Here is a 543,671-nt window from a genome sequence, read left to right as displayed (position 1 = left end):
CTGTATATGTTCCTACAGGCAATCAGCCAAAGCACTGGGCAAAAACAAGAAAGGAATGACTTAAGGGGGAAGGTTTGTGTTTTGGAATGGCCAAGTTATCAAATGAAATTTTCACTGAGGAATGATAGATTAATGATAGTTAATGATATTAACTTTGCAAAATGTGCAAAGTTAATATAGAAACAGCAGAGAAAACTCAAATCTGTAATTGCTGAAAAAGGACAATTCACACTGAGGGGGTGAATATTTATCAGTTAAACAGTTTTTAGATTTTTTATTTTCAAAAAGATCTGAGGACATCTAAATATTTTATTTCTGTAGAGAATCTTTTTCAATAGAAGCAGGAAAAAAACATTCTGATATGTTTAAATACGATGTTGCAATACAGCAAAAAGAGAAATAATCGTTGGGGAGTGAACGCTTTCTGGAGGCACGATAAATAAAATCCATAAAGCTCTTACTTACAGCTACAGTGCATAGGCTTGTTGTGTTAGAAATATAAAAGGCATATGGTGGGAAAAAATCATGCTGGAAGTAACAATGCAGAGCAGAGCAAAAGATAAGACGATTTTTTTTTCAGCTTTTTAAGTTGGTTTATAGTATTTATTTTGTGTGGTATTAAAGTAGCCAGTGTATGTTATAGCTTGGTACAGCCCTATTCACCCCTTCACTGAATGAACATGGAATAGCTAGATCAGGTAGTTACATAACTAACTATCAGGTTAACTATCTAGATCAGGTAGTTACATACCTAACTGGATAAATTAGCTACCTAGCCATCTAGCTAGCTACAATGAATAATAAATAAATTCTGTTCAATTTAAAGTTATCAACTAGACTAGTTTTAAAAAGATCAGTATTGTTTATGGTGAGGAAATATAATTTTTACTCATGACTTTTGTTGGAGTGTAAAAATTATGGCTATAGTATGATTTGTCATTGAAAATAAGTCATTCATCTTTGAAAACATGTCTATTATGATGCCATAAAAACTTGTTTTGAACCTTGGAAAGACGTCCTATCTAGTGGATATTGAGGCTACAGTATGACTAATGAAGACATCATAAAAAGTCTTGTTCAGGCTACATAGTGTACTTTTTTTAATGTCAGGCAAAAACATTTATACCACATGAATGTTGCATTCACGAATTCGATTGGTCCCAAGGTTTTAATTAATATTCTGTAACAGCAGCTCTGACAAGAGCTGTTCCGACTGTCATTCCCATCACACTTTTATATTAAGGTGCTTGTTTTAATGCATTATTGTTTCTATATTAAAAATTTATTTACAGATATTTATATGCTGAGCAATCTACATAATCTAAGGCTAATAATAAACAGATCTTTTGTTATTTAAGAAACAGAAACATAATCGTTGCTATGGTGAAGCTTGCTGTAAGGAGATGTTTATTTAACATTTACAGAAGGAATTTCATGAGTAAGAGTGTTGTAATAGTCATGAAGTTTTCTGTGGTAACAAAACCTGCTAGATTATAACATGAGTGATAAAAGGAAGTAACTTGTCTCTTGGACGTTCCAGCAAGTTAACAAGCATGATGTGCCATTCCTTAATAAATTAAATTCCGTAAAATGTGACAAATTGATTCATGTAAGAGGAATAAAACACTTCGGAATGTGTCCTTTTGTGTTTTATTCATTATTTAAAGAACATCCTGGGTCTGTCTTTGCTCGTTCAATCAGATCTTAATTTTGCCTGCTAGTCATGAGTAGGTAACTAATTCCTACTGTAGGTTATGTGCTTTTTATTATCTTGCAGAATGATCACAGTTATATCACATCGTGGTTGGTGATGCACGGGCACTGCTGCTTGATCAGCGAGTGATAACTGGCTGGCAGTGATTCTGAGAGAGAAAATCTTATTGAGAGGTTCTGCTCTTTCTCCTGGTACTCAGGAACCGTGACTGTCAAATTAATGTACACAAAAAAGTTATTGTATTCTCATAAAACCTCTGTAATACTGAAAAAACATGAGTACTTTATACGTAAGTGCCTACTGTATTAAATATCATGTCACTGCACCTTTGGTGTCATTACTGTTTAGGTATATAGTATGAGGTTTGGGACACAGCCTTGATTTCTGTATAAATGTGTGCACTCGCAGTCATAAGATTAATGCACACATAGAGGAAGTGTGCAGCACAAACCGTGTTATATAGCTGTCTTCTGTGAGTAGCATTTTCTTATCAGAGAGGGCAAAATTCCAAAATCTTACATCCTGTAGCTTTAAATCCATAAGGTTTATTTTTCTCTTTTAAGTGGTACACTATACACCAAGATGCATCATGTATTAAAGTAGAGGCGACAAATGCCACCTTGCCCAGATCCCTAATAGAAAGCCTTAAGGGGCCCAGGATCTGCACTCTACATTTCCAAAGTAACACTTCTACAAAAGGGCAAGTTCATATTGAACTCAACATCCGAGAAATTCTGATATGGTTTTTCACAAGTGGCATTATTTTTACTCTGTATAAGCAGTTTTTGTGATTTTGTAATAGACTAATTTCAGGGGCACCATATGATGGCTATCTTGTTCACATCTTCTCACATTTTAATGGCAACTAAAATTATAGTAGTCATACAGGGTATGTAAACTTTAGCACAGCTGCCAACCTAGTCCAATTTCATGCTCAAAATGGTACTCAGTGACACTTGTACGAACTCAGTGGGTTACAGTGAGTACAATGCCATGAATGGAACATCACTCAGTATTACTGCAGCAATACAAGCCTGTAATGGCACTCCAATGGCACCACTGGGTCTGATATTTGGAATCGAATATCTTAAATCACTTGTTATTCTTCCTTAGATAGTTTAAGTTATAGAACTCTACCATAGAGACTCTGTGCAGTTATTGCTGCAAGCCATAAAGAGTTATGAGTCGAGGCTGATACATTTACACTGAGCCAATTTAACACCCCCTGCTCTCCTGCAGCTGTAGTGATGGATGAGGAGGCTCTAAAGAGAGGGTCCTGGAGGTGGAAGGAGCCCACCCAGGAATAGACCAAGTTATAAAACGTGGGCATGTATGTGTAACATCTATGATAAGACAATGGTTGTAGACTTAATGTATTATTTGATTTCCTTTGACATAGAGTTAGACTACTGCACCAAAATCACTTATCCAGTTTTGGGCCAAGGGGATTTAAAGCACCTTATACACTTTCTTACAGAAAATACAATAACCACAGAGTTTTAAAAAAGGCAATACATAAAGTTTTTTTTTTTTTTTTTCAGGATGTGTAAGCATCAGTATCAGATTAGCTCCATTCAATTCCACAGTGGCATGATACCAGATCCAGGAAAAACTCAATATGGACAGATTTGGGCCTAAGAGTTATAACAGGATGATTTCAGTTTCATCTTGCCAGCTGAGGTAACAAGAGTACTGTCAAATAAAATCAGTCTCTGTCAGTAAATAATAGTGAGAAGGCCTATGATGTTACATTGCCAGTCTGCCAGTGCGGTCTCAGGATGTAGTGAAGGTCATGGATGTTATTTTGCACATTCTAACCTTGAGAAATGTAGAAGTATATATGTATATTCATAACTGAGACTCAGAAGCTGTGGCTATCTCAAGTGCAATATTTCTAGCCAACTAAGCCAGCCATCCATCTCTCTATCCCAGTGCCTGGTGTGGCTGTGCTCTGCATGTAATCAAATTGAACATTGTAGTAAATAAAATTAAATCAATAACGAAGTGACAGCCACAGCAAATATAATAACACCAAAGCAGAGGAAATCTAATAATATGTCACCATACTATGAATTATTTGTCTGCTGTGTGTCTCTTTGATTAAAACTACTACAGCATAAAGTATAAACATATCTTTTTTTAAAAAAAAAACACTCAAACATTTAAAACTTTCAGAGGTGACCTTAAAGTTATGCCTGACTAAAATCCTTGAATGAATAAAATGGCAAATTCTAAGATTAAGTGTGGACTTATTCTTGAATTATGTCACATTTATATAGCATACAATATACCAAAAGAATATGAAAATATTAAATTATTGCATACACATGAGGTATGATCAGATCATGTTCAAGTTGTCCTGCCATTGCATGCATTTTAGAGAAATACAAAATAATGCATAATTTATTCCCAGTAAGATTCTATTTGCAGCACACTACATCTCTGTGTGAGCAAAACTGAACCTGAAAACTGTACATTATTCATAAATAAGGTAGCTGCTGCTTGCACTTTCTCAGAAAGTCCACCCACCCAGTCACTTCCTGGCTCAGATGGACATACATCAGATATTCTTTCCATCATGTGAGCACCAAAAAGGGCAGACAGACCTCAGGTGTTGTGAGCAGGGCAATCCATTCTAGCCTCTTTCCAATCACACTTTATAACAGTCCTGCAGGGATGGTTGGCATCTCATCAGCCTGTTGTTACTGTGGGTTCTGATAGTGAGCCAAATAATGAGAATGTGAGCCTCTTCAAAAAAAAGTCTACCACAACTACTTACAGGATTAGATTATGAGAATAAATGATGAGCTGTACACATATCCGACTCCTGAGAGCTGCTATGCTAGGCTCATTCATTCTGTTATAAGGAATTAACATTCACAGCAAGAAAGCTTTAAGGAAAGACTCAATTTATAAGTAGGGTAGAAAATGCTATATAGTGCTTGGAAATGTGATATAAAATTGCAATGTCTACACTGTGTGCCTAAAGAGCTATATATACTATATGGCCAAAAGTGTGTGGACATCTGACCATCACACCCATATGTGGCCTTTCCCCAATCTGCTGCCGCAATGTTTGAAGCACACAGGCTTGGTACAACTCAAAAGGGTTCTTTATTTTTCCTTTATTTTCCATTGTTTTCCAGCGATTTTCTCTCTAGGAATATGCACACGCACACACGCACACACACACACACACACACTCACACACACACACACTGTTATCCTTGCTGCTGCTCACTGAAACACAGAACACTCGTTAGCAAAATCCCCCACAGGTGTAGGTCCTTACCACTCACTCTCCCAGCTCCACCCTATATTCACAAACCAGTGCTCCACCATGCCCCTGCCTCCACAATCTGCTGTATAGTATAAGATATCCATTGTTAGACTAGAACAATGACAGTTGAGCATGATCTTGTGTGATCTTTTGACATACAGTTTCATATGGTCATAAGGTAAAGCAGTTTTTTTTATTAACAGACCAAAAGTAGCAAAGCAGTAAGTGTGATTCTTCTAGGGCAAAGAACATAAATAGGAAGGAAACCATATTATAGGCTAATCTAAAACCCTTAAGGGTTCCTCGCATTGTCTCTCTGGGGAACCCTTAAAGCTTCTGTGTAGAAGTATACAGCAGAGGTTACCCTTTAAGTGAGGGTACAAAGTAGAACCCCTTTAGAAAGTTAAGATGTCTTAAGTATCCAGAGAATCCGAGTGTAAACAAATGCAGGACAATATAAGTCCTGTCAGTACATAAGTACAGACGCTGTGGTACACTGTCAGATGCTTTTAATACTGTATGTCATTTTTTTTTCTCTCTAAATGGTGTCAGACCCTCTTTTCTTTTGCAGAACATATTTTACCATTGAAAATCCATGGCCTTTAGAGATGTTGTGCAACATTTCAGGGTTTCTACAAAATGGTCCTGAAAATGGTTACGCTATGGAATTGATTGGAGTGTTAAGAATCTAGACATACACTAGTTATATACTGTACAGTATATTATTCCTCACAAAGTGCAATCCACTTCATGCTCCAGGTTTATTGACTAACTAGCTAGCAATCTATTAGTGGCTACATTACTAAGCATGTATAACTGGTGTTGAATGTCTAGGAGAAGTGCTAAAATATGAATCTCTTTCTCCCTTTATAGTGATAGCGATAGTGAAGTGACTTGTGGCCAAGTATGGTGACCCATACTCGGAATTTGCCCTCTGCATTTAACCCATCCAAGTGCACTTTTTTTATGATTAAAGCACTTATAGATGGTAAACTTTGTTATTAATAGTCCCAAATATGACTGTGTGTTTTCTTTATTTTTAAAATTTTATAGAGATCCAAAGTTCTCCTTAAAAAAGATTAGGGATTTTTTGGATTTCAACTGTTTTTTTCCCATCCATTTCTTGCTTTATGTAAAATGTATCAAAATTGTTTTAACTATAAGCCAACAGCAACAGTACTGTATGTATCCTTCTTTGTCATCACTTGATCAGAAGTGTTTGTGCTCTTGTTTTAATGGAAACGCTTGAGTAAAAATGTGCCATTGACAATTGTGTCTCTTTAAATAAGCATCTCCAGACCATACTTGGAGCTGTTTCTATTCTCCTATTACTCTGTACAGTGCACTTATATATGCATCCCAGTGCAAAGCATGTCAGAGTGAATAAATGAGGGAAAGAGCAGGGGTGAAGGAGGAAGATGAATGTAGAAAGCTAGACTATTTGGTATTTGTGTCTGAATGAATGTTTTACAGAAATTAAAATGATTGTGTTCCTGTATCCTGTGATCTCAGTGATTTTGATTGGGGCATGGATATTGGTGCCAGATGGGCTGGTTTGAGTATTTCAAATACTTCTTATCTCCTGAAAATTTCACACACAACAATCTCTAGAGTTTATACAGAATGGTGTGAAAAACAAAAAGCATCCTGTGAGTGGAGGGTCTGCAGGCTGAAGCCTTGTTGTTGAGAGCGATCAGAGAATGACCAGACTGGTTTGAGCTGACAGGAAGTCTATAGTAACTCAAATAAGCACTCTTTACAACCATGGTGAGCAGAAAAGCATCTTAGAATGCACAGCATATCAAACCTTGAAGCACTTGGGGTCCAACAGCAGAAGACCACATTAGGTTCCACTCTTGTCAGCCAAAAACTGTGAGGCTATCATGGGCACAGACTCACCCAAACTGGCCAACCATGCCACGATCAAAGTCACAGAGATCACACTCTTTCTTTATTCTGATGTTTGATGTGAAAAATACCTGAACTCTGCACGATTTTTTTGCATTGCACTGCTTGATTGGCTGATTGCATGAATGTTTATTCAGGTGTTCCTAATAAAGTGGATGGTGAGTGCATGTGTGTGTATCTATCTATCTATCTATCTATCTATACATATATATATTTAAGGGTAGTCTATTTAAGGGTAGTCTATCTATGATCTAATGACTTCCTTTCTGTTATGTCCTTATTTTCTGTATGTCTTTTTTTTTTTTTTTTTTGTCATTTACCTCATTGTTGTCATTACCATACTTGTCATTACCACTGTTATTCACTATACATGGGTTGGGGTCTATAAACTTCCACGTTTACTTGCAGTGTATGAATGGAAATTACATTTTGCCCTGATGGAACTCTACATGATCTTCACACAATCGATCACTTACTTCACCAGCAGTACAAGTGTGAGAACAGCCCACTGCACTGTTACACTGCTACTCAGTACAGTTTAACCCATTAATCACTGATCTAGTGCCGCCTTCTCTCTCTTTACTGATTTCTTTTGAACTACTCATTTAATTTAATCAAACTATAACAGCTTTGATTCATTTAATTTGCCAACCATCCAGAAAAATCCTGCACAGACTGCACCTCTAAAATAATTCACATTCACATCAAGTCACTTTTGTCTTTATAACAGCTGCTTTTATTGCTGATAATGCTGCCTTAGCTAAGACCACATTCTATTCACAGTCCATTTTAATTTCTAATAATACACATAACTGCATTGGTTTTTTTTTAAGATCTGTCAATAAGTTTCTATAATGCATTTTTGGCAGCAGGCCATAATATCCATAATGCTTTGATTCTTTTTTCTGGCTCTTTTTGGATCCTAGCTTAAAATAGCTTTCTCATATTTCCATAACTGAACAGCAAAAGAAGCAATGACAGAATCACATGACATGAGATTGTTACGCAGTGAATTACAGAGAAATATAAGGTTAAAAAAAGGAGACGCTTCGAAGAATGCTCCCTCTGCACTGTGATATCATTTCGGGTAAATGGCTAAATATATGTAAATTGTATATAAATTGCATAAATATATATAAATTGCAAACATGACCCAAGCAACTGTTATTTCATCAGCTTAAAACTTATAGACATTAACTTGCATTTACATTTACATCATTTAGCACTCAATGCAGAGTGACTTACAGAAGTGCTTCTTAGTCTCTATAAAAACATGTCCTCATACTAATTCACCAGGTCAGGGACTAAGAATAACATCAAGCTAAAACCATATTGGAGGAGGTTAGTACAACATGAAAGAAAACACATACGACAATGGATTTTTTAATAGAAGTCTTTATTCAAGTGCCTGGTGAAGAGGTAGGTCTTCAGTCTTCGTTTGAAGACAGCCAGTAATTCAGCTGTTCGGATAGCCAGGGGAAGTTCATTCCACCACCTGGGTACCAAGACAGAGAAGAGTAATAATGCATGTCTTCCTTGTACCTTGAGGTGCAGTGGGTCCAGCTGAGCTGTGCTGGAGGCTCAAAGGGAGTATGGTGCAGAGCGGGGTGTGATAAGAGCCTAAACAATGCTGGGCTCTGGTCCATTTTTGGCTTTATTGCAAAGCATCAGTGCTTTAAAACTGATGGAGGAAGCTACAGGAAGTCAGCAGAGGGAATTTAGCAATAGGGGTAGTGTGGGAGAACTCGCAAGTCTTGCAGCTGCATTCTGGATGAGTTGCAGGGGTTAGATAGTGCACCGAGGCAGACCTGCAAAGAGCATGTCGCAATAGTCCGATCTTGAGATGACAAGGGACTGAACAAGCACCTGAGTGGCCTCTGTGCTTTGAGAAATAGCTCTTTGAGAGAAATTGCACAGTGGCCAGTAAATGTTGACGTGCTGTTCAGATTTTAAGTGTGACTCCACTGCCCTCCAGTGGGAGTCTTTGGCATGGTGACGAAGCCTTAAAGTTGGATTTTATATACATATAATGTTCAACAAAGGAGCACATGTCAAATGGTAGACTTTTGCTGCAGGTCTGTCATGCTGAAACCAATATTTTTTATGTTGACAGTTTCACCAGCATTAAAATCTGAAGAGAGTGTCAGATAAACCTATTTCCCTATTTTCTTATAATTTTAAACTGTCTCAGGAGGGACATTAAAGAAAGATCTGATGCTGATTAGAGGTTTTTATGGAGGCTTTGCTACTGTTTGCTACACTAAATATTGCACCCAGTGATGGTTAGCTACACAGTAAGCATGTTTATATTAATTAATCACTGTCTTTAAATAATAAAAACCGTAAGCCCTATGCCATAACCTTTCCCAATTTTTCTTTAGAGAAATGACCAGTGAGTAGAAAACTTGTTTCATACCGTTAATGTAGGAAGTCTATCAGGATCTTGGATATTGTTGATAATCACTAATCTCTAAATAATGTAAGTATTTTTCAGTTTAGTATTTAGGTCAATGCCTAATACATTTACTCTATGACCTTTATGTTCTTTACCCACTAAATAGCTTTGGTTAAGTAATCTCATGGCTGTAGTAATGCAGAACACTCTCTCTCAGGTTTAGTTCTCTTGTGGGAGGCAGATTGTTTTCTGTATACAGTATCAAATTTCTGCACTGATACTGTATCAACAAATTGTTTTGTGTTGTTTTTCTAGCAGCAGCTCCTGTCCCTGATAACAATCGCATTTCCCTAAGCAAGTTTTCCATTACAAGTGTTCATATGCATAGTTGCTTCCAAATGTACAACCTGTTGATTAAGATAGAAAAATGTGAAGCCAGTTCATAACCTGAAAGTCAAGATACAAATGCTAGTTTGTACAAGCACTACAGTGGTCTAGGTGGTAACAAATAGACAATTTGAAATCTAAGTGCAAACACAATACAAAAGGGAATCACTGATAATATTCCACCACTGAGAACCCAGGACACTGAAGCATCTTGGCCTGTGAGCATGTTTGGACCTCAAAGAGGACATGCCAAGTGCTCTGTAGGTGAAGACCTGAGTTGCCGTGCTGCAGAGTCCTTTGATGCATGGCATGCCAGAGCAAGAGTTTTGAATTTGGTTCTTGTAGGGGAGCCACATGAGAACTTCTGGAGGTTATATACCACATGAGCAGCAGTATTCTAAATCATCTGTAGAAGAGATATGGCATATGAAATCAGAACTGCAAGAAGAGAGTTGCAGTAGTCGAGTCTATGAATGACTGGGGCTTGTACAACATTTGATTAGATTCTGTGGTCAGAAAAATTTGTATTGTATGGAAAAGTAATCTGCAGGATCTGGAAGTTGACTCAATGTGATCAGAGAAGTAAGGCCCATCATCTAAAAATCACACCAGGACTCTTAGTTGTGTGTTGAATGGACTGTGGGGGTATTGAGGGTGATGGACAGGTCCAGCAGAAGAAAGTTCTCACTAAACCTCACTATGTTATGTGCTAGGATTAATCCTATACCCTAAGTATGATGAGAGGCAGGTGAGAGATCAGATCTCAATCCCCAAGTCAGGAAGAGTGGAAAAGTGGATCTGGTAATTCATAGTGTCAAAGGTAGCAGACTCCCTGGCCTGTAAATCTTCACTGATTGCAAACAGGGCAGTCTCCATAGAATGCATAGCCTTTTGACCAGACAGGTTATCATCCAGAAGATCATTTAGTTGAACATATGAAGAAAGCTCTGTGAGAGCAGCACGTTCCAGAATTTTGAATAGAAATGGAAACAGGGAAACAGCTATTGACTATAGAGTTTGATAGCGCAGGATGACGGTATTAATGACATTATTAGCCTCAAAAAAATTAAGTCGAGAGGATATCACATTTGACTAAAGCTATAGGCTGATATTTAGTGAATTTTTAGAGTAACCCTTTAACCCTGTGGAATATTTTTAAACTAGGCCAATTTGGTATAAAAACCATGACCCTGGTAGTCTTAATTGTCCTGTCCCCCAATCCTCGTCCACTGAAAATGTTGATCAAATGAGCATGGGATTCAGTTAGTGATTGTTGCAGTTCCCATTTTTGACCACTAGGTGCAATACTAACTCAATGGCTCTAAATGGGGCAGTGAGTGCACTGCCTCTCATTGGCTTATGTCTGTCAAATAGCAACATTTTTAAATCGTTGGTCACTCAAAAGACTTTATGAAGATTAACATCTGTTGAATGGCTGATATACAGTATATGGTGTGCCACCTACCCCAGCTGATGAGCTGCCACTGTGTTGTGCATAGTTTTTTTAAGGAGAACTGTACAGACATGAAGGACTCAGACTGCTTGATGGATATGCATTGATCATAGCTGTCACTCACAGTGTGAGATCACTGGAGATTGTCTGGAGAATTTTGTATGGTATTGGGTCAAGAAAGCAGATCGTCAGCCAATTTGCGTTCATCAGCATCACCACTTCTTTGTCAGCATCAAATGTGTGGAATGTCTGACTCACATTGTAAGTATGGGTTCGATCCACCAAAGATGGATGAATAAAGGATGCCTAAATGCCAGTGACATTCCGAGAAAAGCCTGTCTTACGGGCATCAGTGAAATGGAAAAGGGGAGGGGAGGAGGTGAAAACAAGAGTAGGGGGGTTAAGTAAAGAAGGGAAGTTAGAGAATGATTTACATGGTTCAAAGAAGCATGTATTAATTTTAGAATAAAATAAGGCAGTCTTAGCAGTAGCAGCAGATACTGGAGTGGTGTTGAGGACCAGTGGAAGAGAAAATGACACAAAGAAATGGTCTAATGCATGAAAAGGAGTTACTGTGAGTTCTTGGTGAAAAGGATGTTATGGGTCTTGCGTGATTTGTGGGTTGATGGTGAGTGAGTGAGTGAGTAAGGTTGAAGAATCTAAAATGGTGGATGACAGTGGACATCATGCTGACAGATCAAGCAGAGCAGGAGTGGGAGCAGGGGGGAGAATCAACCTCATCTGTGAAGTTACCAAGAAGACATGGAAGCCAATAAACCACAATGATCTGAAATTTTCAAGGTTTCCAAACACCTACAACATGAAACAACATAATTCAAGACTGGAAGTGTAGGCTGAGATGAAGTCAGCTTTGTGCACAGCTGACTGGCAGACAGAGGTCTCCAGCATTGAGGTGCTCCACAGCTGCAGATCTGGGAGAATAGATAAAATGGGTGTGGTCACATCTGTGCATAGAGACTCGTCAGTAACAAGGAGCTGTCAGAATCAGAATTCTCCAAAAATGATTCTACAGAGACGATTAACAGATATGAAAATAGAGTTGAGACAGGGTCATGTGCTTCCTTCCTCCCATTTCCATACATTTGAATTCCAGGCCAAAAAAGTCTCTTTTTGTTTTGTTTTGTTTTATTTATTTATTTATTTTACTACAAAGTATTACAATAATACTTATTGTAATATTTTGTGACACCAGGGGGAAGCAAATTTCCATTTTATTTTGGTTGACATTTGCACATCGGTTTTCTTATTTTTCTGAATGTTTAACTTAAATAGTAATACAGAATACATTTTATGAGTGTTTATGGCTGCATGTGTTGGATAAGAATTCTTTATCTTAAATCTCAAGCCCTTTCAATTTTAAGAGAGGCATGCTTCTGTATCCTTAGGAACTCTATATAGGTCCATGATGCACTTCAGTAACCTCTCTTGTTCACATCCACCCTACACCTGGTAGCCTGCTACATCCATCAGTTGTAGCCTAATCTTTCGGGCATCATAAAACTCCTGTGGGTCAGGAAAATCTTCAGCAGCATTTCCATCATTTGCATTGTGAGCTCTTAATGAACAGACTGAGGTGTAACTGGAATAACATGGGGGTGTATGAATTCCACCTCCTTAAACACACCTTTGTGAGGCATAACTTTCATAATGATGTAATTTCAGTCTGATTATAGTCATAATTATAGGATAGGCACTGCTTAAATGGACAAATTCTTGGTAAATGTGTGGTTGCTTATACTATGATTGCTGTTATGAGTCACTGATGCTCTCTGCAGGACACTGTTAGTGTTGGTGGATTAGGCACCGTGCAGCCAGCAATGTAAGAAATAGTCAGTTATACTACATATTTTAAAATAGCTAACTACTTTAGGGAAAACAATAATTATAGATCATCATCTCTCTTAAATGAGACAAACAGTAAGCCACAAAGCACATTCATGTTAAGACTATGAGTAAGAGGAAGGAAACATTTGCCCTCTGAAGCTTAGTAACCATTTATATGTATAAATGGTTATTAAGCTTATATATTACATAACCATACAATATATCTAATTTAATGAACTAAAAATGATCTCCGAGCGGTTTCCTAACATTGAGCGCTACAAGGCTTTGAGAAATTGTAAGGGCAGAAAGTTTGAAAGTTTGCCTAAGCCTGAGGGATTAGTTTATCACTATGTGAAGTAGACTGGAATTTCATAAAGAGCAAAACCAGGGTTTGCTTACACTCAGTGGGTTGCCAGAGGACAGGGTGGCCGTGGAGGATTGAACTGGTTTCTTTCAGAAATACGTGGCTGAGCACTAAGGCTATGCCTAGACTTTTGAAGATTTTCTTAATATGAGCTGTGTTATGAATGCAAATCTGAAACATGGCACTCTGAGTACAAACTGCAAGATATAAACTGTATAAGGCTAGTATGCTATGGTATTTTCACTTGTCTATGCATTTAAAATAATCAGTACCACAGGATTTTTAATTTTAACCTAAGACAAGAGACTGTGTAATAATATAGCATGTCTCAAAAATATTTTGATCTTTTTGTTTCTCTACAATAGTCAGAGAATGCAGAATATCAGATTTTATACCATCATTACTCAGCCAGGAATACCACAGTATTGTTCCAGCAGCTTCTTTTAGTGAGTAGTGGTGATGGCGAACCACTTTTCTCCTAAAATATGTAGTGGATTAGGACAGTGACTCTTCATTCATGCACCTTATGTCTGAGCTAAACATTTCTTACACAGCAATGTACTATAGTCAGTATTAAATGCTGACAAGTAATAAATCCATTTTCAGTAGCTGCCAAAGCCAGTAAAACTGCCTGGGTGTGTAAGAAATTCACTGCTCTTTATATAATCTTGAGAGTTAAAATATTCTTATAATATCCTTGAGAAACAGACTAGAATGCAATTTCCTATTGGCAGTAAACTTAACTCTCTTCTTTGGTATAGAAAGGTTTGTTTGAGCGTAAATGTACTAGGCTGAGTTTCTCAAAAGCATCACCAAGTTACGATTATCTTAACTAGGTGAGAGGGTGTTCAAAGTGATACTCGCTCTACCATTTAACAATGATCTTTATGCTGTGATGCTTTTGGGAACCTCGAGCCTGCTTAGTTTCTGTTTACACTATTATAGTCAGAATGGTAAAATCCTCACATTTATTCGAGCGTATTATAGTGCGCTTTTCACCTCTTCGTCTAAGAAAAAATGAGTGAATTTCAGAAACAGAATTGGGTGTAGACAATTGGTCAAAGTCCAGTCCATACAACTATGCACATTTACATGTAACAAATATTCAGCTTGCTTGGCGTCTTGTGCCTGATCAAAAATAACTGAAAACTGAGTGTGTATGCGTACAAATTATTTAATAATTTTAAAATTGAGACCAAACTACAGTACATTTTATGAAGCAAAGCAAGATTTATCATCATCTGAATAGGAGGGGGCTCAATTGGTCTGTTTTATAGTTCAACAGAGAGAGTGCAGAGTTAAAAAGTGTACGCAGGCCAAACACTTTTTGGAGTGGGGGCTTTCATTACTGTCCAGCATTGTTCATTCCCTTTTACCCTCACCCTTTTTATGATCAGCAAACATCTGGATGGGATGAGGGCTTTGAAATATGAGGCCTGAATAACCATATCTGCTCCTGACATCTGATTATGTCAGTCACATCCCTCTGAGCTTTACTGCTTTACACCTGTGTCCTGTCCATTAATGTCACTATAACTAAGAAACATTGTTGTTGAATGTACTACATTTTCTGTTATTTTCAGCCTAGGGTGTAAGTTTGGTTTGAATACTCAGGGACACATAATATTTATTTTGGAGGTTGCAAGATGTATCATGGGGTTTTTATTGTCTAACATTAGCCCACTTACATTAGTGTACCAACACACACCAGAATCATTTGTCTAATTAGCTTTTTTTCTCTTTTTGACATTTACCTATTGTCTATTAAAGCTTGATGTATTCCTCAAAGCCATAACTTGCTATATCTACAGCCTATGTGCAAAGGTTTGCAAACTTTTACTGTGAAATGCTCAAAGTCATTTTATGTGAGTTAAGTCTTACAAATGTTCCTTCCAGTGTGGTCTCTCTTGCACTTTTTTTATAGTGTTTCTGTAGTGTCATTGTGTCTGTGTTTTTCCACTTCAAATGACTGTATGGCTTTCACTGTTGGAACACTTATCTCTAGACACATTAAGCTTAACTAGGTTCACTGTTATGACTTTTAATTCGTTACATGCCTTTATGAGTCACATTCAAATAAATGAAGAGCATGCTAACAGGAAGACGCTATCAGGGATAATTTTTTTTTTTTTTTTTTTTTGCTAATAAAGATGATTGCTAATATTTAGGCCATGTTCTAACAGTTTCTCCTATTAGAAAACATTATTAAATAAACATGACCATATGGGTTTTAGTTTTTTCTTTTTTTCATGCAAACTTTTGCACTCAACTGTAAATGTGTTTTTAAGGTTTAATGAGTCAGCACTGAACTTTGCTAGTGAAATACTTGTTGTCAGTGGTCATGACTCTGGTCTGACTGTGGTCTCTGACAACGAGTTTGACCATTCTCATAAAGTTTACCTAATAGTAGTCAAACTCTTGTCAACTAAAAAAATCACATTATTTTATTGTGCATTGATCAAGCAAATGGAAATGGAAACATTTTTACCCCTCTATGCAGTGGCTTATAATACCTCACTGTATCTAAATTTTGGTGGGAACAAATCAGTGGTTCCATAATGTTGCAGGTGGCAACAAATCTTACCTCCTTTTGAACATCAAAATAGAATTAAATACTTGTATAGTCATCAAAACTATTGAAAACTCAGTCTCCTTGCACTTTAGGTTCTCCTTAAGATGACCACAAACAGGTTAACATGCCAAAACAAAGGAAGCTGCCAAAGCAAACAAACACTTGTTTTCCAGAAATTACTTGCATTTTATGCGAAGTGGTGCTTGGGAGCTCAAGTCATAGCTGTCTGTAAATAATGCATGAATGTATGTCTACATGCATATGTGCCAAAATTAACTATACATATGGCATAAATTTCAGGTTAAAAATAAAGTAGATTTACTTGAAGCTGATAAAAAAACTACTTAGCACTGACAAAGTGAGACAGTTCCACTAGATATTTTGTAGGCTCTTGATTCCTTTGGGAATAATTAGTGACATTTCCCAGCTGGTATATTGTACATCTGCAGATCTGGTCTTTATGTGCACATGAGAAGCAGCCTGACACACTGTGGATATCCCAGTCAGTCTCTTACTGCTCCATATACAATTAATTTTTTTTTTACACCATGCACATTTACAAGATTTCACATACTGTATAGATTAAGATAAGAAAAAAGTCAGCATTTAGTATTAGAAGCAGGTTTAGTGGTTGCAGCTGTTTCTGTAAACTAGCATGTGCTTGTTATAATTGCTATAAACTGCTCATGAGATCAAGCCAGGAGACATAAGCCTGAGAGCATAATTACAGATGTTTATCAACATGATATGTGATTAGTATTATGCTCACAGATTAATTTGCAACCAGAGTGAAGTTTACAAATAAAAAGTCAATATTAAAAAAAATAATAAATATGTAAATTTATTTGGTGCAGAATATTTGGTATTAAAGCAAACATCTCTGTAAAATCATTTTAGTAAGAGGAAAAACCTGGTTTTTGTAGGGACAGAAGTCTGACTGTTATCTGGAGTATGGCCTGATTAATGAAACATCACTACAAAATAATGGTCAATTCCTGATATCAAATCTGAAAAAAGGTTAAAAAAAAAAAAGAACAAAAGAAAAAGGAAGCATCCAAGACAAAGGACATAGGCAACTTGCACAGCATAAAACAAATGATTTGTCATGTAGATAATTTTCTTCTGTAGAGGAAGTAGCATTTTAAAAATTTTAAGAATTTTTATCTTGGACAGTAACTTGACTTTGGCATTAGACGAAGTAGAAGAGGGCCAAGCTGGATTCATAAAGTCAACAAGTAGCCAGTGAAAAGAAAATGTGAGATGAGAATGTCAGTGACGAGGTGAATGCTACTGGTGGGAGAGAAAGAAAAAAAGAAGAGCGACAGCCTACAAACATAAGTGCAGTTGCTCCTCTAGTTAAGGAGGCATTTCCTTTAGTGTCTGTTTGTTCATACTCCCTCCCCCTCCTCAGTGTTTATTCCACACACACAGAAAACAGCAGAGCAAAGACACACACCAATGTGCAGCCAGTACCAAACACCCAAAGCCACCATGTGATCTTAAGTGAGAGTCCTATTTGTTAGTGTTATTTTATTAAAACTGTCTGCTTGGGGGCAAAAGGGGGGACTTGGGTTCAGTGGGACATCCTGTTGGCCAAGCCCATTGGGTTATCTCTACACTGGAAGTGGAGGCAGTCACGACACGCTATGGTCCCACTGCTGGCTCAGAAATGTATCATGAGTAGCTGGAGATCTTGCAAGGCATGCTGAAAAGGGGAGGAGAGTCTTTGTGTCTCTGAACCATCAAAGGAAACAGATGCGTAGCTTGCTGATGCTAAGAATTTTTCCTCTTTGTTAACGGGATATTATGACCAAGCTGTCTTATTTGCTATTGTATCACCCTCTCACCCTCATCAACATCTGTCTCTCCAGCATCAGGGCCTGTCTGAGGTGAAAAAAGCACAGCTCCAGGTGAGGGCCCCTGTTTGCCCCGCGACAGTGTTTCTTTTGAATCAAATCTGAAAGACCGACTGAACTTATTGCACTTTAAACTGTAACAAATGCTAAAGTGGTGGAGGCTGTAGGCTTGGATTAGAGAGTGTGTTATAGATTGTTAGATTACGTCTGGAATGTTTTTTCAAGCCCCTGATGAGAACAAATGAGTTTTAATGGCCATCAACATTTAACAATTCTGGTGCACAAGTGTTCTAATGAAGTCTATGAGGATATCTTAAAAATCTACAATGCTGCATGCTTACTATTTAATTTTGCAGTTCATCTAGACAAGATGTTGAGTGATAAAATTGCACTGCTGCTCCAGATGTCCTTGGGACTTGTGGATATTTTGGGGTTTGACGTAAATTCTGCACAGTTTCATATTGGATTAATGCCACTTTTCTTTATTTTTTTCCTTTACCTTAAAGCTCAGACAAACATGTCCAGATGCCAATAGTTCTTATCCAGCTTGTGCTGGCTCAACAGCTATATTTCTAAGCCTGTTTATCTTGATGAAATGGTGAAATGTTGATTAGCCAAACACCATTTGATGGTCAACTTATGTGCTCATAGAGTTGATGGTAGAGATTTAGTGTCTTTCTTGGCATTGATTGATGAACTGGTGTGGTGGTATCAGCCCTACACTTTTGCAACAAGCTACAAAATGACAAAACACCTGTCCTTCAATAACCATGTTGCCTGGACTAGCCAACATTTCCGTTCTGAGTCAAACATTTCTCCTAATAGCTGTATCACAGTCAAGCTTTTTTGCAGTGGTGATGGATAGATGTAGGTGATGACGGAGAAATGGATTTTAGTGATATCGTATGACCACAAGTAGACTTTGTGGAACACAAAATGTCTACATGCACAGTTATGTCTGTCTATGTCCAGAAGAATATATGGCATACATATTTTTACACATATGTTGTATTATCTTAAATAAACATTCTGTTCTAATCGTTGTTTAAGATGATTAGAATAGTACCAAGGGAATCGTCCATGTATTTGAAATTTCAATTATGCAGAAAGCGGGAGTGACTTTTACATACTTTTACTAGCATATTGATTTGCAGCGATCACATGAGAAATTCATACAGATTTAAACAAATGCAGGTGATATCACTGGACTTTTACTGATTTCATAGTAATGAAGTAATAGGAAAAGGTACAAGGTACAAAATCTTCTTAATTTTGTTCCTTGTATTTTGTAAAACGTACAATGAAAACTTTTACTTTAACCTTCATATATTTTTGCAAGACTTGCGTCTGCAAACGGTTATAAATTTGCGTAAATCCGTGACACCATGTTGGCTATGGACTTTGGTTTAAAATAAAGAATTACAGGACTATTTCTTTGAGCAAGTCACTGCTTGCATGATAAGTGCTTTCACCTGAGTCATTACACTGACTGATAATGGAAGGATTGTCAAAACAGTGCAGTCTTTATCCAGGGTAATTTGACTCTCTTCATCAAGGAGTAATGTGGTAACATGGTTATGACCAACACACAAGTCAATATTTTAACAACAAATGCAAATAGACAAATGAATGAACAGAGTATTTTGAGAGATTAAGGAGGTAAGGGGAAAATTGGTGGAAGGCTAAATTAGTGAGTTTTGTGAATGAATCATTAAATTAATGAGTTTTGTGAATGAATCATTGTCCTTCCACCCCCACCTCCCCAACACGCCCCCTCCCTTCATTTCACAGTGTAAATGCAAGGTGCACCTGGCCTGGTACAGCATATCTCATGGGACTATGTCCCACTTTCTCATCGTCCATGGCACAGATGTTAGCCAGATGTTTTACTAATTTCCTACTACTGCTGAGTACAGAGTGTGGTCTCCAGGATAATGCAGCAGCTTGGAAGGTAACCAGAAATGCCCATCTACAAAATGAAAGGTTCATCAGAAATTGTTCCTGTGTTATTACTATATTCTATTAGCTCTTATTAAGAGGTATAAGAAGCTTCAGGTATTAAAGGATCTAAATCACAAATTCTTTTAGTCATACTACTGTATATATTATAGCAGGCAGCCATGCAAAATCTATTTTTTTATTAGTATTATTACTATTATTTCTATTACTATTACTATTACTACGCTTTAATCAGTTTTCACAAGAGAAAGAGTTTTTTTATTACCAGAAACAACAAACAACATCAAGAACACTTAACAGCCTTGTAAATCTGTTACTCATGATACTGTATCTCATCCCCCCAATGTTGTAAATGCCCTCCATAGGGAGTTCCTGTTCCCTCTGCCAACCTCATGTTTACAGACAGCTTGTCCGGCAGCCCTCTGACCCACTCAGAGTGAGTGCACTGTGAAACAAATCTGTTTATGCTGAGCATGGACCCCACTGCTGAGATTCTAAGCAAGACCACTAACACAATTAGACAACATAGATGTAGTTAAGATGGCTTTTCAATAGGGTGGCATAAGACACCAGTGAGATTTTTTATGTTAAAAGTTAGAAGGTCTTTATGTAGTCCCCAGGAAGAACATAGTCTATCTCCAAAATCAACAAAGGAAAAGTAGTGGTCAGGGTTAGGCACAGGGACTTTTTTTTTTAACTTAGAGGCAATCTGGGTTTATTCATTTTGGTGGGAATCTACAGGACCAGTACACTATAATAGAACTGCTTTTTTTCCCCTTCTTTCTCCATGAGAAACGACGGGAGCTGTTGGACAGAGTCCACAGAGTTCACAGCTCTACCTACATGTCAGGCCTGCATGCATCTCAGAGAAAGAGGGGTGCTCGAGTCATGCGATCAGAGTCTGGGGACTACCAGCCTTCCCATGGTGTTTGTGTTCCTTCACTTGACCCTAGGGAATGGGGAGGATGCAGAGGAACTGGGAGACCAAGATAGACAAAGATAGTGAGACAAGGGAGGGGGGAAGCTGGAAGAGAAACGAGTAGGGGTGTGTGGACGAGAAAGGGTAAAGGACGGCAAAGAGGAGGGATGGACATACTGTGACGCCAAACCATGTTGACAATTGACAAAGTGAGGAGAAAAAAAGAGGAGGGTTGAGTAAGAGATGCATCTGCTTCTCATCTGGTATGGGAAAATACCCAGATCATGAAGATTATGCTGGGATCCCTGGAATGGCCTCTCCTTTTAGATTGGGATCTCATTACCCTGTGCCTTCCATACCTACCTACTACTTCCTTAATTAGCTGATGCTCAATTTAATAAAAACCCTTAGCTGTTTCACTGCGTAGGGTTTGTGTGATTGCTGAGTGTATCTGTTTGTTATTTTATTTACTCATTTGTCATTGCTGGTCAAAGCAGAGGTGGTGTGGTTTGTGTGGATACAGGCTCATTTACTAACATTTCACAGCTGAAAGTAGGAATTAAATGTTCACTATACTCCAGGGACCCTGTTTACAATATGAACGCCAACCTTTTGCTCCCTCTCTTCAGTCTGTCAGCTTGATGAATGTACAATGTGTCTGATTATATCATAATGCAATGAGCAGTGCAATTGCACCATCTGTAAATTTATTTAAGACTTTACTCCACTGAGTGAAGTGAAGCCAGAGCAACTGCACCTGAAGTAATGCCTGATCAAATAAAAATGAGAAAATCAAAACCAAAGAGTCGAAAACAAAGTCAACAAAAAATGTCAAGGTTATACTTGCATAACAATACTAGTTCTCTTATTTTGGTCCAATAATTTAGGAACTCCACCCTCATAGGACACACACTGCATATCAATCCAGGCGGGATAACATGCAACATAAATTGCAAAAGAATTCGACTGAAGTTTACACGTTTGTTGTTAAATATTCAAGATTTGTTTGAAGCTCTGCATCCTCTATTGTCCATTTGGATTGCAAGGATAGAGACATTTGTTTAACATTGTTTATTCACAGTCAATCAATCAGTCAGTTCTTGATCTGTCCATTGTTCCAAATACATTATCTGTAGGATCTGAAGACTAAAACTTGCTGTATGATGCATTTTAAGCTCTTCTGTGATCAAACAGAGGCTGAGGCAGTATGAGGCTGTGCATTTTGCAATCGCTGATGCCCTAGAGCATGTCCTGTTTCCTTGATAAGATGGCTGTTGAGCTTCATAATGAATCTGGAACTAAAAGCTCAGTCAACTGACTTCTCTGCTGTTGAACAGCACAGATTACAGGAAGCTCTGTTTGTTTGCTAATTACATTTGGGGCCATAATGCAATAATGAATTATGCATAAGTACCTTGCATAAATATTCTCTCCCTTGAAACTGGAATTGAAATGTACTTAATTGGGATTTTAGCAATTTTATTTACTCTATATGTCGAACTGTTGAAGGGGCCAAATTGTGCCTGTATAATTTAGGGTTTTCAGAGCAAAAGAGGCAAATACTTACGCACCGACAAGGTTTTTTTTTTTTTTTTTTTTTTTGTATATTTATATTTGTTTATATATTTGTACATATATTTATTTGAACACTTATTGGCACTGTGATGTTACAAGTTTTATGACATGGCCCTTTGGGCTTAGTCATTCATTTTAGTTTTTGCTTATCAGCCTGGCGAATCTCAGGGTTGGGTTTTGTTTTGTTTTGTTTTATTCGGTTTGAGCTTCAGGGTCAATTCCCATGGACTTCTTTCACATCATCAGATGGTAAGATGGAAAGGCAGGAGAGGGAGAATGAGGGAGTGAGATAGATTGTGATTAGTGAGGAGAGGTAATGTACTGTATATTCACTTTCAGGGAATCACTCTGAGGTATAGACCAGTTCATTTTCACAATACCATGCTGGGGCATCTCCCTAGTTAATAGTCATGAAATATGATATGTGAGTGAAAGGTCTAATAAATGAAATATGGTCTGAATTCAAATTCAGATAAATGTGTGTAAGCTAACTTGTATGAAATGCAGCAAATGCACAAGGTGAAGGTGAGGGCTAAGGCCAGCAGTCATAGCTTTTCTCACCAGTTTACATGAAAACTGACAAAAATGGCTCTTGCTCAGTAGAATTCCTATTCTGGCTGGACTAATGTTAATCCATGGCAATACCCACTAGCTGTTAGTTTTTCTCCATCTGTATTTACTAACAGGATCAGATGACTGTTTATTCACTTCAGAGCATGTGTTCGAAATCAGAATCAGAATCAGAATCAGAATTAGCTTTATTCGCCAAGTGTGTGCGCAGACACACAAGGAATTTGTTGTGGTTTTTTTCAAATCACATGGATTTTCTAATGAGCTATGCATATTAAACACACATATTGTGTTTAATTCAATTCCAATGCTTATGGCATCAGAACCTGGGCCATGTGGTTCCCACTTCTCTTCCCCGGCAGATATTGTGCCAGAGTGGTCACTCTAGAACAGAGTAAAATAACAAATAGGTTATCAGTCGTAATCATAGCCAGTGCTTGAACAAGTGCACAGTGGCCCCGGAGCAATGGACTCCTCCGGTAGACATATCCGCTGTGGTTAGGTGACATGGCTATGCCAAATCTCATCACCTCGTTGCACTACAGCTCTAAAAACATCTGCCATTCCTGTTTTGCAGTCTGATCCACCACACACACACACACACACACACGTACAAACCCATACCCCTCAGCCTGGCTCATGTTCTACAACAGAAGCCAGCGGCTTCTCAGTACTATTTGAGAAGTCGTCTTTCTACACACATAAATAAACCTCAAGAAATCGTTTCACTTGGCTGCAGTTCATGGAAACATTAGAAAAGCAGATGGATTTCACCTTGCATTTGCCCCTAACATCTTACAGTAAAGTCTTGTAATTGGATGCTTTCATGCTTTCTATCCAACAGTGGCTAGGTTTCATTTTGTTCCCATAATAAGATGTTTAAATATTGCTTATAGGGCAATAAAAAATAGATAATAACATTTATAGCTTGAAAAAAAGTGTGTGATGATATGTCAAAGACATATCATTATTATTATTATTATTTTTCAGAAGGGCTTGGGATTAAAGTATAAAGTACAGTATCATCAGTAGGCACACCTTACAGCCTAAAGAACACATCATTCCGACAATGGGCATTTTAAATGGGGTATCTATGATATTGTGTGTGTGTGTGTGTGTGTGTGTGTGTGTGTGTGCGTTAAAAAAATGTCTGAGGAAGTACATGCTTGCTTCTCATTGCTGCTTTTAATAATAAACAATAGCACTCCTGCAGATTTAACAACTACTCGACAAGCTCATTTTTATTGTTTTTGCAGGGCTGTCTAAACAAACAACTGAACTGCTGCTAGATTATTAATTAACAGATTCAGAATTCTGATTGGAAGAAGTGTCTTTGTTGTTGGTTTAGAAATATAGAAACCATCACTAATGAATTAAGTCTTGTAATATAACAGTCTTGTATTTGCTCATGGGACCTACACTATGTTTCTCTAAAGGTTTATACGTCCAGTAGTGTTATATTTCCATTGGTTACGCTTTAATATAAATCTTACAAACATAAACATTTCAGGTCACGCAGACCCAAACCATCTATTTTCCTGACTTTTTTCAATATTTATTTCAGTGCAGGGACCACATGGACAAACACATGCTCTTCCTTGCCTCATTTATTCACAAAATCCCAATGGACATGCTAACACACAATGCTCCTTTGCACAAGAATAACACTCTTTTCCATACCTTGTATTAGTATGACCAGGCAGCCTTGGGCTTTTGACCTATCTCTAGCAGGGAATGATGAAATGCAGTCTAACATAAACACAAGCCTTCGCTCTGTTCAATTCCAGTTTGGTTGCAGTCAGAGGCTCTATTCTTTGCTCAGCTAATTGAATCATGAATCATTGCTCTGACTTTTTAAATCAGTTAGAAGAACAAACTTGGAGATATGCGTAAGACATAATTGTAAGTAACAGAATCATATTATAGAATAGACATCAGCGTGACAAACAGCAGCTATCCTATTCTACTCTCTATGCCATGTGGCATGAATTTTCAGACGATAACAGTACGTGTGACTGAACGTATGCATTGTGCACGACTTCCTCATAAACAAAATACACGCACAATAGAGTAGAATGTCAGAGGAAACTGCACAGCACCTGTTGGACTTAAAGATGTGATGAAGACTGTCATCTCAGGCGTAAATAGGAAGTGACACAGAGCAGCTCAATTGAAAACGACACACTGGCGCAATGTCTCAGACATCCTCTGGGGAATATCACTGCAGACTGGACCATTTTCCTCAGTCTAACACTAGTGTTTACACTCGAGGCAACAGGTGGAGTCTGAGAAAATACACGTGGAGGGCAGGATATAGGGTGATGTAATATCCTGTTAGGGAGCTGTTCAGGTGTCCCGCATCAGACACAGCCTCAAAAGCACCTTATAGTGACATTTTAAATGTTTGTTTTAATTCACAGTTTTAATGCGATAGCCAATCATTACATGTTTTATGTTTAGCGCTTTACATGAAGGTTCCCTTAAATTGACATTATTGAACATTTCAGTTAACATGAACAAACCACCTATTATCAACATAAATACACCCTTAATAACATTTAAAAAAAAAACTAACAATTGTTGTTTTTGTTTTTGAATAATAAGTCAAATGAGCCAAATAATCAACACCTGCATTATCCAGCGTTCATACCATCACTGAGTAAAATGCAATTTTACTTATGATGTATTAATGCAGAAGTTCATACTTTGTTCATGTTAGCTAATACAGTCAAAAATTGTTCATTAACAGACGCTTATTATAAAGCTTTTCCATTTCCCCTTTGTGTCTAGTTTGAAGATAACATATCATAACTACTGGAAGTTAACAGCTACCAAAAAACCAATTTCTGTGCTTTTCCTGGTACTTTTCACAACTTTACAGTCCTGTTCTTAATAGTTGTTTTATTTATCTTCTCTTATTATTGTCCACCTTGTCACATATTACACAAAACCATGAGAGCCTGAAATCTTAAAGGAAGGTTTCAGATTTTTCACCAACTGGTATAATCCATGAGGCACTGCTGAAACTGAGCTGCAGTGCCCCGAAACCAAGAGAGCTGTATCTATTGTAAATTTTACTTAAACCATTTGTTATTGGCCTTGTTTTTTTTTTATAAAGCCTTTGTTTCTACAATACTATAAACTGTTCTGCAAGTTGCAGTGTGAAATAATCCCCAAGAATTCCCCTTCAGAAAATATTCATTGGCACTTCAATAAACAATGCTGTTAAAAAAAAAAAAAAAAAAAAAAAAGGCATTTCAAACTGGGCTTCCCACCTCGAAACATTTATAGTTCATTTCAGTTCAGTATTCTGGTCATACAGATACAATATTACCTTTTACTTGATTACTTACAAACAGTCCTCTGAGGAATCACATGGTTGCGAGAAATCAAAATTGTGTGCTGTTTAGGATCAAACACCAGTCATATCAGCATATCTAAACATAGCTTAAACATACTCTAAATACATACTTGTTATACATAGATACATACTGTACATACACACATATAACATGCTAGGAAACTAGTTATTGTCTTGACCACTAGTAATCTGGAAATTACAATAATTTGTTTCAGGCCACATAAAAAAGCATGCTTGACATAGTTAACTCTTTGGAAAGAAAGATCCGTTGTTAGGGCGCCAATGAGCACTCATGAGAAGGACTGAGCCCTTCTCTGCAAATGGATATACTCACATGTGATGTTTGAGAGCGGATGAGAGGACCCAAAGGAAAACATTTAAACTGCAGCTAAAGTGGTATGCACCATGTCTACGTAAGCATCCTGGTGTAGTCCCTTGCAGCTGTGAGCAGAGAAGAGATTCAGCTCGAGTGTAACGATTCACTCCAATAGTTGGATTAGCTTGCTTGAGCATAACACTGAATTATACACATTGTACAATCGGACTAGGCCATATCGAAGCACCACAAGCACACATCAGTGCAGCGAAGCTGAGATCATGTAGACGTGCTTCATGTAGCATGTCTGGGCCCTAAACAAACATAAGCTAAATCCTTGCTGTGTTTGCAATGGCCACTATGAGTTTAAGCTTTTCCTTCTTCTGAGTCTCCTCCCTGTCAGGAGCGAGTCTGAACACACCTATAATCTGACAACTGATTTCTGCTTTGGTTTATTTGTTCATCCCAATTTTAAAACAGAAAATTATGGAAAAAAAACCTTCAGACACATTTAATTTCCATTAATACCCCATAGAAACAGTACAGATACTGGTAATTACTGGTGCAAGAGTGCAAGGGAGCAGTATGTGAAAGACAAGTGGAGCTGAAATATAAAATGTTTCCTTTGGGTCAAGAAAACTATGTTAACTATTCTGGACATGCAGTATAATTGATTATTAAAGCAAAATGGATTCATTTTGGTAGTTTACTGAATCATTAATCCTTCCTTGAAAATATTTACAACACACGTTGATGGCAAAACTGACAAACTAAATCTAGCTACTTGACAGTAGCTACATATAGTAAGGCCTTAGTACAGAAACAGACACGTAGAAAACTTGATTTATTCACACTTCCCTATCGTGAACATTGCAAAGTCCATATAATAAGTAAGAAATAAAACATGATGGTATATGCTGTTATAGGAAAATCATTAACGTATGGTTGATTAGTTGATTATTTTACTATATCAGCAAGTCTCAGTGCATTCCTCTTATTCCACAGCAAGTTGTCAAGCCCAACAATTTTTTTTCATAAAGAAGGACACATCAAACTTTTTATCTGTTTATAGCTAAATTTAATATTGAGGAACATCCACAAAACAAGTTCCTGTTATTACTTACATTATAATAGCTATAAACAGTTGTTTCCTTACCAACCTCTCTTTCTCTCTCTCTCTCTCTCTCTCTCGATGTTAATAAGTTTATGTTAATGAGAAACTCAGAGCTCTCTGTCCTGACAACTTTCCCTTGTCAGAAAACTTAATGGAACATTACCTCTGATTGTTACAAAGCATTTACACTGGAGACTCTACCAAAAACACTAAATAAATGTATCCTCATCGAAAACTTCACCAGATCAACAATTATTAATATTTTTAATCTGTTTAGGTGGAGCTACCTGGGTGGTGTTACCTGGGTGGTGTTAACTGAGTAACTTCTTACTTTAGAAAGGATAATGTATCAGCCCAAACGCATTAATATAAACCTCGCAGCTGAACTGTGCTTTAATCCATGCTGTTATTGACAATGACTCAACACCTTCTGACCAATCAGATTGGAGAACGGTACTGTTCCCACATTGTTGCCACCAGTGAAAGAATTATGTATTACCCATAATACGATCCAGCATCGCAGTAACCTGCTAGCTTGTGAACCTTCCCTGTGTCCTTCCCTGTAGTCCAATGTATGTTAGAAATATGTTAGAGGAGCGGAAAACTGTCTGTTTGCTCACACTGTCTGCCTAAGTGTGCTCTCTACAATAGCTCACCACAGCCCTGTCATTCAAAACAAGGGCAAGAATGCAGTGAAACTGCTCAAGGATCTCCAACTTGTGCATTCCAATGTTACTGCAAACACCACGCCACTATATAGAGGACAAATGTTGTGTGAGGAATTGGAAGAATGAAAGCGACAGGAAGCAGGAGGGATCTTCCCCCGACACGCAGCGTTAAATGGAAAAGAACATCCCCGTGAATTAGTTCATTTACCTCCGTGATGTTGTCTTACAGTGTTTGTTCGCTGAAAATTAGACAAGGTAATGCTTTGTTGCTGGAATGTCATAATCCAATTTACTGGGAGAATGGTGTGGTTTGTTTCTCAGGATGCCTATTCTGAGACTGTGCTTATTCTGGTCTTGCTGTCCACCCCTGCTGTTTTACTCAAAATAAAAGATGAATTCCAAGGCTTCTGACCACACACGTCAGCAGTGAATGGACAAATATCAACACCACCACTTTTTACCATATCGCTACTAATAACAGCAACGAAAGGTAATGAATGTTCACAGTGAACGAACAGATGAAGAGAGATTGTAGAGATAATGAAAGAAATGGACAGAAGTCCATTTAAAGATTCCATTAAAACCTCCATGAGGATAAAGAATAAATGGTCCAGTTTGAGTATCTTGTATATGTAGAAAACCTGTTTTCATAGAGATGCAATTGATTTGGTGCTTTTTTCTGTTTTATACTGAGCACAGCAGCACCTTTTTTTTTTTTTTTTGATGAGTCCACCTCCTAACGGTAAACTCTATGAGAGCAAGGTAGAGAAAGGGAGGGAGACGAGGAGGAGAAGGAGAAAGAGGGTGGGGATGGGGCGAGTGTGAAAGGCGCCGGAGGAGGAGATTTAAACGAGCAACTTGTTGAAAAGTGCTGAGGGCCAATTAGTAGCCCAAGTGTGTGAGCATGCAGAGGAAACGCACAGGATGAGCAGCACACAGAAGCTTTAAAGCGCACACTGAAAAGCCACGCGCACTGACAGAAAGGCAACAAGTCCTCCTTAGCTTTGCATGCAATATCTCTGACATGTTTCCGTTTCGGAGCCATTCAAGGATCTGATACGGCTGTGCTGAGAAACGTCTGGAGTGTTTTGATATTTATCTAGTCAGTCAGGAAGGGACGGTCGCGCGCGCATCTTTTTTATTCGGCGAACACACTCAAGTCGTTGCTTCTTCTTCTTCTTCTTGTCGTGGGATATATTTCTGACTTTTACGTAGCTGTTCCTGAGTGGATTTGTGTCACTGAAGTGAGTGGACTCAGGTCTTGGCACTGAAGTGTCCCAGCATGAGCGTGTTGGCGTCGCTGGTGCAGGTCATAGCGGCTGCGGTGCTGACGCTGCCCCTGGCTCAGGTAAGAACACACACACACACACGCACACGCACACACACGCATACAAACTCACGCGCGCGCATACACGCACACGCACATACACACACCCGCACACAGGCGCGCGCGCACACTTTATTACACACAGGAAACATGATCGCTGCAAGTGCAGTACTTGTGGTGAGTGTGCCTACATTTCCGGCACGTTTTTATACGGACGTCTTTGTGCGCCTGAATTGCTCACCGTTAAGTGTATTAGTTCTAGTGCACACAAATGATCAGCGAAGCGTACGTGCAGCTTTCCAGGCAGACTTTACCTCTGTGAATGAGTGTCATTAAACTCACTAAGCTCAATAGTGAAACATCACACTCAGCAAAGCCGGTATGGTCTGTTGAGGTTTGCCATTTAACACCCCATTGTCCCTGTAGATTATAACTTGATCTCTTTTTGAATTGGTGCCACATGGAAAGTGTCGAGTCATGAAGTGAAACGTGACCAGCTGCATCACCCAGTTTGACCCGCGTGAGTTTGTGTCCGTCAGGCTTCACGAGCCTCCCAGAGCAAGCGCGTGCTGATTGCGTCATCCTGGAAGTTCACGCTGACGTTCATTTAATTCCTGTAGCCTGTTCCTGCGGATTGTCCTTATATACGCTATATTATTCTGCACTGATTTCTGTAAGTTTATTCACCGAAATTTGCTTTTGGGTTTGTCAGTCTTGTTTAAGGATGTGTTGTTTGGTTTCTATAACACGAGCAAAACAAAAAAGAATGAGTATTTTATTATTAATCTTCTACTGCTGCTTGCCAAATTTCACATTCATCATAGTGAAGTCATCATAAGCCCTTACTTATTGTTTTTGGAAAAGAAATCGAGCAATACATCCAAGCTATTTCTCCTTCAAAGAACTCCAAAGCTCTTAAGATGGTAAACCTGTGCTATTTTTTAACTTATTTTGTTGAAGGTTGAGATGTAATATTCTATATTCTTATAACTTTAGTGTCTCACTCCTGTTTTTATGCATTGTTTATGCTAAGCAAGTCTGTACGTTTGTGTTTATTCTTTATTCATGTGTATTTTTGATATGATATCCTGGCAATAAAAAAAATTTAAAAAAAAAAAAAAAGATTTAATTCCTGTTGCACATTTATGGTTTAAACCTTTTTCATTACAAGCTGTACAAATACATTGGACATTTAGTAAGTGCACATCTTCACCTTTCCATAACTAAGCCTCATTATTTCTAGTTGTGACAATTAGAAATAGAAATGTATTGTCCAAATATAGGTCAAATGTGAGCTGCCAAAGCTGAACTTGGACTTGAATGGGGAGTCTGAGGTTAACAGTTTGGGTTATCCTGTCATGAGTCTCTCTTCTTTTCCACCTGCAGCTCCATCAGCTTACACACAGTATGAATTGACTCCTTTAAAGATACAGACTATCTAATATCAGCCTAACAGCTCTCTACTGCAGTTCTGTACATTATAAGGATTTCACAGAAGATATAAAATGTACTTCTGTGTAGCACAAACCTCTTACACTCCCACAACCTGCTGGTGTGTCCACACTCCTATTAGTTTCACTGTAGTTACTCAACAAGTCATTGTAGCTACTGAATAATATGCTTATATAATAAGTTGTTTTACTAAATAAACAAGCTGGGACTGTATGGATTAAGCTCAGTGTGTGTGAAAGGACATCGTGCACATCTCCTGGGTCCTGTCATAAGGCTGCTAGGACAGAACAGGGTCCACCTGTGTCCTTAGCTCAGTGTTAACAGCTAAGAGTTTCACCAACACATTGCAGACATCCCCCAAAAATACAGCTATGTGTCTTCGATCTGTGAAAGTGTGTGTGTCTTTCGTGCTTGTGCCAACACTTTTACTGTCCTTAGTGTTTTGAGATCCAAGAGGTTTCCAAACATCTGTTGTTACTGGCTTTGTCGAACAGACTTTCAGTCAAGCACCTTTGTAGCAGGAGTGAACATTTAACACATGGCAGAAGTTTTTCAAGTTCATTCACTGCTGCCCATTGATGAATCCTTCCCTGAATGCCTTAACTGAAGAGTTCTCACAAAAGACTGGAACCTTCCCAATCTCTCGCTTTCTCTCTCTCCCTTCCCCCTCCCCTTCCCTCAAACTCTTAGTTATTCTTCTCTTTCTTTTGCTTCATCTCCCTCGACATGCTTCACGTCTCTCTTACAGCCCTTTCATTTGTTCCATTTTCTCCTCTCTCATGTTCCCCTCCTCTGTCACTGAGATGTGGCGAAACTCCAGTATGCTGTAATTCAAGGGGATTTGTACGAAGCAGGCCGGTAATGAGCGATATCACTTGAGTAAGTAGGGACTCACTGTTACATTTATGGAGCTGGATAATCGGCTCACAAATGCTTGGTGAAAACATGAGTAAAATCCACTTCTGAGATTTCAGAATAGCAGTCACTCATACTTAACACAACAGCTACCTGGCAAGCATCAACCAGCCAACTGTTGGAGATCTTGTTCCATCTTTAAGGTATACTGGGGAAGCAAAATATAGTTCAATATAGTACATTGTTACATTTACTTTACATCTGTTACATATAGTGCTATAGCAAAACTGTCAAAACCAATAATTGAGTTCCATCACTTGTTTTTACTAATATCAATTTACCAGTATCAGATCATTGAAAATCTGTGAGCCCAGTCTAAGTACACAACTGGTTAACTTTAATTAAATGGGTCTTTACCAGGAAATTCATTGTGTTAAACTGATCTAGCAGTGCTACATGACTGCATCCTACATAGGTGGTGCTGTTCAGCAGCACAGGAGAGACCATCCAAAGGGGGAAAAATGATGAAGATTTTTGAAACAGCCTTGAAATGTATTTCCAGATAGTCTCATGAACACACAAACATTACCCAAAAGAAAACAAATGGGTAACAGCCAGATACTATCACGCCATGGCCCTGTTGGTGGAGACTCCAGATGACATACAATCTTATTAAGTGTGTTTCTCAAGGGTCTTTGTAGATGGATTTTTCCTGGAACCTTTTTCTGAAAGGGAAGCTGTCTGTTGTAGGGTTTTACTTTAAACCCCATGAAACCTTCAGGGTGGTAGATTTTGTTTTGTTTTGCTTTTCTGAGAAAATATCTCTGGATACAGTGAATTCCTAATTCCTTATGCAGTTCTGTCCTTGTCTTGAAATTTCACGGTCACCTTTAATGCTTTTGATCTCAACAGACCACAGCAAATGTTTAGAAATTCCTGAGAATTCTTCTCCACACTACCTGTCTCCACTTTGCTGTCTGTGTTTTCTGCTTGGCCACTTCAAAAAGAAAAACTAAACAGAATGGAAAGTAAATATTGGCCACACAATTGGGAAAACCAGTAATAGATGTCTTGTCCTGCCCTCCTCCTTTGGATGGAGGCCTCTGATTTCAGATTCTCCCAAGAAAGCTTGCCACTGCCCAAATTCTGTCCACATTTTAACATTATGTGTCATCACTGCTAGTAAAAACCAATCACAATATCATGTTTATTCTGCATCACATATTCACTATGCCATTACATCAGTTGTGAGCAATTTCTTCAGACTTTTGTAAACTAAGAATAATGTAAACCATAAAAAATTAAAGCGGTTGAGTCTGACACCATGCTCATATTTGCAAATGTTTCTATAATGTGATCCTTGCCAGACTAGTGGTGTGCATCAGGACTGGGCAGGACTCCACAAAAAAGTCTCAGGAGCAGGCGGTTTTTACTGTCGTGCAGGTGGTCTGATATGAACCTTGAGGGACAAAGAAAGGCCACGTTCATTAACAGGGAGTGCATTTGCAGGGCTGTCTGACACATTTACCTTGTTCATTCATTCATCTTCAGTAACTGCTTTATTCTGGTCAAGGTTTCTGTGGTTTAAATTACTAATTTGTGTATATTTTGGGAAAGTGTTGCATATTTTGGTCAGGGTTGCAGTGGCTCCAGAGTCTATTCCAGGAACACTAAAAGTCTAATGGTTGATATCGGATCAGATTTGACGTATTCTTCAATCTGATCAACTGATGTGAACATGTGTGATGTTAACTGATACAACAAATATCATGCACATGATCACAGTCTTAAAGCATGCTGCCATCTCCGTAGCAGCTCTGTTACTAAAAGGGTGTCATTATCAAATCAGCATCAGGTATCAGCCAATACTCAAAGCTCTGGTATGGGTGATGTATTGAAAATGGAAAGAATGGGAGTGGTGCATCCCTAATTTTATGATGTGTATAATGTAAAACCAGAAAGAATGTAGGGATACAAGCAGCTAATACTAGATACCATTTCAAGCAAGCTGCTGTATGTCACTTAGCTTTAGCAGCTGCTTCTGACCCAGCATAAATAGATACAGAGGATATAAAAAGTCTACACAGCCCTATTAAAATAAATCTGAAAAAAAAGTATTTTTCTACATTTAATTTGATACAGCAACCAACACATGAAAACAAATAGAAACATTTTAGGGGTTGGGGGGATGGGGGAGAAAAAGAAAAACTTACAATAACCCCTTAACTAATATTCTGGTAAAGCACCTTTTGCTTGTAATACAGCAGTCGTTTGCGGTAAGAGTCCACCAACTTTGTACATCCTGATTTGGCAATTTTATTTCACTTTCCTTCTAGGGCCCTGAGTAGGCCATTCCAAAACACTGATCTTCTTCTGAGGTTGATTTTTTGCTTTTGGTCATTATCGTGCTAGAATTTGAAATTTTTCTTCATCTTCAGCTGCCTAACATTTGTGCCAAAATGCTGTCACCACAATGCTATACGGTTTTTTGGGTTGTCAGCTTGTCTAAGTTGTCTTTAATTTGTTTCCAAACACATCTTTTAGAATTTAGAATGCCCAAAAAGACACCAACCCATAACACATTTTGTCCCATGGTTTGGGGTGATTTAGGTGGCTTGGATGTTTTTTTTGTGAGAATTTTTGTGAGAAAGAGTGACCAGTACTTGCCAAATATTCCTGGAGCTCCTTTAATGTTGCCGTAGGTCTCTTGGCAGCCTCCGTGATAAGTTTTCTTCTTGTCCTTTCATCAGTTTTGGATGGATGTGGTGTTCTGGAAAATGCGAGGTAATGGTGCCCCATTTTCTCCATTCATTGATGATGGAATGGCCTTCACTGTGATCCTTTGTACATCTAATGTTTTGGAAATTCTTTTGCACATCTCTCCTGATCAGAAATACCTTCCAGCAATGAGAACCTGTGCATGCTTTGTAAGCTCTTTGTGGACGATGGCTTCAGCAGTCGGATGAAACCAGGAAGATGTCAAGAAAATCCAATTGAAATAGCTGATCATTATTTGGGGTTCATCAGAATCTCTTCAGTGATGAAAGTGTATGATAATTAGTTTTGAACATGAGTTTGAATGTGATTCTGAGCACATCCCCCATAATAAAAAGGTGTGCACACTTATTGCAACCAGGTTTCTGTAAGTTTTTTCTTTTTTTTTTCCCCTAGGGGTGTGTAGACTTTTTATATCCACTGTATTTCTACAGAGAGCCTCTGAACTTGTTTGCTCCTAAACACATGGAGATCTTTGTCTTCCTAAACGATGTGACATGGCCAGGGAACCAACTCCAGCCCCTGGGGTTGCACATGACAGTGCACTCCCAGCGCCGGTCCCAAGCCCGGATAAAATTGGGGAGGGTTGCGTCAGGAAGGGCATCTGACATAAAAACTGTGCCAAATCAAATATGCGGCCCAATGATCTGCTGTGGTGACCCCTAACAGGAGCAGCCGAAAAAAGAAGAAGAACAACAACAATATATAATTAATTTTAGAGGCATTATGGAAAAGGCTAGTAAATTCGACTACTTTTATGCTAGTCTGTTTTGCTTTTTAAGCTAATTTTTGTTCTTGGTGTTTATTCTGGCTATGTGTTATATTATACACATGATTCATGGTTTTATATTTTAGCTATTTACCATTTATATGGACAATAGATTTTTTTTTTTTTTTGGAATTTTCTGACACAGGCCCCACATGCAGGTTAGTTTGTGTATTTGAGTGCATGGTTTTGTTCTAAAAGGAGGCACCTGTCAGGAAACTGCTGTGAAATCACCTGACTATGTGATTGTTTTAACATGCAGATTTACATCCTTTCATAAGGTATTTATGTATTTTCCTGTTTGCTATTTTCTGCCTGGTCTCTCAAACTGGTTGTGCTTCCATGTGAATTCCCATCTCCGTCGCTTCCTACTGTGCCCCAGATGCCACATATTCTCTCTTAAGTGTCATATGATGTGCTATTCTTCTTTTCCTTCCTTGTTTGTACCCTGTGAGTTCTCTCCTGTACCGTTCAACTCTGTTTCACTCTTTCCGTTATATGTATTCTTAGCTTTCACCTTTCCTGTGCAGGATAGAAGGACAGAATGCTGAGAGAGAGGTTGTATTGAACCGTTGCCCTCTTAATGTCGGTTTCCTGTCCAGGTCATCTCCTTCTGTTTTATTTAAACAGCTGGAATGATGATGACATTGACCCATGCTGGTATTCCCTCTGTACTATCTGGGCTCAGCAGTGAGGAAGAGTATGCAGCAGCCTTGTAAAAGCACAGTGTTATTAAAGGTAATAGGAGCTGGACAGAGAGCAGGGTCTGCGGTAGCTTCTGTGCTTCAGCATGCAATTTGAAGACATGATTCACTACAGGTGTTTCCTCTCTATCAACACTTGAGCAAAATAATACTTGAGTCTGGCCATCTGTTCCTGTGTGTATCGGCTTCCTCTGCCTCAGTTCTGCCAAGAAGGTGCTATTTATGCAAGAGCCATTGACTAGGCAGCTGGTAATATAAACACCTGTGTTTTCAGGTTATAGCACTGAGAGGTAATCCTGCAAATACATATTCATAGCAATGCTGTTACTGCATATGTAACACTTTGTACTGTATTACTGTAGATTTAGGGTTCAAATTTGGGACAAGCTGTAAACATGCACCACTTTGGCATTAATATGATCGGTATTCAGTTCAAATGCACTGCCAAGGCACTAACTGGATTTTTTTTATTTTTTTTGGCAAAATCAAAGATAATACATTCACAATTTCAATTACAAAACCATTATAAAGCACGACTCATGGGAATCAGGCTAGTTTTCAGGTTGTGTGCAGGAAACAGAGATACGTGTTTCCTTGTCAATAAACTCTTGTCAGTAAACACTATAAGCAATTCCATAACAACTTTCCTGAAAATATGTGGTTTTTACTCTTTTCAGCCTTTGGTTGCTGCAGCATCCATCTCCACATTTTGTTCACATGCAATTAGAGTAGACACGCATAACTACAGTTGTAGTGGTGACAGGAGGTCTGCCTCTTCCTGTGCAGGCCTGCTCGTGGCCCAAGGGACAGAGTGCAATCACAATCTGGAAACATGGACCTCTCCTTCCTTTGGTGGCACTCAAGGGACTGTCATCTGCTTGGTGGCCTTTAATCTCTCATCTGGAGGCAATTTATTCCCTTTTACACACCCACGACACCATTTACTGTAATAGGGAGCACAATTACCCTGAACTGGCCCATATACATGTATGTAGGGCCAATGAGTTGTCTTTGCATATGTTGTTGTATGGTGCCTGGACTGATCACTGCTCTTGAATTAACATCTGGCGAGTCAAACCCAGTGTCATGTAACACTGGTGTATTTCCTTATTCTGGTTTGTACGTGATCAAATTGAGGACTGACTACTTTATGGTACACTCATCAATCAGTAAAAAGCAGCCTCAAGTTTCTCCTAAATCTGGATCACCTTTTCTTTAATTTGACCTTAACATGTCGAGCAGCTGGAAAGCATCAACTTTAAGACAGAAGGCATTGTAGTACTTATCACATTAACTTACTCTAAATACAGCCGTTCATTTCACTCCTTCAACAGACTTTAATGTGACAGATCTCCACCAGTTGAGTGCTTTAAAAGGCTGTTTGAGTAACACTTGTAGAAGTGGTCCACTGAAGACTGACAAGATCCTGGGGTAGAATGTTCTATTGCAAAATGGCGATAATGCATTCATATAAAGAAAGATGATTATCAAGGATTAATAGATTCAGAAAACAGCAAATTGTACTATAGTATAATTATTCTGTAGCACTTTCCTGTCTGTAGTACTACCTACTTATCTGTATTACTTTCCCATTTCAAAATTGTAACATCCCCAGTTGCTGTCACTATCCACATTTTTACAAGGAGCCAAAAGTCTGCAGAAATATTTAATTATCATTTTGTTTGCTTTTGTTTTTCTCTCAAAACTTCCTGCCCCATATCCCACAGACTATGCGATTAGAAAACTGATGTCCCTCAGCTGCCTCATGACGTCAGACCTCTCTCATGTGTTGTCTAACTTGTGGAACATCTGAAAGGGAATTGCATAAATATCAAGTCTCATGGAACTTTAGTGACTCTCACATAAATCAAGATACAAGATACAGGAACATTTTCATAGAAGTGCCTCAGTGGTTTGTATAAACCTATTTTGCAGATCTTGTCTTTGTAATTATTACTGATGGGCAAAAGCAGGACAGTGGCCAAATCCAGGCCAATCGATCATGAGAGTCTTTCTGAACTGTTGAAGGAGTCGTACAGATTGAGAAATTGAATCTTTTCAGGAATTTATTTCAGGGAAAAAAACATACTATATGCCTCATGATCCTTTCTTATTGCTTTATAAACCTGACATAAACAAAATGGGTTTAAATATCACATTGTGAATATTCATTTCTAGTATATCCCGTATCTATGGTTCTTTAGGTTTCACCACATAACCCCTCCACATATTCTGCATCATCATTAAGAGTCTCACCTTTGATGCCCTGTCAGTTCCTAATGATCTATATGATTCTTAGAAAACCATAAGGAGTTGGCCAAAATGTAAAAGAGTCTTCCATAAATCTAAATGCCTAAATGCTAATCCATCCATCGCACATGCTGACGTAAACATGGATGAGCAGTTGCTACGTGAGGTCCTCCACATATCCGTGATAATCTGCCAGATTTTACAAAGGCAACGCGCACTCTGGCACAGGGAACCTGAAGGTGCTGAGTGTGTGCCTTATTCTGGCTGACGTGCATTATGCCAGGTTCTCCCAAAGCCTCCTCCTCCCCCACCATGGCTACCTCAAGCATTCTTTCCATGAAAGGCATCCAAGACCGCTGCCAAAAAGAACCATTGTGGTGAGGTGAAGTCTGCCTGAAATACTACTAAACCCCCCCCCCCCCCCCCCCTTTTTTTTAGGTTGGTTTGGATTGTGCACTTTTTCGCACTTACATGCTTACGAAACTGCCTTTTGTATGGTGATAGAGAAACAAATCTTGTTTAGTAGCAAGACAGAGTTATGTGATTGTAAATGTGTTTCATTATGCCTCTTTTTTTTTTTTTCAAAAGAAGGTGCCACTATCCTTAGACAGTGCTGTAGTGTAATTTCTCTTTCTACAAAAGTTTGCTCCATGTCAGACCTTTTGTGACCTACACACACTGGAGTAAGGTGGAGGTAGGCAATGTAGGTCACTGACCCACTAATTTGTTGAGAACTGAGCCTCCTTATCCTGAGCCATGGCAGAGGAATTTCACAAACCAATGAATCATGATATGATATCAGTCTGCGGATTTGCTTCTCTGGTTAGCTGTTCAGGATCTCAATCCAGACAAAAGTCATTTTAACATAGTGTTCGGTTTATTACATTTCAACTGAGGTACAAATTATTAAATCTTTTTGGTGTTATTTTTAAGGAAACAGTAAGTTGGGATGTTAATGATAATAAGTATTTGTCATGACTCTTGTAACTTCTAAAGAGTTAATGCAGCTGTTGAGTTCTTACGTTCCAGAGAAAATGTAATGTTTAACAAAGGCTTAATGGGGAGTATCCACAGAATGGAGATAGACGAACAGGAAAATAAATAGATGAATCACACTGAACTTAAACAGACACAAATGGGAATATGATATATCTCTTGGCCACACCAGGGTGACTTTGGATTGAAATGTGCAGCTCTGTCTTGTACCACCAGTGTGTGCTAAGAGATTTTATCTTTTATGCTTGCTGTTGTATTTAAATTTATATCTTAAAACAAATAGTTTGTGGATTATCTAGCTTTAGTTATCTGTAGGGCTTGTTTATCCATGTTACTACTAGAAAATTGCGTAATTGCATATCTTCTGTGTACTTATGTTAAATTTCCATTTCCCATATTTACATACATTATTATACCAATGATAAACAGATATAATCATGTTGAATCTGTGATAAATATCACTAATCTGATGATCTCTGATCTGTTACACTTTTTAATGTTTTGCAGTGTTCCCACTCAGGCTTTACCAACAGCACCTCTAAAGGTAAGAATATCAACATAACCAGACTATTATCTATTTGAATTAGGCAGTATAAAATTGTTACAGTGACAGAAGCACAGTAATAAAGCACGAGATTGTGTCGTTATAATTCTTGATATTTTCATGAGCAGTGGTGCAGATGGTAACCTGGGAAAAGTGGGACCGTTGTAAAATGCGTTGAGTTAGAATGAGCAGATTATCAAGAGATTTGGTTAGGCATGCTGCTACGGTCCCCAGTCCAGTCAGTGCCTCTGATTCCCTGTTAAAACTGAATGTGCACAATGCAGTGCAGTGACATTTACCTAGCAATATGACTAAATTTCACTGATAGGTTTCTTGTTAATATTTTATGTTGATATGTTAATGGAAGTATCACAACCATGGAGACAAGGATACAAGTTTGAGATTATTTATGTTAAAAGCCAACAGTACAAAATCCACAATTATATATAAAAGCAGGTAAGGATTCAAAGATAATAATATCAGACCAATACACCCAAAGGTATAAACAGTATAACAGTGAAAAAAGATTGCTAAATCTAATAAAATTTTCTTTAATTTGTCCTTAAAATACTCTATAAAATGTTCCTGAGATGTTGAGAGTCTGCCTGGCAGTCCTGTCATAGTAATTCACAGCCAGTGTCGTGTCAGCGCTGTCACTTGAGAATTGGTGAGAAATTTGTACACATACACGATACACTGCCAAATGTCATTACATGACTACAGAGGGACAAAAGGGAGCCGGCCAACTGTCAGGGGAGAGAAACACTAATAGCCAGAGAGTTTAAGCAAACAGAAGTCAAAGTGAAAGTCAGTATAATACTATAAGAGGAAAAGGATTCATGAGTGATAGCTGTTTTCTTGCTGAATATTCAAGTTTTTTGGTCTCTAATATGGTGGGAAGCTTATAAATGATACTCAGACAATTTATCATTGTCGTGGAATTTGTGTCATTACTTGGTTGTGTGGTTGTTTAGCTAGAGAAGTCACGATAGCGAGCTAGTGACTAATGGATAGTCTTTGTGTTTCTCTGTATTTTTGTATTGCAAACCCAGTTATTTCAGGCAAGAGTGTGTCATCTGGGTTGTCTGCTTGCCTCAGCGTGAGTATTTATTACTCTGCATTTTAGCTATTGTGCTAACACTATTTGGCATGCCCCTGACATATTTGACAGATTAGAGAGTAAAATACACAAATTAGATAATAAAATATTTGGAGAACAAAGAGGTAATAAAAATTACATGCGCTGGATGCGATCAGAGGTAATACCACATAGAAGTTTGGGACACCTGACCATCACACCCATATGTGCTTTTTGAACATCACATTCCAGATTTAGTGGAATATAAAAACCTCCACTCTTCTGGGAAGGCTTGCCACTAGATTTTGGAACGTGGCTGTGGAGATTTGTCCATTCATCCACAAGAGCATTATTGAGGTTGGGATCTGATGTCGGGTGAGGAGGCCTGGGCATTCCAGTTCATCCCAAAGGTGATCAGTAGAGTTGAGGTCAGGGCTCTGTGCAGGCCACTCGAGTTCTTCCATTCCAAACTTGGCAAACCATGTCTTCATGGCCCTCAATTTGTGCACAGGGGCATTGTCATGCTGGAACATTTAGACCCCTTAGGTCCAGTGAAGGGAAATCTTAATGCTACAGCATTGTGCTACATTCTGTACAATTGTGTGGTTCAAACTTTGTGGCAACAGTTCAGGGAAGGCCCACATATGGGTGTGATGGTGAGGTGTCCACAAACCTTTGGCCATATAGTGTAGCTTCATTCTCTATGCTGTATTTGAGATAACTAGCTAGAGTTTGTGGGCTAGCTCACATACATTGGCATTAGAGATGCTGATATTGTAGAGATGCAGCATCAGAGATGAGCTCGCAGCAGAGCAAGCAAGAGGTCTTGCACTTTCACTTGGTAACTATGACAGTTTACATAGTTGCACATATTGTGCACAATAAAGTTGTTTTTTTTTTCATTCTTGTAATGCTAATTACATCTTTTGAGTCATAAATAATAATAGGCACTACTGAGTTGTTTGTTCTTTTTGTTATGTATAAAATGATTCATTCAGTTATATTTAGTTAGTGGTTGATGTGGGGCAACATGAATAGTGTCCATACCTAAATCCTTGTTGTAAGAACTGAGGTAGAACTTTTAAAGCTTTGCGTGAAGTCTAGAAAATACTGTTTCAGCAGTGTGTGTGCATTAAGAGAGAGGTTCAAAAGCCATAAGAGAGGGGCTCAAAAGCACATTTAGGATCATTTGTTTAAAGTGTTAGAAATGTTTACCAAGCTGAGACATGTGCATGTAGAAAATCATTGCTCAAGTCTATCAAGCAAAAATAAAATGTCCTGGTCAGGAACTGATGCAACTGCTGGCTGGATTTTGTTTTTGCAGAAGTCTTTGGCCCATATCTACTAATTTGCATGCATGTGTATTCTGCCTTCTCGTAGTAAACTGTGGACTATCCCTGGGGCAGTCATTCCACTCTTCCCACTATTTCTTATTGGCTCTTTTATTTTCCTTCATGGTGATGCGTGATGTTTTTTCATCCAATGATTGATTCCCACTCTTTAACCCTGAAGTTCCTCCATATGTGATTTTTTTCACTCTTAGCAGACTGCTGGACAACCTAAAGCTACTGAAACCCCCTGTGTTGTCTGTTTTCATTACTGGATGGAGTGCGTAGGGAGTGGCAGATTGATTAGCAGCTTTGAAATTTCATCTTTTATCTCTCCCACTCGCTCTCTCATGTTACTCTTTTGATAATGAGGAGCAGATGCTGATCAAGAAATGAAGTAAGGCTGCGGAAGGAGTGATATTTCTACATCAGACCTATGAATACTAACGAAAAGTAAATGAATAATCCTTACATAGTTATTATTAGTAACTGTACATTTTAGCTGCACAGATTTAAAGAAATTACAGGGCTGTAACAGAAATATTTGGAAAATGGTTAATGCGTAGAAAAATGAGAATATTATTTGAGAATATTATTTTGAAGTAAGACTACTAAAAGCACAGTTCTGTTTCTCCATTCTAACTGCTAGAATACCTGTACACATATGCCAAGATCTTCCAACAATCATGTTGTAATGTGTGTAATGTCGTAAATATGCAACATCTTTCCCTTTCTTCTTCTTCTTCTCTCATTTTGGATTACATGATGATGATATAGAGCTATCTGGTTAGTCAGAGCTACAGGTGACCTGACCTATGAAGTTAGTATTACCTTCCTTTCATTCCTTTCCAGATTTTTTTTTCTTGTACCCTGTCATCAATTGCTTATAGTCTTTTTTTTTTTTAAATACTTTGGTATTTAAAAATATATTTTTTTACCATATTTTGCTGTTAAAAAAAAAAACCTGAGCTAACAAATACCCTGAGTTGTTCTATTGACTTTTTTCCATTGTCATTTCCACTGAGCCTTTTGTGTCTTGAAAATAAATAAATTTAAAAAAAAAACTTTAAAATTCTCTTTATCAGAACTTTCTCTTTTAGCAGAAAATGGCACAGAGAATATTAGCTACTTTAAAACTTGCTAAAAAGAGAATATAATTACACAAAGGCCAAAGTTTTTAGAACATTCTAAAACTCAGTGAAGAATAATCCTCCTCATCCGGAATTCCTGCCTGCTTATAGGCCAGTGTTCATGACCGTAACTAGCTTAAGGTGCAGCTAATTAGGGCCCCATGAAAGAAAGCAAGTTAGTTGAGAATGTTGGGAAAGATGCTGCTGTTTGTGTGAAAGGTGGCCAAACTGAGGCACCGTGACCACACATTTGAGACCAAGCTAACGAAGCACATGTTTATTGGGCAATTGTGCATAGTGTAGTACCTACAGCTTACAATGGTCTGCTAATCCTGTCATGTGCCTCTGGCTGCCTGCAGGTTTCAGAACCTCCACAACCACCTGTGTTAGAGAAGAGAAGCTGGTTGTCATGCTAAAGTGTCAAAAAACATTGTTAATGTCCTTAAAATCACACCCCTCACACATATAACAACGTACCTTTACTATCGGTTACACTGAACATTACATAGTTGTTATGGAATAATATACTTCAAAATAATAAGATGAGAGATTAAAGGGACAACGCAGCTTATTTAACTCACTGGCTAATTACTAAGGATTTCCTGGACTAAATATGGTGTATTAGAAGAGGAAAAACATAAATCTTTGTAAAGCTTTGGCCTATAATGCCTGCCTTTTCCCTGCTGTGTTTGCCCTTGTTGCAGTAATCCTGTTTCAGGAGGTGTGGGGACGGAGCTTCTGCCGCACCATCGAGACACTGGTGGATGTAGTGCAGGAGTATCCTGGGGAGGTGGAGCACATGTACAGCCCGTCCTGCGTGCCATTGGTCCGTTGTGCTGGTTGCTGTGGAGATGAGAACCTTGAGTGCCACCCCACACTAACCTCTAACGTCACTATGCAAGTATGTACTAGAGCAATAACAAAAAGTAAAGGGGACTATCTCTGCTGGTGGTCAATAACAGTGTCAACAACTAAGTAAATACACTGGATGTGGCCAGCTGGACTGAACTGCATTTAATTCAGCACATTTACATCTGCATGTAAACTTGATATAGTAATATAAATGATTTAATACCATCCAGTGTATCCAGCTAACTTTTAGGGTAGGGTGCCCCTACTAGTAGAAAATCCTGAATAGTCCTAAATAGATGAATGAAAGCATTCTTAGGAAATAACGTCTATGAAATGAAAAGCTGCTGACAAGCTGATTGCGCAGTAATTGCAGGCAGAAGTCTGCCATGTCTCCATTTTTAAAACACACAGATCACAGATCAAAGTAGATCATGCTCTGGACAGCTGCACATGACCAGTTTTACTTTGTTCAACATAGGAGTGTTATATCAATTAGCAGTTTTTATGTGAAGTCACACACTCTCTCAGAGTACAGATGCTGTGTATGGCAACAAGGCAGCAACAAAGTATTCTTGAGAACTAGTGCTCTAGACTTTTTTTTTTTACCTGTTCTGACACAGTTTATCTCATTGGTTTATCTCATGTCCTGATCCCATATTATATTTTAATACAATACACATATCAGAGCTCTCAGTGGATATCTGCATTGTGCTAAACAGAGTACCAGCCAGTACTGTCATCCTCTTAGTCACCATGTGACTCTCTGATGATCATCAATAGATATTATAAGCATTCATGGCACTACATTTCTTAGTGGATTGGATCCTCTTAATCTAATGCAAAACTTATCCAGCATTTCAGTTCCACTATCAGCATGTGATTTTTGAATTGGTACGTACTTACTAAATAAAGAATATTAGCCTATGAGATCTCAGTGCAATCTATTATTTCCTGTTATTAAGACTACAGTAAACCAAATATAAGATTATTAAACCTATTTCTAGACATTTCTACTCATTTCAAGCTTTACATTTTCTTATTATATGGGCAGATATTTTAGCTTCTTTATAGAAATAAATGCTAAAAATGAGAAAAAGTATCTGCCAATAGAACAAGACTATTTCAGACTTGAAGTTAGTAAAAAAAATAGGTTTAATAATCATGTTTAATAATCACTAGAAATAGGTTTAATAATCATGTATTGTATTTGGTTGATTGTAATCTTATAATAGGAAAGATAATGCTATATCAGTTTGACTATATTCAAGATATTTTCACTTGCTAAGACGTTGTTGTTGTTGTTTTTGTGTTTTTTTTTTGCAGTGGACTACATTTGAGCCACACTGTTGTTGTACAGTCAATATAAGAAATAAAGTAACAGTTATATTTGTATGCAGTTATTAAAGCTGAAGCCAGCAGAGCAGAGACAGGAGTATGTAGAGATGACTTTTGTGGAGCATAAAAGCTGTGAATGTAGGTAAGGACAAAATAACCACTCACTCTGGTTTGTTCTGTTTTATACATTCATGTGTTCTCTAATCATAACCATGTCCTCCAATCGTAACTCTGAATAGTGATGTGTTTATGAAATTGACAGTACCACAAGACTAGTAACTAATTGTGTCTCTGTTCTTATGTGGTGTGATGATCAGACTAAGAAAGCGTACACCAAAACATGACAGGTAACTTTCTTAGCAACACTTTATCATAAGTAATAATAACTGCAGTTTCATGATTTATTTCAAAATCAGAGTTTATCATTTCTTAATTGTAGGTGGAAGCCAAGAGGACGGGGGAAAAAAAGAAAGGAGAAACAGCGAGTGAAAGACTGTGATGGGTACAGAACTGTTTTCTTACAATTCAGTTCTATTACTGGAAACAGATATAATAAAGCTTTTTCAGAGTGTACTGTTAACTGATGGTGACCTTCATACTGAACCTTCATACATCATGTCTCACAGGTGCCAGCCTCCTCGAAGGTAAACGCAGTCTCTTCCTGCTCTCTGCCCATCCCATACTGCCTGCCCCTTCAGTGTACTGCCAGCCTCTTACAGCATCCTGCGTCACCTCAACCACCAGATCCAAGATGCACCATTGTCATGGTGATGGGGAGATCACCGGGGACATTTCATATAAAGGGAAGTGCCTTTTGTGAGGTGATACCCTCAGACGTGCATCTCACAAATCTCCTGAGGAGCATAACAGTGGTGGGCCAGACCTAGTGTCTGAGCTAGAACATGACCCCACAGGACACTGGCTATATAAAGTAAAAAAAAAAATATATATATATATATAATTGTTAATAATATATTATTATTATTATTATTATTATTATTATTACGCACACTATCTATGACATATCACATCTTTTTATTTATTGCTTGCAAACCAGAAGAGAGAGCATGTTTGGTTGTTTATGACTGAATACTCTGCTGAAGTTTGGCATGAGTACAAATTGGGATTTTTTTTTTTTTTTTTTTAGAGATAAAAATTTAATCACCAAAGACAGTTGGTTTTGCTAGAAAACTAACAGTAATCATTTCTGATGTTTCATTCACCGAGATAAGCAATGAGCTTCTTTATTCTTGTATTAATGAGTTCTCAGAGTAAATGTAATTACATATGCAATAACTGCAAGCTGATAGTTATGCAAGAATTGAAAGCTGGGACAAAGACCAAGAAACTCCTCCCTCCTTATATATTCCCTGTTCACACATACCAGTTCCTGTGAAGACTTTTCTCTCTCTGTCTCCTCCCTGTCCCCCATGACCCCTCTACGCTTGTGTCGTTAGCAGATTGTCTGTTGGTTTGGCATTCTAGCTGTCAGAGCTCCAATCCAACTTCTCTGAGTTTGTCTTTTCTTACAAGCATTCACTCCACAAACCAAATTCTTAAGCTTGAATAAGTCTACATGGAGAATGGTGCACATGGACTGCATTAGAGCTCTAAGTGACTTCTTATATGGTTCGTACATTGACGTAGTGACCTCTACTGGTATCAAGAAAGCAATTCAATATATTATCATTTTCCAAACATAAACAAACCTGCTGTACCGTACATATGATTTAAATAATGACAGTTCATGGAAGAGCCAGTGAATTTGATGAATTTGTGTATATGATTTTGCAATACGAGAGACGAGTGTAAATCAACATAAACTGAAGTTTGAAATAAAAGTTTATTATTTTTGTCTATTAAAATGGTTCAAAAAAGGATGGGTTCAGGTCAGCAACATGATGAGACTCAACCAAAAAAATATAAATAATAATAATAAATTAAAAAACAACAACACCTGCTGCTAATACTACTTGGCCTTTAAATACAAAAGTGACAATATCAGTTTAACAGTGACTAATAGGCTTTTATCAAATTAGTATTGTGTAAATTCTTTCATTTCTCAGATTTTATTAGCACAGCACCAGATATAGGATTGTATTGGACTTAAACTGGCAGCATTTTTGTTGTGTTGCTGAGTGTGAACGTAAGAGCAATTTTTTTCATTTTTATTACCATCATGGGTCAAGAGTTTTAAAGTTATTTTCAGTTTCATGTATATTGTACATATTTATATATGATTTTGATAATGTATTGCTATCGTGCCACTGCCAATAAAGAGATACATCATCTAAGTTGTTGTTCCTTTATTAAAGGAATGTTATAAACAGGGTCGTCATAAGAGGAGTGATCATAGTGTTTTGGTTTGTATAGTGTTTGACTTGTTATATCATTTCTTTATTGTTGTCAAGAAAATACCATGCACTATTATATATAAAGCCATTTCCAGTATAAAATCAAATGTAACAACAAGATTGATTAGGTCAACCAATAAATTAGATATTTTATTCTGAATATACAAAAACAAAAAAAAGTTTTAAAAATACAGAGTGGTACAATTTAATGAGTTTCCACTTTAGTTAGTGTGGTTTATAAGGTTTAGAAACTGACGTGTATCATTATGCCACATGAATTGATATATAGAGTCAATTCAGATATCTAAGGACACTTTTTGAATTTTCACATTGTCTAAGCTTTCCTGCCATTAATAAAACAACATCCCCAATACATGACACATTTCTGAAATCCTAAAATCCTAGATGGTGACTATCTTCACAAGCCTTCACAAGCTCAATGCCACAAAGCCTCCATTCTCTCTGCACTGATAGAAATCCTTTTGCATTTGCCAGGTGCTCAAAAGCAATATTTGCATCCTGTTATGATGCTTAGAGCTGCATACAACCCATACAACATTCTGTACTAGTCAGGGTTCTTAGACATCACACTACATTCACAGGAGGTCATTCATCAGAGCAAGCACTCCCAGGTTCAGCTTCAGAAGCTGCAGAGCCATAATGACCTCTTCCTGGAGGCCTAAAGCAGCAGAGATGCCCAGGTCTAGACAAAGCTGCAACTCAGCCTCCAGAATATAACCTCTGAGGAATCAAAGAACATCAACTTAAGAATCACAGTTTGATGCATATAGCTATACATGTTGTCCAGAATTTGTAGGCAAGTCTTAAATTATATTAGTTACACACAAAAGCTTACATAGGGAACTACTTCTCTACTAAACTAAGAGTGTGTCTCAAGTCATTCCTGTATTAGGGTTTTCATGCTCATTGCTCACTGCAGTATATCCTCACTGCAGCTGGGAAAGGCCAATCAAATCAAAGAGCCTATAATTTATTCAACTGAAAGACTAGGTTTTTTTGTCTTTCAGGTTTATTTTAATGTGTATATTTTGTAATTACATTTTGTGTAGCACTGGTCTTAGACTGCCTGCGGGTCAGTTCTGTCCATATGGTTGTTCTACAATCTTTGTTCAAATAAAATACTATAATTACCCTTTACTATAATATCTCAGTACACCACATAAAGGAACTAATAAATTTTAGATTTATATTAATACACATAATATTTTCAGATAATTGTAGATTTATGTTTTACTTTTCTGACATGGGTAACAAAGGTAATAAAAAGCATCTTTTTGTATTATCTATTTGATCTTCATCAAATAAGCTGAATATACTGTACATTTGAAATGATTTCTACTCTTTCCCTAGAAGTTATTTCTATAAAATTTCAAACACTGCCTTAAATATTCCATAACCAGTGGTGGCTTTGACTTTGAATGTAGATTAGTCAATTTGGAGCTGAAATTATTTAAAAGATGTCTTGTTGTTACAGTCTACATTTTTACCTATATATATAATCTCTCAAGTTCTCTGCTCTTTCTCAATCATATCAAAATACTTTAAAATGGTAAAATTCTTTCTAGTGTATTCTGGACCTAAAATAATAACTATTTGTTGGTAATGTTTTCCTTTTGATGCCAGATCTCCATATATGAATACCTAATTTTTTTTACAGTGTTTACAATCATATTTTACAGTGCACTTTGTATTCATTTAATAACATTTGTGGGTTTGATATCAATAAAATACCAGAGAACAGTACTTTAGTTCAGTTATGTCATTATCTTTTTGTGTAGTTAGATTAATTGTCCTGATCAAAAACAAACTTGGTTTTGATAGTCAGCTCTTGGCATTTTAGAGGTGAAATTAGGACCATTTGTTTAAGTAAAAATCAAATCCCTGATAATTGTGATATAGCACAAAATACTTTTTCCATATAGATTTAATTTTTAAATAGCATCTATATTTAATGGCATTTGCTTACCTGTCCACAATTTTTATCACAATATGACTGTAAGCCTAAATCAGAATTGAATATTAAAAACAATTAGAAATAGCTTGTATTGATGAGACAGAGAAACAGTTAACTTTATTTGCTATTAAATTTACTTTGAAAGCCATACAAGTTGCTATAATCTTACTGTAATTTTCCAGTCAAGGAATGTTAAAATGGGCCTTTAGGCTACGCAGTTGGAGGTTGATGCTATTTGTAGAAATGATATTCAGAGGGTTCTTGTTGAATTTGTCAGTGGCCTGCAGAGGGTAGTGATACAAGTTCTCTTCTCTATAAGGGAAACATTTGTACACTTATGCCTGAGAATACATATTCAGTTGAGTTTTATGGATATACTGCCCAACTCGCCCATCACTGCAAAGCTGTCCAGGTACTGGCCAAGGTCCTGGTCCAGCTGCTGTCTCTGGCTGTTAGCCCGAGGAATGGTGACTGGACGTAAGACTCACTGTTACATCCAAATTATCCATGAGGGCTCTCCAGCACACAGATATAAATTGTGGGTGTGACTATGGCAGGCAATAACTGCCAGGCTATAATCACCTCAGCCTACGCACATAGTACAGGAGATGTCTTTGATGTCTTTTCTCTCAGATTGTGATAAATACGAAGATGTCAAGGAGAAGCTGTGTGTGGAATGGTCCAGGATGCTTTGTACTCAGGATAAGGTCTCTCCACTGGTCCTCCGCCTGATGCATTGGCCTAATGTATTTCTTCATCCAGTTCCCACAGGATGTTCAAGCAGATGGGTGGGCTGATAATACCAGTAGCTCTGTACATTCTCAGAGTTGGCCGAGCACCACATGTACTTGGCCATCTACCAACAGCTATCCTTCATAACAGAAAGGTAAAACAGGGGTCTGTGGAAATGAGTTTTTTCTTCCTCAAATAGGCCTGTAACATTTGTGAAATTTTGGTTGATGGTTGTCATAGACATAATTGTGATTAAAGATTTAATTGAATTTTCTGTTGCATTTCTTCCACTTTTAAAAAAAGCTCTGGATCTAATGTATCAGTGTGGCTTTTTATCTATAACATGTTTTAGCAACAGATACATCCTGACTAAACTTTGCCATGTTCCATGAAAATATATAATTACAAATTGTTCATAGATCAAAGTTTTTGACTGAGAATAATGATGAAAATGCACAATAATATGAAACACTGAAACATAAAATAAATAAACTACACAACCAAATGAAAAATTCCATCAATAAATGAAAGCTGTATTTATTGAATACCTACTATTTATGCATATTGAAAAATGTTTCTTTAATGTACCAATTTATTGCAGTCACTGCAATTGATTAAAGTCAGATCAAATAATTACACCCTAAGCTCAATTAATCGTGCTAAGATCATGTAACAATAGTGACAGGACTATGCTCATTATGCAAACTGTGCTCCAAAAAACCCTGACCAATACTGCCCTCACCTGGCTGATGTGTTCTTCCACAGATGGCAGCAGTGAAGTAGGATGTATGCTGACTTGCATACACTGCAACAGACTGTACTGACAAATGCTGAGAACACAGAAGGGGTTTTAACAAGGCCGTAAGTTATTACTATACACTCAATGTGGCTTGAGGTGGTATTTTATTCATCCATGCAGTAATCATCTCCTGGGAGTCAGACCAAAAAATATAGATTTGTTAACTTCCAAGGTCCCTGCAGTTGTTCTGAGGCAGCTGTTAACTGAGGCATAGTGTATAAATATTTCTTTGTGACATTTTTGAATCCTCAATGGTCTATAGCATGGGTACAGACTGCCAACATTGTCATCATCAAAAAAAGAAAACCTGCTGCCATGCCAGAAGTTGAAGGAAAGCAAAGAAGCAGCTGTATGGTGTAGGTTCGGGGCCACTGCTTTTGCTAATTTCATCGCTCTGGTTTTATTGACACCTTTACAAGGTCTTGATATGGCACTTAGGAGGCACAGACATCATGCAAAATAGTTATAGAGGTGCAGGACAATTGTCCGTGCTTACATATGACAAGATCTGGATCAGGACCTTGATGTATTTATACATATGGTGCCCATTAGAAATGGGATTGGTCACTAAGGTAATGGATAATAACAGCCCCTGAGTTAATCAGTATTGAAACAACTTGAAAATATTTCTGTCCTTTTAAACTGGGAAGGTTAGTTTAACATTTCTGGTAACAAGAAGCCTAGCTCCTCAAGCAACAAAGTACCAACAGCAAGAGGAGGTAAAGCAGGAGGAGGTACCTACAAGTGATTCTGAACAAACTGATTCTGTGCAGCTAATCCTGACTGGGATGTTGAGCCAAGAAGGTAGACTTCAAATGTTCTGCTAACTGCCTCTGGTTCTGTTCTGCAGACAGAGACATTCCTCATAGCTCCTCTCATATTTGTGAGTTGTTATTTCACACTCCTGAGCCTCCTGGCTGTTTCCATTCATTGAGCAGGCTGTTGATATAAATGGACACGTGGAAGTAATTAAATTTTTCTCTGACTTTTTATTTGGTAAAATAATTCTACATGATACAGGAAGCATGTAAGAACAAACTGTGACAAGGCTCCGATGAGCCATTTTAGTGGTGCAGATTAGCTCTCTGTAACTAGGTTAGGCTGAGGAGGGGTGGTTGTCTGAGTCATAGTGGTCGCTCCTCGGACACACTGACAGTTGCTGAACCAGAGCGTTACACAGATGTCCCTACACTTGCCTTACCTCTTCTTACTGTTCCTACCTGTGTAACTTCTGCTGCTGTTGTTTCAGGAACTCTGAGGTCAACTTTGTCCACTGTGTCTCTGCTAACGGCCAAATCTTCTATAGGATTTCAAGTGAGTGGCATAGGTAAGGTATTAAATTAGAATATATATAGGTAAATATTGGGCTGTTTGCTGGGAATAGTAATCAGACACTGATGATTCGAATTTAGGCAAGGCAGAGTGAGGTAGGGCAATAGCAGGTGTAGTAATAGTGCATGGGACACTAGCTAAATCTGTACTCGAATATTGTAGTTGATTATACAAGAGGCAATTTAACCTGTAAGTTACTTATAAATAAGCACATTAATTAAGCATGTTTGTTTTTCCCCCAGTAATACTCATATTTAGCATAATCTAACATTTTTATTGATGGAAATCAGAGAAAACTGTGCTTCAAAAACATCAACAAATTTCAGGTGTTTTGCTTGGATAGAAATTTCACAGCAGAAGTACTGAGTACTATGTGGAGCCCTTTAAGTTGTTTCTAAAATTTGAAAAGAAAAAAGTAAATTGACATTGCAACTGACATTTTCATGGATTATGAATTCACAGATGACCGACTTAATACACTAAATTCTATAGCTTTAACATTGGGATAATTGGTTTGAAATTACAAAACTAAATAAGCAGCACTAAGTATAGAAATCGGTAAATTCAGTAAAATAATCAGTAGATTACATAAATAAATAAATAAATAAATAAGGGCTGCAATTATTCTGTTGTTAACATTAAACTTTCACGGCCCATCAGCAGGTCCAGACTCTCACTCTTGTAACTATGTACCATTCCTATTCATTTCTCTGTACAGAAAAAATTATAGTAGTTAATATAATAATGTGCTTTACAATAAATAAATGAAATAATGGTTCGGAAACAGTTCTCCAGTTCCTGAACACGTAATGACTGTAAATTAAATCTTCCATGAAGACCTGGTCTAGTTGGGATATAAATGGATGGCTGGAATGCATTCATTCCATAATTTTATCTAGGAGTATAGCAAGATGTGGGCAGAGTACAAATGACTCACAAGGGTAAAAGTATAGGAACATGCACTGAGTGTTTAAAACAAACACAAGCCTCTATCCTGACTCAGTGCAATGTTGCACAAAAGTGTCTATTATCATTATTACCACCTGTTATTACTCATTTTAAAAAGTTGCAGGTGAAATGGTACGTATAGCATGTCTGATGGATGTTAACACTGCTAATCGACGCATGAAGTGCACATACTGTGTTAACTCTTACTCTCATGTAGTCACATTCTGTACAAATATGTGTCTAGAACAATTGCTTTGCTTAGTATAATGCTCAAACGTTTAGGGTAGCTTTCTAAATACTTGAAATGTGTAACGATGCCATACGGTCATCAGATTTCATTTTGTGTAGTCTTATGTGAGTGCTGCTTCAAATGATGGTTGTGATGGTGATGGTTGCTTATAAGATCAGGTATAAATCCCTTATTAATTCTAGTTTATCAAATGGATAATTCCTAATCAAAACTATGGTCTTCTTCTAGAAATTCAATACAAAAAAATCACCATTTATTTTGAATAACACTGATGAACATCAATCGATGTATTAATTCTAAGTGAGAAATGCCACCTAATCTCTACAATGATGGCATCATTTCTTCACCTTGCAAATACAGCAGATGCCATATTAAGACTTCATCACTGTGCACTTAATAAATATGGTCAGTCATGCTTGTGGTCATGATAACTATGCCAGTTTCCAGGAGTGGTCTCCACAGTCTGTACCGGTAGAAAGAGGCCCAGTACCCAGCGGGAACCAAATACATCCCTCAAATTGGATCGCCATGTTCCTCGGCTCTCCACTAGCTGCCCTTTCTGTAGCTGGCACCAGGTTTGTCCACGGGCCACAAGCAAGACTTGTTGGCAGCAGAAACCAGCACTCACCAAACCAATGCCTAACCATACATACAGCATGATGACCAGAAAGAACTGAAGGCCTGAGATGGCACCTAGATGAAAAGAGGGGGAAAAAAAATTAAGGATGCTTCAGGCAATGGTTTGGGAGTAGATCTCTCCACATTGTGAGAAGATACAAACAACTTACCGAGGAAGAAGTAACCTGTGGAGAGGGGCAAAAGTGTGAGGAAGGTCAAAGGGTTTTCAAAGGAGATGGAATACTCTACTGTGAGATAGGCCACCCCAAGCACCAGAGAGTATAGGCAGGTACAGGATGTGTAGATACTGAACATGATAAAGTAGCGCATGTTCCGGTTCCCTATGCAGTTTCCCGTGAAGAAACAATGGTGGTCCCGTTTTAGAATGACTTTCTTACACAGTTTGCAGAAGTGCCGGCCATTAAGGAGGTAGTGAGCGTCCACTCTGTCTGGACAGTCTGGTGAACAGACTGGAATAATGTTCTCATTGGCACTCTCAGCTGGGAACCATATAGTCATTGAGTAATTACCAAGTGCATTGAGCATAAAAAAGAGTAAAACAGTAATGTGGAGCAGCATGATGGGACTCAGTGTAACATTTTGGGTTTGGAAAATAGTGGGGATGAAAAGGAAGAAATGGAGAACAAAGGTGACTGCTGTGGCAGCATAGAAGTAGGCTGGTGCAATAGCATTGAGCATTCGCAGTTTCAGCATCCTGACAATCATACCTGTGGTTAGAGGAGATAACAGAATATTTATTACACAACAACAGTTAAATAATGCTGAGACTTTTTCTCAAAGTTTATTAACAGGTATGGTGATACATGTCTCAGTTATTCAAGAACTCCCTAAAGCCAAATCTGTAATTTGTTCTGAAATACATATTAACTGCGATAAAACATCATGCTGCTACCATTTTCTTTTCTTGTCATATTGACAGGGTCATATTTATATTTATCTACCCTCTCACATGTTATATTCTTACTATCATCCTGTTGCACTCTTAGAAATAAAGGTACCACAGTCCAGGTTTTCCTTGTCGATGGGGTGGTACCACTGGGGGATGTTTAAAGTAATTTAAGGTATATAATTGGACCTTAGGGACAAATACATTAAAAGCTAATTAAAGGTACACCACATGCACTTTCCTAGCTAGGTGAAAGACACATGCACCCTTGATGGTACCACAAAAAAGTACAATTTGGCACTTTATTTCTGAGAGTGTATAACATTTTAATCTCCCCATAATAAAACTTTCTTATCTTAATAATAATAATAATAATAATAATAATAATAACAATGAGAAGAAGAAGAAGGATACAAAAATGATGGGCTGTGAACATAATCAAATCAATTTCACACAAATATATTCAAGCAGTGGAGCTCTGAATTAGATTATAGCCTTATAGGTTGTTTTGGATTTTTCATTAGGACATGTTTAAGGTCCCTTTCAGTTATTTTTGTTTCTCTGTGGCTGAAATCGTGTCACTGAGAATGCATGGCAACCTTTCTGTCGCAGCCAAGAAACCAGGGTTATTCACGTTTAAATGGATCTGCACTGTACTTTCATCATGCAGCACATCAGAACCTCTGAAATCTACAGGCTGCATCTACTCCATTCGTTTTCACAGCTTCAACAGGACAACACACACTGCGTATTATATAAGATTTCATAAAGGGGACCATTTCTGGTCCATATAAGCTTTACCGTGTCTGATGATTATATCCGCTGAGCTGTGTTTTCAGTCTCGGAGCTCATGTCTCACGCGCGCATTAAAAAGGGAAATAACTCATTCAGGGGAAGAAGGAGGGGGGTGCGGGGGGAGAATACCGGTTGCCAAGGCGATTTGCCATGCCATACCATATTTCCGTTGTGTGCAGATAGTGTAGCACCTCCTGTTGGTGTGGCAATCTTATCTAGAGGAAAACACCAAGCGGATGGGAGCAGGCAAGGACAATAAACCCCATCTGCCATCTGGGGTTTATAGCCACTCTACATGCTTCCAAACCAGTTAGATAATTATAGGTCCATATATATAGTCTAGATGTTTCAGGGTGTACATATTTGTATACACATCTAGTAGCATGTAGGCTGTTTATTTGCATCGGCTGCAGTACACGTCCAAAACAGACGTGACTGAATTTTAAGGGCGTCCCCGTGTTCCGTGTTTTACTGCTAACGTTAATTCCTCAGATATTTGTCCCAGAGCCTATAAACTGCGTAAAGTCTGTACTTTCCATTCCCGAGGAAGAGGAAGAGATAATGGTGGCGACCAACGCATTAGGGAAACAAATCACGTAGGTCCCTCAGTTTGTGAAAGTGATGTAACTTTGCAGACGCTCCCTAAGCACATGGGCGCTCCCCTTGTTCCTTGGTGCTGATGCAGCCAGCCAGAAGCGTCTAACCGGACATCGCCTGCACTGCATGACACACTGAGAAGGTGAGCCATGCTATTGTTTATAAGATTGCTTTAACTGCTCTGTAATACATGTAGAACCGTAGTGAAGTGTGTTTTAATACGATTTCACGCGAAGAAAAAGAGGAAGCGTATTTATTTATTATAATGAAGTTGAACGGCTTTGAAAAGTGGGCGTATTGATTTATCACTTGTATTTGTATAGAAGCTGCAGCACTTATATGTTATACGTGGTGAGATTAAAGGGTTCATAGCAATGAATAGAATTTTGCGTAGGCGCGCTGAATATCAATTCACTCATTCTTTCACTGAAGGAACATTTTTATATCCGTTGCTTTATTTACTACATCTCAAGAGGTTTCTAGATCTTGCTGGAGTGTGGATTGGAAGGCTGTGCTGTGCAGAGAGACTGAGCTCTTTAAGCTGTATAGTACCTGAGTGAAAAGTTGAATGTCCTCAGAGAACTTGTGGTTTGTCAGTAGACACTTCACCAGAGAAATTGCTCTGGTGTATCATGATTAACAGTGACTTCAACATCCATCTTCTCTGGTGTGTAGGCCTGTGGTGAGGGCTACACACACATTACACCAGCACCAGTAGCCTACAAATGAATCTTCAGGCACAAAACCTCCTCCTTCAACTTGCATAATAAATCTCTCATAAATACATTTCTCATAAACTATTTGTTTTGTGCTTGTCGTACTGTAGGGTGTCCCAAAAGTCTCCAGAGAAATTAACACTTTTTAGAAAAATGTCTTCCAAAATTTCTCTAAAATCTTTCTCATGGCTGGATCGGGAAGTTGTCGCAAGGTTGCGATGGACATGCAATTACATGCATGACACCAGATGTGTTAACACGAGTTCATCATGAGCGGGAGAGATGACTCTGTGTGTTTACAAAGAAATGGCAATCATGTAGAGGATATTTTGTAAATGAAGTTACATTGTGCTAGAAAGTGTTAATTTCCCCTATGTATGGAAGGACACCGTGTATACTTTTTCTAGTAATGGGAGAAAAAAATTGCATTATTTGGCATATTTGTGCTCTGTGATAACTTCTATACTTATATAACCAATTACACACTTCCTCTGCTGCGAAAAGTATTCTAGTAATGCTATAGTAAGCCTATGTGGCATTTGTGCTTTTTTTTTCGACGTCTCTTTTGTCAAATGCCAGAGTTGGTGTTCAGCTTGGACCTCAGTGGAAACTATGAATGGGTGACATTTGCAGCCTTTTTCATATACAAAGCCCATCCACTTGGCAAAGATAAGCACATTCACAATCATTTACGCTTATTCATTTAAGCATAAGGGCAAATTCCTTTAACCTAGAGAAAACTGATTGTGCTATATGTAGATCATGCATACATAATGTGACTCGGGTTGACATTTACTGCCGTGTCTGATCAAGGTGTCTGTAAAAGGCTTGAATACTGGTTAAAATGTCATTTCTCTAACGTCAGAATGTTCATAGTGGTCTGTAATTGGGCCGTCATGAATAAAGCATCAGAATGCACACCTGCTGTGCTCAGTACTTAGCTCTTCAGCTCAGTATAATGCTTTTCTCATAAAGATTGGAGAAATGCTAGTGCAGACCTCGAAATTATTTTATCATTTCAGTTATATCTCAAGAATGCAGGGAAAGCTTGGCGTTGATATGTGCTGCCTTTGGCATGAGCACACATCTGCATTTTTAGGATTCTTCCTGATTTAGGGAATTTATAATTTTTATTTTTTTTTCTGGTGCAGATGCAATTCATTTTTGCCTTTATATTTTAGACTTTTGATATAGACACAAGTACACATACCACACTTTTTTAGTATAGGATAAACAATAGAAGTGTGAATGCCATCATAACAAGATTACATTGTGTGATTACTCCTGTTTCAACCCTTGCTAACATTACAGAATCTATTTGTTGTTCTCACAATTAGTTTATTGTGCCAGAGAGAGAAAGACGCTTCATCAGTCGTTTCATGTGTGAGGCTGTTCCTGTTACTGGTGGTGCAGTGTGGTGGAATAGTCAATTGGTGGCTTTTGTGGCTTGTGTTATCATTGGTAACAATTCATAAAAATGCATATATACATTATCATTATCATATCACATTGTATATTATCATAGTGAACTGTATCATTGGGTGAACCAAAAACTATGTACATAAAGTTGTTGAATGAGGGAAAATATACTGTATAGGTAAAACAGAGATTATACATATAAAACAGTTATACAGTTCCCCAAAAATGCCAGTTATTTTGTTAGTAAAGTCCTTTTGTTTTGCATGCACCTGTTACAATGTCATTCCTCTACTTTGACATGTTTTAAACGGGCCATAAAATTAGGAATTAGGAAGTCAGTGCATACTTTTTACTGTTTTACCTACAATGTGTTTTAATGCTTTTTGGTAACTTGAAAACAGTGTTCCTGCATTTAAAAAAAAAAAAAAAAAAAGGAAAATGGAAGACATGAGAGCATCCAGCAAACAGTCAAAGACAAAATGTTGTGTTTTAGGCAGCACTACGCAACAGATGCATGAATATTTAATGGTGCTTTTGGCTGAGATTGAAAAGTGATACATCTTTCTGCAGTAAACCCACAGCTACTGATGATTTCTCAGCCACAGAAGGTGTATGTGAGGGTGGAAAGGCACTGACTAGTGGACTGAACACTGAACCAACTCATGAGGTCACATGATTCAGCTGGGATTCTCAGGTCCCACAGATTTGCCACTGCAAGGCAATACTCATTTAGAAATGTCTAAACAGCTGGCAACTGCACGTTTTATTTCTCCGTTACTGGTGCCTTGATGCTCTCCTTTGGAGATTTGTGAGATTCGTGTGTTCCTTGCTCAGTGAAGTCATTCAGCATGGTCTTGCCAAACCCTTAATGTTGCTTTATCATTCAAAGCATGGGCTTATTGCTTTACATCCAGTCGGAAATTCCACACACAGCTTCTAAAACTTTGGCACTAACGCACTGACCTCAATATTAGACTGACAAGTTTATTGAGGGGAAAACACATGGACATATGTGTGACAGATTGGTAGCTTTTGGCAATATGATGTTGTTGCATTGTTGCAAACTCAAGCATTCACGGAGAGAGAAGAGAACGAAGAGTGCACTGTAGATCCGTGCCTGTGCTTAATATTTGATCTATTTTTTGTTCAAGAATAGACTACCTAATACGATAATAAATAAGAATATTTATTCCTAATAAAAATAAGTAAAATAGGTAAAGAAACTGAAGAAATAAATTGTGGTTTGTATATGAAACTCAGCTTTAACTGCACAATAAAGTGAGTGTGTGGAGGTGGTGATGTTGCCTATTGTTATATTTAGTAAACTCATTTAGTGTATGTTAGGAATAAACCATGATAGAGTTTGCTGTTGAAAAATAATGTTGCTGGAAAATAATCAACGATGGGGTAGTTCATTATTTTACATTAACAGCAACTCCCAAAGTCTTTTATTTTTATTCGTGATTTGCCAATGCTAACAATTCTTAGTTTATTAATAGATACATTACACCTTTAACCATATATAGTTACATTTAATTATGTTGTGCGATGTCCACCAAACAAGTTAGTTCCTGTTACTGCTGTACCAACTCCTCTCTGAAGCTGCACTAACTCCTCTCTGAAGCTGCACTAATTCCTCTCTGAAGCTGTCCTAACTCCTCTCTGAAGCTGTCCTAACTCCTCTCTGAAGCTGTACTAACTCCTCTCTGAAGCTGTACTAACTCCTCTCTGAAGCTGTACTAACTCCTCTCTGAAGCTGTCCTAACTCCTCTGTGAAGCTGCACTAACTCCTCTCTGAAGCTGTACTAACTCCTCTCTGAAGCTGTCCTAACTCCTCTGTGAAGCTGCACTAACTCCTTTCTGAAGCTGCACTAACTCCTCTCTGAAGCTACACTAACTCCTCTCTGAAGCTGTACTAACTCCTCTCTGAAGCTGTACTAACTCCTCTCTAAAGCTGTACTAACTCCTCTCTGAAGCTACACTAACTCCTCTCTGAAGCTGTACTAACTCCTCTCTGAAGCTGTCCTAACTCCTCTCTGAAGCTGTCCTAACTCCTCTCTGAAGCTGTCCTAACTCCTCTCTGAAGCTGTACTAAGTCCTCTGTGAAGCTGTACTAACTCCTCTCTGAAGCTGTACTAACTCCTCTCTGAAGCTGCACTAACTCCTCTCTGAAGCTGTACTAACTCCTCTCTGAAGCTGTACTAACTCCTCTCTAAAGCTGTACTAACTCCTCTCTGAAGCTGTCCTAACTCCTCTCTGAAGCTGTCCTAACTCCTCTCTGAAGCTGCACTAACTCCTCTCTGAAGCTGTCCTAACTCCTCTCTGAAGCTGCACTAAGTCCTCTCTGAAGCTGCACTAACTCCTTTCTGAAGCTGTACTAACTCCTCTCTGAAGCTGCACTAACTCCTCTCTGAAGCTGTAGTAACTCCTCTCTAAAGCTGTACTAACTCCTCTCTGAAGCTGTCCTAACTCCTCTCTGAAGCTGTCCTAACTCCTCTCTGAAGCTGCACTAACTCCTCTCTAAAGCTGTAGTAAGTCCTCTCTGAAGCTGTACTAAGTCCTCTGTGAAGCTGTACTAACTCCTCTCTGAAGCTGTACTAACTCCTCTCTGAAGCTGTACTAACTCCTCTCTAAAGCTGTACTAACTCCTCTCTGAAGCTGTCCTAACTCCTCTCTGAAGCTGTCCTAACTCCTCTCTGAAGCTGCACTAACTCCTCTCTAAAGCTGTAGTAAGTCCTCTCTGAAGCTGTACTAAGTCCTCTGTGAAGCTGTACTAACTCCTCTCTGAAGCTGTACTAACTCCTCTCTGAAGCTGTACTAACTCCTCTCTAAAGCTGTACTAACTCCTCTCTGAAGCTGTCCTAACTCCTCTCTGAAGCTGTCCTAACTCCTCTCTGAAGCTGCACTAACTCCTCTCTGAAGCTGTCCTAACTCCTCTCTGAAGCTGCACTAAGTCCTCTCTGAAGCTGCACTAACTCCTTTCTGAAGCTGTACTAACTCCTCTCTGAAGCTGCACTAACTCCTCTCTGAAGCTGCACTAACTCCTCTCTGAAGCTGTACTAAGTCCTCTCTGAAGCTGTACTAACTCCTCTGTGAAGCTGTCCTAACTCCTCTCTGAAGCTGTCCTAACTCCTCTCTAAAGCTGTACTAAGTCCTCTCTGAAGCTGTCCTAACTCCTCTGTGAAGCTGCACTAAGTCCTCTCTGAAGCTGTCCTAACTCCTCTCTAAAGCTGTACTAAGTCCTCTCTGAAGCTGTACTAACTCCTCTCTGAAGCTGCACTAAGTCCTCTCTGAAGCTGTCCTAACTCCTCTCTAAAGCTGTACTAAGTCCTCTCTGAAGCTGCACTAACTCCTCTGTGAAGCTGCACTAACTCCTCTGTGAAGCTGTACTAACTACTCTCTAAAGCTGTACTAACTCCTCTCTGAAGCTGTAGTAAGTCCTCTCTGAAGCTGTAGTAAGTCCTCTCTGAAGCTGTACTGAGTCCTCTGTGAAGCTGTCCTAACTCCTCTCTGAAGCTGTACTAACTCCTCTGTGAAGCTGCACTAACTCCTCTGTGAAGCTGTACTAACTCCTCTGTGAAGCTGCACTAACTCCTCTGTGAAGCTGTACTAACTCCTCTGTGAAGCTGTACTAACTCCTCTCTGAAGCTATACTCCTTTCTAACAGGGTTTTAGCTTGATAAGATTCTTAGACCCCGATTTGGTTATAGATTTGATGGAGACCACAAAGCACTAATCTAAGTCACTCTGGATAAGGCCATCTGCCAAATGCTGTAAACGTGAAAGTGAAAAGAATCTCTATTGCCACACATTTTCATTTGTATTTTAATGCTTCATAGAAAGTACAAATGTTTAGCCATTACTGCCTGACTCTATTCTGCTGCTGGAACTTGTTTCTTTTGGCAGCACAATCACATTGATCACTGTTGACAGACAGTTTTTACAGTCCGTCACATCCAGTCTAGCTTAATTAGGCTTGTCTAACTCTACGAGCAGCTCAGACATTCAAGGCTTCTTTAGGTTCACTGACAATAGAGACTGTCTGAGGGAAGGGTTTCTTTCGTTCTGAGCAACAGCACTGAATTCCTGTGCAGACTGACGCTATTAATTCTGAAGCCACTTTAAAAATATCACGTCAGGTTTCATCTCAAAGAGGCTTTCACCTCATCTGCCATTTGCCATGCCACCAAACTTCCACTTGGGCCTACCAGTGGGTTCTCAGAGTGCTCTATTTTCAGTTAGCCCAGAAACCTGATGCTCCAACAGGGAAAATGTCAGACATGTAGGAGAGGGAATCACACTTCATGTGAGGACACTCTCTTTTTGCTAACCCAGTTTTTGAGTATTAGTAGCACATAGTGTCAGAGGGGCTCAGCACTACAATTTTATAGAGAATTTTGTAAAACTGGAAAGGTTTACTTTGGTGCAGTACCGTTTCTTGTTTTAAGCGGCAAAGGAGTTGCTTGGGGTCCATGGACCACCAGGGATCTGCATGATTTTTAAAATCGTATGCGAAAAATCACACTTTACTATCATTTGGCGAAAAGGTTTATGTATCAGGTCGTCACAGGGGGCCCCTTGTGGTGTGAAGAGATTCTTCAATTTATGTAACTAAATTAGGTAACTTATGTAACTCACATTAGATCACAAAGAAGCAGCGATCATGAGCACCTTTAAGAAAGTAACACTAATTTATTGGATTTAGTCTTTGTCTGCTTTTTTGCTTCCACTTGTTGATGGAATTTAAATGGAAGAAGTTTGTGGTTAACTAGCAAGCTAGCTAGTACGTGGAGTAAGAAATGTTAGGTTAGCACACACTAAGTTGCTAACTTGTTATTACTAGCTATGACAGCAGTAGACTGTTAATTTTAAAGATAATCACCGCTCAAGGTGTTATTTTAAAAAACTGTAGCAACTCAGATGATCACAACCTGAAGAACGATTTCAATCCTGTCACCATGCTAAGTAGTCTAATGGTGTAATGATCATTTTTAAGGTTCTATAAGGAAATATCTTGGGGCTTCATTAGCATTAGAACCAACAGCAATTGAATTTTCCCATTTTCTCCCTAATTTAGTCTTTGTCAATTCCCACCCACCAGCCAGTGCTCCCTTATCATAAAGACAGCCTTCACCCTCCCCAGTTGGTAGCGATCACATGTTTCCTCGGAGACATGTGAAGCCAGCTACCGCATCTTTTCAAACTGCTGCTTATGTTGCATCAGGGTAGCATAACACACCCGGAGGAAAGAGCTATCGACTGTCTTCCACATGCTTGAGTCAGTTGTCACTTAGGGCCCCAAATATTCAAAAGTGGCCTTGCTTTAGTGTAAAGTATTGTCACATAGAGCGTAATTTACAGGCAGTTGCTAAGATATGTTCCTTTGCATTTTAAGCATGTCACTAGCTCTACTTATCATTTTGCTTAAACACAAAATCCTCATAACTACCAGCAGTACACTGTCTCTTTTCATTTGGGAAATTGTCTCCAATATGTTCCCTTCTTCAGCATGGAAGAAAATGTTCAAATGTGGAGACTCCTTTAGAATCAGCAGCTGAATATTATACAAACATAACCCACTTTTCTTTGCAGTCACAGAAAAGCTATTTTACAGTATGGCACAAACCTAACAAGAAACAAGAGTACAGCATCAGCAATGATCCACAAACAACACTGTTAACTCTACTGTACTTAATTGGATAGACCTTTTTTGACCTTCTCAATCTGTCACTGATGACAAAAGACTACACAGGCCTCCAAGGAAGAGAACAACAGTTTTTAATGCATACATCTTTGGCAGTCAATGTAGTCTTTTCTATTTGCCTTTTTTTTTTTTTATTGTCCTACTTCAGATATAATCTGATTGCTCAAGCACACAGTGAGTATTTAGCTGACAGAAGATGTGGCTATAACAGATCTATCAATATTTAACTCAGTAATGCAGCTGATCAAACATTAATGTATTTCTTCTTACGGGGAGGTCCATCCAGTTTTTTTTTTTTTTTTTTTTGGTTTTTAATCACCTGAGAATAAGACTGATTGTCATCTCTAGAATATTTTCAAGTTCCCCTTTCAGGCAATCACTTGTATAAATATTGTTCAGAGAAAGCCTGATGGATTCAGGATACATGATTGGTGATCGTTTGAGCATAGCAGTGATGTTCCACAAGTGAACAGCTGTGAAAGGATCTCCGCTTTGGGCTTGACCTCAGCTGCTGTTTGTGCTTCATTGTTCTTTAATATATTCGAAATTCTATTTGTTTTTCTCGTTCCTCATCAGAAACCCAGGTGCAAACAGCACTAAGCCTGTTCAGCTGTTCATCACAGCCCTGGAGCATTACACTGTACTGTGTATAGTTCACTGAGATATAGTTCTGTATCCAAGTCAAAATAAAGACCTTCCTGCCACTAAATTGTGATTTCCTGTATCAGATACTTCAGTGTGATGTTCAGTAGTTGAATGTTGAATTGGTGCAATTTGAAGGAATCCATCTCAGTGTAAAATTTCAATTATAATACATGAACTTTGAATGAACATATGCTACCAAAAAGATCTGTGACATGAGGAATTGTAAGACTGTAGGAAATACTGCTGCACTGGAGAAACCATCTTACTAACGAAGGCCAGCATGGAGATGATCTTGCCTTTGTGTAAACTAAGGTTGTCTGAGAGCTTTCTTTTTTTCAGTGCATTAACACATTCATTTTTGATGGGAGTTCATCTGATTCCATTGTCTGAAGACACTGCAAAAGCATCAGCTAATTATTAGATTGAAATAGTGAAAAGTTAAAATTTGTCAAATAAAATTCCCCAGCATTATAAATTTACTGTACATATATGTATGTGAAATAAGTAAGGAATAGCACACACTAGAGCATGCTGTTTTTGGAGTATAATCAGTGAAGAGGTGGTGAGATACAGCCTGGCACTAAAGAATTCTGTTCCTCTTATAGGACAGCAAACTATTCAAGATTTTGTTAATTAAAGAACAGCATGTCATGCTATTTTTGGAAAATAAATCAGTTTAAGTACATTTAATGTTTAGGTAAATTTAATGTCCATGAAACAACTTCCTGTTATCACTTACATTATAGCAACTATAAGCAGTTGTTCCCTCACCAGCCTCTGTTTTTTTTTAAGTTAATAAGACAAAAAACATAGCTTTTCATGTTATAGAGAAACCAGAAATCTTACTGACTGTTACAAAATACTGACACCGACACTCCCTCAATAAATAAATAAATAAATAAATAAATAAATAACAAAAGCTTCGCCATATAATTTTCTTTGTTAAATATCATGTTGTATATCAGTTTATTTTTTTTATTTATTTATGCAAGTCCCTGTGAATATGTTAATATGGAAGCCATAATATATAATAACAAGAGCATTACTTTTAATATGATATAATAATTAATATAATGTAATTGCCTTATAGCCATAACTATTTTCAGAGCTGCTCATTTAGACAATCAACACTTTCTGACCAGTCAAAATCTAGAACCAGATTCAAGAATTCACTAGTGCTGTTGTATAAAGAGCAAAGTATTACTTATTAAATTAACTGTTAAGTGATAAGATCCTGTTAGTTAAGAAAGCTATTCAGGTAATTAAACCAATGTAGGCTTGTTTTTTGTGTGTCTGTGTGTCTGTGTGTGTCTGTGTGTGTGTTAGGGAGAGTGGTGGAGTCTACTTACAGAATTGCTGACTCATGGTTGTCTGTGGCAGATTTGTGTTGGCTGTCTAGCTTGTATATTGTAACAGGCCACAAATCCGACAATGAGCTTGAATTTGAAAGCATGCTGTGACCTTTTAGCATAACTTTTGAGATTTGAGATATTTTCTTTCTTCATCTCATTTTCTTAATTTCTTTCATACATTAATTCCCCTGAAGCTTAAAGATTTAAAGAGTCAGAGCTCTGCATATGTCATTAATTCTTTTATGGGCTTTCACACAACTATCTAACATACAAACAAGTGGCAAATTAAAGGGGAAAAAACAACATAAATTGTCTTAGTGATGTTTTGGGACACCACAAGCTGCTTAAACAGCTTTAGTGCTCCTTGACATAGATACTGTGCTGGAGGAATGAACACCATTCTTCCCAAAGATATTACCTCAATTGGTGTTTTGATGATAGTGATAGACAGCACTGTCTAACACATCAGTCCAAAATCTCCCACAGCTGTTCAACCGGGTTGAGATCTTGTGACTCTGATGGCCATAGGATATGATTTAAATAATTTTCATGTCATCAACCATCCAGTGAGCCCTCATGCCCTGTGGATGGGGTACTGTCATCCAGAAAGAGAGCACTCCCATCAGGAAAGAAATGTCTCATCAGAGTGCAAAGGTGATCAGTCAGAAGAGCTTTGTATTGATTTGCAGTGATGCTTCCCTCTAAGGGGACAAGTGGACCCAAAACATGCCAGAAAAATTCCTCACACTGCATAACAGAGCCACTAGCTTTTCCTTGAATTTGTGAGCTGTCTATAATTATCTCATGGCGCCTCATTTTATCTCAGTTTGTACCATGAGTGAGCTGATGAATGTGTTTATAAAAGCTACTTGATTTGTGTTATCATGAATGTCCCATAAGAGCCATCTGACTGACATTTCAAACAACACAGATGACAGCATCATTGCAGTGACTAAGAGAACCCTGTGTGGTTATCATGTGAACGTGCATGTGATCCCAACACACCACACACCTCCTCTCCTTCTCTCTCTCACTCTCTCTCTCACTCCTCTCTCTCTCCTTCTCTCTCTCACTCTCTCTCTCTCTTACTGTCTCCCTCCCACCTGTTTTTTTCTGAAGGTAGTACAAATGTTCACCTTAAGCGTCGCTTATGGCCCCTCTGACAGAGTCCTGGCTCAAGGTTCAGGTGCTATTTGGCTGCCTCTTGTTTGCTGCAGATATTATTACTCATGCTTAAAAGGTTTTACCTTAATCAGCTCTGCAGGTGAAATAATCTCAGAAATAGATTGCCTCTAGAGAACAAAAACACCATGCGGTTGGGTCTGTTTCACTTTATAAAATAAAATATAGTACATAAATGATGTGCCTTAATGTGAAATATTGTTTTTGGGGTTTTTTTTCTGTGAAGATTAGTAAAAAGTGTAGTTTGTTCCTGTTTGTAGTGTTTCTAGACATACAGTATAATAACCATATGATTTATTCAATATCATATAATATCTATATCATATAATTTCAAAAACAGAATATTGTGAATCTTGGTTTGTTCTTCATTTCAGGCTTCTGTTTACATTTTTCTGTCCCAGAAATGAGCTCCACTGTCTGTAGGACTAGAACTGCTCAGCCATTTTTAAAAAGGCAACTCACAAGAAATATGTATTTTTTAGCAGAAGGAGTCGTGTCATTTAAGGCATATCAGTGTTTTCATTGGAACGTACCAAATTACTCTACACTTTTGTTGTTGTTGTTGTTTAAAACACTTCATCTTATGTATTTAACAAAGCCATTAATGATCAAATATCTAGCTCTCATTGGTCAGCTGTTTTGAGAATCACTGTGCACAACTGATACAGAACAACGTCAGAATCATTCCATTGACTCCTATCTGGTATTGATTTCTTTCCCTAGCGATGCTTTGACAGTCTGCAGGCTTACTGAGACCCAGACTATTGCCATGGCGGTGTATTCCAATTCCTTGGGGACGGCGAGTCCTGCGTTTGAGCCATGGTCCACAGCGTCAGTGGATCAGGATGTCCTGCATTTCCTGGGCTCTGTGGCTGAGGAGAATAGCACTGCAGAGAGATGTTACCTCTCACACTCTCGCAGCAGTGTGCTTCAGGGGCTGCCCTTCGGTGGAGTGCCCACTGTCCTCGCTATCAACCTCGTCCTCTGGCTGGTACAGTATTTCTTGCTCTGCTGCTGTTTATAAACAAGCAACAGGCTCCATATTGGTTTCACAGACCTGCAGAAGGTCACTGGGTTTTTTTCACTGCTTTAGCTGCAATACAAAAAGGTTAAATCTAGAACCGTAAAGGATTCATCAGTTCATCGGGGTCTATGCAGAAAACTACAACAGTGTTCCCTGATTACAGAGCAGAAGCCACATAAGAAGAAACTGGAATAGAACCAAAAATGGACTGGTTAGAGGAATGGATTGGAAACCTCAGGTCTATGGTGTGTGGATAACAGTGGAATAATACAGAGTTATACATACATTTATCAGAGTATTTAAATTAATTCACTAACCAAGATCTGTTGCATTACTGTCTCATGTATTTGGTAGGATGCTGTTGATAGTTATGCTATTCACTATCCAACAAAATCTCTATGTGTTCTTTAATGCTGAAATATGCAATACTGTGCACATCTAAAAAAATTCTGTAAAACGAAGATACATTCAAAAATTAACTTGCTACTTCTGTCTCTGCAGGTAAAATCCCAGAAAGCCTTGATGAGATGTTTATCAGAATATGATCTATTACTTTACTTCTGTTATCAGTCTATTACTTAAGACTACCAAAATAGCTGTAAAATCAAAAATTAACATAAATATGAACATAAATTAACATAAACATTAAATAATGTTTGGAACTTTTTTCTTTTCTACTCATACAGTGTAGTAGGAATAAAATAAACATCTTTTAGAATTCTTAACACTTTGCATTCAACCTTACCACTTATTGCTAAATTAGTATACTATATGTCTAAAAAAACATCCTGGATTATTGCAGGTATAACTCCATCTGAGTTACGCTTATAACAAAGCAGGTTGATTAACCAAATGAAGGCAGAATATATTTAGTCATTGTCAGTGGAAATATTTTATGCAGTTTCAAATTACAGGCTTGGTTACTAAAGAGCAAGATCTGTAGCTGTGTTCTTGTTGTCTAGTCACTGAGTGCATTCCTGTTGGAGTCATTACAACAGTGTGCATACTGACCTTACTCCCTGTCAGTTTCCAAGACAACCACTCACCTCCTCTCTCTCTTCCTAAAGAAATGGCTAATTATTACTACTGCATACGGGCCTAGAGGAGCACAGGAGGCCTTTATGCAAGAAACTCTTTATTCCCTCTTCTTCAAACACTGTGTATTTATGTATATGCACACAGTTTGTTTTTAATTCAAGTATTTGTTCAAAGGAAGAAACTTGAGGCAGTACATGAGTTTAAGTAGCTAAAGGTTATAATAGACTCAGAGCGCTCAGTTAAAACATGTAAACAAGAAAACTGTGAATACTGTGAAATATAAATAGGTAAATTTCATATTTTTTAGAGATAATTTGACTATACAATCAGCGAAGTTGTATATGCACACTATGAGTATTGTCAAAACAGTTGGGTTCAGACCTATATGACTACTCTTGCTACTCTTATTGAGAGAGGATATAAACAAATTTTAAAGGTTTTACATGAAAAGTCAAATAAACAGCATCTATGTAACATTTTATCTAGGTATGGATTTGTAAACTGGGAAAATATAATGAAATATTCAAATGTAGTATCAGTTTTTGTTATGGTCTTGCTCCTCCAGTGCTGAGAAAAATTGTATATTAAATCACAAACAGGTCCACTGAGGCTGTCAGTCAACCTGAGGGGATTGTGCAGTACCATTATGGAAGAGGTTTTTTGTTGATTGCTATAGGATGTCATCATGTAATAATATGTTTTTTCACATACACATGGTATAAACATAGTATAAACTGGTTCTGTCTGATCTTTTCCTGCTGAATGCTGTAGTTCCTCTTGCTGGTGTTCTCCTGTGTGAGGAAGGCTGCATGGGATTACGGGCGTCTGGCTCTGCTCATGGAGAATGACAGGTACATCAGCCTCCACTGAGAACACTCTCTCACATCCTCTACTAAAAAGATGCAGTTTGATAATGATAAGGTCTGCAGAGAGTGCCACATTCTGGCCAGCTGTCCTACATATTTATGCACATCTAAACAGACAGATGGACACACACACAAAAAAATACACATATGCCCAATGATAAACATTTAGCATGAAAAGCAAAATAGAAGTTTGACCTCTCTGTTGTATTGTGTATTCGTACCATCCTAAAAAAAAACCCTAAAAAATATTGTGAAGATTGTGAAAAAAGATTATCAATTATAACAATTTGAAGGCAGACTCCTCATCCCTAACTACTTTTCTTGTAGAATCTACACATTCAATACCACATGATCATATGATAATTGCCAGGATTACTCATAAATTACACAGTTTAAAGCACACCGTTATAGCATACAGTAATATAGCATGCCTGTGTGCTCCTTCACTTTTGGTGAATATGAGTGAGATACTGGCACCATCTTGTGGAGAATGTGCATGTTACTACTGATGGCAAGCATTTCTCAAGGTTCTCAAGGATTTTGAGTACCATAACAAATCTACATAGTTATAATTTGAATTTCCTTATATCCTAGACATAGTAAGGTGATATCTTCTTTTCATATTCGCAGTCCACCTCACGAGTTAAACCTACAGTATTAAATACTAAAATTACTGACTGTAGCCCATTTTGTCGCTATGCACGTTTTGCACGTGTTGGTCAACATCACACTAATTTACTATATCTCATTCATTTACTATCATATTAAATTTTTTGCATTTTTCTATTTTTAATAGAAAAATTGGCTCTTGTTTTTATTTTACATTGTACTACATTTGACAGCAAAGAAAAAAAACATGTCTTGCTTCTTCACTCCACATTTTCTATCCCCCAATTTTTCTTGCATTTAAAAACAAGTGCTAAATGCTGTGTAAAGGCAGGGGTGAAAAATCCCATCTCAGATGCTTCTACTCAAGAAAAACCTGGCAACCTCAGCGACTTAAACTACACAAAGATGATTCGCATAATCTGAGTGGGGAGCCTAGAAAATTAACTTAAGCAACTATGTAATTTGTCTCTGAATACTTGCAACTTTCCCTGTGTAAACAGTGGCATAACTTTTGGACTTGCTCACTTTGAATATGGGTTGATGATAATGACAGGGGAATATCATTCTCAGCACAGCACTGACACTGATGTGACTGTGTGTGGTGCTGATACGAGTGAATTAGGCACTGTAGAGTTGATGGGGTTTGTCAACACGATGTACACTTACATGCCACTTTATGAGGCACGCCTATCTTGATTGGCGCAGATTGTAGGTCTACAATTATATAGAACTATATATATATATATATATATATATATATATATATATATATATATATATATATATATATATACATATGTATATATACAGTATTGTGCAAAAGTCTTAGGCACATGCAAAGAAATGCTATAGAGCAAAGATGCTTTCAAAAATGAAATTAAATGTTTCTACAGCAGTAAACAGTAATAAATGAAACAAAGTCAGTATTTGGTGTGACAATCCTTCGCTTTTAAAAAAAAAAGTAGTAGTCTCAGGTACAATTTGTGCAGTTTTATAAGGAAATGAGCTGTAAGCTTTACTGAGCATCTTGCAGAAGCAGCCACAGTTCTTCTGGAGACTTTGACTCACACTTGCTTCTTATTTTTGCAGCAAAACCCAGCAGCCTTCATTATGTTTTTTGTCTGAAAAGTGGTCTCTTATGTATTATACTGCTTTCTTTACTGACATACAAACATTTTTCTGTAACATTTAATTTTGTGCTGGAAAACTAATGTTTGGAAATCTAAAAAGTTTTTGTACTGAATCAATAATGTAGAAGTCATGAAATAAAAATCTATAACAAAGTTTGTACTAAAGAAAATAGGGTGCCTAAGACTTTTGCACAGTACTGTATATGTACATATAGCTACAGCTCATCTTCCTCCATACATGATTTGTGTTAATGGTCTTCTATCCCTTCTTCAGTGGCAGTTTCTGAACTGCTGTTGGCTGGATATTTTTCGTTATGGACTATTTTCGACTATTGTTGCACAAAATATTAAAAGTTTATATAATTATTTCAGTACCTGAACAGTACCAGGAAGTCTTTCGATAATTAGGCTAGACTTAATCTCTCATTTTCTGACTCTACACTGTGTGCACAATTATTAGGCAAGTGAGTATTTTGACCATATCATCATTTTATCCATAATTTCCAACTCCAAGCTGTATAAACCTGAATGCTTATTGGAATTAATGCATATCAGGTGATAGTGTTTGTTTGTAGGGTGTAGGGTGTGGCCTAAGGAGATCAACACCCTATATTAAGGTGTACATAATTATTAGGCAGATTCTTCTCCTCAGGAAAAATGGGCCAAAAAAGAGATTTAACTGACTCTGAAAAGTCAAAAATTGTAAAAAGTCTTTCACAGGGATACTGCACTCTTGAAATATCTAAGATATTGGGGCGTGATCACAGAACCATCAAACATTTTGTAGCAAATAGTCAACAGGGTCACAAGAAACGTGTCGAGAAGAAAAGACGCAAGTTAACCACCAAAGATTTGAGAAGAATCAAACATGAAGCTACCATGAACCCATTATCCTCCAGTGCTGCCATATTCCACAACTGCAACCTACCTGGAGTGTCAAGAAGTATGAGGTGTTCAGTTCTCAGAGACATGGCCAAGGTAAGAAAAGCTGAAACCCGACCACCTCTGAACAAGACACATAAGTTGAAACGTCAAGAATGGGCCAAGAAATATCTGAAGACAGATTTTTCGAAGGTTTTGTGGACTGATGAGATGAGAGTGACTCTTGACGGACCAGATGGATGGGCCCGTGGTTGGATCAGTAACGGACACAGAGCTCCGCTTCGACTCAGATGCCAGCAAGGTGGAGGTGGGGTACTGGTATGGGCAGGTATTATTAAAGATGAACTAGTTGGACCTTTTTGGGTTGAAAATGGACTCAAAATCAACTCTCAGACCTACTGCCAATTTTTAGAAAACACTTTCTTCAAGCAGTGGTACAGGAAAAAGTCTGCATCTTTCAAGAAGACTTTGATTTTTATGCAAGACAACGCTCCATCACATGCATCAAAGTACTCCACTGCGTGGCTGGCCAGTAAAGGCCTTAAAGATGAAAAACTAATGACATGGCCCCCTTCTCCACCTGACTTAAACCCTATTGAGAACTTTTGGGCCCTTCTTAAGCAGGAAATTTATAGTGAAGGTAAACAGTACACCTCTCTGAACAGTGCCTGGGAGGCTGTGGTTGCGGCTGCACAAAAAGTTGATTCTGAACAGATCAAGAAACTGACTGACTCTGTGAATGGAAGGCTTGTGACTTTTATTGAAAAGAAGGGTGGCTATATTGGTCACTGAGGTTTTCTTTTTGAAATTTCAGAAATGTTTATTTGTAAATTTTGAGTTTGTTTATTATTCTCACTTTGACAGGTGAAAATAAACAAGTGAGATGGGTAAATCTTTGTTTGTCATTTAGTTGCATAATAATTCTGCACACTAATAGTTGCCTAATAATGGTGTACATGTAGATATTCTCTTAAGAAAGCCAAAACTTCACTTTTACTACTTACATGTTCAGGTTTGAGGGTTTGTTAACATTTTGGATTGACCAAGAGCACTGTAGTTGTACAATAACAAAATTTATCCTCAAAAATACAACTTGCCTAATAATTGTGCACACAGTGTATAATTATAAAAGTCTGCCTTTTATAAGGCAAGCCAGTGGGAAAAACATCATTACTAAAAATTCCATTTTCAGGGCCAATAGCATATCTAAAACAAAGGTAAAGAGTTTTATTCATTAAAGTACGTGAGCTTATGCTAACACAAACAATCAACATATACACAAATAAACGTACAACATTTATATAGCCCTGTGTGCAGGTGGCATACACTGAGACTACATATCAGAGATTATGCTGCTTAGATTGCAGATGTATTTCGTCACTCTGCTGGGTTAGTCATCATGGCTCTTCTCAGAAAATTTACTGTAAAGTCTCCCCACACCCCTTTGTTTAATGATAAAAGCCTTGATGTGGCAAAGTTTACATGCTCTGGTAATTCATGGTACTGCTTGGGGAGTGTAGTTTAGGTTAGAGTGTCACGGATGATATTGCACTCACACTCAAAAGACATAAAAAGTAAAATTTCAACAGAAACACTACATTTGTTGAGACAATTCCTTTGTGTTTTTCTTAGCCTAACGTCGCTTTTCTATGGAGAGCAAAGTGAGAAAGAAAAGTCTCCTTCTGAAACCAGTCCCTCAGACTCTGAGACCAAAGATATGGTGAGAGGACACACACATGCAGACCATACAGACAAACTGTAGAGAAAGTGATTCACTTCCATATCGTGCTTTAAACCATTTATTTTTTGTAAACTAAATAAAACTGAGCGCATAATAGCAGGCTGGTTTTTAATTAAGTGTAGTGAAATAGCAGTACCAACTGAGGAGCCATCACATGGGTCCTCTGTTAAAAAAGGTACACTTTCAAGCTTTGTGTGTTTGCTTATGTGCTATACACGTCTGTCACATTATGACTATGACTCACCTTTTCCGTATCTGAGGAAACTCTGCCCCCTGGATTACTTACTGCATGATGGTTCAGCACAGACTCATCAACATTATGTGTTTTTATATAGTTCTTTCTGTGTTCTCGTATAGCACAAATGGTTCTGACAGATGCTCAGCTACCCAGACATTCTCTTTTCTCACTTTTATTTGTCCTAGACCTTTTTATGCACTCGTTGTCTTCTCTTCCTTGTCTTTATAGGGCTTCTGCTCCTGGCTCACATCTCTGTACCACATGAAGTAAGTGTGCACTGGCTGGTGGTGATGACATCACTCAGCGTTTGGCTCGCTTGCGTTATATCTCATTAAGCAGGGAAAACAAACGCAGGCCTACGGCCTGCCACTCACTCTCACAGCTTGGCATGCTCCTTAAAGCGGCCACTTCCTCTGTTCCCATGGTTTCCAGGATGACATTTGCGCGGTCAGGTTGGCACACTAGCGCCATATTTAGCCGACTGCATTAGAACCATCTAGAGCTTCTAGATGGTGGTCCTGTCAGCAGGAGACTGGGAGGCCATACTGTGTGTGGGGCGAGGCTCAGGGTGTGTGCACATGTGTGCACGCATGTCTTTACATCTGTTTATTATCTTATATAATCATGTGTCTTGTTTGGTTTATACGATTAAAAGAAAAGGCCTCACACACACACAAGCTATACTGTACGTCATACACATTTGGAGTGTATTTAGTGAGAGTTTCTCTCATTCACACCCTCATTAGCTATGTACAACTGTGACGGTGTTGGCTTTTCTTTGCTCTCTGCAGGGACGAAGAGATCCGTAGTAAGTGTGGCATTGATGCAGTTACATACCTGGCATTTCAGCGCCACATCATCCTTCTCATGGCTGTAGTGTGTCTGCTCTCGCTGAGTGTTATCCTGCCTGTCAACCTCTCTGGGAGCCTCCTGGGTAATCTCAGCTCGCCTAGAAACTCTTTTTCTGTTTTACTTTAGATCTCCAACACCATAAATACCCCATGACAACAGCCATAACACTTTTACTGTCTACAATAATCGTGTTGAGACGTACCAGTAAAAGTGCTTTCTTCTGTAATCTATTTGTCAATCCTATCATAACATGCCTACAAACTGGATAAATTTATTCCGCTTTTATCATACATATGGTATATACAGCCATGAAATGATTCAATATACTGTAGAGAGTAAAAACAGCATGCATGCCATGTCCCTACATTTTCTTTCCCTTCAAATAAACATATATATGACAGTGACATAAATATAAAGATAAGACTTATATAATATAACTTACTATTATGTTTCTTTCTGTAGTTTCTCATAGGGTTGTACTATGATGAATTACTTGCTAGAAATGGTTTGGAAATAATCTGGAAGCTTTAGGAGGTTTCACTTATACCCAGACATTAGTGGATGAGCCCAAAGGGCTTGTTTGGACCACCCCATAGTGTTTGCAGATGGTTTGAGTGGCAACTGGGGGTTAGAGAAGCCAAGCAAAACACGGGATGTCATGGGAAAGGCCTTGACTGTCCTCACCCCAAGAAAAGCATTGTGAAAAGCAGCCTCCCATACTCACACACCCACATTCACATAGCCGAACTTTCCTCCACCAGAATGGACCATGATAGATTTAACGTTGATCCATTTAAAGTGAAGAGAGAGTAAGATTTTAAACTACAATATGAGGTCCAATTTTAGAGAGGAGCTGGTAATGTAAAGATCTTCACAGTGTTTGGACATGGCCTTTTTTTTTTTTTTTTTAGAGCCATTGCAGTCAGATTTTTAAAAAGTCAAAAAATTTTGCTTCTAAATGTTTGTGTGCATTATACAGAGAAATGTAGGGAAAATGTTGACCTTTCCATGGCATTCTAACTTGTATTGAAAAGGATTTCAACATGTAGTCATATACAATACGTCTGGACAGTGGTGGCTCAGTGGTTAAGGTTCTGAACTAGTGATTGGAAGATTGAGAGCTCAAATCCCAGGACAGCCGGGAAGCCAAGCCTCAACCCTCAATTGCTTGGATTGCTTCCTCTTCTTTGGATTAAACTGTCTGCCAAGTGAATAAATGTAAATGTAAATCTGTACATGCAGAGAAGCTTTTTTCAGACCCGGGTCAAGAAAATGCTCCTAAACTGACAGCTTATTTACTATCACATAAAATACAGTAGAACACTGCATGGGCACTATGTTTTTATGACGTCAGTAAGCAATAGATGAATTATATTAGTGCACATTGAGACATTAGATTTCAATATTATTGTATGTATGATCTTTTTAAATGATTACCTTTTTTTGGCTCTTTCAGAGGACAGCTCTAAGAATTTTGGTCGGACAACTGTGGCTAACATAGCAGCACAGTAAGTTATCATTTGTCTTTATTTGAACATAGGAATTACTGTCATATTATGTGGCAAATTAACCAAAGCGTACATGTTGCTGGTTATAACCAGTCCTTCCTCTTTACCACAGGAACAGTTTTTTGTGGATACACAGCATCTTTGCACTACTGTACTTTGTAATTACTGTACTCTGTATGGTCCACCACTCCTCACAGTTGGAATACAAAGAGGATGAGAAGGTTAGTATGGTCCACAGTGTGTGTGTGTGTGTGTGTGTGTGTAACCCAATGTGTTCTTTTTCTCTTGTAGCCCATCTGCCTCAAGGTTCAAGCACAAAATGTTGTGCATTCTGAACTGCTTTTCTCACCATGGTTGTAAAGAGTGGTTATTTGAGTTACCATAGCCTTCCTGTCCCCAGTCTGCCAGGTGTACAGGTGTGGTAATAAAGTGATTGGTGATTATATAGAGGTTTGTTTCTTTCCATTTGTTGTCCTTACAGGTGGCCAGAACTTTAATGATCACCAACATTCCCAGAGAGATTTCTGACCCCGGCCTGATTACCAAACACCTCCAGTGAGTAATGAAAAGAGCCACTCTGTTATCCTGCTAACTCCAGTCTTTCATTCACATTTACATGTTTATTGTTACTTGTCAACACAAAATTTGTTCAGGTTAAATATATTGGATTTCTTTTCTATAACCCAACAGTGAAGCTTACCCGAGCTGTACAGTCACGGACATCTGCTTCTGTTTCAACGTACAAAAGTTAATGAAGCTGGACTGTGAGAGGTAATTAATTTCCTCATTCCCATTCCACCCACAGCAAACCATTTAACATTCCCTTTTTTTAGTCAGCATATTGTGATTCAGGGGTTATGCACTCAAGAAAGTTGATTAAAGTCCACTTGAACGCTATTGACTTTTGGATTGCAGTGTTAGGTTCGAAATGATTTTGTATGATAGTGCATATTATTCTCCTCTTCAAATCCTCATTTGTCTGGTTCTCTTGCAGGCGGAAAGCAATGAAGGGGAGGATGTATTTCACTACCAAATCACAGAAGGAAGGGAGGATCATGATAAAGACACATCCCTGTGCTCAGATCTTCTGCTGTGATTTATGTGGCTTTGAACAGGTACAATGTAGTATTGTGATTTGTACGTACATTGTGTTTATGATAGTAAACAATATAATAGAAATGGTAAATACTACACAATTTGTTTCACTCCAGTGTTATTGTTATGTCATTGTACCTCCTCAAATTGGCCACTGGGGACCACTGCACACTAACTTCTCTTCTCTGCTCTTCTCTTCTCTGCTCTGCTCTGCTCCAGATCGATGCAGAGCAGTATTACAGTGAATTGGAGGAGAAGCTTACAGATGAGTTTAATGCAGAAAAGAATCGCATTACCATGAAGAGATTGGGCATCGCCTTTGTCACTTTCAGAGACGAGAGGATGACTGCAGTGTAAGCACTACATGTACTTCCATTACTGATTGGTCATAGTATAGTAATATTGAAGTTGCTTGCTCTGTAACACAAGAGAGTTCTTTTAAAATTCTCACACACATACCTTGCAGAAAGAAAAAAAAAGTTCTCATAGGAGGTTAAAGGTACCTGTTGAATTTGTGTAGCATTGTGAAGGACTATAGGAGGGCACGTTGCCATCGGAAACCGCAGCAGTCCAGCATCACTACAGTTGTGCATTCACACCAGTGGGGTGTCCGCTATGCCCCTGCCCCCAACGACATCATCTGGTATGTATACAGAGAATGAAATGGCCATGTCAGCTCTCTTCTTTTTCCTTTAAGGTGTAGTCAACAAATTTGGTGGAAGAAGGTAGCTGTTTAGAACTTAAAAAGTTAAAAATCAAATAAGTGTATTTCTGTATTCTCTAAAATTCCAAAACACATGGGCTAGAAAACCAGAATGAGAGTGTAAGCAGAAATGCTTCCTTGTTGTGATGGGTTGAATGTTGCTGGTCCATCTGTGTTTGTTTTTTCAGATTTTACCTTCACCACAGAAGATGCTTCAATTAATTTGTCATGTAATGATATTTCCAATGATCACAATACATTTAATATGCAGCATAGCAGGATTTAAAATATGATAATATGCTTGACGTACTTGTAGAAGGATCACAGCATGTAGAAGACTATGTTATATAAAATGCAAGCTGTTTATGAACGTGTGTATATTTCTCATGAAGTATCATGAACTCTGGTAGCAGTGTTCATTTCTGCAGATAAACAGATGGGAAATCTGCTGTAATAGGACTCTTTCCTCATTTAATATCATGCATTTCTTCCAAACACACTTTATTCCAGTCCAATTACTTTGATTAGAGAGAGTGAATTGAATTCATTTAATCTCCCCTTCTGGAGATCTGCCTGTTTGTCTGGACAGCCGCTGTGGCAGCTCCTATCCCTCATATAATAAGTCTGCAAATATTGAGTGTGTGTGTGTGTGTGTGTGTGTGTGTGTGTGTGTGTTTGGTGGGGGGAGGGGTGTTGGTGTCTGAGTTATATAGAAGATTCTTATTTAAGAGATTGTCTCACTGATTCCTGTTCTGTGCTAATTGAAATTCCTGCATCATCAGGGGAAACATCCAGGTAGAGAAATTTAAAAAAGAGCAATGAAATGCTGAGTGTTTTTATGCTGGTTCTATAAATGTACAGTCAGGTCCAGAAGTATTTGGACAATGACAGAGTTTTTGTGATTTTGCCTTTATACACCACCACAATGGATTTGAAATAAAACAATCAAGATGTGATCGAAATGGCATTTACCATTTAGGAATTACAGCCATTTTCAACAAAGCACCTCCATTTTCAGGGGCTCAAAAGGTATTTGGACAAAGTGACATAATTGTAAATATAACTGTGAAGCGGCATTCTATCAGTTTTGTAGCATTTGGCTGAATGTGAGCAGAGAGTATAGCCCTATACACCTCAGAATTCACCTTGCTACTTCTGTTAGCAGTCACATCATCAATAAACACCAGTGAGCCTGTTCCATTGGCAGCCATACATGCCCATGCCATAACAGTGCCTCCACCATGTTTGACACATGATGTGGTATACTTTGGATCATGAGCTTTTCCTTTCTTTCACCATACTTTTCTCTTCCCATCATTTTGGTACAAGTTAATCTTGGTTTCATCAGTCCAAAGAATCTTATTCCAGAACATGGGAGGCTTTTTTAGATGTTTTCTGGCAAAGTCTAATCTGGATTTCCTGATCTTGAATGTTACCAGTGGTTTGCACCTTGTTGTAAACCCTCTGTATTTACATTCATGAAGGCGTCTCTTGATTGTAGATTTTGACAATGATACACCTACCTTCTCCAGCGTATTCTTGACTTCTGTTGATGTTGTGAAGGGGTTTTTCTTCACCAAGGAAAGGATACTGCGATCATCCACTTTAGGTGTCTTCCTTGGTCTTCCAGGCCTTTCAATGTTGTTGAGCTCACCACTGCTTTCTTTCTTTTTAAGAATGTACACAACTGTTGATTTGGCCACACCTAAGATTTTTGCTATCTCTCTTATAGATTTATGTTGTTTTTTCAGTAATGATGGCCTCCTTCACTTGCATTAGGATCTCCTTGGACTTCATATTGGTAGCTCCAGTTGAACAGCTGCCAAATGCCAACTCAATACCTGATATCAACTCCAGACCTTTTATCTGCTTCATTTGTCTTGAAGTAACACGTGAATGGACCGCACCTGGTCAATTAACTTCTTGTCAGTCAATTGTCCAAATACCTTTGAGCACCTGAAAATGGAAGTACTTTGCTTAAAATGGCTGTAATTCCTAAATGGTAAATGCCATATTTTTGTGGAACCTCTTAAAATAAAGCTGAAAGTCTACACTTCGATCACATCTTGATTGTTTTATTTCAAATCCATTGTGGTGGTGTATAAAGGCAAAATCACAAAAACTCTGTCATTGTCCAAATACTTCCGGACCTGAAATTAAATTATTGCCTTAAAGTGTAGGATTGCCCTGGGAGCATTTTGTAGTCTTTTTCTCAGCTATAAGGACCCTTGCTTATTAGATGCAAGTACTAGAGTGGAAAACATTACACATAATCCATTACTTTATATTTTCTGCAGGGAGAACCTGTCAGTGAGTGGCTCTCGCTGGTGGCTTCGATGTGTCTTGCTTAATATCCTGCTCTTCCTCCTGCTGTTCTTCCTCACCACTCCTGCCATTATTGTCAACACTATGGACAAGTTCAATGTCACTCGGCCTGTGGAAAGCCTCCGGGTCAGTGCCTACCACATCCCCTTTTCTCATGTACTTTTCACTGTATGATTACTTATTATAAAAGGAAAAACTGATTTTTCTCACCAGCTAAGGGATTTTAAACTCTCTGCTCTTTTCTACAGAATCCGGTTATCACCCAGTTCTTCCCCACTTTGCTCCTATGGGCTTTCTCCGTTCTGCTCCCCTTCATTGTGTATTATTCCGCCTTCTTTGAGTATCACTGGACCAGGTGTGGAGTAAACATGACTGGAATTCTAAAAGCTTCTCCCCACCACAGTTAACATTCACTAGCCTTAAAAAGACTACTAACAAGTGTTCAGTCTTAGCTCCAAAACACAATAATTACATCTGACTCAGGATGACTAAAACCATGCAGCACGGTGTAGCACCATCAAACAGAAACAAAACCACAAAGCCGAAGCCACTACTTACTGTTGCTATATGCGTCCTACTTCACTGTTTTAGAGTCACCCAAAGCTATTTTTGTAACATTATCACATTTGATCCTAATGAGTAGCTGTTTTTGTGTGCCTGTGGATGTCTGTTCATTGTGTTTTATACTGCAGTGACATATTCAATGTGGTGCACAAACATATTACATAACAGCAGAGCAACCCCCACCCAACCTCCAAACCCACCATACACACGCATTCTCCTCTCCAGCCCTGTGTGTGTCAATCAGTCGCACTCTTAGCTAACCTCTTCAGTCTTGTTGTCATAGTGATGACAATAAGGGAATAATGAATGCGCAGTTGTGGCCTCTCTGGATCTGGATCCTATAACATTTTTCTGTCAGAATGGTGCATCTACATGAGCACTAGAAAATGAAAGGAAGTAAAGAGTCTTTCAGTGGCATTTTTACACCCAAAAATTACTTTATACTTGTTTCCTATGGTTGTACTATAAATCAGGTTTTCGTCAGGTTGGGTAACAAAACAAAATTTGTTGAACATACTGAAAATGGTTTCCTTTAAGAAACCAGAACAGCACAGATTACTGGGCTCAGGACGTAATCCACCTCCAGGAAGTAGCCCACCTGAGTATGGGAGCTATATATAGAGTGAAATTTACACAGTCAGTACATTCTGTGCAGGTTACTTTCAAGGGAAGCTGAACTGCATCTTCAGGTCTAGTGAATGGTTAAAATAACACAAGATACAGCTCAAGCTTATCAGAATAATCACATGCTGTCATTTTCCAGGTCCACTGAGAATCAGATCACCATGCACAAGTGCTTTCTACTGCTGGTCTTTATGGTCATCATTCTGCCTTCTCTTGGTCTGTCCAGGTACATTAATTAGTAGAGATGCCATACTGTATATCCAAAAATATAGCCATATCTACGAATATATTGGTATAACCCATTTTCATCTGTTCTCTAGTTTGGATTTTTTCTTCAGGTGGCTCTTTGACACTCACTTCCTGGATCAGAAAGATGTAAAGTTCCAGTGAGTTAGAGCTGCTTTTAATTGAAGTCTGATTTAACAGTTTAATTATAAGAATTTAAACAAGAGTGCATACTTTCCTATTTGTTTATTCCTCAGGTGTGTGTTCCTGCCTGATAATGGAGCTTTCTTTGTGAATTACGTCATCACATCAAGTCTGATTGGCACGGCAATGGAGCTGCTGCGGATTCCCTCACTCCTGGTTTATTCGCTGCGTCTTTGTTTTGCAAAATCCAAAGCTGAGCGCATCCATGTTAAACGAGTGAGTAAGAGGGACTGCTGTATTATTTTGTCAGCTCCAGATACATAATAATGTTTTTCTCTGTCAGGGAAGGTGCTATTATTCAAAAGATGCTGATTCTGAGAATTATTGTGGGTTTTATTTCTGTAAAATGCCATCAGCAGAAACATGTTTACTTAGTAGACACTAAGGGCCTGATGTATTAAGTTGTTTGCACTTGTTTTCAGGTGTAATTAAGTCACATGCTGTGTGGAAAAAACCTCAGGTGTTATGTGTGAAACTGGTATACAGGTCTAAAGGTGTAATTGAAGCACTGTGCACGTGGCAACACGCAAAGTGCGCTTCACTATTTCATACATATGCATTTAACGGAAGGTTGCACAAAATAGGGTGGAGAAATGGGATCAGTGACAGATTACATACTCAGTTTGATGTACTTTGGGAAATTAGTGGCTGCCAGTTTTGCATGTGATTTTTCCTGTCTCCCAAAACTAGATGTAAATTATGTATGTTGTTCACAGTAGTGTTGCCAAGTGCATGGTTTTCCCGCAGTACTACATTTGAACTGTCAGCACATTTGAAGTGTTTTTTATTAATTCTCATAGATATTATGTTTGTCTTTTATGTTTAATAATACAAGACCATTTTAGGGCCATGGTGAAAAAACTGTTCAGGGGAACTTTGTCTTTTAATACTGCTTGCCATGTGGGCAATTTGTCATTTTAACACATTAATCAGGACTTTTGTGAGAGTTTAGAACTTTTTTTTCATAAATTTTATAGCAGATGCAGTCTACCACAAGAAAAATGTAATATCATTTAATGGCATAACTTTCAACATATTACTATTTTATACACTTACACAGCAGCCTTTTCACTAAAACAATTAGTAATCAAATGGCATATTGGTGATATTAATGCTCTCCACACTGTTCATTTGATCTGACACAAGACTTGTTTAATAAGAACTTAATAAGAACCATTTATTATTAATTTATTTCCTTCGAATTCTTCTTTAGTCCTGAGCTTTTTGACAGCTCTAAGGCTGACCGAGGGTGGCTTTTAAAAGCAGTATGTGCCTCATGCAGAACACATGTAGTAGGCATTCCCAGGTGCAGTTTGCATGATGAACTATAGTCTGAGTATATTTTTATATACTATTTTTATATAATAGCTTTAGTAAAGCTTGTTTTAGATGTTTGCTTTAGATGCAGTGCGAGTGCATTAAGTTGCATTTGTGCTGCACTCCTGATATAGTATATACATCTTGCAAGTCTGCTTGGCAGCTTTAATTCTTCTTCTTGCTATAGTTCTAAACCACAAAAAGACTGACTAATAAGAACCATTACGTTAACTACGCGGAATAATTTGTTTAACATTAAATCTCTTGTCCTCTTGCAGAGTCAGGCCTACGAGTTCCAGTTTGGGTTAGAGTATGCCTGGACTATGTGCATATTCTCTGTTAGTATGACCTATAGCATTACCTGCCCCATCATCGTACCCTTTGGTGAGTTTGCAGTGTAGGTTTACTAGTGTACACTTTATACTGAGATTTTTTAGCAATGTTGTTCTTATTTAACTTATCCCACTTTTCAAATACCATCTACGTAAATCTTTTCAATTCCTTGAAGAAATCGGTTTTCCTGCCTATTCTAGTTTAATTTTTCATCTGCTTTCTGTTCCCCGAACACATTTGTGTCCTGCTTTTCTTTCCTTCCACCTTTTTTGATCCCGTCTCTCTTTTCCAGTCTTTTTCTCCAATCCTCTTCCTCCTCCTGTGGTCAGTATCCTGCTTTTGCTATATATGTGTGTTCACGCTGCCTTGCTCCACTCCGATCCTCTGGTTCTCCTCCTCAGCAGAGTGTGTGCTGTGTGGGCGTCTGAGCCGTATCACTGACAGTATCTCAGTGTAACGCGAGGTGGCTGCGAGGTGTGAACACCACTCTAGTCTTCCAGACGCTCCGAGCCGTCTAGCCGAGAGCCAGACGCCCACTCCACACCTGTTCTGTCACCAGCACACATTATGACTGTTTATTTACTACGCCGCAGTCCACAATCATCATTTTCCCCCTTGATACTGAGGTCATTTGACATCTGCTTTCTACATCTGGGCTGTGCTGTTGGTTCGAACTGCACACCCGAGTAATATCATGTACTTGATGGGCATTCTTTATTCATCCAGCTGTGATCTTTATGTCTCTGTGTGATAGTTTTCAATATTTCCTGTTATTTCATGAACAAGCATTGCTCATCTCCTGTGATAAAGTGAAATGTTTTATTTTTGCCATTTTAGTAATAGGAATGATCTACCTGTTTTAGGGCTGTTGTATCTGATTCTGAAGCACATGGTTGACCGCTATAACATCTACTATGCCTACATTCCCACCAAGCTGAGTCAGCACATCCACTCAGCTGCTATCAGGCAGGTGCTTGTGGCACCAATTCTCTGCATGTTCTGGCTCCTCTTCTTCTCTGTGCTGCGACTCGGTAAGATGCCAGTAAACAAAACACGATTCATAGTGTCTGTTCTTAGTATTCTCATTAATTGACACATTCTCAACATTATTTTATATATTTCCATTGTACAATAATTTCCTAGGCTGTTTATGATTTTGCAGGTAAATGAATCTGCTGAGAGAGGAAGAACTGTAAACTGTGTAATAGCCTCATTGTATAACTGGTGTGTTTTCAGGGCCAATGCGACCCATCACTCTTTTCACATTCGTCTCTGTACTATTGTGTATCATCTTCTCCATCTTTGGAATCTGTCTGAAAAAACTACAGCCAGACAGATCAACAAGCTATCAGGTGAGCCATGGATTAGTGCAATCATATGTAATCTCCTTTTATTACTTTAGGGCTGAAGTACATATACATGTAATAAGTTTGTGATGAAATGTTATTAACTTATGATGTAAAGAATTAGTGCCGTTTTGCTATGAGTGCCTTTTGGGTTACATGCTGCATAACCTTCATGCATTACCCATTTTTCAGATGTCTGATACAACCACAGAAGGAGCCTACAGTGATATGGAGAGAAGCACTGCATCCACCGCGACTACTGCTAATGTATCTGCTTATTGCATTTCATTCATTGCATCCTTAAAACATCATCTGCCCTCCTTTGATACTAGCTAAAGAAAACGTACTGACCACTTAATATAGCAGTCATTAAATATTGTGTCCACCTACTCACCACTTTCTCACTCAAACAAAATCAGTCTGACACAGAAGACATTACTGCATAAGGTGAAAATGCCCAGTATCCTGAAAAGAGTAATATCCTGTCTCTTTCTCTCCTCCTCTCTGCTCAGCTTTTCATAGCATCAGTCTTATTGGAACCGGAGCTGGGTCTGACACCCATGCCCTCTCCTGCCCACCAGAGTTATGGCACCATGGGCAACTGCCAGGCCTCGGTGCACGAGGAAGAGGGGGCAACTGGGAAAGATGTGGAGGAGACAGTTGAGACGGAGCTTGAGGACACACCAGGGCCCGTCTGCTCCAGCTCTCTGATGGACAGCCCAGTGGACTACCAGTGACACCCACTCACCTCTACCAGCAAAATAAAAAGCCCCCTGCCTCACCTTAACCTGAGGCTGTTACTGAGGCACAATGCTGCATTTTTTTTCCCTTCGATTTCCCTTTATTTCTTTCAAACCATTTCAGGAGTGGATCTGGCACAATGTGTGGCCACTCAGTCTGTCTGTCTTTCTTTCGCAATCTTTCTTGCTCTATAGCCTTCTGTCTTCTTCTGTTCTCTTCTGTTTTTCTTGGGCCTTTCTTGAGGCTGATGGCGTCTGGCACCATTGCTGACGGAAGTATGGAAAACTGGACCCTGTGCTTTGGAGGAGCTTTTCCTTGGCTCTGCTGATTTCTAAGGTCATGTCCTCACTAGTGTTTTTCTGTGCTTGTTCTATGTGGCTCCCAAAAACTTGACCCGGTGCACTTCTGTTTAGGCAGGATGTCAGTAAAATTGGACATGGGAAGGAATATATTTGTACTTGTTGCTAGTTGCTTATCACTCATCTTGATTTTAAAATTATAATACAAGGCTGTTTTTACTTGCTGTTAGGGGTTTATCTAAAGGTGTATAGTATCACTTTTCTTTGAAGAAATGTTGTGCTTTATTATTATTATTATTATTATTATTATTATTATTATTATTTGGGACATTTAACTGTGTAATTTGGAGGTTTTATAAGCATTTAATGTTTTTGTCTTTATCTTTTATTGCATCAAGAGTGCAGAAACCATCTCCATCGATCTTTAACCTGCCTACTACAGCTGTTTTTATTTCCTTAACTGCATAGTCATGTTTGTAGTCCAAAATGGAACAAAAGCCACAATTATCCCTGCAGTGTAAATTAATGTATTTAGCTAGGATAGGAGAAACACAGAGAATCAGTTGGATTAAATTACAAAAGGAGTGAATTCTATCAGCATTTGATTAATTAGACATGACCTTTAAAGTAAGCTTGAAGAGTGAAAAAAAACATTATCAGACAGACAATGATATTAATATTGCATTCACGCATCAGGGCCCAGGGTCTTCAAAACTGCATGTCGTCCTAAAAACTACCTTCCTTACACATGATCTGTTCAGTCTGCAGCACTCTCAATCTGGTGAAGTGTTGCCCCAGCTACTATAACACTCTAATGCTCTTTGTAAGTTTTGTACTATGCTCTTTGCTGCTAGTGGTTATATGACTGGTTGGGAAAGGGGTGGGAGGGTTTTCTTGCCAAATTGAATGCAAACGAATGTTTGTTTTGTGCTCTCTTGCTGTGCCTTGAAGAGAGATTTGAAAAACAAAGTCTTTTTTTAAATGTCTGACAATCCAGCATGGCCTGTGATATGCTGCATGGACTGGTGACAACAGAGCAGGAGATTACAAAGTGCCAAAATGTCCAGTACGTACTTCATTTACACACTTGCATACACAGTGATTGCCTTAGCACTTAAGAAGGAAATCATAAATTCTGTCATAAAGCACAACATCCATCTTCACATCCACATTCATCTAGTTTTCTTCCTTTCTGCAGTCCTATTTAGATAAACAATACACCACCCTGAGAGATGCAGACTGAATATTAATTTGATTTATTTGATAAATGTGTGCTGACTGTGTTTACTAGCATCCAGTGTGTAGAATTTGTTTTGTTCACCCAGTGGAGGTTTGTGGGTTGTGAGGTTTCTATGTATGACAGGGAGCACATTGCAGGCTGAGCTGCTGTACCGTATTCCACTGTACCGTATCTCACTGCACTATAGCAGAAGACAATAAAATAAAACTGCAAACAACACGTCAATGGTATGTTCTTTAACAGTAAGAAACTACTTTATAAATTGCTTTATGCACATGTGCAGTCACATGATTGAGTATTATTGAAATTTTAAGGTACCAATGGCTGGTATGAGTTAATGTTATAAATATGTTTTATACATGCCACTGGTGGCTGGTATAAATGGGCTAGCATAGCTAAGCCCCTCCTTGTCTTTTGAATATAAAAAGACACTCCCGAGTGGCGCAAGAGAAATGCGTCTAGTCTGTCATCAGGAGATTTTTAGTTAGACGGCCATCTGTGGCTGAGAAGGAAGCAAAGAAAGCAAAATTGGCCACACTCTCTGTGCAGGAGGGAGTACTCTCTCTCCCCTGTCTATCACAGTGACACTAGCCAATCATGGACATTTGAGAGATCATGTATGCAGAAGAGCATTTTCGAGCAGCAGTTCGAAAAGATTCGGTTGGTTGTTTTCTTGGATGAAACTTTCACTTGTTAGCCTTCGCCATGCCCAAAGGTTGGAATTGGCAGGTGATCAAATTGGGGAGCAAATGGGGAAAAAAAAAAAAGACATCAATATTAGGCTTCAGTTTGACATCCATTTTCTGTACCTGGACAGGGTGCCAACCCATCGGAGGGCTCAATCACACACACACTGGACAATTTAGAGATGCAAATCAGATTACAACACATGTCTTTAAACTGGGGGGGGGCCAGAGGAGAAAATGCAAGTGCCCATACACAGGGCAGAAGTGGGAATCAAGCCCCCAACCCTGGAGGTACAAGGCAAATGTGCTAACCACTAAGCCACCATACTCCCCCCAGTTTGGCATCCACATTAGATTATTTGGTCTAACAAATCTCTTAAGGCAGCTTATTTTGGTCTTTTATGAAATCATGTGCAACAGCACCACTAATGGATTTAGGCAAACTACACAGAAGTGAGGCTGGGGTTGATTTCTTTCTGGCCCAGACTGTAGATTCACACAGCCTATCAGTGACACAGATTACACAGTGTGAAATTCATTTCTATGTTGAACTCCATTTGGGCTGATATTTTTCAGCCTGCTTTGCTGATGCATCCATAACACATTATCAGCAGTGATTGAGAAGGTGCCTATGAAATACTGTCATGGGTAATGTACAAGAACTAAGTGGATTTTATATACTCTATCATTGTTTTTCCTCCAAAATGCCTTTAGAGGAGAAACTAAAATCAGATAGATTATTACATAAAAGGACAGATAACCATAAGTTTAGTAATACAGTATTTTGTTTTGACACAAAGGGTTACAAACTTTTCTGGTTACTATGTTTGGTATTGAGCGGAACCACAGCATGAAGCCTGTAGGCCTTTATGGATTTGAAACAAACAAACAAAAAATTAGAAATCTGAGTGCAGCTGTCTATCTGCCTTTAAGTGTGTGTAACAGTTTGTCCCATATCATTCTTATTATGCCATCTGCCATCGATAACCATGGTATATAATGTATTGTTCAAACTTAATAATTTCAATGTCGAGCTACTAACAGATATTAGATTTTAGCCATCAAATCTAATATCATGACCAGCAGTGACTACATGCCGCTGAATGTATATGAGAAGTTTTACATGTACAAATTGGTAAAAATTATTAAAAATACAAAGTGGAGAAGTTCCACCTTCTTTGACCTTACTGGGGATCAAAGCTTTATGATTCAATATTAAAATGACAGAATTGTCAGAATTCTGATTATGTAATATAGCCTACAGTAGATAAGGAAAGAGCAGCACTTTCTTGTATTTATGATAGAAATACTAATTAGCTCTTATAAAAACACATTTCAGAATGTTTAATAATAATGTAATACAATATGTACATTATAGTGTGTTGATTCTTAGTATGTCCATACACATTATGTGAGAACCAGAAGTTATGGAGTGATAGAGGCTAGATTCCCCAAACTAATCCATACTGAACTATATGAGATATCACGACTACACTGACACATTTATGGTAGTTGTTCATATTCATATATTTCAGTAAGTATCTTATTATTCAGTAACTACAGTAAAGGTAATAGTAAAAGTATGTAGTTACCATAGTCTGTATGCCTGAGTCTTTCAAGAGTTTAATGTTTAATTTGTAATCACAAAATGACAATAATCACAAAATGGGCAGTAATGTGATAACTGGAAATTATGCTGAAGTTGCTTTGACATTTTAGCAGTTATTTGTAGGTTGCCTCAATAATACCTTTTTCCACTTTGGCCTTAAGCATTGGGAGAGCAATCAAAGTCAAAATTGTTTGGCATGTGTTTCTTAGAACACTAAATGGCTGTTCTTAAATGAATATCCTGCTGAGAAAGTTGAAACCTCAGAACTGCCAATTATGCTTTCACAGTACATTATGTGCTGTTACCAACGAAGAAGCTAATATTATAGGACGGAGTGGTGAGCCGACTGAAACGTGCACTCAGAAGTTCTGCTTCACAGACTTGCTTCATGGCCTTTTATTCAGGATTTCTTCCTCTATAAATATGTGTTCCTTCATTTTTTTCAAACGGTCACCACAACAGTAGGTTACCATAAAAAGTACTTGAGACAAGTCATCTTCCAGAGTGGCAAGTGATGGAAATTTCCAAGAATATAAGGATAGCATTGAGAAAAGAAAAAATGATATTCCATGTGTTCCAGCAACAAATGCCTATGGAAATATATTCATAATAACAATTGGAGAAATGTAATACTTAATTTATTGACCATTTGATGTTTGCTCATCATTTAAATGTCCGTCTTACTGGGTCATGTAAGAATTTGGCAGTTTTGATTAATCTATTATTAAAATTTCTTTCTCAGGTTTGTGACTGAAATGCAAATGCATATATATTTTAAAGGTCTTTGGGGCAAAAGAATTTGGGGCAAAGGAAAATGTAGCTGTCTGTATTTCTATCCTTAATTCCTCATTTTATTGTCTGCTATATTAGTGCATATTAATGTGGTTTTCTGCAAGCAGCTGAGCTTCACCTAGTTACATAACGAAATAAGTGAAGAAATACTTCAATGAAGTACTAGTAGAAGTATACTGGAAAGTTATGAAAGGTAAAGTATTAAATTATTAAACTGTTAAATTTAAAAATATTACAACTAAATATTGTAGTCAATTTCATTTAAATGTACTAATAAAAGGTATATATATATATATATATATATATATATATATATATATATATATTTTTTTTTTTTTTTTTTTTTTTTAATATGGACAAATCACTAACCCAGGAGCTATTTCAGTTCTATGACAGTTTTTTTTTATTCATAGTTGACCAGCAGCAAGTATCTTCAACAACCAGGGAAACAACCTACTAAAACCTACTAATTAATTAACTCCCACTAATGAATGAATCTGTTTAAACATAATGTGCTTCATGGTCCTGCAACACAGTAACTACGCTGTGCTATGCTGTAACTATAGCACAAGCTACCACCTGCTGCGCTATACACTGAGGCAGGACTTTGTTGGCAATAAAATGCTTTTACTAGTAGGCATATTAATTAGCATGTGCAGATGACAGACCATCTTTTCAGAATGTGAGTACAGAGCACCACAGCTCATTGCCAAAATATTGACCAATGACATACCGCCTTTTTGTCAAGAGCAAAAAAACTATGTGCTACATGGACATATTGTTTCCTTTAGCCTATATTAATACAATTAACTAGCTAACTAGTGGGCTATACGTTAACACGTTATGTTAGCTACCACTTTTTAACTTAGTCAAAAAAGTTATGTGATTACATCAAAAATGAGACCCAGACAAAATAAGATAAGTAATAGGCAGTTGGGAGTTGACAGATACTCCATTCTAAATGCCTTCCCGAAGACACATTAACAACTCGCTAGTTACATAGCTTGCTAGATATCAGTGTAGATTAAACTTGCTAATCACATTCTTTTCTAAGCAGACTGAAAACTATGTACTAAAAAGATGGTAGTGTTCATTTTGATAATTTACACACACACACACACACACACACACATATATTATAAATTTAACTGCGTTTGATACAGCAGTTGTGGTTCCCATTGTCATGGTCACAGTGTGCAAGATGAACACAAAGGATGTATCATTAACTGTCCTGTCCTATGCCCCCCACCCCAACCCATACACAAAATCTTCATAGAGTGAGCATGGCACAGCATGATTCCTGCCCCAGTGGGCCTCTGTTAGTGCTTGTTGTAGTTTTTGACCAGTAGGTCCAATAATAACTTTATCAAGTTAAATGGGGCTCTGAGCATGCTGCCCTACAATTCAATGAAACATCGGCTTATATCTGTCAAATAGCATTTTTTTAAAATCAATTACCACAAGAAGTAATTAGCATTTCAAAGGGATTTAAAATGTATGGAGTTGTGAATAAGGACTTTATGAAGATTAACATTTGTTGAATGGCTGATATATGAGTGAGTACAAATCAGGCCATAGACCCTACTAAATATAGGGATCACTAATTGCCTGTTGTTTTTCACCTATGTATAGTGAAAATGGTACTGAACCCTAGAGGGCAGTTCCATACTGCTTTGACTAACAATGAAGATGGTGGTTGTGTTGTGGCTATGACTGTAGATTAAAGTAAATGATAACTGCTGTGTTCTTACATTTTAAAATGGCTCCTGCACCCCTTGAGTACAGTAGTAGGGAAGGACATTACTCACATAGGCGTTTTACCCTATCGCACCGCACACTTGCACTTAAATGGTCGAGTGCATTTCCGAGTTACTAGATATGTCTGTCGCCATTTAGTGAGTGAGTGCAAGAGTTCAGCGGCACCCAACTTTCCAGTTAGTGGGAGTGCTGCTAACTGAAAACCATTCAGGCCTTTAACGAGAGCCAGTGATGTGGTTGTGCTTCTGCTTTACTTTACCACAGGCAAGAACTCGACATGCAGCAACCAGGGCTGTCGCTTTCATGAGAGCAGTTCAGTAAATCCCAAGTCTTCATTTAAGTGTCATGCAAGTGTTAGGGAAGCGTGCGAGAAAGGCTAGAAATAGCCTAAACTGCATTACAGCGTTTAATGTGGAAGTTCATAAGCCTTCATGTGAGGCTTCTGATGTCCATCAGAACAGACCTACATGCTCAGAAATAAGTTCTAAGCTCTACAAACTTTCATTCCTCAGCTGAATTACAATTCCCTAGTGGCTGCTGTGGTCCTGCTACATGGCTCAAATGTGGCTGAGTTTATGCTGGTGCTCGGCTCTCTGATCTGTTCTGCTGGAGCAGTGTGTCTGCATACTAAACACTCAAGACTGAGTGTTGCATGCGTGCAACCTTATTAAGTAACTCTGCGTGTGTATGTGTGTGTGTGTGTGACTGTGTGTGTCCTACTTTCAAAAAGTGGCTGTCAGAGAAAAACTAAAGAAAATTTACAGAAGTTGATACCTTGAATTATTATTATTATTATTATTATTATTATTATTATTATTATGTTGTTGTTGTTGTTGTTGTTGTTACAACACGGTATGAAAAGAATTCTTAATTCATTTATTAGTAGTATTATTAATTCACCTTCTCTTGCACGTATTTAGATGCAAAAGGAAATCCACCATCACTCATATGATTCCTCAAACACACATGTGCAGCATGCTTAAAGTGTTAGCATAGAAGGGGAAAAGAAATCTGCTTGACATTTTCCCTCAGTCTCCTAAGCAACCTTTCTGAACAGGCAGCCTTTAAAAGGTGAAGCCCCGGTGGACCACACTGTGCAGCTTTCCCCATATGCTACACATAGAAAAGCCCTCAAACCTTGTGCTACTACCTGATGGTTTCACAAAAACTGTAAGTATTTACAGCATAAAAGCAGACATACACAGTGTAACCAAAATCATCAAAATAGTTATCTCTTGCACATGTTTTTTAATAAAAATAAATAGTTATCTCTTGCACATGTTTAAAATAGTTATCTCTTGCACATGTTTTAGATTATAATCTGGAGTTGGTACTATAAGTTGATGGACATGTAAATAGTGTATTGGTGATAATAATAAAGATGATGTAATATATTATTAGACTCCATTTCAATTAAACCTCTGTTTATGGTACTTGACTATAGATTTTGTAAGGTAGATGCAAAAAGTAAACCTGTGAAGAAATGAATCAGTGGACATATAGAGTGTAGCCCAACATTTTTTAGTATTTGGTCATACATGGGCAGGTATGTTGTCTGCTGTACTGTGTTTGATAGACTTGAGATAACTGTGCACTGCATGGATGAAATCAGTAGAGAGATATATATAAGAGGAGTTGGGGCCTTGGCAGTGGCTGTGCCACAGACGGACTTTCTCATTAGAAAGAGAGAACATTAACAGCACGGACCGTAAGGTGTCAGCAGCCCCGCTTCACTGTGGAAGGTGTTGCTAGCGTGATATAGCTCACGAATCTATAGCATGCCATGCAGAATTGCACAGCTCTGGCATATCATTTTAAAGTCTGCGTGCACATTAAGTGGATTAACACATTTGCTAGGTGCTACTAACTCATGTTACTAACTCTGTTGCTCATTCTATCCTGTTAGTTACCATAATTGGTAAAGTATACATAGGACTGAGTATTAAGCAGACACTTAAACTGAGGCTGCATTGCTGAGAGAGCCCTCGTAAAAACTTGTAATAACACAGCTGCCTTCAACCCAAGTGTCATTATTTAGAATCATAGATCAGATAAGTCAGTATGCACTTCAGCTGTGCCAGCCCTCCAATCCCAGTATGCCCTTCACTGGCGCCCTTCAGACTCTAATAGAGAGTGTCAGTCTACAGAGATACAAAAACCCCACTTCAGACTCTCTTGTGCTCGGCATCGCAGGCGTTGCTATGGTAATTGCCAGTGCCCTGCTTCCAAAACATGCTGCAGACTTTCTAAAAATAATTATCCCTTGTCTGATTTGCTTCTTTTTATTACTGTCTCCTCCCTTTACCTGATCAAACATTTGGGGACAGATATAGCATGAGCATGTCTGGGCTATATGTATTATTATTATTATTATTATTATTATTATTATTATTAAAATAGAGACAACAAATCCCTTTAACTAATATACTTTAGCATTAATAAACTAACAAAAAAATAAAGTTTTTTTTTATTATATAAAAGTTTAGTAATATGTTTATAGTGCTGAATAGGCAAAATTCATTAGTGAGGCTAAATGATTGGTTCTGATATTTCCACCTGGAGACCTGAGTTCAGTTAATTATCAGTATTTAGTAACATGATATACATTTATGTGGATTTATGGCTGGAATAAATATCAACATAAACATTCATGCATGCGTGTTTAGTTAATACTTCAACAATCAATTGATATGTGTTACCTTTGCTAAATCCTAACTATATCTTGTTAACATTATCTATGCTTCTGCTACTGTTGACTTGATGCTTATGATTAGTTAATGCATCAAAATGTTAATTATGACTTAATGTGAAGCATTACCATACATTTCATGTATATAGCAGCTTTTTAAAAGCCAAGATCACTTTACAGACAGCAAGACATAAGCAGAAATTAATAAACAAGACAGAATACAGTATGCCCTGAGATATGCCTGAATTAAAGCCCTTTGGAAACAAAAACAGGGTCTTTTTCCTTCTTTCCGCTACTTTTTTCTGTCTAAATATTATGTGTGCAAGGTGCATGCGTAAATGTTTAGGCCACAGAGAAAAACTCAGAAATAAGGAATGTTAAGGTAGAACTGTAGATGTCTTAAAGCTAGCAGCGAGAACAGAAACTGAAATGAAATGAGTGGGAGGCAGATCTGGCCTTGTGTGGGCACCTGGGACTGTTTCTAGACCTGACAATCAGTCCTGCAAGTGACATTTACAATAATGCAGTGTAATTGCATCTAGGTACACCTCAACACATCCACAGAGACAGTGAACAGTGTTGATTACCTGACTTACACCCATCGTATATATTTAACACTGTCACTGTCGAATGGGTTTGGTTTACTAGAGAGAGAGCAAGAGCAATCCAAGCACATTATTACTTCTGAATCCCTTAACACTTGGAACTGACACAAACTATTATGAGGAACGACTGTTATTCAGACATTTCTTCCTTCCCTAAGGGAGACTACGTTATATAATTCTATAGAAACAGAGAGAAAAACAGCACCATGTAATTGCTTCATCATTGGAATGAGATGCTGGAGCTTCAGCAAAATGACACATTGAGTATTCTTTATTCATGTCATTTGAACACATGAGCTCTAAACAAATCCTGACAGAATAGCTTGACAGAGCCCACTATTATTTGTGTTACAGCATGTTTGAAGAAACACAAGATGTACAGTGCTTGTGAAGCATGAGTATTTTTTGGTTGAGGAGTCAGGTCATATCATCGCTGTTCTCAGCAGCTACATGAGTGAGGTAGACATCCACTTCAGTTACAGAATATCCAGAGAATAAAGAACATTACTGAATCAAATATAGCAATACACTCACACAACAGTTCTTGGATAAATAGATAAAGACATTAACAAGTTTGTTTATAGTGCTGTGAGAATATTTACCCTTTAACTCCATAAACCCTCAGGAACTGTCCACAGGCCCGGATTTACATTCCATGTTACATATAATACTATTAATTTCACTGTAGTTACTGAATAATTAGCTTTAAGATGAATAACTGTATAATAAGCCACAGGTCACTGCTGAACACTGCCAGAGGTTCAAGGAGTTAAAACACTGCTTACAATAATTTTAAAGTTTGAGTGAAGGAACATTTTAATTATGAATGCATCTAATTTAGGTTCAATTAAATCAGATCATTTTCTGTGCTGAAAGTCATTGACATCTCAAAGCCTACTGTACATCCTTTCGAATGAATGCAGTCCAGGACTGAGAGAAAAAAAGTATTTTACACAAGAATGTTATACAGCACCACCAAGTAATAACAGTGTACCAATACCTATTCACATACACACCAAAATACAAAAATAGGCTGTAAATACAGTAGATAGTATAACACCAAGAAAGAAGAACTACATTACATGACAGTACCTTGAATATAATGTTGTGCAGAATAACACGTAATGGTTTACATGATGTCATTGTAACTTGCCATGTGTTAAGATGCTTGGCATTATTATTAAATCTAGTAATATTTCTTATATAAAGAGAACCATATTTCTGTAGTACTACTGAGAGACTTTTAAAATATGTATAGCAGCAAACAGGAAATCATCGCTTTTAACATCTTAGGGCTCACATTTAAAGGCGTCCGTGTATCCCGTCAACGTTACTGTTTATGACTTTTACAATGTGCAAGCCATTTAAAACAGTCATTCAACAATAAATTACTTTCAGAAGCAGTGTTAGCTAAAATAAATTAATTTATTTTAGCTAAATTTATATTAAATAAATTAATTTGTATTGTACTGGTTAACTTATTATCAGTGAGGTGATCAATTACGCAGGATCAGTGCTGGATCAGTGTAATTGGATCAGTGTATATGACATAACAGTCTCTTTGTGTTAAGTAACAGTCTGTTCTCGTTTTTTGTTAGTCTGTAAAATGAATAATGAAATGTAAGGTAATAATGTGGCACAGAAACTAACAGTCTTAAAAATCTTATTATTTGTAATGATTCTTAGCATTGGTTTTTCATATGTAATAATACTGAAATTGAAGATTACCTCTTTTTCCTGAAAACCTTTACTGATTGCTTTCTTGTTCTTACAATATTGTTACAGAGAACATTATACTTTCACTCCTGAAAATGTAAAGAATGTTTATGAATCAGATGAAGTTTTATAGTAATTTAGATTACAACGATCAGAAAGCTTTGTAGATTGTTAGTGTTGTTAGTTCCAGAGAGACAGAACAGTCGAGCCAGTGTTGCTCCAAGTTGAACAGGCTGATGGTGCATAGTCAAATCTCTGTTTCATGACATTTATGTAAGAAACATCAAAAACAGCACAACAGCCAGTAGAGATAGGAGACACGTCAAGCCATTATATACAAGGCAAGTTCCAGTTGTGAAGCCTCAGCCTTAAACTGTTTCATCTTTGTGTTGTCTGTATTTCAAACAATCGAACCTACAAATTATTGCACCGATAGTACTCATCATCTCTAACCACTTTAACTACAAATATATCAGACGTCATACGTTAGAGATACTTGGCCTGTGAGCACACGACTCGGCCCAATGCACTGACTACAAGGTTTTCTCTGGCCCAACTTTAGGGTAAATCTTTCTCTATGTTCTACCACTGCTTAGTTGGACTTGTGTTCTCCGTTCTTTGCCCAGCCTCTGGTCATGGCAGCCACCACGATAGCGTACAGGTTGAGCCAAGCCTGGCGCAGTGCAGCTGTGTAGCCTGTTCCAAGACTGCACTGTAGCATGTAGAGCAGGGCCTCTCCAACCACCTGACCAACAGAGACATGAGGTCTGTCTGAATTTTTCTTTAGACTTACTACTGCTACTGCTGTTATATATTTTAAAGAACAGGATCATTTGTGGAGCACATTGACTCATCTAGCCTCATCCAGAGGATTTGTAAGCAAACACAGTCATGTCTGGAGCAGTCCAGTACTTACAGCGAAGGACTGGGTTTTGACGCCAATAGCTTGGTGCTTCCTGCCCAGGTTCAACAAAAAGTCCTCCAAAGAATTCAGGTCGTCGAGATGATTGACAGCTGCATCAATCACCAACATCACCTGGACACAAACGGTCAATGTTTCGATGTTTTTCAGAATTAAGAAGTCAGCGTTTTGCAGTTACATAGTAATTTAATCTCATGCAATCAGTAGTAAAGGGAGAAGAGGTCACTGGTCTCACCTTGGTGACATGCTCCAGGAACTCAGGGCTAGACAGACACTCAGGCACTACTCCACAGTTGGTTTTATAGTTAAAGAGGGAGAGCAGAGCTGGGTCCAGTTCAAACAACCTATAAGACACACTGGTACTTTATATTGCCTATATATTGGCCAGCATTATTGACACTGGTGTTACTCTGCAGCTCTCAGGCAATCGATTTGAACTGAAATAGAGATCTTGATTTTGCCTGTCGCCAAGCAACAAGTCAAGCCTCTGGCTGAAGTGCGGCAGAAGCGCCAGTCAGCCACAAGATGAGAGTGCATGTTTGATGTGTTTGTTTACTTTGGATAGGTCAGGTGTTTCAAGATTTATCACTCTTAACTACTTCTGTGATCAAATGTCTTGTATTGTTCATTTGAGCTACTATATTAAGTCAGTAATGAATTAATGAGCGGTCATCGAATCACTGCAAACTCACAGTTAATAGTGAAAGAAGTAATAGTCTATGCTCTGCTTTTCATCAATAACAGTGTTGCTAGATCAATAAGAAATTCACAATTACGTCTCAGAATAGCATTTCTAAAAATGTCTTCATTCCCAACTTGTGAAAAAAATTAGAAAATCTCTCAGATCCCAGATATCCCATGCCAAGCATCTATCTCTGAGCATGCAGTAATGTGAATGTTATGCATGGATACACTACCTGGTAAACATGACGATGCCGTGCGGGACTTTGTTCTTGCCCAGGCTCTCCCAGCTGTCCCGGATCAGCTCCTTGTCTTTGCCTGAGAGTTTCTCCATGTTTTCACTAAGTGAAGGTGATGCTGTGCCTTAACTTGCACAAGAATATTGCCTCAAATTTGGTGTCCTCTGTATCAAACCACGACTTCCTGATCTACAGTTCCCATTTCTTTAATCCCACAACAAGAAAGATCTTTACTTCTGGTCAACCTGGAAATCAAGGGAAAAAGTCTTTGATGAGAAGAAGACTGTCAATAAGCCACAAGTGTAAAGAAAAAAATCTTTCTGAAATAAAAAATGGTTTTGAATAATATCTGAATTAAATTGTCCTAGCATCCTAGTAGTGTATGGTGTTTGCTCAGGTGACATACCTTGATTTTTCTGCTCTAGAGTGACCTCGCTTTCTCTGTGGCTCCCTCTCGGGCTTTGGGAATTCAGGGTGTTCTGTGTGAATATGTGCATGTAAAGCCTTGCGTTTATTCTCTCTCTCTCTCTCTCTCTCTCTCTCTCTCTCCCTATCTCTCTCTCTTTCACTCACTCACTCTCTGTTCCCTCTCCCCTTGCTGAAGCTCGCGCCCTCACACAGCCTAGTTTGATGTGCAGTCAATGTGAGATGACAAGGTTGTGGAGTCGATATCTGCCATTAGCCCTTCTGTATCAAGCTCTCTCATCTTTCTAGCTTTTGCACATGCACACTGCAGACTCCTACATGTTCTTGTCCTCCTATACAGCAGGCTCAGATAGACAGACAGAGAGAGTCTGTGGCTCATAATGCTTCTAGCATTAGTAAGATGAAGATGTTATGAGGCACAGCTCCTCCTGCAGGTGAGTCCATGGCCATTAATTGAAAGGAAAATTTATTTTCATATTTTTCATATATTTATATATTAGGTGTACATAGTGATGGCACCAAATTCATGAAAATATCCATAACAAGATATTAAGCACATTATCCTGTCAAGCAAAACCCCCATAAGTGTATTATATGTTTTATATGTGTATTGCAATAATACATCAAGTAGTACTTTGCTCATGTCATAGTTTATGAAAATGCATTTTGTCAAAAATGAGAGGAAGATCATCTGAAAGATGTTCACAATGTAAACCCCTGTGCCCAATATATAGTCTCCTACATTGTGTTGTTAAAATATTTCAGCCTTACTTTTGCCCCATTATGACACATTGAAAGGGTTTATAACTGAACGGAAACCTGTAGAACTGAAATATAGCTGTATTAAGGAGCAGCACCACACACACTTAATGAACAGAAGTGATGTGTGCGCAGAGAACATTGAGTACTGCACTGAACTGTCTTTGCTTGAGATCTGATACATATTTTAAGTTAGTTTAAAAAAAGACAAGTAAAAATTCAGAAATGGATTTTCCTCAGTGTAAAACCTCAGAAGATCACATCTCATCACGTTTGCTCTAAATGTTCATTGCATGTATTTTCAGAACATTATGTGTTACAGGATTATCCATCTAATAACTGGAATTCCTCTTCAGCGAGTTCAAAAGACAAATCGACTGCATGCGCTAGGTTGAGTGAAGTGCTGTCATCGTGAAGGACAATCTGTCGGGAAACTGAGTGTGCTTGGAAATGACAGGGTAGCAGGAGAGAGCACAGTTGCCATGACGACCTTGCAGGAGCCCTTGAACTTTCCAACATGTGATGCTAAATGCTCAGGCCAAACATGTCTCTCAGATCCCGAGCTGCACAGCACCTTGACTGAATGCATGAGCAGATACACAGTGAATCTGTTGTTTATGGAACCATGTGTGATGCTCGGCTCCTCAGGAAGGTTCCACTCTATCAGTAAAACATGCAACATTAGCATGTTATACAAATCCCTGATGTTCCATTTAAATTTTGTTCAATAATGTTAGATGTGCCAGTGTAATATCATCAAGTTATTTTAAAAGCTTCCAATAAGAAATGGTTCTTGGGGGTTCTTTGGATAGCTATGGACTTACCCTATATTTATTTTTTAAAGGCTCCCCCATAAGCACGAGCTGAAGAACCTTTCAGGGTTATAGATTTAACTTTTTGGTCTAAGAGAGTGTACAATATAATATATTTTAAAAATAATGCATGTTCCAAACCTCTATTTAGTTTTTAGAGCTTTTCCAGTTGAATTTTGTTATATTTGAACTTTCAAGGAAACAAATACACTTTTAGAAAAATAAAACACTTTATTAAAATGGCTACTCGTGGGTTCCTTAGATTCATTAAGATTCTTAGCTTCCAAAAGGGGTTCTACTTGGACCCCTTTGGACATTTTTAAAGAGAAACTTGAAGGGTTCCCAGGAAGAAACAAAATAAAGAAGACTTCAGGATGCTAGATGGAATCTGATTTTCAGATTATACTGCAATGGAAGTTTAATTTAAACAACTACAAAAGATTTATGAAATGCATTGAAATGGGCTGGAACTTTTTTGCTTTTAATTTATGAAACATATATCACCAAGGCATTCAGAAATAGGTTGGAGGGAGTGTTCACTGTAAATCTGGACAGAGTATAAGCTCTTGATGTGGCAGGCAGCTGGGGCAGCACAGTGACATGAGGGTTTCTTTTACTATGATAGATAAATAACCATCGTTGACTTTAGTGGTGCTGTGGTTCTCAAAATAGCCAGACCTCATCCCCAAGATTGAGATCTCAGCAATGTGAATTTCAGATGTGCCTTGTCCTAAAGGGAACTTTCTCATATTTTGTTATTTCCGTATTTATTCAAATTGAGCTCAGAGAAAAAAGCTTTCCTCTGTGACAGTTATAGGTAATAATTACAGTACAGAAATACAGTGTTGCAGTTGTCCATCATCATCACCTTCACTCTGCAGCTGTCAGAAGGGAGGAATGAAAATGGATTTAGTGAATCCCTGAGTAAACTTTTCCTTGTTTACTGTTTGTTAATATTCCACTGTACAACCTTCCAGACACATCACCACAGATTTTAAAACATGCAATGGCATCAAATATTATTTAATGCGCAATAAGCAGAAGACAAGCAAATGCAAAACCTTTAATATTCGTTTTCTTTTTTTGTGAAGATATTTTTTGCTTGCAAGTGTCTCTCTGTAGCCCCCAACAAATTTAGATCCACAAGTCCCAAATTGCCTTTGACATTTTCATCTTAATAAGCACGTTGCACAGCCAGAACCCATCTTGTCGAAGTAGAATCATAATCATCCTATAAAAATCACTTACAAACATGACATGTAAACATTTAAACACAAGCCATGAAAAAAAATTATATCTCTGAGATTTACATGGCTTACCACATTTTCAACAAGACTCAAATGCCGAACTGATTGAAGGAAAGTGCGAGTGTTCTTGTATCTGACATGCTGTGTTAACCAAATACCAACTGCTCCCTCACTGTCAGCTGACTCCTTTCCCTTAGGGATTCACGCTCTCGTCTTCTGTTCCATCCTCACTTCGGACGCTGTCATCCCCGCTTCCTTCCCTGCAGCAGTAGCAGTTTATTAAACTCTCTTTTCATACAGTATTATATCATACATGTTGTGTATGTATGCTTATATTCCTTAAAAGTATAACACAAATCTACATAAAAAGGGCTGCGTATGGAATGCTACACTTCCAGATTTAATGTGTGTTTAACTTTAATTTCAAGAAAGGAACTAAAATCTAACAATATACATATAACTGACATATAAGTCTCCCTGACAACAGCATTACAATTATGGTAATAGACTAAGACACTCAAGCTTAGAGTATCTGACTGTATACCTGTGCTGAGTGTCAGTTTCAAAGCTGTGATCGCCAACATTACTTTTGCCATCAGTGTCTGTATTTTCTGATGATTGGCTTTCATCATTTTCTCCCGTTGATCTTACAAAATTTTCATCCAGGCCCTCCTGCTCTAGAGTACTTCTGTATCTGCGCTCGGCATCACTCTTAGCATCTCTCTACAAGAAAGGGTTTTAAAAATCACACTGGAAATGAAATATTACAGCATGACTGCAGGTTTCTGGTTGGCTGTACAGTATGTACACAGACTATGTATGCATTATTTAGTTATGGCTTTTAGAGTACCTGTGACACCTGTTCAAAGAGGTAAGGACGTGCTGAGACTCGAGCTTTCATCTCAATCAGTTCTTTTTTATAATCTTTCACCCTTTCTTGATCAGCCTGTCTGCAGTTAGAAGAAAAAAATACATAATTTGCTGTCATTTGTTAATTCTATCATTAAAGAAGACATCAAAAAGCTGTATTTGATTTATACTGGAACTGCAGGGGATCTCACCAGCAGGCAATGTCAGACCAAAACCGACATGACACTACATCTACACTACATTGAGGTTGGCTTAAATTAGAGCTGGACCTTTAATTTCCAGTTATCTTCTGATTGTCAAATTGCTGCTAAGCTGGCTAGTCTTTTTCAACATATTATTTTCAATTGCTCATGAGTGTTTTGCCTATCAAAGCTGTAAGCTGTTTGGGTTAAAGGGTTCATGCATGAATAAGTGATGGAGGCTGTCATTTCACATCAGGGGTCTCGGTTTGCACTGTCTTTTTTTCCCTAATTATTCACTACTTGAGTTTTTGCCAGCCTTCATAGGCCACAGTTCACTACAATGCCATCACAGCCTGATTGCACTGGCAATCTCAGAATTAGCTCTAAGCTTGTTTCAAAGTGCACATTGTCTGGAAACTAGCAGTGCTGTGGCAATCTGATTAATGACAGAGAACCATGCTGTGATCACACTGGTCTTGTTTAAATTAAGGGTGACTTAAATGAGAACTAATATATAGATACAGAAACTCTTGCACTCTTGTACTAGTCAAATTACATTTACATTTATTAGCAGACTATATAGACTCTGGCTCAAACATGGAGCTAAGGTTTTGTCTTCTATATGACCACTCCAGTCAAAAGAATTGAAAAAAAAAGCACACTTGCCTATGCTGCTTGAGCTTCTCCTGAAAGACCTCTTTCAGACTCCTGTGGGGGTCCATGGCCTTGGCCCTTGCTACAACTCCTCTGCTCATGGCTTGAGACTTCATTCTGTGTTGTCTCATCCACTCTGCATTTTGCTGCTCCTTACTGTCTCTCAGCTCCAGAGACTTTCTGCATTGTGTGGAAAAAAGACAAAAAAAACAGAAGAGAGAGAAATCAGAAATAGTTCAAACTGCAACAACCCTATAGGCTACAAATACAGTTATATATTAGGAATATTAGAATAAAAAGCCATTTTTGCTGTGATAGTACTTTATAACTTTATAATCACACCCATATTCTGCTCACCTTATGGCCATAGATCTTTTCCTGGCAGCATCAGTTATGTAAGTTGGAAGAGTATCTCTGGATAATGATGTCAAACCACTAAATGAATTGCTCCTCTTCAAAATGTTCATGTCATTATATTTCTAAAGACAAATGAAAAACAGCATATTTCTCAGTAAAAGAACTACTACAACTTTTAAAGCATCTCTGAACATATAACTTTGTAACACGTAGACACGAGTGGCATTTTAGTATCAAACATTTGATTCTAAGCTTTTTTAAACAGCTCCCAAATGTGTGAAAATGCATAATATAATATAATATAATATAATATAATATAATATAATATAATATAATATAATATAATATAATATAATATAATATAATATAATATAATATAATATAATATAATACACCCTTGTCAACATTAACATTAACTATAGTTTGCTCAAATGTAAGGCTTCTTAAATCAGTTTGTGTATGGGAAGTACTGAGTTTCAAATTTAAATTTAAAGAAATGTGTTAACAATCTAGACGCCAACTTATATAATCGGAATCAACCATCCAAAAGAGTTAACCATTTAAACATATACATTAAATCATCAAATTTAAAACTGAATGCTAAATAAGAAAAAGACTAAACCAACTGGTGATTTGTCTGTGCTGCTTCTGCTGTGACGTGGTTGAAGAGCTGATGTTTGTAGCTGGAACGGCTGGCAGAGAGTGACCTCTCTCCTTTCTGTTCTCTCCATCACCTCTTTCTGGAAGGCCTGGTGCAACTTATCAAAATCTGGCACCTTAGCATTTATCTTTGGTCGGAAAGATGGACTCTGCTCTAAGAATCCCAGCACTTTGGTCTTGGTTCTCTGCGAGCTACGGGCCTGGTGCTCGGCTCTGGTACTCAGGCTCTGGATAGGGGCAGAGGATGCCCTGAGAGTCTCCTGAGCCCTGGCCTGGATGCGGATCTTCCTCTGTTGCTCCTTTTCTAAAGTGACATTAAAGGAAGCTAACTGTTTACAATAAATGAACAGTTGGACATTTACCATCACATTAAGAAATGAACCAATAATAAATGAACCAATCATTTAAAGATAGATAAACTTGAATCATTTTAGTATTACCTAATTAGGTAAGTGACCATGGGTTTGAGAAATTCCAATAAATCATACTATAGATACATGTATATATGGCAGCAAAAACTGTCTGAAAAGCACCTTTCAACTGTTCAGAGATTGCTGGGTCTGTGACATCTTTAGGTATGCATCTTCTCCTTCCATCATCCTTTTTGTTTTCACTAAGTTTATCAGCACTGGTCCCTGGCTTCAGCCTGTCCCTTCTCCCCTTCTCTCTTTGGTGAAACCTAAAGGGTTTCTGTATGGATAGAAGGAACTCTTTCCTCTGCTGCCGTCCCTCCTGCCTCACACGTTCCTGCTCCTTTATAATATTGTCATAAAGGAGTTTGAAGATGTGCTCCGGTACAGGTGATACTCGAAACTGTTTCTGACACTCAGCCCAGTCCAGTTCTTCTTTGTCAGTTGTGACTTGTTTAGGTTCTTTGTCACAGAGGTGTGTTTTTTTCCAGGGATCTTGTGAAAGGGTCATGGTAGATCTCAAGGTTCCAGAAGAGTTAAGAGGCTTGTGCTGGCTCATCTTGGAGCTCAGGTCAGGTGTGGAAGAGGATCTCTGTGGTCTATTAAACCTGAACATGAAGTCATTTTAAACTCATGCCTCAAATTCATATTTCTATTACAGAGATTATATTCATTTCTACCAGACATTAACAAAGTGAAATAAAGTATTTAAAGCATGTGAAGGAGATTTGTTTGTCTATTTAAAAGAGTATTGTTTACACTTTTAATAACTGAAACTAAGATACAATGTATTTGTGGACTTTTAAACAGGTTTTACTGTTGTGTTTCTATAAAATCAAGAGATGCCCTGGATTAGTGGGATATTAGCAGGCTAAATAGTGAACAGAATGTGAGAATTGATGGGTATAACCAAACAAATTATCCAGTGCTATATCTGTAACAAGCCAGTCTTATAATCAGAAGAGCTTGAACTTACAGGTAAATACTTCCTCTGCTTTTGGTGTTGCCTTCATCACTATGGAGATTTCCCTGTGGTATGTTGGTCTTTAGTGGAGTGTTAGAGTTTGTGGAGAGCAGTGAGTTCTGCAGAGTCCGGCTCTCTAGACTAGCCTGGTGCTGCAGCTTGATCTGCTGAAGATGTTGTCGGTGTGAAGTTTTCAGGGCCTCTAAATGCAGCTCCAGAAGGATGTCAGACTTCTCCCTGTCCTCTAGGAAGGACTGCAGGTTCTCTGAAGCTCTCATCCTGACTTCCTCATCAGGTATCTCTTCACACTCAGAATCCTCTAAGGGGGGACAGGTCTGGGAAGAGGATAGATACATGTCACCTTTTATAAAAGAAAAACCTAAGGGGCCTGGAAAGCAGCAGCAGGTGCATATGGAAAGATGCAACTAAAATGCGGGAATCAAAAAACCTTTGTACTTTGAATTTTTTGGAAGTGCATCAAAATATAACCTCAAACACTCATTGGCAATTTTATCAGGCACACGTAGCAGACCTGTGCTATTTTTAGGTACACAATGACTGACTGTGTTTATGGTCAGTCTGTCAGCTCTCTTCTACCTAGTCAACAGTGGAAAGGTACCAACAAGAGACTGACCAGATGCATGTATGGCACTTGCAAGAGTCTGCCAGGTACAGCAGCATTTCTGGCCTTTCTGTACCATGTGTACACTTAATGTCCATTTTATTACACACACGTATCTTGGTGTACCTTCCATGTGCACATTTAGAAACTATAACTCATCATGCACAGCATGTGTTAATCTTCCTCTGCTTTTTCAGCATCTGTTTCTGCCCATAGAATGCTGGTCTCTATGTTTTTTGACTTGCACCACTGCTGGACCTGATGTGTTCGTATCCGGCACCTCTGCTGGACCTGATGTGTTCACATCTGCACCACTGCTGGACCTGATGTGTTCATACCTGCACCACTGCTGAATTTGTTGTGTTCGAACCTGCACCTCTGTTGGACCTGAAGTGTTCATATCTGCACCTCTGCTGGACCTGAAGTGTTCATATCTGCACCTCTGCTGGACCTGAAGTGTTCATATCTGCACCTCTGCTGGACCTGATGTGTTCATATCTGCACCTCTGCTGGACCTGAAATGTTCACATCTGCACCTCTGCTGGACCTGAAGTGTTCATATCTGCACCACTGCTGGACCTGATGTGTTCATATCTGCACCTCTGCTGGACCTGAAATGTTCACATCTGCACCTCTGCTGGACCTGAAGTGTTCATATCTGCACCTCTGCTGGACCTGAAATGTTCACATCTGCACCTCTGCTGGACCTGAAGTGTTCATATCTGCACCTCTGCTGGAACTGAAGTGTTCATATCTGCACCACTGCTGGACCTGATGTGTTCATATCTGCACCACTGCTGGACCTGATGTGTTCACATCTGCACCACTGCTGGACCTGATGTGTTCATTCCTGCACCTCTGCTGGACCTGAAGTGTTCATTCCTGCACCACTGCCAGACCTGAAGTGTTCATTCCTGCACCACTGCTAGACCTAATGTGTTCACATCTGCACCACTGCTAGACCTGATGTGTTCACATCTGCACCTCTGCTGGACCTGAAGTGTTCATTCCTGCACCACTGCTGGACCTGAATTGTTCATTCCTGCACCACTGCTAGACCTGATGTGTTCACATCTGCACCACTGCTAGACCTGATGTGTTCACATCTGCACCACTGCTAGACCTGATGTGTTCATTCCTGCACCTCTGCTGGACCTGAAGTGTTCATTCCTGCACCTCTGCTGGACCTGAATTGTTCACATCTGCACTTCTGCTAGACCTGATGTGTTCATTCCTGCACCACTGCTGGACCTGACGTGTTCATTCCTGCACCTCTGCTGGACCTGAATTGTTCACATCTGCACTTCTGCTAGACCTGATGTGTTCATTCCTGCACCACTGCTGAACCTGAAGTGTTCATTCCTGCACCACTGCTGGACCTGATGTGTTCATTCCTGCACCTCTGCTGGACCTGATATAACTATCATGCTCACTACCATGTCAGTGCTGTGCTGAAAATAATCGACCACCCAGAGGAAGTAGAAAGACAGAAAGATGGCGTAGAGAGTATCAACAGATGGACATGTGGTAGTTAGTATCTAATAGTATCTAATAAAATGGCCAGTGAGTGTTGATCGAAGTGCAGTTTATGTAATGACATTATCTGGGATTATTTTTAGCAGTCAGCAGGCCGATCAGAAGATTTTCATCAGAAAACATTCGACACTGATGCTTCGTGAGTTACATTTTCTCAACTGAACGACACCGCGCGCGGAAAGCTGGCTGCCGTTACTATGGCAACCGCGACGCCGACACACAACACACCATTATTTTTGCGGAAATCTCGTAGAAACAAGCACTTCCCACATCCATAAGGCATGCATTCACGTATCCTTGCATATGCGCATAAATAGTTTATAATGAATATTAACTGATAGCAAGATGTTGAGAGATTCTATAGATTCTACGTCAATGCGATTTTTTTGTGTCTTCTCACCGGCGACATGTGATTTGAAGCGGCGGTCGGCAGGGAACACACACTAACCAAATGGTCCGATTTTTATATTTCACATCTCATGTCTTCGAAGAGGTTTCCACTGGCTGTGTATCAAACGCAGCAACCACCAGCAATGCTCTCCGGAGTCTCCTTCCCCTTCTGCACTGCGATGTTCCTCCACACCGCAAGATGGCGCTAAACATAAACATAACATCGCGTATGGAGTAAATTCCCCACAGTTCTAACACAAACCTGATATTTCTAGTGTAACATCTTTGATTGTTCGCATAATAGCCATTCATGAAATGTAATATATCTGCTGAAATGACTTTTTAAAAATTCCTTGGCTCTTAAAATGATTGGCTTGTGAAACAGGAAGTGGGAGTGAGCGGCTGTGTCAACATGGCTCTCTGAGGAAACAGTTAGTGCGCTATTGTCAATAACAGAGCAGCTGAAGGAGACCTGCGTTGTTTTGTTTTGTGTTTTTCAGGTTGGTGTTTTAAAGCGACCAGGCTGTGTGGTTTAACACGCCTGCTTCCCTCGCTGAAATGTTTGCTTTGGCGAAAGTGCAGCAGGCTGCAGCTGTAGTGGGACGCCAGTGTGTGAGTGTGAGGAGTGTGAGGAGTGTGAACACACTGAGGGCGTTGAGCACAGGACACTCATGCTCTGAGCATGGAGAGCACGGACACGACGTGTACGACATCATCATATCGGGTGGAGGAATGGTGGGGACTGCTATGGCATGCTCGCTAGGTGAGTTTCTTCAAAACAGCCAGTTTAGGCTCCTTCTCTCTGTGGAAAGTATCCTACCATTGGCTTAAGTACAGTGTGGCCCAAAAGCCCAGTCATAACGTTCATTCCCCCTGCACTTTTCCCTGACCCCAGCCCTTCTCAGCATGAAGTGCTCATTTAGTTGGATGGAAGTTTTTAGTTTAGGCAGTGAATGAGTGCCTTTACATTTTAAAACTGCAATTGCGGTTTCAGTGAAAACACACTCTGGGGTCCTGGTGTGCAAACGTGCACAAGAGGCAATCAGCATACAGATCTGGTGAAGAGCCCAGTCCTTTCTCTGGATAAAACAACCCTCACTGCTATCATCCAAACACTGCAGTGTGCAGAGATTTACCATTCAAAACGTGCTGACTGTTTATTATCCAAATAAAAGTCATCAGATTCATGTCTTTTAAGTAACTCATAAGAGACTAATAAGTGCTCGAAGGAGCCAACAATTTTACAAGACTAGAGATGCTTATTAACTGATGCCTCAGCGACTCCTCCATCCTGTGTCCTTCAGTGTGTGTGTCCCAGAAATCACTCAGATTGCCATTCTCAAGGAAATATCTATTCTTTAAAAGCACTTGGAGACAAGATTCAAGATTTTTATTTTTATATACACAATTATATACAGTATATAACTTGCAGTGAAATGGAAACCTGGCCTACTCCTCTTTAGACTGTGCATTAAATACTAAATTAAAGTTGCATTTTAAAAATCAGAATTGAATAAGAAATAAGAAGAAGAGGTGTCAAAAAATAGTGATACAGCAGAAATCTTTTTTTTGTTGTTGTTGTTGTAGCTCATATTGTAAATGTATAGTATAAGAACTAATTTTCTGCCACAAAGTCTAATAAGTGACGAGACAATATGACAATCAATTACAAAATTAATAATGATATATTGGGTACAGGATGAAAATTATGGACTAAAAAAAAACAGTTTAACAGTGTGATTGATAAGTTGATTAATAACTTATGCGTTTTTAATAACTTAATTTTCACGAATTGAACCTGAAACAGGTGTACAATTTTTGTGCCTCTGTCTGTTATCCCTTCAGCTAACACACTCAGTCACTCACTCATTCACAAACACAGACACTGCTGAAAAGACCAATCTTCAAACTATGAATAACAGAATCTTACAAGTGGAAAAATGTACGATTTCAGTGATGATCTGTGTGTTTTTGTTTCCTCAGGCTTTGATCCGAATTTGCAAGGCAGAAAGATTCTTTTATTGGAAGCTGGCCCCAAGAAAGAGATGGACCAGGTGCCCAAGGTTTACAGCACACGGGTCAGCTCTATCAGCCCGGGTTCAGCAACACTCCTCAGTGGTATATTACACATCAGCACACCTGGTTTTAAACCTATGCATTAAATCATCTATTCAGGCTGTGTTTAGCAGACATCTCATTCAGTTCAGTTTGACTCCATGCAGTTTTAGACAATTTTATCTAACGCTTTTGTCTAATTCTCTCATTACATTCACTCAGCATCCACTTTAATAGGAAAACTTGTACACCTGCACATTCATGCAACTGTCAGAGCTTCAGTTAATGTTCACATCACACATCAGAATGGGGAAAAGTGTGATCTCAGTGCCTTTGTTGCGTGGTTTTTGGTGTTAGACAGGCTGATTCGAGTATTTCAGAAACTGCTGATCTGCTGGGATTGTCACTCATAACAGTCTCTAGGGTTTACACAGAATGTTGTGAAAAACAAAAAACATCTAGAGAGCAGCAGTTCTACAGGCGGAAAAGCCTTGTTGATTTGAGAGGTCAAAGGAGAACAGTCAGAATGGTTTGTGTTGACAGGAAGGCTATGATCACTAAAATAACTAGTCGTTACACTCGTGCTGAGCAGAAAAGCATCTCAGCATGCATGACACACCATACCTCGAGATGGATTGTCTACAACAGCAGAAGACCACATCAGGTTCCTCTCCTGTCAGCCAGGAACAAAAACCTGAGGCTACAGTTGGCAGAGATTCACAGAAACTGCACAGCTGAAGATTGGAAAAAGGTCACCTGGCCTTTTTCCAATCTTCAGCAATCCAGGTTCAGTCCAGGATGATGGCAAGCACACTGTATTATAGACATGATTCTGTTGTTGTGTGTGTTTAGTACACCTAAGGCTTGTTCTGTTCCTGGCAGCGCGCTGGAACTCTCAGTATGTCGAGTGTGGATCAGATTTCTCTGATTAAATCTCACTCAGGCTGAGTGTGAGTGACAGAGAGAAAGAGAGAGAGACAGACAACAGATTGAACCGCAAGCACAAATCTGTCCACAGTACAAGGACTTCAACTTTTAATTGCATAATAATTGATTATCTCTTTAAGTGATGTGCTAATTAAAGTGTGTGTGTGTGTGTGTGTGTGTGTGTGTGTGGGTAAAACTAGAGTGCTGAATAAACATTTGTCTTAATATACACTATATGGCCAAAAGTATGTGGACACCCAGCCTAATTATTCAGTTGAGGTGTTTCAGCCACACCCATTGCTAACAGTTGTATAAAATCAGCCATACACAAACATTGGCAGTAGATTGGGTCATACTGAAGAGCTCAGGACTTTTAACATGGCACTGTCATAGGATGCCACAAGTCAGTTCATGAGATTTCTCCCCTGCTAGATCTGCCTCATGAATGTTATTATTGAGCTGTGAGAGTTATTATTGAGAAATGGAAGAGTCTAGGAGTGACAACAGTTCAGTCACGAAGCAGTAGACCACGCAAACTCACAGTGCAGGGCCGCCACGTGCTGAAGTGCGTAGCCTTGTGTCTATTGTTTAAAAAAAATGCTATACAGAATGTACTGACTTATGAGTCAACAGATGCTAAAGGAGATAGACAACAAGGCCTCCAGCCAAACCATGGATCCAGCTTAAGAAAAATATTGTTTTAACAGTACTACACATCACTATGTTTAAGGAGCTAAATTTATAGTACCCAAGTCTATCAGCCAATTTAATATTATGTAGTCAGTAGTTAGAGATAAACGGATTTAGTCAGCATAATAGCTCCGTATCATTCAGTATAAATGTTCTTATTTTGGTGGAGTACTTAAAATAAAGATCAAATGGTTGATATAATTGAATATTTTTCTTGCTTATTGCATACTGTGTATTGGTGTGATGCAATTTGTCAAGTAAAGTACATGTCTGTTTCACTGCTGAATCATGGCTTGCCTGCATGAGTGACATAGCAGTCTCGGACAAAATAACTCAAATTTATACGAAGTGTCAAACAAATGCTTAAGTATTTTAAAGAATTTTACACTAAACATCCAGACCAAATTGCTGAATTTGCCATACAGTGATGGAAAGTGCAACTGTAGACAAGTCTTCTGATGTGTGTCAGGTCTGAATGATGTAATCCTTGTTAAATTTTTTGTAAACAGCAAATGAACTCAGTTTTTCCGTAGATGTTTTAGAGTGTGGCACAGCTGTTTTGCTGATGCATTGTGTTGCTTTCAGCTTGTTAGCAAACCTCAGAAAAACTAACTATAGCCATGTATAGTGTCTTTACATATCGTGATGTTATATATATATTTATATATTTATTTTGCCATAGTGGCAATGCCTAAATTAAGTCATCCTGCACCGCATTACAACTGGCCCTGTGTCTTTCTTGGTGCATGATGAGCCGTGTAAGGGTTCATTTAGAGGCAGCGCTCTGGTTAATTGAGGGGCATTATACAGTGAAAGGGCTCCCAGCAGGAAGAAAGTACATCTGCTCCAATCATAGCAAAGCGCATAGAGAGGACGCTGTCATTAAGCCTATTTGCAGCAATGCTTGTGGATAGAAGATTCAACAGGAAGTAGGTCAAAGGATAAAGGAGGCTTGCACACGGCTCATTTGGAAATTTGGATGTATGTCCTTTGCTCCTATTCATTTTGTTCCATTACCATATTCAAAGTGGCTTGTATGGGGCAATTTGAGAAAATTGGTGGTATATGTGGGCAATAGTGTTTGTCTGCTTTAGAAAGAGGCATTTTACAACCAGGAATGCATCATATTATAGGGCTTTTAAATTGCATTTGAAAGTATTACTAATTTAGGAAATGGAAATAAATACAGATTAAATTTGTTGAAACACATAATGACACTCAGTAATTAATCATGGTGTCATACAGAGTTTTTCTTCTTTACATTCTGACCTAAAAACAACAGGCTCATTGTGTTTAATTCTTCTGGCTTGCCCCAATTCAGATTTGTCATCTCATTTTAAAGTAGTGGCTTAACTACAATGCATGGAAAAGTCATTTAACAGATTAAGTCACATGTGTAGGTGTGATCAAGTCAGCATTTGGCAAAACCTGATTGTTTTACTAATCCACATGAATTCTTACTCATGCAGTGACTCAGCTTATGTCTTTTTATGTAACAGGTCTTGGAGCTTGGGATCATATAGTCAATCTGAGATGCAAACCCTATCAGAAAATGCAGGTTTGTATACGATCTGACCGAATCATTGTAAACAAAATGAGTGTGAGTGTGTTAAAATGTTAAGAAAAATGAAATCAATATATAGCGTTTTAATGAAACATTCTGGGTTCTGTACGCAGTCCACACAGTGGTGAGAAACCCTTTTCTTATTTTGGGTGGAGTTTTTTTCCTGTTCCAACTTTGAAATGAGCCACTTGACAAAGTAGTGAGCCAGTGTTATGTGACCAAAAATAAATATGCTCTTACTGTACTTAACAACAAGAAGAGTTATAATTGAAAGGACATGACATACACATTTTCAGGAGGTATAGGTAAAATGATGAGAGAAGCTGAAATAAACATAATTATTTCACATGTATGCTCTTCACATGAAATTATGGCACAAGAAATTGTTCTGTGGGGGCATCAAGTCAAAAGCGTAAAAGTTCTTGTAAAGTATACTATAATATAATTATAAGTTAGTCCACAAAATTTGCATTGCCTTAATGCAGCAGGTTTTGTACCTCATTTACTGTGCAGTCACGATAAATCATGGCAGATTCAACTAGTGGCTAGTTCGCTGTCTACTAATTAGGAAACTACATTGGGAAAACGGCCTAGAGGGGAAAAAAGCTGCGGAGAGCCCAGAGGTCAGCAGCAAAGCACCCTTGGTTTCTACACTCCTCTAGAAATGCAGGTCCACTTCGTAAGATGTGGCCTTCCTCCAGGCAAAAAGAAATCCTGTGGTTTCTGGGCAAGTGAAGGGATGTCAAAAGAGGCCACTATATGGTATCCCTCACTCGCTGTACCTTTTCTGCACCCCGTAACCCCTCTCTTTTCTGTCTTGTGTATGTGTTTATGTTCAAACAAGGGAAAGAATTGCAATGGATTGAGGTCAACCTAACAAGATTCCCTTTCACCCTCCAATTAAGACCAAGTGGTTAGAGGAAAAAGACCAAAATGGGTTTGGGAAATGCCAGCTACCAGAAAGTGTATTTTAAAGGTTTGGAGGTTCCCTACAGAGTTATCAGATAGCCAAAGTGGCTTGTACCTTTTCTGTTATCTCTGGAGCAAAAATAGCAGTGTGAAAATGCTCGTTGTGAATGATGGCAGTGACTAAACGTACATAGCAACACACAGCAGCATGAGAGTTATCAACAGCAGTGTTTTTCCTATGTGTAAAATCCTTGTAATTCTGGGTTTGGTCACGTTTTAAATCGTCCACCCAGCCATGTTTGAAAAAGTGCAAACCCAACACTGTTAGTGGTTTTAGTATGGGCATATCCCAAGTGCTTTATGACTAAAAAGATAAAATCCTTTGCATTCTATTCCCTGTCACTTTAGTAACAAGTCGGTTGAGGTCTTAAAAGAGCAACTGTTTCAACACCTAAATCATGTTTGTGTGTAAAAGCAAAAATAATATTTTACAGCTAGAAAAGCAATCCATCTTTAAAAACTGCAGCAAACAGAAAAGTCAGCTTGAGAGCGATGTTCACGTATTCATTATTTACTATTTGCCTAACTATAAATACAGGTGTAAACCCACATAAAGAATTGTTTGATATTTCTTTGCCTCAGAGTGCTTCCCAGTTTAACCAAGTAACTCAGGGGTGTTGATGGTTTTTGCCCAACTCAGATTTCTGTTTGCTTGGTGTTTTTGGCCAGACTTTAGGCTGTAGTCGAACAGCTTTGATGTGTTCTACTTCATACTTTTGGTATTCCAGAAATAGAACCTGAGTGACATTTAGGATAACAGCTGTTTTGCCTTTTGCTTTAGGTTTGGGATGCTTGTTCAGACGCCTTAATCACGTTCGATAAGGAGAATCTGCAGGATGAGATGGCGTACATTGTGGAGAACGACGTCATTGTGGCTGCTCTCACCAGGCAGCTTCAGACTCTCTCTGGTAACCATTTTTTTTAAATCTTTGATTAATTGCTGTTAATTATGTTTGTTTTTGGGAACCTGAGGAAGTGTTGGCTCAGTGGTTAATGGCTTTAGGCTATTGACCAGAAGGATGAGAGCTCCTGGCACTGCCAACCATGACTGCCAACCAACTTGCCACCACTGGGTCTTTGAGCAAACACCCAACTGCTGTGTTGTATCCTGTCTCAGTTGAAAAAAAAAATGCTTTGGATAAAAGTGTCAGCCAACTGGGCAAGTGTAATGTAGATGAACTTTGATTCACGTAAACTAACGATTGGGATTAAAATTGTTGTCCTGTCAACATCAGTTACGAACTGATGTTGTAAATATTGTTTTCTACAACTTGGTTTTCGATTTGTGGCTGCTGCTACTCTGTAGCCTTCAGTTTTCCACTGACTGCATGGTGGTGCTTGCTGTTTATTGCTGTTTTTCTTCTGCTCGCGGGAGCTTCCCCTGGTGCTTAACGGGGCCTGTGAACCAGAGCCTGGTGTGCACCCAGTTGCTTCTACGGCTGCCCTGGCACATGGTGTCGCCACAAACTGTTCCTTCCTGCCCGGTGCTTTTGTTTATTTGTACTTTTTCCCTTTTGGATTTTTTTAAGGACCTAGGCTCTTTGATGGGCTCATGTTTTCTCTGCTACTTCAATCATGTAGCACATGATTAGAGTTACAGTTTCCATGAGAAATAGAGTTTCCACGAGACATGCAGACACGTGCAGTAGTCTACTGACCCATTCAAAAACCACATTTCACACTGGAGCACACTCACAAGCTCTGAATGCTGACGGTATTCAGTTGCAACAAATTGTTGCAATTAGCCAAGCTGCTCTCAGCCTCTGCAAATGAAATCTTCACCCTGCTTTGTCACGCCTTTTGAAGAAAATATATATATTTTGCACTCAGTAGATGTGGCAACACGTGTCTGTTCATGTGCAAGTGGACCTTTCTTTTTCATTTTCAGTGTTCAGACTACTTTTTGTAGTCTTAACCTGCCTCTTTTGGCCACCACTGGCTTTGGATGACTTAAGAAGCCAATATTTGTCACTAGTGTTGAGTTTAGCGGACAGGATAGTCTCCAAATGCAAATAGTCGTTAGCGTTTCTATTTTCTGCTACTTGAGAAGAAAAGGTTTTGATGTGTTTGCCTTAAGGTTTTGGGGTTTGTGTCTTGTATTTTGCATGATGCTTAATTATGTTTTTGGAAATGCGTTATGGTTTTTACCCAGAATATACGTAGATTATACAAGTAGATCAGTATTTGAGATCCATGTTCTCTGAAATGCTTGACTTATTCTAATATATTTCCTTTTTTTCCTCACCTAGATCAAGTCGAAGTGCAGTACAGAACGAAGGTGGTGAAGTACACTTGGCCCAGGCCTTTCCAGGTGGCTGACTCCATCCCGTGGGTCCAGGTGACATTAGCCAATGGACGCACCTTGCAGACCAAGCTGCTGGTGAGAAGAATGTAGGGATCTGCTCAGTGTTAGCCTTATAAAAAAGGTATTGTGAAAATAAAGTACTATGCTGCTCGCTCCGCCAGATTGGGGCAGATGGACCCAACTCCATGGTACGGAGCAAGGCAGGGATTCCCACTGTCAAGTGGAATTACGACCAGTCTGCCGTAGTGGCCGTTTTACATTTATCTGAGGTATGTGGTGAGCAAGAATGTAAACTCCATTGTGTGTGCGCGGTTCTTCATTTGTAATCAGAGTGCTTTGGTTTGTTTAAAAGTATTTCATTTCGCTTGAGTTAACTCTGTCATCTTGTGTTTTCTTGTATGCACAGCCTACTGAAAACAATGTGGCATGGCAGAGGTTCCTCCCAACCGGGCCAATTGCAATGCTGCCGGTAAGCTGCCACTGACTGTGGAATGAGGTGGATTGATATTTGAGGTCAGGCAGGCAGTGGAGCTGGATTATAGTTCTAGCTGCATTATACAGCTGCTGAATAGAAAATTCTTGATAAAGAAAATGTATTCTTTAATGGATTTCATCAATTTTTTTTGTGTGTGGTATATAGTTGTCAGACACACAGAGCTCTCTGGTTTGGTCCACCAGTCATCACCATGCAGAGGAGCTTCTTCAGATGGATGAAGAGAGTTTTGTGGATGCCATTAACAATGCATTTGTGAGTCCACACTCATCCCCAAGTTCATTTGAGAATACTGTGGATCCTTCACTGAGGAGATTTCTTACATATCATAGCAAGCAGAGTCGTTTGATTGTATTGTTTTCTTGGCCACAAGTCTGTTTTTAAGTTTCATGTTTCCCAGTTTTGGATTGTCTCTTCAAAGAAAATGTTAAAGAGTAGTCATGGCTTGGCTAGTCCTCAGGGCTTAAAGTCTTCAACCTGGCCCTCATGCACATACACACCTCATAGCTCTAGTTCAGAAATGCATCCCTGTTCCCAAGCTGGCTATTTTTGCTGAGCCTGCTGGTCACAGGCCCGTGAGCTTGAGTCATGCCTGCCCTGATGACTGGTTTGCTTATTGAACATTTAGCTTGCCAGTGTTGTTCATTATCGCGTTTCTTCAGACCAAATGTAGAAAAATTTGTGGTCTGCTCAGTGTCTTCCTTTAATTTTATTGCACAGCTGTTAGCTCACAAAAAGACTGATGAGTTGTAAAAAAATAGATGTGAAACAATAGACATTAATGATAGTTCTATCTCTACATTTTTAGCATAATTTTAGGGTTATACAGGATAAAGAGTTGGTGGGGTTTAGAAGGAAACAATACCCTTCTTAATGTCTTTTGTTTGTCATGCCCCTTCTGTTGCTGCCCTTGCTTAACTTATCAGTCTTTATGTGCATCAAGAAATAAATCACATTACTCAGTATTCAGCTTTGCAGTGTCATCTAAGCAATGTTGTTTTCATTAAAGGGACACGTGTAAAAATTTTCGACAGGTATTTGTTTGATAGACAGCTGTGTAGCACAAAATGTTTGGTGTACAATTTGTTCCTTCACTGTGTTTAGACCCTTCTCATTCTTATCTCGTTTGGTTTTGTTTTTTCACTCTGTACAGTGGAGTAATGAGAACCAGTCTGACCTGGTGGAGGCTGCCGGTTCCTTGTTCCGCCATGCCCTTTCCATCCTCATGCCCAATGGCGCCTCCACCCGCCAGCTTCCACCCAGCGTGGCGGCTATTGGCCCTAAGAGCCGGGTCATGTTCCCTCTGGGAATGGGCCATGCCTCTGAGTACATCCGCCACAGAGTAGCCCTAATTGGGTATGTGCATCTGAGACCTTTGTGAAAACTAGTTAGTGGTTTTTTTTTTTTGCAAACCACATGGTTTTGTCTCATTCATTTTGCTGAAACTCGCCTGTGTACAAAGTTATTGTTTTTTTCCCATTGTAGCCATTTAGAGATATGTCCGTGTCAAAATGAATTTATGATTTATGTGTGTGTTCTTTTAGATTTAGATGTCAGTAGGTTCCAGCTATTGAGTCTGTGATTTACACAATGGTTTATTTATTTGTCTTCCTTTAGAGATGCTGCACACAGAGTACACCCTCTGGCAGGCCAAGGTGCCAATCTAGGATTTGGGGATGTGGTCTGTTTGACACGGGTGCTAAGCCAAGCAGCATTCAATGGCAAAGACCTTGGTAAGTATTCCAAAACAAATAGCCGGAATAGATGTCAGTTTGTCTACCTTCATTTTTTATATGCCACATATTCATAGATTCAAATATATAGTGTTTTTATTTAATAAGCATAAACAAATAGTACCATGTCACAAGCTAGAAATGTGCTTGTGAATTGATGGAGCATGAGGCAAAATCCAAGGCTGCTATTCCAGATCTCACATACACATTGCATAAGGAATAACCATTTAAATTTGTAGGAAAGTTCTAATACATTTGAGGGTTTGTGGTCGGAAATTCTACCCCTATCTTACTGAATAGACTTGATATTAACCTTCATACCTTAGACCTCAGACTTGAGATCAGCATGTCTCTAGACATAATCCTCAATGCATGGTTTCCTAAGCTCTTTTCCATTGCTCAAACAAGGGAAAAACTCTTGAGTTTTATTATATATCAAACCAGTTAATTTTATGTTTTTATTTCCCATGCTGCCAAGAACTAAAATGGAAATCTTTTTTTTTTTTTTTTTTTAAAGAGCCATGAATTGAAATCCAGTTTTGTTTTGATATCTGTGCTTTTCTTTGGTGTTCACGGTCTTTGAAGTAGCACATATTTATGTTTCTTAACATACTAAAATACCTTTGCTAACAGTGGAGATTGAAAAGCAGGCACAGCGATATTATTATATTATAACATTGGTTATACTTTTAAATATACATTTTAAAAAAGACATTATAAGCATCTTGTGCTTTGGCCTCCAGGCGACATGCAGCACCTGCTGGAGTATGAAACTGAGCGCCAGCGGCACAATCTACCCATGATGGCAGCCGTTGACCTCATGAAGAGACTTTACTCCACTAACGTCGCTCCGCTGGTGCTGCTGAGAACCTTTGGCCTCCAGGCCACTAACGCTCTGCCACCTCTCAAAGTAAGAACTCAGTGCGCAGCTGTTTGTGTTCTCCAATCCAGCTCATTGTCTCAAAATTATTCTAATATGAACGGTGGTGCTTGTTGACGTCTTGCTTTTGAAATTAACGTTTTTCTTCTTAACAAATTTCTCTTTGTCCTCATCTGTCATCTGTGACTCTCGTGTCACTCCAACTATCATTCTACTTCATATCACTTCATTATGCTCCCTATTTTGCTTCCTCTGAGAGCTCCCTCTCTTCAACCCTGTCCCCCATCTTGTCCTCTGATTACATGCTTTTAGACGCTGAACTGTGTCTGTAATTTACATGGTCAGGAGCTACTACTACAGCTAAGTTTAGCATCAAATTTACTGTTACTGAAAGTGTGGGTGGGGTTGCAAGCCTGTGCACAAGCGGTATTGGCTTGTGTTTTCACACTCCTTTTATTACAGGCTACTCATATGAAACAGCCCGATTCCTTTACTAAGCAGAATCTACCAACAAGACCATATCTTGTTGTAAAGGCTTGTCCTGGGAGACTTTGAGGCTATCTCACACACAGTAGGAGATGAAAAAAAATTCTTAGTTTTGTACATTTCATGTGCAGTATGAGTGACCAATGATGAATTTTATAATCATTATATATTTTTAGTTGTATATTTTGTCTTCTATGTCCACAGGAGCAGATTATTGCATACGCCAGCAAGTGAATGACACACGGAGGCTTGTGGGTCAAGATGGCATGGAAATTTTGTCTACAGAATGTATGTAAAAGTATAAATTAATAAATTCTATTTTAAGTCATATGCATCTTTGTATCAGATGTTTACTTTTGCCACGAGGACATTCATATTTTACCCTTTACACCTTTTACAAAAGCAGGTAATGCTATTATATAACCACACCAGCAAGCCTTGCATAATTACAGATGTATAGCTTGGTCTGATAAAGCAATGACAGTTGACGAAATACATTGTACGTCAGACACATATACAAACACACTCCCTTCCAGTGCTTAAACTCAATGCTATGTGACTAAACCTACAAGAAATTCAACTGAACATGAACAAAAGCAGTACTGAAGTATTTCCTTTCCACAAACTCGGATGACATCCATGCTAGGTTAAATGAAGCCATAAAATTTAAATCTCAATCTCAAATCCTAAACAGGACTGGTTTCAGGAAGACTCTGAAATATTTTGACAACACCTAAGAAGTATATAAAGCAAAAAAGCAAAAACACAAAGACAGACTTGAGCAACACTTAGACTGCAATACTGAAGTGGCTTTAAAAACAGTTTTTATGAAACTTAAAAGAAAAAACATATTTTTGCCTTTATTTTAAAACATACCACCCTAAGCAGGAACCAGACTGGCTTTTTCCCCAAATTGCACACCATATCCATTCTCTTCATGCCCTTATTAACATAACTGTCAAACATAAAAAAAAAATTTAAAAAAAACTGTCATGAGAGTATATATACAATGAACACTGACCAGAACGGAAGAGAATTCTGCAGACAACCCTGTGGGATGAAACAAGGCTGCTATTTAAGTCCAATTTTATTCAGTAGCTTCATTACTAAACTAAACTTACTGCAGGAAGAGCATGACGCCCTGCGCTTCCTCTGTATTATATTAATTTAAGTTCCTGCTGTGTGCAAATGACTTGGTGCCGCTTCATCCCACAACACTGCTTAATTACAGTACATCCTACGTAAACACTACCAGGCATGGTTTTCAGAAAAGAAGTAAAAAAAATATATATATATATATTTCACTTTGCCCTGCGTAGAAGACTCGATCTGAAAACATCTTAAACTTGTAATGGGTTAAGTCGCAGTGCTGTTGTCTGTTTGGCCGTAAACACTGTCACTGAAAAAGAATGCAGAGTCTTCTACACAATTAAATCAAACTTTGGCAATACATCAGTACACATTACTGTCTGCACAGATTGTAATGGGTATATACACATTTATATACACCTGAGAAATGAGAATAAGTAATCACAAAATTCATAAACATTTAAACAGACAAATTAAGTTAGGTGAGTATTTTAACAAGAAAGGCAAAGAGAAACACAAATAGTAGATAACAGAACAAAAGAAATATTGTAATGCAAACAGTGTTATTTTAAATCTAAATTAAAATACTGATATATTTCACTATCATCATTTAACAAATATTTGTTTGTTTTAGTTGTGTGAGGTATCCCTCAGGGCTCTGTACTTGTTTCACTCCTTTTCACAGTTTAAATGCTGCTCCTTGGTTATATTATCATATTGTTGCTCTAATTAGTCCCAGATCTTTAATATATGAGCATTCAGACCTCTGCTTTTATTGGGTTATTGTCAAATCATCTTCGACTCGATCATTGATTACTTAATCCTTTCACAAAGATCTCTGTGATTTTGCAAGACTATACTCAATTTTAAAGAAGATCAAAACTTTATAAAACCCTACCCCTTTATTATTACTGCGGTAACTGTTTTACTGGTCTTCCTGCCAAAACGTGACAGATTGGAATGTATCCAAAATTCAGCAGCTGGAAGTAAATGTCCCATATTTCAGCCCAGAGTATCCACATCTAGTCCTGGTGATCTACTGAAGCTCTCTGGAACATTAGTTCCAGCCCTAAATTAACGTCTGATCGTGTTACTCAGGACCTGAAAAGGAAGACCTGAACATGGCTAATACCAAACTTGGGTACCGTCACAACCCACACACTTTCATTTGTTTATTCATCTTTTACCATATTTAATACAAAATTCTCCTCCTCACCTGCTTAGCCTTAAATGGCTGTTCTCCAGATTAAGTAGCTGAACTGTTATTTCCATACACCGTTAGTTATCGTCTGATGCCAGTGAATGGTCACTAGATACTGACTAATGCAGTGATGCCTAAGCTTTGGAATTCATCTCCATTAAATCTGATCCCTTGCCTGTATCACATACTATACCACAGCTCAAAACCCACTTTACATTGGTAACTAAGCACTTGCTCTATCATTCTGTTTCTCCCACCTCTATATCTACTTTATCCCATTGCTTTTATGATTATGATGTCTATTTGTGTGAGATGATTGCAGGATTATAAATTGTTAAATTGATCAAATTGTTTCTTTATGTTGAAAGTGACCTTGAGGTTGAGAATTATAATATAATTATAATAAATATAATTTATATAAATATAAATATAATTATGTAAAAAACATGAAATAGAAGTTTCTTATAATGAACTTCTAAGAATACTTATGAATGTAAGTTTCATTATAATTAAGAATTTCTTACACTTTTAATCCCCTAAATAGCATCTGACAAATATTTTAGAATGTTCAACTGAAATGTATCTTACTGAAGCTCAGAAAATTGCAAAATTATAATTCTGCTAATACGAAGGTAGTTCATAATTGGCAGCATAGTTTGTATTCAGTTTGTAGAAATAATCCTTTTTTTTTTTTTTTTTTTTTTTATCTTTTTGCTTTTTTATTTCATTTAAAATTTCATTATGTTCGTGTTTTTTTTCTTTTGCTTTGTCAGTATTTAACAATTATGCTGATAAAACACACTAGCCCTGTGAAGACTTAGTTATTTTCTAGTTGTAAATAAACTCAAAACCCAGTGATTTCATCTAAATTACAAACTATGTATGTATGTATATTGTACATATAAACAGAAATTTGTTTGAGCTGTTGTTGGTGTTTGCAGGGTTGTAAATTGTTTGTCTGTGTGGCTCAGAAAACCCCATATTTTATAGACAAAGCTTCCTAAGCTCATTATATGAGTTCTTGAATGAAAACATTTGTAGATTGCTTGCACAATTTCAAGTGGACCAGGAATGTAGCCTTGAGGCACTCCTTATAGATGACAGTTAGTATGAAGATGTTTTACTCTATGATCTACCAGATGATGCTCAGGAGTACTATTAAACATGGATTTTTAGAACAATCCACAAGTATACCATGGCATGTAACTACAAGGTCTCAAGTTTAGAAGTCTTATACAATGAGTGTTTATTTATTTTATTCACATGGTACATAATCAACAATGACTGAAACAGGCTGAAGCATATTTATAGCATCTGCTGTGTTTGTCAGTGAGTATATGGCTAATCATTAACATCTTTCATAGAACTTATGCACATCATCACATCAGTTATTTCTGTCACAAAAACTTATGAATAATAATCCTATTGATTATTAGGTGATATATACAGTCATGGGTAATGTGTATATACATATAGGCATGTTAAAGGTATGAATGGTCATGAATAGAATACATACAAAATAAAGTAACAATGTTGAATATGCACTGTTGTGCATTTAGGTAACAATATCTATACGTAATAAATATTTATACAATAATTCACAAATGATACTTTGGATATTAAGTGCATTGAGCCAAAAGCCTTTTTTTTTTTTTTTTTTTTTTTTTTTTTACACGTTCCCACAGAGGTGTTCATGTTGTATGCCAGAATACCTGTAAGGGTGCTAATGCAAACAGTGTTCTAACATCAATTATCATCGACTGGGTAATTTAGGTAGAAACCTGAGTTCATATGAGTAGACAAATCAGTAACATACTCACAATTTGGCTGTCTCAAGTTTGTACTTACATGTCCAAAATATCTGCAAGATTTCTGTTGTAGCACTAGACGTTCCAGTCCAACATTAAAGGTAAAGTTTCTCAACATACAAACAGACATACATAAATACACACGTACATAAATTCATACAACAGCATTCATGCACTTGACCAAATTCAGTGATGAGATGATTTACTCCTGAATCCATCTCGACCTGTCTTCCACCAATAATTACAAGCATAAACAACAGTAAATAAACTGCTACAACTAAATTGTGTTGTGAAAGGGTTTAGTATTTTTAGAATTTGTACTGCAATATTATCTAAAAAAATTTTTTACAAATTGGATCCATTTATTTTTTGTAATGTATAAATACATGAATGCCAGTTACCAAGAGATAGTTACTGCATGGAAACTGATCATTCTTATTGGGAGCTCCAATTAATTTCCATAATGAAATTGTATTTTCCCCCCATCCCACTGCATAAAATTTCTGCACACAGCACAAGGCGAGGTCCTTAAAAAGCTGTGAATGGTTGTATTAAATCTCACTACCCATCACAAACTCAAAGACTGCCAAAATAGACAGGCAGCGCCTCAGGTGAGACGAAAGCAGAAAAAAAAATGTAAACGCCCAAGTTACAAAAATAAACTAATCCTGGGTTAGGCATACAGTAGGAATATGAGGTTGGCCTGGCCGTTTTTACAGAAATACAGGTCATTTCGTTGCGGAAAGAACTCCGGGTGTTTGAATGGTAGGGAGGGAGAAGAGCGTGGCTACAGTGCAGGGCTGCTTGAAACTCAGTGAGGAGTGTGAGGCGTAGGCGAGGTTCCTCACTCTGACCCTGTGTTTACCCACCCTGTGGCACCAAAAAGTCTGCAGGCTTTAGTGAATGTTCAGGTTGTGAAAGTAATCGAAAGTGGCCCCTAAGGCCCAACTTGTTTCAACATTGTTCACCTTTTTAGTAAGCTGTAGGAGATAAACAGACAGAAGACAGAATTACCATTAAATTGCACAAACTGCCTTATTTTACTGCCATTCATAAACCATAAATAGAAATATACTGTATTCATTTCTGCCAACTCACAACTACACTTTAAATTACCCCGTAATTTGGCATTTTTATACAGTAAGAAAGTTGCTGGGTCATCATAAACACCCAGCAGTGAAATGCCCACCTGCAGAACAGTGTTGTCCTTGAAGCCAAACCCCTCTTTCAGAAGGACAGTGATGTAGGTCATGTCCATGCACAAGAAAGGGCTGATAGGACGGTATTTAGTCATCTTGTTGCAAACTTAACAAAAGAGGGAAAAGGATAGGTTTTATATTTTAATCTATGTCTATTAAATAAAATATTGATCAATGGATTAATCACAGAAAATAAAAATGGCAGGAATTTAGAAAATTACACACCCTCCAGTCAGCTTAAGTTATTGGGAAGAATTACGCAACACACCAAAATATTAATGTAAGTCATGTTTGCCTGTCTGCCACAATACCGTGAAATAGAGGCACATACAATGTTGACCATTTTTCTCGAGCTGAGGTGTAAAATAGATTGTTTCATGGCTTAGGTTGCGCATGTTATAAAGAGGTGGCAAGCCACAAGGGGTAAGCTGTGACAGATTGCCAAGTGTTCTTGTATGGGGCACGTCATTAAGAAACAGCTCCTCTTGTTAGACGTCTGGCAACTAGTACATGACAGTCAAACAGGAGGAGGAGATGGAGGAGGTCCACCACGTGCCAAAAGTGGCTCATCAAGAGCATGCAACAGTGTTCTCACTACACAAATAAAAGCCTTACATAAAATACCCAACTCCTTTGCACTCAGGATAAATCTGGCACTTCAGTGATATATATTATTTGACAGAATCTGGGTAATAAGCCAAAGGCTGTAAATCAATCTCAGGCGTCAGGTCTTCTCTTTTTGGAAGGGTGACCTTCATGTAATAGTCAACAGTGTTTGCAATAGCATGTCCAGTGTTTGCAATAGCATGTGCATTACGATAGCTAGGCAATTATTCGGAGGGCACTAAAATGTGCCAAGTTAGTGGGCTGGGCAGATACAGAGGTAGTAGAACACACAGGGTAAGGTATTTGTGTGGGAGAGGGACAGGGTGTGTTTATGTGGTGGCGAAGCTGTCATTTTGTGAAGGTTGTGCGATTGTCGGGAGTCTCAAATGCAAATAAGCACTGAGAGTTTATATTTGTACAGTGTGTACGGTAAGGCTTTGACCTGAATGTGCCTGGGAGGGAAGGAAAACTTCCAAAGGCTGGCGCCTTACCTTCTTTGGCTCTCTTCTTGAAATCTCTGACCTCCACAACACCGCCTCTGGAGCCATCTAAGACAGAGACAGAAAATGAACAAATCAGCTACAGAAATTCTCCTAAAATTCTTACCATTTTTACTGTGATTTAAATGAACAAATGCAGGAATCTATTACCAATAAGGCCAGACTCCACGGCTCTGTCATAGTAATAGGAGAAGGCATAGAAGACACTGTTTCCCTTGACTTCATAGGGCTGATGTACGATCCCTTTCACCACACGCATCACTTCATGGTAGCACAGTTTATATCCTGCATAACCTGTGGAGGCAAGATCCAATGAGACATGATGCACTTTTTTAATTACCCATTTTTCAGACAATGCATGTCGCGGAATGTCGCCAAATGCGCAAAATACAATCCCATAGTATGACCTTAGATTTAAGAGGTCCTACCTCAGAAGCTAAAAATAGACTTGCTACATACTTAACTAAGCTAGGAGTATGGACTGGTTGAGGGGAAATCATATGCTGACAGAGTCTACACTTAGAGCAGAAGCCAAGTTTGTTAGTGATTTCATATTACGAAATTGGGCATGGTCATGATAAAGCTGCAAGCTATGTGAAACGGAAAATACCAAGCACGTGACCTAACCAGTATCTCTTGGCTACATGGCTGCGGTAAGGGAGTGTTATATCATTTGAGGACTCAACTAACAATTTTCTCTTCACTTAAATACAATGTTTGCAGTATTATTATTGTTCAAACGCATGAGAGGTGGACAATTACACGGAACTGGCAAAACCCTGAATATGCTGTTTGGGTCCACAATTACACAATTACACCCTCACTAAAGTGCTGTCAAATTAATGTCTTAAACTCAATTGTGCTCAGCCTTGTGTAATGGGTTACTCATATCAAGAAAATTTCTGGAACTGAATAATTACTCTTAGAATCATTATCTCCTCTGAGACCTGGGATTGACATTGATTCTTTATTTCTGTTGTGTAAAATGGGAAAACGAAGAAAAGCAGGTTGCTTGTTAAGCTCTTACCATCTGGGATTCCACTGACTTTGTAGGTGATCCCACCAAAGGTCCAATCTTCTCTGAACTTCTTGGGAAGGCAAGAACTTGTGAAAACTTTGTGGTCAAGATCTGGAGGATACAAAGGTTGGTACAGTATTTTAACCATTAATGGATCCTGGAAAGATCAACGTTAAAATATAATTGTGTTGATTATCTAAAGGAACATCAAGAAACATTACCATCTGCTCCAAGTGCACCAAGAGTCGCCAGTCGGGCTGCAACAAGTCCATTTCCAAGGTAACTACATTAGGAAAGAAGGTCGGTATATAGGTGAATTTTGCAATATAACTGTATGAATACAATATAGAATAAGTTTTCTCCAGTAAAATACCTGTGGGTGTAAAGCTCGTAAGTGGTGTTGAACAAGTCGATGCGTGCAATGTAATCGTGAGGAGCATTCTGCACTGTTTTCTGCAGGGGAAAAAAAAAAGATAATTATGAGGTTGTACATTTCATATATATATATTATCTCTTATCTACTTTATTATCTATTATCGGCTGATCACAGTCATACCTTTGATTTTGGGAGAAATGTGATTTGGGTTGAACCTCCACCCAGATCCAAGATTCCTACAGTTTTTCTGGTATTGGCATACAAGTGACCTATAACACAGAAGTATGGCAAAATTATACAAAGGTTGCAATTTAAAGATCACAGTATTATTGGCAGAGGTAGAATTTCTCATGACCTTTACTACTGTTCACTTATGGCCATATTTTAATAAAACAACATGAGAGGTCATTCTGTATAAGACAGATAATAAAAGTGCATTAGAAATAGTTAGGAGATGTTAAGTAAAGTTTATGGGTTTCTGGGTTTTTTTTTAGGCTTTTATATGTAAAATCACTCATGCTCTATGGGAGTTTTCCCCAAAGTGAGAACTATGAGGTTGTCAGAGGCAGATGGTAGGAGCTGAGTCACGGGCAGTGCAGCAGAGAGGAGACTCCATTATTTTATTGCTCTAAAAAAAATTCAGTGAAACTCCACACTGACCACAGACCACCAGCCACCATCCACCACTGACACCACCTTCGCAAAACATGAGCAATACTTAACCTGTCAGGAAATTCACTGTAACCCAAGCCAGCACTCCTGTAGAGCAAGAGAGACAATACATAAGATCACAATATATACTGCTGTTGTTGTGGTTTTATAGGATTAGTAATCTGAGCAGATAACACAGTTAGTTTCACCACATTTATTACACTGAACTATGTATCAGCCACTTTCAATATGAATTTCATACTAGAACAATGAGTTTTCTAGTATGAACGGCTTTGAATAATCCTCTTAAGTATTCATTTCAAGAAGCAGTAACAGTTTATTACTTGAATTTGAAGTTCCCAAGGTATGATTTCTTTATTCTGGCAGCCTACGCCCTACTTTGGGATACGGGGCCACAACTGAGTCATTGCCATAACTTTGCCACCTGCTATTAGTGGTTTTCGGCTCTGCCAGATAGCTCAGACAGATTTTAAGTACATGTACTGCATGTTTCTTCATTAAGGTCAAATCTTATTTCATAAAGTGTGTCCTGATTTCTTGGCCATCAGGGTTCAGCCCAGGTAATCAGACATGTCTGAGATGTGATATTACTCACATCTCATAAAAGCAGGTAATGACTTGTACATCTGAGCTTGCAGTAACAAAAATGTGTAACGCTGATTAAAAAAAATATATTTAACAATACATGTGGGAGGATGAAAGCAAATTCATTAAGGTTTCAACAGTAAAGAATATTGCCATGATGTGGCTTTCATATTTATATTTACATCATGGCATACAGTTAAGTATCTAGGGCTGCATTATGTGGGAAGAAATTAAAATAATGCCTAAATGGTAAAAGCAGTGACAAATGAAACTTTAATACCTTCGTTTGTGCCATTCATGAGTGTGACACTGTTGCCTGGCACATAGAAAGGAGATTCATCAAATACTTGTTTCACCTGTGAACATAAGAATTTAATTTGAACAAAAATTTCAGCTTTTAAACACACAATACACCTGCTATACAACTGAAATCTCAAATGATTTGTAATTTATTAAAATATGTATGAAAATTAAAAAAAAACCTAATCCTCTTGCCAAGTCCTTTTATCTGCAGGAAATGAACTGAATCAACTGAAATTGTCTGTAACTGAGGGAATTCGAAACCATGTTTGTGGTTGCTGTGTTGGTAAAATAATTCAAAAGCCAGTTTAGCCCAATGTTCCAGACAGCCTCAAAACAGCTGTTTTTATGCAATAGCAGCCTCTAGCCCTTTTTCTTGCTTTTCCTCTCCATCACACACACAATGTGGTTAACATCTCCCTGTCTTTGGCGGAATAGCTGGTTTCTCCACCAAACTGTCTGAGGAAAGGAGCGATGGGGAAAAAAATCAAGGCAGTGAAAAAGAGAGCTTGCCTTACCTCATCCAACAGAGCTTGGGCTTTCTCCTTGGGCATCAGCCGCAGGCCAGCGGTGGCTTTCAGTAACACGGGGGTCTGCCACCATTCCTCCTTGGGGATGGTCTTTTTAGCCACCTTCAGCAGCTGTCTGATGGTCTCTCCACCCTGAAACAGACAATTTCACCAAGGTGAATCCACTGACCATGAAGCAATTAACAAAAATTCTAACAACAGAAAATTGAATAAGAGACATTTTTTAAAAAAAATAAAAAATCTATCTACTGGATGCAACTGGAGGAACAGTATAGAAAGAGAGGGCAGAATAATTACTGGCATAAGGCAAATCAGTCTGTCCTGTGGTTAACACCAGATTGGAAAAGTACATATGTCACTATGAAAATAACTGTGCTGTCACAGAGTAAAGCGATACTTTGGTGGACAGTCTGGAATCCAAATTCCACTACTGACCATCTTATCATCAAGTGATCCATCAATGGAAATAACAAAAATGTCATCTGGAATTTGAGTTAACACTGTGGTGGAAAAAGGGAGGTCTATTAGGATATAACAGTAATATTGTCCATAATAATGTGATGAGAATGACATAGGCTTACCTCTTCAGGATTATCTCCATATGCTGACAGTCCAGGCTTCACTGCATTATACATTTCATTGTCAAGCACCGGCAGCCCAGCTGTCAGAAACACAGAGACAGATGACAGATGAACAATTGGTTTAGAAGATGCACATTAGGTATCAACTGTGGTTAACTTCTTCAGCTCGTATATGCCAATTGTGCTTGTGCTTACTGTGTACTTTGTAAATGGCTATTGTAACCATAAAATGGTGACCACAAATTTTTTTCCAGACAGACAAATTACCAGTTCCTTCGGACTCAAACTTTACATCATCACAAGTGATGCTATGTCTCAACATGAAGAACATTTTTAAAAATGATTACTACCACTCATTTTGAACAGACTTCTCAATTTTGTTGATTGAAACTGTTTCAGTGTCAAAACTGCAAACTCTTGCACTTCTCTCTCTCTCTCACACACACACACACACTTTCTCCGCCTGCAAAGCTCTCTTTCTCTTCCCACCCGAATGTTTCTGTTTGCCTTAGCACCTCACAGTGAATAATCCTGCAGTAAACCCAGACACTGCAGAGAGACAGCACTAGGTTTGCTAGCGCAGGAGAGAGAAAGCAAGAGAGACAGTGAGAGAGGCAGAGCAAGAGAGAGAGAGAGAGGAGTCAACTGAGTTTACAAGGCAGGACTACACAGGATCATTTGGAGTTCATGCTGTAATGTTGTGCCCTGAAAATGGAAGTGACAATGGATTGGAGCGATGGAGCCACTGCAGAAGAGAATACTGAAACAGCTAGAAGACTGACAAAGGCACTTACCTGCTGCTAGGTTCAGATGTTCTGTATGGACTTATTAGCAGAGGAGAAAGGGAATAGAGAGAATAAGAACTCACCTGGGTCCTTCTGAATGAACTTGTAGATGTGGATGCGGGTGCCGGTGCTGCCGGCGTCGAACATGATCCCATGAAAGGTGCGAGGAGGTGGTACCTCCGCCTCTGCTGGGACCTCTGGAGGCAGTAGATTGTCCATGTTGGCATGGTGGTTGAATATGCGGTGGCGGTAATTGTACAAATGGCGGTTGTACAAGGGGTGGTTGTAGTATGTTGCTTCAGCTAGGAAGTGCCCAGCCAAAAGCCACATGGACACCACCGACAGTAGAAACATCTGCTGTGGCATGGTTTCTCTCTCGCAAGGCAGCACTATCAACAACTGGAGATGTATTTCTTTAAAATTTGGTCTAATATCTTTTAAGCTGCTTTCTAAAGGAGGAAAGTGTTTGAAGATGTGTCTTGCTCTTGTGGAGAAGGAAACTGAGGTGCATGCAAATGCAGATGAAGGTCAGCAGATGAGGTGAGCAGCTGAAGAGAGGAGAAGAGCAGTAGCAGAGATAGAGAGAAAGGGGGGGGGGTGAAGACAGAGACACACTCGGGACTGGATGGTCTTCTGTTAACAGTATATAAAGACATAAGGGCTTGGCAGGGGGCCATGCCAAGCAAAGCCATCCACCAATCCTGAGGCTCTCCATCTCAAGTCCTCCAGGAGCCATCCCCCACCATCCTCTTCCCCTCCCTAAAAAAAAAAAAAAGAACTCTTGTGGAATACCTGCTACACAGCACAATTTCTTTCTCTTAAATAGACGTACCAACCCATGGCATCCTCATCTGAAGTGGCTTAAATGCAGCTTGAAGATTCCTATAAAGTTAAAAGAAGTATATATTGAGACTTCAAAACAGGTTAGACTATTAAGACTAGGAGCAGTGGTCTTAAAATACACTTTTATGGGTGTACTTAATTAAGACCTATGGTTTTGCAGTCAATCTTGTTACTTAACTACTATCTCTGTTGACAACCATGTCACCCTCCACTTGCAAACTTTCAATTACTTTAAGTCAACTTTTTCTTGCTTTTTTCCTTAGTAGAGATATTATAAATCTGCTACTAAAGAATCATAAATGACTTTACACAAAATGACAGCTATTTAAGACATAACTAATTTGCATTTTTCAGCTCATAACTTCTTAATGTGGCCTTTTTCTGCCCTTGGTCGTTTATAAAGGAAGAACAAAGAAATGTAGACATTATCTAATTCATTGTGGGACTTTAAAATAAGGGTAAATTGCACTATAATCATTAAAACAAGACAGCTTGGACAGATGTATGCATGGTTGTGAGTATTTGTGGGAAATGGGGGTTACTTTTATTGTTTTCTCATTTACCATCACCTGATATTTTGCAGACTGTGTGCATGTTGTTACTGCTTTCACTGAAGATTAAGTGTAAGATGATTCTATACCAAGTGACTATTCAGAAGCAAAATAAAAGTTATAGCTATGTGTTTTGCTGTTGAAAAATGACCAAATTCTAAACTAAAATGCATAAAGTGATCTTTCACAAAGAGAATTGGTGTATGAACATAGCTTAAGCATGTTCATTTTTTTTACTGGTATAAGCAGTAAAAAGCATGTGAAAAATCATTTAACTCCCACTCATTGCTTCAACGACCACAGGATTTTCAGAAAGAAGAGAAAATATCTACAGGCTTGCTTAAAAAGAAGTATGAGAACTATGAGTGGTTAGACTCTCCTCTTTAGGTGGGTGTTATAGCTGGAAAAAAAGTTTTAACCATCCTTGCAGTTCTCATAAGATTTTTCTTCATTTGCACTGAGCATGTGCAGATGCGAGACGTTTGCATGTGATTGTCGCTGTGCAGTGCTTAATGCAGAAGCGGCTACGGATGAAGACCTCATCTGAACCGTGGGGTTTTCTCCACCCTGTTAACATGAAATACCACTGCCCAGGCAGGAGCCGCATTCACTGTTAAAGGAATTGTTTTGTGGAACTTGTACATAATTCAGCTCTGAAGAAGCTGGGCCACCGCGAGCTTCCTCTTTTCTTCCTTGCAACAAATGAACGTGGTTCACCACACAGTGCGGCTTCAGATCGGCTCTCATCACTGCTGTGATGTGAGGACTGACTGAAGCGAGGGAAGAGCTGGAATAGACTGAGGAGGATCCCAGGCTGGTGTTTTAACATTTTGAGGCAGGAGGAGTGCCATGAAGAGTGCAGAAAAGGGAGGGGGGGGAAGGGGGGGGAAGGGGGGGGGGGGGGGGGGGGGGAAGCAAAGGTGGAGTTTGGCACTGTTTGCACTCCCATCATGCCATTCCTGTCCTGAGCCACTCGGCTCGAGCGGGGCAGCTGTTCCAACGTTGTAATTTGGAACTAAAAATATAACATTTTCTTTCCTCTTTCACTACTTTTTTTAAAATTCTGTGGTACCCCATTATGGTCTTTTCTCCTTTGCCAAGCATGCGTGTGCTGGACCTCTCATTGACTTCAGACAATTTAAGAGGACACTCCTGGTCGTGCCATAGTAACGACATTGTGTCCTATGAGCTAATTTAATAAGTGGCTGACTAACACTTGAGTGTCATGAAAATGTACTCACACTCTTGAACAAAGCCATTATATCCTGTCTATACTGCCTGATCCAGAAAGAATCCCATGCAGTCCTCAAGGGTATGAGAATTATGTAAGCATTAAAATTTACAATGTGATACTAGACTGTATGCTCACCTTGTTTTCTGACACAGGCTTACTAAGAATCATAGTTGTAATTACGTGTACACATAACTGTAGACAATTACTGACAAAGCATTTTGTGGATTCACACATCTTAAATTGTGTTTACAGAGTGAAGCAAGGGAATTACTACATATTATCTAACTGATGTGATGAAAAAGGAGCTGGAATGATTGAGACAAAGCTTGACGAGTTTAAAAACCCATTTAGGCATTACAGACTGACAAATATTTTGCCACGAAGAAAGAATCATAATTTAAAAAAATTTGTTGCTCAGCCAGAGGCATCCTGTAATCTACATTACAGTGAAAACAATGGAACACTACTTTAAATATTGAAAGAAAAATGACTTCAATCAGAAGGAAAATAAATAAGGAAAAGAAATATGACTTCAATCAGAAAGAAAATAAAGAGCTTGGTGGGGGGAAAAAAAACCCCAAACAAAACCTGTAATAAAGCTGCTGGCTTGAAAATGCATTTTTAATGTAGTGTCACTGAACTTAGATGTGCTAACTGGAGCTTTTGTAGTTAGTAAATCATAACCTTAATGTTTTATTATCCACACAAATTACAGATTGTGGATATTACTTAGCCACATCACTGCTGTCACAAAAAAAAAAAATGATAGTGGACGGTAGCTCTTAAAGAATCAAATTACAAACACAATGTTCTTTTAACCTCACAAAAAAAGTGTAAGCCTATGTAATGTTCACACTGTAATAAAGCACTGCTACATTATGGGTCCTTATATATTATATACTGTACTATATACTGTACTGATTCAAACTGAGCAAAATCCTTACAACATACAGTGCATCCTCCCTGCTTTATACGCTGATCCTTCCCAAACCAGAAATCTATTATAAATATACTACATAGGCAGCCACAGAAATGCCAAGTTTGTGGGTGTCCTGCCCAAGAACTCCCATTGAAGAGACCAAAACCTTGTAATTACAATTTTGGTGATAATGACAGCTTGAAAATGTTCACAGTTTTGTCTATAGGGAGAAGGGGCTTGGGGGTGGGTCGCTATCATCTATCATAGCAATTAGCTTTAAATTTAGTTGCCTAATGGCATACATGGTGCTATAGCTACTGCCCCGATACATTTACAGTAGTTCCGCCCAAACATTTTGCCACATGTTCGTTTAGCTTTTTCTGCTTGTGGAATGTTGTATGGACACCTTCCAGTTACGTCAGAAATGAGCACAAGCACAGATTATCGAGTAGTCTGGAGGCTGGTCGGTCTGAGTACAGGCATGTGAGGCCTGGCGGACGCTGCTGGACGGATTCAAAGCAAGGTTCGGCCTTAAGTATATATTGTATTTTAGAGGGCTTGGCTTTCTGAGAACGCTAAATCAACTGCAGTTTTGTTTTAACTTCTGTGGCTAGTCCACAGTTTATGTAATCATTCCTTATAGGTCCATTTTACACGTCTCAATCACTTGCCTGAGCACAGTTCCTCTCAGGACATCGATAGGAGATTCACCCAGCTTGCTTCTACAACCCTCTTATCTACCAGTCTTTTTCAAACTTTAATTCTTTTCATTTTCCAAATCATGCCAACACAACAGAGACAATCACATAGATGTAATAAGAACTATAGAAAGAAGACATGTTGTGTATTGATTGCTTGTTTCTGTTGGTTTTCCATACTTCCTATTTTCCTATTTCTAATCTTACTATATATGCTTTAAAAAAAATAGTATAATCAAAATTAGATACACAATCTCATTTTTTTTAATTTTGGGTTTTTTTTGATAACATTGATAATCACTACTAAAAATTTATGTTCAGGGGAAAGAATGTGGTAAGAATTCCAGTTGTTCAAGATGGCTGCCCCAGTTAAGCATTTCAATCGATTTTTATGCTCCTGAAGAACATCTGCAGTTCTGCATGACATTACTTAAGAACTACATGTGGTTTGAGGGATATATTTATGGAATGTGGACATTCATTCCTTCAACTTCAGTAACAGCTTTAACCTGGTCAGGGTCACGGTGGATCTGGAGCCTATCCCAGGAGCACTGGGAGTGAGATGGGAAGACACCCTGGACAGGAGGCTAACTCATCTCCAAACTACAGAAGCTGATCAATTACATTTGGAGTCAGCGGAATAGTGTGTTTTGTTTTGGATTTCTGTAGAAGCATTCCTTCAAGGTTTCCATTTAAGGTGCAAAATAAGACACCATGTATTTTGTTTTTGTGAAGTTTGCTAACAGGTTTTGTCACATTTTGTTGTGATTACATAATGAAAAGAGATCATGAAAAGCTGCAGGAGGAAGAGAGAGATCAGGTTAGTGCCTCGAGCCCTGGCCGTCTCCATGGTAACAGCTCTAAACAAGGCACTGGAGCTGAGAAGTGCTGTGGAGCCGACACTGTTTACTGTCTGAACTAAAGCTGCAGGTCAGGAGGATGCCGAAGAAAAAAGCGAAGAAGGGAGGAAAGAAGGGGAAAGGGTGAGCAACACTGCAAAGTCCATTAAAAATGCTTTTCCTCGTGAGTGTGATCAAACACTAATGTAGTGTACTTACAGCAAACTTTTCTGATCTATTTCCTTGATCTGTTTTTCCTGAACTGTTCAATTACAAAGTACCTTTTCTCATATCAATCTTATCTGTCTAGAAATGCAAAGAAGGAAAACAAATCGAATTCCAACACGGATAAGGAGTGTGACAGTGAGAGAGCTAAAGCTAACGCGGCTCTGTGGGAGGCCCGGCTGGAGCTAACGGAAAACTCGCGGGTGGAGTATCGCGAAGCGGCTCGCAGGCTGGCCCGGGCAAACGAAGAGCTCACCAACCAGCAGTACAGAGCCGAGAAGGACACTACGGACATCATTGCTTTTCTGAAAAACAAAGAACTCGAGAAAGAAGCACAGGTTAGTGTCTGAACGCTGCTCGCGAGCTCAAACACAAATACGCGCACGCGCCGCATTTCACACAGGTGTTTGAGCAGCCCGTTATGAGGCTGCGCTCCATTCTGAAGTGATCCTCACTGTGCCCTAGTCCCTCTGTAGGCTGCACCCTTCACAGTCACAACGCTCAAGGGTCCCCTCTGTAGAGGTCGAAATGAAGAGAACCATTAGGAACGCACTTTATGTCATTTTAAAAAGCCAAAGACGGTGTTTTATTGTCACACAATCACGATTCAAGATTTATATTTGTCACATACACAATTATATACAGTATATAACTTGCAGTGAAATGGAAACCTGGCCTACTCCTCTTTAGACTGTGCATTAAATACTAAATTAAAAAAGTTAAATTTTAAAAATCAGAAATTAATAGGAAATAATAAGAAGAAATAAGAAATATGAAATATATGTACAAGAATGTGCAAAAACGGATGTACAAAATATGCAGTGTTACGTGTAGTAACAATACAAAGTGCAAAGTGCAGTATGCGGAGTGACTGTATACTGTCACTTTATATATCACTTTATACTTTATAATCTCTGTCACTTTAATAACTAACAACAAAAACTTTCGTCGCTGCAACCAGTTTCATTTACGACACTTTCACACCCTTTAGTCCATCAGTCTGATTCAGAGCAAAATGGAAACTTTTGGTTCATTTACTATTTGGTTTGATTCTAGATGGTGTGATTACAGCGGTCTTTTAAGATTATCACGTGTCAGCCTGTACAAGATGATCCCAATAAAATCTTGGCCAAATTTTATAACAGATTACATGATAGCATGTGTTCTCCATGTCAGATTATAAGATCCTCTAACCTGCCATTAAAGCGCAGGCATAAAATGGGGGTAACAATCCTCAAAGTGAGCTTGGGGTAATAAAGATTTTTTGTGTGTGTTTATGCTTTTGCCACTACTGTATTTGTAGCTTTTCTGTGTGTTTCGTATATAATCCTATGACATTTTCCTATTTGTGGCTTTTAGATGAGCATCATAGCAGTGGTCACATTCTGAGATTAATTAAAAAATTAAAAAATTCTGTCACTGTCAGAACTTTGTCATCGGCTGTCTTTGGTCACAACCGAGTTTGGTCTCGACTCACAACCGAACAAGTCTTTTATCATGTGCGATTTTTGTGTGCGACAGGAAAATTAAGCCAAAAATCACATAAACTAACCAAAAAGCAAAAAAAAAAAAAAAAAAATTATTAAGGGGCATGTAGGGCTGAAAAATTTCATTAACTGATCAAAAATGGCGACAGAAAAATGTAAAAAGACCTTTCACAAAAATCCCATGAGCATGGAGAATGCAGAGCCAGTGCTAAATAAAGGATTGGATAATTATATAAAAGTACTTTCAAGCAGTTTGTACCACATCCAGATTTTATTTTCTCTTTTTGTTTGTTAGTCCAAATATCCAGTACACATCCCAGTTCTACAGCACTACAGCTCTGTCCTTTGGCAGTTTACCTCACAGTTCAGTTTAACAGCTTGCAATTGCTTTCTTGCTGCAAACGAACTGCATCGCCACTCAGACATTCTCGGATTGCTTTGGCCCACATCTGACTGGGATTGCTGTGTTCATACCTCCCTAAATTAACTACTACACGGTTTGATTCAAAAGGACTAAACACTGCATATGTAAAAGCACTCTTAGTAGCTGCCATTCACTGTCAGATTTTTTTTTTTTTTTTTTTTAATCTGTTATAATGATAAAGACAAGAAATCTCCATCAAAGAGCTTATTTGTAGTGGTACTACTTTCAGCTGTTTTATTCCTTTTAGTTCCAATTTAATATTACTAAATATGTTTCTTACTGGACTTGACCTACACTTAAGCCTGCTTACTGCAAGCAAAAGTGTTAGGAGCAAAGTGTCTCTTCAAAAATGACAACCATGTACTGGACAAAACCTCTGTTTGGACTAGAAGCCGCAGGTTGGAGGGAAACATGAGCAAATCCAGTAAAGTTGGAGTTACACTGCAGAAGGGATGGAAATGATTCAATTATAATCTATTAATGTTAGGTATGTTTGCTGATTAGATATCTTTCAAGGAGGATATAATGTAGTCCAATAATTATTTACATTATATACAGTTAGTGACTTAAAGTAAGCTCACCAGTTAGTGTTTTGGTTCTAGTTAGCTAGCTAATATTAGCCAAGTAATCTTGCTAACCATAGCTAATTCAACTATTGCTTAATGTTATTTAGGCAGTTACAATGATAACTAAATTTAGTGGTTAATATCGGTTAGGAAATTAATAGCCAGGTTATATAGTGGTTAATGTTAGTTATGCTAAGATTGCTAGTGGTAACCCTTAAGAAAATTATCCATGGTTTTAGCATGAATAATAGGTTTAACCATGGTTAGTATAATTATAACTATAATTTGCAAAACCATGATTGTTCCATAGCAACCATGGTTTGAAAATCATATCCTTTCACAATGCCAAAAACTATGGAACTGTGTTTACTATATACAGCCATGGTTTAAAAACCTTGGTTTCAAAGCCACAGTTACGACATAGTAGCCATGATTTCAAAATATAGATGTATCATAGTTACTATGGTATGCGTCATAATTGCACTTTACCGATGTGTACTCAATCTTGTACACTCAATAATAAATACCATGTAAAAAAAAAATAAAAAATACAACGAGTCAGTATGTGATGTACAGTTTTTCAAGCAAATCATTAAAGAGCTAAAATATTAAACATCTTGTTAAATTAATAAATAAAAGCTGTGCAGAGTATCGGGGTGGACAAACACTGTCTCCAGGTTACCTGCTTATGACAAAAAGGGGAAGAAAAGAGAAAATGGGGGTAGGTGACATTTAAAAAGTTGTGATGCATTGTAGGGCAATTAAATTGTCCAATTCTGATATGCTGTTATATGATATGAACATAAAGGGTCTTGTTGAACTTGCTTCCACTGTTAAGCTTATTTTAGACAGCAGCTTTCTGGTGCTGTATGTTTACACTGTAAGCATACAGTGAGCCAGTCATATACCAGACATGCACAGAAGAAAATACCTGTCAAGTCAAAAGTACAAAAATGTGATCTGGCACAACCAAGGACCTACTCCTTTACCCTGCAAAATCAATAACAATGCCTACTTCAGCCAGCGTAATTTCAGTAACTTACATAACAGGTCCTTTTTCATAACTTTGACAAAAACAGCAATTATACCAGCTTACACCTGCATACACAGAAAAATGGCACAAACGGTAGATATTTGTCTGAACTTGCACAATACAAATAGTTTTGAAGTAAGATCACGTTATTGTAAGTGTTTGATGTGGAAAATTACCCTCAACAGTATGTTGTACCTTTGCTTCTCTTTCAGCTTTCTTACTTGCTCATGTTCTTTCATAGTTCCAAATTTCTCCTTGGGGATCAATAAAGTCAGTCCATCCATCCATCTATCCATCCATCCATCCATCCATCCATCCATCCATCCAGTTGATGGCCAATGCAGTTTACACATTATTTTACGTGACTTTAACCACTTACTGCTTGCTTAATATTTAGTTAATCATCTATCAAATGCCCTTTAAAATCTCTTTACTTGTAATATAGTTGATTTATATCATCAGTAGGCCATTAATTGTATTTTTACAACAATTAATTATCAACAAGAATTGCATGATATAAAACAGGCTAACAGACACTTTGGTCATGAAGTGAACAGACAGACACAAGTGCAGGTTTTCAGTGCAGCATATAAACATAAGGGCTACGTAATACTCAGAAACGTGATACAGGCACATGGTCAGGTGATCAGTAAACAGACTACACTAACTTTGTATCCATGAAGCAGGTCATAATCAAACACTAATCAAACAGTCAGACAACAAAGGCTTAGACTTAAAAAACCTGTCACACTGCATAAAATTATACCTTAGCAACTAAAATATCTTTAATATAGACTTCAACTAATATTTCTCTTCAATAGTTTTGTTTTTAAAACAAGCAGAAGGTTATTTAGTCTATTTATAGATATTTTTTACTCAGTTCAAGGCTTGGAATTGCCTTATTCTACTGAAAGATGAATTAGCTTATTTCAAGCATTTATTTCTAGAAAGAAGCAGAATTATCTGTCAGTAGAAGACAATTTTAAGCTTGAAATTAGTTTATACAGTTGAGGTCAAAAGTTTACATCCCCCTTTCAGAATCTGCAAAATGTTTATTATTTTACCAAAATAAGAGGGATCATACAAAATGCATGTTATTGATTATTTAGTGCTGACCTGAATAAGATATTTCACATAAAAGATGTTTACATATAGTCCACATGAGAAAATAATAGTTGAATGTATAAAAATGACCCCGTTCAAAAGTTTACATCCCCTTGATTCTTAATACTGTGTTGTTACCTGAATGATCCACAGCTGTGTTTTTTTGTTTACTGATAGTTGTTCCTGAGTCCCTTGTTTGTCCTGAACAGTTAAACTGCCTGTTGTTCTTCAGAAAAATCCTTCAGGTTCCACAAATTCTTTGGTTTTCCTGCATTTTTTGTGTATTTGAACCCTTGCCAACAATGACTGTATGATTTTGAGATCCATCTTTTCACACTGAGGACAACTGAGGGACTCATATGCAACTATTACAGAAGGTTCAAACGCACACTGATGCTCCAGAAGGAAAAACCATGCATTAAGAGCCGGGGGGGTGAAAACTTTTTGAGTTTGAAGATGGTAAATTTAACTTATTTTGTCTTCTGGGAAACATGTAACTATCTTCTGTAGCCTCTGAAGGGCAGTACTAAATGAAAAAATATGATATTTAGGCAAAATAAGAAAAATGTACATATCTCCATTCTGTTCAAAAGTTTTCACCCCCTGGTTCTTAATGCATTGCAGACACAGGCATGACAATATCACATCAATGTCGCATCATTTAGAAAAAAGGATGAATAAAATAAATTACAATAAGTATCATTTCTTCTTCTTCCTCCTCTTCTTCATCTTCTTTCTTTTGTTCCTCTCCAGTTTCAGTAGCTCAACAGAACATAGTTAGTTTTCTAAACCTCTCCCCATCCCCAACATCCTGTTCACATTCCTGTGCATGTCAGACAGGTCAACCAAAGCTTCAGAACAGTTTTACCGCATGTCTGTTAAAGACCCCTTGGGAATTTAATGATGGCTAATTTAGTGAATGGTTAACGTTAGTTATCTTGCATCCTTGGTCCACACGGTGGTGGCTAGGTACCACTGGTCCATAGCTATGAGTCCAAAAGTGTATACTGCTTTGCAAAGTAGTAGCCTATGACAAAACATGTCACCTGATGCCGAACTGACATACGTACATGCTACTAGTAAGGTAATAAATGGTTTTGGACATAGCCCATGGCAGATTTTGGTCAGCAGATACACTATCAAATGTGTCCCAAATATTACATTATTTATTTCTAACTTGTTTGTTCCTACAGATTGCTGCATTGGAAGAACAGCTGAAAGATGAGAAATCAAAAGCCCTACGGGACAGAGAGTTTTTAGTAAGTATCCACAGGTCTGAACACTGCCAAGCTTTTCACCCCAAATAAAATAGTGCATTTAGTCCATTAGATATATATATATATATATATACCACGGTCCAAGAACAGGGAGTGACCAGACAGTTTTCTGAAAGCAGGTCAAAAATTGGCACAAGCCATTTTTACACGACCAGCAATGTCAGCTCGATGAATATTTAGTGGACAGGGTCCTGCCATTCATAATATGTCATGTATCATAACCTATTAATTACATAGCCTGTCAAGGGGCTGCCCTGTGCCAATAGTAAAATGCAGAATGAGAGACGATGTGTTGCTCCCAACAAATATTTTTCATTTCTAATTATACTCAGGCTTACTTGGTCCATTTGTAGTGGAAAAACATAGCAAGCATAAAACTTTATAACAGAGTCCCAACATTTGCAGTCATGTAATCCCCATTCTATGGCATCATGGAGCCTGTAATTAAAAGGTGCACTGGAATGCATCAGCCAGTTCAGATATATGCCAAGCTATTCGTCCCTCATATGTCTTATGGTTTGTTGGTAGCAAATTACAAATGTCAATTTCAACATTATTATTATGTTGATGAAAGCTTTTTTATAAGCCCAATCCCAGCATGTGAATACATTGCAAGGATTTTTTTATATAATTTCAAGCAGTAGCTAACCGCTTGCACCAGCAACGGTCTCTCTGAAATGTTTTAATTTAGAGTTAGAAATGCACTGCTTTGGTCAACAGCTGTTTTCCATTTACCATCTTTTACTTCATGCGTGTAAAAATGGGTCCCAATAAGTGTTAGGCAAAAAAAAAGCTTGGTCTGGACAAACTTAAAACATGCCCCTTTTTAGACACTTATGGTAATGTCACATTTGCCCATGCAGCATTGTTCTGGAAAACACATTGTTGTGGTGGAGTTAGATGTGATTTCAATGCCAAACAACTGGAACTCTGCAATATGATAAAACACTTCAAGTTGAAAATGGACTTAGCTAATGGAAACTCTCTAACTCAGTCACAGAAAGTTAAAAATTTGGGCATTTGCCTTTGTTACTGCTTTTTTTTCCCCAACAGTGGGCTAACATGTCACTGAGCTCAGGAGGAAAAGCAGTCAGCCAAAGTTTGTTTCATCAGTGCTGTTCCAGCTCTAGCCTTGTGCCCCTGCTACTTTTGACAGCAAGTAAAAGTGATGCTTAAACAAGGAAGGGAGAAGCATAAAAAAATAACTCACTCTGAAAGCAAAGGGTTTTTTTTGCTATTCATTCATCATTTTTAACCGCTTTATCCTGGTCAGGGTCATTGTGGATCTGGAGCCTATCCCAGGAACAGTGGGCATGAGGTGGGAATACACCCTGAGTGGGATGCCAGTCCATCACAGGGCAAAATGAACATACACATTCACATACTCATTCACACATAAGGGCAATTTAATATAGCCAGTCGACCTAATGGCATGTTTTTGGGAAGTGGAAAGAAACCAGAAAACACAGAGGAAACCCACATGATCCACAGGGTGAACATGCACAGCAACCCAAGCTCAGGATCGAACCAGAGACCCTGGAGTTGTAGCACCTTTTTTTGTTGTGCCACCATTTTTGATATTCGAATTAATACTCCAAAGCTTCAAAATTAGGTAACTGTGAAAGGTATCAGTTATTATGTTCAGTTCTATGATTCTCATTAATGTTTTTAACATAATGATGATTCAGTATATGAATAGTTATCCACACCTTTCCTGTTTGGCTCATGGAGCAAATAACATTATCAAGACTAAGATACTGGTAGTAGATGAAATAGGGTTATACTATAGCAAGTTAGATTTCATGTATGATTTCATACAGTGCAGTAATGTGGGGTTCCAAGAAATGTAGCTATTTTTATCCAGGCATTCTCTAGTCAGATCATACAAGCTAGTACTGAATGGATTTTGTATAGACTACACTTTTCAGTAGGTAAGGTCTGTAGTTCACCAGTCATAAATACTAGTGTAGACTAGACACTACTTATCAGGACTGAGTAATTGTAAATATGAGTGTCAAGAACAAAAGTGCGTCTTTATTTTGAAACCAAACTACTCATTGAATAAGTAGGAAATCGCCAAGATTGAATTTGAGCTCAGAGAGCAGATAAATCAATATTGTTCATGAGCCTTGTGCTATAATGTGCATTGTGTGTACCATCTATGGCATAGTCTAATGCTGCATCCCAATTTGCCTACTTTTGTCCTAAATAGTATCCAAGATTATTGGTGTCTCCTAAATCATAGTATGTTGAAATGAGTATCCCCAAGGTACCCGGATGGTCTACTATTTCTGGTTGATTTGCCAAGTGTGGATCCATGGACACTTTTTCAGCTAATATTGCCCACAACTCCTTGCGCAAGGGAGGAGGAGTTTTGTGACAGTTTGTTCACTGAATTTAAACACGGTGCATTTTAGAGAGGTGTAAATGAACTGTGGAAAAATAAATCAAGGGAACGATAAATTCTATTCTATAGTATAAATTATATAAGGAATAAGGAATGAAGAAAAGCTGAAATGCAACGAGGAGTCTGTTTACGGTGACAGTGTACGTAACTAGGCAACAACGTTCTCTTCCATTACATGACGTGTTAGTATATCCCAATATATACTCTTTTACTACACTTTCAAAAGTATGTACTTTTTCTTCACAAATATAGTACATACTTTTACTTCAGAGTATAAGTAGGCGAATTGGGACGCAACATAAGTTTTATATGATGAGTAGAAGGTCACATTGTTGTTTCATAATACCTGTCCATTTTAGTTTTCCCACACTGTCATTGTCGTCCCTGCGGCAAGTTATAAATGCTTTACTACACACAACAGAGCCATTGTTGAGCAATACTGAAATCATAGCCGTAACCAGCATGTGGTCCATTCAAGACAAGAGGCAAAAGGTCAGACTGCTGATTTGAAACTGTCGGCTCTGCCTAGATGCAGTGGTCCCTGAATAGCTCCAGTTGCTGCTGTTTTTCCGGTGGGCAGCATAGAATGTTCTTCTCTGGTCTGTATGGAATGGCCATAGGCCATCCAAACGTTCTAATTCTTACTCCAGCGGTTGTAGGCCTGCCCTCCCACAGTGATGCTGTACCTATAAGTGTTTCTCAGAAAACCGACCATCCCTCTATTCCTAGCTCTGCAACTGCCAATTTTTTTTTTTAAAACGACAAGAAGGCCATCCCTGTTATCATGATCGTTGGGTTGCTAACCACTCATTCATTTTGATTGGCTGTTGCAGGTTGCGGAGTATACGGTGAAGATTAATGAGCTGGAAGAGAAGTTTAAGAAGAGATCCAGAGAATTTTCCATGATTCAGGGGGAACTCAAGACCATCAAGGAGTTCCGAAAAAAGAAAGCTCATATGGAACAAGAACTGATCACTGTACTGTAACACAATACATAGGAATTACATACATACAATTCTATAGGAGTATAGTCTTAAACTAGTGGTTAAACAAATACATGAATACACAGTAGGCAAAAGTTATCTAGAGAATCATCAAAAGGCATTAAAGGAAACCTTCACACTGAACACATTAAATATGTTTAGTATACTGAAATACAGTATATTTGTAATGTGTTTAGGGATTCTGGTGCTAATTTGTTGGTTGATGTTTGTTCTCTGTTCCTGTGAGAAGTTAGCACTAGTGCAGATATGATGGCATTTAATAGAATAAAAAAAATTGGTCTAATGGTCAGGTTTTGTGGTTAGGTCCTAAAAACAAAAGCACTTCTTTTCTCACACAACATTTTTCAGCATCATTCAGTGTCATATTAATAAAATCCAGTGTAGAAATAGTGAAGATAGAAAATGCAATGAGGCTACACAGCTTTGAGCTATAGCAGAAACTAGACTTGCCTAGTCACCAATCTACGAAATGACGAGCGAGATGGCGGTGACGCGGTTATTAGTATGAATGTTGAAGCTTTGTAAGCTTACCTGTTTAAGCAGAGTTTACAGATTTTTAGGAGGTGAGGCAGCTGGCCAGACTAAAGGAATAAATCACTGCTGCATTAGGTAAAGATGAAACAATGATTAAATTACTGATGCCATTTTGATGGATAGTCAATTGGCATTGTGGGTAAAGTAGGAAAGTGGTTACCAAAGTGATAATAGATGTAGATGAAAGAAGTTTAAACTAAACAGGCCTGCTAAGAACCTAATTAGAAAATACATCTTGGATGTTATTGAGGATCACATGTTAAATATAAAGATTAATATTCATTCAGTGTAGATTTTTCCTTTAAGTGGTTTTGTCAATAAGAAAAACCATTCTTAAAAATTCTCATGTCTGTTTTCTGTTTTTGAAAACATTTCTGAAAATCATTACCATTGAAATGACTTAATGACAATAGTTGTAAGGCTCATTTAATGGGTTAATACATCATTAATATTTTCTATTATAATTTCTAGATGAAAGAAAGCATGTACATTGCTGACCGTGAACACAAGGAGAGTCTTGCTAGAATGGAGCATAAATTTTTCATTGAAAAGGTATGCATATAAGAACTGCCGAAAATGTCATTGTCTGTTTGGAGAAATTCAAAGAGGAAGATCTAAGGATTTAAAAACAGGACAAAGAATTGAAACAATCACTTGTTTATCCTCTTCCCTCTAGGTCTGTTTAGAAAAGGAAGCAGAGCAGAGAATTGCCCAGCTAGCAGAGAAAGCCCACAATGAGGCAGTTGTGTGAGTGTATTCTCTGTGCATCCTCCCCTCCTCCAATTACAGGATAGTTTACTCTTCAAACAGCACCATCATACAGAGAGAGAAAATAAATAACCTTTGTAGAAAAACAAGGTTATCATCATGACCACACCAAACTGTTCCTCCTGGAGATAGTATATATCACATAAGCCAGTGATTATATCCTCGGTTCTGCAAACAGTGTGTATGAATGTGTTCATGTCAGAACATGTGTGTGTGTGTATGTACAAGTGCAATTCTTATGGCCACAGCAAAAGCCATGTGTTAGTTTTGCTTGATTAGTTTACCAAAGTCATGGCTGCAAACCTTCTAATATCTTGCTTCCAGATGTGGCCGTGAGTCTCTCTGCCAAGGAGTTTCCTTTTTAGGCCATTTTCAGACCAAAGGACAATCCTGCACCTGCTTCACTCCACCAGGCATTTGAGGTCAACCAAATTAAATTAGATGAGTCACGGTTAAGTTGAAAGAGAACAAGCCCAATGTCTTAGTGGTTCAGCCATACTGTACATCATCTGGTCACTCCTTTGACACCTTTTTGGATCAGTATATACTGGTGTTATACAGAAGACAGTGGCATTTTGCTACTCTTTGACAGGGGGCAGTTTGAAACATTCACTATATATGGCCAAAAGTTTGTGGACACCTGACCATCACATACATATGTGGGCATTCCCCAAACTGTTGCCACAAAGTTAGAAGCACACAGTTGTTTGGAATGTCTTTGTATGCTGTAACATTATAATGTCCCTTCACCCCAACCCCTCTGAACACCTTTGGGATGAATTGGAACACAGACTGTGCCCCAGACCTTCTCGTCTGATATCAGTGCCTGACCTCACTAATGCTATTGTGGCTGACTGGGTGCATCCCAATGCCACACTCCAAAATATAGTGGAAAGCTTTCCCAGAAGAGAGGAGGTTATTATAAAAGCAAAGAGGGGACTAAATCTTGAATGGGATGTTCAATAGCACATGGTGTGATGGTCAGGTTTCCACAAACTTTTGGCCATATAGTGTATTTCACTGCTAACTTTGTAATGAGTTTATGTACATTTCGTGAGCTGGTAAAGCATTTTCATGTCCTGTGTACTGTTGTGGAGGTAAACTTCAGGTCTGCTCTTTTCTGTCCTGATCAATTCCAACAGGCAACTGGATAACGTGTCCCGCTCAGTGTTTAAGGAGAATGTGCGTTTGAATGAGGCACTTGGATATCATTTGAAAGAGGCAGAAGAGCTGAAAAGGAGCAATAAGGCCCTGGCAGAGGAGAATGCTTCTCTCATCCTGGATAAGGTACAACCATTACAGATCTGCCTCTGGCACTACATCACCGTACAAACCACCACACTGTTTTCTACTGTCAAAATAAAGCATGCAATATTGAACTCCAATAAATATTTAGCCCCTCAACCTATGCTTCCTCCCAATAATAAATCTAGAAAAAGCACACATAGCACAGAAACACATGCAGTTTCCAATGTGGGGGATCCCCAGCCCAGCCTCTCAATGACAGCTCTGTGTGCAAGTTCTGTTGCCAGACCACCATCTTCTTATTTTAGATAATGGGGTTATTTGACAGCTTGTGAGGACTGGAGACCTTTCCAGTGTCGTCGGAGACATTTATGCTCTCAAAATGTAATTAAGGTAACAACTATATAAATAGAAAGTCACTGAAGTCACTTATTCACTAAGGAGTGCTAACAAGAACCTAAAGAGGACACTGGGGAAGTCTTTTCCAAGCCAAAAATGATATACATCAAAGCAGAGCTACTTTCAGAAATAATGAATAGCTAATTTGAAATTTTAGTCATGTTCTTATTGTGGTAGTTCCTGATCTCTGGTGGTTATGCCTGTGCATAGTATTTCCCCCCTCGGTTTATTTGCACTGGACTGTATGTTTGACTTTGCTTGTGGTGGCTCTTTCTCCTCACCTCCATTCGAGGAGCCAGTCTCCTGTCTCGCTGCGGCCTGGCACTCTGCACACTTTCCATGACCCCAGTCCAAACACACACACACAGAACTCTCACAGTGTTCCCTCTGGCTTGCAATTAACAAATGCCTCTAACATACACACACATACTTGATTTTCACACATACACCAGCTGGATATATTATACTGTATTACATATTATACAGTCATAGAGCACTTTATTAGGAACACCTTTTAACCTACACATTCATGCAATTATCTAATCAGCCAATCATGTGGCAGCAGTGCAATGCATAAAGTCATGCAGATACAGGCCAGCAGCTTCAGGTAATGTTCACATCAACCATGGCATGATTGTTGGTGCCAGACGGGCTGGTTTGAGTATTTCTATAACTGCTGATCTCCTGAGATTTTCATGCACAGCAGTCTCTAGCGTTTACTCAGAATGGTGCAATAAAGAAAAAACATCCAGTGAGCAGCAGTTCTGCAGACAGAAACGCTTTGTTGATAAGAGAGGTTAAAAGAGAATGACCAGACTGGTTTAAGCTGACAGAAAGACTACAGTAACTCAGGTAACCACTCTATACAATTGTGGTGAGCAAATTGTAGCAAACCTTGAGGCAGATGGGCTACAACAGCAGAAGACCATATCAGGTTCTACTTCTGTCAGCCAAGAACAGAAACCTGAGGCTCCAGTGGGCACACGTAGCCTGGTCTGATGAATCTCAGACCTGCCTACCCTGCCTCCCGTCAACGTCTAGGCTGGTGGAGGTGGTGTAATGGTGCAGGGAATGTTTTCTTGGGACTTTGGGCTCGTTCATATATACCAATCAATCATTAATATATACCAATCAATCATCGCTTGAATGCCACAGCCTACTTGAGTATTGTTGCTGACCATGTGCATCCCTTCACGGCCACAATTTACCCATCCTCTTTACCCAACCACTCTAGTCAAGCACTGGCAGTATGCTTAGAGTCGCTGACTTAGTGTTAGGTGACACTCCCACCTAGTCTCAAGTTTCTTGCATATTGGAACAGGCTTTCTTCTAGGATTGCTCTGTGTTGGGCTCTTTTAATCTTGCCCTCAACCCTTATCAGTTTCTGTGTCTCTACTGATGAAAGCCATCCCCTAAACATGATGATACCACCACCATGTTCAGGGTAATGAGCAGTGTTGGGTTTCCACCAAACATGGCACTTTGTGTCAGTGCCAAAAGGTTCAGTTTTGGTCTTATCAAACCAGAGAACCTTTTTCTCAAGTTTGCTCAGTCTCTAACATGCTTTTTGGAAAACTCAAAATGGAATTTTGACCCACTGTCCCCACAGGAGACTAGCAAGCTAATGATGACAGACAATGTGGCTCAGCTTGCAGCCCAGCGGAGTGAGATCTCTGAGCTAAGGGCCAACGTAGCCACTTTGGAGCAGGAGCTGACCCTCATGGAAACCAAGTTTGAGCAGGAGAAGGTGGCCATGCAGGAGCGAGCTGTAGTTAGGGCTCAGGCTGGAAGGGTGGAGCTGGAGAAGCTGCAGAAACTACTCGCCATGCGTGAACGTGAGATTAGCCGAGTGAAGAAGCTTGCGCGCAGCATTGTGGAACAGCGCACCCAGCTCGAGCTCTTCTTCCATGAGGCTCTGGCTCAAGTTAAGCAGGAGATCATAACCAGCCAGATCCAATACAGGTAAATGCAACATATGCAGACACCTTAAATTAATTACATGCACTGAATGTATGCTTGTTCCAAACAGATCACGGTGGTAATCCTACTGCTAACAAAATTAATTACAAATCAAATTTAGATCATAAATTATTCCATAAACCTAGATGGAATTAGATAAACAAATCTGTGTTTAAGACTTTTAACTCAGTATATGTTCATTGAGCTTATGTATGAAGACAGGAAGCAATGGAGGCTTATCGGAAACGGATGAGGGAAGCACAGTCAGGGAGGAAGGAGTACCCCCACATACGCACCTTTAACAAAGCTCCACACAGCACCAACAATGTTTACAATGATTTGGAAGAGGCTGAAAGGTGGTGAGTTGGAACAGATCACTGCATAAGAATAACTTTGCTCCACGGTAATCTCTCAGTAGGGTGCATCAGTGCTGGATTTTGTTTCTTTTTGTCACAACTGAGTATTTCAAAACCTTATTAAATCAAATTTGGAGAACCTCTTGTCATAGGTTGGCAAGAGCTCATTCAGGGTGCTGTGATATTGAACAGTGCTATCATTCAGTTAGTATTTGTATGTTAGTATGTTAAACCAAAATGGGCTGAGTCAGGGCATGGTATTGTACCAACCAAATAATGCACCAACTTGCCAGCTTAGTGGTAGTGCACACTAATCTTCTTTGGATGTTATGTGCATGGTTGTGGCCTGTATGTTTGCATTCTGATCTACAAGCTGTTGCCGTCCACGATTAGCAATCCTTGGTAGTTCTGTTGTTCACAAATTTCCCAGTAAACCTTTGAAATGGTTGCGTGTGAAAGACCAGAATGGCACTTGTTTAAGAAATACCAAACTTGCCACACCTAGCATGAGCAATTAACCCATGTTGAGTCTTTAAGAACACTTAAGAACACTCAACTGAATACTAACTGATGATCTGCCCAAGGTACATCATATGACATACACTATATGGCCAAACGTTTGTGGACCCCTGAACATCACACCCATAATTTTTTTAAACGTTTTTGAACATCCCATTCCAGATTCAGTTGCTGTTATAGTAACCTCAATGCTTTTGGGAAGGCTTTCCACTAGATTTTGCAGCATTCAGCCACAAGAGCATTATTGAGGTCAGGCACTGATGTCGGGGAAGAAGGCCTGGGCTTCAGTTGGCATTCCAGTTCACCCCAAATGTGTTCAGTGGGGTTGAGGTAAAGGCTCTGTGCAGGCCACTTGAGTTCCTCCACACCAACCTTGGTAAACCATGTCTTCATGGACCATGCTTTGTGCACAGGGGCATTGTCATGCTGGAACATGTTTGGGCCCTTTAGTTCCAGTGAAGGGAAATTGTAATGCTACAGCATACAGGGACATTCTAGACAATTGTGTGCTTCCAACTTTGTGGCAAAAGTTTGGGGAAAACCCACATACGAGTGTGATTGTCAGGTGTCCACAAACTTTTGGCCATGTAGTGTATGAATTTTTTGGAATGAACAAATTTTTGTGAAGGTGTGTGGTGTATCTAATAAATCGGCAACTCACTGTTCAGTAAGTACAGCAGTACTAACAAGTTGTTTTTTAGGAACAACCTGCAGGGTTCAAAAGTGGACATTTCTGATCTGACCTGGGAGCAGAAGGAGCGGGTGCTGCGGCTGCTCTTTGCTAAAATGAATGGTCTGAAAACAAGGTAAAGATTTTTGAATAATTTACATATTGTCATAAATTATTATATAAATTCAAGCATTCAATTCATATAGACATAGAATGCAAATGTTTGGGATAACATTGTATTTAAAATTAGCCAGTGGCTATGAATACGGATATGTAGGCATCATAGAACCTTCTTTCCAAATTAATGCAGCTCATCTTTCAATGTGAACTGCTAAAAGAACAAACAGTAAATAGGGTTCCATGTTTTTAGTATAAGTAGAGCAGTTAAACCAGCAGTAATTAACCACAAGCCATCTTGTCATAATACTGCTACTAAATCCCAAGGCACAGTGAAGTTTCCATTCACAATCTCTGCAGAAAATTATTCCACTAAATGTAGCCATGTGTGTACAATTTCCTCATTTCCACTTCTCCCATTTCAATTTATGACCCATAACCACTGATCTGGAATTACTGTTAAAATACCCCAAAACAAAAACAGTGTCATCAAGCCTGTTATTTCAGTTTCACACTAAAGACTGAACAGTATAGCGCTTACTTGTGCAGTAGAGAGAGGAAGAGTGAGGGCTGTGGGGTAAAAATAAGGGTGTACTGGCCACAGAACCATGTCTTTGGTATAAGGCATCTGGTTATGGGTCCAGAGCTCTTCATGCACCCAGCAGCTTGTTTAGCACATTTGAAGCACTTGTGGTTCTCTGAAGACAGCTGGAAACATCTTTTTAAAGAGGAGAAGATACAGAACATAGGAGGAAGTGGGTGGACATGAAATTGCTGCAGCTAATGGATGGTTAGATGAATGAATGAATGAATGAATGAATGGATGGATGGATAGATGGATGGAATTAGGACTGGCATGTTTATTTAGGTTTACTCTATGAGAGGAATGTGTGTTCATTTTGTGCTGTTGATGTACTAACATGAGCTCAGTGGTTTGCCTTGTGTAGAGTAACCTAAAGTAACCCTTAATGGTGAAATGTTACATGACTCAAGTGCAACAGCTGTCTTCATCTCCTTCAATGCTTTTTGTTTCCTTTCATCTAATTAAAAATCTTTGTATTTTTCTGTGTCCTCCTGCAGTAGAGCAGTGCAGCTTCCAGCTCTGTCACCATCCTCTGAGAGGGACCAGGATGACAGCAAACCTGAGTATGAACAGGCTTTCTTTTACTTGTTTTTGCAGAATTATAAAGACTTTGAGTCTTATTTAGTCCTTCTGAGGCTGCATGTTTACCAGAAAGAGGATCCTTGCCATGAAATAATCAGGGTGCACACAAGGGGTCTGTTATGCTTTTGCTTCTTGAAATTTAATGGCTATTTCCTCCAGTATTTCAAGTGCTTAAGAAGTGAGTGTAGCAAAGAAATACATTTATTATAGAACATAAAAAATTTTTTAAACTAAATATTCAAGTAAAATGTAGGAAGCTATGAATGAGGCTGATTAGTACCTGCACCCACACAAACTCAACCCAGACATATACACTGTCCTAGTCTATATTATCTGGCTAAATGATCGAATAATTTCTGATGCCTGAATAATTGTTAAGTGTTTCATAATTTTTTTTTTCAAACCATTCATTTTTTCTGCAATATTGTACAACACCCTGCCCTTTCTCTTGGTCTTTCACACAGAGTCAGAGAAGAATCTCCCATGACCTTTATAACCCAGGCATCCGTGTCCAACATGACTTCTAACCCCAGCGGCCTGCCACAACTACCAAGCACCTGAACCTGGTTCACATTACCACATGATACCACATAATCATGTGACCAAATACAAATCAACCTTCCTACACACGCATTAGCTTGTCTTTTTACTGAGAAGTATCTTTTCTATAGAAAGAGACAGTATTTCTAAACCATATGAATTAAGTGTTTATCTAAAGGGAATGACTTGGTTCTCTGTGTGAATGAAATGAATGTGGCATTGCTTTCTTCCAGGTACAAGTGCAATCTTTATGTTAATTTATAAAACATTTACCTACTTTTCCATATTTTCCATATACCAAGTAGTCCAGGATCTGGTATAGTATCTTCTAAAGCTTACATTTGAAACAGATGTCTTAAGAAAACTTTAAAGGAGAACACACTCTTTGCTCATTTATTGTAAGTAATAGAATAGCTGTGCTACATTATGAGATAAGGTAATACGAGAAGACTGATATGATAAAATTGAAAAGCATTAATGCTTTGCCTAGCCACAGTTTGTTTGTTTTTTTATCTCTGTAGGCTTCAGTGAAAAATACAATTGTAGATGAAATTAAAGTGGACAAATATTGTTAAAAGTGGTTGGTATTAACATGTGGAAATGCAAACAGAGCCATGGAAAAAAGTGTAGCAGTTTTGGACATACTGTAGTAGGGTCAGAAAGTTAAATAGTCTAGTGGAACATTTTATATTTCTATACTAGCAAAACCCAAGTGACTTTATACCCATCTGTACAGTATGTTCTACACTTCAGGGGCTTTGGGGGAGGTCAGCATTTGGGTGGTCTACTGCAATTTAGCGTCCCATGGTTGGCATGGTAACGGCTGGAGATTTTACTGAAGCATCCTCTGCCTTCCACTGTGAAGTAATGGTTTTGACCTGTGTGTAGAACTGGATGCCCTGTAATGCCGAGACAAACAAAATGCTCAGAATCACACTTAAAATAGTTAATATTGTTAGTCACGTATTTATTTCCAAAGCCATTCTGCAAAGGGAGAAATGGATAAATGGGGTTTCCTGCTGTTTGATTACGTTTGGCTGAAAAATGCTGGATTATTTGTTTTATATTGTATCCTGATGGAAGGGGTTTTAAGTAAAATGTCTGAGTTCATGCCGTGTTAAATGTATACTAGTTTAATGGATACACTCTTAATTTTACTACTACCATCTGTTAAAGTATTATTAACTGGCAGCAGCAGCTGAGATGGACTTACTTGTTTGCCATAGAAGTTGGTATCACCCCTGAAAGAGGCCCTAGAGCCAGTGAAGGAGAACATGGGTAGGGGAACAGGAATTGGTACATTCACTCCAATCTGGAAAAAGGGAAAATGTGCATAAAAAACAGCAGTACGAATCATCTTGCTTCCCCCCCTAGATGCCCTGAGGCTGCCCTGGCTCCCTCGCCGTCTCCCTCGCCCCAGACACTCACACCCCAATGCCAGTTAAGAGAACAACGCAAATGCAAACATGTCTCCCTCTCCCACAGCTGTATGTTACACAGAATTGTGCCAGTCCCCAAGCAGGAAAAAGATAGGCTGCTAAAACCAAAGATTAGCACCTGGACAGCTGCACAATCAGCATGTTCACACAACCAACCTATCTTAGATCAGAGCATCTGTCAAAGCCAATAAAATAGCAACAGCACCCAGATGTACGACAACTTTTTCAGTTGTTTTTTCTTTTCCCACTTGTTTGCTAGAAAACCAGGGTAGTCAGTACTTAGAGCTAAACCTCAATTTACTTAAAGTGGAAACTTTGTTTTAACGTTCAGGACATAAAACTATATATTGCTGCTGAGCCTTGACTGCTGTGTATGGAAAGTGCTGAACAACCAGCTCATTCAGTGACACGACAACACAAAGCCGAAAGCCACAATCATTTTTTTGTGTACCCGCTGAGAAAAGCAACTTATGCAGAGGGTAACTAAACAAAACATTTTGTTGGGGCGGGTGAATACTGGAAATTGGCACGGCTTCTTGAAATGTCAAAAAAGTCAGTGAGAGCAGCCAAGGTGGGGGAGTGATGGAGACGAGGGTGAGGGAAGGAGAAAAGAAATGAGAGTACAGTAGGGATGTCTTGTGCATTGAGGTTTTGTGCCATGTTCACCATGTGAATCGCAAACACATGACACACCTGTGAGCCACAAACAGGGAGAAGGTGTGGCATTTTTACATAGCCACCAGATCAACAGGTTGCACGGAATCCCTTCTGGATGCAGTTTCAGAATCTCTACCTGCATAATATTTCTGAGTAGCACTGTGTTTTGATTAAACAGCACATATTTGCTGTGAGCTATTTGGAGCCTGCATGTTGTGAGGGTTTTTCCTCTTTGGGTTTTTAGTCAAGGCAAACAAGGTAGTCCCTGCTTTGGAAAAACTGTATTTTTTTTTTTAAGAATGTTTGTGTGTCAGATATGGCAGCTGAGGACTGAACATGGACAGCATGACACTGCCTGGCTTTCTGTGGGTTAGAGCAGAGGCGCCAAAGGGCTTTTACACATCACATTTACATCATGTTCTAATATTGACTCTCGGAGAGTGCCTGAAGCGCTTCACCCAGAATGGCTTTCTCAGGATGTGTGATCACTCCAGCATAACATTTCAATGAATTTTATATAAAATCATTATTTTTGGTGCTTGGTGAAACTACATACATGGTACATGGTAACTAATCCAAAATACTAACTCATGACGCTGTCATTTCACAAACCTTCCCTTACTCTATACACATGCGCTTTTTGTGACTGAGCATGTACTGTACAAATTGCAGACCGAAAAAAAAAAAAAAATTCTAAAAGGTATCCCTTACAGTTAATTGTCAGCTGTAAGGCTAAGATTCCTCACCTGGCCAACGTCCACCTCATGGGAGTATTTGCGAGCTACAGCACCATTAGTGGTAAAAATAGCGGTTCCATTTCCATATGGGTTCTTATTGATGATACCGATGGCTTCATCCAAGGTGTCAACTTCTAAGACCACCAAAACAGGGCCAAAGATCTCTTCTGTATAGCACTGCATATCAGTCTAGAGGTCAAAAAGGGGAAAATGACAAGTGATTGAAAACCAGTGACAGTTTAACAGCTAGCTCAGTAGCTGCTCAGATTTTTATAGCCATCCATAAATGACTCACTGTGACATTACTGATGATGGTGGGTCCCACAAAGTTGCCATTCTCAAAGCCCTTAACTTTCACATTCCTGCCATCGAGCAGCAGTGAAGCACCCTCATCCACTCCACTCTGGATGAGTCTGTTCACACGGTTCTTGGCCTGAGGGGTGATCAGGGGTCCAATATCAGCACCTGGCTGGTCACCTAGCACCAAAAACAGTATAAATAAATAAATAGATAGATAGATATTTGTATTCAAATAGCCCTAATAGATGGATAGGCCAAGTGATGTATATTGATCTTGGACAATCTCTGTTGTAAGCATTTCATGCTGGTTGCTTTCTTTTGCGACGTTAAATAGTAAAGGATTAAAGTCTGTTACTGTCCCATACACATGGTTTAATGCACCAAGGCGCTCACTCCAAAAGCTGTTTCTGGGTTTTAGCTGGGCTACCGCATTGCAGTACAATGTTTTTGGCTACATCAAATTTCATTTTTTCTATTTCATCTTTTAATTTGGCCTGCTTGTGTTACTTTCATGTGCCCATACCACAAAGAGCGTTTCAAGTTTGCGGCATGAGCAAGAATCTGCGCCTCTCTGCTTTGGCTGTGCTGAACGTGCAGCTGGGAGAGGTGCGGTCATGAAGGCTTGGGTGGTCTACTGGAATGCACTGAGAGGGATAAAAACCCATAGCATGAAGAGATGATGACATAGAGAAGAGAGCAATGAAGGACTGAGAGCAGATAAAGGAAATGCTAGTTACAGAGAAGATCAGAAAATCTGATGATCAGTGTCAGTCATCTGTCCATTAAACCCCATTCTGTCTTTTCTGTTTACCGCATCAGTTACGAATGAGGACAGGGAAAATGAATAAATGAAGTCCTACAGTGAGTGTTTTTGTTTCCAAAAAAAAAAAATGTATTTGTATTCAGATACATCCCTACTGACCATTATAGCTTTCTGTCTAAACACATCCAACATTTGCATACCTGCATTGACACGCAGGTTCTTGGCACGTTCTACCAGTTCAGGCAGCCAGTTGCGAGCTTCTCCCACCAGGATAGCAGTGGAGAGTGCCATGCACCTTTGGCCAGCTGCTCCAAATGCAGCACCCACCAGCTGGTTCAGAGTGTTCTCTTTATTAGCATCTGGCATTACCACACCATGGTTCTTTGCCCCCTGGTCATAAGCACAAGACATAAAGGTTATCAGTTCTGCAATTACTCTCAGAGCAGAATCTACAGAAATGGCATACAGAGACATGTTTAAATCCTTGTATTTTCAAGCCATATTCAGCTTTATTCATCTTTCACACTATAATTATGGTTAAACAAACACAACTTTTTCCTTTATTTACTGGAAGTTTAAACCAAAAAAGCTTTATTCAGCCATTCTGTGGATAAGAAGCTGACTTGCTCCCCCTGTGTTCTGTAAGGGAGATTTATTGATTTAAGTGATTTCTGTGTTATGTGAGGTTATTGCCTAGTAATGTCCGAGTACGTACAGTACACATATTCACAAAACCAACTGACAATGAAATTATGCATACAATAGGACATGGGACATGGGATTTCCAGGCTTTGGACTGACAATCAGTGTTATGTCATTCAAACCCTTTATTCATTCTATTCTACTCAATTCATAAATGGCTGATTAATTTCTATGTTCTTTACATGGCAGTCCAGCTAAGGAAGAGAAATTACTCTAAACAAAGCCCAAGACATTTAAACAATGCTGATTTAGATTTATTACAATGCATTACAACGCACAATTTTTGAAACTGTTCATTTCTGACTACGACTCATGTTCTGTTTGCAGTATTGAAATTAAAATGATTTACATTAAGCTTCACCCCATTCATAAGTCGTAATCATGGCCTACTGCTAAAGTTAATACCAGGTTCAAAATATTGAATCAGTCTTGGCTGAGGCATTTTACGTCTGGGTACAAACTTGAATATCCATTTCCTAGCTAATGCTGCCACCCACTGGCTAGAAACTGTAAGATTAACATGATGCATATGACTTCCTAAAATTAGGAATCTAATTCTTCTGTGTTTCTCAATCCTAGTCCCAGAGTACCCATGTGCTACATATTTTGGTGTTTTCCCTGCTTGCATCTCACCTGTTTCAAGTTATTAGCTAATAAAACCTGAATAAGCTTGCACTGGATGGGTTGTAGGGGGGAAAATCACTAATTTGTGTACTCCATAACCAGACTTGCAGTAGTCTGAGCAGTATGTACAACTGTGTCATTCATGGACTGCATGTCAAGTTGTTGGGGATATGTGCCAGTGCTCCATAAGAATGCAGAGGTGCCAACATTGCTAACAAGCAGGCAGAGAGAAAAAAATAAATTTGTCACAAAAATCCTAGCATTCATCTGGTTCTCCCCCCCAGACATGCACCAAGCAAAAGTAAGAAAACAATGAGGCAGTTGACAGCTACTACATAATCTCAACATCTCCTCCATTTTTTTACTGTCTAAAGAGACAGTCTCACCCTTTTGGTTTCTACTGACTCAGAAGAGTGAGACATCAATGTTCATAAAGTTCATACACCTCATGCCTCAACGTAATTGGCTTTTCCACCAGGTGAATTTTATTCATACTTGGTCCAACCATTGCTTTAGCTAAAAAAAAAAAAAAAAAGTAGAAAACCTACTATTTCTGCTTCATTTCAGGACTTTATTAATGTTACTTACTGTACATTCCCCTGTGGAAACAGAAGTTTGTAGGTTATGCAAGACTAACCATGTTGGACTGCACTCTCTTGCCATTTTTAGAGCCTCTCTCATAGATGTACTCTCCTGCCTGGTTGGAGCCCACAAAGCTGATAGCTTTTATAGCAGGGTGATCACAGATGAAGTTCACAGCTGCAAAAACAGACAAAAACAGGCATAAGGTAAAAAGATTTCTCACACAGACCCCAATTACACAATGGCACACAGTCTATTTGCGTACAAACCTCTGATGAGTGCATGAGGATTCATTACTATTATTAGCCTCTGAAAGGGCACTTTTCAATGCCTACACAGATTTTCAGTAACTGGGTATTCAACATTTTAAAATATCAAGTATTATGGCAAGTGGATAAACATGTTATATTTTTTAAGACTTTTTAAATTAAACTACTAAACTGTTCTACCACATCTGAAATAAAGGGCTATACCATGCAGTAGTAAAATATGTAGGTTTCAGGTCAAAACTATCACAAAAGAAACAAGCTATCGTCCCAGTGAATTTCATACCATCATGCTGGCCGTGGATGATGTTGAGTGTGCCATCTGGAGCTCCAGCGTCCTGCAGCAGCTCGGCCAACATCATTGCACATCCAGGCACACGCTCTGAGGGCTTCATCAGGTACGTGTTCCCACACACCATGCCCATAGGGAACATCCAGAGTGGGATCATGGCTGGAAAGTTGAAGGGGGCAATGCCAGCGCAGACACCAAGGGGTAGCCGGTATGTGTAGGTATCCATGTCCTTAGTGATGGAGGGTAGAGTCTCCCCCAGCATAAGGGAAGTGATGCTACATGCATGTTCTACCACCTCTGGAAAACGAGATACAGAGGAGAAATTACTATCACATACTCAGCCTTAGTTAGCATGTTAGTGAGTACCTAAAAGGTACACATTTTCTTTATATATTAACACTTTCAGAAATATTCCTTATCCTTTAAAATCCATGTTCCCCTATAATAAACAATGGCATGGACACAAGTATAAGTCTTCTCAGTAAGTCTGTCTCTTGGTTTCAATGACTGGCCTTTTGAAAGATGATCCTTGAGACTTACGCAATCCTCTGAACACATCACCCTCAGCATCTGCCAGTGTTTTCCCCTGCTCCAGAGTGATCAGCTTAGCCAGCTCTTTCTGCAACATGAATGTGTAAAATATTTCTATTTAAGCTAGCATCCAACTGCCCAAGATCTGAAATCATCAGGTAGGTCTGTAATAAGTATTAATCAGACGAATTGTTGAGGTCTGCAGCACCACCCACCAGGACGACTTACAATGTTGTCTTTAATGAGCTGCTGGTAGCGGAGGAAAACCTGCTGACGGGTCAAAATGGAAGTCTCAGACCAAGAGCAATAGGCCCGTGAGCACGAGTCGACAGCAGCCAGCATCTCCTCCTGCGTGGCTTTAGGGACTCGGCCAATCACCTCATTGGTGGCCTGAGCAGAGGTGAGAAATATAACTTGTAACTACAGTAGTGAGGTGCAAAATCATTAAAGATCTACTCTTCCAGGGTCAATCCTTGAGAGGATCTAGCCACCTAAACTTCTTCTAGATCTTGTCGTCACCAGATGTAAATACATTCTACATAGCATACATATGTAAACAACTGATGATCACATATACTTCATTGTCCACATAGAGAAATGTGTCTAGCATTTCTTTTCTTAAATATACAGACACAGAAAGAGACACTACACATCAAACCTCAAATGCATCTATAAGTATCACTCAGGCAGCCTGTCAATCATACACAGAAAACCCCTAAACTACAAAACTGCGTATATAATCTCAGAACAAGCATTTCTCAGTCCTACTGGCCCACAAAACAATCACACAGCTACACTATTTGGCCAAAAGTATGTGGACACCTGACAATCACACCCATAAGTGCCTTTTGAACATCCCAGATCCAGATTTAGTCCCCCTTTGTTGTTATAATAACATCCACACTTCTGGGAAGGCTTTTGACTAGGTTGAGGAACGTGGTTGTGGGGATTTGCTCATTCAGCCACAAGAAAATTAGTGAGGTCTGCCACTGATGACAGGTGATAAGACCTGGCGCACAGTCGACAAACTTCTGGCCATATAGTGTATCTTAATCTTAACTGTGATTTATTTAGAACCAAAGAGACCAGGAATGGCAAATATAAATTTGGATTCTGGACATAAACATACTGTATTACTACCCTAAAATATACGTATCCTAAAATATGTTGAGAGCTGAACATGACCATGAACAAGGATACGGTCAAAAAAAAACTTTAGTAACACTAGACCGAGCAGATGACCTTAAGTTAATGCCTGTTAAATGCTACATCAAATCTTATCTAGAAAATGGGAAGTATGTGGTGTTGATTGCATTAATAAAGACCTTGTAACTGGTTAACCAGGCAAAGTAGACTTTGAGGTAGAAATTTATGTACGATTTACAGCAACCTCCACTTCTAGCAATGACATTTTAGTGTATTACATTTTAGCGATTATACTTACAATTACATGCCAGGAGATAGAAATAGCTCAAATTATATATTATTGTGCTTTCTCAGCTGTATCTGGTAATGCAGAATTGTAATATAGACATGTTTTACTGTGTGTACTCACAGGATTGTGAATGTCTAACCATTCTGAACTCTTGGATTCAACAAACTTCCCATCAATGAACAACTTTGTGGTTGGCTGTAGGAAGAAAAAAGAAGAAAACAATGACTATCATGTCACATCAAACTAGATTTCAGCAATAAATTAGTTTAGGCCTCCTTAATCTAAGGGCTAATCTCACCTAGATACTGTAGACTCGTACCCAAGAACTGCTGCTAAAATTAAAAAGTCTTTCCTGTACTCATCCCAGGACTCTTATTCATAATATACTCATACTAAACATCCTTTCTACTTTTTCTGTTTGACTGTACAGTATACAGTTGTAGAGAAATGATCTATAATCTCACTATCCGATGTCACACAGAAGAGGATGGGTTCCCTTTTGCTTCTGGATCCTTTAAAGGTTTCTTCCACATGTTGTCTCAGTAAGATTTTCACTTGTTCATTAGAGATCTATATCCATATTTCTGTAAATCTGCTTTGTGACAATATCTATTGTTAAAAGTGCTAGACAAATCAAATTGACTTAAATACACAGGACATACGACTAGCACCATGTAGACTTTGTAAATTTTTCACCTAAAAAGTTCCATTATGTCTATTATATTCTCTATTGCACGTGATTCTGAATCAAAAACTCACTTGACTTCTGACACAAGAAAAGCTAACAAGCTAACAAGGTTAGTTACGTGACAATGCAACACTGACAGGTTGGAATACTGTAGTAATCCATTAGCACGTGTGAAAAAGCCAGCAGGTATATGAGTATATATAAACAGGCTTCTGTGGACGAACTGGAGAAGCTGGTTTCAGATAAAGTCAAGATATATTATAGTAGTGTTTAACCATACAGTTATTAGTGGGAAATTGAATCAAAGTTTACATGGTACAGCTTTTTAGCTTATGTTGTATTGCATATTCATCTCGACCATCTGACCAGCCAACCTGAGAAAACTTGATCAGCAGTGTGTATCCACCTCACTCTATAAATTAGAGTAGCAATAACAATAATAATAATAATAATAATAATAATAATAATAATAATAATGCTATTCATGTAATAGGGGGACTATGTGGTTAAGGAAGGAGAAAGAGTGAAGGTGTGTGGAGGAGTGTCATTTTCAGACACAAGACATAGTTCAGCATGGTGCAGTGGCACACTCCATCTTAAAACATAAACCTAACAATTCATATGCACAATAGAGGCATGTTGTTCGTGTGTTTGGCTCTCAGCTGTGTGAATCAGGCAGCATGACAGGAGGATTTGCTGCACTGCTGCTTGTTGAAGATGTGCTGTATGTAGCAAGGGAGGAGATCAGAATAAGGTATCAGAATAAATGAAAAAATTTAATTAATCACAGACACAACAGACACAATAACATTAAAGCAGGGATGCATACTGTATATGCCTAAGGAAAATTTTAAGTGCCTTGCTGATTTTACATTTTTAAATATATTTGAAATAATGCAAAGTAATCTTATTATGTTAAAAAATATTATTTTATTATCTTAAATCTTATTACTTTAGAAGATAGAGTAAGATTTTTTTGGAACAATCTGAGGCATAGCTAGGCAAAGAAATCTCCGGTTAATCACTGGTTAAATATTGCAAACTTGCTTTGTTCAGCGAAAAAAAAAAGGAGTGAGCCATTTGGGAGCCAAAAAAGTGGGCTCTGAATAGTGAGCCGAGCCAAATGATTTGACTCACTGAAAAGTATCGAAATTCCCATCGCTAATCCCCACATAAAGCATTTTGTCTTACAGTTAAGCAGTTATATGTTCTCAATAACTCACCACAGAAGAGGAGTAACACCTGTGTCCCAACTGAAGAAGCACCTGTATGAATATAATGACACTGTTAGGAATGAATGGCAGACAGGTAGTCGACATTCCACTGGACATTTAACTTAACAACAAATCTGAAAATTACTGTAATGTGCTTTAAGTCTCAGATGTATTCCTCATGACTTTGGGCTGGGGAAAGTTCAGATTGTTTCCTGCTTCAGTAGTTCAGTAGTGAATGACCAGGAATATTAGGAGGTGTTAAAAAAGAAAAGGGGGATTTAAATTGACCTCTGTGTGATCAAGGGCTTTGCATAGGAATGCAGAGTTTTATACTGAAACCCACACCACAAGCACCATCTCAAAGATATCTGATAGGAGTGTGTTTCAGTGATCACTTCATACAGCTATAATTTATCAGCAGGTGCAGTTCAAGTGCAGCAAACAGCGAGTTACAGTCACTGACATGTGAATACGCAAGCAGGCTACGTCCCAAATCACTAAGGTACTACAGAGTATGGCACTATAAAGTGCGGTAGGTGCAGGAGATTGTCACTATTGTCACTTTGCAAAGAGGACGGAAATAGCTGTGGTCTGTATGTTTTACACGCCTCGTTTTTCTTACCCTCTTCTTTAGGAGAGAACGCACTGCTATCGCTGCCATTGCAGAAGTCACAGGACTGAGGCTGGAGCTCTCCCGGAAACAGTAATTCAAGCCAACGCGGTCAGCCTGTGCACCCTATTAAACCTCTCCTTTAACCCAGGGCTCTATCGGAATAGGGCGGGGTCATGAGGGCCACGGCCAATGATTGGTCACGAACCAGATACGCCCACAAAGCAAGGAAAATGATTGGGCAATGCCTCGGAAAACTGAACCAATAGCAATGTGACTTGTTGCAAGACCCTTCACAGAGAAAGTAAACGAGCAATGATTGGTCTGAGGAAAGAGGTCCTAGGACGCAAATGAATAAAGGGCTGTTTGGGTTCATCCCAATAGACAGCGGATATTTTTGGAATCGACTTCAACTCGATTCCAAAGGTTGGGAATTGATGGAGTCGATTGCAAGAGTCGATTCCTCTCAAAAGGTGATTCCAGTCCATAGCTGCGGAGTCGACTCTTGATTTCCAACGCCAGTGTTCGGAGAATCGACTCTTTTAGGAACCGAGTGGAAGTCTTATATGGATGTGTTTTTACGAATATTTTACAGAAATAGTATATTGCACAAGTGAATTACATTACACTGGGTTTGTGGGACATTGATAAGTCAGAAGTGTGTGTGTTTGCAGAGGTGGTTTAAATGGCAGTTTGTGATGTAGGATTCGGATCAGCTACGGAGTAGCTCGTGACGATTAGTCAGTGAAGTTATTGTGGAATAAAGCTTGATTCAGTCCAACACGCAGCTCTGTCTGTTCACAAACCCCACCGTCAGCACAGAAATGCGAACATCCTTTGCATGTCTGATGAAGGTAAATCCCAAATATACCATGCAACAGTAGCTTAATTTTGTGCAGTTGCAAGACATTCCTCCAAAGTCTTGGCCATCTGGGAAAATCTAAACCTGCTGAGTCACGAGGCTGTAGTAAGAGGAGGAATTTCTGAGACTCCTCTCATTGGCTGTTTGGAGAGAGGATTTTAACCCCTGAATACTTTGATCACAAAGTTACATGTCTATATAATAATATCATGGCGGCTCAAGGAAAGGTTTGACTGTTTTCCACATCCATGTTGTTGTTGCTGCTGTTTTAATTTCGATCTTTAACTCCTTTGACTATTAAAAAAGTTGCTTTGCTTTAATTAACTCGTTTCTTATTTTCTATTTTCCAGCCCGTGCTTCATGGATATTTCAGAAGTTCTTGCTCATGGAGAGTGCGGATTGGTAAGCTGCTTTAAGTGTACTGAATAGTGAATTTCCCAGCATGCACATCTTCTCTGCCAGACTGTTTAGTCTTTAGTGAATGAAGCCTTCTCCAGCTTAACATCCATGTGTTACAATCCCACTAGCTTTTGCCCTGAAGGGTATTGAATATGATCAAGTACCAGTCAACCTTGTCAAGGATGGAGGCCAACAGGTAAACACATAGGTTACTGTGTGTCTGTACTTCTCTTCATTTTGTAGCCTGTATAAATCATAGATGCAAGGTCTGCAATGTGATTTATAGTTTGTGGATGTAACATTGCACATTTGCTTCAGCTCACAGATCAGTATAAAACAGTCAACCCAATGCAGCAAGTGCCTGCTGTCACCATTGATGGCATCACCTTGTCTCAGTCAGTAAGTTCTCTCATATGTAATGCCAACAATAATAATAATAATAACAATACGGGGTGTCTCAAAGTCTCCATACATAGTGGAAATTTTATTTACAAAATATCCTCTACATGATTGCCATTTCTTTGTAAACACACAGAGTCGTCTCTCCCGCTCATGATGAACTTGTGTTAACACATCTGGTGTCATGCATGTAATTGCATGTCCATCGCAACCTTGCGACAACTTCCTGATCCAGCCATGAGAATGATTTTAATACGTTCTTCTTTTGTTAAAGACATTCTTAAAGGCTATCTGGAAAAAAAAATATTTATATAATATAAACTTAGTATGAAAAATTTGGGAAGACATTTTGCTAAAAAGTGTTAATTTCCCCAATGTGTGGAGACTTTTGGGACACCCTGTAGTTATTGTTGTTATTTGTAGTAGTAGAGCACCATTTTTCACTGAAATTATACATAAGCTAATAAATATAATGAACATGATAATATAGACAAGATGATTATAACATTTAAAGAGTAACTAAATATATACGAAATAAAAACAAATTTTAAAAACAAGTAGAAATAACTGAACTCAACATTTAATATTAAAAAAAAAAAAAGATACACTGAAATGATGGCCCACATAAAAATGCTATTTAAAGCTTTATTGTACATTCAGTCATCTTCAGTAGACTTTATCCTGGTCAGAGTAGCGGATCTGACGCCTATCACAGCAACACAGTGACGGGCGTGTGAGAGGCGAGAACACGCCCTGAGAGGGACCCCAGTCCATTTCACACACTCGTTTACTCATAAATTGTCAAACAGCAGCCCAGCACACTGAACTATAGAGCAGAGGGAAGCAGACAGATTAATGTCACTTGCTCGTCTATGTTCTAACTAAAAACTTTGTCATGCCTCTATCTCTAGCTGGCTATCATCCAGTACATTGACGAAACTCGGCCCGGGCCTCGTCTCCTCCCTGCTGACCCACAGCAGCGAGCTCAAGTGCGCATGATCTCTGATCTCATTGCCTCCGGGATACAGCCTCTACAGGTGTGTGTATTTTAATATGTAAATAAAATACTTGTGGGTTTTGATTGAGCAACACAAAGAGAATCTTTCTAGGCAGTACATTGAGGAACACAAAGAGAATCATTCTAGGCAGTACAGCTCAGACTAAAAGGGGAAAAAGTTTTATACTTCTTCTTTCATCATCATGCCCAGAGCACTGTACAATGATTTCATTAAGCACTGAATAATACTAATACTATGCCGTAAGTATTAGTAAATAATATACATGTAGAGCATAATACTGACAGAACAAAAGAATGGAAAAGAAGGAAGGAAAAGAATGTGTTTCAGTCACCAATAATGTTATCCTAAACACTAACCTTTTATTTAACCTTAATTCTATGGAATAAAAATTTAACCAGAACTAGTGTTTGTAACTACTGCATTAAATAGTAACCAGATTTTTTTATATTGATTGGCTTGCTGTGTTCATGCTGCAGTGAGATTAATCTCAGAGCTTGAAAACAGCACTGCATAAGCAAAGTTGCAGGCTCTTTGGAGTGTATATGACATGATGAATGGCTGCACATCACATACCCAGTATGTGCAAATGTTGTGGAGAAGCAAACAAAAGAGACTTTCACGTGTTTGTTTGACTAACACCATCCTTTATCCTGTGTTGTTAGGGATGTCGTCCTTGCTGGGCACAACAAGTGCTGATATGAGAGTATATTAGATGAAAGTGTGTGTATAATATATAACATTTAAATGTTAACACATTTAAATAACTTCCCTCATAATTTATGATGTGGATCAATTTGAATACAAATTTCCATGGCACTGAATGACTGAAAGTGATTGGAATGCATTAAAGAACAGAAGGAAATATATGTGTTGCTTTATCTGAACTCCCAAAAAAGAAAAATGATCAATATTTAGATGATAAAATCTTGAAATTAAACTGTCAACAAGATTAGCTCCTTAATATGCTACACTATCATGACTATACACTCAGTGGCAACTTTTTGCCAAAAGTGGCCAAACGTTTGTGGACACCTGACCATCACTCCCATATCTGAGTCTTCTCCAAACTGTTGCTACAAAGTTGGAAGCACACAATTACATAGAATGTCTCTGTAAGCTGTAGCATTACAATTTTACCTTCACTGGACCTAAGAGTGCATAAAACCAAGTTCCACAAAGATATGGTTTTCCAAGGTTGGTGTGGAGGAACTCGAGTGGCCTGTACAGAGCCCTTACCTCAACCCCACTGTACACCTTTGGGATTAATTGGAATGCTGACTGTGCCCCAGGCCTTCTCACCTGACATCAGTGCCTCAACTCACTAATGCTCTTGTGGCTGAATGGGCAAATCCCTACAGCCATGCTCCAAAATATAGTGGAAAGCCTTCCTAGAAGAGTGGAGGTCATTACAACAGCAAAGGGGGACTAAAACTGAAATGGGATGTTCAAAAACACATATGGCTTATTATTGGCCTTATTAGACTTGTTAGACTTATTGGCCATTTCATCAGGTATAGCTAGTGTTATAGGTGCACTTTGTACATACCCTAAAGGGTTCTGTGTAGAACCCTGCAACAGTGTTACCCTGTCTGAAAGAGTTTGAAGCAGAATTCTTTTATGAAGGTAACAATCTTTTATTTATTTAATGAACTCCTTTTCTAAGAGTATAGGTACACAATTTCTTACTCTAGCCCAGCTGTTGTTATACACCATATGACAGCCCCCTCTACCTTGACCATTATATAACCACCTTGTACAAATATTATTTGAAGGTGTCACTCCTCAGGCACCATTGACACTGACATGTTAGTGTGTGTAGGTTTACCTGATAACATGGCATATTTCAGGGGTCTCCTGAATGGCACAACAGAAAAGCATTTTCCCTATCATTGGGAGATTGCAGGTTTGAATCCTGTTGATGCCACAGCCATCTGAGCCAAGGGAGCAAAATTGGCCATGCTGTCTGGGTGGGAGGGATGGCATATTTTACCCTGTCAATCACACTGACACTAGCCAATCATGGGTGTCTGTGAGCTCACGTATGTGGAAGAGAGCAGAAAGTGCTTTTTTCTGAGTCTTTGATGCGGCATGAACTGCTGTTGGAAAAGATGTGGATGGCTGGCTTCACACAGTCTTGGAGAAAGCACATTAGCCCTCACCCTCCCCCAGCTGATAACTGTCTTATGATAGGGGAAAGCTGGCTGGAGGGTGGTAATTGTCAGGTGAATAAGTTGGGGAGAAAAATGTGGGGGATATGTTTGTCTAGATTTGCGCTGGCTATACCTAATAAACTGGCAACTCACTGAATATCACATATGCTAATATTGCACTTTTTTTTTTCCTAATATTTCACTCTTTGTTGATGATGCCTAATTTCCCACACTGCAATGTAAACATCTTATTATATTACTCAGACCTGTCACTAATTCCGATTATAATTATTATAGTTTTATTACAACAATTATTATATGATATATAATATAATTATATAAATAATGATATGATAAATAATTTTCAGAACCTCCATGTGATACAGAAAATTGGTGCAGAAAAGGTACAGTGGGCTCAACATTTCATCAACAAGGGATTTAATGGTGCGTAATTCAGATTTGACCCTAGTGTATACTACTTTTCTCCAATTTTCCATATGTTTAATGCAAACTAAAAGTGTTTGTGTTTGAAGCCATTTAATGTTAATTTCTTAGAGTGAACTGCTCTGTTTTAATTACAAGCATGGTTTATCTTTGCAGCCCTCGAGTCCATCCTGAAGCAGACATCTGGAACATACTGTGTTGGGAATGAGGTAATGAAACCCCTCCATTTAGCACACTGGATTTGAAATGATTATGAAGTTCAAGTGCAGTCTGTCTTCTTTAATTCAAGGGCATTTACACTGAGCACTTTATTAGGAACACCTGTACAACTACTCATCTACTACAATTCAATTATCTAATCAGCCAATCATGTAGCACCAGTGCAATGCATAAAATCATGCAGATTCAGATAATGTTCACATCAACCATCAGAATGGGGATAAAATGTGATCTCAGTGATTTAGAATGTGGCATTATTGTTGATACCAGACGGGCTGGTTTGAGTATTTCCATAACTGTTGATCTCCTGGGATTTTCACACGCAACAGTCTCTAGAGTTTACTCAGAATGGTGCAATGAAGAAAAAACATCCAGTGAGTGGCAGCTGGATTGTTCAATCAACACAAGAATCATGACACGTGATGCAGCCACACGTGATGCAGTCATGATGAAGAATTGAGGCTGTTTTGAAAGCAAAGAGAGGCCCTACCCAGTATTAGTGTAGTGTTCCTAATAAAGTGTTCGGTGAGCATATGTCTGAATTTTTAAAATCTTTTTATGCATAGTTTTCACATATATATGTCTGCATGAAGGATTTTTTAAAATCTTTTTATGCATAGTGGAATTTGGTATGTTCTCCCTGTGTCTTCATGGGTTTCCTCCGGGTTCTCAGGGTGATGTAAATGTGTCTGTGTATGGTGCCCTGCAATCAACTGGTGCGCCCCATCCAGGCTGAACAAGAGAGATAAAGTCTAGATGTGATTCTAGATGTCACATTTGCAAATGGAGTATGTTACTGTTGTCTTTCAACATGAAGATGTATCGAGTCCAAATTAAAGCAGACCAAAAGGTTTGGTACTGTTTCTAAAATGAACTGATGACCTTAAATGTCTGATAGACAACCAAATCTCACAGAAATAAATGTTTATGCAAAAACACCTTTTGACCTGAGCAGATCTAGAATACTTGCCAGGATGTACGAGTAAAGAGAAAACCATCACAAACCATTGTTAAGCTTCAAGAACCAGGTTACAGTGTAGTAATTTCTACTCTTGACCTAAAGCGCACTACTGCATCTGTGTAACATGGTCACATGATGATGTATGGCTGCCAGTGAAGTGGCTCACTTCTTTTCTTTACTGATGACTGTAGATGGCAGCAGCAAGATGAATTCTTACATGCTAAGATGCAACCAAATGCCTCAAGACTCCTTTGCTTTTGCTTCACATTACAGCAAGTTAATGACCCCAAACACACTGTTAACTGTAGAGAGTACAAAAGAGGAATATTCTTGACTGGCTCAGCCTACTTGAATATTAGTGAGTATTTGTTTCATTTAGTAAAGCCAGGGGCTAAAAATGGCTGGTAAAACTGGTCTTGCAAAACAGTGCCATAATTTAGTCCTGTCTGTTGGCTGCAGACTTCAGGCACTACATGATTGCAAGTTTTCAAAAAATTTTCAAAAAATCTGACTGTTTAACTGCCAAATTATTTTTGGTCACTTGAGATTAGGAGAAAAATAAATCCCACCAGGCCACAAAAAAGCAAGCATTCAAACGTGAACCTTGTGGGTTAGAAACGGTCCGTTCATTAATATGGGAGCGTAGCGGGTGCTTATCCGATGCTGCATTATGCATTTACAACATTCATTCATTGATCCTTAGTAACTGTTTTATCCTGGTAGGCATCACCATCACTTAAATTACTAGTCGGTTTTATTTTTTTGAATCGGAACCAGTTTGTTAGAAAATATCGTGAACAAAAAGATGGCAGGATATAAAAACTGTCCTGTGTACAACTCTACAGATATTAGTACAGTCATTCTGCACCTTAACTTCATACCCATTTTTGTGTAAAATTCAAAGAACCAGAGAATGGGACAAAGTTACAACATACAGACTGTACTGTATATATGTTGCATGAAAGCATAAGTTAATAAAGATACCTGATATGTTACATTGATTAAACAGTTGCAGAATAAAGGAGTGAAAATGTCCATTTCTGTATGCTTTAAATTGATTTTTTGTAAAAACCTCTCTGCTTTAGATATCCATGGCAGACATTTGTCTTGTACCCCAGGTCTACAACGCTGAAAGGTATATGGCTCTTAACTGAAACTAAGTTTAAAATCTAATCCTGCAGCTTACAATCCTTTTATAAAAAAGTGCAGAGCAATATTATAGTATTTTCTTTATTTTTTTGCAAAAGGTTTAAAGTGGATCTTGACCAGTATCCCACAATCAAGCGGATAAACCAGACCCTAATGGAGCTTGAGGCCTTCAAAGTCAGTCATCCAACCTGTCAGCCTGATACACCTGATGACCTGAGAGCATGAATGTCATTTTAAACATACTTGTTGGCTCAACAACACCAAAATGAGATTAAAGATTTAACAAAGGAACTTACTCCAATGAAGAATCCAGTTTCCTTTTGTCTGTTGTGTTTATTTGTTTTGGCAAAAAGTAGAGCTTTCATTTAGTTTTTTCAGAGAATATATGTACAAAATATACGTACAGATACCAAAAAAAAAAGACAAATTACACAAACAACTGTGAATGTGATATAAGGTTTCAAACTTAAAAAAGTGAAACAAGTAAGAAAAAAAAAGGTGCCTTCAAATAGGTGGAAAAATGTTTATTGGACAGAAATGACAACCTGTGTTGTATCTCTGAAATCAAAAAACAGATGATGCTACTGAAAATAGAAATCTCAATTTGTATTAGATAAATTAAACAGTAGCTGCCAAGCAGCTGTTTAAGTCTGTAAAATCGGCTTTAAAATAAATGTAAAAAAAGGAAAAAAGTGCCTTCATGACAAGAAGTTCCAAGTGCTGTGAAGGGAAAAAAGGTTTTAATTTTAGAATAAAATCTGCACCACTAAACAGTCAAGTTTCTCAGCCATGCACCATGATCTTGTGAGTTGCTTTTAGATCTAGTCCCTGTCCTTCAGCAGGGATTTCCATGACGCATTTGACTGTATCATCATAAAATGTGCCCATGCAATCTGAGCCCCCAAACACTAAGACAGCGTACTGGGTGGAGGGGCAGGTGTGATGGCCATCTCCCCGTTCCCTTTCATCAGTGTGTGAAGGTGCAGTGCCAGGCAGACTGATTAGGCTGTGTCCAGCACGAGGCTTTGAGGAGAGCAATGGACACACCACTGATGTCCAGCAGCTGGTCTCTGTAACAAAAAGCAACCAACAGTCTAACTTTTAATAATTCAATTCAATTTTATTTGTATAGCGCATTTAACAATGGGCACTGTCACAGAGCAGCTTTACAGAAATATATAAATTCAGGATATAAATTTTAAATTTATGAATGTATCCCTAATGAGAAAGCCAGAGGTGACAGTGGCAAGGACAAACTCCCTGAGACGATATGAAGAAGAAACCTAGAAAGGAACCAGACTCAAAAGTGTGACAACGGATAGTGCAATTATAAATAATTCCCTTCTAAACTGTATACTATAGGGCCAAAAGTGCAACTGTGTAACCACAAAAGTTCATTATAGTTTACACATGAAGTCTACACAGACATCACTTTATTAGCAACAACCCATTTTAGCAGACTCAATTTTTTGTTTTGTAAAGAAATAAAACAGTAACCTATATTGAAGAGATGGAGATCTTGTAGTGCCCCTAAAGCACTGCAGCCTCCGCTGATCAGCACCCTGTTGTCAGACACGGGCAGAGCAGCATGAAACCTGACCATGTGAAAGGAGGAAAGAGAATTTATGATCACAGAGTCACATAAATATACTGCAACAGATACAGACATTTGGAGAAGAGCATTACATCTGGCTAAGTGTGCTACTGTAAACCATACTATTATTTAAATAAGTTTGGGAATGTATTTAATTAAAGGAAATATACAGTATAAGTGATTTGAAATCAGAGAACACTCTTACCCACGGGCAAGGGGTGGCATGTTTTCATATTTCACTGCAGTGTATTCCATAAAGCCTTAAGTGATAATTTTAGCAGTTAGTGACATCTTTTCAATAATCACATGTTCCATGTGTGCTTTCAAATAGTGATTTTTTTCCATTACCAAGATCTAAAATGTAGAGGTCATTGAGGTAGGCAGCAGTTTTTCTGCCTCCGAATATCAGTAATTTGTCAGGCAGTAGGGTGCTGGAGTGCCTGTTTATAAATATCAGTAAGTACTGAGAGGCAGGAAATACACAATTATGCACACTAACCATTTATTTCTACCCAAAAGCCAGGAAAGCTTGTAATAAAATATGATATGAAATAGCACACTGACCCAAACCTGGGAAGAGGACGATCCCCTTCCACGATTGGTTGGTACCACAGCTCATGTTCAGGATTGAAGATGTAAAGAGCATTACTGCAAGCTTTGCCTCCAGGACCTCGACTGGGCTGCAACCCTCCAAATACATACAGCTCACTCTTATAAATACTGCAGCTGTGGAACGCTAATGATGGGACATTTCCTTTTGCCTGGTAGAAATTAATATTTAAAGTCAATTAATCCTGATGAACTACACACATGCAAGCTTCTAAATCATTGCTGAGGTTGATCTACTGAAAACTGCATTTAGCTGAATATGTTAACTCAAACTCACTTTAATAAGTTTCCACTTCCAGGTCAGTGTGTCCAGTTTATAAATATCACTATAGCGTTGACCTTCTCTTAGGCCACCATACACATAGACAACCTTATTCTCAGGGTCAAAGGCCGCCGAGTGCCCTTGAGAGCTGGGAGGGAGTGGCCCAACTGTAGAAGAATTCATGGGGAACCAAAAATCACCATCTGTAAACGTAGATAGGAGTTTAGCATCAAATTTTGTCCTATGCATTTTTAATCAATGTATTTACATTGTGTCTGTAAATAAACAGCAAAGAAGAAGCTCATGCAACATTAAAGCAGTTTAAGAGATTTTTAGCAGTGATGACTGAAAAGCACAGAGTACATGGCTCAGTAATGGAACAAGAGAGCCACTGCAATTCCACATGCAAGTTACTTGCTGAAACTGGAAGCTTATTCAGTCGCTGTCACTGTCCAAAAGGTCACTATACTGAACCAGAGGCCTGTGCGAAAACACACCAATCTCCAGCTTCCACGTGGAGTCTGTACAGTTTTGGTCTCCAGTCTCCCCACCAATCAGAACAGCTGTGTCAGGATCACATAAACACATGGTATGGTTCCAGCGCTTTGATGGATGCTCTGAAAAGGTAAAGAGTAATTATTAACACACATACATATACATTATATATATGCAATTATATTCACATCAAACATCAAAATGTGATCTCAGTGATTTTGATCATAGTATGGTTGTTGGTACCAGATGGGCTGGTTTGAGTATTTCAGAAACTGCTAATCTCCTAGGATTCCAGAGTTTACAAAGAATGGTACGAAAGACAAAAAAACATCCAGTGAGCAGCAGTTCTGCAGAGGGCCTTGTTGACGAGAGAAGTCAGAGGAGAATGTCCAGACTGGTTCAAAGTCTGAGTGGAGATGGACAGATTGGAAGATATGAAGATTGAAAAAATGTCACCTGGTCTGACGAATCTTTCTGCCACTACATGTAGATAGCAGGGTCATAATTTGGCATCAGCAGCATGAATTCACAGACCCATCTTGACAATATGTATCCCTTTATGGCCACAATTTACCCATCTTATAATAGCTACTTCCAGCATGATAATGTGCCACGGCATAAAACACAGGTCGTGTTAAAACTAATTGAATGAACATGACAAAGAGTTCAGTGTACTTCAATAGCCTCTCCAGTCAGCTAAATCCAGTAAAGCACCCTTGGGATGTTGTAGAATGGGAGATTGGGAGCATGAATGTGCAGCTGACAAATCTGCAGCAATTAGCTGATGCAATCATGTCAACATAGACCATAATCTCAAAGGAAATTTCCCACCTTGTGGAATCCATGATACCAGGTAGAATTGATGCTGTTCTGATACTACCCAGCATTAATATGGTGTACCTAATAACATAACCGGTGAGTGTATATTGAGCATTGTCAGTAACATCTGCAAAACTTTATTTAAAAGCTATTTAAACCATTTTAGTGTTTATCACAGAGATTTCCCAAAAATTTTCAAAATGGATACATCACACAAGAAGGCTAATGAAAAAGGTTTCTTAGCCAAGGGACCACAAAATGCAAATGTGGTGGGAAAGTGTTCACCTGCCCGGCAATCCCTCGTCCTTTTAACAACCTCCCTTTCTTCATTTTGCAATGTATATATGCTCAGTTTGCACTTCTTGGGGCTTGAACCTTGGCTTGACCTCTGCTGTGTTTCAGGTCCCTCATAACTCAAACTACATCTTCTCTTTCCTATCACAGTCCGTCTTGGAGTTTTATCCTTCAGACAGTACAGAGAGACATGAAAGTAGACATTAGAAAAAGTCATAAACCAAAATTTAGATCATCATAAACCAAAAGTTATTACAGTTAAGATTTATTTATTATAGTAATAAGCCTAATTGATTGGTCAACTGAAGCATAAATTTCAACCCTAACACTTTTTTTTTTTTTTTTTTTTTTAATGAAACATTTAAAGGAAAGCTGTTAGTGTGATACTAAATGTTTTGGATCTACATTTTAGCATCTGGGTTTTGTACTGGATCCTTTAAATATATATGGTACATGTACATGTGTAAAAGTTTATTATATACATAATAATTTAATGAATCAAAATCTATAAAATTTCACATACTAGCATCCTATTCTTAACTAGTCTATATCTGCTTTTTGAACTTCACCTAATGAAGTGTCACAATGTCTTTTCCCTTAATTCTTTAATCTTTACAATTATTGAGTTACCAAATGCTTGCTTTCTAGTTAGTAAATAATCATGCCTTTGAGTATTCCTCACCAAAGACCAAACTCCCGATGTCCTGAGGCTGATATTCTGAATCTCCTCTTTGCTTGTTTTGAGCTCTGCATAACTGACAGTGTCCTCGGGTGATGATCTCTGAGATGTGATCTTGAGAAGGACATGACCACCATTAAACAGTTAGATCTTTCCTATTATTAGTTATTAGTTAAGTGTTATTAGTTTGCCTAAACAATCAAAACAAAAGGACATATGATAAAGCTGTTTTAGCTGCAACATTTTTATGGCTGCAGTAAATTAAATCAGGTGAAGGACAGGTAAATTAGACTTAAATTTAACTCTGAGCTCCTCACATTGTTGTTGCTAGCATTGCTCAGAAGGGTCTGGGAGAAACTGGTGGACCGACTGGGGGCTGGTCGTCTCCTTTTCACCAGTGGTGTACTGCTAACAAAGCTGGTTCTCACCTTTATTACAAACAGATGATTAGCAAACTACAGTGAATACTGTAAAGCACAATAAATAATAAAATGTCATCCAGGCTAGGGACACAGTACCATAAATAGCATATACAGTGATGTTATTTATGGATACCACCAGATTTAAATTTTGTTCCAATTTTCATATCAGTGATTATGACATTTTTGTCAGAATGTGTGGCACTTAAAATGCATTTCACTTTGCACTGTTCATCTAGACTCTGCTGCCAGTTGATTAGGTACACCCACCTTGCAGCTACCATCAGTGTCCATTTTATTAACCATCATTACTGACTAGAGCCCATCATGTTGATGTTCCCACTGATAAACAGGGGCAGGGATTTAATCAGACACTGTAGGGTTGGTGGGGTATGTGTGTGCGTACTATAGTTCATCTTTTTCTATCAGTGATCGGTTTTTGACCACTGACCAGCAGAAACACAGCAGTGGTCACCGACCACCGTCAGTGTCACTGCTGAGTGAAAACGGTCCACAATCCAAATAACATCTGGTCAGTAATGGTCGAGACCTAGAGGAGAGTTGAGGAATTCTCCACAACAACAACAACAACATATGACAGAAGTCAGTAAAAAGCCTAAAAACTGCACCTGTACGGTTGGTGTACCTGATAAAATAGCCAGGCAGAAATAACTAATAAACTAGCAACTAAGTGTATTATCCATGCACAGGTGGCTCAAAACCAGATCATTTACAATGCAGATTAAAAGCATAACCCAGGCCAATAAACACACCTAACATACACACAATGTAGTGAAACACTGTGAAGACCAACCTTGCATTAAGTTAAGAAAAAAAGGTGAAAGTACCTCTCCACAGACACTGAGCAACACTTTGGCATGTCCACCTCTCTTACTCTTCACTGTGGATTCGTTTAAAAGGCTCAGTGTCCAGTCTCCTTCCCACACCAAACAACTTACAGTGTAAAAGAAGAAGAAAGGAGCATACAGGTAGACATTTGTGACAGAATATATTCACTTTTATCTCTCCTAAGAGTAGTTTATTCGCTGTTTGCTCTAACAGAAGGGTATTAGATATCTGCAGGCGGTTTTAACTGGTCTAGGTTCCTACCTTGAATGTGGTGAAAGAGTCCCAATTTTCTGCGGTTTCACATCCGGGCTAATAAACACCTCAGTTAATAGTGTTGTCTCGCTAGAAAATGAGCTCCAGTCTCCCAGACTGAACACGATGAGCTGCTTGGGTAACGGCAGTGGGATCTGGAGCTGGTAGCTGGTGCGGTTCACGTTACTGAACAAACAGCCAGAAGAAAACTGAATGGTTTATGAACTACTTCAATTATTATAGCTTCAACAGAACAGACGGGTAACTAGCCAAAAAATTATCCCACCTGATAAACTGACGAGGTGCTTCGTGTAACGACCATAATGCATAAAAGTGTGTTTTTCCCATGCTTCTACTGGACAAAGGGGAGCCACCGAACAGAATTACCTGAGCCCAGGCCAGGCTCATGTCCACCTTCCTTAAATTGAGTTTAGATTCAGTATTGCAGGCCACAGTGGAGGCTCCGCCCCTTTCGCACCACGTGACAGAAGGTAACGTGGATTAATGTCTTAATTAGATTGTGGACTTTATTCTGATTGGAAATGCTATTGTTGCTTAATTCATAACTGTTGGATTTCTGCTTCAGACAGAAATACTGCAGTGCTGAGAAAAACAGATTTTTTTTTCTTCCTGTCTGAAAAACACCCCAAAGTAAGGCTGGAATGGGAATTTAATCCATTCCACTGGATGTTGCCTAAACACAGTAAAGCAAAGTAATGCAATAAAGACAGAATATATTTATTATAAATTATATATGACAACTTTTATAATAGCTAATATTTTAGTTTCGACAATGTATCTACTATGTATTATTCATCTTATTTTACATTTGTTGTGATCACTGTTTGCAGTGGACAGTTATGGAATTAACACTGAAGGGCTAATCTGAACCACACATTAAAATGCTCTATCTGTTGTAATGGACAATAAAACTCTGGGGAAAAACTTTTGGTCTAAAAGTTAGTTATACAAATACAGTTTTCGTCTTACCTCCCAAAAACAGTTGTGAATTGATCCCTACCATGGACCGGCATCCCATGCTTTGGTGTATTCCTGCAACCCTGACCAGGATAAAGTGGTTATTGAAGACGAATGAAAAGATGAATAAAATTACTCTGTATCAGAGCCTTTGCTCATCAGGTGAATAGCTGCCATGCCTCATTTCAGTGGTCATTTTTTTTAATACTATAAGAGGTAACATGAAGCTGTTTGGCAAATTAATAAACATTCTGATGGACATCTTAAATGGTTTTATATATAAAAAAAACCCCACAGTGCACACTGTAGTAGAAGAGGTTAATGAAACAACTCATGAGCTTACCACGTACAAATGTTTATTGAATAAAAAGCAGAAGCAGTAGAGTAAAAGCAGAAGACCAATGATATACATTACTAACAGTAACAACATGGTAGACAAAAAAGCACAATGGCAGTAGTATGTATAAGACATGTGCGAATACACTGAGTGCAGGTGTATGAACAGAAACTCTCTCGAGCTGCTGAATTGCCCAATTATCTCCCTCAAGTCAACACTTGTGTTTTGGTACTCATGGACAAGCAGCACAAAAAATTAACAGAAAAATACAGCACAACATTACGATTGTCAACAGAGCTTTGTGTAGAACATTGTTCATTTAACTGACATAGAGAAAGCAGCACATAGGATGTTTCTATACTAGTTTAATAGCACGTCAACCTTTACAATCGCTTAACTATTCAGAAAGCAAACAGCCGCCAAACCACCCCAACCCCCCCCTCCACCAAATGGTACCTGGTGGGCCATGTAAATATTGAATTAGTTATATTACAACTTGACTTTTCGTGACAGGAAATAGTTTGCACTTAAGTCATAAAAAGGCAGGCTGTGGCCAGTATCCCTGGTGACTGTGTTAATGGATGTTGCATATGCAGTTTAAAGAAAAAAGAAAAGAAAAAAAAGTGAAAGTCTGAATACATAAATCTGAGGGTCTGCATTTGCATCACTGCAACCCAACTGGTATTTGGATTAGCCAGAAATTAGATTAGATTAGATTAGACAGTGTACAGAAAAGGTACCTTGAGGCTACAACAATAAACATGTCAGTACATCAGGTAAATCAAAGCAGGATCAGCGGTGGCTGTGTTTTGTCTGTGATTGGAATATAAATATGAAAAATATCCTTTAGTATTCATCACCTGAGTCAGTAGTGGCCAGTGCCACATCACACATCCAAGCTTTCATGATTTCATTCTTTATTCACCATATAGTACTGAGCAATTAATTCGTTTGCTTAAGCATCTTTCCCTGAACCACTGTATTACCTGATCACTGAGGCCACAGTTGTGTGTTGTGGTACGACAAGACAATATAAATACAAAACATGTATATGGGCACTTGACAAATTCTCCACACATTTGAAAAATACACACAACACATTTGCACACTGACCAAGCTATACGATTCTACTCAAGTTTAAAAACCTTTCATATAGACTAGGACAAATCTGATTGGCTGAGTTTGGCTTACCATCTATACAATAAAATTTGCATCAAAATAAAAATCAGTGTATGAATTAATAGCAGGAATGATATGTATACAGTGTTGTAAATATATCTCTATATATTGATCAAAAATATATATTATCAAAACATTCATCTCAAGATGTGCTCTTGGTTCCTCAGGCACTGTAGTACACTCTGTAGTACAGAGTCTTATTCCGCCATAAGGAGTAGGAGTTGTCGAACTTTAGGAGGTATGTGCCTTCTCCTGGGAAACTGTGACTACCCCCTTGAACAGCCAGGTGACTGTCCTGACGGTACACAGGAAGGATCTCTCCCAAATTAGAGTTGGCTGCCGTTTTAGACCCTTTCTCCACGTCTCCAGGAACCACAGGTCCAGCTAGAAAACACCAAACATATAGTCTAATTCAGCGGTAGCACATAATCACAGCTTACAGGCCAAAGAACTTGTTTATTTAATATCAAATACATTACACAAATCACAAGTGGATAATTTAATGCCTTACAAATCAATAAGATGACAAGCAACACTGTTAGACTTGTTAATGGAGCAGGTATGGTTCAGTAATGAGTGATATGATTTATAGATATACCGATAGTCACATTCACAGTCACTCCATATGAGACAGTGGAGACTAGATAAAGTCAGTCCTATTCAAGTGGAGACTAGATAAAGTCAGTCCTATTCAAGTGGAGACTAGATAAAGTCAGACCTATTCAAAAGGATATTGCTTTTGTAGCGGATAGACCACAAAAACAACACAGCCGTTTGACTACACCCCCGTTAACCAAAAAAAAAAAAAATGCAATATACATTTTATGGCCAAAAGTATGTGGACACCTGACCACATATGTATGTGGACCGTCCCCAAACTGTTGCCACAATATTGTAAGCACAGTTGTATAGCATGTATGCTATGTATTAAGATTTATCTTCAGTGGAACTAAAGCTCCCAAACCTGTTCCAGCATGACAATGCACATAAAGACATGGCTTGCCAAGGTTGGTGTGGAAGAACTTGAGTGGCCTGCATAGAGCCCTGCCCACACTGAACACCGACTGCGCCCCAGGCCTCCTCGCCCGACATCAGTGCATGACCTCACTAATGCTCTTGTGTCTGAATGAGCAATTCTCCACAGCCATGCTACAAAACCTAGTGGAAAGCCTTCCCAGAAGAATGGAAGTTATTATAACAACAAAGGGTGGACCAGCTCTGTAAATGCCCATTGTATGCCCATGGAATGGGAACATATGGTTGTGATGGCCAGGTGTCCACATACTTTTGGCCATATAGTGTATACGCCTTACATATTTCCATTTGAATATCCTATATTTATATATACACATGTTATTATAAAACATGTACCCTTATTGTAAGTGAAATAATCTAATTAAGTAGCTCTATTTTACATCCAGCAATATTTGTTGTGATAATCTGGATATAAGAGCCATTAGTATTTCAAAGCAGGAAAACAAGCAATCGCTTGGTTTATAACCATGTATGTATGTCCCACAACAAATTACTTCATTCAGTACAGTACTAGCTATATATATATATATATATATATATATATATATTTATATACATATGTATCAATAATTTTTTTTTCTATAGCTAACTATTTAAACACAAATTAAATAACACACTTAACAGTGTGAAAATTTGTTTTGATTTACATTTTACCTGCTAGGCTTGATCCTAGCTTTGTCAGCAGTTTAGCAAAGCTAACAGTACAGCTTTGTACACTCACCAGAGTCACCAACAATCTCTGCTATTTCCTTTCTATGCACATTTAATGAGAGGTCATACAGTATATGACATAATAAGATTTTAATTATATTTTCCATTTTGGTGCATCAAACAGTAAATGGGAACTAATTGCAGGTAGGAACAAATGTTGTGAGTGGGTAAATAAAGAAATGCCAGAAATCACAAGAAATCACATGCGCCATATGAAAGGTCCAGAGAGTCATTTGAGCCATTTGTTTGGATTTGTCACTTTACCACGTCATACCTAATTTGCACAGCACTAAGAAAATCCCAGTTCAAATGTTGCTCGTCTCACTGTTGTTTTGTCACATTGACGTACATAGAAAATGGTCACCCATTTGACACTAGTTACAGCTGTTATATACATACTGCAGTGCCATAGAACAAAAGAGTTAGCAACACAAACTGCTAAACAGAACAAGACATGCTATTACTTTCTTCTTACTTGCTGTGTGTGACAACAAACTCAGTCACCCCAGAACAAGCAAAACCTTGCTCGCTCATATCATGTCTGGCAGACAAACATACAACTAGCAAAACTGCATATGCTGCATGTTCAGAGTCTTACATTATGTATATTTAGTATTATTTTTTACTTATTAGAATAGGCAGCAGTATCGGGGGTTATTTGAAATATTGTAAGGAACTATACTCAGTGTGCTGGCATTCAAACAGACCTATAGTATAAGGACAGATCACTTGGGGTTCTAAATCAGCATCAGATGCATGCATCCCGGTGAACACAATCCCATAATCCTTTTCATTATCTAACTACCAACATCAGTCAACATACAGATGACGATTACGTGTGCAGTGTGCTAAACAAATAATGATGCTGAAGAGAGCACTGAATGTGTTGCCAACTGATATCTTAATAATGTAAATCATAATAAATCATTTAGTCAATTAGCAGTGTTTGAAGGTTGTTACAGCTACATGTCCTGTTGTGTAATGGAATGGATAAATCGAAATATTTTCTACCAGCAAATCAAAACAAAGGCATGAAATAAGACAGGAAATGTTCTCTCTCACCTTCAAGCTCATCATCTTCATCCTCATCATCACTGGATTCACTGATGTGCACCGTTATGGCTCGGGTGGTGACAGGCGACCAGTCAAAGTAAACCCCAAACCCGATGTCATAGCCATCTGTAGCAAACTCCCAGCACACGCGTTTGGCCTCAGGGATGGTAGGTACATGGACAGTCATAATGTCTCCACGGTAAACAGTGACCATGCTGTCCTTCTCTTGACGCAGCTTAGCCTTCAGCTCTTTCAGGGCCACAGTGGTCCATGTGTTGGCTGGCTGCAACGGTGGTAGGGCTGCAACAGGGTTGTTTTTCATTTAATATTAGTTTCATATACAGACTGAAAGGTAAGGCCTGGTAATGACTGCCTGAAATACTGAATGTATACTATGTGGGTTGTGTTTGATTCCAAAGGTTATGACTGCATTTTCATGCAATCAGTAAAAAAGAAATTAAATTTTGCCTACAGACAATAATGTGGGGATTCCTGAAGCAGAGCGCTTTCTTTAAGAGAGATGGGACAGCCCTGTGAATCTTGTCTCTTTTGCTTTGTCCGAGAATTGGACATCTGGTGAAATGCTAAATGTGTGTTGCTGGGTTTCTAATGCAGCTCTACAATATGGACAAAACAGCATATTATATTGCTGCTAAACATTGTGCTTGTGATGTGCCTTGCAATATAACCGACTGCTTTGTTGCTTTACGGTTAAAGGTTGGCCTTCATTCGACCATGATTATTTGATTTAAGTTTTTTTTAAATCATGCTACAATTTATGAAATTTTACACCGATACCAAATATATCTGGAACCTTTTGAGATCATTCAGAATACTTTCAGATCCACAATAATTCATTGTGGTTTGTTAGAGTTTTCATCTGAATAGTGTAAACATTGTAATAACAATACAAATATCTATACCAGCAACACAAGAAAAGACCCTTACAAGCCATTTTAATAGGAACACCTGTACCCATGCTCATTTATGCTGTTATCCTATCAGCCAGTCATGTAGCAGCAGCACAACACATAAAATCATGCAGATACAGGTCAAGAGCTTCAGTTCATGTTCATATCAAACATCGGAATGGGGGAAAAATGATTTCAGTGACTTTAACCGTGGCATGGTTCCTGGTGCCACACAGGCTGCTTTTGAATATTTCAGTAACTGTTGATCTCCTGGGAGATCAGGCACGGCAGTCTCTAGAGTTTGCGCAGAATAGAACGAAAAACAAAAAACATCCAGTGAGCAGCAGTTCTCAGAGCAGAAATGCCTTGCTGATGAGAGAGATTGGAGAAGAACGGTCAGAGAAGAATGGCCAGACTGGATCAAGCTGACAGGAAGCCTATAGTAACCAAGATAACCACTCTGTACAACCATGCTGAGCAAAAAAGCATCACAGAATGTACCACATGTCGAACCTTGAGCTGGATTAGCTACAACAGCAGGAGACCACATCAGGTTCCACTCCTGTCAGCCATGAACAGGAATCTGAGGCTGCAGTGGGCAAACGGCACAAGCTCAAACATTGACTGGTCTTATCCCTATCTTCAACATTCCAGTTTTATGTGATCATTAACTGAAGCTCTTAACCTGTATCTGTAGGGTTTTATGCATTACACTGCTGCCACATGATTAGCTGCTTGGATAACTGCATGAATGGGCAGGTGTACAGCTGTTCCAATTAAAGTGTCCAGGGAGTGCATATAAAAGCATTTGCTAAAACCTTTTGTGTTATCTGCTGTAATTCCTGAGAGAGAACAAGACACTTAGAGGTAGTGTCTCAGAGGGCCATGATGAAAGATGATGACAAGGTTTCTAGAAGTTGACAGAGGCGATTTAGAAGGAGGTGTGCTAACCTTTTGTCTCTCCAGGATTAGCGGATTTTTCAGCTGTGCTGCTTTCCACTGACTCTCCTTCTGCAGCTGGCTCATCCTAATTAAAATCATACAAAGTCATGCATATTAAATCCTTAAAAATAAGTAGAAATGATTAAAGTGCTTTGAGCGAGATAATATACCTTGGTGGGTTGTTGTAATCCTTTGGTATTGCTGTTGTCATCCATTTGGCTCTGGTTGTCAGGGTGTATTACGGGTTGAGAAAGATCTGTGCTTTGAAGCCTTGAGGAAGCAAAATGTTTAATTAAATTTAAGTATAATTTTTTCCTTGTACAAATTTGACTAGTTGCTGTCATTACTATTTAACTCAACAATATAAATGATGTTTAATTTCTATACATAAACTATATACACACAATAATGATGGTTCAGCGAAATGACAATATAGCACAATGAAGTAATATACACAGGCATCTCTCCTCAAAAGCTACTACAGAAAAACCCAGCACAGACTAATTACCTGTGCGACACACTGGATGGGACCAGTTTCAACCGAGTGGCGCAGGCAATTTGATCCACATGGCATAAGCTACAAAATACAAGCCACCCAGGAAGCAGTGCAGCGCAACCCATTACCACTTTTCCTCAGTGTTCTCTACTCCAGAGCACTGTCAGCTCATACTGAATTGCTACAGCAAAAAGCATTTCCACATCAGACGCGACACATGAAAGGAATGATGGTTTAACAGCAAAACGAGCCCAAACACCAGCATTTCATTCAACTCTGGACTTTCTCTGGAGAAGCTTCACATTTAGGTCTTCAAAATGATTCAAACATTAGTGTATCTTTAAAAACTAACATAAGCAACAAAACAAACTCAATGGCTGCATTGCCATTGCCATGGAGTCATTGGGAATGGTCTACACCGCAAGCCAGAAGAACTTTGGCAGAAGCAACAGGAGAGGTGGACTTCCATGCATGTCTTACAAGTAAGCTAGCCACCAAACATCTGGATTGGTATTGTCTAAGTTTAAGTGCTGACTGATAATCTTGTGGTCCTTTCTATAGCATTGCTGCAGGTTAGATAAACCACACCAAAAAAACAGACGTCAGTGATTCATCCCACCCTGTATATTAGCTAACATTTTCATTATTTAGACAACTATTTGTATTAATTGTAGATAGCAAGATAAAGTTGTGTTATTTCGGCCAGATTGGAAAATGAACACAAATGTATTCAAAACAAAAGATATAGAGAGCCTGATAAATGTAGAAATATTACACCAGTGCTGGCCACACTGATTAGCGTTCACCCTAATATAATTTTACTCCTTTATTACTCTCTCATCACATTCCGTTCAGATAGATGGAGTCTAATAGTTTAACTAGTTAAGCTTGTTATTGGTTAAAACTAGTAGACTGCATCTGTCATCACCACTAAAGAGTCTCATGGAGCCCAGACATGAAGGACAGGGCTGTCAGCAGGATGCTTTACATTGCATTATTAGGCAGTAGCTACATCAGACCAGTGGTCCCGATGATGTTGCACGGGTATAAACGTCAGTTCTGCCATTGACCCCTGACCTTTTTGGGGCTTGGGGCCAATTTTGCATCTACTGCTGTACAGAATTCAGTGATCAGATCAGAAAGACCCTGAAGTGGCTCAAGAGGACTTGGCTTCCACTGCTGCTTTCATTAGTGGATGGAACACATTGACAAATGCAGAGACAAAAAGCCAGAAAAAAAAAATCCCAACCAAGCACCAGGTGAGAAGTTGACAAAATAGCTATATCTCTAGGAAGCCATTTGAAAGTAGTCTGATAAGTACTGGCTATTTTTAAAAACCCCTGTGAACTCATTTTGGAGAGTCAGCGCTGTTTACCAGTCTGAGAGAAATTAGCCTTGTGGTGTTTTTTTTTTTTTTTGGGAAACAGTAATTGATTAGTTGATGTTAAAGTGACAGGCAGTATATTGTACAAGCACACACACACTCACACACACAAACAAAAGTGACTATAAACTAAAGTTCAGGAGAAAGACCACACCTGATCCTCTCAACCCTCCACATAACTTCCTATCAATTCCCATCTCTCTCTTTCTCCACTAGTGATGACACTTCCACATCCTCCACCTCTCTGTCTCCTCCCTACTATTCAACATCCTAAACCAGAGTCTACCCGGGTGGGGGAGGGGGTGGTGCTTGTGGTGGTTGTTGCCATGGAAAAACACCTGTTTCAGGAGGTAAGCCTGAGCTTTCATATGTAGGCTGTAGGTAATGTTATTCATCTCACAGCAAGATTCCATGGTATAAATGTTGACAGATGCTATTCCCTTTCTATTGGTTCAACTCAATGTTACATATGTATGCAATAATTACTGTAATAAATAATTCATAATGCAAAAATGCCCACCAAACTCAATGCTCTAACAACTTATATATATTATGTGTTTCAGTACTGGGGTGCATTGATACATCATCCCAGTCAAACCATCATCATCATCATCATCATCCCAGTCAAACCATCATCATCATCATCATCCCAGTCAAACTAGTCAAACCTTCATCTTCATCATCATCATCATCCCAGTCAAACCCTCATCACCATCATCCCAGTCAAACTAGTCAAACCATCATCATCATCATCATCATGATCCCAGTCAAACCCTCATCATCATCATCCCAGTCAAACTAGTCAAACCCTCATCATCATCATCATCATCCCAGTCAAACTAGTCAAACCCTCATCATCATCATCATCATCCCAGTCAAACCATCATCATCATCATCATGATCCCAGTCAAACCCTCATCATCATCATCATCATGATCCCAGTCAAACCATCATCATCATCATCATGATGATCCCATTCAAACCCTCATCATCATGATCATCATCCCAGTCAAACCCTCATCATCATTTACCTTTGCATTTACGGCATTTGGCAGACGCCCTTATCCAGAGCGACTTACAATAGTGCTTTGAAGTCTATCAAAAATACATTCTGATATTGGCTCGCTAGGTCACAAACTAGGATACCATCAGTCCAAAACTCTGTTGGGGAGGTAATAGACAAGCGCTCAGACAATTTTATTTTATTTATTTTATTTTATTTTTTTTGAGTGCTAACTAAAGTACTCTATGAAGAAGTAAGTCTTTAGACATCGTTTGAATACTGCCAGTGACTCAGCTGTTCGGACATCTAGGGGAAGTTCATTCCACCACCTTGGTAACAGAACAGAGAAGAGTCTCGATGCATGCCTTCCTTGTACCCTGAGAGATGGAGGGACAAGTCGAGCAGTGCTAGAGGATCGGAGGGAGCGTGGTGCCGTGCGAGGTGTGATAAGTGCTTTGAGATAAGTGGGTGCTGGTCCGTTTTTGGCTTTGTAGGCGAGCATCAGTGTTTTAAATCTGATGCAGGCAGCTACAGGAAGCCAGTGGAGGAAGCGTAGCAATGGGGTGGTGTGGGAAAATTTAGGAAGGTTGAAAACCAATCGTGCAGCTGCATTCTGGATCAGTTGCAGTAGTCCAGTCTTGAAATGACAAGGGACTGAACAAGCACCTGTGTGGCCTGTGTGGAAAGAAATGGATGGATTCTTCTGATGTTATAAAGGAGAAATCGACATGAGCGTGTTAGATTAGCAATGTGAGAGGAGAAGGACAGTTGATTGTCCATGGTTACCCCAAGGTTGCGTGCAGTAACCGAAGGCGAGATCAGAGAATTGTCTAGGGAAATTGCAAGATCCTGAGATGGGGATGAATCACCTGGGATGAACAGCAGTTCAGATTAAGTTTCAGCTGATGAGCTGTCATCCATGATGAGATGTCATCATCATCCTAGTCAAACCAGTCAAACCCTCATCATCGCAGTCAAACCAGTCAAACTCACATCTCCATCGCAGTCAAACCCTCATCATCGCAGTCAAACCCTCATCACTGCAGTCAAACCATTCAAACCCTCATCCTCATCGCAGTCACACCTAACTTTTGTAACTTTGCATTATTTGAACAGTTTGAATGGATGCACTGTAATGATCAGCAAGACTTCCAAAGCAAATTATTCCATTTTTTAACTAAAAAAAACATGCATACATGGAGTGCATTAAAATATTAATGCTGCAGCAGTGTTGTACACAAGCTAATATCCCACTCTTTAAAATTGTTAAATCATAAGCACGCACTAAGACAGAGTTAAAACCATGACGTCAGCGACTTGCGTTTCGGCTGTAAAAGAGCGTGGAACAGCGCGCAGGCTCGCTACCTGTCCAGCGGGCTGGAGTCACACGTTTTGGACGCGATGCCGGAGAAAGATGAAACAGACAGGGACGACAGTCTGGACTGGAGCTCAGATGTGGCTTCTACATTCTCCATCTGTATAAACATGACAATAAAAGCACACAGCGATGCACAGATCGCATAAACATCAGGCACTCTGAGCTCAGGAGCTTCACATCACATCAGGTGATGCTTTATTTCCTCCAACAACCTGCAGGGAAAAGCAACCGCACAGCTTTCTCACACATTCAACACGTGTGTTCACATGGAAATGATCAGAGAGTCTAAGACCTCAGTGTGTACCGTAATATTTTACAAAAACATCCTTGTTTTTGATCATTTCAAGACGCCCAATTCTGCATCAGCTAAACGCAGCTAGTCATTAGCTTCAGTGTGAAATCCACAAAAACAGTGCGAAGAAATCACCAGTTTCCTACCAGTTTCCTACCAGTTCCGGTGAAAGCAGTAAGTGTACAGCAGGCTGCGGATACAGGGTTAATCAGTACAGCTTTACCTTGATTGATCCCGCGGTGCAGTGAAAGTCACAGGAGCTCAACAGCAGCTAAATCTGGACCGACGTCAAAATTAACACGCAGGCGAGCAGAAGGGTGTGAAGCTGGAAACGGTGGCGGGTGAAAAAACGCAACCGCTTTACATAATAAGAGTACTGTCTAAGTCGTAAAGGTGGATTAAGCAACCAGCCAGACAAACAAATAAATAAACAAATAAAATAAAATCCTCTTGTTCTTCGACAACACCTATATTTATAAATGCAGCTCAAATTCAAATACTTCTCAGAAGAGGAAATAACAAGGAAGGTTCTTAAACTCTACCACTCTTATTGATGTGTGTTTTTAGCAGTAAATTCATTATAAACTGATGTCCAGGCTTTTGAAGCTGATGTGCTGTTTATTTTCAATGGTGCTTTTAAATTACTTGCTATTATTATTATCTAATCTCATTTTGCTTCTTTTTAAAATGTTTTTGGTCCACTCTGTCTTTTACTCCATCTTATTTTTGCTGTTTTAGCTGTATTTTTTATTTCCAGCTCCACATATTTTTTAATCATTTTCTGGCTCCATTACAGGTTTTAGTATCTATTTTGTGTAAACCAGCACTATCCACATTAGCACTGGTGGTTTCAATTTATTCATGCATCTTCAGTAACCACTGGTTAGGGTCAGGGTCAGGGTCAGGGTGGATCCAGAGCCTGTCCAGGGAACACGAGGAAGGCTGGTGTGCACTCTGGATGGGCACACACTCATTCACACCCAGGATTAAATCCTGGGGCATGTTTCTGGACAGTGAGAGGAAACCAGAGATCCCAAACTCACACAGGCGAAGATCATGTGAAACTCCATGTAGATCTTAACCGAATTTAGGATTGAACAGACTGTGGAGCTGTGAGGCAGCAACGCTAACCACTTAATCTAGTTTAATTTAGTTTAAGACTTCATTATCTGGAAGTAACTAACCTTAAATCAAGATTTGTTTCAGAAGGGCAATTTGGAGGCCTTGATTAACTCTTAAGTAGGATTACTTCAGGTGTCATTTAAACCCTGTCCAGGAAACTGCCCCTTCATGTTAGAAACAGTTTTACTGTTTTACAGGTCAGATGTTCACATGTTCTGTTTGTCTGACACTAAAACACAAAAAGGGCTCTGGATGTTATACAATGTGGTGATGTAGCAGTCAGATATTTTATATAGTAGTATAGGCATACGTAGCACCTTCAATAAATTAAATAAGTATACAAATATATTACAAATGAGAATTATATAAGCATGTCTGTCTTTTTCTTTTGTTGTTGAACTTCCTAAAGAACATGTGACCCAATAAGTAATGAATGAAAAATCCATAAATAACATTCAGCCAGTCGCAAAAGCATAATCATGTTGAAATCATGTATTTTTAGTTTTTTTAGTATGTGACATTTGCTAAAAAACAAATAAATTGTACACTTGTATAGTCAGTGTAATTAGGCCCCAAATGGTACTAAATATCCAGAGAGCTACAGAACTATTTCAGTGCCACTGAGAGACTCGCACTATTCTCATGAGCCTAATTATCCTAACCTTATTTTAACATTGTGGTTTACATATAATCTACTGAGGCAACTGGTATATATAGCCAAAACATTACACAGTTAATAACTGTAAAACTGTTGTTGTGAAATTGGTTCCTTACACATTGTCTTTGTTTCATTCTTTAAATTCAGCCAGAAAATGTTTTTTGATACATCACAGAAATGCAGTCTTGTAAAGCTTTACATCCTGACAGACATGAAGTCAAAGGAGACTGTTTTGTCTGTACATCAACCAAGTTAATCCAGGGGAAAGGCCTGAAAAACAGGAAACATATATATATAATTTATTTACACAGTATATATATATAGAGAGAGAGCAGAATAAAGAATTATAGCAAAGTAAGTATATTTGAATGGATTTTCAGCAGAGAGAACAGCTAATAAACCACTCACTCCTCAGAGTTATGAAGTTTAGATGCCCAGGATGAGTTGACATAGCTTTGGCAGGTGAGAGTTACGGTTGGGCTTGTTGTCTGAAACAGCTCATTGAGAAGTTGGACGGTTTGGCTGGCTCTCAGTCCCTCAGTAGTGCACATATTGAGGAGAGTGTAGAGCACAGCAGACACCCACCTCTGATCCAAAGAGAGACCACCTGTCAGAGACAAGGCAAACAGCAGCACTGCAATTAAATACACAACAGATAAGTCAGGTAACAGGTGTGACAGGATGGACAGACATATTTTCTGCGATGTTCCTGAGTTTTCAACTCACCAGTCAGTGAAAGTGGGCATGATGCACTCAGAACCTCTTCGTCCTTTAGAGCTGCTGCCACTTGATTATGGCGGAGCCACAAGTCACCCGAATCACAGGTCATAAATCCGTACTGAGGTCTGAGAATAAATGTGTGACCAAGAAGTAATTCCAACCTGTAAAATGATCACAACAACAAATAACCCTTTTTAGAGCACTGTGCTCACCAAACACACTGAGTAGTTGTCTTAAATAATTAAGTGTAGTTTAATATCTTAAAATTAGTTTCAGAGAGACATTTTTTAGGCCTTGATTAAATATTCTGTACTAAATATCCAGGCCTACTTCTGGTTTAATTTAAACGCTGTCTGGGAAACCGCCCCTTGATGTTAGAACCAGAAAATGAACAGCTTGCTCTTTAAGTTCTTTATGACTGACACTCTAACAGTAAGACACGTAAAAAGGCTCTGAATGTTATACAACTACAGTGAGGTAGTATATAGAAATATATCATATGTAAGAATAAGAGTAGAAATATGTATCCCTGGCACTTTAAAAAAAAATCTATATGTTTGGAAATAGTTTAAGAATTATTATTATTTAAGCAGGTTTGGATTTATTTCAGTTATGTATCTGTTAATATGTATCTGTTCCTAAAGAACATGTGACCCAATAAATAACATTCTGTCAGGTTCTTTAAAGTCTCAGCAACAACTGAACTTTTCCAAGCACTGACTCCTACAAGACCAACTTAGTTTTTCTTACTAGGCTTCCAAGTTCCATTGAAAAATAACCAAACAAAGGTGAAGATTCATCTTGAACATGACATCTACATGTATATGTGAGGTCATACCTGTGTACTTGCACTGCTGAGGTGAAGCTGTACACTAGGCAGCGTGCAGGCAGCTGAGAGTGAAGCTCAGCACACACGTGACGAAGATGAGAGGGAAGAACGCAGAGGAAGATCACGTCTGCCCATGTGGCCAGTCTGCGGTTATCAAAGTAACACTTCACCCCTCTGTCTGAGAAATCACCTACAATGCAAACAGATGGCTATGTTTCATTCACTGCTCTCATACGTTATAATCACTGTGAGTTCTGTGAGCTATAATCAGCCAGAGTGGTTTAATGGTCTCAGGGGAATTAATGAGAAATACACATAATGGACAATTTATTAGTTACATCTACTTAGAACATTCACTGGCCATTTTATCAAGTAAACCTTCTATATAGGTGAGTCACCTCCAGAATTATTAGCACCCTTTAAAAAACTGCATAATTGTATAAAATAAAAATTATATACAATCATTAAAATGGAGTCAAACAACTGGGAAACTATTTTCCTCTTTAAAACTGAATTTTCTCTCAAAATGTATGTGACAAAATGTTTCATGTTTCTAATTTTTTGTAAAATAATTTTGTTACTGTGCTTCAGAAACTTTGTTGTTGCATTTGACCATGTTCTATTTTCTTGGGATATAAATAGATTTTGCACACACATAAAACCGCTTTGACACTCATCACCATGGGGAAACCATGTGCTGAGGATGGTTCACCATCCTGTCTTTCTTTATCACTGGTGTACAGCGTAGTGTGGAGCTGATAATTATGCACAACAAAAGATAGGCTACATTTTCTTAGTTCAAAATAAGTTTTACTTTTTTATTACTTATTTTCCATGTTTTCAAAGACAATTCAAATGACAAATGTTTGTTGAACATGTGGCTAATTTAAACACTTACTCAGTGTGTCTGGTCTTTTAGTTGACATGTTAATGTTAGATGGTTTAAACCCTGGTATAGTCAATAAAAGCAGTGCCAGCTGTTTGCCCACGTGCCCACCTCCAATAATGCCAATCTTCACTGGCTGCAGGTCTGATTTATTGGTTAGGTGGTTTAATTTATTCCTACAGATTAAAAAAAAAACATATATGCATTATTATTAAGACAAGACACTACAGGTAGTGCAATTTTAATCACAAAATCAGTTGCGTCTATAACATCTATAGTCTTCTCTTAAAATGTAGCAATAAAAATATCAAAACTCAACAGAAAAATGTTCATTTCTTGTTTTTGTCCACTAACGAGCACTGCATCGTCTGAAACTTAACAATTTTGTAGTAGGTTTTAAGCTCCACCCACAATAATGCCATGTCATAAATCCCTGAATAGCTTGTTTGCTGGTACACTACATTGACAAAAGTATGTGCATGGCTGACCATGACCCCCATATGTGGCTCATCCCCAAACCTTTGCCACAAAATTGGAGGCACATGATTGTACAGGATGCCTTCGTATTAACATTTCCCTTCACTGGAACGAAGAGGCACAAACATGTTCCTGCATGATAACGCCCCGTGCACAAAGCGAGCTCCATGAAGACATGGTCTGCCAAAGTTGGTGAGGAAGAATCTGAGAACTTGGTTTGAATTTCTGGGATTTGTATTTAGGATTCTGATATTTCAAAAATCAGAAAATCTGAAATCTTAGCAATTTCAAAACAAAGAAAAAAAACAAAACAAAAATGTACATTTATTAAATACCCCACAGAAAAAAAATAAAGTAGCATATATAATTAATATATACAAAATTCATATTTAAATACTTTTTCAACTTTCAAGCTCCATAAAAAACTGCTGATCTCCTGGGGCTAGAGTTTACACAGAATGGTGCAAAAAACAAAAAACATCCAGTGAGTGGCAGACTCTGCATGCTGAAACGCCTTGTTGATGAGAGAGATCCGAGGAGAATGGCCAGACTGGTACAAGCTGACAGAATAGTTATTCACACCCTCACCAGCCATTTCATTAGGAACACCTGTACACCTGCTCATTCATGCAATTATCCAATCAGCCAATCATGTGGCAGCAGCACAATACATAAAATCATGTAGATGCAGGTCAAGAGCTTGAGTTAAAATTCATCTCAGTGACTCTGACTGTGGCATGGTTGATGGTGCCAGACAGGCTGCTTTTGAATACTTCAGAAATCTCCTGGGATTTTCATACACAAGAGTCTCTAGAGTTTACGCAGAATAGAGCGAAACAACAAAGAAAGCATCCAGTGAGCAGCAGTTCTCAGAGCAGAAGCGCCTTGCTGATAAGACAGAGAAGAACAGTCAGAGAAGAATGGCCAGACTGGATCACGCTGACATGAAGGCTCCAGTAACTGAGATAACCACTCTGTACAAAACGTGGTGATAGAAATCGGAGGCTGTCACGGACACAGACGCACCAAAACTGGACAGTTTAAGATGTTTGTCCAATATTCAGCTGTCCAGTGTGGGTGAGTCTGCGCTCACTGTAGCCTCCTGACTGCACGAGTGTGCAGATATACAGGTGTTCCTAATAAAGTGGACAATGAGTGTGTATGTCTATTTTTATGTCATTACAATATATATGAAAATATCCTTTATAAACCTAATAAACCACACTTACATTTGTGGAAATACATAAAATCACTTTTATATTTAAAACTTTTTTTTTTTCCTGAAAATATTTTTTTCTGTAAACTAAAAATCAAAATTAAAAAATTCCCAAAATGTTGATTATTACTGGATATACAGGTAGGTTGGATATTATTATGAAAAATGGCATGAAATATATAACAGTAAATAAATAATATTTGATTAAACAACAGAAATTTTATTCCAAGCAACATTTCTGTAGAATCTCTGGAGAATCTCTAAGCAAAACAAATTTTCATATTTTTTTGAAAACTTTCCAATACAAAAATACTTATAAGAATATCAGTTATTGTGAATATCTATTGTTTTGGGGGAAAAAAACCCAAAGCTCTTGACCTGCAGTGTCTCTGGCACTAAACCGTAAACACTGTTTTCGGGGCTCGAGCCTGCAGGTGAGGAACCAGACACGAGCGCTACCTGGCTAAGGCCACGAGTCTGCAGAGAAACCCCGCATGCGCACAGCCACACACCGCTAACGCCGAGGAGCGACTGCGCAGAAACACGCACTCCTTCTCTTCTTCACTGAGTCCACTTTCAAACTGAAGAGACTTCAAATTAAGCGTCACGTCCATAACAGCTACTACTCTTTTGCGTGACCACTCGGTCTGAGAACGCTCGCGCAGCGTTGACTTGACAACACATTCTGGTATCTTTGGCAACGCAGTGGGTGTGGCTTGTTTGTGAAGCTAGAAAGTACAAGACACTATAAGTTTTCAAAATAAAAGCCACTGTTCGGTACACAGTGTGTAGCTGGTCTGGGTGATTTGCAATTCTTTTTCAAAAGTCACGAGGAATAAATGGTGCTAACTCAACTATATTCAGTTCTCATAGAACAGACAAAAACAAAAAACAAAACCAAAAAAAACGTGCACACATGGACGATGCCTTTTGGTTTCCATGGAAACACAAGAGTATACTAATTAAAGAGCTAGAATATTTTAGTGCAAGAACAGGGTAAGTCATAAGGTTAAAGATTACAAACATTTTACAAATATCCTATTAATATTCTGGGAATTTTTTATTCCTTTTAATTATGTAGTATTTAATTATGTAGATATTTGTTATTTTTTTGGCTTCATTTTAATTGTGCTTGTGTTCATCAAACACACAAGCTACCAAGAGCTGAGGAACTGCACATGACACGAGGAGTAGAGGTTCTGCCGGCATGCTGAATAAATATTTTATTCATAACCAGTTTATAAAAATAAAATACAAAACAATTTTAAATGAAAAAAAAAAAAAAACACTGTACAAGGCATTGATATGATACAAATAAAAAATAACACAAATATTGCAATAATGTACAATGTGGTCTTTCCCTTTAACATTCCTCTTTTTTTAGACTGTACAGTGTTTCAATTCTGCAACATTGTGACTCAATGCAGATTATAAAACAAACAGGAAATCTGTGTCATAATAGGAAATGGGAAAAAGATGTATTCCGATATGCTAAACTAAAATCAGCAGATATTACAACTATTGAGAGTGGTATTAATTGTCAGTAATGAAGCACGTGGAACCTGGAACCTTCACTAACACTCTTCGTTTCTGTCCATGTCCAACAGGGGAGGAGACATGAAGGACTTCAGAACTCCAGACTAAACAGAGAACGAATGCAGTAGGAGCACAAGCTACCATATGCAAACTGGCTTCTTATTTACAGTATTAAAATTTCATATAGATTAAGACATTGATATTGACAGCAGGAAAAAAAACAAAGAGCCATTTCACACAGAAAAATGTAAAGGGCTACAACATTTTCTATTACAGCAAATACGTATGTAGGAGTTATATAATAATGCCTACTACTTCATTACTTGGGGCAACACATGATTACTTCTATTTAAAAATATCTTTTAAAATGATCATTGGGTTGTAGTCATGTTCAGCTTACAGTTTTTCCTTCATGCATTTTGAATCTTAATCTAGCACCTAGGCATGTCTACACATGACCATGCCCTTGATCAGAACCATGATAAGATTTATTCCAGAGGATGGACTAGACTAACGCTCTGAATCTCACGTTGTGGTAGATCGTATTTGCAAGTTGCCAGTGTCCTTCTTACCAATGAACTTTCTTCAGCTAGAAACTGTAATCTAACAGTTGTGTAATGAACATCTGGGTTATCAAATGTCTTGACACAAAATAACATTTAGTCAAATGTTTAACAACAGTAATAAAATGCAACACATGCAGAAGCTCTGTAAAATAAAACTGCCTCTAATATACTTAACACAAAAATCTCTTGATTCAAAACAGAAAACAATGTTCTCTGATACACAATCCTAAATGGTAACGTCAGATATATATGTAGCCAATCAACATTTGTACAAATATCCATACTAAATACTCCCTCAAAACTGCAAAGTCAAAATAAGCTTGGCTGAAATGCTGTGGAAAAGAAAGGCTGAGGCTGAAACTTACAATAAAAGCACATGAACAAATTATTCATAGGTGAATATTAATAAAAAAATATTAACAGCCCTACTCAGAACATGACAGTATGTTTCAGTCATATGGGAAAATATATGAACTACATTTATATGAATGCTGTTTGTAGTGTTTTATCTAGAGCACATGCACAGAGCTGTATGTGAAGTGGAATTTTCAGCATATTACAGTACAGCAAAGAGGGACAACGTGGAGGAAGCACAAGGAGGCCAGTACAGGGAACAAATCAAATGCATGAGTTTATCAGCAGGACTGAAGAAAGATTTAATCCTAAAGAAATGTAATTCTTAATGACTCCAATGGCGCAAATGGTGGCCTGGGAAAACCCTTCACGTGGTGAAATTTAGACATTTTCTATTACACCGGTTTCCTGAACTGTTTCCCTTTTGCATGTATCTCATGTATCTAGGCTTTATATGTGAGTCTGGCAAAGCATGTACCTATCACTCAATTTGATCAAATCATGAAATCCATTGTGCAAGTAAATCGCACTTAACTAGCAAGGTTTTACACATTTTTAGGTAGACTGACTCCTTAACCAACACTGCAAGAAGAATATTAAGGCAAGATTATAAAGTTAAATTTTTGGTGGAATGTATTTATGGTTTCTTAAAATTGAGGTGTGATTTATCACCTTTTTTGGCCAGAATTCAGTCAAAGTGACAAACAGCAGGTTATCCCAGACTGCTACACTTACAGAAATCTGCTATCCTTTTACTCATAATGGACTATTGCCTAGGTCAAAAAATATATATAATAATCTCTAGCTGACAGTAATTGATTTTGTTTTCAACTTGGATAATTCTAACAATCTGACTAGAATAAGTTCAACACGCCACAGAACTGTGTGTAAACCCCTTCTTTTCCACACTGCCCTTAACATGAATAAATGATTTATTTTTTTAGTTCTGAACAATACGAGATATAAAACATTCCCTTTGAACGTTCTTTGAAGCTTATTCAACCTGCGGAGCAGATAACCCTTTGGACACAGTGATCAATCAGCAAAGACCAGATGAGTCACAGATCAACCAAAGAGTTTTAATACCGATATGAGTGCCCCATACGCAAGTGTGTGTATATCTGCTGTATATCTGTGTTTATGTGCAAGCAGGTGCCTTTAAAAGAGCAGCATGAGCTCCGTAGCTCAAAAAAACAAACATCTGATTGTGAAAGCTTGTACCTTGCTCTCCCATAATTTGAAGTAACATCTCCTTAGGCACATAGCAAAGTGCTTGAAAGAATCTCAGTGATTGCTTTAGCGTTTCTTGGAAAAGGAAACACCAGTCCTCACAGTAACACTCTGCAAATGTTTCTGCAGCCTCAAAAAATACAACCTGCCTTAGCTACAATGAGGGCTAAAAACAGCACAGACAGAAAAGATATAAACAATGGCATCGAGGAACTATACATAACATCAGCGATCTGTCAGTGTACCTGCCACTGCACGGATTAGAAGGGTGCAATATGCATTCGAGCCCAAGTACATATTTCAATAAATACTATATTACAGGTTTACAGAGCTTGATGCAAATACACAAACCCATGCATCTAGTGTTAGACGAACTACATCAGTGCTCTAGCTGCATGATTTTTCTTTGAGTTAGAACAAACCAAAATACTAATCCTACAACTCACCTGAAAAAAAGTAATGTTGCATTAAAAAATCCTAAAGGCATTACACTCACTATTCTTAAAAAAAAAAAAACTTCTTGAGAATAAAGAGAGAATGTAGGTCAGAGAGCTGATAGATGTGATACTCTCGTATTGTCCGACCCACATGTAGCAGGAAGTGGGTGCAAAACTAAGAAGCAGAATACTGTGGAGTTGCAGGATTAAGACTGGATACTATATGGAATATATATATTGGTACAAGTCAAGCATAAAAACAAGAATCTTGCAAGCCTTTTCCTCCCCTGCTGGTCTGCTTGTGATTTATGCGAGCGTACTAGAGTGTGTATATGTGTGTAGTGAGAAAACTATCTGCTCAGCTTGCTGGAGCACTTGGGCTCCCGACTGCAAGCTTTGGCACGGGCCTTGTGGCCACAGCTTCCCTCCTGTGCATGAGGATGTGCACGGCGCAAAGGTGGAGACCCCGAGAAGCTTGGGGGTGAGTGGCTGCGCAGGCATCCAACGCGGTGCTCGTGGCGGGAGGGTGAGGAGCTGATGGAGCGCTGCAGTGAGGAGCAGCTGCGGGGGGAAGCACTGGAGCTGCGCTGGTGATGGTGGTGGTGATGCGAGATACCCGACTGGTTAATACACACAAGCCTGGTGCCCACGTGCTGCGGCGAGCTGCAGGAATGCAGTGATGAGGAGCGGCTGGTTCCACCTCGCATCAGCTGAGCCAGGCACGTCATCAGTTCCGAGTCACCTGCGCTGCCTGCTCGTATCCGATAACGCCGCAGCCTGAGGAGCAAAGACAAGTAGATGGGAAGATGATGTAAACTGGGTTAAACCATAATTTGAAGCACTTGCAAATGTAACTTGCCCTCATCTGACATCAGTTTTTGATATCAGTGACTGTGATTAGTGTCAAAAAGGATGCTTAATGTCCCAAAACCAGTGGGGAAATTGTTCAGTCTGATAAGACCAAATACAAACATTGTGACCTCAATTTCAGAAAATACATTTGGCACAATGTCAAAACAGCTCATCCCCCTTAAAAACACCATGCATTTAAGCATGGTTGTGGCAGCATCTTGTTAACAAGGGGCTGCTTTTCTTTTGCTGGGACAGAGCCTAGAGTAAAGACAGCAGACAAAAAGTCATTTTGGTACAAAATCTGCTACCTCCTGCCACAAAGCTAGACAAAGCTATGACTTTGTGAACGTCTTAGATTTTATATTAAAGAAAAGGCTAAATTAGTTGCAGGAAGTTATTATTACTGGCCAATTGCCATCCCATATTTTGTCTGAAATTTTGTCTGTACATGCCATTTTGTAAACCTGCAGATATTTCAATTAAATTATTTATAAAATTAAAATTGTTACATTTGACCTTTATTTACTTAAAGAAATACACAGTCCGTGTGTATCAAAATCGTTATTTTGGATCTTAACTAGATTATGTTTTCTTTCTCTTTAGAATGGCTTTTAGTAGGTGATACGAAGGAAGTCTGGTATTGTTTATAAAGACTAAAGTCAGTAAATACAAAGTGAACTGTATACCCAACGAAGGAATTCTTGTGAGATCTATGAATGTTTTATTAGTTATACTGTTTGATTGAGTTTTACCTGCCATCTGCAGACGTACGGCTGGGTGGTTTGCCGGGAGGTGGCCGAGGCACAAACTGGGCTGACAGTTCCCCCTGTACAGAAGAGCGGCTTACAGGTCTGGGGATTTTACTCTTATGCGAGTGTGGGCTAGAAGAGGAGGACAGTGAGGGGGCATCATCACCCTGTCTCTGTCCATGTATGGACTCCTCATCCTGCGAGCGCTCAGAGGCCGAAGTGGAGGACAGGCGGTCGCGCTGGACTGAAGAAAGTGAGGGTGAGGCACACGGTGAGGCGCAGGGAGAGGTGGGGATGCGCTGGCCTCGTTTTTGCAGCAGCTTCTCTTTAGCTGAGCCTGGAGGAACATCCTGCAGCAAACTGGAGGGCTCGAGGACAGGGATGCGGCTCAGCCGGCGACTGGGATCCCGAGACGGGACAGCAGTTGGAGAGGACTCAGTGTGATTAGTACTTTCAACAGAGGATGTTACATTGTTCTTCAGTGGAGGGTGCTGATCAGGCTCTGTGGAGGCATCAGAGTCTCTCTTGGTGTCCTTCAGCTCTGACAGTAGTGCCTTCTGAGCATCTGCTGCAGAGTCGGCATGGCTGTTTATCAGCACTGGATTGCAGGCATTACGAGGTAAGTTTTCTGGGCTTGGCACTGGGCTCGGCGTTTGTGGATTTCCATTCCTATTTATTAGAATTTCTGCGTCAGCACTGGAAGGACTGGAGGGCAGGGACTGAGGCTGCTCCTGAGGTGAGTGGATGTCCACTGTGAGATCCTGTGGCAGTGCCTGTTTCTCGCTGGTGTCATGATTCTCCAGCAGGGGGCACTGTGGCACGCTGTCAGAGGCTGACTGGGAGGAGAGCGCAGAGGGACGCTGAGCTGTCAGCTGAGTCGGAAAGAGAAAGATGTTAGCTTGGAATGTATATGAACAAATGCAAACTGAGTTATTTTTAAAGGGCACTATATATATATATATATATATATATATATATATATATATATATATATATATATATATATATATATATAAAAATCACAGAAATTTATTTGAGATAGAGATTCTGAAATAAAATCACAGAGACACATACACATAGACTACAGACCAAAATTATGAAAGTATGCAAGTGATTTTTTTTCATTATTTTAAAAAATATTTTACATTTAAATCAATTTGCCAACAGCCATCACAAGATGTTTAGTGCTGTCTAGATTAAACTATGATATAGTCCTGTTACAGTTCTGATTCGCAGTTAGGTAACTTGACTCTAATGTACCTATACAATATGAGAACATCTTGGCCATTGTTGATACCATACTCTTACATTTTTACATATTAACAATTAACACACCTGATTCAGGTAATGAATCCTTTAGAAACCCCAAATAATCAGTTAAATATACACTCTTTCTGAAAATACTGAGTCAAAGATTTTCGTCAGATCAATACATATTACTGTTCAAATGTTTTAGATTTAAATTAATTTCAATAATTTTTTTACTGTTATTTCCAAACTTTTGACCAACAGAACAGCACTACACTTTATATTCAGTCTGCATATAAACCTACTGCACAGGAAAAGCACATAAAAACAGTCTGATGAAATTACACACAGGATAAGCAATCGATATATGTCTGCAACAGAACTCACAAATCACAACGCTGTTAAGATGACCAAAGCAGCCAAACAGACAGTTAGACTTTAAGTTAAAACTGTACCAGACCATTAATCAGACAGCTTGTAATAATAAAAGAACAAGTTTTTGTTAGTCAATAATTAACCAGATATGGATCTTATTTATAAAACCCCATTCATGTATACAAAACCCACATGCCACATGTGCACTGATGAGAGAACCAAACCATGACACAGAGTCAGCTCTGAGCATGCATGACCAAAGCAAACAGTCCAGCAGAACCGACAAACTGTAGAAAAATGGGATGTGAGTGTGTGCTAAGGGCAGAGGCGGAGGGGAAACAGGGTATTCACCTGCTGCAGCTGAGCGCGTGTGATGCGTATGATTGAAGGGATCTTGGTGTTGGAGGCACCTGGCGGAATGGCTGGCAGCTTCCTGTGAGTGATGCGGTGCTGGGAGGTAGAGGAGCAGGAAGAGCGGTGCTGGTTATGGTGTTCTGCGGATTGGCTACGGCGGATAGTGGGTGGGGAGCGTTGGTGCAGGGGATCTGACAATGTGCTCAGGAAGGCATGAGGACTGGGGGAGCGCAGGAGCTTCCGGGCCACCACCTCCTCTGGCAGAGACGCAGGAGAGGTGGGGAGCTGAAAGAGGAGAAGTGGAAATAGGAGGAGGAGGAGAGACATGAAGCAGTGGAGCATAAGGAGGAGGACAGAGATGAAGAGGTGATAAGAATGGATGGGTGGCAAAAAGTGGGCATAGAGAATAGTGCATGGGAGGAAGCCGATTAAAAAAAAACACTCTCTGCCCACAGATCTACTAAAAATAACCCGAGTATGCAAACAGCTAAATAGCTGCATAGAGCTAAAATAGCTGCATAGAGCACCTCACTTGAACAGTGCCTTGACCTGGTCCATGAGAACAGTAGCTCAGGTAGCATGCTGAACCCGGTGTCAGGTGAGCTCAATAGCATTAGGCCTTACTTACCACAGGCTGAGGACAAACTCAGCGGCTATCATTAACACAGATGACGAATAAGCAGTCCTCAGAAAGCCTAATGCGCTAATGTGTGTGAAGTAAAATGTCAGGCTTTTAGCACAGTTTAGCACTTCGGAAAGCAGAAGTGAAGCAGCTGTTAATAATTACGAGATGGCAAACTCAGCTGAAACAAAATGAGGAATAAAATGTTTCACACATAAGTCAGAAGATCTGAGTAAAGTCGAATGTTCACAAAGACAAATAGTCTTCTAATCAATTGTCAAGTCGACTAAACAAAAGGAAAAAATATGATGTTTTGCAGTATATTCTTAGGGATCATGGATTGTTTTATTCCAGACACTTCAATGTATTACTTTTTCCATCTCACAGACTTCCTTTGGTGGAAGTGGGTGCTGGGGGCATGGCCATGTCTGACCTGATGACACCCCTACTTGAAGAAGTCACTCATGTAGTGTTGCATTTTTTGGGGGGAACTCAGTGTTCTGGTAGATTAGCACACTTTTTCTCTGAGTCAATCAATAAATCGAGTCTGGCTGTGCAGGAAAAAGTGTATGCGGCTGAAAGACGTAAAAGTGTTTATCTGTTAATAAATCATCAACAACAAATTTCATCCAAAATTCACCACCAGGCACATAAAGTAACAGATTATTTCCAGAAGAATTTCAAGTTGGAATTTAGGCACTGAATTCAGATTAGAACTCAGAGAGAAAGCAGGCCCTTAATCTGGACCACTGCCAGTCAGAAACTATTGACAGAACAAGAACTACTTCCACATGCCAGAGGTTTAAAGGATATGAACTAGCATATGGTAGGGCTGTAAGATATTGAGCAAAAGTGACATTGTAATATTTTGGGAGTTACCAATATATTTAATGTGAGTTCACAATAGTTTTTAAACCCTTTTTGTTAACAATATTTAGTGGTACAGTAATTTTCATAAAGGGAAAATTTACAGAGCTTGCTATATTTGCTGTTTGGAACCCATTTTCTATTTTTCTTTGCCTAATCTGCATCGATCAGCCATAACCACCTGCCTAATATTGTGTAAGTTCCCCTTGTGCTGCCAAAACAGCTTTGACCCATCAAGGCATGGACTCCACAAGACCTCTGAAGGTGTGCTGTGGTATCTGGCACCAGGACGTTAGCAGCAGATCCTTTAAGTGCTGTAAGTTGTGAGGTGGGGCCTCCATGGATCAGACTTGTTTGTCCAGCACATCCCACAGATGCTCAGTCGGATTGAGATCTGGGGAATTTGAAGGCCAAGTCAACACCTTGAACTCTTTGTCATGTTCCTCAAGCCATTCCTGAACAATTTTTGCAGTGTGGCAGGGTGCATTATCCTGCTGAAAGAGGCCACTGCCATTAGGGAATACCTTCCCCATGAAGGAGTGTACTTGGTCTGCAACAATGTTTAGGTAGGTGGTACATGTCAAAGTAACATCCACATGAATATCAGAACCCAAGGTTGCCCAGAGCATCACACTGCCTCCACCAGTTTGCCTTCTATCCATAGTGCATCCTGGCGCCATCTCTTCCCCAGGTAAGCAATACCCCCGGTCGTCCAGATGATGTAAAAAAAAAAAAAAAAAAAAAAAAAAAAAAAAACTTGATTCAGCAGACCAGGCCACCTTCTTCCATTGCTCCATGATCCAGTTCTGATGCTCATCTGCCCATTGTAAGCACTTTTGGCGGTGGACAGGGATCAGCATGGGCACTCTGACCGGTCTGCGGCTAGGTTGTCCTTCCTTAGACCACTTTTGGTAGGTTCAAACCACTGCATACCGAGAACACTCTACAAGACCTGCCTTGGAGATGCTCTGACCCAGTCATCTAGCCATCACAATTTGGCCCTTGTCAAAGTCACTCACATCCTTACACTTGCCCATTTTTCCTGCTTCCATCAACTTTGAGAAGTGACTGTTCACTTGCTGCCTAATATGTCCCAGCCCTTTACAGGTGCCATTGTAACGAGATAATCAATGTTATTCTATTCACCTTTCAGTGGTTTTAATGTTACAGTTGATCGGTGTACGTCTATCACTCATTGCTTCAGTTGTGCTGTCTATGTGGCTAAGTCTCAAATTGAGCTTATAGAAAGCCACTTGGTGCAAAACCAGTACCAGTAAACTCAATAAATTACAATTAAACGTCAGGCTCAGACATTCCGCCCAACACCCCACATGGAATTTCCTGTATACTTGTCTGGCCACAAGCTTCAGTAACGTGAAGGTTGCTAGCTCATTTGCGATCAAGATTTTCATGCATATGCACAGACACATACCAGCTTCCGACAGGTAAACAAACTTTTAAACACTGCGACTCACTAAGCTTTTTGGAGCAAGATATAATTACTGAAAGCATTTTGTTTAAAGGTAGTGGTGAGTAACTGTGATACTCTCACAATTTTTCAAACAATTTTTTGTTCTGGGAAAAAAAAAGTGGTGGCTCATTGGTTGAAGTTTTGGGCTACAGACTGCAAGATCATGAGTTCAATCCCAGCATCACCAATCTATCACCATTAGGTTCTTGACCAAGGTCTCTTACCCTCAACAGTTCAGTTGTATCCTGTCTCAACTGTAAGTAGCTTTGAATAAAAGCGTCAGTCAAATGAGCATATGCAAATGTATGAACGTTCTGTGGTTGGCTGGCCTCAGTGATAATCAAACTGCCTCTTCTTGTGAAAGTTGGCAGTTCTTGGCAACATCCAAAAAAAAAACCCCAAACTAGATTATAGTTAAGTATTATTACAAAGAGAAAATAGTTTTTCACAGGTTTTCTGAAGTGCACACTACATAATCAAGGTAAAGTAAACACTACACAACTTTCAAAATACCAAAATATCTGGTGCCATATACTATGACAACTTTTCAGTTGCTATCATATATGTGCACCCACTACCCATGTGTGATTGATGAGTCATTACCTGAGTGAGAGCTCCCTCTGCCATAGCTTCAGCAGGACTGGTGGGTGTAATGGGGAGCAGACCTGCTGTTGGCACCAAACTCAGTTCGAGTCTCTCCACTTTGAGTGTGGCCAGAGTGTGTCCATGGGAGGGGCTTGGGGTGGCCCTTTCCTTATCAGGAGACTCATCCATTGGCTGCACCACCTCTGGCTCCTCTGAAGGGCTGCTGGTCAGCTTGGCCTCAGGTCCTGGGCTGCTACTGGCTGCCTCTTGAATGTCTTGCTTGTCAGAGCCACGTTCCACCATCACCCAGTCATGCAAGTCCACGTCCTGCTGGTCTGTGCTCAGATTTAGTGCTACAAAACCACTACTGGCTGCTCCATCACAGAGCTCCAGAGAGCCTGGAGAGGCCAGTTTAGGTGATGCATCTCCTGAGAGGAACTCTTCATCAAAGTGCCACACTCGAACAGAGGCAGCAGCCAGCACTGCACCAACATTACCTTCCTGGTCCTGTGCTGAACCAGGCGTCTGCTTCCCCGCACTGCTACCACACACATTAAGAATATGTTAGCTTAACACTTTTTGAAGTACAATGAGTGAGATTACTGTGATCACAGAGAACTAACCATGCTTCCACAAAGCGCTCTGTGCTGGGTTTGGGCTCCAAGGTTAGTCGCTTGTCCAGCTCAAAGCTGTGGATGTTGCGCAGTTTCCTCAGGAGAGGAGCATCTCTGTCTGAGGGCACCACCTCAGAGCGTAAACACACAGGAGAACCAAGGCTGGGGCCAGCCTGAGGGCTCGGGTTGCCCTTGTTACTGTGCTCCTCCTCTGTGCGGCCCTGCGAGTGCACACCGATTATGTATAGATGCATCAATCCAAACTCTTTCATAGATAGATGATAAATAGTTAGATACGCTTCGGATAGTATACCTTCCAGCCAGGGAAGCGGATAAGGTTGCTGTTGCGGTCCAGATCCTCCCAACCATCAGCTTCCGGGTTTCTCAGGGGGAGGACAGGAGCATCAGGCTGGCGCTCTGGCGCAGCGTTGTTGTCTCCATCACTGAGCTGCTCGTCCTGCAGGACTTCATCAGTGTTCTCCTTCAGAAGGTCTCCAAGCACTACAGAGGCATTGGCCATCCTGGAGCAGAGAAAATCATGAATCACATGGCACAACACCACAAGTTTTCAACAATGTACATTAAAGAGGTACTTCCAAAATAAACTGCAAATACCAACTGTCACTTATTGCTAACTCCACTGATTGCAGTAGCCACAATAACATTGCTTACCCCATATAGGCTGGTGTGAGACGTGTGTGATGCTGAGGCACGTTGGCAGCTGTAGGCGTATTAAGAGCACCATCTGTGCTCGTCCTTTCCCAGTCGTATGGATCATTTTCCACCACGTTATAGGTTTTCATACTGTTCTCAAAAACCGTCATCAAAAGCTACAGGAAATACACATATGAGAACACAGCTAATAATAAATTATAAAAACATGGCAAAAAAAAAATATCACTGGAAAAAACAATTCTGTTTTCTTGTATTTGACAGGGACTTTTAACTTTTAACAGACATATAAGACATCAGAACTGTCAACAGATTTACAAATTTATTTAAATGTACAGACATTTTAATACTAGCAATGGGCCTCATTTTCAAGCTACAGATGGATACGGGCAGGTTTATGCATAAATCGTTTGTAAGAGTGTTTACACAAGAAATTTGGTATTCATGAATACCCAGTAACTTCGCAGGAATTTACACATAAGAAGACTAACTAATGTAAACTTCAAATCACAAAATTTGCATGGATTACTGCACTTTCACATGTGGATTATACTGTCAAGCTTAAACTGCTTATTTTTATTACGTTTACAACATTTAGCAGACGCCCATACACACAGCAATTTACAGAACTGCTTTGGTGTCTATAAAAAACACATACTCAGACCAGTACAAAGAACATCAGCGTTTCTGAAACTTGTGTAAATCCTGCAGAAAATTTTATTTTGGTTTGGCTTACACGAAAATTTACATACAACTTTACTCTTTACTAAAAGATTAATAAATGAGGCCCAAATATTTCTATTGCCAGTAATGTTTCTATTGCCTTAAAATAGACACTTATCACAAATTCTAAAATAATTAAATTTGTTCATGACAACAAAAAATGTGCATACATTCATATGAGCAAATAAATAATGTTAAATAATAATGAACATACATATGCTTCATAATTATTCATCACCTCATAGTCGGGTTTGGTATAGTAGTCTAAGCTGCTAATGTGGTCCAGGAAGATGCTGAACTCTGAGGGCAAATGCTTCAGCATGAGGCGATGGTCATATGCCTCCTTCAGCTTCCCCACTTGCTCCTAATGAGCAAACACATGCATTATAATCAACTGTGTTCAATCTAAAGGATTTGCTCTCTCATCTCTGTGTAGCACCCACCTTGTCCTTGATCTTCCTCCAAGGCAGCTGACCAACCAAGAACTCCACCAGCATGTAGAACAGAGACCACAAGTCATCATGCCTGCCCATTTCCTGTAATATTAATAACCCAATTAAGCATAACAATAAAAAATGATTCATTCAATTAACAGATGCTGGGTAACAGTAAGGGAACAAGCAAAGATGGAGAGGTGTGTTCATTTGTAGTATACTGTAGATGAACTGAACTGATATCAACCCTTAAGGACGGCGTGTTAAAAACAGGATGAACAGAGAAGTAACAGAGCAAATGATGGGTATGCACCTTGTTCTTGTGAGCGTTGACTGAAGCATATCGTACTGTGCCTCTGAACCCTGCTACACGACGAGGCTAATAGAACGTACAAGAACAGTCTAATATAAGCAATGTACATAGAAGATTACACCATATTATTTATACAGAACATAAGTGACTCATTGTGCAGCAAATAAATAGCACAAAATAGTTGCCACAAAAAAACACTTGCGTATATTAAAAAAAGACAGTAGGAGGACTGACTGGTCTGACTTCCTGGGATGAATTTGTGAACTGGCGTGCCAGACCGAAGTCCAGCATGTAGCAGATCCGACGAGTGCAGGGGAAGCGTCCCATGGCAAAGTTGGACTGAAACACATAGAGATGCTTAACACACAGCATAGCAAAAAAAATGTGCTTTAACAATGTTTCAATGTTTTTTAGAATGTTTATCAAACATTCCCAATTAGCTTAAATTTATCAAGCATTTGTGTAATTATAAATGTTTCTTAAAACCAAGAACCAAGAAAACCTGTCAAGAAACCACTACAACAGGCTGTGAGGAGCTGTGTGACTTACTGGTTTGATGTCACGGTGTAGGAAGCCAACCGAGTGGATGCTCTCAATAGCCTGCAGTATCTGCCGGCCAAGTCTGAGCGTGGTGCTGACAGTGAACGTCCCACGGTTTGTACTTCTCCTCAAATCCGCCAAATTACAACCCTGAAGTGACACAGGAACTCAAGCTAAATCATCACAAACTCCACTTCATGAATTTGCAGATTAATGTTTTTGAAGCATGTATTGTATATTTGTTGAATAAATTACTATATTAAATATTGTTGTATCTGGCAGGCGAATATTTACTACCACAAGCTTACAGCTTTACAATTCGTTGTATATACATAAATGTGTAAAACCTCACCTGTAACTCCATGACAACATAGTTGAAGCGGTCATTGCGACCACATCCCACAAAGCGGCACACATGGTCCTTACCTGAGAAAGAAAAGGGGTTTATTGTATATGTCTTTGTTCAAAAACATGTCTGTGATCTTGGACACAGAAAATGGCAAAAATATTCTTTTCTCTGCACAGTAATACCACACTGATACAGAAATAGCAAGCTGTATACACTTCCTACTCATGCTCCCATCCCTTTTAAGTGGTTCACAGAGGTTTTCAGGGAGTATTCAGAGTGGCTGAATGGTCTTGGATGGGACAGTGCAAGAAGCCTGAATGTCCATAATCTTTTCTCAGCAACTGGCACACCCTGTTCACTGACATGGCTGCTTTAGCGCAGTCCAGTACCAGTTCTTACTTCCTAATTTATTAATATCTATTTTGACGCATCTTTATACACAAAATAGTTATTAATGAATCACTATATGTCTACATATAAGCACGGAATGTTTCCAAGTCTCTGTTCTTTGTTAATGTCTATTTTGCTCAGATGGGGGCTGGGAAGGGGAAAGCTCTCTGGTTACACTCCTGTTCCCTGAGGAAGAAAAAAGAAACATCAATATCCAAAGACTAGGCCATTAAAAAGCAAACATGATCCATGTCCATCAATTTTCCACTAAAAGCAGAAGGGAGCAGAAAAAAATGGTGAAGGTCTTTTTAGCCTGTCAGGGGCCCAAATACACATGTATATGTACATATACTCTCAAACATATACACACTCTCACACAGAGCACACCTCTTCTCTGTGCCAATACCAATCTAACTGGAAGATTAGATGTATTACAGATATAGCCTGACATGCTAAATTGGTGTAAGATTGGGTTGTGACATTTTTTCCGAGTGAATCCACTGATGCATTCTTATGCCATTACCATGTGTGCTGTTGAAAGATAAAACATAATATACAATAACATACTGTAGTTACTGTGAGGATATCTGTAGCAGTCAGTATTGATATAGGATGACACTTAGAGTTTCGATATCAGTATAGAAAATGTAAAAAGTGGGATTTTGTTTTTACCTTTCTTAATCATGGCTAAGTTAACAAACAAATACAGCTTCACAGATACAGCAGAACAACAAGCACATGCATCCTATGGATCAGACAGAGCTCCTGTAATTACCCTGTAGTTTCTTCAGCACAGCCACCTCCATCTTGAGCACCTGCTTGGGCTGCTGGGCCGATTCCACCTTAAGTGCTACACTGCACTTGGTTTGCAGGTCCAATGCCTCGTAGATCTCCCCGAAGCCCCCACCACCAATTTTCTTTAGCTAAAAAGTGAAGGATGGCAAAATTAAAACTCATTTTAATATTTTGCTGAGAAGTGAAATTTGTTTCTTCATGGTTTTGGGGCATTCTTTGTCATTTAAAACTATAGCACTCTTTGGACAGGACACGATTTCTGGACATATGTCTGTTAAATAATGTTTCCAGAGAACATCTGTGGTAATTATGATCAATTCACAATCTGTATATAAATCATACAGATGGGAGTGTACACGTGGTTGTCACACTAAAAAAAAAAAAAAATTCATGCGTACTATATATACACCTCATTTTAACGAAAATGATTGTCACTGGCATTAATTATAACTGTGTATGGCTTGTGGCTGTGCTTGAGCATTAATTGGTCACATGACCATAATATGTATGTAGGTTTCACCTGTGCTAGGAACCCGATAACTTACTTAAAACCTCCATTGTTTCTCTAGCAAATCATTTTAAATGTTGTCTATATTTCATTGTTTTATATATATATATATATATATATATATATATATATATATATATATATATATATATATAAGATTATTTTTACAGATCAGGTATAATGCGGTGTAATGTTTCCAGATGTGTACACACTCAGTCTGTAGACATTGTAAAATGCCAGAGATACTCTGGAAATAATTACCCTACCTCCCCATGTAAATCTATTAGGCTTTTTATCTTGTTTTTTATACTTTATCTTGTTTAAGCATCGTTATAGAGCTGGATTCAGTTTGTTTCTCATTTCCCAGTGTTCTAGCAACACAATCAGGACTCTATCTTATGGCCTAGCCAACCTTTTTTCCCCAGGCCCAGTGGCAGCTCTGCTCTTGGGATATTAGCAGGCAGTACTTTTACACAACCCACGTCATCAGGAAACCAAGCAGTACTGACCTTACACCACACACAGGCTGCAGTCACTGTACACCATTCATTCACACACACACACACACAGACCCTGTGAGGTAGGCATGGAGCAGGGCAGTGCCTGTCACTGGGAGAGCCCACGTGCATACATTCTCCTTTCACAACTGTATCTAGCATTTAAGTCGGCTACCAGGAACAGAAGACAGACCTATAATAGATGGAGTTGTATAGACCTCTCATCAAGTTTATAAGCCAACAACTATGTGCATGTAATTTATGTTTAAAAAGAGATAAAAATGCATAACCTTTCAATTTAATCCTTATGTGTAATAAATTCAGTAACTCCTGCAAAATACAAGCTTTAGTGTGTACTTGAGGGACGGTAAGCCGTGATGGGGCAAAGACACTCACCACTTTCCATCGCTCCCTGACCAGTGCAGCGGCAGACAGGATGTCAGCCTGCTCCTGTCCTCCACTCATCCTGGTTCTGTGCTGCTCCGAGTTCTTCCTCTAAATCCAGCGGCGAGAATCTGCGTTTGGCATCAGGGCCCTGTGCTGCCTGCTCACAAACACCACAGACACAAGGAGGGGGCTAAGATCAGTACACACACACACACACACTGATCAGTCAGCAGTAGAGCAATCATAGCTGCAAAGGAACAGAAGAGGCCTGAGCTAGTGCAGTGCAGTATGGCCAGTTACAGTAGTGTCTTTCCTTTGAGTCTGCTTTGAGTCTGCTTACTGCACTCGTTCACTGTTATTCATGTTTTCAGTGCTGTGTACCTCACAACATGAAGTGCACAAGAAATCTGCAAATTAAGGAAAGCTAAACGGACAAAGTCCTGTGGGCTATGACACACAAACACACTCCCACACACAAATAAGTAAAGGAAAAGCTGACGCTAAAAAATGTCCACAGAACACTACCATAACTGTGCCACTGGAGACCGACAGACAGAGACAGAGAGATACGGAGGGGCTCGCCTGTTCTGTGCAGCTTCACTTTCTTTGACATCCTAAAGCCCTGAATCATTTCAAGACATTCAGTACACTTACCAGGACCCTCTCTTTCTCACTCTGTCCATCTTTTTATTTTCCACCAAACTCATAATGTAAGCTTAGAACTGGCAGTGCAGCTCAACGAACATTAGGAAGAGAACAGTAACATCCATTTTATGTACATAAGCTGCAACTGAGACTGCTGTGCTCCTCAGTCTACAGTGCTGAGCAATTCACTGCTAATTCTGTGGTAAAGGCAAAGAAATTATTTCAAATACATCTAAACTTCCAGGTTTTAAATGAATATTTATAATTTATAACTTAAACAGGCAACACAAAATGCAAGCACAATTTAATTCAATACAAAATTTTATAAACATTCAATTAGACAAGTATTTGGCACATTAGGCAATTGTGTGAAAATGTGTAAAAATATATTCATTTATTAGATTTATTTGTATTTCCCTCCTTAAAATGTTATATTACACTCCTTCAGTGGTTCTTTGGATAGTAAAGGGTTCTTAGTTTCCTAAAAGAGTAATACTTGCACCCCTTGTAAGGGCTCACTGTAGAATCATAAAGCGCTCTCCCAAAGGGACAATCTGAAGGACGCTTAAGGGTCGTATGTTAAAATGTGCAACATTTGCAACATTTTCACTTTTCCTACATTTATTTATACACTCTTCAAAAAAAGGGCTCCTCTGGGGTTCTTTAGATAGCTCTGTAAAGGGATTTTACTACTACTGAAATGAAAATCTTGTACCTAATTTGTATAGGCCCTTTAAAGTGCACCTGAAATCAAAATATCTGTTTCAGAGCTTTTTTTTTTACCTCTCCCTTAGTGTTTTAGACACCTATATGATAGTATATCTGAAAACAATAGGAAAAAAAATACAAATACAAAAAATTATCTATATAGTTGATAACGTCTGGGAAAAGGGAATGATGATTTGTAACTAGTCACAACTGCGTGATCATCCAATTAAATGCTGTTTAGAACCATATATGTCTTGCCCATGGAGACAGGCCTTGCTCTACAGTAGTAGCTCCTTAACTTGTTGGTATGCATCGTCCAACACACTAGTCACTTTTCTAACCATCCCTTGGTTGAGGAAAAAAGTTTGGAGTTTATTCTTTTTGAAGAGGGTAATATTTGTACAAGGCTGCTGTTATATGACAAGCACTTCACAGACATGGAGCTGTTCTAACTTCGAGCTGTTCAATGCTGGAATACATCATTTCCTCAGACTGAGAGGGAAATGCAGTTCCATCTTTATACATCATCTGAATTTCTCCAACAGTATGAGTAAGAAAATGCTCTCATTAATCTTGTCACTGTTCTTCGTATTTAGCTAGCTTGCTAAACTACAGTCAGGTTTGTTTAGACTCAGCGGTGAGGCGTATCTTGAATCCTAGCAGCTGTTGTGTAAGAATAGTCAAGCAGTTCAACCAGGGTTCCTGTTTAAGAAGGAAATACATCAACATACGGAATCAAATCACACCCAATAAGCTAATAAGTATGTGTGGTGTGTGTGTGTGTGTGTGTGTGTGTGTGGGTGTGTGTGTATGGGGTCCTGTAATGGACTGGCATCCTGTCCAGGGTGTGTTCCATCCTTGGCCCAGTGTACCACTGCGACTCTGATCAAGATAAATCAGGTACTGAAAATGAATGATGAATGAATGAACGAACACTAGATCAAACTCTTTTTCATAAGGCTGTAGTTGTTTTTATTCAGCTTATTTTAGCTTTAGCTTAAACTTTAAAAGAAAAAGAAACTATTCAGTTAGAATACCTAAAAGGTATGATAACTTTGTGTTTGAATATGTTCTCCACCACTGTAAAGTCATGAAAAAACTGAGGACCCCCTCACTATACATCATGGACCCCTGGAGGACCCTGGACCCTACTTTAAGAATCGTATTTTTACACTATGACATAGATCCACAGTTCTCAAGGAAACCCTAACTCCAGGAACACTAATGTTTCCTGTCAGTGCTGTGTGGAAAAGGTTTAGACGTACCACACCTGTCACTGATGCTTAGTAGTCCAACATCCACCCAGCTAGCAACCTCTTCAGCTTTTTTCAGTACAGTCTCCCAGTGCTTACACATGTAATAGTTTAAAGACACAACAGCAAAACAGCTCAGATCCCAAACAATTCAGACCTACTGTCATTTGTGTACTTGGTTGTCTAATTGTTAGGGTATTAGAGGAGGTGTTGCCAGGTTCTAACTAAGAAATCTCCCTTTAGTGAATAATATAGCTAGCTCCCTATGTCCATATAATGATTACAAATACATAGTGTATGACATTTCTGCCTTCAGTATGTCTGGTACAGTTAGTGTACTTGGCTGAAGTAGCTGGCTAATGCCTGGCCCACTGGCGAAATGTGATCTGCAATACAAAGGCAATCCGCTTGTTGCATAGCAATGCGCTATTGCTACACACAGCACATTTATTGCTGACCATATACACACACACCGGAGCCTATACACTCAGCTCCATTCACACAGTAAGGACATGCGAAATGTCGCGAGCATTTGGGTACACAGTAAACTGTTTCAGTGTGCTGTCAGTGTAGCAACGCAGTAATGTCACCGGGAATCTGAGTCCATGTTGGTTACCTCGGTGAGTCGCGCTGCCGACAATCCCGTGATCCACAACGCGCCGGATGTCCTTTAAAATACGCTCAACATCATGTTGACGTTCCCCGCGCGGCTGCAGGCGGCTCTCCCGTGTGCATCGTCCTCTGTTTTCTTGGCATGTAGCCTATAGAAAGGAGAGCATATAGGAACAGAGATTAAATGACCCTTTCTTCTAAGCGGCCTCTCAGCAGCATCTTTCGGTCGCTGCGGATTCGTGACGTGCGCGCCGCCGCCTCCTCCTCCTCCTCCGGTAAAGCCTGCCTGCCTGGGCGCGCGTGCGCGACACTGCCAGCCTTCGCAACAGCGCACACACGTAAAACGCGCATTCCGTTTTGCTCGTGCACGAGCACTATCCCGGACTGATGTGTCGTTCGCGAACGAGTCGGCTCACTGAGTCGGCTCATTTAGGTATACTTCGGGAGTCGACTCGCATATTATGTTTTTTTTTTCCCGTGGAAAGCACTGAGCTGTTCGTTAGCGTGTATAGGAAACGTGTGTTTGGCTTTCAGCTGTGTCAGTCGTGTGAGCAGGATAGATATCAATAAGGGAGGAGATCATTATTAGGATGAATTTTCCTCATGAAGCACAGACACAGCACGCACAATAACATTCATGCATTAGTACTTGTCAATGGATATTTGTAGTGTCTTGGTGATTTAATGATTATATATATAATGAATCCTATGCGAAATAATGTTATTTAATAATTAGAAGGTAGAGTCAGATTTCATGAAAAAATATTAAACATAGCTAGGCAAAGAAAAACAATCGCAGCTCATAATATCGCAGTTTTGTCCGGTTTCCTTTTTTTAAATAGCGATAGGCGGTTTGGGAGCCGAAAGTGATGATCCGACTCACTGAAAGAGCCGGAATTCCCTTCCCGGTTTAGCGCACAGCCAGGAGTTTAATAGCAATGTCACGTGTCTGAACGGCAGGGGGCGCTGTTGTAATGTCATTCTGTAACATAAACGCTTCCCACTGACTACCAAAGTCATGGCTAAACAAGGCTTAGGCAAATAAACCAAAATAAACAAATAGACAAATTAGGTTTGCTTTAATTTGTTATATTTTCAAAATACAAGGCCGACGGTTTTGCTATTAAATCTGAAAAGCACAAGTAATAACTTTATAATTGGATAAAAATAAAACTTAATAAACCTGAACTATAATATTACAAGTCAATAGCATTTCTTTCATTAAAATGTAGAAAAGCTAACTACACACAATGTATGACAATTATCAAATAGGTTGTTAAAAAGAAGCTGTTAAGCTAGATGATTAATGTATAGTAATGCTTAGTGGAAGGTAAATATTACATAAACTAAATAATCTCTTTTAAAAAGGATTGTGTTTATATAAAATTGGGTTGGATTACATTTACATTTACGGCATTTGGCAGACACCCTTATCCAGAGCGACTTACAATAGTGCTTTGAAGTCTATCAAAAATACATTCTGATATTGGCTCGCTAGGTCACAAACTAGGAATACCATCAGTCCAAAACTCTGTTAGGGAGGGTTTTTTTTTTTTTTTTTTTTTTTTTTGTGGATTATGTTTCATTTAAATGTCTTTGGCATATCCCTGAATACAGATATAGGAGATTAGGATTAGCACTTTACCTCCTATGTGAAGGCATCATCAGACATTCAGATCAGATCAGATATACTTTATTTGTCCCTGTAAGGGAGATTTGTTTGGAGCACACATGTGCAGCTGCGTCACAAAATAAACACACTGACTACATCATGTCAATGTCGCCCATAACATTAAGCATGTTATCCTTCTTAAATGATTGTTAAAAATGGGGTGTAATATGTTAAATACATATGAGGTGGGAGAGACCCAGAGAAGCCAAAGGAAGCCCATGCATACACAGGACGAACACACCCAGAAACTCCATATTTCCAAATGGGGACCCAGGAGCTGCACCCATGTGTATGATGTATCCTGGAGCTGTTCATGTGCTCCCAAAAACATAAGCCTGGTAGGTGGATGACCTGCTCTAAACTGTGAATGAGTGTGTGAGCTAGTGATGCCTTGTGATGGACTGGTGCCCATCCAGGGTCTCTCCCTGCTTTGCTCTCAGTGTTTCTGGGATAGGCTCCAGATCCGCTGTTAAAGCTGAGTAAGTAGATTTATTTATTTATTTATTTAGTTAGTTAGTTAGTTAGTTAGTTACTATACTATACATACTATACATATACCGTATATTGCCGGGCCGAGAACTTTTAATTTGACACAGTCACGCACCACCACTTCCTTTTACTTCCTGTGCGTCCTGTTGGTTATCTGGGCTCATCTGGCTAAAAAGACACGTCAACAGCGCCTCCATCTTAGATAGGTCCATTTCATTGACTTTAGTTACATTAAATATTCTTGGAAAATGCCGGTACAATGCGCAGCGTATGGGTGTAAGAATCGTCGCAACGCAAATCTAAGAAAACAAGGGGTCACTTTCCACAGGTGAAATTTCTGATCACATGTGTGTGTGTGTGTTTACACTGAGACAGGGGCTAGCTAGCTAACAACAACCGTTTACAGTTTGTTGTTTTTGTTGTTTACCTAATAAATGCGATCACGTTATCCTTCACTTGACTTACGTTCTTAACGTTCTGTAATGATCGGTGGTGCGTTTAAGGTTAAGGAAGAGTAGTTTGTGGATGTGCATTAGAGTAAGGTTCACTCTGGTAGCTGTGTTTGTGTTTAGGCCACTCCAGCGTTGTGGATGTGAGAGTTGAACTCGGTTTGCAGAGTTCACAAGCTGAGCATCAGTAACACAGCCTGCATGTTCTGTCTGTCTGAAGAAAACCTGTAACATGCAAACACTCAAGCTCATGCTGAAGAATAGCAGGTTTGCAGTAGAACCCCGAAGGCCAGCCGGATGGATTGGTCCTGTCCACTTCCCTTAGAGACTCCACCCACTCCTGTGGGGACAAAATCTTCAAATATATCTGTAGTTGTTTTTGTAACTGTTGATGTGAAGAAAAACTCGATATGGCCTCACATTTCCAAATGCATAACAATTCGCGCGATTCAAGTCGTACGAAGATGAGAAGGGGCGGGGTTAACCTACCATACGACTTTATACGACTTCATACGAAATCAAACGATGTAAGCACATCGCCCTCGCTTGGTCCAATTCATATGAATTTCTCACAAGAACAGGTTACAAAACTACCAGTTAAATGTAGTTTTATTTTAATTGTTTAACTTTTTTTAAAAAAAACATTTTCAACATTGAATAAAAAAAAACTTTTAATCATGAGATACCCCATCTCACGTGTGTGTATGTGTGTGTATGTGTATATATATATATATATATATATATATATATATATATATATATATATATATATATGCGTGTGTGTATATGCAGATATAATTTAAAAAAATTTTCTTCTTTTTCAGTTTATTTTGTAAACAAAAAACAAATGCATTATTAAACTCAGTTTCTCACAGGTTTTTTAAATTCAACACTACTGTTTTATTGGTGGTTTGATATTTCGGACATTCTAGTGATTTACTAAAATATTTTTTTAAATTAGTAATTTATTTTCAGTATATAATTTGTGACCATCAGTTGATATCACAGTATCAGTGAAAATAAAGAAACTTACTTTTCTACTTGCCATGAACGTGAGGAAATTAGGATGATGCGACTTCCTGTCAGTGAATGTTTTCAGGTGACAGAGTTGATAATTGTGGGACATGTCTAAAATGTAAAAGGATGTTTCAAGCCTGAGGAGTTAAATGGATTCATTTAGCATCTCATGTTTTCATTAATTTAAATGGATGCTGTAGCGAGGTTTTATTAATGGTTATTTATCTGAAATATACACATAGATTATCATGAAGGACTGTTTAGCTATGTTTAAAATGTATTTTACCTTTACTTTACAAACATATTTGTAAATGTAATATTAGCGACACACAAATGGCACCCTGATCGTGAAATCACCCTTTTAATATAACTGGGATATGCGGTTGGTCAGTGTTTTTCCAAGTACTACTGACAAGTAATTTTTGTGTGTAAATGTATTTCTAGGTTTCCCACTGATGCTAAACTGAGGAAAATTTGGGAGACTGCTCTCAGAAAAGAGGGGTTTTCAGCCACTCCTCATTCAGTTCTGTGCAGCCAGCATTTCACAGAGGATGCCATTGACAGAACTGGGCAGATTGTTCGCCTGCGTGAAGGAGCTGTCCCATCAGTTTTTAATTTCCCGGCACACCTTCAGAAAGTATGTTTACAATTGTAAAGACCATGCATTATGTTTAATGTTAGTTTTTTTTTTTTATTTCTAAAACAGTTTGATAATGTGACAACTTATATAATTGCTGCATTTCCTAAAACAACAAAATGTTATTTTAGAAACCCATTAAACCAAGAAAGACTGCAACATCACAAAAGGCTGCTGCTCCTTATGAAGTAGTGGTGGTGAAAGCAGACAGCAATACCAACAGAGAAAAACCAGAAACTCTGGTTTGTGATGTGAGTATTCATTAGATTTGATAAAAAACAGTCTCAGAAAGTTATAAACAAACAAATGACTGGCATGAACATGCATGGAGTCTGACTTTTTTTTTTTTTTTTTCCTCCGAAAAGGAGCACTCGTATGCACTGGATCCTTCACCGAACAGGGTGAAAGACAGATTGGCGCAGGCCCTGGCAAACATGGAGCGCCTCCAGCGTCAACTCCGCAATGCCAAGGACAGAGAGAGGAGATGCAAGACAACACTAAAGAGTGCCTTGGATGACCTAAAAGAGAGAAATCTCCTCACCGATGAACTTCATCAAAGACTGGACTTGTATTCGAGTCTTTAGAAGTCACTAGCTCTTGCTAACTTCGCTAAAATTGCACAGTGCAGCTTTAAAAGGGTATGAAATTTTTCATATTGGGCACAAAAGGAACGGGGTATGTCAGTGAACTTGTTCATTCTAAACAAATCATTTTGTTTAAATGCTCTGTGCATGCCATTCCTTTTGGATTTTTTCTTGTGGGCCCTCTGTGTTTAACTATTACCCCAGTACGTGTACTGGAACCGGGCGTTACCTTGGATCCCTCACCAGATTTTTCTCTGCCACGATATACAGAAAGACTGTGTGTGATCATTATGTAAAATAGCTTGAGCCTGTAAATATTGCCTTGTTTTTGCAAATAAATGTATACTATTTTGTAGTTTTGTTTACTTGCACCCATGCTGCAGCTAACCTGCTACTGAGGAACTCATCAGCTACTAAAGATTAAGTGAGTTAGATTTTATATATATATATATATGTGTGTGTATGTACAGCAAAGAAATGCTGTAGAGTGTAGAGCAAAGATGCCTTCAAAAATAATGAAATAGCTGATCTCTCTCTCTCTCTCTCTCTCTGTGTATTATATATAATTACACCTCAATGATGTGGACATACAAATAATAACAAATTCATGACAAGAATTTACGACCATCTTCTTTAATTGGTCCCAGCAAACATCACAGGCAGTAACACCACTACTGACTCAACATTTGGTTTTGGTTCCTCAGACCAAAAAGGGATTTTTTTTTTTTAAGTTCCTGTTTGCGTCCAGGAAAGTTAACGGAAATATAACGTTCGTATTTCGTTGTGTATTATTCCCTACTTTTCTTTCTTTTAGTCACAAAAATAATACACATTTGGAAAAAAAAAAAAAAAAAAAAAGAACAAGCTATAACCAAGCTCCCTGACAGTTAAACTAAACAGAATGTTCCCAGAACGTTATGAAATGGTTCCCAAAAATAACCAAAGAGGAACCAATGCTAACGTTAGGGAGCCGGTTCTGTGTTTGCTGTACTCCGACGTTTGGCTTATCAATACAACAACGAAAAAAGATTTGCATTGGATTGAAACAGGAAATCTCTTAAATACGCTGAACAAATAAGAGTAAAAAAACAAAAAAACACCACAATTCTATTAATCACCTTTTTAAAACTCGATAAAAACACATAAGTTCGTCTTCTCTTAGGTCTGTATTTGTCCAATCAAAACGGACCAGTGACTGACCAATCCGAGTCAAAGAGGGGCGTGGCAAATCTACACAGGCACCGTCAGTTCAGCGACTGTCTACTGTACCATCCGGAGACACACAAACTTTCAGCATGGCGGAATCTGGCGTAGACAAGCATGCTCCTACAGATGCGCTACAGAGGTAATGTTAGACCTGTCAAACTCTGTTTAGTGCAAACAACATTGCAATGAGTTTACTTACAGTGTTATATAACCGCTTGTCGTGGTCTTCCTGGTCCCTTCCACAGTCTTCGGTCATGGTCATGTGACTTAGTAACGCATATCGTAATAGTATGCATGGACTTTTTACTTTTCAGCGTCGTATCAGGCGATGAGGGTAAAGAAAAATTTAAGAGAGCCGAGCACATCTTGTTTTACAAGTAAGTAGGTTTTCTAGACATTGCAAACAGTCAAGAAGGATTTCAGGAACATAGGTACTGATGCATTCGTGTACTTGTAACTAACACAGGAGACAGAAAGGCAGATCTGCATCTCAGTACTGTGCCCTACTGGATACTTTAGTCCTGCGAGAGAGAGCTGCAGCTGTGGAGCTGTGTGAGTCCAGCTCTCAGGTACACACCTTGGCTCTTCAGTGTTTCTCTACATCTGTGGGATGGTTGATTGATGATGGCGGCATATGCACCAGAAATAACTGTTAAACACAGAGCACAAAGCATTGCATGCAGGCATGCAAATACACCACAGACTCAATGTTAATTTACAGAGAAGAAAATTCATATTAATGTATTAATCAAACTACATTTATTTTGAAATAATACAAACATAAATATTAATACTGAAGTGCCATTGTCTACATTGAACAGGAACACTTGCTTCTCCTAATCCATGAAGTTCCTAATGGAACGCTGAGATTTACGATTGATGAACTGCAGCCTGTCAGAGCACGTTATAAACCTGCAGATGTCTTGATTGGAGAGCCAAAATATGAGCAGTAAGTCTTGAACTTAACAAGACAGTTCTTTATTTTGATACGCATTAAATGCAGAACAGTTGAAAAGAGCCTGTGTGCCCAGTTTTGAATCATGAATTTTATGTCTCGCAGGTTGAGGATTGAGTGGAGGAGAGCTGACTGTGTTTCTCTGACATGGGGTTCAGGGCAGTACCATATCCAGGTCTTTGCTTTCCCCTTCCACCTAGAGATTCTCTATGAGGATGAGTTGATGGTTACATTTAATCCTAAAGGCAGACTCTGCTTTGAGACACTGTCTAATCCAGCCAGGTAATTGGATAAACATGTTTGTGTGCTCCCTGTAAAAAGCCATCCTAGCTGGAAATGAAAATTTCTGTTATCTACACTAAATCCTCTTTGCATTTTTATAGGCCATCCTCAAGTTCACATCAGGCAAGAATCTAACATATACACATAAAATATTATTGCGTTATTATTATTAATAATAACAGTATGACTGCATTGGTCATGTGGTCACACTCTAATTCTCTCATTTCACAGGGTGAAGAAAATCCTTTAGGGCTGTGGAAGGAGACCTTCAGACAGTTTGAAGGCATCAAAGCAAATGGTGAGTCTGCCAAGTGTTGCTTAAAGATTCAAATATCAGTTTGAAGCATTATAAAGCCAAGCCATGTATTAGTGTCTTTGTTTTTAATACAGGCCACAGTTCAGTAGGTATTGACCTTAGGCTCCATGGTTTCAGCCACACTTATGGTATTCCTGAGCATGCAGATTCTCTCCAGTTGAAGGACACCAGGTAGAGTCAGGACTAAATATTTCAGTCCTCCATACGTTTGCTAAATAAAAAGGGATGTGCATTCTAAATTTTAAATTGATTAAACCGATCATGCAAATTTCTCTGTAGTAATAGCTTTATAAACCATAGTAAAACAGCTTCACTAACTTGATGATGTGTTTCACAGTGGCGGTGAGCCATATCGATTGTACAACCTGGATGTGTTTGCCTATGAGATCAACAGGAGACTGGGGCTTTATGGTTCTGTTCCTCTTCTGTTAGCTCACAAGCCAGACAGGACACTGGGGGTGTTCTGGCTCAATGCCTCTGAAACTCTGGTAGATCTGCAGTATGGCTCAAGCTCTCAGGAGGTATAATTCCTGTTGTCAAGGGCTACTGTAAGCCAGTAGGGCCCCTCTTTTTTTTTCAATAATAATAAGCTAGGCCAAAATGAAATATGCATTAAGTTCTATTGGAAACCACTATGGACATGTCCGCCATCTTAACACATATTTCAATAACTGATGATCTTGTGATGACATCATAAAAGATGATCTTGTGATGGAGCATAAAAGAGTATGACTCTAAAAGAGTATCAATCAGTCTCAATCAAAAGAGGTAAAAATTTTGACAGTTAAAAGCAAGAAATTTGGAGATTGCTGAATGATGAAACCAACTCTACTGTACTGTATATGGTGTGTTTTTCAGCATGGAGAGGATGGCCCACCAGTGAAGAAGAGCAGGGTAGATCCTCAAACTGATGTGAGCTGGGTGTCAGAGAGTGGACAAATTGATTGTTTCATACTGCTTGGACCTTCACCCGCCCAAGTATTTTCTCAGTATGCACAACTCACAGGTACTACCTTTGTCAAATATTAGCAAATATGCACTAATAATGCACTACACTAAACTTCCTGCTGATCACATTTTCCCAAATAATCTTTGGTCTCAAGGCCAATTCACATGAACATTTTCTATGTTTTCTGTCTCACAGAACAGATTTGCTTCCATTTTAACCAGTGATTCAATTTCATGATGCACACAACTTAAAAACGTGACCATTTGCATATTGCTATATTTTTATGTGCTGTATCTACTTCTTTTGTACTTGCATGGGTCAGTTAAAATCATAATGTACAACAGTGTTATGACTGTGTAGTCTGTGGCTGCTGAGTACAGGTACAAAGTGTTTGCACTATAATAATACTCATTATACTGACATGGGTAACCAGGATAAACACAGATATGCTGTTTGTTCACTGTCTTGTTTCATGTGTTAAGTTGAACTGTGTTATAATGCCAGCTGGCCCAACTTTGACTGTTAACAGTGTTGTAAATTTTTTTTCGATTTTTTTTTTTTTTAATAAAACTGAAGCATGCTGGTAGTGCTAATAGAATGTGAGTGGTATGGATTGGACTTACACATTGAATGTATACAACAGTAGTAGGCACTGTATTTTTCAATGAAAACTCAAATGGAAGCATCATACAATTCTCTGGTGAGTGACAATCTCAAACACAGTTCCTTTTGATATTAGTAAAGTATAAGTAGTAGGACTATTCACGTGAATGTCTTTCTTCCTCTGTTGACAGGATATCAAGCCTTGCCACCTTTGTTTTCCCTGGGATATCACCAGTGTCGCTGGAACTATAAGGATGAAGAGGATGTGAAAGCTGTGGATGCTGGCTTCGACCTCCATACCATCCCTTATGATGTAATCTGGCTGGACATAGACCACACTGAAGGGAAACGCTATTTCACTTGGGATTCCAAACTGTTTCCTAACCCAGTGGACATGCAGCTCCATCTGCAGAGAAAGAAAAGGAAGGTGGGCATGCAAAACCCATGAGTTATAGTTATCTTTCTATCTTTCTTTGAAAATACTTTATGTTTTTAATACACCTATCTAGTGTCACAGTAGTTTGCTTCTTTATGTGTTTTAGTTGGTGGTTATCAATGATCCCCATATAAAGGCTGACCCTGATTGGCCTTTTTTCTGTGCAGCCAGAGATGGAGGCCATTTTGTGAAGGACAAAGATGGTGGTGTTTATCATGGAACATGCTGGCCAGGTTTAGTAATGTTTTTATTATATCTCAGCATTTCCCCATTTCTGTCCTAAGACTGGTTGTTTTTATGTTATCTTATCAAATTGTAATGTTAATTTCTACAATTCCAGCACTCTGATAATCTTTCATTGATCAAACTGGTGTTTTGAAAGTTACAGGTTTGTCACTGTGGTGTATCTTTAGGTGATTCCTGCTACTTGGACTTCACTAGCTCAAGGACAAGGTCATGGTATGCCAGGCAGTTTTCACTTGAAAAGTATAAAGTAAGGATGAACAGAATAGTTGAAAATTTCTCTTATCTGTTTTAAAGCTCTAACTAATCCCATGCATATTACTTACTTACTATCCTTTCTCTGTACTTTGTCTAATCTCTTTGTGGATTAGGGGTCTACGGAGTCCTTGTTTGTGTGGAATGACATGAATGAGCCCTCTGTCTTTTATGGACCAGAGCAGACAATGCCTAAAGACGTGGTTCATTGTTCAGGCTGGGAACACAAGGAATTACACAACCTGTATGGCTTCTTCCAGGTTAGAGCAGCCATAAAATCCATCCTTATTTTGCACTGGTGAATTTTTAGACAGCAAAGGTAATCGGAGTAATATTCTCTCCACAGCACATGGCTACTGTTGAGGGTTTGATAACTCGCTCTGGTGGCTTGGAGAGACCATTTGTTCTGTCACGCTCCTTCTTTGCAGGGTCTCAGAGAATGGGTAAGCCAAAACCTGTGGGTCTTTTTCTGCTGCGTAGTGTATCAGAACTTTTGGCACGAGAAAACTGAAATTGTGTTTTTTTTTCTTTTGTCCACCAGTCCAGTAATAAATGATACAAATGTATGGTTTTATGGTGTCATGATGGAGACTGGATGGGTCTAGCAGTACTGTAATCCTGATTGGTTATGCATATCATGTCATACAATGTGTTACTCTACATATACTTGAAAACGCTGCATTAAAAAACCCAACACTGTCAAGAGAAGGTCAATATTTAAGATTACTTCCCCAAAAAAACCATAGCAAAACAAAAATTGTTTTTACAATTTTGGCAAAAAAACAAAAATACTTTAATTAGTTTTCTGATCATTTGAGGTGACAGGTGTTTTTAATGCTTTATTAAGGATTAGTTAGTAAAATAATAATGGGTAATGATTAATTAATTAATAGTTATATATAGCAATGCTGTGTTTATGGATTTTATTTTTATCACAGGTGCTATATGGACAGGGGACAATGTTGCTACCTGGGAGTATCTGAAGATCTCAATCCCTATGTTGTTGTCATTGAGTGTCACTGGAATGCAGTTTTGTGGGGGTCAGTTAACCTCCTTTAGTGGATGCCAAGAAAGGCAAAAACTGATATTTGGCATTATATATTGTCATGCTTTAAAACTGATACGAGGGAAAAAATATATCATAACTTGTGTGTGTAACGTATGTGTTTGTAGCTGATGTAGGAGGCTTTGTGCAGGATCCTGACAGTGAGTTGCTGGTGCGTTGGTACCAGGCAGGGGCGCTGCAGCCTTTCTATAGAGGCCACTCAGCCAAACAGACCAAGCGGCGTGAGCCCTGGCTGTTTGGGAACACAGTCACTTCAGCAGTGCGATCAGCAATCCAACAGAGATACTTCCTCCTACCTTACTGGTACACTCTCTTTCACCTAGCCCATACCTCAGGATTGCCCCCGATGAGGTACGCACATTTCAACTTTTTACTTTATTGCAATTCATCTTGACTAACTGCTTTATCCTGGTCAGGGTCGCAGTAGATGTGGAATTGGTGGAAATACATTCTGGATTGATGACCTAATTACTACGTACATTTAAATGAAAGCATAAATACTCCAGAGCAATCATATCAGTAAATAAATATGCAAGATATTCAAAATTTAATAAAATAATAACGTTGATCATAATACATAATGTAGTTTAACAGACTTTCACTTAAAATAATTGTGAATCTAATAGCAGATGGCTAAGTGCAATTACAAAATCAGAATATTCTACATAAAATCCTTTCTCATTTTTTTGCCAAATGGGAGCAAAGAGACTTTGTTAGCAGTTAGATATCAAACACAAGAGTAATTAACACAGGCGAAACCGTCTTAGTACCATCTTGGTGCTAGTGTGGCTGTGGGCTGATTTGGTGAGGGACTGGGCTTTTCATTGTAGATTACTTTTCAAAAACCAGTGACTTTTTTTTCTGTTTGTCTCAGACCGATGTGGGTGGAGTTCCCGAAGGAGACAGAAACCTTCACTGTGGAAAACCAGTACATGATTGGTAAGTATGACAAATCCACATTAAAAATAAAAGTATTCCGTATAAACATTATTGTACAAAATAAATTACAATGTATAATGTGTAGGCAATATTGCTGTGTATGATTTCAGGCAGTGCTCTCCTGGCCTGTCCTGTGACTGACCCAGGAGTCACAGAGGTGAAGATTTTACTGCCAGGGTCAGATGAGGTCAGTCTAATGCTCCTCATGCTCAATGTCTTTAGTAGTGCAGTGTATATACATATTGTACCTAAGCAGCGATGTGTGTGGTTTTTATGTGGCAGCTGTGGTATGATGTCAGCAACAGTGAGATGCACAGAGGAGGCAAGACTCTGACACTTCCTGTGACTCTGGAGACAGTGAGTCAATGCTCCATTACAGCTCACACACACTAGCCAAACCACACGCAGGGAACAATAAACACCTTATTCAAGAAACCTGACCTGGCCTATATGATTTGTGTTTTCCTTATTGTGTTGTGTCTATTTTCCAGGTGCCTGTGCTCCAGCGTGGAGGAACAGTTGTGACCAGGAGAACAGGCTGTGGTTCCTGCACTGCTGATCTCCAGCAACATCCATTCACTCTCACTGTAGCTCTGGACTTGGAGGTGATCATCCTTCTTAGAAATATCTTGATATGGGTTCAAACGTTTGCACCCCTTTACAGTCTGTCCGTGAAAAAGGGGAAATGTAATTTGAAAAAATATACCAACTTTATACTGATAGTGTTTTGATATTTTTACCATTAATATCTTAATATGCACCACTGACCATTTTTGTTGTTTTGTTTGTACTTGTGCTTATAAACCTTTGTAAAACCTAACACACTAAATGTCTTGTTATAAAGTAAATTTCTTTATTTCATTTTATCCTAAGGCTGTTTTATCTTTCATTCTACTGTATATATATATATATATATATATATATATATATATATATATATATATATATATATATATATATAGATGATTATTTATGCTTTCCTTCAATGCTGATGAGTACCTGCATTACAGGGCAATGCTGAAGGACTGCTGTATGAGGATGATGGGCACTCCTTCAGCTATAGGGACAAAAAGCAGTTCTGCTTGCGTAAATTCTCTATGACGTCTGGCAGACTCATCAGCAGGTAACGTTTGTGTGTGTATGTATATAATGTGTTCAGGCCACTAACCTGATCAGTGTTAATTACAGCAGTTCTGGGTATAATCTTATGTACCTGTGGTATATATAATATGCAGTTGTGCAGATGAAGAAGCGCTCTTCATTTCTGGTGGCAAACTGGAGTCAGTGGTGATTCTGGGTCAGAAGAGTATGAAAAGGAAACCTACTCTAAAATCAAGTGAGACCTGTTTACATCACTGTGCTTATTATAAATACAGTCTTAAGACCAATATACAAGTGTGTTTTTAAGGTAGCAATCACTTTGATTAGATTGTTTTATAGTACTAATTTTGAAATATTAATTAATTCTGACATGCAAGAAAGTCTACAGTAAATCATGTAGCAGTATTTTACACTGTATTACTTTTTGCATTCTGTACTAATCCAGTCCCTCTCTCAATCCAGCTGCAGGGAAGACCACAGTCACATTTCAGTTTGAACCAAAGCAAGCTCTGTTGACGCTGACTGGTTTGGACCTGGAGATACATACAGATTGGGAAATCAATATATAACAACAAATTACTAGGTAGTTTATTAATCATTAGCAGGAAAACAATTCAGGGCCTTCTCTGTGCATGTTCACTTTTTCTGTAAATTAAAGTTGGGTTTTATTGTATTTAAAGCAATAACAGACATTTTATTTTTAAAAGCACTTTTGATGTGTTTTATGTGAACTTTGTCAGACTGAAGAAGGCAAATAATTGTGAGATCAACAATTAAATTTCTGAATGGAACTCAAAAAGGAAGTTAAAAATTGAAACATAATCTATCTGATTTATTTACTTCCTGTTTTGTATTAATATCTGGCCATAAAGCTCTGCAATACATGGCCATGATTTATATAACAAAGCTAACTTTGCAATATTTTGGTACATAAAGACATGGAGAGTCAAACAACCTGGTGTGTCTCTGACCTTTTATATGTACTACATAAGTCTGTTACTGTTTTGTGTTGTAGTTGGTGCAAACACACACACACACACACACACACACACACACAGTTACACATGATGCACATGCTGTTGCCTTTTCACATATTTTGTATTCTTTCAAATGTATAGCATCATATCTACTGATGGGTGACAAATTCAAAGGAAAACCAGTGGCTCTATTATGTTGTGGGGACATTTTTTCTACATGATTTGGGTCCCTTTGTTCTTCTGTCTGATCACATAGGTGTTGTAAAAGGCTGCTTCATATTACAGGTTTTGGATGCATGACAAACCTTTTGTCTTCTAAAAGGCATCCATAAATTTCTTTACATATTAAAGGTATAACACGGATACTGGAACCAAAAGTTTCAGGTTTGGATCTCTTCCTAGTAACAGGATTAAATCTCAGGTACTTAATGTAACATTGTCCTGGAAAAAAAAAATTAAGATCTTTTAGTGGACAGTTGAAACCCTCCATGAAACAGTATTAACTCATATTGTCAAGAGATTCCATGAAATACACATCACAATGGCTCTGCTACAAGATTTGCATTTGAGGAATGCAGTTATACATTCACTTTGATTATGCTAATAATCTGTTTCGCAGTCACTCATGTGAGCCTTGGAATGAGTTTGCTTTGGCATAGTTGTAGACATTCATGGTAGACAGGCAGTGCTTCTGTGCTCTAGTAATGCTGAGATTGCTCAATGCTGAGCTGCATTGAGAACAGGTTTAGAGAGCTTGAATGCCTTCTGCTGAGGCAGGCCATCCCACTACTCTTTGCAGCTCCGCTCGTCTTTCAATGATGGAGCACCGGTGTTCATTGTTCTCCAGCCAATGGGAATGGTCCAAAAGACTTTAGCTATGTGTATGCATATGTGCATGCATGGCACACATGTGGCATGAAAGTCTTTTGCCTCAAACCCTGGCCTCCACTCCATGACCAGGTGAAGTGGGCGTCATTTAGCAGGACAGCCAATCAGAGGTCAGCGCTTTGGATTTATGCCAGGGATTTTGGACTTCTAAGGCCTAAACGTTGTTGGCCAAAGGCTGTTTTTACAACACCAAATAAACATCTTTGTGAGACAAGATGCCCTACACACCATCAGGCTTTTTTTGTGACCGGCTGATCCGGGAGAGAGAGAGAAAGGATGGAGAAGGATCTGTGAACAAACCTCTTCAATTCAGTGGCCAGGACTTTAATGCCCTGAAACAGGATTGTCTTAAGAAAAAGGTGCTGTTTGAGGATGATACCTTCCCAGCCAATGTGGAGTCCCTGGGTTACAAGGAACTGGGCCCCAAGTCCAACAAGGTCAAGAACATTGTCTGGAAAAGACCCAAGGTAGGGCTGGGAAGGGGATGGCATGGAGACAAGTGGACAGGGATTACTAGTCAAAATATACAGATATGTAAGAACAGCTTATGGTTTAATTTTATGATATATGAATTAATTAAATGTTACAAAAATGGAAGTATTTTAAATTGTTCTCACAGAAGATCTGTAACGCATATAAAGAGATGATTAGTTGTGTATGATAAGGCTCAGAAGAATTATCATTTGACCACAGTATACCCATGTGGCAGAAAGGGACAAAGCAAGCATAAAATTTAATCCTCTTTATAATAGTGTAATAGAATGAGTTGGTAGTTAGTTTAAAATTGTTGGTAGTTAGTTTAAAATGCGTAGGAAGGAGGAAAAGTTAAACTGATATTAGACTATACTGCTAACAATATACACATATACGCCGATAAATACGATTATTGATATATACAATATATATGATATTGTACTCAACTGTCTTGCAGGATATTTGTGATAATCCACAGTTCATCGTTGGAGGTGCCAGCAGAACAGACATCTGTCAGGGAGACTTGGGTAAGATTAGTTACATATAAGTGCTTAATTACACTACAGAAAATTCTGTGATGAGCCTGGTCACCAGTGCCACAGTTTTACATTTCTGTCTGGACCATAGTGTAATTTAATGGGTGCTTTTTGAGGTGTAGTTAATAGACTCACAGCCCAGCAGGGGCCCCTTGATATTGTGACTACTCTAGTGGAAGGGAATCTGGCTGGCAGCACTTCTCATTGTTGTGTGCTCTATACGAGCAATAAAAAGAGACTAAAGTCACAAAGGTTGTGTATAGGGCAGATACATGGCACATTCCATTGTTCAGTCCAAAAATGCTGAAGTCAGCACTGTGGGCCCCTGTTTTTGGTCCTAATATTGCATACATATTCAGTGGGGTCCAAAAGTCAGAGGCTACATTAGAACTCTGGGAATTTTGTTTAATTTAATACTGGAAATAAGCTTGAAGATTTTAGAATTTTGAAAACCTGAAAACAATTAATTGAAATGTTCAAGGTTTTCAATAATTTTGCGCTATTTCTAGTCCACTATTTAAAAGAAACCACATTTATGATATTGTATATTGTATGCTGAAAAGTTTAAAAGATTGTACTTTTCATTCAATTGCTGATAATATATTTTTAAATTAAATATTTTGTATTAAAAATAGAAACAAATACAATATAGAAACATTTTCACTTGTAGTCTCAGACTCTTGGACCCCACTATATACAGTTTAGTTTATTTGGTTAATTATTTATTGATCATTAATTATAATAGTGACATTTAGTGGAATATTTGATGTTATAATCAAATAAAGTGAAAATCTAGTTATATATATTAAAATATATAACTATGTAGTCCAGCTAAAAACCTCCAGAATTTAGCACTTAAAGTCCCAGTTTATTATTCAGTTATTTGTCTTAAAGCATATTATTTAGTAACTATGATTAACTACATTAAAATTAGTGAGAAATGTAAGTCTGAACCTGTGAGTTTTAATGGAAATCTTGGTATATGGCAGATTATGGCATGTACTTTTGCATTTTGCATTGAGTTATTACATGATATATTTTCTGGAGTTAATCTTGGTTTGGCTGTGGCAGATTGTCATGTCATTTGCATTAAAATATTCTGAGCAAATAGGATCTCCAGTTCTTGGTTTAATCCTGAGTCTTGTTTGTTCCTCCTGGGTCCATGTGGGTTTCCTTTGGGTTCCTCCTGTTTCCTCCTACCTCCAAAAAAACATGCTAGTGACTCAAAATTGCTCTGAATGTGTGAATTGTGTGTGCCCAGTTTTCCCAGGATCAGGATAAACACCAGGACCTTGACCAGGAAAAAGTGGTTAGTAAAGACAAGTTAATTAATTAATATTATATTTAACATTACCTCTGGTCTCTATAGGAGACTGCTGGCTGCTTGCTGCCATTGCTTGTCTTACGCTGAACGATAAGCTACTGTATCGGGTTGTTCCTCAAGAGCAGAGTTTCTCTGACAATTATGCGGGAATCTTTCATTTTCAGGTTTGTGTTAGTCTTTAAAGTTGGTCTTATGCCATGTTATTGTTCATTTGCACTTCTAACATCTTTTCTCACTGTTTAATAATCTAGTTCTGGCGTTACGGTGACTGGGTGGATGTTGTAGTTGATGATCGGATCCCTACCATCAATAACCAGCTGGTGTTCACCAAATCTGCTGAGAGGAATGAGTTCTGGAGCGTACTTCTTGAGAAAGCGTATGCCAAGTAAGACTCTCATTGATTTCCTTCATCATGCTGTTCATATGTACTCTCAAACTGTCTCAGAGTGGAAACAATGTTTTATGAGCATACAAAAAAATAACTGTAATTATAAGGTGTGGTGTGTATCCCAGAGGTCATTGCTTCAAATGTATTTTACTCAGACTGCATGGTTCTTATGAGGCTCTGAAAGGTGGAAACACTGCCGAGGGGATGGAAGACTTCACTGGAGGAGTAACTGAGTTTTATGAAATGAAGGAGGCACCCAAAGACCTTTACAAGATCATGAAGAAGGCCTTGGAGCGAGGCTCCCTTATGGGTTGCTCTATTGATGTAGGTTACTATTTGCATTCAATATACATATACATATAAATACATATAAATGTGCACTAGTCGTGGGAAATATGACAAGATATCATCACAAAATGTGAAGACATTTCTACCATACATAATATATATCACAATATATAGGGTTATATAGGTTTGCTAACAAACCGCCAATAAAACAGTAGTGTTGAATTTTAAAAAACTGTGACAGTTTAATCAGCTGCATCCAATCATAAGCATCAAATATTGCTAGCCCTAGGGTAAAATACTAATTTTATTTCTTTTGAAAAATCCTGAAGGATTTTTGTAAGAGGTTCTGAGAAAACCTCTAATCTCCAGCCTGGTACTAGCAATGAGTATTGTTGTTTTTTTTATCCCAGGCCTTGGTCCCAGCCCGCTTGGAGACTCGCACCACGACTGGGCTAGTGAAAGGTCATGCCTATTCTGTAACTGCTGTGGAGGAGGTAAAGGGAGTGTAAGAAAGTATGAAATTAAATTGTTCTATAACTGACCAACTGGATGATTAGACCCTATTAGGCTTGTTGCAGAAATGTTTGATGACCACCAGCATGAATGAAGCTGTTTGCATTAACACTAACTGTGGTTCTAGTGTAAACAGAGCGCACAAAAAGAATCTAAAGTGCGTCTGGTGCGTCTCCGTAATCCGTGGGGCCAAGTGGAGTGGAATGGACCTTGGAGTGATAAGTAAGTGACTTTTAGGAAGGAGTGCTCACAAGTAATCACTCTCAACAGTGTACTAGCAGTATTAATAACATTGTAATCCCCTGTGGCTGTATGTAGTTCAAAGGAGTGGGCTACCATTTCTAAGAAAGAGAAAGAAAACCTGCATCTACAGAATGCAGAAGATGGAGAGTTCTGGTGAGTAAATGTACAGAGTTCTGTTTTGAATTTTGAACAAACAGTATAAGCAGTTCAGAGAGTAGATATTCATCTGCCAAAGACCAGTGACGTTTCAGCAAAGGTTTTTATTTTATACTGTATAGGATGTCCTTTGCTGATTTCACGAAGAACTACACCAAGCTGGAAATCTGTAACCTGACCCCTGATGCTCTGGATGATGATAAGCTCCACAAGTGGACAGTGTCTGTGAATGAGGGGCGCTGGGTAAAAGGCTGCTCTGCTGGAGGCTGCAGGAATTATACTGGTAAGCAGTTTGATCCATGCTCATGTAAATTAAAAGTCTTAGTCTTAGTCTTACTCTGTTTAAGTAATGATTTACAAAGATTTTAAATGAAATATAGGTATAGCCTGCAACAGCAGGCTATGGCATATGGCAAAATTAACAGAAAAATAGTTTGCAAGAAGGTTTGCCATGACCCTCTGGCAATATAACAGAGTTTTCTACAAGGATAGATAAAGATTAGCCAACTAGAGTTAGAGCAGACATTTCAAGAAGAGTGGGGGTGAATATTAGAGAATAAGACAAAAGGATACAAAAGCTTCTAGAATACGAAAGCATACAAGATATTACAGAATATTTATTTCACATTCAGAAAGGAAAATACAAAAATTTTAGACTAATAGGATTTTGTTTTGTTCATTCTTAATTTATTAAATTATCTTAACACTGGGCATTTTTGTTTGATAATGAAAGAGTATTACTAAAATCTAAATGGCTTTTGATATAAATTAAAATTCCTTGTCTTCTTAATTTTATATTGTCTTTAGGGTGTACAAACATTTGCACTCAACTATATTTGAGTGTATATATATATATATATATATATATATATATATATATATATATATGTATATATATATATATATATATATATATATATATATATATATATATATATATATATATATAAACAATATTGTGTATATATATTATCTATATATTCCTTTTCTCTCTCTTTGTAGACACCTTTTGGACAAACCCACAGTATCGCCTTCGCCTCCTTGAGGAGGATGACGACCCGGACAACAGTGAGGTGGCCTGCTCCTTTGTGGTGGCTCTCATGCAGAAAAACAGAAGAAAAGAACGCAAACTGGGTGCCAATTTATTCACTATTGGATTTTCCATCTATGAGGTACTTGACTTAAGGTCATGACAGTAAATAGCTTCTATTTAATTATATCTTTTCTGTAGTGCTTAAACAGAACAAAAAAGACTAGAATTTGAAGAGTAAATTATTTTTAATGGTATTTTGGATTATTTTAAATGCAGGTTTATTTATGATTGTATTGTTAAAAGAATGATATTTATCAAGTTAAAGTGTCATCTTGTATTTTTTTTTCCCATTTGTCCATAGGTGCCAAAGGAGGTATGGAAAAATGATGGAGAGAAGCGCTTGGACCCCTGAGTGCTCTCTCTCCAGTAGAGGCTGAGTAGTGTGCATTGTATACATTACTGTGTGCATGCTCTCCTTCCCTTACCAGTTTTACCTGAAACACAAATTCTTTTCATGAATTTGTGTCTCTCAGCTAACCACATTACACTGTTCTGACTGTTTTTGTAGCATATTTTTGTCTGTCTTTCAGATGCATGGTAACAAGCAGCACATGCAGAAGGAATTCTTCCTGCTGAACTCAACCAAGGCTCGCTGCAAGGCCTACATTAACTTGCGGGAGGTGACTCAACGCTTCAGGCTGAGCCCTGGGGAGTATGTCATTGTGCCTTCCACCTATGAGCCCCACCAGGAAGGCGAGTTTCTCCTCCGTGTCTTCTCTGAAAAGAAGAACATCTCTGAGTGAGTGGGATAGGTGGCTGTGTGAGTTTTGAATTGTACAGCACAACCAGAACCTTGACTCTTAAGTCCATATTATCATTATTTTTGTATAGCTGTCGTACAAAGCCATTCATTCAAATCACCTGTTACAGTAAATAACCTGTTAACTTACAAATAAAACTGGTTAACTTGGCATGACACAATTTTTTATATTTTGCCTCTGTACACCACCACAATGGATTTGAAATGTACCCAACATAGTAACCAAATTAAATTGTCTTTATCTTGTTTGGAGACCAAGTAATATGGAAGGAATGAACAAAGAAAAAAATTTGGATGAACATTAATTTAGGGAAAATGTTGGTGATGGAGCAGCTATCAGGCCCAGCTTGTTAATTTACTTTAATTTTTTTTTCAATTTTATTAGTGACCACTGTTTGTTGATTCCTAGGGAAATAGAGAACAGGATCGAAGCTGACCATCCAGTGGTGAGTGTTGCATGTGACATCTTTAATTAAATACTTGCGGCATCTAGTTAAACTTCTTACACATAAAATCTGCTATATGGATTAAAGAAGGAGTTGGAGCTATGTTTTCGGTGCATCGTCTTGGTCCCTGTACAGTATGCCAAAGACTATTAGTCAGTAACCTGATGGAACAAGTCCTTTGCTTTATTTGCACTATTAGCATCTATTAGGAGTGTTAACAGATTGCTTCATGTATTCACCAATTAACTGGTATGAGAGCTTGTCTTAAAGCATCCTCTGTAAATTATCTTTGAGAATAATTGTTTACATGTAATGAACATATAGTTAAAAAAATGTCCAGTCTGTGACAATACTTTTACTTTTGCCACTTAACTCCAATGCTAACTCAGCCAGCTCCAGCCTCAGCAGGGGAAGAGACTGAGGAGGACCAGCAGTTCCGTACCATTTTTCAGCAGATAGCTGGGGATGTGAGTACTAGGGAGCCAGAGAGCGCTGGGGGGACAGTGAGTATGGTGCTAGGGTGGGAACCAACTGGTAAAAAACCAAAACACTAGTGATAATTACATACATGGTCATTTATATATATATATATTGCATGCTTTATCAGCTTTTCTTATTTTCACTTTGAAAATGTCAGCAATAAGTTTATTGATCTGAGCTATAATATTACACATTAGTCAGTGAGCACTCTCTGATTACACAGGAAATGGAGATCTCAGCCAACGAGCTGAGAAATGTCCTGAACAAGGTGTTGGCTGAGCGTACGTATATTCTATAATTATTATCAATTATGGTTACATGCATTCATCTACAAAACCACCTTCGCTTTCTCCACCTTCACAGACAGGGACATGAATAAAGAGGGCTTCAGTCTAGAGAGCTGCCGTAGCATGATTGCCTTCATGGATGTATCCTTTTGAAAAAGATCTGCACATGTAGCTTGTGCTCAAGAATTCAGTTTATGGTGGTCAAATCACAAAATACATGCATTAAGCACTTCCTACTTAAAAGATCTGTAATATACATATTTGACTACACTTCTTTGATTGTTTAACAATTCTTTCAAAATAGCTTCTACCCCTGAGGGACAAACCGAAGAACAGTTTAAAGTGCACATAGAACCTGTCTAAGTGTCTGTCTTGATTCTCTTTGCCAGTTGCTTATAATTTTGTACATACTGTTATATTACCATGTATTGACCTTGACTATGATGTTTAGATGGATGGAACAGGCAGACTTAATCTACAAGAGCTTAGACAGTTGTGGAATAAGATCAAACAGTGGCAGGTTTGAGGTCTTCTATTTGCCCATGCCTTGAAACATTGCACATACTGTACATATTGCACAGACTGACAGACTTTTCTTCTGCAGGAAATTTTTAAGCACTATGAAGCTGAGCATACTGGCTTCATCAGCAGCTATGAGATGAGAAATGCCATCAATGATGCAGGTAAGTGTCACACAATTATTTCAAATATTAGCGCTGCCATTCTTTCTGCATAATTTTGCATTTAGGTGGTTTGTGATCATCGTTGTCATGTAGGCCTACTGTGCTGCAAGGTTTTCTGTAACACCAGTGTCAGCTCAATTTCTAAGGCTCTTAGGAATTGTGACATGGCAGTGAATGTCAAAAACTACTACAATATTTTAAGGCAGCACTCAAATAATAACTAAAATGTAGCAAAAATAATGTCAAAGGCCAAGCCAGTTGAATGGATAATGTATAGGTGACTATTCTAGTATAAAAGGATACTTGTATTAATTTCTTTTTGCATTTATCTCTGCAATTAGCAATGCAAGTATTTACAGATAAACATTTCTTAATTAAGCAATATCACATGAGCGTGAGTGCAGTTATACTCAATCTGGGCAGTAGGTAATCACAGCTGTGCCGATATTCAGTATAACCACAATCTTGCTCGTGTGAAATAGCTTTTATACAGCAGTTCTATAAACAAGAAATTAATATCGAGTAACTGATATTTTGGACACAATATGGTCAAATGTTTTGTTTTATTTTTGCTCTGATAGCAGAAATACAATCTGAAGAAGCTATACTCACGTTATACTAGCTGGTTAGCTAGCTCACATTGATTTGTACATCCCCTTTAAAGGTGCATTTTCAAAGTCAAAAGTTATATTCATGTTATAAAAGTTAAAAATGTATCGTTTGCCATGTCCACTGATGTTATTCTGCTGTAGTAAGATTTTCAGTGTAACAAACTATCACTAGAACACAGACAAGCAGAGTGATACAAACAGTGAAATGTCCCAGTGCAGTTACACTAAATATAAGCAAGCACTCTTGGAACACCGCTTGGCCAATCAAATTAGTGGACCGGAAATAACCGTTACATAATGTTGCTTAAATTTACTAGACATATGCATTATTTTTTACTGAAGCTGTTTTGAGACCTGAATGCATTCTAACGGACTTGTCACTGTGCAGTCATGTGTGTTATGTGTCATTCAGGGTTCCGTCTCAACAACCCACTGTACAACATTATCACAATGCGTTACGCCAATGAGAACATGAACATCGACTTTGACAGCTTTGTTAGCTGTCTTGTGCGTTTGGAGGGGATGTTCAGTAAGTGGCTTATGCATTTGCATTTAAATTGTGATTGAAATTGATCACTTTGACAACATTTCTTCTAATACTATAACAATCTTTACTTAAAGCAAACTTGGTCTCTTTACAGGAGCTTTCCAGGCCTTTGATCAGGATGGAGACGGCACTATCAGTCTGTCTGTACTGGAGGTATATAACTCAAATGGCAGTTTAAAAGGGAGTTTGTTGACTGATTTTGCTCAGCATTAAGTAGGTTGAGGACATACAGCTCAACAGACACACAGACCTTCCACACCTTTACTATTCATAGGGATTCTGTCAGATTTTTAGCAGTTGTCTAATTGGACTATACAGCTGTTCACATGTTTGCTCTGACTCTGAACTGTTGCTTTCTCACAGTGGCTCCAGTTGACTCTGTATGCCTAAACACACTCAGGATTCCGGTGAACCCAAAGAACAGGACCAGAACCACCAGCCTTTACCTCAAACTCAGTGTGCCAAACCTCTGCCACTTCTCCCTTTGTATTTTTAGCCTTGATATAGCACAATTGTTTACAATCTTCACATAAAATAGTCATTACTAAACTTTAACACCATTCCACATTCCGGAGAGTTTTGGAGAGTCAAGGACAGGTGATACGTCAGTCACATGTAGTGATAGGCATGATGTCATCATCTCTTCAACAGGTTGAAAGCAGGTTTTAGACCAGGTTAGAGGTTTTGCAGTATCTCCCAAGTGTCCTGAGGCTCACCTTCCATGTACTCAGTGGCACCATTCATCTCTAGAACTCTGTTTTAACCTAAACACTTTTACTTTCTTTCCTTTCCTTTACTGCAGTGCTCAAGGTGTCAGGCCACTGTTTGCTACTGTTCATACTCCTTTCATTTTGTTCTTCTTTAGGCCTGTCTTCTTATCTCTTTCTCACCCATATACCAACACCGGAAACCTCTTGCTTCCTGTTACAATACAGTACCTCAGATTATTCTTTAAATACCTCTGCTCTGTTTTTTTTTTTTTTTAAATCTTTTACCGACTGGCTATGATAACCAAATCCATAAACTTGAATTCAATTAAAGATCGGTGTTCGCACACATTTCACAACAGCCACCTTTCAGGCCATTTCACATTTGTTGTTGGAAGATTCCTCTGTTTTTGTTTCCACAAGCCTGTTCACAAGTTGTTTGGTGGAAAAACATTAATAGCAAGAGGAAATACCTAACAGAACCCACTCAAATGCAGAACTCAGAAATGTGTTCAGGGTTTGTTTCCACTACATATGTGGAGATTAAACTTGGGCTTATTTTGGCGATAAATACATTTAAGGTTTGGTCAGAAGAGTCTACTGAGTTCTTAACCTCTTTAATCAAATAAATGTCTGCAGTTCTTGGCTCAAGGATTTTTTTCCTTTTGAAAATGCTGCATTAAAAATATTCAACATTAATTCAACTAGTGTGCATACAAGAAATATCTCAAAGCATAAACACACAAAATGCCAGGTTGACAAAACTGTAAATGTATTTTTATTATAACAAGGTATTCAGTGGAAATGAACAAACAAAAACAAACCAACTTTGGGAAGACCAGGTAAGAGGTTGACAAACTGCCCCGAATGCTACACACTATTTATAGAAAGAAAGATGTACTGTCAATGGGATCAAGGGTGAGAAAAACCTGCGGCTCAATGCCAGCAACAAAACAAATATCCACATTATAGAATAATATCAAATCTCTTCAGTGAGTTGGGTAGGGTAGTTAAAATGTAGCTTTTGTGGCACAAACTTTAAGGAAGAACACAGTCCTGATTTTAAAATATTTATAAATGTTTAAAGTTATGTTGCTGAAATTAAGACAACTAGCTATAATTTATTATTGGGTGTGGTTCTGTGTGCTGCCTACATGGCGGAGCGCTATGGCATGGGAGAGGGGTTCTGGTACTATGCTCTCCACTCCATAAAACACCTATCACATTAACCACTTTAACAACTTGCAATACACACACACACACACCCCTTCAGTCAAAATGTGTTGTAGAGCTAGGCTGCATGCACCTCCACCCACATCCATATAAATAAAGTTTTTTTTTAAATCATAAAAGGGCAGAGCCCATACAGAACTCTCTCGAACTCGTGAGAATCACTGTGTAAAAAATCCAAGTCAAACCAGCAATACTGCACTGTATTACTTGGGCATAATCACACTCCCACACATTCTGCTCACAGTGGGTTACACACACCGACTGTCATATTTCAGGACCTGTCACAATCACAGCAAACATGTTTCCTTGAACAGCAATCTTTCAGTTATGGCAAACAAGCAGTCTCCCCACTGAGTCTTAACCTCAGTGAGCAACCATACCACGTGAAGAGAAAGGAAAAAAAAACAAAACAAAACAAAAAAGAAATCAGAAAAGCCTATATGAAAAAAATCAAAACAGAAAATCGGAAAATCTTTCAAAATAGTGGTGGACTAAGGAAAACCACTTTAGATAAGATTTGAAGGACAAAAGAAAAAAAACTGACCACCCTCTTCAGAAATCTTTTAAAAACTATGTTTAAATTTTTGAAATAAGTTATGAATAAATATTTCACTAAATCCTGATTGTCCTACCCTGTTTTGGTATAGAATAGTTGTGAAACATTGTCCTTATCTGAGCTGTGAGTGAATTATAAGGAATGGGGGTCTTCAGAAAACACTTCTAGTTAAAAAAAAAAAAAAAAAAGAAGAATGAAAAACAACAAACAAACAAACAAACAAGAAAAAAAACCTTGGTTGCTCAAGAAGATAGGAGTACCATGCTATTAAACCTCAAAACACTCCAAATGAAAAACATCCCCGAACCCATGCCATACAAAGTAATGAACAAAGTGTGTTTTTAGCCAGGAAGGGGCAGCAGCAACAACTCTTCTGGCTTCTGGCCTGTCGAACAATTTTTAGAGGTTTTTCCCCCTAGTTCTTTTTTAATTCGTAGTCTTTATTTGGTCATTATATCCCAGAGCTGATAATACTGTGTATAATCAGGTGAGTAAAGAGTAGGAAGAGATAGGTTTTTATCCACTACCTGTACATCTGTTATCTTTTCCTCGAAGATGACAGAATCATCATATGGTGTGCTAACAGAAAGGTGTAGTCAATCTTCACTCAAAGAGATAAGATTACAGTGTACATGGATAAGAGGAACGAGAAAATGGTTCAACTGGTACGGTCAGAATACCAGCAGCTCCACTGAAAGAGAAGGACTTTCACAATCTAAAAAAAAATGTGAAGAACCTTTGGATGCCAAAAGCCTCCAACACATCCACTAAGCAGTAAAGTGACAGCAATAAAAGCCTATGAGCATTGCTCTTTCAAAATATTCTGATAGAGACTACACTGTCTGTAGTTTCCATACACAAATGACTATTTCACATAAAATCCTATTCAGAAGTGGCATCTAGAACTGTCACAGTAGATTGTCCTCTCCCTCTAAGATGATAGCTGTTAGTATCTGATTGCACATAGAAAAATGATTGCACAAGGAGAGAGCTCCTATCCTGAGGTGTAGATGAGATCTTCCCAATATGGGAGAAGAGGAGGTTATTTGGATTGTCTAGGTTGACCTTTCCAGGACCCCTCAAGACTCCAATTTACTGTCCTCCCCTGCATGTTTCTGCATGTGAGCTTGCACGGCCTAGAAAGATGAGAAAAACCACAGTGTCAAAAAGTAATGTAGGATGTTTTATAAATGTTCATATACAGTGAAGGGAAATAAGTATTCAAGAGATTTTTGTTTTTGTTATTTAATATACTTCCAGTGCATACATCCACTGCAAATTTGCACGTCTTTTGACTTGCACTTGTAAATATGAACAAAAGGTATGTATTCATAAGCATAAAAAGATATGTTTAAAAACCAAATTGATAAGAAAAAAGGATTCAGACACCATAAAGTACAAACATTAGTACTTTGTGTATAGCAGCAAGGAAACTGTATTGTAGTTGCATAAAAAAGCTGACAAAAATAATACCAGGAGCTACTGAACTGTTTGTAGATGCATTCACACATATTTCTTCAACATATAAGAGTAGCAGTTTAAACAACTAACATTAGCTAGGTGATGAGGCTGAAGTTGGTTTCAGGTCTCATGAGCTTGCACCTGTAGATGGTGCCATGGAGTGCAGTAATATCACATACAATTATCTAACCTTTTCATGTGAAAATAAGTGTAATGTTTTGTAGAAATTCTCAGAATATTACTATAGATTCTTTTTAAAATAATGGGCCTGTAAACATGGCATTTGAGACAGATACAGGCAAATTGAACTTTCTGCCTAATTCCTACACCATTATCTCATTATTACAATAATACATTACACTTATTTTCATGTGAAATGGTTTAAAATGCCACGTTCACAAGGCTATTATTTAAAAAAAAAATTCTACAGTAAAGTTATTCATATTGAAATTGTATTGCATTCAAACCCACCAATATCAATAACAAAAGTGTCTGAATACTTATTTCCACTCACTATGAGAATTTACATACTCCTCAGACAAGAGCTGCAGCAAGCCCTATTCTACCCAAATTAAGAAGTGTTGCTCAATCTGACCAATCTTTAGTACTATAGTACTATATAACTACTCTTTTTTAAGGAGCAAAAAAAAAAAGACATGTAGAAATGCATTTTAAGCTAGCTTTGAACTTGGACAAGAGCTGTGCTGTTACCTGTTTGAAGCCGTTGCGGGAGTTGAAGAAGGAGTCACAGTTCCTCCAGCGGCACTTGAGTGTCTGCTGCGTGTGGCTGGTGTGGTCATTCAACAGGTGCTGCTGCAGGTGCTCCATTACACCAAAGATCAGCGAGCATCCATGCCACTACCGGAGAAACACAAGAGCACACATCAGAATTGCACCAACACCACCGCACATCAACAATGCTAAACACCAGCTCAACGGCAGCACATAAAAAGGCCACAACACTGCACACAAGTCTCTTACCCAGCAGCGGTAGTTCTGGATCAGGTTCAGCCGGACAGCCTGTACACTCCCGTTATAACAACCTGTGTAGATCTAATAGAACAAAAAATAACAAAAAACAGAGTTTTCGAGAAATTCAGCAGTAGCTCAAATACTTTATTTATGATATTCTCAGCTATACTGACCATGCTCTTGTGGATGACCATACACATCACCATGTCTGAATGTCCTCCATACACCTGTAACCTGTCGTGAGACTGACAGCCACACCAACAATTTAAACAGTCATCAAAAAAAAAAAAAAAAAAAAAAAAAAGACACAGGATTGAACATACCAACCAATCAAAATCATATACCCTAAACACAACAGACTGTAAGATTCTTACCTGCAGTTCATACACACGGACCAGCTTGTCCAGGCATGCTGTGACCATCACCTTCCCCAGTATGGCCACCACAGTGACAGCGTGACTATGGCCCTTATAGATCCTCACAAGCTCCCCCGTCTACAAGTTGCACAAACACCACAGTGGTAAAGACAAATACCTTTCCAGCACATATGGCAAATTTCCTCACATAAATAAATGCAAATGGCGAAAAAGAGTGTAAAAATCACTCACGTGTATATTGTGTGCATGGACAGACTGGTCACTGGATCCGCTGAAGACTAGATCATTCACCACCTTCGAAAAAAGAAAATACAGAGTAGAGAAAAGAGCTGCATGTGCATGCAAAATAGATGTAACTAAATTATTAAACCACCAGTGGGGAACTTTACATTGGGCATATTTTCAAACACGATAGATGAGGTATAATATACATATATCAAAAGAACACTGCACTACTACCATAGCAACAATAAGGGTCAGGAGTAAAGAGTACACAATTTAATTAGAGTAGATAAGAAAGGAGTATATAAGTAGCTGGATATGCTAGCACTCTATATAAGAAAATAAAAAAAATAAAAAAAAAACGTTTCTCCAAGAATTAACACAAAATAACTATTAAAATGTAATACAGTGTCATATTAAAGTAAAGCTGAAACGCACCTTCATGCAGAGGACTGTTTTAGTGTGCCCCTCTAGGGTACGCAGCAGCAGGCCACTCTTGGCATCTCTTACACTGATGGTGCTGTCATAAGAGCCAACAAGCAACACACGCCGTGCTCCCTCCTGTGCCGTAGCCAAGCAGCTCACCGCCCGAGGCCCATGGCACTCAAACACATCTAGCTGCTTATTGTTCTGCAAAAGCAGATCAAACAAAACACACAAACAGTCAGAGAAAAGCACAGTGCGGCAAGATCTACACTCGTCGTGCTCATTCAAGCAGATGCTTAATGCTAAAATGATTTAATCTATATCAAAATATTTACAAATAACACAAGATGCCTCTCAGTGGCTCAAAAGCCAGAGCAGAGCACACATTGTACCCTCGGTCACACAAAATCAAACACTAAACATTTGGTTGTTAAATGGCACAATAATAAATTCACATACACTAAAATTTACAAAAGTATAAAGCTAAAGCTATAGTGTAAGCTAAAGCATGTGCAGGTTAATGTCCTCCTGGGTGGGGAACATGAATGAGGCTTACCTTGAGGCTGAAGGTGACCACTGAGCCGTTGGCCAGCCCTGCATAGAGCACTTTCCAACGGTTATGGAGGCAAAGCACACGGTCAGGGAGGCTAAGCTGCTGCACACACTCTCGGGTCTGAGAGAAACATCAACAGTGCAGACTTTGATCCGAGATTGATCATGACTGAGGACATGCTTAGACTAAATAAATAGTGATGACACAAAATAGCAACTGAGCCAAGTAAAGATCTGTGAATGTGAAATCGGAGAACACGATGTAAGCAAACAGAAGATGTAGATGAAAAACAAGTTTAAAACATACACTCACTGAACACATTATTAAGAATACTATACTAACACTAGGCATTACACTTCGACATGTTGTGCATTCTGAGATGCTTTTCTGCTCACCACAATTGTACAGAGTGTTTATCTGAGTTACTGTAGCCTTTCTGTCGAACCAGTCTGGCCATTCTCAATTAACCTCTCTCACCAAAAAGGTGTTTCTGTCTGCAGAACTGCCGCTCACTTCATGTTTTTTCTTTATTGCACCATTCTGAGTAAACTCTAGAGACTGTTGTGCATTAAAATCCCAGGAGATCAGCAGTTATAGAAATACTCAAACCAGCCCATCTGGCACCAACAATCATGCCACGGTCAAAATTACTGAGATCACATTTTCCCCCATTCTGATGGTTGATGTGAACATCCTGAAGCTGATGGCCCATATCTACATGATATTATAATTGCATAAATAAGTAGGTGTACAGGTTTCTCTAATAAAGTGCTAAGTGAGTGTATATTCCATAAAATCCACTGTGTATGAATTTTTGTTTTATGGTACATCCTGTGTAATGGAACTTTCATAGAAAATGTAAATGCAGAGGTGCCAACATTGTAAACAAGAATATCCTAACAGGCAGAAAGGAAAAAAAAAAAAAAAAAACTCAGTGTATGTTGGTAGATGGGATGGCTCCATGATAACAGCATAAATGATAAAACATGTAGTGGTTGAAATGGCATTTAATGCCAGTCTGCAGAAATTGCAGCGTAAATAAATTTGGATTTATAAGCAACCAGTTCGGTGTATGCTTACTTTAAACAACTGTTACTAAATTAACACAAGTCTATGTCCACTGGGTGAATTTTATTTGTGCTCGGTATGACTGCTTGTTAGAAAAAGCAGAAAAGATTAGTTTTCGGGTGTCTCCCATACTGCTGTAGATGTAGAACCTCTATAAAGTAAAATAGCATTTGAAGGCTGTAAGGTTGAATAACAAAGTCTGAACATTACCAGTAAATGAGTCAATAATAAGTGAAGGCTTGGTGGAACAGAGGTAGAGAGACACACCTTGATGTTATAGCAGCGGATGGTTTGGTCACTAGATCCGGAGTAGAGTCGCTGTGGCAAGCCAGGTCCAGATGACACCACCAAGCAGTTTACCTTACTGCTGTGCCCATCAAACACTGCCACACACTTACGACTCTGTAATATATTTCGAAAGAACATGATCTATTCTATTCAATTAATCTATTCAACCTATAGGTCCTCTGAACTAGTGAAATGAATTTCAGCACAGTATATCGTGATATAAGACCTAATGACACCTTCTCAGTGTGTACGGTTTCTGTGGGGCTGTGTTGTGGGCTCACCATCAGGTTGAAGGCTCGTACTGTGCGGTCTCCTGAGCAGGTGTACAGCAGGCCATTATGGATCTGCATTCCATTCACCGCCTCCTGATGGCCTTCAAATGAGCCCTCAGTTGGCATCTCCTCTTCACCAGCATCTGATGATACGTCTAATAAAGTACACAGAAACAACATGAGTCAGTGACTGTGTCCTATGTAAAAAACCCATTTGCAACATACACACAATGCTTTCAGCTGAGCTGACAACTTTCAAAATTATGAGTGTTACTTTAACCCAAATGCAACACACAACCTATATATGTTATTCACAAAGACTGCAATCCAGGTTTGTTTCAAACAAGAACTGCTTGTTTGAATTCCTAAAGTTTTAAACATAAAAAAAATCAAATTTGTCACTGAAAACCTCAACAGCGTGTTCTGCAATGTAACTCTGCAATTCATCATGGGCTGTTATCACTACAGTTGCTCTCAGAAACAAGTCAGGGGCCTCAAACTAACCCAGGCTCTAAGAATATCCTGCCCTTAAAAAGTAATTTAGGGAGTTGGTGAACTATTTTTGTCATTATCATTCTAATTTAGGCCATGTGGAGTCCATTGACCTTCCAGAGATACACCACGGTTGCCCTGTGGACTGGTATTGAGTGTTCAATTTATTTATTTTTTTTAAATTTAAGTGTTTTGGATAATGTAATCTTTAAGTAACTGTCATTCAAGAAAGGTGTATTCCTAATCTACACAATGTAGCTTATGAGTTGCAGTTAAGTTTACACCAACCTGTAAACTTGAAATACCTACCGGAAGATGCTTTGGACTCCTTCATAACTGCCAAAGTGACATTCTTTGCACTACAAACACAAAAAAGACATTGCATATTACAAAATGATACTTATACCCCTCTGGACAGCAGGAGAGTCTGACAATTCATGACATAGTCAAATATAACAACCCATAAAGTTTACTACAGTGTTACTAACAATTATCATATTACTGCAGAACAACAGATAGCTTACCAGCCTTCAGCCTACAAATGGTGACTTTGTTACCCATAACAGAACTACAGCTATGATTGATCAGTTTTCATAAAAAGCTACCTTTCACAGCTTGTGACTACACTGCTGGTGTCAATTTCACTGGTGGAAGTGACCTCATTGCATGCAAGGTTCTGGGTTTGTGTCATCTCAGTAGCAGACTCCCTGGAGACTTGAGGAGGGTTTCTTTCTTCCTCATCTGGGTCCGAGGAGTCCAAATTAACCACTTCTGTAGGTACAGTTTGGGGGAGCTCCACCATCTCCAGCTCTGAGGAGTCAGAGTCCTGAGTCTCCTTCCCAGCAGGAGTGAGTGTTGGTCCCTTTGTCTCTGGAGGATCCGGTGCAGCTGTTAGCTCCATACTCTCCTCTTTTTCTTCAGCAGCAGCAGCAGGGGGAGAGGAGCAGGAGCCACTGGTGCGCCGACGGGGTCGCAGCTTGCGAACAGGCCGTAAGGGTTCCCCGGCATCAAGCTCCGAGTCACTGATGTCAGGTTGCTTGGTTCCCTGTGCGTTCCTCAGGACCCTCTTCTTCTTCAGCTTTCTTACACGTTTCCCAGCCTTAGCTTCCAGGCTGTTGCGCGGTGGAGAGCACTTTGGAGAGACTGGGTTAAGTGAGGGGCTAACAGAGTTTGGGGATGAGGGAGGATCTAGAGTATGCTCCTGAGAGGCAAGATGAGCTTGATGAGCATCAGACAGCTGTAACTTGTGATCCTGGGCAGATTCTATATTCTTCTGACACAGTTTTAAATTAAGGTTACACTTTAAAGTGGCATCTGTGGCAAACATCAGAAGAGAAAACAAGTAATTACTGGTGAGATAACTAGCAACAAAGTAACAACAAAGATATTTTCTGAATTTGAGGGCATGAAACTCTACCTAAACTGACAGGTTCCACACCAGTCTCAGGGGCGGCGGTGGCGGCGGCTGCTGATTGCTCTGGTGTGGTACTGTGAGGGCCAGAGAGTAGGCTATCTGTAGGCTCTCGTGCTGGGGTGACAGTCACGGGTGACAATCGCTCCTGTTTGATAGCAAAAACAGGTGGGCTAGAGGCAGGTGATGGTGAGAGGATGGAAGAAGTAGTAGCTGGATTACTGGGCTTAGCAGTATGTTCAGGCAAGGCCAAAGAAGGCAATGGCAGAATTGGTGCAGTGGTCAGGTTCTCATCACAGTTTCTTGTTCTTGGTGGAGAATCAGAACATCCTAAAAATAAAGCAGGAATTATTTTTCCTAAGACCACTTTCACAATTTTTCACAATTCTTACACTTGTTCCAATTTTGTACCTTGTAACCCTTGTAGAATTTCTATACGCTTGGTCCTCAGGGAACTCATCTCTGTGGTTACCTGGGGAGTAGTTACATGATTATAAATTAGATCTAAATGAAAAAGAGATTATCCTAATGAACAGAAACATTGGCATTGCTCATTCATGAGAACTAACCTGCTGTTTGACTATTAGCAGACGCTGCACTTCCATATAGGCAGACTGCAGGGCTGCTCGAGCCTGGATCAAACTGTTATCCACTGCCTGCAGAGATCTGTTCAGTTCCTCCTCACGCAAAGAAACAGCCAACAACTCATCCAGCTGAGAGCGTTCTACACAGCACAACGTAAGACAACACATTATAACACATTATAGAAAAAAATATTCTAAGTCTTGTACCTGAAATAACCATACACTTGCCTTTCTTAGGCTTGATTTTCAGCCTCTTGTTTTTCCTCTCTGAATTAGCAATTTCTGGGGATGCCACATCCTAAAAAAAACCCATGAGATTACGCTTCCATTTACACATTACATTTGCAGTTACAACTTGATTTTATACTTCTATTGTCTGTTCAAGGTGCAGTAGGTAACATTTCGGTAACATTTATTTTGAAAAATTAGGATATGTTCAGGAAAAAAAAAATTACAAATTCACTGCCAACATTAATTAAAAAAATTGATCTTAATAGACATTTTAGGGCAGATCTAGGCTGTAGTAGTGATGATTGAGGTAGAACCTACTTATATACTGTCAGTCTTTAAGCATTGCCACAAGAAAAAGCTATATCACTCACCCCCACTGCTCTGCGTTTCTTCCCTCCATTCAGCTCAGCGCTACTCTCCCCATCCACAGGCTCTGTATCCTGGACAGGTTTTTGTACCTCCATTTCCTTCATGTGTTCTTTGGCCTGGGCTACGCCCTCACTATCCCTCTGATCATCACAATCCTCCTCCATAGGTGAGTGAACAGCCTGAAGCTTGGAACTATCTTGTAAGTTCATGACAGAAGGTGGTTCTGCAGCTCTGAGGAGTGAACAGGATGCTGCGGTGCCATGGGTGACCACACTGCTTTCTGACATGCTGCGTTTACGTGAAAATATAGATACTGGTCTATAGTCAGCTACAGAGTCCCACTGGAAGCCCTCACAGAGAGGACCATCATCTTCCATGTGGCTTGTACCCTCCGGCTCACTGGGTACCATCTCTATTCCAAACCTGACCAAAGACAGAACCGTGTAGTTAGCATGTGGTTAACATTAGCTTTGTGGTATTCACTGTTTTTATGTTGATATTTGTACTGAAAACACTGTAAGGCAAACAAAAACGCAAACAAATTTTACCTTGGCAAACCCTTGCCCTGCTCCTGTTTCTTGCGATGGATCTCCTGATATACCTGGTCCCAGTTGACATTTCTTCTGGAGGCAGAGGAGCTGATTAGCTGCCGCAGGGTGGGCTTCAGGCCATTGTCCTTCTCACTCTCACGTGTGCCACTTACGTTCCTGAAACGCCGTGCAATATTCAGGTTGGGCTCATAGGCAACTCCTTTACCTTTGGTACCAATGTGCCGGTTCAAGTCCCGTTTGAGACCAGCAGGCAGGGCCAACTTTCTCAGGGTAGGCACCGAGCATCCAGCCGTGGTAAGAAAGTGGTTGGTGCGGCTGCCCTCGCTGTCAGATATTATGCCCTCATCCATAGCTTGCATTCCCTGATCTCGTACAAGATCTTCTTCCCTCTCTGCACATTCCTCCTCATCTTCCCGGTCCATGGTGGAGGTGCTGACCTGCAGCGATTGCAGAGACAGCAGATTGATGTCTTTTTTGGAGCAGCCAGACGGCACAGCAATCTCAGTTCTGAGGGCCTGCCATTCTTTTCTTCTTCCATTGTGCTCCTCTTCTTTACTTCTTCCATGGTGCTCGACCGATTTCCTATTACTTCTACAGTGTTCTTTTGTACTGTTCAGCTTTGAACCTTCTATCAACTCATCTTCTTGGATATGAAGCTCAGCACCTTTGAGGTCATCCTCTGTGGCAGACTTTTCTACTGAGGTTTGTTTATTCAAAAGGTTCTCCTTTGCTTTGCGCAGCATTTCAGAAAGCAAATGTTCCTGCTCTTGGCCAATGGAAACAGCTAGAGGGGACAGGGAACCTGAGGGAGAATGCTTTGAAGCTTTAGAGTTAACAGAGTCTTGACTTGATGTTCGACTGAGATTAGTCACTGAACCAGTGTTAGCAGTGACTCTTTTTTCAGAAGGCTTGGTGGGCCTCTCAAGTCTCTGAGTAGGTAAAGGCAAGGAAGAAGAGGGTGAAGATGTGTGACTCAGTCTCTGTGTTTTCCCACTGATTTCATTTCTCTTATTGGGACTGGTGCTTTGCTTTCTGTACTCTTTCTCATATTCTTGCTGGGGTTTAGAGGATTCAAGAAAGCTGCCCCCAAAATCTGTTTGTAACTGCCCCTCTAAGCCTTGGGTGCTTGCATTCAAACCTCTTTCGTTACTATGTTCAGGAGAGTCAAAATTCACCTTATCTGAAGCAGGCTGGATATCACTTTGAGATAAAGGCTCTCCAAGCAAAGCTGGAGGATACGGTGCCCAACGGTGGGTCTTGTCGGATTTACCCTTACCCTTTCCAGGATCATTTTCTCCACAACCTTCCTGTCTTTGGTAGCACTTCTTCTGGCTCTCAGTACTGTGATGTGGTTTCTGGTGGTGATGTATCCTAGAAGATGCAGCGCAATGATTAGCTTTGGAGCGCTGCCAATGCAAGTCATTTTGTCTCTCAAAGTTCCCTCTGTTGCCTTCTTTGTTGGGCCAGGATGACTGGTTTCTCTGCTGTGGAGAGCAACCGGCATAGGTGCCCTGTCTTCCTCCCCAGTAGTTTCCCCTACTGTTCAAGCTACCTCCTCGTCCATCTAAGGATTCCCATCTCTGCAAGTCAGGGGGCCCTTCAGCATGCCAAGTGGCGCTCCTAATCTGCCGTCTGTTCCAGTTGTCACGATCATACTCGGGGCACCTATGTGGTTCTTGCGAGTTGGTATTCAACCCACTTCTGGATGACACAGGAAAGTTGGAGAATCTTGGGCCCCAAGAGCCACCTTGGGGGTTGCGCCACTGTCTGTGATTGTGCCACTGCTCCTTAATCTCTTGCCACTTTCTCATGGTCTCCTGTTCCTCTCTGGCCCTCCTCAAAGCAGCTTCCTCTTGTCTGAGGGAAGCCAAGATTAATAGGAAACCTGACACATTAATGTGCACACTCTTTAACCGTTCATAAATCATAACAATCATGAGACAAGGATTGGTCCAATATAGTGAAAAGGAAAGTTCCTTAAGTTGTCCTTACAAAGCAGGACTTAATGAGGGCTAAGTTATGAGCTACGATTTTGCATGTGACAGGACGTCAGATGCAAGGCAACAGTCACTTGACTAGCACACTGCTTGTGCCACTCCCCCAGTAACACTACAAAACATCAATATCTATCACTCTTCCTTTAAATTACTACCATTAACACACTAAATATGTCCCCAGCAATAGTATGTCTTCAGCATATTTTTTTGCTGGCTTTTAAATTCAATCACATAAATGTGTCAAGAACAATCTGCTCTACCTTGTGCTCTGTTTGGCAAAGGCCACAAAGACTGAACACTGAAATATTTTTGCTTTATGGGCTACAGTGCTCATGAACGAACAACTGCTACTTAATAAAGTACTGTGAAGTTTCATTAACACTGATCTAACAAAATAATTCTCCATTCATTTTCTGACCATTTAGTTTAGGTTTACCATGCACTGTTTGGTTACTCGAATGCCAAATAGAAAGACAAATAGATCAAAATTGATCAGCATTTTGAGAATTATGGTGTCTCAGGTTACATGTTTGGTTATTCATGGACTGTTGGCTCATAATCTGTTGTAGTCGGCCAGCGTGAAGGGAAAGGGTTGAAGTGAGTGAGAGTGTGAGTGAGCATTGATGACTGTTTTAGGCTTGATGATACATGACTCCAGCCTGTAGTTCAGTTTAAAATAGAGCTAAACGCATGTAGGACATGAACATACATATAAAACACACTTTTTTTTTTTGAGTTAATTAGGACTACTGGTCCTGTCCAAGAGCAGGCATTTTGATCACATTTTGATACATAATCTACACTATCACGAAACACCTGAGTTAATGCAATGTCTCAAAGAAAGGGCAAAATTATTTACTGTGCTTAATGCCCTCACAGCACACAAGGTCCTAAATAGTCCTAAATGATTAACTAATTGCAGGTATCCAGTCATATATAAACAATTTTACCTGATGAACTCTTTCCGTTTTTCAATGAGCTCCACCATCTCTTTATCAAAGTAGTCCTCATCCTGGTTTGCTTTAGATATCTGTTGGTCATGGGCTTCCACACGCTGCTTGTGCATGGAGCTGGAGATGTGATCTGCATACTCAGTCAGGCTTACCACAGTCACCCCACATGCCCGGCACTCATGCCCGCAGTCCCTGGGAAGGAGAGGGGACAGTGGCCGATGAATGCCACCCTCAGGCATGGCTAACTGCTTGCAAAAGTGGATGCCAGGTGACTGGAGGACAACTTAAGCCTTGACTTTTTTTCCCAGCAAATCTTGGGGAAGAAGCATACCCTTATGCTTCCGAAGAAATGGAGAGTACTTCCCCCAACTCAAAAATAATCAAAATAAATAAAAAATCCAATGAAACAAAAGAAATCACTTTAAATGATCAGGAGGCAAACTGACTTATTCTTGTATTAATGTAAAACCTAAAACATAAAGAAAAACAGCTGGATCTTCCTGATCTTGTAGAGGGTTTTCAAAGCTTCATTTCATGCTTGGAGCAGCATGGCATGGGAAGGTGCCTCTGGCAAAAAGTGGGCCTTTGGCATGATGTTTTCGCCACCAGAAATGGACCCTGGAGCTCGCGAGAGGCCAGCACCCTCTCTGTTGCAGCCGAGCCCTCACACGCTGTCACGATGGTGTCTGCTGCACTCTGCAATGAACGCCTAACAAGCAGCCCACTTTAGTTACTGCACTCCCACACCCTCCCTCCCTGACTCTCTCTCTCATTTCTTAGTACTGAAGAGCAGCATCAGGGTGGGTCTCTCCAGCAGTTGCTGTAATATGAGCTGCAGGCATCTGTTTGTAGCAAACCCCCACTCCCTACCAGAGCTCCACTCCCAAATACCAGGCTTGTGAGCTAAAAGAGAGTTGTCTTACAGGCAATTGACCTATCCCACCAAAAACTGGGTCAGGGCAGAGTGCCATTAAAAACAGTACTGAAGATTTATCAGGCTAAAGACTGTACACCTTTTTTTAAACATATATTTACAAGTTATTTACTACCCCTTTAAGCCTGTTTTTTTTGCTCTGTATGGATACTTCACACATGCAGTTACATATTAAATTTTAAAACAGTAATGTACAAATTTGTAAAGAAACAATCAAAAAAGTGGTATTTGTGCTTTAGCCAGAGTGTCAAGTTCTGAAGTTTACTTGCTTTTCCTCTGTTCCAGTCTCACTTTTCACATTCCAGTGGTCTACATAACAGTCACATGAGAGACACAGTTGCCCTATGCTGCCCTTGCCTGTTGATTCCAAAGTGCCTATATATATATATATATTCTTGTAGCCCCTTCAGCTTGTCCTTTTGAAGAACTGGAGATGACACGTGCCTAACTACAGTTACCACCAACTACAACAAGCTTCTAGCCAAATGCCACATGCAAAGAATAACAAAAGGACTCAATATTCAGTACCCATAGGATGCATAATCAACTCCAGAATTATTGCCATCCTAATGTAAATAAAGAAAAATTAATAACACTTGCAATATGGTATTTTAATCTTAACAATATGGTTAATCATGTTTTATTGGGTTTTATTAAAAAAAAAAAAAAAAGTAATTTCTAGCTTACAGACGGCTAAATAAAAGGTATTAGCGTAACTGCACAGTAAACATATAAATCTAGCACAAGTATCTTAATGAATGCAGCATGAATAGCTGCATGCATGAAAAGCCCATATAAACTTTTAGGGTGGTAAATAAGAATCTTCCAGCAGGACAATTCCAAAACATACATCTAAATCCACATAATCCAGAAAATATACATATAAATCCACACAAACTGCTTCATTGTCCACAGAATTAAGCTTTGATATTGCCAGCCCAGTACCCTGACCTGAACCCCTTTGAAAACTGTGGGGTGAGCGAAAAAGGACAGTCCACAAGAGAGTATTTAGGACCCTGGAGGTTCTGGAGAGATTCTGTATTGAGGAGCTGTCTCCTCCCAGCTCTGCATTCTCCAATCTGATCAAGCATTATAGGTGAAGCCTCAGGATAGATGAACAGTGCATAAGGTCAGGTTCTTGATGTTCACCATTCCACAATCCTTTGAATACTTTTTGTTTCTCAAACGGCGAATTTGTGTCCAATGAAAATTGTTCAGTCAGTGCTGATATGTTGGCAAGGTGAGGTTGCACAAGGTAAGTGAACGCAGAGGTGCTAACAGTTGTGACTAAGTTGTGAATAAAAGTTTTTTTTTTTCTTGAATAAACTCAATTCAGTTACAGATTCTACTTATATTTTCAGGTTGAGATTAAAGCTAATTAACCAGATTATTCTGGAGCTGACTGTAAGCTTGCACAGTTTTTTCTGCAAAACACTGGTTTCAAAACGATTAAAACACCCACAAGCAACATTTGACGAAGACTCCCCTGGAGAGAATTTGTCTCTTTACTCCTAGTATAAGCAGCTAGGTTTTGGGGCAAAATAAACACATACTTAGGAGATTTCAAATGTAAACATTTGAATCCAATTGTGTTTACAATCAAAGCCCTTCCATATACTCTGCACATTTGCATATGAATCCACAAAAAAAGGAAAAAAAAAAAAAGAGGAAATGTTACAGTTTTTTTAACAACTTGAAAAGAAAGGAAAGGGCAGGATACACATTCATTGCAGTAAAGTTGTCTTAACAATTTATAAGCACCGGACATTAAGCGATGCTCTGGTTGTTAAAATCAATGAGGAAAAAACTCTTTGCATAAAAACTCCTCTTGGCTTCTAATTGATAAAATTATCAATACATCAATATCAATATATTTGCCATAGCAATAAACACTGTAATTTTTTTTTGGTGTTTTTGAGAGAAAATCCCATTAATTAAAAAAAGATCACGAGTGTGATTTTTCTTATCAGAATTTCTCCAATTATCTGAGTGAAAATTTAGAGTCGCTGTGTGTGATGCTTTCTTTAGTACAATAATTAAACGTAACATTAATATTACATTAACTTGAAGGCTGCCAATATTCCTGGAGTTCAGTGTAAATGTAATTTAACCATACAGGGGGAGAAAAAAAACCCTTATTCATTATGGCTATCTGGAAGAAGTATGAACAATATTTGTTACTGTGTGAAACTCATATGACAGACTATAGGAATGCAGTCACTTACCGGCCTTTAAGATTCTCTAGCTCCCGATGATGCAGCATACTTCTCATATGCTCATCCATCTCCTTTTGGGGAAAACAAGAGACAACAGGAAAAGGTTAGAACTTCACAAAGCTGCAGCTTCAGCTGGTCTATACCCATGAAGAAGTGCTTTATTTAAAATAGAGGTCCAGATAATGTACAAAACTTTAAACTTTAAAACATATGTGTGGAAAAAGTGGTTGATGATGTAATTTATACAGATAGGTAATAAAATTAAAGAAAAAAGCAACAGAAGGTGTCTTAGTTGGGTGTTGGACCACTACAACCTGGTGACTGCAAAGGCCATAGTATGTGATTTAGAGAGACTAGTCCCATCAGGACAGAAATGTTTTGTCATAAATTGTATTGATTTGCAGTAACTCTTTCCTCTAAGGAGACAAGTAGACCCAAAACATGCCAGCAAAATGCCTCCTACAGCATAACAAAGTCACTTGTTTTTCCTTTAATTTGTCACCCATCTGTACATGTGACACTGAATCACTTCAACATTAGAAAGGCAATTATAGCTTGTTCATCTTATTAACTTAATCACAGGCAGGTATTATCTACAGGGGTGGAAAAGAAGATGCATAAATAAGAAGCCAGCTTCACCTGTTTGGAGTTGTAGACAATTTCACACAAAATGCAGGTCTGGGTTTTCCCCATGATGGTGGTGATAGTATATTTTTAGCCCATAACAGATCCGCGCTGCATATCTGGAAAGAAAAAAATTGTTAACGTAAAATTGTCTGAGCAAAAGCAAACTGTTAAATTGTAAGTAACTGCAGTTATTATTAGGTCATACTATGTTTCAAATATTTGCATTTAGAAAGATTATAACACCAATAGTGGTTATGTAATGGTAGAGGATTAGCTCCAAATAAACAAATTCAAGGAAAGGAGCCCTTTCTCACTCATGCGCTTGCACAGCAAATACTCTGAGATATCTATCTGCCTAATTATACATCAACACACGTATAAGGAGTCAGCTCAGACTTAGAATACACGGCACTATGCATGAAGCCTGAAAAGCTTCAAGAGGTCAGTGTCTCAAGCACCACTGCCAGCGTAAATGTCATGAGAGTGTACGCTGCTCACCAGGCTAAATGCAGACCACCACTGTGTCTGGGCAAGTTCGATGCCCTGGAGTGTGTTCTGGAAAACTCCTCAAACAGCAGGTCACACGGTGCCTGTTACAGCGTAAATACACCTCAACCCTCAATGTACCATTTGACCTCTCGGATAAATGCTTGTCTACTCCTGCTGTTTTAAATTCTCCATGAGCCATAAGAAGGCTACATGAGTTAAAATCAAATTAAAAATGTAAAGATATTAGGGATATACCGATCTGATACAGAGAATCCTTATCAGGACTGATACAGGCTGAAAGTGCTGGATCGGAATTGGATTTGATGTATTTTATGTTGTGAATTCATGCGAGGTTAAATGACATGACACACATATTGCATATGAACACACAACTTGTTTTAAACCACACTGTCATTTGATCTCTGAGGTTTCACATAACTAATCAACAGACCTTTCCACAAAGACTCTCATTTACTAAGATGTCAGTATCAGATCAGTAACAGTTATCATTCGATGCTCAGAGCTCTGAGATTGGAATCATATAAAAAAAATGTAAAAAGTTTAAAAGGCATGTTCCTAAAAAAAAATTGTAATAAATCAGAAACTCAGGATATAATTTGCCAAGCTTGCAAGAGATATTTACAGCCACGATTATTCCCCTTCCCCTTTTATTCCAGAGTGTATAACATCTAGCCTACTGTATGTGACTTATGTTAAATGCTTTTTATAATATGCTGAGATTTGTTTGGACTAATATAGGTTTAACAAATCTATGTGAACATCAATTTTACTCAGGGAAACTTGTTTTATATCAAAAAATTGAGTCTTACTGTAGGGTAGAGGGGAAATTGTGTGTGTCGCTACTGCAAGACAAAAATAATCATAAAAATCACAATGTTATAAAAGCGCAGTGTTGTGACATCTGTGCAGTAATTTTATTCTGGACTTCTAGTCTTCTGTAAACACACCCAGTAATCACACTGAAGGTCACTGTGGATTTTTTGGCATACATTCAGTCCTTACACGTTGATTTTCAAAGGTAAAAAAGGGCCTCTCCAGTTCTACACTGAGACTAAGGGCTGAGTTCAGTGTAAAGGTGTGGAATTAGATAAGATAAAAAGCCCTATATAAGGGAAATGTGCCTAATGTAATCTCGTGTTTCTCAGACCTCTCTCTTCCATAGTATGATGTGAAAGATGTATAATGATAAAACCATGATGGAAATTAAGACAGCAGATTTACATTTTTGGTGGCTTTAGACATTATAGCTAACAATACTCTGTGTGGATGATTTTATAATATATATATATATATATATATATATATATATATATATACATATCTATCTATCTATACACACACACATTTTATATATATATATATATATATATATATATATATATATATATATATATATATATATACACACACACACACATACACACACACATACATACCACAATCCTAAAAAATATCTAATTAAGTGATAATGATAAGATAATAAGTGATAATTAAGTGTTTACAAGTTTTAATAGTTCTCACATCAAAACTCTGTTTTATTGCAGGAGCTCTAACATGAACTAACCTTAAGTTATTTTAAATCAGAGTGACTTTATTACACGCCCACTTCTACACAATAACCCGCCATTCAGTCCGCATACTACTTAGCTCTATAGTAGTAAAGCTAATGCTACACGGAGAATATAAACACTAGGTTAGCTACTTATCTAAATCGATAAAATTCAGAACAACGCCACTAAAAAAAGCTAGGAGACACCCATAGCATACAAGCTAAATACAACTTGCAAACTGCGCGATGCTTTAGTCAAAACTAAGTTAGCTAACAACACAGCTAGCTCCTTTAGCAAACACTGTGCATCTTAGCCAACCGGAACTGCAGGCGCGACAAACACGCGGAAGATGATAGTTTATCACAAGTACCTCTTCACTTAGGCGGAGTTTACACTTCGTCTGATTTCTCTTTTGTTTATTTTTAAAACTTTTTTTTTCCCATCATAAACGCTCTCACCTACCGTGAGATGTGAGTCTGTTTTTTTTTTTTTTTTCGTTTTAATGTCCGCCAAACGCACATTTCAAAATAACAGTCCCTAACTAACGTATATTTTGAAAGACGCACACGACCGCCACAGTTTGATGAAATCGCTTTAATAACCGTATGTGAACTCATAATCTGAATCAGATGGAAACTTAAGCACAGTCATAAAGCCCAGCTAATGGTGTTAAGTCTTCCTTTCTCTTTCTTACTGGTGAATGAAAGAATGTGCACAAATCTATACTGTCTTTAAACAAACTGTTAATTCAACATTATGTTGAACATTATGGAATTGCATGGAATCACATAAGTACTCTTTCAGTCACTGACCAAACAGGACAGAAATAGGACAAAAATAAACTAGTACATATTGGAAATCACAATACAATACACTTGTCAAAACATGTCAGCCAAAGAATGTATGCTGTTTTAAAACTGACAGTCACACAAATCACACGAAGGTACAGAAATAGTAACAGACATAACAGAAACACAATGCATAATACATGATTGTTTAAAATCAAGCAGTTCTCTGAGCACATTTCAAATTATGCTGCAACTGGATTTGGTCAAAAATAACAGTGATCAGTCAAACATAAAAAATACACACCCAAAGCATTCTTTGCTTAGAGAGATCAAGTTCTAAATCCATGTTGGATTTGCTGCATAGAGAACTGAAATAAGATGACGCAGCATCTAGCACTCATGTTTCTGAGAGAAGACTGGAGAAGAATTGTAGAAGATTCTGTACATTGTCAAAGCCAGTTTGATATACTCTCATCCAGCCCTTGTGCAAAGAACATTAGTATTAATATTCAACGTAATGTCAGTAGTCATTCTGAGATGTCAAGTAATAAAATACTGATTGAGTAAAAATAATAATTCACTGTTGTGTTGAAATTAGTTATAAAAATAAAATATTCTCTTTAACATTAAAATCCTTTTGGTGAACATTGAAAGTATTGACAGTGAATAGTGAACGTTGGAAAATGGACAACTCTTAATTGTCAGTCAGCTGATTTGGTTCATTTCCCTAATTTTTGCTCTTAAGTGTCTTTTGCGAATTTTGATGATCCACTTAATGCTCAGCTTGGCAAAGTTGGCAGCTTTAAAAAGAGCCATCAAGACCCCACACAGAATGGCTATGGTGTTCCACGGGTTTGCTGTGACAATCTGTTGGCAAAAGGAAGATTCAATTGATTAGATATACATTTTCTACCTTTCCTTTTTAGGGGGATGTGATTTAGTAAATTTTAGTTGTTACGACATGAACAGCTCCCACCTTCAAATAGAATAATTAGCATTATCAATATGGTATAGAAAACACGAGTCTCCTACTTACATCTTTGACTTGTTGTATAAATGGATCTCGCCATTGAAACACAATAAAGAAAAGCTCATCAGTTTGCTCTTGTGAAGACCTCCTGTCATTGTACTTCACCACACTGGACTGCAAAATGATGTACAGATTATACAACAATCTAACACTACCACTAGAATGTCGGAAATTATAATTAAAGGAAAATTTTAAAAAATTCATAGCCTACCTCTTGCCTGAATTCGACAGATTCATTTCTTTTCCCAGATGTCTGAACCAAAGACATTTTGACCCAGGTACGAAAGCCACCAGAGAAAGTCCACATTGAGTAGTTCTTTTCACAGTCCCTCATGAATTCAGCTTTATTTGAGCTAGTGGCCAGAGGACAGTTGTAGAACATGTTACTATTTTTTTCCTAAACACTATTCAAAACAGAAGGAATCAGACAAGGCCATATTGGTGCACACTGCAGAAAATATTGTTACCTTTTAACCATATCACCGAACTGGGCAAACAGCATGTAACTGATGGCACTGAAGTCCTCTTCGGTTTCGTTCTGACTGAACTGTAGAAATACGAGCTCTCGGTTCCTGACATCTGTTGGACCTTCAACCACCAGGGCTTGCTTATGCAGCACATCATTTATATTACATAACATGTTATTAATACAGTTTCCATGATGCCTTGCACACACCTAGTTCATCAGATAAGTAAACAAGCTTTTTCTGAGAAAGTTTCAAAGAAAACTTGAAATCATACAGGGCTGAGTTTCCCAAAATGGCTGTAGCACAAAAAAAAAATGAGTAAATGGTAGACTGAGTGCCACATTGATCAGACTTTCTAGCAGTTAACTTTAAGTAGCTTTTTGAAAACAGGACAGTGACAGAGGACAGTGACTCTCCAGGACTGAGAATGCTGCATCTACACTCTTAGAAAAAGAGTTAACCTTTTTGTGTAGAGTCTGTGAATGTTTTACACAGTGCATGAACATGTAGAGAGACTTATGCCAAAAAAAATACATCGACAGTCACTTATTACAGAATTCACATGCCAATTATACAGGATGAGACATGTTTAGAAGGTAGTTGCAACACACTGCACAACATTGCAAACCAACATTTAATTAAAACAATAACACCATCAACAAAGATTTGGTTTCTTTTAGAACAAGCTTTCTGAAAATAAAACTATACAATGCAGTGGTCCATACATGACTTTTTTTTTTTTTTTAATATTACATAAAAGAGAATCGCTAGCAAATCATATGTAAATAGAGAGGAAACTTACTTTTGTATGGTTTGTATATGGGTCAGTATAAATAACTTCCTGTATTACACAGTCACTGGCCTCCAACTGGCCTGCCAATAAACGAGGAGGAATATGATCGTGGTAGTGGTGTCGACAGCTTAGTAACCGAGCTTTCCCTGGGTACAGTGCAATTCCTGCAGAGGAAAAAAAAGCGCATTTACACATATTATACAACTTCATACCGTAGTGCCGTTGAATTCTCAAATTCTCAAATGAATTCGCAAAGAACCAAGGTAGTGAATCACAAAAGCAGTGTTGTGTGTATGGACCCCACCTGGGGGAGCAAACTCCTCAACCTCTTTGAATGATACAGACATTACAGGATGATTGAGCTTCTCCAAGAAGTCAGAAATGGTTTGGTAGGCCAGAAAAACGGCCACTGTTGTCAGCAGAAGGTAGACGAGAACAAGAACGACCGTGAAGACATTTTTCAAACAAGCTTTGTTGAAGGCAGTAGAGTGTGGACTGCTGTCCATAACATCCACATCTGTAATAAGACCAGATCCAATCTTAGGGAAGATTCCTACACATCTATGTTGCAAAGACAGAATAAACAGCATCATCCAGTTTAACATTTGTATTAAGGTCAGATTTGATTGAAAAGAGCTATGTCCACACCTGGTAAGATATCACAGTTGGCTTCATCTTGATCCTGGGCAGCATCTCCATTGTGCTGGTAGGATGCAGATGCTCGTGCACAATCCTCATCATTAAACTACAACATTCAGATTACACTACCAATTAGTACAATATCTTGGAATTTACGTATGTATCAAAATGTATTAAAGTATACCACCCTGTCATACTTCTGTGTGTATCAATTACGAAATTTGAAATATATAAAAATTCTCATAAAAGCTCATTTATATTTACATACATTAATAAAAGAGAAATGTAGCTAGGCCACACCATGTAGCTACACTCTCAGGGAAAAAGGGGGGTAACGAACTGTACTTTTTTTCTATGGTACTTTTTTTAACCATTAGTGGGTACATATTACCTGGAAAGGTGCATGTAGTGTACCTTAAAACATTACACTAAAAAGTTAATTAAAGGTGCAAGACTGATCCTTAAGGTCCAACTATGTACCTTAAATCATTTTTAAAGGTATGCTACATTCACATTACCAAGAAAAAGATATGCATTAAGGGTATAAAAGATGTAGTGTTGATGGTACCACCCTAAAGACAAGGAAATGTATAATCAGTACTATCAGTACAGTATCAGTACAATGTCAGTACTATATCTCTTGACACTGTAGCTGCATTTAACCACAACCGCAATGTCTCAAGTGCACGCAAATTGCACTGTTACGTAATCAGCTGCTATCACGTGACCACAGCACAGCAGTCAGTATTAAATGACCCATCAGCTATTGATGAACTATAATGTCCATCATAACCTACACGTGCGTGATTCCATTCAGGGCACCCAGTCTAATCATATTCAAACTCCAGTCTGCTTCATACCTCTTGGTAGCAGCAAGATGTCTCCTTTCGTAGCATTTTCTGCCCCGGTGTTTTTCGGTATTACTGTCAACTTGCTGAACAGAGTTAAAGTAATATTGGTGCAGTCCATACGATGCCACTCATAGGATCAATTAACATATCGCAGGAACTTCACATGAGGAAAGCGCTAATGTGTCTCTCAGCTGCTCCACCGCCAGCAGTGACGTCACAGCTCAGTGTGTTTGGGACACAGGGATGGGGCTGAAAACCCAACAACTACTAATTAAATGTTTAGCGCTAAATAGTGTGGCACCTATATGTACTACGTAGGCCTGTTATATGACATAGTGTGTGTTTTTTTGTTGTTGTTTTTTTTATTTTAACAATAATTACTGCATCAAGATATACATAACAAGAAACAGAGTAACACGCCGTATAGCCCGTGATAAGCACGTGAGCAGGAATATAAAGTACTAACAAAAGTCAACAAATAAGCTTTAGTCATGAATACGAATTAAAAAAGAGCCTGATATTTACCAAAAATACACCAGATATTATATCAAGTATAAGTGGATCCAGATTATTCCGAAAACAACTGTTTAAAATACATTTTCAAAGACGCCCTGATACACATCTAATAAACACCGATGAGTTTGTAGGCCTATAGACTGAGAGTAAGTGATCAGCTGTTTCCACTACAAGGGAATAATAATAATAAAAAAAAAATAATGATGATGGTTGTGGTGATTCGAAATACAGTTTTGTACAGTAATATGCGTAGTTTAAGTACTACTTTTAGATTAAAAATAAATACATAAATAAAGCAACGCGAATGTCGCTACCGTAGATGTACATCCGGTCACGAAACTCCAGTTTCAAAACAAAAGCCTAATGGAAGGAGGAAGTTTGGACTGTCAACAAGAAGAATTTCCATACACACCTTCGAAGGAAAATACATCCTTTGTGTCAAACAAAACGGTTTTGGTGGTTTTGTACTTTATTCCTGTGGCATTCAAAGGCGTCACTGGAATTATCTGGAGACTAAAAGAGTCAGTTTGTTTTACACGGACACTTTGTGGATAGGTTTGTAAGCCAGTAAACAGTTTGTACAATGCTTCATTTGCAGCTCATTACCCTTTTTGCGTTGATGCTCATGTGTTTGGCTGATGAGTCTAAATTAAAAGTAAAACCCGCGTCAAAACCTGTGAGATTATTCACCGATGAAGAGTTGAGACGATACGATGGAAGTGAGGTAGACTCTGAACCTCTGAAGTTTGAGTCGTGAGGGGGTTTCTCTTAATGCAGAATGTAATGTCTTGTTCTTTTGCATTCCTCAGGATGGGCAGCCCATTTACATGGCCGTGAAGGGAGTCGTGTTTGACGTTACATCCGGCAAAAGTTTGTTGTACACATGCTTCTGCTCCTAAATCAACCGTTATACTAATATACTTAATAGTATAACACAATTTAGTACAGAAGTGTGCTGTTTTCTATGTAGCCAGTGACTTCTTATTCATGTGGTCATAATTCATAAGCTGTGGTGGCTCAATGGTTAAGGCTGAGCAGAAGGTTCACGGTTCAATCCCCAACACCGCTAAGCTGCGACTGTTGGGCCCTTGAGCAAGGCCCATAACCAAGGCCCCTGCTCCATGGGTGCCGTATCACGGCTGACCCCGTGCTCTGACCCCAGCTTCCTAACAAGCTGGGATGTGCGAAGAAAAGAATGAGCTGTACTGTATATGTGACAAATTAAAGACGACTTCTTCATTTCACAAACACCACCTGAAATTTCTTTCTACGATCTCTTTTGACACCAAAGATACACGCAGTTATTAGTTATGCTCCTTAAATATGCTCCATACAAATAAATGAAATGAATAAAATTATATTTTTGGTTGTTTTACAGAATTTTATGGTAAGGGTGCCCCTTACAATGCCCTCGTGGGCAAGGACTCAACCCGAGCTGTGGCTAAAATGTCCCTTAATCCCGAAGATCTGACCCATGATACAGTAGGTTGCTGATGAGCTCTTTTCAATGCAGTGGTCTGCTTAGGGTTTACAAGTTATTTAATTAATTTAACTCCCTTTTTCCCTGTGTTAGACGGGCCTTACTAAGGAGGAGCTGGAGTCCCTTGAGAGCGTATTCACTGGAACATACAAATCAAAGTACCCCATAGTGGGTTACACACACAGACGCATTCTCAATGAAGACGGCAGCCCAAATGAAGATTTCAAACCAGAGGATCAACCTCATTTCACCATCAGAAATGAGCTTTGATACTTAGATAAATAGAATATTTAGGCTGATTCGGTAATAATTGTTAAAGATCTTGCATTGATTAATACTAGGTCTCTTCACATGGGATAAGATTACTGTCTGACAATATGAGAAATGCCTCTGTAACAAGATTAATTTTCCAATGATTTAGCTGTTGTTGTTTTTTTTAATCTCTCATCTTTATATCTTGGCAACTGCTGTATCTTCTAAATTTGTTCAAACATTTTTACATTTTCTATTCTGACTGTGGTCATTTCAGAATATAAAGCTATTGTGATACATTCAGTAATACATTCAACATTGTCAGGCAGTTCACAGGTACACGTAATTGGTTCAGCCATTTGTGTTAGGTTTAAATAGCTACTGAAAAAATGTATTCGATATGTAGGGTTTTACAGAAGGAATCCTTTATAGGAGGTAGGTAATCTTACTTGTTGGTGTGTTATGGTCATCATAAATATTTTTAATAAAGAGAATATTATATGGAGTTCACTGGACAGAAGAAAAGCTTGAAAAGACAATCATATCTTGCTTATCTATTCACTAACATTTGATTTCTTTTAATCCTTTGATGAGCTTTTTGCCGTATTCAACAGTTAGAGTAATAGAGTGATATTTCTCTGCTAGCACCAGTGTACTGTACGTAGGGGGGGCTGGTGGTATTAACCTTATGTGCTTTGGTGGTCTGTCTGCCCACACTCGAGTAAACGAATGATGCATATACTATGTAGGTTTTTCCCTGGTGGGTGCCTTGAAGGTCATTGAAAATAGTTCACCCACCTGTATGATTAAAAAACATGGTACATTTATGTCTTTTTTTAAATGTTTACATATTTTGTAATTGTATATTTCCTAATTCGCTACACGGTTGTCCTTTTACTTTCACATTAACTTGTGGTGCATGACTGGGAAAGTTTGGTGACTCACTGCTAAAGTTGATATTTTGTAATGTTACAAACTGAGCACTGCTGATATTCTGTTGGACATGCTTCAGCAAATCTTTAACTGCTTTTAGGTCTGGAACTTGTCTACTTTATTTCTCAGTATAACACAAAAGTCTGTGTGAATTATTTCTGAACTGGGGATGTTATTTTCACTAATAAATCACACTGCACTCCAGAGTTTCTTTTTTAATTTGTCTTTTGGCCTACTGAAAATTCTCAGGTTAAACTGCCCACACAGCCCTTTGTAAGCCAAAGAGATTCTGATATGAAACTAATTTACATGTACTTAGTACTTAGTAGGAGGCCAGACATATCTCTGGCCAATTACAAGAAATGGCAAATTCACTCATTAACATTCATGGCTGATTGTTTTCACGAAATGACAGTAAGCCAGTGAAAACAAAGCACTGTCAAATGTTGAATCTCACAATGATTTTTCTGCGTTTCTTAAAAATTCCCACTACAGCAGCAGGCTCTAGTATAATGATTCATTGTATAAGTTCTATTACAGTAAATGCATGCTCAGCAAATAATTATCCCAAAAAGACATCTTTACTGTAAAGTAGATGGCAGGGTTTTTTCTTTTAACACAGATATGGTGCATTTTTAGAAACTATATGGTTATGTTTTTCTGAGTATGCTTTCTAGTTTGTGATTAATTTACAGTGACTAGTGAAAGATAAGCAATAAGTCTACTCATCTCTTTAGACTTTCTCTTTATTTTTTAATAATCTTGGCCCTTTGAGTTAACTCACCTATGTGTTACCTGCTAGTTTTACTCTCATGTTATTGTGATGCATGTGACACTTTCCACCCACCAGCGTATGTGTTGTTGCCCTACATGTCTAAAGGGGGTGTTGGTAGTGGGAGTCCGTGATGCTGCTTCCTGTCTCCATTGCACATCAGAATTTCCCTTTCTGCCCACCCACTTTAGTTTTGTGGTGTGCAGTGGGTCGCTCTAAGTTAGTCTGTCTCAGTCGTGTGTTGGTGTCATGTTGTTCTCGTGTCAAAACAACTGCATTCACTGTTTCTGAATTGAAGTAGAGACTAGATGCTCTCTAGAGGTAAGAAAATCTATTCATGTTATTTGTGTTCAGATTTATTGAAGGTTAGAATGTGAGAAAGTTTTCAGTATACTGTAGGTTTGTGTTTAATTTGCTAAAAATACTTTGGCATTGTAAATACTTTTTAGTGAATTGCATTGGATCTGATAGTCATGCTTTTAATTAAGAGCAGTACATTTTTCATTATAGTACATTCTAATTATATGATTATATACATACAATTGTTTTTAAAACGTGTAATGTGACATCCATAACACATTATATAAACATACAGAGTCATATACTCATAACCTATTCTGGATGAAATTATGCAGTGCTTTAAGTCTAGATAGTATAGAATAAAATTGGTGTTTTGGATTTAATCCCAACAATATATGTTGATGATTTAAATATATTATTCATTTTTGTTTTACCAGGAAAACTGACAGACAAGAGAATATTTTGTAGACATCACACCATAGCGCACTGATGAAGGTGTTGAGTGGCCACGTTGTGGTAAGTTCTCACCTTTAGCCACCCATTCCACATACCTATTGTCTCCTAATGACATCAGGGAATTTGATTAGTGCATATTTGGTTTGCCTTGCTCTGTGTTATTTGACTGACAAGATAAGCACTTGAATTCTTCTTTTGTTTTAGACAAAATCCCAGTCTGAGGACAGCATGGACCTACTCATCATGCCAGCCTCAGCTGTAAGTATTTTGGACTCCACATCTTATGCATACAGCACTTTGTACGATAAAGGGCACACATGAATAATGGTGAAGAACCATGCTCCATTGATCTACTAAACACCTTAATAGATTAAATCCTGTTTGCAAAATTGCAAATTGAATGCACCCTGGAATCTTAGTCCTTCTCTGTCACCTGTAGTGACATGTACCTTTAATCCTTTTAGTTGAAAATGCTGAGGAGGTTTTTAAAACCTATTTAAAACATCATTTTATACTACTAACTACCATTGTTAGTATAGGACAGAGCTGGGAATATAGGTACATTTCTTTAACTGATCCCTCTTTTGCTTTCAGGTTCATATGAGTACGGGACTTCCCCAACATAAGAAAACATATGAGAGCAAGTTCACAAACTCCTCCCACACTGGTAAGTTATGAAAATTTCTCTTCACTTTTTTTATTTTAAATTTAAAAACTGTAACAGTATTTACCAAACTGATTTGCTGTAAGCAATGACATACTACTACAGTAAATGTATAATTAATTTGGATCTTATTACATTTTAAATTCATATTCAAATCTATAGGTTAAGTTCGTATTTGTTTATTTGCCTTGACAGACAATATCAACCGAAAGCGCTGGAGGAGCCTTTTGCAGCGGGTAAACAGAAAACAGATGGATCCTGGTCGTGCTACTCAGCTTCAAAAGAAGTCACTTTTCGGTCGAGCTTTGTCAGATGTTTGTGAAAAAAATGGCAATCCCCCAAATCCCATTATGGTATGTCTCCAATTCATCAGACAATACAACATAAAATTGTAGTTTGTATTTTTGTATGTTTGTATTATATACAGTGTCAAAGTTTTTAAAGTTTTTCCTGTCATGCAATCATTCTTCAGGAGATTCTGTTAGCGCTGTGCAGAAAGGGCCCATACACAGAAGGGGTGTTCAGGAAAGCTGGTAATGCCAGGGCTCTGAAAGAGATCAAGGAGCAACTCAACAATGGTGTGGAAGTGGATCTGAAAAATAAGCCTGTGATCTTACTAGCTGATCTCCTCAAGGTAACACTTATTGAGTAAAAATGTATCTATAAATATAGAATGATGTTATAGCCATATCTATGTTGTGTTTAAGTATAATGTGGTTATATCTCAGTATGCTAATATCCTCAATCCAATTTATTGAATGGCAGGATTTCTTGAGGCACCTGCCTGGCAGTTTGCTAATGGTGGATCGGTACCAGGCCTGGATGACAGCAATGCAAAAGCAGGATTTACATGAAAGGTGCACTGAGCTCCAATTGTAAGTCTTATTTTGAATTGTATTAATAACCTAACTTTCATTTAAGTATTGGTTACAAATAACAAACATAATTTAATCTTACCCCATCCTTATTTCCTTCCAGGGTGATTAATACTCTTCCAGAGCCAAATATTGTCCTCCTGAAACTCCTCATTGTTTTGCTGTACCACATATACGCCAATACAGATAGAAACAAGATGGATTCCAGCAATTTAGCTGTTTGTGTTTCACCCAACTTGCTCCAAACTGACATTGCAATGCTAAAAAATGTGAGTAGGCTGCTGTCATGATACACTGTTATTCTTATTTATAGTCTGTATATTAGAAATATCAAGTAATGTGTGTTTTTGAAGTGAGTTCTAACAGGCTCTGTTGTTCAGTTTTATATGTTACTAATTCCAAACATGCTACCATTTAGGTCTCAGACCTGACTCAGTTCCTCATTGAAAACTGTTGTGAAATATTTGGAAAGGATGCACTGACACTTCTTGGGGACCCAGAAGAGGAAGAACTCAATGATAAACATGGTAATATACTTTTATTAAAAAAAAACAAACATCTGAAATGCTTCACATAAGATTAAGATTCTAAAAGAAGATTTTTTTTTATTTATAAAGCATGTTCTTTGTTTCCTCTGGCAGATTCACTGTCCTCACTCCATCATGATTCTGCCTACGACAGCAATGACCCTGACATGGATGGGTATAAAGGGAGCTACACAGAAATGCACACCTTCCATTCTGATACCGAAGAGAAAACTCTGGATCGCTTTCAAGTGACCTCCTCCCCTGATGCTGCGAAACAAACTAGCAAACCTTTTATTCGCAGGTGCTCTGAGCCAACAATTGTCTTCAACAAAAGTGATCGAAACCAGCCTGCCCTAACCAGGAGTCACACAGATATGGACTTTTATGGACATCTTTTGAATAAACAGATCTCAGATGAATGTGTTTTGTTTGGGACGGGCAAAAAGTTGATATCTGTGCATAAGAACATCTATATTTCATCTCCAGGTGAGCTTCTCCAGCGTACTTCTAAAGACTGCTCTTCTAGTTCTCTGGAAAGCACCTTCTCCAGTGCCTCAGAGAGCTCCATCCAAACTAGCTCCCCTATTATTTCATCTTCCAATCATAGACAGGCCGTCCAACGTAAACTGTCTTTCCCCAGCCAATCAAAGGCACATGGAAATGTGCTTGGTGAGGCCACCAAGAAACGCTCACAATCAATGAAAGCCCCAAATTCTCGGACTAAGATTTGCTTTTCTCGAGGTGGCGTTAGCAAACGAGCTCAGAAAGTCTTACGCCACAGCCACACTCTCCCTGAAGTGCTGCCTCTCGACAGGACCTTCCTCGTGTCACCAAAGCCCCGACGATTGTCTAGTGAAGAAGTGTTCCAGCAAGTGGACAGCAGGATTTTGAGTACTCCTCCATCCTATGAGCAGGCAATTCAAGATAATGCTCACACTGTGCTTTCACTCTGCAGCCCATTGACTGTTGACGCTGCCAGGTGTCTGTCAAGGCACACATGCAGTCAGTCCACATTCCCAACTGCAGAACCATCAAATTCCTGCTCGGTGAAACATAGCAGTTGCTGGGGTGGAGAGAGGAGCAATGTATTGGCCGTGTCACCTACCCCACCAGAGTCACAACAGGGGACTGTATCAGAGACTAAATCTGAATCTAACAGTGGCCCGTCGCACTGTTGTAGTCAACAGCTGTTGGAGACTTTGGATGTCAGAGAGTCATATGTGTGACGTGTTCTGTTTTGTTACATGTTTTGTTACATGTTTTGTAAATCTGTGAGACATTTTTCTACCAATGTTTTGTATTTTGAAGCAAAAAGAGTATCTGTGAAATAACAAGCACTTCTAAGAAGTCTGTCATTGTATATATAATTTCTATATAAAATGCAACTTTGATCAGCTATTGTGATTTATGAATTGTATTGCATCTGCACTTTACTTTGTTGCATTGTCCACATTCAAAGCAGTCACGTCTTGAGGCTAAATTGCAATGGTGATTTCAAGTGGTAGCAAAATGCCATCACACAAAATGCCAGAATGTCATCACTGCAAATCATCAGTCAGATGTAGAACACATGTCTCAGTATGCACTGAGAGAAGCGCATACCACACGGTGACCTACAATACTCATAAAAACTGGTACGATACTACCACGCCCAACATGTATGTAGTCATTATGGGTGGATTTCCGTGGACACATTTCGACAAGATACACACCCATGGTGGAAAAAAAAACAAAAAACTTAATGTATAATGGAGGTTAATAGCACTTTTGTGACCTTATACACAATAAACCTTTGTCTGTCGCTCTATCACTGTGTGCGCTCTATCATGTTTTAGTAGAAATCCTTTAGCAGGAACTAGCTTAGCCACTTGTTCATTTGCTCAGAGCTTGTTCGGTGTGTGCACCTGTCGGTCTCCGCCCATTTGGCCCTGTACCGTCATAGCACATATGAAGCCTTTTTAATGCGGGTTGCTAGCAGGAGGTCGGCCAACACTCTGTTCTCTCCGTCAGGGAACAAAGGTCGCGCTTTTCAAGGTTCTGCAGAGCTCGCTAATTGTGTGTTAAAGTAGAGCCTTGGCACTCTTTAACTTGGAACACGCTCAGACTTTATCGTGGCCATTATCGGGGCGAGGCTCTGACACCATCTATTGACAATGAGTCAGAAATGAACCTCAACCCGAGCGCTCCTCGCCTCCCGAGCTCAGTCACTCCGCTCCGCGCGCGCGCACGCTCAAGCAAGAACAGCTAAAGCCGGTTCTCTGTGAGCTCACCTTTATTTTTCCTGAAAGCAGACACACACACACAACAGGAGCGACCATGCCTAAACCAGTAAGTCACTGTCTTTTCAACAACATGCTTATGTGTATTCATTTTTAAAGTAAAACAGTCAGGGAATTAATTTACGGCAGTAGATTAGCTAATTATAAATAGCCAATTATAGGCAACTTTATTAATTACATATTACAATAGGGATTCATTAATTAGGTCATAGTTATTCAAAGTTATTTACCACACTGAATTGAAATATTTATTTATTAATATAGAGTAGGTGAGGTCTTAGTAGGCTACAGTGAAAAGTGTCAAATGATTGAGATATGAGTTATGCGGAAGTTTCTGATTTAACCCTACAGGTGTCGGCATTCTGTCCGTGTATCACACAGTTCTGACTACTTACTTCTAATAATGACCTGTTTCCCCAGAGTATTTCATTTTCTAATCACACTAGAATCTCCATAAATGGCAGACTGTATATACTTTGTAATTGGATACAACAAGTTAGTGGTTTGTCGTGTGAAAAGTCGACAACACTTCACTTGCGTCATAACATGGCTGGCCTGGTTGACAGGTTTTGGGTTGTCATTGAAACATTCCACTGAGTTCAGAAACACTCAGTAAAGTGCACTCGGGAAAGTTCTGTTCCACACTTTACTATGACAAGAAGAGAATGGGTTTTTATGTGGCATGGCTGTCACTGACTTCTAGTTATAACGTGAGATAAAGAGCTGCTTTATGACCATTTCCTTGTCAGCATTTCAGTAATGTTCAAGTCACACTAAGAAAAGTTAGTTATATTAGAAATTAGACTGACCCTAAGTCCAAAGTAGGCTAGATACTAACAGCTGGAGTATATATTTAACACACCTTATGTAGTTTTACAGATTAACTAGACTCTGACACCATATACAAAAATGATGAATACAGTAAAGTAAAAGATTAGCTAAGCAGACTGCCTGTGCCACAATGTTTGAAGGTTTGAATATGATGTCACATTGCCATTCATTTCTTGTTATACTTTAGCTAAGTGTTGGTCATCTGGATAATGTCGTAATACACACCAAAATGCATTAGTTATTAACTTAGAAAAAAAAGTGGATGGAAATGAATGCTGTTATAGGCTTAATTCCTCTGTATTTTCTCCAGAGGCAATACTACTGAACTGGAGAGGTTTAGGTTTCAGATTCCAAAGACACCCTATCACCCAAAGCACAATCATGAACAGGAACAAAAGTCCCTGTGTTAGTAGCAAACACTGTGGAAATGATTTGAGTGAAGTAGTGTGTACATAGTGACTTGTGCCTTGTGGGGGGGTGGAGGGGTTGAATCAAAGCTCCAGGAGAATCAGAAAGTCACCGTATAGCAGTTGTACTGACCCCTACCCTGGACTGGGCCAGTCCTGTGGCCAGATAAAAATTTGCAGCTCTGATAAATAGTTTACTGTTGCCCAGGGAGATGCTGATTAAACAGTGGCACTTATAGGAATCTCAAAGTACAAGCAAATCCAGCAGTGAGGAAATGCATTCAAGACACTAAATATATCTGCCATGGTTGACAGTGAAATTATTATTATGAATGTGTCTTTTGTCCACATATTAAGGTTATAATAATTTTCACACCAATCATATTTAAACATCTGACATGGTTCAGGACATATGTCAGTATTACCTATTTAAAACATGTAAGCCTTGTGCATTGATCACTCACAACTTTTAAAGAAGAAATATGCTCATTTATAACAGCCCAGTGAACCTTGACAGAGGTTCAGCAGCATTACCAAGGTTACACAACTTCTTTATGAACTTACTTCAGTGCAGTAAAGATAGACCCCTTTGAACCCTTGTGTAACACAAGTTAAGAGTGTCAGCATTTTCAGTCATGACCATGGCAAACAAAGGGAAAAAGACAATGAATAGCATATTACCATGCAATTCCATACCAAGAATCGGGTTTCTTTTTGAATTTTATACATGCACATTACATGGATTTATGTTTGACCTAGCGGCACTGTTAAGATCATGACACACAATACTGGTATGTTAGTATGTAGGTGATTTTAATGTAAGCCCTGCATTTCCTAGAAACACAAAATTTCCTGTAAAGCATTACCAGTGAATTTCATGTAACTATTGTGAATCTGGACCAACTGGCTCCATCTCGTCTCATGTAATTGACGTAAATCACATACAGGCTATAAAGACTTCAGCTGCAATATTTATCTAAATATGTCTTGGTATAGTGGCATTCCTTTCAACAGGCTGACATAGAGTGGCCTCTCTACACTTCACTCAGTTAGGACCTTCTAATGTGTTTGCTCTTGCTTAGGTCAACGTCCGCGTCACTACAATGGACGCCGAGCTGGAATTTGCCATCCAGTCTGTCACCACAGGCAAACAACTCTTTGAGCAGGTGAGCTTCATTGGTCGTGTGTCAGGCCTAAATACAGAGGCAGATATTTGTGAGCTAATCGACATTAGTCAAAAGGCATGTGTGGAATGACCACATATCTGATCGTATCCATGCTTAATCACTACACTGTGAATTCCATTCTACTGAGGTTATTTGTCAGCATTTTAATGAATGTTGAACAGTTGAACAGCCTCTCAAGTGAAAGTGCAAATTAGATAGAATGGAAGTCTGCATTTTGAATGAGTACAAAGGAAAATTTTAACAAAAGCGAAATATGCAGGACAAAGTTACATATTGTCAGTCGCTGCATTATATGTGCCAGGGGCCAGTCGTAGAGAGTAAATGATTGGCACAAATATTGTCCAGTAACTCCTGGCAACATCTAGTTTATGACATGAGGTGTCACATGATATAGGGCCTTTAGGTGGGGGACTCCAGCAAATCCAGGCAACTGATAAGACGAAGCTGTGATGAAGGTCAGGGGTTGTTCCACTGTTTATAGCTGCTGACGATGTGTTACCTGGAAGGTATCGATTAGTTTGTCATACATAGATGTGTAGAGGAGAACACCCGTCTAGATATTTTGCAATAACCAATCCTTCAACCAGAGCCCCACCCTTCATAACCGATGCCAGTGTGACTAGTGCTGTAGTCATTTTTCCTGACATGCCAGACAGGCTAGGATATTGATATCCAAGCTAATTTTCCATGCAATTACTATTCAGCTATTGGCATGAAATTATGGCAGGGTCATTAACAGTCAGTGTGAAATGTTTCTCTGCCTCAGGTCGTCAAGACAGTGGGCCTGCGTGAGGTGTGGTACTTTGGCCTGCAGTATATGGACAACAAAGGTTATCTTACCTGGCTGAAACTGGAGAAAAAGGTATAATTACTTATACCTGTTTTTGATGTCAAGAGAGTATGTATATCACGCTGTCACTTTATTGCATATTTAGCTTGTCACAGATCTAAAGGGAAAACTTCAAAATGCAAAACAAAGCCTGAGCCTACAACATCTATTCACATCTCTGGTTACATGATCACGTGGCTTGACTAGTCAGCTATCCTGGCTGGTTTCCCAGACACAGATTAAGCCTAGTCTTTGACTAAATTACACTGTCAATGGTAAGTGTCCATTGAAAATACATTGTGGTCTCTGTGTGCCCAGGAAACCGGCTCTTCAAGTACAAGCACAGGTCCAAATATTTGTCTGTTTTATTCTTTTGTTATGATATTTAATGTAGGATAGTATAATATATCTGTAATATGTGCCCCATTATGTGCACATATAAACCTCTATAGACCACAAAGACTATCATTATCTTATACCACATTTATGTTTGTCTCTTTTGTGTTGCCTCAGGTGTTATCTCAGGATGTGAGGAGAGAGACCCCCCTACAGTTTATGTTCCGGGCTAAGTACTTCCCTGAGGACGTGGACAATGAGTTGATCCAGGACATCACACGCAAGCTATTCTTCCTTCAGGTGAAAGATGAAATCTTGAGTGACAGTGTCTACTGCCCCCCAGAGACAGCCGTGCTACTGGCTTCCTACTCCGTGCAGGCCAAGTATGGAGATTTCTCCAAGGAGAACCACAAGCCTGGGTACCTTACATCAGAGCGCCTGCTACCCCAAAGGTCAGTCAGGGCAGCCTAACCAAAACTAGGCTACGTTCTCAGCTTTCATTCTCACTTTGTGATATTACCCATGTAACCATCTCTTGGAGTGGATCATTATTTATCCTAAACTGATTATCTCATCCTCTTAGATGTGTTTATGACTTTACTGGTTCATTCTAAAAATCCAGCTTGATAATTATGTCTCCACAGAGTGCTTGAGCAGCACAAACTCTCCAAAGATCAGTGGGAGGAGAGGATCCAGGTTTGGCATGAGGAGCACAGTGGCATGTTAAAGTGAGTCATGTGGTTTTCTAAGTGTAAGTGGATCCCCCACCCAAAAAAAAAAAAAAAACCCAACCCCAGTTCATAAATGTCCATTTTTGGTCCCTAGGGAAGATGCTATGCTGGAGTACTTAAAAATTGCACAAGATTTGGAGATGTATGGAGTCAACTACTTCGACATCAAGAACAAGAAAGGAACAGAGCTATGGCTTGGTGTGGATGCTCTTGGACTTAACATCTATGAGAAGGAGGACAAGTATGCATGCATTTCACTGTCATGTGATTTTATTCAGTCAGAAAAGCATTGACCACCTGGACATCAACAGCACTTGGCATTAGGAGATTAGTGTAAATCAGGTATTACGGTCAGTGTGACAGCAGTTAATGTCTGTTCAGTCAGTGACCCCGGAGTAACTCAGAGACAAAATCTGTGGGTCTGTGCTGCAGGTAAACATGACCGCATGGCTCTTGTTATTAAGAGGTCATTGCACCTAAGGATTGATATTTTCACTACACCTATGATGAAGCTTGAGAATGATCTCACATCTTTTCTGCTCTCGCGTAGATTGACACCAAAGATCGGATTCCCTTGGAGTGAAATCAGGAACATATCATTCAATGACAAGAAGTTTGTCATCAAACCAATTGACAAAAAGGCCCCAGTAAGTGTTACATCCCTTCATTTTTTTGCATAATGATGATTCATATGCATTTTCTTATATTTAACCCATTGTTGAGTTCAGGCTTACATTCTGCGCTCTTGTAACTAAACACCTTTTGCTTTTAGTTTCACTGTATATTACTAAATAATTCATAGTTGTTGCTGAGTAATATGTTTGAAGATTAATTAGATTACGAAAAGACTTTACAGTGTTAACGATACCAAAACACACCTTATGTGATGTAATTTTAAATTTCATGGTTTATATATAGAAATATGACTCACCGATTTGTCATAGGTAAAGCCACACCTTTACTTGTTGTCAATACAAATGTATTTGTTTATACGCTAGTAGTCTGTGGTGTCAGGTGTCATAGAATCTTAGATTGGCCTCTCCTATAGTAACCTGCCTTGGAGATACTGTTTCATCTTTAAATAATCCCATATAATATAATCCCAGCATATAATAGCTGACTCAATCCATGATTAATAATTAATTATGACTATAGAGTATTGTCCAAATAACTAAGAAGAACCTAGAAAAGCAATTACACTACAGTTTCCTAACACAAGTTCCTGGATATAACAGGAACTTACAGATCCCCTGACCTTTGGAGTGCATATAAATCACTGTCATCCTAAGATACCTCCTGCTCTTGTTCTCTTAGGACTTTGTGTTCTACGCTCCTCGTCTGCGCATCAACAAGCGCATCCTGCTTCTGTGCATGGGGAACCACGAGCTGTACATGCAACGCAGGAAGCCTGACACCATTGAGGTGCAGCAGATGAAGGCACAGGCCAGAGAGGAGAAACACCAGAGGCAGATGGAGAGGTCTGGTTGCTTACATCTCTCAACATTTTAGACCAGCAATAATGTGCAATAAAAGAGCATAACAGCATTGGAAGTCTTTGACTGACTTGGGATGTGGGATGCGTTTCGCTGTGCTGGTTTTGTGTATGGAACAATATTATTGGTGTTCTGAAATTCTTTGTTTATGTGCCAGTAATCTGATTTAGCGTGAGCTGTGTGTCTTTGTTGACCTTGTTGCGTTATGAAGTTGTTATATTTTGATATTCTAATAGTGTATACTTGCAATTTTTAGAGCCCTGCTTGAAAATGAGAAGAAGAAGAGAGAAAATATTGAGAGAGAAAAGGAGCAGATGGAGAGAGAGAAGCGAGAAATGATGCTGAGGCTTTCCCAGTTTGAGGAGAAGGCCAAGAAAGCAGAGAAAGGTATAGGACTCATTTTTCACACCCTGTCACAGAAACCGGTAGCATTTCTAATGACAGAAATCACTTACGGTCCATTATAAATTAACTGCTGCCCCCTGTTGATGGCTTTTGTACATTGCACAGACCTGCAGTTGCAGCTGGACAGGGCCATGCGGCTGGAGGAAGAGAGGCGAAAGGTAGAGCAAGAGTCTGCTCGTCTGGAGGCTGAGAGACAGGCAGCTCTGCTCGCTAAAGAAGAGCTGGCCAGACAGGCCGAGGACCAGATGAAGAATCAGGAGCAACTGGTGAGCACTGGGGATTCCTCAAACTAAAAGCAGTCAGTGGTGTGTAGATTAATAACAACAGCTGGTTCACTTTTACAATAAATGGCTCCTTAATAGTTCTTTTAATGGTTCCAGCATTTTACAGCTTTTTATGTATACCTGAAACCTACTGAATGGGGAAACCTTTTTGTTATAGAGTTTTACATAGAACATTTAAGGGTTCCCCCAGATAGACAGACCAAATAACCCTTTATGGTGCTAGACTAAACTTCAGACTAAACTCCAGTTGGGTATCACTTTTTTGACTACCAAGACTAGCAAGTCTGATTTATGGAGTCTCATTTGTTTTAATCTGATGTAAGATGAATTTAAGTTCCTTTTGTTCATTTTGTCCCTGAAGGCTGCAGAACTTGCTGAGTACACTGCAAAGATCTCCCTGCTGGAGGAGGCCAAGAGAGTCAAGGAGCAAGAGGCTGACCAATGGCAGAACAGGGTGATTAACACCTTTATTATGAGCATACATCTTTAGCTGTTAAAAATGAAAACAATTTTAAATCTGTGTAAAATAAATGTGTGTGATAATGATACTTGCAGTTTTTAATGGTCAGGTATTGAGATTGAGTGCTTTAAATGTAGTCTGTTTGCATCCACTTATCTGTAGTGTGAATCTTGTTCCCATGTGGCTCTTAGGCTAAGGAGGCACAAGATGATCTGTTTAAGACTCGTGAGGAGCTGCACTTGATGATGGCTGCTCCAGTACCACCACCGCCCATGGTTATTGCAGATGAAGTCCATGAGGCTGAGCATGACGACCACGATGAGAACATGAGAAGCTACAGTGCTGAGTTCCAGGTTGAAGGCATTCGTAATAACCGTGATGAGGAGGACCGTCTCACTGAGGCTGAGAAAAATGAGCGTGTGCAGAGGCAGCTTATGGTAAGATATACAATATACACTCAGTGACCATTTTATTAGGAACAACTGTACACCTCCTCATTTGTGCAATTTTGGTATCAGCCAATCAAGTGGCAGCGCAGTGATAAAACTCATGCAGATACAGGTCAAGAGCTTCAGTTTACGTCAGACATCAGAATGAGGAAAATGCGGTTTCAGTGACTTTCAGTTTCAGATTGGCTGGTTTGAGTATTTAAGAATTTGCTGATCTCCCGAGATTGGAAAAAGATTAGGTGATGTTTTGTGAATCTTCAGCTTTCCAGATTCGGTGAGTTTGTGGCCACTGTAGATTCCTGCTCTTGATTGACAGGAGAGGAACCCGATGTGGTTTGTTTTAGCCCATCTGTCTCAAGGTTTGACATAAAAATCCCAGGAGATCAGCAGAAATACTCAGACAGCTTGTCTGGCACCACAACAACCAGGCCACAGTCAAAGTCACTGAGATCCCTTTTTTTCCCCTTCTGATGTCTGCATGATTTTATGAATTGTGCTGCTGCCACACGAATGGCTGATTGGATAATTCCATGAATAAGCAGGTGCATAGGTGTTCAGTAGTGTGTACTCGCATATACACCTGTGCATGACCTTTGTAGTGCCAAACAAGATCTTGGGCTAACCCACTTTGTCTGGTAAATAACCTTGGTCCAAATATTGTGCAGGCCCTGAGCTCTGAGCTGGCGGATGCACGGGATGAATCCAAGAAGACTCAGAACGACATTCTGCACATGGAGAACATGCGTGCTGGGAGAGACAAATACAAGACCCTGCGTCAGATCCGCATGGGCAACACCAAGCAGAGAATAGATGAGTTTGAAGCCTTGTAGAGACTGATATCATATCTGAATAACCTCAACCAAAACAAAACATCCTACTAGCTCACCAATGGTCTCACTTTCCATCTGGTGTCCAAGTAACTGTTATTTAGCCTTTCTTACTGTTATTTAATCATGGTAGGTTTATTGGACAGGATTGTATTTTTAAAGATTCCTATGGTTGGATAAGGTGTTATGAAGTGGAGCAGTTTGGGATTAAGATCCTTGTGGCTACAGGAGGTCTTATTTTCCAACCAGCTCACATGCCAGTTTGGAGCCCTAACCCACTGAAGTGCATCTTACAATATACTTACCAACTTATGTTCACCATAAATACAACTGTTCCTACATCTGTTAAACACCACTTTTTATGGGGTTTAGAACATTAGGCATGAGACTTTCAGCCAAGATCATATTTATACTAACTGTGCCATAGCTTTTTAAAATAGAATAATTTAAAAGTTTCCATCCTTTTTGTTGTAGTTCTTTCTTTTGTAAAATAGTGCTGATTGCCAGAGATGTATAGGGAAAACATCACCCTGTAAGATTAGACTGGCTGCTGAAGAGACCAAATGCATTCAATTTTAGCTCCAAATATATTGTTGGAATGGAAAGGAACAAAATGTAGGAAAACTTTTAATGTAAAAGAAGTCATTTTTGTTCATGTTTTTGGACTTGGTTTGCCATTTTAAGTTCTTTACACTACATTTGATTTTGATAAATCTTTATAATGAATCACAACACACCAAGTTGTTGAGCTTATATTTCTATATGAGATTTTTTTTAAATAATTTGAATTGTATCTAATTTTTAAATGCTGGATTGCCATAATGGTATGGGTTTGAATTTGAATTCAACATGCCATTCACACAAGCCTTAACACACATTACTACCACATCACTGTCTAATATCCAATGTTTGATGTGGGTCAAGTAGAGTTTATAAAATAAAATAAAAAGAACCACAATCCCGTCAATGCTACATTTTTTAAAGAAACACAATCCAATGTGTTTTTTAAAAGGTTGGCCTTTCAATTTAAGAAAAAAAAAATCTGTTTTGGCTGTGGTAAATCAGTGACTAATTTATTAGTCCCCTTGTTCCGCTGTAAGCTGCGGAACCGAGCAGTGCAGTTAAAAGGCGGATTGTTCGAGGCGATATTTACTCGCTGACCACATTGCTAATTGTGTTGCTAGACAACAACTTAAAATGCTTGGAAACCATATCATGTTTAAATATGCTGGGTCAACAATTGCAACTGTCCATTGTATTGAGTTACATGGTAAGTCCGCAAGTTCCAGAGGCCATTTAAAGTTATTTATGTAAAAAAAAAAAAAAAAAAATCTAGAAAAAAACCCCAACAACTAGATATTTAATTTCCTATATAGTTTTCTATATTCTTATACGTGATAGGAAGTGTCATACTTCGTATACACATCAGCCTTGCTGAAGACTCCAGCTTGGTCTGAAAAGCTACCAGCTGCAAAAACACGGGCTGAGCTGGTCAAACTTGTAGACCATCAGTGCCAGCTGGTAAGTTATTTTACAGCTTCCTTATTGCCTGGCTAAAGTGATCAATAAATGTTTGAGATTTTTTCATTGCCTTGCTCTGTGTTAGTTTCTTAAAAACTGGAAAGGCAAGAAGATGAGAAAAACTGTTTCCATCTACGCAAATGGTAAAGATGGTCTGTCCCTGTGTTTTGGCAGCTGGATATTTCAGCTGGGAGCTCCAAGAATTTTTTAACAGTTTACAATTTTGTTTAATAAATCATTACATTTTAATGTATTACATGCTTATTTAATAATATTTTCCTTTTAATATTATGAAAATATAGTTTGCACGTCATCGTTCCCTCTTGTCCCAGTTTCTTGGTGGTGGCTAAAACTACTCAGTCCTAGTAACAGGCTATAAAGCAATCATTAACATTAAAATCATATATGGCTGTAGAAAAGCCTAGTGGTGAACCTACAGAGTCATCAGGCCACCTGCACTACAGGCACAGAGTGTACCTGAAGCTCCTAGTGCTTTCATTACAGGCAGTTCCTAATTTAACCTAAATGACCAATGACCAAATAAGGTCTCTCTCCTCCCATTGCTTGGGGGTGGTGCTGAAGGAACAGCTCCCAGTTTCCATCCTGCTCTCTGTCAGGTCCGCTCAGGGATCATCCCACCGGTGAAGCCATGAGGGGCTCTGCAAAGACATGAATCACCAAAGTTCTTCTCATGAACCGGATCTAGCTCTGAAGACGGAAGGATACTTGATTAGCTAACTTAAGATGATGAAGAGGCAGAACGTGCGCACGCTCGCTTTAATTATTTGCACCCTGTCCTATTTGCTAATTGGAGCGGGAGTCTTCGACGCGCTGGAGTCGAAGCAAGAAAAAAGCCAGCGGGGAAAGCTGGACTATCTCAAGTTTCAACTGATGATCAGGTATAATCTGTCCAGAAGCGACTTCGAGGAGATTGAGAAAGTGGTCTTGCTTCTGAAGCCGCACAAAGCCGGAGTGCAGTGGAAGTTCGCCGGCTCTTTTTACTTCGCCATCACTGTGATAACGACCATAGGTGAGGGTCTCTCTCTTCCTGCCTGTGTGTTCAGCTTCATTCAGCTTTAATATTACTGCTTCCACACACACACACACACACACACACACACACAAATAATAAATAAATAAAAAAAATAACCTGGCACATTTTGAACATTTATTAAGTATTGTTGCTCCTACTATACTGTCTGTATCCAAAGAATTTCCTAAATGTTGACGTCTTCCTTCAAAACTTGCCCGCAGGACCATCTCTAATGATTATAAACAATAAAACTGTTAGAAATCTCAGAAATGAACGTTTAATATCTTAGGTGGCAGTGTGACAATGTGGCTAAACAAAAGTATCAATCACGTACAGCAAAGAAGCTAGAATAAAACCAATGCCGTTACACACTGTAACTAAAGTCTACTGGATAAAGGTTTCTCATTTTCAAAGTGACATTATTTTTTCTTCATATATATATATATTTCCATCCTCTATGATTACTGCCTAGTAAGAAATATAAAGATCATAAAAGGCAAGAAAACTATAGAAAATAAACTTAGCAGCTTTTTACCTTTCCAATCCTTCAGCATGATTATTGTATTAAAGAATCTTCAATCTTCAAGATTTAAAAAAAAAAAAAAAAAAAAAAAAAAAAAAAAAAAAGATGCTCATTAACTAGGCCAAATGCCTAAGAAATATTAAAAGTAGCCTATCATAATGGATTATTGTAGAAACTTCTACTGCTACCAGAACGATTGAATGTGAACCGAAATAACACATGGTTTGGTAATAGCAAGCAATAATTTGCATTTGTGTACATTTTATACATATACATTTTAATCACTACATTTAGTAACAATCATAACAGTCCATGATTCTAATAATTCTATAAAATATTTAATTCTATAAAATATCTTTTTTAATTTAAATGTCAGACATAACATTATAGAAAATAGAATGGAAACATTGGGGGTGTATATTAAATGTGTTCTACATAATATAACACGTACTTTAATTCATGCCAATAATGATGCCAGGTAAGGAATTTTGCAGCAGTTATGATTTATTCTGTTGATAAATAGTGTTTGCATTACAGATGTTTGCTCTAAGGTCGTTCAGGTTTAGACACTGACCATGGTACACTGAAGAAAGTACACAAATCAGCCACATATCTTAAATCAAATGGTTTGCCCTGCTCCCCTCTGGAAAATTTATAGCATCACTATAATAATATTGAGAAAGCTAAGTGTAATGGATGATTGTACTAATATTTACTCAGTGTTCAAACAAAGTGAGTAGACGATATATGCCAGGGGTACACACTAGCCTAAAGTCACGGGTCAGACATAAACACACAAAACATTAACTAGCCTGTTTATCGCATTCACTTTCAATTCCAAAGTTGACGATTAACAGCAACATCTCCCTAAATTGCTGTGTTGTGTTGTTAACATTTTAAGGCTCATCGCTAGATGCCTATTTCTTCTGCCATGATAGAAAACCAAAGTATATATATTGTGGTAAGTGCTGGGAGTGTGCTACACCAATTCAACCTGGTTTCCTGAAAGAATATTTAAAGACTTCAATGACTACAAAGTCTCTGAACCTTGTATATGAAGTGAAAATGGGTAATATAGCATTCACCATAGAAAACAGCAGTCACTTCAATTGTATTATTATTTATAATTTCTTTGTATTTTGAATAACGCAGGTTATGCTCTGACACAGAACAACTTCAGCATGAAATTGCTAATACTTTCCCAAAAATGATCGGAAGTGTTCTAATCTGTAGTGAAAATTGTTTGCCTATTTTTCTCTGCTTAAGTGTGAAATGTTTTACGGCACCACTAATTCTCAGACACCAGAATTATGTATGGTATTTTTGGTCACATTTGTTGGTCACATAAAAGCTAAATGAAATTATTTTATCCCCAATTCAGTATTCTTTTTTTAAAATCACATTATTGTCTTCATTTTTGTCATTCTAAAACAATTATATATTTCTGGTTAATACAGGTGCATGACATGTAGTCAGCTTAATTAAATAATTCAATTTGAAAGAATTAAATTTAATTAAATTTAGTTTTGTTCTCTGGTTTCTGATGGGCACATCATACATTGCCTTTGAAATGAAAATGAATGAGAATTACTTTGATGGTCTTTCTCTGTCAGGTTATGGCCATGCTGCCCCCAGCACAGATGCAGGGAAAGCGTTCTGCATGGGCTACGCGCTTCTGGGCATCCCACTCACTCTAGTGATGTTCCAGAGCCTGGGCGAACGCATTAACACCTTTGTCCGCTTCCTGCTGCACAAAGCCAAGAAGTGTGTGGGTCTGCGACGACCAGAGGTCTCCATGGCCAACATGGTGACTATCGGCTTCTTCTCTTGTGTTGGCACTCTTTGCATTGGGGCAGCTGCCTTCTCACATTATGAGGGTTGGAGCTACTTCCACGCCTTCTACTACTGCTTCATCACTCTGACAACCATCGGTTTTGGGGATTATGTGGCTCTGCAGAAGGACAATGCGCTCCACAATGACCCCCATTACGTGGCCTTTAGCTTTGTCTACATTCTGATGGGCCTGACGGTAATTGGTGCCTTCCTCAACCTGGTGGTGCTGCGTTTTATGACCATGAACGCAGAAGATGAGAGGAGGGATGCAGAACAACGGGCTCTGCTCTCCAAAGACAAGCAGAAAGTGCAGCCTCCCTGCCACACCAACCTCCAAACCTTACAGACACAGGAGCAGGATGCTAAGAGGCAAGGACTAAAGAGTGTCTATGCCGAGGTACTTCACTTCCAGACTGTCTGCTCCTGCTTGTGGTATAAGAGCCGGGAGAAGATGGTGATGCTTCCGCAGGACTTGTCCCTCAGCGATGCACTCATGGAGCAGGGTAACTTCTTTGAGCCAGACTCCACAGGCTGTGTGTGTAGCTCCCAGCGCTGCTCAGCCATTAGCACTGTGTCTACTGATGTGAGGAGCATCTCCCCCTTCAGACTGCTCTCCAAGAGACGCAGCTCTGTCTAGATGTGTAGCACAGGTGATGACAGAAGATAGATTGCTCACAAAAACTCTGCTACTGTATGTTTCTGCAATACATGCATGCATTCAGGTACAGATGCTGGAGCACAGCCCTTGAAGTGTATGTACAAAGAGGAAAGCCAGAGTAGGTTGGGAATTATCGTGTCTTAATGACACAGTACCTCTTACATGTGTCACGTGTGTGTGAAATGAATTGTCTCCTCCTGAGACCATATATACTTTAAGAAGGTAATAATGGACTTCTTGCTACTTCAGAATTACATTATACTCCTTAACATGGTGCAATACAATGTGCATAAAAAACATAATTTCAACAGTGCTTTATTAAGACAATACCAAGAGCATACCTTATTATCTCCTCGAATCACTTCTCAAACCTCAAAATTTATTACTAATTAATTAAGACATATTGTATCAGTCAAGTTCTTATTGTTTTGTGATCACAAGTTTTATGTCTGTATGATGTCATCATTTAATCACTTTCATTTGAAAATTCTATGCTGCACAATGTGCTATAATCAACTTTGCACCAATATTCTGTTTTAAATGAGTCAATTTGTATGACTTTAATTAAATAAAGAACATTTTATGTACTGTAGATTAAATGTACTGTAGATTAAAAAAACTGTACAGTGTAGAATCCCTTTTAATACTGCACAACACTGGACCAGGACGATGAAAATGAAACACCTACAACATAACCACTGATCCAGATGGCATGCCAACATGACTTCTGTTCTTTGCCTGGCTCTGTCCAGCCTCGGACAAGAATAGTCTCCCCCTTTGAAGACAGTTACAGTATATTAACCTCATAAGAGTTGCATGGCGTGAGGTACAAGAACCGAAGATGATGCAAGATGATGAATGTCTACAAGCATTCTGTTCTGTCTGTTGTAGTGATGATGAGTAGCACAAGGTTCGCCTCAGCAACAGCGACTGCACAAATCACACACATCCCATTAATACATCCCATGACCTGTCCACATCTCAAAATGATACAAATATGAAAGGCACTCTATTTTTTCTATCCATGTACTGTATCAGAATGACTAAAGTGCAAATTTGACCTTTTTAAAATGCAGCTGCTGTACATTAGGTCTCTCCTATTTTCCTCAGCACTGATCTGGTCACAGTATCTTGTGTATTCCCTTCTGACTCATAGACAGCTTGCTGATCAGGCTATGTTTGGCCCATACGGGCAAGTGTGCCATCCTCAGATGCTGCCAAGGAGAAAGCGCTTCGTGCTTGAGACTTTGCCTTGAGCTATTAGGTCTGCATGACAGTGCAACAGAAGGCAGAAGGAGTGCCACTGCAACAAATGCCTGTATCGCCTCCCCATGGTGGCAGCATCTGCTGCAATATTCCTTATCACGGCTATAGATTTTCACATTCATGGAAAAAGTAAAAATAGCTCTGACCAGTAGGTCACTGGGGGCAGAACATGATGTACACCTCAGTTGTGGCTTTTGTTTTTCTGCCAAGTGACTAAGACAAAAATCTAAGGTTCCAAATTTGACACTGAGGGCTAAAAAAATCTGACCACCATGCTTTTTGTTATTTCGAAATACCCATTATCTTCAAACCACATCTGCATTATATTTATATATTTTATACATTTATATATATTTATAATATGAATAAATATGTAAAAAGATTCAAGTCAAACAAAACTATTTAGAATTATGACAATCCCTTGTACCACATTAAATGCAGGCCTTTTTTTATCCTCTAGATATCCTCTGCTAACTGTATTTCACATTCATCCCACTAAAGAATACAGAGAGTCCTTGGTAGAGATAATTATCCTAATTATTATCTTGACAAAGCCAACATTCTGTTCTGCTGTTTAAGCTTCTTCTCCTTCTTCATCTTTTTCTTCTTATTATTATTAGTCTGACACCAAAAATTTCTAAACGCTACTCCTCCTAGAACTTTCAAGCTACATGTACCAAACTCGCCACAGACCTTCAGCCTTCTGAATTAGTGTGCTATGACTTTTCTAACTGATCAGAATTATGGTTTTCCCATTACAGAAGCTCAAATCGGCCAAAATTCCCATTGACTTTCATTCTAACTCCTAAACTTTTCACGCTACATTCACCAAACTCAGGATAGCCCTTCTGAAATATCAAGCTGTATTTTTTAACTGACCGGACATACGGTTTTCCTGTAACGGATGATCAAAAATCCCAAAAACTTACATTGACAGAATGCTCAGAGCATGGCTTGAACTGTTCAAGATTTCAAACTCGAACTGTCAAAATTCACACATACCTGTGTGTACATGGCCTGAAGCCCCTCTTCTCTCCCTCTCACTCTGTCACCTGTAACAGAGACTCTCACTTCATCCATCTATCTAGCAATTTATCATTTCTTTCTATCAATCTACCTGTATCACTCTCTCACTCTTTCTGCCTTTCTACTAATGACACTCTCTCCATCTATCTACTTGTGTCACTCTCTCACTCCATCTGTATCAGACTATTTGTCATCTTTCTACCAGTAATTGTCTGTCTGTCTTTCTGTCTGTTACCCTTTCTTTCTGTCTTTCTTTCTTCAAACTATCTTCAAGCTTATGAAACAGTTTCAAACTTTCAGACTGGCTTTGCCATGCCATCAAAGTTTGTCGTGGCAAACTTTTTCTATCCCTCCTCAAGAGAGAGATGAACAATCAGATTATTTACATTATTTGACTGTGTATTAGAAAAGCTCTGATAGCTAGTTAACCCTTGTGTGGTGTTCATATTTTTGTTAATCAGCCGGTGTTCCTGGGTCTGGTGGACGCGCTGCATTTTTTGGGTTTTTAATTCAACACAATCAAACAATTTTATGTTAAAAAACTCAACAGATGTTTACTTCATCCCAATTACAAGCAATATAAACAACATATATGGTTAATATTTGCCCTTTACCTTTGTTAGACCACATTTATGAATTAAATTGCTACTCGTTTTTTGTTTGTTTTTTAATAAAATGTAATAAAAAAAAATGAAAATCAATTATAATCAAGATATGAGAAAAAAATTCAACAAATTTACAAATGAAGCAAGGTTTTTCATAACTAGTGATTCTTATTTATTTGAACTTCATTAGAAATTTAACCCATTCAGGTCAGTTTACACAACACAAGCTGAACACATACAGGAACCATGCCAGTCTAGACAACACATTAGCCCCACTGAACACATTGCCTTTTCATACCAGCCTATACAACACATGAGGGGGAGAGTTGTACTGTGTGTGTGTTGCATATGTACTTCTTGCACTTGATGCATGCATATTGTGAAGTGTGTGGACCCAAGATGGACAGAAAAACACAATATGGACAGAAAAACTCTACGCTGGCCGCTGTTGATATTCTTTGCCATATTGGACATCTCAGCACACAATGCCTTTGTCATCTGCATGGCAATGAACCCAGAGTGGAACAGAGGGAAGCTCCAGAGGAGACGCCTCTTTCTCTTCCACTCTGGGAAAGGCACTGGTGAGTTGCACCTCAAATCCAAGATGTCAAAGAATATCAAGAGCAGCCAGCATAGGGTCCTCCTTTTGCAGCTGTAGGCAGTCACCAGCTTGTCCATGTTGCATGGAAAAGTTCTCTGCCAGTTTCTGCATCCCACAGGGATTCTGTGGATTCCCCTTTGGACCTGAAAACTCCAGCAAGGATAAGAACCCCAAAGTAGGCATGTAAATGGGTTTGTCCATCTTCTTCCACCTCTCTCTCCAAAAACACGCCTTCCTTCTAAATTAGTGCAATCCAGAATAATTTTCTGGATGGAATCTAGGATGAAAAGCTCAAAAGAAGATGTGCACATGAGTAACTGCCATCTATGTTGGCCCTGGTTGCATCCTTATCACATTGGCAGCCATATGGGGCGGCTCATTTCTTGGGCAAGAAGACCATTCAATTTCACAATTTTTTGACATCCATATTTCTTAACTTGCTAGCTGCTGATGGGCTTGTTCTGGTCCTGGAGCTGGCTGCTGACAGGCTGGAAAGTCACTGTCACACTCTGAATTTTCAGAAATGTGATCCTCACATTCTGAAACCTCTTCCATTACATCATCCTCAAAAGCTTCTCTCTCTTCCAAAATCAATTGCAAGACCCTCTGAGCAGAGAATCTTTTGGCCATCTTGATCAGTTGTGATAAGGAACCACACTGGCAAAGCTATATTTATTGTGTCACTCCCCCAATTTGCAGATGGGATAGAGTATGAGCAAATAAAGATTTGTTCCCACAAGACATTGGGTAAAATGTGCGGGAATGTGAGAGCAGACAGGTATCAGTGCTTGAATTTTGCAAAAATGTTGCAACCTTGTGCGGGGAAACACAAAACTCACACTCTATCACACACACACACACACACACACACACACACACACACACACACACACACACACACATACATACATACATACATACTAACAGCAGGTCCAGAGAGAAGGAGGACAGTGTAGGTACACAGGACCTACAATTTCCACACTTTTATTAGCCCCGGGTCCAGTGGACCCGAACATCCTGTATGTAATATAAATGTGTAGGGGGGGTGTACAGTGTGTGGTCATTGAAAATGTGTTCTGATATATGTTCTTCACAGAAAATGAGCCAAGGCCAGTGAGTCTGAGTTTGAAAAAATAATTAATCGTATCATTTTTCTTTTGGTAAAAAATGAAAACGGGTCCCACAGACCTGAACACCATACAAGGGTTAAAGGGTTTATAATGCAATGCAGTTATGACCTAAACTTTACTGTGGGCCTTGACAACGAATTCATAGAGAATTAATTTTGTTCTTTTAGCAGGCCTACTTTTTTTTTTATTTTATTTGTCATTCATTTTACATTTTTACTCATTGCTTTTCCTGATGTTTGTGAGATAGCAATTTACAACTGAGACATGACTCTGGAGTCTCAAGAGCTCAACAATGCTAGCCTTAACCACTGAGCCCAAAAAAGAGAGCTGGAGACCCAAAAATGTGGAAAAACATACAAACAAACAAACAAAAAAAACAGTTTTAATAAAAAACAGTACAGCTGCTCCTCTTTAAAATGGCCTGTGGATTACTGGCTTTCTCTAATTAGTCCTCCGATACTAAATAGTAAACACTAGCAGATAAAGGGATCTTCTTTTGTAAATATAGCCTATGAGGCACGTGAAACGGTAAAAGTACTGTCAAATACACATATTTAGCAGTATATTATTCAGAAATGTTATTAGTACCTCCGTATGAGCAACCAAAAAGGAGTCTTTATAAAACTGTGTATTAAAGAAATCCAGGAAGAAACTCCTGCGCCTTTAAAAGTAGGCCTAGCTGAGCGTGTGAGGATTTTGATTGGCTGTTTTGTGCTCCTGTCACTCGCACTGCTGTATTTACCCACTGTTCCAGCAGACTCGTTCGTGTTTATCGCTTACCACGAAAGCTGAAGATGGATTTTCTGGTGAAATTATTTGCCCAGAACAGGAGAGTGGCTTTGTACATGACAGGGACAGCTGTGGCTTTGCTCGGACTCGCGCTCGGCTACAAATACACGCGCAGGCAGAAAAAGTTGACTCGAGTCGGAGTTGTGTCGCAGCTGTTGCTTCATCCCCTGAAGTCTGGCAAGGCGGTGTGTGTGCCTGCAGCCGAGTGTGTGAGAATGGGCCTCAAATGCGGAGAGCTTCGTGATCGGTGAGGTTTACAGCAATAGTTTGCAGGTGATCACGGCAAAATGTGGTGCAAAGTGTGCAAAAGACATTCATTCAGACAGTAGTTCAAAAATAAATAAATAAATAATTATATAAAAATTTTTTTTTTACAAAGTCAAAGGGTTTTGGATGCCAAAAATCAGACTTTTTTTGAAAAAAACAAAAAAACAACAAAGCTGAGGTGTCTGCAGATCATGTGATTTCCACAGTCCTGGCTCATGCTTTTATACAATTCTAAAACAATGATCTCATTAGATGGCGTTTTTATCATTTTTTCTATTTAATCACGCCCTGACCTCTCGCCACAATTATTTCATTGTCCCTCTATCTTATCTTTAACTATGGCGTGAGCTCAGTCGGTTTATTTTGTTATTTGTTTAATTGTTAATCTTTCTTCACAACCTTAACAATGCACTGTAAGAAATGACAAACGTCAAGCTGGTGAAACAGATACAGACTGCAGGTACTCTGGTAGAGAAAAGCACTTTCCCATGAGAAAGGACAGAACAAGCCTGGACTGAAAAGATACAAGTTAGGAGTGAGAAATGTGTGTTTAGTGATTTCCCCCAAGTTAGAGTCACATCAGTTTGTCTTAGTTTTCCTGATTCACATACACAAACATTCTCTCTAAAATTATTTTCTAATTAATGGATTAGAACTATGCTTAAACACTGATTTAACATGTAGTCACACTCTCTTCATGATTAAAATGCACTTCAATCTCATTCTCAGGCCTTTGATAGATTAACACATTTCACTTTGATTTAACTTTTGATTGGACCTGATGGATTACATCATATTCTGATCAAGAAAATTCTTCTATATAAAAAATTCTTCTATATTCCACATAATTAAAGATATTTTTAGATCTCATTTAAGTGTAGGAATTAACTTTCTAATAAAATGATCTTTGGAAATATCTCCAGATCATTCTCTCTTCACCAAACCAATAAGACTGTTTTTGTTTCATTGCAGAGTGCAATTTTGCAACACATCAACAAATATTTGCTAAAGCTTTACATATGTACAAATTATATTCTGTTAGACAGGTTAAACTCCCTGCTGAAAAAAATCAGTATAAACATCACAGAAATTCTAATGGTTTCCACTACAAATACCATTACAAACTAACAGCTAACCATTAAAACCATTACCGTTATTGGTCCTTAATGGTATCCACTAGACATAACCTGCCACCAGAAGGCTACAGATTACCAGTAGAGACCCACAGGGACCACTACAGTTTTCATTAAAACCAGTACAATTACCATTAGAACCATTAAAACATTACAAATTCTGTGAGGGTTTCTATTGTTTTTTTTTTTCAGCAGGGCTGGGAGTGCTTTCCATTATTTGTTAAAAATAAAACAAGTAGCAAGGAGTAATTAACATGGGGAAACAAAATAAACATACATATACTGTTATTCACTATCCCATTTCTTTCATGCCATGTTTTTTAGGTGAACAGTTTTGTAAGTACAGCTGGTAGGCTTAGTATTGACGGCTTGAGAGCAAATGAGACTTAGTAGTGTGAGTTATTCTGCTTCATTTGTTTTTTGGGCACTTTATTATCTAGGCCATTGTATTAATGCCCTCTTCAGGACAGTTTTAAGTAGCTATGCAGCTTCTGTGGTAGACTATAGAGTAGATTTCCTCACGTTGTTCTATTATATATTCAATTATATAATCTTGTATAGCAATGGGAGTTTCAAACTGAGGGATGTTTGTACAGGAAACTAAGGAGGTAAAAAAGTTCAGTAAAAAGTTCACCTGGCTTGGTTGACCAACACTGCTCTCTCTCAACTCATATAACTTTTTTTTTTAAAATAAAATTGCTAAAAGGGTCTAAAAGTCACTAAATCTTGTGACAAAGTCGCTTAGTTGGCACAAGTATTTAGAGCTAGTGAGTGAGATTTGGTGAGATGTTTGGACTTTGGGCATGAAATATGGTCCAGGTAGTATTAGTTTCCAAGTGGAGTTGCGACACTGCATAAAGTTAACTTTGCTCATCATCATGACATCACTAGCCTGAAGACTTTGTCTTGTCAACAATGTAAATGACCAGTTTAAGAATTCTGGCCACTTTGTCACGTCATGTTGCTGTCAGTGTGAACAGAGTACTATAGTGAAATGGTTTGGTCTGTTAAACTTCCTGAATGCCATCAATAAACTCACATAGCCTAATAAACTTGGCTTGCTTATGAATATTAGCTGCTTTGATCATATGTAGATCAAAGCTGTGGATAAATAAACACATCAAACACACCGATCTGCAGAAAAAAGAGCATGTATCTGATGTTCGCATTACACTAGGTGCTACCAATATAATCATTCCTACTAGCAAGCAGCCAGAGATTTTGCATGTTTGAATATTTATACCACAAGGAAACAGGACATGGTTAAAACAAACAACAGTGTTGCCAGGAACTGAAGTGTTTAAAGAACTAGAATTTGTTTGCATTTATTAAAAATATTATTTAATTTTGGCACATTTATTTTTAAGAAATAAAACTTGCCAGTAATTCTGGAGGGCACTGTACATGGAGAAAGCAACAAATTCAAATGATAAAGAGCAGTAAATTCCGCCATATACAGAGATGTTTTCATGTTTTCCACAATTACTGGCACCCTTCATAAAAATGAGTAAAAAAAAACCATTACAAACAATAATCAAAAATAATTTGGATTTATTGTTGCATTGTGTCATAATTATCTGGCATGCTGTATGTGTCTTTGCAGTCACTGGCTGGTCATTACAGAAGACGGCCACATGGTAACAGGGAGACAGCAGCCTCGCTTGGTTCTTGTGTCTCTGACTTGTGAGGGAGGCCAGGTCTGTCTCAATGCTCCTGAGATGGAGGAGCTCAGGTTTCCCCTTCATCAGCCCACCAATCCCATCTTTAAGTGCAGGTAGTTAGAAGTGTTGATGGTACAAAGTGAAACCATTTTATATACTGTTATAATTTACACATTTTCAGTATTCAAGAGTAAACTGGAACTTCAAATTGTATTCACTAAGCATGGGATTGGTCATAAATGGTTGCCTATTATTAAGAAATTTTGATAGTGTTCATACATGTAGGTGTTTTGCTTCCTGTTAATGATAAACCAAGAAATCACAGAACAATGAACTTCCTGCTTGTAGGGTGTTTAGTTCAGACACCGAGGGCAGAGACTGTGGCGATGAGGTGTCTAACTGGTTCACTCGATATCTGGCAGCAGACAAGACCTTGCGCTTGGTGCACTTTGAACCCCAGTTAAAGGCCCGAATACCTCCTAAGAATGGCTTTCCTAAGGATGAAAAGGTTTGGTCTAGAAATGTATATTATGGAGCTGGCAAGACATTATTTATGGATACTGACTGTTATTGTAAATCTAAATTTTAATGATCATATTTATCCCACTGACGTCAATATTGTAGGCATAGAGAAAGCTCATCAAAGTAGCAATGTTTGTGAATGAGCACTTTCTTTTATGTGATATTAATAATGTGGCCTATTAATAATACAATTCCTGCTCATGTTTAACATGGTATATAAGGTAATATTTTTTTCTCTTTAAATGGATTTTAGTTTTGTATTTTAAATCATTAATAATTGTATGTCACCACACACCTTTGTGAAACCTCTGAATTTTTATGATTTAACATTGTTTCAAAATCAGAAGTCTGTTTTTGTGAATGATTGAAGGTTTGTTTATGCCTTTATTTATTATGTGAACTGGTGTGTTGGTTATCTTTAGTTGTGTTGTGGTTGTCTAGGTGGCTTATCCGGACGCAGCTCCTGTCATGTTGATGTCGGTGGCTTCCCTGAACGACTTGAGCAGCAGATTAGATAGTAACATCTCTGTTTGTCAGTTCCGGCCCAGCATTGTGGCCAGCGACTGTGAGCCTTTCAGCGAGGTATGAAGCCATTACTTTCATCTAAACTAAAAAATGGTTAGTGTCATTTTAGTTACTGTTGAAGTTTCAGTACAGTGTTATTAGAGAATATTGCCTTTCTTTTTCTATGATTGTGAGTTTCAGCATCTTGAAACCCAAAACAACTAAATAAGACCTCTTTTCCCTCTCTCAAATGAAAGAGATGTACTGTATAGTGAGACTATGTTTATCTAGCTTTACTAATAATTTGTTTCATGTATAGGACTCATGGGAGCATGTACAGATTGGCCAAGTGGAGATGCAGAGAGTTATGGGTTGTGGAAGGTACTCATACAAGTTATACACTCATATAAACATGCATTTTCAGCATTTATCAGATGCCCTTATCCAGAGGGACTTACAGAAGTGCTTTGTAGTCTGTCAAAGATATGTCTTCATGCTAGGTTCATATCTGACCTACTCTCCCATCTTTTTTCTTGGGTTCTGCGGGATCCCATTCATGATGCACTCATCTCTGGTGTAATTTGAACTAGCAGCATGTTTTGTGATAACTCTGTCTGGTGTGTTTGTATTGTGCAGGTGTATTTTCACCACTGTTGATCCTGAAACTGGAATATTCACTAGAAAAGAGCCACTGGACACTCTCAGAACGTATGTAAACTCTCCAATCACGATACATACACAACAGGCCCATGATTTATAAATACACACACACATTTTATATGTACATTTTTGGAGATGATGAGCAACTTTTATCATGATGTTGCTGGCACATTTTCTGTGTGTTAATAAGTGACACAAGTGTATTATATTTAAGTCATGATGGCACTCTGTTGACCAAGTGAGTCTGAAATATAAAACTTTTTAAAAGCCTTGCCTATTTTGTGTCCAGGTACACACCATTCACAACTTTTTCTGTTATATTCAACCTTATATTTGCATTTTGTTGCATTCTGGTCTTTTTCCTTTTTGTATTATCTTATCTTATCACTTTCTAGTTATCGGCTGACTGACCCTGCCCAGAAAACTGCACCAATACTCGGCCAATACTACACAGTCAAGAAAACTGGGATCCTCCATGTTGGTGATCCCATATACAGAATTACTTACTGAGGAAGGACATGATGGATCTAAAGAAGCACAAAGAACAAATTCTTAGAACAAATATATAATTCATATCAATGAAATATGCAAATTTGCACGTCATTTGTGATTACAACCAACACTACTTTTTGTGTATGATGTACATGTACACATATTCACAGATACTCCTTAATAAGTTTAAATGAAAACATTGAATAGAATTAAATGTGTTGAATGATTTATCATTTATTAGATGGGCAGTTAGCCACTTGGGTATAATTAGTGTTGGCCTCACACATGCTGTTGGTGCTATGATACATAGTGCTTTTTTTGGTAATGTTATAATATTAATTACAGGTGAATTATTATTCAGGCCAGTACAACTGCTAATAGATAAATAAAATTTCAGGAATGTTAATACTTTTGATGTTTTTGTGCTGTGACTGGTAATAAAACAGAATTTGTGCACTTCATTGAATTAGTAGTAAAGACTAATTATGAATTTAATGTGAATGGTGTATACTGTTAGTATGGTATATATAATTCAGCTCATCTGAGCCTATATGGGATAGTTGATATGAAAACATCATCTTTCCTCTGATCACGGAGACTCATTACTAGTATTACACAGACGTGTGTTTGCTTGCATGTGCGTGTGAGTTGGGCGTATGTAGGCGGGTGGTGGTTGGGGGAAGGGGGGGTTAGGTATGCTATTTTGGTGTACTTCCAATAGGAGGTGCCATAAGATCAATGTAAGCACTAGGTTACAATAAGTTGCAGTAAGTTGCCAGTTTATTAGTTAGACCTACCTTATACTTACACTCAGTGGTATATCTACAATATAGGTGCTATTCAATCCAGTAATGGAAAGGGATGACCACATCCTACAGTATGTAGGTGGAGTGTGATTCTCAGAACAGCAATGATACTGACATGATGGTGTGGCACTTCTTTGAGAATGTTAGCCATTTTTGTAAACTTACTGCACTTTATTAGGCACACCTACCTTGTTGAGACCTTGCAGGTCTACAATTAGAGACTTTTCAGGCACAATTTATGTTAATCCATCAATGTCACTTTCTGACCATAGGACTCTTACTGACTGGATATTTTTGGTTGCTGGTTGTTCTTAGACCGGTAACGACATTCAGTTTGTTTAAAAAATTTTCAGCATCACTGCTGTACTTGTTAAAGCGTCAGTGCCAGATACCCTACCATATTACTGTCACGGCAAGTCTGAGTCCACCTTCCACATAATATCTGGTCAGTTGTGGTCCTGTGGTGGTCCCTTTCTACTTGTGTGCAGGGTTATGGGCAGCTGACTAACTGTTCATATCATCAGATGGGCTACAGTCAGCAATTGTATGCCTACAATGTGCACCTTGTTGCTATTTTTAACTTGGTCTTTGGTTTCTTTTATTACAGTTTACATGAATATTACAATAATTACTGGTCACTGATTTCACTGATTATGACTAATCCAACATGTCCACAAAACCTGTTAATGTTGGCTAATTGTGCTTCATTTAGATTGCATTGCTAATATTTTGAACTCACTTTTCTTCACTGAATGCAAACTATACAAATAAAAATTCCACAAAATAAAATACCTTAAAAATTGGTCATTTTTTTGCAAACTATCAAAGCAATCACAATATATTTAGAAGTATATTACAATTACGTGATTGTGGTATGTTATGTCGTGTCACCGCAACCCCCATGAGGAAAAGCAGAAGGAAATGAATGAATAACAAAGAGATGAAGATCTAAGGGAGTCTGTGAGCTGGGGAAACCTGACTAGACTTGCAAGCCTTTAAGCTCATTGTATAACCTCCAACAAATCTGAATCATACCCTAAATAATTCTTGAGCCATTTTTTTCCCCTCCCAAGCATTAGCACTCCAAAGAGTTCACCAATCTCTCCTTAATGAACTGGGCAGATGCCATGTTTTTCACTTATTTGGACTTTTGTGTAAAATAATGCACTTTCTGGCAGATAGAGTTCGTTTAGTTTTGTCGCAAGCAAATAAATGCCAGTGCTGCTGTGTGAAGTCTTACCAACTGCCAAGTCAAGTCCACCATTACTGGGGTCAGGGTTACAACAATAATATTTTGGTTTGTCATGCAAAATTTTCCATCCCTTTCCCTTTATCTCAGAAATAACATGTGTGTATCCTGTACATTCAGTTCACTGGCCTAGAGGGAAAGCTGTCTGCAGGAAGCTTATAAAATATGTGCCATTAAGTTATTACCGTTGCAAAGAACTGTAGCCTTTTGGCATGCATTTCTCTGTCTCTTAAGCCATTGGGGTTATTATGTTTTTACAACCTTCCTTATCTCAATAAATATTTTGCACACCATGAAGCAAAACACGCAATATTTCAATGATGTCTAGTAACTACGTGACCTAAACAGGTTCTAGCATGTCTGGGGATACATTTTTTTTCTCTTGGTTTGTAATATCACACCATGAAAATGTGCCAAGCTGCTAAAGCTTGTAGGGTACAAACAGTTTTTAATGTTAGGTTTTATTTCAGATTTTGAAGCAACATTTCAGACTTCAACTGATATCTACATGACAGACATTTAAATAACAACTCAGTCATTAGGAAGCATGTTTCTATAAGTAATGCATTTTAAACATGTACAGTAAATAAAAAATAAGAAATACTCAATAAGTGTTCAGTGTTGCAAATAAGCATTGGCCAGCATCCAGGTTTCTTTTTCCATTCTTGTTTTTCTGGTGCAGGAGATAAACAAACATCCACTGGGTGGCACTATTAGAATTATTATAAATGAAATTATTCACTTGCATTTCTTCATGTGGATATGTGTTCCTCTCCACCTTCAAAAGACTTGCATGTAAAAGAAGAAAGTAATTGAAAAATGAAACATAAAAGGACACTAATCATGTCTTATGTGTGATGTCGTTTACTTGATTTTTGAGCAGAGTTAAATTAGAGACATGCTTAATTCCACTGCAGCATAGATTAATAGATTAATAGATTACACCTATTAATCTAGATTGCTGCTAGATTGACATTGTTGTTTCTTTATTTCATTATTTCGTTACGTGCTTTTTAAAAAAGGACATATGTTGGACATATATAATGGTGACCTTTTTTTTTGTCTGGACCTAAATGGATGCATCCCACAGTGGAGACACAGGAAACATATAATTTGCCTAACTGTAAATAGTGAATACTAAGTTGCATATCATACATACATGATTCAAAATTTGGCTTTGTCAAAGTTTCTCTCTCACATCAATTTTGAGAACTTAACAAATATAACAATTTATAGGCAGAATTCTCCTCTAAGCATATTAATAGTCCTTAACTGCAGACTTTAGTGCACCATACAGGAATGTGTATGTGAGCCCTAGCACTTTCAGAATGTTAGTACTTTTGTGCAATATGGGATGATAGCTCCAGCATTTATTCCTGGCTGATGTAAAAAAAAAAAAGTTGGGAATCATTCGGGTGTGCTGCACAAAGGGAGCACTTTTAGGAAATATGCAGGCAATTGTTTGACACTAATAACGCAAAACAAAGAAAAATCTGAATGTTTTACTACATAGTTTGTCTTAAAGCTGGTGCTTAAAATTGTGGTTTGTAAATGCAAACACTGAAGTTGTGCAAACATTTGTAAGGATGAGGGGGAAAAAAGAGAGCCAGATCTGGATTCACATGACTTGTATATATTCAGTGCTTGTTCCTGTGAAATGGAAGTTGGACAGAGATCTCATAGCATTTTTGGCATGTGCGTGAGAGTTACATCCTTTGAGATTGAGTGAGCATAAAGAATGCAAGCTCTCCATTTCTCTACACATGTACAAATGTTATCACATGTGGGTGGCTTGATCTTTGCTTTGAGTCTCAAATTAGAATCAGAATCAAAACCTTTTATTTGCCACGTAGAAGCATGCAAGGAGTGTGAGTTGGTGTTTTAGTCAACAGTATACAATACACAATAATTTACATGATAGCAATTTACAGTAAACACCAGTGATTGTTACATATAATTGCTGTGTGGTGGGCTGTGAAATGCAAGTATTACTGTAAATGTCAAGTAAGGTTACCGAGGTGGGATGTGGGAAGTGTTCAAGAGGATTATGGCATGTGGACCGAGAGCTTAGAGCTCTCAGATTCGGTCTCCACTGAGAGGGAAACTGGCTACGGCTGGGTGAGAGAAGTCTGTAATGATTTTCCCTTCCCCTTCCCTTATTCTGGAGGAGTACAGATCTGTGAGTTTCAAGCAGTGTAGTTTCTGCTTGAAGTGAGCAGATGTAGAGCTGTACCAGATACAGATGGAAGATGTGATGACTGATTTTTTGATGGCTGATTAGAACCGAACCAGCAGCGCCTGTGACAACGCAAATTTCTTGAGCTATCCCAGAAACTGCATGCACTGTTGAGCATCATTGTTAATTGTAGTATTTTTTCCCATTTGATGATTTCCTGTTGGATGAGTGTCCCCTGTAATTATTTATCATCTCCATAGTTTTCTGTACATTCATCTCCAGGCTGTTGGTTACACACCACGACACAAAATTACTGACGTCTTTGCGGTATACAGACTCATTATCATTTGACCACCAACTGAGTCATCAGGAAATTAGAAAAGCTTGAGCAATTCACTGTTAGAAGTACAGTCCTTGGAGTAGAATGAATAGAGCATTGGTGACTAAAGCACATGGCCCTGTGGAGAGGATCTGAAATGTGGTCACGCACCCTGACATACCGTTTCCTATTGGTAGGGAAATGAATGGATCCAGTGGCAGATGGGGAGGGGAACACTGTTGTCTAGGATGTCAGGCATAATGATATTAAAAGCAGACCTCAAGTCTACAAACAGAATGTGGGAATATGAGAGAAGATTGTCTAGATGCTGCAAGAGCCATATTAATAGCATCATCTACGGACCTGTTAGTCTTGCATGCAGATCCTGGAGAGCATTGCCTGTCATTTTGATGTAATGTATGTAATCATTTCATGACAACAGAGGTTAAGGCAACCAGTCTGTAATTGTTTAGGCTGGAGACTGCCTTTTGGAAACTGGTGAAAGAGTTCAGCAAAGGTGGGACACAGCTGATCAACTCAGTGCCTGCAGCCCACAATGTTGCTGCTGAGACACAATCAGGGCTAGCTGCCTTTTTATGCTTCTGTTTCCCAAATAAAAGCAGCTGCCATGATGTTCGGTAATGGGGAGGGTGCAGGGCAGAGGAATGTATGTTCAGCCAAGGTAAGAACTGTCAATGGTGAATATTTAGGTGACAGAGGCTGTAAATGGGCTGACAAACTGGCTGTTGTAGGTCTGGGGCCTGGAGTCAAGATCCTGTTTCTTAAATCTTCAGTAAAATGTTTTCAGCAGGTTTGGAAGTAAGGGGCTTGCTCTGACATTAGTCGATTTTGTTTTGTAGTTTGTTTTGATCTGGTAACCCCTCCAGGCTGAAAATGCTGTTCCAGTTTGTCCTGGTCTTGCAGTTTGGCAGCTCTGATTGCCTTGCTAAGTGCATACTTGGCTCTTTTTGTTTAGCTGCCTCCTCCTGAGCCTCTTCCTTTGAAGAGCATAATTTTCTTAGAACCAAGGTTTATTTTTGTTACACTAGTGAAAGTTTCTTTTTGAATTGCAGGCCTCCTCACATAAAGCAATACTCACTTTCTTTCTCAGCAAATAGATTGGTATCATTTAGTGCAAGCATCACTTAAGTACGAGGCCTGTATTTGAAGGCAAAATTGTGTGGGATAATAATTCATTTTATATATATTTTTTATACTTTCTTTAATGAGGATTCCTGCTCTTTTACAAAACTGTGTGCAAATGCTATTATTTAGTCAAATCATTTCTTTTGAGGCAAAAGTGATGATTTGCATGCAGTTTGCTCATAAGTGTCCTTAAGCTTCCCCTACATGTTAGTGACATTAGGCTCACAGCTCCTGTGCACTAAAGAATCTAAAGAAGAAAATGAGAAGAAGCTGATGACTACATTTTGGGAAATAATAATAATAATAATAATAATAATAATAATAATTTGGTTTGGCCAAAGATACCATTTTCACAGTCAATACATGAAAGTCAAAGTCAAAAGAACTAAAAGAAAGTCAAAGTCAGAAGAACTAAAAGAAGTACATGGACATTGCTCCATATGTGATTTTCTTTAAAAGGCCTATACCTAGACATAGGGGTCTTATGTCAGGGCAACAACTATAGATACAATATTATCATAAAAATGAAAAAAATAAATAAATAAATTTGAAATAGTAATATAAAAATTATTATAACTGGTCATTATGCTGTGGAAAATGGAACATCTGGAAAATTATGTGTGTTACTGGTCACAATAGTTACGCAAAATTAACTTTGTTTCTTAGATGTTCCTAAGAAGTAAAAAAATAAATAAATTCTAGGGGCCTATACTTGGGTGGCTTATACTTAGAATTTTTTTTTAAATCATCAGTGCCACGATTCTACCAGTTAGAAAACGATCATGGCTGCACTTTCATAGTAGCAGGATTAATGATCATTGACTCTATTCTCACCTAAAATGTGAAGAAACATGTTAATTAGAATATGTGCTAATTGGGTATATTTCCGTTCATAAACGCTACTGTTCTCCGAGACTCATGAACACGAGAGAGCAATAACAATACAATCTGTGTAGAGAAAAAAAAGAAACATAAGTCATTTGTGTTTTTTTGAAAAAAGGAAACACAGAATGGTGCCAGTAGAACCAGCTATTATTTATTAAAGTCAGGAAGACTTTGGTAGAACCGAATGTACTGTGGTCTTGCTTACACAAATAAAACAAATTACAAAATGATTTAAGAAAGGTTGGGTTTAATTTTTATACTTTTTGTACTTGTAAGCAGCAGACACATTAATGAAATCTTCTGTTTTGAACACATTTGTCAAATAATGTAATTTAAATATGATTTAAATGTAATTAAAATGTATCCTCAGTCATCTCTGAAATAGAATTTACAGATTTTTAATTTACCTCAAAGCAGTATATTTCATGGTCTCTTGTTATGTAGCATGTGAAGACTAGCCAGACACAGTTGACTGATTAAATGCAGAATTCGATTTTAATCCCTAGATGTAAAATGTGAATTTTTCTCCTTTGGTAACTGCCGTATTTGACCAACAATGTGAAATTCTTACTGAAACAAACTGGTTTAACTACAAATGCATAGTTTTTCCCCATGATCCAAGCATGAGGAACTAAACATATGATGTTATTATTGCCTTTATTGCCTTGTTAATGTGTTGAATGTTGGCTATAATAACAGCCCATCTGTAAGAGAGATGAATGGGCCTATGTTAAACCAATGTGGAGTGCTGAAACATTTAAATACAGCAGTGAGAAAATCCAAAATTGTACAGTGGATGTCCACAGTATCAGAAGTCCTCTTCACCACCGTCCATAAGAGGAATTTCTAGATACAAGGAGTCAGACAACATATAAACACAGTTATCAGTGCACACTTACATTCCCTAAGCTCCAATACATTAGGAATCTGTGTCAGCAGATGGCCAAAATGCCTACTTACCATCAGCAATATCTATGCTGGGACTCGTAGAAGCAGTTTCTTCCATGGAGGTGATCACATTGGTTTTCTCAGATACATTGCTCAACCCAACATCATGTGAAGAAGATGGATGCATAGCTTGTAGACACTCTGATGGCTCTGAGATACTGTCACATGTGTCAGCATCTCCAGTGTCCAATGGAGCATCATTCTGACTTTCTGTGGGCCCTGGATATGAAGGAGGGTCCTGCTCTTCTGAGGTCTGTGTGGATCCCGGACCAGCAGAGGGAAGCACACGTGGGGGCTGGTAGCATGAACCACTGACTGCCTCCTCGTAGGAAGGTAGAGGTATGGCAACTCCATCCACTATTATGATGTTTGGACCCCTGGCATCCTCTCGTTCTTCACTTAGAAAAGATTTTTTCCATTATTTTTATTTATACCATGGCTCTGTTTAATATTCAAATCGGATTGGTCAGTAAGTGTTGATTAATTTTCTATAGCAACAGCTTTGACAATAAATCTGCCTGTAATTCTCACAAGTTTATATTAATGCACTTGTTCTAATATATTATCATATATGTTATTATATGTTTTCTGTCACAGGAGAGTCTTCGGGACAGAGGACTTTATGCTTTCTGGTATGCTTTCTGGTATCTATATAACATGACAAGCTTTGTCTTATTAAGAGAGACAAAAGACAGCCTGGTGAGGAAACAACTATTTATAGCTGTAATAACGTTAGTGACAAGAGGAAATAACCTGTCTTCCAGACATTCCACAACATAATCGTAACTATAAATAAATTTTAATTTATTTTTAATCATTTGATCCCACATAAACCAGATGTAGCTGATGTACCTTGAATTCCGACTGCTCTTGCATTTGCAGTGGGACATCTTTGCAATGATGACTAGAAACAGGGCTAACAACACACTTGAGGTAGTGAATGCCACTGGTTTCCATGCATGCAGTAAAGATTCCTGAAAGCCAGGCCATGTGGTCTCTGAGGAAATAAAGACTAATGAGTTGCAGTCTTTACACAAGATTGATGCTCACTTACATTTCTAGCTGTCCTCTTTTCTGTAACATTTAGTTGTTCTCCTGATTGAAAACTGAATCATATCCATTAGACCAGGAGATTCTTCCTGCTAAGAAAGATCTCCTCAGGCCTGAATTGAGAACCCCTTATATTACGTTACAGTTAAAGACAATAGGTCAACTTATTTGATATATTGTTTTATTACTTTAAGCACAAGGGGTATGTTTTGTCTTTTAGAAGAGTCATTATTTGAATATACTGATAATGCTTTGCTTCAGAATTTCAGAAGACCTACCATCTCGAACACAGTAGATGTGCATCTGAGGAAACCACCGCCCATATTGACAGGTGATGTATTTGTAGTCATTCACTAGAGAATAGCCAGGATCACAGTAGAACTCCACTACAGTCCCATGGATATAGCGGTTACATGGCTGCGGATGGCATATGTAATCTCCATGCTCCACCATTGGAGGTAAGGGACATGCTGTAACACGATCATAGTTGAAAATAAGTAATGACATGTATTATAATAATTAATGGCAAGGTCCTTTCTATTGGACTGGTCTTAATTATGATTGAAATTAAGGCCATACACTACATATAAATAAATAGCCATAAACTAACAAATAACCCTATGACATTTACAGTACAGCAAAAATAATAACGTAATAGAATAATAAAATCTTATAGTAGAACAACTTGAGAAGCCAGCCAGGATGGCTGTGTTTAATATTCCATTGTTTTTTTCAAATGTGCAAGCAGTATCTGATATGTTACTTCTCTAATTAAAAATATAGCAGCATGGCGGCTTTTCAGTCACCTTCAACGTCAAGGCACCGGGGTGGCACATCCGACCATATGAGGCTATACATGCATTCCAGTAATTCTGCACCCTCCAGCTTATAACCTGGAAAACACTGGTAGTATACGATTGTTCCGATGGGCATGGAGAACTGTGTCTCAGAGATGTTCAAATAACTATGAGGAGGAATCAAAGGGCGCAGGCAGCCTGGAACAAGAACATAGACCGAGACAGCTTTGAACAAGAGATATACATCCAAATAAAACTAATCTATGGTCTCCATTTAAACATCTTGTAGTTTATGAGAATCATATTTTTCCATATATTTTTACTACTGAGAAGAACACAAATCTAAATGCTTTCTCTTCTAAATGTGTGGATATCTGGACACAAATTACCCAAGTGCACAAAATAGGACTCCCATTTTGGTAAGACGGTTACTGTCAGATTACATAATACCTTGACAGATGGGCTGATTGTCCCACGTTCCATCCTCTTGGCAAACTGATTCCATGCTGTCTGTGTCAGGATAGCGGATCTGAAATCCCTCATGACATCTAATAATAAGGTTATCCCCTGGCCTGTAGGTCTTATTAGCAACATCAGCATCCTCAATATATGGAGGAAGACATTCTATGAAGAAAACATGCAAGTGCTGGTTATTAAACACGTCTTTTCATTGTTAAGTCAGTAGGAATTGCACAGATTTGCAATTGCACAAGCAATCTTTTGGTTTGAAGAGTGAAAATAATGCAGTGTTAATGGTTAGTAGCTGAGTCAGTTTGTGTAGCTTTTCTTAAGACTTTATTCACTGAATATCATGTATGTAATCGGCTGTGAAATCAAATGGGTATTCCATTAAAAGTGTCAATATACTTATCATCCATAAACAAACAAATAATAAACAGTGGCTAAAAAGGTTAACAAATTGCCTTTTAATGCAGTAACAATATAATTTCATAGACAAAAATAGCCTTCATTTCAAGCTTGTAGTGCACAGATACACAGTAGAAGTTAAAAATAACTCTGTGCTGCTGTTGTTAATCTCTCATATGTTATAACTAGAACAATATAACTTATATGAGACTAAAGAAAACTGAGGATCAAAATACATTTTCTCAAGTTATTAATGGCTCTTGGTCCTTATGTACATTTTAATCAGTGAACCTGGAGACTAGGACTTAAAAACTTCCTATAACTTGATTGCAAATGTAATCAGTGAAATATAATCAATGAAGTTATTAGTCTAAATGTCTGAACATAACTCAGTAGTTTTTTAAAAAAAAAAAAAATTAACTTTTATAGTGTTATTTTTTTTTTGTTAAGCTTGAATCAACATTGTACATGTTACTTTTCAACACAGGTTGCAGCCTAAAATATCAGGGAACTAATCAATAAATATTGGAATATCAGTATGTACACTCACTGGTCATTTTAATAAGAATACCTGTACACCTGCTCACATCACAGGATGTTTTTCACATCACTCTGTGTAAAACTCTAGAGACAGTTGTGTGTGAAAGTCCCAGTAGATCAGCAGTTTCTGAAACACTCAAACCACTACCAACTACCAACATCCATGCCATGATCAAAGTCACAGAGATCACACTTTTTCTTCATCCTGATGTTTGATGTGAACATACCTGAAGCTCTTGACCTGTATCTACATGATTCTTTTGCACTGCGCTGCTGCCACATGATTAGATAACTGCATGAATGTGCAGCTGTACGTTTAAAGTGGATGGTGAGTGTATGTTTCTTTTCCCTGCTGAAAAATCCAGGTTAGTCTGAACAGCTACAAACTGCCAAAACACAGGCTGACCTGGTTAAGCTGGTAGACCATCAATTATTGTTAAATTTATTCAAATAGCTCAGCCTGTGCTTTGGTAACTGGTAGCTGGTTAGACTGGTTAGAGCTGGATCTTAAGGTAGCAAAAGTAGTATTAATATTACTATTATCATTACTATTGTTTTAACTCTATTTGCTTAATTGACTTTTACTCACCGTCTGGAAGGCACACTGGTTTAAGGCTTGGTCTCCATCCTAATGATCCGTTCTGGAATAAAACGCAGGTGATCTTTGATGCTCCTTTTAGTCTGTATCCCTCTAAACAAGAAAATCTGGCCACAGCGTTCGCAAAGAACACACCAGAACTTGGTGTTCTGTTTCCATGCTCGGGAACACCCGGGTCTCTACAAAACTGCTCTGCTGAAAAATCACACACAACAGTGACTAGACAACTGATTTATTGTATAAGTGTTTGTTGTATTTCTTGTATAGACAGCTGCTTTATTGTAGGTGTTTCATGATCAAAGGTGAACCTGAAACACTGCATGACTAAGGAGCAGTAGCCTATACGATGCAGACAAACAAGCAGGTAGCTTCATCATTTAGTAGACTATAATCATTTGTTTGAATGTAAAGAAACCTCTGTATTGTCTATGCATTGTATGATTATCACCACTCGAGCACTACTCCTAGTTTGAAGGTGTACAGCAGGCACTTTGTAAGTCCCTAGCTGAGTGCGTTGCATTGAGTGGAGAAAGCCTTTTACCTATGGCAGGCTCTGCGAAGGCGGTGACCAGCTGAAGAGGAAAGATGCTGAGTATCACAAGAAACTGGCCGGAGATCGCAGTACGGACAAACAGAGACGTCTTTCTGTCTCCCTTCATGATGATTCATCTTTCAGGTCCGATTAATCGGATATTAGTGCTCTGAAACGGATGACGATAAGAACAATGAGCGGGGAAAGCGTTAATGTCGGAAATCCGCTGGGAGTCGGCTAATCACTCCGTTACAGCACTGCCTTTCCATAGCGCACAAAGACAGCAAGTAAAGCGCCATAGTACGCCTTAAATGCCCAAAGTCTCGTATAGCAGGGTCTCATAATAAATTTAAAAGGCATTTTGGCATGTTTGTAGCTCAAGCCTGGACAGCGCGTTGTGCTGTTATTCTTCTCATTAGCCGTAGCATAGTGTGTGATGAAAAACGCGTCAGCTTGCTGAGACAGGCTCGAGCTCAGAGACAAGAACATTACACACACAGGCTTCTTCCTAAGAAACAGAGCACTTACCCAGCACTGGCATGCTTCAAAACCCACTTCACTTTCACTGTCGTTGATAATCATTGATTAAAAAGGCTATTCACCTTTTAATTATGCGCCCATACCCCCCTTTTGAATTTCTTTAAAAGAAAAAGAGGCTGAGAATTGTTCTGTTCGGACAGGTGACACTTCCTCATGACAAGGGCATGAGCTACTGTACAGGTCAAAGTACATACCATTCACATGGCCTATAAAACCCCATAACACATTTACCACTTTTTAATACATAACTAGAATACCAATAAGCATGCAGGGTGAATTTGGGTATCTTGGGACAAATTAGGACAGTTTAATTTTGCAGCATTTATTTTCTTACCTGATAAGTCAGAGTCAAAACTTATTTTACAAAGCCCTTGCAGTGGAAGTGCCTGATAGAAATAACATGATTGATGTGACATCATGTAGGGAAGTGGGCTCAGCATCAGACAGGAAGCTGACCTAAAAAATCTTGAAGTGGGAAAAATGACATATGCTTTGTCTAGGTTTTAATAAGCTTACAAAATTGTCATGACTAATCCCACATATTTATGATGCATACAATGCTGTGAAAAGGTATTTGCCCCCCCCCATTTCCTCTAATTTGTCCCACTGAATGGTTTCATATCCTCATACATGAACATGAGGAGAACAAGGATTTTTAAATGATCATTTTTAATTTATTGAAGAAAAAAAAGGTTATGCAACACCTATATCAGCCTTGTGAAAAAGTAACTGCCATCCCTAAAATTAATACCTGGTTGTGCCACCTTTAATAGCAACAGTAGATTTAATACAATAGCATATGAAGGCCCTTGAGCATGTCCTGCCACAGTATCTCAGTGGGGTTCAGTACTTTGACTAGGCAACTCCAAAACCTCCAAAAGGTTTGTTTCCTTTGAGCCTTTCAGAGATGGATTGCTCTTGTGCTTCAGATTGTTGTCTTACAGCATAACCCAAATGCACTTGAGCTTCAGATTATGGACTACTGATATTGTCCTTCAGGATTTTCTGGTAGAGATCAGAATTCATGGTTCCATCAATTATGGCAAGTTGCCCAGGCCCTGAAGCAGCAAAGCATCCCCACACCTTCACACTACCACCACCATGTCTGACTGTTGGTATGATGTTGTATGATGAATGCTGTGTTAGGTCATAGCCAGATATAATGGGACCCACATGTTTCAAAATGTTCCGCTTTCAACTCAATCCACAGAAAATTATCCCAGAAGAATTGGGGGTCATCATTTGGATCATGGATACCATTAGACTCTTTCTAATGTTGGAATCATGAACGCTGACCTTATCCGGGGCTGGAGAGGCCTGCAGTTCCTTAGACATTTGGGTCTATTCTTTATCTATTCTTTTGTGACTTTTTGGATATGTCATCGATGTGCTCTTGGAGGAATGTTGGTAGGCCAGCCACTTCCGAGATGATTCACTGAGGTTCCAAGTTTTCTGCATTTAGAGAAAATGGCAGTCACTCTAGTTTGCTGGAGTCCCAGATCCTTAGAAATGGCTTTGTAACCGCTTCCAGACTGATATATTTTAAGCCTAACTTTCTCGCTCATCTCTTCCATAATTTCTTTTGAACGCAGCATAGTGCGCTCCTTGTCGAGACCTTTAACCTACTTCACATCGCTGGAACAGGTCTATTTAAGTGATGTTTAATTGAACAATTATCAATTAAATTTGATTAATTGGCTGATTGAGTAACTAAGTGGGCAATTACTTTTTCACATAGGGCCAGCTGGTGTTGGTTAACTTTTTTCCTTCATTAAATGAAATGATCATTTGCAAACTGTATTTGTGTTTACTCAGGTTGTCTATGTCTTATTTTTAAATTTAGTTTGAAGACCTGAAACATTTAATTGTGATAAATATGCAAAAATAGATGTACTACTGTAACATGTGCATATATTTATAATTTAACCATGTTTAACAGAATAGAGAAGGTATATTAAAAAGTCTCCTGGCTGTAAAAGTTTTGCGAACCCCTGCTAAAGTGAATTATTTACATTAACTTTACCAAGCCTGCTAAAGTTGTGTTATTTTGGCCAGGTGAGAAAATAAACACGTAGTCCAACCAAAAGCAAGAGGTAGCCTGCTAAGCGTATGAATACAGCATCTGTGCTTACCACACTGATTAGAGTTCACAATAAAAGTTTTACTCATTTATTACCATCCTAGCACTCGTCTTCCAGACAGATGTAAGCTATTTAACTAATAATGATCTTAACTTTTCAAATTACAAAGATTTCCACCAATGCCTTCATTAACTCTTTCATGCCCAGTTACCAAAATTGCTCTTCACATGTGACTCTGCTCCCAGTGATTACTGAACTTGTTCACAGGTGCTACTTTTTAGCTTTTTTGATTTTATATGACTGTGTATAGAAAGTAAATAAATAAGTTTTAGCTTTTAGTCAATCTGCCGTCTCTTTGTAAGTTTAATTATTTATATCTGGAAGTGGAAATCATTTTGCTCTATTTTACCATTAGCTAGCTTTCCAATTATATAGTTAGCTAAATACCATAATTGGCTAGCTAACTGCTACCTGAAACTTAAAAGGCATGCAGTATTGGAAGATGCATAGCAGCAGCAGTGGTTTGACTCAACCACTTCAACTGTTGTGACTAACTGACTCAAATTGATTGTGTACCCATTCTGTGTTTTAAAAATGTCATAAATTAGTTAGTTCAGGTCAGCTAACATTAGATGACGTGTTACCACTGAAAGTTGCAGTGCCTACAAGGCAATGTGACAGTTCAGTTACTTATTAAGTCTTTCACAATCAACAAAAATCTTCAAGATTTCACAAGATCTCACTTTATAAAGGGAGTCTTATACTAACTGAAATAATTAGTAGCACTCTTTCCATGTAACTAGGTTAACTTATATTAATATAGTTATGATCAACTCACACTGCATACATGCTATTAATGTGGCCCACGTAGTTTCTGTTATTCCGTTCTTGCTTAAAACTCTAACGTAAGTCTGTTTTTTTTTTATAAAGCCACCACCACAGTATGACTAATAAATCCTTGATACAGACAAGAATATGCTGAACAAGAGTGATGAATTTCCAAAATGAATTTTTCTTTCACAGGCACATTGAAATTCATTAAGTGTTTGTCTTAATTGGTTAATTTTATGATTATAACACCACATTATTGTTTGGCATTAAAATGGCATCCTGGGATTTTTTGTTTACAGCTCATAAGAAAGCCTACTGATCGTATATAAAATGTTAAACCAACATGGAAGGATCCTCCTGCATTTTCTCTGTTTAGATACCCATGCATTTTTGATAGTTAAGTGCATATAGTATACTTGAATTTTGTACTTTAAAAGTATTTATCTCATGGGTCACTTTATCTTTGTTTCTCAATAAAGTATCTTTTACTGTTATTTAAATATGTTGTTTGAGTATATAACACTGTCCATCATTAGTCCTTTAGTGACTTAAATATTACCACACATTTTTTTATCACTGTATAATTGTTCAGCATAAATAAATATGCAATTTATGTGTAAATAGGTTTAATTTGACAATCATTTTTAGCAATAAATGTTTACATTGGTATGATATAATAAATGTAAAAAATCGAAAATATTAACTTATCATGTAATGTAAATAGACTGAAAATAAAATAATGTCACCCAAGAAGTTATTACTTGTCATGAAGAATAGCCTACAGGTTTTACAGCTGTAACTGTGTCTCTTGAACTGTGGCATCGTCTGGAGCATCGCTAACTTTTAGAAGATCAGATTTGCATTTTCGCAAATATTACAGAAGTCTTATCAACGCAGATATGGTCAGCAGGATAAACTTTATAAGACCAACATACTCAGCTGGAGTCGCCAAATCCGCACAACACGTATACAGTCAAAGAACCAACATCCACTGCTTAGTAGCCACTGAACAATGACATGCAGATTAAATGCAACTTTGTTTTATTTCCACAAAATGGAAATCTGGTCACTATTATGTGATAAAAAGTTTTGCTTTTCATTAAGAACTGGTTTGGGAATGTTTACACAGGTTTTCCACTCACCCCAAATGTAGCTGATCAGCCAAACTATGTTTGGTGTGAGTGTTTAGTTTTGCACTAGAGCTGAAAGCCTAACAGCTCACAGCATAGCTTTTGCTGTCCAATTAGCATGCCTGCTGAATTCTATTTATAAAATGACATTTTTCATATAAATCTCTACACTCAGTGGTCACTATATCAGGTATACTATTTTATAGGGGTGAGGATGGAAATCCTAGACTCCCCACAAAAGCTTACTTTGAACTCCCAACCAATTCATTTCAACAGTCTGTGCTTTAGGCCTCCTGTCTATTTCTGAATCCCCTGCCTCATACAAACCCAACACACATGCTTTCATTATATGCATTAGTTCATACACATCTGGGCTCCTGAGTGGCACAACTGAAAAGTGCCCTTTTCTCAGGAGAGTGTGAGTTTGAATCCTGACAGAGCATCTGTGAGCTCATGTATGCAGATGAGGGCAGATAGCACTTTCCTCCGAGTGTGTTACGCTGCCCTGTCAGGCTGCATGAGTCGCATTTTGCAAAGATGAGGAGGCTGGCTTCACTTGCCAAGTGTTTTCCCCACCAAGTTGGTAGCTGCTGTGTGATCGGGGGAGAGTTAGCTTGTAGGTGGGAATTGGCAAGACCAAACTAGGTCTTTGGGAGAAAATATGGAAAATTTGTCATACAATAAGTCATACATATTTGCAATAAAAATGTCATACACGTAAATATTTGTGAGTTTGCTTTTATACACAAATGCACAGAGTATTCAGAGAGCATCTGCCCCTATGTCAGAAAAATAAAAGCTCATAAAAGACAAAAAATAGGAAACAATGCAACTTACAATTGATCGACTAATTCAGCAGTTCAGTATTAGTGCAACTGTGTGGATTACAATTTACTATAGACTAGAAAAGAAGGAAAAGATGGTAAGGGTACAGAGCAGGTGGACTTAATAAAATGCATAAGCTGTCTCATGATGATTTATGTGTTCTGGGTTACTGAGCAGTTAGTCCAGTGGGGAAGGTGGAGCACCACCATTTATATCAGCTGTTTAACAACAAAGTCCTTATTTACAACTCCAAACATTGTAAATTTCAATGGCCTTTTTTGTGTGACCAACAATATAAGAAATGTTACTTAGCAATGTATGTACTGTTCACAGGTTATTGACATTGAGCAGCTGAGACAGAAAATAATATTTAAAAGACAAAATGAGCCAAGCACACAGAGTTTCATATCACAAAAAAGCAGTATGGTTCCACTTTAGGTAATCATTAAAACAGGTCATTTTTTACCCTGAACAGAGCATAGAGTTAAAATTTATTTCCAATGAAGTAAAACACACTAACATTAATCTACTCAGAGATGCAGGAAGGCACTGAGACACAAAAATGTATAGATTTTTACTTAATATACTATGTTCATATAATTTTAGAGACTGATATCTAAGTTTATTTTTTTAATCCCATGTTCTGCTGCAACTTTAAGAGATTAATTATAAAATGTAACATTTTTGTAGTGGTTTTCTGCTGTGACTTATTTAATCTGTTTATATTAATTTTTTTAGAAAAGACTGCTTATGAATTTTGAAAATACTGAAGATTTTCTAAACCCAGTTATTGTTGTTACTGCTATAAGAAATGAATTACAAAATGTTACTTAGGCCAATATCTTAATATGTAGTCATTTTTACTTAGTCTAATTCACACAATATTAGAATATGTTGATTTTCAAAAAATCTTCTTACTGAAATTTATTATTTATTGATGCCATGAATAAGAATGCTCAAGTAATGGTTTTAAATGTGTCAAAGAGGATGAAATGAAAGTCCCGCATATGTGTCTCACATTCCTAAACATGCTGCCCCAAGCATCTTTAAAATAATTTTCACCAGAATTGACAAAAGTGTAAACCATGCTTCTTTAAAATAAAATACAAAGATTTTTCCTTCACATTTAGATAAAACTTTCAGAAATGTGTTAGGTGCTGGGGTATTTGTTTTATTAATGGAAAGAAAGCTCAGACAATGTTAAAAATCAAAAACTGTCCTATTATATCTGAATTCACTCTAATTTGCAGTTATTCACTCTATATGCAGTACGCACAAGTTACTCTTACAGCATCAGCTGCAAAACTCTTTTTATTTGTTTACTTGTCTGTTTGATCTATAATCACTCATTCTGGCCTAGAATCTGAGGCCTGTGTAATCCCCTGAAAATGCAAGCCCTGTGAGTAGAGGAGCTATTTCGTGTGTAAGTAACAGACCTATGGCATACCCAACCACATTTATTGTACATCTGAATTATTGAATATAGTCTAGTCTTAAAGACCACTTAAAGTTTTGATACACATTGTAAATATCTGAACTGAATGAATAAATAAGATATTCATAGAAAATAAAATGCTTATTTATTATTATTGCCTGGGCTTTGTGGACAATTTTTTTTTTTATAAAGATGAGTTCTGTGAGTGGAAAGTTCAGAAATTAAAAAAAGATCTATGTCTCTAGATCTAGTATAAATACCACATTATTAGCACTCCTCTAACCACCTGGTGGAAAACAAACAAATTCTGCAATCACAGTTTCTCTCCATCTGATAATACCTCACTATGGAATAATCCCATGTTTTTAATTAACACTAACACTTTCAAGTTTTCGACATGGAATCAGAGGGGAGTAAGCAGCCTGGGACAGTTATTCAACATGGCTTGTTCATGACCCTCGACAACATGAAAATAAAATACTATACTACTGTAGGTCACTGTCACTGTGACTCACACACACTCACGCTCACACTCTCACTCACACTCTCACTCTCACCTATTCTCACTCACTCACTCACTTTCAGTAACTGCTTTATCCTTGATACTGGGGAGGAGCCCCCATTTGCTCTCGGAACTGCTTTGGCACTTTGTGGCCATTGACATACACTGAATTCATTGTCATTTCTGTGGAACCAGTTTGGGTTGTGCTGTGCAACATGATGCACTGTCAAGCTGGAAGTGGCCTTGGAGGGTGATATATGTGGTTGGCAGCAATATGCGGATGGGCTGAGGCATTTGTATGCCACTCCACTGGTGCTGAGCAGATGGGAGGGTACTCACCACACCATTGCATCGTCACCTCTGACATGGACTGTTGACACAGTCAGGGTGTGCCCATGGAGTGCTGCTGGTGCCAGGCTCTGACCTTGCCACCAGTATGTTGCAGCGGGAGTTGGGATGCACTACTGGGATGCAATGAGTTATTGATTGAATTGCTGAAGCCTGTCGGATGGGTCAGCCCAGTAATGTACCTCTGCAAGCTCAATAATCTTTGTGCCACTCTGGGTGAACTCGGGGGTCTGTTGTGTGTGGAGCTCCCAGCAAGTCAGCAGTTTCTGAGGTGATCAGTAGGATCACTTTATCCCCCAACACTGATGTTTTATGTGAACATTAACTGATATTTTCGACTGGTATCTGCATGATTTTATGCCTTATACTGCTACCACGACATGCCCCATGCCTATTGGATAACTGCATAAATAAGCACGTATATTGGTATACAGTATATTGTTCTTGGTGGAGTGGCTGGTGAGGGGAAAATATGTATTTATTAATATTTAGCAAATATGCATGCATATAGGTGTATAGTGTGTGTGTGTGTATTTCTTTCCCAAGTATTTATTTTACACTGCTGTAAAATTTATTAGTAATTACATGCAAATATGCATAAAAATAATAAAAATAATGGTGTTTATGACACAGATAGCGGAGAGAAAAAAGGCAAATTAAAATGCAATGTTCAAAGAGAATTTCATGCTTGCTAACTCTCATTCTCTCTACCAGCTCAAAGAGAAGAAAAACACATTATGACCTAAGTAAGGCAATTTGACAGTTCAGTTACCAACTGAAGTCTTTTGCAATCAGTAGAAATCCACATTACTTTATAAAGTGAATCTTATACTAAATAGCACGCTTCTCATTTAACTAGGGATCATCTTGTACTGGATGTATGGTATTAATGTGGCCCATGTGCTTTCTGTTATTCTGTTCTTGCTTAAAACCCTAACGTAAGTCTGTTTTTTATATAAAGCCACCACCTCAGTATGACTAATAAATCCTTGATACAGACAAGAATATGGTGAACAAGAGAGATGAATTTTCAAAATGAATTTTGCTCTCACAGGCACATTGAAATTCATTCAGTGTTTGTCTTTATTGTTTATAGTTTTACTACTACAACACCTCATTATTGTTTGGCATAAAAATGGCATCCTGGACTTTTTTGTTTACAGCTTATAAGAAAGCTTATTTATTGTATATAAAATGTTAAAACCAAATATGATGTCTGAGTACTTAGGTATATACCACTGTCCATCATTAGTCCTTTCATTATGACTTAAATATTAGGTATAATATTATATAATATGTGTAAATAGGTTTAATTTGATCATCGTTTTTAGCATTACATGTTTACATTGGTATCAGCTCATAAATGTAAGAAATTAATAACATTACTTCAACATGTATCTTAAACTGTCTAAAATTAAAACAATGTCACCCAAGATGTTATTCCTGGTCGTGAAGACAAGAAGTAGTTTTACAGGTGTAACTGTGCCTCTTGAACTGTGGTGTCGTCTGGAGCATCGCTATTTTTTAGAAGTACATCAGATTTGCTTTTTCGCAAATAATACAGAAGTCCAATCAGAGCAGATATTGCCAGAATGATAAACAGTGTAAGACCAATATACTCTGCTGGAGTGGCAAAAGCCGCATGACTCAGCGTGTAATTTACAGATGGTGTACCAAGCATGGCAGTTAATGGAGTTGGTTTTATAAGAGGAACACATTTAGATTTGTTTACCAGCATGAACCCTTCGTGGCAAGAGCACTTGTATCTTCCGAATGTATTCCTGCATTTTTGCGCACAGTTGTGGTGATTCGACTTGCACTCGTCTAAATCTGTGCACTGTTTCTCGTCTTTGATGAAGCCTTCAGGACACTCACATGTGGGGCAAAGCTGTGGGCACGTGGCAGAGTTGCAGTAGTACTCACAACGTTCAGGATGTTTCCTGCTTGGCCTGAACCTCGGAAGGCAGGAACACATGTGGCCTCCAGGAACATTTTTACACCGGTGTTCGCATGGAGCAAGTGAACAGTCTTTCTTATTCAGAATTTGCACTTCAGACGGTGTATCCTCCCAGCAGTTTTCCCACTGAATGCCGTCACACAAAAAGCCGTCGGCCTGTTCCTCGCACGGCCGCTCAAACTTCCTGTTACTAGAAACCCACATGCACTGTGAGGAACACGCCACATCTTCCCCTCCTCTGTTCAGAGTCTCAGAATCACGTTGAGAATTTCTGCTACTGCTTAAACATTTACCTTCTGCCCCAATCCAGAAGTGTCCTGTTGTGTTGAAAAGCAAACTGTCAATAATTTTACTCGATGGCGTTAGTAATTTACCTCCATTTTCCATGCAGATCTTCTGGGCAGTTTTGAAGTCAGCTTGCATGTTATGAATACTTATGCAAGTTCTTAAATCTTCTTTGCATGCACACCGTAGTGTATGTCCCACATGGACGGAGATTAAAATAATAAAGGAGATGACAGGTCTGTAGGAATCCATTCTCCAGCAAATTCTTTATCTTATACAGACTGATCTCGTGTGTGAGCCAAAATGCTGGGATGAAAGCTTTAAGCACTAGTGGCTTAACAATTGTCAAAAGAGGAAGGAAACCCCTCCTAGATGTACTTATGTCATTTCTGGCTCAGCCTTTCCTCAGTGGAATACGGTCACTCTAAAATCTTTCTCCCCATATGTGAGTTTGTGTATGCAGATAGCACTGTGTGTTACACTGCCCTGTAAGGCTCCATAAGCAGCAATTCAAAAAGAGGCAGAGGTTGGCTTCATCCCCCCAGTAAGTAGCAGTCACATAATGGAGGAGAGTTAGCGAGTGGGTGGAAATTGTGTACTGACTAAATTGGGGAGAATATGGGGAAAAAAAAGTCGTACACGTAAATATTTGTCAGTTTACTGTTTAGACACATGCATAAAATATTTAGACGGCATCTGCATCCTATTTTAGAAAAAGCTGCTTGTAAAAGAGGAAGCAATGCAAGTTTCCTTTGATTAACTAATTCAATAGTTCAATATTAGTGCTTTATCTGTGTGGATTACATTTTACAATAGACTGGAAAAGACAGTAAGGCTACTGAATAGGTGGACTTTATAAAATGCATATACTGTCTCATGATGATTTATGTGTTCTGGGCTACTGAGCAGTTAGACCATTGCGGCAGGGGAAGCACCACCATTTATATAAACTGTATAATAAATGTTGATCATCATAAAGTCCTCAGTCACAACTCCATACATTTTAAATTACATTGAAATACTAATTACATTTTTTGAGTGACCAATGATATAGGAAATATTACCTAGCAATGTACATACTGTTCATGGGTTATTAACATGGGCAGCTGAGACAAAAAACAAACAAACAAGATATTTAAAGAGACTGTCTTAAAATGCTGTTTTTAGGGATCAGTAAAGACACACAAAACAACTAATTTAGGGAACAGTAAAGACATACAAAACCACTTTTCATGCCTAGAGATGCTCTTAACAGCAGGTGTATGTAATCAGGTATAAGTGCTAATAAGAAAGAGACATTACAGATGTAACAGACTGAATTCACTTATTTGTTTTATTTTTGTAAGAAGCAGTTACTATCAATTGATATTTCACTTCTTATTATTTTGCAATCTGATTTATTCTTGAGTCAAAATAACCTGAACCATACCTGTGTAGTATAAATATGAAGACAGGTTATAGGGGATGCACCAAAAAGTAAATTTGTACTTTTCATGTTGAAAATGAGCCAAGCACACAAAGTTTCACATCATAAAAAAAAAGAAAAAAAAAATTGAGTATGGTTCCACTTTAAGTAATGGATCATTTTGCCCAAACGGAACACAAGAGTTAAAAGGGTTTTCCAATGAACTAAAACACACTAACATGCATCTAATCTACTCTTTCCCTCTTATGACTATGATCCATTTATTGCAAAGTAGAATGGCACTAAGAAAACAGATAGAGATGCATGGAGGTATCGAGACACAGAGTACAGACAAAAATGTTTAGATGTTTCATACAGTGGATATAAAAAAATATACACACCTCTGTTAACTGTAGAAACTGCAGGTTTCTGTGATGTAAAAAAAAAATTAATCCAAGATAAGTCTGTCAGATATTTTTCCTACCTTTAACGTGATATAGCAACCAACAAAATTCCAGTGAAAAACAAATAGAAGCGTTTTATAATTACTCATGTTCAGTAGTAATTATCATAAACCTGTTATCAATGAAGTGATTCTGATCCTAATCGTCGATACTTTTTGACACGAACTCAGCATTTTCTGAGGTGCTTGGACCAGCCCAGCTGTGCTGTGGATGGAGTCAGTGGGATCACTTTCTCCTCAACACCGAAGTCTTATTTGAACAATAACTGAGGTTTTAAACTGGTATCTGCATGATTTTCTGCCTTGTGGTGCTGCCACATGACATGACCCACAGCTATTTGGATAACTGCATAAATAAGCAGGTATATATATTGGTATATATTGTTCTTGTTGGAGTGGCTGGTGAGGGGAAAATATATATTTATGAATATTTGGTGAATATGTAGGCATATAGGTGTGTGTTTCAAAAGTATTTATTTTTATACTGCTATAAAATGGTGCTTCATTTATGGATAAGTATATGTACCTATGGACAATATGCAAAAAAAAGAATGTTTATGACACAGAGGTTAAAATCAGAGAGAAAAAAGACAAATCAAAATGCAACTTCCAAAGAGAAATTCACACTTGCTGGTTCTCTCTCTATCAGCTCAAAGAGATGAAAAACACATCAGGACCTTCAGTTCTGTGAGCACACCATCATCTGTGTTCTTTTCTCTGCATCAAAAGTAGCACTATAATGCTCCCTAACATGACCTCCATCATTTAAAATCATTTTCTCACTTATTAGTCTGTTAACTGAAACTGAATCAGAATGAAATTAATTCTTTTGCTCCATTTGATATTTGGTTTGATTTCACATTGCAGGGAATTAAACATAGTAAAAAGAAAAGAAAAAAAAAGTCTGGGGAAAAAAGATCTATATCTATAATAAAAGACAAATTATTATTGCACACATTTAAAAATTGTGCCCAATATTTGAATAATTTATGTTCAGAAAATAAATCTGTACCGAGGGTGTCTGTGGATTTTCGTTTGTTTATTTGTTTGTTTAACAGTTATAGGGCTACAAAAAGGTCCCTGGCTGTAAAAGGTTTGAGAACCTCTGCTATGGTCAACTATTTGCAGTAAATTTAGCTAGCAAGCCGGTTAGCAAGCTAATGTTGTGTTATTTTGGGTAGGGGAGAAAATGAACATGTCAAAACAAAAGCAAGAGGTAGTCTGATAAGTATAAATACAGCATTTGGACTGAGCACACTGATTAGAGTTCACCATAAAATAGTTTTACTCCTTTAATACCATCCTGTCGCTTGGCTTAGACAGATGTAATCTACTATGAGTTTAACCTTTCAGATTACAAACATTTTCACAAATGCCTTCATTAACTTTTTCTTGTCCAGTCACCAGAAGGGCTCTTCACATGTGATTTTTTGAAGAGCCCTTTGTGATTTTGATTTTGTTCCCAGTGGATTCATAAGCAACTCATTACTACTTTTTACCTTGCAGATGACTTTGTATGACTGTGTATAGAAAGTAAATAAATACTTTTTAGCCTAGTCAAGCTGTCTTTAGGCAATCTGTCTTCTCATCCAAAATAACTAAACTGAATCAATTTGAATAAAGCTGAATCAATTTGGATCTGTTTTAACAGGTAATCTTTAGCTAGCTTTCCATTAACAGAGTTGGCTAAACAACATAATTGGCAAACTACATTGGCACCTGAGCCAGCTAGCTAACTGCTACCTGAAACTTAGCAATGGCATGCAGTTTTGGAAGATCAGCATCATCAGTGGTGGTTTGAAATCAGTGACTGATTGACTCAAATTGTGTACATATCTTGTGGCAATGTGACAGTTCAGTTACCAAATGAAGTCTTTTGCAATTAGCAGAAATCCACAAGATTTCACAAGATCCACAAGATGTCACATAATGTGGAATAATCACAAGATCCACATTATTTTATAAAGTGAGACTTATACTAACTTAAATAAATACTTGTACTCTTTTCATTTAACAAGGTTAATTAATATTAGCATAGTTTCCCTGGTGGCCTGATGGTTAAGGCTCCTCTGTGCTCACCGCCGTGGCCCAGGTTTGATCCCTGGGCAGGGAACCAACCCGGCCACTGGGAGTGTACTCTCAGTGCTGGTCCCAAGCCTGGATAAAATGGGAGGGTTGTGTCAGGAACAGCATCTGGCATAAAACCTGTGCTAAATCAAATGTGCAAACCAGTGATTGAGCAGCTGAAAGAAAAACCTCTACAACTAATATTAACATAGTCACTGAATGTATGGTACTAATGTGGCCCAAGTAGTTTCAGTTATTCCATTCTTGCTTAAATGCCTGATGTAAATCTGGATTTCATTTAAAGTCACCATCACAGTATGATTAATTAAACCTTGATACAGACAAGAATATATATACATATATATATATATATATATATATATATATATATATATATATATATATATATAACTCATTATTGTTTGGCATAAAATTGGCATTCTGGATCCCCCTGCACATTTTCATACCCAAGTATTTTGATAGTTAAGTACACATAATATAAGATACTTTGAACACTGTTACTCAAATATGATGTTTGGGTACTTTGGTGTACAACACTGTCCATCATTAGTTCTTTCATTATGACAAATATTACCACACATTTTTTGTTAGCACTACATAATTATTCAGACTAAAGAAATCTGCAATTTATGTGTAAATAAGTTTACTCTGACCATCATTTTTAGCAATACATGTTTACATTGCTATGAGCTTATAAACATAAGAAATTAATAACATTACTTCAACATGTAACTTAAACTGACTAAAATTAAAACAATGTCACCCAAGATGTTATTCCTGGTCGTGAAGACAAGAAGTAGTTTTACAGGTGTAACTGTGCCTCTTGAACTGTGGTGTCATCTGGAGCATCACTATTTTTTAGAAGTACATCAGATTTGCTTTTTCGCAAATAATACAGAAGTCCAATCAGAGCAGATATTGCCAGAATGATAAACAGTGTAAGACCAATATACTCTGCTGGAGTGGCAAAAGCCGCATGACTCAGCGTGTAATTTACAGATGGTGTAACAAGCGTGGCAGTTAATGGAGTTGGTTTTATAAGAGGAACACATTTAGATTTGTTTACCAGCATGAACCCTTTGTGGCAAGAGCACTTATAACTTCCAATCGTGTTCCTGCATTTTTGCGCACAGTTTTGGAACTTGCACTCGTCTAAATCTGTGCACTGTTTCTCGTCTTTGATGAAGCCTTCAGGACACTCACATGTGGGGCAAAGCTGTGGGCACGTGGCAGAGTTGCAGTAGTGCTCACAACGTTCAGGATGTTTCCTGCTTGGCCTGAACCTCGGAAGGCAGGAACACATGTGGCCTCCAGGAACATTTTTACACCGGTGTTCGCATGGAGCAAGTGAACAGTCTTTCTTATTCAGAATTTGCACTTCAGACGGTGTATCCTCCCAGCAGTTTTCCCACTGAATGCCGTCACACAAAAATCCGTCGGCCTGTTCCTCGCACGGCCGCTCAAACTTCCTGTTACTAGAAACCCACATGCACTGTGAGGAACACGCCACATCTTCCCCTCCTCTGTTCAGAGTCTTGGAATCACGTTGAGAATTTCTGCTACTGCTTAAACATTTACCTTCTGCCCCAATCCAGAAGTGTCCTGTTGTGTTGAAAAGCAAACTGTCAATAATTTTACTCGATGGCGTTAGTAATTTACCTCCATTTTCCATGCAGATCTTCTGGGCAGTTTTGAAGTCAGCTTGCATGTTATGAATACTTATGCAAGTTCTTAAATCTTCTTTGCATGCACACCGTAGTGTATGTCCCACATGGACGGAGATTAAAATAATAAAGGAGATGACAGGTCTGTAGGAATCCATTCTCCAGCAAATTCTTTATCTTATCTACAGACTGATCTCGTGTGTGAGCCAAAATGCTGGAGTCCCAAACTTTAGGCACCTTAATAAATGTTGAAAGAAGAAGGAAACGTGTCATTTCTGGCTCAACTTTTCTTCGTTGGAATACAGTCATAAGACCAACACCCACTGTTCAGTAACTGCCTTGTTTCATAGAAAATAATAGGAAATCCTATCTAAGAAATTTTTGCAAACAGGCAAAGTGTCTAGACAGTGTGTCTTCGATATACAGAACCATTCCTATTTTAAATATTTTGCAAAAATTGGAAGAGGGAAAAGAGAATTATGGAGTCGATTATGTCCATACATCAGAAGTGTGTGTGCACCACGTTGACATTGTTTCCCATGCAGAGAAAAAATAGGTATCCATTTTCCATTTTTATTTGGGCTAGTTTTATTTTTTTTTGTGTGCTTCTTCAGATGTTGATAGGCTGGAAATTTTGATGAAACCTTGCAACCCTGGTTAATGATATTAGCTCTTTTGTGTGCCTCACTGGTGAAGGGAAACACACCTGCTGTTTCAAACCCAGTTGAAAAAAGTATGTCTAAAATCACTCAAAACTGCTAGACTGTATGGTGGATGACTGTATGTGGTCAACACTCGAGTGCTTATAACCAAATTACTCTAAAAATTACTATAAAATTTCATAGCCTGTAGTGTAAACTGTGATAGTCTTTTGACTTAATTTTGTTTGAAGCTATGTGGTTATTAATGTCCTGCTTCACCAAAATCTGTGGTCATGAATTGCTTCTGCTACAGAAGTGTTTAAAAAACTCACATCAGTCATAAGTGTAGGTCTACTCAATACATCCCAGGGTTTCCACTTTTTGATATAGTATTTTGATTACTTTTAGTTGTTAAATTTGGCTCAAGTATGTTCTAAAAAGTCATATAATTTATTTAACCACTTTGGTTTAAAATTCATAGGTACCTATAGTTGTTACTGTGTAATGAAGCCAGGTAGCAAGCTGGAGGCAGTTTGTTAGTGATAACAACTACTACATATGCTGTGTTTATATAGTTGTGTTTATATAACGATATTGTTTATATACCACCATATTTACTGATGAGAGAGACTCTGTAACTATGAAGTAATACTACATTACAACAGAAAATAGTGGATCAGCCACTCTGTAACAAGTAAACAGAATATTCGGTATCCTTTAATATGCAAATTACACCATTAATATCAACTATCCCAGGTGACTAAACAATTTAAAAGTCACATTTTTGAGTTCAGGGTACTTTAAATAGATTTTTTGCAGTTCCTATGTTTTGCCATATTAAATTACAGTATTAGGGCAATATATCATGTGAAAAGAAACCTACATCAATAATATCAATATTCGAAAAGTTCATATAAATAAAACATGAAAGTGAGTTCCTACCGAGTAGACAAGGCCAGAAAAAATCTCACAGACATTTATGATTGAGGCTCAGATTTGTTTTATTATCATAATCCAACTATTAAGCACATTGCTTTACAGATTATTGATTTCTGAACTTATCACCCACTCAACCTAAACCAGTTACAATGTGTTCAAACATAGATTTAAAACATTTTGTATCTTGTAAACAGTTTTATTACACCTGCAGTTAGATTCGAGTTGACATTATTTATGCTTGTTTTCAAGTTACGGAGCTTCTTTTAAGAAAAACATTGGTGTGATTGGTATAATTTTAAACCCATTCAGTTACTGTGATCAGCCAAATAAGCTTATAACTATAATAATAATTAAATAACAGCTACAACAATCACATCCCTAAAAACTCTGTTTGTTGTTCTGTGGGAATCCTTAAAGGTTCTTTGTAAAACCTGATAACTGAGTGTTTATTAAAAGAAGTTCAGGTAGAACCTGAACTTCGCACTCCTTTGAAAGGTTTTATAGAGTGTATAACTTTGTAACCTTGATTGCAGTTGATAGGAGGCTAGTTTATAGTAATCTCAACATTCTGCACATTATTAAAATGATGACTGTGGACCCCCTGGCTATGTGTGAAGTACTTGTTCATTTACAAGCATATTTTTTGATGATAAGCATAAGCTGTATTAAGCTTCTGTGTTGTTATTGATCAAAGGTGATTTGATCTGTGGTTCAGTGCAGTGAGACAGTAGGAATGTCTTGTATCAAATGTTACGTCTTATTGATAAAAAAAAATCACAAAGAATTCAAAGTACAAGTAATAGTGCGTAAAATAAAAAACCAAAACAATAGTAAAGTTTTCTTCTGGTCTGTTGGAGTCCATTATAATAGTGTTGCGCAGTCAGTATATTCTCTTCCGCTGTGTTTCTAAGTGAGGTGTGTATCCAGAAGACACCCAGCAGTAGCTGTCTGCTGTGGCGCTTTTCTTCTGGGCGTCTTTGCGTGAGCGATTCCAGCGGTGCACAACAATCACCGCAGTGAGAGTAATCAGGAGGAGAAGGGGGATTACCGAGCCCAAAGCATACACCAAAACCCAAGAAGCGACAACTGAGCCATCATTGCGCACGCTTTGGTGCGCTTCCGCAGTTGTCTCTGTGTTTAAACGTGGCGTGACTGTGGTTAGTGCTGGCTCATCCAAACCTTTAGTTAACACTATTTCGAAATCACGAGAAGTTGTTGCGCGCTTTTGGTCTGGAACACAGCTGATGCGGTTCTCAGCTAAGCGGAAGCCTGGGCCACAAGAACACGTGTAGCTTCCGTCTGTATTGCTACATAAACCTTCACAAGGCCGATTCAGACATTCGTCGATATCTACACATTGCTCTCCATACTTTCTAAAGCCAGGAGAGCAGTAACAAGAGAACGAACCCTCGGAATTGAGACACTTGGCGTGACGCGCGCACACCGTTTCTGCACATTCGTCTATGTCCTCGCACACACCATCAACGTCCTTAAAGCCTTTCTTGCATTCACACTCATAGCCCCCTTGTTTATTGTGACATATATGACCATTGCAAATGTCCTGGTTACATTCGTCAACATCTTTGCAGCTGACCTTGTCTTCGGAAAGCTCAAAGCCCTCTGGACACGTGCATGCAAACCCGGTGGCTGTCGGCGTGCACTCGTGTTTGCAGGGTGAATTGCGGCAGGCGTCTTTAAGGAAACATGTGACTTTATCGTTGCCGAGGTAGTAGTCCTCCTTACAGTCACAACGCACTCCGACATCACCATCATCAAAGCACAGCTGATCACATCCCCCGTTTCTGGTTTTGCAGCTCCGCTGACCCGAGGCGCAGTATGGCCCGGGCTTTTCCCAGACGAAATGCGCGCCTCTTTCGTTACACACCGCATAAGTGTTCACCTCACTGTCATACGCGCACCTTATCTCAGCGAATGTTGCATGAGGTAACATAGCCAAACCGCGGTCTTGTTTAAGTGGCACTTTTAAAAATGGAAGCGTGTAATTAACCTCTCCCGGTCCTGCAAGTAACAAGGGTTTGCACATGCCCCTAAAATAATACACACACATATACAGCGCGCGCTCCCTACAAGAGCCATCGCTCCATTTCAGGCCCTCGGTTGCAGTAGAGAGCGAGACGCAGCGCTCCTCCGTGCACGTGCTCTTCGGTTCGTTTCTCCAGTTGGAGTAGGAGGAATCCGGGGCGCCGGAGATCCATCTGAAGCCGTGCAGCCCCTTGTCACTGAGCACACAGCTCCCTTTAGAAAGCTTCAGTCCTATCCAGACTTTTTCCCGCACTGAAAGCTTCCCGGCTAACGCGAGAAGTGACTTCACAGCTTCTAAATCATTATCGTCTCTTACTGTAATCAAGTAGCCGCCGTTTTCGAAGCAGTTCGCACTGGCTTTCTCAAACCTGACCTTTTCTGTGTGGAGAGTGAAGCACTCTTTGGCTGTGCACTTGGTGGTGGCACAAGTGGCTCTTTGAGCAGGCAGCAGAGCGCACAGCACCGCGATCAGAGCGCGCAGCATCGTCCCGCCGGTTTAACGCATATATATCCAGTTCATGTCCCAGACTAGATGCTGTTCGTAGGCCTCGAATGTGCTTAAACAGCCCAGCCGTGAAATGCCTTATTCAAACAGCCTCATCCTGTTTAGAGAATAATCCTAAACGGAAATAATATTTATCAGCACACTTCTTTTGTCTTTTCGCAAGGGAAGTTCCTGCCTGGAAGTCTAAAACAATTGCCTTCACCACCATGCTTTGTTTTGACTTCTTTTCCAGATTGTCTCTCTGCTGAAAACAAGTCAGACCCAAAATAGTGGCACTTAGTTATTCAAAGTTTACCTAGCTGTGTGGAACTGAAATCCTGGTGAAATTAGGCATTCTAATGGCACATTGCATTTGCAGACCTATTACTGAACTGCATTATGGCCAGAATATTCTATGTGCTTAGCTTACCAATAAAATCATAGTAGCTTTACTGACATGTCCTAATTTTCAGATTGAATGCTACTTGAATGAATGGCTTAATTAATTAATTAACATGGATTGTTCAGTTGTATTATTAAGCCATGCATTTCTTTTCACAGCTGTGGAAATACTCTGAGATATGTAAAAATTAAGCAATATTGCTTCCACTGAATATCAGCATGGCTGTGATTCAGCCATAGGCAGAGTGCCATGCTGATATACAGTAACAGCACGATTGTGAGTGTGATATTGCTTTTATACCTAAGAAAAAAATTATATTGAGTAACTGACATTTCAGACACAATATGGCCATATAATTAGTTTATTTATTTATTATTTATTAAGAAATACATCCTGATGAATCCATATTCACTGATAGCCCATTGGTGCATCCAGTGAAATTGGCTTATCTTCTTCCTTCTCATCTTCATCTGATGAGCTTTCATATCTTATGTCCGAAGTTATATTCATGAAAAATGTAGCATTTGCCATGTCTGCTGATGAAGTCGCTAACTCTAGTGTAGTAAGTGTCAGTGGGACTGTTGCTAGAATTGGAATTTTACACACGAACACAGACAAGCGGGTGATACAAAGAGTGAAACGTCCCAGTGAGGTTACACTAAATATAAGCACCCTTCAAACACCACTTGTTCAATCAAATTAGTGGATTGGAACTGTCGTGTAATATACAATATACCACACACTTACTCTAGATACAGCATCACTGTGTCTCACTCTCCTCTGAAAGGACAGATTCACAATCTGTTTTACATGTGCTGGTGTAGTTCACAGTTAGGTGAGCTGGTTAATGTTTTTCTTTAAATCTCAAGTCTTACCATTTGCTTTTTTGAGAACTAAATTTAAAACAATACACAAATTGTTGCACATATTATAACAGCTTTATTGTGCACATATATTTTACTGGTTTATACTGCCTATTTGCTGCCCATAAATCTGACCAGGGCCCACATCCTGTGTTTGTGAAGTGAGACAGGCCTAACCTAGTATTTCAATGCCAGGAAATGGCCTGTGCATTAAAGGCATTGACATCATTATAGCAAACTTCCTCACATTTTCACCATAAAATGGTGCTTCCAACCACATTTCATAGTATATAAATTTAAAATGAAGAAATCCTAGTGTTCTTTAGATATGAATATATTGTATGGAGTAGTGTTTTAAGTGAATTATTTGTCTCAATCGGAATATTCCACAAGTAGCTCATCCAATCTTTGAAGGATATTTATTCAATTACTGATAATAACCTTATTAGTAATAATAACCGTTATTACTTATTCACTTCTGGTGAACTTCTTTACTGGGAAAATCATTTGCTGTTATTTTATTAAACAAATACTGGCAGTGTTCAAAAGAAAACTTACTGTAAGCAAGGTTATCCACCCTTCCTGGATACATTCACCTTTCCTTGGGGAGCCACACTTCTTCCATGTGCTCCACACGAAATGGCAGGAGATTAAACACTCTTATTAATATCAAGATACACATCTATTGATATTACCTTGATGGCTTAAATACTGAAACCTGCTTTCCATAAAGTATAAAGATTATAAAGAATGGTTTCCTGTAGGACGTATCTGTGAGAATTGTGAAGAACCTGTGAGAACCTTAACATTTAGAAAGAAGTTTTCACTAAAAATAGATTGAATTGGCTGACAAAGGTTAAAATAGGAGCTCAGTGTGTGTTACATGTAATATTTTTATTTATATAACATTTGAATTCTCTATTCTGATTGGTCACCAGGTGTTGATTAATTTTTTCTAACAGCAGCTCTGCCATTGGTTCCTGCTAAGGCAAATCACAGGTTTATATTGTTTCTATAGTAACAACTCATTTACAGGGAATTCTTACTAAAGAATCTAAGGCTAATAATAAACAGATTTTAAAACCACATTTTTTCAAAAAAGAAAATGTCTAATTGTTGCTTTGGTGAAGTTTTCTTCAAGGAGACATTTATATAAGATTTTATGGAAGAAGTCTCTAGTGTCATTGCTTTGCAACAGTTGATAAGTTTTCTGCCAAAGCAGAGTCTTCAGGACAGAAGACTTTGTGCTTTCCAGTTTCTCAGTAATATGACAAGCTGCATTTATTTGTCGTTTTACCTTTAAAAGACAGAAAAAAGAGAGGCTGGTAAGGGAATTAGCTGCTATATCTTAAGTGATAACAGGGATTGACTTGTGTTATGGACATTCCACAACATTACAGTAATATGTAAACAGTTAAAAGTATTGTGCCATTTTTAAATAAATTAAAAAATTTGAATCATTGGCAAATTACTGTCAAAAATAGGAGGAATAAATATTTCTAGACATGCTGTTATCAGAATGTAATTAACTTCGGGGTGGTAACAATAAATCTGCTTTGCCTTGGACTGCATCACCCTAACACTGTGGTTGAATATTTTCCTATAATGGCATTCTCTGTATTTATTCATTAGTAATATTTTAAAAATATTTCTAACATTTGAAAAAGGTTAATCAATTTTAGAAATCTGAAAATATGGATAAACTTAGCTGCATTGATGTTGCTGCACTGTGTACACTAACATATTGGAGGTGCTCTTAGACCATTCTTTGGCACTGAATTGAAAGGTTTTTGTTCCAACCCAGCTTACAGTTAAACATGTATTTCCAATTTACATTTTTCTTTCTATATGGTAATCCCTGTTTGAAAGGGAACAGTTTTTTACCAGCGTGAATTAACAGGTAAGAGAGTGGGGTTTTACAACCATCTAGTGGCAGTGCACAAACACACAGCATATGGGACATAAAAAACAAACCAAACGATTTTAGAAAAAGATATATTAGATATTTAAGATATTTTAGATATGTATGTAAGTATCTGGACTCAGGTATCTCTTCTGTTATATTCTTACTTCATCTGATAGCTACAAAAAAGGACATTCATTAAAATTGCTTTGTTTATATATTTTTGGACAATGATTGGTATTTCGTAAGGATGAGCCTATGAGACAACAGTAGAGCTGTTAGGCTGTAATGCCACACATCATAGAAATGATGGAAGCATTCTGTCAGAAATTCTGTGGGCATGGACCTGCAAATATATGCAAAAATAAATAAATAAATAAATAAAAATAAAAGCTGTCACATAGTTGAAAGAGTTATGTAAAGCACAAAAATCCTAATTGAGTGTCAACTATGATGCAGCCACTGAACCTTCCTCAGCTCCTATTTAACTCACCGTTGTTCTGGGTCTGCTCTGGCTATACCCCCATTCCTCAAGGCGAAGAGAGTGACCAGCTTCAGGTTCCTGGGTGTCCACATTTCAGAGGACTAATCAATGGCTGTCAACACCACCTCACTGGTCAAAAGAGCACAGCAATGATTATACTTTCTGAGAAGCAGCATGTAGTACAGGACCTTCTGCTCATGCACCAACAGACTGAGAAAAAGCTTTTCCCCAAGGGCTATCACTTTGATGAATCAATCCAACCCACTGGACCAACATTCACAGTTATAATAAACTCCACTCTTCTGGGAAGGCTTTCCAATAGATTTTGTAACGTGGCTGTGGGGATTTGTCTATTCAGCCACAAGAGGATTAGTGAGATAGGGCACTAAACAAAATGGGCTTTCTATTTAAATCAAAATCAGATTAGGAAAATATAACCCAGCGATAACCCAATGAGCAGGTTTCAGGGAAAGATGGCTTGCATAAAAGGGGTATTTATTGCAAATACTATTTTACCTTCAGAGTCTTGGTTCTATCCTGAACTTGGGCTACTGTCTATGTGTAGTTTCTGTGAATTTTCTCCCAGTGTCCATGTGGGTTTCTCCCAATGTTCAGTGTGAAATAGAAATTTCCATTCTTGTAACCTTTGCATTGGCATGGATGATGCTGTGTAATAGATGGTGGTCTGGCAGGGTTAGACTTGCCCAATCTTGTTGATTCCCTGCTCTTAGGCTTTCAAACTGTAGTATTCTCAGGTAAATATGCAGACAGGCGGAGCATTGAACCCCACCCTTGAACAAAGGCAAACAAAAAAGATATAAAAGGACACCAACAAGAAGCAAGGCTACCGTTTCTCTGTGTGCGATCTCACTACTGTCTGTCACCTCACATTAAGGTAAAATAAAAACTTTTAAAAGTATTTTTTGAACTGCATATACTAATACCATATTAGAAACTCTTGCTCTAGTGAGTTGCAGTCTGAAGCAGGCTTAGCGCTTAAACTATCAATAATATTGCTACGTTAGCGTTTAACATATAAATATATGCGCACGCAGGTTGTTTCGTTTACTTGTGACTGATAAATTGTGTTGCTTACTCTTATGCTTACTGGCACTCTATTGCAAGGTCCATTTGTAAGTTTTCATTATGGTTTAACTGAGAGCTTTATGACTAGTGTGTATAGAACTTCTTAGCACTTCTGTTTTCTTGAACCATTGTAAGTTTTGGCTATTGCACTTTAGTTCAACTGGAAGAAAATCTAATACAACTTGCATCATACAACTAACACAACTGACTATTTAAAGTGCTCTGTGTCTGGATATCTTGAAAGATTTTGGATAAAAGCAGCTGCCAAATTAATACATGCAAAAGTAAATTTTACTGCAAGCATTCTTGAATAAAACAAGAATGTTGCTACTAGTTTAAAGCTCCTAGAACCATAAATCTGCAAGATCATGATTTTCTAGTCAGTGCTATTCCTTATTAAACCTCCTTAAAGACTTTGTCTTTATGCTTCATTATGCTTTTGGGTTGCACGTCCATCCCTCTGTCTGTCCATTCTTCCATCTGGCTGTCCGAGATTCTCATTATAATCTGAGCGCAATATCTCAACGATCAGTTGTTGAATGTTTTTAGAATATATATCAAATTATCATTATAACCAGCAGATGAACGGATTAGATTTTGGAATTGATCCAAATGGACAGGGCCTGCCTTGGGCCTGCCTTCACCTGCCTTCACCTGCCTTCCTCAGTCATGCATCCTGCACATCAGTTTCATGGCTGTTACATTCAAATTAAACTTTGCACACACACACACCTATCCTATTTGCTTAGCTACCAGTAATGGCATTGCTACAATGTGCCATTTTGCAATACTTTCATTTTGACAGAATTATTGCTATGTTGATGAAAAAATGTTTTGCAAATAGTCATTTGTTTATCTGCTCTTCACGCCTCTGTAGCTTTTGGATTTAGCATTTGAAAATGTTCAAAAATGAAGTGCATGTAATAACCATGTATGATTTATATTTTTAAACAGAATAAATATATTCTAAGATGTCTGCTCCTGGTGTGTGCCTGAATATCATAAAGGAGCGTCAAGAAAGCAATGGTGTGGGCACGCTTAGTAACCCGAAGAAGTTCCTGGACCAGGACTATGAGTTGCTGCACCAGTACTGTCTTATAAGAAAAAGGAGATATGTTGATGATATGTTCCCCCCTGACAACAGTTCCGTTGGAGAAAACTTGTTACAGCCTGAGGACTTGGCTAAAGTGGAATGGAGAAGGCCAACGGTATATCAGTAAAAACATTTTTCTCTGGCTTGATTGTGAAAATTACGCAATTGTGCTGAAACCTGTTCATGATATTAAAATAAAAATAAAAGCCACACTGAAAATACAAACACTCATTCTGAATTAAAAGAGTGCACCCATAGAAAATTCTTATCATGATTGATTGGTCACTATAAGATTATGCTTTTACTGCAGATTCTGGTATTCAAATTATATATTAGGCTACATGGAAGTTGGCAATTTTATATAAAAAGATTTGACATCTTAACATTGTTTTCATATTAGATTCCCTGCTATTATAAGTTTACCTAATTATTAATAGCTGTTGGCTTTATTTCAGGATCTGGTGTCAAACCCACAACTGATTGTTGATGGTGTGTCCAGGTTTGACTTTGCCCAGGGCGTAGTGGGTAAGATTATAATAATATATTATAATTAATGTATGTTTAAGGTACAATTAAGTAATGTATTATAATTAATGTATTAACTGAATGCATGTCATTTGTAGCCTTGTTTCCTACATTGTAGTGTAGGCATTTTTTTATTTTCAACTGACTCATCTTTTCTTTTTCTAATATGCTAATAAAGATTCTTTTTAAAAAAAATCCTATTTTACAGTTAGAGATATTAACAAACCTCTCAAATAAAGTGTCACGCAATGACACTTTAAAGCTCCTTGTGTGTTTTTGCTCCTTAAGGAAACTGCTGGTTTCTAGCTGCAGTTGGTGCTCTGACATTTCAGAGGCACATCATGCAGAAGGTCTTTCCTGTTGAACAGTCATTTCAGAAGGATTATGCAGGAATATTTCACTTTAGGGCAAGTACTCCGCTCAAACATATTTATATCTGTTTTGTTATGCTTTATGGTATTGTAACTGCATTCTTTTTCACAGTTTTGGAGGTTTGGGAAATGGGTTGATGTTGTAATCGATGACAAACTGCCAACCATTAATGGACAACTCATTTTTGTACGCCCCCAAAGTCCTAAAACTCCCCAAAGTCCCAGAATTCCTGAGTTTTGGCCTGCTCTGTTAGAAAAAGCATATGCTAAGTAAGCTTAAATCTAATAACACCATGATATAAATTTAACTCGCCATGATTTTTGCAGGGAACTGTTTCATTTGCATTTGTTTCAGAGTGTGCGGGTCTTATGAAGACATGAAATATGGCTGGGTATCTGAAGCCCTGAAGGACTTTACTGGTGGCGTGCACATGACATTATGCCCCCAAAATGAGAACCCTCAAATACTGTGGGACCTGATCCATCGAGCAGCCAGAGCCGACTCTCTGATGGGTTGTGGCACACCTGGAAATGTAAATACACTATTCACTACTGCTCCATGAACCTTTGTGCATGATAGCGTTAGAGAGATATTATTAGGCTGTAAGGTGATGGTTTCATTAAAATGCACATTCCATCATTGTGTTAATAACATAATTAGCTCTCTATTCCATATGTATGCCTGTATACCAAGCATCTTTACAAAACTCTTTTTCAGGCAGCGTTTAATACACAGCAGAACAATGGTCTAGTGGAGGGTCATGCCTACACTGTGACAGGGGTCACTATGGTACGGCTTTTTCTTATGAATCCATTTTAATGAAGCAGCTTGTAATTTTTTAGGGCCACTACTGTCTTTTAAAGTAATTTGTAAATGAAAATAAAAATACACTTACCTTACAACCAAAGTATCTGAACACAAGGTGAAAGTTCTGTTTCGAATGCTATAGGAAAGGCAGGAAGGGAATGAGTTAAAAGGATTATGAAAAGCAGTCTATCACACTAAGATGATCGTTTAGAATGATGTAACTAAGCATTGTATGTCTTATAGCGTGCGTTGTTTGTTATGGACCTCACTTAGTGCACAGGGGCACTGTCATGCTGGAACATGTTTAGGCCCCAGTGAAGATAGTGGCTGTTTAGCCAGATTCCTTATATGGCAATATTGTGAATCAAATTTTATTTCCTATGGTGTTTTTAGAATTCTATGATTTATTTATAAGTTTAAAGCCATTTAAAAAATTCAAACTGCACCTTTAAACCTTCAGCATTGTTATAAGGCATACTTACAAAATACATCAATAAGATACATTGTTCCTGGCTTCATTTTTCAATTTCAAAGCATTCTATTTATGATTAGTGTGTGTCTGTTATTCTGTGACTAGCTGCCTTTTGAAGTCTTTGAAACTCTTTAAAGGTTGAGGTTTTGAAAGATGTTTCCATGGGTGTATTAAATAGGTGACGAGCAATGGCAATCAGGTTCAGCTGGTAAGGCTCTTAAACCCCTGGGGGCACACAGAATGGAGTGGAAGCTGGAGTGATGGGTAAGAAGTTGTGCTATATTAAAACTTGTGCTATATTAAATCCTGTAAAACTACCATGCTATAGAAATAATAACCAAGCATTTAAAAATGTGCACATAGAAAAATCAGCAAAATAAGTTGTTTCACATAGTCAACAACACACTTAGACAAATACAAATGCAAGTAGCAGTCATAAACCATTATTACATGCAGCAGTGGTGGCTGAATGGTTAAGGCTCTGGGTTACTGATCAGAACATTGGGGGTTCAAGCTTTTGGGGACTTGAGAAAGGCCTGTAACCACATCTGCTCCAGGGGCGCTGTATAATGGCTGACCCTGCTCTCTGATCCCAGCTTCCTAGCAAGCTGGGGTATGCAAAAAAAACAAACAAACAAAAAAAACCCTGCATTTCACTGGCTCTGTACTCGTACTCTGCACAAGGACAATAAAGTTGAATCTAATCTAATATAGCAGGCTTACAGAATTGACTAGTGGTGTAGTGAAATAGAAGATGATCATCTGACATGGTTAGGTGCTGTATTGCTTTACAGCAAGGATGTTGCTAGTTTTCTATTTATGCACTTTGCCCCAAAGAATGGCGTAACTGTAATTAAATAGGGCGTGCCAAATATTTATGTTTCTGAGGCCCTATTCTTTGCCCCTTTCAGTATTGTGTACTCTGAACTTGTGTGTCTTGTGTGGGTTTGTATTGATGTTGCATAAGATAATGTGACAAATATTTTCTTTCTCGTATGATTGAGTCCGTAAATACAAGTACTTTGAATTAAATCATTAACTCATATTTCCTATTTGTCCTATTTGTAACTCTTTCAGATCACAAACATGGATGACAGTTAGTGAGGAAGAACGCAAAAATTACACAAATTTTGTCAATGATGGAGAGTTCTGGTAGGAACTACTAGAAATGGCTTTTAAACTCTTTTTTTAAACCAAATGGCCTTTTAGTGTATGTTGAATTTAAATATGTGCCTTTATTTTGCATTGAGGATGTCTATGGAGGATTTCTGCAAATGCTTCTGTCAGCTGGATATCTGCAATTACTCTCCTGCTTTTCTGGATGGTTCCCCTGAAAGCCACTGGATCTTATCAATGTACGATGGCCGCTGGCTCGCAGGCAGCACAGCTGGTGGCTGCATGGATTGTGAAAGTAATTATTGTATAGTGTCTTACTGACTACTCAGTATGTTTAAAACTGTAGTAAGTTTTAGTAAGTAAAAATGTCAATATTATGTATGTGGCAGACTTGTACAACCTGTTGAAGGCTGTTGTGTTCAATTCCACTAGATGTTAGGCCCATGTAAGTTAGCTAGTTATACTGTTCCTCTTTCAGCTGCTCCCATTAGGGGTCACCACAGCAGATCATCGGGCTGTGTATTTGATTTGGCACAGTTTTTATGCTGGGTGCCCTTCCTGACACAACCCTCCTCGATTTTATCCGGGCTCGGGACCGGCACTGAGAGAGCACTGTTGCATGGTTCCCTGGCCGGGAATTGAACCTCTCACCTCTGTGGCCTAACCACTAGTCCTCTAGGGACCTAAGTTAGCTAGTTATACTAATACACATTAATATTCATATACTGATGCTAGATAAAAGGCTAGCTCTTGTTTAAAGTGAGAAGATCTTTCACCAATAATATCGTAACTATTTAGGCAGAGCACTTGGTGTGAAAGACAGCTGCAGGTTAGAACACAGCACAGTGGAGAATGGCACAGCCTAACCCATGTTACGAAATGTTTTTCTGGATGTAGCTTGCAGTAGTATTTTTCCATCAAAGATGGAGACATTCCAAATCGTACATCCAGCGGCTTTAAGATTTTATGGACGATTTACTGTGAGTTGATGAGCAATTTCATGCTTTCTGCCACAGACCATGAAACACCATTGTAAAAAGACGTGTTGATTTCAAGTTGAACATTTGGTATTTTTGTTTTCTCATTACGATACCTACATAAGTAGAAGAGAATAGAAATAGAATAGAATCAAATCGAATAGCATAGAATAGAACATCTGTATTCTCATTGTACAACAAAATTAAATTCCAAATCTGAATATGAACTATAAACTATAAAATCTGAAAAATAGTCAAATATAAAATAAAAAAAATCTATATACTGTACATAAGAACAACATGATAACTTATAGAAGCTACAGTAATTCACTACTGATTATGCTAAATACCCATCATACTGCTTAGAAACATTCATAACATTCATAATGACCTTTTACATTTCAAGGTATTAAATGGAAGTAACAGTTTTATACTGCTAATCTGTTTAGACACTTTCTGGACCAACCCCCGTTTTCCAGTCAAGATCACTGACATAAACAGAGCCTGTGAACCAATACCAAAGACAGCGCCAAATATACTTGTGTCTCTTATGCAAAAACCTGATAAGAGAAACAGACGTCTCACCAGAAAACTTCACCTTGGTTTCAGCATTTTCAAGGCTAGTGAGAATTGTCAAAAATCTCTATTTTTTTTATTATGGTTGTCTACTCTGTGTCTTTGTTCTCATAGCTCTTGTTTTCCTTTTTTTCAGAGAACACCAGAGGTAAATTTACTGTAGTCGGTTATATTATTAACTTTGGCTAATATTATCAGTTTGTAGCACAAATTTCTTTCTGCAAATTCATATATTTGCTCATCTCTCTTGTAGATGAAAGATTCTAGACGGGTATCCACAGATTCCTCCATTAGCACCAGCAATCTGGTGTATTCCACCAAAGTGATGTTTGATTCACGTGAAATAACGGAGTATGTGAGACTGGAACCAGGAGAGTACATCATCATACCATATACATTTCAGCCCAATAAAACTGCCTCCTTCATCCTGACCCTCTGTTCTAAGACAGAAACCCACACAGGGTACGTGCACTACAGTTAACATTCAACACTGCTCAAGTGACAGTGTCCTAACTGTAGGGAGATTTTGTGATGAGAGACTTTTGGGACATGCTATTGCTTTCATTTTGGATGAATCATATTCCTTAACCAGTTTTCTTTTTTATTAGCGAACCCTTTATGGTACTCAGCTCTGAGGGGAAAGTGCTGCGTCAAATATCTGATCATGTAACTATACTGTTTTATTAAAAAAGAATAGCTTTTTTTTCCCATTAAAAAACTGAAAATTTTTGATGGAGGATGTTTCATAGAAAACAAAATTTACACAAATTTTCCTGCTGATTTGGGTATGGATTTGCATAATGCTTATTGGATGTCATAAGCTTGTAAACTGTACTAAAGAAGCAAATATGGACATGAAACATGATTTTGATGATATACTGCATCTCAGGAAAATGAAAATCTGTTCAACTTTGATTTTCTCCAGTTTTAAGAATAAAAGATGTGTTATATATAATAATATTAAATATATGCAATATTTGAAACTACAATCTGAAAGTTTATATTTCTCATATTATATTAGTATCAGGAAATCAACGCAGAGCAGCTTCAGAGATTTCTAAATGAGAACTGTTTTGGAGGTGAGCAACTGGTCTTATATGAGAGATAGACCTAGTTTACAGAAAACTTTTTACTTTATCAATATCTGTACTTCCAGGTGGTGTGCAAAGCACAGGAGGTTTCAGCTTGGATGCTTGCCAGAGTATCGTTGCTATGATGGATGTATCCTATACCTTTTCAGTCACTGTACCAATCATCCTACAATCCTGTTTGCATAGAAAACATCTATGCAAAACAATTGCAGACAATTGTAAAGATATGCGAATGGAATGAATAATGCATTCTTTGGCTAAGGTTGGCTGGAATTCTTTAAAACTGTATATAATTAGCTAGATGTGGGATCACCGTGCTCCTTAACAGTCTTCTCTAATAGCTCTCAGTTACTGGAACACTCAATGCATTAGAACTCAGCGAGCTGTTGAAAAAAATTGATTTGTACAAGGTAAACATGCATTTGTGTTTAAAATGTAGACTTTACTTGCCCACTATTTAAAAGATCTTTGCAGGTCTCAGTGATATATTGCAAACCTTATGTGTTTTCACAGGATATCTTCTTCCACGTGGACAATGACAGAGATGGCATTCTGTCACTGATAGAGCTTCGGCATGCAGTGGAAGCCACAGGTTCATTCTAATGTTTTTGTCATATAGTTGATGCAACTAATTTTGCTTTAAGACAAGGTATTGCATTACTGAGGTGTAATTTAGGTGGATATACTGTAGTTACGCTTCCATTTAGTCACATATCTGTCATATAGGAGTGCTTCCAAACATGAGAATTCTCACATGGTGATTACGGCCTTGTGCTACCTTAGGCTTCCGTATTAGTGATAATTTGCTGAAACTTACAACTCTACGCTTTGCTGACTCCACTGGGCGAATCACTCTGGAGAGATTCATCTGTCTGGCTCTACGACTAAGTTGCATGTCTGGTAAGCCTGGACTAATTTTTTTATGCTGTAATACATTACATATTAGAGTATATTATTAAAGATTCGTTAAGCATACAACAAAAAAGGAACAAAAATCCATTCTTCCCAAACATACATGTTCTATTATTTCTTAAGCAAACAAACCTAACACACAGTGATTTTAAATTCAGTGTCATTAATAAGCATATTATTTTCTGTGTTTAAAAGAAATATTCAGAAAACTTGCTGACAGACAGTATATGCACCTCAAAGAGCACGAGGTATGTCTTTTTAAAAGTTCCTTATATAATATCCATGTTAACATTCATGAATGATTTCACCTCTGTGATTATTGTTGTCAGTTTAAATCCCTTACATGCTCCTCTAAACATGTTTTAGTGGCTGCACCTTACTATGTACTCCTGAAGAAGTGGTGGGAACCATATAAAGGAGGATTTCAATCCTACAACATATACAACAGCACACTTCAAATTATTATAGCGCTTACTTGGGTTGCCTTTGAAAAATCTAATTAATGGCATTTTCTTACTTAAATAAAGAGAAACACAAAGCATGTCTTGGCACACCACTATGTCTACTTCTGCTACGTGTTGTGGCAGAGAGATTAAGGAACACTGCCCTGTTTTGTTGGCACTTGCACTTCGGTATCAAATTATGTTTGTGAACTTTAGCTAGTCAAACATTTGACTATCGCCAACAGCAAATGTCAAGGTGGTTTTTTCCCCACTGCACATACAATACAAGCTTGTGCAATGGTTTATGCAACATCTTTGCAAATAAATCTATTTTAAATGTCAGACCACACCTCTAAAACAGTGTGCCATTTTCTCGTTGTATTGATTCCTCACAGTATGAGCCTGCCATCTAGTGGAGACAGCTAGTGGAACTGAACACAATGACCTTCACCAACCGCCTCTATTCTTATCTATTTATTCATCAGGCCAGGCCCTGAATCAGCTGAAACCTTCCAGTGTACACTGGTTGTACCTCATGATTGATTGATTGGTTGAGTCGCTTCTTTAAAAGAGTAGAAGCATAGGTGCCAGAGGTGGGAGAAAACCCTGAATGATGTTAATACAGAGACTCCTGATAGGATGGACAGAAATAACAACACTTTTACAGCCAAAATCTATTTCAGCCCTCACATTTAAAATGATTTTTTTTTTTATTCAAGTTTTTTTGGTATACACAATTTTATAAATCAGATCACTTACACATACAACTCACAGCCAGAAGTATGTGAACACTCCTTCTAATTCATAATTTGGGCCTCATAGTTCCAGTGAATGGAAATCATAATGAATAAAGTATAATGTGAGATTCTGGAGAATTGCATGCTTTTGGCTTCATGATAGAAGGTGAACTGAAATGCAAAAAGAAATGGTTTCATGTGATAGAATGTGACTGACCTACACAGAGCCCATCAAACATAGAAGGCCTTATCATTAGTGTCTGACCTCACTAATATGCTTGTGGCTAAATGGAAGAGAATCCCTTTTGCCATCAAACTCTAGTAGCCTTTCCAGAAGAGTGGCTAATGCAGCAAAGAGGGGACTAGCTCCATATTAATGCACATATGAAGCACATATAAATATGATGACACTACATACCACATACTTTTGGACAGATAGTGTATGTGTTCTATTAAATGTTACTTTTTTTAATCAAATTACTAGCACCAGTGGAAATGTCTCAAGATGCATGAATAACCAGAAGCAACTGGAAATTAAACATCTGACTGCTGTGTCGCCTTAAGATGAAAACAAGCAAACAAACATAAATAAATAATATTCAATTTCAGTTTAAGCATGGTGTTTATTTCTATTTCCAATAAAATGGAAATATACCACTTATAGTGAGTGAATGTGAATGAACATTTACAAGAAACACATTCTAAAACTGTACATAGTTACAAAAATAGTTAGTTCACTAAAAAGATTTTGTCCTATAATAAAATAAAAACACAATAAAAACACTTCTCCAGCATGATCTAACACAAAAACAGTATCAGACTCTCCAGCATCGACGTGAGATACTGATGGTTCTAAAATGCAGAGAATAAAATACCACAAGATATATACAAATAATGTGTAAAGTCCTTCGATTTTTAAAATATATGTATGCATGTGGTAAAATGGGAAATGTTTCAGACATGGGTCCACTGTGGCCTGCTTGTCGTACTGAACCTTTATGTCTGGTGTCTGTCTATAAACTGGTTTCTGTTAGAGAGGAAACAGCTTTTAAGTCAGAGGCCTCACAGGATTTAGTCTGAGGAGGATCTCTTGCATGCATCTCTTGTAGCAATACCATGTTTGTCTCCTTCCACTGCCGGAATTTAGAGGCTGTGAGTGCAGGGTCAGCCAGCACCTGATCCAGAGTCAGCAAATCTGCCTCTTTAGCCTAGAGCCAAGACAATGATCACACTTGTTATGTAACGTAGAAACTAAAAGGAGATGATTAAAATCTGATAAAATAACCGTGATAAAATGCAAACCTTCAGTGTGCTGCTGAGCGCTCGAACGAGGTGTAACTTGTCATTGACTCTGTGGTTTTTGCAGCGCTTTATAAAGGAAGCTCTGAATTCCCGTTTTGACGACGGCCTCCGCTCACCAATGGGAGACAGGCTCGCCCTTTTCAGATCTATGTACAATTTCTCCATTTCATCATTAGTGCTTTCCTCACCATCTGAAACTAAAATCAACCGTTTTAGTGGTTTTCCAAATTACCAAGAAAGAATTAAAGACATTTTCAGTTTTTTAAAGCCATAATTCTTAGTGAAGTCTTCTGGTGAACATACAAAGTGTCACTTCAGTAAATTTAACACTAATAGTGCTTTTCTGCCCAGCAACATGGCACCACACGTAACATCTAATCCAAACCCAAGATTGTATTCTGACCATCAGTGTGTAAAAGTAGGAATTTGGACATTAACCTCTGGAGGATACTGGTGTCCACTGGTAAAGAAGAAGCAGTTGTAGTAAAATACTGCTTGTAATTGAAAAGGAGAATGTCTCATTTTCAAGCTACAGTGTATAGGATTTTTTTTTTGTTGAAAATGAAGAAAAACAAACATGATCATTAAGTCAGGGAACAAAAAATTATAACAACATAATATGATTATATGCCAGATTGTTACACCACCAAGACAAATCTGTGATGACTGTGTTTCACCAGTCAATGGTCTGTACTATTTTTGGATCAACCATATGTTCTAGCTCAGCTCACACACAAGCACACAGCTCTCATGTTTTCAAACATGAAGGCACTGGGCACTTATAGGAATTGTGTATGCTTACTGGGGTTATGTGTAATCACGTTCTCTCCTGAATGAACCAGTGCTTGCTCTGTGGGCTCTACACTGCTCTGGAGTTCCTGGGCCAGAGCAGCAGCAGTCTCACTGCAGTATGGTGCCTCTTGTACTGTGTCTCCTCGAGTGTGAACCTGAGCAAAGGACACCACGTTCTCTGCAACAGTAGGTCCAGCCTGGGAGACAAGGTCTAGCCAAGACTGGCGCTGTTTGGCCAGAGAGGACATGGAGCTTTGGGACGTCATAGTGCTCACTGGAGAGGACGGTGAAGCCTCACTGGGCACAGGAGATGAGTAAGGAGGAGGACGGTTCCCCTGAAAAATGGGTAAAGAGAGGAGTGTCAGTAACATGCTGTTAACACTGCCCACAGCTTCATGACATGACATCTGTGTATATTAAAATGCATTGTTTTAAATGGCAGCATTTATAAAACGGTTGGTTGCAGAGTATGGAAACTGAAGGTAGAATCTGTTGTGCTGAAAAGGAATCAGAGCTTTGGAAAGGGGATGATATTCATGCATACATAACTGCTTTATCCTGCTCAGGGTCATGGTGGAACTGGAGACTATTGCAGGAACACTGGGTGTGAGGCAGGAATACACCAAGGGTGGGATGCCAGTCCATCATAGGGAACCATACATATACACACATTCACAACCAGGGGCAATTTAGTGTAGCCAATCTAACTACTGGCATGTTTTTGGGGGGTGGAAGGAAAACAGGGGTGGGAGAACAGGCAAAACTCCACAGACAGTGACCTAAGCTCAGGATCAAACCGGGGACCCTGAAGCTGTGAGGCGGCAATGCTACCCACTGTGCTGGGAAAGACATGTTAAAGGCAATTTCACATATGAAACCTGGTTCACAATTTTTATAATGCATAAATACGTGTTTTGCATTTGTAAATTAAACTCACAAAGCATCAAAGTCCATCACATTCTTTTTGAACCTTTGTTAGCATAGCATCACTGGGCTGGGGTAAAGGATAGAAGACCTGCATAATATACTGCCCAAGTAATACTACATGAAGGGAAAATTGGAAGTCTAGTATAATCTTCTGCCACTTAACTGAGGGATTCATCAGTTCAACTAAGATCTAGGACGTTCCCTGGCATTTAAACCTCAGTGATGTGATTCCCACATCGGATTTCTATGAAGGTTTACAGTCATCAGATTATATTTAATGCCTAACAGTATTTGAGATCAATAGTCAAAGTCAAGGGAACTATTTTGAAAATGAGTGTCTTCATTGTTTCTTTTGCAGACTGTTATGATTGCACAAAATTAATTCAATAAAACAACATGTCATTCTTTTCAACCATTTACAGTCACATTGCATGTTATGGAACATCCATGAAGCAGGTTAGTTCCTGGTATCGCTTACATTATAATAGCTAGAAACGTTCATTCCCTCACCAGTCTCTCTTTTTCCTCTTTCTTGAACTTAATATGACAAAGAAACGCAGCATGTCATGTTACTGAGAAACCAGGAAGTTGTCTGTCCTGAAGACAACTTACTGACCACTGCAAAGTGATGACACCCAAGACTCCTTCCTTAAATGTTAAGCATCTCCTTATAGAAAGCTTCACCATATTAACAATTTTTAGTTATTTTTTTAGTTAGTTGTAGTTGTATAATTTTGTTATTCTTTGTTAAATAACATTTTTAAACCTGTTTATTATTAGACTTACATTATATAGATTGACTACCATACAAGTCCCTGAGAATTAGTTGGTACTATAGAAACAACAAGGCTATTAGAATAAATGCAATAACATACATATCATTTGAATTAAAGCCATGTCCAGCTGTGCCTCACACCCACGTGCTCCTGTTAGTGTATCAGAAGAAATCACTCCACCCATTATGTCTGTTACAGCAGCCCAGAATGCTGCTTGCACGTTAAGTATGTTATGTTATGTTGTGACACATTTCAGAACACAAAAACGTGTGACACCAGTCTTGCTCAACTCAAGACCTTGAATCAAGCCACGTGAATGGCTTATGTTTCTTACAAAACAGACAGCGCTGTGTAAAAAATTTGGACTCACCGGCAGTCCAGTTCCTGGTGGACTGTTCACACACTGTGAGTCTTGGTTCAGCAGCTGCTCAGAGTAGGGTGGAGGGGGTGCCTCAGTGGACTCAGCCTCCTCATGATCACTAGATTCACTATAGCATTCTAGTGTTCCCAAACACACACACACACATGCACAATAACGTCCTCATAGCTTAAATCCCTGCATAATATTCAGCATGTTAAATCATAGTCATATAAGGACTCACCAGCCTGATGGCTCTCTGAGGGTTCATACTGTATAGATGCAAGACCAAGCTTATTCAGCCATCTGTGAGACACAGCAGGACAGGAAGCGCTTACATAAGATCATGTCATTATATTTGCTTTATTTAAATGCAATGTCAGCAGTCTTACATGTTCATCTCCTCATGACTCTCAGCAGCAAAGTAGAAAATTCTGACCTTCGGGTGGCACGCTTTCATAGCACTGAAGTAAAAACACAAAACACTATATAAAAAAATGGCTACATGTGGCAAGATGTCTTCTTACATAAGTATTAGCACTGTCAGAAAATCAGAATGTGCAAAAGTAGTCATCTAATTTAGCAGCTGTCTTTGTCCATCAAAAGCAACTAACAACTGAGACAGGATACAACTCAGCAGGTAAGGGTTAAGGGCATATCTCAACTGACTCTGACTCTGACAGGGTCACTTTTGAGTACTTTTGTGCTGGGATTTCAACGTACAACCTTCCCGTCAGCAGATCAAAACCTTAACCATTGAGCCCACTAGTCTAACTTTAGTATTTACTGTATATATGTTCTTGTGAATATAATAATCACTTGTACCAAAGGACAAAAATGTCACTCACTATTTTTTTTTGCACTCCAATGCCCGGTCAATCAGAAAATCAGTCAGGTTTATGTAACCCTCTGCTTTTTCAGCCTATGAAAAACAATGGAAGAAGAGACAATGTATATAAATCTTTCTATTTTAGTACGTGAAGGAAATAAATGTCTTTTGCAATATTATTTATGTAATTTAGTTATGCTAATGGGTGCACTCACAATTTGGTTGTTGTACCAATACAGTGAGGTTTTCTTCAGAACAAACCAGTACTTCTTCCACTTAATGCCCAGGAACCCTTTCCCCTCGTTCTTTCTGTAGAGCCAGCCCTGGTGGTCCACTGGGTCCAGGTCCTTCACGGAAACCCTCCTCCTGCTCATTGTTGCATTGTCTGTTTAAAACAAATACCTTTAAACATTGGTTTTATACATTAATATTGCATAGCTGTGCAGGTTTTGCAACTGTGATTCCTGGCCTACCTCGAGTCTTCTTCTTAGATTTGTGCCTGAGGGACACCTAAAAATAGATGCCCATATTAACAGAGAAAGGAGATACAGTAATATATGTTATACAGCGCATTCAGAAAGTATTCAGACCCCTTCTTTTTTTCCCACATTTTGTTACATTGCAGCCTTATGCTAAAATGCTTTAAATTATTATGTTTTTCATATCAATGTACACTCCATACCCCAAAATGACAAAGCAAAAACCAGATCTGTGACAACTTTGCAAATATATTAAAAAGAAAAAATGGAAATATCACATTGACATAAGTATTCAAACCATTTGCTCTGACACTTGAAATTTAGCTCAGGTGCATTCCATTTCTCTGGATAATCTCTGAGAAGTTTCTACACTTTTATTGGAGTCCACCTGTGTTGAGGCACAGATGTGGGTAAAACTACAAAAAATTTCTGTTGCACTGAATGTTCCCAAGAGCATAGTGGCCTCCATAATTCTTAAATGGAAGAAGTTTGGAACAACCAGAGCTGGCCGACCAGCCAAACTGAGCAATCGGGGAGAAGGGCCTTGGTAAGAGAGGTGACCAAGAATCCGATGGTCACTCAGTTTGAGCTCCAGAGATCATGTGTAGAGATCGGAGAAACTTGCAGAAGGTCAATCATAACTCCAACACTCCACTGATCTGGGCTTTATGGCTTTTATCTCCTCAGTGCAAGACACATGAAAGCGTGAAATTTGATTTTTTTTTTTTTTTTTATGTGTCTTGCACTGAGAAGTGGCTTCCATCTGGACACTCTGCCATAAAGCCCAGATCAGTGGAGTGTTGCAGTGATGGTAGACCTTCTGCAAGTCTCTCCCATCTCCACACATGATCTCTGGAGCTCAAACTGAGTAATCAGGGGTGAAGGGCCTTGGTAAGAGAGGTGACCAAGAACCCAATGGTCACTCTGGTTGAGCTCCAGAGATCATGTGTGGAGATACTCTAGGAAGAGTCCTGGCTGTTCCGAAGTTCTTCCATTTAAAACTTATGGAGGCCACTGTGCCCTTGGGAACCTTCAATGCAGCAGAAATTTTTTGCAGCCTTCCCCAGATCTGTGCCTCAACACAATCCTGTCTCTGAGCGCTGCAGGCACGTCCTTTGACCTCATGACTTGGTTTTTGCTCTGATGCATTTTCAGCTGTTAGACCTTCATATAGACAGGTGTGTACCTTTCCAAATCATGTCCAATAAATTGAATTTGCTACAGATGGAGTCCAATCAAAGTGTAGAAACATCTCAAACATTATCCAGAGAAATGGGATGCACCTGAGCTAAATTTCAAGTGTCATAGCAAAGGGTCCAAATACTTATGTCAATGTGATAGTTCAGTTTTTCTTTTTAATAAATTTGCAAAGTTATCACAAATCTGGCTTTTGCTTTGGCATTATGTGTGCAGTGTAGATGTTGTTGAATGCACTGTATATCATCAGAACAAGCACAGTACACATTCATGTTTTTTATGAAACTTATTGGTACTGAGTGCTTTTTTTTTTTTTTTTTTAACATTTTTACTGTCGGTACTGAGAAACAATACTAAACAAGACACATGAATAACGGTAGAGTACTTACAGGGTTGTATTCATCAACATCCATTCGAGGGGCTAGCGAGATGGGGAAAGAGGCCTGAAACATAACCACATTAAGCAACTTAACTGAAAGTAATGACAAAATCACAAAAACTACTAGTCAATAGGATTAATCCACATGAACTGAAGAACTGAAATGTGAAACTCAGCTGAAACCTCAAACATACTTCTGTCAGGGAAGTGGTGGGAAGTGACATCATATACAGATAGCGACACTGAAAAAACACACCAAATGAACTACACTACACTAAAACAGGAGTGATTAACTAAGCTGTTTTTATACATTTTTGCAAGCATAGGTTAGTGCATTTGGTGCTCTAATGACATTTGTTGCCTCAAAATTATGACCAAGCTAAAGTACTTGTAAACATACTTTTAAACATAAGCAGCTTTTATTTGAAAAAGTCAGTGTTATTACACAACCAGTGTATCATACAGTTTTACAATGATCATAAAGCATCAAGTCTGCTTCCTGAATATGTACATGTACTTTTAAGGACTATGTCTATATTTAAGACAGTGTTTCCCAACACCGCCCTCAGACCTTTCTAGCTGGTTCATATTCTTTTTCTATAACTTCCCAATGCTGGTGAATTAGGAATGCTGAATTCATGGTTAAGGCACGGCAGGAGATGGGAGCCATCAAAATAAACACTACTTTGCTTTCCTGAGGGATGAGTTGAGAAATATTAAAGAAAAGGCAAATATCTGAATCTTATCTAGCATACTAGGCTTGACAGGCTGTATCCGTTAATGCTACTGGAAAATGCAAGCTAAATGAAGAGGGGTATTACTCAATTTCCTCAACTTGTTCCAGTTCCTCCTTTCTGGTCTAACATACAATTCAGTTCAAGGGTAAACAAGCACTTCAGATCAGAATTAAACAATGATTTCATATGGCAGGTGTAATATGTTATTGATGTAGCAAAACTCAAGAGATTGAATGTTCTTAACAGACACCACAGTATTTCAATATAGCATTTCCTGAATAATGGTAATATCAGAAAAAAACCTGAAAAAAATAAATGGACAAATGGATATCTTACTCATATTAGGTAACCCAGTTAACAGTAACTAATGTATATAAATGATCTCTTATTGCTTCACAAGCACACTGATACTCCAGATATAAAAAAAACAAAAACAAAAAAAAACAATCTCCTACATTGACAGTGTTGTCAGTTACACCTGTCACCTGTTTAGTGTAAATCTAAATCTAAATTATATATATATATATATAATTTACACACACACACACACACACATATATATATGTATAAATATATATATATATATATATATATATATATATATATATATATATATATATATGTGTGTGTGTGTGTGTGTGTTGTGTATACATATATACACATACACATACACACACACACACACATATACATATATATATATATATATATATATATATATATATATATATTTTTTTTTTGCAGTTACATTGAGTTGCCAAATTATTAGGTGCTACACTGACTGTACCTAATAAACTGCCAACTCAGGGTAACTAGGGAAAAAAAAAAAGAACATTCAGTTGACAATTATACTCCAAAGAATGTGCCATTTTACTTATTGTATAAATGAAACAGGTTATTTGTATAAGTGAAGTACACTGCAGTTATGCCATGAATTATACATACGTTAAAAACAGCTGGTAACACCCCCAAAGTCCCAAATCCAAAGTGCCTCACCAGTGTCATAGCCGTTACTGTAGACTTACTTAGACTGGATGAAGGCGAGAAACCTTCAGTTTTGTCTCGATCCAACATTCTCCTCTAGCGGCGAGAAGTGACAAAAATTCAAACTCCACACGCTTGTGAAAAGTTCTCCTTATCCCTTACGCAAAAACTAAAATGTCCGAATTACTCTTCCGGGCTTTTTTTTTTTTTTGGTGCTTCATGAAATCAGGCACGCGCACCACCCAACCACATCACACACAATGATCATCTAGTTCACTGGAATGGATGTAGACTACTTGGTACCACAATATGCGGTTAGGGACTGAGCCACGCAGAAGAAGAAGAAGAAGAAAGAAAAAAAAGAAGACTACGCGTTACACTTAAGCACCCATTTCCTTAGTCATTCAATAGCAACAGGTGTGTGACTGATAGTTAAACAGTGTAGACAGAAGAAAGAGGAACTGTGAAAGTGAAGTTCAGGTTTGGTCTCAGTGTGTGGCTTGAAACAGCGCCATGTTTCGGACACGTGGATTCACTCGTTTTTCTCTTTCTTCCTTCCCAGAATATTTCCTACCTGGATCCGGCTTTTCAGTGATCGCAGCTTTGGGTTTAAACCTTCTTTTCTGGAACCATATATTCTGTAGACTGTTGGTGAATTTCCAGAGCATGGCAACCACTGTCGGATACACATATGTCTAAGCCTACAGTGGAATCAAGAGATTACCCAGTGCCTGTTGCTTACTTCTTTTATTCTAGTATGAAATGACATAGCACGTATGGCCCTCATGTAAAAGTTCCCAAACACCACTCCGAAAGCGTTAACTTGCATTTGAACGTGCTCACACATAACTGTAGTTCCATGAATAGCCACTGGGTGTCGCTCTAATCACGTTTTTAACGAGGAAAAAGAAGAAGTGCGGTTTGCCCAGGGGAATAAAGGCAGGAGTGTGGCGTGGTTAACCACTGGTAAAAAATAATCACTCCCACCCAAACTCTGATCCTTAAATCACAAATCTCTAAGAGGTCTATTACTACTAATTAGTGCAGTAATTCAAGCAGACTTAATGAATTGTATTTCATGTTGATTAAAATGATTGTAATGTTGTTACTACTGTGACCAAATAATTTTGTCTTAGTATTATAGAGCCGGGTCCTTGGAGGATTAGTGGTTAGGCCTCGGGGCTCTCACCGCCACGGCCTGGGTTCAATTCCCGGCCAGGGAACCCCAGCCACTGGGTTTGTACAAAACAGTACACTTCCAGTACCAGTCTCAAGCCCAGATAAAATTGGGGAGGGTTTCATGAGGAAGGACATCTGGCGTAAAAACTGTGCTAAATCAAATATGCGGACCAGTGATCCACTGTGGTAACCAACAACAACATTAGGAACTATAGAGCCACTAAGAAGCCAGTACAGTAATCATTATATGGCCATTGGTTTTGAACCAATTAAAATTTAAGATAGGCAGCATGGTGGTGCAGTGAGTTGCGCTGCCCCCTCACAAGGTCCCTGGTTCAGTCCCGAGCTCAGGTTACTGTCTATGTGGAGTTTCTCCCTATATTCTCCCCATATCTGCATGGGTTTCCTCTGGGTTCTCCAGTTTCCTCCCACCTACACTTAAAGAGTATTTAAATGTGTGTGCATGGTGCCTTGCGATGAGCTCGTATCCCATCCAGGGTGTATTCCTGTCTCACACCCAATGTTCCTGGGATAGGCTCCAGATCCATTGCAACTCTGAACAGGATTAAGCAGTTACTGATAAGATAATAAAATATTCTGAAAAAGCAGCTTTGTTCTAGGCCATGTCTAAAAATCTGGACGCACCACTGAACTGAAGAGTCAAAAGTGCACTTTATTTACATTCTTTAATAATCTCTATACTTATCAGCAGACTGTTGGAGCTGTAGCCAAAACAATGTTCACAATGTTTGCACACACACTATTAAAATGATTGACTGCTGATGATAACATATAGGCACTTCTTTCTTAGCTCCCTTCTAAAGTATCATAATGAGAAGTGAGGTCAGGTAGTACAATTATGGCCAGACACAAGCTAATCAAACCTGTTTACCTCTGGCCTGTTTTAAACCACAAATTCCTCAACTTGTTCTGCATGTGGATTTTTGTACAGTTTCATTTACATATTCACAGTATGAATGAAGTCCATATACACTTCCCCATACTGCTTTGGTCGATTTTATGGGAAGGTGGATTGGTCACACCAATGCAGAAAAAAGTCCAGGGACCAGGGACAAAACACAGAAAGGCCATACTTTGCAGTGCTTCATGGGATACCCTGCAGGTCATGGTTTCCTATGAGCCACTGTTTATCATAATCAATATATTGCATGACTTTATGAATTCTAGTGAATTCTTACTTCTTCTATATGACTTCTCCTGAGTGCTCAGATACAGCACCATCCCTCTGAAGGAAAATAAGGAAATGTAAAGAAATCCAACCATAACTTGCATTCTCAAACTGTACACAAATACACAGTACGAAGATGGATCAACGACAGCTGTCCTGTTGCACAAGAGAACAGTGACACTTTTGTAGAAAAATGATATGTTGACTAGGATATCAGCTGAGCGTGGAAGAAAGCCTTAATACTCTGTCATGGGACACAAACTGAACTTCATATAGACTCAGACACAGTATTCATAGTTGGACAGTAACAGCATGTGTGTAGAAGTGGGGAGGGGACCGTGGGAAAGCAACTGAGACGGTCTTGTGTGTTAAATGTTCATGTCACACAAATGGGAATTCGAGCTCCACACCTGGCATGCTCTCAGAAGTTTTCACTCTAAATCACTTGAAATATTCTCATTCTACAACTGTGAGAAAATATATTTGTTTTAAGCTGTAAAGTACAAGGTATTCACAGCAGAAAAGGTAAAAGTTTGAATTCATAAATGTTCTGAGTAGTGAGCATTAACTATGTTTAAACTACGCACTAGATACTAGAGATATGAGTATATTTAAAGTATTATTAATAGTAATATTATCGTCATAATATAACTGTTTTGGGACAAAAAATGAACATGTCCAGGTATGCATAAAATATTTGAGGTATAAGAATATACCCCAAATATCTGCATGTCTTGGGTGTCTGCCATTGTCTCACTGTTTATGGTTTACAGTCCAGGATCAAACTTTAGTTTAGTATGACCTCTGACCTCTGCTGCTTTAGCTCATTTCCAATGTACTGCAGTTCACTCGACTGTGCGACAACAAAACTGATATATTCAAAACACAGGAAAAAAGTGAAATGCATGAAATGACTCATCAGTGAACATACAGAGGAAAAGAGAGAGGTTCTTACCGCTTGAGAGAATGACCAGGCTCGCATTGCTGAGGTGCTGTACCTAATAAAGACAGGCCAGAAAATGCACTGCATATAAACAACAATGGAAATGTTTTAAAAAAGGCTAAATCAACTGTTATCAGTTAAGAGTGTGTATATATAACACATGGTTAAAATATATGCAAGGGAGGCAATCTAAAGTAACATTAAAAGTTTTATATACATTTTATAGGCACCACTCAGTCTTTAGGGAAGTGACAGTTTATGGTTTTGCTGTTGTAACATGGTGCGTAGATAAAGTACTTTCTAACTAGTTGTTAACATTATGGTATAATGTGTCTTCTCATTACATTTTTTGTGTGTGCATCCAATCTTTTCTGGAAAAAAAATTAAAAAATACAGATCTCATGCCATCAAAAGCCTAGACCTGTAATTTTTGGGCAAGTGTGTCATTTCAAACAATTAAAACCAGGATTTAAAGAAAACTTGTCAAGATAACTAATATAAGACATGACAATTTTTTTTGTAATATTGATCTATTTACATTCCCACAATGTGGAGGCTAAATCCTTACGGTTTTGTGCACATACAATAACGCCACAACCACGATCTTTACTTTAAAAATCCAATACAGGTATTAATTTTGCAAATATCCTAATCAAACATAAATAGGTAGATTCATTGCCCTTTACATTTCTTTGTAGCAAAAGATAGAAGAAAATAGTTTTGAGTAATGTGTTTGTTCATAGAAGTAGAGACTGGTAGAAAGTAAACTGAATTAGCCATCAATCTTGTGCATAATGAGAGACATTACACATGCTTTGACCTTGTGAGCACATGACTTTCAGGCTTTAGTACTTCCTCGCTTTCTCGGAGTAGCAGACAGTGTAGTGCTATTTTTGTATGACCCACATTTCTCATGGACGTCATTTCTATGCGAGTGATGCTCGTTTCTACGATAGCAAATCTAGATTTATGTGTGTTATGTTCTATGTCCATCTGTGTTTGTGCTTCACTGTGTGCTGTCAGTGTATGCAAATCAGCACCCAAGCCACCCATCATGCATTCCACACAACTGACACCACTAATTACGTGAGGCCTCAGTGGAGCAGGAGTGTAAGTGGATATGCAGTGTGAGGAGACTTACGTGGAGTGCTTCAGAGGTGCAGTACAATAGCCACTCACCTGTTCATAAACGTGTTGCTGGATGCCCAGTCAGGATCCTGCAGTGGGACACAGACAAAGTGTTAACACCCACACTGCCCGAATAAGCTACACTACAGTCGGAGGCCAATGAACCACTGAATTTCAAGTTTAAAAAAAAAAAGAACTCACAAAATATGAAGTATTTGTATAATTTCCTTTGATCTCTTTCTTTTAATAAAGGCCTATAATGATATAATAGCAGCGCTAAGGTGTAAAGAGAAAGAGCTAGATACTCTAGATATTCTCATATGTAGCTGAGGTTTTAAAGTATAGTAGAGGAAAGAGCTCTCTAAGAGCTGTTTGTGAAAGAATCTGTTCATGCAAACTGAAAGAAATCGACCCTTCTAACTACTCATTAAAAGATTTTCTTCCATTTTCAGAGGTAATTTACTAAAAGATTAACGGTGCAGTTTGCTAAGAAAATATAAGCACTTTTCAAACACAGCTCTTTTACAGATTTGAAGAATTTTGTATATTGTTAGAGAAGCTAAAGCAAGGCAGAGGCTTAGAGGAAACTTAAGTAGTATGAGTGGAGTTGTTGAGAATTCCCAGACAAGCCATAGCAGAGCAGAGCGAGAGCATAGTTGCAGAAGGGGTGAGAGACAAAGAGGGCAATGACACTGCAGACGAGGAACAGAGATGAAGGATTAAAATAATCAACCATCAGTTGAAAAGGTCTCTCAAAACTTTTGTGTTAATATCTTTATATTTTATATTGTAATATTCTCATCACATCTATAAATTTCTCTGAAAATGGAACAGGGTATATGTAAATTATATATCAATAATATTTATTTATTAATAATATGTGCCTTTCCTTTGTATGTACTGTTCATGCTGGTGTTATAGTGGGGAACATTACTCACAATCAGCAAGCATAATTGACATTTATTTCATGTAATACTTCAACCTGAATGTTTCCACATTTATTTTTTTAAGTCCACTGTTGCACTTGTTAAATTGACCTGAGTTTTTTACTGGACAAGTTATTTGTTGTTTACATTACTGAAACCGAATTTGCCTATCGCTAACTTATTTGCTTTAGTAGAAACTGCCTTTAACTTGATACCTAAATTCTGACCTATACTGTTAATGTAAGGTTAATCCAGAGTATAAGTGAAATATAATTAAATAAAGACAATACAAAACAGATGTGACATGGCACTTTTAATTATACACATCACTTAAAAAGTACAAAAGCCAAGTACAAATAATCCCCAAATGCAATATAAATATCTTACAATACTTTAATACTGTTTAACCCCTGTGCTTCAACTTTTGGGCTGAGCTATAAACCTCAAATAAACTGTAGTAAATGACAAAAACCACATAAGGCCAGCATTGTAAAGAATCTGGTATACATATAGACACCCAATGCATAAAGCAGTTTGATTCAACCGATCTAATAATCCGCTTTCCAGCATTAAAGGGTATTTTTGGACAATAATCAAGCCTAGACCCTTTTCAGTGGATTACCTCCACTGACAGTATAAACAGTATACAGTCTGATGCTAGGCTAATATGGTGTCTCTGCTTTTCTAAGAGTATGAGCTATGACTGAACTATGCAGAATCAAACAGGATAGTGCATGTTCAGTCAGTGACCTAGTCCTGGGCAGTTTACTGATAAAAATAAGACACCAGTAGAAATATTGTTCTGCTCGACCAGTTGAACTTTCCAGCTATTGCTTCTACTGTAGTAGCAAAAGTACAAAAGCAATACATATACAGTATGCGCCCTAAACGTTACTAAAACCTAATGAGAAAGCTGTCTACAGAAAAAAGTGAGTTTTTTTCCACTTTCTCAATCTTTGAACATTTTCAATCTTCTCCCAGTTACTTTGCCAGAAAACAAGTGATGCAGGAAAGTAACTTAACTATAGAAAGGATTTCAGCTTACTAGACAAGTTAGTACCGAGTGTGAGGAAACCTTAACATTAGCAAGGTAGCATTACCTACAGTGCATTCAGAAAGTATTCAGCTAGCTATGTCACAGCGCTTCAGTGGTCCCTTTTTTTTTTTTTTTTTTTTCAACAAATTGTTCACACATCACATGGAATTTGTGAGTTAGAGGCTGAGCTTTGGGAATCTAGTTATAAATTATCTGGAATACTTTTCCAATTCACATTTATAAAGAGAATCCTAACAAGTAACTTTTTGTTAAGTAATTTCCACCTAACTGAGATAGTGGTAAGACAGAGGGGGAAAAAAACTCCCTGTGATTAATACATTTGAATTTAGCATTAAAATCAACCAATATTTTCATGTGACGTCAGATATTTGAGAATGCTTACAGTTGAAAAAACCCAGACAACAATTTTGCTCTGCAGACAATGCACAGCGATAAAATATTTATATTCTCATACATATCATTATTGTCCAAAATCTAGAAAATGTTGTATAAAATTTGGCCTTATCATCCAACCTTATTGTAAACTACACCTTTTGTAATTTAAAGGCAAGTATTACAAAGGCAACAACTGTTTAAAAAAAAAAAAAAAAAAAAAAAAAAAGAAAAAAAAACCTATTTCAAAATACAAGGGTTGATATTTGGAGAAAAAAGCTTTTAGATTTTTTTTTAAAAACATTTGAAAAATTTTCTCCACTTGGAGAAGACAAATCACAATAAAATAAAATAAAATAAAAACCTTGGTGAGTAAAAACCAGTGGTGAGAGAAGGTGTACACAGTAAAATAACTTATATAACTTTAAAGAAACCAGACTAACCAATCCTACAGAGAAATGTGACAAATTCCTTTGCCAGTCTGCCCACTGACTGATCAAATATGTGTGCTATGTGATGCTTATGCAAAATATCATCATCAATACACATATCTTCATCCTTTCATTTGAAATGTTATGAGATTAGGGACACCTGAATCTGTTTGATGACAAGGGTCAGTTTTCACATAGAGACTGTTTGGAAACACTTTTTTAAGTATGCACAGTTACAATATCCCGAATGAAGTAGACTGTGAAAATTAAACTTGTACACATTTATGCAATGCTTTTACATACAGAATTTTATGGAGGTAGATATGTATTCCAAATGGCTTTCTGTACAGAGTATAATATTAATACACAATGCTGTATGACTAATATTTCAGCCCTTTGTTTTCTTGCAAATGAATTTCCTGCTGTGTTTCCAAACATTCATAAGAAAATTTTAGAGCAAGTATGGCCATTTTCTATCATTCTATAAGGCAGTCAAGTTAAATAGTGAAAAAAGCAGTTTGAGGCAGAAAATTGGTTAGAAAAGGAAGCAAACTTAGGGAAGGAATGAGGAGAAAGAAGAAAGGAGAAAGGGCAGGAGGGCAGGACAGCTGGACAAAGCAAGGTGACATTAATGAGTCAGTAGCTTTAGCCTGGTGATCCAACTGACCAGTAGCGAGGGCTCCGCAGGGGGTCTTTTCGGAGTGGATGTCATAGCGTTTTTGGCAAAGTCCTCCTGATAAGGGATGGTAGCGCTGTTGTGGAGGTCTACACTGACGAGAAACCGGCTGTTCCGCACGTGATCTGTGCCTCGGACACATTGCTCTTCTGTAGATTTGTATGAGCGCCCCCTAGCAGGCACCTCTTCTGCTATAGTGGGTATGCGCTCATTGCTGAGGTACCTGTACAAGAGATCTTCACCTATGCAACATGAGAAAAGATGAAGCAATGGAGAAAATCAGAGGATGCTTGTAAAAAAAAAAAAAATAAAAAAAAAAAATGGAGGAAAACATAAATTTTATTTAACTGTTATTTAAATTGAAAAATTATTAAAAAAAAAAATAAAAATCCAAAAATGATCAGTTATCATTTGGCACACTAACTGAAGGCTATGAAGTGAGATTGAGTTTTGCTCGAAAAGTAATATGATTAATTTCTTATATTTCTTTCATGTATGATGAAAGACAACAAGGAAACGAAATTGACTATTTTCTCTTAGGTCATTACTGTCACCTTATACTGCATAATCTCTTTAAAGCAACTTTTAATTTCAAGCATGTGTATGAACATGTTTATGATATTTACATTTTCTTTTGCGTGGATTAAATCTCACTTTAAAAGCTGACATCAAACGATTGGATGCTGTTGTCTGTGCACAACTCATACCTTTCCTTCCTTGTGTCCAGGGCCTGGCGTAAGGGTCTGTCACACTCAGACATGTTTCTGCTGGCATGGAGAGAGGCCGTGGTTTTCCTGTTGTGCAGAAATACATGAGGAATAAAGGAGAACTGACCAGTCCAAGAATTAGCAATATGGTGAGTTCTTATAGCACAAAAGTTAAGAATAAATGTGCTGGAACTGCTTTATTACTAACCATGTGAGGAGGTTCTCTCCCTAAGCCGAGTTTGCACCACGTTGGCCTCCACAGGGTAGACAGCCAGCTTGTCATGGTCTGTGATGGTGAAGCGGCGGCGGCTCTCCTTATCCAGGAAGGAGTTGGGCGACTCAGAGCCTTTAGGTCTGCTGTTAATGCTGCTCCTCACATCCCTGTGGCAAAAGAATGTTGATTTACTTATTCAAGGGAGATTAATAATACAATTAACCAGGATGTTATCTCAGGAGCAGTCCCTTTCATGTTTCATTAAAACAAAAGTCAGTGAAAAAGCTGGAACGCAATATATTGCTCAATACAAAAACAGTACATAAGAGTTAAAGCCATTTAACACAAATATTGGAAGAAGTAATGGAAGAAGATGGAAAGAAGATAAGAGGGCTTTTTCGCTCATGCTGGCTGAGTGCTGGCTTAAGTAAGCTATGAGAGAAAGGAAGCAAAGCGGAAGGGAATGCAGAGTGAGGTTTAACGCTTTAGTGACGAAGGGAGGGGACACTGAGGTACACTCATTAATCCACAGGAATGTGGCTAAGGCTCTTAATCTCTCTCTCCCACTCTCTCTGTTTCTCTTACCGTGGCATGTAAGGTACTGACGGAGGTGGGGGGATGTACAAGTCCAAGATGGCTGGTTTCTGCTTCCTGCTGGTAGGTTCAGTGCTGCTGTCAGGTGACTGGGTTTTACTGGGCGACGAGGAGCTCTAGAGGACATGCGACAGTTATCAAGAGATGAGTTCATCACATTCATTCCACATACCAACAAATAGAGCCTTTAATCTTCTGATTAAAGGAAGACTGATTGTACATTCAAAGAATATTATTTTTCGCTTACAGTTACACTGCGGTTCCAGTGGTGCCTTTCCCAAAATTCCTTTTCATGCACTTTCATCTGCATTCATTTCTTAATCCTATGCTGCCTGTTAGGGGGCCCTGACTCAAACTTCACTGTATTCATGTCTGCAGGCAGGACTCAGGGCCAAGTCCTAATTCTGTAACCGAATGTTCTCATGACTAGGTCAAAGCACAAACTTTTCTCTTCCTAGAGTTACACACAATACTCTAAGGCAGGTGGTTTGAAATGGTGCATTGCCAGAATGTAGTGTTTAATAACAGCGCAAGATCCACTACAAAGAGGATTCAAAATAGGAAAATGAAATAAGAGCTTAATGTGTCTGGCGAGCAGCACATTACCTTTGATAAATATTATGCATTGTCATCTTGACTGACATAACCACAGATGAAAACAAGAAATCACCTCTCTGAATCATTATGTGTGATCCGTCTGCACACCTTGTACAATGCTTACCTTGATGAAATATATCTACCACTTGAAATTTTGACACCTTCATCAAAAGTGATCCTAACATGTCCAGAGAAGCCTGTGTATAATCAGAGGCACTGCTATTTAGGGATCATTCTTCCGGACTGTGATGGCTTTGCTCTGATGGTGTCTCGGCAGGGTGTGGAGACACCTGAGGAGATGTATCTCATTGCCAACCAGACTGCTGGATTATAACAGCTCTTTGTTTCCAAAAAGCAACAGAGTCAGGCCTGGGCAGCTCCAAAAGCCTACATTTTTCTAAAAACTTAGGTCTTGAATGGGATTATCTTTACATAAATCTTTAAACACACAGTTTGATGGAGAACTGTAGAAACCAGGATCATGTCTGGACAAAAGACAGGTGTGTCTGTTCCTGTTTAAAAGAGGATGGGTCTACACTATACAAAAGCTTTTGGATGGAATTAAACAACAATGCAGTGGCAGGTTTTTCAAAAAGAGCAGGAAAAAACCAAGACTATATGAAACATAGGGAGTGTGTGGTCCATTGCCACCAGTACATCTTCACACTTGTGAAACTTGTGCAATGTAGAAAATGATATCTACATCGCACCCATCACAATTAACACCAAAGTGTGAAATGACCCTGTCATTGTTCTGCTTGGTAGTGATCAGAAATAAACTTTTTACACAAAGAGACTAAGAAAAGTCTCAGTGGTGGTGCCTAGGACTCTAGCTACAAATAATGTAATAGTTGTTAACTGAAAAGGTTCCCTTTGTCCCTTTGCACAACACTCTTGGTTTGTAGAAGTGATAAGACAACGCCTTGATAAAAAAAGCACCTCAGAGTAAGTAGGTTGCAACAGCCAGAAAACTTATCATGCCCCGATTTAGAACTTCAGTATAATGCTTTGTAGATGATGAGGAATATGTTACAGTAAAGAAATAACCGTGTAGGAATCAGGGAGAGAAACAGAAAGTTTGTGAGAAAGAGAGAGAAAGATGTGTGTATGAGAGAGAGAAAAATACAGAAAGGCCTATCTATTTCACACTGCTAACAAGAAAATCCTACTAGGCAGGGTAACATAATTTCATTACAAAAACTCTAGCAAGTCTTGGTGGATAGGGTGGCTTGGTACATAAATAATAAAACATGTAGTGTTTGAACTAATATTTAACTGCAATCTACAGAAATTTATAAGAAACTAACTATGTGTATAAGCTTTCTATATACAATTGTTACAAAAAATTTAAATAAATGCATGTCTGGTCTGCAGTCTGGCCCATGCCCATATTATGTTGCTGTCTACAGCTGTAGTGAAACATACTTATGGCTGATTAACTATTTTTAGATCTGAACATCAGTACACATACAACAAAGGTCTTTTCAATTACATTACTGACATGAAAGGAAATAGCACACAAATCAAACAACTTGTCTTCCCAAATAGGAACAAAAAATGCTCAATATATTAAAAGAAAATTATTATATCCTATATACTGAAAGAAAATATTAAATAGTGACACACTGCACACGCTACGCTTTTATTATAGCGTGAACTGTCTGTCTTTAGATCTGAACCAAACAACAGTATGTCCAGTGTGAATCTGATTTTTCACTAACCAAAGAGATCAAAATCCCCACTTGTTTTCTATTGGCTCACAAGACATATTTTTGCAAATCCACAGGTCAAATTTACCTCTACTAGAAACTACAGGAATATCTGAAAGAGGACCAACAAGATGACAAACAAAAATCTGCTAGTAAAACCAGTCACAGAGATACTGGAACACATTTGCCACATCATCTCTCAAGTTCCCGATATTGTCTTATATTTTCTTCTCTATGGGCACAGCAGTTTTTCCACTTCAACCAACTGCATAAACCTACGTGTTTCTTTCCATGATATTTCTGCCATTTCCAATCAAATGCTCTTATGGGAACTTTGAATCTGCATATAACAATCTGCATATAAACAACTGGATGGAAATTAAAGTAATATACAGGGCACTGATAACTGAGAAGAGACTGACCTGTGCCTGAGGCGGTTTCCACCGCATGTTTTTAAGCGGTGCAGGTGTGAAGCCAGATGTGCCTGCTGGCCTCTTCTTCAGCAGCAGCACCACTCCTTTAGGGTCCTCCCGTAGCTTAGCCACCAGGTTCTTCAGCTGCCAGCCCACCTGCAGCAGGAAACACACAAACACACAAAGTCTTACAGCCATGCCTAAGAGCCCAGAAGCATCAGAGTGGATGTTTGGGAAAACTGAGGCTGTGTGAGAGGTGGAGAGCAGAGAGACCCTTACCACAGTCTGCTGGTTCACTTGGATCACCTCATCACCTGCGTGGATCTTGTGAGACAAGTCTGCTGGAGACTAGGAGCATACAATTTGGAGCAAAAGAAGTAAACATCATAATCTGATACACATGTACTCACATACATCTACAAAGTGCTGTTAAAATACATCCAAAGGCTGTTTAAGCAAAAAATGTGTGTGGCAGCCTGGGAAAAACTGTTGGATGTCATCGTGGCTGAATTCTGAAACAGCCAAAAAAATACAGAGAAATAGTTTTTGGCCAAAATTGGGTTTTTCTCAACTTTAAGAAATCATAAATACATTACACTAAAATGGCATAGAGATGTTTTTTTATTAACTTATCTTAGCTAGACTACTGTCCTCAAAATATTATGTTGTTTAAGGAGCCAGTTTATCAACAAAATCTCAGAATCTGTGACCCTTTCACACTACACAACTTGAATCATTTGCAATCAGTTGTTTGGTGTTGTAGAGATGTGTGCACTACACAATCACTTGCAGATGAAGTGCACACATTACATGAACTTTCACCTGGAGAGATCCCTACCCAAGCACACCTAATCCCCAAGTCCTGCTTTTTCATGAACATAAACTGTCTATCATGTGACTGTTATTAATTTGTACAGAAACAAAAGAAAGAACTGAAATAAGAGGAAATATTGCTTGGAGAGATGCAGGCAGACATCATGTAATTTTTTTTTTTAACTGTTCCTAGCAATCGTTTTGGGTATGACATGCCAAGGCATTTCTTCTAGAAGCAATATTATTGTGTTTAAATTTTGTCCTTACTCTACCACAAAAAATGGATGATAAACTGGGTTCTGGGATCTCCAGCGTATGACACCAGATGAATTTGATTTCCTCTCAGGCTCTCATTGGTTGTTTCTCATTGCTGTTCTTGCAACTAGTGTCAGAGGGGTCCACACCACAAGATTCATCAGTGGGAAAATCAAACACGCATAAAAATAATGGAACCGCTGCACTCACTCACAGACTGAGCAAAAAGAACTGAAAATAGACTGTGCTGAACTGTTCACACTACAGGAGCATAGAGTAATCTCTAAGTGCCATATTTAATCGGTGACTGTGAAATCAGGGCAAAAATTACGTAGTGTGCACTAGGCTTTAAGATCTAAAACCTTGTTAACTAAGTGTGATTTCCCAACACATAAAATGCTATGCTTTGATGAAGCTGTTGGATAGCTACAGCCAAAATGCATTTTTTCCCCCCTTTTACCTTTTAACCAGAATTTAAATTGCTGAAACATTACATGCAAACATTTCAGCTCAGGAAATCCTCTAATTTTCATACTATATACAGTAGAAAATGTCAAAATTTGACCATGTGAAGGGTTTCCCCAGGCTGGCACACATAGAAGTTTTGCAAGATTACCCATATATAGTGTACGCTTGAAAGGAAACAGACTACACAGAGATTACCATTACCATAAAGTAAGCTAAAATTTTAAAATGATCACAGTAAACAAGTGGGTGATTGAGCAACACCAGCCTGGCAAATGTCAGTATGATTCATTAACTGTAATTTGTCACAAGATGATTAAAGGTGGATGATTCATTACACAGACGTGGGAAGTTTCTGAGTGGAGCTGCAGATTGTGACAATGGCTGAAGTTGTGAGAAATTTGTCAGCAGTTCAGGGAGAAGAGAAATCTTTATGGATCATCTTGGCCTGCCTAAATGCATTCTTTTGTCTCAGCCTAAAGGAACTGTGGTTATACTAGTATGCTAATGTACTCCCCGTAAACATGGACTCTACCACCCACAGAGAGGGGGAGCTTTTCTCACACCCCACCATTATTTTACCCCTCCCTCTCTCCTGTTTGGCACATGCCAACAAATGGTTGCGTACAACATCGATGTTGCCATACCGACAGGATTTGGAAGGAAATAATGTAAAACTGAAAAAGACCCAAACCCACAAAAACCACAGAATCGTATGCATAAATAATTAAACATGCATGGTTCTAATAAACAATCTAATGAGCAAAGAAATAGGGACATAAAGAAGCAGAGCTATTTAAATTGTTTTGGTTGTTGGTATGGAAAAATGCAAATAATGACCAACTAAATTCCTCTTATTAGAGCCATAGATTCAAATGCATGTCTGTGCTGCTGGGGGAAATCTTAATATCTTAAGTGCTTAAATAATTGCATTTGTATATACTATATGACTTATACAAAATATTAATATTCCAGCATTTTTAAAATCTAATCTTCATCTACAAGCCTTTAATTTCAAGTTATTACAATGTAAATGTAAATGTAAAGTTCAGTTTCTGTATAACTTCTTTCTGTGTTCTACGTTTAGAGCTAACTATGTGTGTAATGCATGTCCAACAAAACTGCTCAAAGCTGCCAAACAGTAGAAGCTCTGTCTACTTTCAACGCTGATGCAACACACTGTGTCGGGAAGGCTAAATATATACCAGTCCCAGCATCAGATGGCATCTCAGAGCTGAATCATAGTCTTACATGTTCAGTAGTGCCAGTGATGACATGAAGCCCATCGTAGGTGGATTTTATGTACATCCCCTGAGGAGAGAGAGCGAGAGAGAGAAACAGAGAGACAGAGAGCTGACATAAGGCAATGTGGAATATATAAATCCTGAAAGGTAAACAGGATGCTTGAGACTTACTTGGTGTACTTTACTTGCCAGCCAAAAATACAACAATCATGACAGAGAGAATCATGTCTGCTGAGTTGATTTAAGTGCTTTAAGTAGGGGATGTGAACAATTTTCATGTTTGTCTAACACAAAAACAGGAGGGTGATAAGTGCTCACCAGGCCTTCCCCAGGCTTGATGTTGGTCAGCTGCACTTCCTCCAGGCATGTCAACTGGCTCATTAGAGGATCGGAGGTTGTTCTCACAGTCTGGTCACAGATACCATTTAGCACCTTGGACTGCAAAACGACAGGAGGACAGTGTTTAGCAACAATGTGATAGGAGAATCCTGGCACATAAGAAACAAATAGAACAATCATTCCCCAGGAGAGAATATTTTTACAGACAGGTTGTGTCTATTCTATTGATCATGGATAACTGGAATTGTGAAATATTTTGCTCAGGTTACTGCATTTTATCAAGGTTAGAAAGACCCCAGTGTATACTGGGAAAAGGGAGAAAGTTGCTAATGTGCCCTTTTCCTGGACTGTTCGGTAATCCTCCATGCATACAGAAGAGACTTTAATATGAATACATAATCAATACACACTTTTACACAAAGTTGATTCATATTTTTGTTTTATTTATGAGATAACCACCTCATGCAATTCTTACATTACTACTGCCATTTAAACAGGAACAAAACAAAACAAAAAAAAAAAAAAAAAAAACATGCACGCAGACACGCACACACACGCACACACACATGCTGAGTGCATGAGTACAGGAATGGACTGGTGGATGTATGAGACTAAACTTGGCAAACTAGGAAACTGTGATGGCACTGGCACTTGTCACTGGGGAAAGCCAAAAAAAAAAAAAGGAAAAAAAAAAAAATTTCCCAGCACTTTAAAGCTAACTAACGCTTGCTTAACTGCTCAGAATATGTCATGGAAGGGGGTGTATACAGTTATTTGTGGAAGAAAATAGTTGTCGGAAGGCCATAAGGAGTGGGGTTGTTGGAGTTCAGTGTGAGAGGGAGGAAGTCTAGCAACAGGGGAAGTAGGTATGGAGAATGTCATTAACAGGAAGCAGTGATGGACGGCGAGGGCCTCTGACACTGGCAGTGGCATTTAAACAGGAACTCATGGAGACTCAGCAGAGGATTATGCTGGGCCTTTCACAGCAATAACAATGTTGGGCTACTTTATCAATATTAATGGGACAGTACTGGTTCAGTAAAAGCACTATGCCCTTTTCACTGTGTTATATATTATGTTATGTTATATAATTGTACATTATTACATAAAACAATATGGTATGCAACAATCTGTGAACACATAAGGAAGATGCTATCAAATACTTACAACTCCCAGAATCTTCTCCTCCATGTCATAAACAGTGCAATCCTGCAGAGAAAAAGAAGAAAGCATCAAAGTCTGAGCGCATCTAAGCTAAGTAATAACCAGTAAATCAGGGTCAGTGTAGTGTTTATATAATTAGTGATCCAGATATAGCAGTGAAAGATGAGCTCCAGCCACAAATAAACAGCTTTGACTCGTGAATTACATACTCATGTCAGCTGTAAGACAACATAATTATATAAGACGTGAAGGACAACTATAGTGTGAAGAAAATAGAAGGGACTGGCATGTAGTAAATCATTTTCAGAAAAGGGCAGACATGTGCAGTAATCTTCAGCCTTAAAAATCTAGTATACAGTGTACTAGGTACATTTCTAAAAAGGTAGAACAAACCATACTCAAATAATGCATGACTGAGGAATGTAAATGTCTCTGTGTATATGATGCATATGCTTAAAAGACTGAATGTTTTTACAGCCTTTATGACTTTTGGCTCACAGCTGAGGCAACACAGCAGAGGCTGAAGGCAGTTAACTTGACCCCCATAGGCAGTAAGACCTCCCCTGTATAACAAGAGAATGCCTTTAGTGGCATATGTCCAGTAAGCACCTGTCTGTCAGCTGGTAGCCACACACACACACACACACACTTAACCACAGAGTAACGATGGTCACATGGTGAAGTCATACCACAATCATGATTCAGTACTTAGAGCTAACAGGATCACAGGATATGTGTTTGTATGATGCTGTAGTCCATGCACCACCATTAGATTTATAGCAAAATAATCGAACTATCCAACAGAAGTTTGTGTCTGTTTCTTGCGAGAGGTATCTGAAATTGTTTTGTGCTAAATATATCACACAGTAGTATTATTGATATTTAAATATTTTCCTTTTGACACTAAACCTTAGAGTTTCCGTTAAACACTATTCAATAGCAAAAAAAAAAAAAAAAAGTACATATGAGGTTTAGGAAAGAATGTGGCATGAAATGCATAGTTCCTAAAGTATTCTTCATAACCACAAAGAGAAGAAATGTGTTTTAATAACGGTCACACTATTTTTAAAATGCTCCAAAACAGTTCAGCATGACTTTCCACATATCAGTATACACACACTCAATTTCTCCCTCTGTTTATCTTCTATCTTCTGTCAGATTTCACAGATGAAAATATTCACTTCCCACTTGTGGGCAATAGTCCAAAGATCAGATATTGACACAGAAGAAACTGAGTCATGGATGTCATCAGACAACAGCTGATAGAGATCAGATGGCTCTCTAGTCAGCTTCTGATATGAAATTGGAGGCTTTGTCAATGATTGCAATGAGGAATCAGAGAAATCTGTGCTGGCACAACAACTGAACATAATGCCATTTGTACAGCTGCCCAGTTTTGAGATCCTTCTTTGCATCATCCCATAGTTTACTGAAGCACATTAGTTGATAATTAGATTAATTTTTTGGTTTGGGGAAATATAAGGCATCTTTACTTGGTCTTGGTCACGGGAAATGAGGCAGGGCCGGGTCTTTTAATGTGTGCTTCACCGCTGTAAACTGCAATGACTGGTCATGCTTACTGCCCGTTAAACGACCATGCAACCTAATGAATTCTATTCAATTCTTGACTGAGCTATAGAGTCCTGGAAGGGGTTTGGTTTAACATGGCCTCCCGTGACCCGCAAACCATATACAATTAACACATCTACTGAAAAGTACATTTACTCCATGACAGCACTTATTTTGAACTCAGTGATCTGGAAAACAGGGTTACGGTTAGGGTTTTCATTCGAAATAGAATGCCAATCCTATTCAAGGTCTGATATCCAAAGCCACCAGATACACAGGACCAACCCATCATGGATTTGTTGCCTAACAGCAATGCTTCACTCCAGATTAATCTAAGAAAAGTACAATGCAGCCTGTCCCTTCTGCTAGCTAGTCTGAGAACCACTGATTTAAACCAACTTGGCAATGAACTTCACTTAAAGCAATTCTACTAACACCTTCCAAACAATAGTGGAGCCAATCTTTTTAAAAGTCAACAGACATTGATGGCCTTTTCGAATGTCAGTATAACAATGTCCAGCCCAGAGAGGAGATTCCAACAACACACTTAAATTTTACACTAGGAGTAGGGTGAGCTTTGACCGGGATGCAACTACACTTCGGTATTTTACAAGAATAACAAATATGCTATTAAATCATCTGTCACTTTATGATAACTTTAAGCATTTGAATGGAAAGGTACACATCCATTTGTCGATACAGTAAACACAAGAGGTGTTTATCAAAGTGAAAAATGCCTCCTGTATGCAATTATCACTGCATTGAAGACACAGAGTGAAACCTCCCAGTGGAAGCTAAGGCACAGCCACATGGTATGTTAAACTCTTAAACCCAGAAATCTCACACAGGCAACTAGTGTACACAGATAACCAGTGTACTGCAGAAATCTAAGAGGCATGTCATGGAGCAGTAGAGAACAAATGCAGACCTGTTGGACCGTGGTGGTCAACTCCAAGCACAGCTGAATGATCTTGTTCTTGGTACTGGTGAAGTCACTGATCCCAGTCAGAGGGGTTCTGTGATTGTGAAAAAGCAACAGATGAGACACTTTGGCACTTTAGCCAACGCACATACACACGCACATACACACGCACACACCATATATCATTGCACTGTAAAGGACATTAATCCTAAAATGGAACAGCAGTGCAGATCCTGTTCTCTTTCACATTGTTCCCTGTATTCTCCAAGTCAACCACAACTACCTGGTCATATAATGGCCCCACAACTACCCTGTCACATAATGTCTGTTAGTTACAGTTATTGCTACAATTGTAATCAAGATTAAATCAAACCATCATCAGCTTTGCTTCATGACTACCAACATTTCATTAAATTTCTAGACTAGCAGTTTGCAACACCTTTTTGGATTTGGCTCAGATTTTGTAAAAAATAATGTTCTGTGGAAACACTGTAATAGAGCTTTGAAGACTGCTAGGTGTAGTGCAGTGGTCTTACAGTTACAGTCTTGTTCCTTAGCCTTTCTTTGCAATATTTCACTGCATTACTACATCACGGAAATGCTCAGTGCCTACTACAGCATGGTGCCTCACTTCTTTTGAATGCAGTTCCCAATTTTCATTAAGATGATTAATATCATTATTAATTTTCAGTAGTTACTTAACAACCTCTAGTAGTCTCAATTTAAAAGACCAGTTACATCTTTCTCAATCATTTATAGTTTACTACAATCATAGCAAATTACAGCATTCAAGCAATCATTTGAGAAAGTACTATGGTATCATAAGTATCAAGTGTTAATGGTGTCAAAAGATATTGGTGTTAAAATGTTCACGCATGGACACGTGATTAACACGTTAGCTTTCCAATCCATATGAATAAAATTAAATCGGTATAAGACGATTTATGGTGATGATCTCTGTTTCGTGAGAGACATTGTCTAGAGGCTGAGCTGCGGAAACAACCCAGACTGTATCTAGTTTCATCTGTCCTTGAATGTTCCTGTGGAAAAAAATCTCAGAAATTCAAGACCTGCTCCTGCTGTGTCTGCTGGGGATCACTAGAGGAGATGCGAATCTTTCATGCGCTGTTACATATCTAACAATATCTGATTCAGTTACTGACACCTACTTTCCAAAGAGAAACAGGCTCACAACATAAAAGCTGTACATATGGCATATTCTGTATTTTATTCCGAAAAACTGTTTAGAAGGTCTTGCAGATCTTATCTCTCATATATTAATATACCTATCCAGCCACGTGAGAAGGCTTTTCGCTGCACCAATCAGTTCCACCACAGAGGTGAGGAACTCGTTGGGGGGTTTGTGAGAGGTGTTGCCATCGTAGCTAGGAATCTTCCTGCGCTCTGATGTACTGATGTGCAGATTGTTGGATGCCGCTCTCATTCTCACCACTAGGTTTTTCAGGTTATCCGTTTCCACACCATAATTCTGCATTGGAGAAACAAAATAATACAAAGAACATGAATGTACAGTAACAGAATTCTGAAGATCATTATTTCTAAGGTTATACAATTTATAAGAAATGTATCAGAATGGCAATACAGGATTGGATGTCATCAAAGAAACAATTCTTCTGATTTGAACCAGTTTCTGATATACAGATAGATTACTAATGCTGCTGAAAAGAGTAAGCTGGATTTACTGTAGTTTAAGCCTGTCCATTTTGACACTCTGTGTCATAAAACAAACATGATCAGGAGGTCAAGCTGATAATGTAAGCCATTTGCTGTGTTTAGAACAGCATTACCCTATTTAGAGCCCAAGGATTTCTGGCAAACAGTGTGTTGCTGAATTTAGATCCTAAACCTGGCAGTCGACGCTGCTCTTTTAACAGGCCACGGAAAGAATGAGAGCTGAACATCTGAACCGGTGCATTGGGAGAGTCGAGGGGGTGCCTCCTGTCTGTAAAAACCTCGCTCACAAAAAAGTGCTGCACTGCAGCCAGATCCTGTGGTTTAATGGTATAACCAAGGGAGAACAGCCTGTTTCTAGCCCACCACAAGCAATCTTAACCTGCAAGATATCAGAGCAGCAGCTCCTCACAGCTGGATTCACCATCAATACTGTGAAACAGATAATAGATATTTTAACTCTTCCTATAATCTAGCCCTGTAATGCTTTCTCAAACACATATGGATGCTGTAGATCATTGGAATGCACAGCTTTTCCCATTTAAAATGTTAACTGGAGCCATCTAGATCAAAGAACCATGTGCACATCTAATCTGGACTTAACTATCTTTTTAACTGCTGGTGATGGGAGCCCCAGAGTCCTGTTTTGGCAAAAGAAACAGACCCCACACTTAGCTTTCTCATTACTGCACTAATTATAAGCAGGTTTAGAGAGACTTCCTCACAGATGTCCTGAAGACTCAATATCACTACGCTGTATAGTAATGAAACAGACAGTCCAAAGAACTTCAGCATGTTCTCTCCTGCTTTTACGTGCACCAAACCTTTCAGGGCAACATGGCTGTAAAATGAGGCACCACTTTAACAACATGTTTTGGGCAAAAGGAAAAGCCTTCAATTAACTTTGAAGGTGGGATGGTGGGATTTGTGCAGAATCTAGATGAGATGGGGTTCCTAATCTATCTCATTCTTAAATCAAGAGAAAAAACTGACCTTAGACACTTTAATACTGCATTTCCTCTGGACAGTGCAGCACAGTATGGCTCAGCTCAGCTAATTAACCATGATCCTACATTTTGTTTATTTATTACTTTATTGAAATATTCCAATTTTATTTACCTACAGTAACGTTTACTTGTTGCTATACAGCTTGATTTTACAGTCCCGTGATCCAAGAAAATCTGCCCTCTTCAAGTTAGGCCCCACCCAAAATAGTTTCCTATTTACTATATTTATACATAGGATGTAACATCATGGGGTTGTACCTTCTAACTAGTGCCCTATATGCATTTTTGAGAAGCAGATACGCATCAGAAGAATCGGAAGAGAACTGGATGATGTGCAACTTCTAGTTGTATGCTAATGTCATTAAAGTTTGCACTCAAACTTCAGTATGTTTTTAGTAAAAGGCAGTGTATTTTCTAAATCTACTTGCAATAAGGGGCATTCGTGGAAGGTTGTGAGTTCAAGCCCGAAAACTGCTCCAGGAGTGCCATATGATGGCTGACCCTGCGCTCTGAACCCAGTTTCCTATCAAGCCAAGATATACAAAGAAAAGAACTTCACTAAAAATTGAACTTAAAATGCATATGGTAACCTGGTTGAAGTAGTATTTCATTTTAGCATTTGCTTATCAAATAAACTTTTACTACTTTACCTATCACTAGTTATCACCCAATAACATCCAGAGAAACTCCCACTCATGTTAGTGTTATGTAGTTTTAGTGATAAGTAACTGATGCACCTAATCCTGGGTTTGGATTTATTCCTGAGCACTGTTGTGCCGTACTGTTCAGTGGAAAAACACTATAAGGTGCAGCATCTGTTTCCTGTGCTGTTTGAGAATCTAGTATGATTTGCCAGGGGAGAATTCTGGAGTGCTTGTAACGCTAACCATAGCTCTTTCCACTGCATATAGCTGGCTGGAACATCTTTAATATCTATTCCAGAGCTCTGAGACAATAGAACACACTCTCCACCAGTGGGGCTGCCATAGCTTGAGGGAAAAATAAAGTAGTATAAAGTTTCAGCACAAGCTCTGCAAAAGCTATATTATGGTCGCAGTCACTGACATGTAGCCATGGTGGGTTTAATGGTTTTTACATTTATATATAGAGAAACCTGAGCAGAGCAACTATAATACAGTATACACCAGGTGTATAAGCAAAGATCAGATATGTATGTAATGGCCTTCACACACTGAGACACATTCATTGTGATCATGCCATCCTCCTCAATCCCTCGCAGCAAAGTGAAAAGGGGTGAGATTTGTTAAGTACACTTCTTTTGAAAGGTGTTGACATTCACCTCTGTAAAATGTCCACTGGAACATTTAAGCTGGCTGCTTCCCAAGGGCCCCTGAGATACACTTCAAGGAAGCCCTCCTCAAATGGTCTAGTTTATGAAAGAGAGCAAGTGGAGCTCCTTGATGAACATTTCCCATGGCACCAGTGGCCTGCTGAACCATTCCTCATGTCTACATTGAGAGGAAAGTTCAAAGCAAGTTTCCTCACATGTAACTTATAGAACTCCACATCTTCCACTTCACATTGTAAAAATGAAGTAGGAGATTTATCTAAGATAACAACTCTTACGGCAAATAAGAACAAATCAATCCAGGCCAAATTTATGACGTAGATCAAAAGAAAATTTGGGGTCTTGTGGAAATCTGTGGTCTGTGGATGCACATGTCTGGGCCCAATTACACCATCCATAAGGCGAGAGGTGCTGGATACTGGGATGTACCATACAGTTCATACAGTATGACATAAGCATCAATCAAGTCCTTCATTTACCCTAACCTGACAATACTACTTCCATTATTTAACCAATGGGAGACCAGCTGGGTCAGTGCTCAGACCTGAGACTTTATTTCTAAGCCTAGACACTGTTTTCCTTCAGCTCGACCATCATCAGTATAATAAATGCTTATGTGGTCACTCATCAAAGCAATTCAACATAAACAAGATTACATCACACACTTGACAAGGGATGAGACACATCAGGCAGCAAGTAAACAGTCAGTTCTCAAAGTTGATGTGTTGGAAGCAGGAAAAATGTAGTGTGTAGGATCTGAGGGACTTTGACAAGGGCCAAATTGTGATGGCTAGACGACTGGGTCCAAAACGGCAGGTCTTGTAGGATGTTCCTTGTATGCAGTGGTTAGTACCTACCAAAAGTGGTCCAAGGAAGGACAACCGGTTAACCGGTGACAGGGTCACGGGCGCCCAAGGCTATGATGCGTGTAGGGAGCAAAGGCAAGCCCGCCTGGTCTGATCCCACAGAAGAGCTACTATAGCACAGACTGCTGAAAAAGTTCACGCTGGCTTTGACAGAAATGTGTCAGAACACAGTGCATTGCAGCTTGCTGCGTATGGGGCTGCATAGCCACAAACCAGTCAGAGTTCCCATGTTGACCCCTGTCCACCACCAAAAGTGCCTATAATGGGCACATGAACATCAGAACTGGTCTGACATGACAAAGAGCCTCCAAATTACCCAGATCTCAATCCAATCAAGCATCTGTGGGATGTGCTGGACAAACAAGTCTGATCCATGGAGGCCCCACCTCGCAACTTACAGGACTTAAATGATCTACTGCTTATGTCATGGCGTCAGATACCTTCAGGGTTAGGGTTAGTCTTGTGGAGTCCATGCCTCGACAAGTCAGACATACAATATTAGGAAGGTGGTTTTAATGTTATATAACTAAAAAATATTCAAAATGATAATATAGTAAAAATAATACAAAAAAAGGATTTCTACCAGTGAAACATTACTGTGCATTTATAAACATCACGTGTGGACAAAACTAAGTATTTTTAAACATCATGATAGTAGCTCTTCAGCATGCTCCTTCTGAGCCTCTAGCACTGCTCGATTGGACCCACCATCTCTCAGGGAACAAGGAAGACATACATCAAGGCTCTCCTCTGTCCTGGCACCCAGGTGCTGAAATGAACTTCCCCTGGCTGTCTGAGCAGCCGAGTCACTGGCTGTCCTTAAACAAAAACTAAAGTCCTGCCTCTTCACCAAGCACTTCAATTAGCACTTTGTTATTTTACTTATGTTTCTTCATACTGTACTAACCTCCCCAACATGGCTTTTAGACTGATGGTATTTTTAGTCCCTGACCTAGTAAAATATCACGAGGATGTGTTTTAACAGAAACTCCAAAGCACTTCGAGTCACTCTGGATAAGGGCGTCTGCCAAATAAATGTAAATGAAATGTAAATGTAAATTATATTATGAATCCTCCTTGATTATCACATGAATGGCAGCCATGTTTGTAGAGAATAAAAACTCATTCAGTGTTTTTTTGCCCTAGTGCAAACTGAAGAGGGCTTCAGAAAACTATTCAGTGGAGAGTCTCCAGCAGCATAAGAATCTCACTAAAACCTCTAAGCGATCAAAGACCAGAGCTTAAAACTGCTTTTTATGATGCAGGAAGTGGTAAAATGTAAAGCAATTCCATCTGCCCAAACAGAGGTTGACAATGTTGCAGAGCACAGCTTGAAACTATTTAGTTTATCTCCCCACCCACCTTTAGCCTACCTCTACCTAACTTTCCCTTGTATACTTTCATTTAAGATAGTTCTGTTCGCTGTAAATCTTGTTAATGTAATTACACTACTAAGATATACTGCTGAGTGTGCAAAAAAACATCTCCAGTTAAAAGCTTCTCACGCACTTTACTCATTAAGCTATAGATGAGATGGAGGTTAGAAAAGTAACTTTAATAAGCACGAACAAGACCTAACCCTTAACCCCACATTGTGCTATATTCATGTTTGTCCACCTGTGTAAACAGGAGAGAGCACAAAAACATGACGTCAATATAACCTCATTGTCTCTTTCTGAAAAACATTTCATAAAAGATCTACAAAGATCCCATGGAAGGAACGAAAGAAAGAAAGACATGGACTCAAGAAGGGCTTTCCATTTTAGCTTTTCCTGGAGATTAGCTTTCTCCTGTCTTTTCACTGACACAATATGTCAGTGTTTCGGTGGCTAACACTCTTGCTGGACTTTCTAACCAATTCTTAGGAGACATCACAACCACTTTGGCATTGTTTTGCTATTTTGCTCTACACTCTGATTTATGGTTCCTTCCAAACAGGCTTCTGAAAAGTGCTTTGGAGGCAAAGAATAAATCAGGCTTAACGTGTTAGACTTAAAAATGAGCATAACTACAAAACTAAAGTACACTTTTACAGTTTGTAACAGGATACAAAAAATGATAATGTTATAAACACAAAGAAAAATACATGGGTGATATATGCATACAGAATTGCATGGAATTCTTTTCTTTGGAAAATGAAAAACAATTATATGAAATAGGAAAAACAATATCTTTTCATATCTTCATACCCATCATGCTTGGTAGTTTGGAATTCTTCTACTGAATTTCTATGACTAAGATCTACCATTTCTATTATTCTATATTTAGAAGATCTATACTTCTAATTCTAGTTGCGTAAGTGGTATAGGATTGATCACAGTTACCGTTATTCGCAATTGTGTGATATTGTAGTGACAGGACACTGATGGGTGTAAACATGTCAGTGATGCAAAATCCTAAGATCAGCCACAAAGTTGAGGCTCAGAGATATGATACTGTGCTACAGAAGACTACTATACATGTATGGAACTTGACAAATAACATATGAAATGCTGGCTTATTTATCCAGAGGGTTTATGAGCCTAAGGCAATTTTCCTTGCATTTTGTTCCAAACTAGGGTTGGGCATTTTAGTCAAAAATGACTATTTTGCAAAAAATAAGTAAATTAATAATAATAATAATAATAATAATAATAAAAAATGACATGAATGGCACAAAAATCTCTCCCTCTCTCTCTCTGTGTGTGCGCACACATTTCCACATTGTGCAAAATGGCGTAAAGTACATTGACACTTAAAACTCACTACAGCTGGCACACACTGTCACATTCCACATTTACACTTGATTTAATTTCCCAACATCTTTTTTAGACAGCGAGTTAACTTATGACATGTTTAATTAGCTGAACTAACAAACTAGCGAAATTGCTTTGCACCAGCTAAGCCACAGTAAAAGACAGAGAAAGCGGTCCCACACTGAATGTTACGCTTTGCAGTTTTAATAGAAGTTGAATCAAACTCAAATTTGACTGCATCTGCTGCTTTCATTTCAAAGCTCAACCACTGAGACAAACCAGTGCATGAGCAGCATCTCATACAACAGTTTGTCTCAGTGGTTGTACAGATATGGAGGAAAAATTCTTTTTCATCTCACACCACCCTTCATTTCATTTACATACTTTCTGTGATACTCAGCTAAAATGCTTCACAGTGACATGCTAGCAGTAACACAGATACACTGTGTGAATAGTTCTCTGCCTTTTTGTTTTAAAAAAGGTATGTTATCACAAACCTACATCTGCTAAATGGCTTTAAAAAATGCATCTTATCTATAGTGGGTGTGTCTTGATGGCAAACAATTCTTGTACTTACTATTAAATAATACTCAGAAATGTTTAGTTCACTTTTCAGATATTAGGGCCTATCATGAGTCATTTAGTAGCTATAACATTCCTGAATGTGGAATTTAAGGTCTACGAGTCACTTGTGTGCAATGCTTTCTTTATAAATGCCCAATAGTGTAAGGAATAAGGACCATATTAAATATAGGAACTTTGACTGTGTGTAAGTCTATTACATCCATGTCTTCAGTACAGACCAGAGCACACAGCAGGTCCACTGCTTCCAGAACCAGCTCCTGGTGACCGATGCGAGCCACCCCAAGCTCTTCCAGATCCTGGTGTGAGATCTTCAGCAGCTGCTCTCCACTGATCTTCTCTCTCTCAAAGTTGGCAACATATTGCTGGAGACTGTCATCAAGACCTTGACAATGTAGAATAAGAGAAAACAGCATGAATGTAATGTGAAAAAACTCAAGAGATTCATACTCTCACATCCAGTCACACCCAACAAGAAAGTCCATTTTATTACCATGAAGCTGAAGACAGCATTTTAAACATGGTCAAGGCATTTTAGGTTTTTTATATTATATATATAGTGCATTATTTCTTTACTGTGCTTAAATGAGTAGCAGTCTGCTGCTTTTCCCTAGAAGTGTGAATTCCTGTGTTTGCTTTGTAGACACTCAGAGAGAACAGGTGTGAGATGGATCTCCCTGATAAAGCCATTATAAACACAATGCAGGTTCCAACTGCCTGTATGTGTCCATGTGCATGAGCTAATTAAACAATATGTAACTCCTTATTTGATAGAGAATGGTCAACTGTACTTAACATTACTGTATTAAGGTCAACTGTACTTATCATGATGCACACTGTAATCCTAAAAGACATCACTTGAAAAATGAATAATAATGGACTACAATAATTATACAGGTTTCCATATGTTCCGTTTAGGTCACTGTAAAATTTGGGAACTTTTATATAATTGCACATCTGCGAAAGTTATGTTCAACAGTTTAACTCTAATACCTGAAACTGTTGCAGCACAAGTTTGGATCATGCCTTCACAGAATGTAAAAGAACATGCTCAATGAAACCGTGCTGGTTAACTTGCACAGGAACTTGCATTCAATTCCAAAACCTATTGGCCGCCTGTGCAACAACACACTCCTATGCCAAGTGACATACACAACGCAGCCCACTTACTGAGCCGTTCTACCAGTGTGTCAGTGAAGGATGGCTCTATGGGGTAACGGGGGAGGGGTGTGCCCAGTCAAAGGCAGTACAGAGAGGGCCAGCTGCAGAGGACTGGCCTCATGCCCTGCTAGTGCTCAATGGCCTGTCAGCCCAGACACAACAACACAGCTCATCATTCAACACCACATCCATCTCAGTCCAGCTTTGGAAATGCAACACAAAGGACCTTCCTAACTGCCATATATGGGAAAGCTTAATTATTAAATGTACCTTGGCCCTTGCAATGAAATAGTGTTTGATTTCAATTTGTTTTAAAAATTTGGATTAGAATGTTAAATCCTACAACATTAAAAAAATTAGTAAGCTTTTTTTAATTATTAAATTAAATGTAAAATTAAATTATTAAAGAAAAGGAAGACTGGGGCAAAAATGGGACTCCCAACGTGAGCCTCAGTCCGTTCAGAGTTGAACTTTGGAGTTAAACCTCATTAGGATAAGACGTATTTTATTTCAAAGTTCAGTCACAAGTGTGAGAGTGCAGCTCGGGGTGAATGAACATAGCCCCGCACAAACAGTTCGTCTTACTGACTGAGACAAGCTGTGCAAACTGGAAGGCCCAGAGCAGAAAGGGAAAAGTGTCTCCTTTCAGAATCAGATATTGCTAAAAAGGTATTTCCTGGAGAGTGATGCTATTCTTCTATGGATCTTTTCAGAGCCCGCTGATGAGAGGAATAGGAGAGAGGCGCTGGAATGTGCTAAAGTGATTACAGGGCTTGATCCAGTGCTTTCCAAGTGGTTTTCCATCATTACAGTGAGATGTCACGTCTCAACACTAGAATTAACAGCTCTCACAAGGCTCACTAATGAAAGCCCTTCACTGCAGCTCAGTTGACTCTGTATTATTTGACACTGGCCTGGAAAAAAGCGTACCTTCGATCACAATAAAGAAAATCAGGACTCTTTTGGCAGCTATTAAAGGATTCCAACATTCCTTCTCCCTTAAGGAATCTGGAATTAAGGATCAGTTTCTAACTGGGACATTTTCAAGATCTAGAGATCAAATAGCAAACAATATATATAGATCCTTCCCACCTGCTTGACCCACCAGGCAGAAAAAAACAATCACTGTGTGAATTTAGTGAGAATAATAGGAAGGCTATCTCCTCTGGTCAAAACACTTATGAAACTGTGAAGCTCCCACCATAAACACACTGAGTGTGTGTGATTACAATTGTGAGGTGAACACAATAAAGAAAGATAGTATGTCAGTGTAGTGTGAAGTGAACAAAAGAGACAAGTGAAGCATCTTCAAAAAGAGAAGCAGCCAGAAGCATTTCACTGCAGTTGTCTAAGTATGGAATAAAACACCTCAGGGCACTGTTGTAGGTAAATAATCAACGACAGGGTGGTGTGATGCTGTTATCACTCTAGAGTTGATTATTTTCCTATAACAGCATGCCCTGAAGTGTTTTACTCCTCTGATACCACAGGAATATATCAACACTAACTTTTTTGTATTAATTAAAGAATGGTATGTTGTGCTTTTTATCCATTTATAATTACATTTATTGTAGTGGAGCATCCACAAGACTGAATGTTAGTTCATGTTATCACTTACGTTGTAGCAGCTATAAACAGTTGTTACCTCATCAGCCTTTCTTTTTTTTCTCTTGAAGTTAATAAAACAACAAAAAAAGCAGCGTTTCCACTATATTGTTCTGCTGAACCTCCCGTGACAGAAAACTGTTACTACTTTACTTTGGACTGTTACAAAGCACTGACACTTTTACCATTATGTTTGATCTCTTTATTTTCATGAAATATTAAAGTGTTGTCATTGCATGTTTCCATTAAAACAAACGGTGTCTCATGCTTACTTTCACACTATGAGAGAGAAGCACAGCTTGGCCGCATACATTTTAACATCAAATGAGACATGCCTGATTTCATTTCCAAATGGTTTATTTGAATTTCAAGCAGTATTTTACTACTTGTGCCTATGGATTCACCACCTGATAACACCCAGAGAAACTCCTCTTACTTTCATGTGAACATTTATGCAATGGGAAACTGGCACACACTCGGCTTGGATACAGATAGTCCTAGGATCTCGTTTTTTTATAGGAGTTATGGTGATCCGCACTGTTCTGTGCAAAAGCACTATTAGATCAGCTAGTTGTTTCAGTTTTTACCGATCCCAGCAAGAATTTCATGTGCTAAATTGTAAACTCTACACCCTTCAGTGGAAGATATCGTGTGACCTTAACATCTGTTCCAACAGGAAGCAGCACGAACCTCTCACTACTACTACCCCCACCCGACCCTTGTACTATCTGGAATTAACACCCTCTAGTCCTCTCCTTTCTGCTGGAGTCCCTTCTTGTAGCCGGGCTCTCAACCGTAGACAGGCCCTGTGAAAAAGGAAGAGCAGGCTTTGGTTCTCAGAGATTTGATTACACGAGAAAGAAAGCCTTCCACCTCTCATAGAATGAACAGCCTCCCAGTGGGAGAATGAACCTATCTGACCTCCCTTTACACACTCACACACACACACACGCACACGCACACACACACACACACACACACACACACCTCCCTCCTGTGCTGGCCATGCCCTCCATGGGAGAGGAGTAGAAAACACATTGTGTACAATAGTGGCTGCCACTGTTTCTCTCTCTTTTTTAGTTAGACTTTCGGGTAAACCTGTGAGGATTGCAGGAATGTCCATTGTTCTCCAGAGACGTCCTTCCCTGTGGGAATTCCAGATTTCTACAGTGACATTCCCTTTCAGTGTTTTAAGCTTTAAACCCCAATGCATGATTTCACAAATTAAAAACAATCCCTTTTACAAGAAGTACAGTTACATAAGAACAAACCACTGTCATCTGATTATTAACGATATTCCTCCTTTCAATGAGAATTTATGATAGACTATGACAAGAGGTAATTTATTCATTAAAAGATGACTCAAGTTTAACAAGTTGAACAACTATATTTCTAATCATCTCACAAACTCAATTACCAATGAGCAGTGGGAGTGAAGACAAGCAACCCATGAGAATAAATGTCAAGAACCTGTTTCTCACTCTAGGCACAAACCGACTCAATGGTACTTAAAATCGTCTTAAGCAAATGATCAGTAGATGAATTATACCACCTCGGTGGGACAATGCTGTAGGCTGGAAGACAGACAGAACTGATGGCCTAAAGGTGCTCAAGCTGACACACATGTTGCCTTGACATGTGACAGATGCTGAAGGGGGAGGAGGTGTTAGTGAACAAAAAGTGCCACAGGGAAAAGAAACTGATCTGACAGGTTTGCTACAGCTCACATGCAACTTTTGCATCAGGCATGAAAGGATCAAGTGGGGGAAGGAAGGATTAATCACGGGTCAGTAAGCTGAGGCAATATATATTATATTGCATAATCATGTATCCACAATCTGTCTTAACTTGAACGATCAATTTTTCTTGCAATACAGACACTAATCTAGAAGATTTATACCAAAAAAAAATAAAAAATACTACTAACATGATTTTTGGCAAGTCAATGCTTCTTTCGAAGTCTAGACACAGACTGTTTTAAGCAATGAGTTCTGCACATTGAACATGCTTAAACATAAACATTCTTCACTCACTACAGCGCTTTAGCTCAGAAAAACTAGCCAAAAAGTTGACTCACTGGAGCCTGAGCATCTGACATTTTTACAACCACTAAAAGCCATACTAAGACTTTCTCACTATTGATAAGTTTGAACAATGCAGTAAACACAGGATCATTATAGATGTGTTATCAGAGGTGGTTTGGAAAGCAGGCACTCCCTAACCTACCACTCCGACACTCGTCTGCGCCACATCCCCAAAGGCAAAGCCACAATTACAGAGAAGTCTCAGACTCTGAGGTGGGGACACCTAACTTGTACCACACTAGATATAGCCTAGTGTTTACATACAACTTATAGAAAAAGGCCTATAATGGTAAAATTTTTCTCACATAAGGAATGCAAGTTTTCCCCAAACCATCAAAGTGCTTAATATGGCAACCAAACAACCTCTAACCTCAAACCCAAACACAAAGACTGATATGGAATGCGTGTTGGAACAGACCCAAATATACATATCTAATTGGAGAAAACAGCTTGTTTCCATTTCATTTTTAAACCCATAATGAATGATACACCATTAGGCAAAATATTGCAAATCTTTACTGACTGATATAAAATATATGCAAACTATCTGATGTTTACTGTGCTGTCAAATAACTGTTAAGGCAGAATAAATGTATTTTAAATCTGCTCTAATATTTTATGCTTTTTGGCACTGTTAGCAGTGGAAACCTGTTTTTTCTAGAAAGCTGTCATGTGAAAAAAACAATAAGATATGCTTCTCATAATGAGTGTGCTACAAAATGTATAAAACAATGGAATTTCAATGTCTTCTTGGTTTCACCTTTGAGGAAAAACTTTCTTACTTTGCAGGACATCATTATTAATTACATATTGGGAGTATGCAGGATGTAGTGTGGTTTCAGACAGAATGGTACTGGTTATCACTGGAGCATACTGAAGCTTCGTGCCCTTGGCTTAACCCTTTTAAGTTGACCTAGGTGGATGCACACAAATTCATTACAGTGGGCTCATTAAAATAGTAATCGGAGTCAAAAACCACAGGAGTTGCACAGAACAGAAAAACATGCAGAGCCCATTCTGAAACTTTTCCATTCTGAAACATGCAGTGAATGTATATAGAGTATATATGTACATTAAAACGTATACTGACAGAATGAACATGCTTTATTGATAAATATAAGAGAGAAAGAGTCATATGGCATAAGGGATGCACATAAAATCTGAAGAGGAAAGCAGACGTTAATTTCAAACCTCCAGAAATGGAGCGGCAAGTTCATAAAAGGGGCATAATTAAAAAGAGTAAAAGAAGAAGAGGCAAAGATTAAAAATCTATATCTAATGAAGCAAAGACATAAAATATTCCACTTCCTCATAAAGCTGAGACTTTAAACATCTGGAGCATAAATGATTAAATGGGAGCTGAAGTAATGATAAAATAAGTTATAAACTAGACATGCTTGCTGTCATGGCTGCTCTCAGCAGCAGCTCTCAGTTCGGTTCCATAAGACGAAAAAAAAAAAAAAAAAGCAGCTCATAAGTCAAGATAAAAGACTGAGTCATTTGCATGTTTTCCCAAATCCTGCACTAAACATTCCATGGGAAAGTAAGCCCCTGGCAAAACCCTGATATCTTAATGTAGGGATTAAACACAATGCACACAGGTGTAATGACTGAAAAAGATGATAGAACGTGTATAGAACGGGGCGGCGGCTATAACTGGATAGTTGAAGATTAGAAAAACAAAACAACCTGGTCTTTTTCCAATCTTCAACTGTCCAATAGTGTCCAAAACTGTCCCATGATAGCCTCGGATTCTTGTTCTTGGCTGTCAGGAGTGGAATCTGATGTGGTCTTCTGCTGTTGTAGTCCATCCCCCTCAAGGTTTGATGTCTTGTGCATTCTGAGCTGTTTTTCTGCTCACCACGGTTGTACAGAGTGCTTATTTGAGTTACTATAGACTTCCTGTCAGCTCAGACTAGTCTGGTCATTCTCCTCTAATCGACAAGGTGTTTTAGCCCGCAGACCCTCCGCAAGCAGGATGTTTATTGTTTTTTTGCACCATTCTGTGTAAACTCTAGAGAATGTTGTGTGTGAAATCCCAGATCAGCAGTATGTGAAATACTTAAACCAGCCCATTTGGCACCAACAACCACGCCATGGTTAAAGTCACAGGGATCACACTTTTCCCCAATCTGATGTTTGAAGTGAATATTAATTGAAGCTCTTGACATGTATCTGCATGCATTTATGCATTGTGCTGCTGCCACATGATTGAATGATTGGACTGCATAAATGAGCAAGTGTACAGGTGTTTCTATTCAGGTGGACAGTGAGTGTATGTAATAATATAAGACCATTTTATGACTGTTGTTATAAGAACCTCCTATTTATGGAAACTGCATGCTTTTATTTAATGCTTATCTATTGGGCTGCATTTTGTTCTTCAGACCTTGAAACCCTGGTCTGCCTCTAACTTCTCATCTTGCCTTTTATCAATAAACCTCATAAGGTTTTCTTTTTTTTTTTTTAAAGGGGAGGTCTGAAAACCCCATTCAGTCAGTTGCTTAGCACAGGACAATTTACCATGATAATCAAATATCGCATATAAATACTGTATCATGTTTGTTTGTTTTTTCAGTCCACTCCCTGTGTGTTCAACTCTGAAAGTGCCAGATGCTTGAGTCACCATCCACTGATCTTTGCTCTTACTCACTATTTTACACACATCTACAGCTATGCTGCCTCTAGGAGACAGCCTCCAAAACAGTGTTAAAATCTTATCACTAATGTATAAACAAGTACACTGCACCCATCAGCAACAAGTCTCAACTGCATCCTGAATCCAAACATTAATACAGTCACTTATTCAACAACTTTGAGCCTTGTCAGTATTTATGCTGATCAAACAAAGAGTCTTCTTGCTTAAAGCAGACCGAGTTTTCAAAGTGGCATCCAGTGTCAGGATTTCCCCCCACGCTCTGGTGTGGTTAAGACTGTTTTGTATGTGCACGTGCATTACCACCCTTTCTCTGTTTACCTACATGCAGGTGCTGGTTGAGGGAATTACTCAGTGACCTTTAAACAAAAAAAAAGAAAAAGTACAGCAACAGAACCAAGTCTTTTCTGTTGTTTGTTGTGATGAAAAGATCAAAAACAAACATTAAGAACAATACTGTATCTGAAATCACAAGAATTAACTGATGTCCAAAAAAAACCTATAATGACCCGTTTCTACTGAAATTGTAGCAAATGGAAAGGGAAAACCCAAAGTGATGGTCAATAAAGTACCCAGGATTTCTGTTTACGGAATTGGGAAGTACATGCGACTTTCAACCGAAAGTCTCACCGTCATCAGCTTAATAAAAGCTGGGAGACCACAGATGAATCATCACAGTCTATTGTTTATAACCTGCTGTAAATCACTACACTGGTAAGACGTGATGTGAGATAATAGTTAATTGCTGTGCCACAGGGAAATCCCGTCTCTACCAGGTGTTTTCCATGTCTTATGTCAACTGTCTTACTTCCCTTGTGGATAAGAGACTTAATTTTATGAGGAAAGATGACGATGATGATGATGATGATGATTGATGCTAGATGCCGGGAGGAACATCTGCAAGCATGACACATACATAAGCTAAAATCATTAAAACAGATTACATGCCTAAATGAAAAGTTAATCAGGCTAATCAGAGATCAAGTAGTAGAAAGTGCAGGCAAGTCTCAACATGTTCTAGACATAAATTTACCACTTGCACCAGTTATGGAGACAAAGGGAGAGCAACCTTTGGTAGCATAAAATTAAGAGGTATTTCCTTAACAAAACTGCAGCCGCGATAATCCCTTTGGAATGAAATAACAAATTCTTGAGGAGTGTTATATATAGTAGACACACCAGTGGTTATTTGGCCTTTAATTTTAAATATGGTCTAAAAGCCACAAGTGGCATGGAACAAAGGACAAGGACATAAAAGGCTATTTGTAGCACTTTTCTCTCTTGATTCACTGAGGGTTTGGCCTAGTCGTGGTATACATTCCTGTCTTAGTGGTTATTTAAACATAGCAAAGTATGCCTGCATGTCCCACAGTTGACACAGAAAAGCCTTCTCTTCTATACCACTGAGGCATCATGTGTTACATAGAGCTGTGAGAGTACTTGCCAAAAGCATTCTGCATACTACAACAACAACAACAACAGAGGTTTACACTTTAAATCTGAATTACAACAGCCAGGAAACAGTACTTCCCACATGCTATCATCAGATAAGATCAGATAACTCAGGCATGCAGAAAATGCGCTTGAGAATTCTGACAAACTGTTTTATATAACGCCAAAGGTATCAGGCTATGCTTTTATTACTCACAATGTTCATAGCAGATTTATGTTTTTTACAGCTGCGATCAAATGACCTGCCATTGCTTTCAGCTAATGTATTGTATAAATAAATAGAGAAGGGATGAGACATTCTGACATGAAATGAAATTATCCGGTATTGAACGGTACTAAATGTACTTTTTTAAATCACAACCAGTAACATTTGATTCACCCATCAAGTAAACATTCCACATAATAAAATCACATGCTGTGTTTTACGAACAGTGTGTCCAGAGATGAGGCAGTCCTACATTCTGTGCTTGGTGAGGCTGTACACGTCTCCTTATCACCAAATCATTTATGTATTAAATGAGCATTCCACTTTTCTAATGGATTACCTATAAGCAACAATGTGGGCCTCAGAGTTGAGGTTACGTTTCTCACTGTGTTAAGCTGGGTGTTTTTAAGAACCCAAAGCTTTTAGGTCATGAGGGGTGCTAACACTGGCTTTGCTAAGCTCAGATAATCTTGCAGATTTGTACTGGGATATTCAGGTTTGAATACAAAGCCAACAAGTCCACTTCACCCTGGCACACACACAAGGTGATCCTTGATCATGTCTCGTCTCTGTGGGAAACAGAGCATGGATTCATGCAAATGTCAACGGACTCTACGTTTCAGTGGGAAGCTGCTATGTGTTCAGCTTAGCTTAAGGTGGAGCATGCAAGACTGTAAAAGTTTAAATTGACAGACAGAAACAATTATTCAAGCTCTGATGCTTGTCTTACATACATTAAATACCATAAACCAGACATCCTAAATCACACAACTAGAACACTGACAGAGACTCCTTTGTGTACAATAATAATGACAGAGATATATTTCTGAGAATTATTGCATGTACCCAATACAAACTCTCTGGCCCTGAAATAGTAAAGCTGTATGGACAAAAGACATCAACTAACGCAACACAAAAGCACAGTGGAAATTCTTGACATCTCTCCAAGTTACTAAGAAAGTCTGCTTTAAATTTATAAGAACCTCTTAAAGAGGAGCCATATGGTAATTTCATAGCTGCAAAGTCTCACATATAGTGTCAAGATGGCTCTTTAAACAGCAACAATGGAACAGCTATGTTTTAAAAAAAAAAAAAAAAAAATCATCGATCTGAATTAATTAATTCTAGATAAGTTTTCTCTACAGACCCTAAACTCTCATTTACAACTCTCATTTACAAATCTCATTTACAAAAAAAAACTTCATTTACATGTATGTCGTACGTTATTCAAACCAAATGTATGCACACACAGGATGCAGGTTTTTCAAATAATTTTAAAAGCTACAACGCATGGGATTTTTTTGTTTAAAAAAAAAACTACTGTGAGTCGCCCTGACAGTCCTGTCATACTAATTCACACTCAGCGCAGTGTCTAGGTGATGTGTCGTAATTGGTGAAATTTGAACTCATATGAGAGTTCAATACACTAGAGAGGAGACAAATAGATTCAGTACTGATTGAGTTTTAGCTTTTTTTAATCTGTGTTGTGGAATTTGTATCATCACCCAGTTGCAAAGTTGTTTGAAGTAAAGAGATAACAATAGCAGAAGAGTTTTGAAATGGGTTATATTGCAATAGGTATGTGCGTTTTATCCGCTTATTTATTTCCTTTATCAAACAGACGTGATGATACTATCCTCTGTACTATATTTTAGATAGCTAGCAAGAGTTAGCTTACTAACGGCGATGCATGCAGCTTAGAGTAAATCTACTATATTCATCCCACAGTCCAGAGTCAGACAGACTGCTAGGAGATTACAACAAATGTAACCTTTCCCCCTTGAACCAGAACTTATATTTTAGCTATTTTATATGTTAGGCAAATTCATTCTGTAGGTTATGCGGCATTTATGATCCCACAGAATGATCACAATTACACCGTGGCAGGTTCACAGGTTTGCTCTTTTTACACAACACTCAGTAAAATGTTACAGTTATGCTGATGTATGCAATAAAGATTTCATTCTTATTACAATTTTTTGGGCTGCATCGCAAACTGCTTACTGCTGTACTAAATAGAATGTCAGTACAAATCTGGGACTTACTAATTTTAGGAATAGTATTTAATGTGCAGTATGATGTTTGGGATACAGGCTTGAATTGTCAGTGTGTGCGTACTGACTTGGCAATTGCGTTTTACATTAATCTGCGCAGGGGAGAAGGACGTAACACAACCCAAGTTACTAAATATTTTTATGTGAGTAGCATAACCAGCATTACCACAGAGAGTGAGATTTCAAAATCTTACATCCAGCAGCCCTAACATGTTTAAAATGGTTGATCTCATTAGAACATCCTTCAAATTTGTTTTTCAAACAGAAGGGAAGGGCAGAATGTTGTCCTGAAACATTCTGTTGTCATTTGCTTCCTGTCAGGACCAGTTTTTTTTTTTTTACACCTACATTGCAGGTCTGGGTGCATAATGACACAAATGCATATGTATTGCATTACATATGCAACAATTTTGACTGTGGAATTAATGAGATATATCTATAATCCAAATATTTTTCTATTTAAATACTTATTAGACTGTTTATCCATCTCTTGATCTGATGCAATTTTCATTCAAATAGACCTAACTTGATTCATTCTGCTCTGATTTATCTGCTTACATGAAGGGTATCTATTCTGATAGAATGGTCAATTGCATTACTATCATATTATTAGGATGCATGTAAACTTTACTATCGATCACCAACAGTAATTCATCCTACATAAAACCCAGGGTTCCTGTCTAACATCAGCAAGATCAAAAGTATGGAAGCAAATCATATGAACAGGTTTAGTTTAGAAACATTATCAGGGTAAATACTGTAGCTTCTAGGACTATGTGATGTCACTTGGAGTCAGATAAATGGCTAAACAGCTGAGAAATTATTTCAGGGAGCTACGTTCAAATTGAAGGGAACTAAATGTGTATGAATGACAGAAAGAATGCTGTTAATTCAAGTCAATCCATGCTTAGATGGACTTTCTTAAAATACACTGTGAAACACGGATTCCTCAGACTTTCAGTTAAATGATTCATGCCTTTAGACTCTTCACACATTCAGTCATAAGGAGCTTATGATGAAATAGCAGGCTTTATGCATGAATGGACACAGTTACACTCATTCCATGTCTTGCACATACACAGACCAATCAGGGAAACATGTCTCTCGTTAAGAGTTTCTGATTTAAGATATCAAACTGTGACTTTTTGGTAGGGGGTCTATGGAGGGTATCATCTAAAAGGATTAGTCTCTCTAAAAGCAGATTTAACCTAAATCCTCTTGAGCTAACTCTACTTGTCTAGCAGGCAAGGCTTTCAAGGCTCTCGCTTTCATATGCACACTTTTTGTCATCACATTAGAGCTTAAACTATGCTAGCCGAAACCGTCAGGTAACTAAACCAGTCCCATGAGTCACAGAGTGTGTATTATAACCTGCATTGTTCTCAGGCGTGACCTCCAGATGCAGTTCAGTGGAACAGCAGCCATCTAATCAAGTGCCAGGTCCTTAAAAATAAACCAGCTGCGTTTCCCATGACCCAATACTACTTCTAGGGCATGGGCGGGTAACAGGTCAAACATTTGGCTGGGAATAATACTGGACAAACCCAGACCTATAAACTGGCTAAATATTTTATAGGCTAAAGGCCAGGCCACCACTGCAAATGCAGCAAGAGGTAACTTAATCATAAATGAGAAAATGCACTTTTATTACTTTCCTGGGGTAACAGTGAAAGCTAATGCTTCTGTTATTCACTTACTCTGAATATCTAATTATTGCATATGATGATATGGCACTCATACTATATCCTGGTATAACTCACTCAGCAGCACGTTTATAGTAGTTGGAAAGCTCTGGATGTTTGAAATGCCACAGACGTAAAAAGGAATGAAAGGCTGGCTCACAGTTTATTTGGGAGTCAAACAAGTAGTTGGAAAAATGAAGCAGAAGTCATAGGCGTGAAAATAATCAGTCCAGTTTTCAGTGGAACATTCTCTGAATACCATAAACTGCATTAAGAATCAACTGACATAAACGCCAGCTAGAATGTGTGTATGTATAGAAGCATAAAGACCAGTGTCATAGCCAAAATATCCAATTAAACCTGCACTAGAGAATGCTTTATGTAACCTGCTTCTATGAGAACTCTCTGTCACAATTAAACAATGACTAAACAAATATAACCAATTATCAGGAGACAAAACCAATTAGCAGGAGACTAGACCATGCTCACTGGCTTGAGCAGTATTGTTCAACAGTGTGCACATGAAATTATGCATGTTAGCTTTGTAAACTTCAGCAGACTCCAAGCAATGACATGCTTTAGGGGGGGATGCTGTTTGTTTTTAGGGTGAGGTAACTGCCTGTTAACAAAAACGCTTGGTGAAGGCAATTTGGGTAGTCTTGGCGTAATTCAGTTACTCATTCAGCAGAAGTTTTTATCCAGAGAAATTTACATAAATAGGCTACAACACAGTCCAAACATAAAGCTTCTTTAAAGATTCTTAAGGGCCAAATGAATTATGGAGATTATTAATATAGTAAACAGTAAGATGTTTCTGCAGTGTCAAAGAAAAACTGATTTTCACAGTTTTCATGTGGTGCTATACAACTGTTGACACTGTCTCAGCTTTACTCCCACATTACATATGTATTCGTGGTGTACAGAAAAGGCAAAACTGTACAAATTAAGGTTTTTTTTTAGGTAACATGAGGTAAAAACTGACACTCTGGGCCCAACAGTGGCTCACTGGCAATCCTGGGACTTACAGTTTACAGCTTTTCACTAACTACCACAAACCCTTAACAGCAGAGCTACCACTGTCATACTCCTAGAGAAAAACAATCTACAACTACAGTTAAGCAATTAGCCAACTTGTCAGGTTCATATCTATTATACGACTCTGGTAAATGCTAATGACTGTCGACTTTTTTTTTCTTTTTTCCAAACAACAGGAACATAACAACACACACTGATGAGTGAAAGGGTTAATGAAAGACTGAATGAAAGCCTCTCAGGAAATATACAGGAACTGTAAACTATAAAAGTGGCCAAATGTAGAAAGTCAGGTAAAATGTTTAAGTTAAGTTTGAGTAGTGTGAGTGCTATTCCCCGCTTTAGCAGCCGGCTGGTGCTGAATGACACGCGCGAGCTGCCGAGTTTCTACGAAACTGCAGGTAAACAAAAGCAGCGCGAGAGCACAGAGAGCTGATGAAAGCAGCTCATTCGTAACTTCGACGTGACATTTTAGTAACAACGAAACAAATCTATCTTAAATATGCGATCGATATACTCACCTCTCATCCACTCCACTACTTGCTTAGGTGTCCACTTAGTTATCGGGTCCATGGTTTCCCACTTAATATACCAGGCAATAGAAGTTTTAACTAAACGCCGACTGCCGCGACAGTTTAAGCCTCTGTAAGCACACTGGAATCATTCTTCCATCGTTCTACCAAGTCGAAATGTATTCCACTTTAAACTGAACCCTAGTGCTCTCACTCACTGAACACTCAGAGCAGCTGAACTAGCGAGGTCAGGAGAGTCGCTCCAGAAAAGCAGTGAAACAGATTAAATGACAGAGAGGCATCCAATCCGCAACAAGTAGCTCAAGCGGAGTCAGGCGGGGGGAGGGGCTTTAGCGCGCACGCACGCGCGCACACACACGCGCACACACGCTCGCGCGTTTGTGTTACTAGCCTTGTGAGCAACTTTTTATTAAATACAGTTAATTAATGATGTGCTGCGGATAAACTAAACACTAACCTTAACCTCAGTAACCAAAATGAAACATTTCAGCTCTTTATACTTGTTCCCTACCAAGATATAAAAACATATCAACACACACACACACACACACACACACACACACACTAAATAATGCTACAACTAAAATCAATCTTACCTCCATAACTAAAATGAAACATTTCAGCTCTTTATACTTGGTCAGCACACACACACACACACACACACACACACACACACACAAAATAATGTTACAATGAAAACAATAACTTAAACTCAGTAACTTTAACCTCAGTAGCCAAGAGGAAATCTTTTGGCTCTTGTTTTTTTTTTTTTTTTTTTTTTTTTTTTTTAATAACCATATTGGGCCAACCAAATGTACACAGGAGCAAAGTAGAAGAAGAAACTGCTAACAGAGAATGTGAACCAAACATACTGTATTTTACAATGCAATACAGAGATAGGAAATATATATATATTAGTTCTATACATATGTATAGCACTTACAGTACATTTGCTTCCTAATAATAAGTATAAAATTGCCAGAGCCACAGTATTAAAAAAAAAAAAGCTCAGCAAAGCAGCCTAAGCCAGAAAGAAAAACAGCAGTGATACTGCACAGGTGGCCCTATCATTCAGCTTGTTATTAGGAGACTGAGTGACCATGAGGGGAAAGCAGACCATACTTATCAAAGCTGTAAAATACCATAATGTTCTAATGGAGCAAACACATTTGTGTGTAGCTTGCTGCACCTCAACACCTGTTACTCTCTTAACTGTCTGTGATTAAATATTGAAAAATCAGACACTGTCTTATTGACTTCAAGAGAAAGAAAAAATGTGCTGTTATAGCAAAAGAATCAACTTTGGGCTGGGAATGCATCACACCACCATGTCATTGATTATTTTCCTGTAACAGCATGCCCCATCATGTTGTATTCCTTACATAACCTATATTTATTAAATGTTAGTTAATATCAAAGCTGTGGTTCAGCACAGGGTTATATTTATTTGAAATAGCCACCAGATCCTTATTGACTGCACTAATAGTATATTTCTTTTGTACAGTAATGTAAAGATTAAACCTGCTGGTTAGTATTCCAACTCACTGCTGCCCTCTAAAGTGTACACATACACACAAGTACAATATTATCTACTTTTCAAATGTTCTGTTTTTGTGTTTTCTGATGAAGTTCCCAAAGTATCTGTGAATGGGCTTCTAACTACTGCTGTCCTTGTCAGGGCAGGTCTAGAAATGTAGATCTATTTCACTATTTCATGTGATCTGAGCCATACAAAACAGGTGGAATGTGCCCTAAAATGCCACTCCTCTCCTTCACTAAAAAAAAAACAAAAAAAAAACAACCATGTCTTATCAGGAATAAGCCCAACCCTAAATCACACACTCCTGCCTAACAGCTGGAAAGTAAATTATACTGCACCTGTAATTACACTTTCACACGTATCATGAGCCATAAAGCGTTGGAATTGAAACACTATAATTACCTGTTTCCTCTGGCAGTTAGTTTATTGGTAGAAGGCAACACTATTAATACAAGATTGATTGTTCACCCTTTAAATTTTACATTTCCAGCTGTTTCCAGTGACTTACTTACAGCAATTTATTCGACAACTTCTTTGTATTATTCAGGAAATACAGTGAAACAAATCAGAAAGGTACATACAAGAGTGAAGAATGTGACTATGGATCCACCAGTAGGTTGTGAGAGGTTAAACCAAGGCATTATGTCTCATCCCCTGTGTTTAACATTGTACTATTGTCAGTCACTTAAAGTGAATCAGTTGTGAATTATTATACAATACTAGAAATTCTTCCTTAAAATTAATATCAGTTACCAAAAAGCAGGTCATTTCACTACAATAACAACATTTTTAAAATTCGTGTAAAAGAAAAATGTTTTAAACCACAAATGAGCTTTTCAACTGTATAAGGTACAGCATGACTCTAAGAATTCAAGTATCAGATAATTGCATAATAACATAATCACAGTTTATTTTTCATACATTGCACGCAAAGGCATTAAGGATTAGGAAATGACTGTGGTCCAGGCAGCAACTTGTGAAGTCAAATTATTATAATAACAGTGGAGAATATCTGACTTTCAGTTACATCAAAGGTGAACAAGAATGAGGATTTAAGGCTTGCTAGAGGCCTACATAACTAAAGTAGTTAACTACTATTAACTATACATAAGTGAGGGTACTGTTATGGTGATTATTAGGAAGACTGAAGATCTTCACTGTGTGATCACTGTGTGCCAGTGAGAGAGAGTGTAAAATAATAATCACAGATAACATATGTAATATCTAACGTTCTTTTTGTAAGTTTCATTGATGAAGTGATACTTCAACACACTTCTATCAAACCATCAAACCACTGGCATGCAGAAGCAATTCACAGTAACAGCCTTTACATGCGGGACAGGTGCACAGGAAATCATATTTCAGTTCTGGCACTTTGGACACACAAGACCAGTGTGAAATCATTAAAGCCTCACGCTAGTATGAGGCCTGAATTCGTTTTGTAAGATATCTAAGCATATTCTATGTTCTAAGGGAATAATATGAAATATATAATACTATTCATTATGATGACATATGATAAGTAGTCAAATCGCCATATTAAAATATTATATATTCTAGTAAAAATGCAACAGATTATGTCAGATTCTGTGTCCAATTATCTTTTAGCCCATACAAAGGCTATGTATTATAATTTGCTTAAGGGATATTAGAAATAGGCCCAGAGCACCGGAAACCTTTATTCTGTTGTGGGTCACGAGGGTGGAGTGAAACTAGCAACTTGTGATAGTAGATTTCATGGCAGGTCAGCTTAATGAACCATGGGAGTGTCAGCTGAAGGAAGTCTTCAGAATGTAGCGTGCATGCTGGGAATGTGTGACTGATGCATGATCATAGTTCCTGTTTGCTTATGCTTCCTGGACAACAATGCTCAACCACAAAATAGGTTGAAAACGAAACACTGAATGTGGGATCTTTATTATATTAATATAACTAATTTCTGGACTCCAACCACATACTGTGTATGACACACTAAGGAATCTGCAATCTCAGCATTCACACTACACCCTAATATACATTTTAAAAGAGATCTGCATTACATAATTGTATTGTATTTACATCATTGTGTTCTGAAAGAAGGAAACATTTCCAGGAATTGTCTCTTGAGGAGACGTATGCATGAATGTGACCTCACTCAGCCTCCCAATATATTCTCTGTCAAAACTGTTTAAAAGCTCCAGCAAGACTTTGCATGTGTTTAAGACCAGAATGCAAATAGCTTACTGCAAATGTGAAAAAAGTCTGTGCAAAGGAATGGGGCACATGCAAAGAAATGCTGTAGAGTAAAAATGCCTTCAAAAATAATGAAATTAAATGTTTCTACAAAAAAAAAATACTATAAACAGTAGAAAACTGTAATATATGAAACAAAGACAATATTTGGTGTGATGACCCTTTGCTTAAAAGAAATAGTAGTCTCAGGTACAGTTTGTGCAGTTTTATAAGGAAATGAGCTGTAAGTTTTACTGAGCATCTTACAGTTCTTCTGGACACTTTGTCACACTTGCTTCTTATTTTTGTAGCAAAACCCAGCAGCCTTCATTATGTTTTTTTGTCTGAAAAGTGGTCTCTTATGTAATATGCTGCTTTTTTCACTGACATACAAACATTTTTCTGTAACATTTAATTTTGTGCTGGAAAACTAATGTTTGGAAATCTAACATAACATAGAAGTCATAAAATAAAAATCTGTATCAAAGTTTGTACTAAAAAAGGGTGCCTCAGACTTTTGCACAGTACTGTATATACTATATGTATGTGTATGTGTATGTGTATATATATATATATATATATATATATGTTTATATATGTGAATATTTAATATTCAATGTTCTGCACTATTTCTAGGTCCCTATATAAATGTAAGCAAAATTGTGATATTGAGCATGTTACCTGCTTTGTACAAAAGGTCAGATTTTCCTCATGCCTAATCTCTTCTATTGAAACATGTGTTCAGACAACACTGTGATGGATTTGAATGGATCATAAGGTTTTATACAAACTTGTGAAGTCCATGCCAGCTTGAGTGCACAGTGTCATTAAAGAGGACATACCAAATACTAAGAAACTTTGAAATTCATTTACATATTTCAAAGATTCTACTTTTCACCTTTTCACTTTTTCACTCAAGTGGTTGTCAATAATATAAATTGTAATGAAAACTGTTGTATTAAATTAGAAAAGAATGCAAATAGAAGCATTCTGTTTTAACGGGTGCAATAGAAGGGTGCAAAGGCTTTTGTAAAGAGCCCTTGATCTTGAGCAGCCTTGAGCCTTGAGCAATACTTTCTGAATGTATTTTGAGGCACATACATGTAATATAATAGCACATATAATATAATACATTTGAGTGACTGATAATTGATTTGAGAAACTGAGATGTTTAAATGTAATGTAAATGATGCAACAAGTATAAGATCAACTTAACATATAGTCTTTCCAATGTCTTAGAACAGTAATATTTATAACAGATTGAAAAACCTCTCACAGTACACCAGTCAGAATGTGAATGCTTACAAATATATGGATTATACTGATACTAAAATAATCTCAGTAATCATATTTGGTCCTATGGTACAATATACGGCTATAAATCAATACACAAACATACATAATTGATCCTAGATAAGCTTAATATTAACACCATGGTGTCTGGAACACTAATTTATGTGGTGCTTTGTGGTAACGAGACTTCATAGTGGCTTCGTTGAGGTTGTTATTGATTAAGCGTAAGATAAAGGAACATCAGGGTGCCTGTGTAATTGGATTCTGGCTTTTCATGTTGAGGTACTCAAGCACAAAGACCTGCAAAATCTTGTTGAGGTTCTGGATCGTGGCTCGGTCCAAATTCTCCTCATTGTCATCAAAGGTGTGCCACACAGAGGGAAATGGGCTGGGGATAAGATGAAGGACCCGAACCCCTGTGAGAACATGGAGACGGTTAGCAGGTGTAGTTTGTATTGTCTTTCTTCTATTTAAAAAAAAATGGAATTCTACATGAAATCAGGTTGACATGCTAATAAGGATCTGCTTCTACAGTAGAAGCCAGTATTGTGATATTACCTCTGCTAAGGAAGGGCATGTGGTCATCCTGCACAGGACCCACAGGCATGCCAGGCCAGAAGTACTGCACTTCATTAGGATGATCCTCCAGCTGGCCCAGTGCATGCAGGCGCCGCTCTGAAAACAAGGACACAGTAACAAAACAGTTGCTGTAGATATGAGTGTCTAATGACCACACGGTAATTTGAAAATACAAAACAAAAATAAAAGACTCAGCCATGAAACACACACTTATAAACAAGGAATTTAGGAAGGAATTATGCTACAATCAAGGCCATTGATTATAAAATGTTCTAATGGAAGGAGGACACTGATTATGACTATTATTATGATTATTAAATATTATGTAAAACACAGTTCATGAAAAGAGCACTTATGTCATAAGCCTTAATAGGAGTTTTAGATAAGTAAAAGTCTGAAAACTAGTGTTAGCCTCAGACACTCAGACCATGGGCCACGGAGCCTTTGATATCTTTGTACACTTTTCTGGCAACAAACTTCAGAATGTTGCAATCTGATTATATATACTCACATTATAAACCAGTGCACATCATGTTATGTGCACTGGTTTCTAGTGCAAATGCAAACTCCATCACACTATGAGTTTTTTTGGTGCAAGCTAAAGTCATGGTTTTGAAAAATGTTCACAGAATCCTGTTTTTAAAATTTTGTTGTGTGATGAAGTGAGGAAATTAGATAATTATGCATGTTTGCCAGCTGGCTATGTGAAAAGATTTGTAATTGGTCATCTTCCATGTTAATTAAATTTCCATTTTCTGTCAAAGTAGGTGAAGAACATTAGACATTTATTGAAGAAATGTACCAGACTGTAGCGACTGTTAGCAGTCTTGCATATAAGACTAGATAACCACCCGAAACCACCCATTACATTCCACTGCACGGTACTTCATGATGCAATATCTGACATGTATTTAGATTTGCATTTGTCTATATGTACTATGTACATACAGAGTGTATCTACCGTATATAGTAGGTATAACCAATAAATAAGCCAATTAATGTAAAAAAATAAGCTAAAGTCTACCAGTACCATTGACTGTACATGCCCTTTAGATGTATACAATTACTATGCCCCAAACCTCAGATACTCTTGACCTGCTATTTTTTCTACCATGTCAGTGCCACTGCTGTGGTAAGAATGTTCCACCAACCAAATAATATCTGGACAGTAATTATCCAAAGATTGTTCCATTTTCACTGATAGGCTTCCTAAAAATGCTTAATAAGAGCAGGTATAATGTACATATATATAACTACAGGACTTATAAAACAAAGAGCAATGAGAGAATTAAAATGGAATGAAAGAAGCTCACCAATATTTTGGAGCCTGGAGAGCCACCTGGCAGTGTTGGAGAACTGATTACCGAAGCGAGGCATGGGACCACCGATTAAGTCCAACAAAACAAAAAGATCCTGTTTTAAAAAGGAAAGAGTAGGTGGACAGAAAGAAAGAACAAAAGAAGCAAAGGCAAAGACAGACTTCATGAGTCATGACAGAAAAACTGTCCTGAAACAGTGCTGGTGTATATCTATTTTAAGATAAACTTTCAAAGGCGTGTTTGAGAACAGACATGATGTCATGCTCTCTTCACTGCTGACAGCACTATCTGATGGGAAGACTCCATATCAAGGCCTGATGAGAAGCTCAGACAGCATCTGTATTCTTGATAAGTCTGTTTGATCTCATTTGCAAAGTATAACATTTAGATCACTCCACACTGCAACAATTCAACCCTCGCGTACAAGTTTAGAGTGAGTGTTTCTGTGAATAAACGTACAATGCCATCTAGCTGGTTGGTGTCTGTGGCTCCCAAAGGGTGTGCCGTGTTCTCCATTTTGTTTGCCAGATGTCGGGAACCGTACAGAGAGTCAGTAGAGGTCCACTGATACAGAGCCTCCTCTCCATCAAAGAAGATAAGCTGTAGAGTCAGGTCTGACCCTGCGTCCTGAAAGAGCCAAAGAGGTCACAATATACACACACTGCCATCAAGTGGTGAATAACGTGTAAGTGCATATTATTAACCTACATTTAAATTGCATGTTTCTAACTGGTTCCCATTATGTGGTAATGTATATGTGTGTAATGCTATCCCATTACCAAACTATAGTGGGTATCTATGACATTATATCATCTACATGGAAATTGTTCCATTCCTTCTCCTTTTTTCCTAATTACACCTCACCCACTCCCAGTCTCACAGCCATATAAAAACTCCATGAAAAACAGGTTCTTGCAAAATACCAAATTTAAATTTTGAATCTAAGCTGTTTCTGATATGGAGCAGTTAATTCTGTTAATAAAATACTGCAAGCGTGTACACTACCACAACTCCTGTGTGTAAGTTTCCTGACCTTAAGTGTCTTTAGCTCCTTGTCCAGTGCCCTGGCCATCTCTAACAGCATGGAGCATGGCACAGCTGAGTCAGTGGCTCCCAGAAACTCCCGTCCGTGCCACTGAGGAGGGAAATACTTTGAGTCGTAGTGACAAGACAGCACTAGGTGCCGCTTAGCACCAGGGTTGAGAGTGGCGATTAGGTTAGTGAAAGGCATCTGGCCATAAGGCGTCCAGTTTTGGAAGCGATCCTCAGTCACCTCCCAGCCTGCCTTCAGCGAGCCCACGGTTGATTTTATTTGCTGCAGGGGAGAAAGCAAGAAAAATGCAAATAAGATCAAGGAACTAGCTTCATTAACTTTAAATAACACACGGACAGATATACTGCACACAGACCTGCTGCACTGCTTGGCTTCCAGGAGAGCCAGGATATCGCACCACCAGCATGGGCTTCAGGTCATTCTTCCACATGCGGTCAATGTCTGTTTGAGCCAGAACACTTATTAGATCATCAGAACTCAGAGTGCTCGCCTTGTGGTACAGCTGGAGAGAGAGAGAGAGAGAGAGAGAGAGAGCATCTTAACAATGATCTTAGCCCAGTGTCGTCAGAAATTTTGATGGAGTACGGGCAAATGCACAGAAAGCTAATTGTAATTACATTTTTAATAGCAGTATGTTATTTTCACTCTTACTTTTTGCATGTTTTATTATTCACTAAGTTTAGAAATCGTGATGGATGTATGAGGCCTGTTGCCACTGAATACAAAAATGTCTACACAGCTCTGAAAAACACGGCAAATGTACAGTACATGGAGAAAACTGCATTTATGACCATAAATGTGTTTACAGTCGCTACAGCTGTGGCTGTGGGTGAGCTATAATAGGATTGTTTTCAAACCAGCATTTCTATTCCATCTGGCTGTGCTAGCTAGTTGGAAGGCAGCGTGAGAGTTAGCAGGATTAGCTTCATAATGATGTTGGCAACAATGTTAACTGAAATTGTACTTTGGCAAATTAAACACAGAGGACTGGCAATAGCTGCTAACTGACAACATTAGCTAACTAATTGGTGTTTAAGGACAGTGACTTAGAGTATTCAAAATATTCTTATATTGTATGCATGTGCTACTTGAAAATAACAGATTCTGTTGATTTGAATTTTAGCAAATGATGTTTTACAAATTTTAAACCTCACTCTCAGGGTCATTTGGAATTGTTTACCAAGCTTCTGTATTTTGGTTAATATCAGTGACATAGAGAATATACCAGGCATATTAGGGATAAATTCACAGTGATAAATTTAAATATTTACAATATATTTTTGTGAATCCATTTATTTCTGTAAAGCTGCTTTGTGACAATGTCCATTGTTAAAAGTGCTATACAAATAAAATTGAATTGAATTGAATTGAATATACAACAAAATCATCACAGGAAGGTATTGGGAATTAGCTGCTGGGTTTTATCAGGTGTATAAATAAGGTAGAATGCTAAACTCTACAGTGCTGTAGTCCTCAAGCACTCAAGTTTTACACTCCAGTTACAGATGTATATACAGTGTTTACATAAATTCGAGGGGTGAATATTTATGCAATGTATTGTAATAGGCCTTCATATGTTATACAGTCAATAGTAAATTATAATTAGAGCTTATATCTTATAAGAGATTTAAGAACTGATAGTTCTGATTTTGCTGATAGATCTGATACTGGATATTCCATATTAGCCCTAAACAGTACATAGGCACTGGATTGGATTTTACATATTCTTTGTTTCATTCCGCTGACATTTTACTGTATGTGTGATATTAACTGACAATTTTCTTCCTTTTATGGAAAGTCATGTAGCTTAATTAGGATCATTATTTCTTAAAGTTTTAAGCACCTCATTATCTGAAAGGAAATAATGTGAGGATATCATTAAAGCAACACTTTTAAAACAGCTTCTGCAATTATTATTTTGAAAACTAAATCAGCTCAATATCACGTAATCAGTGACACCTCAGAGCTCTAATATTGATCCATTTGTAGTTGTAACCAATATATTTAGGTAACATCTTGTCATAACCACCACTTCTCTGGGAACTCCAACTCCCAGAACTCACCACCATTAAACATGCCCACTCACTGCTGTACTGCCTCAGCGTACTGCTCACACACACACCTGTAACTCATCCCACACAATCAGTCTCTGTGGATATGTATGCCTCTCTGTCACAGTATTCAATGCTATGTGATTTTTACTTAATCTGGTCATAGTGAATTTTTAAAAATGTGTATGAATTTGGAAAATATTAATATTATTGTTGTTATTGGCATAAGAAATGAAATACAGAATGTTATTTAGGCCAAAATCTTAATATGTACTCACTTTTCTTAGTCTACTTTATTCAAACACTATTAGAATATGGTAATGATTAATTTGGAGAGGATATGTTATTGAAATATGATTTATTGAAGCCATGAGTATGTATGTGTTACAAATAAATAATGTTTTTAGATGTGTCACTGAGGATGAAATTAAATGCCTAAACCAATGAAAATATATGTTGCAAATTAACAAACGTAATTAAACAATTTTCTGCCAGTCTTGGCAAAATAGTAACCCTGCTTCATTAAAATATAATATAAACATTTTTCCTTCACATGTAGATTGTCAACACCGTGAGAATTTCATAAATGTATCAACAACGGGGATGTTGTTGTATTAATTCAAAGAAAGATTAGACAATTTGGAAATTCAAAAACTGTGTAAATATATCCGAGTTCACCCTATGTAAAGCTAAGGCCAGTGATTCGTCACATTTGGTCTTTCATAATGAGCGGGAACTGACTCTGGGCAGAGCAAATAAGACTTCCCCTTGAACTGCTCATACCCTGAAACTCTCCACTATTTAACAATAATGGGCATTTCTATTCTTTGACTGTTGTTTACTTGGTCGATACATGAAGTCCATGGTTTTGTATTAGTTCTCTAATAAATAAAGAACAACTACAGTGGAATTGAGTCTAGTGATCCTGACTCGTGCATGATAGATGAAGGCTTGACTCAGCAATGAATAGCATTTAATCACACATCCCACAGTTATGTGACTCACCAGAATTAAATGGCTATTTTGAATCAACATCTACAACATGTCATTAAATGAACAGATGCTGATCGAAAATGAGCAGATGCTGCTCTGGGATTTCTATTTTATTCACATTATAAATAAACATTTGCTTATCTACTCTAACAGTTATAAACGTATTCCTCCAGAGTTTATTCATCCGTAGCTGACTTAGTACAAACATTAAAACATGTTAAATGATAAAGGAGTAAAGATGGTCTTAAAACATTAGGACAAAAATCTAGACCAATTAGAATAAAGATAAAACAAACAGTGTTTTGATATCAAGCAACAGTCGTTCAACATCTTGTGCTCTATATAAAAATATTACTCATTTATGGCTTAATGTTCAGACAGATATATGTCCCTGTTAATGTATGCCCTCTTTGTGTTTGGACACAAAATTACTGAATTATAAACAGACATGGCATATGGTGTTGACACTTAGCTACAGCTTTATAACAGAGCCTGTTCATACTTGTTTGTATGGAAAATTATACCCTGCCAATGCCGTGTGAGTAATTATGTGGTCTACATTTACCACACATGGCAACAGAGAGCCTTTAAGTATAACATGAAAAGGGGAGCAGCATTTGGTGGCTACTCACATTATAGAGGCGTATCACGCTATGAATCACTGCTTTAAACTTGTAAAAGAATCCGTATTTAAATGTAGCTAAAATATAATCCTACACTGAACTACACTATACTGCCCTCCAGCCAAATGTGACTTAGTATGGCACTGAGTGGATATAACGTCACTCTCATTACTTTTGTTTGTTCTCAAAGTCCATTTGGTCTTCTGTTATGTGTGTGGTAAGTCAGTAAGCACAACAAGCATGTAAGCAGAAAATTCATGATGTAACATTCCCCCATTTCAGTCGAGGCCAGTGCTCCAACCTACATAATGCTAGTACTATTCTAATACTGAGTATCAGTTTTGGAGTAATTCCCTGAAATACTAAACGACTATCAGACCTGGCATCTATTCTGATCCAAATCACCTATGTATTTTATGCCATGAAAGAATGTGATGTTCATTGATATAACACACATCTTGCACATAAGCAGATACACAAACTGTGGAGCTGCACAATACTGAAGAAAAATACAATATGCAGTAACTTGTTGCAGATATGCGATACGATAATGCTACAAGTGTGTAAAATCAGTTTTTATTTTAAATTTTAAATTATATATATATATATATATGATTTTGGTATTGGAAATTAAAAAAGTGAATCAGTGCCAACTGTACATAATACAGTATGCTTAAGGCAGGTCTGTTTAGGTTTAGTCTTTGTTTTTTTTTGCACAAAGGGATAATGTCTTTGCAGGGGGCACAGAGGCTTCGTGGTTATTACTGTTGCCTCACACCTCCAGGGTTGGGGGTTTGATTCCTGCCTCCGCCTGTGCGCGCGGAGTTTGCATGTTCTCCCTGTGCATTGTGGGTGTCCTCCTGGTACTCTGGTTTCCTCCCCGAGTCCAAAGACATACACTGTAAGCTGACTGGCATCTCTAAATTGTCTGTTGTGTGTGTGTGTGTGTGTGTGTGTGTGTGTGTGTGATTATGCCTTGCAGTGGATTGACACCCTGTTCATGGTGTCCCCCGGCTTGTGCCCCGAGTTCCCTAGGATAGGCTTCAGGTTCCCCCTGCAACCTTCAGCAGGATAAGCAGTAGAGAAAATGGATGGATGGATAATGTCTTTATCCAACCATATAATTCCAGTCATTTAATCAGTTTTTGAGTGACTGATAATACGGCTGATAATACACTGGTTGGTTAAAATGTAAAACTATAGCCGCACTAAACACCCCTGGTTTAGGCTTACTGTTTAGTTACAAGAGACTACAAGGATGTGCATCATGACACACTCTTCTTACATACAAATAAGGGAAAAAAAACCCAAATCATCCTGCGGCAAGGCTTATCCTCACTCAGAGCACAGTGAACCATGAATTACACGCTAGAATGTGCACAGATTCTCGTGGGAATTAATGGAAGAGTTAAGAGAAGTCAGATCTATAAATACCGCCATGTCAGTTGCTGGATCAATGAAGAGGAGCGTGCTGCCATGGCAACAAGGAAAAGGAAGACAGAAGCAAGAACTGGTGTGTATGCACAGAAACCACTAACACACAACATACAAATCTATTCACACAGGAACATATTCCTTACCAAGGATGGACAGATACCCAGCATAACACACATGCCCAGGTCAGGAAGCATGCTCAGGTCATCCAGGCTTTAAGCACCAGTCTGACCTGTTATCAGATAGTCAAAACCAACTCAAAGCTAAAAGCAGCCATGAACTATCTGACTATCTGTGATAAATGTTTTAAAGCAGAGTTTTAAAACATATAGGCTTATATAACATCAACAGCTTCACTGTGGCAATCTATAGCCCAGGATTCCTGAGTTTATCGGGGTTTATATAATATATATATATATATATATATATATATATATATATTTATATATATAAACAAAAACTTGTTGCAGCAGTCTGTTTGAGTCATCCAGTTGGAGAACTAAGATGAACTAAGCGTAAACATGTGATTCATGTGATCTACAGGCAGATGTGATCTGCACAAGTCCTCGAGTCCACCGTCATGTCCGGATTTAGTTACAGAACTACGCACATTACGCACTAAACGCACACTGGGATATGTTATAAAGGCGAATACATTTACCTTTTCTTGCGTCCAGTGTATCTGAGCACAGATGTGGCCCGTAAATGTGGCAAAGATGCCGAGCAGAGAGAAGAACCGCATGGCTGTACCGGCTCTCACAGCCCTCATCATCTCTCTTATTTCTGAGCGACTTCACAGAAAGAGGGATCATGTGAGGGAGGGTGAGAGGGAGGGAGGACCTGAAGCCTAGTCACAGGGGGATACGCCTCATTCATTTACACACACACACACACACACACACACACACACACAGAGAGAGAGAGAGAGAAAACACGCCAAACAAGTTGCACTTATTTGATCTGAGCACTCATGTTGGGCAATCAAACCCTGCTGACAAATCCAGCTTAGTCTGACCAGCTACCAAAACACACACAGAGCCACCAAAACATAAACAGAGCTACCAAAACACACACAGAGCTACCAAAACATAAACAGAGCTACCAAAACACACACAGAGCTACCAAAACATAAATAGAGCTACCAAAACACACACAGAGCTACCAAAACATAAATAGAGCTACCAAAACACACACAGAGCTACCAAAACATAAATAGAGCTACCAAAACACACACAGAGCTACCAAAACATAAACAGAGCTACCAAAAGATAAACAGAGCTACCAAAACACACACAGAGCTACCAAAAAAACACACAGAGCTACCAAAACATAAATAGAGCTACCAAAACACAAACAGAGCTACCAAAACACACACAGAGCTACCAAAAGATAAACAGAGCTACCAAAACATAAACAGAGCTACCAAAACACACACAGAGCTACCAAAAAACACACACAGAGCTACCAAAACATAAACAGAGCTACCAAAACACACACAGAGCTACCAAAAAAACACACACAGAGCTACCAAAAAAACACACACAGAGCTACCAAAACACACACAAAGCTACCAAAACATAAACAGAGCTACCAAAACACACACAGAGCTACCAAAAGATAAACAGAGCTACCAAAACATAAACAGAGCTACCAAAACACACACAGAGCTACCAAAAAAACACACACAGAGCTACCAAAACATAAACAGAGCTACCAAAACACACACAGAGCAAACTAGTAGCCAGCTGGTAAGTCTGGTAGACTGAATTACCACTACTAGTGATTTTTAAGAAAATAGCACAACAGTAAGGAAATGAGAAAATCTCTAACATTGTTTTATCATTTTAGACAAGTAATAAGGAATCTGGAAAATAACCAGCTGGCAACGATGGTCTACAGTCTTGACCAGATTTCTTATTAACTGATCAAAAGTTTTAGGGACAGATTGTCTTAAAATGGTCTACAATCTTGACCAGTTTTGCCTGTGTTTTGGCAGCTGGTAATTTATTTTCCAGATTTCTTACTAACTGATCAAAAGTGTTAAGGGCAGATTGTCTTAAAATGGTCTACAATCCTGACCAGCTCTGCCTGTGTTGTGGCAGCAGGTAGATAGTCAGACCAAGCTGGATTTTTCACCAGAGTACTAAAAACACTATAAAAATATTTAGAATTCATAATTCATAAAAGTTTTTCAAATTTTTGAGATCTCCAGTCTCTAATTTGTAGACTACATACTCCATCTATGAACTCATTCACGTTAGATGTGGAGCCAATTCATTATTGTAGCCTATTTTGCTTGGATGTAATTTGGTCTACATTATATTATAATATTAACCTTAAATACTGTGATATTATACATAAAATAAGTACATTGGATATGGACTGTATTCACACTGCGCCATTCTATGATGAATGAATGAAGCGTTATGGTTAATCTCATTTCATCTAGATATATTTATTTTTGACGCAGTTTATTACCTGTCCTTTGATTGGTCAGTGGAAACACGTGATCATGGGGCTCGCACACGTGTTTGGTGACGTAGATACACAGGAAGCGATTGCATGGTGAACATGTGAAGTTCTCCTGCATGTTGAAGAAGCTTTTTAGTTTGATTTTAATTTCTAATTTAAATTGAATTCAATTTATTTAATCTTTCGCTTAATTGTATAATATGGATGACGATGTTTTAAGTCTGAAGAAACAGCTCCTGGAAAAGGATGCGGAAATCGCTGCTTTAAAAAACAAGCTCGAGCAAAGCCAGAAGGTCTGCATTCATATTCATGGGTCCAGTACAATATAGCATGTTAGTCCTGTATACAAAGTGTATCTCCCCAAATACTGTCATTTAGAAAGAGCCACTTTTCTTTCTGTTATTTTTTATTAGGAGAACTCTTTACTAATGGACCTACAAGACCAGGTGTCGCATTTGGCTCATCTGCAGTGTACCTCTTTAAGCAATGATGCCATTATGCGCTACAGCAGGCAGCTGCTCCTGCCAGAGCTCGGTGTCAGAGGTGAGAGGTTAATGAAACAGCAGTTTGAAACAGTTTCTGATTTTCGTTTGACAAATCACGCACAAACTACTCGTCTCTTATCTTTCCAGGTCAGATGAATCTTTTAACCACGTCTGTTTTGGTGGTGGGATGTGGAGGTTTAGGCTGTCCTCTAGCCCTCTACCTGGCTGCAGCTGGAGTAGGTAGGCTGCAGTGTGGTCATCTAATGCTCACTTTCACACTGCACGCAAAAAGTGGTCAGGTTCTTCATAAGCGAAACAGATTCGTCTTTTTCGCGTTGGTGTGAACAGCAAACTCGGGTCGAATCTGATATTTTTCAGTTTTGATTTGGCTCACTTTCATATATGATGCTGGAAACCAATCCTGCATCCTAAGACTGAACAGTTAGATCGGCATTCAGATCTATTATATTTACATTTTTATATTTTGTATTTGCTTTGTAGAAAAGACTTAACCATGCAATGCAGAAACAAGAAAGTACAGAAAATACTGAATATGCATCACTGTTTTATTAAAAAAAAACCCTGAACCCTAGTTTCCAGTTTCAACAGTCACTCAAGACAGACTTCTTGGTTTTGCACTAGAATGAATGCTCAAATAAAATTAAATTACAAAGTTATTCTTTGCACCCAGTTTGGTGAGCTAATAAAGTGAAAATTACCCATACACAAACAGTCTTTTGAAATGTGCAAAGTATTATCATTTTGTATACAATAATATGTGAAAAGTATTATCATTTTGTATATATTAAGTACTCAAAAGTGCTTTGTGCCATAACCTTAATACACCTTATTGCTTAATACGCCTGTTGCTATTAGTTTGTTCACTTCAGCTGTCTTGTTATTACACAGTTCTTGTTTATGGAAACTTGTTTTAAATTTGTGGAAAAATCAATATAAAATCCTCGAAAGTTATCAGATATTTAAAATGGTTACCAATTTTGGACTAGGTTGTATTGTGTATATGTGTACTCATTTGGCACCTAACATACCGTAAGTTAAAGATGAAAGGTGTTCCCACACCCATTATGATTTAATATACACTTGGCATAGGATTGTACTAAAAGAATTTCATGATCATGTAATTAAGAATCTGCTTGATGCATGTATTGGATGCTCTCAGGGCGTTTGGGGCTGTTGGATTATGACGAGGTGGAGCTAAGTAATCTGCACAGACAGGTTCTGCACACAGAGAGGACTCAGGGTCTGCCCAAAGCCTATTCTGCAGCACAGGCCCTAAGCAGGTACATCTCTTGTCTACACTAAAGACTAGTATGCATTAGGACCCAGGCTAAACCCTGTTAGCCAGGGTTTATCCTAGGCTAAACACTGAGTGTTATGTGTTAACTTTAGTCTTAACTTTAATCTTCTTACAGGTTAAATTCTACAACACAGTGTGTGCCGTATCATCTCCAGCTCTCCTCTGAGAATGCCTTACAACTCATCCAACAGTATCCTTTCATGCTGTACTGTTCAGACAAATATCATCTGATAGTTTTGAGTGTTGTTTTGAGTCTCAGTGTTTGCATTCTTGACTACTTGTGTTTTATGTATGACATTGTGGCTGATTGTTCAGACAATGTTCCAACACGGTACCTTGTCAACGATGCCTGTGTTCTCAGTGGCAAGCCCTTAGTGTCTGCTAGTGCTTTGCGAATGGAAGGCCAGGTAGGACACTTTTAAGAGCAAAATTATAATGCCTTACAGCTGAACACTTTAGAACGGGAGTGCATGTGATTTATAAAAAAAAAAGAAAATACATACTTAACTGATAAAGCGTAAAAATTGAGCTTTTTTTCAGATGAACATAAATGTGCTTGGCTGTCTGCTTCTATCTCGTCTCATAGCTCACTGTGTATAATTACAATGGAGGGCCCTGTTACAGGTGTTTATATCCTGTTCCCCCACCACCTGAAACTGTCACAAACTGCTCTGATGGAGGAGTCTTAGGAGTGGGTGAGTCCAACTTACAGTTAAAGTTCACAGCTAGTACATGTAAGTTTACTGGGTATTAGTAGCTGGATGCACACTATGTGATTTTACAGCCCCAGTTTTTCTCACTCTGCAGTCTTCATATTCTAATTCACACATGAGAGTAAAATCATCCTCATGCACACCTGTAGCACCGAAGAAATCGCGATTCAGACAGATCCTGGAACAGTAATTGATTGTGGTAATGAGAGAGCTAAATGATAAATGTCTGAAAACTCGAGCGTGATTCAATGCACAGTCTGCAAAGGGGAGACACCTTGCATAGCAAAATAATCAATAAGGCATGAACATTTACAACAAAATGAAGACACTATGCTGTCTTTAGCTCCTACTTAACAATCAAAATGGACTGACAGATTAACAGCAGCCTCGTTACACAATGTTTCATGTAAGTGGCTTGATAGGTTTGTAATGGTATGATCGAAGTGTACCAAAGTTTATACTTTATTGAGTCTTGTTCAGATTATGTTTAAGCTACTTGTTTAGTACAGTTTAGATAAAGCATTCATTTAAATGAACATTGTTATGATCCTGGGAGCACTGGGCGTGAGGTGGAAATCACCCTGAATAGGACTCCAGTCCATCACAGGGCATCATGCAAACACACCTGTACACAATCTTTCACACTTAGGGGCAATTTAGCATAGTCAAGGGTGAACATGCCAGAATCAGGAACGGATTGTGCATAGGAGTCAGTGTGTGCATGGTTTAGTAAATTTGAGTATTTTAGTGTGCATTCATGCTTTTCTTTAGAAAAATGCCAAGATTTATAAAAGAGGCTCCATCTGCAAAATGAGCTCCTGTAGACATTCCTCAATTGCATGTGTGCTGAGCCGTACGTACTGCACCCTGCCTACTAAAAGCCCCCTTTATTCTACCACTAAGCTTCATCTGTGTATTAAAAACTGTGCCTTTTTTGTAGAAGTTGTGTACATGCATAAATAAACAGTGCTCATATAAAATGTTTACTTTTCTACTCAATACTCAGATTGCTATAGCTAGTTATAGGTGCTCAGGGATTTCTAAGCAGTCCTGTGCAGTGTAAAAGCATATTTCCATCTTCATTGCAGTGGTTGGAGTCATGGGCTGTCTTCAAGCTTTAGAGGTTCTGAAGATTGCCTCTGGCCAAAAATGTATCCTTCATTGAAACCACATAGACAACTAGAGTTCACTACACTGATTTTTTAGCTTGTGGTACACAATATTTGATGGCGTCTGTCTTTGACTGGTCAATGCAGCTTCATTTGGGCAGCAGTTGCTGATGTTTGATGCTCAGGATAGCCGGTTTCGCTGCATAAAGCTGAGAGCCAAGCAGGCAGGATGTGTTGTTTGTGGAGAGACGCCCACAGTCACAGAGCTACAGGACTATGAGAGCTTCTGTGGCTCTGCTGCAACAGATAAGGTCAGAATCATGGCACAGAATGAGGTTTTAGGTCAGTGCTTGTGCTGCTGTGTTCATTATTTCTCTCCCTCTGTTCCATTGGTTTAATTTGAAGTGCCCTGGTGTGCCCTCTGTATGCAACTAAGAAACTGTCCACAAGAGGTCACTATAGCTCTGTCTGAAATCATGCCTTCACTGTTGATTCACTATTCGCTATAGACTGTAATTAACTTAATCTCACTGAAAATATGAATAAATCTAACCTTTAATTAAAGTAAACTTATTCTAAGAAACTAAAAATTCACCTTGTCAAATAATACATTTTTAGCAACTAACTTTAGAATTAGTGATCATTTTGATTGTTTATCTTTTTCCAGTGTCGAAGATTGAATCTTCTGTTTGCAGAACAGCGAGTCTCTGTGCAGGTATATAAAATCTAGGCATTATTACCTTGTTTATTATGACTTCGTGTTGATATAAAGCCAAGAAAATGAAAGAACTGATCTGGTACACCACTTATCATTAACTACAGGAGTATAAATCCGTTGTGGACTGCAGTACTCCTCATCTCCTGCTTGATGTTCGGCCCAAAGTGGAGGTGGACATTTGCCATCTGCCAGTTTCCATCAGTATGATTTCCCACAGTTTTCATAATTTCTGGAAATACATATTCTGTTTGGTGAAATTGACACTATAGAAATTGCTATAGAATGGCATAAGCAATTGTTACACGATACCATTAAGATTTTTTTTCGTTACTAATAGATATTCCACTGGCCAGTTTAGAGGATCAAAATGCAGACCACATTAATTTCCTAAAGGAGAAGATCAGTGAGCTGAAACTGCAGATGAGCTCTGAATTACAAGTCCCAGGTAACCAGTCAGAATTTTCACTCTATATGTAATATTTTGTACTCTTTGTATAGCGTGAAGAGCAATTATAATTATATAAGAATATTTTTTAATTTCATATATATGACATACAGTACTGTATCTGGATTTCAGTGTAGACCTGTGTTCTTAAGATTTAAGTCATAATACATAAACAGTAAATATTCTGCATGCTGGTGAGTTTTATTATAGTTGGGGTCATAAGTTTACATAGGCCTTGCAGAATCTGCAAAATGTTAATAATTTAAAAAAAAAAAAAAAAAAAAAAAGAAAAAGAAAACTTATGACCCTGACTGTAAATGTAAATTTCCCTCTAGCTTTCACAGTAACGACAAAAACATACTTCCACCATGTAGAGTTACTTTTCAAATAGTAAAAACAGCTGGGAGAGGACAGCTAATGATATTTTTTTTCTCCCCCTCCCACCTTTTTTCTTTTTGCTAGTGTATGTAGTGTGTAAACTTGGGAATGACTCTCAGAAGGCTGTGCAGCTGCTGGAGAAGATGTCTGGAACTGAACTAGAGCGCATCACTGTGAAAGATATCATCGGAGGCCTGATGGCCTGGGCTAATAAGATTGATCCCTCTTTTCCAAAATATTAACTTTCATTCATTGATTGTATTCCTTTATCCAAAAGTCTACATGCTAGTCACTATTTTCTATTTTTAAAAAAAACTTTATATGCACTCTTTTGATATCAAGTCTGTTTATTGGCATTTTGGTCATATTAAGTGCAGAGGGAGACAAGACACCTGACAGTTGACACCTTGACAGAGCCTGACACCAACCTTAAACAGTTTTGACCTAATGCCAAGAAAGCAGACACAGCTCTCACTGCACTTATAAAGAGAATGGATTGACACACTCAGTGATGGGCCTTCTCCAAAAAACAACCTCATGTAAACACATGTAGACTGGATTAGTACACTCCCATGACCCCTCGCAATGCTGTGCAAGAGTAAAGAGCTGGGAAAACCCACACTGTACTGGTTCAACTATCGGACATAGCTTTCTTTCCAGAATCCTGGCATAGACTTTTCCTGGGAGGCTAAAGAGTGTGAATTGGACTACACCCTCTTATCCCCTCTTTTAAAAATAAGGACCACCATCTCAATTTGCCAGTCGAAAGATATTGAAGAGTGGAGTTAACCACACAACCACAACCTTGTCCAATGTTTTCAGCGTCCGTGGAAGAATCTCATCCACCCATGCATCCTTGCCACTAGGGCTGTCATTATCGATTATTTTGATAATCAATTAGTTGACCGTTTTCTTTACTTAATAATCTGGTAGTGAATATGTCGCCTGAAAACATACTTGTAGAGACAATTAAAATTTTTCCCTAAATAAATGCTACATATAAGTGCTATATAAATATACTTTGTTTGGTCCTAAAATTCAGAATTTTTAATGAAAAATAAATTCCCAACAATTACTCAATTTCTTTAAAATTTTTTTTTATTATAATGTACTCTCACTTTATTAGGAACACCAGTACACCTACTCATTCATGCAATTTTCTAATCAGCCAATCATGTGGCAGCAGTGCAGTGCATCAAATCATGCAGATACAGGCCAGCAGCTTCAGGTAATGTTCACATCAACCATCAGAAAGGGGAAAAAATGGGATGTCAGTGATTTTGATCATGGCATGATTGTTGGTGCCAGACGGGCTGGTTTGAGTATTTCTATAACTGCTGATCTCCTGGGATTTTCACACACAACAGTAGTGATTTTTCTGAGTAGAGTTTACTCAGAATGGTGCAATAAAGAAAAAACATCCAGTGAGCAGCAGTTCTGTGGACAGTAACACTTTGTTGATGAGAGGTTAAAGGAGAATGCTCAGACTGGTTTGAGCTGACAGAAAGGCTACAGTAACTCTCAGATAAACTCTCTGTACAGTTGTGGTGGGCAGAAAAGCTACCTACATGTGAACATTAAACATGTTGTAACGGTGTATGAGTACATTTCTCATCACTAGTTTACTGCTCCTTTTCTCGCATGGGCCAAGGCTCTGCACACTGCTTTCAGTCATGAAGCTCAGTGGTCTTCCTTGTGGTTTGTTGTAAAGTCAGCTTTGCTGGACATTATCGCCACCTTCTGGCATTTACCAAATATTTGATTACGGGATACAGTGTGTGTGTGTGTATGTGTATGTATGTGTATATATATATATATATATATATATATATATATATATATATATATATATATATAGTGTGTATATAGTGTATATATAATCGAGTAGTTGATTATAATCGAGTATTCGTGACAGCCCTTCTTGCCAGACACAAAGAAATTTCTGGCACTGCCTGAAATGAGGGTTAAATGAAGGTGCCTCCTGAAACTGGGTTGGTCAAATCGCTCCTTCCATCACTCAACAATATCCTGAGTAGAGGTCAACACTCCTGTGCACTTGTTCAGCAAAACTTGTGAAAGGTCTGGTCCATCTAAGACTGGATGAATGGCATTGTACCTGACCCCCACCCTTCAGCTTGCTGGTGGTGAACCCACAAGATTGTTATTTTGGGTTGAGTTTGACTGAGTTATGTGGGTGGCCTGGTCACCAGACACTCACATGCGGACACTACCCCCAGACCTGGCTCTGGGTGGGTCACAGTAACCCTAATCCATGTAGGATACATTTGGTCTTTTTTTGTACCTTTCATGGGGGGTCTTTAGGTTCGCTCTTTGTCTGATCTCTCCTCAGATCTGTTCACCATGGGTGGCCCTAATGTGGGAGCATTAAGCTCCTGGCTACATAGCCCTGAGGTTCAGCGAAGTATACAAGCCCCTTCTCCAAGAGACAAGGTCTCGATCCATGAGTCAACATCAGCAAAAACAACAACAACAATAATAATGATAATAATACCAAGAAATTAAAAAATGTATCCTGCAACAAGACATCAATCCAAAACATAACTTTCAAGAAGAACCAAAGGCAACAATTTCTGTGTTGACACTCTCCCAAACCAAACAGGTACTTTTATATTGGAATTTCATTCATTCATTCATTCATTCATTCATCTTCAGTAACTATGCAAGGAATTAAAATTGTCCGCTGCTTTTATACTACATTATATTTTCATTGCCAGCAATAATAATAATAATAATAATAATAATAATAATAATAATAAATCATGATTTCCCCTCTATTCTGCAAACTCTCTATTTTGGTGAAGCCCTTTAAATACTACTACTACTACTACTACTACTACTAATAATAATAATAATAATTCACACATACATAATTAAAATGGGGTTAAATTGGGATGGGATATTAAATAAAATTTTTGTACTTTGTGCTTAAAATTCAGCACATCTTAGTATCTTCATGGTTGCATTTTCCGTGTTCGGAAAAGACATTATTAAAACACTGCAGTCACTCAGAGTTGTCTGATTAAGCAGATGATGGATGAATACTCCTTCAAAGTAGAAACACTGCTTTTCACCATGTTCACATCTTTCAGTGTTCTGAACATAATGTCATACTGCATCAGGTGGTCATTTATTTATTCTGACATTATCTAGTCTATTCCAGTATTATACCAACAAATCCCTGGTATTCCTGTGATCTCCAGCTGTTTGGGTTATGCCATTATCACAAGATTGCTAATGTCATTTGCCTTTTCCTTTCTGATTGTAGGCTAATCTAAACAGTTTCTATTAACTTCCACACCCACTTTTATAACTGCTTCCGGCCTCTTTCATATCCCCTGAGCAACATTTTTACAGAAAAATTACACAAGCACAATATTAAACACAGTATTCATCAAAACTGCATAAAATTCCAGTAAAGGTGCCAATTACAGATGATTTAAAAACAAATCCTCAAACACTGTTCTTGTTTAAAGTGTTAGTTCTGCTCTAAATTCATACAGAAGACTACACAGAATTATGTTCTAATTGGCAATCATTTTTAGGCTAAAGCTTTGGCCCACTCACTTGTTATGTCAGGGAAAAGGATCATCACTGATATCAAAAAGATAACTGATATCATCTCATATCGTTTTCCCCACTATTAATATGTTAGGCTGTATTAACATGGCAACATGAACATCTGTGAAACCTAATACACTAATTTTCTTGTTGCTATAAATAAATTTCCACCCTAAGGGTATATCTTTTTCTTATTCAAGCAAACATCAAACATGTCTGGACTGATCAGACTTTATGGATTATTCGGGAAATTGTGTAAATTTGATTGTGATTCTCCAAACTATACCTTCAATTCATGTCAATAAAAAAAATAAAAAAATAAAAATAATGTTTATTTAGAGTAATATAACTGCATAAATCAGCAGGAATTAATGAGAATGGTCAGAATGGAGCAGAAAAAAAATGGGCTTGGTAATATTATATAATTTATTTATACTTTTTATGTGAGATATCTATAAGAACTTTACATATAATAATAATAATAATAATAATAATAATAATAAACACACACACACACACACATAATGATGTGATAATAAAAATTTGTATATTTTTAACATCTAATTTTAGATTTTTAAATTTTTTTTAATTATATTTTTATGATCCAAATATAATAAAATGCTACTAAAGTAATAATAATGATCATAATAATAATTTAAAAGGTAGATATTTCTTTTGTATATTGTTGAAGACATTATGTTGATTCAACGTACAGATCTTGCTAAAATTTCAATGTTGAGTTATAAGTATTTTGTTAGCCTTTTTACAACCGTTTGGCATTAAAGGTTGTTTCAACGTTATTTCAACGTTGAAACAACAACTGACATTTTTTCAAGCACAGGTAACGCTGTAGGTCGGTCACGTGCCGGCTGGGTGGCTTCAGTGTTTTCAGGTGAAGAAAACATGACGGGATTTTCCCGGTATATAGGCCACTATTTCAACCTGTCCACAATAACCCACGTTTCATACCGCCATTTAGTTTATACAAGACTCTACCTTTAAAAGTAAACTGACATGTGGTTGATAACAGGCTACTAGTTTAGTCAATATGTGTTAAGGATTAATAATCCACGCACTTGAATTGCTAATAATATCAGTCTGACAGTAAAACCTGAGAGCGAAGAGAAGGAACCTTGATCAGACACTTCAGATTCATTTATTCACTGCGACTCGTGTAGAAGAGTCGTTCAGTAGGAACCGATTCACCGCTGTGGATTTGATTCACACCGGTAGAGGTCGCGAAAGCGCTCTCAGCCTCCGTGCACATAACGGAAACGGTTATCAAGTCAGGCATGCGCGTGATGCAAAAGCAGGAAAAAAGCCCGAGAAACACACAGGGTTTATGGGACTGTAGTGGAGTCACTTTGGGCTCCGAGACGGCTTTTGCTTTGACCGAGTTTCACCGCAAGCTGGGAGCGTTTAGTTCTGTTTCAGCGCAGTTGGAGGCTCCAGCCACAGCTGTAAACACGACGCACTCATGAAGCAGCCTTTCACTATCAGGCGTGAGGGAAGAAAAAGTTCTCGAAAAACTACCCAAGTCTGTAATCCAAGTGAGTCCAGGAGTCTGGAGGTTTCAGGGATTTAAAGCCTTTGAGTAAACACAGGATTCTGAAAACACTTCAGCTTCGTTTCTGGAAGGGTTTTTGGTTTGTTTTTGTTGGTTTGTTTCTCATCCACGAATAATGAGAAAACGCCTTTTCTGAATACATGCAGGTAATGTGTGTTTTTCAGCGTACAATATTTGGTCATTTTGAATTACTCGTATTTAAATGTTACTATGCACTCTACAGTGAACACGAGCAAAACATTTGTAAAGTTGTTTTGCTGGCAGTTGTGGTCCTCTGCCAGCTACACGATCGAGAGGGGGAGGATCCTCTCCAGATGTGTGGAATGGCAAAGCTTCCAGATGTTGGTTACAGGGAGCAACTGCAATAATAGAAAAAAAATTAGGGTCTTAATCCTAAAAATGGCACATAAAACCCAATATTGTGATTTTCTCCACTGCGATTGCTTGTGATACTTTATAAAGTGTGTTTTTCTTTTCACTTGTAACTTTTAATTATTTCTATAAAATAATCATGTACATCTGAGATACAAGTAAGACTTACTGCATGTTTTAAACGTTTAATTCTTTCTTTTTAACAGAGCTTGAAAAGCAGGAATGGGATATGAAGAGAAAGACTGTTTCTAGGATGACAGCTGCTCTGTCAAGCTTCAAGATGAGATCCTGATAGCTCCGCTGAGACATCATCAAATACACTTATCAGTGCAGTGTGTACACCACAGAGCACCACGGGTACTGTGGAACGAGAGCATAATTATAATTATTATGCTGTAATTATGCCATTGGGATTACCGTATTAGTGTGTAAATTCAGAACACAAGTATAACACATACTTCATAGCCTCTGCAAAGGACTGTGCAAGACTGTGACAGTTCAGGCACCGTTGATGTACTATATAAGGGATAGATGTCCGGATAAAACTCTTATTAACTCAAAAAATTGGTGGTGCTGAGACACAGATTTCAGTCTCCTCACCTTTGGGTTTTACTCAGCAGTCATCTCAGTGGTAGGAGGCAAGCCAATGTCTGCCTGCAGTAGCACACCTCCTCCACCCTTGCCCAAAGCCTACCTCCACTCCCAGCCTACGCCCCCGACCCCATCCCCGAGCCCCCCTGTGGCTCTCTTTGGCCGCCTGTCCAACGGCAGTCACAGCGCTCCAAGCCCTACGCTCTCCAGAGGTTCTCTCCATGGACTCTCCTTTCTCCTTCAGATTGGCCTCACCAGGGAGACAGTCAGCCTGGAGCCACATGACCTGTCACTCAATGCTGTGAAAGACCTGGTCTGTTCCATTGTCGACCAAAAGGTAGATATTCATATTCAGAAATCTTTCTTGTTTACCATAACGTGATAGAAATGTGTTTTTAGTGCAGCTCAGAGACACTGAGATTCACAATCAGTTTACAAGATAAAAGTATTGATAAAATGAACAGAAACAATATAATAAGCAAACATATGAAAAAAGCACTAGTCCAAATAATGATAATAGTCAGTTTTTCTGTTTCATTCGTGGTCCTTACTACAGTAGAAACAAAGGACAGAATGGCTAAATATATCTATTATTAATTAACAGCTATGCTATAGTTTTTAAGCCACATTTGCTCTAGTTGCAGTAGAAGGTACAGATTGAGCCACTAGTTAAGCTACTGATCAGAAGATTGTGGGTGAGACATTGTAGTGCCTTTGAGCCAGGCCATTAACCCTCAGCTGCTTGGTTTGTAGCTTTTGTGTGTTGCTTTGTCAAAATAAGTTGTCCCCACTTTATATAGTATAACTAACACCTGTGTAGTTTTCCCTGTTACAGGAGGAACACAGCAGTACCTCTTATGTAAATACACATGTGCATCAGCTTCAGTTTTGCATACTTTAAGTACACAAAAGTATTTTGACAGTAACAGGACATCAGGTCTCTCGGGTGTAACAGTGGATGGGAAGCTGCTGTTTCGTTATGATTGTGACTGTATGTACATATTAAACACCCAGGAACTATACACCATTTTTATAAATAAGGTCCAACTTTATATCAATATTACACTTTAAAATAGGCAGACAGGTACATTCCACTTATTAATCCATCTAATTTTGGTGGGTTAGCATGTTACAACACAAATATAGTATAAGAATTATATAAAATGTCTAAATACTCTTGTGTCTTACACAAAAAAGGGACAGTAGTTTTTCTGTAACTACACATTTACATAAAATGAAATGGGACCAAAATGTCAAATAAATAGATGTAAGCTTGGCCAAGGTACAGTATCAGACTGGCTCTATCTCACTTTGGGCTAACATAAATTTCTTCCCTGGCTGTGTGTTGGAAAAGCAAAGAAGGATCTCAGTAAGGTTTAATTTAGCAAGCGTTTATTTTAGAAATTTGATAGTATTTGTCTTATTCAGGAGTCTCACCAAAAATGTTATGAGAGCTAATGGGGAAATTTTTTATGCTGCTTTAATCAAGATTAATTTGAACATTGTAAATCTGAGAATGGTCTAGATTTATAGTGGTAGTGTTTGATCAGCAGGCAACTCTTAAGCAGCTTGCAGCTGACGTGTCTGGTAACAATCCCTAAACTGTGCAGTCTTCTCTCACTACTAGCATAATAGAGTATTAGGAGCTTTTATCAGGAGTCTGAAGAGTAAATAACCTAAGTCTGACAAAAGTTATCTCAATTTTGTTTTCGTTGAAGAGGTACCAAAGCTAATGTGACTGACCAACTGTCTATCATATTAATTTATGTAAAAGGCTGTGACTAATCTAGACTGTGCCTATACTCTGGGCTATAATCACCAGGAAGTTGCTTTAGTGGATAAGCAATAATGGGCATTAGTCACTGATTAAAGAACACTTTTCATACCATCAGTTTTAAAATGAGTTCACAGAAAAATGTAAAGACATAATGGAATCAACCATTTAAGAAATGATAACCTTCATAAAGTCCCCATTCATGACTCATGACATACTTTTAAATTCTGACAAATGCTAATGACGTCTTTTGAGTGACCAATGATATAAATTGTGGGGCTAATGATCGAAAATGGGAACTACAACAAGTGCTAATAGAGGCCCTTTGGGGAAGGAATCATGCTGCCCCATACTCGGGGGAGGAGCAGAGGAAAGGACAGTTAATGACAGGGTTGCCAGGATCACTTTTATATGCCAAATTGGGCTAGTTTAAAATACTCCATAGCCATTAAGTTCTTGTTTTATAGCAGAATCGAAGAATTGAATTGACCTGAATTAAATCTTATAAATTTCCACTCACAGAGGCAAACTGTATGTGTAAACAGTATGTCTATGATGTACAGAACCTTTTCCTGTTGTGAGGCAAAGATTGGGAGCAGGCAGGGGGTATTATGGAGTGGATATCTATACATCAGAAATGGATTTGCACCTCCTTGTTTCCCACACAAAATATGAAAAAGAAGAAAAATGTGTCTCTCTTTTCCAATACCTTTTTTAGACTAGTCTTTTGTGTAGGTTTGGAGATGTAGTGGAGCTTTTAAAAAGACTACTGTCTAATGTCTAAAACAACTCAAAATGAGCTACTAGACTGTATGCTGAATGACTGAATGTTGTTGACATTCAACTGCCTGTTATGGGGTTAATTTTGTTTGAGGCGATGTCGTTATTAATGATGTTCTATCCCCACCAAAGTCTATGGTCACAGGCTACTGCTGAATATAACAGTGCCATAAATGGTACCTTTATATATTAGTTTTAACATGTGCAGCATTTCACTTCACCATCTACATAGCTAAGTGTTTCCTATATGATTATCTTCAGCAAATCCAACTAGTTTGAGAAGATCCATTTAACAAAGTTTTGCACTATTTTGTAACGGCTTTTGTTATGCAGTACATTAACCCAGTTACACCCTTTTAAACTAGACCACACTGAACAGCTCTGTCCAAAGTGTACCACTGTTTTCACAGAGAACAGTCTGGCAGTAATGTGCTGACGTGACCCTTTAACAGAACAAGATGAGCTCCTGCTCGAAGCTAAGAGACAAGCTGCAACCTTGCATGGTTCCTCGTTAATCTGCTACACAAGCAGACAGACAGCATTACTAACATGCAATGCCTGGCTTTGTGTATTTCTTGTCCAGTGCATTTCAGGTCAAGTTCACATTCCTTCAGGCGAGTGTAATGCAGTGGTGAATGCTCACTAGCTTGCGATCTGGAACTTTGCTTCAGGGCAGAATCCAGTATTGATATTTTCTTGATGTTGCTTTCTGGCTTGAAGGCAGGAATTTTGGAGAGAGACAGAGTTTTGGAGTTGTTTTATGTATCATCTGTCACAAGGTTACTGTTTAACCCTTTGACAATAGTATGACATCATGGTGCCTGAGACTTTTTTATGTAGATGTATTTATGTAGCTGGATGCAATACATATATGTAAATACATATATTTAATGTTTTATATTCATTTTATTTCATTTCTACAATTTTTTATTGAAAATTGGGGTGGAGAAGGTAGGTTATTCTACAGAGTGCATCTAGATGCAGTTTTAGTGGACATGCAGCGCACACAGAAGGCTCATTTTTGATGGAAAAACCAAGCAACAGTGTCACTCTCAAAACTTTGTGTGCTGCTCTGGATCACCCAAAACCCATGGGATGAGCTGAAAACCCCATGTGCTGAGATCCAGCCCAGCATGATCATATGGCTTTGATATCAGTGGAAAAAATGACTGATTTCTCCCATTCTCCTGACCATCTTTACTCATACAAGTGCGCAGGCTTACAGACACAAATACACTTACGCATACTTTCTGCTCTTTGCTAGTCCAATCGACAGGGCACAGACAGAGACAGACAGAAAAGTGTTACATATTGATATCTCATTAGGAAGAGCTGTGGGTAAATGTTGTCTGTTACAGGATTTGAGGGCAGCCAAGGAAAATAAATGTACCACCAGCACATTCCAAGCCATACATTTGTCTATATACATTACAAGCCTATTTTTTAAATTCATATTTTAATTTCTGCAAATGATGAGCTCAGTGATGAGCTTAGTTGTTCCATTATTGGGATTATTAGCATTCGTTTCAACTGATTTGTGAACCAGATGTTTAGTTATAACATAGTAGTATAACATAGTAGTATAACATAGTATAAGTAGTATACTAGGACTGTGAGGGCTCTGGACCCAGGGCTCCTCATTTTGAGGTCACCTGGAAGTTGCTGCTTATATATAAAATATAGCATGTCTAATTCTTCAGATACTTGATTTTTGCCTTTGACCAACCCAAGAGTTTCAAACTCCAAATATTCAGATAGTTGTTGAACATCAAGTCAGGTAATGAATAAACTAATACATAAGCAGTTAAAAATACTGTTAGGTGCAATGAAGTTGATCAGCCAGTTTTGCTCTGTAGGACAAAAATTCTCACTTTGCCTGCATGTGATATTTATGCCATATAAAGAATAGCATAATGAGTAGGTTTTGAATATAAAAGTGCCAAAGTAGTAGGTCTAATTGTGTAAAGGGATCTGTAAAGAATTATTTTAAAAATTGTTCATTTTACTGGTGCTAAATTAAAACATTTAGAGAGCTTCCAAATGACAGGGCCTCATATGCAGCTGAGCTTGACCACAGTGTTTCATTTGTATGATGTCTCATCTTCTGGATGAACTTTTGGTTCTGAGTTTGGTTTAGAGTTTCACATGAACTGGAGTCACTGTAATGGAAGGACACTATGCAAACCACACAGAGCTGCTTTGACTTCCTGCTGAATGCAAAACCACACTACTGGGCCATTCATCACTGTCCTGTGCCCGGCTTGTATACAAAGCTTGTATAAAGAGAGCTGAAATGTGGTATTTGTATTACTTATGAATAATACCTGACTTGGGACCAGTTCCACTACTAATTGGAAACCCGGGTCCATTATGCTTGGGGCTACAGTAATTCTTGAGATCAGCCAGCTTGAATAAATGCTGCTGTTTTATATTTAAGGGAAAAGAAACCTAACAATTTTGTAAAAGAGGTGGATGTCTGTGGCACCAAATATTTTCATTTTGCGATTGGTGTATAATGCACAGTGTAGTGCGCGATGAGGGAAATAAACATCTGATAATGAAGCACTTCCTGTTTTGGTGTTGCACTGGCTCTCCTCTGCTGTCACCGAGAGCACAATCACAGGACAAAAGTTCACCACACTGACAAGAAGCATTCATCACATTTTCAAGAGCTGATGTTCCTCATATTTCCACACATTTGACGTCTGAGATGGCCCTAACACATTACACACCTGGAGGCCTGGAAAATTAGGCTAGCACTTTCCATCAGTCAGCTTTGCCATTGCAAAAGATTTACAGTGGAATGTGGGAATTTCTCATCAGATCTTGAATAAGTGGTGATGTGAGGGAACCACTGTATATAGTCTGCTACATTTCAGTGTGAATTTGGGAGGAGGGGGAATTTACTTTGGCTGAGTTTGAATAGCCCCCTCCTCTCCCCCTCTGTCAGAAAGGGATGATAAAGCTAGCTCGGAGGACAAAAGTTTGTAGCTTTTTTGGCAAATACTTTGGAAAAAGGCATAAACTTCTAGAAATCTCTCTGAAGGCACTTTTATGAAGACTAAACCTTGTGCCCGACCTTGAATCACTCAAGCAGCTGGAAACACTGTGCGGTCGGATGTTAATGTGTTGCATACAGGCAAGTAAGAAATCCTTCCCACTGTGTGATAGGTTAGTAACTTTCATTCTATGGGCAAGGTCTGTACTTCCAGCTGTAGTTGTTCCATTTACTGGACACTGCACGCCTTGAATATAAAAGTAATTTGTGCCAGGGAAGGACGGTGACTTTGTTCAGGGTGTGTCTGAATGTACAGATCTGTAATTAATTATTTTTCAACACAGTTCATTTTACTGGTGCTTAGATGCCTCTTTTACAGATTAGTCTCTGTTTAGCTTTAGTTTGCAGCTATTGTCTATGTCAGGAGTATACATCTCCAGTTCAGGAGATTTACATTATTCTACTTTATATAACAGACCTGATTGCCAACACCTTTGTGAATTTGGCATGTTAGTGGATTGTGACCACCAGTATGTGGTCTGTGTGAAAGCAGGTTATGACACGCAAATTCAAGACTAAAGGCACATAGACTGTTCCCTCATACAAACCCCGAGCTCAAGGTTTAATCAGTTGTTGCTGTAGTTTGGGATGTTTAGTCAGTATTTATTAGCTTTAAATACATCTGGCTTTTTAAATTTCCATGGAAAATGCTATCAAATGATCTGGCTAAGAGGAAAGATAGAAAATCTGCCTTCTGTTTTCTGAGAGAAACTTCATCATTCCTCTCCTGCAGGTTCATTGGGAGGATAGCAGTCAACATTAAATTGTTACCAGGGTAACACAGAGCTGAAAAGTCAGCAGCAAAAGACTTAAGACTTGAGCAAAAGAGGGGGAGCACATGGAAACTGGAGTGTGCCATGATCATCCTGGCCAAAACTAACCATAAAATGAACAGGAAATAAATTCCCCCAAGCCTGACCCCAAAGGCCCATATAGCAAGCATCTGCCTGCTCCTATGGAAGGAACAGTATTTCATTTTTTTCATCCAGCATGATATACTGTTACCAAAAACATTCACTTTGACATTTCCTAGAAACTCAGGCTCAGTTAAAAAAGTTTTTAGCGAATAATATAGTGTGTCTTTGGTTTGAAGCATGTAAATTGTGCTTAGTTGCAAAAGCAGATGTGTGCACAGTATAATTTGTTCAGATCGACGTAATGGTACTTGTTTACTTGTTTACTAATTCAATGTTAACTAAAGCCAATGCAATTATCTTACAAGCAAAGGTCTTAAACATTTTTATAAAAGCGAGTGACAGCGAGGGCTACTCGTGTTTTACACAGTAGTACATATTTCTAAGAGAGAGCTGGGCAGTGAAGGGAAGGACTCTCTGCTGCAGAGAACAGCTTAATCTGTACCATCTGCAATTTTGCTTTTTTACTGTTCCTGCTCAAGTGCATAGTGGAGCAGTTGGAGAAAACACACTCCCACTAGTCAGAAATCATGGATCATTGCAGCCTGACTCATCAAAAGGCAGGGTGTGTATGATTGACTGAGTGTGCACATGATTGATGTTTACTCTCTGCATCAGGCCAGAGCCCTGTGTGTGCGTATGTGCGTGTGCTTGTGTGTGCATGTGTGTGTGTGTGTGTGTGTGTGTGTGTGTATGGTAAGAGTCACAGCCCACACCACTGCCACATGGATGTCTTTTCCTTGGCAGTACTTGTTTGACGAGGGCACATGGATGAAGAGAATTTGCCAGTCTTTAAATTAAGAATGAGGTTTTTCTGAAGCATAGCCGTTGCTGTGTTGTCTTGTATAAAAACTGACAGACTGATTTTAAGTAAAAATGTTAGTTTTAAATAAAAGGAAAGTTCTTCATTTAGTTTGTGTTTTTGGAAGGTGTTAGATATTATTACTTGATTACACATTTCATATTGGGATGTAGGATTTTTTTTTTAACAGTTTATTTAATAAAACATTAAAAACCCTCACAAAACACCTCTTTTTCCCACTTACAAAGACTACATCTTCAATTCAGAGAAAAAAAAAACAGTTAAAGGTTGGGTTAAATGTTTTTTCACCACTATTAGCACCATATAGGATAAAGTGGGCCATGCACCCTCCTCCCCCACCCCATGCAGATTAATAAAGCTCCGCATTTAAAATGAAGGTCGTATAAAAATTTTAATAATAAATACCAGTAGGCTGTGGAAAATTTTGAGGCCAAACATAGTGACTTTTGCTAGCTGACACATATGTACTGCTACCACACATATGTACTGTCTCTGTAGAGGCTTTCACTGCACTGTCATTACTAGCATCTAAGTTTACATGAAGGCAAAATAAGTGAAGTTAAGTAAAAAGTACAATGTCAGTAACTATTTCACGATATCAAAGTTGAGTCCAATTATGTATGCGCACACACACACACACACACACGTGTATGTATGTGTGTATGTATGTATATATATATATACATACATACAGTACGTAGAGGTGTATATATATATATGTGTATATATACAGTCAGGTCCATAAATATTGGGACAGTGACACAGTTTTGGTAATTTTGCCTCTGTACACCACCACAGTGGATTTGAAGTGAAGCAGTCAAGATGTGACTGAAGCGTAGACTTTCAGCTTTAATTCAAGGGGTTTAACAAAAATATTGCATTAACCGTTTAGGAATTACAGCCATTTTTTACAGAGTTCCTCCATTTTCACAGGCTCAAAAGTAATGGGACAAACTAATATAATCATAAATATTAGGATTATTTTTATTACTTGGAGGTAAATCCTTTGCAGTCAATGACTACCTGAAGTCTGGACCCCATGGACATCACCAAATGCTGAGTTTCCTCCCTTGAGATGATTTGCCAGGTCTTTACTGCAGCCATCTTCAGTTGCTGCTTGCTTGTGGGTCATTCTGCCTTCAGATTTGTCTTCAGTAAGTGAAAAGCAGCTCAGTTGGGTTGAGGTGAGGTGACTGACTCGGCCATTTAAGAACATTTAATTTCCAAGCTCTTGGGCTGCTTTCACAGTATGTTTTGGGTTGTTATCCATCTGTACTGTGAAGCGCTGTCCTATCAGTTTTGCAGCATTTGACTGAATCTGAGCAGAAAGTATAGCTCTGTACACTTCAGAATTCATCCTGCTACTTCTATCTACAGTCACATTATCAATAAACCCCAGTGACCCAGTTCCACTGGCAGCCAAACATGCCCATGCCATGACACTGCCTCCACATGTTTGACGGATGATGTGGTATGCTTTGGATCATGAGCCCTTCCTTTCCTTCTCCATACTTTTCTCTTCCCATCATTCTGGTACAAGTTAATCTTGCATCAGAACTGGTCAGGCTTTTTTTAGAGGTTTTTTAGCAAAGTCTAATCTGGCCTTTGTGTTCTTGAGTGTTACCAGCGGTTTGCATCTTGAGGTAAACCGTCTGTATTTACATTCATGAAGGTGGCTCTTGATTGTAGACTTTGACAATGATAGGCTTACCTCCTCCAGAGTGTTCCTGACTTGGCTAGATGTTGTGAAGGGGTTGTTCTTCAATAAGAAAAGAATTCTGCAATCATCCACTTTAGTGGTTTTCTGTGGTCTCCCAGGCCTTTTGGTGTTGCTGAGCTCGCCAGTGCATTCCTTCTTTTTAAGAATGTACCAAATTGTTGATTTGGCCCTCCTAAAGTTTCTGCTATCTCTCTGATAGGTCTGTTTTGGTTTTTCAGCCTAATGATGGCCTCCTTCACTTGCATCAACACCTCTTTGGACGGCATATTGAGAGTTCCCATGAACAGCTACCAAATGCAAATTCAACACTTGGAATCAGCTCCAGACCTTTTATCTCCTTAATTTATCATGATATAAGGAGGAAACAGGCCACAGCTGGCCATGAAACTGCTTATCAGTCAATTGTCCCATTACTTTTGAGCCTGTGAAAATGGAGGAACTCTGTAAAAAATGGCTGTAATTCCTAAACGGTTAATGCAATATTTTTGTTAAACCCCTTGAATTAAAGCTGAAAGTCTACGCTTCAGTCACATCTTGACTGCTTCATTTCAAATCCACTGTGGTGGTGTACAGAGGCAAAATTACCAAAACTGTGTCACTGTCCCAATATTTATGGACCTGACTGTATATATATATATATATATATATATATATATATATATATATATATATATATGTAATGATCTTCACTATAATTCTGATTTCAAGAAATTTAGCAGAATTATAGCCTACACTTTAACCATTTTCAAAAAATGTTCACCATCCTAGCAGTAGCTCTTTGTAACAAGATTCTCTGGCTTCCTTCAGCATTAGCTACTGTGGCACTTAGCAAAAAATCAAACAACCTCCCACATATATCCCCCCAAATAACAACACATCATTTTACCAAGCTCTGTTGCACGCTCACACAGAATGGCTGAGGAATGTGTCATTCATCACTCAGGCCAGTCCCCCATAAGCCTATAACTGAGAGATTTTTTTGCATTTACACAGTGACAGGCAACAGTGTCATGGGTTGTGCACAAAATTTTCCTCCATGTCATGGTGCATGCCATGGTTAAAGAAGGTGACACTGGTTTATCTGTTTAACATCTCCATACAGTCATATGAATAAAGTGGATGTAGGTAATTGGAGCAGTTATGATGAGAGGTGTTTGAAGCAAAAGTGAGAGTGCTACACTGTGCAGGAGCTGTTGGCTTTCGTGGGTTGTTGTCTGTTGGGTGAGCTGTTGCATATTTAGAGGGCCAGGCTTAATTTTGTCTCACCTAGCGCAGCAAAATGTGTAGGCTGTTTTTTTTACCTGGGAAACTTGCTTATGAGATTACTGCATGTACCACTGAAAGAGATGAATTGGAATGTTTACAACAAATATCAGTTGTTGCATTTTTTTTGTTTGGCCTGAGTGTCCTATATTTTTTAATTTAGTAATAATGGTCACCAAGAAGGAATGGTTAACCGTTAGACCTTCTAATATTTCGTAGCAAATATTGTCTGAATGCCCATCACTAATGAAGGACATGATTTGCTTTGGCAGTAAACTGATGGGCTCATACTGTGCACATCAACTACTGCAGGGGTATTCAATTAAATTTATGAAATCCAGAAACATAAAACTCCTTGCTTACAAAGATCCAGATAAACAACTAATACAACTGAAATGCTACCTTTAAATGCTTAACCATTAGTGATTATTTCCTGGCTATAAATAAGACACACAAGTGCATGTATTAGTTCACAGGAGTGCTTCACATTACCATTTTAACAAGTGGTAGGGCCATGGGCTCTGAAAAGGAATCTGCACTGAACTTGATGTGAAGACTAAATGCATGCTTCCTTGTCCAGACATCTTTAAATCTTTACTATCCAAGTCATCACTTCACTAATCAGAACAGAGAGGGTAAATGAAATGGCAAATCTGTGAAAGTGTATGAAAACTGTTTCTCACTTAAATAATGTACATAACTGTACGTGATTGGCAACAGTAGATCTGCTTTAGAAGCCGCAATGGGTCTTGGTTGGAAAACTAGAGTCGAGTGTTTTTTCCATATGTAGATCAGTTCTGCTACAGTATTTTTCTAGTGCTCTGTTTTGCTGACCCCTGAACTACTGCAACATTTTTGCTAGAGTTTGCTTGACCTATTTATAGGGGGGGCATTGTTAATTTGTCCAGTAGATTGTTACGAAATGACCAATTTACAAGAATAATAGCTTGAACTGATGCTGATTGAGATCCTAAGCTTGCTAGACTCTAGGGGTTTTATAGTTTATTACAAGGGAGTCAGCAGATTTAGTTACCTTCCAAGGCTGGACGATAAAAACAATTGAAGAAAAAGTGTGCATTGTGTGTTCACCAGTCCAAGGCCTTCGCTGCACCTCACAAGCTTTCCTGGGCTAAAATGAAGAGGATCACTAACTGTGTCTCATCATAAATAATGCTTGCTGACAGGATAGAAAGCAGGGTTAGGACGTACTGTAGCATACAGTCCAGGACATCCTGGAGTTTAGTATAAACAAACCAAAACACATTGGTGAGGTACCATGATGAGCTCACCATGATTCCTCTTAAAGTATGAGACCTCGTTAACTCGTCAAATATGTAACCTTCACAACACAGCAGTAGCCACATTGACCCCTCTGGCGTCTCTGCAGCAAGATGTATGTATGTAAATCTTTCCAATGGGAGTCCCTCTGGAAGTTACACACACCATACATAAAGGATTTTCTGCATGACGTGTTGAAAGTGCACGCAGATGCTTGGCACTTTGTCAGGTTTCGGACCCCGTGCTGTTCAAAATGAGCAAGCAGAAGCCAAGAGTTCATGCATGGTTCATTTGTCAGGTCCATTTTACAGCTTAGAACTGTATGACACAAGTTCTCCCAACACAAAAAAAAGCCCAGATGTCACAGAGACACAACAATGGAGCCACTGTTAGCACTCAAAAATAGAGAGATTTCCTCCAATTATGTTAATAGCGGCAGGTTATTACAATGAAATCCATATGGAGGCCTGGCCTTTCTCAGCCTCCTGAGCTTGTGGTGCTAATCCTATTGATCGGCAGGGTTTGGACAGATTGACAAAGCTGTTTTGTGGAGGTGTTTTTGTTAGCCTTGCTTTTCCTGCCTAACCGTTGACTCAAGTGATCTGCGGAACTGATAGCTCCTAAGCAAGGAAGTTTGAAAAGGTCTTGAAAGAAAGAACACAGAGCAATTTTCTTTGGACTGCTGGTTAATGTTGATGAAAAATTCCTTTCCATCACCAGGTAAAGGAGGCTGTGAAATGCCTCACTCTGAACTAAACTGAATTAGATTAAACAGTGAGTGAGTAAGATGAATTTAAGCCTATATACATTTGTTTTTTCCAACAGTTTCAACAGAATTATATGTGGAAACATCTGTGCTCTATTTTTGTTACATTAGTTATTAAAAAAAAGTCTGACTAAAGATAATTCAAATTGCCAGAAAGATTAAAGATTTGCTACATCTCTGATCAAGGAATCCTCCATTTTATGGTTTGACATAAAACCTTTAAATTTCCTCAGAGATACAAATTGAGCCATGTAGGATTCTACATTTAATCTTTTTTCTTCCATGACACATTTATCTGAGAGTGTTATACAGAGAAGTGACTACCCAAACTAGTACTTCATCTAGCTGGCTAATTTGAGAAAATTGCACAAATGGTTGCAAGTGTGTTTTTTTTTTTAAATCACACAGCCTTTTTTGAACATTTGCACTGACTGCATTGACTGCTAATTTGTCGGGTCAGACTAATTATAAATCAAACTTCTAGAAAATGTATCTTGTACAAGGCAGTGTTTTTTTTTTTAGGTGAAACATTTGAATATAATTTTAGAATTTGTTTGGTTTTGATGTTAAATTGTTACAATACAGAGTCTATGCAATATATAGCAAATGAGTTTTGTGACTACAGGTAAATGTCCATCACATTAAAACTACCATTACACAGGAACACAGTTAGTGTGGTAAGTGCACAAGATCTGAACCATATCCTAGAACATGAGTGTTTTGCCAGAGAATTTGTAAAGCAATGTCATGCAGACAGGCTGCGAGTGAAAATGTTCAGCAAGAAATTGCCATTTGTCTTAATTCAACCACTGAATGAAATAGTAATTGATTAAATACGCATTCCCCCTTTTATAATGGTGTAATAAATACAATAGTATATACTGCTGAAGTGGACATTTTGTGTAAGGTATGAATTGGACCTGCTTAGAGTATACGCATACAAGTTTGGTCATTTGAAATCTCAATCCATGTGTAAACGGGGTATATCTGAGTGTCCCTATGTATTTTTATATTAAAGCAAAATAACTCTTATGAGAGCAGGATTATACTGTTGTGCTGTGGCAGTAAAAATACCATACATGACCCCTTTATTAATAGTATTTATAGTAATTAATAATGATGCTTATTTTGTTTAGTCACTGTGATGGAGAAATTCTACAAAGGGATTTATAGTGAACAATATTTCAATCTTAAGTGGATCTAGAATGAATGATATAAATTGACATTGGCAAAGGTAGTTAAAGACAATTACTTATTTAGTATTAGTATTAGTACTTATGAATTAATTGTGAAGTAACTTACACTATATGACTTATCTTTTAGCAATTTAAAAATGATAAAACAACAAACAATAAGTGGTAACCATACAGAATTACACTACAAGAATTAAACAAAACAGTACAGGATATGTGTAGCCTCGTAACATTTGTAATAGTCTGTTGCATGAATTTTAAATACTACATACACATAAACAAGGAAGTTTGCAAACAGTTTTTCCCCACTGAAGTGAATTCCAGTAATGTGCAGGAAGTTTCAAGCAAATGGCTTTTAAGATCAAGAGAACCCTGAGTAAGAGTTCTAGTTTGATGGATGCCCTGCTTGGTTTTTCTACAAGTGGAGATTATCCTAGTGGCTGAGGACTGAAGTGGGGATGGAGAGGGAGTGTGTATATGGTGGGGGATAAAACTCGACTGAAATGTGAACCATACAAAGGCTAATGATGGTGCAGATGGGTTGCAAAGTCGGCCGCTTCTGGTCCCTCTGCTCCAGCCGTGCTGTTTTTCTTGGCACGGTCCAGCCAGTGGTGAGCAGATAGTTTTATGTAATGCACAGCCCATGGACTGCTAGTCTGCTCATGCTAGGCTGCTAAGAGCCGCTGAGATTTAAGGCCTGCTTTACTGTCCACTTGTGCAAGGCATTAGTGTGGTTTAATTCTAGTCTTTCTGTGTTCAAACTGCAAAGTACGCATACCCCTATGGCACAGAGAAGCAGGATGGATGCACTGTGGCATTATTCCCGTATTAGCAATTTACTTATCTTTCCAGAATTGAAGTTTTCTTTGCTTGAAAAATGTTCTGCTAAGATGTTTCACCTGCAAATAAGCTATTTCCTTCTTTTAGTTCTGCATGGCTTGCTTTGGCAGGATTCAGGTGATTACAGCAAATTACTTTTTTTTTTCCTAATCTGCTTACTTGATGAGTGGTCCTCGCAGACACATTTGTCATGTGTTGAACTTCTTTCCTTCCTTTCAGAGCTGTTGTCTCATAAGAGAAATGTGTGTGATTGCCTCAACTGCCTTTTTTCAAGGTTGAAAGGATTTTTGGCTCTGCAAGCACCATCTGTGGAACAGATCCTTCCACTGAGGTTCTGATAGTGCTTCTTGCCAGTTGTTCTAAAGTACTAATTTACTAATATACAACTTAGTGTTAATGTAACTCTAACAATTAAACCAACTCTTAATCATTTTTAGAAATTAGAACTAATTAGACAATAACTGATCTCTATTTAAACTTTACTTGAAGACATTTCTGATCTCTATCTAAAACTTTACTTGAAGTCTAGTTGATTAATATTCCAAATTTATAATAATAATATAACAATAATAATATATTTTAATATTAGTATTAAATTGCACTTGTCTCTCATAGTTAATCCATGGATCCTACTGGAATATTATCGGGATTCCTATCAGATTTGAAGTGTGTGCGTTAACTCACGTTAATGAATGAACATTCTTTATGTGTCACCTCACTCTTTGTCATTGGCTCATTTCTGTGATGAGAAATTGGTAATTAGTAATCATAGCATACTTACATTATCAGTCACATGTGCATACCTCATCATGGATATGGGGAAAGAGGGAGCTGACTTCGTTGACATCATCAAGGATATGGTTAAAAGAGGTAACTGAATTCAACCTTGTGCTCTATGTGCTTTTTTGGATTTCTATAGGACTCTGAACTGCCACAGACAAGCAGAGCAAATTGCAAAATTGAGAGGATGCTGTATATTATATGGCTGCATTGCGAAGTAATTTGGATAATTTGGCAAGCGAAGAAAGTCTTTTTTCGTTGATATTGCTATTCATGCTGTTATGTTTGTGTTGTTATGTTTAAAGGACGTAATGTACTTTTGGAAGACCTAGTGTTCTGAACAGAATGTTTGTTGTGAAGTTGAGCGAGGTTGTTAAGCTTAACACATAGCGTCACTGTTGTGATCCCACGGTTGCAATTCCTTGTTGTGCCACAGTCATCATACTATTAGCCCTGATGACAATACTGTATTAATACAAAGGACTGTATATACTATAAATATACCTCTCTTCTCCAAATGACTCTATCTATGCAAATGCACTCTGCTTGTCCATATCCTCTCTCCTGTCTCTCTGTAAACCTTGTTAAGTCAGTTTGGACAAGCCTCACTGCTTCCCTGTAGCTTCCTGGAATTGGCATGGCAGTGCTCAGGCCACCAGCTGCTGCTGCGTTGGCATGGGAAACATGTGGAGTGAAGAGAGAGAGACAGCCCATGCCAACAGGAGGTTCCCGCTGCCACTGGGGAAGTGCAGGGTTCGGGGCCAGGCACAGCCAAAGGAAAGCCTTGTACTGATATCTCACACAGGAAGGATGCATTTGAAATGTCTGCATGCTAGTACCAGTTGTAAATCTCTGCAGCCATGTGTCAGGGGTTAGCATGCAAAGGAGTGGGTCTGCTCTTTTAAAACTGGCTGTACTCAGCCGTTCAGGGGTTCGGGGAGTTTGTTCTGGTTTTGCCCTGCTTCCTCTGCAAAACCTTCATCAGTCAATATAATGCTGCAGAATCAGCTTCCTACTGCTTTACCGCACATCTGCTAACCTCTGTCAAGAGATGATTGTCAAGAGTCCTGGAGTTTGTGGCTCCCATATTTCTCCACTGGTGTGAGTGTTGTACATGTTCATGGAGATAAGTCTCTAAATCTTGACTCAGGAACGCTAAGTGCAGAAGCACTTCAGCAGTGAAGGGAGTCTTCTCTTCAGAAGCATCCCAGTGAACAGCCTTGGGCACTTCTTGTCTGGAATTCAATCTCTTTGTTCTGCTAAACTCCATGTGCACATGAAAGCCAGGAAGAGGGTGCGAACAGTGGAGCCATTGTTGGTGCATGCTCACTCTTCCATGGTCTCCAGCACCGCCACAGGCTCAGCGGCCAGGGCTACAGTACAAGATTTGCATTCATCTGCTATAGATGATGGGGTTCAATCCATGCTGATTAGTCCTACAGTATATTCCAAATGGAGCTATATAAGCGAGCAGAGAGGATGAATGTCTTTCATAAGGGGGGCTTGAATACACTGGAATGTTTTAGCTTTTACATGAATCGGCCATTTGTGTAACTTTTGAAAGTAGTTTTGCAGTTTATATTGTGCTTAACAAACCAAGATTCTTTGTGATGACACAGTTATGAAGAAGAACTACTTTAGATACTTTAGAACTGGTATGTTTGACTAACTTTGGCATTGTGAAAAATTAGGGCAGCAATTTTACATAAACAGGCCTTGCTGGAAAGTGGACAGTTTCTGGGAGGAGCAAATCAAGACTGTGCAACAACGTGGTCTGTGAGTTTAACATATTGAGTGACAAAGCTTTGACCCTCAATAAGGCCAATGCAGATGCAACTATTTAACTTTTGATTTTTAAATACTATTAAGCATTATTTTTGTGCAAAACTTACATTCACATTTGTTTAGTTTAATGTAAATAACATTCATAACTTGAACTAATTTTTGCAACAAAAAAAGTCAAGATTATTCCAAACTTCCAAATGTTGTTGAAAATGAAACTCATTTATCTTGCTCAAGATAATCAGAGACATCCCAGAAGTCCTTGATAGTTAATATCAGTTAATATCATGAGGTAGGTATGGTAGGTTATTCTTCCTCTGTATCTCTTGAACCATATACCTCATTGTTTTTTTGCTCTTTTTGTTGATATGCTGGATGGTATGTTCTGCCCTGCCTATGTATTAGCACCCAGTTGTGCTGTGGTCTATCAGGGGTGGGGGTAATATCGGTGAACTGCCAGCACTTCTCACTGGCCCTGGCATTATGGGTAGTATTGTTTGCCATGCATTGTGTGCGAGGTCCCAGCAGGGAAACAGCTGTGGCTGATGGACTTTCCAGACCTGTGTGCTGGCACCGTGACATGTTCTGTCCATAGCCTTCATCATGGGCCAACTTTTATCATACACTGATCCTTACATTCCTCTCTCTAAATCCTTTCCTCCCTATAAGCTTTCAATCCTTCATTCCTAATAACTGTCATAGCACATGAAATGTACTTTGTCAGTCAGAGAAAATGAGTCATTGTAAAAAAGCATAATATAGGATAGTGCTGTAGATTTGAAAGGTTTATAGTATCTAGAGATACTAGACCCATGATGTATGAGGCAATTAAGTAGATACATTAATTAATGTGGTCCAGCTTTGAAAAATAGATACTACCAGAGGTTGGTAGTTTTTTAGCTACATTTGGGATGATAAGGGTTAACATGAGTTAATATTGTAAATGTTATTTGCATTCAACTGAATATACTTTCTGCTTACGTACACAGTGTGAACCTTGTACTATAAACCCATTACCTCACATCGCCCACTTAATATTGTAAATGTAAATGTCAGTGTTGTGTTTCTGTAATTCATCTTGCTTGCATTGACGCATTTGCATTCTGTGTACGTGTTGTATATGTAATTAGGGGCATTTATTTTGTGTTTTTTTACATCCTGTGTGCTTTGGCTACTGTAGTTCTCAAAGTTCCCCTTGGGGATCAACAAGGTAAAAAAATAAACCCATTCATCAGACTGACCAATTTTATACCAACAGACATGTTAGTGCTTGAAAGTGGAAAAAAAAAAAAAACTCTGAAATTGAAAGGATGTAACTGCTATTGACTTAAGATTCAAATTGTAATGCATCAGTGTCTGAATGACACAAGATGTTAGATTTTGGAATTTTGCCCTCTCTGCTAGGAAAATGCTATTGCAAGCTACTTGTGGAAGAAAATTTCGTAACATGAGGTGTGCAGCATTCTTCTTCTGATGCGTGATGTAATCTTACAGCTGCGAGTGCACTCTTTTCGATAGAATCCATGTCTATGTCCCAAAGTGCATAATGAACACTAAGTCGTATACCTAAATATTAATGACACCATGGTATGGTAATATGCTGTTTTGGATACAGCCTGGTTATCAGTGACTCACAATTGCTCAGTATTACAGAAGTGTTACGACAATAAAATAATTTACATTATTGTAACTGTCATAATTACTGATTACCAGATGAAAGAGCAAAGACTCTCCAGAGCTTATCTTTTAGCTACTGTCGCTTAGCTCTTACTGTGACTGCCTGATCAAGCATTCATCAACAGCACATTTGGCTACAGAATAAAATAGTCCCTAAATGTTAGCTAGCTAGCTATATTCATGAGCTCTGGGTGAGGAGAAAAGAGTTGCGCTGCTGTAATATCACAGCACACTGCTCCAGAATGTGGTAGTTTTTGCTGAGGGTCTGGGCATCTCCAGGACTGGCTAGCTAAAATATTATAGAGAACAATATTTTAATGCCTGGTTATTTCCGATTATTCCCAGTCTGTGTTCTCTATGTGTTTTTTGTTATCTAATCTATGTATTTTGTTCTCCAGCCTGTCAAAGATTTTGGTACGAACCATACAGTGTTAGCACACTAGCTAAAACAGGCAGTAGAAGAGTAGAGGGCTCGAATCACTCACTCTCACCTAATATAACTGAGTTTGAAGTACTGAAATATGGAGAAACTCGCCAGCACCTCCCATTAGTCACTACACACTGTCCTGAGTTCTCCAGCTCAACAACGTCTCAACAGGGTTACAGTACAAACTCCATAACAGAGGATAAATCAGCAGCCTATCATTCACTCTTTCACTTCCATTTTCTTCATGTACACGCTCATGCTCTCTCACTCTCTGTCTCTCCTGCTTGGCTGCCCAATCACTGTGTAATCAGACTTCTTTTGTGCCTGAAGTTGGGGTGTGATGATGTTTGATAGATGTGAGCTGGTGTATTATGTACACGTACAAATTTCTTACCAGACTCAACCTGATACCCCTGCCAGAGCTCTGACTGTGAATTACTTTTACTGTCAGTGTGACTCACAGTAGCTCAGGAGCAACTTATTATAGAGTATGTTTTCTCCCCTGAGTCAATACTAAAGTTTTTGTTAAAAAAAACCCTAAACACTGTAGCTTTAAAATCACAGAATTGTAGACTTGTTTGATAGAAGATTAATGGTTTAACACAGCGTGGTGTGCAGTGGTTTAGAAGAACTCAAAAACAAGAGTATGCTTTACTCATAGGCTTATAATTAACAAATTATTATTCAGGTTATTGAGAATAGGAAAAATAATCTTTGACGATGTCCTCTGTAGATATAAAGTGAGGGTTATTTCAGGTTAAGTTTGTGTTGGTAAACTTGCGTAATGCCTCTGACAGGTGGGATCTCGGGTGACTCTTGGGAAGAGGAAGTGACTCAGTATCGTTGGTTGCAGTCATATCCTGGCAGGGACCGTACAAGACGAGTGATTCTCTCACCACTCTGATTTCACAAGTATATGATCTTTTAAATTCTACAGTCTTTTAGTCAGCATCATCACAACAGCATTACCAATAATCGAGAAAGCTGAGCCATAATACCACATATGCAGGCAGAGAAAAATAGATGACAGTATAGTACACTAATGCGTGATCTTTTCCATTAATAGATGTCTGACAGAAGAATACTTTCAGTGAACTCAGTGAAAGTTACTTCCATAGAGCTCTCACATTGTGTATTATGGATGGCATTATTAATGTTTTGATAATGTGTCCTTATAAAGAAGTCTCTGTAACAAAAACTTGTGTTAAGTGTGTGCTAGCCATTTAAATGTGGTTGAATTACATCATTATTGATTTTACTGCATGCACAATTGAAAGAAACAAGAGTGTGAACCCTTGCCTCCTGCTGTAAAGGTGCTGTATGTCAGTTCTACTCACTCTGTTATGAGGAGAGAGAGAGAGAAGTGTGTAGCCTGAGGAAGTGGGGGTGACTCATAGCTATAGGATCTGTTCCAACAGATGTTTTTAAGCACGTCTTCTTGCTAGGCTAATATTCTGGCCATTTACACAAGGCCCTCTGCACCGCATGTCTCTCAGCTTGTGTAATCTGCTTATGAGGAGAGCCATTCCTCAGAAACAGAGCAGCTTACTGTGTTTATTGCTCCCATCATCCTCATACTCATCTCTGTCATGATGGCTTTTAAAATTTTAATGGATTGCTTTATATCTGCATTTTATATCCTGATATCATATTGGGAAATTAAAGTTTATATGACTGAAAATTATACACTAGAAATCCCAGTAAAGATCTACACTAAGCTGCCGGTTCATTAGTTACCAGCACATCCACAAATGTACATTCCAATAAGTCATATGTCATGTGATTAAGTTGTGATATATATTAGTATAAATGAGTTGGCATTCAATTAAATGTTGTACAGAGTAAAATTAGTGATTTAGTGACTTTGAACTAGTCAGTTCTAGGATCTTTCAAGCAGCTTATTCACTGGATTTTGTGCCCCCAACCCTTTAAAGTGTGTACTCTGAATCATGCGAAAAGCAAAAAAGTTAAAGATCAGAGAGGTCTAAAGGAGAAAGGTGCAATTTGTGGAAGCAAACAGACAAGCTACAACCAGGCAAACCATATCCGAATGTCATCTGATACGACACCACATATCAGAATTTGTCTCGAATGGGCTACACCAGCTAAAGACCATGTCAGGCTCCTATATTTGTCTTTTTGAATCTGTTCCCAAGTGTGGCAGCCAAAAGAAAAGTGTGAAAACTATAAATTATTCCCTGGATTTATTAAACCATCCAAGTAGAAATTTGCGAGAATGTACGATGTTACAGCATGGTAAAAGGTGGAGCAAAATGAAAATAAAATAAAGGTGATGAACTGGACCTTTTTGCCATTACAATTGGACAGTAAAATGTGCACACAGTCAAAGGGCTGTGTAGTTCTTACCTATGAAAAACTGTGCAGAGTATAAAGTTCATTAGGTATAGAGATGAGACACTGGTCTGAAGAAGGGTCCATTGGACCAGAATGTTCCTGGCTCTCTATCTGCCAGGAAACTGCTCCCAAGAAAGCCCATCTTTAGTGGACACAGGGAATCAAACCTGGATTTTTGAGGAGATGCCTGGTTGGCTGAATCCTGGTCCCTATTGCATCATTCTTTTTTAATAATTAAAATTTCATGCAAGCAACTTGAGTCCATTTGGTGTCAGCAGTAAAGGCTGGTTGTAGCAGTGCGATTGTGTGGGAGAATATTTTCCTGGCACACAGTAGAGCCCCTGATATCCACTGAAGGATGTCTGGATGGGCATAGTGCATCTGAACAATGTTGCTAATCCCTTCATGTCTACAGTTTATCCTCATTTGGAAGGACACTTCCAGTATGCATCATATTCCAAAGCATCATCACTGAATGATTCCAGGAACCTGCCAATGAGCTTTCAGAGTTTTATTGGCCTGTATATTGACTGAACCTCAACCTTATCAAGCATCCTTGGAGTGGGTGGACAGGGTTACTCACAACAAGACTGCCATTTAATTTGCAACAACTGCACAATACAGTCTTTTCTGCATGATTCCTGCTCAGTGTATCCAGCCTGTTGTAGAATACATGCCTAGGCAAATCCATGCTGTTCTGAAGACCAAAAGAGGCACAACATGCTACTAGATAGGTGTACCTAGTAGTAATACATAAACTGGCAATCTTTTTTTTCTTCACTTGGGATGGTAAGAGTGTGGATTGGGACAGATCTTTTAGCATGCTCTAGGTGTGATTATGCATACTGATACCCTTTATTGTCTTCAGTTCCCAGAATGCGGATTCTTCGGTATGTATGACAAGATCCTGCTCTTCCGCCATGACCTGAACACTGACAACATTCTGCAGCGACTCACGTCGGCAGAGGATATCCATGAGGGAGACCTGATTGAGGTGGTCCTCTCAGGTAAGTTCTGGACTTTTTACCTTGATCTATAGGAAATGAGTTCTTTGAAAGCTTTGCCAAGGGCATTTTTGGGGAAACTGCAGAAATCCTGTTTCACATTTTCAAACAGATGGTTAATCCTAGTGAGGTTGATATGGCACAGACTAGCGTTAACTGGATGAAATTGGACAATACTGACACTGCTGGACGGTGCTGGCACTGGCACACAACATTCCCTGTCAATAGAATATCAGTAAGAGCTTAGTTTTCTTTAAATAACTGCTAACAGGATAGATCCCTTAAGGCCACCATTCACAATCAATTTCAGCTGAGCCCCAAGCTCATGCAAAACACCATGTGTGTTGAGAAAATTCAAGTCAGACACATTGACTCAAGGGTTTCTCTTCTTTCAAGGGACAGGGAGGGTGACGTACTGGCCCATATTGTTTAAACAATCTAGTCTACTGTAACACTCTGTCAAAATAAATTAGTAGAAAACCATAAAAGCAGGGTAGAGAAAAAATGGCTTTTGAATTTACAGTAGGCTTCTGGTTTTGGGGAAGGTTTATGGGCTGTTCCTGTCCTAAATGGCTTTTGCATCCTGCACTGTGAGTGCTGCTCTGTGAGCACTGATTTTCCTGTCATTTGTGTCATCTCCACAGGGGAGTAATACAGCACACCTGCCTCACACATCCTCCTCACACATTGGACTTCACACACACACGCCAAGGAGAAATTAGTATCATATTTTGGCACTCATGCTTGACTAGTATTCTCCTCCAATAGTACCAATACTCTAAGCATCATCCTTCCTTTCCTAATAGAGAAGAGTTCATCATTAATGAATCTCACTGCAGGTTGAATGCATAGCACTTTCAACATATACCATCATGCAAGGTATTTTGCACATACACTCTTCTCATAACTCTTCACTATTTCTGTCCGGACAGTCTCCTGTCCTGCGACGTTTGTGGTAATCAAACATCTTTGAAGGAAAATAGGCCACACAGTGCGAAGAGACAGGAGGGCAGATTTGACTTGGCGTTCAGCTCAAAGGCAGGGGCTTGTTTTTATTACAGTAAACGACGGTAGTGGTTCTGCTGTGAAGTGCCGCAGGGATATAAGAGAGCTGCAGGACTTGAGTGTTCCGGCCCTGCAGGAGGTCCATCAATGCCCGGTTTCATTCGAGATAGCGCGTCTACAGTGTGCACCACAGCTGATTCTGTCTTGATCCTGTCCTTTTAAGTGTGTTCAACTATCCAGCAGTATGTTTTGGGACGACTTATATTTCAGCAAATGTGCTTTTCCAACACATCTATTGAAGAAAAGAAAATTAAACAGAAAAAAGTGTCGTGTGTTGCATAACTATTGAGGTTTATTTTGTGGGGTCTAGGGGTATCTAGCGTCCCCAGCTTTTTTTTTTTCTTCTTAATTCTCAAGCATATAGGCAATTACCACAGACAGCATTACTCACTCAATTTCAGTAACTGAAATTATCCTGGTCAGTGGATCTGGGGCCTATCCCAGGAATATGCCCCATAGCATGTTTTTTGGAGGTGGGAGAGCATCGGCGAACCGGGAGAAACCCACACAGGCATGGACATGCGTAGAAATTCCACACACATTAATCTGAGCTCAGGATCAAACCAGGGACCCTGAGTCTGTGAGGCTGCAGTGCTACCCACTGCCCCACCCACCACAGACAACTAGCTTGATATATTTTCCTGTACCAAGAAAAGAATAGAAAACTATTTATTTGAAACTCACTTATAATGAAAGTCTAATGGAAGTTCAGATTAGGTCGAAATATTTCTTTATTATCTGTGATATTGCCGGGTTGTCTGCTATATTTTCCACACTGTTTGCCATTGCGTGTTGGCACATTTAGGTGCTTTTGTGAGCATTTGATTACTTCTTGGATGCTTGGATCATGGTTTTACATAATGTAGGCTATGTGGTGTTTTCATGAATGCCTCATTATGAGTTTGTGCCAATGCTCTGTACTGCTGCCTGGCATGTGACTCACTGGCAGCTCCAGTGTTCAGCTTTCTGCCTTTGATCCCTGAAGAGGAGCTCACTCATGCAGGGCTCATATTATCGAGCTAAAGAATCATTGTCTCTTTTTGAATCTCTTCCCAAATGTGTGGCATCCAAAAGAAATTTCTAAAAACTAGAACTCATTCCGTGGTTTCATTAATCAATCCAAGTATAAATTGGTATGAGAATGTTACACTATAGAATGGTAAAATGTACACACAATCGAATCACAATGTACATGTACACACAATCAAAGGGATGTGTAACGCTTCTCTATGAAAAACTATGCACTGTATAAATTTCATTGGATATAGGGATATTAGTCTGGAGAAGGGTGCATTGCACCAGAGTGTTCCTGGCTCTCTATCTGCCAGGAAACCGCTCCCAACCGCCATCAAGTTTTTACATTTTTCCAATCAGCCGCTGATTTATCACTGATGAGTGATCCACATGAGAAGACTTTTATCTGAAGAATAGGCATTTGATGTCACTTTCCGCTACCACAGCAATTCCACTCATTCAGTCGTTCCAATGATATGGAAGATGCAGGTGTACATCATCAGTGTTCACTCCTCCATACCCCAGTGTTTGGACTTGGAGAAAGAATCTGAGATAGTCACATGTGTCAGAGGTATTACAACTACGAGCCCACTACCATTAAACTTTACAGGTCAGATTGGATTTAATCTGTCTGCTTCTCAATAGCTGCTTTGTGTTCTTCATCAGTACAGTACAAATGGTTGAGCGAAGGTCCTCGAAAGGAAGATATCTCTACCTCACATGCTTTCCCCTGTTCTATAGGTTTCTATAGATCTGGAGTACAAAGTGAAAGTTAATTTGATCTCAGACAGTTAATAGACCTCAGCCAGTTACTGCAGCTTTATACTCAGCATATACTATACATTTGAATCTGTGTCCAGTTATTTCCTCATTGTTGGTGTTCATGAATTTCTGTCTGATCCTCCCAAAATTATTGCACTAGGGGAATAGCTCCTCCAGTTTGCTTTTTTGTTCCCTGTTTTGTCAGTACTTACATAATGGTGCTATAACAGTTATATCTTAAAAGCAGTTTAGTGTATTATGAGGTGTAACCTGCAGCCAAGAAGTCGCCCTCAAATTTGGAATCTTTTAATCAGGTTCTGATTTATACCTGATGGATGAATCAACCAGATGAATTCACCATTGTCTAAAGTAATCATTAGGGAGTCTTTTCAGTGCTGTAAAATGCATCAACACTGTGCTCTGACTCATAGCTGAATCACATCTGTGAATCACTTTCCCTGACTCAGACTAAAGAGTAGTGTTTTACTGTACTGTTTGTGGTTTAGCCTTTAGCAGTCTTGCATAAGTAAGGCTTCTGAAAAAAGTGTTTTTTTTTTAAATATTTGTAAAAATATTTATACTTACATATAAAGGACAGATGGATATCAAATAAATGTGTAATATTTATTATTTAGTCACTGAGATGCACTTCTATACACAGTTTTGATCAAGAGTTTAAGATTAAAATAATAAATTATACTCACTTGTTTGGTTTAATCAGACGTGGGTTTAGTTGATGTGGCTGATTTTCCCTTTCTTAATCAGATCAAATTCAGAAAAATACTGATATGCCTCAATATATTTGTATATTTAAATACATTATTGGAATTCAGTAGTCTGTGGCTTTCTACTGATATTCCTACCAATAAAATTTAAATTAATTATCAGAAATATTTTAATACATTTTTAGAATTTGTTCAGGTCTTTTGATTTTTTGTTATTCATACAGTGTTCAGTATTAAATACATTTCTAATAATAATAATAATTGTGTTCTGTTTGTTTTGTTTTCTTTCATTTCATTTATTTATTGTGCTTTTTAATCTCATCATGGTTTCAAGTCCATTTTTTTGGTTGAGTTCAGTTTTAAGTTACATTTTAATTGCAGCTCAGGCTACAGTGGAAGACTTTCAGATCCGGCCTCATGCCCTCTATGTGCACTCATACAAGGCCCCTACCTTCTGTGACTACTGTGGGGAGATGCTGTGGGGTCTCGTTCGGCAGGGTCTCAAATGTGAAGGTAATGCACACTTCAGTGACAAGTTAAGAATACTGCACTTAAGAAATTCATGAATATGAAAAGACAAATATGGAAAAGATTGTATGAAGATATGGAAAAGACTGTATGAAAAGACAAACATGGACTAGAAGCTATCTACATGTAACTATTGATTACACACAAACTTTGCTAAATAACTGTTGTTTACACAGAAACACACAAACTCATATGAGTGTTCATGCAATACATAAGAACAATACAGTACACATGTGCACCATATGGGCCACAGAGCTGTGGTTGTCTGCACACCAAAGGCCAAAGCATCAAGTGTTTTCCAGATACAGCACCGAACACACTGATTCAGTGCCTCTGGCTCAGGCTAACTATGTCGTGCAGTGAGATGTCTCAATGCTGTGTTGGCTTCCCCTCTACTCCATCCAGCCAGCCTTTGAAGCCCAATAGAGGGGTTTTTTGATTGGAGCACAGTGTACCTTTGCCAAGTGTTGGATGTGGCCTTCAAAGTTTGCTGCTGTAATATGCTTTGTTGATGGATACAGGCTGCTATATCAGACTTCATCAGTCATGCCAAGAGCTGCTTATTGTCTATAAAATTTAATATAGAGGCCTAAATTTCACTAAGGCCTTATCTAAGTGGTTTTGAATGTGATATAAGAGCTCTCTTTTTTCCCCTAGGCTATTTCTCTGCTCCACTTCAAGTGAAATAGTGTTTCTGGAGCTCTCTAGTGGTCATTTAAAAGAACTGACAAAAAGAACAAAGAATACAATAATGTCTGTTCTCATCTAATCTCAGTTATTATATGAGTGGTATCCTTGAAGTGCATGTGTATTTCATGTTCGTGTATCAGGTTGTGGGCTGAATTATCACAAGCGATGCGCCTTTAAGATCCCAAACAACTGTAGTGGAGTCAGGAAGAGGCGCCTGTCCAACGTGTCTCTGCCAGGTCCATCACTGTCCGGCCCTCGGCCTCTACCAGCAGAAAATGCCGTGGTGACCCTGGAGGAGGTAAGGGGGACTTGGCATGCTTCTTTATGACTTATCTTCTCCCCCTTGCCCTCAGTGAGTCATTTGTATTACATTTATTACTTTCTCCACTTCTGTGTGTCTAGTTTGTATATACAGCAGTAAATATAGATGTGTTTGTTCTTCGCAGTTGAGAGGACTGTTTGATTCAAATTTGCTAATGTTTGAGACTGAAGAAGAGGAGGAAAGGATTAAAAACTCCATCCACTGTCCATTGAGTACTGTAAATCATACTGAGTCCTTGCAGGGGAACCTCCCTAGGAATTACATTCCCCTGTTTCTAAGAAACGCAATTTGCTACATTGCCTGTTTTGGCCCAGCCTAACAGAATGGCATCAATATAGGATGTTAAAAAGTACTAGTTTATGCTATTACTGTTTTAGACAATGCAGTAAGCTGCCATTTCATGTCATTCCAGAGGCTATGGATATCCACTGATGACTATAAGTTTGCTTATAGTATGTAGTTTGCTTATCTAAGTAGTTTAACTATACGGTTGCTAAACTGTTCTCTCTTAAGAGGGTAAATCATGCATATTAATCTCCCTGGAAAAAAATTGTTTCATCCACCAGTAACAGTGCGTCAGTGTACAGTGTACATAGGTTGCGGACCTGGATGAATTGAACTTCGTGTTGAAATCTCAGGAGACAGATGTGTATGTGACTTGTTTGACAGGCATGATGGAACACTCGGGCATTTTGACCTGCCTGTAAAATCACTGGAGTTCAGTCTTAAACTTGTGGGATTCTTTGGAAAAACAAATGAACTGCACAGCCAGTCATTGGGAGAGTGGGCTAAAATTGAGAGGATTTGTGCTATTCCACCAATGAACAAAATAAAACATCTGACTATTTTTTTGTCCACAGACACAAAAATTCTGATAAAATGAAGAACACCAAGCTTGTTATAACTGGCTGCTGCTCAGGCATTGTGCAACTATTTATCTGGCATTTGTCCAGTGCCGAGTATGTTCCTTTGCATTCAGCCATCAGAAAGTTCACTGAAAATGGAATTAAGTAAATCAAATCAAGCCTCTGTGGATTCTTTTCTGTGTTGATGTGCCCAGACACACTGTATGTGGAGAGCACTAGGTTGAGTAAGGTTTTTTAAAGCTGTGTGGTCTGTTTTGAAGCAGAAAAAAGTCTGAACCTGAATACAAGTTGAAAGACTTTGTCTTTGGAGTTTTCATCATTTACTGTTTCCTGTAAATGTGACAAAGTTCAGCCATGTCATTTAAAACATCTGTTGAGGAAACGCCCTGTAACAGTAACAGTCCATCATGTCTCACTTTGTAAAGATTCTATGTCTAATTCCCTCTTTGCTCTGTGGGACATCCAGCAGCAGCGCCCCCATCAGGAAGCCGGGAAGCGTATCCCATCCTGGAGCGGTCGGCCCATCTGGATGGAGAAGATGGTGCTGGGGAGGGTGAAAGTGCCGCACACTTTCGTTATCCACACGTACACGCGCCCCACCATCTGCCAGTACTGCAAACGCCTGCTCAAAGGCCTGTTCCGCCAGGGCATGCAGTGCAAGGGTAAGCCTCTCCTTCTGTCCTCTGGGAATATGCATGTAAACCTAGAGTATTGAGAAAATAACACACTAAGTATATGTATTATACTATATTTATTGTTTCTGTTAGATTGCAAATTTAACTGCCACAAGCGATGTGCATCTAAGGTACCAAAAGACTGTCTTGGGGAAGTAGTCTTCAATGGAGGTACAAACTAATTATTTTTACTGGTGTATCAGTTCGATTCTTTATGGCCAGCAATTGTTCTTCATGTCATATGTTCTGTGTGTCTTCTGTCAGAGCCAGCCAGTCCAGCTCCGGATTCAGACACCACTATGGAGGTGGATATCAGTGATGTCAACAGTGACAGCAGCAGAGGCCAGGACGACTCTGAAGAACCTTCTACACCTGAGGACAAGATCTTTCGGGACTATCCATTCTCAGACCAGGAGAAAGATGAGGAGCCTGTAAAAGCTCCTCAGATCAGGTATGTAGACACTGATTTGCATGATAAAGGTCAGAGAATGACTTGATCTGCATGTAGAACCATTGTGTTTATTAAAGTTTTAGTTATGCAGCATCTGCTCCAGTTTATTTGACAAATGATTTTACCTTTTAAATAAGGAAAAGATCAATCCGAGTGATAGGAGAGTGATCAGTAATAATAATAATACCTCTATATTCCTGTGCCTCTCAGAGAGTCGCAGAAATCTTCACAGTTGTAGTGTGTATGAACCTGTGATCAGAGTGTAGAGTGTTTCTTGTTTCCTGTAACACTTCTTGTCTTCCTTTAGCCCATCCACTAGCACTAATATCCCGCTGATGCGCGTAGTGCAGTCCATTAAACACACCAAGAGAAGAAGCTCCACTGTGGTCAGGGAGGGATGGATGGTGCACTACACCAGTAGGGACAACCTTGTAAGATCCTTCAGCAACTGCTACATTTATTTATGCTACATTATTTATTTATTTATTAATAAATATGATACAGATTGCTTATATTTTTAAACACACCTGTAGGATCTGTTTTTCTGATGTAAATCAGGACTTTTCTCAATAAGAGTACAATAGATGGCTGTGTATGTGTGTGTATATATATATAGATAGATAGATTGATAGATAGATGGGTCTCATAATATATTGTTAATAGTTATTACAAAAATTTCCTCAGAGAAAGAGACACTATTGGAGGCTGGACAGCAAAAGCCTGACTTTGTTTCAGAATGACACAGGAGCCAAGTTCTACAAGGTAAGAGACTAATTTAAGGAAATATTTTCGTTTTGATTACTGTAGTCATTACATGGTAAATGGAGAAGCCACAGTTCTGATGAATTGCTCAAATTCTGCTTAGATCAGTATAATAGTTAACCTTGGCCTTTCTGAATAGAAATAAGGTCAGTGGCCCTTCAAATGTCCCCTCCCCCGCTGATCTGGTTTCACTTTATGAGATGCAAAATTTCTCTGTGGTCAAAGTGGAAGAGCTGTCAAATAAAACACTTGAGAGCTAGTCATAGTGCATCTGAGGTCATTCTAACACCTCAAATGCTTCTTGTAGAAAAGGTTAATAAACTACAAACTGTGATAATATTAAAATGTCAGTGTTATATGTGAATTGTTCACTGAGAATCTGTAATATCTAATTTCAATAGATCTATGGTACTATGCTATAGTGACCCTTGTGTTTCTGTAAAAACTGATAAATAAAAATTATACTAATTTTTTAAAAATTTAGTATCATTTTTATTTATCAGTTGTTAAAGAAGCTGATAAAGTAATAGAAATTCCATATATTTTAATTATATACAGATTATATTTAAAAAATTACTTACATTTTTTTTTTGCCAAAGGGTTCTTCTGTATTGAAATTGCTAAAGGGAAGGATTTGCCTTTAAAACCATTTAATTCAAAGTTGCAAATTATCATTCTGAGATTTTGAAAATCTCAAAAGTTGAAATCATAGAAATATAGAATTTATATAAACTAGGCCAAAGGCGAGGCATCCAGCATTCAGAGGGAAAAGTAGATGCTTTCAGATTTTTATATGAAATTCATATTGAAATATGTTTGTCAGATTCCAAGCTCCATAAATTCCTTGCTTTTCAGAGAGAAACATGTTAATACACTTGATTTTGGTTTTACAGTATTGCACTGTCATAATATACACAGAATTCTGCATACACATATGTGTACAGTTATATAGGAAAAGGTGAACAGTTGGGCATTACTATGTAAACTTAGTCCTAAAGCTTTTAATATATAGTTGGATAAACTATATAAAAAAATCTTAGAAATCAAATCTGTTGCATTTAAACATACACTTGTGAAGACAAACTTATAGAACCTTGTTAAAAGTAAAAGCCATTCCTATGTGTGAATATGTATGTTCACAGTTCCCTCTAACAGTCATTCCAGTAGTTTATTGTACTGCTGACATATTTGACACCATTTTTTCACCTATGTGCTGATGTGCTGTATATTGAAGCGTCTGTAAAAATAATTGTAAAACCATAATGACAGTTAACTGTAACAACCCCCTGAAACTCTGAATATACCCACAGAAAGACATCTAACATCACGACACCAGCAGAATAGAGTAGGCGTTACGCACATGGTGTCTTCTTTCATTCTTTAGTTTTGTGGGCAGCCCCCGGTCTAATTCTTGTGATGGGGACTCCAGTGAGTCTCTTCTGAAACGCCAAGTGTATTCTTGTAAGTAAAATCCAAACCAGTAAAGCCCACACTTCAACTCATTGTACTATTAGGTCAGTTATTCCCTTCACTCTTAATGTCCTTCTCTTGAAGGAATGTGTGAATGTTGATCTCTGGGTCTGATTTGACTTTCTGCCCGTCCTTTCACGTCACACATACCTATATACACTTATAGTATACTTTAGCACTATATGTGCATCACATATGTACAGTATAATGTACTTTTCTACAGTATATCATATCATAATAAAATGGATTACTGCTGTGTATATGTATACTACCCATGTACTATATCTGTGCATGTTCCAGACTGAACTGGGGTTAAAAGTATTCTTATAGGTAAATTTATTTATATTATTTATATTTATTTATTTATACATTTTCTTATATAAATTTATGTTTTGAGTTTATCCGTAATTTATGGCACATGAAAGCTACAAAACACATCTATATAAAAGCTCCTTTAAACGACACCTAGTCGCTCAGATTGACAAGCGAGAGATGAGTACCAGTCTTGCTTTGGCTTTGAACAAGTGAACTCTCAACCACAAGCAAAACAGTTTACTGCTGTGCTACTCTTCAGTAATTTGATCTTTTTTTCACTGGTTAGTTTCATGAGACAAGGCAGGAAATGTTTATCAGCTAAAGCTGAGTAAAAGAGTATTGACATCTCTCCTACAAATACAAATGAAAATGCTTGTTAAAATTGTATATTGGAACAAATTGCTTTTAAATAACAACCTAGCTAATATAATTAAATCTATTTAGTACACTCAGGAATAAGTAATGTAACTGTATTTTACATCTAAAATTAAATTTACTTTACTAATTTCTTGGGACCTAGTATATTTCTCTTCTCTAGATATGCTAGTATATCAAAAGTAAACTCTATCATTATTTGTTATTTAGTATGTTATTTGTTTTTTGTGTACAATAGTATACTTGTAGTAAATTTGGATAAACTTTCTATATAGTTGAATTAACTTTTTTTTTTGAAAAGTAGTCTTATAGATCCTTATAAAGAGTAAATGTTTAGTGTATATAGCAGCTCCTCCTAACTGTTGTCTGTTTGAGCCAAGTCCCTTTGTATTTTACGTATTTCCTACCCCTACTAGGAACTCTGGTTTTCACACAGTGCTTTCTTTCTTCAGAATTCTCTGGATAGATGTAATGAAACAGGCCACCTGTGTTCAGCTGATTGAGCCAAGAGCTGCTGATTGTTGACTTTTGGTTCTGCTTTTTTATTTAGTATCCACTATTTTTTTTTTTTTGCTTATGTTCACCCCATATGCTCTGGTGGTCATGTGTCAAGAGCTGAAAGACTGTGTCTGTTTTATACATTTAGAAATTATACCATGCTCTTTTGAAGACAGAAGCCCTGTACTTTTGGTTTCCCCACCTCTTTTATGACCTATGGGGACTGTCTCCACATAACTGTTCCTCAACCAGACCACCCCCTTTTACCATGTAGTGGCCATCCGCAGCACAGCGGTAGCATGGTCTCACACACACACACACACATGCACCATGCACGCATACACACTCAAGCATGAACTCATGAAGGCTTTCGTTTTGCTGCCTTGTAATCATGCAGCTCTTCAGTGGGCTTGGTCATGTGGTCCACCCTCTAACCACAAACACTTGATGTGAAGCTCAGAGGAAGCTGCTATTGGTCACAGCTACTGTTTCACTCTCTCGTTTGAGAAAAGTGGGAGGACAAAAGCAAATGCCATCAGAAGGCAGCTTGCTTTATATCACTTTAAAATCTCAGAGAGAATATGAGGCACATGAGCTCATTCTGAGAGCACATTCTCGGATAAAATGAAGACCCTGGACTGCGTGATCTCAAAACCGGCACTCTATTCTAAAGACCTTAAGGTATGGTATGGGCTTGGCTGGAAGGTATAGGAGACATGCTGTTTGTACTAATCTTACCTATCTGGAGCATCCTGGCAGTAGTTGTGATCAGCAGTGGACATTGACCTTCTTGTTATTGAAGGTCATTGTTGTGTTTCAGATTTTTTATGTATCTATGTATATGTATTTACTGTTTCTCATATTAAGACATCTAGCTGTAGTACTCATTTACTTGAGAGTGTGTGAAATGGAGGTTCATAGTTCTCTCAAGTGTGAACTATGATAGTCATTCATTCCTTGTCAGCCAGTTAGTACCTGAATCTGAATTTCCATCACTGTTTTGTTTCACCTACAGGAGATTCCTCTGTCTGAGATCCTGCAGGTGGAGGCAGCACGGGATTTCAGTAGTCTTGCTATGGGGGGCAATCCACACTGCTTTGAGATCATCACTGCTACGATGGTCTATTATGTTGGAGAGAACACTGGTGGCTCTCATCTTCATATGCACAACCCCATGCTGGCTGCCTCTGGCGTGGGGCAGGAGGTGGCGCAGGGCTGGGAGATGGCCATCCGCCAAGCCCTCATGCCTGTTCCAGTTACACCTCAGCCGAGTGTGGGTGCTGCTGCTGGTCAGGGCAAGGACCACAGTGAGTACATTCATTTAAATCCTTAAGCCATGGTTAAGATTGTGTCAGTGTAATAATAATAATAATAATAATAGCAACTATCATTTCAGTCACTAATTAATTGACTATAAATCCATGAGAAGAACAATGAATTAGGGCTGAGTGATACTGTAATCAGATATTGGTGATGACTAATGTGGAACTGATGATAATCTTTGCGAGGCAATGATTGCTCATTGTGGGAAGGAAAATGCACAGAAAACTAAAGAGCTATAATTGTAGAAAGCTTGTAAGATTGAATAATATTACCCCATATAATATTTACATTTACTTATCATAAACATAAGAAAAGAAACAGCATTTTATTGAAAATACTTTGAATTATCTAGTCATTGGTGTAGATTACAAATATTTAAGAGAAAGCAGCAGTCAGCTTCAATAAGTTCATCGTCAGAATTGTCCAGAGGACAGCTCTAGCTTGGAAGCAGGAGAAAAATTGGTTAAAAAAAAAAGTAATGGCAGAGCTTACTTTCAAATACTGCATTCATCCCCTAGCTCACAGGTTCCTAACCCTCTTAACGTGAGCGCATTACAAGAACCTACATAACTTGTACAATCCCTAATACAAGGTTGTGTTATATGTTTGACTCAAATTCCTTGAACTACCATCAGCATGTTCTTCTAAGAATTTTAGGAGAAAATTACTCCAATCATGATGCTTAGGTCTTCTTCCACCATTTGCTCTGCGACTGAACAGCTTCTTGTTGCGTTCCAGCACTGATTGTGAGACAGATATACCATTTATTGGCCACTTCTTCCTTTAAAGCATCCACAGTGCTGCTACTGAGCTGCTCCACAACCTGCTCTCTCATGATCCTTCATGTTATTCCTGTACTAGGATTATTGCATTTGCTCTGGATTCAGCAAGGATAAAATATAAATTGTCCAAAAACCTTTCACTACTTTTAGTTTTAGTTACAGAAGTCTCTTGCATGAATACTAAGCATGCTTTAAGGATAAGAACTGACTGCTTCTAGTTTACCTTGAAGCTTGAATAAGCTCCCCACATCAGTCAGAACATATGAGAAATTAATTCAGTTTCAATGATCTCTTCAATCAGTACGTAGAGCTAAATAATTTTTCAACCAATGCCTTTAATCTGTGTTTTTACACTTGAGAAATTGAACATGGTACATTTTTTTGTTCCTGAGATACTTCCTCGTCCTTTGGTTAGGTCACTTCAGATGTATGTACTTTGCTCTCTGCTCAATGGATTATTTTTGGTGATTGCACATTATATAAGGATAATCTAGAAAAGTGAATTTGCATGAATTATCTTTACTGTTCTCTGTCTCTACAGAGGAACTGTCCATGAGCATTTCTGTATCTAACAGTCAGATCCAGGAGAACGTGGTGAGTCTGTGTTAGTATTGCACACTTTAAAACAACCATATTTTGTGAAAAATAAAAATACTGATTTATTTTTCACTTGTTTTAGGATATCAGCTCTGTTTACCAGATCTTTGCTGATGAGGTTTTGGGATCAGGCCAGTTTGGCATTGTGTATGGAGGTACTGTTGCGAATTAAATCTTAATTTCTCTTAGATAACAATGGATGTGCTTCCCCAGTTTATAAACCAACAACTTGACTAAATAAACCTCTTTCTGTTAAAAGGGAAGCACAGAAAGACAGGCAGAGATGTAGCAATAAAGGTGATCGATAAAATGAGGTTCCCTACCAAACAAGAAAGCCAGCTGAGGAATGAAGTAGCCATTTTACAGGTGGGACCATCACAGCCTGATGAGACAGTGGAGAAGCATACAGTCCTATGTGATGGCTGATTGTAACTGCCTTTCCCTTTTTACCATGAAGAACCTGCAACATCCTGGAATTGTCAACTTGGAGTGCATGTTTGAGACACCAGAGCGAGTGTTTGTTGTCATGGAGAAGCTGCATGGGGACATGTTGGAGATGATCCTGTCCAGCGAGAAGAGCAGACTGCCTGAGCGCATCACCAAGTTCCTCGTCACACAGGTTAACTCTTTTTATCTGACTCATCAATTTGTGTTCAGGACTCTTCATTCTTCTCTGGACTGTGTTTAATCCATTGTGATGGATGTGGTGTTTTGAATGGGGGCTGTGTTTAGAGAAGTCTGGATCTCATCAGGAAGCTGAAGTGCTCCACTGCTTGAGTCTGTGGGATGATTAGAACCAAGAGGCCCCTTGGGGGCTGGAATAACAGGGGCTCATCTATTAGCTATGGATCTGCAGCCTCCAATTAGCAGCCACACAGAGCTCTGATGTGGCCAGAGGCCCCCGACTGTGCATGATGGTGTATATTTCACTGAAAATACATAGTAAATTTGATTAAACTTGATTTAACTAACACATGTTCTCAGCATGCATCATGAAATATGTGATTTTCATCTTGTAAATGTGACTACAATTTAACGTAAGGCTTAAAATATTAGCTTATTATTATTGTTTTATTCTGGTTATAGATTCTGGTGGCTTTGAGGCATCTCCATTTCAAAAACATTGTTCATTGTGATCTGAAGCCAGAGAACGTGCTCCTAGCCTCAGCAGAGCCTTTTCCTCAGGTGAGAATCTTGTCACACGTTTGCCATTATATGACTGTTTTATGCACCAAAAACACTTTCAGACTCATGACTGTACATTTCGCACCGCAGGTGAAACTGTGTGACTTTGGTTTTGCTCGCATAATTGGTGAGAAGTCGTTCCGTCGTTCTGTGGTGGGAACTCCAGCATATCTGGCCCCCGAAGTTCTTCGTAGTAAAGGTTATAACCGCTCACTGGACATGTGGTCAGTGGGAGTCATCATCTACGTCAGCCTGAGTGGTACCTTCCCCTTTAACGAGGATGAAGATATTAATGATCAGATCCAGAACGCAGCCTTTATGTATCCACCAATGCCTTGGAAGGAAATATCCACAGAAGGTAAGAAAACAATGTATTCACCTGCTGATATGCTGAGTTGAATAAAAAATATTAAATTATATTAAAAACAACAAATATTTAAAAAATATTTTGAAATGCTACAGACTATATGTAAAATTATATTAAATACTATTTTTTTAAATACAGTTTTAAATGCTAAAAATATTAAATTAGATAGAACATAGGGTTCTCACTGTGCTGGAAATCCTGGAAAATAAAAAAAAAAAATAAAATAAAATAAAATAAAAATTTCAGTTTTCAAAAGATGGGGCCCCAAAGAATGAATCCAATTCTTCTGGATTTCTGGAGTTTGGTAAAAATGTGTGGTAAGCTTGATGTAATGGCCTCATCATTTAGCTCGTTTAAACATTTTAAACCACATTAATCAAGGTCAGTGGAACATTTAGAAGTTAGTCATCGTTTCAGCCACACTAGCACCAATATTTTACTTCATCATATTACACAGTAACGCATAGTTGTCTAGACAAGGGATTTGGCTTTCTTTTTTTTTTTTTTTATACAAATAGTGGTTTGCTATATAATATAGTTGCTGAATAAGTCAGATTAAATTACAGAGGTTTTGCCCAACATTAGTATAATACAGAACATGAATTATGTGTAAATGGTTGAGTGTCTGTTTAGAATATTAATATTAAGGTTAGTGGGCTGTATTTAAAACCCAAACCCATACAGTAGATGCAAATTGTTTATCAGACATGGTGAAGCTTCTCACCCCCGTGTCTGACTACACTACTACAGTCCCAGATATTTCAGCTGTACTGAGTCACTGTACCACCCACCTCCCAATTACCCTTCTGTGGCAGAGTCAATGTTTCTGCATTTTCTATTTTTTTACATTCTGAACTGATCAACAGTTATTTTAAATATCATCAATTAGCACCAGGAAATTTTTAGTCCTTAAACTCTTCATAATGAAATTCAGAGCATTACTCATTTGACATTTTGATATCATTTTGGCATTTATTACATTTAGTCAGAGATGTTAAAATTTCAGGTCATAAATGGCACGTATGCCAGATGTGCCTGTAGCCCTTCTTGAAGAGGCTCAGTTTGAAGAGGATGTGATTAAAAAAAAATGACAGACGGTATTTTTGCTGTAAAACTTCTGTGTCCATTTTTCCATCTCCTTTAGATTGGTGCCATTAAATCACGTTTATTATTGATAGTTCATCTTAACGTAAGATCTTGATTACATCCAAATTGGAGATGAAGTTTTCTTTATGTTAAATCGAGATCTTGTGATTGATAAAGCATGTGCAAGCAGCCTGAGGAAGTGGTTATGTAGAAATGCTCACTTGTAATTGATAGTGGAGTTTATAATGGTGTAGTGCGTCACAGTAATAACCTTCAGTAATGGCAAACTCTACAACATGATCTTTAAAGTTTTGACCTGACGTAACCATGTCTTAAGATAATTTAAGGTTGTAACCTTGGATTGTCATAATATTTAAATATACTGTGCTGTGTTAATTAGGCTATTATAATAATGTGCTGGGTAGCTGATTCTTACATGTTTTTCTGTAGAGAAATTATTTGATCTTGAAACATATTTTACACTTTGACCTTTGTGTTAACCTACAGCCACAGATCTTATCAACAACCTTCTTCAAGTGAAGATGAGGAAGCGGTACAGTGTGGACAAGTCCCTCAGTCATCCATGGTTCCAGGTTAGACAGCGCAGTACATAGTGTGGCATTATAGTGCCGCCTCCACATTCCCAGTGAAAGTCTTGAAGCCTTGTTTGTTTATGTTAGCATATCCCTGCTTTCTCAGGACTACCAGACATGGCTAGACCTGCGGGAGTTTGAGACACGGCGAGGCGAGCGCTACATTACCCACGAGAGCGATGATGCGCGCTGGGAGGAGTTCGCTGATGAGCACAGTCTGGTCTACCCTAAACACTTCATCATGGCGCCAAACCTAGACGACATGGATGAAGACCCCTAGTTACATTGTGGACTAAATCTGTGAAGGAGGACAGTGTCAGACTCTCACTAGAAGGCGCTAACCCCTTAAGGACCTGTAGCTAAAGTGAATACAGCACTCTGCTGAGGCAGAGGCAGGATATTAGGGGTTGAGTGAAGGGGCCAAGAGCTACAAAAGCCCACAGCAGTGTGAGGCTTTGGTTTTACTGGTCTTACAGTCGAGACCATTTGTGATGAAGATACTTTTTCTTCTAATCCTAGTAGAAACCCTAAATGTCAGTATTTTGTGGTTATGCATTCTGCTCTCTAGCCCTGCCTGTGCTACATCTAAAGGTGCAGATCTGTTTATCTTATTTACAGATTTAGTGTTAACAATTTTACAATATCTTTCCTAATTTGAAGAAAGGTAAAAGGGCTTTGGTGAGGTTACATAGAAAGGAGAGAGAGGAATGGTGCTATAATGAATTTGACTTATTTGAGGACTGAGTTCAAATAGCCTATAACACAAATAGCCTTGTATTCTATAACTGGAAGATGTTAGGATGTTTCACTAAAAAGCCATACAGTGAAATTAAGAGCCATAGGTTTCCTTACAACATTTGTGAAAAAGGCCAAGCATTTTGGAGAAGTACATAGAGAAGGCTATAAAAAGAGTTTTTTTTTTTTTTTATAGACAATAGAAAATACTTAAAACCTCAGTTATGGCCTCCAAAGTTTAATTTTATTAGGTATTTGAACTAATCTGAGAGAAGATATGTGAATATTCTTCATAATTTGAAACACATGCCAATCCTGTATGCCCCTATTTGTTTTTCTCACTTTTTTACTTTTTCAGATTAAGCGGTTACAGTTTTTCCTTCCTGTTTTTTTCCTTTCCATCTCTAGAGAGTATGTCTGTTGTTCAGGCATTCAAACGGACTTGAAATATCACTACAATACATTAGTACACATTTGTTAAAATAAATCCCAGGTTAAACACAGCAAAATAATAACTAACAACTGCTAGAGATCATGGTTTAACAGCAGTATAGTATTTCATTTCATATGGGCTGTATGCCAAAAGTACCAACATGTAACATAACAGTGATATATAAAATATATTCCAAAACTGGAGTAAAATTATCCATTTCAGCCATAAATACTGAATTGACTTCAGTAGCAAGCTGTTTTCACTCAGATCAGTACGATATAAGTACATATGTACAAACTCAACTTCTTTGTGCACTATATGGGATGGAACATATGCAGTATGGTGAGCAGCTAAGATTTGCCTATAAGTGTTCAAATTCAATTATTTATTGATTACAATTGGGTATACAGTACACACTCTGTTCTCAAGGTTTGCCATAGCACAAAATAAGGAGCCATTTTGAGCAGATCAATTTGACTGCTTTTAAAGTTTTCATGAGGTGGAAGTGTTTCCATCACTTTGTCTGGGAGAGGAGGGGATGTTTGCTCCTCTGGATCCATATAATCATTACTTCATGTTGCCACTGGATTGGCAGGTGTGAGTGTTTTGTATATTTTAGTACATAAAGAATTAAATGCACTACTTCGTGTGTGGGGGTCTTTGTTTCATGATTTAGGGATTGAAAAACACTATATGGCCGAAGGTATGTGGACACCTGACCATCACACTCATATGTGAGTCTTCCCCAAACTGTTGCCACAAAGCTAAAAACACACAGTTGTAACAGATGTCTTTTCTTCACTGGAACTAAGAGGCTCAAACATGTTCCAGCATGACAGTGTCCCTGTGCACAAAGCAAGGTCCATGAAGACAGGATTTGCCAAGGTTAGAGTGGAAGAACTCGAGTGGCCTGCACAGAGCCCTCACTTCAACCCCACTGAACACCTTTGGGATAAACTTGAATGCCGACTGCACCCCAGTGTTTATAATAGCAAAGGGGGGACTAAATCTGGAACGGGATGTTCAACAAGCACGTATGGGTATGTTGGGCAGGTGTCCACAAACTTTTGGCCATATATGGTACATGTAGAACTGTAATATGCATTGGAGGGAGAAAAGTGAAGTGAGGTAGCTGCAGTCAGTCAGTTATAAAAGAGGCCTGATAGTCACTGGTTTACCATGTTAAAGAAAAATGACGCAACTAACAGTGTTCCAAAGAATATATATTTGGTTCTGAAATTCAGCTGATGCAGTCACAAAACAAAACTACTGCCTCGAAACCACCAGTTTGGAAACCACCAATATTCAAGAACTTCGGAGCACAAAACCTGGACCGGAGAGCAGTTGGGAAAATAATATAAGCTGATGAGTTATCCTCATCCTTTTTCAACACCTTTGGGTCTTTTTGGTGTAATCAATATTCATATAATAATAATAATGATAATAATAATAATAATAATAATAATAATAATAATAATAATAATAATAATAATAATTAATAATGTGTTTGTAATTGTCATGTATGACATTCATCACATTAAATGATTATACTGGTTTATATTTCTGTTCTAGTATATTTTGATGACTAAACTGGCTAACTGGCCCTGAAACTAGTTGTCTTTAATTTCATGGATTCATAATTTTCAGTTATTAGTTGTCTTATAATTTTAAGTTTGTGTTTTCACGCATCAATTTCCATTTAAAAAAACAAATGTGGTAAAAATGTGCCTAAAAATCATGCTACAGACAATTCACTAGCACTTTTGGACATTAACTTGTGTGCTTTAAAGAGTCACATATGAATACATTACATACATCTGCATACCTGAGTTAATTTAGTAAATTACTCATCTATAGACATAATATTATGGTAATATACAGCTAGCATATGTACATAAAAACTTGAATTGTCATGTATTGGAACTTGTATTGGAAGTTATGCTATTAAATTATTTGCAATTTTGCTGTATTCAGCAATATTGTATTTCCTGCAACACACATTGATGTTGATGATTCAGTATTCCAGCATGATAATTCGTTCATGCACACTGGCAAAAAAACATTCTAGACTATTTTCCAGAACACTACATTTTAAAGTCGAAACCTTCCATGACTTCCCCAATTACTAGATCTAAACATCAGTGAATCTGAAGGAAAAACTCCGGAGGGCAAAGCACCTTCTTCATTCCTCAGGGAACTGGAGCAATTTTCTTCTTGAGGAATGATCAGTTATCCCTGAGCCAGAGTTCAGAAGTTTCATGTTAACCTTCAGAAATATATTTCTGAAGTACCGTGTACACTGAATCCTAGATGTTTGTTTACATATCTAGTCCCTGTAGCTGTATGGCTGACTTGTAGGTTAGGCAGTGTAATTTAGAATTTACATGAAATGGTGATAAACTCTTGGTATCTGCTGTGACCAGGCCACACATTTAAGAGCACTTCTTTGGTTTCTGAGGTATGGTATATGATGCTAGCATATGCTGTGTGCGTGTCAGCATGCAAGCTGGGTTAGGTTCACTACTCGGTAACGGCGACAGCACACGTCACATGCAGTTAACAGCAGCTGGATGCAATTGTGTAACCGCTGGCCATCAGGCAGCTTGGCCCACCCTAAACACTGAGGAGTAATTAGAGAGAGAAGAGAATATATTCACTGCTCGTGAACATGTGTATGTTGAGGTTCTTTTCCTTAAATAAATTTATTAACAGATAACTTTGAAAACAGCTTTTCATAACCTCCTAAATCATAACTGTAAAAGTGAAGTAAATGATTATTCAACATTCATTATGACCTTAGATTTATACATATATATATAAAATATAAGTATCTAAATTATTATAAATGTATAAAAATACCCCAATGTATAGATAGAAGTGGTCTCTTATGATTTGTCCTATATTGAAAACTATTTAGCATACTTGGAGAAAATTAGCAGTATTCTGCCATCAAACCAATTAAAAGGGTGTAGCTCCACACATCTGTAAGATAGAATTAAAGGTGTTTGTGCATTGTGAAGCACATGAGGAGGGTCTCAGAAAGATCCCCCTGAGCCTGAACTCAGAATGAGCTGCTTTATCTGTTCTCTCTTCAAATGGCTTAAAGATGTGGACTGTGCCACACGGTCTGCTGATAAGTGCTCATCTTCAGAAGAGAGGAAACCTGGCAGACAAATTGGCTCTCAGCCCATTCCATTACCAGAGCTTGTGAAGTGAGGAGAAGTCTGAGTTTTATCATAGACCATTTAGATAAGGAGCTGGACATGACTGCCCTGGTCCCAGATCTGGAGTAAGGAGCAATCTCACATGAAAAAAAAAAAATTCTCGAATAGGATTTGAGACAGGGGTTCTGTGTAAACAGGCTGGTATGATCGATTAAATGCAAATCAGCAAAAATCTTTGAAACATCCCATAAAGAAAGACCATGGAATCTCATAAGGCATATACCTGAATGAAATTACTTCTAGGCGCATATACACACAGCAAAAAAGTAAGCTGCCACTTCCACAGTTCCAGGGTTGTGTGCAGCATTTTCTTTTTCCACTGGCATTTTTTTGCCCTGCAGTGAAAAATAAAAAGTGGTGAAAGTGAACTGTGCAAATGCTACAGGAACAACAAAACAGATCACACAGGAAAATAAAAGAAGCCTTAAGCTCAGGCATGTGATCTTGCGCCAAGATTTACTACTGTGGACTGAGCCTCATGTGTGATATAAAACTTGGCAGTTAAAATTTGGAGAGATTATGGAGAAATGCTGAGATCAAATTGGTTCAGAATGCACATATTGGGTAAATATGGCTGATGAAGTCCAGATGTTATGGCATATTATGGGCTTCAGGCCTGTTTCTTTGAGATGTATGTGTCTTTACATAGAGGCATGGTCCAACTCTGATGGGACTACTGGTGTATAGTCCTAGAAAAATGAACTAAAACTGTGAAGGCAAAACAGACATTAAACAGACTTCCTACTACTACTACTACTACTGTTATTATTACTACTACTACTACTACTACTATTATTATTATTATTATTATTATTATTATTATTATTGTTATTACTACTACTACTACTACTACTACTACTACTATTATGAAGAAGAAAGAAAGAAAGAAAGAAAGAAAGAAAGAAAGAAAGAAAGAATCTACAAAAACAATCTAAAAAATCTATTAGCTAGATGTCTGAAACGCTGTAGTTCAGGGATGCAGTTCTCTTTTGCACCACTAGGTGGCATTCTGGACCTTATGTAGACTCCCTATTGCCAATGCCATAACATTACATTAAAAACATATGGCATTTTAAAAGTATATACTTTTTTTAATCGCTTTAGTAACTTAGACACGTGTTCAGTACAATATAATATTGATTTTAATTACACATTGTAGATTTTGCTATTCTAATCACCTAGACTTTTTCTCTTTTAGCACTGTAAGAACCTGTAGATGTGCATAGTCAGGTGCTGTCTGCTTCCAGTCTGGCCTTGAACAGCAGATCAGGTTGCAATCCCCTGTCAGCTCTGGGGTGGTCTGTGTGATGTATCCTCCTCGAGCCGGTCTCTACCGACAGGAATTACGGCAAACAAACAAGCCAACAAACAAGCAAACACACAAAAAGCAAACGAGCTCAGGCAGCAGATTGATTTGGGATGGGTGAGAGCTATTTGCAGTGGAGCTGGATCTATTTCATGGAGAACCCCCACTAGAGCTGCCTACTGCCTCCTTTGATTGACTCTTGAGGCAGTTCCACTCCAGCTGGGCACCTTTGACACTTCGTCTGAGGGAAATGCTATACTGCAGACTCGGAAAATCGAAAACAAGCCTGCTGTGCATTGGCATTCTGGTGTAAAAGTTTATTTTAGTCATTATTAATTAAATGAAGAAATATTAAGTGTCTATACCTGTCATTCTTTTTGTTTCTTTTTTAAAAAGTAATTTTGGTTTATTTTCATTTCATTATTCATTATTTATTTTCACTGAAATATTTTTTTCATGAGAGAAAAGCCACAGTGATTTTATTGCAAAGATCCAGAAGTTCAGTTGCATAAACCCACTTTATAGAGCCGATGAAGGCAAAGCAGGTGCACAAATAGGCATTCTAGATCATAATTTCAGTGCACTCTTAATATGTGGTAAATCTTATAAAAGCTCTCACTTTTGATACACATCACCATTGCTGAAAGTAAACAGAGGTAGGCCGTTAGGATCCGCCATTTATCTAATGTGAAATCATGTGGAACACATGGTCAGTTTGTCCTCCAATTGTTTTCTCCACATTAAGGCCCAGGTGAGAGTTTAATGCCATGATGGGCTGTTGACACCCCTTGTAAATGTATATTGCAGACAATAAAGTGCTTCAAAAATGGCAAGTGCCTGACAAGATCAATTCTCCTTTACTAGCTGTCAAAAGTAAAAGAAATGAAAACACAATCAGCAATATTGTAGCTGGAGGAATTTAACAAAGTGTAAGAAAATAGACACATACACATGCCAGACGGTGTATGGAGGAAGGGGAATCCTTGCCTGTAGTACAAAGAGGCTGCTGTTTAGGACGCAGTGCATGGCTGGACAGATTGAACAGCTCCAGCTGTGTTGAGTGGAGCTCCCATGTCCTCACACCTACTTCCTTTGAGTGACTGCAATACGCAACCTCTGAAAGGGGCAGGCACTGAACTCTCAAACAAGTGGCAATATTTGCTCACCTGAAATACACATGACTCTGCAATTGAGGCCTGGGACTGGAGCAGGGTCGGGTGCCTTTAGCAGCTGTGAGCCTAAGAGAAGGGGAAGGGCCAGGAAGTTTAATAAGGGGGAGCTGGACCCCTACTGAGGCGCTGTTTATCGCTGACTGTCCTATTGTATTTTATGGGTGGGAAGGCTATATTTGTCCTTAGCCACAGGAGGCTGATGAGGTGCTAATCTGTTGAGTGGCCAGTGTCACTGAAGCCTCCTTGTTAGCAGGCTAGCTTGTTAGCTGTCAGGGCTTGTAAAACTGAGTCTGAATTCATGGGCTCCCCTGCCAAGGGTTTTCACGGGTAAGTAAACACAGATTGGTCAGTGACGGGATGTGCCGACTGGCTGAGAGGCCTTTGGGAATTACAGGCTGGGATGACAAGAGGAATAAGGATGTCTTGTGCTCCCCTGCTGCTTTTCAGTAAACTTAACAAACTGGACATCTACATATGGATGGGTCATCAGGAGAGGCAATAAGATTCCAGTCAGTGATCTCTGGAATTCCAGTCAGTGACCTAGATGTAGTTTTTTTTTATAGAAAAAAGGAGAATCAGATGAACCTGTACATGCAGACTCTTAAACATCCTAAACAGGAACAGTAATATAATAAACATAGTGCCTAAATAAAATGATATCTGGTTTTGCAAGGAAAGGGCATGTTTTAGGAGCTGCCAGATGGATGGTCTCGGTAGTGCCTGAGTGATGCAGAAGCAGGTCAGCAGTCATGGTGATTGCAGTAATCCTAAACTTGCCATCACTCCATCAGGCTACAGATAAGCCAGCTGAAGAACAAATATAAGGAACAATGGAAAATGGGGAACAGTGAAATGTCTTTTGACTGATGTAGAACTGAGACGTGAGCAGTTTCTTAAGAAATCCTAAGAATCAGAGATAGGAATATTTGAAGATTTGAACAATATTTTAGGCATTGTGTACTGGAAAGAATGTTGCATTATATATATAGACTTTAAAGTAAAAACCTACAATTGTTAGATTCCTAATAAATACATGACTATAGAAGACAAAAAAATTCCATTTCTTATAGCATACTTAACCATTGTTCAGGAAATCCAGAAACATTGCTGGACTTTATGAGAGAGGAACCTTATCACATGACAAATCTGTAGTAATTCAAACAAGTGGCCAGATGTTGTTCCTTATAATATGAATGAAATCAAATATATAGCCTTAACCCTAATCATAACTTTTCATTTCAATTAAATTCTTCAATCTTTAGCTGTGTTAGAGAGAGAACATTTCTGTAAGTAAACATAAACCTGTCCAGATGTATGCGGAAATGCAAAAGTTGCATCAGGTAACATTACTGTCTATAATGTTCTGTTCTGAGGTCCAGCCACTGGGACATAAAGATCCTCCGCGAGTTACAGATTGAGCTCTATATAAAATGTTTTGCTTATTTTATTATTTTTTGTCTAGCTTTATCTAGCAGACGTTAAACAGGTTTGGCATGTAGTTGTTGTTAATCCTTGTATTGACTTTATATGGCTGTGATGTTTCAACACTGAACCCAGTGACCCATACATGTTGTCACAACACATTTCATTCAGCCATCAAATTTCTGTATTTAAAATCAGATAGATAATGATAATTTAAATATTAATGTAAATATTAGTCAAAATACACAATTTTAAACCATCTGTTAAACATAAAAGTAGTTATTAACTCATGTTTATCTGTAATTTAATTCCTTCAAGTCCTATTCCAATTGCTGTTTCGGTGATTTCAGTCTTCTCCTATTAAAAAAAGGAAAAGAGAGAGAGAGAAATAACTTTAACCTTCTATTAACAGCAAGCTTAACTCCTGTCACCACAGTTAAATGACTTTCACTAATGAATTAATTTCACTCAGACCTGTGTTTTCTTTAGAGGTGACAGCTGAGAAGTGAAAATGTGTCAGCTGAGTGTGAACGATGGCAGCTCCTGCTTCTGGATTGATGGTGGTAATATTTAAGAACTCTTCTTCCCACGGGAGCACATGGCTTAATTAGCATACTGACGCTTGCCATCACATTTAATTGCTTTCAGTTTGTAATTAAAACGTGTGTTGACTTTGCGTTTCCCTCGTTGATGCATAACAATGAAGGGTTATATGATATTGCACTTTTGCTGTGGTGAACATTAAAATGCATGGATTAAAATAACGGATATAATCCAAACCATTTTGTGCCTGTGTACTAATAGTTTGTCAAGCATGGTAGAGAATTAAACTGTATAATATCGAGTGCATTGCAAGTCTTCCTCTTTCTCCTATGGCCCTTTTAATGTTGTTTTTAAGTTTCATCCATCTGGTTGAATCAAGCTCAATTTAAGAGCTGCTTGATTTTGTAACTTCAGCTCCACATTTCCCGGTCATGCTATGTGGAATGGATGTGGATTGGCACCTTGTTTGTGGTATGCATGACTACGCTGAGGTCTTTTTAGCATGACAAGGGAAGTGTATTGCAGCCGCCCCTGGATACAGACCACATAGGACCCTAATGCAGGGCATTCCCCAGCGAATACTTCTCAATATCAAAAAGGTGCGTATTTGAGGAAATCCTTAGCCCCTTTACGCCAGTGTTTGCACCCAGACCCAATGGGCCTCTGTGCAATAACTTCTGTACCACCCCTCTGGCTGTGAATGACACCTCAATGGCTGCCCTGAGCTTTTTTCCTCCCTCCATCCAGTCAGGGTTGTGTGCATTCCCCGTCACTCTACTTTTGAGATTCATTTCCAGGTAAACACGCTTTGGCCGGCCACAAACCTGCAGCCAACAGCCGTTGTCACAGCTGTGCTGGATAATAGCCAGGCCGAACTCCTGCACCGCTCCGGAATGTTTACTGTCACCACAGGGCCTGCACAGCAAACACTTCTCCATTACCTTCCAGAAGAAAGAGGGTGCAGTTATTAATTTTATTTTGACGAATCACAAGCTTAACCCATTGGCCCTTTGTTATTGTGGTGGAGAAACAGAGGAGTAAAAGCACTGATACCTAGCAAAGCAACCTTACAGCAGGAACTAGGATTGAGGTTTGTTTAAGTTTTAAAGCACAGAAAGCTGTGCTTTGAAAGTGAAGACTCTAAGTAACACATTCCTGCAAATAACAGCAGGGAATTTGAATTGCGCCTCCCACCTAGCTTGTACAGAGACCCTGATATGAATCCCTACTAAAACAACGCAATTCCCAGGACAGAAACAAGCCAGTGAGAAATACATTGAAACAGTGCAGATAATCTGTAGCATCACAGGTGTAAGAGGAATTCAGTCACAGCTTTCAAGATTTCAAGATTTCAAGTTGAATACAAATTATTACAATAAACAGAGTGACTTGATAAAACATTTCTCATGTTTTCAGCTAGTCTAATTTAGGTGTTTGAGCATTCTATAATCTGCAATATAAACTAACAAAACACATTAATCAAAAATGATGTATCATACCACATAGCTAAATTTAAAATACGAGAGCCATATAAAATAACTACTTGAATGTAAATAACCACTAATGCATTTATATTTTTGCTCTGAACATTGATGTCCTCTGGACTGGTTTTGACACTGCTGGAGGTCCTTTCATAGCTATGTTGAAAAATGTAACCTGCATTACATGAAAGGTCGTGCCAAACGTTTTTAGAAGCTTAAATATAACCTGACCTCTTTGCAATCTGAAACATGATTTTAGGGCTACAATAGGGAGAATGCAGGTCAGTGTTTAGAGATCCCAAGGCAATATTTGCTCGGAATACAGGCCCTAATGTATGAGTTTGAGTAGGATCACCTAGGCGCCACCCACTGTGATGGCGCATTGCAACACACAGAAAGCATTCAAATAGATGATGGATGAACCGCAGTGGATATAAGCATAGGAGAAAAAAACACCCACCAATACCTCAAAGATAAACTAAACCGAATAAATGAAAGTGAGATTTTTTTTAATGCTTAAATAATCAGAGTTTCACACTGCTATGTCTTGATTATTTTCCACATGCAGTCTCTAGTTAAGGTTGGAATCACCTGCTGCCTCTGGTTCAGAGTAAATTAGGCACAAAGTATAAGCCAGTACTCCAACGTGTCCTGTTTGCTCAAAGATAGGGTCGTTTTCGTTTTCATCAAATACAAAAAAAGTGACCTTCACTACTGAGTGTGCTCACAATCTGTACCACATTCATGAATGATTAACTTTAAGCAAAATATTCCAAAAGTACTCTATGCCACACACCTGGTCACTGACCATGAAGTAGTCACCATATTTATGTGTTTTAAATGTTAATTCTGCACATATGACTGTGAATTCTATAGTCATTTTAAACATGCCAGTATGATATAATTTACACTATATTAGCCTTAACATTGTGCTTTACGTTTTCTTAATGTCTGAGTACACAACAAATGTAAAGCAAACAAACAAACAAACATAAAAAAACAGCTGAGTAACAGAAAAGTAACTAGTTACGAATGTGATCATAAAGTAGGCTATATATAAAGTACCATTTCATATATTTTATGAAATGCTTTCATGCTGAAGTGAGTACACTGGTAGTGAGAAAATATTGTTGTCATTCTAAATTGTGAATTAAGCCAGTTATGTCCAAAGCCACATACCAGGCCTACCATACTAAATTGTAATATGTCAGGTCAAGTCTGTATGCTACCTAGCACATGGCATATAGTCTGATGTGCGGTTTGGGATATAGACATATTCCAATCTGATGAAACGTTTATGCAGAACAAACAAACAGACATACAAAGCCCCCTGCCATCTAACGCACAATCACGTGTGCACTTTGGCTATCTCTATGTATTTCTTCAGGTCTGTTCAGAGAAGCAATCCATGGACACAGTAACACGAGTGACTCTGGCCTGATATTACTGCAGTATCATGTCAGACGGATTACAAGGAAAGCTTTCATGTGTAGCCTAGTTTTTTTAGATGTGTATCATAATTTTAGATGACAATCACATTTCTGAAATAGGTGGAAATATGTTGCACTTGATATCAGGAATCTCTGGCAGTCTATCAAACGAGGAGCAGGCTGGCAGGGTTTGGCTTTTTGCTCTGTCTGAGTGTCCGTCATCCTCTGCGCCGTTTACACATTACACACAGGTCCAAATAAACTCTGAGATATATTGACATTTGTGCGCCTGCGCTACGCAAATACGCAATCAAACAGATACGGAACGATAACAGTGCTGCACAGGCACGTGCCAAACACCTTGGCATTAATGTTAATGCTCTCATGGACGCGTTATTCAGAAACCAGGCGGAAGTTATTTAAAAATGAGCCTACATGGCATCAGAAAATAAAAGGGTAGAAACGTCTGTGTCCTCATGTTGCTTACATTTAGAAAACAATTTGGCAAAAAAAAAAACATTTTAGGTGACTTGATATTGCGCAGGTAACTAAATCCTGACGCCAAAAGGGGGCGCCATCAAACTCTTAGGCACACAAGATAGGCCAAGCTCAGTCCTGAAACAGATGAGAGACATTTCAAACATTAACAAATGAATATTCTGACATGGTGATCTCTTCCCTTTTGGTCACAAATATTAGCTCTGATGTAAAATGTCTCATTTGGAATGGATTTTGTTATTCTTACTAATAAGCGGGCTAAGTGAAACTGGATTTGTCAAACTCAAGGGTCTTCGCAATTTGCCCTACCAACAAGAGCATCAGCATTCGCCTGTGTGATTCGCCTATTTCGTGGATAGTCAAACACTTTGGATAAATGTTAGGCTACTTTGTTTAGTGAAGGCAATCAAATCGCGCCACTGCGCGCTGCAGAATCAACACGGATGACCTGTGTGCTAAGAGTGAGCTCTTACATTAGCAAACCTCGTGCTGTTATTAGTTCGACTACCATACATTAGCGCGCGCGTAAACAAACCTATAATCTAACAACCGAGAACAGATTTGAACAGTTTCATTCATCTTGTCACATCTCGCCCACTTAGCTTCTGGTGACTAAACTGTTATAAAAAGCAATAAAAAGCATGTATAAATATAAAAAGCAATAGGCGTAGGCTATTGCATGTGTTTCCTTTAAAAGGTGCATTGCTTAACCGAATTGTCTGTGTAAAATAATACACGAGATATGGACTAAATAGTTAACAAAGATCTCTGAAACTAAGGAACACCTAAGGGGGAGGAAAAAAAACACCTATCAAGATAGATGTTATGTTCATGCAGGACAATTTCGTCTAAAACAATTTAGATGATTTAAAAATATCAGACTGTGATTGAAACAATGTTGAAAACATGAATAAAGCCTGATTAAAGGTTAGGTGTAACGTCAGTTTTTATCAGCGCGTGATAAAGTGGCCTTAACCACCCCCTCGCGCCCCCCTCCTTTTTTTCTTCTGTTGGAATACAATAAGATTAGCTTATAATGAATCTTTTCATATGGACGCTTGCTCTTTTGGAGTGGCGCAGGTGTACAATAGGGGGGCAACGCGGCGAAGTCTCGCGCCTAGGTGTGAGCAGATTATTCAAATAGGGCCGAGTGAAGAAGGGATTGGAGGCTCGCCCGGCGCACACGGCTATATCACAGCGCTAACACGCAGCAGCAGGCGTCATTTGAACTCCAGTCTTCAGCAGTCTGCTCTCTGCGTCCGTCAGCGCGCCTGCAGCTGACTCACACACACACTCACACACTCACACATACACACACCTACACACACATACGCACAAGCGCGCACACAAGCACACATGCGCCAGCCCTTGACAGGAGAGCGCGACTAGAACACGAGGATCCTTGTGGTTCCCAAAAAGCCACCGGCGAGGACGCGCTTGTCTGGGGAAGCCCTCTAAAAACTGAACGCAAACTTCAGGATGCTCGGGGCTGTCAAAATGGAAGGACACGAACACGCTGACTGGAGCACCTACTATGGAGAGCCGGAGGTAGGAAGCCTACCCTAAATATATATGTATATAGTTTTTTTTTCCTCATGGAAAGCCGATTTCGTTTTATACAACTCAATATTAGCCCTGAGATAATATTAACTTTGAGATCAAATATTGACTTGAGGCGCCTCCAAATCCTCCCCCATCTCGACGCGCTGCACTATCCTAACAAAACTTGGGCTTGACATGAAATACAAACTTCCTTCCAGGCATGGACCCTTCTGTATACATATATATCTGTATACTGCAATAGCATTTTAGCACAAATTCAGAAAGAAAGTTTATTTAATTACTAATGAATGTTCAGCTCGAGTTTAACTTACAGTCGTCTAAGCAGTGGTCTAGCTTGGTCAGTTTTAATAATTTTGCTCATATTTTGTTTTTATCATAAGCTTAAAAAGGCTACTTCTGCTGAGCTTCTAAGTTCAAAATTAAATAAATTTAAATCCAATACAAAATATTTTACAAAGTGTAATTTTTCATGTTTTCATGTGTCGGACTATAATGCGTGTTTTCATAGCTTACTTCTATCTGTAATAAGACCGACTTTAATTTAAAAAAAAACTTCTTTCCCCCCTTTTTTTAGTGTTACACCTCGGTCGGCAACATGAACACCGGACTGGGAATGAACTCTATGAACACGTACATGAGCATGTCTGGAATGAGCACAGCCGCGAACATTACAGCCAACACCATGAACATGTCGTATGTGAACACGGGCATGAGCCCCTCCATGACTGGCATGTCGCCGGGCGCAGGTGCCATGGCGGGGATGGGCCCGGGCATGACGGGTATGAGCGCAGCACTCAGCCCGAGCATGAGCCCAATGACGGCTCAAGCGCCTTCCATGAACGCCCTGACATCCTATACGAACATGAACGCCATGAGCCCCATGTATAGCCAGTCAAATATCAACCGGTCCCGCGACCCCAAAACGTACCGCAGGAGCTACACGCACGCCAAGCCGCCGTACTCATATATCTCCCTGATTACCATGGCCATCCAGCAGTCTCCGAGCAAGATGCTCACCCTAAGCGAGATCTACCAGTGGATCATGGATCTGTTCCCCTTTTACAGACAGAACCAGCAGCGCTGGCAGAACTCCATCCGCCACTCGCTCTCCTTCAACGACTGCTTCGTCAAAGTGCCTCGCTCGCCCGATAAGCCGGGCAAGGGCTCGTTCTGGACCCTGCACCCCGACTCGGGCAACATGTTTGAGAACGGCTGCTACCTGCGGCGCCAGAAGCGCTTCAAGTGCGAGAAGTCTGCGGGCAAGGAATCCGGCCGGAAGTCTTCCGAACCTGGTTCACACAGCAGCTCCGAAAGCTGCAACGGCAACGAGTCTCCGCACTCGAACTCCTCCGTCAGCGAGCACAAAAGGTCGCTTTCCGACCTGAAGTCGAACCCGGGGATGAGTCCAGAGCACAGCGCCACCTCGCCCGTTTCCCAGCACCACCACCAACAGCAGCAGCAACAGCAGCAGCAGCATCTAATGGCGCAGCACCACGCGGTTCTCGCGCACGACGCGCACTTGAAGCCGGATCATCACTACGCTTTCAACCACCCGTTCTCCATCAACAACCTCATGTCGTCCGAGCAGCAGCATCACCACAAAATGGACCTGAAAACGTACGAGCAGGTGATGCACTACGGCTACAGCTCGCCGATGGCCGGCGCGCTCTCCATGGGCTCCATGGCGGCCAAAGCGGGCTTCGACTCGTCGCCGTTAGGAGCGGACACGTCCTATTACCAAGGCGTGTACTCCAGACCCATCATGAACTCATCCTAGTCTGCTGGAACTTTTCACATGTTTGTATATTTGTAAAAAGTACTCTTTGTGCATACGTATTCTGGACTTTTTTGACGTTTCACATTAATTTAGTGGTCACGTTTATTAGTAATTATTTTGTAAAAAAAAAAAAAAATGTGAAGAAACGAATGTGACGAACTGTGAACTCTGCTCGGCGGCTTGCAAGATGGACCAAAAATACAGCTGATGTGAACCTGGGAATCTCAACCAAATGAAACGGAGGAACTGTTCTTCATTCATTTGTGAAAACATTATTTATGGCTTGTAAATGTGTATTCTTGTAGACAATGATGAGAACAGAATCTATATTAAAGTGTTATTTGAATTTTCAACATGTTCTGTACATGTGGTTCTTGTTCATCAAAATCATTCTCGGATGTCTTTATGATTTATGCCCTACAAAGCAACCACAATCCACTGAATTTACATTTCAGGCCATTCTGCAAGGGCATTTCACTTTATGAATTCAACGCGTAATGGAGCTAGTAAATATCGAAAAATATATTTTTTAAAAAGATATAGCAAAAAAAAAAAAAAAAAAAATTTTCAAATGAACAAGACGTAAACATAAGGACTGGAATTGCTAATATTGATTATCTCTAAATGTATAGATAGTTATATAGGCTGGAGTGAGTGTGGTGCAAACCAGCCTCCTGGGATTTCTTTTTCCACAGCCAATTAGCCAGACATCCCATAAATAAACTTTGGTGGACTGAAGAGATTTCAGAGGAGCTATGCGAGACATTAGATAAAGAATTAAAATAAGTGTCAACAAACAAATGGTATTTAAAAGGAAATTCTTCTTCAGCAGGGTTTTTTTGCACAAAAACGAAACACTACAATACTATATTATATTATATTATATTATATTATATTATATTATATTATATTATATTATATTATATTATATTATATTATATTTAAAAAATATTATATACATGCCTAAGATGACATACATAAATAAATATACATATATTCAAAATATATATATTTTAACACATTGATTAATTGTTAACACTTGGAGTTTGATTTGCCTGATAAATGATGACAATGACGGTAACAACGAGACGACAACAATAATAATAATAATAATAATAATAATAATAATAATAATAATAATAATAATAATAATAGGAAGAAGAAGACATATTGTTGCTTGATCATTACTAATGCTAAAGACAGGAAACAGGTATCTGTGGAAAACAGGTGGATTTTTTTGTTGTTGTAATTTTGACTTGTGACATGTTTTAAAAGACCTTCATGCTGTCTTTTAAATTTGACGTTTCAGACAAGAGCATATGCTGCATTTGACACTTTTTTTTGCTTTATTTTTGACATAGTGCGGATGGACACTGTGCTGTACACTGCATATATTCTAATGCGCTTTTTCCTGCTTACAGTCCATGAAGCATTCAGTGAGTCAACTAAAACTCACCTGAGCATATTTCATATATAATTCACTGCCATTGTGTTAGTGGCTTTACAGGAAAATAAAGTTCCTAACAGGTTACCTACACTATTTGGCAGATGCAGTATTGTCAGAAGCCGGTTTATATTTTAGATCAGTTTCTGCGCTCACTACAGGCTCATGTGCAAATAAACAATAGCTGGTAAACAATGAAAATATGGTGTTAATACATATATAGGATGTGTACACGGAGGAGCAAATTGCAAGACTGTAAACTTTGAATGGAGGCACGTCACTTCTGGGTAAATTTGCACAGATATTAAATTTCGGCCCCCTCATTTTAGACTTAGGCCCTAATGCGAGGCTGAATTTTTATAGCGCGCTGATCGATATCGCTGTAAAAATAATCATTTTTTTAAACTAGCGGGCCAGCGAAATCTTTGCTTTGTGCTAAAGTCAACAGTGGCAGAGTTTGAGCTCAAATAAATGCCGCTGTGCCTGGAGCACTCTGCAGAAGGCAGCGGGCGAGCAGCGGGCGAGCAGCGGACTCTCACGCCTTTCCTTCCAGCAGCTTACAGGTAGGAGCAGCTCACGTCCTCAGCGCATCTCCACACACTTCCACAGCATGCTGGGGTTTACATCCGAACGGCTGCATTTAACTAGGACACGCGGGAGGGTCTTTTTTTTGCTCTAGAATTTAAGAGCTAGTCTGTGGCTGGTGGATTGTAAAGACTCGGAGGCTGGAGGCTTTCCTCTGGCGCGACTTGCTCCTGACAGACTGCGACTCCAGCTGATAGATGATGTGCTTCATTCACACTGCGGGAGAAACGCGCTCTCTGCACCCGGCGAACAAGAGCCAGCACTATCCACCACGACCCCCTAGAGCTCTCATGTGCTCCCTGACTGAGGGGCTGATATTTTCCATTGTTAAGTGATGAGAACTATAAGCAGCGTTAACCAAACTTAACGTCTAAGTCAGTTTCTCGAAATAATCACCACGTGCGGTCACAGTATCGATGTGTTCGGCATTTGCAAGAGGTTGCGTAATGGTTCATATGCTATAATAACTAAAACCCGTGGTAAAGACAGTCAGGAGGAAATGCGGCAACTATCGCTAATGTGCATTACAATCAGGTTTGCAGTCCGAGGACACACCTGATTTACTTCACCTTTACTTCAGGCAGAAATGGGAATGAGCAAGAGACCATCGACAGAAAGGCAAAACAGAGCTTTTGCACATCTTACACTATAATAATCTAACCACTTCATGGTTTGGTTACTGGAATTAGCCATACATCTTTAGGAATTGGGAAGTAATAATAATAATAATAATAATAATAATAATAATAATAATAATAATAATAATAATAATAATAATAAATTGCCTGAAACAATTGTAAATATCACAGATTGTAAGTATTATAAACTGCAGGCTGCAGTCCGACAGTTTTATTTTCTCAAACTGAAAAAACTATTCGCATGATTTTCAAATAAAGCAAATCATTTTAATTTATCACTTATTTGTAATTGATATTTTATAAACGGCAACAAATAAAATAAAGAAAACTATACCACTACTATTACTTCTTAATAATAATAATAATAATAATAATAATAATAATAACCACAACCACTACCAATAATAATAATAATAATAATAATAACCACAACCACTACCAATAATAATAATAATAATAATAATAATAATAATAATAATAATAATAATGCTTCCAGAATATTGTAAAAGTCCAGAGCTCTTTCCAGCTGTGCAGCTCCAGTCTCCACTGGAAGTGTAAGTCTACAAGTGAATGTGTAAAATACCTGAGGGCGGCTAGAATGGACTCAGAACACGTCCGGAAAATGTGTTGTGTTTCTAAGCGCATAACAATCATCCCAATGAACATAACCTTTATCAAACACACCGCTAGGCTTAATTATCCTTACTGTCAAGCCCAGTTAATCGGGTTACATTTACTAAGAGCGCTCCAATTTTCGCGTTTATTTGCAGTATAAAAGTCTGCAAGTACTAAACATTTGAACTATATTTCCCAAACCCCTAAAGGATGTGATGTCAGAGAAGTTGGTGTCATCATAAGTGGCCTGGTGTTTGCACCAAATAGACTATTATATCTGCAGCTAGTCGCCTATTTTCCTAAAAAGTAAGTATAATGTATAGTGTAGTAAGCTATGCTATATATTTTCTGTTCTGTTTTTTATACTAAATAAGCTATAGTATATATCCATCTGAGCCTTCAGTCGGTAGAAATGGCATCAGTATAACCTATAATACAGCTTGTGATGAGTGACCTAGGCCCGGCCAATAACATGTTAGCGATGTTCGGTGTCTTACGTAACCCGCAGAGTCAATCTGGCGCGCGCTGTGCTCGCCTAAAGTTCGGAACACCCAAGTAGATCGTATCCAGGGAAACGGCGCGCGGCCATCTTCCCGGCGTTAAAGCGGCTTTTAGGCCGCGGCTGCGACAGGAGCGACACAGCAGCCCGACTTAACTTCTCCCTCACACCAAATGCTCTTAATCCCCAAAGCACAGCAAAGGAAAGCTGCTGCCCCACAGTATATTAAAAGAACACAAAGTCAGCGCGAGTTCGAAAAGGCAGTTTCTCTGACAGCGGCGATTCCCACACGGCTCTGAGGACGCACAGAAATATCTCTAATAACACAAATATACACTGCGATAAACATGTAGCCTGTATATTTCTCACTTTTCTTAGCTGTGTGTGCGCCAGATAAACAATAAAACATGACATCGACCTAATACCTTTACTTCTTCTCTGTAGGCCTACATGCTGTCATAGATTCATTTTGAAAAGTTCTGGTTATTTACTTTCTGTTTACAAAATGATTAATTGTAATGTAATGTTATGATCTTCATAATACTAACAGGCCTATAGATATACTACTACTACTACTACTACTACTACTAATAATAATAAAAATAATAACAATCATTTATTATTAAAATATTATGAATAATTTCTAAAGAATATAAAGAGATTTAATTGTTATACTATAATTACAATAATAAAACATTAACCTATAACCAGAAAACACATACATTACAATAATCTGCCTCTAATTCTTTTAAACCTGATCTCATTTTAACCTTCTATGCACGAGCATCAAGAATGATGTGTATCACCAGGGTATCTGTGCGCACTCCACTACAGCACTACTGCATGATTAAATACAGGACTTTGGTGAGAGGAATACAGAATATAGTAAGAACATGATATTGTGGAAATTAGTCAGTTATCAAAAGAACAGCATCAGGGCTATTAATGAATTACAAATGCATATAACGTTTTGCGGATCAATGGAAATCTGCAGTGTGATGGTGAATATGGGGTAGTTTGAATCGCAGAAGTGCCATGTACCATGAATCCATGGGAATACAACTGGCCACATTTGCATGGCACAAGCGTGTCAGGTATCAGCACGTGTGGTGGAATCAGGCACTCAGCTTTATCTGAGCATACTGAGGTGCTGGAAAGGCTGTGTTCAGGAAAGTGTAATGGGTGCTTCATATACATCTAAACAGGTGTGTGCTGGCCAGTGTACTGTTCCCCGACTATGCTGTCATTCTAGGTAGAAATTGAAAGAAAATAACGTAGTTATTAAAAGAAACAATTTTAGATGTATTTAGAGGATTCAACTGATGAATGTAGAGGAACATAATCACAATTTTTTATTTTTGTGCAAAATTTGTATATTTTGTGCTTTAAAATTCTTACGAAATCTTTTTTTTAATCAAGTGTATATGACACCCAGTTAACAAATTCCAATCATTTTTTGTTTCCCTGATGAGACTAGGCTGTAGAAAGCCAGATGGAAGGTAGCGGAAATAGGCTAGGGATGCAACAGAGGTCAATAGTGTGTTCACACTGCTCTAACAGAATAGTGTGAAATTCCTGCTCGGTTCTTTCTCTCACAGACAAGACTTGCCAAGCCACAGGCCAGATCCTATACACATGATCACACTTCACAAATTCATCAGCGTTTATAAGCAAACTACAATTATCTGCCTTTTTAGAGATGTCTTCAACATCCTATATGTCCTGTAATTCTTCTGTGCATTGCATATTTACATACAGGGATACATAAGGGGCAAATTTCATTCATATTTGCCAAAATAGCTGGTTCATGTTTGTCCATTCCCCTTGTCCAGACATACATATACATACATGTTTTGTATGGATTCCAGTAGTTCTCACCCTCATCCGACATTTCCTCTGGTAAAAGTCTACAGTTCAAAACTAAGTCACAGGGAAGGACACTCGACTCATTAAATCTTAATGAAAGCAATAAACACAGGTGCCAGCAATTCATTCAGACGCCCAAACCAATCTCCATTTCCTGCTAAAGGCAAACAAGCCCAGATGCCCCAGTGTGATTCGCTGAATAACAAAAGCAAATCAAATTTTTGTCCTGCATGTGTTCCCAATGCAGAAATGTAGAGGCAATAGGTTATGCCGAGACAGAGCTTGTCCAATTTATTGTACGTGAGACGGGTGTGTCACTGAGGTGATTCCAGCATTTTCTAGGACAGCAAAGAGCTTGTAGTTGAGAGGATGGCAGGAATATCTATGCAATATTCATGAGAACCTATTTCTTCAAGATAGACCTGGGCAGACATGCATGATGATAAAAAAACAAGTCTACACCCCTTTCTTAGAATCAGAGTGATTAACAATACTGCAGTGTCCCCCAAACTCTATATATACTCTAGTCTAGATACTTCTACTTCTAGATACATAATTCAGCCCAAATTATATGATGCTCTACTGATAATCTATTCTATATGTCTGTAGTCTACATATTTTGGAATTCATTATGTCTTCTTTATCCAAATCGAAATGAAATAACAACAGCATAATTGCTTTCAGAACTCCAAAATGTGCCTGCCCAGTTTAAAGAGACTGTGAGCTGCTGTAATGAAAAAGCCCTACCGCTTACTCTATATTCCCTTCACTCACACTACATGAGCTCAAATGCAATCCAATATAAAAGGTACAGATCATTCATCACACCGAGATTAATGTGGGAATAAAGCACTGTTAAAAGCCCAGAGATGAGATTACTTGTAGATACTACAGGGTAGTGCTCCCCAGACACACACAATTTAACCCGCGTCTGCTTACCACTGACAGTGACATAGTGGCCAGACTAATTCAATTTTCTGTCAGATTAAGTGTAGGTAGTATTGTTGGGGAAGTAGATTTATCATCAGTGATTTACAAAAGAAAGACCCCCAGTGTAGACATACGACGGAATCTGTCGAGGACTGTGCTGTGTAAAATGACTTATACATGTTTAACATGCCTAAATTGCTATTACTCAGAGCATCAGCCACTGAAATATCATTTAGAACATTACATAAACAGGCACACTTTGTGGTTAGGCACAGTCATGCAAAATAAAAATGCTGTTTACGATTTTGCCAGAAAATAAAAAGGGCAAAGCATGGCTCACTATGTGAGGTACTGTTCAGTTTAGGCTTACCAACCATTACCATAACTGTGTATCTGGGGCTTAAGCGGACCAACCCACTATTAAAGTCGCTTATCCCAAAGACTGTTCTGTTACTATACCAATGCAAATAAGTCATCTGCACATGCAAAGCTGTGCATTATTAGAGACTAGTCCAACACGATATATCCTTTTGAGCGGTGCCGATGATTTAGACTGGGGAAAGATTAATTACAACACAGGGTTTGTTTATGAGAAGAGCATTTGGAAAGAGGTAGGCTTTTCAAATACCTGGCTTCCATGATGGTGTGGTTAAAATCCTCAATGTTTTTATGCAAATGCTTCACTGGCAGTTGAAAGAGTTAGAAATGTATATTTTTTGAGAATCACATATCAAGAGATAGTAGGCAAGTATTACATGGACGTATACTAGCGTATGAATGGCAGCACTCATGGTGGCACTTTATTTGGCAAAAAAATACTGAATTAAGCTTTCAGTCTAGTGCTTTCTGAGGATTTACGTCACAGGCAATAAATGTTTACTTTTCCTAAAATTGACAGTTATTATTCTGCACAATAAATTAGAACACATTGCCTGCTCTAATTTACCGTTTCTATCTGAGCCATTAAACACAAAAGCAATTTGAATTATGCCTCCCTGTTATTATTATTATTATTATTATTATTATTATTATTATTATTATTATTATTATTATTATTTGGGAAATAAAAATATAAATAATAAATAATATAATAATAGAAATTAAAATACATACACCTAATAACAATTATAGTAGCTTTTTATATGCATAAATATAGTTAAGTAATATGAGAGCTACAAAGTTACAGGTTTCCATTACAGCTTTGTTGTGCAATATTTCTGTTATATATCTATAAGTCAGATCAATTCACCATAATAATGCATAGCCAGTGATGGAGCAAACAAAGCCCTGAACATATGCATTTTGTTTCATCGTCTATCAAAACACTGTCGGCTTCACTGAAAGTAATAATAATTGAAAAAAAAAAAAAAAACTTGAACACTGTGTTTCAAGTACAAGATGTCTGACAAGCAGAAAGCCAGCATCTAGAGGAGAGGTCTAACTGCTACAACGCATTTTAGTGAGCAGTTGGTGATGAACGCAGTTAGCCCCTCCTTGGCTTAAAGCAATTAATTCAGGCACCCTGACATCAACTCTCCAATCCTCTGACAGCTTGGAGCCCAAATCAAAATGCTAGTTCTCCTGGGAACAGGAGAAGATAGCCGGCTCTTTTCTGGACTGTTTGCTCACTGGGCCTGAGAGCAATCTTCCTTGCTGAATGAAATGCAAGGACACAAACAATGTGGCGGCGAGAGAATGGAAGACGGGGAATGAACAGTTTGGACTATTTGCTCAGCAGAAGGGCAGTCACAATGGCTGGCCCATGGCTTTCCCATGCATCAAGCCTCTTAGTCTTAGCACTCCTTTGTTGCTGGGTTTCGTTCAGATAAGAGCCCAGCTGCCCCATGCGTTTAATTCCCATTGTACACCATACTGTATAGCCATTTATCTGCTTTTAGGTGGCTTTTCATCATTTTGTTATTCCAGAAGTGTGCATCATATCGCCCGTGTATCTCCATGGTCTGGCTTCACCTTTGCATGTGCAGTCATTTAGGGAGGATGGACCAAGAAAACAAGCAAGGTCAAGACTACAGAGAGATGATACCTCAAGTCTTCTCCTTTCACTTAAGCATGTGTGTGTTTGTGCTTCAAGCTATTATAATGCTAGCTATCTCATTAAATCAGTTGCACCTTGAATCATTCCATTTAAGCAATTACCAAAGAGAAATTACCCCTTGGAAAAAAAAACAGGAGTAGAGAGAATGAAAGAAAATTGTCTAAGCTTCTACTACTCTTAAAACAGGGGTTTTAAACAGAGAGCACCACCCAAAAAAGATTACAACATCAGCTTGGTTATAAATCAAGCTGACAATCCAAACTATGCCATGTGCCATTTGCATCTAAGATTCCAAAGCTGTCTGTGACCACAAAATTTCACGCTAGTCAAGTGGGTAAAACTCCATAACCACAAGGTCACAAAGAAATAATACTAAATATCAGAAACCTTAAGATTATGATATCTCTGTGCTTCCATCCTCGAAGAAAGCCTATCAGACAGAGGTTCTTAAGACAGCATAATTTATCACCTGCTTACTGTATTTATTGTGCATCTAATATTGGCCTGTTATTAAAATGATAAGCAACATCTTACAGCCTATAATTACTTCTACCACAACTATTATTTCTACTTCTGCTGGTGCTATGACACTAGTAGTGCATGTGATAAAATTACTATTGCTGTTATTGCTGTTCATTTTTAATCTACTACATATTTCACTGCTGTGCTACTTCTGTACTGCTGCAAATACTTTGCTTTGTTTTTTTAAAATTCAAGTTATTTGTTAAGATCATTTTCTGCACTGAATGAAAATTTCATTTCAATTTATTAATACACTAAAGAATAAAATAATTCATGGTGATAGACAATGCAATTAGGACACCTTGTATTTGATTCGTAACCCTTTAAAGTCCAAGATTATTATTATGAATTAATATTATATTTAAGAGCATTGTGAACCAATCAGAATCAGTTCAGAAAAAGCATGCATTAGTGATTATTTCATAAAATTGTACTGTGGAAATATTATTTCTTTAATATTACCTGTTTAATAATATGGGTTTCCTTACATGGGTAAGCAGATCACTAAACTAACAGTTCTGAATGCTGCTAAAGAGAATAACAGACCCTCAAAATAGAATAAGATTCATCAACCTCAAGAGGTCCAAGCTTGGTAGTAATGCAATTTTCTTCACAAGGAAAAAAAACTGCTAGGGTTTATGCACTGCAGTGAAGAAATACATGGAGTAGTGAGCAAAAATCTGGCTAACATATTTATTCCAGTCCATGTTCTCAATCCTAATTTCAAAGCTTTGTCAGGTCTGTGAGGTGGGAAGTCAGAACACGGACAGCCTAATACAGGTAACATTAATGTAGAGGCAGTGAGAAAGCTGGATTAGTGTTAGGGATTTACGTCACAGTGGGAGGACTGATTTCCACAGTATGATAATGGCCTATTATATTCTTATCATGTTTCAAAGGGGGAGTCTCATAGAAGGAGAACTATAGTTCTGTGGTGATACTGAAAAACAGAAAAAAGTAATGATGCAGAATGCAAAGCAACATGTCAAAACTAGGAGCAAATCAGTCCTGTGTATAGTGTAGCGTTCTATATGCTAATTTTACCTGTAAATGCAAGTCCATTTGTGCATGTGTAGGTGAGGGTGTGTGCATGAACATGTGTGTGGGATAGTTTTGCATAACGCTTCACTGATGCTAAAGTAAAGCTCCGTTCATGGCTTTTCAGCACTCCTTTAAGTTGCCACCACTGTGTAATTGATGAGTGCTGTGACATGACACAAAGCTCTACTGCTCAGAAATGAAAGGGAATAACCAAGTCATATAAGATGAAACACACAAAAGATGGGTGATTAGCAAGTACCGGAACAATGTTGATATTGCTCTGAGAACACACACGAATAAACACACCCTGCACTGTACAGAGCTTTCACACGCTGCTCAAGTAATAAAAAACAAACTCATCACTTCTACAGACATAAAATAAGCACTAAATTCACTATCAGATTAAATTAGCAACATTTATTCAAATAGCCCCTGGGCTGTATACTCAATTATTTACTCATCTAAGTTAGACATTTTCAATGCATAAAGATACAGTGAAAGAGCTGAGACCTATGGGTTAAACACTAGGAATGCCAAACAGTCCATCTTCCCATAATACAAGCTCCAGGTAGAACTATTTAGGGGTTGTTTCTGCAGGAGAAAACTCTCTAGCGTCAGGTAGAATCCTTTCATGAAGGTTTTGCAAAGAATGACGAGGGAATGATTCTCCTTGGCACTAAAGAGTTTTCTAACTTTCATGTCATATCTTCCTTTCATTCTTGGGGATTAGTGTCTTATTCAAGGGTGCAATTACTAAGCTATACAGTGGAAGGGTGGGGAGAAATGAGCCTGCAGGTCTCTTCCATTTCATTGGACTTCATTATGCATTTGAACCTTGTGACTTGAATGAGACACATTTCACTACTGCAGTCCATTAAACACTACTGTCACTGATGACAGAACCATGGTTAAAAACATCATCATCTCTCTCTCTCTCTCTCTCTCTCTCTCTCTCTTTAAAAAATTCTTCTGCTGTTCCCAGGTTATGAGATGAGAAATAGAAACATAATTGAAATATACTGTATGCAAATATATATAATTCAAAATAACGCAAATAAATACATCATGAGCTATGTGCACATTGCTAAATATTTACATATTTCAATTTTACTAATAATATAGCAGCTGAAATTGTTTTTCCCTCATATTTTCCCTTACATGACTAATAAGCAATATCTACATCATCACAGGTCACGTTTTCATAAAAAAAAATAATCACTTATTTTTTTTGCTCACAATTTGTAACAAATGATCACAAAAACATTTTCAATTCTAGCTGTATCACAGACATGTTTTGTCAGCTCATGTTGAGTAATACACAACTCCACAACCACAACTGCAAGTAAAAACAAACCTGCTATTAGAAGGATAGGCTGGTGCAGATCAAATCCTTAAAACACAATGCATTTCAGAACTGAAAAAATTCCTGATTTTGCAACACATCTTAAAATGGTGTGCATACTGAATAATTGCTTACCAACCCGAAGTTTTATATGCAATGCTTGAGCCTAAGCTCATGTATGCAAATACAAGTGCATGTGTAAATGGTAACTAACTGAGCCAGTTCTAATAGGAAAAGTGGTTTCCTCATGCAAATTCCCACAAGGGAGCTGGAGTAAGCCTTTGAATAACATGAATGAACTGAATGACAGTTATAATATGTTAGTGCATCAAAAATGGCAATAGATCACAATACTCAATAAGTTAAATGATATTTAAAACAACACATAGATAGATTTAGAGGCCTGAGAAATGGTCAGTTTTGACCTAAATCTGCACTCATACCATTTAAACCAATAACATTATTACCTGAAAGCAAAGTCTGTGGTTTGGTCTCAGGAGGAATTATATAAACACACAGCCTCAGAGCTAATAAAGACAGGGTTTAATATTCTACTCTGATTCCCCAAAACTCTTTTGTTTTACCAATACATCCACTTGGCCAGAGTTTTTTTTTTTTTTTTTTAGAGAGGACAGACCAAAGATAAGAGCTATGGGAGCATGTGACGGCCACACAATGTCCCCTCAGTTGGCCTCATTGACCGGCCCATGGCACCTTCCAGGTATGACTGCAATGTTTAACCAGTCATCCATCTTCTACCTGCTGCTGGCAAACAGGCACCTTTGTCTAAACCTCACTGTTGTTAGGGCCTGCTCTGACTCAATAGATCAACCCCGTTTATTTCCCCATTGGCTGTGGCTCAGAATCTATGCTTTTCCTTTAATCCGCTTTTTATTTCTCTGACAGGAACATTCAGTGTGTTAATGCATCTGTGCGTATGGGTGGTTCAGAGGAGAGGCTGTCTATTGCCAGGTTCAACTGGTGATTTGTGGCGAATTCCAGGCGCTTATCAGCAGAGTCCAGCTTTAATCTACAAACAAGCTCTATGTAGATCTATTAATTTTTCTGGAGTGGATCTTTTCTATATAAAATTTCCACATTCAGTAAAGAGGTGAAAAAGAACAATCTATACACTTCATTTCTGGAAATTATAAGTCATGATTCTGTATGTGCATATAAAATGTCTGATAGATGGCTGTTTTTGATACATTTTTATTAAAACCTGAGAAGCAATATACAGTATACCTGACAGCATGTGTCCTTGCCATATTTACCTGTATCTCGACTATGTCTTCTGATGTATCTTTAACTAAACAATGCTCAGTAACACTTTCACTCTTCAGATCATTTAAGACTAATGATATATTAAATTAATAAACTTATGTGTGTATGTGTGTGTGCAGTTAAAATGCATGTGTGAATGGAGGTACCCTATTATGAAAAACCAATGGCAAGTTTGGACAGGGAGTGGTGATTGGGTTGCCAGTACTTTTAAGATACAAAACTATGTGTGGCTCCAGTGACTTAATAACCTTTTTAAATAAACATGGCCTTGTTTTCTCATCTGTAGTAGCCTGACTACCTTCACTTTGTTAACTGGGACAAAAAATGGCCATATTAGGTATTTGATATTTAAATAACTACAGACCAAAAGGACAAGACTGGAACTTAGGCAGGACATACTCTAGGACAGAATGATATTGTGATAATTCAAATACAAATCTGCCATCATGCCATCAAATGTTACTTCTAACATAATTCCATGCATATAAAAATGAGACTGAGGAATTTGATTATGAATTTAAAGTGCATACTTTTCCTTTCAGGTATGGATCAATTTGCAAAAGTTCATCTTTAACAGCCCTAACCCTTCAAACCTTGCTGGAAGTGCTAGCTTGCCAATCATCCTCACAACACCTTCACCTGCGACTCAGCAGTCACGTATGACCTGGCCGCGTATGAGAGATAACATTCGCGTCTGCAGAGCTGAGAGGGGGGACAAAAGGAAGTTTGACGTTAATGATTAACGGCACTAAAAGCCCCTGCTTTTGTATTCCCATGGTACCGAGGCTATCTGGTGGCCATGTGACCTGCGTGGAAGAGATTGGGGGTGAGCGGTAGAGCAAACACAGGTGCTGTGTTTGGGTTGGAGTTGCCTGTGCTGTCAGGGACAACCACAAACACACGCAGCCATGCCAAGCTCCACAAACAGCCGCCTACGCCAACAGATCAAGTCCAATGTGCTCCTCCCCATCTTCCTATATGTTCCACATCGGAAAAAAGTATCTACCATGTTTAGTGCATTCTATCTGGGGCATCCTTAAGGAACGGGCTTGAAGATGTATAGTCTAAATAAAAACACAATTGCCTTTTACTTGTATAATAAAACCTAACAATATATGCTTTAATTTATACCTGTATATTCCACTGTGCTGAATGATCATGTTCTCATGTCACATACAACTGCTAATCAATTTTGCAGAGGCTGCCTGACTGTAATTAATGAGCTGTTCTCAATCATTCTCAATCATGCTACACACAATGTTAACAAGTCCTGAGGGAAAGGTGTTAAGAACCATTTAACCTCAGCATTTTCAATGTCAATCATAGCTACATGTGCAGTGCGCTAGTGGGAACTGGACCTTTTCTTGATAATGTAATCAGCTGATATGAAGGCCCTATCGCCAAAAACCCTCTCTGTCTGACACAGAAATGACGGAAGTGATAACGAACAAAAGCTGCAATACACGCATCCCCTCTTGTAAAAACAAGGAAATGGAAAGACTGCATTATGGAAACACCTCATTCAGTTTCTAATTTTCTGTGCGGTGTGCTGGAGATCAGACAGACGGTCCTTTTATTGTTCTGATATTAATGTTTGTGCTCAGGCTGCCTTACAGTTAATTGCTAGCAATCGAGGAGTCAAGGTTTGATTACGAACATAACAATGATAAAGCCTTTTGACGGCAAACACTTAATCAGAAGAGAATATTGTCAAGGGACAGAATCGGTGTGACGGAGATAGGGAGAGTCCAGCCGAGGCAAATAAAATGTATACGATCTAAAACCTCAATCAAACAACAGATTTCATACCTGTGTGTATATGTGAGTGTACACATCACAGTCAATACTAGTGAACACACACCTTTGTTAGCTTTACTCTAGCAACCAATGAAGGCGTGCTGGAGGGTCGGTGTAAAACCTGAATGCTAACTCTGATGACACGCTGCTTTAAGACTAAAATGGAAAGCGGACACTGTCTGGAATGAATAGTTTTGCATATATTAATACACCACTGTGCACTTAATGTTAACTCTTCAATACAATGTAGTTTGTTCTACATGGGAACACAGTTACTAGAAATATTTTCACTGAAAATAATATATACTTCAAACTGATAAAATCAAAACACCTTAAAGCACAGACATCTAAACAAAAAGTTCAGGAAACAAGTGTTCTTTTCACTTTTGTCCTTAGGTTATCTTCACACCTTTCATCTTCACCCTAATATACAAAGCTTAAACCCGAATTCAAATGCAGGATAATTATAAGTGATCCATTGACGAATACAAGGACATACAGACAAAAAGAAAAGCTATAGATATTCGTCACAGGATTAGTGCTGTAGGGTGTTCTGTGCAGTAAAAAGCTTCACGGCAAACCGCTCCAAAAGGACTGGAGGCATCAGCTTTGTTGCTAGAGTATTGTGTCGCTCCATAAGTCTGGCTATTGTGAGCTGAAACTGAGCTAATCAAAGTGAGCTAGCAATGATAAGCTAGGTTATGAAAAGACAGAAAAAACAGTTCTGTCTTCAATAGCTCTTTTTGATGTGGTAGACAAAAAAAAATGTTATGTAAAAAGCGTAAAAAGTGTTTCCTAAGAAGGCAGACTATGCATGAACCTTCAGCTCTTTTGTCTGCCTCTACACCTATAATGAGATTATGCTGGAGGGAATAGTAAAACTCTCTACTGTATTAAAATGCCTCTATAATAATATACGCTTAATATACCATTCTTTGATGGCTCCATATTATACACTTTATATAAATATGTATAGTGTGTATATTATACAAAATAAATTACATAAATAAAATTTAATAGACAAGTTAAAAAGAAAAGTAAAACTGAAATTTAAAGAACCAAGGAATGTTTATCTTCAGATATTCATCTTAAAGATCATCCATTCATCTTTAGTAACCGCTGTACTGGTGAACCTAGAGCCTATCCTGAGAACACTGGTCTGAGGCAGGAATAGACCGTGGAAGGGATGCCAGTCATTCGCAGCGCCCCATGCACACACTCAGTGACACCTACGGGCAAATTATCTTAGAAAATCCACCTACAGGCATGTTTTTTGGAGGTGGGAGGAAACCAGAAAACCTGGAGGAAACTCACGTGGTCATGAGGAGAACATGCAAAACTCAGCACAGACAGTAACCCGGGCTCATGCCTTAGATCCTCAAACACTTTGGAGCCATATAGCAACAGAGACTTTTAATTTCTGAGCTTTTCACTTTCAGAACACATTTTATATTGTCATTAGATTCAAGTTGACATTATTTATAATGCTACTTACTTGGGTTATTGATGTTTGGATTAAACACAATTAATTCAATTGACCAGTCAAATAAACTATAATTATATTAATGTAATAATAAATATAAGCATTTTAATAATGGTCAGTTATGATTTCCACCACTGTAACAAAACACACCTCCTAACTATATTTCACAGGCCCTATTTTGAGAACCATGGCTATTGGTCATAATCCCATACATTTAAGGTGGGGAGAGTGATCAAAAGTGGGTTGAAGAGGGGTAATGTCTTGACGTGGCAATGACCAGTCCAAGATTAAAAGCAGCTTTATATTCCAAAGAAGATCTTAGGAGATGAATTATGATTTTCAGTCTACAGCACACAGTTTTAAAATATTTTAGGATTAAGGACAGCACTAATTTAAATTTAGCTGAGAACAAGAATATTCAGTAACTGTCAATCAGTTCTATTTAATCTATTGCGAAAGTTGTTCTATAACACAGATTAAACACACTGTAATGTAAACAAAGGCATACGTTTGGTAGTCTATATATATGTACCTGCTTTATAATGTGAATAAACAACAAACCATTAAAAAATACTGTCTAAAATGTAATAATTGCTTAACTAGGGAAGCAATTATTACCATTACTTTCTGCTTCAACTAGAGACCATATACTGTGCTACACTGAACAAAAACTCCAATCCAATGTACTTCACACATAAAATATTATGATAAAATATTCTTTGTACACCAGTATAATTCATTACAGGTAATAAAGTACCTAACAGTTAATGTCTCTATTTTTATTTTCCTAAATTTTTATATTTTTATTTTTAGATTTGTTCACCTTATTAATATTATTTTTATTTCTTTTATTTTACTGTTATTACTAAGCACCAGTACACCAAGACAAATTCCTTGTACATGTAAACCTACAGTACTTGGCAATAAAGGTGATTCTGATTCTGAATAAACAAGAAACAACACAAAAGGCAAATGGTTCTGAGTCATGGCTGTGACGGCACATGTATATAAAGTGGCGTGTAAAAAAGCTAACTGAGGCTTGTGGGAGCAGGTGATAGCCTGGCCTTGTCCTCCCAGGCATCAACTCACGCAAACCGTTTGATCTCATTTTATTCACTTGCAGCAAAGAGAGCAGTGAAGGGGAGGAGGGGGGGTTGGTTGGTGACAGGTGTACCTGAGTGGTGTAGAAAGGCAGAAGCTCCTTCTTTCAACTCTTTCCTCCCTCTCTGCTTCCCTTGCTCTATCTGTGCCAGCTGTACAGTACATGCCTGGGAGAGATAGATGCCATTCAGTTTGAGCACAGACAAAGAGAGTCTGGGCGTATGAATGGGAGAAGGCAGGGTCACACAGGAGAGCAGGAAGAGCACAGGACACAAGGTGAGGGCCATTAAAGGCTCCATAAATAACTGTGCATTATAAAGCTTGGCAAGACATTAAGATTGGAATATGATGAAATGGCAAAAAGATAATTAGCAGGGATCTTGGGATTCACCTTGTGGTTGGATTGATAACCCATTGTATTTGTATTTTCAGGTGAAAACTATTTTTAGTGACCTTATTTTAATTTTGTAAAAAAAATATTGCCACTTTTTAAAGTGTTTTAAAATGTTTTTTGGCTCATACCTTTTGTCTTATAAAAAAAATAATCATTACACATTAGTGATTATTGCTATTTCTTATTTAAAAACATTTATTTTAAATAAAGTAAAAATGGAAGATGGAAGATGATTAATGAAACACAATTTTAAGTGATATTACACCACAGCTAAACTGGATGTGAGAAACAGTGTTCATTTGTCATGCAGCTCACAGATGACATCATTCTTGCCAGTGATGTGGCTTTTCTATGTTATTCTACATTGATGTAATTGGTTTGCAGAGAATTTTACCATTCACAGAACAAGATGTGGTTATTACTGAGCATCTGAACGTTGCTGTTGAAGGCGGGACGGCTGCATGTGCGTGTGATCACTAGCTTGACGGAGTGGGCGAGATAAAGAGAAAGAGACAGACAGCTGCTGTCCGCCAGAGACTGGTACAGTGAGCCGAGCAGCTGAGCAGGTTTCACCTTTCACTAAGGCGAACATGACCAATCCCGTCCGTCAGCAGCCAAGCAGAGGCTTTGAGCTCATTCAGAGCGAGAGACAGAGAAAGAGCAAAGAACAAAAACAAAAGTTTGGTGAGCTGTGTTACTGAGTGAAACAGCAATAAGAAAGACCAACAGAGACGTTTACCTTAAGCTACAAACCGTACTTTCTACTTACAAAGACAAACCACAATGATGAGAGACATTCCCTAGAGGGCATAATATTCAGATTTACCAGTCCTAACATAGTGATCATCACTGCAATCACTGCTATTTTTATACATGAATAATATTTTTTTTAAAAAAAGAGAAACTTACAATCTAGAGTGCTGTATCTATTTTGATGGATACTTTCTTAGAGTACAAGGAGGAGAGGAGTGACATTCAGTATGTCTCTGTGTGTGTGTGTGTGTGTGTGTGTGTGTGTGTGTGTGTGGCACACAGAGGCACTGAGGCAGGCAGGCTGAGCGATCAGCCGGGTGCCGGGGGTCGGGATAGAGCTGATAAAGAGATGACACGGCCGATAAGATAACCCAACTATATAGCAGACATTCAGATAGGGGGCGGGATGAGTGGCACACAGAATTGGAACCAGATAAAGCAAGAGGGGCCCCTGGAGAGTCAAGAACAATGGAAGGAGGCGGAGAGACAACGCGAGGACTAAAGGATTGCTTCCGGAAACATCCACGGAGAGCGGGCTTGAAAGAGTGGGCTGTGCCATTGGGATGATCCCCTTCCATTAACCCCAATAAGAGCACACACTACAAATTCATTAACACACAGAGACAGAGCTCCTTCCCACAGTGGCTTTGTGGATATTACACTGGCTCTCATATTAAAAAAAAAAAAAGAAGTAATGCCCACTGAACCAAAAGTGCACATCACTGCCTTCGTCTACAGATGTCAAACCCAGTAGTTTATATTTATTGTAATTCTCCACAAAGATAAAACCTAAATGGTCAGTTCAGTTGCAGTTATCACATTTATGTAGTAAAAAAAAAGTCACATGACTTCTCGACAAGAAAACAGGCTACAGTATTATCATTCTCTCCTACTGCACACTCATCAATATCATGAATCATTTTTTATAGCTCAGAAAAAAATTCAGCCAAAATGATCTGCTTTCTTTATAGTGAGAATGTTCATTCCAGAGAGGCTGAAACTGACCAAGTTCCTGAAACCAGACACAAACTAGAATGAAGTCAGTTCCTTGATTTATGGTGCAGGAGATACAACAGGACAGACTCTGAATTGAAGATGAACTCATTTTACGATTCTGACGCTGATAGTGTGACAAAGGGCAAGAGCGCGCCGGCACAATGAGCAACACAAAGAGAAAACCAACTTTCACGTTGCTGAAAAGGGGGCGAATGTCTGGGCCAGCTGTTTTTAATGTCGCCAACACTGATAGGAGGCAGGTCATTTTTAACAGTGTGCATCACCCCCATTCAGTCCCGCACAGACACCCGGCTATTCATGGGTAACCTGTGGTGACCTGCATTCAAGGCCACGTCAGGGTCCCCTGCACAAAAGGTGCCAGCAAAAGGGGTGTGTGTGTGTGTGTGTGTGTGTGTGTGTGGTGGGGGTGAGTGGTGTTGCAACTAGGCTGTTCACGACCCTCCAACCCCCTCGGTTAAAAAAGACCTGACTTTTAGGAGTTTCAGTTAAAGCGAAACATACGGACAAACAAATACAAGGAGAGGTAGGTACACACACACACACGAAGAATGTACAAACAAGCTGGAAACAAAAGGGCTCTTGTAACAGAGGCGGGGATCTTGATGAAAAATTCAAACAATATTATATGGAGAATGTCAACAAGCGCCACACTTCTGCTGAGGGCCTTACAAACAGACAGAGCAACTCAGCACACACATTACGCCAGTGCGGCTCAACCTCTCAGCGTAATGATGATGGCTCTTCTTTTACTCCTGCTTGCCTTTTAAAACCAACACACACACTGCAAACAGAGCCGCAGGAGGGGGAGAAGTCTGAACCTGTCCCTTTCCATGTACCTGCTCCATATACACACATCCACCCACCCACCCACACCCACCCACACCCACACACCCACACCCACACACCCACACACACTCTCATACATAGTGAGACACACTCACACTTGCAATGTTACGGGTCACCTGTGCCCAGGATTCCCTGACCACACGGGAAAGGATAGTTTGTGAAAGACACAGATTAAGATATTCTTCACATTCCAACTGTCCACCCTCACCATGCAACACTTTAATGCCTACTGACAGAAAAGCTCAGGAAGCATGACTTATTCTCTCATTGTTGGGAAAGACACTGAAGAAAACATATCACTCAATCATGAGACCCTCCACATTTGCAGTCACTGTCAAACTTAGAGAACTGTATTTGAGAGCCATACTGGATGAAAGAAACTGAACTTTCTAAAGAAAGCTATGTGTTCTATACAGGTATGATACCAGAGAAGTAAATTGTACTCTTGTCAAAGAGTTTTGCTTTGGCTCACTTGCTTGGCCTGCACTGTGGCACGTGGAGCTGTTGGAGGAGAGAATTGGCAAACTCGTGCACCTAATTGTTATTGCGGCAGTGTTTGGCCTGGAGCCAGTCGATAGGAATCAGGGATCAGCTCCTGAGCTGTTGCTCCCACTCCCAGTGTCTTAGTTGTAATGCATCCCTCTACTAACAGGGATCAAGGTATTAGGGATTCAGGTTATTTGTATTGATTTTATGTGCTGTCATGCCGCGTCCCAGCCAAGTCATATTTGTGGAAATTGCAAATTTCACCTCAGAAATGTCACGAGCATTTAATCTTTTCCAGTGTGGTCAATACGGGAATCTCTGGCTGATCAGAGCAGTGTTATTGCGCCGAGCTGCTGAGCTTCCACTGTTGCCATGGCATCAACCAGGTGCACAGGTTGGAGAGAAATGAGGAAAAAAGAGAATAAGAACTGTAGAAAAGATCGATTGGATCCTATACTATCGACTACAATTCTACAATTAGATCCTTATAATGCTATAGAATATATAGTAGTGATGTGAACATATACCAGTATGATGGTGTATCATGATAAATCTGAATTAGTTACACTATTTTAGTTTTGCTATGGTGAAACACCCAATGCCATTAAAAACAAAAGAAAAACACTTAATTACTTCATTTCCCCATGGCACATCCCCATAAATCCTATATGAGATTTTCAAAACAGGACAGTCTTCTTTTTTTTCTTCTTCTTATTTTTTTAAGAGGAGCATGTTTATGTAATCCCTTCAAAAAAGTAAATCAGAATAAATGTAATAAGTAAAAAGAGAAACTTTTCTTAAGTGTTCATTTGAAGTGAACACAAAGCATACCAGTAAAATCAAGCTGAATAACATGAAAGCTTTCACTGATTGCATTGTATAGATGTCCCTATTACCATCCACAGCAACACAGACACAAAAAAGCCACAAAAGGATCAAGTAAGCTTAAAAATCTTGCAGGTGCACTACTTGCTTTACCCAAAGGCTATAACTCAACCAAACATAGCCATGTAAATATTCTGCGACATGCCACAGCCCAGACTGCTGGCTTACACTTCGCACGCTGCAGATGTTTTCTTACACTCCAAATTTGCTCTGGAAACTAATCAAGGCCTGATAAAGCTCATGGCAAATATGGAAAAGATTGACATCCACATGTGGAAGTTTGCATAGCTTGGCCAAGTGTACATATAGGCCATGCAGCGCACAGCTTCAGCTGGGCCAGAGTGAGTTTGGGTTTGGATACTAGGAAAGGAGATTACACAATGGGAAAGATGATACTTTAAAGTTGCACTTTAAAAGAAAGATAAACTCACGTGCTACCTGATACCTTCAGAATACAATTAGCTCTAGGATCAGCAGGATTTTTGTTTTTATTAAAAAGGCTAATAAACAAAATTAACAAGAAACAATATAGAATATTTACGTTTGTTCTCTTTTAGCCTTTATACTTAGATTTCACTCACCATTAGGATAATAAATAGGTAAGATAAATAAATCGTGTTCTCCCATTTGTCCTCAAACTGAGAGACATGGCCATTGAGAAGGTCTGGCCACCCTCCAACTGATGAGCCTCATGCTAATCAATGGATCAATTAAGGAAAGGCACATGGGGTCAAGCCACAGATATTGCACTGCCTATTAGTTCGTCTACCTGTCATTATTACACAGTCACATGTCCAAACAGAGAGCGGGACTTGGCATGCTAGGCAGCACTAGCTAAAGTAAACAGAGAAGCGATGAGGCTTGAACAAAATATTGATCTGACACAAATCTGCAGACGAGAGGTCTAAAAGCTGTGATTAAGGCTAGTGTGTGTCTCAGTGTATGTGTGTGTTTCTAAAATTATATAAAAATCTCAATGTTTAATGTTTAAATATTGCTTCTTATATAAACTTGCACATTTAGAATAGTCAGCATTTTTGAATGTAGCAGCAACGAAACAAAGATAGGAATCCCTTTATTAGATTATTTGTTAAATTGTTCCCTTTTTATTGAATCATGCAGAAATAAAGCCTGTTAAAAGAGCAAGGATAAGAGCCTTCTACAGACACAGAATAGCAAATACAGAAAGTCTTTTCAGTGTAACATTTTCAATAAGAAAAGATGTTTTGCTAATGCTTGACACTGAAAGAAAGTAGGAAGCTATGCTGTGTAGTTAGAACAAAACCTTCAATTTAGGATTTACACATCCATCTATATACTGCCTTAAGGCAACATTTTTAATATGAATATTTTAATAAATATGAAAACAACAGGCAAACTATGACTAAAGCAGTGGAAATCACTGATCATTGACTGCTTTGGACCCCATGAATACTATAAATGCAAACAGTTTGTATAGAAATTTATTGCAAAAACCTTTCGGGCCAGACCTGCAGAGAGTTTCTATCTAAATTTACCACAAAGAAAATAAAAATGTAAGGGAATGACTGAAATAGAAACTGAATTCTATTCAAAATAAGATTAATAACTACAGGATGACTGGCTTTTATGTTTCAGATATGTCTTGCTGAGAGGAAGGGGATCATATCTTTATAAACTGCTCCGCGAAGCTGGCTACAATGTTGGACAATCACGTCACCCCTTCAAAATCCACATGCACAGAGGAGTTATGAATAATTTCACTTTTACTCTCTGTAGACAGGATTAAGCTTATTGGGGCTTGAATGAATGCTCTAAGGCTAAGCTTATGAGAGTAACAATTCTGGTAACTTCTATAAACAGCCCTAGCAGAGTAATCCAGAGTTCTGAAATTCAAAAGCAGCATTGTGAAACTCAATGAAAATAGCAAGAGTCCATATTCAGGTTTGGTAAAGTTTTCAAATTCTTTTGAAATTCTTCTATTACTGCTCCTCCTTACACGACAGGGGACCAAGATGTCCTGCTCAATAAGCACCAATGACCAAACAGAGTTCTCAATAGAAAATGATGCCATTGATGCACTGCCAAATAGGAAAGCTGTTCCAATGCCACTGCCTTTATTACTCGACACCATTTCATTCACTTCAGATAGAGAGCTGGCATGGTTATATCCAAATTAGGAATTGTGATCTGAGCAAACATGCTGGGATTTGGATTTATAACAATGGGCACACAAAAGCACGGTGGCCTAATGGGGACATCCAGCACAGCAGGGCACCCTCTCTTCTAGCTGATCCTCTGTGCCCTCCTGCAGTTCGACAAGATAAAGTAGCCTGCTTCGCATACAAAAGAACAATTTGGACAAATCTCAAATAGGCAGCTCAACCCAGTCCTCTCAGGTTGCTATCGCAGCACATCAGTCACACAGTTCCTTGATAATGAGAGTACTTTGATAATGATTTCACTAGTGGCTGTTGTTATGCTGTAAGCTATTCAAAGGAATGCTGAAATTAAAAGATCATGGCAATTTCAAACACATTTTATATTACAAGTAATTAGTAAAAGATTAATGAGACTTTCATTAATTTATTTGGTAAAGCAAAACCTAATTCAACTATAGATCTGAGCTCTTCAGGTTTAAAGGTGTTGCTCAAGTGCACAACACTGATCCTGGGTTTCAGTCCTGGGCGGTCAAACCTATGAAATAACACATAAGGAATAACTGAATCAGACCCATCAGAGTTAAACCAATCAAAATTGTCTTGTGAGATTCTTTAAAATATTTTTGATCATATCTTTGCAAATGCTTCACATTATCTTAATCCGTTTCAGAAAAGAGCCATCTGGGATTTTCTAGTGGTCCTGAAGAATTAAAATTTGACAAACGCTTAGATCAAAATGTCTTTAAGATCATGAAAAACATACAATTATACAATTAATTAATCATAAATTGCAAGTTCTAAAAAGCTCAGAATAAAACAAGCAAACTGTAGATAATTAGTGCTACTTGTCACTGAGCTGATATGAGACGATGACATGGCTGAACAGATCTGCTCTGAAAATGTAGTACATTCTGTTGATTTTTATATGCTTGAAATACTTGGAAATTGCGAATAGATAATGAAGCTGAAACCCATTTTATAAAACACGGCATCTTTAAACAGCATATGAACATGCAAATCCATTCCCCTCCCCTTCAGCCCTTTATCCAATGTGATTATTGTGTGTCTTTTGTATGCTTTTAGAATCTGCAACTACAGAGCAGAATTAGTGGGTGTTTGACACAGCTTCTTGTAGTAAGCCCTCACAAACAGGTCAGAATGCTATTATAGAGTCACTGGACAGCATTTAAGACATAGCCTTTGTTCTCCCAATCCTGGTTTGATTCTTAAATCTCACTAATTTAAGCTCTCCCCACCTCTTAGGCCTAAGCAGGTCCTAAGCTTTCCCCCAAAAACAGCGGCACACCGAGGTGGGCCTTTTTCTGGTGGTTATGGTATCAGTGTCGCACTTTAGTGGAGAACTCTCTCAGCATACAGGGAACCATTTGCTGTAATGAGATTACAATTAAGACTATTATTGCAAGTCCTGGAAACTGGGCAAGAATTAATTTTACTAGCTGACTAAAAAAAAAAAAAACATGTAAATGTAAAGAGACAATGAAAAAACTCTCACTAATTTAATTAATTTAAGGCTGTCTTCTTTGTTTCTTTTACATGGAACCTTGTAAGCATCATTTGACATGTTCTTAAGGAGAGAACATATGATTTAGCATTTTTTTTTTCCCATGAAATGATTGATATTGTAGAAATCTGATAAATTGCAATTAATTTAATTAATATGTTTAACCTGTATAGACTAATTAAAGGTAAATTTTAAATAACTATATATTCGGTAAACAAGAATTGATTCCTAAATCACAAATAACAATCACATATTACCTAAAACCCCCAAATTTTCTCTGACAATTGATATCATCCTTATACAAAATACGTTTTTAAGTGAAACACTTATTTGTCAGAATACGTAAATAACGCTGCTGCATTTCTGTATTAGTGCAAACACTTCCAAAATAAAAGTGAGGCATTTGCACCAACATGTAAAAGCTCTGACATAGCAAAAAGAAGCTCTTTATTAGTCATTTGTTAATGTTACACTTAAGTGGTGTTCAGTGCATATCCAGCACAGGTAACTTTATAGAATGACACATTATTACAAATTTGAGACCACCAGGTGTGATGGGCCTTAGAAGTAAGTTTCATCCCATATGTTTTTTTTTCTGCACAAAAGCCAGACTCTAATTTGCCATCATCAGTTGTCTTTGTTAACGTAGGGCTGGTATTTGGGAATAATCCTCTTCCCATACAATATCGCCCCAACAGGCATGGGCAGGACCAGGTCTCGAGCTCTTTCAGAGACGGCTCTTTGTGAGTTATACCACGTTCAAGGCTGAGTAAGTTCTGTCTTGAGTAATAGAAAGAGAAGTTGGACAGGATGTAACTTGGATTCACTGTATTTACACGTTTCATGTCACAGTCAGTTTCTGGTGGTCCAATGATAGCTGTGGGCTTAGAAAATGAAAGTCTGCCTAATTTAACCATTGCCAGATTTATCACCAAATGTATCACCATATAAAGATCCTTCTATTTTCCTTGTATTGTAATTCTTAAAAAGATTTCTGCTTTATGCTATATGACACTTTTTGCTGAGGCTTTAAAAAAAAAAGAAATAATATCAATAGTCTGATGACCCTAATTATGTAAAATCTTCTCATTGGACAAACTAATATTTGGTGCCTTTAGCTTTCCAAATCTATCAAAAACTATAGTACAAAAACACATGAAAACAACTATAGATCATTTGTCCTGTCATGTGTTAAATATATAAATTATATAACATTTAACATGTATTTTAATGATAATTAGCTACTGTGCATTGTAAATATACTCCAGAAAGAAAGAATTCATAAGAAACCACTCCCCATTTCCAATATCTATTTCAATATAATCAACTTGTCAGGTCTAAAGGCTGTGACATATGGCCAAAGGTCCAAATAACATGGTAAATAGCAAGCTGCAAATGTTGATTGATTGTTTAGACACTCCGGGTAATGGCATGCCACTTGAGATCTCTCCTGTTTACTCCTCAAATTTCATAAAATGTTGTAGGTGAATTATAACTGTGACTGATTGATGAACTATCTTGGTGTGCTCACACTGCAAAAAGTGATAAACCTGCCTTTAACATAAAATGTACTAACTGTTCTTAAATTCATGATTGGCAATCAATGATTCACAGTTAATGGGTTTTATTAAAATCACATTTATTTAAACAAACAAACATTCCATACAACTCTTGTCAACATTCAGTGGTGGAATAAGGGATTTATGTGCTGAAGTTTTACTGTGATGCGAACTAAACTACAGCAACGACAAGTTTCCTATAAACAATTCAAATGCAATAATTACCACATTCAAAGATATGTCTTTGTTCCTGTGCTTAGCCAAAATATTTTGAGCACATTAAAGTCGGAAAAAAAAATGCTTGTCACTTTCAACAAAGAAGGATAATAGATGTTAGCGTTGATGGTAAAGACGGACAAAAAGGAGCAGCCTACGGCTGCACACAAAATGCCCCACCACAACTAAAAATGAATCCATTTACTTCAGTTTGTTTACTTTGTACTTTTGGCTGGCGACAAATAAAAGAGGAGCCAATTCAGGGGCAGGAGCCTCGCCTTGCAGTCTTTTTTCATAGGCTACTTTTTTCCTCCCTTCCACTCCTTTAAAACCTAGCTTGGCAAATGCACAGACAGCCTGTGAAGGCGGGGAGGAGGAGAGTTGGAGAGAGGAAGAATGAAAGGAAAGCACAGTAACATCTGCAGCAACTTCCAGACAGACAGTTGGGATGTGAATAACTCAACACTCAGCTGCCCTGACCTCTGAAGAACAAAAGAAGGGGATGTATGTGTAAGGAGCAGCAAGTCAGGGAGGTGAGCTCGATTTATTGTCTGGGCTTGGACTGAAAACTGTGCCACTGGGGCACCCACCACTGCATGCCACCACGACTGTCATAGCTGCAGCACAAAGATCACATCTTGCAAAATAGGAATGAAACATAAATTTCCAGTGTCCACGTGCAATTAACTCACAGTGTGAGGAATGCATAAATGGATTTTCTAGAAAACAATAAAAGCAATGTCACAAAACGTGCAAAAAAGTAGCAACTAAACATAATTCATCATCTCTTGTGAGCAACAAGTCATCAGAATCAATACTTATTTTTCTCTCTAAATCAAAGCACAAAAGGCCAATTCTCTCAACTTGATATCAAAGCAAGAAGCAACAAAGCAAGTGTGTACTTCACGACTTAAATCTTACAAGTTCCTAATCCTTCTGAAGTCTGTGCGGGACCTTTCGTCTCCATGGAAACGCAGGGGCATTCAACCAAGTGATTGCCTCCAATGAATTTCAGATAAGACGAAATGGAACTGAATTGATGTGATTTTAATGCAGAAGAGAGCAGCAGAGGGGAGGTCCACTCGGTTCATATTTGAATAAAGCAAACACAAGAGACAAAAGCCTGACAGCCGTAAATGACATTGTCAGTACAAAAATTATCAGCCAGTTTACAATCTGTTTGCTCATGTAGAACAAACAGAATGTGTGTGGCATCCCCTGGCTTTGTGAATGGCAGGGCCGCCAGCAGCCAAAGAGAGAGAAAAGCTGATATCCGCTCCCCCAACCACCTCTGCTACAATTAGATAGCAATTTGATGGGCTGCCAGAAAAAGAAATATAGAGATATATTTACAAAAAAAAGGTAACACTTAGTTGTTTTTACCCTGAGTGTGTCATATCGTAAGCCGACATACAGAACTATGAGAAATTGCTGAAATACTCTGGGGTGCTTTCACAGGGAGAACCACAGATCTAACAGAAGGCACATTCCAGACCACAAAACCTCAGTCACCTAGCAAAGGCCCACACCACAGTTCACTTTTTGCCTCTACGTCCATGCAGGGGGAGATAGGGAACACTGGGATGCTCCTTAAACACAGCGCCTCTAAAGGCTGTGCTCAATCTCCCAGCCCCCTCCCTTTTGTGGCTTTTTGTCACTTGTTTTGTTTTGAGCTTGTTAACTTCTCAATGGCTGCACTAACCCAAGCAGCTGCCCAGCTCGCGAGGACCTGTGAGGCATCAATATTCAGCCCAGGAATGAGTCGTGAAAAGCACCCGCATTCCCTTCAGACCTTCTAGCTGAAGCTGGAGTTCCAACAATCAGAGCGCAGCACCCTACAGCAGAGCATTAGGAAATATTTGCTGTAATTTTATCACCACAACTCAACTCCCTGTAGACAGGTAGGGGAGAAGGACAGGTTAATGCTTTGAAAATGTAATAATACTAATCACAATACTAATCAGGGTAAGCCACTGAATAAAATAAGCAAAAGTTGTCCACAAACATATATGCAGAAATTGTTCCTTCAGTATTACGTATATGAAAATGCATAATGTGAGACATTTATAAAAAGCATATAGATATCTACTGTACACTACTGATGAAAAAAAACAATGAGGATAACTTTTTCGATGCATGTGTTTGCATGCATTTTATGTCTTCATTGATATTCATCTCTGCTTTCCCAGTGTTCCACAGCGAGAGTGGTGAATCTATCCACAGGCCACGAAGCTGCCGTTCAGTCTTATTAAAAAGTTGTTTGATTAGCGGGGGCCGGAATGGAGCCCATGGAAAGGTCTGCAAGTGGTAGATAAAAGGCAAACAACAAATAGGCAAAAAAAAGGCGGCTGATCACCAGTCAGCCACTAGAGCATCAGAACACAACCATTTTGCTGGAAACCTGATCCAATTATTGTCAGCCAGTGGGTGATAGCTAGGATGCTTTTCTCAGTTCATTCAAAATCTAAATTGCTCTTTCCTTTTTCCCTGATATGGCAATCGGTCATAAAGGGGCAGCCATCATTAAAGTTGTTTGAATTGGAGCCCTATAGTGTTTGGTTAAGAGGGCAAATGCAAATTTGATGAAAGAATAAGGCTAAATTTACATATCTGTCTCAGCTCACACAGGGAGAGTAAACATTCTGTTTATCTCGAGTGTCACTTTATGATTTCAGTAAAATATAAAACTGACCTTGGCCTCAGCCATATCAAAAGACATCAGTGAAATACTGTTGTACAAATACAATTTGTTGAGGAAGAGCTTGTCAACAAATCCTCAATAACTTAGCAAATAGGGGTGGAGTGTAATTTGTTAGAATGAAAATGAACCGCAACTGCTCTTTATTTTACTGTTATTTTCAATATTCAAATATGACCCATCTCATGATATTTGATACCAAGCAAAAAAACTATGATGTTAGCAGACAAATATGGGAAGTACAGACACAGATGTAATACATAGAATAAGTGATTTAATACTTAACGAAACTGAGGAGAACCCACCAAATTTAAGGATGATCTGACTATTAAAAAGATACAACAATAAAGTGAATATTTTAAAGGTGAAAAACATGTTTACGGAAACATTCTTCACAATCTGTTACAATACCTCTAAGGCTACCGTGAAGGGTAAATAATTTTCTGTGGTTAACTTGTGTTTTCACTTTCAGAGTATCGGTGGTAAACTGTGTAGACATATATTATCCTAAAATTAGATAATAATAGCAGGACTATTTCATTACTAGATAGATAAATATGAATAATGCTTAGGAAATGTTTTATCCTATCAACCTGTCTTGACTCATTTATGAATGTTTATGAATTAACGTGATTTTTATTACATTATTTTATTTTATTTATTTGTTAATTTTTTTTTTTTTGCATGGGAATCTTGAGAATCTTGAGAGATCTTGTGAAGTGTGCCCTTGCCAAACTAGCAGTATGCCTTTAATATACTTCAACAAAAAAAAAAACACTTATGAATATATAAAATAAAGGTTATATCAATACAATCAGTACAAGCAAGGAAAGATACTACAAAAGACAGGAAATATTAATATAAGGGTAGGTGGAGACAAGATTTTAAGGCACCCAGGTCACAGTTGTGTAGAAACTGAAGCAAAATACTGCCATCTATGGCCACATCCAAAGCAATGCTGGGTTGTTTTTTTTCTGATTTCATATGCCTAGGCCACTTAACTATAGCCAAATGACTTCAATCTCATTAAATATCTTTCCAAATTCCCTACACCAATGCCAATACCCAAGTACCGTCTTATTAATATCAAGCTGGAACTATTTTCCCAGAAATAGAGGTCATAGTTTAACTGTAGGCTATGACCTCTATTTCTGGGAAAATAACAATGCTAAGTCTACTATACAACTTTTAAAAATAAGATTCCTTAATGAAAAAATACAATAGTCAAAAAGACATATTAAGAGCAAATGTCAGTGTCTAATGTTCAGAGGGCAGGGTTGGAGGGTTAAACATGTATTGTTAGACTCTTGAAATAACATGACTAACACAAACGGACCACCCTGGGAACAAGTGAGCTCACTGTAATTCTACCCCCATCAATCATGTGAGTCAAAGCAACTTTTGTTTTCATTTACTATGTGAGTCATCTTGTTATAATGTTTTCTACAGTGGTAAGATTAAAGTAGTGTAAAATAGTATGTAGCAAGTTTTCCCTCTTACATGGAGATTGTTTAAAGCTGAAGAAATTCTTATTTCGAACGCTGACCTAATTACAGTTGATCAAACTCAACATTTTTAATAAAAGTTTGTGCCATAATGAGGTCTTGAAAAGGCCCCCTTTTTCTCTAAACAGAGAGCTGGATAAAAAGTTAACTTTCCATCCAAATGACCATCTGGTTGCCTTATCCTTTAAATAATAAAATTCACAAAGCAATTAAGCAAGGGGATTCTGCTGCAGCTTTCTAAACCACCTGCCGTACCATCATAAATTCAGATCTTATTCAGTTACCCAGGGTGACTTACATCAGTCAAGAATCTCTGCAACTACTTTTTTTTATTTGCCTCTATATATGCAACAAACATTTGTTTACACAAAATCTACATTTCTCCTAAAATATATAGAATGTAAAATTTCGGATGGAGCAGCTTACATGATTCACACGACTATTTCGGACTAAAGCAGACAGAATCTTCATCTCATCCTGACAGCCTACAACAAGCAGCATAGAACTTTCAAAAATAAATGAGAAAGCGTCAGCTTTAACGATAAGACTCATCCAGGCCGATCAGCATATCAAAATCTTGTGTCCCTCTGGAGTCCCCGGCTTTAGATGCCATGTGCTATGATCTGTCCCGTCTGTCATTCTGTCTGTTAGCTCCACACTCCCTTGCTGGGTCTGACAGAGTCGCAAAGTCACCATTAATCCACATCTCTGGGGTTATGGCTGGCACGCTCCTATGCCTGCTGCTCTCAGGATGCAGAAGTTAACAGGAAGTAGCAGATGTCCTGAAAGCATAATTAAAAATTCTGTAATTATTTAAAATCATTACTCTTCACAGTATAAGATGCTTTTCCCCTCTCACTACTTTCCATTTTCCCGTTTCTCTATACAGTCAGTTTAACACTTATTAGGGTAACCTGTAACCATATAGCCTGCCAAGGAACAATTAAATTTAACTTAACTAGGCTTTCATTTTCAAAAAGTAATATTCCATGATTTGCCAGAATTTAGGCTAACTTCAATAGTTGAATCCTAAATTGCTAACTCAAGGGAATGTGAAACTTGCACAACAGACCTGTCACAGCGGTCATCAGACACACCCTAATATTCAAAAGTATCTATGTTCAAAGGAGAACGTCTCTAACAACAAATCAGCTCAGGGGTGTATAAAGACGAAGACAAAAAGGAGAGATTAAGTCTTTCAAGTTCCTACAAAAACTTCACTTCTCGAGTTATGTCTACCTTTAAATGATCAAACATTCTTACACAACACTTTGTACACAGCTGTAACATACAGTTAAAACTGTAATCTAATTTTAAAAGTCAGCACAAACAGATATAACACATGCATGGTGAAGGCTTATATTCAAATACTGGATTGAATTCAGATTAAAGGCTTGATTTATGTTGTCAAACAATTATATATAGCATTGAGTAAAGCCCAACCAAAACCCAGCAGCCCAGTGCTGCTTGGAATGAAGCGCCATAGCTGTTACTGTGGTGATGTTTTCATAGAAGTCAGCATGCACTGTATAAGTTGCATGTTTACAAACAAAATGCATTAAGACCGTATTTAATTAATTTAAACATCCTCTAAGGTATAAGCAAATAACAAATGCTTTGAGATTCTTTACTCTGCAAATACGCCTTACAATAGCTTAAGTCTGACAATATGCCAAAGTTATCAAAGCAAACTAGCGTGGTGACTGACACGTTTACGTGATGTGATTTTCTCCCCTTAACCTGCACTTTACAGATTTGCCTATTGTGAGGCTTTCAGTAACCTGTCAAGGTGCTGTGAGGAGGGAACTCTTAGTTTCTCTCTTAAAGAAACATCATTTTCACCTGAGAAAGTCAGCCACCCTAATACAGGGTCACTGCAAAAAATGTGACCTGAAGGACTAACACATGGGAGTTCACTTAAATATCCATTAATCAGCTGTGACAAGTGTAGCCACATATGTTCCCCAGCAAACTGTGTAATTAAACCATTAATTAACTGTGTTAATAACAGTTAATTATTTTACATCAGTTTACCATGGCAGAGAAGTTTTTGCAACACAGAAACAAACTGAAATTAGTTTTTTAATTAAACATTAAACAATCTGAAACTATCTAACTAGATTTTTCTAATTAACCTTGATGATAACTTTGCATGCTCATATCATTCTCTTAGTCAGGTTTAGTTCCAATAAGTAGCCCTCTGCACTCTGAAGTAAAACTATATGCTTTTCCCTTCTGAAAGCAAGTTGGCCAATTTACAGTCCAACTACTACACTATTATTAAGTTACACTGATTAGCAATAAGTTTCCTGGGTCATTTTTAAGGTAGATAACATTCATTCATTCATCTTTAGTAACTGCTTTCTCCAGGCCAGGGTTGCAGTGGATCTGTAGCCTATCTCAGGAATATAGCAGATGCCTGGATTAGATGCCAGGCCATCGCAAGGCACCATGCATCACGCACACACACACACACACACACACACACACACACATTAAGTACTATAGACAATTTAACACCAGCCTCCTACTGGCATATTTTTGGGTGGTAGGAGAAAAATGAAGAACCCAGAGGTAACCCACACAGATACAAAGAAGGCAATCAAAACTCAGCCCAGACAGGAACCTGAGCACAGGATTGAACCAGGGACCCAGGCACTGTAATGCAGCAGCACTACCTGCTGCACCATCGTGCCAATGACAAACAGCAACCAAGAAAATAAACCAATACATCAGTCACATGACCATTTATCAAAATACAGTTTTAAGTTTAAAGTTTAAGTTTAAATGAATACTGGATGTTCTTATTGGATGCCTTTTGCTGCTATTTTACAAGAAAGGTGTCGACTCCTACCTCAAATTGAGCCACATGGATAATAGTTATGGAGATGCATTATTATAATGTCAAATGTAGCAAAATGACCGTTCAGACAGTTAAGGCAGAAAGAGTTAGGTGATGACAACAACCATCTTTTTGCACATTTACTCTTTCTTTCCACTCTCAAAAACTAAAATGCAGAGTTCAGATTGAGGGCAATGTTATTGACACAGCACATGCTTTAAAACCTGTGGCTCATACTCAGGAATGTTGTCTTTTATCACGCCTCCTCTGTTATGGCACATACCTGCCTATGTTGTACAAGGCAAAGATTTAGGCACAAGTATAAACCTATGTAGCTCTGAGCAGAACAGTACAATGTCTTTAGGCGGCAAATCCATTTTGTAATTGCAAGGAATTTTACAGTGTTTTTATATTTTTTGTTAATCTTACAGGTATATGATAAATACTGAAGGCTTTAGCACACTTTGGGGTTTCATATAAAGTGCCATTAAGTGCCCTGTCCCTCTAGACAAAAGAAGCATATTATAAAATTCTACATCCTTTACATGACTCAAATCAGGCAAAAAAATGAGAAAAGGCAAAATTTGTCAACTAATCTCACCCTTTCTATGCTATATTAAAGAGAGTAGCGCAACAATCAACTGCAATAGCATACCTTTGATATAAATGTAACCCAAATATATCATTATTAAACGTCTAATTTTTAGCAGATCTGTTAAGATACATTCCACTAAAGCCAATCAGTCAAGTGAGTGTCCTGAAATAAAGGTCCTCTTCTTCAGTTAAGCCAGCACCAGTGAGTGCTCCAGTCACACATAGTTGAAATCATTAGCAAGGTTGGGAATAGTCTGGTGTGACACAAGAGACAGCGCAAATGAGGCCTGCCCCTTCCTTCAGAAATACACAATTTCCTTCACCTGACACTACCCTGAATGGTTTAGGTAGTACTAGTATACAAAAACTAGTAAAATGAAGTTTTGAAGGCTTATACATGCTTATTTAGAACACACACTACTGACTAGTCCTGCAATTCAGGCCTCCTCTTTTTCATACACGTTACTGATGAAGTTCCCTAGTGAAGAAGTTAGCAACGGAAACAGCAAGAATCATTGCAGAAGCAACAATATTGGCTTAGCTTATTCAGCAATCACTTTGTAATAAACATTTATTAGGGCCAAGTTGTATGAATGGTTAAAACTGAAGGAAGTTTGTCATAGGTTTTTTTAAGACTTCTTTCATATTAAATTCAACAAATCACTTTTGCTCGTTAGAATTATTTTGCATGAGGCTGGGTTGCATATGCCTTTAGGCTATTGGGAGTACTATATAGGAAACTACTAAACTGCTCATTTACATATCATTCTCTACTTTCACATCTGCAAACAAGCACTTGCACCCATCTGTGTGATTTTCTGCCAAAAACACAAGCAGTTTAAACTTAGTACACTTTGATTTCAATAGAAGTACATGGAGCTTCTACATTATTGTCCTGAAAATAAATAAAATTCTTCAGATGCACATAAACCAACAGTGAAAATGCAATGACAGTATGTTAAAATGAAGAAATAAATATATTTTTTACTCATTGTTAGAAGACTTTATTAACCATTTAAGGGACATGGTCCAGTGCAATGCTATTCCTGTCAGTTATACACATTCACATTCTAGCAGTCTTTAAGCAAATTTTGTTGGGATTTCAGCAGGAGGAGAGCGCTGGAACATTTTCCCATGCACACAATGCAGATTAGATACTGTGTCCTCACACTGACATTTAACAAGGTTTTTAGAGTCGGCTCCATAAGAAAACCACTACCAACGGCCTCTTCCTGTGGCACCATCTGCAAGGGCTTAAACTTGTATTATTAGTGGCATCCAATATGGAAATGGATATTGATTTTATGAATACTATTTTCCTATTCTGTCACAATGGTAACAATTATGGGAGATCCTTTCTAAAAGAAGATATTTAAATTAATACATTTACATCTGAGGCCACGTCTTTACTTGATCGTTTTCGACAGTGTTTTTACATTAACGTATCATGGAGACGTTGCAGCTTATTTGACTGCTAATTTGTTTGACCGATGGTAAGAGATGAATGTAAACGGCCATTTCGATTTGTTTTTTAGCAACTTAGCAAAGCCAATTTGAGTAGCATTCCCTAAACATGACTAGCTCAGAAATGACTTACATCTGGCTCAACCAACAGTGAGTGTGTAAACACTAACAACAGTACACAAAGATTACAATATATGATATAAATGTATATATATAAATAGGTCAATGTCTTAAACTATTATATTCTTTTGCCTTTGTTATCTATTTTCTAGACCCAAATGTTCAACTGTAAAGGCATCCTATATGCCACGTTATTGTTTTCCATTGCATCCGTGATTGAAGAGTCTGATAAAATATTCATATTCTACATAAAGCATTATTAAACAGAATACTAACTTTGTAATGACTGAAGTAGCTTTTTCATGGCACTGCTATGCTAATAAGTTCATAGAACTTATCTACCATTGATATTACAATTAGCATGAGTCATAGGTGGCATCTATTAGTGTGTAATTCTAAACATCTGCTTGATAGTAAGTCATTGCAAACCACATTTTCACATACTGTTCTCACTTAATGGGTTATTAAACTAACTAAAACAGTCCATGACAGTTAATTCTAAACAAAGCAGCAAAACAGATTCTGTAAAATTCTCAAAAACTAAACTTCTCAAAAGTAAGGCTGCATGACATCAATAATTTGGACCACAGTGGACATCTCTAATCTTGTTACATCAAAAAGTCATAAATGTGCTTTCAATAATTTGCTAAATGTCATTTTATCCATATTTTACAGCTACAAACCTTCATATCAGCTTAGCTATGTTGCTGCCCAAGCAAACTGAAAGAAACCTGTCCTGCAAATGCAAAAAAAAAAAGAAAAAAGTATCCATTTCCTGACATACTTACTTCTAAGGAAAAGTAAACTAACCCCAAATTTAAATCTGGGGAAAATAACCAATTAGCCCTTCCTGAATTTATGCAATATCAATTGTCCTATATGGTATTTCAATGCTTCACTTGAAAAAGGAGGTATGAAAATATTTACGATGGCTGAAAATTCAAAATATATAACATCAAAATGTCAGACAAAGCATAAAGTTCTTTTTTAGAGCTGGTAGCTGGTATGTGGCACAGCAGATCAAGCTCAGTGAGAAAACAGCTAGAAAATCTTGTGCCAAAAGCTGCTGAGAAGCACGAAAGCGCTGCTGCAAAGCCTGGCACCTCCCTCTCTGTAAACACAATGCTATTGCTTAATGCTTCAAGTGTCAAGTGCTGAAAAGAACACATCCACTGATTAATGAGCACGTTCTGGGAACTCTCTGAAAACAGGGCATCACTAAGCTTATTCACAGTTTCAGTTCAAAGCCCTGTACAACACATGATAAGTGAGCAATGTGGATTCCAAACAGCCTACACAGAAGCAAACATAGGGAGTAAAGTAGCATCGTCCTCTCTTAAACCTGGAAAAGCAAGGCCAATTCTTTTGTTTTTGCTAAACACTAAAGACATATGGGTTTGAGATCAATTTCAGCTTCCATTTCCTGATATTTACATCTAAACAACTCACAACAAGACACCTTTGGTGGCAGACCACCCAATTTTTAGGTAGGCAAAAGTATAGGATTAGATAGTCTTAAAGTAAATAACAGTTAATATTTGGTTGCATATCCCTTGCTTCCAACAACTTCATCAAGTCGGTGACCCACTGACATCACTAAACTGTTGTATTCTTCTTCTGTGATGCTTTCCAGGCTTGTATTGCAGCTTCTTTCAGTTGTTGTTTGTTTTGGGGGGTTTCTCCCTTCAGTGTCCTCTTCAGGAGGTGAAATGCATGCTTAGTTGAGTTAAGGTCTGGTGATTGACTTGACCAGTCTAAAACCTTACACTTTTTTCCCTGATGAAGTCCTTTGTTGTGTTGGCAGTGTGTTTTGGGTCATTGTCTTGCTCCCAGTTCCCAAGTTCCTCCCAGTAAGATTAGATGCATTGTAAATTGGCAGACAGAATGTTTCTGAAGACTTCTGAATTCATTCTGCTGCTACCATCTTGAGTTACAGCATGTTGGTGATGCCACTGACTGTTGTTTTTGGGTTTTTCTTCACAGCTCTCACAATGTTTGTCATCAACTGCTGTTGTTTTCCTTGGCCAACCTGTTTGATGTCTGGTTGTTAGTATATCAGTGGTTTCTTTCTTTTTTCGGGACATTGCAAACTGTTGCATTTCCTATGTCCAATGCTTGTGCAATGGCTCAGTTGATTTTTCTCAGCCTCAAAATGGCTTGCTTTTCTCCCATAGACAGCTCTCTTGTCTTCATGTTGGTTTATCCTTTTTAACAACACATGCAGTCTTCACAGCCGAAACCCAGGACTCAAACCAAGAGTAGACATTCAGCGCAATTAATTGTTTAAACAATCAATCTAACAAGAAAAACCTGTCAGTCACAAGTTCCAATATTTTTAATCACTTGAAAAATGGGTGGGTTCAAACAAAAGGTGCCATGTTCTAAGTTGTTTAACACATCCAGATAATAAAATATCAAGAAATGAAAGTCTTGTGGGGTGTTCCCGGTATGCAGTGGTTAGTACCTACCTACCAGTGAACTGGCGACAGGGTCATGGGCACCCAAGGCTCACTGATTCATGTGGGGAGCAAAGACTAGCCTGTCTGGTCCAACAGAAGAGTTACTGTAGTACAAATTGCTGAAAAAGTTAATGCTTGTTCTGATAGAAAGGTCTAAGAACACATAGTCCATCGCAGCTTGCTGTGTATGGGACTGCTGACCCCTGTCCACCGCCAAAAGTGCCTACAATGGGCACTGGAGCATGAGAACCATGGAGCAATGGAACAAGGTGGCTTGGTCCGATGAATCATGTTTTCTTTTATATTATGTGGATGGCTGGGTACGTGTGTGTTGCTTACCTGGGGAAGAGATAACACCAGGATGCACTATGGGAAGACAGCAAGGCGGCACAGGCAGTGTGATGCTCTCAGCAATGTTCTGTTGGGAAACCTTGGGTTCTGATATTCATGTGGATGTTACTTTGACACGTACCACCTACCTAAACATTGTTGCAGACCAAGCAAACCCCTTCATGGCAATGCTATTCCCTAATGGCAGTGGCCTCTTTCAGCAGGATAATGCGCCCTGCCACACTGCAAAAATTGTTCAGTAATAATTTTAGGAACATGACAAAGAGTTCAAGGTGTTGACTTGGCCTCCAAATTCCTTAGATCTCAATCCAATCGAGCATTTGTGGGATGTGCTGGACAAGTCTGATATATGGAGGACCCACCTCGCAACTTACAGGACTTGAAGGTTCTGCTGCTAATGCCTTGGTGCCAAATACCACAGCACACCTTCAGAGGTCTTCTGGAGTCCATGCCTCGATGGGTCAGAGCTGTTTTGGCGGCACAAGGGGGACCTACACAATATTAGGCAGGTGGTTTTAATGTTATGGCTGATCAGTGTATGGTAATTGGCCACTTTAAAAGGAACACTTTTATACCTGCTCATTCATGTAATTATCCAGTCACCAATTGGCAGCAGCACAAAATATAAAATCATGTAGATACAGGTCATGAGTTTAATGTTCATACCAAACATCAGAAATGGGAAAAGTGTGATCTTAGTGACTTTGCATGGTTGTTGGTGCCAAATGGGCTGGTTTTGAGTATTTTAGAAACTACTGATCTCCTGGGATTTTCACAAATAACAGTCTCTTGAGTTTACACAGAATGGTACAAAAAACAAAAAACATCCAATTAGCAGCAAGTCTGCAGAAGTAAACACCTTGTTAATGAGAGAGGTCAGAGGAAAATGGCCAGGCTGGTTTGAGCTGACAGAAAGTCTACAGTGACTCTAATATCCACACTTTACAATTGCCATGAGCAGAAAAGCATCTCAGATATGTTATTTTCTGATGTTTTTAGATGATTAGTTAATCACATTTAATACAATTTAAACATGGTTGGGATTTATGACATTATGTTAGTTGAACCTGATAATCACATGTCAACACTGAGCATAAACACTTTTGCTGACTGTTGGAGTTGAGAGCAAATAGACGAAGTCTTCAAAGCGAGCGAGTACCCATAGTGTCTGTTTGGACTGAGGACTGAAAGGCCTGAAGCCGCTGACTTGGGTTGATGTCATAAAAACAATGTTTGTAGAGGGATCTTCTGTTTAATGCATAGACCAAGCAAAGAGAAGAGCACTTGTTTGGGTGCTTGACTGTAAATCTAAGCATTTCAATGTTCAATCGTTGTTTCAAAAGACTAAAGTAACCAATGATTTGTGTTAGTATAAAGTCCTCTGACTAACAATTTGGTATTTGGCAAAAATTCCATAAAGCTTAGATTACCTTTACGATCCATTACACTTTTTCCTAATAATGTTGTTGTTAAGCGTATAGACGCTGGTGTTATTCAAGACAAACAGTACAGGTTTTTGAAGCATAAGCAGCTTAATAAAGAGCAAATGATAAATGATCATACCTGGCATTTTTTAAAATGGAAGGGACATTATTGCTTTTGGAGAACTGATATGTAAGTGCTACCGCCCTATTACACACCGTATGAAAAGAACATGAAATTTTATGCAAAAGAATGGGTTATGTTGACATTTGTCTGCCATACACAGAGACACCCCAGGCCTCAATTGTATTTTCATGAAAGCTATCTAACATTTCAGGGCTATTTGCTTGAGTTTGTTCTTGTAAGGTCCATATCTCATCTTTTATGACTAGCGATAAGGCAGGTGGCCTGGTCTGTGCGCTGTGGTGGCGATATCAACTACAATAAAGCCATAACTCAGCGTTCCCATTACAGCCACATTGCCCACCAGTCATCACACCTGCTGTTCTCCTCTTTTACATCAGCTGCGTTGTGCACTTTATGGCCCTCCCTCTCTCACTCCAGTGAAAGATGATGAGGGGGTTAACACTCTGTGATGGTGTGTTCTGTAGACCAGTGTTGACACACTGCTCTATGGCAATTATCTATAAGAGCCATATCAGACCCCATGTAAAGCTTTAGATCATCAGAGTCCTAATTATTAGTAGCACAGAGAATGGGACTCCTGTCATAGCCTTGAGGAACCACACTTTTAAACTTGAGGAAGTTTGTTATTTCCTATAATAAAATGAAAAAGACAAAAATCACAGACCCCCTGGCTATGCTTCATTGTCCACTTTGAGAACCACTGCCTGGATAGTTATGGGCTCTTAGTTTCCTAAAGGGGTTCTACTCTGTTGTAGAATTTGGCTCTCAGAAAAAAAGTAAAAAACTATATTGGTGCACATCAGTGGGGTCGTACCCTCATGCTCTAGGTGTGTATTTTTCACTTGGGAAAGTGAATGTAATATACATACTCATTTAATGTACATAATTAGAAATCTGCTGTACCCTAAATAAGTTTTAAAGATATGTTACATTCAATTCCTGATACATACTAAAAGTATGAGGGTCTCATTTGACGTAATAAAATTAAGAGAGATGGTTCAGTCAGGGCTCAGACTGGACACTGAGACTGGACACTGGTGGTGGAGGGGAGAGTACTGGCCAAGTTCTCAGCCATCATGAGTAACAATTCTTTCCAGATGCTTCTTTCTGCATCAGACTACACAACAACATCATTAGTTCATCCTCCTGACATTAATACTTAGACTAATCTGCTTCCTCAATATGAACTGTCCCTGCAATGCTTTTTTTTTCAATACCTTGCAAACATTTTTAATAACACTAGTCATATACCTTTTCACTAATAGTAACTCAGGTACTGCTGTAAATAAGTACATATGTAAATCTTATCTCGCTTAGAAATTTGTTCTTCTATTTTTTTTTTTTTTTACTTTTGTTGTCTTGTATTACTTGTATGCCACTGTAAAACAAAAATTTCCCCCTTGGATTAATAAAGTCTTATCTTATCTCATCTTATCTTATCCTGGTGACAAGCCATATTAGAGTTTAGTACCTTTTTCTTTGTAATGTGTAGCAGACAGACCTTTTTAGAGTTCTAAATTTATTCTTTCATTCTCTGAGTGCACAGCATTACACTGTTTAATATTTACATGCTTATTTAAATACATCTCTCCCATCAGTTCTTTTATCAGCATCACTGCCAATGTCTGCTGGGCTTTGCAAAGACATCACACATCAACATCTGGTTGCTTTGCAGTTTCTAGACTCATAAGCAAATTTCAAAAGGTCAGGATATCCCAAGGAAAAAAAAGTCACAGTTTTAGCAAACTGAAATTCATATAAATTTGAATTAGCACAATGGATGTATTTCACTCTACAAAAAAAGGCACTGACCTGAACCTTTCTTTGTACCCTCATGTGTACATTGTTTCAATATTTATAATCTTTAGTTTGTATTATATCTGAGAATTGTGTATACTGCCTTCAGAGATTATTTAAAGTACATAATTAGCCATTAATGACTGTACATTTAATGAGTTTTTAAAATAAAGCTTTAAAGCTACACTACATGCATCATCCTAAGGTTACGCTGCTCAAAAATCTAGCTTGTCTGACCAACTACCAGGTACCAAAACACATGCCAAATACTACACTGCAGACCAGCGATGTTTCAAGAAAATAACAAAACAGTAAGCCAATTAGGAATTCTCAAATATTTATTGATCAATTTACTCAAGTAATAAGGAAGCTGGAAAATAATTTACCAGCTGGTAAAGTTGGTGTACTAGCTTGACCAGCTCAGCCTGTGTTTTGCCAGCTGGTCAGATCAAGCTGGATTTTCCAGCAGGAAGATGTAATCCTGAGGGCACCACTCAGTGACAAAAGGCATAGTTTAGTACCTATTTGTTTCCTGAAAGTATGGGATTTCAAATTAATTTGTAATTAAATTGTCAGAAAAGGCACAAGCCTCGATGTCTTCTCTAACCTGAACCATCTTTCCATACTTCAATCGTGTGAACTGCTGTGAATTTGCAAGTGTGAGACCTTGTTAAGTTCCAATACCACAAGTTAGTACTAACACACTTTTGTTTGTTGCATTCTGCTGCCCCCTTGTGGTAACAAGACCTTTAGTGAGGGATTAATATGGGCTGCAGTTTAGATGAAGTTCAGAACAAAGACTTAATGTAGTGTAGTGAATAAACACATTAATGCAGCTATACCAACACTGGGTATGCACAATTTATCATTTTACACATTTTAACATTCTGCAATGAAAGACTGAGGAACATTAATATCAGCTGGAAAATGCTAGCTCCGCTGCTAATGTTTTGTTTGAAACTATGTAATCCCTGAACATTATGACAAACCTCCTGTCCCCAAAACACCCATTCTGACTAACTACTTCTGAAAAGTGAATTTTTAATGGATTGCACTCTTAGCTTTAGCTTCATTTCCACAATGTAGCCTATAACTAAGCTTAACATCACTGTTTTAGCCTGAGTTCATTTGCTCAAACATGATAAATGCATTAGGAGGACCACATATGTGGAAAAATTCACTTAATGTGAGTGGACATTCAAACAAGAGAATACAGAAATGTAAAGAACAGTAACACTTACCGTTTCATCACTACATGCGCTTACCTCGCACCTCCAGGGTCACGGGTTCGAATCCCCCCGAGTAGGCCCCAGACTCGCTACAAGCCTGTGTAGGATAAGCAGCACAGAAAATGGATGGATGTATAATTAAGTGCTTGTAGCTTCCTAAAAGGGTTCAACTTGAAACTTCTCTCCTGAAAGATTGTAGGGTTCTACATAAATTTCTAAGAAAGAACCATTAAGGGTTCTACATTTTCTAAGAGTATACGTTTAAATGACATGAGTAATTTATTAAAAATATAAAATTATTTTTTAATACAATCAAGCAATTTTTCATCTGCCCAACAATGCTCCTCTGAACTCTATTAAAAATAAAAGTAGAAAGTAAAAGTAAGAAACTCAGTGCTTATTGTGTATAGTACTTATTCTTTAATGATTCTGAGGAAGTGACATCATTTTCCTGGGAGGAATTCAACTGTTAAGAGCAAGTAAGTTCTTTGTATTATTTATAATATTTTTGTATTGTGTGTAACCACTGCTAACAATCATAAACATCCACCCCTTTGTCACCCTGTTGTCAACATCCACCCTGTCTGGCAAGTGCAGGTTTCTGGTTTTAGCAAACAGACCAAAGGTCTAGGCAATACTCAGAAATATGAGTTGTGCAAATGGTCAGCAAACAAGGATAGACAAGACTGAATTAGCAAACATGAAGCAGGTTATGATCAAACACTAGACAGGCAGATAACATGGGTTTGGACACAATATGCTGGAGCAAGATTTCTAACACTCAGAGTTCCGATTATTTAAAGGGAATGTGACTGCAAACACATGAGTGTCATTAGTAATCAGGTGATTTGAGCAGCATACCAGGAGGAGCTTGTTAGAGGTCATGTGATGACGTCGTGGACTGAAGATCATGGGAGATGTACTGTGGAACTTCAGAATTCCTAATTAGATCAAATATGTCAGCCATAATAGTAGGCCATATACCAGGGGTTGTATTCACAAAGGGCTCCAGTTTGGCTGTAATGAAAGCCTGCAGCCACACTGGTCCACTGCCAGTAAAACTGAAGACTCCTGCTATACTCCAGTCAATACATAAAATGTGGGTGCTTATACTGTGTAAAATTAATCATATATTAGTTGACTTATGATATTTTTAGGATTTTTACTGTTTGATTACACAATGTCTAACATTTAAAGTTGCAAAATATTTATTGTTTCATAAGCATTAATTAAGCCAAAAATAAAAATAACAAATAAAAAAATAAAATGACTTTTTTTTTTTTCATCATTTTTCACCCCCCCCGAGCCAATACTTACTAGAACCACCTTTGGCTGCAATTACAGCTGCAAATCTGGGATACATCTTTATGAGATCTTGATGTCTGATATTTTTGCCCATTCTTTTTGGTGATATTGCTCAAATGCTATCAGATTAGATGAAGACTGTTGGTGTACAGCAATTTTTAAGTCTTGTGACAGATTCTCATTCAGAGGTCTGAACTTCGACCAGGACATGCTAACACATTCAGGTTCTCGGATTTGAACCAGTCCAGTGAAACTTTGACAGTATGCTTAGGGTCGTTGTCCTGTTGTTAGGTGAACCCCAGCCCCAGTCTCAAGTCTCAGACTGGACCAGAGTTTCTCTAGGATATCCCTGTATTTGGCTCCATCTAGCCAAGTTCATCTTGTTTCCCAGTCCCTGCTGATGAAAATCATCCCCTCATCTGGGCTGTGGATCTCTCCATCTCACTGGCCTCTGGGTTGCTTCTCTGACTAATTCCCTCCTTACCTGGTCACTCACTTTTTGAGCTGGCCTCCTCTAGTGGATAATTGAGGTAGTGTTGCTCCACAGGATCTTCGTATTTAAGATCTTTTTAAAAGCCATTCATACTTTTCTAGAACTTTGTTCCAGAGTTTTGATCCATGGTCTTCATGATGGTGTTTGTTTCAGTATGTTCTCTAAGAAACTGTGGGATCTTCCAGGAACAGGTATTTATATTGAGATCACATGACACTTAAAATGGACACAAGTGAACTCCACAACTCCATTCTACTAATTATTTGACTTACGATGCAATAGCTAGTTCTGTTATAACAGAACTATTTTACAGGTTTCACAGGGGTGAATAATTACACAACTTTTTTGAATACTTATACAATCACAACTTTTATGTTTTTTTTTTTAATTTTTAAATAATATATAGACTTTACACCCCACTTCAATATTATGTGACGTATAATCCCAATTAAGTCCTTTTAATTTTCCAGACATTTCATGATGAGAGATCAGGGCACATATACTGGGTATATGAATACACTTCTTGGAATGGGTTTGAAATATGCACTTAAACAGCCTCTTCCAAACACCAAATATGCTCAAATATGGTTACAGTACCAGTGCTTAAGCTTAACAAATGTTCTGAGCATACCAAGTGCACCTTTCCAGTGTTTTTTAAAACAGGAAAATAAAACTGTAAACGTGGATGTGCATATGTCTTGTATATCAGTTGACCACCAGTTCTTGAATCCTTACAGAAAAATCACATATATTTCACATATGCTTATGTCAATAATGTGTGATCAATTGTGAAAAACATGTGAAGGTGCATTTCACCATGTTATGACCTGAAATTGCCTTATGTGAATTCAAGTAAACACATATGAATAATATGTGATCGCATGAAAAATTTTACATGTAAAAAATGAATCATGTGTAAAAATAAAAGCACAAGGGCTGTACATAAAAAGCCCACATGTAAAAAATGTGTTAAACATAACATGTTACGCAAGTGTCTAGAAACCAAGTGTGAAATTTATATGTGAATCATGTTTTTTGAATCATCTTTTATTTTTTTTGCATTGCTTTCTGAACAACTTCACTGACTCACTGTTTCACAAGGAAAAGTTCCACATGCCGAAACATTTCAAGTTATAGCTGAATTATATATAGATGAATGCTTATTGCTCCATTGTTGCAATGTTAAAATCATATAGTAATAATTTTGGCAAGGGATTCTAAGACCTATTGTTAGAATATAATAGTTGTGGTTGTGAAATTGCCATAAATAGTTGCAATAGTTGTTATAAAATTGACTGTTAAAATGTTTTATTTTTAGATTTGATTTTTTTTAAATAATAAACCAGCATAGAATAAAAATAATAACTCACTTATTGTGATTGAATCCTTCCGTCCTGATTGCAAAACTGGCTGACAGCATTGCTAAGTTTGCTATGATTGATTTGTGAAGTGAACTGCACAAATAATAGCCTAAAAGAATGTAGCCTAAAAGAATGTCAGTATATAGTTGTCAGAATGCCACTTTAACAAATGCTTTCTGCCTTTTATACAATTTGACTGACAGCTGCAGATGGATTAATTTTTTTATGTAGCCCAGTCTAAATATCTGACTAGAATCTAGTTTTGAGTAATGCTGAACTATTTATGAAGGAAGTGCAGAAGGTGGGTCTACATTTTTTTCTTGTGACATCATTCCGTGTTTAATATGCAGCAGACAATTAAAGGGCTTTGCCATTTCTCTCCTTTATGCACAAGGAAACTCAGCTCATCTAATGGTTTCTGATCACAGTTAATCCTTAAAGCAAATGACTTCTAATCCTAGAATCCTGCCTGCAGTTACCTGTGGGAAATGCTACCCAGCTTCTTCATGTTCTTCCACCCTTCTCACAGATTAGTCCAATATATATTAATCCCTTCATTTATCTTTGTCAATGAAGGACAAGAATCATTTAAAAGAAAGTAAATAATAGACAGAGCAGGGGAGAGTTAGGGAAGCTTTATTAAAGACAGCAGAAGGCAGGTGCTCACCACCTCTGTGCTGCTGGCCCTTATACCCAGAGACTTTCTAATAAGATGCTCTGCATTTCAAATAACACCTCTCTCATCCACCTCATTAACTTTGCATGTCCAGTGAGATTGCCTTGACAAGTAAACAAAACGTTTCAAAAAAATTGGTAAGAATTAAAAAAAAGTCTCTTCAGGTGTTGGTTGAAATCATATTTGCATAGTTCTATTATGGTCAGAAATAAATCAATAATATCAATATTGTTATCTTAACTGTTTATTTTTCTAGCAATAGGAAAATATATTTCCTAACTCAAATAATATTAATTTCTTGATATTTGAAGACTGTTGAAATATTTTCAGTTTTGCTTTTTGAAAATGTTGCGAACAAGAATGCATAATAATTAAATGTGTAAGACTGGCCACATAAAAACTGTGAAAATATGGCTGACACGCAAAGCACAGATGCATGTATGGGGAAGCCTCACAGGTGTGGGTGAAAGGTGTGGTGAAGCATAGTTTCCTTGGTCCTGTGTATTTATTTTAAATCCAAGATTTATAAGCTGCCATCTGCTGTCGGGTCTTCTCGCCTTGATTATTTACCCAGAGAAAATATGGCAGTGAAAAATTCATGTGTGTGCGTGTTACACTGCATCTGTCTGACCCTGAGGTCCCTGACAGGATGGAAAAACAGGGTCAGAAGCACTCAGAGATGAGGTCAGCTGAGCCAAAGCAGAGAGGTGGCCAGTGACATTGCTTCAGCACCTCCATTTGCCCCCAGAGCACAGCAGAAAAGAGACAGCAGAGATTGGACAGGCACATACATTCACTTTCTGCACGGCCACTGAGAAAAATGGGCTTGTGACTCTTGCATGGTGTGTGTGCTTCATATATCACACTGTGACCTGCTGAGGATAAGGTTAAAGTGATTATCTATGAACATGTTACACTACCAGCAGGTGGCACTTTAGTATATTAGACAGCAATTACTGACCCTTAATTTCAGATATGTAGATTAAGTGTATGGTTCTCTACTACAGAATAGGAACTAAAGCATATGGTTCTAGAGAATCTTATACAGATTAGCATGCCGTATAAACAGGGGTTCTTTTTCTACCATTTGAATGTGCAGAAATAATTATTTTTTTGTTCTTGTGTTCCACAGGAATGAACAGCAACTTACACAATGCCTACTCAATAACTACAATAACAATCAAAGACAAAAAGCATATTATTGGCACAGGAAGTATGATTCTCTGAATATCTAGAAAAGCATTTGATTGGCTGTATTGAATTGCTTTTTGGTCCTCAAAACGCTACCTAACAACAATAGTGAAGTCCTTTGGCATCAGCGTGACTACAGAGCTGATGTAAAGAAACTATACGACTGACTCAGTGTCCATAAGTGCTTATCTGATGTTCTCAGTGGGATTCATGTGAAAGAAGATTTTTCATATTCTCCAGCTTTGTTAGATACTTGTCAAAATAAATTAGCAATGAATTCCCATGTGTATTTGGAGAGATGACTGTGAGACAGTAAGACACAGATTAATCCTTATGGCTGTGTGATTATGTCTCACAGTTACATGTGAGCTTTCGTTAATTTTTTTTGGATAAAGTATAGAAATAAGGAATAGGAATAAATGAAAATGAAGACTTATATAAGCAAACTGAAATTAGCAGTATTCAGTATACATATCAAAACCTGCAGATTTGAATTGAAAATTTAAAAATGACAAAAGAAAGGGAGGGAAAAAAAACAGAGTTTTCCCTCACAAGCAGGAGAATGGTAATAGGTTACATGCTGACCCTCATCTGGGATTGCCATTTCCTTCTCTCTTTGACCTGCACATAACACGCCTGACTCATACAGGAATTAAGGTGAAGAAGTACAAATACAAGCAATGATCAAAAATACATGGACCTACGTGGACTGGGAGACATGATTTGGGGTAGTGAGGAGGAGGAGAAAGAGGATGAGGGAGAGCATTTCTGCTGGACTTTGCATACCATCCAATAATAGAGGTTTGGAAAATTCATCATCAACAGTTAGGCCAGGGCCCCAGTCAAACATGGGTGGCCACCAACATAAAGTCTCAAAACAAATGGCTTTACATGATGTGATCATTATCTGTAGTAGAGCAACAAAAGGAGGGATGAAGCAAACAGCGTGGCTGCCACTTTCCTGTCGAAAGACAAAATTATGGGTGACACAACAGAATGGCGTTTGATGATGGCCAGAAAAAACATAGATGAACAAAGCCATGTTTGTACGAAAGTTGGGCTGGCTGGCTGGCTCGCTGGATGAAGGCTGGAAGCTCAGGACATATTTGGACAGGAAAAATAAAATCGTGAAACCCACAAGCAGACTTGTCATGTTCTTTTTGGCCACCCTTTTGCCTTCTTTTGCTGAATCAGCAGCTGCCAGTTTGTGCAAAATGGAAAGTACAATAAATTTACATTAGAGAGTATGTAATGGTACAGGCATATCTGAGCACAAGGACTTACAACATGACCAGTAAATTTATTTAAGAATGGCTAATTATCAGGTACAGTAGATGCTGTTCATACAGCACTTTCTAATTGTATACCAGGTGTTGAATTGTGTCTTAAGTCACTGATCACATTCATTGTACTGGCATTTATGTTACTAAAGAATTACGCTCATCAACTGTTAAAACAACAACAACAACAACAACAACAAAAACTCATATCTGTGGATATTTCATAAGGTTCCCTGACAGTGCACTTCATTATTAGACCAATAGAGGTCAGTAACACCATCTAATAGAAAACAATACGTGCAATATAAGTTCATGAGCCCTCTGATACATTTTTATCAGTTGCGAGATATTTCATGGTATTATAAAGCAAAATGGGGTTTGATAGGTTGGTGGAGGCCATACCGATAATACTTCTTGCTACTTGGTACTAACTAGCAGGTTAATGCTGTGGCAGAAATAGAAACAGGAATCTTTAAACAATATCTAGTAAATGTTTTAAAATATGTATTTATCAGTAATTGCACCTCTGATGTCACAAGTCCCTATATACTAGTTATGGCCAGTAAAGGGCTGCTCCAATTGGTGATTACATGTATACTGTGATGAGACATTAGTGTAGACATGTTCTGCAGAATAAAGGGGAAAAATGACAAAAGCATTCTCATCTGAAATATGGGACAAATAAACAATTTGGGAATAAGTTGAACCAGCTAAAATAAACTTAAAATATAGGATGTTTTGTCACCATAGTTATCAGCTCTCTTTTTTGGTTAATCAATAATTACTTGTTATTAAATGTCAGAACCCAGTATCTTTAGCCCAAAAAAAAAAAAGAGCCTGTGTTCTTATAGCGAAAAGTAAAATTGCAGTAAAATAATTTAGTCAATAGAGAGATAAATATCCTGAAACATGGCACTGTTTCACTGTTGCTGAGGGAGCATCCTGTTCCTAAAATAGCAATTCAAAGTCAGAGCAAGTCCGCTTTTGGACACGTGTCATACCTCAGAGGTGCAAAGCTCATGGAGTGTAATGATGAGTCTCAGCCTCACAGGGATTTGTGTTTTCCATCCTTTACCACACCAGATTCAGCCTGTGAAGTCCTTGGTATTTATCTGATAAGCTGAATCAGGTGTTAAATGAGAATTCTTTGCAGTCCTGTGGCCCTCTAGCACTGGAGCTTGACATCCTACTTGCAATATAACCTGAAAGATGCATGAAGGAAGGTACTATCAGTGACAATGTTGTGTGTAAAGAACCAGACATTTTTAAGAGGTGTATACCCAAAACACCAACCTACATTATTTTTTACAATGTCACTGGTGGTCAGGCCACTGTGCTGCCCCTAACGGAAACAATAATGACAAAATCCTTATGAGTGATTAATTTCAAGTTTGTTTTTCTTAATTTTAATGACATCAAAGGAGTGTTGACCCAGGAAAACATGTTCACTGAGCAGGATACATTCAAACATACTGTAGCAAACACAGAACCTGGACATACATGCACAAACACATGCACAGACACACAAATATACATCCATCTTGTAAAGTCAGCATAGAACCAGATATTTTAAGAGGCGGATACCCCAAAACACCAACCTTCATTATTTTTTTTTTTACAGTGTCACTGTTGGTCCCCTCATATCCTACCCCATAAAAATCTAAAAGTAGCTCTAGAAATAGAGAGATTTTTTCTTGGTGAACAGGTAAGTTATTTTAGGTGTTTGTTTTACTGTTGTTAGCTAGCTAACTAAGCTAGTTTGATAACAGTTCTGTGTTGTGCTCTACTGTAAACCAGGCAAGTGAACAGAGCACTAAGGGTGTGATGGTTCAGTCTGTTCTGGTCTCTCAGTCCTCTGTTCACGCCTGGCTGCCCTGACCCCTGGAGCTACTGTGTAACCGCACTTGCTTGGGGCAATAATCTAGTTAGCTCTGTGGCTGGTGGTGCTGCAGGTGTATGAATCAGGTGAAAGGGAAAATGACTCCATTTTGGGATGGATCAGTGTGTGACTGAATGGATTGCCATGTTGTCTCATGTTATCACAAATGTCTGCACTGGTTTGCCTGTTTCCATTAAACATCCAGTTTTATATGGCCCAACTTGGGCTTTGTGTTATAGCAATCTAAGATTTTGATTGTAATTTTATATAGTGTTGCTATTAAGTGTTATCCAAACTGATATGCATTTGAATATGAATGAAACTAGAAATAATTTCTAACTACTACATATGCAGAATTATATATACATTTAAATGTATTAGCTGTCTATGTGAGTTATCCTATTGGATCTCAAATACAGATATCACAAGAACTTTCAAACCTCAGAAGAACAATGCAGGTCTTAACCTCACTTGTTTTAATACAACAGCAGTAAGTCTCATGGGTTTGAAGAACAGAGATCCCCACAGAAGGATTTTTCTGACACCTGTAACATGTCTACAATGGCCTATAGAGACAATTTGACATTGTCTTTTAAAGTCAGTTTTCCAGTTACAGCTTGGATGTGTTGATATGTGAATTATTCAGTTTGTACTCATCTCTGATACATCTGTTTCTTTTTCCTTTTTACATAAGTAAAAAACTATCACCAAATAGTTTAATAACTATTGGAATATATTTGGAAGACATAATCCCAAGACAAAAGCCCTTATGTAAGACTTGGGGATTTTTCTGACACCTGTAACATGTCTACAATGGCCTATAGAGACAATTTGACATTGTCTTTTAAAGTCAGTTTTCCAGTTACAGCTTGGATGTGTTGATATGTGAATTATTCAGTTTGTACTCATCTCTGATACATCTGTTTCTTTTTCCTTTTTACATAAGTAAAAAAACTATCACCAAATAGTTTAATAACTATTGGAATATATTTGGAAGACATAATCCCAAGACAAAAGCCCTTATGTAAGACTTGGGGATTTTCCTCATGGAAACACTCTCACTCACTCACTTTCAGTAACCCCTTTATCCCGGTCAAAATCCTGGTAGATATGTAAGTGAGACAGGAAAACACCCTAGATGGAACGCTGGTCTAACACAGGGCACCATGCACACACATTCATACACTTTATTCACACCTAGGAGCAATTTAACCAATTCAGCTACTGGCATGTTTTTGGGAGGTGGAAGGAAACCGGAGAACCTAGAAGAAACCCATATAGACATGGGGAGAACATGCAAAATGCTACACAGACAGTAAACCGAGCTGTGAAGTGGCAAAGCCACCCACTGTGCCACTGTGCTTACAGAAACAATAATGACAGAATGCTTCATGACTGATTCAAGTTTGTTTTTCTTAATTTTGGTGACATCAGATGGCAGTAGTTAGTTAATAGGAATGTTGTTTCAGGAACAACAAAGGAGTCTTGACCCAGGACATCAAGTTCACTGAGCATGATACACGCAAACATAGCAAAAACAGAACATGGACATACATGCACAAACACATGCACAGACACACAAATATACATCCATTCTTATTTTTGGAGCCATTGGAATAGAAGACATTACTCTAGCTTTATACTGCTTGGCTCCCAATCAAACTGGCTTTATAACATTTAAAGCTTCTCCAGAGCCCACACAGTCCAAAGAGCAATAGGAGGAAAAGCACAAGTGTCAGCCAACCACACACACTCACTAAGCTCATTCCACCAAGCTGCAATAAATCATTAGGAATGCAGAAGTCTGTGTGGAAGACATGATCATCTAAGGCTAATAAACCGCACGTTTTCTCCAAATGGTCCACTCACATATAACTGTCAGTAACTGTCAGTGTGCTGGCTAGTGATTGCTCTTGCTTTTCACACAGTGCTATTGTTTCACAGGGAGGTAGAGTCTATGCAACTATTCCAATTAGGACATAATGTCACTTCTTGATTTTTGGACTTTTTGGATTATTTGAAGAGAATGTGTCATATATACAGAAAAAAGACATAGGGATATATATATATATCTGGTTCATTTTGTAGTAAGTTAGGAACCTCCCTGAAACAAATGCAGTTCATGGTAATAATCAGTATCATTGACTGAGAAATATAAACAATGTTTTGGGGTGAATCCAATAAAGATTAAATTATGGATTTAAAAAGCTTTGGAAGTGCCTTATTCCATTCTCCATGCTGGAATGTTTATCACAATTGTCAGATCATATTGCCAGACCAAGTCTATGGGGAACTTTACTTATGACCTATATTCACAGGAAATGTCATTGCAATTGACTTCTTTTCAGCCTAGGTTTCAGTCAGTCACTAATAGTCACAAGAAAAAACTATTCAGCTAATTTATAGATGTGCTTTAAAACACAGCTCATTTATTTAAGACTAAAATTGGGCCATGACATAAACATTTCATGAAATACCAAAAAAGGAAGCGATTAGTTATAAATAAATACTATAGAGTATATATATTTTTTTGTATTTGAACATAATAATTTTTTTGTGCGAGCTCTGTTTTGTGCTTTGCAGAACTGGTAATCATTTGTCTTAAGCATTTATGACACTAATATGGTTTCCCTGCTCTATTTATTGGTTCAGAAATGACCATTTCTAACCTAAGTTCATATAAATATACTAAAAGAGCTGAGCTGGCTTTAAGTACTGTTTGGCTGTTTGGGTGACTGAGAGAAGTTTACAGTAATGTGGACCAGCATGTTAGGTGAACTTTCCACCAGGCCTTCAACTGTGGAGTTATTTCAGGGCAGAGGAAAGCAGACTAGAGGGAGAAGTGTGTAGAAGTACTGGTCTGGGGCCAGTGACCTTGCCTGTCTGTGGTGTCATTGGCTCCAGAGGGCCTGATGGGTACTGTGGTTTGGCTAAGGTGGGAAGCATCAGGCTTGCCATGTCACTCCCCACACAGTGTAATCTATTAGCTGCCTACTGCTAAGGGAAGGTGCTGAAGTCTATGATACATTATGCTGTGTTGGTTGATGGTGAGAAGACTGTAGTGATTCTATCACACACAAAGAACAGCACACAGAGATGGCTAAACAACAATAGCCCAAAATCAATAGTTATACTAGCGATACAATACTAGCTAGGACTTTGTATCCTATAATATGGCAGATAATTGGGACTTTGTAGTCCTTATGGCTTTTAAATAGTTTTGAGTAGTTTATGTATTTAATGTAGCTGTTAGAAGTTAAAAAATATTTTTTGTTTCTTCCACTGTGCATTGGGTTTAAGCACAATTAGCAAACAAGACAATTGTCCAATTATTACAATTAGTCTAATTATTGGCTGCTGATTTTTCGATTTTTCGTCTCTTAGAGACTGATTATAACCACATAAACAATTGCCCATCTCAGAATCACAGAGAGGATAGAGACATCAGGAGCATATGGATGTCATTTGTAAGCAGCAGTGAGAATGTATAGTCCAGTCTGCCCTTTGCTATCTCTCTATCCATCTGTTTTCACATTACTTGCAAATTATAGTATCCTCCAGACCCAAATGAGCATAAATCATCAACACAAACGTGCAGAAGTTTTCCTTGCTGTCATAAAACAATGATTTAGAGTGGGGCTTGTGAAAATACGCCGCTGTGAATTCGCCCCCACGTCCCAGCAGTAGGAACACAAAGCACCATCTCATCGGAATAATTTATGGCCTCCTTGGGAGATGTGGATGATTAGAGCCCAGGCCACCAACAGGCAGAAAAACAGTAGGCGCTCCAATAAGACCCACTGGAAAAACTTGGGTCAAATTTATCAAACAATTCAACAAAATCTATTTCTATTTGAGATAAGTGAGCAACAGGAGATATATGGTGTGTTTAGTATACTGGTACATCTTTGGAACATTCGGTCATCGGGCATTTGTGAGTTTTGGAGTTTCTAGATTAAATAGTCATAGCTGAAGACATGGACGCCATGGGATGCCCTGGCAGCCAAATAAAATATACACTAGGAGGTTCCAGGATTCTAAACCAGATATTTGGGTAAATGATGTCACAGAGCCTTTATGAAATTGTTGTGCTTTTTTTTTAGTGATGGGTGTTGAGGAAAGATTCATTCTGAAAACACACACACACACACACAGAGAGCCAATGTCTGTGGAAACGCTCTGCTATGACGTTACCTCTGGGGAAGCGGCTGCATTTACAAGCTAGCTTATTGGGTTAGTGAAGACAGGCTGAGCTGCAGAGGGGCTGCAGAGGTGGTTTCCTGGCCCTGGCTTTATATATTGTGATTAGCCTCATGCTCCTGCTGGAGAGAGGAAATGCAGGACCTGAAAACTACTTGCAATAACAACTAGCTACATGTATTGAAATTTAGGACTTGGTATATGTCCAGTGTGTGTCCTCATTGACAAAACCTGTGCGTATTGTCTCTAACTTTAAGATAGGTACTGTAGTTAAAAATTAGCTTGGTGAGGATGCTCCTTGGTTGGTAGCTGTCCTGTGATAAGGTAAAGCCAACTAGTGAGAGGAAACTTGCAAAGTATCAAATTTGGAGAAAAAAAACAGGTGTAGGAAATTCATTGCATGTTAAAATGGTACCATATTTCATAGTGTTGACTAGATAGGTGTATGAAAAGCACTAGATTTAACAAGCAATAGATTTAATTTAGGGTACACCTGAACGATGCTATGTGTCATTTGGCATCCATGTTGCAATCTTCTTCTAAAAGGATTCTCCTGTGGTTCTTTGGTGAAGACAACTGTTTTGTATAGAATTGTTTCCATCAAAAAAGTGTTTGAGTACTTAAATATTTATTTGCAGTTTGAAAAATGGTTCTTTATGTGTGGTTTTCAAACGATGACACAGTTGACTATAGTTAGACTATTATATTCTCTCTTGCATCTACATGAAAGTAATGAATTAATTTTCTGAAAAAAGAGCAAACTAATTTTGGCAAAGTTTGTTCCTTTTAGGCCAAATAAATGGTGAGTAATTAGGGTCCCTGGAGGACTAGTGGTTAGGCCTCAGCGCTCTCACCACCGCAGCCCGGGTTCAATTCCTGGCTAGGGAACCAACCCCAGCCACTGGGGCTGTACAAAACAGTTCACTCAACAGTGCCAATCCCAAGCCCAGATAAAATTGGGGAGGGTTGCATCAGGAAGGGCATCCGGTGTAAAAAAAAAAAAAAAAAAAAAAAAAAAAAAAAAACTGTGCCAAATCAAATATGTGGACCAATGATCCTCTGTGGCGACCCCTAAAGGGAGCAGCCGAAAGAAGAAGAACAACAAATGGTGACTAATTAAACTCACAACCTTAAAAGCAGACGTATGTCACAACTTCGGGTCTAATTGTACATATGCAGGGTCCCTGTGGATCTGGACCCTATCCCAGGAACACTGGGCAAGTGGCAGAAATACACTTTAGATGGGATGGCAGTTTATCACAGGCCGCCCTGGTTGTTTACTACATGAACATATTTTTATATAATGAATAAAGAACCTCAGAATATTCCTTCAAAAAAGTTCTCTCTCTTTTTGTTTTAGCCACTTACACTTTTTTGTTCAGCTTACTTGAAATAATAAGGAGGCTGGTTTTCTTGACATTTTCTTGGGTAATGTGAATGCTTAGATTTGTGAATATATATTTGGATTTTAAGTACTATCTATTTAATACAACTTACATGTTTATGTATACTGAACTGATATTTTAGCAGTCAACTTTATTACTGATTTTGAGTTAACTACACTTTACAAACAAGTTTCATGACATGACACAAGTTGCTAATACAGAGCTATTTTTAACAACTACTTTACTTGAGGCAATCAGTTATCTGATTTATTCTATGTAAAGTCAATGTATTATTATTTTTTTTTACAGTATATTGTCATTATTATTAATATTATATAATAATATCTTATTGAATGTGTATAAAAAATCCATTTAGAACCAGCAATGTGGAACCTTTTTTTTTTTTTGTTAAGAATGAAAAAAAGAATAACCCTTTCATCGTGTCAAGGGAGAAACTTACTATATAATATAATGTTCCTGACACCAGCTCAGATATGTCAAATTCTATCGTACCCCAACTTCAGATACAAAAAAGTCAGACAATACAGTTACTGTCAGGATGCACAGACAATCAGGAGAGAGAGACTGTAAGAATGTAAAAACAGGAGCAAGAGAGTGAGAGAGTCCACTACTACATTATAACAAGAAAATAGAATCGGGACTGATGGAGTTTTAACTTTTTTCCTGCTGAACATGTAAAGCATTTATTTGTTCTCTAATTTGGTGGAGGGCTAGTGAATAAAAAGTGATATTCTGCTCTGGGTTTTAACTAGTTTGCTAACACTACCTGGTTCTTGCCAAACTTTTTCGTTTTCTTTTTTTTTTTTGAGAAGCTGGAGAACAAAATACACAGATTAGACAATGAAATCTCACAGAGAGCACAGATTAGGTTAAAAAAAAAATCTTGAAAGCAACCTGGTGTTTTGTTCTCTACACTACATTTTAACTATTCAAATACAATGTTAGCTGGCTAGCTGTGTGGAACAGCCCCAGAGATGCGCAGAGCCTCAAGCCTCATTACATTCAGCCCACAGGCTGGCCTGGAGTAGTTTGCTCTGAGATTATTGCAGAGCAACTCTCTTCCCTTCAACCAGAGCTTATATTTTAGATAGCTCGTTAACGTTTGGTGACTAGTTCATTCTGTAGGTTATGTGCTCTTTATGAACTTGCAGGACGAACGCAGTTACACTGCAGCAAGTCGACAATGCTTGGGCACTGCTGCTTGATCAGGCAGTCACAGTGAGAGCTGACCAGCTGATGGTAAGCTGACAGACAAGCTCTTGAGAAGTTTTTCTCCTTTATCTCTTTTATGCTCATTTACTGTGACAGTCACATTGATGTACACATGAAAGTTAGTTTATTCTTATAACATTTTTGTAATACTGAACAATCATGAGTCATGAATATGCAGGCTGTGTCCCATACTACCATACCATGTCATTAATATATAGTTATACTACTTAGTGTGCAGTTTGAGACATAGACTTGAATTCTCTCTAAACGTGTGTTCTCATAGACGTGAGATTAATGCACACAGACTGACACATTTCCTCTAGGAACCCGATGTATATGGTTCTGTATTTAAAAATTGTTCTATATATGGCACCAAGGAACCTTTTTTTTTTGGTAAGAGTATTTATTTAATAATTCATAATAGTTAGTGAATAATATGCCATAGATTGAGTAACTGAATAATAAGCTGGGATGAATAACTGAATAATTAATTGTTAAACCCTCATGTTTTGTTCATTACTCAGTCATTTTATCTACCTTTTAAAATGTATTTATAAATATCTAATGAACCAATACTCTTCTCAGTGTTTAATATTTAGGGAAACAGACACACAGAAGGCACTTACATGCTTGGTGATCCTGCATATGGGAGGTGTGAGTGCATATGAGTGGCATATGACAGAAATCTTTGTAATATTAATATACTTTTCAAAAATGTTCATTACAAAACTTGAGTCAAGCATACAATGTTGAAAAAGGGGGGTAACACAAATAAGTAAGATGTACTTGATGCTAGACAATATTGAAAATTTTTTGCTCAGTTTCCAGTTTTCTGACAGATTCGGATTCCTATACAAGGATGTGTGCAGCAAACTTTAATGACAGATTAACGACTGTAAAGCAACACAAAACTGAACCTCACTCAGCATCTTATACATCAGCCCAAGTTCAAGTGTTTAGTTCTCACACCCAGACTGAATCTATCCTTGTGGTTAAAGCAGAGTTGCTTGGTGGGCCTGGCAGATACTCGAGCCACCCAAGCAGACAAGACCATGGCGATATGGCAAATCTCGTGCACATGGCTGAAGGTATCAATACACTGACTTTGACAATGGAAATGAATATATTATTAGATTAGATTTATGTCTAAAAGGATAAAACATGATGATAGCATATCATTACAGTAAAATTATGAAATTACTTTTGGCTTCTGAATATTACAATTAATATTATAACACAGTTGAAGTTAGAAGCACTATAAATTTTATCCAATATTGTGATTTCAGTCTTGCCTACACAGCAGGCATGAACAGAAAGAAAATAAGTATAAAAACTAAATACCCTGAAAAAAAAAGAAATATGGTACCTGAAAAATGACAGAGAACATAAAATCTTTTGTACAGATGATTAGAGTGATTATTATCTTCTGGAAATAATGTCAGATAATCTAATTCCAGCACACCTCTTTTTTTATTCTAGAGTTTTATTCTGTTTGTCTCTAAATTCTAAGTGATGTATTTTTCTGTCACTTCAAATTGTAATTTTAAGGTACAAAAATATATTCCATGCCTGTAATAAACGTAAAAACACTGAAATGCAGCAAAGATGTTTTTTTCTTGAGGTGCTTTTGTTTGGGACAGGAATTAATTATTTTTGCCCAGCATGCTGAGTATGTAAGCAATAAATTAATGGCAATAAAACAAAATTAATGTTTTGAAATTATGCTCGTTTGTTCAGAACTAAGGGTTTGGCTTATATTATATTTTAAATGAGCAACTGGCTACTGTAATCTAGAGAGTAGATGAATTCTCTCCAGCAGATGGCACTATTGCTGCTCGATTATGTGTGTCTGGGCTGCAGGGCACAGGTTGGCATTTAGATTTTTTTTGTGTGTGTGTGTTTATATGTTTACAGGTTGGTAGTTATGTGTCAGATTCTGCGTAGGTGTGCACGAATAGGTTTATACAAGCATATGCATTTATGTGTGGAGAAATCAGCACTGGTATCTCTCTCTCCTCTGCGTGTGTGTGTGTTTGTGTGTGTGTGTGTGTGTTTGTGTGTGTGTGTGTGTGTGCGTGTGAGTGAGTGAGAGAGAGAGAGAGAGAGAGGGAGAGAGATATTCTTTCTTTCTAGATTTCTAAACTAGACTTTAAGTTTAATTTAAGTTAAATTTAAAGATTTAAGTTTCTAAGAAAAGAAATTTAAGAAAATACACGTTCTTACTTAACATGTTTGATAATTGTCTTTTATTTGGTGAATTATATTGTATAATTCTTCAAACATTTAAATATCAAAGATTTTAAAGATCATTTACAGAAACCAATGTTTTATAAGTTTATGTTCTTTTCTTTCATGTCATTATCTTAATTGCTCTCATAAAAGCCTCTGAAGTATAACTGGAAACAATTAATTGATTTAAATGGTTCATTTGCAGCTAAATAAACAAAACATCAACCCTTAGACAGAACACAGAAGGCGCCATCCTGTACAGAAAACAATTCAGCAATGTAGAAAATTAGAGGAAAAATGCTTTTCTACCACTGATGAGAGGAGAGTGGTCTACAGAATTACACATGTATAAATTACCAGCTTCATTTCAGATCTACATTAAATACAATATAACAACTGTTGCGAACTTGTCTGTTTGGAGTTGTTTGTTGGAGCTGTTTTTTGTTTTTAGTCATGAGCTGTGTGGTAATGTAGGAGTGTAACCAAACCACGTCCAGCACGACTGAGCTCTACGTGTTCTTTCAGCAAGTGGAGTCACACTCACTGAGACTCAGCAGGCTGGATAATTCTGACCCAGTGTTACCCACAGCTCCTCTCTCTGTGAATATTTACATATTTTTGTGGGTAACCAGAGGCCAGCAGCACATGCACACACACTCACATAATCTCTCACTGCAAGACACAATGCAAGTGTGCATGTCATTTGAAGCAAAACCACACACATCCATAAACGCATGTACATTCCACTTTTTATGTTGATATTTCCATGTGCATTAGTGTACACATATTTATGCACAGACACTGCACAAAATTATTCAAGTCTGATAATTCGTAGTATTACATGAATGTATAAATAATCTGACTCTATAGAGAGTGTTGTAGAGTCACTAGAATTATTATGCTAATTTGAAACACAGAAAAATTTATATAACACAAATTTGCAACCTTGCATAATGTTACATATTTTACAAGCACAGGGCACGCAAGTAAATCTTAAAAATGTGAAATATCAGAGAAGTATGTATTTTCAGTTGAATGTCATATAGACTTTACCAGGAGGTACAGTAAGCTTACATTAGGGGATTTATATTGAGTTTATAAGTCATTAATGTATCAGTGTGATGTTTCTGCCTTCAACAAAAAAATGAATAGGTTCTAAATCCTGTTTGTGTTTATCTGCACGTGCCTTTGTGGTTGAGCAGGCCAGACGCTGGTGTAAAGTTACCCAGGTAAAAGGAGGCGCCAGGCAGTTTGACACAGTCTCACCTCCTCTAACTGCTGTTAGTGTGAGGAAATGTTCCTATAGATGAGCGGTCAAGCGTTCAAATGAGCTACATTAGCTATTCTCCCTTTGTGTTTGTGCAGGCAGTTCTCAGCTTGCTCTGCTGGGAAGATAGGGTGCACTGAATTTAGCACTGAGAGATCAGACTCAGAAATTAGGCTGTTGCTTGATCATGTAGTGATTAGTCATGTAATGTTTTGGTATATCAAGTCATTTGCTTGTTAAATGTAGACAATATGCTGGAATTCATGCAGTTCATTAAGTGATTTTGGCTGCAGGAGTTGGCCAGAACATTCACAGCCAAGCTCTGTTATTTGTTATTTTTTTAATCTCCACTCTCCTTTCACAGTTTTACTTGCTTCCTTTGTACACAGACTACTATAACATATTATTAAAAGGGCCTAGCTTGAGTTGTAGGAAAATCCTTTGTCAAAGGAAATTCAGAATGCCAAGTGTTGTTCACTGTGGCTTGCCAATGGATTTCGTAAAACTATGAGATAATTTGCTAGTGTGTGTGGTGTGGCAGAGTGGCCATCTCTCATATCGTCCGTCACTTACTATTTGTCAGCCATTTGTAAGTCACACTTAGACTTTGAAAGAGGCAAAGCTTTTACTAGGGAGGCATTCCCACGCAGGGCGGAATCTTTCAGAAGAACCCTATGATTACATCCACATTAATGGCTCTGTGAGACTACAGAGATGTTCCCTTGGATGGATCTATCAAATCTTGCTTATTACAAGGAGGAGGGTAATCTGAAACTGATCAAGGGCCAAAACATGAGTTTCTTTTTTAAAACTTAACCCATGCCTTTGGTCTTCTCAGACAGTTCCTTGTGCCAAATACAATATATTAATACTCTAAATCAAAACAGAATGCTTCCTTTTTACCCACATATTTCCTAATGTCAAGGCAAGTCCCTTCTGTGCAATTAAGCTTAACCATGTAGCTATTTCATGGATATTAAAGCTTGTATTGGCATATGTGACTGAGCAGAAATATTTTATGTAATATATTCATGAATCACTAAAACAAGGGGATGTGATTATAGCTTACCCAAATTTAGAAGACTTTCTGGACTCCCTCTTGTAGGGCTGCCACCAGCAGATTTTAGACTGCAGTCTTAACATACTGGAGACACATAATTACACATTCATAAGAATTAATACATGCCAACTTGTGTAACAAATAATAAAAGGTTAGGGTTAGGGGCAGGATTAGTGATCACAGCTTTTCATTCATCCTCAGTAACCTCTTTATCCTGGTCATGGTCGCGCCTATCCCAGGAACACTGGGCGTGAGGTGGGAATATTCCCCGGGTGGGACCCCAGTCCATCACAGGACATCATACACATACTTTCACACACTCATACACCTAGGGCAATTTAGCGTAGCCAACCTACCTACTGGCATGGTTTTGGAAGGTGGGTAGAGAATCCAGAGGAAACCAACAAAGACACTGAGAGAACACATAAAACTCTGTGCAGACAGTAACCTGTGGTCAGGATCAAACCTGAGACCCTGGAGCTGTGATGTGGCAATGCTACCTGCTGCACCACTTTATAATTACATTTACAAACTATACAGTTTGTGTAACATCCAGGTGGCATTCTGAGCACCACAGAAGCAATCAAATGACTGTGCCACAGAACTATTCAGACACCACACTAGCTGTTATGTTGTATCCTGGTGGATGCCCACCTGCAAATATACAAATATAATGTGGTACTTCTCATTTTAATGTGGCACATCTCAGTCCATACAATACACTGCAGCATTCTGGATCAAAATTGGAAATGCTTTAATCTACTGATTAAAGAAAAAAAACAGCAGGAATTTAACCTATACCCCCTCACTATAAATATCACTGACTTTTAAAAAGACATAGAAAGAGAGAGTTAGGGTTTGTGGGCTTCTTCCAAGCTACATGGTGTCATTTCCAATTTATGTAGAACTCATTTTACAAGTGAGGCACCACTGCTGGGTATCCACACAGTCTACAATAACAACAGGACATTTGCCTGTTTCTCTTCCTTTATAGAAAGCATTAAAAACTAAACCTTCTCCCATTACTGATGTTTCCTTTGTAGTTGATCAAATAAATGAGAGAAGCAGCAGGACACGGAGAGGTGCATCTCCTGCTGTGCTCCTTACGAGATATTTGCTCATAATAAAACAGTTATATATCTAAGTCTTCCA

The 543,671-nt window shown here is 38.4% G+C and overlaps 33 protein-coding genes and 2 long non-coding RNA genes across 67 annotated transcripts; 18 read left to right on the top strand and 17 right to left on the bottom strand.

Moving 5' to 3' along the window:
- Positions 1 to 29,118: 29,118 nt before the first annotated feature.
- Positions 29,119 to 47,942, top strand: pgfb (placental growth factor b). 2 transcript variants are annotated; one of them, XM_026933790.3, is made up of 7 exons: positions 29,119 to 29,604; positions 39,889 to 39,925; positions 44,166 to 44,362; positions 45,711 to 45,790; positions 45,966 to 45,995; positions 46,065 to 46,150; positions 46,275 to 47,942. In XM_026933790.3, exons 1-6 carry the CDS (start codon positions 29,539 to 29,541, stop codon positions 46,135 to 46,137), a joined length of 483 nt encoding a protein of 160 aa, XP_026789591.1. In that variant the 5' UTR covers positions 29,119 to 29,538; the 3' UTR covers positions 46,138 to 46,150; positions 46,275 to 47,942. The 2 variants fall into 2 exon arrangements, with proteins under 2 accessions (XP_026789591.1, XP_026789590.1); XM_026933789.3 differs by having other exon boundaries at positions 29,122 to 29,604; positions 46,088 to 46,150.
- Positions 47,943 to 54,269: 6,327 nt separating this feature from the next.
- On the bottom strand, positions 54,270 to 56,493 carry zdhhc22 (zinc finger DHHC-type palmitoyltransferase 22). The gene is made up of 3 exons (XM_026934297.3): positions 56,365 to 56,493; positions 54,827 to 55,384; positions 54,270 to 54,731 (listed from the first exon to the last, which is right to left on the bottom strand). Exons 2-3 carry the CDS (start codon positions 55,380 to 55,382, stop codon positions 54,445 to 54,447), a joined length of 843 nt encoding a protein of 280 aa, XP_026790098.1. The 5' UTR covers positions 55,383 to 55,384; positions 56,365 to 56,493; the 3' UTR covers positions 54,270 to 54,444.
- A 107-nt stretch (positions 56,494 to 56,600) lies between these two features.
- Positions 56,601 to 89,096, top strand: tmem63c (transmembrane protein 63C). Its single transcript, XM_026934295.3, has 23 exons — positions 56,601 to 57,097; positions 68,697 to 68,964; positions 70,807 to 70,886; positions 75,155 to 75,242; positions 75,730 to 75,767; positions 76,293 to 76,435; positions 77,810 to 77,861; positions 77,974 to 78,082; positions 78,343 to 78,416; positions 78,552 to 78,632; positions 78,856 to 78,976; positions 79,176 to 79,309; positions 79,477 to 79,599; positions 81,957 to 82,110; positions 82,233 to 82,339; positions 83,312 to 83,398; positions 83,493 to 83,558; positions 83,655 to 83,817; positions 85,197 to 85,302; positions 86,115 to 86,282; positions 86,488 to 86,603; positions 86,790 to 86,864; positions 87,110 to 89,096. The coding sequence occupies exons 2-23, from the start codon at positions 68,743 to 68,745 to the stop codon at positions 87,332 to 87,334; spliced, it is 2,532 nt and encodes an 843-aa protein (XP_026790096.1). The 5' UTR covers positions 56,601 to 57,097; positions 68,697 to 68,742; the 3' UTR covers positions 87,335 to 89,096.
- Positions 89,097 to 97,269: 8,173 nt separating this feature from the next.
- Positions 97,270 to 101,397, bottom strand: ngb (neuroglobin). Its single transcript, XM_026933820.3, has 5 exons — positions 100,981 to 101,397; positions 100,572 to 100,819; positions 99,890 to 99,998; positions 99,649 to 99,768; positions 97,270 to 99,477 (listed from the first exon to the last, which is right to left on the bottom strand). Exons 2-5 carry the CDS (start codon positions 100,667 to 100,669, stop codon positions 99,325 to 99,327), a joined length of 480 nt encoding a protein of 159 aa, XP_026789621.1. The 5' UTR covers positions 100,670 to 100,819; positions 100,981 to 101,397; the 3' UTR covers positions 97,270 to 99,324.
- A 269-nt stretch (positions 101,398 to 101,666) lies between these two features.
- On the bottom strand, positions 101,667 to 110,645 carry fam161b (FAM161 centrosomal protein B). 2 transcript variants are annotated; one of them, XM_053237619.1, is made up of 9 exons: positions 110,522 to 110,645; positions 107,928 to 108,250; positions 107,075 to 107,559; positions 106,508 to 106,845; positions 105,882 to 106,003; positions 105,533 to 105,704; positions 104,669 to 104,764; positions 104,363 to 104,541; positions 101,667 to 104,078 (listed from the first exon to the last, which is right to left on the bottom strand). In XM_053237619.1, exons 2-9 carry the CDS (start codon positions 108,191 to 108,193, stop codon positions 104,012 to 104,014), a joined length of 1,725 nt encoding a protein of 574 aa, XP_053093594.1. In that variant the 5' UTR covers positions 108,194 to 108,250; positions 110,522 to 110,645; the 3' UTR covers positions 101,667 to 104,011. The 2 variants fall into 2 exon arrangements, with proteins under 2 accessions (XP_053093594.1, XP_053093593.1); XM_053237618.1 differs by having other exon boundaries at positions 110,474 to 110,637.
- A 220-nt stretch (positions 110,646 to 110,865) lies between these two features.
- Positions 110,866 to 122,893, top strand: coq6 (coenzyme Q6 monooxygenase). Its single transcript, XM_026933969.3, has 12 exons — positions 110,866 to 111,226; positions 112,447 to 112,581; positions 115,635 to 115,693; positions 117,450 to 117,576; positions 118,918 to 119,048; positions 119,135 to 119,242; positions 119,380 to 119,442; positions 119,614 to 119,721; positions 120,620 to 120,822; positions 121,084 to 121,199; positions 121,943 to 122,109; positions 122,770 to 122,893. The coding sequence occupies exons 1-12, from the start codon at positions 111,022 to 111,024 to the stop codon at positions 122,797 to 122,799; spliced, it is 1,452 nt and encodes a 483-aa protein (XP_026789770.3). The 5' UTR covers positions 110,866 to 111,021; the 3' UTR covers positions 122,800 to 122,893.
- A 3,183-nt stretch (positions 122,894 to 126,076) lies between these two features.
- On the bottom strand, positions 126,077 to 139,253 carry entpd5a (ectonucleoside triphosphate diphosphohydrolase 5a). 2 transcript variants are annotated; one of them, XM_026933970.3, is made up of 14 exons: positions 139,119 to 139,253; positions 133,899 to 134,697; positions 133,031 to 133,110; positions 132,438 to 132,581; positions 131,900 to 131,975; positions 131,086 to 131,121; positions 130,543 to 130,631; positions 130,360 to 130,439; positions 130,208 to 130,269; positions 129,996 to 130,097; positions 129,119 to 129,262; positions 128,960 to 129,016; positions 127,853 to 127,968; positions 126,077 to 127,643 (listed from the first exon to the last, which is right to left on the bottom strand). In XM_026933970.3, exons 2-14 carry the CDS (start codon positions 134,179 to 134,181, stop codon positions 127,560 to 127,562), a joined length of 1,353 nt encoding a protein of 450 aa, XP_026789771.1. In that variant the 5' UTR covers positions 134,182 to 134,697; positions 139,119 to 139,253; the 3' UTR covers positions 126,077 to 127,559. The 2 variants fall into 2 exon arrangements, with proteins under 2 accessions (XP_026789771.1, XP_053093595.1); XM_053237620.1 differs by lacking the exon at positions 139,119 to 139,253 and having other exon boundaries at positions 133,899 to 134,813.
- On the top strand, positions 138,506 to 156,917 carry si:ch211-163l21.10 (basal body-orientation factor 1). 2 transcript variants are annotated; one of them, XM_026933966.3, is made up of 12 exons: positions 138,506 to 139,043; positions 139,210 to 139,462; positions 144,932 to 144,997; positions 148,256 to 148,399; positions 149,432 to 149,512; positions 149,637 to 149,707; positions 150,871 to 151,015; positions 152,982 to 153,334; positions 153,550 to 153,690; positions 154,908 to 155,012; positions 156,074 to 156,139; positions 156,623 to 156,917. In XM_026933966.3, the coding sequence occupies exons 1-12, from the start codon at positions 139,000 to 139,002 to the stop codon at positions 156,717 to 156,719; spliced, it is 1,566 nt and encodes a 521-aa protein (XP_026789767.3). In that variant the 5' UTR covers positions 138,506 to 138,999; the 3' UTR covers positions 156,720 to 156,917. The 2 variants fall into 2 exon arrangements, with proteins under 2 accessions (XP_026789767.3, XP_026789768.3); XM_026933967.3 differs by lacking the exon at positions 153,550 to 153,690.
- Positions 156,918 to 157,063: 146 nt separating this feature from the next.
- aldh6a1 (aldehyde dehydrogenase 6 family, member A1) lies at positions 157,064 to 167,710 on the bottom strand. Its single transcript, XM_026933965.3, has 12 exons — positions 167,551 to 167,710; positions 166,938 to 166,979; positions 165,147 to 165,221; positions 163,820 to 163,981; positions 163,601 to 163,679; positions 163,055 to 163,357; positions 162,558 to 162,679; positions 160,795 to 160,984; positions 159,827 to 160,008; positions 159,541 to 159,720; positions 157,912 to 158,010; positions 157,064 to 157,597 (listed from the first exon to the last, which is right to left on the bottom strand). The coding sequence occupies exons 1-12, from the start codon at positions 167,587 to 167,589 to the stop codon at positions 157,493 to 157,495; spliced, it is 1,578 nt and encodes a 525-aa protein (XP_026789766.2). The 5' UTR covers positions 167,590 to 167,710; the 3' UTR covers positions 157,064 to 157,492.
- Positions 167,711 to 167,871: 161 nt separating this feature from the next.
- Positions 167,872 to 175,435, top strand: gstz1 (glutathione S-transferase zeta 1). Of its 6 annotated transcripts, none has more exons than XM_026933973.3 (9): positions 167,886 to 168,011; positions 168,751 to 168,802; positions 168,928 to 168,995; positions 169,118 to 169,198; positions 170,110 to 170,235; positions 172,754 to 172,811; positions 172,968 to 173,020; positions 175,077 to 175,126; positions 175,239 to 175,435. In XM_026933973.3, exons 1-9 carry the CDS (start codon positions 167,889 to 167,891, stop codon positions 175,363 to 175,365), a joined length of 738 nt encoding a protein of 245 aa, XP_026789774.3. In that variant the 5' UTR covers positions 167,886 to 167,888; the 3' UTR covers positions 175,366 to 175,435. The 6 variants fall into 6 exon arrangements, with proteins under 6 accessions (XP_053093597.1, XP_026789774.3, XP_026789776.3 ...); XM_026933972.3 differs by having other exon boundaries at positions 167,895 to 168,011; positions 172,736 to 172,811; XM_026933974.3 differs by lacking the exon at positions 167,886 to 168,011 and adding an exon at positions 168,057 to 168,392 and having other exon boundaries at positions 172,736 to 172,811.
- Positions 175,436 to 175,649: 214 nt separating this feature from the next.
- On the bottom strand, positions 175,650 to 181,891 carry zgc:163014 (uncharacterized protein LOC100038766 homolog). Its single transcript, XM_026933963.3, has 13 exons — positions 181,699 to 181,891; positions 181,422 to 181,598; positions 181,160 to 181,265; positions 180,210 to 180,320; positions 179,896 to 180,006; positions 179,205 to 179,382; positions 178,103 to 178,222; positions 177,621 to 177,808; positions 177,299 to 177,495; positions 177,083 to 177,174; positions 176,940 to 176,994; positions 176,638 to 176,735; positions 175,650 to 176,210 (listed from the first exon to the last, which is right to left on the bottom strand). Exons 1-13 carry the CDS (start codon positions 181,818 to 181,820, stop codon positions 175,924 to 175,926), a joined length of 1,842 nt encoding a protein of 613 aa, XP_026789764.2. The 5' UTR covers positions 181,821 to 181,891; the 3' UTR covers positions 175,650 to 175,923.
- An 838-nt stretch (positions 181,892 to 182,729) lies between these two features.
- On the bottom strand, positions 182,730 to 193,463 carry tmed8 (transmembrane p24 trafficking protein 8). 4 transcript variants are annotated; one of them, XM_026934452.3, is made up of 6 exons: positions 193,335 to 193,463; positions 192,807 to 192,916; positions 188,729 to 188,828; positions 188,568 to 188,643; positions 186,715 to 187,005; positions 182,730 to 184,290 (listed from the first exon to the last, which is right to left on the bottom strand). In XM_026934452.3, exons 2-6 carry the CDS (start codon positions 192,914 to 192,916, stop codon positions 184,070 to 184,072), a joined length of 798 nt encoding a protein of 265 aa, XP_026790253.1. In that variant the 5' UTR covers positions 193,335 to 193,463; the 3' UTR covers positions 182,730 to 184,069. The 4 variants fall into 4 exon arrangements, with proteins under 4 accessions (XP_026790253.1, XP_034164223.1, XP_034164224.1 ...); XM_034308332.2 differs by having other exon boundaries at positions 193,269 to 193,372; XM_034308333.2 differs by lacking the exon at positions 193,335 to 193,463 and adding an exon at positions 193,258 to 193,278.
- A 1,038-nt stretch (positions 193,464 to 194,501) lies between these two features.
- Positions 194,502 to 199,763, bottom strand: noxred1 (NADP-dependent oxidoreductase domain containing 1). 2 transcript variants are annotated; one of them, XM_053237621.1, is made up of 6 exons: positions 199,479 to 199,763; positions 197,339 to 197,502; positions 196,450 to 196,630; positions 195,618 to 195,736; positions 195,300 to 195,498; positions 194,502 to 195,161 (listed from the first exon to the last, which is right to left on the bottom strand). In XM_053237621.1, the coding sequence occupies exons 1-6, from the start codon at positions 199,631 to 199,633 to the stop codon at positions 195,035 to 195,037; spliced, it is 945 nt and encodes a 314-aa protein (XP_053093596.1). In that variant the 5' UTR covers positions 199,634 to 199,763; the 3' UTR covers positions 194,502 to 195,034. The 2 variants fall into 2 exon arrangements, with proteins under 2 accessions (XP_053093596.1, XP_026790071.3); XM_026934270.3 differs by having other exon boundaries at positions 195,618 to 195,772; positions 199,479 to 199,753.
- Positions 199,764 to 200,218: 455 nt separating this feature from the next.
- Positions 200,219 to 220,043, bottom strand: ttbk2a (tau tubulin kinase 2a). Of its 4 annotated transcripts, none has more exons than XM_034308340.2 (16): positions 219,710 to 220,043; positions 216,497 to 216,677; positions 215,076 to 215,223; positions 213,914 to 213,987; positions 213,571 to 213,711; positions 213,256 to 213,360; positions 213,022 to 213,087; positions 212,718 to 212,810; positions 212,513 to 212,638; positions 211,552 to 211,709; positions 211,193 to 211,400; positions 210,889 to 211,100; positions 210,284 to 210,806; positions 206,718 to 207,005; positions 204,747 to 205,615; positions 200,219 to 203,919 (listed from the first exon to the last, which is right to left on the bottom strand). In XM_034308340.2, the coding sequence occupies exons 2-16, from the start codon at positions 216,563 to 216,565 to the stop codon at positions 203,493 to 203,495; spliced, it is 3,507 nt and encodes a 1,168-aa protein (XP_034164231.2). In that variant the 5' UTR covers positions 216,566 to 216,677; positions 219,710 to 220,043; the 3' UTR covers positions 200,219 to 203,492. The 4 variants fall into 4 exon arrangements, with proteins under 4 accessions (XP_034164231.2, XP_026790229.3, XP_026790230.3 ...); XM_026934428.3 differs by having other exon boundaries at positions 216,497 to 216,644; positions 219,710 to 220,042; XM_026934429.3 differs by having other exon boundaries at positions 210,284 to 210,803; positions 216,497 to 216,644; positions 219,710 to 220,042.
- A 1,961-nt stretch (positions 220,044 to 222,004) lies between these two features.
- LOC113538889 (THAP domain-containing protein 6) lies at positions 222,005 to 224,898 on the top strand. Of its 2 annotated transcripts, none has more exons than XM_026934317.3 (4): positions 222,005 to 222,194; positions 223,777 to 223,969; positions 224,101 to 224,220; positions 224,335 to 224,896. In XM_026934317.3, the coding sequence occupies exons 1-4, from the start codon at positions 222,115 to 222,117 to the stop codon at positions 224,551 to 224,553; spliced, it is 612 nt and encodes a 203-aa protein (XP_026790118.3). In that variant the 5' UTR covers positions 222,005 to 222,114; the 3' UTR covers positions 224,554 to 224,896. The 2 variants fall into 2 exon arrangements, with proteins under 2 accessions (XP_026790118.3, XP_053093573.1); XM_053237598.1 differs by lacking the exon at positions 222,005 to 222,194 and adding an exon at positions 222,693 to 222,842 and having other exon boundaries at positions 224,335 to 224,898.
- Positions 224,899 to 225,755: 857 nt separating this feature from the next.
- On the top strand, positions 225,756 to 233,859 carry ganc (glucosidase, alpha; neutral C). 2 transcript variants are annotated; one of them, XM_026934185.3, is made up of 24 exons: positions 225,756 to 225,898; positions 226,074 to 226,136; positions 226,226 to 226,328; positions 226,581 to 226,708; positions 226,820 to 226,996; positions 227,098 to 227,119; positions 227,228 to 227,294; positions 227,387 to 227,483; positions 227,650 to 227,833; positions 228,171 to 228,318; positions 229,056 to 229,291; positions 229,407 to 229,533; positions 229,714 to 229,793; positions 229,915 to 230,058; positions 230,145 to 230,241; positions 230,737 to 230,838; positions 230,972 to 231,215; positions 231,739 to 231,803; positions 231,914 to 231,990; positions 232,086 to 232,160; positions 232,295 to 232,408; positions 232,814 to 232,926; positions 233,039 to 233,139; positions 233,367 to 233,859. In XM_026934185.3, exons 1-24 carry the CDS (start codon positions 225,849 to 225,851, stop codon positions 233,471 to 233,473), a joined length of 2,721 nt encoding a protein of 906 aa, XP_026789986.3. In that variant the 5' UTR covers positions 225,756 to 225,848; the 3' UTR covers positions 233,474 to 233,859. The 2 variants fall into 2 exon arrangements, 1 of the variants encoding a protein (XP_026789986.3); XR_008302533.1 differs by lacking the exons at positions 232,814 to 232,926; positions 233,039 to 233,139; positions 233,367 to 233,859 and having other exon boundaries at positions 231,889 to 231,990.
- Positions 233,860 to 234,014: 155 nt separating this feature from the next.
- Positions 234,015 to 244,927, top strand: capn3a (calpain 3a, (p94)). Of its 4 annotated transcripts, none has more exons than XM_026934051.3 (21): positions 234,015 to 235,236; positions 235,701 to 235,770; positions 237,149 to 237,267; positions 237,355 to 237,488; positions 237,647 to 237,815; positions 238,190 to 238,273; positions 238,420 to 238,514; positions 238,611 to 238,688; positions 238,814 to 238,974; positions 239,694 to 239,863; positions 240,086 to 240,097; positions 240,315 to 240,523; positions 240,954 to 240,990; positions 241,380 to 241,457; positions 241,694 to 241,751; positions 241,834 to 241,898; positions 242,209 to 242,277; positions 242,362 to 242,440; positions 243,464 to 243,580; positions 243,693 to 243,751; positions 243,962 to 244,927. In XM_026934051.3, the coding sequence occupies exons 1-21, from the start codon at positions 234,985 to 234,987 to the stop codon at positions 243,986 to 243,988; spliced, it is 2,142 nt and encodes a 713-aa protein (XP_026789852.3). In that variant the 5' UTR covers positions 234,015 to 234,984; the 3' UTR covers positions 243,989 to 244,927. The 4 variants fall into 4 exon arrangements, with proteins under 4 accessions (XP_026789852.3, XP_034163674.2, XP_034163673.2 ...); XM_034307783.2 differs by having other exon boundaries at positions 243,440 to 243,580; XM_034307782.2 differs by having other exon boundaries at positions 241,380 to 241,493.
- Positions 244,928 to 245,060: 133 nt separating this feature from the next.
- Positions 245,061 to 264,648, bottom strand: znf106a (zinc finger protein 106a). 2 transcript variants are annotated; one of them, XM_034308023.2, is made up of 22 exons: positions 264,529 to 264,648; positions 262,111 to 262,214; positions 261,481 to 261,542; positions 258,319 to 258,513; positions 255,369 to 257,228; positions 254,823 to 255,243; positions 254,449 to 254,518; positions 254,206 to 254,360; positions 254,048 to 254,108; positions 253,643 to 253,966; positions 252,831 to 253,539; positions 252,535 to 252,584; positions 251,743 to 251,888; positions 251,441 to 251,575; positions 250,109 to 250,225; positions 249,565 to 249,756; positions 249,136 to 249,198; positions 248,902 to 249,021; positions 248,701 to 248,772; positions 248,537 to 248,608; positions 248,267 to 248,413; positions 245,061 to 247,230 (listed from the first exon to the last, which is right to left on the bottom strand). In XM_034308023.2, the coding sequence occupies exons 2-22, from the start codon at positions 262,162 to 262,164 to the stop codon at positions 247,174 to 247,176; spliced, it is 5,082 nt and encodes a 1,693-aa protein (XP_034163914.2). In that variant the 5' UTR covers positions 262,165 to 262,214; positions 264,529 to 264,648; the 3' UTR covers positions 245,061 to 247,173. The 2 variants fall into 2 exon arrangements, with proteins under 2 accessions (XP_034163914.2, XP_053093571.1); XM_053237596.1 differs by lacking the exons at positions 245,061 to 247,230; positions 248,267 to 248,413; positions 248,537 to 248,608; ... (2 more) ...; positions 249,136 to 249,198; positions 249,565 to 249,756 and having other exon boundaries at positions 250,109 to 250,338.
- Positions 264,649 to 264,737: 89 nt separating this feature from the next.
- On the bottom strand, positions 264,738 to 269,381 carry pacc1 (proton activated chloride channel 1). 2 transcript variants are annotated; one of them, XM_026934109.3, is made up of 9 exons: positions 269,252 to 269,381; positions 268,736 to 268,975; positions 267,885 to 267,981; positions 267,541 to 267,753; positions 267,246 to 267,400; positions 266,444 to 266,583; positions 266,188 to 266,329; positions 265,983 to 266,090; positions 264,738 to 265,813 (listed from the first exon to the last, which is right to left on the bottom strand). In XM_026934109.3, exons 2-9 carry the CDS (start codon positions 268,769 to 268,771, stop codon positions 265,652 to 265,654), a joined length of 1,053 nt encoding a protein of 350 aa, XP_026789910.1. In that variant the 5' UTR covers positions 268,772 to 268,975; positions 269,252 to 269,381; the 3' UTR covers positions 264,738 to 265,651. The 2 variants fall into 2 exon arrangements, with proteins under 2 accessions (XP_026789910.1, XP_026789912.1); XM_026934111.2 differs by lacking the exons at positions 268,736 to 268,975; positions 269,252 to 269,381 and having other exon boundaries at positions 267,541 to 267,797.
- Positions 269,382 to 269,605: 224 nt separating this feature from the next.
- On the top strand, positions 269,606 to 272,111 carry nenf (neudesin neurotrophic factor). Its single transcript, XM_026934112.3, has 4 exons — positions 269,606 to 269,966; positions 270,052 to 270,112; positions 270,621 to 270,724; positions 270,816 to 272,111. The coding sequence occupies exons 1-4, from the start codon at positions 269,826 to 269,828 to the stop codon at positions 270,990 to 270,992; spliced, it is 483 nt and encodes a 160-aa protein (XP_026789913.3). The 5' UTR covers positions 269,606 to 269,825; the 3' UTR covers positions 270,993 to 272,111.
- A 141-nt stretch (positions 272,112 to 272,252) lies between these two features.
- tagapa (T cell activation RhoGTPase activating protein a) lies at positions 272,253 to 276,895 on the top strand. The gene is made up of 10 exons (XM_026934104.3): positions 272,253 to 273,000; positions 273,417 to 273,495; positions 273,640 to 273,693; positions 274,030 to 274,102; positions 274,295 to 274,452; positions 274,572 to 274,733; positions 274,865 to 274,974; positions 275,078 to 275,243; positions 275,393 to 275,501; positions 275,616 to 276,895. The coding sequence occupies exons 2-10, from the start codon at positions 273,469 to 273,471 to the stop codon at positions 276,725 to 276,727; spliced, it is 1,971 nt and encodes a 656-aa protein (XP_026789905.1). The 5' UTR covers positions 272,253 to 273,000; positions 273,417 to 273,468; the 3' UTR covers positions 276,728 to 276,895.
- Positions 276,896 to 277,489: 594 nt separating this feature from the next.
- Positions 277,490 to 286,755, top strand: ezra (ezrin a). The gene is made up of 13 exons (XM_026934105.3): positions 277,490 to 277,829; positions 280,101 to 280,184; positions 280,972 to 281,067; positions 281,548 to 281,822; positions 282,015 to 282,098; positions 282,196 to 282,342; positions 282,652 to 282,748; positions 283,416 to 283,579; positions 283,851 to 283,981; positions 284,105 to 284,265; positions 284,645 to 284,737; positions 284,935 to 285,180; positions 285,858 to 286,755. The coding sequence occupies exons 1-13, from the start codon at positions 277,818 to 277,820 to the stop codon at positions 286,020 to 286,022; spliced, it is 1,755 nt and encodes a 584-aa protein (XP_026789906.3). The 5' UTR covers positions 277,490 to 277,817; the 3' UTR covers positions 286,023 to 286,755.
- Positions 286,756 to 287,143: 388 nt separating this feature from the next.
- Positions 287,144 to 292,213, top strand: kcnk3b (potassium channel, subfamily K, member 3b). Its single transcript, XM_026934108.3, has 2 exons — positions 287,144 to 288,570; positions 290,710 to 292,213. Exons 1-2 carry the CDS (start codon positions 288,285 to 288,287, stop codon positions 291,564 to 291,566), a joined length of 1,143 nt encoding a protein of 380 aa, XP_026789909.3. The 5' UTR covers positions 287,144 to 288,284; the 3' UTR covers positions 291,567 to 292,213.
- Positions 292,214 to 296,936: 4,723 nt separating this feature from the next.
- marc1 (mitochondrial amidoxime reducing component 1) lies at positions 296,937 to 302,704 on the top strand. Its single transcript, XM_026934407.3, has 7 exons — positions 296,937 to 297,251; positions 300,008 to 300,178; positions 300,414 to 300,573; positions 301,029 to 301,169; positions 301,411 to 301,472; positions 301,728 to 301,799; positions 302,147 to 302,704. The coding sequence occupies exons 1-7, from the start codon at positions 297,010 to 297,012 to the stop codon at positions 302,259 to 302,261; spliced, it is 963 nt and encodes a 320-aa protein (XP_026790208.1). The 5' UTR covers positions 296,937 to 297,009; the 3' UTR covers positions 302,262 to 302,704.
- A 5,928-nt stretch (positions 302,705 to 308,632) lies between these two features.
- Positions 308,633 to 314,984, bottom strand: susd4 (sushi domain containing 4). Of its 3 annotated transcripts, none has more exons than XM_026933717.3 (9): positions 314,685 to 314,978; positions 314,166 to 314,325; positions 313,616 to 313,816; positions 312,070 to 312,243; positions 311,629 to 311,817; positions 311,101 to 311,292; positions 310,625 to 310,769; positions 309,785 to 310,170; positions 308,633 to 309,670 (listed from the first exon to the last, which is right to left on the bottom strand). In XM_026933717.3, exons 2-9 carry the CDS (start codon positions 314,281 to 314,283, stop codon positions 309,633 to 309,635), a joined length of 1,443 nt encoding a protein of 480 aa, XP_026789518.3. In that variant the 5' UTR covers positions 314,284 to 314,325; positions 314,685 to 314,978; the 3' UTR covers positions 308,633 to 309,632. The 3 variants fall into 3 exon arrangements, with proteins under 3 accessions (XP_026789518.3, XP_026789517.3, XP_026789519.3); XM_026933716.3 differs by having other exon boundaries at positions 308,635 to 309,670; positions 313,616 to 313,819; positions 314,685 to 314,885; XM_026933718.3 differs by lacking the exon at positions 308,633 to 309,670 and having other exon boundaries at positions 309,840 to 310,165; positions 313,616 to 313,819; positions 314,685 to 314,984.
- Positions 314,985 to 322,907: 7,923 nt separating this feature from the next.
- On the bottom strand, positions 322,908 to 324,422 carry LOC113538799 (signal peptide, CUB and EGF-like domain-containing protein 2). The gene has a single exon (XM_026934189.3). It carries the CDS (start codon positions 324,340 to 324,342, stop codon positions 323,317 to 323,319), a length of 1,026 nt encoding a protein of 341 aa, XP_026789990.3. The 5' UTR covers positions 324,343 to 324,422; the 3' UTR covers positions 322,908 to 323,316.
- Positions 324,423 to 331,318: 6,896 nt separating this feature from the next.
- On the bottom strand, positions 331,319 to 333,951 carry LOC113538992 (complement component C1q receptor). The gene has a single exon (XM_053237826.1). It carries the CDS (start codon positions 333,815 to 333,817, stop codon positions 332,171 to 332,173), a length of 1,647 nt encoding a protein of 548 aa, XP_053093801.1. The 5' UTR covers positions 333,818 to 333,951; the 3' UTR covers positions 331,319 to 332,170.
- Positions 333,952 to 337,038: 3,087 nt separating this feature from the next.
- LOC113539000 (uncharacterized) lies at positions 337,039 to 341,994 on the bottom strand. Its single transcript, XR_003403892.3, has 4 exons — positions 341,836 to 341,994; positions 341,442 to 341,489; positions 337,480 to 337,599; positions 337,039 to 337,332 (listed from the first exon to the last, which is right to left on the bottom strand). It is a non-coding gene; the product is annotated as an uncharacterized LOC113539000 (long non-coding RNA).
- LOC113538997 (calpain-3) lies at positions 338,227 to 347,282 on the top strand. Of its 3 annotated transcripts, XM_026934516.3 has the most exons (21): positions 338,227 to 338,365; positions 339,511 to 339,764; positions 340,105 to 340,174; positions 340,463 to 340,581; positions 340,658 to 340,815; positions 340,901 to 341,078; positions 341,264 to 341,335; positions 342,004 to 342,089; positions 342,903 to 342,977; positions 343,076 to 343,236; positions 344,368 to 344,537; positions 344,631 to 344,642; positions 344,748 to 344,956; positions 345,103 to 345,160; positions 345,516 to 345,573; positions 345,651 to 345,715; positions 345,927 to 345,995; positions 346,099 to 346,177; positions 346,369 to 346,485; positions 346,693 to 346,745; positions 346,864 to 347,282. In XM_026934516.3, the coding sequence occupies exons 2-21, from the start codon at positions 339,528 to 339,530 to the stop codon at positions 346,888 to 346,890; spliced, it is 2,073 nt and encodes a 690-aa protein (XP_026790317.3). In that variant the 5' UTR covers positions 338,227 to 338,365; positions 339,511 to 339,527; the 3' UTR covers positions 346,891 to 347,282. The 3 variants fall into 3 exon arrangements, with proteins under 3 accessions (XP_026790317.3, XP_034163651.2, XP_053093364.1); XM_034307760.2 differs by lacking the exon at positions 344,631 to 344,642; XM_053237389.1 differs by having other exon boundaries at positions 344,368 to 344,642.
- A 998-nt stretch (positions 347,283 to 348,280) lies between these two features.
- LOC113538998 (connector enhancer of kinase suppressor of ras 3) lies at positions 348,281 to 398,271 on the bottom strand. Of its 5 annotated transcripts, XM_034307758.2 has the most exons (25): positions 397,987 to 398,269; positions 383,756 to 383,919; positions 376,630 to 376,832; positions 375,350 to 375,437; positions 372,856 to 372,897; positions 371,668 to 371,787; positions 371,357 to 371,416; positions 368,852 to 368,920; positions 368,582 to 368,728; positions 365,845 to 365,969; positions 365,254 to 365,426; positions 365,046 to 365,132; positions 364,330 to 364,580; positions 360,928 to 360,965; positions 359,761 to 359,803; positions 354,727 to 354,780; positions 353,135 to 353,171; positions 352,877 to 353,046; positions 352,681 to 352,754; positions 352,225 to 352,296; positions 352,077 to 352,138; positions 351,845 to 351,972; positions 349,782 to 350,106; positions 348,980 to 349,176; positions 348,281 to 348,885 (listed from the first exon to the last, which is right to left on the bottom strand). In XM_034307758.2, the coding sequence occupies exons 1-25, from the start codon at positions 398,036 to 398,038 to the stop codon at positions 348,691 to 348,693; spliced, it is 2,976 nt and encodes a 991-aa protein (XP_034163649.2). In that variant the 5' UTR covers positions 398,039 to 398,269; the 3' UTR covers positions 348,281 to 348,690. The 5 variants fall into 5 exon arrangements, with proteins under 5 accessions (XP_034163649.2, XP_026790321.2, XP_026790323.3 ...); XM_026934519.3 differs by lacking the exons at positions 348,281 to 348,885; positions 348,980 to 349,176; positions 349,782 to 350,106; ... (7 more) ...; positions 359,761 to 359,803; positions 360,928 to 360,965 and having other exon boundaries at positions 362,101 to 364,580; positions 397,987 to 398,271; XM_026934520.3 differs by lacking the exons at positions 359,761 to 359,803; positions 360,928 to 360,965; positions 364,330 to 364,580; ... (10 more) ...; positions 383,756 to 383,919; positions 397,987 to 398,269 and adding an exon at positions 357,012 to 359,367.
- A 2,152-nt stretch (positions 398,272 to 400,423) lies between these two features.
- Positions 400,424 to 411,916, bottom strand: qpct (glutaminyl-peptide cyclotransferase). Its single transcript, XM_026934230.3, has 7 exons — positions 411,757 to 411,916; positions 406,350 to 406,496; positions 405,974 to 406,255; positions 405,400 to 405,567; positions 404,935 to 405,034; positions 403,601 to 403,717; positions 400,424 to 403,458 (listed from the first exon to the last, which is right to left on the bottom strand). The coding sequence occupies exons 1-7, from the start codon at positions 411,865 to 411,867 to the stop codon at positions 403,283 to 403,285; spliced, it is 1,101 nt and encodes a 366-aa protein (XP_026790031.3). The 5' UTR covers positions 411,868 to 411,916; the 3' UTR covers positions 400,424 to 403,282.
- Positions 411,917 to 413,610: 1,694 nt separating this feature from the next.
- Positions 413,611 to 419,813, top strand: mocs3 (molybdenum cofactor synthesis 3). Its single transcript, XM_053237831.1, has 13 exons — positions 413,611 to 413,860; positions 413,981 to 414,110; positions 414,200 to 414,292; positions 415,233 to 415,353; positions 415,486 to 415,564; positions 415,664 to 415,777; positions 415,957 to 416,065; positions 417,172 to 417,234; positions 417,340 to 417,503; positions 417,860 to 417,907; positions 418,015 to 418,111; positions 418,248 to 418,355; positions 418,818 to 419,813. Exons 1-13 carry the CDS (start codon positions 413,768 to 413,770, stop codon positions 418,973 to 418,975), a joined length of 1,377 nt encoding a protein of 458 aa, XP_053093806.1. The 5' UTR covers positions 413,611 to 413,767; the 3' UTR covers positions 418,976 to 419,813.
- A 3,495-nt stretch (positions 419,814 to 423,308) lies between these two features.
- prkd3 (protein kinase D3) lies at positions 423,309 to 465,623 on the top strand. Of its 2 annotated transcripts, none has more exons than XM_026933940.3 (19): positions 423,309 to 424,025; positions 424,458 to 425,179; positions 447,141 to 447,279; positions 451,224 to 451,355; positions 452,201 to 452,358; positions 453,718 to 453,910; positions 454,016 to 454,093; positions 454,187 to 454,373; positions 454,681 to 454,804; positions 455,058 to 455,135; positions 458,809 to 459,100; positions 460,440 to 460,492; positions 460,578 to 460,650; positions 460,755 to 460,861; positions 460,953 to 461,114; positions 461,582 to 461,680; positions 461,771 to 462,038; positions 463,641 to 463,726; positions 463,833 to 465,623. In XM_026933940.3, exons 2-19 carry the CDS (start codon positions 424,898 to 424,900, stop codon positions 464,004 to 464,006), a joined length of 2,685 nt encoding a protein of 894 aa, XP_026789741.1. In that variant the 5' UTR covers positions 423,309 to 424,025; positions 424,458 to 424,897; the 3' UTR covers positions 464,007 to 465,623. The 2 variants fall into 2 exon arrangements, with proteins under 2 accessions (XP_026789741.1, XP_026789740.1); XM_026933939.3 differs by having other exon boundaries at positions 423,313 to 424,025; positions 453,715 to 453,910.
- Positions 465,624 to 477,043: 11,420 nt separating this feature from the next.
- Positions 477,044 to 479,663, top strand: foxa2 (forkhead box A2). The gene is made up of 2 exons (XM_026934223.3): positions 477,044 to 477,518; positions 478,108 to 479,663. The coding sequence occupies exons 1-2, from the start codon at positions 477,450 to 477,452 to the stop codon at positions 479,308 to 479,310; spliced, it is 1,272 nt and encodes a 423-aa protein (XP_026790024.1). The 5' UTR covers positions 477,044 to 477,449; the 3' UTR covers positions 479,311 to 479,663.
- An 856-nt stretch (positions 479,664 to 480,519) lies between these two features.
- LOC113538627 (uncharacterized) lies at positions 480,520 to 493,260 on the top strand. Its single transcript, XR_003403867.3, has 2 exons — positions 480,520 to 481,317; positions 492,675 to 493,260. It is a non-coding gene; the product is annotated as an uncharacterized LOC113538627 (long non-coding RNA).
- The last annotated feature ends 50,411 nt before the right edge of the window (positions 493,261 to 543,671 follow it).

Source organism: Pangasianodon hypophthalmus, chromosome 10 (genome assembly GCF_027358585.1).
Source record: "Pangasianodon hypophthalmus isolate fPanHyp1 chromosome 10, fPanHyp1.pri, whole genome shotgun sequence".
Classification (NCBI taxonomy): Eukaryota; Metazoa; Chordata; class Actinopteri; order Siluriformes; family Pangasiidae; genus Pangasianodon; species Pangasianodon hypophthalmus.
The sequence above is the reverse complement of the archived record's forward strand: the minus strand, read 5'-3'. Positions and strand labels throughout refer to the sequence as shown.

Bases quoted from the DNA above. Each gene is read 5' to 3' on its own strand.
- pgfb (XM_026933789.3), top strand. From the start codon at position 29,539: ATGAGCGTGTTGGCGTCGCTGGTGCAGGTCATAGCGGCTGCGGTGCTG. The intron at 39,926-44,165 runs GTAAGAATATCA...CCCTTGTTGCAG, and splicing joins TACCAACAGCACCTCTAAAG to TAATCCTGTTTCAGGAGGTG. The intron at 45,791-45,965 runs GTAAGGACAAAA...TGTGATGATCAG, and splicing joins CATAAAAGCTGTGAATGTAG to ACTAAGAAAGCGTACACCAA.
- zdhhc22 (XM_026934297.3), bottom strand. From the start codon at position 55,382: ATGATTGTCAGGATGCTGAAACTGCGAATGCTCAATGCTATTGCACCA. The intron at 54,732-54,826 runs GTAAGTTGTTTG...CTTTTCATCTAG, and splicing joins CACAGGTTACTTCTTCCTCG to GTGCCATCTCAGGCCTTCAG.
- tmem63c (XM_026934295.3), top strand. From the start codon at position 68,743: ATGGCGGTGTATTCCAATTCCTTGGGGACGGCGAGTCCTGCGTTTGAG. The intron at 77,862-77,973 runs GTAAGTTATCAT...TCTTTACCACAG, and splicing joins GTGGCTAACATAGCAGCACA to GAACAGTTTTTTGTGGATAC. The intron at 86,865-87,109 runs GTATCTGCTTAT...CTCTCTGCTCAG, and splicing joins CCACCGCGACTACTGCTAAT to CTTTTCATAGCATCAGTCTT.
- ngb (XM_026933820.3), bottom strand. From the start codon at position 100,669: ATGGAGAAACTCTCAGGCAAAGACAAGGAGCTGATCCGGGACAGCTGG. The intron at 99,999-100,571 runs GTAGTGTATCCA...TGTGTCTTATAG, and splicing joins GGCATCGTCATGTTTACCAG to GTTGTTTGAACTGGACCCAG. The intron at 99,478-99,648 runs GTAAGTACTGGA...TCTGTTGGTCAG, and splicing joins TCAAAACCCAGTCCTTCGCT to GTGGTTGGAGAGGCCCTGCT.
- fam161b (XM_053237618.1), bottom strand. The intron at 104,765-105,532 runs GTGTGCTTTTTT...AACTGCAGACAG, and splicing joins AGCTCAAGCAGCATAGGCAA to GCTGATCAAGAAAGGGTGAA. The intron at 104,079-104,362 runs GTATACAGTCAG...CTACTGCTGCAG, and splicing joins GAAACTGACACTCAGCACAG to GGAAGGAAGCGGGGATGACA.
- coq6 (XM_026933969.3), top strand. From the start codon at position 111,022: ATGTTTGCTTTGGCGAAAGTGCAGCAGGCTGCAGCTGTAGTGGGACGC. The intron at 120,823-121,083 runs GTATGTGCATCT...GTCTTCCTTTAG, and splicing joins CACAGAGTAGCCCTAATTGG to AGATGCTGCACACAGAGTAC. The intron at 121,200-121,942 runs GTAAGTATTCCA...TTTGGCCTCCAG, and splicing joins ATTCAATGGCAAAGACCTTG to GCGACATGCAGCACCTGCTG.
- entpd5a (XM_026933970.3), bottom strand. From the start codon at position 134,181: ATGCCACAGCAGATGTTTCTACTGTCGGTGGTGTCCATGTGGCTTTTG. The intron at 132,582-133,030 runs GTAAGCCTATGT...TGTCTGTTTCAG, and splicing joins ATGGAGATAATCCTGAAGAG to GGTGGAGAGACCATCAGACA. The intron at 130,270-130,359 runs GTATTTTACTGG...TTCCTAATGTAG, and splicing joins TACGAGCTTTACACCCACAG to TTACCTTGGAAATGGACTTG.
- si:ch211-163l21.10 (XM_026933966.3), top strand. From the start codon at position 139,000: ATGCCGAAGAAAAAAGCGAAGAAGGGAGGAAAGAAGGGGAAAGG. The intron at 153,691-154,907 runs GTGAGTTGGAAC...GTTGTTTTTTAG, and splicing joins TTGGAAGAGGCTGAAAGGTG to GAACAACCTGCAGGGTTCAA. The intron at 156,140-156,622 runs GTATGAACAGGC...TCTTTCACACAG, and splicing joins CAGGATGACAGCAAACCTGA to AGTCAGAGAAGAATCTCCCA.
- aldh6a1 (XM_026933965.3), bottom strand. From the start codon at position 167,589: ATGGCAGCGATAGCAGTGCGTTCTCTCCTAAAGAAGAGG. The intron at 163,982-165,146 runs GTGAGTACACAC...ACCTCTGCTCAG, and splicing joins GGTTAGACATTCACAATCCT to GCCACCAATGAGGTGATTGG. The intron at 158,011-159,540 runs GTGAGGAATCTT...CCCTTTTTCCAG, and splicing joins ATGAGGTGGACGTTGGCCAG to ATTGGAGTGAATGTACCAAT.
- gstz1 (XM_026933973.3), top strand. From the start codon at position 167,889: ATGAATAAAGGGCTGTTTGGGTTCATCCCAATAGACAGCGGATATTTT. The intron at 168,803-168,927 runs GTAAGCTGCTTT...CAATCCCACTAG, and splicing joins CTCATGGAGAGTGCGGATTG to CTTTTGCCCTGAAGGGTATT. The intron at 172,812-172,967 runs GTGCGTAATTCA...TTATCTTTGCAG, and splicing joins CATCAACAAGGGATTTAATG to CCCTCGAGTCCATCCTGAAG.
- zgc:163014 (XM_026933963.3), bottom strand. From the start codon at position 181,820: ATGAGCCTGGCCTGGGCTCAGGTAATTCTGTTCGGTGGCTCCCCTTTG. The intron at 177,175-177,298 runs GTCAGTGTGCTA...ATTTATAAACAG, and splicing joins CGTCCTCTTCCCAGGTTTGG to GCACTCCAGCACCCTACTGC. The intron at 176,995-177,082 runs GTAATGGAAAAA...TTATCACTTAAG, and splicing joins CCTCTACATTTTAGATCTTG to GCTTTATGGAATACACTGCA.
- tmed8 (XM_026934451.3), bottom strand. From the start codon at position 192,928: ATGTTTATACAGATGGAGAATGTAGAAGCCACATCTGAGCTCCAGTCC. The intron at 188,829-192,806 runs GTAGCGAGCCTG...TGCTTCCTCAAG, and splicing joins GACTCCAGCCCGCTGGACAG to GCTTCAAAGCACAGATCTTT. The intron at 187,006-188,567 runs GTTAGCACACCT...ACCCTGTTGCAG, and splicing joins TAATCCTGGAGAGACAAAAG to CCCTACCACCGTTGCAGCCA.
- noxred1 (XM_026934270.3), bottom strand. From the start codon at position 199,633: ATGGACGTGACGCTTAATTTGAAGTCTCTTCAGTTTGAAAGTGGACTC. The intron at 195,773-196,449 runs GTATGACCTCAC...ATCATTTTACAG, and splicing joins TCAGCAGTGCAAGTACACAG to GTTGGAATTACTTCTTGGTC. The intron at 195,162-195,299 runs GTGAGTGGTTTA...CCTGTTTTTCAG, and splicing joins AAACTTCATAACTCTGAGGA to GCCTTTCCCCTGGATTAACT.
- ttbk2a (XM_034308340.2), bottom strand. From the start codon at position 216,565: ATGAGTGGAGGACAGGAGCAGGCTGACATCCTGTCTGCCGCTGCACTG. The intron at 215,224-216,496 runs GTGAGTGTCTTT...TTCACTTTTTAG, and splicing joins TCAGGGAGCGATGGAAAGTG to CTAAAGAAAATTGGTGGTGG. The intron at 211,401-211,551 runs GTAAGCAATGTT...TCTCTGCTCCAG, and splicing joins CTCACACCAGCCTATATGGG to GATGGCCAATGCCTCTGTAG.
- LOC113538889 (XM_026934317.3), top strand. From the start codon at position 222,115: ATGCCGGTACAATGCGCAGCGTATGGGTGTAAGAATCGTCGCAACGCA. The intron at 222,195-223,776 runs GTGAAATTTCTG...ATGTATTTCTAG, and splicing joins CAAGGGGTCACTTTCCACAG to GTTTCCCACTGATGCTAAAC. The intron at 224,221-224,334 runs GTGAGTATTCAT...TCCTCCGAAAAG, and splicing joins CAGAAACTCTGGTTTGTGAT to GAGCACTCGTATGCACTGGA.
- ganc (XM_026934185.3), top strand. From the start codon at position 225,849: ATGGCGGAATCTGGCGTAGACAAGCATGCTCCTACAGATGCGCTACAG. The intron at 226,709-226,819 runs GTAAGTCTTGAA...TATGTCTCGCAG, and splicing joins GGAGAGCCAAAATATGAGCA to GTTGAGGATTGAGTGGAGGA. The intron at 229,794-229,914 runs GTAAGGATGAAC...TTTGTGGATTAG, and splicing joins TTTCACTTGAAAAGTATAAA to GGGTCTACGGAGTCCTTGTT.
- capn3a (XM_053237597.1), top strand. From the start codon at position 234,985: ATGCCCTACACACCATCAGGCTTTTTTTGTGACCGGCTGATCCGGGAG. The intron at 235,771-237,148 runs GTAAGATTAGTT...TGGTCTCTATAG, and splicing joins CATCTGTCAGGGAGACTTGG to GAGACTGCTGGCTGCTTGCT. The intron at 240,524-240,953 runs GTGAGTGGGATA...GTTGATTCCTAG, and splicing joins GAAAAGAAGAACATCTCTGA to GGAAATAGAGAACAGGATCG.
- znf106a (XM_034308023.2), bottom strand. From the start codon at position 262,164: ATGGGGAAAACCCAGACCTGCATTTTGTGTGAAATTGTCTACAACTCC. The intron at 254,361-254,448 runs GCAAGTGTATGG...TGTGCTGTGTAG, and splicing joins GAAAATCAAGCCTAAGAAAG to AACGCTCTCAGCTGGATGAG. The intron at 249,757-250,108 runs GTAAGCCTCATT...CTGCTTTTGCAG, and splicing joins TGGTCACCTTCAGCCTCAAG to AACAATAAGCAGCTAGATGT.
- pacc1 (XM_026934109.3), bottom strand. From the start codon at position 268,771: ATGCTACGAAAGGAGACATCTTGCTGCTACCAAGAG. The intron at 267,754-267,884 runs GTGTGGACATAG...GTCTTATTACAG, and splicing joins CAACTGTGATATCTTACCAG to ATGTGGATGTTATGGACAGC. The intron at 266,330-266,443 runs GTAACAATATTT...TCTGGCCACTAG, and splicing joins TTCGGTGATATGGTTAAAAG to CTCAAATAAAGCTGAATTCA.
- nenf (XM_026934112.3), top strand. From the start codon at position 269,826: ATGCTTCATTTGCAGCTCATTACCCTTTTTGCGTTGATGCTCATGTGT. The intron at 269,967-270,051 runs GTAGACTCTGAA...TGCATTCCTCAG, and splicing joins GACGATACGATGGAAGTGAG to GATGGGCAGCCCATTTACAT. The intron at 270,725-270,815 runs GTAGGTTGCTGA...TCCCTGTGTTAG, and splicing joins AAGATCTGACCCATGATACA to ACGGGCCTTACTAAGGAGGA.
- tagapa (XM_026934104.3), top strand. From the start codon at position 273,469: ATGAAGGTGTTGAGTGGCCACGTTGTG. The intron at 274,734-274,864 runs GTAACACTTATT...ATTGAATGGCAG, and splicing joins TACTAGCTGATCTCCTCAAG to GATTTCTTGAGGCACCTGCC. The intron at 275,244-275,392 runs GTGAGTAGGCTG...GCTACCATTTAG, and splicing joins ACATTGCAATGCTAAAAAAT to GTCTCAGACCTGACTCAGTT.
- ezra (XM_026934105.3), top strand. The intron at 282,099-282,195 runs GTGAGTCATGTG...TTTGGTCCCTAG, and splicing joins GAGCACAGTGGCATGTTAAA to GGAAGATGCTATGCTGGAGT. The intron at 284,738-284,934 runs GTGATTAACACC...TGTGGCTCTTAG, and splicing joins CTGACCAATGGCAGAACAGG to GCTAAGGAGGCACAAGATGA.
- kcnk3b (XM_026934108.3), top strand. From the start codon at position 288,285: ATGATGAAGAGGCAGAACGTGCGCACGCTCGCTTTAATTATTTGCACC. The intron at 288,571-290,709 runs GTGAGGGTCTCT...TTTCTCTGTCAG, and splicing joins CACTGTGATAACGACCATAG to GTTATGGCCATGCTGCCCCC.
- marc1 (XM_026934407.3), top strand. From the start codon at position 297,010: ATGGATTTTCTGGTGAAATTATTTGCCCAGAACAGGAGAGTGGCTTTG. The intron at 297,252-300,007 runs GTGAGGTTTACA...GTGTCTTTGCAG, and splicing joins TGCGGAGAGCTTCGTGATCG to TCACTGGCTGGTCATTACAG. The intron at 301,170-301,410 runs GTATGAAGCCAT...TTTCATGTATAG, and splicing joins ACTGTGAGCCTTTCAGCGAG to GACTCATGGGAGCATGTACA.
- susd4 (XM_026933716.3), bottom strand. From the start codon at position 314,283: ATGAAGGGAGACAGAAAGACGTCTCTGTTTGTCCGTACTGCGATCTCC. The intron at 312,244-313,615 runs GTGAGTAAAAGT...TTTTCTTCATAG, and splicing joins ACCAGTGTGCCTTCCAGACG to AATGTCTTCCTCCATATATT. The intron at 311,818-312,069 runs GTATTATGTAAT...TTCTTGTTCCAG, and splicing joins CAATCAGCCCATCTGTCAAG to GCTGCCTGCGCCCTTTGATT.
- LOC113538799 (XM_026934189.3), bottom strand. From the start codon at position 324,342: ATGGATTCCTACAGACCTGTCATCTCCTTTATTATTTTAATCTCCGTC.
- LOC113538992 (XM_053237826.1), bottom strand. From the start codon at position 333,817: ATGCTGCGCGCTCTGATCGCGGTGCTGTGCGCTCTGCTGCCTGCTCAA.
- LOC113538997 (XM_053237389.1), top strand. From the start codon at position 339,528: ATGTCTGCTCCTGGTGTGTGCCTGAATATCATAAAGGAGCGTCAAGAA. The intron at 342,090-342,902 runs GTAAGAAGTTGT...TAACTCTTTCAG, and splicing joins AGTGGAAGCTGGAGTGATGG to ATCACAAACATGGATGACAG. The intron at 346,486-346,692 runs GTAAGCCTGGAC...TGTGTTTAAAAG, and splicing joins ACGACTAAGTTGCATGTCTG to AAATATTCAGAAAACTTGCT.
- LOC113538998 (XM_034307758.2), bottom strand. From the start codon at position 398,038: ATGGACCCGATAACTAAGTGGACACCTAAGCAAGTAGTGGAGTGGATG. The intron at 376,833-383,755 runs GTCTGTACTGAA...TCTCCAATGCAG, and splicing joins TGGACCTGCTGTGTGCTCTG to AATTATGGTGTGGAAACGGA. The intron at 351,973-352,076 runs GTGAGTCCTTAT...TGGGAACACTAG, and splicing joins CTCAGAGAGCCATCAGGCTG to AATGCTATAGTGAATCTAGT.
- qpct (XM_026934230.3), bottom strand. From the start codon at position 411,867: ATGATGAGGGCTGTGAGAGCCGGTACAGCCATGCGGTTCTTCTCTCTG. The intron at 405,568-405,973 runs GTCAGGAAACTT...TGGCTCTTTCAG, and splicing joins AGGAGCTAAAGACACTTAAG to GACGCAGGGTCAGACCTGAC. The intron at 403,718-404,934 runs GTGAGCTTCTTT...CCTTGTTTTCAG, and splicing joins CTCCAGGCTCCAAAATATTG to AGCGGCGCCTGCATGCACTG.
- mocs3 (XM_053237831.1), top strand. From the start codon at position 413,768: ATGGATGACGATGTTTTAAGTCTGAAGAAACAGCTCCTGGAAAAGGAT. The intron at 415,778-415,956 runs GTAGGACACTTT...CTCGTCTCATAG, and splicing joins CTTTGCGAATGGAAGGCCAG to CTCACTGTGTATAATTACAA. The intron at 417,235-417,339 runs GTATCCTTCATT...TGGTCAATGCAG, and splicing joins GATTGCCTCTGGCCAAAAAT to CTTCATTTGGGCAGCAGTTG.
- prkd3 (XM_026933939.3), top strand. From the start codon at position 424,898: ATGTCTGCCTGCAGTAGCACACCTCCTCCACCCTTGCCCAAAGCCTAC. The intron at 453,911-454,015 runs GTAAGCCTCTCC...TGTTTCTGTTAG, and splicing joins CCAGGGCATGCAGTGCAAGG to ATTGCAAATTTAACTGCCAC. The intron at 462,039-463,640 runs GTAAGAAAACAA...GTTAACCTACAG, and splicing joins GAAGGAAATATCCACAGAAG to CCACAGATCTTATCAACAAC.
- foxa2 (XM_026934223.3), top strand. From the start codon at position 477,450: ATGCTCGGGGCTGTCAAAATGGAAGGACACGAACACGCTGACTGGAGC. The intron at 477,519-478,107 runs GTAGGAAGCCTA...CCCTTTTTTTAG, and splicing joins CCTACTATGGAGAGCCGGAG to TGTTACACCTCGGTCGGCAA.